The sequence below is a fragment of the Lynx canadensis genome, chromosome C2 (assembly GCF_007474595.2).
Source record: "Lynx canadensis isolate LIC74 chromosome C2, mLynCan4.pri.v2, whole genome shotgun sequence".
Lineage (NCBI taxonomy): Eukaryota > Metazoa > Chordata > Mammalia > Carnivora > Felidae > Lynx > Lynx canadensis.
The window spans coordinates 20,382,427-20,959,142 of record NC_044311.2 but is presented as its reverse complement, the minus strand read 5'-3'; the positions used below and the strand labels follow the sequence as shown (position 1 = coordinate 20,959,142).

The 576,716-nt window shown below is 38.1% G+C and overlaps 1 protein-coding gene across 1 annotated transcript; it reads right to left on the bottom strand.

The window, feature by feature from the left end:
• Nucleotides 1–268,714: 268,714 nt before the first annotated feature.
• ZNF385D (zinc finger protein 385D) lies at nt 268,715–567,286 on the bottom strand. Its single transcript, XM_030328864.1, is given in 9 exon segments — nt 268,715–271,791; nt 273,835–273,936; nt 274,973–275,037; nt 275,040–275,150; nt 282,149–282,379; nt 350,428–350,590; nt 388,342–388,452; nt 491,678–491,817; nt 567,085–567,286. Coding segments are annotated over 9 exon segments (1,179 nt in total). The 5' UTR covers nt 567,107–567,286; the 3' UTR covers nt 268,715–271,557.
• Nucleotides 567,287–576,716: the final 9,430 nt, after the last annotated feature.

The following is a 576,716-nucleotide window of genomic DNA, read 5'->3' as shown; positions in this document are numbered from 1 at the left end:
TGGCTGAAGTCGGACGCTCAACCGACTGCGCCACCCAGGCGCCCCAGTTCATCTGTGTTTCTAATTGCTGGTCCCATCAACCAACAGTGAAACCAAGCCCACCACCAGGCACTTGTCTACAAGCCTAGGGAGACACCAGTTACATGCAGGCACTAACTTCCTCAAAAGGGACAGATACTACAGGCCTTCCCACAAGTACTCCCTTTATGATCCTATTTAGATGTCCAGAAGTACTTTGCTTGTAGCATTTTCCTGCAACCTCTAACATGTTCATATGCTTTGGTGTTTCAGGCGAACATGATTAATGATTATTTTTTGAATCTTCCCGTTTCCCCTTTCTACATCTTCCCTTCTTTGCTTCCTCTTGCATTTGTGTAAGATCTAATTCTGGTCACGTATACCCTGTTCCCATAATACTTTTAAGGGGTCCCATTCTCCTGACCAAACTCAGACTGAAACAGACCAGTGTTCACCCAGTTAAAACATAAAATGTTTCCATAATTCTTTCAAAGACTCAAACATTAACCTAAGCATAATAATGAAGGTTTTTATTTAATCTTCGCAAGTCTATGAAGTAGGTATCACTAGTAGGATCATTTGGCAGGTTAAAGACACATTTCATAAATATTATCTAATTTGAGTCATGCAACTTTTTGTGATTATAATGCAAACCCAAAATATCTCACTCCAGAATCTAAGTTCTCAGGGTTTCACAGACCTCTCTGGATCCATAGATGTGATTCAGAGTGTCTTGTGAACACTTGGAATGTGTTTGCATTAAGCATTCTTCTAGATAAAAAGGGTCCGTAGTTTTCAGCACATTTATAAAAAAATTGTATAAACTCAGGCATTAAAATGAATGCTTGGAACTATTGAATATGGTCTGCACTGGCCGCATGTGGCTACTTAAATTTAAATTAGTTGAAATTTAATTGAAAATTAAAGACCAAAAATTCAGTTTTTTAGTTAAAGTAGCCCTATTTCAAGTGCTCAGTAGCTGTATGTGGCTAGTACACATAGAACTTTCTGCAATGATCAAAAGATACTCTGATACACAGTGTTAAAGGCTTTTCATCATTTTAAGAAAATGGAAAATGTCCATTGCTCTCTATTAAGAGAACCAACCCCTTTCTTTCCATTCCCCTACTCACCCCTCAACTCTCCCCCAAACTAGACATCCCCATTCAAATAGAACGTCAAATTCATTGAACAACTTAAGAGAAGTTCTATATTTTCCTGTATAAAGGTCAGTGCATTCTGTATGGTGTGATTGCGTAGAGTTGAAAAACAGATCCAATTCACCTACAGAGCCACATAAATATTTTAAGACTGTGTTTTATAAACTGTAAACTTTATTATAGGCTTTGGTTTCTGAGCAGGTGAAGTCTATAGATCATTGAGTCCTACCACTCATGGCTATTGTTTTAGTAGCCTGCTTCTTCACTTGTGCCATAAGCTACCCCAGCAGACTGGATTAACAGCTCTCCAGGGCCTCCTTCTACCTTCCAGAAGAAATACTGATTGAACCAGAAGCAAATTCCTCCTCCTCTGACTTATGTACATAAAAAAAAAACGTAGGATTTACCAACAGCACAATAGACTACCAACAGGAACCAATCACCCTCTTCAGGGAAAGCACTAAAGAGTTTATCACCCTTTCAGGCCAGAAAGGTTTTGAATGGTGAACACAGACCCTTACAGCTGCAACAGACTTTTTTTCCATGTTAAGGAGCAGCATAACTGCATCCCCAATTAGGACCTAATTAGAAAAATAAGTAGCAGTTCTAGAATTTTTGGCAGCTATCCCTCATAACCTGAAAGTAATCAAAACACTTCAAAATCACTTGCATAAAGCCTTCGAGTGGGTATCAACATCAGTTCTACCAAAAGGGGAAATACAGTTCTGTTAGTTGCCTTAAAGTGCTCTCACCTTTCTTCCATGCAGCCTTTTTAGGAGTAGATTATCTGCTTCTCTAAGACAACCATTCAAAAAACAGTGTAGGTACAATTTTCTAACAAAACTTTGAGTAAACTCTTTCTTAAGCAGCAATGTATGTAGAAGCAGGGCCTGGAAAGTACTTGAAAGTCTGTAAGATCTAAGAGAATGTTTAAGATTTTCATTAAATACATTGATTTTTTTTTACATTTATTTATTTATTTTTAGAGAGAGAGGGAGGGAGAGTCTCAAGCAGGCTCCACACTGTCAGCACAGAGCCTGATGAGGGGCTCAAACTCAGGAAACTGTGAGATCGTGACCTGATCCAAAACCAAGAGTCGGACGTTTAACCAACAGACTGAGCCACCCAGGCACCCCAAAATATACTTTGGTTTTAATACTGAGAGTATCCTATTTAGAAATATCTTCCCAGTAGAAAGGTATACTTTCTTTGCAGGTCATGATTTGCAATTGAAAGATACTTTAAATAGAATTGGACATTCTCTGTTCAAGTCAGCGTTTCTTAAGCTGGGGGTAGTAGAAAGTTTAGGACATATTTTTAAAGGTCCTTGAGAACTTTCTCTTTAAAAGGGTTTCTTCTACTTTGGGGTTGTTGGCTACCTACCTCAGTTTCTTTCCTTGCAAATAATAATAAACTTTTCCCATTAATTGGGGAACTTAGGAAGTCTCCTAAAATCATAAAATAAGGTAAATTAGGATTTAGCTACCTGTAGTGAGAGGGAAATGAGACGCTATATGGAAGTCATCTATAATTGTGCCTGTTACAGTAGAGTTTGAATAAATGATGGCTTCCTTTTCATCCTTCCCTGATTTGGAAGCATGTAACTATAGCTGACACATTCCCAGGAGAAGATTCCCTCTCACATTCTGTGAAAGTGGGGATGCCACTTACCCAGTGTCCGTGCCCATATGTAGAACTAGATTTCTAGTTTAATGCTCTTGTGGTCAGAGCTGAAATCTAGACTTGGATGCTCAACTGACTGAGCCACCCAGGCACCCATGGAAAGTTTTCTTAGTATTTCTTTCTGCTACTTTGTAGAAAATGTGTATAGTGTATAAAAATTGCATCAGAATTCTGTTTTAATTTTGTATTCTGCAATTTACTGCACTCAATCTAATAGTTTTTGGTGGACACGTGAGGGTTTTCTATATACAGTTTCATGTCATTTCAGATAGTGACAGTTTTACTTCTTCCTCACCAATGTGGATGCCTTCATTCTCTGTCTCTCTCTCTCTCCTCTTTTTTATTTTTATTTTATTTTTTTCTGTGGCTAGGACTTCAATACTCTGTTGATTAAACGTGTTGACAGTGGACATCCTGTCTTTCTCCTGATCTTAGAGGAAAAGCTCTCTGTTTCTCACCAATGAGTATGATGTTGTAGGTTCTTCATATATGGCCTCTATTATGCTGAGGTATTTTCCCTTTAAGTCCACTTTGTTGAGAGTTTTTATCATAAATTGATGTTGAATATTGTCAAATTTTCTCCCTGCATCTACTGAGATGATTATATAATTTTATCCCTTGTTTTATTAAACTGGGGTATCACATGATTGATTTGCAAATTTGAATAATCCTCGCATCCCCCAAAAGATCCCACTTGATCCTTTTAATGTTTCTTGAATGTGGTTTGCTAATTTTTTGTTGAGGATTTTTACATCTATGTTCATCAAGAATATTAGCCTGTAGTTTTCTTTTTTGTATTTTCTTTGTCTGGTTTTGGAACCAAGGTAATGCTGGCTTTATAGAATGTATTTGGAAGCTTTCTTTCCTCCTCTATTTTTTGGAATAGTTTGAAGGAAATTGTTATAACTTTTCTTTAAATGTGTGTAGAATTTACCTGTGAATCCATCTGGTCCTGGACTTTTGTTTGCTGGGAGTTTTTTTGTTTTTGTTTTGTTTTGTTTTTTATTAGTTTCCATTTCATTTCTAGTCATTGGTCTGTTCAGATTTTCCATTTCTTCCTGATTCAGTTTTGGAAGATTACATGTTCTAGGAATTTACCTATTTCTTTAAATTGTCCAGTTTGTTGGCATGCACTTTTTTATAGTTGTTCTTAAAATCCTCTGTATTTCTGTGGTGCTTGTTACTTGTCCTCTTTCGTTTCTGATGTTATTTGCTTGGGTTCTCTTATTTTTCTTGAAGAGTCTGGCTAAAGGTCTAACTGTGTGTATCTTTTAAAAAACAGATTTTGGTCATTGCTCTGTGGCTTTAGTCTCTATTTTATTTCTCTTTTGATATTTAACAAATTCTTTTTTCTACTAACTGTGGGCCTTGTTTTTATTTTTCTAGTTTATTTTGGTGTAAAGTCAGATTATTTGACCACCCCCCCCCCCCACCGTGGGCCTGTATTGCTACAGATTCCCTCTGAGAGCTGTTTTCACTACATTCCAAAGATTTTGGACCATGTGTTTTATTTTCACTTGTCTGCATGTATTTAATTTCTTAAGTTTCTTTATTGATACATTTGCTGTTCTGTGGTCATTTGGCCTCCACATATTTATGTTCTTCTGTATTTTTTTCTTCTGATTGATTTCTAGTTTTATACCACTGTGTTTGGAAAAGATGCTTGATATGATATCAGTCTTCTTAAATGTATCGAGACTTGTTTGTGGCCTCCCATGTTGTATATCCTGCAGAATGTTTCACAAGTGTTCATGTGCACTTGAAAAGAATGTGTATTTTGTTTTGGATGAAATGTTCTGTACCTATCTGTTTTCCCATCTAGTCTAATGTGTTGTTCAGATAGTTGTTCCTTATTGATTGTCTGCCTGGGCAATCTATCCATTGATATAAGTGGGATATTAAAGTTCCTATTACTGTATTACTGTCAATATGTCCCTGTATGTCTCTTAATATTTGCTGTATGTATTACATGCTTCTTTATTGCGTGCACAGATATTTACTTGCTATATTAATTTATTGGATTGATCCCTTTATCATTATGTAGTGTGCTTCTTTGTCTCTTTCTACAATCTTTGTTTGAAAGTCTATTTTGTCTGTGTTTCTACTTTAGCAATTTTTGCTTCCATTTGCATGAAATATCTTTTTCCATCATTTTTGCTTTCAGTCTGTGTGGGTCTTAGGTCTAAAGTGAGTCTCTTATAGGCAGCATACAAGTGGATCTTGATTTTTTTTTTCCATTCCACTACCCTATGTCTTTTGGTGTGTTTAGTCCATTTACACTTAAAGTAACTACTAAGAGGTATGCACTTACTGCCATTTTATTAATTTTTGTTGTTATTTTTGTCGCTCTTTCCTTCTTTTGTTCTCTTGTGATTAATAATTTCTTTCGTGTTATGCTTGACTTTATTTTTTTTTTTTCTGTATCTATGACAGGTTTTTGGTTTGTGGTTACCGTGAGGTTTAGTAATATACATTCTGAATATATAACAGTGTATATTAGTTGATGATCACTTAAGTTAAAACTCATTCTAAAATTCTTTCGTTTTTACTCCCCTCCATTTTTTTATGTATATGTTGTCATATTTAACTTTTTTTAATTTTGTGAGCTCTCTTAACTAATTTTTAGACATAAGCAATTTTATTATGTTTGTCTTATAACCTTCACATTAACTTTTTAAGTGATTCCTCCTCCTCATTAACTGTACACTTTGCTTTTACTCATGAATTTTTTTCTTTCATAATTTTTTAATTTCTAATTATGGCTTTTTTTCCATTTAAAGAAGTCCCTTTTTAACATTTCCTTAAGTACCACTTTAGGATAACTCTTGTATCTTAGTTTCTCTGAGAAACTCTTTCTGTCTTTTCAATTCTGAATGATAACCTTGCTAAGTAGAGTATTTTTGGTTGTAGGCTTATATCCCCCTCAGCACGCTGAATATATCCTGCTACTCCCTCTGGTCTGCAAAGTTTTCTGCTCAAAAATCAGCTGATAGTCTGATGGAGTTTCCTCATATGTAACTAGTTGCTTCTCCCTTGTTGTTTTTTCAAATTATCTTCAATCTTTTACATTTTAATTATTAGGTGTCTTGGTGTAGACCTCTTTGCGTTCATCTTGTTTGGAACTTGCTGTGATTTCTGACCCTGGATACCTGTTTACTTCTCCAGTTAGGTATTTTTTTTCAGCTATTATTATTCAAAAAAGCTTTCTTCCCCTTTCTCTTTCTTCCCCTTCTTGGACCTTTATAATGTGAATACTTATTTAATGTTATTCAAGAGATCCTCATTTCATTTTTCTTTTCCTTTTGTTGTTCATCTTAGGGTGCTTTTCATTACCCTGTCTTCTGATCACTGATAGATTCTTTTGCATTCTCTATTCTCTATTGGTTCCCTCTGTTGTATTTTTCATTTCTGTTATTGTATTCTTCAACTAAGAGTGGTTCTTTTTTTTACATTTTCTATCTCTTTGCTGAAGTTCTCACTGAGTCATCTATTTTTTCTCGAGTCTGGTGTGAATCTTTATGACCTTACTTTAAACATTTTATCAGATAGATTGCTTGTCTTTATTTTATTTAGCTATTTTTGAGAATTTGCTCTTGTCATTTTGTTTGGAGCATATTCTTCTGTCTCCTCATTGGTTGACTTTTTGTGTTATTTCTATGAATTGGACAGAACATCTACTTCTAAACATGAAGGAATGGTTTTATTTACGATCACCCCCTGTGTGGACTATGTGTGCCTGGTGACTTTGTTGGAATAGCTGGAGTTGTGGCTGTCATGAGCTGGGGGTCCTGGGGCACTCTGTGTTGGGGCTGCACTAGTGGGACTGCCAAAGCTGACATGAGAATGGGCATAGACAGTCCCAGGGTTTCTTCATGTAGAGGGCTCCCTGGCAGGATTGCTGAAGCTAATGTGGGTGTAAGCCAGGGGGGGTTCGGTTGTCTGCATAGAGGATAAAGGAGAGCTGAAGCTGAAGTCAGTGCAAGCCAGAGGATCCTGGGGCAGGGTTGTGTTCTGGTTGGGTAGCTGGAGCCAATGCAGTGCAGACCAGGGATTCTCAAGGAGCTTTGCACAGGGGTGCCATGGCAAGGTGGCTGAAGGTGATGCGGGCATGGGTCAGTGGTCCCAGGGTAACACCATGAAGGGGGCACCCTGGCAAGTGATCTGGAGCTGAAGTGGTTGGGCCTAGACAGGTCTGGTGTGCTTTGCACCTTGTTACCTTGTCAAGATGACTGTAGCTATAGTAAGTGCTGACCAGGGTTGTCCTGGTATGTGCTGAACTAGCACAGCCTTTGTGGGACAGCTGGGGTTGGTGTGGGCTAGGGACCTGGGCCTCACTGAGGCAACAGCCAAGCTAGGAGACCTTGTTTTCCTATCTGTGCTTTCAAGTGAGTGGGGGACATAAACCATGGTGTTGTCAGCCCCTCTGAATGGAGGAGTATTTCAGCAGTTTCCCCTGCCAGCTTGCAGAGCTCAGAGATGGCATCCTTTGTGGTTCTAGTTGCTCTTTTAAACTGCAGGGTTGTATGTGTGTGTGTGTGCAATCCAAGGCTAATAGGAGCTAAAGGCCTGGTGCTCACTGAGGTGGCAGACCAGCTAAGGCACCCAGACCCTGCTCTTACCTGAATTATCAAGGTGGAGGGAAAATGTAAACAGGGCTGCTGGTCAGCTCCTCTGAAGCAGAGAGAGTTCCAACGATCCAGCGTTTGTCAGGGTTCTAGGACTGGTCCTTTATATTCTAGTAGCCGTTTTAAACCACACTTTTTTTTTCTGTCAGCCCTCAGTTCTTCAGGAGGAATTCCAGTATAATAAATAGTATAGATTTGTGTGTTCATAAGGATGTGAATGCAGGGTTTTTTTTAAATCATCACCTTTGACCTTCTGAAAGTATTTGATTCTTTGATAATTTTTTTAAAATTCTGACCCTACTGACACTATTCTGGTGGAGGAACTAGAGTACTGCCCATTGTCGTGAGGCAGGGAATGAAAGACCAGATCCCTGTCACCACTCTCGAGTCAGGGCCATCATCCTCCTGGTTCTACCTGGAAGGGGATGAAGATCAACCGCTACCTAGTCCTGCTGGCACCACCAGCTGGGAGCATCAGGGCATGCCACCTGCTTCCATGGTATACAAGAGTGAGAGATGGGAATAAAATCTTAGCGTGGCTGCTGAAAGGCCAGGGACAGTGTGACTACAGTAGTAGTATTGGTAAAAAGGAACAGGCTTTCCTTGGAGCTTTTTTTGGCCTGTGCCTGTTGGTAGTTTTGAGACGGATGCTTCTGCAGTCCACTGTTCAAGAGAGTTGTGTGGCAAGGAAACCTCAGAGCTCAATATCCTGTGGTTTCCTGTGGTAGACTCGAATCTGTCTACCTATTTCTTTCCAGCTTTCAGAGACTTGTTATGCTTGTTACATCCAGAAATTTTAGTTTAAATGGGAAGGCCTAGGAAGAATGGGGCTAGTCTAGCAGAAAGCAGGTAATTTTTATCTCTTTATCTGTTTTAATCGTGGTAGAAGACAATAAAATTGACCATTGTAATCATTGTTAGCGTTGAGTTGAATAGTGTTGTCTATATTTACACTGTTGTGCACAGATCTCTAGAACTCCTTGCAAAAACTCTATATACCCCCTGGGAAAAACTTCTTTCCCCTCCTTCCAGGCCCTGCTAACCATCATTCTCCTTTTTTTTTCTGTGAGTTTGACTTTTTTAATTTTTTAATGTTTTTTTTTTTTTTTTTTTTTTTTTTTTTTTTTTTTTTTTTTTTTAGTGTTTGTCTATTTTTGAGAGACAGAGACTGAGCATGAATGGGAGAGGGGCAGAGAGAGAGGGGGAGACACAGAACTGGAAGCAGGCTCTACTCAGAACCCGACATGAGGCTTGGGCCCACAAACTGTGAGATCATAACCCGAGCCAAAGTCGGATGGTTAACCGACTGAGCCACCCAGGCACCCCATTTTTTAATGTTTATTTATTTTTTTGAGAGAAAGAGAAAGAGAAAGAAGAGAGAGAAAGAGAGAGATAGAGCGAGAGATAGAGAAGATCGACTCCTAGATCTATCTTCTCTCCTCTTCGCTCTATCTCTCTCCCTTATCTCTCCTCGCTCTCTTCTCTCGCTCTCCCTTCTCTCTCTCTCTCTCCTATCGCTCTCTCTCTCTCTTCCTCTACTCGCTCTCCTTCTCTCTCTCTTCTCTCTCTCCTTCCTTCCTCTCTCGGGGACACAGAATCTGAAGCAGCTCTATGCTCTGAGCTGTCAGCATAGAGCTGGATCCAGGCTCGAACTCATGAACTGAGAGATCATTACCTGAGTCTTAGTCAGATGCTTAACTGACTGAGCCACACAGGAACCCTGACTTTGACTATTTTAGATACCTCATGTAGGTGTAATCATGTAGTGTCTTTCTATTATGGCTTATTTCAGTCATTAGCATAATGTCCTCAAGGTTTATGCTGTAGCATGTGACATGATTTTCTTCTTTTGTGAGGCTATTATTCCACTATATGTTTATGCTACATTATCTTTATCCATTCGTCTATCTGGCCATTTAGATTGCTTCCACCTCTTGATTATTATGAATAATGCTGTAATAAACATGAGTATTCAACTATCTCTTTGAATTATTTTGATATCTGCTTTGAATTATTTTGGACATATACCCAGAAGCAGGCTTACTGGATTTTATGATAAATCTATGTTCAAATTTTTGAGTTGGCCTCCCAATTGTTTTCCATAGTGGCTGCATCATTTCACATTCTAACCTTGCACATTTGCAAGGGTTCCAGTTTCTCCTAATCTTAGCCACACTTGTTGCTGTTGTTTTTGGTTGGTAGTGGTGGTGGTGGTAGTGGTATGTGTTTGGTAGTTGCTCTCCCATTTGGTTTTGATGTACATTCTCTAATGGTTACTGATACTAAGCTTCTTATTATATGCTGTTGTCCATTTGTATATTTTATTTGCAGTAATATCTATTCAAGTATTTTAAATAGGAATATTTGTTATTGAGTTGTAGGACTTCTGTATATGTTTTGGATATTAATCTCTTAAAAGATGATTTGCAAATATTATTTCTTACTCTTTCTGTTGTCTTTATACTCTGTTGTTTCCTTGATGCATAGAAGTTTTAAAGTTTCCTGTAGTCTCATTTCTCTATTTTACTTTTGTTGCCTGTGCAACAAAATCATTGAAATAATTGCCAAGATGAGTATCATGAAGCTTTTTCTCTACGTTGTCTTCTAAGAGTTTTAAATTTTGTTTTTATTTTTACTTTTTATGATTTATATTAACATTAATTTTTTTATTCCAAATTCTTATTTAAATTCTAATTAGTTAACATACAGTGCAATTTTGGTTTCAGGATTTAGTTTATTCTCCTTTCCTCTGGGTTATTGAGGTATAATGTTAAATTGTTTAAGATATTTTCTCTTTTTAATACAGCATTTACCACTATAAACTTTTCTCTTAATACTTCTTTCACTGAATCCCGTATGTTTTCCTATATTATGTTTTTTTTTTTTCATTTGTCTTGATACATTCTGATTTCCTTTGTGATTTCTTTTTTTGACCTATTGATTAAGGCTTTGATTTCCTTGTATTTCTTTTCCACTTTTCCTTCTATTAATTTCTACTTTAATACCTTGTTGTTGAAGTTATTTTATGATTTCAATCATCTTTAATATGTTAAGTCTTGTTTTGTAGCCTCACGTTGTGTATCCTGGAAAATATTCGATGTGCACTTGAAAAAGTATATTATGCTCTTATTGCATGAGTGTTCTGTATATGTCTGTTATAATCTATATTTATAATCTAATTTATCTATACTATTATTTACTTCATTTGTTTTCTTTTTTTTTTTAATTCATCTTGTGTTTGCTTGTTGTATCAGTATTAAAAGTGGGGTATTTAATTATCCTATTACTGTGTTGCTATTTCTCTCCAATTATGTCAATTTTTACTTCATATATTTGGAGTTCTAATGTTAAGTGAATGTATACTTATAATTGTTTTATCTTCTTGGTGAATTGGCCCTTTTATATATTGTCCTCATTTTCTCTTGTGATAAGTTATTAACCAAAGTCCGTTTTGTGTGATATAAGTATGGCGACACTTGCTCTCTTCAGGTTGCCACTTACATGGAATATCTTTTTCCATTCTTTAATTTTCAGACAGTGTGTGCCCTACATCTAAAGTGAGTCTCCTGTAAATAACATCTCCATGGGACTTGTTATTTTAATCCATTCAGCTGGTTTATGTCTTTTTGTTGGGGAGTTTACTCCACTTATGTTTGGATGATTCACTGATAGAGAAGGACTTTCTTTTGCCATTTTGTTATAACAACTTCCTCTATATCTTACAGCCATTTTTTCTCTTTTTTTTTCCTCTTGGCAGTTTTCTTGACTTTTTTTTTTTTTTTTTGGTAGTAGTTTGCTTTGATTCATTTCTCATTCTCATTCGTATTATCTTCAATAGGGATTTTCTTTGTCGTTTCCATGGAGCTTATGTAAAATATATTAACTTATAGCAAGTATTTTATACTGCTAAACAACTTCAATTACATACACAGACTTTATTTATATCTTTATTCCCGTTTATATTATGATGTCAGAATGACATTTTACATTGTGTATTGATTAACATTATTTTATAGTTTTTCTTTTTATATTTAAAATTCCATATTAGACTTACAAGAGATTTACACACTAACATTACAATGCTATAGGATTCTGTATTTGTCTATATATTTATCAGAAAATACTTTGTACGTCTTCACGTTGATGTCTAGCATCCTTTTAAACTTGGAAGGGCTTTATTAGCTGTTTTTTTCTTGTTGTTGTTGCTATTGTGTTTCCAGTTTTTTTGTTTTGTAGAATAAACATAGTAGCAATGAACTCCCTCAGCTTTTGTTTATCTGGCAAAGTCTTAATTTCTCCTGAAATTTTGAACGGCAGCTTTTCCTGACATAGTATTCCTGGTTAGAAGTTGTTTTGTTTGTTTTTGCAGTTGGAGTATATCTTTCCATTCCCTTCTGAACTGCAAGGTTTCTGCTGAGAATTTAATGATAGTCTTATGGGGGGTTGCTTATATATGAGAAATCACTTTTCTCTTCCTGCTTTCTAGATTCCTCTCTTGTCCATGACTTTTGACAGTTTGATTGTCATGTGTCATAGAGTGGGTCTCTATGAAGTTTATTGAGCTACTTCAGCTCGTTTGTCCATTTCTTTTCTCATATTTGAGAAATTGTCAGCCAGTATTTCTTAAATAGGCTCTCTGTTACGTTCTATCTCATTTCCTGTCTGGGATTCCCGTAATGAGTATATTGATCTGTCTGATGATGTCCTATAAGTCCTGTAGGCTCTTTTTACTTTCTTTATTCTTTTTCTTTCTTTATCCTCGTATTTTAATACCTTGTGTTCAAAATCGCTGATTCTTCCATCTGCTTAATCAAGTCTGCTTTCAAACCCCTCTAGTAACTTTTTCAATTCCATTATTACACTTTTCATCTCCAGAATTTCTGTTTAGTTCTTTCTTAGAGTTTCTGTCTCCAATTTGATACCCACATTTTGTTCATACTAGTTTTCTTGACTTTGTGTAGTTGCTGTGTTCCCTTTTAGTTCATTGAGTGCCTTTAAAATGGTTCTTGTTGGATTCTTTATCAGCTAATTCATAGATCTTTATTTTTTATCATTGATTACTAGAGATTTAGTTCCTTTGATTGACCATGTCTTTATTTTCTTTGCATGCCTTGTTATCTTAGTTCATATTTGGACATTTGAATAAACAGTTGTCCTAAACTTTAGTGTCTGAATTTTGTGCGGGGGACCATCAGGTGAGCTAGAGATTCTTGGGACCTTTGAAACCTTTTCTGGGAATGTGTCTGCTCTTGGGCTGTGTGTGTAATTCCAGTTAAAGTAGTTTCTCCATTTCTTTTAAAGAACCTGTAATACCTTCTTTACCTCTGGTAACTGTCTGCTGTATTGCAGTCTTTCTGGTGCTCTAACAAGTGGTAGTGTTTGCCTTTGTTCTCTGAGGTCCCCAGTCTGGCATCCAAATTATAACATCATTTCCTTCCATGCTCCAGATTAGGTGAAACAGAAAACCAGTTCCTTAGGAAGCCTCTTGAAAAGCCAGAATGGTAGATGCATATTTTACTTTCTTACCCTGCCATGGGGAAGACTGGAGATTGGGAATTTTATCTTATCACATCACACTGCCAGAGAAGGGGAGGGACTATGGTGGGCAAATGCAAAATACTTTCCTGCCCACTTGGATCTGACTCTTCTTGTCTTTGTGCTCACTTTGTGCTCACCCTTTGGTGGTTCAAACCTCTTAAGTGGCTTTTAAAGTTCTTATAAAAGGGATTTGATTCACATTTTGTTAACATGATACCTCTGTGGGTAATAGGACCTAAGTCCTCCTATTCTGTCAGCTTTCTGACATCAACCCAAAGTAGGTAATTTTAGGCTAGGACAAACATTAAAACCAAGAAAGCCTGCTATTTAAGGAAGTCCATACAGTTACACAAGAATCTCTTAGTTGAATTCAAAGCTTTCAAAATGGAAAAAGGGCAAATGCCTCTAAAATGTCAGAATATCTTTATGAGTGACTGTCTGCTCCTCTAGGCTAGATGCTTTGTTAGAATAGGCATGAGGCCTTACTTATTTGGTGGTTGTGGAGGCATTCATTCATGCATTCCATGCATCCGTAAGAAAGTCTCATTGAATGAATGTTAGCTATTACGTTGTTGCTAAGTAAAAGTGGTAGGCAAGAAAAACCCATTTCTTGTCATTGTGGACATTTCTAGTCTAGTGAAGAATGCAAACATATAAACACTCTAAACCAGTATGACAAATATTTGGAAAGGATTAATTTCGGGGTACTAAGGGGGAAAAAGTGATTCTATTTCTGTTTTGTGCTGGTCTCGGCCTATTGATAGTAATGTTACTGCTAGAATGCCTGGAGGCACTTACCTGTGCTCATGGCAAACTCTCCAAAGACATTTCCCATTTCAGAACCAATGTTGTGGCTAAAATGACCCTTGTGATTTTTATCATAATTGCATAATATCCTCCACAATTACCAGGAAATTTGGGGGGGGGGAAATGTTGGGAAGCATACATGGCACACCTGGGGCCACACATCAATATATGAGGATAGGGTTGGTGGTGGAGAGAAAAGAGAGCATAGAGAGCACAGGCCTGGGGGTCTACTTTTATTGAGGTCAATGGTGAAGACATAGAATTTCAGTGTTCACTCTTTATCGTTGAATTTAAAACTTAAGAGAAGGAATTAAATTACAAGAAGGGAAACACAAGCAGCCAAGTGGTCATTATATAAGTCAACCAGAGAGCACTAAAAAGAAAAGGAAACTTTCCTGGGGAAGGAAAGGGTTGGGGGAGTAGGGAGATGAGAGTGGGATGGCCTCACTTTTATGTAGCACTATGGCTGCACAATCTGTGTATTTGACTTTGAAGCAGATGCCTCAGCAATCAAAAGCTTAAGTCAAGAACTTGCATTACAATAAAAAAAAGGTGCCTACACTATAATCCCAAATACAGTGAACTCACATAACAAACTCTTGATATCTTTGCAGAACAGAATGGAAGGGATATTTGTATCAATTGTACCAAAAGTGGTCTGTACTCCTAAACAATGATACCCACAATCAGTCACAGTCTGGAAGCAGATAATCTTTCTTCTGACATATCATCAGAAGGTCAATAGTAGTGACTAATGCTATGTCACAAAGCCTGCATCGTTCATCTCACTTCATTTCATCATGTAGGCATTTTATCATCTCACATTATTACATGAATAAGAGTGAATACAGTACAGTAAGGTATTTTGAGAGGAGACCATATGCACATAATGTTTATTATAGTATATTGTTATAATTGTTTTATTTGTTCATCTCGTATTATGCTTAAGTTATAAATCAAATTTATCAGAGCTATGTAATGGTAAAATTTAAAAAAGGGAGACATAGGGTTTGTTACTCTTTGGTTTCAGGCATCCACTGGGGCTCTTGGAATGTTTTCCCCATGGGTGGGGAAGGGGGAAGGCTACTGTAAAGTAATCTAGTACAGCTAAAATGTTTTGTGAATATGCCAAGCCCCAAGAAAAGTAACCAGCAGAAACTGATATTTTTTTCCAATTTTCTTATTAGGTGGAGTTCTCCATTCAGCTCCCAGATCCCCAAATTTTCATCCTTTTTGAGTGAACTCTCTATTAGCCAACTAGACATTTTGACATCAGAACAGAACTAGAACTTGATCAATAGCGTGGCAGCTGTGAGACACGTACAATAGATGGCTTTAGGGGACAAGAGGTGGCCCACACTCGATTCATCATGTGCTTTCCAGTTCATATTCAAAAGCTCTCTTGCTTTAGTTTCTGACATTTCAGGTGTGAAGAGCAGAGTCAGCAAGTTCCCTTAGTGAATATTAAAAATTGATGGCTGAATACTCTAGGGAGGAGATGTGGAAAGCAAAAGGCAGGTAGTGACAGGAAAATGGATAAGGAATCTTAGTCAAGGGAAAGAGAAGAGCGTCCAGCATTCTGATATGGCTAGCCACTGTCTGGGGACACTTTAGCTTTTTCTGGTACAGAAATAAATCTATTCTTTGTTTCTCAGTATTTTCCCAAATATCTTAAAAAACAAATGAAATGATAGAAATGTTTTCTTCTTAAAATATAATGCGGACCTTACTTGGATAGTTGTATGATGATTTTTAAAAAACAGATTTCTTCTCTGATTGTGAAAAAATGTGTTTATAAAACTGTGAGGAAAGGACTAGAAAATCATCCCAGAGCACAGTGGAGCTTGTAAGTTATCTTGCCATCTCTTTTAACATCCCTCTCAACTTTTGGGACCCCACTTATCCATCTAATGTTGGATATTTTCACACCATCAACCTAGGTCCCTTAAAGCATTAGCACCAAATGCATTAGAATATAGACCCTAAATGGAAGACAAATGAGCTGTCTTGGCTTAAAGGGATGATCCTTTAATGGTGGCATTTCTTACACTGAGGCAGGTGATAAAAGTGATAGAAGAGCACTTTGGGTATGAGGTAATTTTCCAAGTCCTCTTGAATCCTGGCATTTTAGCAGCCATCAGTTGAACTATTGCATCATTAGAGGCTTTTTTCTATAAAAGTTGAGAGGGAGAGTTGGTGGACTCCAAGTTCTAGTTGCATAGACCCTGGGGAGAGCCTCCATTTAATTGGTCTGTATGCATGCTAAGTTCTAGGTATCTAACCATATTTAAAGACCTCAAAAGATCCCATATTTTGATTCAAATTAATATCTGACATAGAGGATTCTCTAAGAATATAAGATGGTACCTGCTATTATAAAACATATCATCAATCCTCTGAATCCTATATATCCCCCAAGGCTTGGACCCAGGTATATGTCTCCCTAACAGCTTCCTTGATCACTTCCAAACTCAGATATGTTCTACTCATACCCTTTAAGTATTTCTGTTTACATGCATTTGATACCTAGTATATGTGCTTTCAAATTTCTGTTTTCAAGAAAGTACTTTGTGGCCTCATCTAAAGTTTATGCTCATGGAAGCAGAATCCATCTTTTATAGCGTATTCTGTTCTTGCATTTATTGATGTATTAGTCCAGTGCTTCTCAGCTTGGCCTGATGATGTTCAGCCCAACTTAACACAAATATAATGAGAATATAATATGTGGTAAAGAATAGTTTCAGAGATGGATGAAGTAACATCCCTGTCCTTGCGAAGATAATGGACTATTCAAGAAATAAACAAGAGCTAAGTTTCTATTAGCCAAATCATGTCCAACCAAAACATTGTGAGGACCTTGAGATCAGAAATTATGCTTATTTATTTTTGTGACTTCAGCATGTAGCACAGTCAAGCCCTGAGTTTACTTTTGGGCACCAGACTAATATATCCAATGGTTCATGTGACATTTCTCCTCTATGGGTATCTCTGCTTATCATGACCCACGGAAAACTCGGTTTTCTGCTCTCCACACGTAGCCTGCTCTTACAACAAAGGACAAAAGTTTCTGGCTAGCTTCTACACTCTATTATCAGCCAATCATGGTGATTTTAGATCTGAAAAAAATATGCCCAAATATCAACATCTCTCTTGCCATAATTAAGCCAACTAGTTTCTCTGTAATTACTGCAACTACCTCCTAATTCATTTCCCTGTTTCCACACTCACCTTTCTGTTTTGTTTTGTCCACACAAAGCTTATTTCCAACTCAGGATTTTGGGTTTGCTGTTACCCTTGCCTGGAATTCTCTTGTGAAATGAGAATTTTGTCTTCTTTACCCCTAGATCCCTAAAATATAGGAGATTTTCTGGTACAAAATAAGAACTCATAATAATAATAACAGTAACACAACAACAACAACAAAACAGAACTTAATGTTAAAGCAGTAAGGAAAATTTGGTGGTTCTTTTGTTGAATGTATACAGCTATGAATGAATGATATCAGCACCCACTGTTTGTGTGGCTAGGATCTGGTTATAGTCTCTGACCTCAAAAAGATTATGGCTTAAATATATTTGATCATATGGGCTATCTGTATTAATGAATAAGTAATCCTATGGTAGGCTTAAATGGGTGATTGAAATAATATGTTCTGGGTGAGCTCAGGAAAACCAATGGCAGACAACCACAATAGTTTAAGCAGTGGTTTTCATCTTCAATACCTGTCTTTATGTTCATAGAAGTTTGCTCTTAGCCAGATGAGGGTTCCTTTAGCTCTTAGTGTTGGAAAAGCTCCCAAGTGAGCAAGCATCAATTTCATGATTTATCTTAAATCAGTAATTTCCTAGAAGCTGCAATAAACTGAAAAGAAGGCTAGATTTGCTTCCCTGCCCTCAAGTCTTGTTCCTTTATAATCTTTTTCTGGATCTCAGATTTTTTATTTCCATTTGAAAATTGGGAAATATTAGTAACTCCTCAAGGGTTGTTATTTGGCTTTAGGGAAGTAATTTACACAAATAATTAGGACAGGGTCTGATACATACTAAGTCCTTATAAATAATAATATGATGATATATTAAAGCATTTTATAATCTGTGGAGTATTTTTATGAATATAAAGAAGGAATTGTAAATATGTCAGAAATGAGACATTCTTTCTAGAGTTTAGATTCCTTCTGTATCTTACATAGTTTTAACTATTTTCACCAGGCATATAGAGGGTACTCAATAAAGCATTTTATAAAAAATTGTGTTCAGAGTTGGAAGAGAGGGAGGAGAGTGAGAAATTCAAGAAAATACTTTTATTGAAAAGATAATGAAAAATTATATTTAAATTGTCCAGATTATAACTAATTTTGGAAGGAGTCAAAAAATATTCCTTGAAGTAACTGACCTAGTGGTGATATTGTCTGTAAAAGATGTAATTCAAGTTCTAAACTTGTAGAAAAGTTTAAAATTTTATTCATGGTTCTCTTTAAAGAAGCAAATATAAGGAATAGGCTGGGATTCTCAGTCAAACGTTAGGAAATGAGGAATTATTTTGTCTTAATTTGACCTTGATTACTCTGCATCTTTCATAGTTATCATTACTTTAACCAGGCTCATTATTAGTGCCCAATAAATATCTTTTAAATAAATGAATACATTGTTCAGGAAGTGTGTGTGTGTGTGTGTGTGTGTGTAAGTTTCTTGTGATCTCAAACATACATGTGTTGATGGTTGCCAAGTCTTTTAGTCTCTTGTGACAGAGGCCATTTGTCATGACTGATAGCTTTTAGGCCATGGCCTCTTCACCTTGTTTGATTTAAATTTTTAAATTTTATTGAAGTATAGTTGACACATGGGGTTAAATTAGTTTCAGGTACACAGCATGGTGATTTAATAACTCCATACAATATGCTATGCCCACTACAAGTGTAGCTACCATCTATCACCATGCAGCGCTATTACAATATCACTGACTATATTCCCTGTGCTATACCTTTAATCCCCATAATTTATTCCATATCTGGAAGCCTCTATCTCTGATTCCTCTTAACCCATTTTGTATATGGTCCCATTCCCCTCCCCTCTGGCAACCATTAACCTATTTGCTATATTTATGAATCTATTTCTGCTTTTTGTTATTCATTTGTTTTTAGATTCCACATATGAGTTAAATGACACAGTATTTGTCTTTTCCTTTTTTTCACTTAGCGTAATACCTTCAAGGTCCATCCATATTGTCACATAAGGTGAGACCACAATCTTTTTATGGTGGGCCATATCCATGCGTGCGTGCGTGCGTGCGTGCTGCGTGTGTGTGTGTGTGTGTGACATCTTTATCTATTCATCTACTGATATACATGAGTGTTGCTTCCATATATATCTTTGCTATCATAAATAGTGCTCCAGTTAACATTAGGGCACATATATCTTTCAAATTAGTATTTTGTTTCTTTGGGTAAACACCCAGTAAAGGAATTACTGAATCATATGGCATTTCTATATTATTTGTGTGTTTATTTTGAGAGAGAGCACACATGCATGAGTGGGGGAGGGGCAAAAGGAAAGAAAGAGAATCTTAAGCACGTTCCATGCCAGTAAGAAGCCTGTTGCAGGGCTTAATCTCACAACCATGAGATTATCACCTGAGCCTAAATCAAAGTACCAACTGAGCTGCTCAGGTGTCCCTTTAATTTTTTTTTAAGGAACCTCCATACTATTTACCAGTGACTGAACCAATTTACATTCCCACTAACAGTGCATAAGAGTTGTTTTTTTTTTTCCTCAACATTGTCATGAATGCTTGTCATTTCTTATCTTTTTGTTTCTATCCATTCTGACAGGTATAAGGTGATATCTCATTTTGGCTTTGATCTATAGGTCTTCTTTCAAAAAATGTCTATTCAGGTCCCTATATTTAATTGAATAATTTTTTTTTATGTTGAGTTGTAGAAATTCTCTATGTATTTTGGATATTAGCCCCTTATCAGATACATCATTTCAGATATCTTCTCCCATTCAGTAGGCTGACTTTTTATTTTGTTGATTTCTTTCACTGTGCAGAAGCTTTTTATTTTTATGTAGTCTCAATGGTTTATTTATGCTTTTGTTGCTCTTGCCTGAGGAGTCATATCTAGAAAAATGTTGCTAAGGTCAATGTCAAAGAGACTACTGCCTGTATTTTCTTCTAGGAGTTTTATGATTTCACATCTTACATTTAGATCTTTCATCCATTTTGGATTTATTTTCGTGTATGATATAAGGAAATGTTCCAGTTTAATTCCTCCACATATAGCAGTATAGTTTTCCCAGGACCATTTTTTGAAAAGACTGTCTCTTCCCCGTTTTATATTGTTGCCTCCTTTATTGTAGATTAATTGGCCATGTTAGCATGGATTATTTTGGGGCTCTTTATTTTGGTCCATTGTTCTGTGTCTGTTTTTGTGCCAGTACCATATAGTTTTGATTTCTACAGCTTCATATTGTATATTGAAATTTGGGATTGTGATACCTGTTGTTTTGTTCTCTTTTCTCAAGACTACTTCAGCTATTCAGTCTTTTGTGGTTCCATGCATATTTTAGGATTATGTGTTATAGTTCTGTGAAAAATGCTTTTAGTATTTTGGTAGGGATTGCATTTTTAATCTGTAGATTGCTTTGGGTAGCATGAGCATTTCAACAACATTAATTCTTCCAATCCATGAGTATGGAATATCTTTCCACTGTTGGTGTCCTCTGCAATTTCTTTCATCAGTGTTGTATTGTTTTCAGAGAACAGGTTTTTCACCTCCTCAGTTAAAGTTATTCCAGGTGTTTTGTTCTTGTTGATACAACTGTAAATGTAATTGTTTCCTTAATTTCTCTTTCTGCTACTTCATTGTTTGTATGTAGAAACTCAAACAATTTCTGTGCATTACTTTTGTGTCCTGCAACTTTACTGAATTCATTTATTTCTTCTGTTTTTGGTGTATATCATCTGATAGTTTTTGGTGTAGTCTTTTTGGTGTAGCGTCTTCTATGTATAGCATCCTGTCATCTGCAAATACTGTTTAACGTCTTCCTTACCAACTTGGATGTGTTTTATTGCTTTTTGTTGTCTGATTGCTGTGGCTAGGACTTCTAGTACTATGTTGAATAAAGGTGGTCAGAGTAGATATCCTTGCCTTGTTCATGATCTTAAATGAAATTAATTTTTTTCACATTGTGAATGATGTTAGATGTTTCCTCTAAACCTACTTTGTTGAGAGTTTTTACTGTAAATGGATGTTGAATTTTGTCAAGTGCCTTTTCTGTATCTATTGAGATGATCATGGAATTTTTATCCTTCCTTTTGTTAACTTGGTATATCACATTGATGTGTGAATATCAAACCATCCTTGCATCACCAAAAGGAATCATAGTTGATTGTCATGAATAATCTCTTTAATGTATTGTTGAATGTGGTTTGCTAATATTTTGTTTGAAGAATTTTGTACTTCGGTTCATCAGGAATATCTGCCTATAGTGTCTTTTGGTTTTGATATCAGTAAAGCTGACCTTATAAAATGTATTTGGAAGCTTTTCTTCCTCTTCTATTTTTTGGAAAGTTTGAAGAGAATAGGTATCAACTCTTCGAGTATCTGGTAGAATTTATCTGTAAGTTTGTCTGGTCTTGATTGTTTTTCTTGTTGGGAGTTTTTAAAATGACAGATTCAGTTTCATTACTAGTGATTGGTGTGTTCAGATTTTCTATTTCTTTCAAATAGGAATTTATCCATTTCTTCTAGGTTGTCAAATTATTGGCATAAGTTATTTTATAGTATTGTCTCATAAACATTTGGATTTCTGTGGTGCCGGTTTTTCCTTCTCTGCTTTAATTTCTAATTTTACTTATTTATGTCTTCTCTGTTTTTTATTTCTTGATGAGTTGGCTAAAGGATTATCAATTTTGTTCAACTTTTCAAAAAGCCCTACTCTTTTCTTCATTGATCTTATTTTGCCTTTGTAAAAAGTCTCTATTTTATTCGTGTGTTTTTTTTTAATCTTTATATTTTTTTAAGCTCATCTTGGGCTTCTTCTTTTTCTAGTTCTCTTGGAAATAGGTTAGATCATTTGAGATTTTTCCTGTTTTTCTGTGGTATGCTTATATTGCTATGAATTTCCCTCTTAGAACTGCTTTCACTGCATCCCAAATATTTTAAACTGTTTTGTTTTGATTTTCATTTATCTTCATGGTTTTTTTTATTGCCTCTTTCATCATCATTGACCAATTCCCAGTTGAGTAGCATGTTGTTTAGCTTCCATGTTTCTATTTTTTTTCCAGTTTTTTTTTTTTTGTGATTGATTTTTAGTTTGATACTCTTATTTTCAGAAAAGATGCATGATATGATTTCAATCTTCTTAAATGTATTGAGACTTGTTTGGTAGCCTAAAATGTGGTCTGTCCTAGAGAATGTTTCATGTGTTCAATATACATTGAAAAGAATGTGTATTGTTGTTTTGGATAAAATGTTCTGTATATATCTGTTAAGTTTATCTGGTCTAATGTGTCATCAAAGACACTTGCCTTGTTAGTTTTCTGTCTGAATCCATTGATGTAAACAGAATATTAAAGTCAATTTCTCCCTTTAAGTTGGTAACATTTGTTTTATGTATTTAGGTGCTTTCATATTAGGTAGATAAATATTTACAATTGTTAGATCCTCTTGTCAGATTGACTGTTTGATAATTATGTAATGTTTTTCTTTCTTGTTTTAAAAATTTAATAATTGTTTTAAAAATTATTTCTGGTATAAGTATTGCTATCTGATTTTCTTTTTTCTTTTCTTTTTTTTTTCTTTCTTCCTCTTGATTCTCCTCCTCCTCCTTTTCCTTCTCCTTTTCCTCCTTCTTCTTCTTATTACTATTATTGCTTCTATTACATGGTATATATTTTCTATCCTTTCACTTTCAGTCTCTATGTGTCTTTATGTCTGAAATGAGTTTTTCATAGGAAGTATATAGATGAGTCTTTTGTTGTTGTTCTTAACGTTTCAAAGACCCTAGGTCTTTTGATTGGGGTATTTTGTTCATTTATATTTAAAGTAATGTTAAGTAAGAACTTACTCTTACTTTGTTAATTGTTGTCTGGTTGGTTTTGTAGCTGTCTGGTCCTTCTTTCGCTCTCTTTCCTTGTGTTGCTAACTTTCTGTAGTGTTATTTTTGTCCTTCTTTCTCTTTATTTTTTTTTCTGTTATAAATTTGAGTTTGTGGTTACCATGAGGTCATATATAATATCCTAATGATAGAGCAGTCTATGTTAATTTGATGGCTATTTAAGTCAAACAGATTCTGAAAGAACATTTATACTACATCCTCCACATTTTATGTATATATTGTCATACATCTTCTTAAAAATTTCTTACTTCTAATTATGACCTTTTCTTTTCCACTTAAAGGAGTTCCTTTAAGATTCTGGTAAGAATTTTTTAGTGTTGATGAACTCCTTTAGCTATTATTGGGACTCTTTATTTCTCCTTTCAATCTGAATTATAATCTTTCCAGGTAGAGTATTCTTAAGTGTAGGTTTCTTTCTTTCTTTCTTTCTTTCTTTCTTTCTTTCTTTCTTTCTTTCTTTCTTTCGAATATATCATGTCACTCTCTTATGTTCTGAAAAGTTTGTGCTGAAAATTCAGCTAATAGACTTAGAAGGTTTCCTGTGTGTACAACTTTTTCCTACTTTCTTCCTCCTGTTAAAATTCTAACTTTATCTTTAAACTTTGATATTTTAATTATTATGTGTTTCCATGTGGACATCCTTGAGTTCATTTTGTTTGAAACTCTCTATGATTCTTAAAACCAGATATCTGCTTCTTTCCCTAGTGTATAGGTATTTTTTAGCTATTATTTCTTTAAATGAGTTTTCTACTCCTGTCTGTCTTCTTCTGGGAACCATATGATGCAAATGTTACTTTGTTGGATGTAGTCCACTAGATCCTTTAAACTATCCTCATTTTTTTTCTGGTCAGCTTGGGTGTTTTCCATTACACCCTTGGGTGTCTTCCCAGATCACTCATCCATTCTGTATCCTTTAATATACTGCTGATTGTCTCTAGTGTATTTTTTATTACAGTTATTTTATTCTTCAACTATGACTGGTTCTTGTTAGTATTTTTCTCTTTGTTGAAGTTCTCACTGAATTCTTCCACTTCTCTCTCTAGTCCACTGAGCATCTTTATGATCATTACTTTAAACTCTTTATGAGGCATATTGCATATCCATATTTCATTTAGTTCTTTTTCTGAGGTTTTATCTTGTTCTTTGTAACATATTTTCTGTCTCCCCATTTTGCTTGACTTTCTGTACTTGTTTCTATGAATTAGGCAGAACAACTACTTCTCCTAAACTTGAGGTAATGGTCTTGTGTATGGTCATCCCATGTGTATACTAGGTGTACTTAGTGATTCTGCCTGGCTAGAGCTGTTTGGTGTGGGCAGGAGGTCTTGAAGGCACTTCATGCTGAGGCCTCCGTGGTGGGATGGTTGGATCTGAAATGGGCATAGGCCACCATGGTTTTGGGGCTCTTTTTACAGAGGAAACTCTGGCAGGATAGCTAAGGCCCAAGTAGGAGCAAGCTGGGATGCCTAGGGTTCTTCAAATAGAGGCCATGTTGGTAGTGTACCTGCTAGCTAGGGTGTCCCAATGTGTTCTTTGTAAAGAGCATCCTGGTTGGATGACTGGAGCCAAGATAGGGCATGATCCTGTGTATTTCCATATGTCCTGCACAAGGGAAACCCAGGTAGGACAGGTCAAGCTGAAATGGGTGCAAGCTGGAACGTCCAGGCATGCTAAGCATAGGGGTTGCCTTGTGGGAGTTATTGGAGCCAAGGGTGGTGTGGGCCAGGGTTTCCCAGCACACTCCACATAGGGGGTCCCCTGCTAGGCAGCTGGAGCCAAGGTGGGCTGTGAGCTAGGGGTCTCAGAGTGCTGTACACTGGAAATACCCTGGAAGCATGGCTGAAATCATGGGAAGCATGGGCTGGGGGTTCCTGGGGTATTCTATGTAGGGGACACCTTGGTAGGGTAGATAGAGCTGAAGGAGGTATGAGCTTGAGGGTCTGAGTGCTGTGTACTGGGATGCCTTACCAAGTTGTCTGGATCCAGAATGGCGCTATCCTTGAGTGTTCTTGGGTGCTTTCTACCTATGTCATCTTGTTGTGATGGCTGGAGCTGTGGTAAGTGCTTACCAGAGGTATCCCAATATGTGCCATGCTGAGACCACCTTGCACTAAATGGGGCTGGTGTGAGCTAGGGGCCCAGACTCATTGAGGGGTCAGACCAGCTATGATACACAGAACTCTGCTTCTATCTATACTGTCAGTATGGAGAATGACTGTAAATCATGGTGCTTGCCAGTCCCTGCAACCTGCAGAGAGTTCTAGCAGCTCACTTGCTATTTGTTGGAGCCCTAAGGATGGATCTTTTACACATTAGTTGTTTTGTTTTGTTTTGTTTTGTTTTTTAAACACAGCTGTTTTTATATGCCCCTGGGCAGATGAATCTGCTCACAGTACTCCAGTACTATCCCTCTCCACAGCAGTTTGCACCATTGGGGGTGGGACTTTCCCACCATCTCTGTCTCTTTTCATTCTCTATGTGGTTTCTCTATCTATTATTGTGCAGAAGCTGTTTCATCAGCCCTCAGTTCTTTTTTATGACGAATTGCTCTATAAATGGTTACAGATTTGGTAACCATTCATGGAGGAGGTGAGTTCACAGTCTTCCTGCATCACCATCTTGGACTGGAACCCTTCTCTTTACCTTTATTTTAAAGCCCGTGCTTCCAAAGAAGCACCCCCCCCCAAATCCATTTCTAGGAACTACACCCCAGGCTGCTCATCATGAAACTGTTGTTTTCCAAGAGACAATTAGAGGCTTCCACTGACAGAAAAAGTATTTTCAATGCCCCCTTGCACTTGTGTTGACTTTCTTTCAGCTCTCTATTATGGAATATCTTAAGACACTCTGCTACCCTACCCACATAGACTGGTCACAGAAGGCTTAGCTTTTGGGGCTCATCCGACATCAGAAGCTAAGTTACTTACAAAGCTGTGAGAATAAGCTGGCTGAGTGCTTGACTCCAGTGACTTACAGGGCTTGATGGGGTCTCTGACTGGCCTCATGTTTTTAGCTCCTCCCAACTTAAGCAGACAGCTTTATTGCAAAGGATGCACTTTCCAATATAAAGCACCATGCATCAGAAGCACCTCCTCATTCTTCTTACACATACTGAGTCTCTGTAAGGATTTCCAACTAAGTTCTCAAAGTTTGCTTTTAGAGTAGGTCTCTTAAAACCAGTTACAAAAATTGACAATGTTTGACCAAAAGCCTAGGCACAATAATTAAAATGTTTCTGCTTTGATTTGTGCTCAACAGAATGTCAGACTGGAATTAATTAGAAAAGCAAAAAAAGATATACTTTTGGCTCTGAAACCAGTCTCTTGATCCAAATGTATCTACCAACATTAAATCTAGGGGTTGTTAACAGTGCCCTAATCTGTATGTTGCCAGAGTTTTCATTATAATCTTGTAGAAAAATTAGATGTCTGTGTCTGTCACTTCTTGCCTGCATGGACTATTTGCATGTTTAGCCACTTCAGGCCCAAGGACAATGAGCTATCTGGTGAAAGCTCCCAAATCTACACTGGGGTTTGAAAGTCTTATTGTCTCTACAGAGTGTGTTATAGGAGTGAACCTGGCCCATCAGGTGTGCAGCCTCCTTATTTAAACTTCACTTGATATGGATAGCTGGTTTCTGCTTTGATTTCCAATGACCTCTTCAATTTTCCATCAGTAATCTGTCTGAACTGAGGCATAGTCACATGAGACCTTATCTCCCTGGCCTTTTTTTTTTCCTGCCAATTCCTTCCCCTACCCTGGATCTAGACCATGCTTTGGTATGTCTTGCATCAATACAGGTAATTTCACCTTTCATAAGATGACATTAAACCTGTTTGTGGGAAACACAACCAGTATATTTAGCACTGCTTAAAACATCACCCTGAATTGCAGTCAAATTAGTTTTGGTATCTGTTCCGTGGCTCTTTTTGTTACAGACTCCACCATATGCGCTGCCCCAACCTCTAAGAAACAGATCCCAACATTATGCATGACTTGAAAAACACAGTGTAAAATAGAGCAAAACTGAGAATTCAATTACACTGCTAAAAATACAGGTTCATGGTTTGAGTGGCCCTAGAAGTGATGATAATAATTTTAAGTAATCCTAAAGTGATTCAATTTTCCTGACTTCAGGAAAGGAGGAGAACTGTTTCCTTTTTTTGGCCTGCATGACTCATTTATAGAAAAACAAGCTTTTTAAAGAAAAGAAATGTGGCCAAGAAAAGCCTTTGGCATTTCATCCTGCATCTTGCCCTCCAATTGCTCAAGAAGTAGCTGCTGGTGAAGACAAGGCTGCGCTCTCCCAAGGGGCCAGTTAGAACCCCAAATATTAGAGCTAAAGAATGCCTCGTCCTCCATGTATTGGCAATGAACTTCCCATCATGAAGAAAGGCATAATTTTACTTTATAGTTTTTGGAGTTCCGGTTACTGAATCCATCTGGTTAGAATAAAACCAGAGGAAAAAGGAGAGAATGAAATAGACAGTTTTTTTTTTCCCTTCCAGTCAAGAGAAGAGTTTTAGCCAATGTGATTCCCATGGTTTCCAGGCTGTTTCGAATGAAAATCAACCTTCCAGCTAACTCATATGGGTGCAATATCGATCAATAAAAGAGCCCATGAAACAGTTAGTTGGAGTCTGAGTGAAAAGAATGCAACAAGTTTCCCACAGATTCCTTCTCCAATGGATAATGAGCATGAATACACGGAGAAGCAACCAGGCATTTAAGGGAAGTGTTCAAACAGTGCCTGCCCAAGGAGTTCACAAGAATTCTCCCTATAGCCAAGAGCTCCCTGTTGTGAGCAAGAAAGGTTTTTGACTATGTCATTTCAATTTGTCCCACAAAACATGTCTCAAAGAGAAAGAAGTGTTTACTGCATGGATGCTAGTTGTTGGCCCAGATCTGGGTTTTTTTTTTTTCTTGTTCTTTTAAAAAATTTTTTTTTAACTAGAGAGGTCTCCTGAAGCTTTATTTCTGTTCTCACCAAAGTGTCTTTTGTATCATGGAAGACACAAAATTATCATTGAAGAAAAAGGGAAATAAGAAATAATAATTTATCACTTTGAAGGAAGTCCAAGTCTCCTAATACTTTTGTATTCAGGTTGCAATTTCTGATGCATACATTCCATGCTGTATATTTTGGGTGAGTTAGTTGTCTGTATATCAGAGTGAGTTGAATGCAAGAAGCTACTAGGCCAAATCATAGAAGTGTTTTGTAGGGCTGCTAACAAAAGGCGAGCTTGAGCTTTGACACTTCCTGCAAGTTAACTTGTCAGCTATTTTCCTGCTGACAGATAAAAAGTCTAATTGGTCTCTCTAAGAAAATGGTGATTTGTAGTTTTTAATAAATTTAATTTTAGCAACTGGTAGGCCTTCTACTTAGGCAAAAATTAAAATAATTGGTTGAGAGACGATGTTCTTAAAAATAACAATCATCATCATTGAAGATAACTCTTTTGGTACTCTAAGTAGAAATATACATTTTTATTTTTATTTTTATTTTTGTTAATAGAGAATCTAAAATGGAAAATTGATTCTGCTTCGGCATTTTTCTGATTTCATTCTCTTTGCTAAATTTGGTCCGTGTTGCAGTTGACTGACCTTGGGAAAGTTACATAGTCCTCTATATCTCAGTGTCCTCATCTGTCAAAGGTATCTATCTCATTGCTTTGTTAAGATATTAAATGAGGTGCGCCTGGGTGGTTCAGTCGGTTAAGCATCTGACTTCGGCTCAGGTCATGATCTCACAGTTCGTGAGTTCAAGCCCCGCATTAGGCTCTGTGCTGACAGCTCAGAGCCTGGAGCCTGCTTTCGTTTCTGTGTCTCCCTCTCTCTCTGCTCCTCCCCTGCTTGTGCGCTCTCTCTCGCTGTCTCTCTTGCTCTGTCTCTCTCAAAAATAATAAACGTAAAAAAATTTTTTAAAAGATATTAAATGAGATATTGTGGTAGGTACAAGGTGAGCTCCCGCTACAAGAGGCTGGTGAAATATAACTTCAGGAGAATTCCATAAAATATGTTTTCTGTACACCAGGCACTGTTCTAAATGCTTCATGTAGATTAGCCTATGTAATGCTATGTATATTAGTCTACTTTTCAGATAAAGAAAATGAAGCACAGAGAGGCCAAGTAAACTGCACAGTCTCACAAAGTTAGTAAATGTTGGTGCCAGGGTTCAAACCCAGATAGACTGAATTCAAATCCAATGTAGGCATTTGCCCTTTGGTGAAATAACACTCTATTGGTTTATCTGACTCTTCTCTCTCTCTCTCTCTCTCTCTCTCTCTCTCTCTCTCTCTGTCTCTCTCTGTCTCTCTCTGTCTCTCTGTCTCTCTCTCTCTGTCTCTCTCTCAATTTACACTACTGCTACTAGGAGCTTTCTTGAGAGAAAATCTAACACTACTGTTCATTTGTTTGGAACCCTTCAAAGAATATTTTTATCACTTGAATATAGGTGACAGGATCTTTCACTATTCAATCCATGTCCAAGTCTCCAGACCCATTTGTCAAAGACCTGACCTTATATTTTATAATCTTCTGCCTTAATATATATGCCCTTAAACTCTCCCTAGCACCCAGCATGCAATTTAATACTCTATGTACCTATGTACCTATGAAATTTTGATTTATTTTTCAAAACTTGATTCAACTTTGCCTTTCCCATGATACTGTCTCTTCCCAAAACACTTTATTATTCCAATTCCTTTACTGCTTGTGAGAGATTGCATTTCACAGAGAAGCTTTGACAATTATCTACCACCAATAGCAATTCTGTATTTGAACATTGTCATTGTCAATCCCCCATCAAAAGGTGAAATCTAGGGGCGCCTGGGTGGCTCAGTTGGTTAAATGTCTGACTTTCACTCAGGTCATAATCTCACAGTTTGTGGGTTCGAGCCCCATGTCGGGGTTTGTGCTGACAGCTCAGAGCCTGGAGCCTGCTTTGGAGTCTATGTCTCCTTCTCTCTCTGCCCCTCCTCTGCTCACTTGCTCTCTCTCTCTCTCTCTCTCTCTCTCTCAAAGGTGAATAAATGTTAAAAAAAATAAAATTTTTAAAAAGGTGTAATCTGTTTGTCTACTCCCTTGAATCTGGTCAGGCCCTATGACTATTTTGACCAATAGAACACAGCACAAATGATGTTATAATTCTTATAACATCTTATAACCCAAACTAGCCTGGCAGTTCAACTTCCTCCCTGTCACAGTTTTGAACCAGCATATAAAGTCCAGGCTACTCTGGTGGACACAGATATAACCAAGAAGGGCACTGAGGGATGAGGCATGTGAGTGAGGAAGCCATCTTTGATAACCAGCCTAGTTCTGCAGATGACCTCAGATGCAGCTGTTATCTGACTGAAATCAAATAAAAGACTCCAACAAAGAAGTACCAACTGAGTGCAGTCAAATTGTAAAAGCATGAGAGAGAATGATAAATTGTTTAAAGCCACTGAGTTTTGAGGTGGTTTATTATGTAGCAGTAAATAACTATAATACAATTTATCTGGTTTCAGGTGACTTTTATTGCATGGGTCTACTCCATATATTCATTGCTTTGTATGTTTGTCTCCCTTACTAGACTACGAACATCTTAAAGATAGGTGCCTTGTTTTATGTGTTTATAACATCAGTGCATGAAACACTGTAAGTTCTCAATAAGCATTTGTTGAATTGAAGTAAACGTACAGGGTGGATCTGTTTTTTTTTTTTTTTATTTCTTAAATTTGAGAAGTAAAGAGACAGCTTTATAAAAAAATGAAAGAATATTTATGCTACTACACAGGCCATATTTTTTGAGTACCCTGTTCTCTCCTCCATCTCCTCTACCCACACCGAGGGGAATGAGAAGGCAAGATCCCACTTTTATATCAAGATGAATTCAAAGCAGTGCAAATTCTTAAGGGAGAAAGATTGCCTTCACCAATGAAAAAAAAAAACACTATAAACTAATTATCAGTTTCCTCCACGGAGGGGATAGAAATTGGCTGGGGTGGGTCATAGTGGTGAATAGGGTATCTGTCTTGTAGTCCATGAACATTCATAGTACTTGAGGATTTTTTTAATGTGCATATTTTAGTTTTAAATTTAAACAAACACGTAAAAATAAAACAGAAGATAGGAATAATCAAAGATTGACTACACACCCCCATGATAATATAGGGTGTTTGTTTTAATAGTTGTGCACTTAGGATTTCAGGGTCAAGCAGACTCTGCCCTGGGGGGCTTGGGCTAGGCACTTCTCTCAAAGATTTGGTTTATTCATCTAAACAGTATATGTAAAAATAAAGACCTACAGTTGGTAAATAAATCAAAAAATAATATATGGAAGGGTTTAGCACAGTGCCTAGCATATAATAAGTGCTTAATTACTGGACTGAAGGAAGGAGGAGGAGGAGAAGAAAGAGGAGGACAAGGGGGAGGAGGAAGAGGGGGAGGGGGAGCAGGATGGGGGGGGAGGAAGGGGGAGGGGAGGAGGGGGAGGAGGAGGGGGGAGGAGGGGGGAAAGGAAGAAAAGATGTCAGTGACAAGAGCCATTTTCCCTAGTATGAAGGATGGACTTTTTTTTCCATTCATCCTTTGCATTCTCATCTTAGTTCAAGCATTCAATATCCCACACTTGAATTACTGAAATTTACCTTGTCTTCCTGTTTCTATTCTTTTTCTTTTAATACAACTTTATTGAGATACAACTGACATATATCACTACATAAGTTTAAGGTGTACAGTATAAAAGTTTAGTTTACATATATTGTGAAATGATTATTGTTTAGGTAGCATCCATCATGTCATATAAGTATAATAAAAAAAGAAAGCAAAAAAATCCTTTTTATGAGAATTCTTAAGATTTACTCTAACAATATATACATACAGCACTGTTAACTATAGTCCTCATGTGCATCATGGATTTATTACTTAATTATATTGTAACTACAAGTTTGTACTATTTGATGACCTTCTTCCAATTCCCCCAGCCCCTTCCTACCTCTTTGTAAACCACAATTTGATCTCTTTTTCTATTATTTCTAAATTATTTTAAGATTCCACATATAAATGAGATCATATACTATTCGTCTTTTTGGTATGACTTATTTCACTTAGCATAATGCCTTCAAGGATCATCCATGGTGTCACAGATGGTAGGATTTCCTTGTTTTTCTTATGGCTGTATAATATTCGTGTGGGTGTGGGTGTATGTATATATACACATGCATATATATATATATATATATATATATATATATATATATATGTATGCCACAACTTCTTTATCCACTCATCTATCAATGAACAACACTCAAGTTGTTTCCATGTGTTGGCTGTTGTAAATAACCACTGCTGTGAATACAATGGTACCAGGTTTTTTTTTTTTTTTTTTGAGTTAGTGTTTTGTTTTCCTTTGGATGTATTTCTGGAAGTGGAAATGCTGGATGATGTGCTAGTTTCATTTTTAATTTCTTGAGTCCCCATATTGTTTTCCATAGTGTCTGTAGAAGTGTACAATCCAGCCATCAGAGCACAGAGGTTTTATTGTCTTCATATCCTTGCTAGCATTTGATATCTCTTGTCATTTATGTATGTATGTATGTGTTTATTTAAATGCAAGTTAGTTAACATACAGTGTAGTATTGGTTTCAAGAGTGGAAGGTCATCAAAAGGTACAAACTTGTAGTTGCAATATAAATGAGAATTGTACCAGTCTGCATTCCCACCAACCGTGCAAGAGGGTTCCCCTTTCTCTGAATCCTCACAAACATCTGTTGTTGTTCAAGTTGTTGATTTTAGCCATTCTGACAGGTGTGAGGTGGTGTCTCATTGTGGTTTTGATTTGTACTTCCCTGATGATGAGTGATGTTGAGCATTTTTTCATGTATCTGCTGGCCATCTGGATGTCTTCTTTGGAAAATTGTCTTATTCATGTCTTCAGTCCATTTCTGAGCTGGATTATTTGTTTTTTAGGCCTTGAGTTTGGTAAGTTCTTTGTAGATTTTGGATACTAACCCTTTATACAATTTGTCATTTGCAAATATCTTTTCCCATTCTGTCAGTTGCCTTTTAGTTTTGCTGATTGTTTCCTTCACTATGCAGAAGCTTTTTGCCTTGATAAGGTAGTTATCCCAGTAGTTCATTTTTGCTCATTTCCCTTGCTTCTGGAGACATATCTAGTAGAAGCTGATATGGCCAAGATCAAAGAGATGGTTGCTTGTGTTCTCGTCTAGGATTTTGATGACTTCCTGTCTTACATTTAGGTCTTTCATCCCTTTTCAGTTTATTTTTGTGTGTGGTGTAAGAAAGTGGTCCAGTTTCATTCTTCTGCATGTCACTATCCAGTTTTCCCAACACCATTTGCTGAAAAGGTTTTTGCTTTTCATTTGCTTTTTTCCCTTGGATACTCTTGCCTGCTTTGTCAAAGATAAGTGGACCATAGGTTTGTGGGTCCATTTCTGGGTTTTCTATTCTGTCCCAATGATCTATGTGTCTGTTTTTGTGCCAGTACCTTACACTTTTGATGATTACAACTTTGTGATGCCTCCAGCTTTGCTTTTCTTTTTCAATATTGCTTTGGCTATTCAGGGTCTTTTCTGGTTCTATATGAATTTTAGGATTGTTCTAGCTCTGTGAAAAATGCTGGCATTATTTTGATAGAGATTTCATTGAATATAGAGATTGTTTTGGGTTGTATAGAGATTTTAACAATATTTGTTCTTCCAATCCATGAGCATGGAATGTTTTTCCATTTCTTTATGTCTTTCTCTGTTTCTTTCAAACACTTTTTATAGTTTTCAGCATACAGATCGTTTACCTCTTTGGTTAGGTTTATTCCTAGGTATCTTAGGGTTTTTAGTGAAATTGCAAATGAGATCAATCCCTTGACTTCTCTTTCTGCTGCTTCATTATTGCTGTACAGCAGTACAACCATTTTCTGTACATTGATCTTATATCCTGTGACTTTGCTGAATTGACATATCAGTTCTAGCAGTTTTTTGGTGGAGTCTTTCAGATTTTCCATGTAGAGTATCCTATCATCTACAAAAAGTGAAAGTTTGACTTCTTCCTTGCTGGTTTGGCTGCTATCTATTTATTTACTTATTTATATTCTCTGATTAGTGAGACTAGGACTTCCAACACTATATTGAACAACATTGGTGAAACTGGACATCCCTGTCGTGTTCCTGATCTCGGGTGGAAAGCTGTCATTTTGTCCCCGTTGAGGATGATATTAGCTGTGGGCCTTTTATCAATGGCTTCTATTATGTTAAGGGATATTCCTTCTATCCCTACTTTCTTGAGGGTTTTATCAAGAAACAATGCTGTATTTTGTCAAATGCTTTTTCTACATCTATTGAAAGAATCATGTGGTTCTTACCCTTTTAGTAATGTGGTGTATAATGTTGATTGATATGCAAATATTGAACCAACCACACAGCCCAGAAATAAATCACTCTTGATCATGGTGAACAATTCCCTTAATGTATTGAATTCTAGTATCTTGTTGAGAATTTTTGCATCCATGTATTAGGGATATCGGTCTGTAATTCTCCTTTTTTAGTGGGGTTTCTGTATGGTTTGGGAATCAAGGTAATGCTGGCTTCACAGAATGAGTTTGGATGCTTTCTTTTAATTTTTAATTTTTGAAACAGGTTGAGAAGAATAGGTATTAACTCTATTAAAAATGTCTGGTAGAATTCCCCCTGTGAAGACATCTGGCCCAGGATTCTAGGTTGTTGGAAGATATTTTTTTTAATGTTTATTTTTGAGAAAGAGAGACAGAGTATGAACTGGGAAGGGGGAAGAGAGAGAGGGAGACACAGAATCTGAAGCAGGCTCCAAGCTCTGAGGTGTCGGCACAGAGCCTGATGTGGGGCTCGAACTCACAGACCACGAGATGATTACCTGAGCCAAAGTCAGGCCCTTCACTGACTGAGCCACCCAGGTCCCCCTGGCAAATTTTTGATAACTGATTCAATTTCTTTGCTGGTTATGGGTCTGTTCAAATTTCCTATTTCATCTTGTTTGAGTTTTTGTAGTGTGTGAGTGCTTAGGAATTTGTCCATTTCTTCTAGATTGTCCAGTTTGTTGGTATATAATTTTTCAAATTTTTCATAATATTACCTTACAATTCATATTTCTGTGGTGTTGGTTGTGATCTCTTTTGTTCATGATTTTATTTATTTGGGTCTTCTCTCTCTTTCAGAAGTCCGGCTAGGTATTTATGAATTTTGTTTATTTAAATAAAACTGCTTTTAGTTTCATTGATCTGTTCTACTGATTTTTGTTGTTGTTGCTGTCGTTTCTATATCATTTATTTCTGCTCTAATCTATATTATTTCTCTTCTTCTGTTAGCTTTGGGTTTATTTGCTGCTCCTTTTCTAGCTCTTTTGTGTGTAATGTTAGGTTGCATATTTGGGATCTTTCTTGCTTCTTGAGATATGCCTGATTTACAATATACTTTCCTATTAGGACTGCCTTTGCTGCATCCCAAAAGATTTGGACTATTGTGTTAACCCTGGGGAAAAAGTGGGGGGGGAGAGCCTGATCCCATATGAAGAGAAAGGGAAAGGGAACAACAACAACAACAAATTAAACAGAGAATAAAAAACTATAAGGCGGATTTTAAAGAAAAAGAAGAGAAAAGAAGGAAAAAAGAAAAGAAAAAAGCCAAATTAAAAAAATATGAAACAAAATGACAAAAAAAATCAAACTATGAACCTGATTCCAAAAGAAATAAGGAAAGAGGAAAAAAAAAGAGTTGTCTGTTGGTGCCTTGGGGGTTGGTGGCTGTGCTGGTCTGGAGGAGAGGCTGGCTGTGTTGTCTGAGTCAGTCTTGCCCCAGTAAATAAGCAGTTGCCAAGCTGCGTTGTTGTAAAGGTTGCTATAAGCAAGTCCTGCCTCCACTGGGGGCTGCTGTGTTGCTCTCTGAAGTCCCACTGTGTGGATGTTGTGGGGGAAATGGCACCACCCAATCTCTTGTGCCGGGTCAGGGATCTCAACCCCTGCTTTTTTCAGGGCACCCTCACAGAATAGCAAGGGCAGTCAGCTTACCCTGCACCACAACTATACTGGGCCTTCTCCTTGACCCACAGGTGGGATTCAAAACCCAATGTCGTAAAGAGCCTAGCATGGTGCAGACCTGCTCCCCTCCTCCAGAGTAGAAGCCTCTCCACCCTGATGAAAGGCCTTTGGCTGGCACTTGCAGGGTCTTTTGACCTTAGAGATGCCATAAACCCTCTTCAAAAAGTACTCCAGGAAGAGGACTGTTCTCTCTCAGTGTACCCTGGGGATGTCCACACCACACTGTGTGCTCTGGGGCCAGCTGCCTCCTCCCCAGGAGCATTTGCCATAGCTCTGCTCCAAACAAAGTCCCTCACTTCCAAAACTTTGGAGCTTTAGCTCCAAAAGCTATTTGCAAAAGAGAACTAAGAAACTCGTGCACTTCCAAAACCTCAGAATTGGAGCTCCAAAAACTGTTTGCAAGAAAGAACTGAGACACTCAGTACTTCTTGCTCCCCAGTCCATGGTTCAGAGTGGTTTTCCCCTTGTGCTAACTTGATGCCACACTTTCTCATCCCCATTCTTTTTGTCTGTTTTTTGTCTCTCAACCCAAAGGGTTCTCTCCTTTCTGCAGCTTCACTGTTTTCTCTCCCCCAATACACAGCCACATACCTCACATCTACCAAGCTGTGTCTTTCCAGCTGTGGAGACCCTTCTGATGCTCTGCAGATCTATTTCCTGAGTGTTCCAAGTCATCTGACCTCAACACAGCTATGTTTGAAGACCAGGGAAGCTCAGTGTCTCCCTACTTCTCCACCATTTTAACTCCTCATCCCTTGTCTTTTCGACAGGTAAGACTTGATACCTCATTGTGGTTTTGATTTGCATTTCCCTAATGACTAGTGATGTTAAGAATCTTTTCAGGTATCTTTCATATATCTTCTTTGGAGAAATGTCAGAAAGGTCTTCTGCCCATTTTTAAGTGGATTATTTTCATTTTTGCTATTGAACGTATGAGTTCTTCATATATTTTGTATATTAAACCCTTAGAAGAAATATGAATTGCAAATATTTTACTCCATTCTGTAAGTTGTCTTTTCACTTTGATTTTTTTTCTTGTGCCAAAGCTTTTTAATTTCATATAGTATCACTTGACTGTTTTTTATTTTGTTGCTTGTGCTTTAGGTGTCCTATCTAAAAACTCACACCAAGACCCATGTCAAGAAGCTTTCTTTCCATGTTTTCTTCTAGGAGTTTTATGGTTTCAGGTCTTAAGTTTAAGTCTTTAACCTATTTTTTATTTAATCTTCATGAGTGGTAAAATATAGGTGTCTAGTTATATTTGTTTTACATATGAACATACAATTTTATGATCACCATTTATTGGTGATAGAGACTATATTCTCTCTATCAAGTGTTCTCAACTCCCTTATCAAATATCAGTTGACAATCTTTACATAAGTTTATAACTGGACATTCAACTGTGTTACATTGGTCTATTTCTCTGAGTTTTAATTTTTTTGTAGTAGACCTACAATGTTACATTACTTTCATGGTAAAACATAGGCATTGACAACTCTGTATGTTATGCTGTGCTCACCACAAAGTGTGGCTAACATCTGTCACCATGCAACATTATCACAATATTCCCTCTTTTGTACCTTATCTCACATCATTGTGACCTAGACATTTCATAACTGGATATTTGTAACTATCACTCCCATTAGCCCACTTTGCTCATCTCCCCAGTCTCCTCCCCCATCACAACTAGTTTATTCCAAGTATTTATGGGCTTGTTTCTGATTTTGGTTGTTCACTTGTTTATATATAAAACCTAAAGATCTCCGTATATAAACGTAATCATATGGTATTTCTCCCTTTCTGATTTATTTCACTTAGCAAAATACACTCTAGGTCCATCCATGTTGTTGCAAATGTCAAGACACCATTCTTTATTATGACTCATATTCCAGTGTGTGTGTGTGTGTGTGTGTGCGCGCGTGCGCGTGTGTGTATTTTTATCCATTTATCTACTGATGAACACTTAGGTTGTTCTCATATCTTGGTTATTGTAAATAATGCTGCAATAAACATAGAGGTGCATACATCTTTTTGAATTACTGCTTTTTGTTTGTTTTCTTTCATTAAATTCCCAGTAATGGAATTACTGGATCATATGGTATTTTTGTTTTTAATTTTTGAGGAACATCCATACTGTTTTCCACAATGGCTTTACCAATTTACATTCCTGCCAACAGTTCATGAGCGTTCCCTTCTAATTCATGCCAATACTTGTTGCTTCTTTTTGAGTCTAGACACCCTGACAGGTATCAAGCAATATCTTATTGTGATTTTGATTGGAATTTTCATGATGGTTAGTGATGTTGAGCATCTTTTTATGTTTCTGTTGGCCATCTATATGTCTTTTTCAGAAAAATACCTATTCAGGCCTTCTACCCATTTTTAATTAAATTACTATTATTTGGTATTGAGTTGTATAAATTCTTTCTGTGTCTCGTATTGTGTGTGTGTGCGCATATACACATATGTGTATGTGTGTGTATATATACATATATATACATATCTTCTTTATCCATTCATCAGTTGATGGACATTTGTCTCTTTCCATGATTTGGCTATTGTTGAAAGTGCTGCTATAAACATTGGGGTACATGAGCCCCTATGAATCAACACTCCTATATCCTTTGGATAAATTCCTAGTAGTGCTATTGCTGGGTCATAGGGTATTTCTATTTATAATTTTTTGAGGAAACTCCACAGTGTTTTCCAGAGTGGCTACACCAGTTTGCATTCCCACCAACAGTGCAAGAGAGTTCCCCTTCCTCTATATCAGAGAGAGAGAGAGAGAGACCCCAAATGGATAAAATCATGAGTGAAATAGGGGATATCACAACCAACACCACAGAAATACAAACAATTATTAGAGAATACTATGAAAAAATAAATGCCAACAAACTGGAAAATCTGGAAGAAATGGACAAATTCCTAGACACCCATATACTACCAAAACTCAAACAGGAAGAAGTAGAAAATTTTAACAAGCCCATAACCAGCAAAGAAATTGAATCAGTTATCAAAAATATCCCAACAGATAAGAGTCCTGGGCCAGATGGCTTCGCAGGGGAATTCGACCACACATTTAAAGCAGAGTTAATATCTGTTGTTCTCAAGCTGTTTCAAAGAGTAGAAATGGAACAGCTTCCAGACTCATTCATGAAGCCAGTATTACCTTGATTCCCAAAACAGACAAAGACCCCACTAAAAAGGAGGATTACAGGCCAATATCCCTGAAGAACATGGCTGCAAAAATTCTTAACCAGATACTAGCAAATAGAATTCAACAGAATATTAAAAGAATTATTCACTGTGATCAGGTGGGATTCATTCGTGGGCTAGTTCAATATTCACAAATCAATCAATATGATATATCACGTTAATAGAAGAAAAGATAAGAACCATATGATCCTATCAATAGATGCAGAAAAAGAACTTGACAAAATACAGCATCCTTTCTTAATAAAAACCCTCAAGAAAATCAGGATAGAAGGAACATATCTTAACATCATAAAAGCCATATATGAAAGGCCCACAACTAATACAATCCTCAATGGGGGAAAACTGAGAGCTTTCCACCCAAGATCAGGAACATAACCGGGATGTCCACTTTCACCCATCTTAGCCTCAGTAATCAGACAACAAAATAAAAGGCATCCAAATTGGCAAAAAGGAACTCAAAATTTCACTTTTCACAGATGACAGGATACTCTACATGGAAAACCCAAAAGAGTTCACCGAAAAACTGCCAGAACTGATACATGAATTCAACAATGTCACAGGATATAAAACCATTGTGCAGAAACTGGTTGCATTTCTTTACACCAATAATGAAGCAACAGAAAAAGAAATCAAGGAATCCATCCCATTTACATTTGCACAAAGAACCATAAACCAGGAATGAACCTAATCAAAGAGGTAAAAGATCTGTATGCTTAAAACTATAGAAAACTTATGAAAGAAATTGAAGAAGACACAAAGAAATGGAAAAACATTCCATGCTCCTGGATAGGAAGAACAAATGTTTAAAATGTCAAGACTACCCAGAGCAATCTACACATTCAATGCAATCCTAATCAAAATTGCACCAGCATTCTTCTCAGACCTAGAACGAACAATCCTACAATTTGTTTGGAACCACAAAAGACCCCAAATAGGCAAAGTTATGTTGAAAAAGAAAACCAAAGCAGGAGGGTCACAATCACTGACTTTAGCCTATATTACAAAGCTGTAATCATCAAGACAGTATGATACTAGCACAAAACAGACACATAGACCAATGGAATGGAATAGAGAACTCAGATATGCACCCACAAATGTATGGCCAGCTAATCTTTGACAAAACAGGAAAGAATATCCAATGGAAAAAAGACAGTCTCTTTAGCAAATGGTGCTGGGAGAACTGGACAGCAACATGCTGAAGAATGAAACTGGACCACTTTCTTACACCATTCACAAAAATAAACTCAAAACGGACAAAAGACCTAAATGTGAGACAGGAAACCATCAAAACCCTAGAAGAGAAAACAGGATACAACCTCTTTGACCTTGGCCACAGGAACATCTTACTCGACACATCTCTGAAGGCAAGAGAAGTAAAAGCAAAAATGAAATATTGGGACCACAGTAAAGAAACAATCAACAAAACTAAAAAGCAACCGATGGAATGGGAGAAGATATTTGCAAATGACATATCAGATAAAATATTAGTATCCAAAATCTATAAAGAATTTACAAAATTCAACACCCCAAAAAACCAATAATACAGTGAGGGAATGGGCAGACAAAATGAATAGAGACTTTTCCAAAGTGGACATCCAGATGGCCAACAGGAACATGAAAAGATGCTCAACATTGTTCATAATTAGGGAAATACAAACTAAAACCAGATTGAGATACCACCTCACACCAGTCAGAGTGGCTAAAATTAACAACCCAAGTGTCTAGTTTTGTGCCAGTGCCATATTATTTCAATTACTATAGCTCTGTAGTATAGTTTAAAATCTGGGATTGTGATACCTATACTTTTGTTCTTCCTTCTCAAAATTGTTTTGGCTATTCAGGGCCCTTTCAGTTTTATACAAATTTTTCTAGTTTTGTGAGAAATACTATTGTGGCATTTTGAAAGGGATTGAATTGAATCTATAGGTTGTCTTGGGTGGTAGGAAAATTTTAACAATAGTAATTCTTTGAATTAATGAGCATGGTATACCTTTCCATTTATTTCTGTCATCTTCAGTTTTTTTCACCAATGTTACAGTTTTCAAAATACAGGTCTTTCCCCTCTTTGGTTAGATTTATTACAAAATACTGTTTTTGGTGTAATTTTAAATGCAATTATTTTCTTAATCTCTTTTTCTGCTATTTCATTATTAGTGTATAGAAATACAACAGCTTTCTGTATATTAATTTTGTATCTTGCAACTTTGCTGATTTCATTTATTATTTCTAATAGTTTTTAGGAAGTTCTAAACATATAGATATAATAATGTCATCTGAGAAAACTGACAGTGTTATTTTTCGTTACCAAGTTGATGACTTTTATTTATTTATTTATTTATTTATTTATTTATTTTTTTGTCTGACTGCTCTGGATAGGAGTTCCAGCACTATGTTGAATAAAAGTGGTGAGAGAGGATATCCTCATCTTGATCCTGGTATTAGAGGAAAAGCTTTCAGCTTTTCACCATTAAGTATGGTAGCTGTGGGTTTGTCATATATGGCCCTTATTATGATGAGGTATGTTCTCTCTATACCTACTTTGTTGAGAGTTTTTTCATGAATAGATGTTGAATTTTGTCAAATATTTTTTCTGCTTCTATTGAAGTGATCATATACTTTTTATTCTTCATGTTGTTACTCTGTTGTACTGCACTGATTTGTGGATAGTGAATTATCCTTGCATCCCTGGGATAAATTCCACTTGATGATAGTGAATAATCCTTTTAATGTATTGTTGACTTTAGTTTGTTAATATTTTCTTAACGATTTTTGCATCTATGTTCATCAAGGATATTCTATAATTTACCTTTTTTATATATTTTTGTCTGGGTTTGTTATCAGGGTAATGCTCATCTTGTTTTTAAAATTTTTTTTAATGTTTATTATTTTTGAGAGACAAAGAGATGTGGTGTGAGCAGTGGAGGGGGGGCAGAGAGGGAATGGAAGACACAGAATCTGAAGCAGGCTCCAGGCTCTGAGCTGTCAGCACAGAGCCAGACGCCGGGCTTGAACTCACAGGCCGTGATATCATGACCTGAGCTGAAGTTGGACACTTAACCCACGAGCCAATGCTCATCTGGTTGAATTAATTTGGAAAATTTCCTTCCTCTTCTATTTATTTTTGGAGTAGTTTGAGAAGAATAGGTATTAAGTCTTTGAATATTTGTTAGAATTCACCTGTGAAGTTGTCTAGTCCTTGACTTTTGCTTCTTGGGAGTTTTCTTAATTATTGACAAAATTTTGTAATTAGTAACTAGTCTGTTCAGATTTTCTATTTCTTTCTGTTTCAGTCTTGAAAGATCATATATTTCTGGGAATTTATTATTTTATTTTAGATTTTCCAATTTGTTGGCATATAATTTTTTTAGTCTCATAGTCCTTTGTAATTTTGGGGTGTCAGTTACTCTATTATTTCTGATTCACTTTTCTGAGTCTCCTCCCTTTTTTTTTTAAATTGTCTGCTTTTTTATGCCAGTACTATACTGTTTTGATTACTATAGCTTTATAGTGTAGCTTGAAACTAGAAAATTTGATACGTCCTGCTTTTTCATCTTTCTCAGGACTGCTTTGGCTACTTGTGATCTTTTGAAGTCCATACAAATTGAGGATTTTTTTTTTCTATTTCTCTAAAAATGTGCCATTGAAGTTTGACAAAGATTACATTGAATTTAGAGTTGGCTTTTGATGCTGAAAATTTTAACAATATTGATTCTTCCAATTCATGAACATGGGATACTTTTATATTGATTTGTGTTTTGTTTGATTTTTTTCAACAGTATATGTAGTTTTCAGATTAGAAATCTTTCACCTACAACAGTGAGTTTATGCCTAACAAAATTTGTAGGGCAGATTTCAAAAGGATGTGAAATTATAGCAATTTAAAAACACAGTTAACCTACTTATAGGAATGCAAAATGTGCAATCATAGGGCTTTTTAATAGAAGAAAAATTAAATATATTTTAAAATTTCTTAAAATTACTGAGACAAAGCACTAGATTGTGTTTTTATTTATAGCATATTCCATACTCCTATGTAATTTCTCCCTACCCAAAAATAAAAGTGTCCAAAACCAAAGGTCCTGAAAAATCATGGTTTAATAGTGTGCTCAGCTTGTTTTAAAGCAAAATGAAGCCTGAAGTGATAATAACACAAGAAAGCCAGTATAAGGGAATGTTGCAGGCCCAATAATGTCCAAGGACATTAATTAAAAGAGGAAAATATTTTTTAAAAAGACATGAGTATACCAGAATAGTAATTTCTTCAGCCCAATACAAATGGCAGCAAATTGCTACTGAAAGATGAAATAATTATGCTAGGTTTTGAAGACTGTAGATCTAGAGTTATTTGTATCCTTCCAATATAATTTTCAAACCCTCACTCATCTATGTGTTTTATATGTTATTATAAATGGGATTATTTCCTTTATTTCTTTTTTTTTTAATTTTTTTTTAACGTTTATTTATTTTTGAGACAGAGAGAGACAGAGCATGAACGGGGGAAGGTCAGAGAGAGAGGGAGACACAGAATCTGAAACAGGCTCCAGGCTCTGAGCAGTCAGCACAGAGCCCGACATGGGACTTGAACTCAGGGACCGCGAGCTCCTGACCTGAGCCGAAGTCGGATGCTCAACCGACTGAGCCACCCAGGCGCCCCTATTTCTTTTTCAGATGACTCGTTGTTAATGTATAGAAATGTTACAGACTTTTGTATCCTGCAACTTTACTGAATTACTTGTTTAGATCTAACACTTTTTGGTTAAATTGTGAGAATTTTCTCCCTATAAAATCATGTCATGTACAAATAGAGACAATTTTACTTCTTCCTTTGACTTTTGATGTGTTTTATTTCTTACTCAATTGCTCTAGCTAGAACTTCCATTACTATATTGAATAGGAGTTGTGAGAGTGGGCACCATTTTCTCATTCCTGATATTAAAAAAAACCGATACTATAAGATTCTCATGTATGGCCTTTATAATGTTGAGATATGATCCTTTGCCTAATTAGTTAAGTGTTTTTCTTATGAAGATATGTTGAATTTTGTCAAATGCTTTTTCTGCATCCATTGAGTCATATGATTCTTTTCTTACATTTTGTTAATATATATCAAAGTGATTCATAAGCATCTGTTAAATCATCCTTCCATCTCAGGGATAAATCCTATTTGATAATGGTGAATGATTCTTCTGAATTTGGTTTGGTAGTATTGTATTGAAAAACTTTTGCCCCTGTATTTGTCATGGATATTGGACTGTAGTTTTCTAGTAGCCTCCTTATCTGACTTTCGTGTCAGGATAATGTTGACTTCATAAAATGAATTTGGGAGTATTGTCTCTGATTTTTGAAAGAGTTTGAGGAAGATTGATGTAAATTATTCTTCAAATAATTGGTAAATTCACCAGTAAAGCCACCTGGTCCTGGGCTTTTTCTTCATTGAGAGATTTTTGATTACTGATTCAAAGTCCTTACTAGTAATTGGTCTATTCTGTCTTTATATTTATTTCTTGTAGTTTCTAAGATTTTTTGCAACTTGTCTAAATTAAGTTTGTTGGCATTTAATTGTTCGATATAGCCTCTCATGACCTTTTGTATTTCTGTTATATCAGTTGTAATATTTCCTTTCTCATAATTTTTGGTGTGGGTCTTCTGTCTTTTTTCTTTGGTTAGTGCAGCTAAAGATTGGTCAGTTTTGTTTATCTTTTCAAAGAACCAACTCATTTCGGTTAATCTTTTCTACTGTTTTCCTGTTCTCTAATTTAGTTCTGCTTTAATCTTTATTATTTTCTTCCTTCTACTAACTTTGGACTCATTTTGTTCTTCTCTGAGTGGTTTATTAAGGCATAGAATTAGATTGTTTATTTAATACTTTCTTATTAATGTAGGCGTTTATGAATATAAACTGTCCTCTTAGAACTTTTTTTGCTTCATCCCATAATTCTGGTATATGTGTTTCCATTTTTGTTTGTCCCCAGAAACTACTTTATTTCCCCTTTAATTTCTTTTTTGATCCATTGGTTGTTCAGGAGAATGTTGTTTAATTGCCATGTCTTTATAAATTTTCCAGTTTTCCACTGTCAGAGAGGTCCTTCATACGAATTCAGTCTACTTGAATTTTCTAAGACATGTTTTGAGGACTAACATATGATCTCTCCTAGAAAATGTCACTTGAGAGGAGTGTGCCTTCTCCTTTGTCAGATATAATGTTCTGTATATGTTAGGTCCATTTGGTCTACAGTGTTAGTTAAATCTGCTGTTTCCCTATTAAGTCTCTGTCTTTAAGATCTATCCATTGTTGAGAGTAGAGTAGTAAAGTCTCCAAATATTCTTATACTGTTATTTCTCCTTTTATCTCTGTTAGTTTCTACTTTATGTACCCAGGTGCTCTGGTGTTGGTGCATAAATATTTACAATTGTTATAATTGTTATATCTTCTTAATGTATCAACCCCTTTATCATTATATAATTGCCTTTGTCTCTTGCCATTTTTAGTTTAAAGTCTGTTTTGTTTAATGCAAGTATAGTAGGCTACCCTTGAGATAGATAGATAGATAGATATATATATATATATATATATATATTTTTTTTTTTTGCTAAACTACTTTAAGAGGGTTATTCTGCATTCTTGGACGATTTATAGATCTTCATTTATTTAAGGTCAAATATTACAGTTTTATTAGTTTCCTTTGGTGGTGTCATATTTACCTGATTTTTCATGATCCTTGGTTCCTTACATTGCCATTTGACCATTTTATTAAGTAGTCTTCTCTTCAAGACCTCACAAATTTGCTTTGACAAACACAGTTTTTCACCAGTCAGTTCAGTTTGGATTTCTGGACATGTCTGCTGGCAATGTTCTAGGACAGGTGGGACTTCTATTAGATTCTATTTGGGAGCAAGGCAACTATTTAAGCACTGAGGTAAGGAATGGGGTGTTCGTGTGCCACTAACTTATGACAGCTGGATAGAACTGCTGACTTGTTTCTTTGCCCAACTGAGGCTATAGGATGGGCTTCTGAGTTGCCTGGATTCTCTGGTCAGGCTTACTAAATGATTAGTACTGGATACTATACTCAGCTCTAGTTGGTGCTATGAATTAGCTCCCTGCCCTGGAAGGGCAGTAGGAGAAAACCCAGGACCTACACATCTCATTGTTTGGAACCCAAATCATACAAGAGTGCGTACTGAGTGTTTTGGTCAGGTGAAGAACTGTTTGTTTCTATAGACAAGAAAAGCCACAGGTTGTGTTCTCTGTTCAAGTGCCACTGTAAACAGGGCTGTCAGATTGGCTATGAAGCTTCCCATGTTCTCTAGAAAGGTGTTTTGACTGCACAGGCTGTATTCAGCAATAAGTAGGGCTATGATTTATTATGACTGTGCAGACATGGGGAAGGAGAAGAATCTCCAGGGCCACTGCTACTTTGATTTGTGATGACTCAAGTCAACCCATGCTCACAGGCCCTCGTGGAATAGGGACACTGGCTTTGCTCTGGGGGCAATTTATCCAATTACCTCTCAGCTCAAGAGGTGCTATGTTATGCAGCTTCTGGGTATTCTCACCAGCTTTCCTTTTAGACACTTCATAGCAGGTGGCATTGTGATTCAGTTTCCTCACTTTCAGGTAACTCTGTCACAGCCTTTCTGGTTGGGAGAGTCTGGGAACCATTTCCAAAGCATGTGGAGTTGTGACTCAGCAATTCTGCCTAGGTGTGGGGAGACCAGGCTCCAGGGACAATGAAACTCCTCATTTGTGGACCCAAATGAGGCAGAATTGCATCCTGCTATATTCTTTGCTCAAACTGTGCAAGTTAGTTCTGCAGGTGAACAAAGACACTGATTGAGACTACCACTTGGACAATGCAGGTAGGAATTCGGCCTGCCAAAATCCAAGTACTGGTTGTTGGAAGTTCCTCTTTGCTTTCCTATTGCAATCAGATTCCCAGTGGTTAAACCCTGTAGATACGCCTGCAAGTCTCATGGGTCGAAACCAAGGTAGGGTCCCCACAAAGCAACCCACAATGCTGGAGGTACCAGATGTCATCCATGGGCTCTCTTTCCCCATCTCAGGAACTATAGTCTCAGGAGAGACCTCTCCACGTGATACTGCACTGGTCTGGGCAGTGTGGTCAGAGAGTAGCTATTCTCCATAGCTTTCTAATGCAGTCTGTATTTGTCTCTGTGGTGCATGAAGGTGCTTCAGCCTCACTGCCTTGTTTTAGGATTCTTTCAGTGGTGTCTTGCCAGGAATAGTTGTTAGTTCTTCTCATGAAGGGAACAAAGGTATAAATAACCTATATCATTATCTTGGTGGTTTTATTCTATGCCTTTATTCTTCATTGAATATTGCATCAGACTAATCTGATCCTATTCCTGCTCTATTACTATCAATTTTCATCACTTCTGTCACCCAAATTCCTTAGAAGTAGGTCTATAAATAACTTTTTATCAGTTTTTATTTAAATTCTAGTTAATAAACATACCATGTGACATTAGTTTCAGGTATACAATACAGTGGTTCAACACTTCCATACAACAAATGGTTTTCATCACAGCAAACACACTCTTTAATCCTCATCATCCATTTAACCCATCCCCTCACCCACATCCCTTCTGGTAACCATCAGTTTGTTCTCTATAGTTAAGAGTCTGTTTCTTGGTTTGCCTCTCTCTCTCTCTCTCTCCCTCTCTCCCTCTCTCTCTCTCTCTTTTCTCCTTGCTCATTTGTTTTGTTTTTTAAAGTCCACATATGAGTGAAGTCATATGGTATGTGTCTTTATCTTACTGACTTATTTCACTTGGCATAATATTCTCTTGCTCCATCCATGTAATTTGCAAATAGCAAGATTTCATTCTTTTTTATGGCTGAGTAATACAAATACCACCTCTTCTTTATTCATTCATCAGTCGATGGACACGTGGGCTTTTCCCATAATTTGGATATTGTAAATAACGCTGCTATAAACATCAGGGTGCATGTATCCTTTTGAATTAGTATTTTTGTAGTTTGGGGGTAACCACCTACTACAGAAATTACTACAGCAATTGTAGAATATATCTAATCTTAATTTTAAAAAAAAATTTAAGTTTATTTATTTTGAGAGAAAGAGAACACAAATGGGGTAGGGGCAGAGAGAGGAAGAGAGAATTCCAAGCAGGGGCTTGACTCGCAAATTGTGAGATCATGACCTGAGCCAAAATCAAGAGTTGGATGCTTAACCAACTGAGCCACCCACTTGCCCCTATTTTTTTTTAGCTTTTTGAGGAATTTATATACTGTTTTCCAAAATGGCTGCATCAGTTTGCATTCCCACCAACAGTGCAAGAGTCTTCTCCTTTCTCCACTTACTTGCCAGAACCTGTTGTTTATTGCGTTGTTGATATTAGCCATTCCGACATGTATGAGGTGATATTCCATTGTAGTTTTGATTTGTATTTCCCTGATGATGAGCGATGTTGAGCATCTTTTCATGTGTCTTTTGGCTATCTGTATGTCTTCTCTGGAGAAATGTCTATTCCTGTCTTCTGCCCATTTTTAATGGTATTATTTGGCTTGCGAGTGTTGAGTTTGGTAAGTTCTTTATATATTTTGGATACTAACCCTATGTCAGATGTGTCATTTGAAAATATCTTCTCCCATTCAGTAGGTTACCTTTCAGTTTTGTTGATTATTTACTTTGCTGTGCAAAGGTTTTTATTTTGTTATAGTACCAATAGTTTATTTTATATTTTGTTTCCATTGCCTCAGGAGACCTTGAGAAATAAGTTGCTAAGGGTAATGTCAAAGACGTTACTGCCTGTATTCTCTTCTAGGATTTTTATGGTTTCCAGTCTCACATTTAGGTCATTAATCCATTTAAAGTTTATTTTTATGTATGGTGCAAGGAAGTGGTCTAGTTTCATTCTTCTTCATGTTGCTGTTCAGTTTCCCAGCACCATTTGTTGAAAAGACTGTCCTTTTCCCATTGGATATTCTTTCATGCTTTGTCAAAGGTTAGTTGACCTTATAGTTGTAGGTTCATTTCTGGGTTTTCCATTCTGTTGCATTGACATACATGTCTATTTTTCTGTTAGGGCCATGCTGTTTTGGTTGCAATGGCTTTGTCATAAAACTTGAAGTCTGGAATTGTGATGCCTCCAGCTTTGCTTTTCTTTTTCAAGATGGCATTGATTATTCTGGGTTTTTGTGGTTCCATATAAATTTTAGGATTGTTTGTTCTAGTTCTGTGAAAAATGCTGTTGGTACTTTGATAAGGATTGCATTAAATCTGTAGATTGCTTTGGGTAGTGTGGACGTTTTAACAATATTTGTTTTTCCAATCCATGAGCATGGAATGGCTTTCCATTACTTTGTATCATCTTGAATTTCTTTCATTTATGTTTTATACTTTTCAGAGTAGAGGTCTTTCACCTATTTGATTAGATTTATTTCTAAGTATCTTACGGATTTTTGTGTAACTGTAAATGGGATTGATGCTTTAATTTCTCTTTTTGTTGCTTTATTATTGATGTATAGAAATCCAACAGATTTTTGTACATTGACTTTGTATCCTGCAACTTTACTGAACTTGTGTATCAGCGCTAGCAGTTTTTTTGGTGGAATCTTTCAGGTTTTCTGTACAGGGTATGATGTAATTTGAAAATAATAGAAGTTTGACTTCTTTCTTGCATATTTCCATGCTTTTTGTTTTTGTTGTCTCATTGCTGTGGCTAGGACTTCCAGTACCGTGTTAAATAAAAATGATGAGAATGGACATCTCTGCCTTGTTTCTGATGGTAGAGAAAAATCTCTGTTTTTCCCCACTGAGGATGATATTAGTTGTGGGTTTTTCATATATGACCTTCATTATGTGGTGGCATGTTGCCACTGAACCTACTTTGTTGAGGGTTTTGATCATGAATTGAAGTTGAACTTTGTCAAAATCTTTTTCTGCATCTGTTGAAATGATCTAAGGTTATTATCCTTTCTTTTATTAATGTGATGGATCAAACTGATTGGCAAAGATTAAATTACTCTTGCAATCCAGGATAAACCCTACTTGATCGTGGTGAATGATTTTTTTTAATGTATTGTCAGATTCGGTGTACTAGTATTTTGTTGGGGATTTTTGCATCTATGATCATCAGGGATATTGGTCTGTAGTTCTTTTTGTGGTGTCTTTATCTGGTTTTGGCATCGTGGTTAATTATGGCCTCACAGAATGAATTCAGAAGTTTTCTTCCTTTTCCATTTTTTTCTAATTCTTTGAGAATAGTTATTAACTTTTTTTTTTAATGCTTTGTATAGGCACGTGGGTGGCTCAGTTAGTTAAGCATCCAACTTGTGATTTTGACTCAGGTCATGATCCCATGGTTCATGAGTTCAAGCCCCATGTCAGGCTCTGTAGTGACAATGTAGAGCCTCTTTGGGATTCTCTTTCTCTCCCTCTGTCTCTGTTTCCTTCCCTTGCTCACTCTATCTCAAAATAATTAAACATCTTTAAAAAAATGGTAGAATTTGCCTGTGAAGCCATCTGGCCTTGGACTTCTGTTTGTTGGGACTTTTTTTCATTGCTGATTAAATTTCTTCACTCGTTATTCATTCAAATTTTCTATTTCTTCCAGTTTAAATGTGGATAGTTTATGTTTCTAGGAATGTACCTATTTCTTCTAGGTTGTCCACTTTGTTGGCATATAGATTTTCATAATAGTTTCTTTTTTATTTTTTTAACATCTTATTTTTTGAGACAGAGAGAGACAGAGCATGAGCAGGGGAGGGGCAGAGAGAGAGGGAGACACAGAATATGAAGCAGGCTGCAGGCTCTGAGCTGTCTGTACAGAGCCCAATATGGGGCTCAAACTCATGAACTGCAAGATCATGACCAAGCTGAAATCATAGGCTCAACTGACTGAGCCACCCATAATATAATATTCTCTTATAATTGTTTGTACTTCTGTCGTATTGTTGTTAATTTTCCTCTCATTTGTGATTTTATTTAATTGGTCCTTTCTCTTTTTGATAAGTCTGGTTAGAGGTTACCAATTTTATATATTTTTTTCAAAGAACCAGCTCCTTGTTTTATTAGTCGTTCATGTTTATATTTCTATATCATTTATTTCTGCTCTAATCTTTATAATTTCCTTCCTTCTGCTGGCCTTAAGCTTCATTTTTCTTTTTCTGGATCCTTTAGGTTTAAGGTTAGGCAGTTTCATATTTTTCTTGCTTCTTGAGGTAGACCTGTATTACTGTATACTTCCCTTTTAGGGTTACTTTTGCTGCATCCCAAAGGTTTGAACTGTGTGTTCTCATTTCATTTGTTTCCATGTATGTTTTTTAAATTTCTTCTTTTATATCTTGATTGACTCATTCATTGTTTAGTAGAATGTTGTTGAACTTCCATATATTCATGTTCTTTCCAAATGTTTTCTTGTGGTTGACTTCTACTTTCATAACATTGTGGTCAGAAAAGTTGCACAGTATGGCTTTGATCTTAATTTTGTGGCCCAATATGTGATCTTTTCTGGAGAATGTCTTACATGTGCTTGAAAAGAACATGTATTCTTCTGTTTTAGGATGGAATGTTCTTAATATGTCTCTTAAGTCCATCTGGTCTAGTAGGTCATTCAAAGCCATTTTTTTGTTGTGGATTTTCTGTGGATTGTCTCTCCATTGATGTAGATGGGTTGTTAAAATCCCCTATTATTATTATATTATTACTGATTAAATTCTTTGTTATGAATTGTTTTATGTATTTGGGTCCTCCCATGGTGTGTATGTATATTTCCAATTATTACAGCTTCTTGTTGGATGTCTCCTTTATTATTATATAGTGCCCTTGTTTGTCTCTTGTTACAGTTTTTGTTTTAAAGTCTAGTTTGTCCAATGTAAGTATTGCTACTCTGGCTTTCTTTTGATACCCATTTGCATGATAAATGTTTCTCCATTTCCTCACTTTTTATCTGCAGGTTTCTTCAGGTCTGAAATGAATCTCTTTGAGGCAGCATATAGATGGGTCGTTCTTTTTTTGTTTTTTTCCAATCCATTCTTCCATCCTATGTCTTTTGATTGGAGCATTAGTCCATTTACACTGAAAGTAATTATTGATAGATACGTATTTATTGCCATTTTATTACTTGTTTTGTTGTTTCTTGAGATTTCTCTGACCCATTTTTTCTTTCTCACTTTTTATTTCTCCTTTGCATTCAAAGAGGCCCTTTTAATATTCTTTGCAGGGATGATTTAGTGGTCAGGAGCTCTAATTTTAATTTTTGTTTTTCTTGGAAAAACTTTATCTTTCCTTCTATTCTAAATGATAACCTTGCTGGATAGAGATTCTTGGTTGCAGATTTTCCCCATGCAGTACTTTGAATATATCATGCCACTGCCTTCTGGCTTGTGGTTTCTGTTGAAAAATCTCTAGCTAGGCTTGTGGGTTTTCCCTTGTAAGTTAAGTACTTCTTTTTGTCTTCCTGCTTTTAAGATTTTTTTCTTTATAACTTGCAAGTTTAATTAAAATATTTCTTGGTGTTGCCCTGCTTTAGTTGATTTTGATGGGAGTTCTCCGCACCTTCTGGATCTGGATATTAGTTCCTTTCTCAGATTAGGGAAGTTTTCAGCTATTATTTCTTCAAATAAATTTTCTACCCACTTTTCTCTTCTTCTGGGATGCATATGATATGAATGTTACTATGTTTGATGGAGTCACTGAGTTCCCAAAGTCTGTTCTCATGTTGCTTTTCATTACTTTGTCTTCTATGCCATTAATTTGTTCCTCTGCTTCTTCCAGCCCACTGTTCATTGCGTCAAGAGTAACTCTAATCTTGTTTTTTAAATTATTTTTTTGATGTTTATTTTTGACAGAGAGAGAAACTGAATGTGTATGTGGGGCGGGAGGGGACAGAGAGAGAGGAGACACAGAATCCGAAGCAGGCTTCAGGTTCTGAGCTGTCAGCCCAGAGCCCAATGTGGGGCTTGAACCCATGAACTGCAAGATCATGACCTGAGCCTGTCATACACTTAACCGACTGAGCACCCAGGTGCCCCTATGAATCTAATCTTGTTTATTGCACTCTTCATCTCTGATTGATTCTTTTTTTAACTCCTATCTCTATGGTAAGGGTCTCACTGAGGTCTTGTGTTCTTTTTCCCAGCCTAGTGGGTATTCTTATGATCATTGTTTTGTATTCTCCATCAGGCATGTTAGTTCTATCTGTTTCACTTAGGTGTGTAGCGTGGCCTTATCTTTTTCTTTCATTGGGGATAAATTCCTATATCTTTGCATTTTGTCTGAGTTGCTGCCTTCTCTGTATTTGAAAAGCCAGTTATATCTCTTGCTCCTGAAAGTAATGTCCTTATGAAAAAGAGGTCATGTAGTATCCAGGGCCTGGCACTTCAGGGATTATCTCTGATGTGTGCACTCTGCTTTTATGTTCTGGCTGCTCTATCCTTCAGGCCAATTATCTAAAGAAGCTCTCCTTGCCTACTGTGGGAAATGTTTGGTCCCTGGCCTGAATGTGGTGACTTTTAAGTAGGTGTGCTCTGGTCTGCTTGTGAAATGAGACTTGTCACCTCCTCTACAGCAACTGGGACCATGCAGAACTCACTGGTTGGGAGACATGGTGTGGGCAGTGGTTTTTGCTTATCTTCTGGGGTAGGTCCCGCTGTGCTGGGACTGAAGCAATAGTGACTGAGAAGGGTAGTTGCACCGAGTGAAAGGGGGTGGGGCTTGGTGTATGCAAGATAGGAAGCCAGTGTTGGTGCTGCCCTATTCCCACAGGTTGCTCTGTATTTATGCTGAGGGGTGGGCGTGAGAAATGGTGCTCACCAACTTCTTTGTTCCCTGAGAGGTGTCTTCATGAATGCTTCCTCTGAGGGACACACTCTGAGAAGAGTGAATAATCTCCCCCTGTATGCTCTGGGTGCTCTTCAGATAAATGTTTCCATGCTTTCTGCCCCTGAGTTGTTTGACTTCCCTCTTTCTAGGAGCAGTGCATTGCCCTCTAGGCTCTATCCCAGCCAAGACCATTGACCTTTAATACTTCAGGCTTTAAGCCCTGCTGATTTCAAGAACTAATAAAATTCAGCCCCTCTCATTTTCCAAGCCAATGGCTTTGGAGAAATACTCTTTTTTGTGCATTCCCATGTGTGTGCCTCTCTTTCTCACCCTTCTTTGCAACCGTGGCTCCCTCCTGTCTGTACCACCTGTGATCTCTTTCTCCTCTAAACCACATTTGTGCATTTCCTACCTTTTTCAGTGTGGCCTTTTCTCTCCCTTTAATTGTAGAGTTTGTTTTGTCATTATTCAGGTCTATTTCTAGGGTATTTAGGATGATTTGATAGTTATCTAATTATGTTCACAGGGGCCTAGAGACCTCCTACTCCACCACCATCTTCCTCTACCCTGGTCTCTAGATTCCTTTAACTTCAGACAAATTCTTCCCCCAAATGCTTCTGCCTTGTTAACACCAGTTTCCCTTTACGATTGACACAAAAATTGATTTAAACCTTCATATATGGTTCATGTTTTGTCCACAACAAGAATGTCTTCTTCCTCTTTTTGGACATTCTTAACTTATCTATGGTTTATCCTCAGGTCAGTCAGTCATTATTTCTGTATTATATCCTCTCTTATCACTTCCTTTAACTCCTCAGGTTTTCCAGGATTCAAGTCTGACAGTGATTAATGATAGAACCTACTAGTTTTCATTGAATAATAAAGAAGTTTGTATATAATGGTGACTTTTTAATTGTTTTCTTTATAAATATATCGACTCTCCATTCTGCCTACTAGGTTGTTATTTGGGTCTTTTGCTGCTTTTAGAAAACATTGTAGTAAATATTTTGCTAAATTTGTAAAAGGGTTTCCATTTTGGTTGGGATGCTTAAAACAAAAGAATGACTTTGAGAATTATATTTTCAGGAAAGGACCCAGTGTGTCAGATTTCTGTCGGTTATTTGAGGACAAATGGATGTTGTAGGAGAAAACAAAATACACAAACTCAAATTACACCGTATATACATTACATATTTCTGTTTTAAGAATGGATAAGGCAACATACATTCACAAAATTTAGTGTCCCAGAGTTAGATATTTGTATATTTCCCTGGTTTAAAATCTTATTCAAAGAATCCTAAATATAAATGAGCCAAACACTCAGCCAATAAGATGCCCACGTGTAGTTCAACTATTGTTTTAGATGTGAGTCATGTGCATTGGTACAAGATGGAGTATCGTATGTCAAAGCATATGCCTGCCACTGTAGCCAACTGCAGATAACATATGCTTGGAAATAAAATATTTGTGAGCCTTATTGCTTATCAAAAATTAATGAGAGCAACTGTGTGTGTTTATACTATTTTGGGTTTATAAACAGATCAGCAGGGTTAATTGTAGAAACTGTTTTTGCAGAACAGTCATGTGTAGCTTTTTCAAGCTGTGATGTTTTCTTTCAACATCTCCACTCTGAAGCGTGCACACACACACACACACCCCTCCCCACATAAGCTCACACATACCAACACATTTACTATGGGGGTGGGTGAGTATTGGAATCACTATTAATAGATACTGTGGTTCAGATTTTCTTTGCTCCATGGTGTAAGAGCTTAATCACTAAAAGTTCACTTGTGGAAATACATTTCCACTAAAAAATAACTGTGTGTAAACTTGAAATAGAAGCCATAAAAATGTACCATACATATATCTGTGTAAATCTCCTCATTTATAAGGTGTATTCACTTACGTGGCCTTGTGCAATTTTAAAGTATCTGGTGCCAGATGTGTTTATCTTAATTTTATGGGTGAAGGAATTGAGTTTCCATTAGGTAAAGTTACTTTCATAGTTGATTCAAAGCCTTGAACCCTTACCTGCTGCCTCCGCCTCCAGGGTAGTTTCCACTGCCTATAGCTGTTCAGCATCATTTGAGGATGATATCATATTAGTAACCAGCTGATGTTTCTATTAAATGCTTGACCGAGTGTGAGAACTGGGATGGTTGTATATGTCATCAGCATCAGAATTGCTATTTATAGACTTCAAGAGAATGTTTGGTATAAGGAGGTTTGGTTGCACCATCAGGGCATGTGGTGATGTCTCTGGTCCTTGGAAAACCAATAATATAAGTAAGCTTATTTTCCAAAGCAATGACATTTCCTCTTTCTAAGCAAAACTATCTGAAACCTGAGTACTCAATCTAACTTCATGGTGTGCTTCACAGCTGATAGATGGTGTGTCTTCTCTCTAAACCTCTACACTTATTCATCATCCAAACATTGACAATTCTTTTTCCATAATATCCATTATACCACCCTCTGTTCTCTCTCCCACCTACACCATCTTAAGTCAGGACTCCATCACCTCTCTCCAGGACTCTTGCTAATGTCCTTTGATATCTTGACTTCAATATGTCCTTTCTCAATTCTACTTTGCACACCGCCATGATAGTTCTTAGTGCAAATCTGAGCATGTCTCCTACAAAAACCATTTGTTCTCAAGAGTCTTCTGAGCACAGATAATTATGTTGTTGTTTTTTTTTTTTTGTAATGGGATTAGGAATAATCAGCATTTTTCTATATTACCTAAGTTTGTTTTGATGTAACATTGTTTCATGTGCATATTGTATGTTTTAGGCCCTGCCTAACTCTTTAAAGCTACCATGCCTAACTCTTTAAAGCAGGTACCATGTAGGCCATACTACATAAAGAAGACTTATGGCACAATTGGCTATTTCATTCTTGGTCTAGAACAGCACTGTCCAAACCATGAATGTAATTTTAATGTGCTAGTAACTATATAAAACATTTCAAATAAACTGGTTAAATTAAGTAGTGTTTTTATTCAATTTAATATGTGTAACATATTCCTACTGATTGAATGGTAATCAATTAAAAATTATTAGTGAAATATTTCTTATGTTAATACTATGTATCTGAAATACAGTAAGTTGGTTTTTTACTTAGAGCACATCTCAATTCAAACTAAAGAAATTCAAATGCTCAATAACTACATGTGTCTACTGGCTACCATATTTAACAGCACAAGGGTAATACTTATTTCCCAACTGTTCCCTCTTTCCTCACTTTTATGGCCAGACTTTTAGAACATGTCTATCCTTGCTTTCTGGACTTAATCACCATTGAATATTTTCAACTGCAGCAGTCTGACTTTTGCCCCACTTTTACACTGAACTGATTCTTGCTAAAGTCCTTAACAACTTCTTTGTTGCCGCATATAATACCAATCCTTTTTTTCTTAAGTAGGAATTCTGAATCAATTAAGTTCCAACCAGGAATACAAGAGCCATGCCAGTTATTTCAAATGGAGGAGATTTAATACAAGGAAACTGTTACAAAGATGGAAGAATTAAAATCTCAAATATGTTTGGGGTATTAATTTTAAAAGAGGAAACAGAATGGCACAAAATAAAGTTGGAAAATTATTCATAGAAGGATGATACGTAGTATTGTAAGCCATGATTAGGAATTTGAGTATTTGAAGAGCTTAGGGAGCAAGAACAAAAAGCAAGTTAGTACAGGAAGGAACTACAGGAAACTTTAATAACCATCCCTAGGGTAGGGTAAATAAAGCAGGAGATAGTTCTGCCACAGCTCAGGAGCACACTTGGAGCTGACACTGGTGGAAATGAATGTTGCTATTGTTAAAACTACAGCTTGGGAACCTTTGACATTGGGAGAGCCCACAGTCCCCACCAGACGTGACCACTGGTAGAGACATTATCAGAAAGAGTGACAGAAAAATTCAGTAGTTTCTCCCTTTCTTACAGCTTCCAATTTCCAGTAGGCCTCTCTCATTGCCTAAACTGAAATGGAAGTCAACTTATAGAGTCTGGGGAATGTAGTTTGGAGTGGCTCACTCCCCTGTAATTCACAGCTGAGCACACAGAATGAGAATGAGCTGAATACAAATAGGTAAATGAAATCTGACCATTCTAGTAACATTCAGTACAGAAAATATTTTTCTCTATCTATGAACACTTCCACTCAATCTCCTTACTAGACTTTTCTTTCTCATAAATATTAACACTAAATATTATTCAAAGTCTTTTTTCTAGTGGATGATTTCATATACTCTCCCTGGATCCCCATGCCAACAATTATTTTCTTTAAAATGATGATTCTCACGCCAGTCAGAGTGGCCAAAATGAACAAATCAGGAGACTATAGATGCTGGAGAGGATGTGGAGAAACGGGAACCCTCTTGCACTGTTGGTGGGAATGCAAATTGGTGCAGCCGCTCTGGAAAGCAGTGTGGAGGTTCCTCAGAAAATTAAAAATAGACCTACCCTATGACCCAGCAATAGCACTGCTAGGAATTTATCCAAGGGATACAGGAGTACTGATGCATAGGGGCACTTGTACCCCAATGTTCATAGCAGCACTCTCAACAATAGCCAAATTATGGAAAGAGCCTAAATGTCCATCAACTGATGAATGGATAAAGAAATTGTGGTTTATATACACAGTGGAATACTACGTGGCAATGAGAAAAAATGAAATATGGCCTTTTGTAGCAACGTGGATGGAACTGGAGAGTGTGATGCTAAGTGAAATAAGCCATACAGAGAAAGACAGATACCATATGGTTTCACTCTTATGTGGATCCTGAGAAACTTAACAGGAACCCATGGGGGAGGGGGAGGAAAAAAGAAAAAAAAAAAAAGAGGTTAGAGTGGGAGAGAGCCAAAGCATAAGAGACTGTTAAAAACTGAGAACAAACTGGGGCGCCTGGGTGGCACAGTCGGTTAAGCGTCCGACTTCAGCCAGGTCACGATCTCGCGGTCCGTGAGTTCAAGCCCCGCGTCGGGCTCTGGGCTGATGGCTCAGAGCCTGGAGCCTGTTTCCGATTCTGTGTCTCCCTCTCTCTCTGCCCCTCCCCCGTTCATGCTCTGTCTCTCTCTGTCCCAAAAATAAATAAACGTTGAAAAAAAAAATTAAAAAAAAAAAAACAAAAAACTGAGAACAAACTGAGGGTTGATGGGGGGTGGGAGGGAGGAGAGGGTGGGTGATGGGTATTGAGGAGGGCACATTTTGGGATGAGCACTGGGTGTTGTATGAAAACCAATTTGACAATAAATTTCATATATTAAAAAATAAATAAATAAAATAAAATAAAATGATGATTCTCTAATCAATCCCTCTATTTTCGCTGAACTTTGGATCCAAACCAAACAAACTGCCCACTGGAGAACCTTACTGGGATGTACCATGTGTATATAAAATTCTGAACATTCAGAATGGAAGTCATCCTATCTCCTCTCAATAACTATCCTGCATCATAGTTACTGCATCTTAGCCAATGAATGACATTCCATCATAATCCAGGCAGAAACTTATCAAAGCTCTTTTTCATTCCTGCATCTAATCAGCAAGTCATGTCTACTCTGCTAACTAAAGATCACCCAAAGCTGTCCCTTTCCAGAACCCACTGGAAGTTGAAGTTATCATCATCTCTCACTTGCTTACTGCATCAGTTTCCTATTTGGTCTCACTGTGTTCAATATATTTTCCACTTAAACCACATTGCAGTATAAGAGACTGTCTTAATTTACAGATCTAATTCCATTCTTTTTCTGCCTACAACTTCTACTGGACCTGTAAGATCTTCTCAGCTTATATATCTAGCCACATTCCATGTCATTTCCTTCTCTCTTTGGATGTCACCACTTAGATAAAACTGAATTCCATTTTCTCTTGTTGCTTATTTCTTGACCTTGGGGCTTGGTCTTTCTTTTGGGTGGCACAAATCCCTCCCCCACTCCTTTGCTTCACTCCTCACTCTGCTCTTTACATGAACACTCCTACTTATATTGTAGATCTCAGAATTAAGTTTCTTTATCCAAGAAGATGACCCTGGTACCCTTAAATCTCAATCCATCATTGGAGAAAGTTTTCTTTTCTTTTTTTTTTTTTTAACGTTTATTTATTTTTGAGACAGAGACAGAGCATGAACGGGGGAGGGTCAGAGAGAGGGAGACACAGAATCTGAAACAGGCTCCAGGCTCTGAGTTGTCAGCACAGAGCCCATCGCGGGGCTTGAACTCAGGGACCACGAGATCATGACCTGAGCCGAAGTCGGCCGCTTAACCGACTGAGCCACCCAGGCGCCCCGGAGAAAGTTTTCTCTCTCTTAGGTATTTGCTGTCATCATCCCCCTCTAAAATGCAAGCTCTTGTCAGTTTTCTTCCTTTATTGTACAATATGTGCCACTTAATAGATATTCAATAAATATTTGTGAATAAATGAATGGCTAAATGGAGACATGGATGACTTCTCTAGCATCCTTTAATATCTTTGCTGTTTATACTCTGATAGATGGCTTCAACACAGATTGCTCATTGTATTTTAGTCCATACTATCTTCTTGAACATAGCACGTGAATTTTAAAAGGGAATGTTCAATCAAGTCTCTTTTTTTTTTTTTTCAGTATTCCTTTTCTGAGTAATCAATAGAGAGACAGAATAAAGGACCAATAGGGGATTTATAACTTTCTTGATAATTGGGTTTCCCAATGTGTGGTTCTTCAATTCCTTAGTATTACTGATGACCAGGAGATTTCACTCACTTTTGCAGTTCTCAGAGCCCAATATTTAGTTGGTGTTCTGTGACTGTTTGGTAAATGAAATAAGTGCATACATAATGAGTAAAAATTTGTGTTCTAAGGAAAAATTCTTGGCGTAAATTTTGCTCAAGAGTCACCTTCTTAAGAAAGAATACCAATATCAACATAAGAAAGCAGGTCATTGGGTTTGGGAGTTGTTGCAATTGCTCCATGAAAGCATGAGAGCATGGGCTTATGCAATTGCCCTGAAAAACTAATGATTCTTTACAAATGTTCATGAATTCAGCAAACATTCACTTTTCCTGAATTGGATGCTTAAAACAAACAATTAACAAGGGGAAAAAAAAACCCTCTGAGAGCTCTATTTTTAATATTTATTCCATTTTTTAAAAACTTGGTTTAAGACTATTCGCAGACACAAATTAGCGTTCTTTAAGATGTCTCTCTCCCCATACAAGCATAACATTGGAAAGGGGTAGTGAAAATTCTCTTTTTCAACCTACCCTCCAACACCACGACTTTAAAAACAGATAAGCAAATTGGTGCCCGGAAAAGCCTGGTGACTTTCCCAAAGTCACAGAGTTCTTAAGATGCTACTGGAACTTAAAATTAAGTTTCCCTGGGAAAAAAAAAGAGAGAGAGAGAACAATAACTAACATACACTGAGAACTTGCTATGTGCAGTAGTCCCCCTTATCCATAGAAAATAACATTCCAAGACTCTCAGTGAATACCTAATATTGCAAATCGTAACACACCCTGTATATAATGTTTCTTTTCTATACATGTATAACTATGATAAAGTTGAATTCATAACTTAGACACAGTAAGAGGTTAACAATAATAAAATAGAACAATTATACCATATGCTGTAATAGAGGTTAGGTGAAGATCATCTCTCTCTTGCAGAATACCTTCTTATCCTATACTCACCCTTCTTGTGATGATGTGAGATTATTAAATGCCTACATGATGAAATGAAGTGAGGTGAAGAACATAAGCATTGTGATGTAGCATTAGGCCACTAATGATGTGACAACAGTCATAAGGAGAATCATTTGCTTCCAGACCACAGCTGAGTTTAGGTAACTGTAGAAAACTACAAATAAGGGGGAGCCACTATATTTGGAAATAGCTAAGCATTGTAGCTTTGGGCCTCCTTTCAACATATGCAGTTATCCTTAAAAAGACTGACTGTAACCTAAATTTCTGCCAAAATGTATTGGCATACATGAGGTAGATGCTGAGCACTGCTTGAAGTTATGAGATTGAAGTGAAAAGGGTAAACTAAAAATAGTGCATACAACAAACTGATAGAACTACCTTGTCTTCTTACCCTTAGAACCCCAAATTACGGTGACACATTTCAAGATAATTTTATTTAGCCTTTTCTCTAAGTGTCTGCTGAGGAAAAAGGTGGGGGGGGGGTGGCATTGATGGGAACCTAAACTCAGGCAGCAGAAAATTTGGGGAGAAAATTGGAAACAAAGTGAAAGAGGTGAGCTAGGATAGCAAATTTGCAGTTGAATGTAACAGTAAATTTACAGGAGACTGCAAAACAGTCTCCAATGGAGTAGTTATATGTATTGCATCTCTACTGATTTCTACCCATTTTTTCCTATTAGGACTAGTGCATGGTATCTGCAGTTGATCCATGCAGTGCTCCACCAGGTGCTCAACTGTCAGTTGGGCAACCACAAATCTTCAGTGAAGTCAGGAACAAATGTGTTTATTAGCATCTCCATTTATTGTCAAGGAATACACCCACCTTACTCCTTGCCCACCCCTCCATCTGCACATTGCTGGCAAAGGGAAAAATCAAGCTGAAAATTCTCTTTGAGGCTCCTTCCTTCAACCAGTTTTCTGAGTGAAGATGCTCCTCCTGGGAGGGACATCTCAGTTCCACGGAAGGGTTAAATAATGCTGGGCACGAAGCCAGGCTCCTATGGTGAGGCCACACAGCCCTGAACTCTTCTAGGAAGGTGAATGCATCCCCTAATGAAGTGCAGCTGATGGGCTAATGCAGCAGAGCAGCTCCCTGAGCAATTCTCAGCCTACAGTCACAGGGAGCTCAAATCCATGTTTTTAATTCACTTGCTCTGATTATGATGGATGGGGAGAAGACGCAAAGCACTCTCCCTTTTTCAGAAAAGCCTTGGAGGTCATCAAGTGTCCCAACCCTTTCAAGAAAATAGTAAACTTGGGTAAATCCAACTGAGGACAGGTTCCTGGGGTTTATCCTTGGCAGAGGAGCTAGTACATTTGTATAAACTACTCAGATCTCAAATACTCCTCAGTTTCTGATGAAAAGAAATTGTTCATGGGTCAGATAACTTGTATTGGCCAACATTTGAGTGAGTAATTACAGAGGAGAATACTCAAAATGATATGTGTTGTCCACTTGAAAGAACTAATATCTTCTAGGAAAAAATTTAGGCCAATATATAATATTTAGCTACACTTATTGAATAATTGGACACATTTTTATTCACACATAGCCTTTCAGGGGATATCTGAAGATTAAAAATGTATAAATTCCCCTTTCCTAATAAAAACTTGAGTAAATTGGCTTGGTCTAGCAGTCACTTGAGTTGTATACTATATAGACTTAAAACTAGAATTCTTCCTTTTTCTTTTCTTTTCTTTTCTTTTCTTTCTTTCTTTCTTTTCTTTCTTTCTCTCTTTCTCTCTTTCTCTCTCTTTCTTTCTTTCTCTCTCTCTTTCAGGGGTGCATGCATGACTGTCCTCTGAAGCCCCTGGAATCTCAGAAAAAGATGTGATCACACAGGCCCAAAGTCAGAGACCTGTAAAAGAGTGATGGTCCTCTTCCCTGTTCCCTAAATGACCCTAACACATGAGTTTTGCAATGATTTTGATCAGTTATGAGGTTTGTGATTTGAAATGATGAATTTGATATTATTCAAATAAATATTTACTAAGCATCAATTATGTTTCTTTGCTATCTATGGTGATATTTAAGACAGGAATCTTGCCCTCAAAATTTTTCTCAACTTACTTGATAATTTAAAATGCATTTGAAAAAGTTATAAAAAATTAGATTATCCTAAGTGGCGAAGATAGGAATTACACAAAGTCAGAAGGTGAAAAAAAATAAGGGGATGTATTTAGAAAGAGAATAGGGCTGCAGTCCAAAGAATGAATGAACTATCAGTAGCAGAGGAAGGGATGGACCAATTCAGTGCATGAAATAGAATATTATCAAATATATCAGGCATAGTAGTATAGAGAAGAGTGATCTGTGAAGAATATTACTTTGTTAGTAATTTCTTGGAGATAAAGTTGGGTAGGTAATGTGATCCTGTTAACAGGCAGGTAAAAATGGGTTCCTAAGTTGCTGAGTGCCTAAAAACTATAATTTTTGAGAGAATTACTCTAGAATTTCTTTGAAATTGTTTTTTTTTTATTTTTTATTTTATTTTTTTTTTAAATTTTTTTTTCAACATTTTTATTTATTTTTGGGACAGAGAGAGACAGAGCATGAACGGGGGAGGGGCAGAGAGAGAGGGAGACACAGAATCGGAAACAGGCTCCAGGCTCCGAGCCATCAGCCCAGCGCCTGACGCGGGGCTCGAACTCACGGACCGCGAGATCGTGACCTGGCTGAAGTCGGCCGCTTAACCGACTGCGCCACCCAGGCGCCCCTCTTTGAAATTGTTTTTAAGGTCATAAGAACACGTTTTTCTCATGGGTGCTCTCAGTACTTTCTTGCGATTAAAGTGTGTAGAAAGTTCTCCAAAGTTGTACTGATTGTGACCCAATTCTAATCATCTTAGACTTACTCTGGCGTTCTTTCTCTACCTTTTTTCCCCACCCTTACTTTCATTCTAGGGACAGTTTCATGGAGACTATAGCACATGGAGATGAATGTAGCCATGTGCTGCCACTTTATTGAAAATTGACTCTTTCTATTCCAGTCCCAGTTCTCAAAGCCACCTCTTGCATAAACAGTATAAGACATCATATTTGAAATAGGGCCAAATGAAAACCTCAAGAATAACCAGTTATTCTCCAGGATTAAAGCAGTTGCTAGAGGACTTCAGCTTGAATGCAGTATGTTCCCTAATTCAGTGAACATGAATTGGATGGCTTCTCTGAGCCTTGGAATATACCGTAAGAGGTAAAGCACAAACCTACTAGCAACTAACCATACCTAGCATCTAGTTTTTCCCTTGAGTGAATTAACAACAGTGGCATAGAATCAAGCATTAGCCTCTTAGAATAGGAATTGAAGTCTGTAGGTGTGATTTATGAATAGTTGTTAAATGTCTTCTGCCATGATGCTATTAGCCAGGAAGGAATTGTAGGGTTGGTGGGTACAGTTCTAGAGAGTAGAACCCAGGGTATATGGAACAGTAGAGAAGGGGCATCTAAACAAAATTATTTATCATTACGTGTTTGATCTGAGGCTCAGTCTGCTCCCAGTACTGTACAGGAATAATAGTACATTCTTTCTTACATCTGATTCAAGGCCCAGTTGCAGAGTGTAAACACGTATGTCCTGAACATCCCAGAGGACCTTGAGAGTAGAACCTGTAAATGTTATTTTATTATAGATTAGGAGATCCTAAAATTACATGCAGCTATCAGGAAAGTTGGAAAGATAAATTCTGTGTATGGGTCTGGCTACCCTTACCTGGAAGAATAAAAGGCAAAGGAGACTATGGGAAAAGAGAAAAAAACATTTCTCTTTCTTTCTGGGTTAGCATTGCCAAAAAGGGAATATCAAAATAATTTCATCTGGCTGATGAAAACATAGGGTGAAATATCCCAGGCAGGGAGCTGCACTGCTCAAAGAGAATTAATTTTATAGTTTTCTGCCATTTTTTTTCTTTCCCTCCTCTCCCCCATGGAATTACTTCTGTCTTATCCACATACTGGTTGAATAAAATGAGCACATAGTCTGCTGTTTGGAGCTAGTGTTGTGCGGTCATTTTCTTTGGAAGACAGTCTAGGACTAATTATGCATGCATCTTTCTTATCAAGCTTTGACAATATGGATATTTGGTGGCAGCACAAGAAGAGGTTGGCTGATGGAGGCTTTGAGTACAAGGGATGCTTTTCAAGGCCAAGAGCCTTAAAGAGGCATCTGGTATTATTTGTCCTAATGCTTGCTCCCTGCTTCTCCTACATCAGTGCTATTAAAATATGGCTAATGATCAGATTTATTGGAGGAACATTTTTTCTTAAATGTGTGTTCTCCACCTCCACTTTAGATTTTGTGAATAAGAGTTTCTCAGGATAGGTTTGTATAATCTACAGTTTCAAAAATATTTCCCAAGTATTTCTAATTATCATCTAAATTTTGCATCTGTAATCTGAGATGATAAGACTTTAAACTAGTGGGGTAACCTAACAAGGGTAGAGCTAAAACAGAATGCTTCTTTGATGAATACCTGGAAGGTTCTAGAGCAAATGAGACCATTAGTCCTCCATTTATCTTGAGTGTCAGCAATCCAGCCACATACCCCTTGAAACAGCCATTAGCTGTTGCTTTGGTTATAAAAAATACTCATAAAAACTGCTCAACATGGTTGAATGCTCTTTCCTTTGACAACAAAAAAAGCCAGGGATTGAAAGAACTCCATCCTAGATAATGGAAGGGGACATCTTCCCCTAGAAACACTGAAATTAGTAGACTGTTACATGCACAGGTAGAGATAATTTTTTAAGTTTTTTTTTTCTAGTTTTAGTTTTACATTACCTACTATGGGCTATATTCCCTATGCTGTACTCATGACTTATTCATTCCACAACTGGAAGCCAGTACCTCCCACTCCCCTTCAACCATGTTGCCTATCCTCCCTCCTCATTCCCTCTGGTAATTACCAGTTGATTTTCTGTATTTATGGGTCTTTTTCTGCTTTGCTTTATCATCCATTTGTTTTATTTTTTAGATTGCATACATAAGTGAAATTATATAGTATTTGTCTGACTTACCTCATTTGACAAAATATCCTTCAGGTCCATCCATGTGGGTTGCAAATGGCAAGACCTCATTTTTGGTGTGTGTGTGGGAGGGTGGGGCGGGTAAGTAATATTTCACTGTATACACATACACACCAAATCTTCCTTATCCATTCACCATTGGACATTTAAGTTGCTTCCATATACTGGCTATTGTAAATAATGCTATGATAAACATAGGGATGCTTATGTCATTTTGAATTAGTGTTTTTGTTTTCTTTCGATAAATATTCAGTATTTATTTGGATTCTATATTTCTATTTTCAACTTTTTGAGGCACCTCCATACTGTTTTCCAAATAGCTTCACCAATTTACATTCCCACCAACAGTGCATGAGGGTTTGTTTTTCTCCACTTCCTCTCCAACTTGTTATTTCTTGTCTTTTTTATTCTATCCATTACAGGTATAAGGTGAAATCTCCCTGAAGTCTTTTTTTCTTTTTTAATTTTTAACTTGTTTTATTTTTTATTTAAGTTTACATCCAAATTAGTTAGCATGTAGTGCAACAATGATTTCAGGAGTAGATTCCTTAGTGCCCTTTACCTGTTTAGCCCATCCTCCCTCCCACAACCCCTCCAGTAACCCTCAGTTTGTTCTCTATATTTATGAGTCTCTTCTGTTTTGCCCCCTCCCTGTTTTTATATTATTTTTGTTTCCCTTCCCTTATGCTCATCTGTTTTTTTCTCTTAAAGTCCTCATGAGTGAAGTCATATGATTTTTATCTTTCTCTGACTAATTTCACTTAGCATAATACCCTCCAGTTCCATCCAAGTAGTTGCAAATGGCAAGATTTCATTCTTTTTAATTGCTGAGTAATAATCCATTGTGTGTGTGTGTGTGTGTGTGTGTGTATATGTGTGTGTGTGTGTGTATATATATATATATATATATATATCAATCACATCTTCTTCTTCTGTATCCATTCATCCATTCTGCACAGCAAAGGAAACAATCAGCAAAACTGAAAGGCAACCGACATAATGGGAGAAGATATTTGCAAAGGACGTATCAGATAAAGGGTTAGTATCCAAAATCTATAAAGAACTTATCAAACTCAACACCCAAAAAAACCAAATAATCCAGTGAAGAAATGGGCAAAAGACATGAATAGACACTTCTCCAAAGAAGACATCCAGATGGCCAACCCATGAAAAAAATGTTCAACATCACTCATCATCAGGGAAATACAAATCCTTAAAGTTTTGATTTATATTTGCCTGATGATTAGTCACGTTCAGCATCTTTTCCCGTATCTGTTGGGCAACTGTTTGCGGTCTTGGGAAAATGTCTATTTAGGTCTTCTACCCATTTTTTTCAATTGAATTATTTTATTATTGTTTAGGGTTGACTTGTCTGAGTTATTTATAATTTTGGATGTCAACCCCTTAAGGGATATCATTTGAAAATATCTTCTATTTAGTAGGTTGCCTTTTCATTTTGTTGATGTTTCTTTCTGCCATGAAAAACCTTTTAATTTTTTTGTTTTTGTTTCCTTGTCTGAGGAGACATGCCTAGAAAAATTTTGCTAAGCCTGATATCCAAGAGATTATTTTCTATATTGTCACCTAGACATATAATTCTTCATTAGATCTCATGTGTAGGTCCATTTTGAGTTTTGTTTTTTTTTTGTTTTTTTTGTTTTTTTTTTTTTGCACGGTATAAGAAGGTGGTCCAGTCTCATTCTTTTGCATACCTGTCCACTTCTCCCAGCACCCTTTAGTGAAGAGAATATCTTTTCTCTACTGTATAGTCTTATCTCCCCTTACCATAAAAGCATGGGTTAGCATGGGTTTATTTCTGGGCTCTCTATTCTGTTCCATTGATCCATGTGTCTATTTTTGTGCCAGTACCATACTATTTTGATTACTACAGCTTAGTAATTTATCTTGAAATTTGGGATTGTGATACCTCCAGCTTTGTTCTTCTTTCACAAGATTACTTTGGCTATTCAGGATCTTTTGTGATTCCATACAAATGTTAAGATTACTTGTCCTGGTTCTGTGAAACATGCTATTAATATATTGATAGAGACTACATTGAGTCTATACTTGCTTTGGGTAGTAAGGGCATTGAATAATACTATTCTTCTAATCTATGAGCATGGTATCTTTTCATTTGTTTGTGTTGTCTTTGAATTTTCATCAATGTTTTATAGTTTTCAGAGTATAGATTTTCCACACCCCTTTTGAAAGTTTATACTCAAGTATTTTATTCTTTTTGGTACAATTGAAAATGGGATTGTTTACTTGTCTTTTGGCTACTTATTAGTGTGTAGAAATTCAATAAAGTCTTTATATTAATTTGTATCTTGAAACTTTACTGACTTCATTAATTCCTTCTAGTAGTTTTTTTTTTTTTTTTTTTTGGTGGAGTCTTTAGGGTTTTCTATGTATAATATCATGCTGTTTGCAAATACTGACAACTTAATTTCTTCCTTACCATTTTGTATGGCTCTCCTTTCTTTTTCTTGGATGATTGCTGTTACCAGAACTTCCAGTACTATGTTGAGTAAAAGTGGCAAGCATAGACATTCTTGCCTTGTTTCTCATCTTAGAGAAAAGTTTTCAGTTTTTCATAATGAATGTGATGTTAGCAGTGAGTTTACATATATGCTCTTAATTATGTGGGGTATGTTCCCTTTAAACCCACTTTGTTGAGAGTTTTTATCATAAATGGATGTTGAATTGTCACATTTTTTTTCTATTTCTATTGAGATCATAAGGTTTTTATCCTTCATTTTATCAATGTGGGGTATCACAGTGATTGGTGTGTGAATACTAAACCATCCTTGAATCCCCAAAACAACTTCCTCTTGATTGACTGTGGTGAATTTTTTTTAACGTGTTATTTAATGTGGTTCACTAATAATTTTTCTGAGGATTTTTGTATGGATTATTATCAATGATCTTGTCCTGTAGTATTCTTTTTTTGAAATGCTTTTGTCTGTTTTTGGTAGCAGGGAAATGCTGGCCTCATAAAATGTATGGGGAAGATTTCCTTCCTCTTCTATTTTTGGAATAGTTTGAGGAGGATATAGGTATTAACTCTTTTGTTAATTTTTTAAAAATTTTTTTAATGTTTTTTATTTTATTTTATTTTTGAGACAGAGACAGGGCATGAATAGGGGAGGGTCAGAGAGAGGCAGACACAGAATCTGAAGCAGGCTCCAGGCTCTGAGCTGTCAACACAGAGCCCAACGCGCGGCTCGAACTCACAGACGGTGAGATCATGACCTGAGCCGAAGTCAGAAGCTCAACTGACTGAGCCACCCAGGTGCCCCTCTTTTGTTAAATGTTTGATAGAATTCACCTATGAATCCATCTGGTCGTTAACTTTTGCTTGTCCATCTGGTCCTTTTATTTATGAAATATTTTCATTCATAAATTTTTAACTATGGCATTGTCATTCATAATTTTCTTCTAAGTATGGCGTTTTATTTTCTACTTAAATCCCTTTAACATTTCTTTTTTTTTTTTTTAATTTTTTTTTTCAACGTTTATTTATTTTTGGGACAGAGAGAGACAGAGCATGAACGGGGGAGGGGCAGAGAGAGAGGGAGACACAGAATCGGAAACAGGCTCCAGGCTCTGAGCCATCAGCCCAGAGCCCGACGCGGGGCTCGAACTCACGGACCGCGAGATCGTGACCTGGCTGAAGTCGGACGCTTAACCGACTGCGCCACCCAGGCGCCCCCCCTTTAACATTTCTTGTAAGGCCAATTTAGTGGTAATACACTCCTTTGATTTTAGTTTGTCTGAAAAATTCTTTAATTCTTTTCCAATCCTTATTGATATCCTTGCCAGGTAGAATATTATTGGTTGTAGGTTTTTTCCTTTCAGCATTTTGAATATATATAATGCTACTCTCTTCTGGCATGCAGTTTCTGCTGAAAAAATGGGTGACACCTTATGCGGTTTCCCATATACGTGACTAATTACTTCTCTCACTGCTTTTAAATTCTCTTTATCTTTCCCATTCTAATTATTATGTGTCCTGGTGTGGATATCCTTGGGTTTATCATCTTTGAAATTATCTCTACTTCTTGAACTGGGACGTCTGTTTCCTTCCCCAGATTAAGGAATATTTTAGCTATTACTTCTTCAAATAATTTTTCTGTCCCTTTCTCTCTCTACTTCTCCTGGGACCCCTATCATGTGAATGTTTGCTTGTGTGATGTTTTCCATGAGATCTCTTAACGTATCTTCTTTGTTTAAAATCTTTTTGCAGTTGAGCTTGGTTGCTTTTCATTATCTTGTTTTCCAGATCACTGATCCATTCTTCTGCAGTCTCTACTCTGCTGTTGATTCCCTCAGTGTATTTTTCGTTTGAGTTATTATATTCTTCACTGTGATTGGTTCTTTTTAATATTTCTATCTCCTGTTTTAAATTCTTGCTAAGCTCATCTTTTTTTCTAGTCTGATGAGCATCTTTATGACCATTACTTTGAAATCTCTATCAGGTACACTGATTATCTCCATTTCTTATAGTTATTTTTCTGTGGTTTTGTCTGGCTCTATTGTTGGGAGCATATTCCTATCTTTCCTCATCTTGCTTGATGTTCTATGTTTTTTTTTTTTCCCCATAAATTAGGCAGTACAGCTACTTCTCAAACTTGAAGGAATTATCTTATGTATGGTAATTCCCTGTGTAGGCGGTATGTACTTGGTAACTTTGGGTGACTGGCTGGAGCTATGGCTGGGGTGCACATGGGGTCCTGGGTACTCTGTGCTCGAGGTACCTTGTTGGGATAGCCAGAGCTAAAGTATAGGCTGGGTATGTCCCAAGGTTCTCCATGAGTGAGTATCCTGCCAGAATAGCTAAAGCTGAGGTGGGTGCAAGCTGAGGTATCTTGGGGCTCTCTGCACAAAGTGCACCCTGGTAGGGCAATCAAAACTGAAGTGTATGCAAGCAAGTTGGTCCTAGGACTTTCCACGTAGACGGTATTCTGGTAGGATAGCTGACACTGAAATGGGTGTAAGTCAAGGTGTCCCCAGATGCTCAGTGTACAAGGCACCCCAGTGGCTGGAGCCTAGGTGGGGTATGGGCTTGGGGTCCCAGGGCCCTGTGTGCACAGGTGCTCTGGTGGGGGGCAGCTGGTGACAAAGCAGGGTGTCAACCAGCGTATCCCCAGTGTGTTCAGTGCAGCGAGCATCCTCACAAAGCAGCTGAAGCAGGGTCTGGCTAGGTGATCCTGGGGTGCTCCACCCAGGGGAGACTCTATTAAGATAGCTAGAAACTAAGACTAGGTTCCTGTGATGGTCCCAGGGTGCTCTACAAGAGGGGACCACCCTGGTGAGGTGCCTGGAGCCATGTCAGGCATGAGACAGGAGGTCCCAGAGTGCTTTGCACCAAGGATTTCCTAGCAATTCATCTGAGTGAAGTGGTGGAGGCCTGGAGTGTTCTGGGGGTAATTTGCATCTGTGTCAGCTTGGGAAGACAGCTGGAGCTGTCTGAGCACCTATGAGGCTGTCTAGGTATGTGCCACTGGGGCTGCCTTATGGGGATGGCCATAGCTGGTGTGGAGTAGGGGCCCAGGGCTCACTGAGGTAGTAGGCCAGGTAGGGCACTCAGACCCTGCTCTCATCTGCACTGTCAAGGTGGAAGGGGAACATAGGCAGTGGTGTTTGCCAGGCCCTTCTTCCTGGAGAGAATCCAGTATCTCCCCAGTGTTTGGTCAAGTTCTAGGGCTAGATCCTTTGCATTCTAGTTGGTATTTTAAACTGTGGCTTTTAGTGTGTGTGTCTCAGGGCATTTGGGGTGGTATAGACTAGGGGCCCAGCTATGCAAACAGACCCTGCTCCTATCTGCACGTTCAAGATGGAGGTGGAATACAAAGAATAGTGCTCAGCAGCCCCTGCAACCCAGTGAGAGTTTGAGCAATTCCAAGTCATTTAGCAGAGTTCTAGGGCTGATTGCTTTATATTCTAGTTGCCCTTTTAAACCAGTTTTTTTTTTTTTCTGTGCCCAAGGCAGACAAATCTGCTCACAGTCTCTTAGTACTACCTTTCCCCTCTGCAGTTTGCAGCATCAGGGAGCGGGGGTTCCCTTTGTTACCATGTCTTCATCTCTCTTGCCATTCTCTATATGGCCTATCTTTCATTGTGCAGAAGCTGTTCAGTCAGCCCTCAGTTCTTTTTCAGGAGGAATTGCTGTATAATTGCATATAGACTTGGTGTGCCTGTGGAGATGATGAATTCAGTCTTCCTGTGTTGCCATCTTGGATCAGAAGATCACTCTTTTTTCAATGTTATTGAAAAAATAATTGACATACATCACTGTGTAAGTTTAAGGTGTATACCATAACGGTTTGATTTATGTATGTGGTGCACAGATTACAATAGATTTAAACATCCATCATCTCTTATAGGTACAATATTAACAACTTTCCTGTATGTCATACAGCAGTGTTAATTATAGTTATCATGTTGTACCTTATACCCTTAGTTCCTATTTTTCTTATAACAGATGGTTTGAACATTTTAACCACCTTCCTCCAATTTCCCCTCCTCATTCCCCTGGCCTCTGGTGAACACAACACAAATCTGATACACACACACACACACACACACATACATATACCCCACAACTTCTGTGTCCATTCATCCATTAACGGACAAAGATGGTTTCTATATCTTGGCTATTGTAAATAATGCTACTATGAATATGGGGGTACAAATATCTTTTCAAGATAGTGTTTTTGTTTCCTTTGGATATATTCCCAGAAATAGTACTGCTGGATCACATGGTAGTTCTGTTTGTTAAGAAATCTCCACACTGTGTTCCATAGTGGCTGCACCAATTTAAAATCCCACCAACAGTACACAAGTGTTACCTCTTGTCCACATCCACACCAGCATTTGTTATATCTTGTTTTTTGTTTTTGGTTTTTTTTTTTTTTTTTTTTTGATGATGGCCATTCTAACAGGTGAGAGGTGATATCTCATCATGCTTTTAATTTGCATTTTCCTAATGACTACAGATGTTGAGCATCTTCTCATGTACTTCTTGGCCATTCATATATCTTATTTGGAAACATGTCTATTCAGATCCTTCACCCACTTTTTAAAGTTGGATTATTTGGGGGTTTTTGCTATTGAGTTGTATCAGTTCCTCATATATTTTGGATGTCAGCCTTTTATCAGATAGATGGTTTGTGAACAACGTTTCCCATTTCTTAGATTGTCTCTGTTTTTGTTGATGGTTCCTCTTGCTGTGCAGATAATATTTAGTTTGATGTACTCCCACTTGTTAATTTTTATTTTATTGCTTGTGCTTTAGGTATGATTTCTAAAATTCATTACTAAGACACGTGTCAAGAAGCTTTTTTCCTACCTTTTTTTTCTAGGAGTTTCATGGTTTCTGGTCTTACATTTAAGTCTTTAATCCATTTCAAGTTAATTTCTGTAAATGGTGTAATGTAGGGGTCAGTTTTCATTCTTTTACACATGAATATCCAAATCTCCCAGCACCATTTGCTGAAAAGACTGTGTTTTTTCCACTAAATATTCTTGGGTCATTTGTCAAATAGTTGTCTGTTTGTGCTTGTGTTTATTTCTAGGCTCTCAATTCTGTTACGTTTGGTCTATTTTCTTTCATGCCAGCATCACACTTTTTTAATTAGTATAGTTTATAGCATTGTTTGAAAGTGTGATGATTAGGAAGTGCGATGCCTCCTGCTTTGTTCTTTCTCAGGATTATTTTGGCTGCTCAGGATCTTTTCTAGTTCCTTATAAATTTTAGGGCTCTATTTCTGTAAAAAGTGTTATTGGAATATCAATAGGGATTGCATTCCATTCATAGGTGGCTTTTGCTATTATGGATATTTTAATAATATTAATGTTGCCAATGAATGAGCATGAGATATCTTTGCATTTCAGTCATTTTCAATTTCATTCACCAATGTCTTGTGGTTTCCGGAGTACAGATCTTTAACCTCCCTATTTAAATGTATTCCTAAGTATTTTATTGCTTTTGATGCTATTGTAAGTCAGATTGTTTTATTTCCTTTTCAGAAAACTTGTTAGTGTATAGAGGTGGTACTCATTTTGCAAGTTAATTTTGCATCCTCCAACATTATTGATTTATTAGTCATAACAGTTTTTTGGTTGAGTTTTAGGATTTTCTATATGTAAAATCATGTCATCTGCAAATACAATTTTTACTTATTCCATTCCAATTCTGATGGTATTATTTCTTTTTATTGCTTGATTGCTCTAGCTATGGACTTGCAGTACACTGTTAAACAGGAGTGGTGAGAGTTGGCACCCTTGTCTTGCTCCTCATCTTACATGAAAAGTTGTCAGCATTTCCACTGAGTATGATGTGAGCTATATGCTTGTCATATGTGGCCTTTATTACGTTGAGATATGTTATTTCTATGCCTCATTTGCTGTGTTTTTATCATTAATGGATCTTAAATTTGTCAAATGCTCTAATGCATCTATTGAGGTGATCATATAGTTCTTTTCTTTCATTCTATTAATGTGATGTATCACGTTGATTTTGAGACCATCATTGCATTCCAGGGATAAATCCGACTTGATCACAGTGAATGGTTCTTTCAGTGTGCTGGTGAATTTGGTTTGCTAATATTTAGTTGAGAATTTTTGCACCTATATTCATCAGAGATATTGGTCTATAGTCTTTTCCAGCACTGTCCTTATCTGGTTTTGACATCAGAATAATTTTCATTTTAAAAACTGAGTTTTGGAGTGTTCTCTCCTCTTTGTTTTTTGGATGTATTTGAGAAATACTGGTATAAATTATTTTTTTAATTGGTCAAATTCACCAGTGAATCCACCAGATCTTGGGCTTTTCTTCATTGGGATTTATTATTACTGAATCAATCTCCTTACTTGTAAAACTGATCTCAGATTTTCTTTCTTAACTCAGTCTTGGTAGTTGATACCTTTTTAATGAATCTTTCCATTTCTTCTAGGTTGTCCAGTTTTGGTGTATAGTTGTTGATATTAGCATCTTATGATTCTTTGTATTGCTGCAATATCAGTCGTAATGCTTCTTTTTCATATATACTTTAGTTAATTTGGTTCTATCTCTTTTTTCCTTGGTCAGTCTAGGTAAAAGTTTGTCAATTTTGTTTTTCTTTTCAAAGAAATAACTCTTAGCTTTTCTATTGGTTTTCTTTTCCTTCGTTAATTTCTGCTCTAATCTTTATTAATTTTTCTCCCTTTTGCTAAACTTGGGATCAGGTCTTCTTTTTCTAGTTCCTTAAAGCATAAAGTTATGTTGTTTGTGATCTTCTTTACCTCCTAATATAAGAGTTTATTGGTATGAACTTCCCTCTTAGAACTGCCTTTGCTAAATTCCTAAGTTCAAGGATGTATGGTTCCATTTTTGTTTGTCTCAAGAAACTTATTTTCCATTTAATTTCTCCTTTGATCCCTTGATTGTTCTAGATAGTGTTGTTTAACTTCCATATATTTCTTAATATTCCAGGCTTTCCTTTTGTTATTTCCAGTTTCATGCCACTGTGATCAGAGAAGATACTTGGTATGATTTTAATCTACTTGAATTTGCTAAGACTTCTTTTGAGACCTATGATCTATCCTAAAAATATATGTTCCATGTGAACTTGAGAGGAATGTGTAACCTGTGGTTGTTAGAGTGTCTCTGTCTGTTAGGTCCATTTGGGCTACAGTATTGTTTAAATCTGCTGTTTCCTTATCGATTCTTCATCTAGATGATCTATCCATTGTTGAGAGTGGGGTATTAAAGTCCCCAGGTATTACTATATTGCTGTGTATTTCTCCTTTTAGTTCTGTTAGCTTTTGCTTTATGTATTTAGATGCTCAGGCACGTATATATTTACAACTTTTTTGATGTATTGACAAGTTTAACATAGTATAATGACATTCTTTGTCTCTATCATTTTTAAAGTCTATTTTGTCTGATAGAAGTATAGTCAACTCTACTTATTTTTTGGTTACCATGTGCTTGAAGTATCTTTTTCCATCTCTTCTCTATTATAGAATCTTTTACTACATACTTGCCATTACCATTGAGTTTTACACTTCTTTATGTTTTTATGATATTAATTAGCATCTTTTTTATTCTAACCAAAGAATTCCCTTTTGATTTTCTTATAAGGCAGTCTAGTGGTAATGAACTCCCTCACCTTATTTGGGAAATCTTTATCCTTCCTTTGTTTCTGAAGGAAATCTTTTCTGGGTATAGCAATTGGTTATGCTCTTTCTTTCTTTCAGTAGTTTAACTATGTCATTCCATTTTTTTCTTGACCTGAAAAGTTCTGTTGAGAAATACACCAATTGTCTAATAGTAGTTGCTTTGTATGCAACCTCTTTTTTTCTCTTGATGTTTTTATAATTGTTTTTTACTTTTGACAGTTTAATTATAATAGGTCTTGGTGTAGTCCTATTTTATTTTTTAAACGTTTATGTTTGGGAGAATGCACATGTGAGTGAGCAGGGGAGGGTCAGAGAAAGGAGAGAATCCCAAGCAGGCTCCAGGCTGTCAGCACAGAGCCTGACATGGGGCTTGAACTAAAAAACCATGAGATCATGACCTGAGCCAAAATCAAGCCAACAAAAGTCAGATGCTTAACCAAGTGAGTCACCCAGATGCCCCAGTGTAGCCCTATTTTAAATCAACTTATTGGGTTTATGTGTGTTTCCTTAATCTGGATGTTCATTTGTTTCACAGGTTTGGGAAGTTTTTAGCCATTCTGCATGGTTGAATCTGCTTCTGAAAGTCTTTCTCTTTTAGTGGGGCAAGGGCGTGTGATGTCTTTTATTTCTTTGTTGAACCCATATTGTCCATGCATTGTTTTTATAATTTTGTTTAATATTTGTGTGTTCTCATCGTTTGCTAAACTTCTTTAGGAGGATTATTTGAATTTTTTGACAATACATACATCTCTATTTCTTGAGAGTTAGTTGTCACAGATTTCCTTTGATGGTATCATACTTACTGGATTTTTGTGATCCTTGATTCATTATGTTGGTATCTGTTCATTTGAATAAGTAGTTTTCTTTTCTAGACTTCATAGGTTAGCTTTGGCAGACATAGTTCTTCACCCCCACCAGGTCAATTTGGGTTTCTGGGTATGTTTGCTACTAATGTCCTTTAGCAGCTGGGGCCTATGATTAGGGTCTGTTTTTGAGCAAGGCAACTCTTTGAACTCTGATTTTGGGGATGGAGGAGTGTGCCACTGGTTAAGAACAGTTGGATAGGACTGCTGGCTTCATTTCCTATCCAAGTAAGGCTTTAAGATGGGCTCTGCAGTTGTCCAGTGGCCTTAATTGTTCTGTTGATGCTTACTAGATATTTGGGACTATTATATTCAGTAGTAGATGGGATTATAAATTAGCTTTTCTGCCCTGATAGGAAAGCAGGATGAGACTCAGGGTTTGTACAGATCTTTGGGGACAGAAACTGGGCAATAGTGCACTGACTTCCCCAGTCAGGTAAAGAAATAAATTGTGTTCTACAGATGGGCAAAGCCATAGGCTGTGCTCCTGGTAAGCAGGGCTGTTGGATGAACGATGCAGCTTCCTCTGTGCTCTGATTATATTCCCCTCTCAGGCGGGCTAAAGACTACATTCAGTAATGAGTGGGGCCATAAATAGTTTTACTGCCTGGGCACAGTGGGTGAAGCAGGTCTTAAGCTGGTAATGCTTTTCATCTTAACTCAAGCTGACATGTGTGGCCCAGGTTCTCTGGATGAACACAACTACTGGCTTTGCCTGCCTGTCTCTTGGCTTCAGCATTTCTGGCTTATGAACTTTTTAGGTCAGATGGGGCCTGAGAGTCCTAGTGGGTATGTTTCAGCTTTCTTGCATAAGTGTATTAGGCCGATGTCAGTCTAGGCAACTTTCAGGTTTTTTTCAAGGCTTTTGGTTCAGATTGGCCCAAGAGGGTACCCTCAGCCTTGATGATAAATTAATCCTGCTTCCAGGGTGTAGCAGAACACAGGAGGAGGCCTGGTACTGGTTTTGCTCTGTGTGGGGGGGTGGGGCAGGGGGGACGGTATTATCTCTTCCCTCTCTCAGCTTAAGATTTACTGGTTACATAGCTTCCAGGTATTGTCACAAGTCTCTCTGGCCAGCTGGAGCCAGGAGACACTGTCCCTAGTGGGGGTGGCTATGACTTAGCCCCTTGCCTGGGCATAGGCAAACCAGGCTCTGGGACCAGCAAAACTTCTCATTTGAGCATCTGAATTGGGCAGATCCATACCCCAACAAATTTCCTGGTCAGATAGCACCACCAACTTGGTTCTGTAAATAAGCAAAACCACTGGTTGGTTTTACTAGTAGGATATAGCAAGAAAGAATTTGATCTGCCAAGATCTGTATGCTAGTTACTGCAAGGCCTTCATAATTCTCCGTCACTGTCAGATTCCTAGTGTGTGAGGCCTGCAGATTTTCCTGCCATCTCTGTCAGTCAAGGCCAGATTTGGGGCTCCCATGAAGCAACCCAAAATGTTGGGGGATTGGAAGCCCCCCAGGCTGCTTTTCCACTGCAGGAACTGGAGGCTCATAGGAGACCTCTCCATGTAGTGCTGCACTGACCTGTACAGGGGACAATACAGTGTGTAGCTATTATTTCTCCTACCCTTCAAATGAAGGAATTTTTAGTCTCTCTGGTTCAGGAGAGATGCTTCAGCCTCCCCTCCACATTCTAAAATTCTCTCAATGGTGTCTTGTCCATAAATATTTGTTAGTTCTTCTTGTCAGGGGGGAGCAAAATCAGGAATGACTTCTGTCACTATCTTGGTGATATCACTCCTACATCATTTTTCTTATTTAGAAGCTATGTTACTGATTTATTATAAAGGGATATAACTCAGGAGCCACCAGATGGAAGAGATAGGTAGGCAAGGTATGTGGGAAAGAACATGGAGCTTCCCTGCTCTAAGTGGGCCACTCTCCCCAGAGTTCCATGTGTTTACCAACCCAAAACTTCTATTGGATTTATTTCGATAAGGACAGCTTATGAAGACTCTGGAACATACCTTTGTAGGAAAAGGAGCAGCCCTCTAATTTATGTTGAGGTCTAATCTGTGTCTGTGGTGTTTGATTGCAGAAGGATGCTCATCCTTCTACAGGGAAAGTCCTTGTTTTCCACAAAGGGTCTGTAGAGCTGGGATCTAGAGACAGGGTTTGTGGCTTGTGGTTCCACACACATGGAAGGGTACATCAGGATCAGAGCGCAAGAGTTCACTTCCTTAGAGAGCTACTTGCCATTTACCGTGATAAGACCTTTCTCAGAGCTGGAGTTGCTTTGCTCAAAAACAGCTACTGCATTCATCCCAGTGTTAAGATTGTATCTGGAATGACTTCTGCTGACTTAGCCATTAACCCTCATCACAGCTCACCACCTCCAACCTTCTAATCCAAGGAGTCAGCAATGTAGACAGCCATAATTATAATTAATGATGGAAAACCAGTGCCTATTCAAGTGTCAGGAGTCACTGTACAAAGAGGGCTGACCCTCACATGTTGAGAAATCAGTGCCTTCTTGGCAGAGACTGGAGTCTTCTGGACTTGCTCTGCTTTAAGCTAAGGCAGCAGCCACCTCTCAGTTTCTGGAAAAAAGCACTAGAGCTCCAGGGATTCTCACATCTTCTGCAGAGGTGACTGTTCCTTCACGTTCCTACTTGGTAAGTATAAAGTATTAAAGGAAAAAGAAGCAAGAAAACAGTTAAAACAGTATGGGCAACAAGATGGATTTGGTTGTTCCTGATAGTAAACAATGAAATCTTGAGTAAGTGTGGGGGAAGTCTGAGGTGATAATGTCACTGTAATTTAGAAGGATGATTAATTTTAATGGATAGATAGGCTGAACTGAAGATAGAATACTGGAGACAGTAAAATGACTTTCCAAAAGTGGAAAGGAAAAAAAAAGCCATATGACAGCTACCTAGTCAAAAAGAATGAACATTCAGTGTCACCTAGGCTCAAAATATCCAACATAAAAAATACTTTGCTTTTTGGCAATTAGCCACCAAATAATATAAACTTTGTATAAGATACCTAACTTCTTCTTTGATCATGTTTGTTATTTTCACTTTTAATTTTTTTTTTGTTACCATTCTAATTCAGAAATGAACTGCATTTTGCAAGAAATACCTGATTTTTCTAGTTTGCCTGAACCAGTGATTCTCAAATTATGTTCTCAATAGCAGGATCATTGTCTCCTGAGAACTTATTAGAAATCTAAGAGGCATCATATATCCTATATTTTTTTATCAGTCATACAAAGTCTATTAGGGTGACCTCTTTAGTGCAGGACCTTCACAAATGGTGATTCACAAACTCAAACTTTCCATCATGTGGTTTCTATCATCTCAAAATTATTGTCAAAATATTCAATAAATTTCATAATCTGTTTCCTCCCTTCTTATCCAATTATTACACTTTAACACACATTCATTTTTAGTTTTGATTAACTATGTTTTCCTTTTGCTTTCCCATAAACTCTTCATGAAATATGTCCCCCTCTCACTTCATCGTGCCTTCTTTTTTTCACCATCTCCCTATTTACATATTTCATGTTTTCCAAGACTGAATTGAGCAACTCTCAGCATGAATGTCAGAGAGACTGGAATTTAGAAATTTAGAATTTAGAAATGACCCTCAGGTGCCCAGAAACCATGTCTTCACTATTGACTGTTCCCTTGGTCATTGACAATTGAACCAGAGATAGATGGGTGCCTAACTGGGCCATTCAGATTTTTGTTGCAAATATATATCTATTACCCATAATACTGAAAACACTGAAAAAATGTCTAGTGATTATATACTTGGTATCTATTCCATAGAATATTCTTTTAGTAAGATGTCACTATAACCAGGTAGGTTTCTTAACAATATGGTAATATGTATTGGGGGGGGAGAGTAGGGAGGTGTAAGTATGCAAGGTTAAATTCTGATAGAGCTACAGCTGGTTCTGGTTCTATATTATCTAGATATTTAGTATTTTGTCTGGAATAATAACAGAATTTTTTTTGTACTTTAGTTTTATTTCTGTATAAAGAAGGGAGTTTAATCCTAGAGTTCATGGATCATTGGCTCTACTTCTTGAAGAGGAATTGTTAAGAAACATATACTTACCAAATTTTATATTTATAAATAAAATTATATTGAGTTTAATATAGTGCCTTTTACAAGAAGCACTATATATTTCATTGATTTTAAGCTCATCATTTTCACAAAAAGGAAAGCTGTATTTTGATGTTAGAATCCACTCCTCTTAGAGATGTTGAAAGCTTCCCAGAATATTATTGGCTAGTTCTCCAGTTAGGAGAGGGGGGGAAGAAACCAAAAAACAAAACACTTCATCACCTCCTTGTGTTTAATAAGACCAAGTAGTTTCAAAATCAATTCTCTAGTTCCCATCATAGAAATAATTCCTTTAATTAGAGTTTGCCATGTCATAACTTCTGCTTGTTAGTCCATTATTTCCAACCTAAGTTTCAGAGAAGAGACTAATCCTCTAGGTCTGTTAATGAGTTTCCAGAATGATCTGAGATAGAGATAATTCTCTGAGGTTAAATAACTGAAATAGTGATTGACCTTCATCTTCTTCTCAAATTCAGGTATAATTAATTCCTCAGCTGCCTCCAACCTAGGTTGCACTATGGAGATTCATATATTTCTGACCTTGGTACGGACTTCATCTCTTTTTTGCATTAATTGACTATGTTGCCCACTTAGGGAACACCATCACCCCAAGTGAGGTTGATTAGTATATGCTTACATTGCAAACTTTCTCAAAAAAAGATTGGAATAAATTCAAGGTTATATGTGTGAAGAAAATTACCTTTGCTATCTATGTAGTTCATCATATAGTTTATTTTTCATTAACTTTTTAACTGCATACTTTCATCATTTGAAATTCTCTACCAGTTTTTGTTTATCTACAGTTAAAATTTTCAAGTTTTTTTTTGGTTCCTTTTTCCAGTAGCTTGATTATGACCTAGTATACTAAAAAGTAGGTATCAATTACAGAAGTGGTTTTTATAAAAAGGAAAGTTATTTTTCCAAATATAGTATGATATGGGAAACAAAGGTAAATGAAAAATTAGATTTCCTTACAATTTACAGCCCAATGACAAGTCTTTGAGACAGGCAGAGTGACATTCCTCTAGGAGCTCAGCTGCCTGGATGATTACACTTTGCTAGGGGCAAAAGGCAATCTTAGCTTAAGGTTATCCTGACCCCCAGGATCCTGTAAGTCTACTTCAACATATAAAAATTCCTTTGGAAACTTCCTTTATATCTACCTTCCCAAGATACATGTTGGCAATCATACTCTAAGCTTACAGCCTCTTGATATACATCTGAAGGGTCTCATGACTGAGTTTTTACTAAACAATAATAAATGACCTTTTCCTAACAGCAGCTAGCACCTCAAGGTCCTGGAAACCTTGTTTCCAAAATATCTTAGAGACTTACAGTATCCCTAGCCCCCTCCCAACCTGAAGGTACATAATTATAAGGTATATTAGTCACCCAACACAACCCCAGTGCAGCTCTTTCTGCCCACCGGTCCTGTCTCCATGTTTTAATAAGACCACCTTTTTGCACTGAAGATGTGTGGCTCTCAGAATTCTTTCTTGGCCACCAGCTCCAAACCCCAACATTTTCTATATCCTAGAACTCTTAATCTAAAAATAAGCTGAAATTAAAGAAGAATTGTTAAAAACGTGCTTAAAGAAAACTTGTTTCAATTAAAATTTTTAAAAAATAATTATTGAACAGAAAATTCAGAAAATAGTGACCAAAACAAAAAATATCCAAGCTCATTTGAATGTTTTGATGCTGCTAAGATTACCAGTTTAAAATGATTTTTCAAGTCTTTTGTCATACGTATATATTTTATACAAATGGTGATAAGACCATATGTAAAAGTTTGGCTGTTTATGTTGGGTTTAAAAATGTTATATTCATTAATTATATTTAATGTTAATTTCTATATTATGTCCCAGTACATGATGGTACCATAATTGTTACCCCATAATTTATAATAGTGAAAATTTGAAAATAATATAAATGTTAAAACTTAAGATTTTGTGTACTGATATTTTTCTCTATTTTGAATGACCTTCTTAGAAGAGAGTCTAGAAGTTTTACTGAAGGATTGGAAGATACAAACATTTTTGTAACACTTGTAATGCATTGTCAAATTGCTTAAGGAAAAAGAGCTATCAGCCATTATAATATGTTAAAGAACATGTCATTCCAATTGCTAATGCTACCATAATTCCTATTTCATCACACATAAGCTAATGTTAACACTATTTTAATTTTTATTTAACAGATAAGATATATAGATATATATATATGTTCATATATATAGATTAGATACAGATATAGATATTATAGGAGATGAGAGGGAGAGATTTATTTTAAAGATGTGGCTTATGCAATTGTGGGTGATGGCAGATCCAAAATTAGGATCTGGGCATCCAGAAGGCTGAACATTTTGGTAAGAGTTGATATCGAAGGGGAGCAAATCTAACACCCAAAAGTGCCTCTTTGGCATAAGGACTTTTCAAGCTGGATATTTTTAAGAAACTGCTGATACAGGAAAAGCTCTGAAAACCAAATAGAAGTTACCTTTTTGTAAGAGGCATTTACATTTATGAGGGAAACCTTCATTTGTAAAGGTGTTTCCTTGTCTCTACCAGGAAAAGGGGAGTTAAAAATTTCTGGAAACTCTTACCAGTGGAGACGACAGGGACTTAAATCTGCATAACAATCGTATCCTCATTTCCTGTGCTTTTCCATAGCTAGACTGCACACACACATCTTTTGTCTTAACTAAAGATGGTATTTAAGGAAGTCACTTGGGTCAAGTCAGGGAGTTACTCAGTTTTCCTGAGAATTTAATATTTCCCATGTATAGGAGAAGAATACATATTATTATATTTATTTTCCCAGTATTTATATGTCTTTTACTACAGGAGGTCTCAGCCAAGAACCTATAAGGGTAAAGAGATAATTGGTTTTCCTCACCTACAGTTTAGTGACCCATGATGGAGCCTACTGAGACACTGTACTCACTTCAGAGCCTGCAGACAGGAACCTGGAAAACTGGCAGAAGCTGGCAAAGGGTAAGAATTATTACCAAAATCCGTTCTCCCGGATCTCACACTGTAGTGCCCAGTCAAGAGCAGAAGGTAAATTTTTAAACTTGTCCCTTCCCTTACAAGTGGGAGAACCAATTTGTGTGAACAATTGCCTTGGGTATAGTGACATTGGTAAAGATTTATTATGGGCACACTTTCCCCCAGTATTACTGAGAAATAATTGACCTACATTACTGTGTGTATAAGATGCACAGCAAAATTGTTTCATTTACAAATATTTTGAAATGATTACCACAAAAGGTTTAGTTACTATCCAACATCTCATATAGATAAAATAGAAGAAAGAATTCTCCTTGTGATGAGAACTCTTAGAATATACTCAACTTTTCTGTATATTAGATAGCAGTAATAGCTGTACTCATCATGCTGTACGTTACAGGACTAGTAGTTATTTATCTTAAAACTGGAAGTTTATAACTTTTGACCACCCACTTCCAATTCTCCTTTTCCCCACTCCCTACTTCCGGTAACCAAAACTATGATCTCTTTTTCCATATGTTTAAGGGGTTTTGTTCTGTTTTGTTTTAAAATTACACATAAAGTGAAGTCATGCCTTTCTCTGACTTACTTTGCTTAGCCTGCCTTCAGGGTCTGTCCATGCTATCACAAATATTATCATTTTCTTATTTTTATGGCTGGATAACATTTCAGTGTATATGTATACAACAACTCCTTTAGCCATTCATGCATCAATAAACACTTAGGTTGTTTCCAGGTGTTGGCTATTGTAAATAATGCTGGTATGAACATGGTGCAGATTGCTCTTTTAGTTAGCATTTTCACATCCTTTGGATATATTCCCAGGAATGGAATTGCTAGTTCATGTGGTGAATTCTATTTTTAATTTCTTGAGGAATCTACATATCATTTTCCATAGTGGTTGTGCCAATTTACAATCCTGTCAAGAGCGTACAAGGCCTCCCTTTTCTCCACATCCATGCCAGCATTTGTGATCTCTTGTCTTTTTGATAACAGCCATTCCAACATGTATGAAGTGATAAAATATTGTGGTTTTAATTTGCATTTCTCTAATAACTAGTGATACTGAACATCTTTTCATGTGCGTGTTGGCCATTCATATACTGTCTTTGAAAAAAATGTTTGTGTCCTTTGCCCATTGTTTTACTTGGATTATTTGTTTTATTGCTATTGATTTATGTAAGCTCCTTATAATCTTGGATATCACAGACATACTTGTTTTTTTGTTTTGTTTTGTGCTTTTCTGTATTGCACTTGGCAGATACTGCAGTTTTTTTCAAATGTAGTTTGTGGAAACTCAGTGTTTAAGCAAGTCTGTTGGCTTCATTTTCCCAACAGCATTTGCTCACTTGCTTGTTTATGTCATTTTTGGTAATCTCACAATATTTCAAACTTTTTTATTACTACATTTGTTATGGTGATCTGTGATCAGTGATTTTTTTTAAACGTTTATTTATTATTGAGAGACACAGAGACCCAGAGCGTGAGCAGGGGAGGGGCAGAGAGAGGAGGACACACAGAATCTGAAACAGGCTCCAGGCTCTGAGCTGTCAGCACAGAGCCTGACACGGGGCTCAAACTCACAAACTGAGAGATCATGACCAGAGCCAAAGTCGGTCGCCCAACCAACTGAGCCACCCAGGCACCCCCTGTGATCAGTGATCTTTGTTACTCTTGTAAATGTTTTGGGCACTACAAACCATACTCACCTGGGACTGTAAACTTAATTGATAAATGTTATGTGTTCTGACTGCTCCCCTCAGCAGCCATGCTCTTCCTCCCGCTCCCTCGCACTCCAGGCCTCCCTATTCCCTGAGATACAGCAATATTGAAGTTGGGCCAAATATTAATCCTACAATAGCCTCTACATGTTCAAATGAAAGGAAGACTCACACATCTCTCTTTAAATCAAATGCTAGAAATGATTAAGTTTAATGAGGAAGGTATTTCAAAAGTCAAGACAGGCTGAAATTGAGGCCTCTTGTCTCAAACAGCCAAGTTGTGAATGCAAATGAAAGTTTTTGAAGGAAATTAAAAGTGCTACTCCAGTTAACACATGAATGATGAGAAAGTAAAACAGCCTTATTACTGATGTGGAGAAAGTCTGAAGGTCTGAACAGAAGATCAAACCAACCACAAAGTTGCCTTAATCCAAACCCTAATCCGGAGCAAGGCCTTAACTCTCTTCAGTTCTACGAAGGCTGAGAGAGGTAAGGAAACTGCAGGAGTTTGGGAAAACTTTGAAATTAGCAGAGGTTGGCTCATGAGGTTTAAAGAAAGAAGCTGCCTCCAGAACATAGAAGAGCAAGAAGCAGCAGCAAGTGATCAGAAGATGTAGCTCAGATCATGAATGAAGATGGCTACCCTAAAGACATTTTAAATGTAAATTAAATAGCCTGCTATTAGAAGAAGACAGCAGCTAGGATCTTCATAGCTAGAGAGGAGAAGTTAATGCCTGGCTTCAAAGCCTCAAAGGACAGGCTGACTCTCTTGGTGAAGACTCATGAATCTAATGACTTAAAGTTGAGGCCAATGCTCATTGGCCATTTCAAAAATCCTAGGGGCTTTAAGAATGATGCCATATCTACTCTGCCTGTGCTCTATAAATGGAACAACAAAGCTTGGATTACAGGACATCCGTTTATAACATGGTTTACTAAATATTGTAAGCCAACTGTTGAGACCTGCTCAGAATGAAAGCTTTATTTCAAAATATTACTGTTTATTACCAATTCATCTGGTTATCCAAAAGCTCTGATAGAAATGTACAAGATCAATGTTATTTGCATACCTGCTAACACAATATACATTCTGCAGCACATGAACAGAGAAGTCATTGTGACTTAACATCTTACTTTTGCAAGGCTATTGCTACCATAGATATTGTTTTGATGGATCAGTAAATTGAAAGCCTTATGGAAAGGATTCACCATTAGAGAGGTCATTAAGAGGATTTTTGATTTAAGAGAACAAAATATCAACGCTAACAGAAGTTTGGAAAAAAGTTGATCTCAACCCTCATGGATGACTTTGAGGGGTTCAAGACTTCAGTGGAGGAAGTAACTGCAGATGTGGTGGAAACAGCAAGAGAACTAGAATTAGAAGTGGAGCCTGAAGATAGGACTGAATTGCTTTAGTTTCATGATAGAAAGTGAATGGATGAGGAGTGGTTTTTATGGATGAGCACAGAAAGTGATTTAATTCCAGTATAGTTAACATTATTACGTTAGGTTATAATAGGTTTAGGTGTACAATATAGTGATTCAACAATTCTGTACTCAGGGTTTATTGTGTAAGTGTACTCCGAATCCCTTTTGACTATTTTATCCAACCACCTCCCCACCCCGCCCACCTCCCCTCTGGTAACTGTCAGTTTGTTCTTTATAGTTAAGAATCTGTTTTCTTGGTTTGTCTCTTTTTTTTGTTATTTGCTAGTTTGTTTCTTAAATTCCACATATGAATGAAATCATATGGTATTTGTCTTTCTATAACTGACTTTATTTTGCTTAGGATGGTACTATCGAGATCCGTCGATGCCATTGCAAATGGCAAGATTTTTCATTCTTTTTTATGGCTGAATAATATTTCATTATATATACATACCACTTCTTCTTTACCCATTAATCTATTGATGGATACTTGGGCTGCTTCCATAATTTGGCTATTGTAAATAATGCTGCAACAAACAAAGGTGTGCATCTATCTTTTTGAATTAATGTTTTCATATTCCAGTAATGGAATTATTGGATAATATGGTACTTGTATTTTTAGTTTTTTGAGGAACCTCCATACGTCACAGTGGCTGCACCAGTTTGATTTCTGCCAACTGTGCATGAGGGTTCCTGTTGTTCCACATTGTCATCAATAATTGTTGTTTCTTGTGTTTTTGATTATAGCCACTCTCACAGGTGTAAGGTGATATCTTACTGTGGTTTTGGTCTGCATTTCCCTGATGATGAGTGATGTTGAACATCTTTTCATGTGTCTGTTGGTGAACTATTGGTCTTTGGAGAAATGTGTGTTCTAGTCTTCACATTTCTAATTGGATTATTGGTTTTTCTTGATGTTGAATTGTGTATGGTCTTTATATACTTTGGATACTAACCTTTTATCAGTTAAATCATTTGCAAAGATCTCCCATTCAGTAGGTTGTCTTTCAGTTTTGTTGGTTTACCTTGTGCAGAGTCTTTTTACTTTGATGTAGTCCCAATAGTCTATTTTGCTTTTGCTTCCCGTAAATACTGCTATGGCTAATGTCAGAGAAATTAATGCCTGTGCTCTTTGCTAGAATTTTTATAGTATCAGGTCTCACATTTAGATCCTTCATCCATTTTAAATTTATTGTTTTTCAAGGGTGTAAGAAAGTGGTCCAGTTTTGTCAACACCATTTGACTGTCTTTTTCCCACTGCATATTATTGCCTCCTTTGTCAAAGATTGACCATATAATCATGGGTTTATTTCTGGGTTTTCTTTTCTGTTCTATTGATCTATGTGTCTATTTTCGTACCAGTATTATGTTATTTGGAGACTACAGCAATGTAACATATCTTAAAATCTGGGATTGTGATACTTCCAGTTTTGTTGTTCCTTTTCAAGGTGGCTTTGGCTATGTGTGTTGTTTGTGGTTCCATACTAATTTTAGGATTATTTGTTCTAGTTCTCTGAACGATGCTGTTGGTGTTATGATAGGGATTGCATTAAATTTGTAGATTGCTTTAGGTAGTGTGGACATTTTAATAATATTCTTCCAATCCATGAGCAAGGAATATCTTTCCATTTGTTAGTGTCATCTTCAATTTCTTTCATCTATGTGTTACAGTTTTCAGAATATAGGTCTTTCACCTCCTTAGGATCCTAGGTATTTTATTATTTTCAGTGCAATTGTAAATAGAATTGTTTTCTTAATTTCTTTCTTCTGCTTCATTAGTGTACAGGAATTCAATGGAATTCTGTATATTGATTTAGTATCCTGTGACATCACTGAATTTATCACTTCTAATATTTTTTTGGTGGAGTCATCTACAAATAGTGACAGTTTTACTTCTTCCTTACCAATATGGATGCCTTTTATTTCTTTTTGCTGTGTGATTTCTATGGCTAACATTTCTGGTGCTATGTTGAATAAAACTGGAGAGAGTGGGCATCCTTGTCTTATTCCTGATCTTAGAAGAAGAGCACTCATTTTTCACCACTGAGTATAATGTTAGCTGTGGGTCTGTGATATATAGCCTTATTATGTTGAGGTATGTTCCCTTTAATCCTACTTATGTTGAGGATTCTTATGAGTGGATATTGTACTTCATCAAATGCTTTTTTCTACATCTATTGAAAAGATCATTTGGTTTTTATCCTTTCTCTTGTTGATGTAATGCATCACATGGATTGATTTGTGAATACTGAACCACCTTTGCATCGTAGGAATAAATTCCACTTGATCATGGTGAATGATTTTTTAAATGTATTGTTGGATTTGCTGTGCTAATGCTTTGTTGAGGATTTTTGTATCTGTAATTGCTGTGGGATGAAAGCAGAGTAGGGGCTCCCACAAAGTTAAGACTGCTTGTCTCCCCTGGGCTCTCTTTTCCCACTAGAGGAATCAGAAGCTCATGGGAGGTCTCTGTGCATGGTACTGTGATGGCCTCGGGGAGGGGAAATGTGGTCAGTGTGTACCTTCTCCTCTTACCTTTCAAATGCAGTCTGGCTTGGGCTTTGTGACACAGAGGTGTAATTTGGCCTCACCCTCCTGTCCCAGCATTCTCTTAGTAGTGTATTGTTTATCAGCAGTTGCTGAATTATTCCTGACTTTATTTTCCCCTCACAAAAAGAACTAAGATGCCATCTTAGTGGAATCAGTCACAAACATTTAAGAATAAAATAAATGGGGCACCTGGGTGGCTCAGTCAGTTGGGCATCTGACTCCAGTTCAGGTCATAATCTATGGTTCATGGGTTCCAGCCCCACGTTGGGCTCTGGGCTGATAACTCAGAGCCTGGAGCCTGCTTTGGATCTCTATCTCCTCTCTCTCTCTCTCAAAAATAAACTTTTTTTAAAAAGTAAAAAAAAAATTCATTCAAAAACAGTGAAGTTCCCCTGGTTATGGCGTCTAAAGGTAGACTAATGGTAAATTTCTCACATCTGCAACTCAGCCATGCTGAATTATATGGTGAGCTCACCTGAAGGCTTCAGCCATGGGTACTTTATTATGGTAATTTCAATTTGTGAGTAGATTTCTCCGTCACCATCCTTGGGCCCCTCTATCTAAGGAGCCTCACATGTGTCACAGTCCCACGAGCAGCGGCAGCAAATCCAAGCTTCTGCCTACCTGCCTCCTTATCATTCTTTCCCTGCTCAGTGAATATTCTTATTTTCTACTGATTCTTTTTCCTCTAGGAGATGGCCATTGAGTTCTTTGGTCTTCTGTGTTGTCATAAGGAGGAAACAATAAGCCAGATGGGTTTTCTTCTCATCTTACACTATGTCTCAAGCACTTGGCTTTGTGACCAGTGAGAATATTCCTTCTGGGTCTCTGCCAGTCAGAATATGCTAGTGTTGGCATGCATCTGGCAGACAGATGAATAGGTTGTGAATCCAAGAAGCAGCATCGTCTCTGTCCAAGTATGCCAACTTGGAGGGGAGCATATCATAAGGGGTCAACTTCCTTAAGGGTTTTGTTGTCTCAACATTTGTGTCCTGTTAGTGCTAGAAAAGTCCCAATCCAACAATGCCTGCCCAGTGTCACAGATGAGCAGGTCTATGAGTGGAGTCATCTCCCATTCCTACGGGAAAAACAGAGATACCGTTTTCTCTATACCATTCTTGCTGCCTGGGACATTGAAGGTCTTAGCTTTCTTAGGCTGATACAGGAAGTGAATATCCTGAATCTTGTGAAGGGTGCATCTGTTGTATCTTTTGGGATGCTTCTTGCAGTCATAAATCAAGGGTTACTGGTTTAAATTGCCATTGGGATTAATGGAAGTTCCTCTTGTCAGTGGCCAAGTGATGAATCTTCTGAGATGGAAACATTTCTGTATTTGAAAAAAAAAATTCCAGCTCAAATTTTCAAAAACTGTGTTATTGATACCTATGGCAAGAGTAACTGAAAAGAGAACACAAAGGAGTATGGCAGCTAGCCTGAGACTCCCTTGACAGGATGAAATTAAAAAGTCCTTTTTGTCTCCACTGGAAGAAGATCCGACCAAATTGAGAGAAGAGTGAGAAAGCTGAGCAGTCCTTCAAATCTCATTCTTAGGAACCTTGATTGGCTGCTAAGGAATGTTCTTCCCACCCATGATTGTACTGTAGTTAACAGATAAGCCAAATGGCCTCCTGAGGAGCCAAACTCCCTCACAGAGGAAACAGGTGACCAGCATTTCTTCTGGGCTATCCTAGGGTTGAGGAAGAAATGGATCAGCGGGATGCCAATGTTCAGAGGCTGAGCAAAATATTAGTAGAGGCTTATCCCTTTAAGACAAATTGGTCCACTGTTGAACTGTGCACTCAGTAAAAGAACATTAAAACAGTTTTGTTGAATACTCTATGCAAACTTTGCAAAGGCATACCGCATTAGATCTTGATGCTCCAGAACACAGAACTTTTTAAATTTCTATTTTAGTCACAAGTTTTCTCCTTGATATAAAGAAACAAATTGAAGATAACATAGCTGGATGGGCGGTTAGTCCTTTGACATTATTCAGGCTGCAAAGCAATTATTTCAGAAATTAGAAGTAATTGTCTTGTCTTACCAATCATTACAAAATTAGTAATGTGGCTCTAGAGGCAATTCAAAGCCCACCTATTCTTTTACCAATCCTAAACCCTCCTCTATTTTTCTCAAAGCTTGTAGGTATTATAAAGGATCAGGATACTGGAAACAGAACTGTCATACACTTTAAAAAAGAAGGAAAATTTAAATAGAAATTACTCTAGATCTTGGATTAATAAGCAAATATATTGTCCCTCCCCCCAACTCCCTCCAAAAAAAAAAAAAAAATACAGGAGAAAGCCTGGATATTTTCTCTGTGTCTTTTGGTGTGGATTCTCTCCCCCATCTTCTTCAGGACTTAGGAGCTAGCTCTTTTAAATGCAAACTTCAGGGGAATAGTTCTCATCAGGAAGAAAAAAAAATGCTATGTGGAATTGAGCTAATGAAAACTCTTAAGTGTCTTCTTGACAAATCTTAGAAGAAAAGCTTTTAGTCATCTGAGTGGGTAAACTGCTAGAAACACAATTTGGATTCAACTGTTATTTATAAACCACTGAGTTTTATAGCATAGTACCTGATTCATGGTTGAAATTTTAGAATTGCAGCTATAACGTCTCTGTGTCTGTATGTATATTTGAATCTACATACGTATGTTATGGATATGTGCTATTTTTTTCTGGCTGGTAATGCAAAAATTAATTTGTAAAAGAGCTGTATTTGGTTGGCTTAAAAATAAGTACTTATCAAACTAAGTATTTCTAAACCCCAAAATGTAGAAAATAACCCAAGTGTTTTCCAAGTTAACATGATCTGAGATAATCTTTGGTGAATAAAATTTGTTGCTTTAATTAAAATAGGCACCTCTTCATAGTTACTAGCATTAAATATAATGCAGACATAGAACTTTTATTTTATCTGGGTTTACTAGTTCAATAAGTTCATATTATCTGTTAGAAAATGTGGTAGCAAGAAAAATAGATTGGGATAATGGTTGACTTTGTCTCATGTCTCCTGGTTTTTGTGAGTAGTCTAAATGTAATTGTTGGAAGCAAGTGATTTAGATAAAGTGGGATAGGAGTTTTTGTGTAAACTTTTCAACAATGATTATGTTTTACAGTATGTGTCCTTAAAAAAGTTTTCCAGGGTAACCTGGGTAGCTCAGTCAGTTAAGCATCCGACTCTCGATTTCGACTCAGGTCATGATCTCACAGTTGGTGAGATTGAGCCTCGAGTTGTCTGTGCTGTCAGGGTGGAGTCTCTCTCTCTGTCCTAACTCTGTTCACACACACTCTCTCTCAAAATAAATAAATAAACATTAAAAATATAGTTTTCCAACTCTCTTTGATAAGTTGAAACTTTAGTGCTCTGCTAAGTTAAATGATGGAAATATATTGTATATCTAGGTTACAGTTGACTGATGAACAATATGGGGGTTAAGGTCACTGACACTCCACACGGGCAAAAATCCATGTATAACTTTTGACTCCCCAAAGGCTTAATTACTACTAACAGCCTATCATCCCCATGACTTACGCATTTCATAACTGTTAGCCTGTACCTCCCACTCCCATACACCCATTTTGCTTGTCCTGTCAACCACTAGTTTGTTCCCTGTATTTATGGGACATTTTCTGCCTGGTTTGTTTTGCTTGTTAGCCCCCACATAGAAGTATATATTTGTCTTTCCTCGGCGGATTATTTCACATAGCATAATACCCTCTAGGTCCATCCACATTGCCACAAATTTCATTTTTTATGGCTGAGTAATATTCCACTTAAATAGATATAAATAAAAATTGATATTTATTCATTCATTTTTAATCTATCACTTCTTCTGTACCAATTCATCTATTAATAGATACTGAGGTTGTTTCTGTAACTTGGCTATTATAAATAATGTTGCAATCAACATACAAGGGAATATATCTTTTTGAATTTGTATTTTCATTTTCTTTGGTAAATACCCAATAGTGGAATTACTGGGTTAGTGAGTATTGCTATTTTTTTTTTAATTTTTGAGGAACTTCTACACTGTTTTCCACAGTGGCTGTATTAATTTACATTCCCACCAACAGTACACAAGGGCTCATTTTTCTCCATATCCTTGCCACCATTTGTTATTTCTTGTCATTTTTATACTATCCATTTTCAAGAATATAAGGTGATATCTCATTGTAGCTTTGACTTGTGTGTCTCTTGTGATTGGTGATTTTGAGCATCTTTTCATATATAATGGTCATCTTTATTTTTTCTTTGGAAAAATAGTTATTCATGTCCTCTGGCCATTTTTAATCAGATTGTTTGCTTTTTTGGTATTGCATTGTATAAACTGTCTATATGTTTTGGATACTAACCCCTTATTGGATATATCATTTGCAAATATTTTCTCCCATTTACTAGATTTACTTTTTGTTTTGTTGATGGTTTTCTTCACTATGCAAAAGCTTTTTATTTTGGTGTAGTCCCAATAGTTAAGTTTACTTTTTCTTTAGCTTCCTTTGACTCAGGAGACCTATTGTTGCTAGGGCTGATGTCAGAGAAATTACTCTGTGTGCTCTCTTCTAGGGTTTTATGGTTTCGGGTCTCACATTTGGGTCATTAATCCATTTTAAATTTATTTTTGTGCATGGTGTAAGAACATGGTTCAGTTTCAACCTTTTGCATGTAGCCGTTCAATTTTCCCAGAATGATTTATTGAAGATGTTGTCTTTTCTCCATTTTATATTCTTGCCTCCTCTGTCATAGACTAATTGACCCTTTAGGTGTAAGTTTATTTATGAGCTCTCTGTTTCATTGATCTATGTGTCTATTTTTATGCCAGCCCCATCCTGTCTTGATTATTATAGCTTTGTAGTGTATCTTGAAATCTGGGATTTTTGTACCTCTAGCTTTGTTCTTATTGCTCAAGATTGCCGTGGCTATTTAAGGTTTTGTGATTCCATACAAATAGGATTATTTGCTCAAGCTCTGTGGAAAATGCTGTTGGTATTTTAATAGGTACAGCAATGAATCCATAGATTGCTTGGGATAGTATGGTAGTAATTTTAACAATAGTAATTCTTTCTATCCGTAAGCATGGTATTTCTTTCCATTGCTTTGTGTCATCTTCAATGTCTTTCTTTCATCAATATTTTAGTTTTCAGAGAATAGGTCTTTCACTTGCTTAAGTTTGTTCCCAAGTATTTTATTCTCTTTGGTGCAACTATAAGTGGAATTGCTTTTTCATCTTTCTCATATGTCATTATTAGTGTATAGAAATGGAACAGATGTCTGTATATCCTGTATCCTACCACTTGACTGAATTTATTACTTCTTCTAGGTTTTTTTGGTGGAGTCTGTAGGATTTTCTACGTATAGCATCATGTCATGTGCAAATAGTGACAGTTTAACTTCTTCCTTACCAATTTCAATGCCTTTTCTTTGTTCTTGTCACAGTGCTGAAGCTAGGACTTCCATTACAATGTTGAATAAAAGTGGTGAGAGTGGACAACCTTCTCTTGTTCCTGATCTTAGAGGAAAAGGTCTCAGTTTTTCACCACTGAGTATGATGCTAGCTGTGGATTTGTCATATGTTATGTTCCCTCATATGTGTATGTTGAATTTTGTCAAATGATTTTCTGCATATATTGGGGTCATCACGATTTTTTTATCCTTCATTTTGTTACACTGATCGATTTGCAGATTTTGAACCATCCTTGGCATCCCCAGAATAAATCACATTTGGTGAATGATCCTTTTATTGAATAAGGTTTGCTAATATTTTGTTAAGGATTTTTGCATCTATGTTCATTGGGAATATTCGCCTGTTGTCATCTTTTGTAGTTTATTTATCTGGTTTTGGTAGCAGGGTAATGCTGACCTTGAAGAATGTATTTAAAAGCTTTTTCCACTTGTATTTTTTTTGGAATAGTTTGAGGGGAATAGGTATTAACTTCTCCTTCAATGTGTGGTGGAATTTGCCTGTGCAGCTATCTGGTCCCAGACTGTTATTAGTTGGGAGTTGTTTTTTTCTGCTTCAATTTCATTACTATTAATTGATCTATTCAGATTTTCTATTTCTCTGACTCATTTTTGGAAGACTGTGTTTCTAGGAATGTATCCATTTCTTCTAGGTTGTCCAACTTGTTGGAATATAATTTTTCATAGTTGTTTTTGTAATCCTTTGTACTTCTGTGATGTCAGTTGTTATTTCTCCTATTTCTTATTTGGGTCTTCCCAAAGTTTTATTAATTTTATCTCAGGGAGTTCATCCACTCTTCATTTCAGTCATGTAACTATGTTTATGATCATTACTTTGAATTCCTTATTACACAGATTGCTTATCTCCGTTCAGTTCTTTTTCTGAGGTTGTGCTCCCTTGTGTCCTCATTTTGCTTGACCTTCCATGTTTGTTTTTAGGAATTGCGTGATACAGCTACTTCTCCTAGAACTTTTGTCCTCAAACTATTCCAAACTTCCAAAGTCATTCAATGAGGCCAGCATTACCCTAATACCAAAACCAGACAAAGACATCACAGAGAAAAAAACAGAAACAAAAAAACACTACAGGCCAAGATCAAAAATCCTCAACAAAATGTTAGCAAACCAAGTATAACAGTACATTAAAATGTTTTTCACCATGATTAAGGGGGATGTATTTGAGAGATACAAGTGTGATTTAGTATTTGTGATATAGCACATTAACAAGAGGAAGGATAAAAACCATATAGTCATCTCAATATGTGCAAAAAACAGCATTTAATAAAACTCAACATCTGTTCATGATAAAAACCCTCAACAAAGTGGGTTTAGAGAGAATCTTCCTCAACATAACAAAGGCCTTATATGAAAAACCCACAGTGAACATCGTATTCAATGGTAAAAAACTGAAAGCTTTACCTCTAAGGTCAGAAAAAAAGAAAGATGCCCACTCTCACCACTTTTATTTAAATACAGTACTGGAAGTCCTAGCTATAGTAATCAGACAAGAAATAAAAGGCATCCAAATCAATAAGGAAGAAGTAAAACATGATAGTATATATAGAAAACCCTGAAGACTTCATCAAAAAACAATAATGGGGGCGCCTGGGTGGCTCAGTCGGTTAAGCGTCCGACTTCGGCTCAGGTCATGATCTCACGTTTCGTGAGTTCAAGCCCCGTGTCGGGCTCTGTGCTGACAGCTCAGAGCCTGGAGCCTGCTTCAGATTCTGTGTCTCCCTCTCTCTCTGCCCCTCCCCTGTTCATGCTCTGTCTCTGTCTCAAAAATAAATAAAACATTAAAAAAAAATTTAAAAACAATAAAAAAAATTTTAAAAACGAATAATGAAGAAGCAGAAACAGAAAATAAGAAGATAATCCTATTTACAATTTCAACAAAAGGAATAAAATTTCCAGGGAACAAATTGAGTCATAAAGGTGAAAGACGTATAATTTGAAAACTATAAGACAGTGATGAAAGAAACTGAAGAAGACACTAACAAGTGGAAATACATCCATACTTGTGGATTGGAAGAATTATTATTAAAATGTCCATACTACCCAAAGCAATCTACAGATTCAATGCAATCCCTATCAAAATACCAACAGCAGTTTTCACAGAGCTAGAACAAATAATCCTAAAATTTATATGGAATCACAAAAGACTTTGTCTTGGCTGTTCAATCAGAACAAAGCTAGAGTTATGACAATCCCAGATTTCAAGATACACTCTGATGTTCTAATCAAAACAGTATGGTACTGGCACAATAATCAACATGTATATACACACACACACACACACACATATCGATGGAACAGAAAAGAGAGCTTAGAACAAACTCATGCCTAAGTGGTCAATCTATGACAAGAATATACAATGGGGGAAAAGACAGCTTTTTAAAAAAAAAATGGTGTTGGAAAAACTGAAAAGCTACACACAGGTGAATGAAACTGGACCACTTTCTTATACTCTACACAAAAATAAACTCAAAATGGATGAAATACCTAAATGTGAGACCTTAAACAACAAAACCCTTAAAAGAAAACAGGCACTAATCTCTTAGACTTATGACTATGTCTCCACACAAGGTGAACAGAATAAATAATAAACTATTGGGACCACAGCAAAGAAAACCATCAACAAAATGAGAAGGCAACATAATGAATGGGAGAAAGTATTTGCAAAATATATATCCAATAAGGGGTGAACATCCAAAATATATAAAGATCTTGTACAAGTCAACACCAAAAAAATAATTAAAAAATTAGAGGATTTGAATAAACATTTTTTTAAAAAAGAGATACAGAAGGTCAACAGATACAGAAAAGATCCTCAATATCATTAATCATCAGGAAGTGCAAATCAAAACCACAATTAAGGATCATGTCCTAGAAATCAGAATGGGTAGTATCAAAAACACAAGAAGTAAGTGTTGGTGAGGATGTGAATAAATGGGAACCCTCATGAACGACTGGTGGCAAATGTGAATTGGTGCAACCACTGTGGAAAACCGTAAGGAGTTTTCTCCAAACATTAAAAAGATAAATACCCTATGATCCAATAATTTCACTACTAAGTATTTATCCCCCCAAAACAAAAATATATACGCACCTTGATGTTCATCCCATCCTTATTTATGTTAGCCAAGATATGAAGGCAACCCAAGTGTCCATTTATAGACAAACAGACAAAGAAGGTATTATACATATACACCCACACTCACCCTAGACTATACTGGCCACAGCATGGATAGACCTAGCAGGTATTATGCTAAATGAAATACGTCAGAGAAAAACAAACACCATGATTTCACTTACATGTGGAATCTAAAAAACAAAACAAAACAAACCAAGAGACTCTTAAGTATACAAAACACACTGGTGGGTCCCAGAGGCAAGTTTTGGGGGGAGGTGGTGAGTGAAATACATGAAGGAGATTAAGAGGTACAAATTTTAAGTTATAAAATAAATAAGTGACGAGGAAAAAAGCATAGCATAGGGAATATAGTCAATAATACTGTATGGTTACAGATGGTAGCTACATTTGTGGTGAGCATAGCATAACATAGAGTTGTTGAATCAATATGTTGTACACCTGAAACTGTTATAATATAACATTGTATGAAAACTATACTTCCAAAAAAAAGTTTCAACGAGATTCCTTATGAAAAGTTCCAGCAAAGCATATTTAAAAAGATCCAATATGGTCAATAGCTATATTCTTGTTCCACTTATATAATCAGACCAAATTTATTCAAACTAGACTTAATATGCAAACAAATTAGTTTTATTGTGATTATTTTTAGTAGAAATCTGGGTGGTCATAGAAAAATTATGTTTACACCGTTGTAAATAACTGGATTCTAGTGCTATTGGTTTTAAGGTTTTATTTTCTACTTATGGACTGGATCCTGAATTCTTCTAGCTTCTTCAAAATCTGGCTATGAATTTCCAAACTGAAGTTTGCAATTATCTCCTACCCTTGTGACTTGTGTAGTTTTTGTTCTTAGTAATTTTTTCCTGATGCCTACAAACTGAAGGGGGACAACTTGATGTAAACATCAGAGAAATAACCACAGCAATGCTTGCATATACAATCCTCATGCCTACTGCTGTGTGGGCCACTCACAAAGTTTACCTGAACACATGATGACATCATCAGAGACACTGAAACATCAAAAGATGTTTTGAGCCAGGCATCTAGAAATCTTCTGGACCGTTGTTGCCCTCAGGACTCAGACTGGTGTTATAGTCTGCTCCAACAATTTCCCTTCATTCTTCTTTTGTTTCTATTGCAATGCCTCGTACTAAATACAAGATTGCTCATACTATAAAGGCTGAAATCTGAAAGTGCAAGGACACTACTGTTTAACTGGATTGGCCTCAGGACCAAGAAGACACTGGTTTGATGAGATAGGAAGAAATGAGGTTCAAAGGTGGGACTGAAGGGGAGCCAAATATATGACCCAAAAATATGCCTCTGTGGCATAAGAATTATTTTGAGCTGATAATTACAATACAGCAGACATAGTAAATGCTCTGAAAACAAAGTAGAAATCAACTTTTTGTAAGAGACATTTAGATGTATGAGGGAAGTCTTCATTTCTAAGTGTGTCTGTCTCTATACCAGGAGATCTCCAGAAATCATCACCACTGAAGAAGGCAAAGACTTAAATCTGCATAACAACCCTATTCTTATTTATCGTGTTTTACCTGATAACTTCCCCAAAATGGCTCCCCCCACCCCAGCTTCCTTTGTCTTTAGCTGATGATGGTATTTAAGGTGGTAGCTTGGGCCATTTCAGGGAGGTACCTGGTATCTCACATATACACAGGAGGTATGCATGTTATTAAACTTCTGTTTTTCTCCTATTAATCACTTTTTTTTTTTTATTAGAAGGAGGCCTCAGCAAAGAATTTAGGGTAAAGGGAAAAAGTTTTTTCCTCTTCTACAATGTTACGATCTTGAGCTTGAAATTTAGAAACTCTGGCAGAATTCCTCCTTCTTTGGGGACATGAAGCTTTGCTCTTAGGGCCTTCAACTGATTGGATGTAGCCCATAGACAGTGAGTAAAACAGATTATCCTCCCAAAAGTCTACTGATTGTTAATCACATTTAAAAAATACCATCACAGCAGCATCTAGACTGGTATTTGATTCAACAAGGGGGTATCTAGCCTAGCCAAGGTGACACATAAAATTAACCATCAACCTCTATAAGATACTTTAAGTGAAAGTAAGTTTCAACATTTTTCAAAGTCAATAAACAAAAGTCCCTTCACAAATTTTAACAACTGTCTATATTAGTTTTTCTACCTATTAGATAATTTTAAACTATTTCCAGCCATTTTTCTGTCTAGTACTCTGCCTATATTAACTATTTTTGAATGTAATTAAAAAACAATCAACACATATGGCTGGATGACTTAAAAATATATTGTAGTTTATCCTATTAACAAAATAATTCTTAAATATTTAATATTTTCTTAAGAAAATATTACTGTTATTATACAAAAGAGGGAAACAAGTTTAGAATGTTGTAATTTGCCTCTCTGATAATTCAACTAGTAAGTGGATGAGCACCATATAAATGCAAGCCTGTTGAGTTCCAAAGCCCTTACTCTTCCCATTAGTGTGTTTCATGCTCTTTCAAAACTATCTTTGTAACTCTTTCCTATCTCCGCAGAAATGTGGTTGCTGTCTACTTATAAGAGTTCTCGGCAAGATTATTTTCCCTAAGACTAAAACTTCTATTTTAAATACATTTGTGGCGATAAGCATCAAACCTAAAGTAAACACATGCAAAAAGGGGAAAAAAGAAAAATCCCTATAAACTTCAACTTAGGAATATAAAGGCAGCTGAGGAAGCGGTCAATTACACAAAACAGGTAAAGAGATAAAGCACAGTAATGGCACAAGGACCAAGCAACCACAGATCTTAGAAAGTACTGGGAGCAGGGGAGCAAATTGTTCCTTTTGGAAGGAGGTTTCTTTGAAATACAAATGCCATGTTTTCCATTTGTCAACATGGACTCAAGGAATCACACAGAAAAGCTGTATTTGTGGGAAGCAGTCTGAATCTTGGGCAGCAGAGTAGAAAAAAGGTTTTCAGTTGTGTTGTTTCTGGCAGCCTCCTGCCATCTCCCCACACTCCAGGAGACTTCAGGAAACAATAATTAAAAGGAGTTTGACACAGCATCAGCAGAGATATTTAAAAATATGCACAAGACCATCATACTAACACAAATGAAGAATATTAACCAGAAAAACATCACTATGGATCATTTAAAAATCAAAACCGAGTATCACGGAAAAGTCTCAAGTTCAGAAAAATCCAATTAATGCAATAATTGATCATGAAAAGTGTACTCCCACAGCACCACACAAAATACCTCAAAAATGCAAACAATAGCAGTAACTCTTACCAGTAAAATGTCAACATAGCCCATTTTTTTTTTAAAGAAATAATTGTTCGAAAAAGGTGAAATATCTGTAACTCACACCATAGAAAAGTGACCAATCTCCCTAATTATAGTTTCTGGAAATCTAGAAGAAAAAGAACTAAGGAAAATTAAAATTGCCTGAAGATGTTAGTCATTTGATAGAAAAGGAAATAAAAAGCACTGCTAAACATGTGAAAAAAACTCATTAATAAGAAAATGCAAATTAAAACCGCATCGAGCTTGGTAGACCACACTGGCCTTCTTAGTGAATCATGCCGCCATGTAGTAATGCTGTGCCAATATTCACTGTGATCTCCTTACCTTTTTAGTGCACACCAACTCCAGGACTGCTTCCCCTCCCTGCAGCCAACACCTGCATCCTTTTATGGCATGCTGCCCTTGGCCTGCCGGAATTGTTATGCCTCAAATGGAGAAATCCAGAAGTGCCTACAAATTCTTTCATTTACCCAAAGCAATGACCAATGAATGCAGAAGTATAAACACTCCAGCTTCATTGTGACTTGATTAGAATATTAAAGGTGTGAAATCCACTGCTGTGTCCTCCCCTGGGGCAACCGAGGTAATATTACCTTCCACTCATATTGCTTGCCATCCTTGGTATCCTGTCCCACTTTCCTACTCTTTTACTGGCTTTCCTTGATAATACTTACTATTGAGTGATTTTCACATGAACGCTTGTCTCAGGTTTTATTTCCTAGGAAGCCAACTGAAGAGGTCATCTAAGCTTTATTTCAATAGGATTTCATGGATCCTCCAAGTCAAAAAAAGATGGAGATGGCCAGATCATTGAGGCTAGGCCATAAAGGAGACAAATTTTCAAGTATAGAAACATGTATACTGACTTCATATAGTTGACCATCTTTCTGGCATATAGAAATTTGACTAAAAGCAAATAGACCAGAAGCTTTCCAGGTTTTTTGAGGGTGTTTCACTGTTAAAGCAACCACCAGTCTGACCTTCAAAGCCTGTGGCTATTTAATACCTCAGACAACCCCAAGGCTGCATAGTCCTCCAGAGGGGAATTCTACCCAATGCCCATTTCAGAAGTGCACATTATGGCTAAAGTAAAAGGGAAAGCTTCTAAGAGGAAAAGCCCTGACCCACAGAAGAAAATAGACTCCCAAGTAACAACTACTGGATGTGCTAAACCAGAAACTTAATCCATGGGGAGACTGAGAATGTTGATAGTCCTTGCCTGGCAAGACTTAATAACTGTTATGAAGAATACCTACTTTGTGTTCCCCATTCCAAGTCTTCTCCAAAGAGAAGTGTTTGTTGTAGATACTCTGTGCTCACTCCATTCTCTGTCATTCTATGTTGGGAATAGTAGGGATTGAGATAGAAGTAAAATACTTTCATTTTAGCTTTTAGAGTGCTAAACAAAGAATGGACATACACATAACTGAAGGAAAGTATTTTATCAACCCTAAGCACCTTGGACCTTGCGATGTAAGCAATAATTAAATGGAAGTTTGACTCCTTTGGGGAGGATTAAGTAATAATAGGTATAAGAAGAGTGGACTGTGGAAGGCAGAACTAGTTGTGCATATATATCCGTTGTTCTAGCTTTAGTAATAGAACCCCTCAATTTTAGAGGGCATGTGGATTTAGCATGGCCTGCCAGCTAAAGGCACCTTTCAACCTTTGCGCATAGATGTGGCAAGGCAACGTCAATGAGTTCTAACTAAAGGTATATGAACAGAAACGATGAGTTCAACATTCAGTTTATGCTCTTAAGGAAAAGGGGTATGTCTTCCCCTGTCCTTTTCTCTTATTTCTGCAGCTAAAATGTGCTCCTGCTTGTGACAGCTGAATAGCATGACCATGTCAAACCTGGACTACTTAAGGTTGGAATGTTACAGGAAAGGGAAACACTTTTTAACCACTTTTTTAACCACTTTTGTCTGGGCCTTTGATTTAGCTGCTCAGCTACTATCCTAAGGAATACTAAGAAGAATAGCTTTGCATACAGTCATGAATTTAAACTTCTAGGAACACATACATCACCTAATTCATCTTGTCTTCAAAGAGGGGAATATTAATTGTAAGTGGACTTCGAATGCTCTAGGCTTCCTAGAGGACAAAAAACACTTGCATCAGTTATTGGACAAGGCTACTAAAGAGAGACTTCACATTTATGATAATAAACTATCATTAAGTTTTATAATAAAATATTTAATGTTTCTAATCTCTCACTTTAGATTTTCATTTTCAATCTTAACATCCTATAAAGGAGGTTCTCTTATTATGTCTATTTTACAGATGAGAAAACTGAAGTGGAGAGATAAGTAAGTAACAGTGGAGATTAGGATCCAAGCAATCTGAGTCAATATTCTGGGCTTGTAACTGTCACTGTCTACCCCTCTCCTATGTATAGTACAGTTCAAGAACTTGCAGGAAAAGCCTTATTTTCAGGAAATAGACTGATGTATCCAAGACTATGTAAGAGATGCTAAGGAAAATTAGCAAAAGACATCTCAAAATCCAGGCTTGGGACCCGAAGATATAAATATCTACATTTGTTTGGAAAACAACATGTTTACAGGTGAATTAAAGAGGATGGGTATGGAAATAAGTTTTTGTTACACCAAATTTAAGCATTACCTTACCCGGCTTCTGTTCTAAAAAGGTGGTAAACAGTATCAGAAAACCTTTATAAAAAAAAATAGTTTCAGTTTGGTTCTACCATTTCTCAGAAAGTAAACTATCCCAGTATTCTGATTTTCTCTGAAAATTGAGATCTCCAGTCTCCTAGAGGGAATGACTTCCACTCTGAGTGTAGTACTGCCGACCATCTCAAGCACAGAACACTGGTTTAACCTGCTCAGGAAAAAGTTAAAAAAAAAAAAAAACATATAAAATTGAGTGGAACAGTAGGTCTTAAAGGCCAGTAATGACCCAGTTTAGAATCAATGAGAGCATTGGGAAAGGAGACAAGGAATCGTGAAAGAAGGTAAGCAAAGTACATGAAATTTGATTTAGCCTGGGAGAGGAAACCTGAGTATTATTCCAAAAACGTTGTAAAAAGGAGCTGAAAAAAATTCCAAGCACAGCTGAGGATAGAAGTATACATTAGAAGCAAATGTCTTTCAATGCATAAACTCCCTGAAATGTCAAATGGACATTAATTATCTAGGAACCACTCTGATGATATCCTGTTGTTAATTCATTTGTCAGACAGCAGAAGTTAGCAAGCCCCAGAAGGAAGCCATCAAATGTGTAACAGACAGGGAGACTTGGCAGGCAGGCAGGGAGATTTTGGCCAAGCCCATACTAAACCACTTAAGGAAATGTAAAACTTAAAGACTGTCCTGAGTCAGTCCCGGAACTGAAGACCTGGCAGATTTAGGCCTGAAGGACAAAAATATATATTTACTTAGATATGTATGAATGTGACTCTTAGAAACTGACCTAATTAAATGCAGGTTTATACACTTGACAATTTTGCTCTTCCTCACCCACACCTTTCCTATAAAATAGTTAATGCTCTCTCTGGTTCCTGCTTATAATATACATCATAAAGAATTCTACCAATATATTTATTTTTCCATCTTATGCAATCCATTACTTTAGCTCTGAAGACACTTACCTGAACAAATACACCTGCAAAAGATGACTTAATTTCCTCAAATGCTTGGGAAAGTGGATAGGGACTTGAAATTTCAGAGGAGGAGATTCAGACAGTTCAGGGTCAGTCGTAGTTATTAACTCTAGGGGGCTGACTTCCCTTTCTCTGGCCTTTAGAGAAATCCGGATACATGTTAAATGGCAGTTACACAATTACCCATTTCATTGGAGGCAGGAAAGGCTGAATTCCAGAAGGCTCTAATTTGAATATCTTTGGTTGAGATAATAAGAAAAGATTTTGAGGTAGATGTCCTGAATATACCTTGTCCAACAGAGAACAACTATTCAGATTAAGACTTTAGGAGATGTGTGTTGTTCTCATGTTGTTTCTGTAGGTAGTTGAGCTGTGTGACCTAGAAAGTGACCTATGTATTCTGGACAATCCTCTTAGCTCTAAAATGAGTGAGAATGAGTAGAGAGCCCCTGAAATTACTTAGGAAACTAACACTATAATTTAATTCCTCAATGTCCTAAAGGAAGAGCACTGTGGGAAAGGATCTCTTAATCATCAAAGGAAAAATTAAGATACTGAATGTCTATTAGTCTCTATATGCACTCTTTCTCAAAGCATTGTAATTATCCTCACCATGATTTTTTAACTTAGTTTTATTCTTATGCAAGCCATATTTAATCTCCATTCTTCAAATAATTCTTTTTTTTACCACAAACTTCATTTTGTCTTTATTCAACAACCTTCAAAAAGAAGTATCTCAACCTTTAGTCTATTTTTGAACAGGTGTTTTGGAAAGGCCTTGGACCAATTGCTGTTCAATAGAACTTGCTGAGATGATGGAAATATTCTAATTCTGTGCTGTCCAATACAGGAGCCACTCATCATATGTAGCTCTTGAGCACTTGAAAGTTGGCTAGTGCAAATAAGCAACTTTAATTTCTATTTAAATGTAAATAGTTACATGTGGCTAGCACGTGGTTACCTTACTAGACACCATAGACCAACAGATCAGAAAACCTGCTAGTAGATACCAAACAAAATGTGAGTGACTGTTTGGACAATCTGTCCAAAGTATTGAAATAGATATTAGGACAGGAGTTGTGTCCAAATCAAAAGAGTTTGTGGGGATTAGAAGTGCAGTTTTTACGGGGCGCCTGGGTGGCTCAGTCGGTTAAGCCTCCGGCTTTGGCTCAGGTCGTGGTCTTGAAGTTCGTGAGTTCGAGTCCTGTGTCGGGCTCTGTGCTGACAGCTCGGAGCCTGGAGCCTGCTTCAGATTCTGTGTCTCCTCCTCTCTATCTCTGGAGAATAAATAAACTTAAAAAACAAAAAAATTGAAAAAAAAAAGTGCAGTTTTTAGCCCAGAGTGTTTGGCAGAAACTGACTCTGCTAATCAAAGAGGGGAATTTATGGAGAAGCTAGGGACTCTTGAAGAATCAAAGGAAAAACTGAGTCACGAGGCCTCAGGAAGGACAGCAACCAGTGATGGTCCAGGGAAACAGGCAATGGGCGTAAACGGATAGTTTTTTCTGGAATGCTCCATTGGAATGAGATCCTTCCAACTATGTTCCTTTCTGGACCTTTCTTCCCTAAATTCAAACTCCAGGTGTAGATGATCAGGATTTGGATCATATAGCACTCCTTGTTCATGGAAAAGCATGAATGAAAAATCTAGGGGGCTGCCACCAGAAGAAAAGGGTAACCAATGATAGATGTTAATTTTTATTAACTGGCAAGATGCTATGTTCTATAGTTACAGATTTTGCCCCACTACAAGAACATCTCCACTATCTTGGCCTTTATGTTTAGTGTATTTTCATTCTAAATATGTTAAGATGTATATTATCTTATTTAAGTATAAAAGAAATTTTTATGAGAAGGTATTTTTTTTTCCTATTTTTCCATAAGCAAACTGCATCTAAAGCTTGAATTTGTTGCTGGAATTTAGGTTGGACAGCACTGGTCTTAGCGGGTCAAATGACTTACTCAAGTGGTCACAGTTACACTGTAGGCAAGGTAGGAATTAAGCCTGGTTTCTTGTGATCGTCCCCAACTCTATGATCAATGTTGTAGCTGTGTCTCTGACAGTGATTATTCCTTTTTTTTTTTTCTGATAGTATTCCATATAAAATCTTTCTGTTCCTTTAAAAAGTATTACACCTCATAGTTACATAAACTTCCTTACCTTTCAATTATTATATTTAAGAAACTAGAGTCCAGCAAAAATCACCGGGCAAAGAGATATTATGGCAATTCATTCTTTTTTTTCAAATGCATGAGATAAGCAAAGGACATGTGACCCTGAAATATCTACAGACAAATTTTAAATAATGTCCCCAAAACACTATATACTACATCATTCCAAACTCCTTACACCTTGAAGGCTACTTGATTATAGTAGGTCACAGTAGCTTTTCAGGTTTACACCTATTAATATTAAAAATAAACCTTCCTTTCCCCCCTCTATTCCTCTATATTAGCACTTGAGAATCTTTAGAGGTGATTCCCTTTTCTTGCACTTGGCAGTAGATGGATTCCTACAGGAGCCTGTGACCAGCCCTCCAGGTGGCCGCTTACAAAGCAGTCAGCAGACAGATCAATCTAAGAGCTTGCCACTCAGCTTCTCCGGAGAAGAGCCAGCATCATGGAAGTGATTAGGGAGGATTTAATGACTCCTCCATCCTGATAACTGAAGAACCCTCCCTACAGAGAGTGATAAAAGAGAACCAGATATTTCCAACATATAAACTCACTAACATAACCATAGAGATGATAAGTGATACTGGTCCTATCATTTCAGCATGTTTTACTTAGCAATCCTCAATCCAGTTCCACTTTCAGTGAAGTGAGGGAATTATACATTTAATTATTTAGACAGGAAGCTAATATGTATATATCAAAACCAGTCTACCTCATGGAGAATAATAATTTTAAAAATGTGATGTATCTTTTAGTTAATATTTAACCACATATAGTTACGTTGTCAAGAAGATATGAAACCCCTCTGAAACTTAGTGGTGCAAAGCCCCAATCTCCAGACATAACCATGGAGCCTATTTGCCCAGAAGCATCACATCAAGTCAATTATACAGACTTAGGCCTCAAGAAAAGACAGATCCTGGGTTAGAGGACATTTACCACGAGTGTCTGTTTTCACCTGAATACAGTCAGCCAGGACTTGGAGGTTATGAGGTCATCACTCTACACTTTTCTTAAACTTGGGAAGAAGAATTGAAATCAATTGTTCTTATTATCATAAGTTTTAAAATGGCATATCAGATCTTGAAGAGGAGCAGAGCTTTTCTTAAAACTGAGTTGTCTTGGACCTTCTGCTTCTTCATCTGTTAGGGAGGAATCATACACACTCCTGACGTAGGTATGAGAAGTATAAAAAATACATATAATTTTTGAAAATATTTGAAATCATGATGCAATATGACCCAACAAATGTTACTTTAAGAAAAAGATGTATCCAACTCCTCCATCCAAACTTTGAATTCCTCTTAACCTATCCATTGATGTCAAGAGCAAACTGGCAGTCCCAGGGAAAGAAGACCCACTGATACAAATTTACATACTAAAATCATGTAAACTAGTATTTTGAAATATATTTTGGCATTTGAAGGCATTTTTCAGGAAATGTTTTGCAGTTCATTTCTGAAGCTTTAACTGAGTAATGTTCACTAAGAATTTACTATATTCCAAATACTGTTCATGTTACTCTCATACAATATTTACAATAACTAAGATTTTTATATTTTCTTAAAAACTTTTTCTATAAAGACATTGAACCTCAGAGGAGCAAAATATCTTCCAAGTTTGCGAAACTACTTAACAGTAGAACTGATATTTTAACATCTGTTAGCTGTCTCAAAGGTCTATCCAATTTCTTTCGATTATACTGAAAATGTTTCTCAAACTCCATGTATACAAGGTTGTATATTATATATACAATATAGCTATGCATTAAACACCTCAAATATATTTATTAGTTATCCTTACGTTTTAAATCTCTAAAAACATGAATTAAATAATATCCCGAGTGGCTACTTGCTCCCAGCATTGTTCTTGTTTTAGATTCATTATTTATAGCAGTCATAGAAGTTGAAACGAGAGAGAGAAAGAGGTGGCAGGGGGAAATCTCAGGATACTTAATCTTTGGCTCTCGCTTCCTCAAATAACAAACCTATGCTCATAATGTAGAACACTGTGAGTATAAAGACACCCCGGCTTTATAGTTAACTTGACTCTTAGAAAAGTTGCTGAGTCTTTGCCTCAGAGAAAGTCCACAGGAAACAATGAGAAATCTAGAATAGCCACAATGCCATCACCTGCTTCTACCATAAAAGGCAGAATAACCTCAAAGATAAGGTGATTTCAGGATATATTGAGACACTTTAGTACTAAGTGTACTAATGTACTAAGTGACATAAGACAAAACTCTGACCAAGTGAATGTACATGAACAAGTATGATGTTCTTCTAGCACATTACTAGCAAAAATTTAATATAGCCACTGAAGTGGAAATTGGCAATTTAAAACCTGAGAATAAATTGATAAATCGGACTAGAGCTTTGAAAAAGGAAGAATTTACTTGCAACTAAAGTAAGATTTACTGAATTCCTAGAAGTATCACTTTATTATATTTGGAAATTTTTTGTCATTGCTCCTTTTGTCCTTCTGTTTGGGTTTTTCAATATATATGTATTGATATTTTAAAGTTAAATTTTCCAACTTATTTTCATCATTTAAAATACAGACATTTATATTTAGAAGGTAAAAATCAGTCATCTCCTAACATATATTTTTGTTTTCGTTAATTTGTTTTCTTAACCTAGCAATGCATAAATTCCTCTATGTCACACCAAATAGTGGCACCATCCAGTTGACGCTTATAGTAAATATTAAAAAAATTGCAAAGAACTCCACATTTTGCTTAAACATAAATGATAGACACAGTGAGAAAATCAGATGACCATGATGTTAGCCTTTTACATAAAACTAAGTTGAGGGAGAAAAACAAGAGAAAGAATTAGAATAAATAAGAAACTTAGTTCAAATCTAAACAATCAGAAACATACCTCACACCCCAAGACTTATACTCCCTGCCTTCCAGGACAAATGTCCACTGAAGGCAATGAGTCAGAGAGAGTTGCTCACATGGTATTTATTCACTAAGGGGCATTTTGAGGCTCGAACTACTTCTATTAGTAGATGCATAAGCATCATTATGTGAGTAATTTAAAGTGTTCCTGACAGAAAGCTCAGGGTAGAGTTCTATGGGGATCTATTCTTCTCTGACAAGGTTCTGCTGAAGGGGAGGTATAAGAATTTCAATAAATAATTTACATTAATTCATGAGCATTACTCATTTGGCACAATCAAATTTAAGTCAGTTGGGGAATATCAATGTTTATTGCCAAGACTGAATCCTTACTGCAGTCCCATTATTTAAGACTTTTTCTCACATTTTTTTTTAATAATATTTTGAAACCTCTCCTCAGAGAACAGCTCTTGCAATCATTTAAGCCACTTTCTAAAATAAAGTTTTCTGTTTATGTGTAATTTTGCCCCTTAAAATCCATTAGATAAAATCTAACAGGTCAAAAATCACAATTTTAGATACATTATTTTTTCTTCTTCCTTGGTTCACTGCCTTTCTAGCAAGTGGAAAATAGAGTTTTGCACTGGGATCTTAATTGAATCATCTCCATCCAAAAAATAAAGCCACTTACATGTTTCTTGGTGTCCACTAAAAGATCTTGTTCAGATTTGTCCCTTTTATCTCAATAAGATAGCCAATTCTGAACATTTCACATGATAAGAAAAGACCTCCAAACGTAAGTTTTGGTGCTAAACTTACTGGACTATTTTCAAATCCTACCCTTGCCAAACCTCATTCCAGATCAAATGTCAGGCAACCTGAGGAAGAGTTTTTGTTTCCTTTCTCCTTCCTTTGCACTTCTTGGAAGAATGCAACTGAGCAAATAGTTTTAACTTGCTCCAAGAAAGAAAGGGGCTTAGGCAGCCTGGGGGAAGCCCTAGACAGAAGTAGTGCTTTGTAAATACTCTGAAATTGTCAGAGCAAGTAAACCATTAGCCTTTGCAAACATCCACAGATACCCTCAGGGTTTGAAAAGTCATTGGTAATATAGGAACAAGATGTAGTAGAAAGGCTGGTTACCAGGCAAGTAAGCTGAAACATAACCACATCCGCTGTGACTCCTAGGCCTTTCTAGTCCAGAAGTTCAGGTAAGGACACGTGGAAGCTGTGTAAGTGAGCAACTTGAGCAAAGATGGGCAGGCATAGCTGATAGTCTGCAGTGGAAACCCAATGTCTCTCTGTTCAGCCAGGGAACTGGGGGTGTAGTTTGACTGGAGTTAAGATAAAAAGCTTTTTCACCTTTAGAGCTGCTTCTCCCACTGTGCCCAGGCATGCAAACTAATTTATAGCCCCACTCACTGCTGAATACAGCCTTTAGCCTATTTGAGCAAAAAGTCTAATCATAGCACACAGAAATCTGCACTGCTCCAACAGCCCTTCTTACAGTGGTACTTAAATGGAGAACACAACCCATGGCTTCCCCCATTTGCCCAGCAAAATGGTGGCCTCACCTGACAAGGGAATTAAGTGAACATTCTTGACTGAGTTAGATTCTCAAATAATAAGTAGGGTCTGGGTCCGTCCCTGCTGCCCTGCCAGAACAAGGAAGCTGAGGGACCATTTACTAATAAATCTATACCCAGTACCAACTATCTAGTAAGCCTGACCAGAGAATCTAGCCCACTGTGGAGCGCATTCTACAGCCTGACATGGATAAGAAACCAAGCCAGGGTTCCTACCCAACTTCTCTCAGCCAGTGGCACACCACCCAGCTCTGACTGCAGAACTGGGACAGCTGCCACCCCCAAAATAGACAATAATAATAGGCCTACCTTACCAAGGACATTAATAGTAGACACACCCAGAAATCTAACTGAGCTGACTGATTAAGATCTATTCTGCCAAAGTAAACTTGTAAAGTCTGGAAGAGGAAACTGATTACTCAACTGCACAGATACCAATGTAAAAAATCAAAGATAATGAAAAATCAGGTAAATATATTACCTCCAAGGAAAACTAATAAAGCTATAATAGCTGACCCTAAAGAAATGGAGATCTATAAACTGTCATTTAAAGAGTTTAGAATAATCCTCTTAGGAAGTTTAGTGAACAACAAGAACACACAGACTAACAATTAAATGAAATTCAAAAAACAATTCAAGAAAAAAAAATGAACATTTAATAAAGAAGTAAAAACCATTAAAAAATAGAAACCATAAAAAATCCTGATTTATAAGATACAGTAAATGAACTGAAGAATTCATTAGAGTTTCAAAAGCAAACTAGATAATATGGAAGAAAGAATCAGCAAACTGGAGCATAAAACATTTGAAATAATCTAGTCAGAAGATTAAAAAAAATTAAAAACTCAAAGCCTGTGAGCTTATGTGACACATGGAAAGAAGCAATATTTGCATGATGGAAATATCAGAAAGAAAAGAGAAAGTGACATAAAGAGTATTTTAACAGTAAGGTCTGAAAACTTCCCAAAACTGGGAAGAGAAATACAGATCCATGTCCACGAAAGTCAAAGGACCCTAAATAGGGTGAGCCTGAATAAAGCTGCACTGAAATACACATAATTGTCAAAAGACAAAGAATTTTGAATGCAGAAAGAGAAAAACTACATGCAAGGAAAACCCCTAATGCTGTTGACAGATTTGTCACCAGAGACATTTCAGGCCAGAACAGAATGGGTTGACATGTTTAAAATATTGAAGAAAAAAAAAATCTGTCAACTAAGAATTCTATACTTGGTGAAACTGTCCTTCAGAAATGAGAGCAGGATAAAGACTTCCTGAAAAAAATCAAGAGCTGAGAGAATTCATTACCATTAGACATGCCTTATAAGAAATGCTAAAGGGAATTCTTTAAGTGGAAGTAAAAAGACAGGGGTAATTAACATCATAAAAACATTAAAAAGGTAGCACAAAACTCATTGGTAATGCTAAACACTTTGTTAAACTTAAATTCTGTCATATGGTAGGGGTGGTGCATAATTCACTTACAACTCTAGTTTAAAGTTAAAACAAATGTATTAAAAATAACCATAACTAAAAAAATATTTTATTAGTTACACAACATAAAATATGTAAATTGTAACAGCAAAGACCTGAAATGTGAGATGGAGGAGAAATACAAGTATAAAGTTTAGAAATTCTATTGAAGTTGTTATTATTTTAGAACAGAGTATTATAATTGTAAAGTAATTTATGTAAGCTTCATAGCACAAGGGAAAAACCTAAGCAATTACACAAAAGAACATGATGATGAAGTCAATGCCTACTGATAGACATCAAAACATAAAGGCAGCAAGATAAGTAATAAGGAACAATGGATCTAGGAAACAACCAGAAATCAATTAACTAACATAATGGCAATAATAAATCCTGTCTATCACTAATTACTTTAAACATCAATGTATTAAATTATTAATCAAAAGATACAGAATGGGTGAATGAATAAAATAAATAAAATAAAAAGATCCAATGATATACTACCTACAGAAAACTAAGCCTTAAAGACACACTTAGAGTGAAGAACTGGAAAGAGATATTTCACACAATTGATAGCAACAACAAAAAGCAGAATTAGCTATACTTCTATCAGAAAATATTGAACTTTAGGTTAAAAATGGTAAAAATAGGCAAAGTCATTATATGACAATGAATTAATCATTTATGAATATATAAAAATTATAAATATCTATGTGTCCAACATCAGAGGACCTAAACATACAGCAAAGTGAACAAAGCTAAAAGGAGAAACAAGCAATACTACAGTAAGAATTGGGGACTTTACTACACTGCTCTCAACAATAGACAGCTTATCTGAATAGAGAATCAGTAAGGAAAGACTGGATTTCAACACTATAGACCAATTGGACCTAATAGATAAATATAGAACATTTTATCTGACAAATGATAGAATACAGATTGTTGTAAAATGCACATGGAACTTTTTAAAGAATAAACCACATGTCAGACTAGAAAATAGGAGTTAGCAAAAACAAGAAGACTAAAATATCAGGTACAATTCTCTGACTACAAAGGATGAAATTAGAAATAACAAGAAGAAAACTGGAAAATTCATGAATACATGGAAATCAAACAACATTCTCCTGAATAGCAAATGAATCAAGAACAAATTAAAGGGGAAATATGTTTCTTGAGACAAATGAAAATAGAAACACAATATACGAAAACTCTTGGAATACAGCAAAAGCAGTTCTACAAGAGATATTCACAGTAATAAACACCTATATTAAGAAATAAGAAATATCCCACATAGCCCAACTCTATACATTAAGGAATTAGAAAAAGAAGAAACTGAGTCCAACATTAGCAAAATGAAGCAAATAATAAACATTAGAACATAAATTACTGAAATATAGAACAGGAAAACAATAGAAAAGATTAACCACCCCAAAAGTTGGTTTACTGAGGACTTTAAGATAAAAACAGATGAACACAAGGGAAAGGAAGCAAAAATAATATAAAAACAGGGAGGGGACAAAACATAAGAGACTCTTAAAAATGGAGAACAAACAGAGGGTTACTGGAGTGGTTGTGGGAAGGGGGATGGGCTAAAGGGGTAAGGGGCATTAAGGAATATACTCCTGAAACCACTGTACTATAAGCTTGGATGTAAATTTAAAAAAATAAATAAGAGTTGGTTTACTGAAAAAACAAACAAAATTGACAAAACATTAACTGTACTAATGAAGAGAAAAAGATTATCTAAATCAAGAAAATTATAAATGAAAAAGGAGACATTAAAAATAACCACAGAAATACAAATAATCATAAGAGGCTACTATGAGCAACTATAAAACAACAAACTGGACAACCAAGAAGAAATGGAAAAATTCCTGGAAATACCCAAACCAGAAGATGAATCATGAAGAAATAATTCATGATTCAGACCTATTACACATAAGGAAATGGAATCTGTAGTAAAAAGTCTCCCAATGAAGAAATACCCAATATAAGATGGACTTATTGGTGAACTGTGCCAAACATTTAAAGATGTAACACCAATTATTCTCAAACTCTTTATTTTTTTAAGTTTATTTATTTATTTGGAGGAGGGGGAAGGAGAAGAGAGGAGAAAGAGAATCCCAAGTAGGCTCTACACTGTCAGCATAGAGCCCAATGCAGAACTCAAACCCATGAACCATGAGATCATGATCTGAGCTGAAACCAAGAGTCAGACACTCAAATGACTGAGCCACCTAGACACCCCTATGAAACTCTTAAAAAACAATCCGAGAGGGGAGAGCCATCCCAAACTCATTTTATGAGGCCAGCATTATCCTGATATCAAAGCCAGATGAAGACACTACTAGTAACTATAGGCCTCGATCTCTAAATAAGTATAAATATAAACATTCTCAACAAGATATTAATAAAGTGAATTCAACATGACTCAGCAAATTCAAAATGATTCAAAGGATCATTTACCATTATCTGGTGGGATTTATCCCTGGGATGCAAGAAGGGTTCAACATATGCAAATCAATAAATGTGATATACATTCCATTAATAAAAATAAATGAAAAATAATTTGATCATCCCCAAAGGCACAGAAAAAGGTGTTGGCAAAATTTAATATCTATTCATAATAAAAACCACTTAAATTAGGCATAGAAGAAACATACTTCAACATAATGAAGGTGATCTATGACAAACACATGGCTATCATCATATTCCATGATAAAAGGTTGAAAGCTTTTCCTTCAATGTTGGGAACAAAAGAAGGATGCCCACTCTCACTGTTGCTACTCAACACAGTTCCTGAGGACCTAGTTGTAGCAATTAGGCAAGAAAAAGAAAGAAAAGGTGACAGAGTTGAAATAGAAGAAGTAAAATTGTCTCTATTTGCAAATGATATGATTTTATATATAGAAAATCCAAAAGACTCAACGGAAAACTTAGAACTAATCAAAGTTAGTAAAATTGCAGGGTACAAAATGAACATACAGAATCAGTAATGTTTCTGTACACTACCAATTTTTTGAAAAAGAAATAAAGTAACTGACCTCATAATGGCATCAAAAACAATAAAATACTGAGGAATAACCTAGACAAGGAGGTGAAAGATCTCTACTCTAAAAAGCGTAAGACACTGATGAAATAAATCAAATACAACACAAATAAATGGAAAGGTATTTCATGTTCATGGATTGGAAGAATTAATATTCTTAAAATGTCCATACTACCACTAGCCATCTAGAGAGTCAGTGGAATCCCTATCAAGATACCAATGACATTTTTCTCAGAAACAGAAAAAACACTTCTAAAATTTATATGGAACCACAAAAGACACTGAATAGCAAAAGAAATCCTAATAAAAAAGAACAAAGCTGGAGGCATCACACTTGCTGATTTCAAACTATAATATCAGGCTACAGAAGGGTACCTGGGTGGCTCAGTTGGTTGAGCATCTGACTTCAGCTCATGTTATGATCTCACAGCTCATGAGTTAGAGCCCTGCATTGGGCTCTGTGCTGACAGCTCAAAGCCTGGAGCCTGCTTCAGATTCTGTGACTATGTCTCTCCCTGCCTCTCCCCTACTCATGCACGCTCTTTCTCTCTCTCAAAAATAAATAAACATTAAAAAAAGTATAATATAAAGCTATAGTAATTAAATCAGTATGGTGCTATCATAAAAACAGGCAAATATATCAATGGAACAGAATTGAGAGTTCATAAATAAACTCTAGTATATATACTCAACTAATGTTTGACAAGAGAGTCAAAAATATTCAACGTATTAAGTCTCTTCTAGAAATGGTGCTAGCAAACTGGATATTCACTGTAAAAGAATAAAACTTCATTCTCAGTTCTGGGTCAAGATGGCAACGTAGGAAGACTGTGAACTCACCTTTTCCACATAACACACCAAATTATACCTATTAATACAAGAATTGCTCCTGAAAAAAAACTTATGGCTGGCTGAACAGTCACTGAACAACCAAAGACAGAAAACAACAAGAGAAAAGCAAGAGAGAGAGAGAGAGAGATGGTAATAAAAGGAACCCCTACCTCCAATGCTGAGGATGGTGGTGGGGAAGGATAGTACTGAGGGACTTGGAACAGATTCCTCTGTCTTTGGGCACAGAAAAATTGCCATGGTTTAAAAGATTAACTAGCAAAAGATTTTGGAAGATGGCAGAAGTAGGAGGACCCTAATCTCACCTCAGTGCATGTTTACAACTATATATCACTCACATCTGAGTAAATAAACCAGAGAGCCATCTGAAGACTGACAGAACAAACTCCACATTTCAGTGTAGAGAAGAAACCACATCAGAGAAGTTAGGAAGGGCAGAAAGGATGGTTGGATGTTGCCTGTAGGAGGGAGGGAGCCGTGGGTGCTGAGAGGGGGAAGCACCAGGGAGCCCACACAGAGAAAACAAATCCCCAGAACTTCTGGCCTTGAAAATGAGAGGAAGGATTCTGTGAGTTTTGTAAAACCAGTGGCAGTTGGAGCCTGGAGGTTTAAGGCCAGCTGACTCAGCACTGGGTGAGGGGCAACATAGAAGCCATAGTTTGTACAACACCTGGGACAAAGGGGGAAGGAAATCTGTTTATACTGATTCCAGAGCCTATTGGAGAACTTCTAGAACCAAAGAGCTGGCAGATGCCATTTTCCTCTCCCGTGCCCCCTCCCAGCATAAATATAGAGCCACCTGCAGGAGGTGGCTCTGAGCAGACACTTGCTAGCAGTGTACCCCACCCACAAGTTCTCCTGAGGACTGACCTACTCAAACCTGTTGGCCTAGGCCCTGGGCTCAGTGCAAATTTTGTTAATGGCACACATGCCCCATCCAGCCAACCCTTCCACACACACCATGCCCCTGGCAACCACCATGCTTTCAGGGATCTGGCCTAAGACTAGTGACTCAGTGCAAATTTTGCTAATGCTAAGCATACCCTTTCCAGCTACCCTGTACACAGACAGTGAGTGCTCCTGGCTGCCATGCCCCTGGCTGCCACCGTGCTTCAAAGAATCCAGCCTAGGACTAGTGGCTCAGTGCGAATTTTGCTACCACTGCCACCCCATCCTCACGCCCTTCTGTCGTCACGCCACCTCAGAGCAGACCTGCCTAGGTCTCACTAACATCACAGACAGCAAACATAGCCACAACAGGTAGAAAGTCAGTTCAGACCTCTGGACTGCAAAGAAAAGCGACTCAGACACAATAGCATTAGGCAAGCAATACACATAGGAGACTCCCAGGAAGCGTCGAGCACTGGTGAATAGCAAACAGCGCACTGCAGGGCACTACAGGGCCTCTTCTACATAAAGCCACTACTTTCAAGAGCAAAAGATGTAGCTGACTTTCCTAAAACAGAGAAACAGACCCAGAGAGGTAGACAACATGAAGAGATAGAGAAATAAATCCAAAATGAAAGAATAGGTCCAAATCACAGCCCAATCTGTCATACATCCTAAGTGTAACAGAAATAAGTAAGATGTCTGATCGAGAATTTAAAGTAATGATCATAAACATACTCACTGGACTCCAGAAATGGGTGGAGGATAGCAGTGAGACCACTGACAAAGAGATAAAAAAGAACATCAGAGATGATTAACTCAGTAAAAGAAATTAAGAATACAATCGGTAAAATAAAGAATAGCCTACAGGTAGCAGAGGAACATATCTGTGACCTGAAGCATAGAGTAATGGAAAGTAATCAAGCTGAATAGGTAAGAGATAAATACTGAACAATGAAAACAGGGAACTCAGTGACACCATCAAGCATAATAACATTTGCATTACAGGGATCTCAGAAGAGAAGAGCAAGAAAGGGGGGCAGAAAATGTATTTGATAAAATAATAGCTAAACATTTCCCAAATCTGGCAAGGGAAACATCCAGATTCAAAAGGTACGGAGATCCCTCCAATAAATTCAACCCAAGGAGGTCTGCAACATGACATAGAGTACTTAAAATGACAACAAACAAATAACAAAACAAAAAACAAATGATTAAAAATAATTTTAGGGGCACCTGGGTGGCTTAGTCGGTTGAGCTTCCGACTTCAGCTCAGGTCGTGATCTCACAGCATGTGAGTGAGAGCCCCGTTTCAGTCTCTGTGCAGACAGCTCAGAGAGCCTGGACCCTATTTCAGATTCTGTGTCCCCCTCTCTCTCTGCCTCTCCCCCACTCGCACTCTCTCTCAAAAATAAAAAAACATTCAAAATAAAAATAAAAAAAAAGAATTTTAAAGGTTGCAAAAGAAAAGTTGCATACAAAAAGAACCCCATAAGGCTGTCAGCTGAATTTCAGCAGAAACTTTGCAGGCCAGAAGGGATGGGAATGATATAGTCAAAGTGCTGTAAGGGTAAAATTTGCAGCCAAGAGTACTCGATGCATCAAGGCCATCATTTGGAATAGAAGGAGAAATAAAGAGTTTCCTGGACAAACCAAAGTTAAAAGAATTCATGACCACTAAACAAGCCCTATGAGAAATGTTAAGAAGGCCAAAAAAAAAAAAAAAAAAAGGAAGATCTGTAAAAATCAGTCAAGACAAGCACAAAATTAAAGAATGTAAAATATGATACCAGGGTGCCTGGATGGCTCAGTTGGTTAAGTGTCCAACTCTTGATTTTGGCTCAGCTTATGATCTCACGGTTCATGAGTTTGAGTTCGAGCCCTACATCGGACTCTGTGCTGGTTTTCTCCCTCTCTCCCCACCTCTCTCTCTCTCTCCCCACCCCTCTCTCTCTCTCTCTCTCTCTCTCTCTCTCTCTCTCTCTCAAAATATATATATATGATATATATATATGATACCAAATATCTGAAAATTAGAGGGGAGCAGAGTGAAAAATGAGTTCAAAATTAAGCTTAATATAGACTGCTCCATGCAGAAGAAGTTATATATAAACCAAATGGTAACCACAAATCACAAAACAGTAAAAGATATGCAAAAAAATAAAGAGTAAGGAATTCAAGTGTATCACTAAAGAAAATGAGCAAATCATGAAAGAAAGCGACAGAAGCTCAAAAACAGAAACTAAAAAAACAACATGGCAGATCAATGAAACTAGGAGGTAGTTATTTGAAAAAAATCAACAAAATTTATAAACTTCTACCTAAATTCATCAAAGAGACACAGTGTGTGTTGGGAGGGGGAAGGACTCAAATACACAAAATTACCAATTAAAGAGGATAAATAACCAACAACAAAGAAATGCAAACAACTGTGAGAGAATATTATGTAAAACTATATGCCAAAAGGTTTGGCAACCTAGAAGAAATGGTTAAGTTCCTAGAAACATACAACCTACCAAAACTGAAGCAGAAAGCATTCGAAAACTTGAACAGATAATTACCAGCAAGAAGATTGAATCAGTAATCAAAAAAACTCCAAACAAACAAAAGTCCAGGACCAGAGGGCTTCACAGGAAAATTCTACCAAACATTTAAAGCAGAACATTTTAATAACTATTCTACTCAAACTATTCCAAAAAATAGAAGGAAAACTTCTGGATTCATTCTATGATGCCACTCTCATTCTGGTACCAAAAACCAGATAAAACAACACAAAAACAAAGAAAACTACAGACCCTTATCTCTGATGAGCATAGATGCAAAAATTCTCAACAAACTACTTGCAAATAGAATCCAACAATACAGTAAAAATTTCATCCACCATGATAAAGTGGGTTTTATTCCCAGGATGCAAGGTTGGATCAATGTGATACATCATATCAATAAGAGAAAGGATAAAAATCATATGATCATCTCAATGGCCACAGAAAAAGAATTTGGCAATGCAGAACCATTCATGATAATCCCCCCTCCCCCAACAAAGTAGGATTAGAGGGAACATACCTCAACATAATATAGGCAATATATGAAAAACCCATAGCAAACATCTTGCTCAATGGGGAAAAACTAAAAGCTTTCCCCCTAAGGTTAAGAATAAGACAAAAAAGCCCATTCTAACCACTTTTATTAAACATAGCAATGGAAGTCCTAGCCACAGCAACTAGGTAACAAAAAGAAATAACCAAACTGGTAAGGAAAAAGTAAAACTTTTACTATTTTTAGATGAAATGATACTATATGTAGAACACCCTAAAGACTCCACCAAATAACTACTAGAACTGATAAATGAATTCAGTAAAGTCACAGGATACAAAAGCAATGTGCAGAAATCTATAGCATTTTTATACACTAATAATAAAGCAGCAGAAAAATTACAAAAACAACCTCATTTACAATTGCACCTAAAATAACAAGACACCTAGGAATAAACCTAACTGAAGAGGTGAAAGATTTGTACTCTGAAAACTATAAAATATTGATGAAATAAATTAAAGATGACACAAAGAAATGGAAAGACACTCTATGTTCATAGACTGGAAGAACAAATAAAGTTAAAATTTCTATACTACCCAAAGCAATCTATACATCTAATGCAACCTCTATCAAAATACCACCAGTGTTTTTTCACAGAACTAGAACAAATAAGCCTAATTTTTGAATGGAACCACAAAAGACCCCAAATAGCAAAAGCACACCAGAAAAAGGAAAGAAAACCTGGAGGTATAATAATTCCAGACCTCATGTTATATTACAAAGCTGTAGTAATCAAAATAGTATGGTACTGGCACAAAGACACATAGATCAATGGAATAGAATAGATAATCCAGAAATGAACCCACAATTATATGGTCAATTAATCTTTGACAAAGCAGAAAAGAATATTCAGTGTGAAAAAGACAGTGTCTTCAACTAATGGTGTTGGGAAAACTGGTCAGCTACATGAAAAAGGATGGAACTGGACCACTTTCTTACACCATACACAAAAATAAACTCAAAATGGATTAAAGACCTAAATGTGAGAATCAAAACTATAAACATCCTAGAATAGAGCACAGGGAATGATTTCTTTGACAATGACCACAGCAACATGTCTCTAGATATGTTTCCTAAAATATAAGCAAAAATAAATTATTGGGACTACATCAAAATAAAAGGCTTTTCCACAGCAAAGTACACAATTAACAAAAGTAAAAGACAATCAACTGAATGGGAAAAAATACTTGCAAATGACATATCCAATGAAGGGTTAGTATCCAAAATATATAAAGAACTTATAAAGCTCAACATATCAAAATGAATAATCCAGTTTAAAAATGAAAAGAAATGAAGAGACATTTCTTTGAAGAAAACATACAGATGGCCAACAGACACATGAAAAGATGCTCAACATCAACCACCATCAGGGAAATGGAAATCAAAACTACAATGATATGTCACCTCACACCTGTCAGGATGGGTAAAATTAAAAACACAAGAAACAACAGGCAAGGATGTGGAGAAAGGAACACTTTTACACTATCAGTGGGAATGCAAACTGGTGGAACCATTCTGAAAAACAGCATGGAGTTTCCTCAAAAAGTTAAAAATAGCACTACCCTGTGATCCAGTGATCAAACTACTGGGTATTTACCAAAAAAAAAAAAAGTGCTAATAAGAAGGGATACATACACCCTTATGTTTACTGCAGCATTATTTATAATAGACAAATTATGGAAGCAGCCAAGGGTCCATCGATAGATGAATGGATAAAAAAGAAGTGATATACAATGGACTATTACTCATCCATCAAAAAGAATGAAATCTTGCCATTTGCAATTACATGGATGGAGCTGGAGAGTATAATGCTAAGTGAAATAAGTCAGTCAGAGAATGACAAATACCATATGACTTCATTCATATGTGAAATATAACAAACAAAACAAGAAAGCGAAGGAGAATAAAAAGAGAGACAAACCAAGAAACAGGCTCTTAACTATAGAGAACTGATAGTTACTAGAAAGGAAGTGGGTGGGGAAATGGGTAAAATAGGTGATGGGACTGCACTTGTCATGATGAGGACTAGGTGATGTATAGAATCATTGAATCACTATATTTTACACCAAGACTAATACAACACTATGTTAACTATACTGTAATTAAATTAAATTAAATTAATGAAAAAAGAGCAACTAGCATATGCAAGAGACGTCCCCAGAGCTCTGTTTAGCAATGTATGAGCTGTGGGAAAGCTCTCCAGATCAGAGGGACTGGAAAATATCAGTTTATGTTCCCACCCCACCTTGAAAACTGAGGCAAGAGCAGGGTTCAGACACCATAATGGGTGGGTCTAGTCATCTCAGTGAGCTTGACACCAGTGAGCTCAGCATCCAGAAGCCTATACCAGCCCTAGTCATACTGGGTCACAGAGAAAGAAGCCAAATTTAACAGGGTCAAGGAACCATGAGAAACCTCTCTCCACCTCAACCTTAAAAGCCCAGACTTAAACAGGGTCTGGCCATTGTAGGAAGTGGGTCAGATTACCACAGAAAGCTTTTGACCTCAGCAAACCCATGGTCCTCAAGCCCACACCAATCCTGGTTATGCTGGGGCACAGAAAAAGGACTATGATTTAAAAGGGCTAAGGAATTGTGAGAATATTCTCTCCCTCTCTAGCATAAAATCCCAGACGAGGGCAGGGTCTGCTTCATGGTGAGCTTGTGACTTCAGCAAGCCTAGGCTCCATAAGCCCACACCAGCTGCCTTGTTTGTGGTGCTGGAGCAGAAGAAACAAAATGCAGTTTTCTGGGGATTTTTGAAATAATATTTTTTTTTACTTTTAAAAATATGTCTTCTTTTTTTCTTTTAGGACTTGTTTTTTTCTATATTGTGCTCTTTAAAAAAATTTTTTTATCTCCTTTTATTTCTTTTTAAATTTTTTTCATTTTCTTCCTTTCTTTTTTCTTATTGTTTGCTTTATTCTTTAAAAAGCCATGGCTTAAAAGAGTAACTAGTAAATATGGCCAGAGCTCCAGCCTGCCAGAAAATCACCAAGTACATATAGTCTGCCTAAGGGACACCATACACAAGACCATTTCTTCAACTTTAGGAGAAACACTCATGTTTTCTAACCCATAGGAACAAACACAAAATTTAACAGGAGGAGGAGACAGGATGTGCTCCAAAACAAAGAACCAGAAAAATGTTAGAAAAAGAACTAAATAAAACAGATAAGCCATATGCCTGATAAAGAATTTACACTAATAATCATAAAGATATTCCACGGGCTGGAGAAAAGAATGGAGGAACTCAGTGAGACCTTCAATAAGGATATAAAATGTTAAAAAGAACTAATCACGGGCACCTGGGTGGCTCAGTCAGTCAAGAGTCTGACTCTTGATATTGGCTCAGGTCATGATCTCAGGGTCATGAGTTCAAGACCCATGTCAGCTCTGCACTGACAGCATAAATTCTTGGGATACTTGGGATTCTCTCTCTCCTCTCTATCTCTGCCCCTCCCCCACACTTGCTCTCTCTCTCTCTCTCAAACAAATAAATAATTTTTTTTTTAGAAAAGAACTAATCAGACATACTAGAGGAAATCAACAACAACAAAATAAAACACCCACTAGAGGGAATCAACAATTGATTAGAGGATGTAGAAGAACATATCAGCGATGTGGAAGACAGGATAATGGAAAGCACACAAAGCTGAACAACAAAGAGAAAAAACTTAAAAATGAGGACAGATTAAGAGATCTTTTGAACAAAATTAAGGAAACAAACATTCAAATTATAGGGGTCCCAGAAGAAGAAGAAGGAGAGAAAGAGACACACATATACAACTTATTTGAAGAACTAATAATAAAAACTTCTCTAATCTGGGGAAGAAACTAGACATCCAAGTCCAGGAAGCACATAGAATTCCAAACAAGAAGAATCCAAGGAGGTCCACACCATGGCACATAATAACCAAAATGTCAACTGTTAAAGATAAAAAGGAGAATTTTAACAGCAGCAAGAGAGAAACAAAAAGTTACCTACAAGGGAAAACCCACAAGACTATCATCTAATTTTATAGCAGAAACTGCAGGACAGAAGGGAGTGGCATGATATATTCCAAGTACTAAAAGGAGAAACCTACAACTAAGAATACTCTATCCAACAAGGTTATCATTCAGATTTGAAGGAGAGATTAAAAAGTTTCCCAGACAAAAAATAGAGTTTATCACCACTAAACTAGCCTTACAAAAATGTTAGAGACTGCTTTAAGTGGAAAAGAAATTGCTATAACTGGAAATAGGAAAAATATCAATAAAAAGAGTTTTTTTCTTCTTCTCTGTGAATGTTTGAACTTAAATTACCACCCAATTAATATGGACTACTATTTTCTTAGAGTTTTACATATGAACATCATGGTAACCACAAACCCCAAATCTCTATTAGATGCAAACAAAAAAGAGAAAGAAAGCCAAACAAAACACTATACTTATCAATCACAATGACAGCAAAAATAGAAGAAATAACTACAAACAAGAAAACATATTTTAAAAATGGCAATAAGTGCATAGCTATTAAAAATTACTTTAAATGTAACTGATAAATATTCTGATCAAAAGAGTGGTGGAATGGATAAAAAAGCAACATCGATAAAACAGCATAGAGACCCCCCCCCCCAAATAAACACACATTTACATGGTCTAGACAAGAATATACAATGTGGAAAAGCCAGTCTTTTCAATAATGATGCTGGGAAAACTGGGCAGATACTTGCAAAAGAACAAAACTGGACTAATTTCTAACACCATGCACAAAAATAAATTCAAAATTGATTACACACGTAAGTGTGAGACCTGAAACCATACAAATCCTGGAACAGAACACAGGTAATATTTTCTATGACATTAGCCATAACAATATTTTTCTAGATATGTCTCCTAAGGCAAGAAAAACAAAAGCAAAAATAAACTATTGGGACGACATTAAAAGAAACAGCTTTTGCATACCCAAGGAAACCATCAACAATACTAAAAGACAAACTGCTGAATGGGAGAAGATATTCACAAATGATAGTATAGAAAATAAGGGATTAGTATTGAAAATCTATGAAGTGGCACAAAAACAGACACTCAGATCATTGGAACAGAATAGAGAACCCAGAAATGGACCCGCAAACGTATGGCCAACTAATGTTTGACAAAGCAGAAAAGAATATCTAATGGAGTAAAGACAGTCTCTTCAGCACATGGTGCTGGGAAAACTGGACAGTGACATGCAGAAAAATGAACCTGGACCACTTTCTTGCACTGTACACAAAAATAAACTTAAAATGGATGAAAGACCTAAATGTAAGACAGGAAGGCATCAAAATCCTCAAGGAGAAAGCAGGCAAAAACCTCTTTGATCTCAGCCGCAGCAACTTCTTACTCAACACATCTCCGGAGGCAAAGGAAACAGAAGCAAAAATGAACTATTGGGACCTCCTCAAAATAAAAAGCTTCTGCACAGCGAAAGAAACAATCAGCAAAACTAAAAAGCAACTGACAGAATGGGAGAAGATATTTGCAAATGATATATCAGATAAAGGGTTAGTATCCAAAATCTATAAAGAACTTATCAAACTCAACACCCAAAAAATAAATAATCCAGTGAAGAAATGGGCAAAAGACATGAATAGACACTTCTCCAAAGAAGACATACAGATGACTAACCGACACATGAAAAAATGCTCAACATTACTCATCATCAGGGAAATACAAATCAAAACCACAATGAAATACCACCTCACGCCTGTCAGAAAGGCTAACATTAACAACTCAGGCAACAACAGATGTTGGCAACGATGCAGAGAAAGAGGATCCCTTTGGCACTGCTGGTGGGAATGCAAACTGGTGCAGCCACTCTGGAAAATAGTACACAGTTTCCTCAAAAAGTTAAAAATAGAACTATCCTACAACCCAGCAATTGCACTACTAGGTATTTGTCCAAGGGATACAGGTATGATGTTTCCAAGGGACACATGTACCCCAATGTGTAGAGCAGCACTATCAACAATAGCCAAAGTATGGAAAGAGCCCAAATGTACATAGATGGATGAATGGATAAAGAAGATGTGGTATATATATACAATGGAGTATTACTTGGCAATCAAAAAGAATGAAATCTTGCCATTTGCAACTATGTGGATGGAACTGGAGGGTATTGTGCTAAGTGAAATTAGTCAGAGAAAGACAAAAATCATATGACTTCACTCATATGAGGACTTTAAGAGACAAAACAGATGAACGTAAGGGAAGGGAAACAAAAATAATATAAAAACAGGGAGGGGGACAAAACATAAGAGACTCTTAAAAATATGGAAAACCAACAGAGGGTTACTGGAGGGGTTGTGGGAGGGGGGGATGGGCTCAATGTGTAAGGGGCATTAAGGGATCTACTGAAATCATTGTTGCACTATATGTTAACTAACTTGGATGTAAATTTAAAAAAAAATTTTTTTAAAACAATAAAAAAGAAAATCTATGAAGAATTTATACAAATCAATGTGAAACAACCCAACAAAATCCCAAATAATTTGATTAAAAATGGGCAAAGGTCCTCAATAGATATTTTCCAAAGGAGACATACAGATAGTCAATAAACACATGAAAAGATGGTCAATGTCACTAATCATCAGGGAAATACAAAACAAAACCAAAATAAGCTATCACCTCACACTTGTTAGAATGGATAAAATCCAGAAGACAAGAAACAAGTGTTGGCAAGGATGTGGGGGAAAACAGGAACCTTTGTGGGGAAAAAATAAGAGCTGGAATGTAAACTCAATTCAGATTTCACAAACTTTCCCTCAACAGCACAATCTTTCCAGAGTAAAAGTAGAAGCCTCAATCCCTTCTAGGCAGACAGACATGCAGATACCTTCTCACAATACCAAATACTTCCAATTTGCTGGGAGTGAAAGTTTCAAAATATTTACTTTTGTGAAAAATTTGAAGTCTTAAGAAAGTTGTAATACCTGTATTATAAAGTTGTAAGAACCACTGTTTTGCCTGAAATCTACAACTCCATCATCTTTGTTCCCTCAAACATCTTGAACATGTTACAGTTTCTTAACACTACTTTCTGTTTAATGGTTTTTGAGATCATGTCATAATTATGCATTAATTAGTTTCCTAAGTCTCTTGTTCATGATCTTGAGACTCAATAATCTAAACACCAGTGAATTTCAGCTCTAAACTTCAATCAAGTAGATAGATTTTGGAAATTTCAAAGAGTAGTTCTAACCCTTCATATCACTTCACCAAAAACAAAACAACAGTTAGCACTTCTCCCACCCTGCCTGTCTAGTTAAGGAACGTCCACACTGCATACATTGACTTTTCTATATTCCTGCCAGGCTCTTTACAAACAAGGAAGACCAAGGAACATTTCACTAGTCTAAGAGATTATACCATTTAATTCTTAAAAAAATTTTTTTTAACATTTATTTATTTTTTGAGAGAGAGAGACACACACAGAGACAGAGCATAAGGTGGAGTGGGGCAGAAAGAGAGGAAGTCAGATTCCGAAGCAGGTTCCATGCTCAGAGCTGTCAACACAGAGCCCTATGCAGGGCTTGAAATCAGAAACCCCAAGATCATAACCTGAGCCAAAGTCGGATGCTTACCCGACTAAGCCACTCAGGCGCCCCTAATTCTAAAGGTATATTTAATACCTTTAATATGATATATTAAAGCGTACGATATATGCTCTCTGGTCTCTGATGTGTTCCTCCTGCATCATTGTGTCTAATCAGAGCTGAAGTGAACTCTAAATGACTCAGCTGTATTTGTAGGGAATAATGTATGTAGTAATCCACTTTGAGATTCAGAGGGAAACTACTGTCTGTGCACAAATAAGGAGTAGCCAGGAGTGACACTTAATGCAGAAGATTATTCTTATTGATCCTTTTCAGAAAAATAAAGCTTGTGTTCTTGGGTGTCAGAGGTGTACTGGTTCCTTTTAATCATGGAGACAAATGTGCTTACACACTTGTACTCAGAACAAATCCACTGCCTTGGAAAATCTAAACATACCAAATTGATCTTGATGACTGCAATGTTAATGCAGGGATCAGGGGGAGGGAGGGAGGAAGAGGAGAACCAACAATTTTTTTTTTAAAGACATTACACTTTCAATAACCTGGCTGAGTTATAGAATTCTTATGTAGAAAAAGAGCTTTTAGATTAGGAGAGATTTTTTTCCAGGTTTGTCTTTAATTCTCAGATCCAAGGTAAGCTAATTGAAAAGAAGCATGGATATTTTTCCTTCTCTTATGGTCAAATTACAGTAGGTCATTATTCAACCTCTTCCAAATATTCCAAGTTGTGTCGAAAATGTAATCTTGTTTGTAAGGCATCAAGAGATGCTCAGATGCAGAAACGGAAGCAGGTTCTAATAATAACTAAATTCATAACACTTCTTTTCCAGGCTGCCTATTTAACAATGGACTGCTATGTACCTTCACACATTCTTTTGATTTTTAAAGTTACTTTAAGGTTAGTTCACTATCTTTTTTCCTTCTCACTCATCTTTCATATATTATACGTGCATGTAATTATTTATTGCATATTAAATACTTTATTTTTGTTTCCCTCCAATCCTTACTAATACAAACACACACATCCACATATTTCCATTCACACTGACTCATGTTTTCCCCTTTACTATGCAGTCAGAATTTTTGAAATGATAGTGGCAAAAGCATCTGATATTCACTGTCTTCAAATCATTACTTTTCATCTTTCCTGAGTATCCAGAAATCTGAATTCTATCTGACACATTGTCCAAACTATTCTTACAAAGGAACTGAGCTCTTAATTTTTGACCATTTGGCTTACTCTCAGAAAGGTGGATATTATTTTGATGTTTACACCTTCTACAATATTTCATCTCCCTTTGGAATCTGTGGTATCACTTCATCTGGCTTTCCTTTGGAATTATTCAGACTTATGTATTTTGTTCTCTGCTCATTCTGTCTCTTACCTACATTCCACTTTGCTTTCAGATTTTCTCATATTCTTACACTTTAAGAAATCAAATGCATGGCATTGGCGCCTTTTTTTTTTTTGTAGTTTCAAGTTTTTATTTAAATTCCAGTTAGTTAACAGGGCGTCTGGGTGGCTCAGTCACTTAAGCATCCGACTTGAGCTCAGGTCACGATCTCATGGCTCCTGAGTTTGAGCCCCGCGTCGGGCTCTGTGCTGACAGTGAGGAGCCTGGAGCCTGCTTCGGATTCTGTGTGTGTCTCTCTCTCTGCCCCTCCCCTGCTCATGCTCTGTCTCTGTCTCAAAAATAAAAACATTAAAAAAAATTTAAATTCCAGTTAGTTAACATACAGTGTTTTGTTAGTGTCATGTGTAGGATTTATTGATTCATCACCTCCATACAATACCCAGTGCTCATCACAACAAATGCCCTCCTTAATACCCATCACCCATTTAGCCCAACGCCCCATCTACCTCCCCTCCAGCAAACTTCAATTGGTTCTCTATAGTTAAGAGACTGCTTTAGGGTTTGCTTTGCTCTTTTTCTCCCCGTATTCATCTGTTTTGTTTCTTAAATTCCACATATAAGTAAAATCATAGGGCATTTGTCTTTTTCTGACCCATTTTACTTAACACAATACTCCCCAGCTCCATCTATGTCCTTGCAAATGGCAAGATTTCATTCTTTTTTTAAGGCTGGAAATTATTCCATTGTATATATATGTACCACTTCTTTATCCATTCATCAGTCGATGGGCATTGGGCTCTTTCCACAATTTGGCTATTGTTGATAGTGCTGCTATAAACATCAGAGTGCATGTGTCCCTTCAAATCAGTAATTTTGTATCCTCTGAGTAAATACTAGTATAATTATTGGCTCATAGGGTATTTCTATTTTTAACTTTTTGAGGAACCTCCATGCTGTTTTCCAGAGTGGCTGGACCGGTTTGCATTCCCTCCAACAGTATAAAAGTGTTCCCCTTTCTCCACATCCTTGCGAACATCTGTTGTTTCTTATGTTAATTTTAGCAATACTTAGGGGTATAAAGTGATATCTCATTGTAGTTCTGATTTGTATTTCCCTGATGATCAGTGATAGTAAGCTTCTTTTCATCTGTCAGCCATCTGGATGTCCTCTTTGGAAAAATGTCTTATTCATGTCTTCTGCCCATATTTTAACTGGGTGGTTTTTGCGTGTTCAATTTTATAAACAAGTTTTTTATAGATTTTGGATACTAACCCTTTATCAGATATGTCATTTGCAAATCTCTTCTCCCATTCTGTAAGATGTCTTCTAGCTTTGTTGATTGCTTCCTTCGCTGTGCAGAGGCATTTTGTCTTAATGGAGTCTGAATATTTTATGTTTGTTTTTGAATCCCTTGCCTCAGGGGACCTTGCTAGTAAGAAGTTGCTACAATGTCAAAGAGGTTACTTCCTGTGCTCTCCTCTAGGATTTTTATGGTTTCCTGTCTCACATTTAGGTTTTTCATCCATTTTGAATTTATTTGTGGGTGTGATGTAAGAAAGTGATCCACTTTCATTCTCTCACATGTTGCTCTCCAGTTTTCCCAACACCATTTGTTGAGGAGACTACCTTTTTGCCATTGGATGTTGTTTCCTGCTTTGTCAAAGATTAGTTGACCATATAGTTGTGGGACCATTTCTGGGTTTTTCCATTATGTTCCATTGATCTATATGTCTCTTTTTGTACCACACCGTCTTGATCACTACAGCTTTGTAATATAACATGAAGTACAGAATTGTGATGCCTTCTGCTTTTCTCTCTCTCAAGACTGCATTATCTATTCGGGGTCTTTTGTGCTTCCGCACAAATTTTAGGATTCATTGTGCTAGCTTTAGGAAATGCTTGTGGTATTTTGATAGGGATTGAACTAAATGTGTAGATTGCTTTGGGTAGTATAGACATTTTAACAATATTTGTTCTTCCAAGCTAAGAGGGTGAAATGTTTTTCCATTTCTTTGTGTCCTCTTCAATTTCTTTCATCAGTGTTTTACAGTTTCCAGAGTACAGGTCTCTCATCTTTTTGGTTAGGTTTATTCCCAGGTATCTTAAGGCAATTGTAAATGGGATTGATTCTTTGATTTCTCTTTCTGCTGCTTCATTACTGGCAGACAGAAATGCAATAGATCTCTGTATGTTGACACTGTATACTGCAACTTTACCGAATTCATGTATCCGTTCTACCGATTATTTTTGGTGGAGTCTTTTGGGTTTTCTATGTAAGTTTCATGCCATTTGCAAATAGTGAAACTTTGACTTCTTCCTTGTTGGTTTGGATGTTTTTTATTTCTTTTTGTTGTTTGATTGCTGTGGCTAGGACTTCAAGTACTCTGATAAATAACAGTGGTGAGATGGAACATCCTAGTCTTGTTCCTGACCACAGAGGAAAACCTCTCAGTTTTTCCCCATTGAGCACGTTATTAGCTATGGGCTTTTCATATATGGCCTTCATGATGTTGAGGTATGTTCACTCTAGCCCTACTTTGCTGGTGGTTTTTATCAAGAATGGATGCTTTACTTTGGCAAATACTTTTTCTGCATCTATTGAGAGGATCGTATGGCTCTTCTTCTCTCATTAATGTGATGTATCACATTGATCGATTTGTGAATATTGAACCACCCTTGCAACCGGAAATAAATCCCACTTGATGGTGGTGAATGATTCTTCTATGTACTGCTAGATTCTATTTGTAATATGTTGTTGAAAATTTTTGCATCTATGTTCATCAGGGTTATTGGCCTATAGTTCTCTTTTTCAGTGGAGACTTTGGGTTTGGAACCAAAGTAATGTTGGCCTCATAGAATGAGTTTGGGAGTTTTCTTTCCATTTCTATTTTTTGGAATAGTTTAAGAATAGGTATTAATCTTTTTTTTAATTTTTTTTAATGTTTATTTATTTTTGAGACAGAGAGAGACAGAGCTTGAACGGGGGAGGGTCAGAGAGAAAGGGAGACACAGAATCCGAAACGGGCTCCAGGGTCTGAGCTGTCAGCACAGAGCTCGACACGGGGCTCGAACTCATGGACTGCGAGATCATGACCTGAGCCGAAGTCAGATGCTCAACTGACTGAGCCACCCGGGTGCCCCAGTATTAATCTTCTATAAATGCCTGGTGGAATTCCCCTGGGAAGCCATCTGGCCCTGGACTTTTGTTGGGAGATTTTTGATTAGCGATTCAATGTCTGCTGATAGTCTGTTCAATTTTTCTATTTCTTCCTATTTCAGTTTTGGTAGTTTATATGTTTCTAGAAATTTATCCATTTCTTCCAGATTGCCCAGTTTGTTGGCATATAATTTTTTACAATATTCTTATAATTGTATTTCTGTAGTATTGGTTGTTATTTCTCCATTCTCATTACTGATTTTGAGTCTTTTTTCTTTTTGATAATTTGGCTAGGGGGTTATAAATTTTATTAGTTCTTTCAAAGAACCAGCTATGGTTTCATTGATCTGTTCTACTAGGGTTTTTTGTTTGTTTCTCTATCATTTATTCGTGCTCTAATTTTTATTATTTCCCTTCTGTTGGCTTTATGTTTCTTTTGCTCTATTTCTAGCTCTTTTAGGTGTAATGTTAGGTTATGTATTTGAGATTTTTCTTGCTTCTTGAGGTAGGCCTGTATTGCTATATACTTCCCTCTTATGACCACTTTTGCCATATCCCAAAGGTTTTAGACCATCGTGTTTTCATTTTCATTTGTTTCCATATACTTTTTAATTTTTTTCTTTAATTTCCTTGTTGACCCACTCATTTGTAGGATGTTCTTTAAATATCTATGTATTTGTGTTCTTTCCAATTTTTTTCTTGTGGTTGACATCAAGTCATACCAATGTGGTCTGAAAATATGCATAACTTGATCTCAACCTTTTTGTACTTGTTGAGACCTGATTTGTGACCTAGTGTGTGATCTATTCTGGACAATGTTACATGTGCACTTGAATAGAATATATATTCTGCTGCATTAGAATGAAATGTTCTGGATGTATCTGTTAAGCCCATCTGGTGCAGTGTGTCATTCAAAGCCATTGTTTCCTTACTGGTTTTCTGCTTAGATGATCTATCCATGTAACTGGGGCATTAAAGTCCCCTATTACTGTATATTATCAATGGGTTCCTGTATGTTTTTATTGTTTCATATATTTGGATTCTTCTAAGTTGGGGACATAAATATTTACAATTATTAGATCCTCTTGTTGGATAGACTCCTTTTTTATGATATAGTGCTCTTCTTTATCTCCTGTTACAGTCTTTTGTTTAAACTCTAGTTTGTCTAAGTATGGCTACTCTAGTTTTTATGTTCATTAGCATAATAAATGGTTCTCCATCCTCTCAGAATCTGAAGCTGTCTTTAGGTCTAAAATGAATCTCTTGTAGGCAGGATACTGATTGGCTTTTTTTTTTTCATCCATCCTGACACCTAAGTCTTTTTTTTGGAGCATTTAGTCCATATACATTCAGAGTAATTATTGATAAATATGAATTTAGTGCAATGTTATTTCTTGTTTTGTCATTGTTTCTGCATAATTTCTCTGTTCCTTTTTAGTTTTTCCCACTGAAAGAGTCACCTTTACTATTTCTTGCAGGGCTAGTTTAATGGTCATGAGTTCCTTTAGTTTTTGTTTGTCTTGGAATCTCTGTGTCTCCTATTCTGAATGGCATCCTTGCTGGATAGAGTATTCTTGGCTGCATATTTTCTTCTCTTTAGCACATTGAATATGCCATGCTACTCACTTCTGGCCTGTCAGGTTTCTGAGGAGAGATCTGCTGCTTACCTTATTTGTCTTCCTTTGTAAGTTAGGGATGTCTTTTGTCTTGCTGCTCTTAGGATTTTTTATTTTGCAAATATAACTATGATGTGTCTTGGCACTGGGCTGATTTTGTTGATTTTGATGGGAATTCTCTGTGCTTCCTGGATTTGGAAGTCTGTTCCCTAACCCAGATTAGGGAAGTTTTCAGCTATAATTTCCTCAAATTAACCTTCTGCACCCTCTTCTCACTTCTTTGGCCACTTCTAGGATATAAATGGTACATTTCATGGAGTCACTGAGTTCCCTAAGTCTACTTTTGTAATCCAAGATTTTTCCTTCCCTCTTTTGATCAGCTTCATTATTTTCCATAATTCTATTTTCTGTATCATTTATTGGTTCCTCTGATTCTTCAGCCCTTGTGGTCTTTGCATCCAGTTGGTTTCAAATCGTGGTTGCTGCATTTTTCATTTCAGCCTGATTAATTTTAAGCCATTTTATCTCTGTGGTAAGAGACTCCCTGGTGTCTTCTATACTTCACTCAAGCCCAGCTAGTACCCTCGTGATAGTTGTTTTAAATTCTGCATCAGTCATATTAAATATTTTTCTATTAGATCCCTAGCTGTGACCTTTTCTTGTTCTTTCTTTTGGGATGAATTCTTCCATCTTGACATTTCATCTAGGTCTCTGTCTTTGTGTTAGGAAAGCCTGCTATGTTTCTTACTCCTGAGAGTAATGGCTTTATGGAGAAGACGTAATATAATAACCAGGGCCTGAACTTCAGGATGTCACTTCAGGATATAAGTGTGTGCTATACACACTCTGCTGCTGTGTTCTAGCTGCTTTATCCTTTATCCAGGTCAGTTCTCTGCAGAGTTTCTCCTTGTCTGCAGTGGGGAGTGCTTGGACATTGGCCAAAATGTGGCAAATTTTAACTAGGTGTGCTTTGATCTGCTAGTTAAAAGAAACCTGATGCTATTTCCACTAGAGCTGAAGCTTTGCAGAGAACCCTATGGTCAGTAGACATGATGTGTGCAGGGGTTTGTGCTGGTTTTCTGGGGGAGGCTTCTGTTGCACTGGTTCTCAGGCACACTTCCAGCAGAGCACGGGGGGCAGGGCTTGGTGTAAGCAATTTAGGCAACCAGTGTTGGTGCTTTGATGTTTATTGAAATTAGTTTATGCTAAGAGGCAGGGGAGGCAAATGGCACTAGCCATCTCCTTTGTCCATGGAGAGAGGATCTCATGTTTGCTACTATCATGGAAGCCCTCCCAGAAGAGCGAAGCATTTCCCCTCATGTACTGTAGATGTTTTTCAGATCACTGTAGTCACGCTGTCTGTATCCGGGTGGATTGCCTGCCTGGACTAGTGCAGTGCACTTTGGGCAATATCCCAACCAGACCAACTGAGTTTTAAAACTCTAAACTTTAGGGGCCTGGTGTGGAGGGGACCTGCACTGGTCCTTCCGGATGAGGGTCTTGCTGTGGTGGGACTGATGCAGGTTTGACCCAGAAGGGTGGCTGCACCAGATCATAGGAGTGTGGGGTTTGGAGCAAAGCACACTAAACAGCCAGAGTCCAGGTTAGCTGCCCTCAACAGTTGTTGCCATGCCTATGCTGAGGGATGGGGGAGGGAAATGGCACCCACCAGATTCTTTGTCCCCAGAGAGGTAATGCCACCTTTCTCAATGTGCTCCAAGGAAGGGGACCCATCTCTCCCAGTGTGTCTCTGGTGATACACAAATTGCACCCTCTGTCCCTGTGTTACCTGCCTACTGACTCTAAAGGAGCACTGAAGCACCTTCAGGGCTCTATACCAGCCATACCACAGACCTCTAAAACTCCATTTTTTGAGCTACATATGTTGCAATACCCATGAAAATCGGCCCCTCTCGTTTTCCCTGTTAATGGCTTTGGGGAAGTGTTTTCCTTGTGCTATCTCCTATGCACTCCTCTCTCTCTCTCTGTCTTCCTACAACCAGGGCAGGCCCCCTTCCCTCCATACCACTCCTGATCCATTTCTTCTCAAACCATGTCTCAGTACCTCCTACCTTCTACAATGTGGCCTCCTCTCTTGCTCTAGCTATGCAATGTGTTCAGTCAGTTCTCAGATTGATTGCTTGGGTATTCAGAATGATTTGGTATTTATCTAGCTGTGTTCAAGGAACAAGGCAAGCCTAGGATCCTCCTATTCCTCTGCCATCTTAGCTCCTCCTCTCACAATTGGCCTTCTCTTGAATGCTAGACATCTATTAAAAAGTGTTTGTATGTTTCACACTTAACTTCATACTTAATATCTCCACATTTTAACTCTCCAAATTCTCTCTAAACCTGCACACTCCTCAGTGCATTTCCGCTTACAGTCAAAGGCCAAGCTCTTCAGCCAGTTGTCTTATAATTCTTTGAGTCATGCCTCTTTTTAATCTGTGCACTCAATAACTCATATAGCTTCTGTGTTTACAATATCCATCACTTCCACTTCCCAATGGTTCATCACCTCCTCCCTTGGACCTGGATTATTAAAAAAGCTTCCTAGTTTACTTCAGTGTTTCTTTTCTCCTCACCACTATTATCCTTATACTTATTGCCAAGATATGACTGCCAAGTATAGAACTCCTACAAAAGATGCCATACCTCAGAAGCACCGTTTACATGGCAGAAATTATAATTTTTTACATTTATTATGGCAAATTTCCAGCAATTATTTGTTCTAACAAAATAAGTACATTAAAAACAACTTTTGCAATATATGGAAGGAAAGGACTTAAGGAAGGAATGTTTTTACTAATTTGCACCCAGTGTCATATGGAATAATTGGCCTTGAATAAAATTGGCTTTCTAGAACATTGATTGAGTTGTTCCACTTCTCCAGTTAGGCCTTAAATTCCTATTTTAAGATAGTCTAAGTGGTACAAAGTCCCAGGTACTGATCCAACTTTTACCCAAGTACATTTTTCATATCTACCTTGTGCTTCAGCCCCACTGTAAGGATTTGTTGGCATAATTTTATTTTACCTACTTGAATTTTCTTCATCCCCTCCCCCTCTCTTCTCTGCTTATCAAAATGCAGATTAGGCAACAAAAGCAAAAATAAACACGCGGGGTTACACCAAACTAAAAAGCTTCTGCACAGCAAAGGATACCATCACAAAATGAAAAGGCAACCTACTGAATGGAAGAAGATATTTGCAAATTATATATTAGAGATTAATATCAAACTATATAAGGAACTTCTACAACTCAATAGCAGAAAAACAATCTGATTATAAGTTGGGCAGAGGATCTGAATAGACATTTTTTTCAAAGAAGAAATAGAGATGGCCAACAGGTACATGAAAAGATGCTCAACATCACTAATCATCAGAGCAATGCAAATCAAAACCACAATGAGATATCATCTCACTTATTGGAATAGCTAGTATCAAAAATACAAGAAATAACACATGTTGACAAGGATGTGGAAAAAAGGACACCCTGTGGAGTGTAAGTAATGTAAATTGGTATAGCTACTACAGAAAACAGTGTGGAGATTTCTCAAAAAATTAAAAAAAGAACTACTCTATGATCCAGAAATTCTACTTCTGGATACTTATCCAAGGAAAACAAAAACACTTACTTAAAAATATATATTTGCTCCCATGTTCATTGCAGCATTATTTACTATAGCCAAGATATCGTAACAACTTAAGTGACAGATAAATGGATAAATGAATATATATGTACATGTACACACATCGGTATTCTCAAAAAGAATGAAATTTTTTCCATTTGCAAGAACATGGATAGAGCTTAAGGGCATAATGGTAAGTGAACTAAGTCACACAAAGAGAAACAAATATCATATGATGTCACTTACACGTGAAATCCAAAGAAGAAAGAGGAAGAAAAGAAAAAAAACAAGGGAATGAACTCCTGGATACAGAGAACTTATTGGTTACTGCCAGAGGCAGGGTGTATGGAAAATGGGTAGGGGAGTCTAAAGGTACACACTTCCTGTTATAAAATAAATAAGTCCTGAGGAAGTAATGTACAACAGAGTGACTATAGTTAATAACACTGCATTGCACATTTGAAAGTTGGTAAAGGAGTAGATCTTACAGGCTCTCATCACAAGAAAACAATTTTAACTCTGCATGGTAAGGGATGTTAACTAGGCTTACTGTGGTGAAAATTTCACAGATTATACAAATACAAAATCGTTATGTTGTATGCCTGAAACTAACAAAATGTTATATGTTAATTATACCTCAATAGGAGTGGTTAAAAAAATGTAAGCCAAAATTCACCTTTCTGATTCGATACTGCCTGGTAGCTTTGATTAATTTAGTTCCTAAGCATTTATATTTAACATTATAATACTTTGTTTGTTTGTTTGTTTATTTATTTATAATAAATATAACTGTACAGAACTTACTTATGTAACAGGTTAAATGTAACACATAGGTTGAATCATGTGAAATTGCCTTAAAAAAAAAAAGTCAACTATTGGCACTTTCATATGGCCCAAAGTATTGTTTTTCCATTTTTAAGTAAAACCATCTTGTATATATTATTTACCCATTAAACCAGGGATCTGTTTTTGTATGATTTATGGATCCTAGAATAGTTTTTACACTTTAAATCATTGTAAAACAATAAGAAAGAACATGAGGTAAAGACTATATGTGGCCCACAAAGTCTAAAATACGTATAGCTGGGCCATGTGCAGAAAAGTTGGCAGACTCTTGCACTAAACCACTACCAAATGGGGGGAGATCCTTGTGTCACCAACATGGCACAGTGCTTGAGACTCCCTAAGTGCTTTTCAAACTTAACCAAGAGATTGATGAATTTCCTAAGAAAAAACATAAGGTGAACATGGTCCTAGTTTTTTTTTCCTCAATGAAACCTTTTTGGGAAAGAAAAAAAAAAAAAGGAATTACAAATATTCTCACTTTGAGCACTCTTTGCAGCTCACCCAAACATCGATATCCAAAACTATTATAGTCAAATGATATAGAGCAAGGGTTTTCTTATGCTGCCAGCAACAAGGCCACTGGGTCGGAGTTATCTGTCAGTAATCCAAATAAATCCTGACGGCAACTAGAGGTAGTGGTGGGAGAGGATGTGTGAGACATGGTGCTGCTTAATAGCGTTAACATTTGTTGACATTCGAAGTCCTAAACAAAAACAAAACAAAACAAAAATCTCTTCCTGAACTGCATCATTGCAAAGTGCTTAAAAAACTTTGTCCAAGAGCCCAGGCGCTTCATCACTGGCCACATTCCCGCTGAAGAAATGGTCTAGAGACGATTGCTCTTAAATCAAAAAAATGCAAAATTGTACTTGGCAGCCATAACGCAGGGGAGAAAAATTCCCCTTGGAACAACAGCCTTTTCCTCTATTTTATACACTCACATATCCTCTTGCTTTTTACTATCATGTTTGGTATATCCTGACAGCTTAGAGAAAAGGGATCTTTTTCGCAGTCTTTTTGAAAATGGGGTCTTCTGAAATCGTTTGGTAAATTAAATTCATCCCTTCACAGTTAACCTCAAAAGGTAGTGTTGTTGGTATTTTCACTAAGACATTTAAGAAGTGCTTTGGAAATGTAGAATTATCGAAACACTCATTTCCTGTTTTAGTTCTGTGTCATATCACAGCTGTGCTCAATTACGGCTTTTTGAAAAGCAGCAGACAGAAAACAATGTCTTTTCCCCCTCTATTCTTTGTAATTCTTCAAAATAAATAAATAAACAAACACACAAACCCAACACTTTCAATTGGAACCCCCTCGTCCAATGCTTTTAGAAGTACAGACATCTTAAAGTATCATTTCTGAGCAATAGAAAAAAATAGCTTATTTCTAACTATACAACATAGTGTAGGGAAGCTCTTTATTTCCAACTGTGTGCCAGAGTTGCTAGTTTCTTATTGAATGTCTTAACTGCCAAACTAAGTCATTTTAAACTCACCATGAAAAGCTGTTTCACATTGCAAATACAATAGGGTTTCCGGACTAGATATACAAGGTAGAATCCTCCTCATGAAAGTAAACAGCAGGAGAAATTCAGAGGAGCTACATCTCTCCGTCCAAGTTCAGGAGTTTATCCAAAATACTAACCAATGTAGATCTCTTAGCTATTGTTTGGCCTTTATTCCTGACGCACAAAACTCAATCACTGGACTACAGAACAAGAGCCAAACCCTTTAGCATAACATCTAAGATTTTTCAATTGGTTCATTATGTTTCAAGCCCAATGCGTGCATTTTAGGACTGATCTCATTGACCTCTGAACAGAATTTGATAGGATTAACCACTCCTTATAACTTAGAATATATTTTCTTTGCAGTGTAACACAGACAGAATTTCCCTCTATCCCTTTCTTTTTAAAATCTTTTGTATTTATTTGTTCTTTTTCTTTAAATCTCTGAAATGTTAGTAATAGTGGAGAGAGAGAGAGATGGGTCCTGAGGCTGCTTCTATTATCACTGCATACTTTCCTTCACTCATATATTAATTAATCTTCCTACGTCTTCAGTTACCTTAGTGGTTAAGACTGCTGACACTGGGACCAAGCTGTTTGGATTCAGTCCTGGCTCTGTCACTTACTATCCTCTCCTTGCCTTTGTTTCTTATCTATAAAATGGGAATAACATTAATTAGCATCTACATGAAAGGGTTATTGTGAGAATTACAGACTTAGTATGCGTAAAGTATTTAAATAGCAACTACGTCATAATATGTTCTAAATGAGCACTCAGTGTCCTTCTCATTATTGTATTTATGTTGGAGTCTTACTAATTTTATTCTGTCAGCTCAAAACTCTCCCCGATTCCTAAAACTACCACATCCAGCTGATGATATTTCCTCTCAGGGGTCACACAAACTCTGAAGACTTAACACTTCTAAAAACTACCCTGTTCGGGGCACCTGGGTGGCGCAGTCGGTTAAGCGTCCGACTTCAGCCAGGTCACGATCTCGCGGTCCGTGAGTTCGAGCCCCGCGTCGGGCTCTGGGCTGATGGCTCGGAGCCTGGAGCCTGTTTCCGATTCTGTGTCTCCCTCTCTCTCTGCCCCTCCCCCGTTCATGCTCTGTCTCTGTCCCAAAAATAAATAAATGTTGAAAAAAAAAATTTAAAAAAAAAATAAAAAAAAATAAAAACTACCCTGTTCTCATCTACCAGTCCCACTTTGCTCCTTTCTCTGAGAACTATAGCTCATGTTAACTACCACCAACCCAAGTGCTTAAGATGAGGAATTGCGCATCCAACCTGCCAACTTTTTATTTCTCTCCACATCAAATCCATCACCAAATCCTGTTAATCCTAGGTCCTCTGAGGACTCAAATTCTTTCACTTCTTTTGAATACTACTTGTCACAACCCTGTATTGAACCACCTCAACTTATTATAGTCCTTCCTTTTTAACAATGTTGCCTCTGACTCTTTCAAATATTATCTGATTTCCATTCTATAATCTACACCCCAGCAACAGCAAATATTCTAAATCTGGTCAATGTCCATTTACGTCCAATGGCTTCTCATTGCCTTCAGGATGAAATTAAGTGTCCTTATCATGACTAACCATATCCTTCAGGGTATTCATTGATGACATCTCCAGCCTAATTCTACATAACTATCCCTTCATTCTACGCTATACTCAGCTTAGGCTGAAATCTATCCAGTTCCCTATCCTGTCTTTGGCTTTTAGACTTTTGTATGATTTCTTCTCTGCCTGAAACACTGTATTGTACACCAGTTTGCCTCAGGGGAGATGTAATGTTTCCAGGAAGCTTTCTCAACATACCAGGTCCCAATTAGGTGTTCTTTATCTAGGTATCTCATAACACGTTATATGATTTGGCAGTTTTTCTTTCTGAAATGTTATTACTGTGAAGGCAGGAACTGAATCATCTCCCTATTCATAGCACTTAACACACTGCCTGGCATATAGTAAGCATTCAAAAGATTTGTGATGAATGAAGGAATAAATGAACATGTGAATACATATATTGTTTATCACACACCTTATGTTTCATCCATGTCAAAACTTGGTTCTCTCCACACCTATATTAAGACCTCTTCTGATTTTTTTCCTAGTATATGTAAACGTAAGTGAATTAAACTTCTAAAGCAAGTAACATCTATAACATACTGTACATGACACAAATGTAAAGTGTTATCATTCGTTAATACAACAGATTTATGATGGAAAATGTATTTGGGATAATGGCAAGGATTCCAAATTCTGTAAATCTTGGCCTTTCCTGTATTCATGCAAAATCTTCCTTGATTGTAGGTAACCACAGCATCTTTGACATTAATCTGAGCTTCTTATGAGATTTTCAGTTCTTTCTGATTTCTGGTTTCTGTCCTGATTAGCCTATGAAATCTGGACTTTGTTGATTCTAATACCAACAAACTAAGTATCTTATATTAAAAGGAAAATGAATCAAAATACATGAAATGAACATGTGGCCAAGATAGTACTTAGATGTCCAAGGCCTGTCAATACTTATGAGAGATAAGAGAGCTGGAAGATATTTTTAGACATCATCAAGTCCAACCCACTTATTCTGTAGATGAAGACAGCTACTACTTGGCCAGAGAAGGTAAGCAGACACAAATTCCTAAGCTACTTATTAGCAGAGCTGGGTTTGAATTTGTTCAGTCCTGAGCACTTTCTACTCACTCATGACTTAGCAGAACTTTCACATAAAGCTTTAGAGGACTCTAAATTAATTTTCACCAGGAATAGTCATTGATTACTAAAAAAGATTCACAGGTAACACTGGCTGTGAAACTGCTGAAGGAAATACCATTGTAATCATTCTTCATACCTCCTGTCTACTTTTAAAGAATTTCTCAGACTTGATGTCAGAATGTACTCTCTTGGCTCAAGTGGGAGTGAGGTAGAAAACTTAGTGGGTTAGGCTACAGAGAGGAACAAAAATGTGGCAAGGGTGAAGCAAAGTGGCAAATAAGCAATAAATGAAACCACCAGTATTTTGGAAAAATTTTAAGAGTCCTTTTGTAAGATGTATTGTTCAGTTTTATCTAGTTCTCTTTATAACCCTGATTCCCTATACTTCTAAGGGTTAGAAAAGGGGGGACTTTTGATTACTAAAGGTCAAAAGAAATATATTCCTATTATTTCTTTCCTCATCTCATAAGATTCTCTGAGGAATATGGTTGTCAGTGCAAGTTTAGAATTTTTATGTAGATTCCTGCCTATACCACATGTGGGGTTTTTTTTATGTTTATTGATTTTGGAGAGGGGGGTAGGGGCAGACAGAGAGATGGAGATACAGAATCTGAAGCAGACTCTAGGCTTTGAGTTGTCAGCACAGAGCCTGACACAGAGCTCGAACCCACAAACCTCAAGATCATGACCTGAGCTGAAGTCAGATGCTTAACTGAGCCACCCAGGCACCCCTCCACATGTGTTTTTTAACTGATCTTTTATTCTCAGGTCTCAGATCCACTATATATTCTATCCTACAACCATATTTTTTTTTCCAAACCACAAGGCTGCTCATAATGGTACACTTTGATGATCTTAATAAATCACATCTCCCGGTATTTTTGGTTACTGTTTGAAACCCATACATTTTAATGCTGTTGTTATCGAACAATAGATAACAAATATTGGTCATACCATTTCTCAGCATAAACTGATCTGAAAGATTTCTCTGTTGTCTATAATCCTTTACTTGACAGGCATTTATTCTCCAGCCTCAACTTACCCTTCTAGCCTCCTTTTCTCTCAAAACTTCACTCCTCCACTCCTTCTTCCCTATTTTACCTCAGTATATCTAAACTCTCATACTCCTTTGCCCATTAATGCCAGCACACCCTGAACATGTTTCACACTGTTCATCAACTCCTTCCAACTGAAAAGCATTGCCTCCTGGACAGCTCTTCAAGAAAATAATCCAAGAGACCTCAAAGAACAGCTTTAATTCAATGAGTTTTCATAAAAAGTACCTAATCTTTAAGAGCTTAAAAAGAAAAAATCCCTTATCTCTTGGCATTCTAAGACCATCTCCATCTCTTAAGGACACATTCATTATTAAACAACTCATGATACTAATGAATAAACGTTGAATGCAAAATCTTCCCCCCCCCCTTTGAAGGAACTTTCCAATTCAGTTCTTCAATTCAGCACATTTTATCTCTGTAGGTAGAATCCTTGGGGAGCCAGTTTATAATCGGAGGGTAGTGTCAGCAGTATGAGATTAGAACGTGGTGTTAGGACATTGATGGCTCTAATGTCCCTAGATCAACTCGGTCAGATTTGTTCTTCTCCACAATGAAAAGTCACAGGTGAAACTGTTGTGTTCAACACCTCTCCTTGGGCAGAGTTTTCAGGGACTCTGCCAATGTCCTCTCTGAATTCTCATGTCCCTCACTTCCATAGGTGACCAACACATTCTCTTTTAGCTATGTTTTTTACCTTTCTTTACATTTTATTTTAGTGCCACTGACCCAGTGACAATCTCATTAAGATGACTTTATAGACCAATGCATGGATGGATATATATATCTATATATATATAATGTGCTTGAATATGCATATATACTATGCATATACATATATATTACACAATATATAAAGTGCATATTTTTAACAAAGAGGACCCTTTTGTTTTCCTGTGCTTCAGTCACTGTACGAAAATTACTTTGTCCCATACATTGACCTCATTGCTTTAGTATATATTTTTGAAACTCTGTTATAGTTATTCTGTACAATATGACCTTATTTTCAGTAAAAATATTTTTTATATAAAAGATACTCATATCTATTAGAAAAAAATAGTCAATCACTGATGAGACTTTCTCAATAAGTTGTCATATAATCTAAAATTTCCATCATTATACTTCTTGTTGATTGAATTCAGACAGATTAAAGTGTTACTTTAAATAGAGGGGAAAATTAACATTTATTGAAAACTTACTAAGTGTGAGATTTTTTTATATCAATTTTTCCCTTAGTATTCAAAAGTAGCAATAGGTAAAAATAGAATAAGGCAGAAAGAGAATATGTATGCCCTAGGAAGTTGAAGATCAGAAAGAATAAATAGCCCATGTTATGTAGCTGGGAAATGTTATAACAGATTTTAAAACCAGGTTTTTAGAAGGCTAGGTGGCTTAGTTGGTTATGTGTCTAACCTTGGCTCAGATCATGATCTCACAGTTTGTGAGTTTGAGCCCCACATCAGGCTCTCTGCTGTCAGTGCAGAGCCCTCTTTGGATTCTGTCTCCCTCTCTCTCTCTCTCCTCTGTGCTATCTCTGTCTCCCTCTCAAAAATAAATAAAACATTTTTTAAAAATTAAAAAAAAACAGGTTTTTACACAAAGTTTCACTATTTTGGGGTCTCCAGAGAAATGGAAGGAAGAAAGGTATATTTAAGAAGCTAAACTGTAACTGGATTTATGTTTTCTGTTATATAAAGGTTTTGGAGTTTGCATAAGAGAATAAAGAAGCTAAAAGACAGCCTTCGTGGAGCTACTTCACGGAGAAAAGTGAAAAACTTGTCCCTAACTGATGTGATTGAGATCTAACAGAAACTGGAGGGGCTGTCAGCCAGTCAGCCTGTCATTTCATGAAGAGCTTTATGAGGAAAGAGGGTAGTGAGGGAAGACTTAAGAGATACATTTTTTCAGGGCACCTGGGTGGCTCAGTCGGTTGAGTGTCCGGCTTCAGCTCAGGTCATGATCTCACGGTTTGTGAGTTTGAGCCCCGTGCCAGGCTCTGTGCTGACAGCTCAGAGCCTGGAGCCTGTTTCGGATTCTGTGTCTCCCTCACCAAAAATAAAATAGGTGTAAACCTGACAAAATATGTACTAGATCATCATGCAGAAAACTGCAAAACTCTGAAGAAAGAAATCAAAGATGATCTAAATAGAGAGACACTCTATGTATGCTAATTGGAAGGCTTAACATTTTTAAGATGTCACTTGTTCCCAACTTGATCTGTAAATTTAATGTAATCCCATTCAAAATCCCAGCAAGCTTTTTTTTGTAGAAGTCAACAAACTGATTCTAAAGTATATATGGAAAGTAAGAAGACTCAGAATAATCAACATGATACTGAAGAAAAATAAAGTTGGAGGACTGATACTAATTGACTTCAAGAATCTTATTATAAAGCCAGAGTAATCAAGACAATGTACTATTGGTAAATATATAGACACAGAGATCAATGGAGCAAAATAGAGAGCCCAGAAATAAACACACACCAATATATTTAACTGGTCTTTTGAAAAGGAGCAAATGCAATTCAGTGGAGAAAGTATAGTCTTTTTCAACAAATGGTGCTAGAATAATTGCATCTCCATATTCAAAAATATGAATTAAGACACAGTCCTGGGGTGCCTGGGTGGCTCAGTCTGTTAAGCCTCCGAATTTGGCTCAGAGGGTCATGATCTCGTGGTTCATGAGTTCGAGCCCATATCACGCTCTGTGCTGACAGCTCAGAGCCTAGAGCCTGCTTCAGATTCTGTGTCCCCCCCCCCGCCCCCTCCCCCATTCACACTCTGTCTCCCTCTCTTTCAAAAAAAAAACATTTTTAAAAAAAGACACAGACCTTACATCTTTCACACAAATTAACTCAAGGTGAATTACAGACATAACCAAAAAATCAAAACATATAAAATTCCAGGAGAACTTTGGAGAAAATCTCAATGACCTTGTGTTTGGCAATGAGTTTTTAGATACAACACCTAAAGCACAATACATGACAGAAAATTGGTAAGTTGGACTGCATTAAAACTAAAAACTGAAATCCTGAGAAAGACACTGCTAAAAGAAACCAGACTGGAAGAAAGTATTTGTGAAACACATATCTGATAAAAGCCTGGTGGCCAAAACCTACAAAGCACTCTTATGATGAAATAATAAAACATAATCTAGTTTAAAAATGGGTAAAAGATCTGAACAGAAAATCAACACGTGAAAAAAAATGCATGTGAAAAGATGGTCTCATAATTTTTCATTAGTAAATTGCAAATAAAACAATAACATGACTCTGCTGCAGAACTACTAGAAAAGCTAAAATAAAAAAATCCCAAAAACCTGAATACCAAACACTGGTGAGAATGCAGTGCAACAGGGCTGTTTATTGCTAGAAGGAATGCAAAATGAGGTGGGTATAACCACTTTGGAAGACAATTTGGCACTTACAAAGTCAACATAGTCTTACCACTGAATAGGTCTACCCCACTCCAAGTATTTACCCAACTAATTGTAAAATGTACATCAACACAAAATGTGCATGTGAATGTTTATCGCCATTTTATTAATAATCACCACAACTGGAAGCTACCCAAAAGTCTTTCAATAGGTTAATGATAATAAATTGTAATAATTCTATACAATGGATTATTATTCAGTGATAAAAATATGAGTTGTCAAGACACAAAAAGATAGAAAATTTAAATACCTATTGCTAAGTTAAAAAGCCAGTCTGATAAAAAAAAAGCGCTATATTTTCTATGATTTCAGCTAATGACATTCTGGGAAAGGCAAAACTATAAAGTTGGTATAAAGATCAACTATTGCCAGGAAGAGGGAAAAGGGATAAAGAATTAAATAGGTGAATCACAGGGAATTTTTCAAGCAGTAAAACAACTCTGTATGATGCTTCGATGATGGATACATGATATTTTACATTTGTCAAAGCTCATAGAACTCTATAGCTTAATACTAAGCCTTAATAAATTCAAACTAAAAAGAAAATACATAGAAGTTTAAGGGATCCAAGAAGGAATAAAGACTGACAAAGAATCTAACTACAGTAGAAATGTATGAAACAACCTTGTTGAAGGGTGTGGAGAAATAGTGATGACCTATCTACTGTGGGAAATTAGCAAAGTCTGTAAAATTAAAGCAAAAAAGCACTATACATAAGCACTCTACTCTTGTGGATATAGTTGTTTCCAGTGGGGTATTAACAACTCTTACGTATTCTGGAATTGAATAGGTAAGCAAGTGAGTGAGGGATGACGGGAGCCAGATTCCTCCCTACAAGTGTGAGATTATAGATAAGTAAATAAATGGTGGAAGCTAAAATGATATGTAGTCATCGTGTTCCAGACAGGAGTACGAATTCCCATTTAGCTTAAAGTAGATACAGATGGCTACACACAGAAGTGTTTATAGATATGTGCATATATACAGCTTACTACACAGATACATGTTTATGCTCCATTCAGTCCTAAAACCAATGAAAACTCCCTCAACAAAATAGGTTTAGAGGGAACATACTTCAACATAATGAAGGCTATATATGAAAAACCCACGGCTACTATCATCTTCAGTGGGAAAAAACTGACAGCTTTTCCTCTATGGTTAGGAAGAAGACAGGGACTTCCACTCTTACCACTGTTATTTAACATAGTACTGGAAATCCTAACCAGGGCAATCAGACAACAATAAGAAATAAAAGGCATCCAAATCAGCACAGAAGAAGTAACACTCCACTATTTGCAGATGACATGATACTCTATATAAAAAATCCAAAAGACTTCACCACATAATTCCTAGAACTGATACACAAATTCAGTAAAGCTGCAGGATACCAAATCATGCAAAGCAAATCTTCTGCATTTCTGTACACCAATAATGAAGCAGCAGAAAGAAAAATTCAGAAAACAACCCCATTTACAACCATACCAGAAATAGTAAGATATCTAGGAATAAACCTAACCAAAGAGATGAAAGACCTACTCTGGAAACTATAAAACACTGATGAGAGAAATTGAAGATGACACAGAAAAATGGAAAGACATTCCATACTCATGGATTGGAAGAACAGATATCATTAAAATGTCTATACTACCCAAAGCAATCTACACATTTAAGGCAATCCCTATCAATAAAGCAACAGCATTTTTCATAGAACTTGTAAAAACAATCCTAAAATTTGTATGGAACCACAAAAGACCCCAAATAGCCAAAGCAATCATGAAAAAGAAAAGCAAAGCTAGGGCCATCACAATTCCATACTTCAAGTTATATTACAAAGCTGTAGTAATCAAAACAATATGGTGCTGGCACAAAAACTGACATATAGATCAATGGAAGCGAATAGAAACCCAGAAATAAGCCTACAACTATATGGCCAATTAATCTTTGACAAAGCAGCAAAGAAAATCCAATGTGAAAAAGACAGTCTCTTCAACAATGGTGTCAGGAACCTGGACAGCAATATGCAGAAGAATAAAAGTGGAATTTCTTCCACCATATACAAAAAGAAATTCAAAATGGATGAAAGACCTGTGAGATAGGAAAACATTAATACCCTGGAGGAGAACACAATCAGTAACATTGACATTGGCCATACCACCTTCTTTCTAGATATGTCTCCTGAGGCAAACGAAACATAAAAAAAAATAAACTATTGGGACTTCACCAAAATAAGAAGCTTCTGCACAGTGAAGTAAACAATCAACAAAACTAAAAGGCAACCTACAGAATGGAAGAAGATATTTGCAAATGACATATCTGACAAAGTGTTCTATCCAAAATCTGTAAAGAACTTATATAACTCAATACCCCCAAAATGAATATCCAATGAAAAAAATGGGCAGGAGACAAGAACAGACATTTTTCCAAACAAGTCATCCAGATGGCCAACAGACAGATGAAAAGATGCTCAACATCACTCATCAGCAGGTAAATACAAATCAAAACTATAATGAGATATCACATCATACCTGTCTGAATGGCTAAAATAACAAACACAAGAAACAACAGGTGTTGGTGAGGATATGGAGAAAAGGGAAGCCTCTTGCACTCTTGGTAGGAATGCAAAGTGGTACAGCCACTCTGGAAAACAGGATGGAAGTTCCTCAAAAAGTTAAAAATAGAGCTACCCTATAATCTAGCAATTGCAGTACTAGCTATTTACTGAAAAAAAAATACAAAAATACTAATTCAAAGGGATACCTGCACCCCGATATTTATAGTAGCATTATCTACAATAGCCAAATTGTAGAAACAGCCCAAGTGTCCATCAAGTGATGAATGGATAAGGAAGATGTGGTACAATAGAATACAGTAGAATATTACTACTCAGCCATAAAAAAGAATGAAAGCTTGCCATTTGTAAGACATGAATGGAGCCAGAGTGTTGTGCTAAGCAAAATAATTCAGTCAGAGAAAGACAAACACCATATGATTTCACTCATATGTGGAATTTAGGAAACAAAACAAGCATAGGGGAAAAGAAGAGAAAGAGGGAAAACCAAGAAACAGACTGTTAACTATAGAGAACAAACTGATGGCTACCAGAGGGGAGGTTGGTAGGGGGGTGGGTGAAATAGGTGATGGGATTAAGGAGTGCACCTGCTGGGATGAGCACTGGGTGTTGTATGGAATTGCTGAATTCCTGAGGCTAATATTACACTGTATGTTAATTAACTGGAATTTAAATAAAAACTTTAAAAATAAGTAAATAAAAGCAATGAAACCCCAGTAGCGATGAACACATCAACAAGCACATAACCCAGATCATAATTTATTCTAAAAGGAACCAGGACTGCCCCTTGGAGAAAAGGCTGATTCTAGAACTGGAGCAAGAAATACCTAACTATAGAGTATCTTATTGTGCCAGAAAGTCAGCAAGTTCTAAAATAAAAACAAACAAATCACATTGAAAGAATATGTCAAAGGGCCATCTTTTAGCTTCATTTCTTTCTAAGCTCCCAATGGTCACAGCCAAACCAATTTGAGCACAGTAAGTTAGTACTGTAATATAGCCCAAAATATAAAACGACTACCTGTGATTCTGTAATGACACAGATACTTATATAAATAAGTGGGGAAGGATAGACAATCACCCACACAGAATTCCAAATAACTTATGTAAATATTCTGCCCTCAAGAAGCATAGCTCTCCTCCCCTTAAGTGTGCACTGTGTATAGTGACTTCCCTCCAGAAACTGAAATAGAGAAAGGGATTAAAAAAAACAAAAACAGTGGATTTACAGAGGAGAAATCTGACAAACACAACCTCAGCCAGGTAATCAAAGTTAACATCAACAGTGATAAATCATGTTAATGACATGTATTCTTGATATGATGTGGTGCAAATGGTACTTTACCTCTCACCAAATCTCAGAACTACACTCTAATTATGAAAAACACCTCAGGCAAATTCCAAAGAAGGACATCCTACAAAATACCTGACAAATGCTCCTCAAAAAATGTCAAGGTCATCAAAACTAAGGAAAGCATCAGAAACTATCAGATCCAAGGGAAGCTAGGACAACACAACAAATTATTGCAGTATGGTGTCCTTAATAGGATCTTGAGATAGGAAAAGGACAGTAGGTAAAAACTAAAGAAATCTGAATAAACTAAATGTGTTGATTAATAATAATGTATCAATACTGATTCATTAATTGTCACAAATATATGATACTGATTAGGATGTTAATAATAGGGGAAGCAGGGGATATATGGGACTCCATATATTATTTCTTATCTTTGTTGTAAATCTAAAACTATTCATGAGAATAAATTGTATTAAAAAGAACAAAAATCAAAGTACCTAGTATCTTTTAAGCTGGAACAATTTTAGCAACAAAATAAATAATGATGGTATTGGATTATAATCCTAAACATAAAATAAATATCCTTGAGTCCAACTGATAAAAACAAATATAGAAGCAACAGGGGAAATAGAAAGTTCTCATGATAAATTAATAGCAATAGTAGCTGCAGCCATGAACCACTGATATATGTTGAAATTAGTGGACAAAGTGTGAGGGGAATAAAATATTTGCATAGTCTCAAAAATCTACTCTAAATATTTATTAAGGGCAAAGTGAAAAATAGTAACTTTACAGTAGGGAAACTGGCAGACACTACTTTTACTAAGGATTAACACCACCAGAAATAAGCCATTTTTACCTCATTTGACCTTATGTACCCTTGACACAATACACTGAGAAAAGTACATCATCGCTGTAGTTCTCTTTGTAATAATGCATTAACTCCAATGTAGTCATGAGAAAGCAGACAATCCTACAAGGGATATTCTACAGAATAACCATCTAATATTCCTCAAAATTCTCAAGGTCGTGAAAGACAGGGAAAAAACTGAGGACTGGAAGAGACTAAGGTGACATGAAAATTAAATGCAATGCGCATTTAGATTAGATCCTGGAACAGGGTGAAATATGAATAAGCTGTATGGTTTACTTAATGGCACTGTAACTATGTCGAGTTCTTAGTCATGATAACTGTACTATGGCTATATAAGATATTAACATTCGGAGAGTCAGAATGAAGGGGTTAGAACTCTGTACTATTTTTGCAACTCCTCTGCAATTCTAAAAACATCTCAAAATAAAAAAAAAAAATTAAAACAACACGAAGTGAAACAAAACTTCCATACAAAATTCTTTTTTTTTTTTTTTGGGGGGGGGGGGGGGCAGAGAGAGACAGAGCATGAACGGGGGAGGGGCAGAGAGAGAGGGAGACACAGAATCGGAAACAGGCTCCAGGCTCTGAGCCATCAGCCCAGAGCCTGATGCGGGGCTCGAACTCCCGGACCGCGAGATCGTGACCTGGCTGAAGTCGGATGCTTAACCGACTGCGCCACCCAGGCGCCCCCATACAAAATTCTTTACACCAGTAAGGGTTTGCCTGTTTTGTTTGTAGATAGTGTCTTTTCAGCTAAGTGGTGATGTTCAGCTAAGAGTCGCTTAGGGATAAATAATCTCTGAGCTCTTAATTAAATGATAAGGCAATATTTTCCTCCTTCAAGAATGCAGTAACTCCTTCAAAATAGGTCTTGTTCCCTCATTTTCAAAATAAGAAATTTCTTGTTAGTGTGTTTAGTAAAATACCTTCAGCTTGAGATGGAGATTTGGTTTAGTGTCAGCTGAATTTCAATTATTTGAGAAAACATATTTAACCATGACTCAAAGCCAGGTGCATAATAGATGCCAAGGGAAGAAATAAGTCATCCAACCAGTTCAGACTTACAATGACTTTTTAGCTAATAAGCCATTAAATTCAATGTGTATAACCATAGGTCTCCAATTTGTCAACAGCTAACTCTAGACACAATGTGACTTAGAGCACTTTATAAATTCATTCTAACAGTAATTTTACCAAGTCCCTTTATCTATATAATCTTATTTTGCTTTATAACATAAATACAACCTTTAGAGCCATTTAGAGGTAGAAAAACTAAAGGTTTTAAGCTGATGGCCCAGTAACATGGTGGTAGGACTGGATTTAGAACTCAAGTCCTTTGATGCTCTTCCCAAGGTTCTGTGCCTGTTTTGTCAGCCAGGTATAGGTCAACTGTCTGTTAGACACTGAAAAAACAAGGTTCTCTTTCATGAAATGTTCTCCTCACAACACCTTCAGGCCTTTTGTACCAACTAAAATATCCCTTCCTCTGTTTGCTTTCTTGAACCACCTAGCTTTATTCTTCTGTTAATTCATCTAGGTATTTAAAAACATATTTAACACCAGGATCAACTTTGTGCTAAATACTAAAGACATGAAAAGAAACTAAACCATTCACATGTTAGTGGAGGTGACATGAATGTAAGTAAACACATTACAATTTCCTTTAAAAAGTGTATCAACTGGAGCCAATCAGGGGCACTAAGGTGGCACAGAATGGGAATGATGAATCATGGGAAGAGGAATAGAAAGTTTCCAGGGGAAGTACAGGAACTTTCCATAGTATAGTTCTCCATTGTCCTCACTGATTGGTGGTGTTCTTGGGGATATCTTCCATTACAAGAACTAAAATTTACTAATGATGAAGGAAGGAAGGGATGAGCTTTATTTTGGCCTTTCCAAGGGTAACTCTAATGTCCTGTTTACATTTTAACAGTGCCCTTTTTTGGACCATTGTAAAAGAGTCTTCTAAATAGCATTTTCTAATCAGTCATTTTAATTAAGAATGATTCTGAAGCTCTTACTCATGCAATTCTGTCATTAATTCCACAGGGAATTTGACCTCATTATGTGCCTCAGAATTAGGCTCTAATTACCCCAAAACCACTACTAATTTTTTGTTCTGTTTCAACTGTAAATAGCTAAAAGTTCAGGAAAATAACATTTTTACCAAATATGTAGGAATGCATTTATGGAAGGTCTGGGGTATTTTTTTTGTTTTGGTTTTGTTTTCTAATCTCTGCCTAATGTTACATTTATTGGCCGTGGATCATTGTGCTATTCATTGTGACTAATTATTCTACAGATCCTCAGAATGCAAAGCTCTGAACCTGAAACTAAGGTACATAGCAATACACAGGGCAATTATAAGGATTTAGGTGAGAGAAGTATTACTTTTGGTTTGATACAGGGATCAACACATGGTTTATACAGGAGCTGGCATCTCAGATAGAAGTTGATATTTGGTGAAGGTAGTATTCCAATTGGAGGAAGAAACATTAGAGAGAAATCAGAGTATGTGGAGAAATACAGGAAGCAGCTGGTCACCAGCCATGTAGCACAAAAAAAAAGGGGGGGGGGCGTGGGTGACAGTAATGAGGGAGTATGTGGCAAGCTGAGGGCAAAATACAGGCAGGCACACCACCCCCAAGCCCCCCCGGTGGAATATGTGTGATATTCCTCCAACACTCCTGGCTACCCAAAAACAAAGGAAAGGAGTATAAGCACTGCCATGGTAATGCGGAAAACTAAGACAAATGAAAAATTAAATTCCCTTACTGCCTACAGCCCATTGACAAGTCTTTGAAACCAGCAGTTTACCTCCCTTTAGGACCTCAGCTGCCTTGATGATGACACTTTGTTAGGAGCAAAAGAGAATCTTACCTTAACATTATCCCTACCTCGAGGATCCTGTAAGTCTACTTCCTTTATTTCAACTCCTCCAAGATACATGCTGCCAATCATACTCCAAGCTGATGCCCCCCCACCCCCGATATACATCTGAAGGGTCTCATGACTGAGGTTTTATTAAACGGTAATAAATGGTGTTTCCCTAGCAACAGCTAGCCCCTGAAGGTTCTGGAAACCTTGCTTCCAAAATTCCTTAGAGACTTACTCTATCCCTGACTCCCTCCCAACCCGAGTGTATATAATGAGTTACCCATCAAGACCCTAGGCAGCTCTGCCTGCCCATGGGTCCTGTCCCCATGCTTTAATAAAATCACATTTTTGTATCAAAGATGTCTTCAAGATTCTTTCTTAGGCATCAGCTCCGGACCCCACGAACCTCCCCATCACCCCAAAACTTCATCAATAGAATTATTTTACTCATAGCACCTATAGTCTAATGAGATATGCCTGGAAATTCATCAGCCAGTGAGGTGTACCTAGAAAGGTAAGTTACAAATATGCTCTTGAAACTTTTCTCAGATTATTCTTCAATCATCAAAAATACAGAGAGATAGTGGAAGTTTTTAATTAAGAAAATTAGATGCTCAGAACTATGCTTTATAAAATTTATGGCTGGGGCACTCTTTAAGACAAGTTGGAATGTCATGGGGCAGAGTGACAAGTCATATAACATCTGTCTTATAAAGAGATTATTTTATAAGATAGGGAAGTTTTTCATATCTTACCAGTCTATACATTCCTGGGACACAGACTGCATATGATTTCTTCATCACTGTATTTTCAGTGTATAATTTAGTGTCAGGCAAACAATAGAGCTTCAGTAAATATTGGCTGAATTTAATAAAGGTCATCCAAAAATTATTTTTTTGTAAAAAAGGATTAAAAGCTATTGCTATAAAGATACTCATTCATACATAAACTTAAGTGTCAATAAAATGTGTGTGTGTGTGTGTGTGTGTGTGTGTGTGTGTGTGTGTGAAAAGGAGGGGAAATAGAGCTAAATCACGTATGCAAATACACATATACAAAAAGTGAGAAAAGGTAGAAAATAAATAGCCACAAAGAGAAGACTATTATTCCCTGAAGCAAGTACAGAAAAATTCCAGTGAATAATTAAACACAACTCAAGTAAAAAGTAAGATACACTTTATTGAGAAGGAAAAAGACCTTATACGTGGGGGCATTGTATGAACACTAGAGAGTACTCTGAGCTAGGAGTGGATTGCTAAAATAATACCCCATGAGCAATGATATCGAACACACAAGATAAAAGTGTCTGATTTCACCTGATATCCATTGTAGTTTACTAAGGTCTAATAAGAAGTGGCATGGACTTAGAGAAACACTAGTTTAATCAAATAATTTACAGGGTTAGGTAACAGAAACCAGAGAGTCCAGTTAGAAGGGATTATATACACATACATACATATATACATACACACCCAAGATTAAAAGCCCTTGAACTGACTTTCAGTTTCTAGTCTGGCACATAAGAAGCTAGTAGTCAACACTCTATTTCAAACAAGTACAAAATTAAATAAACTGAAAAATCAATAATTTCTCTTAGATCCATCAGAGAAATAAGGTCACAGGGCAAACTGGTGCCCCCATTTTGGATACCAAGAGGCAAATACACAGAATCGTGACTTACCACAGGCACAAATTTCTTCAAGAGCCAGTGCCAGGGTTAAAAAAAAAAAAACCTGAGCAATACTGATGAATTGGTGGAGACTCAGAGTGGACAAGTCTGGGAGTTAAAACTCCGGAGGACCCAGTCTTCAGGAGTCCTCAAACTTTGTCAGTTTTACATCCAGGAGTTCAACCAGGTTCTCGTGGTGAATATCTGAGAAAAACCCCCTCGTGTCCAGCAAGCAGATGGATAAAGGAACCATTTTAAAACAGGCCAGAGCACTCTGTTCTTCTTAACAAGGTTTGCCCTTAGAAGTATTTCAGCAGAGCCTAACTTTTGGGAGTTTTATCAGAAACGAACTGACCTGGGGGCAGGAAAGTACCCAATCCCAGCCCACTCTAGTTATCCTGTCTCACTGAAAGGTTCCTGGGAGGGACTGAGAGCATGAGTTAAGTTCACAGTCCAAGGACAAAAGCTCACTAAAAGACTGCTGAGCTTCTGAGACCAACGGATAAAATGATAAAATACTTCTCCCCACAAACCTCACGACTACATTACTAAACACTTATTTACAGCAGTTCCATGTACTTAGTACATTTCCAGCTATCAAGAAACCAATAATATATACTAAAAGGCAAACACAGTTGGAACACATAGAGCAAGTATCAGATCCAGACTCAGATATGGCGGCGATGTTGAAATTAATCACACTAGAAATTTAAAACAGCAATGATTAAAGTGCTGAAGGCTCTAATAGGTAAAGTAGACACAGGCAAAAACAGATGGACAATGTAAGCAGAGAGATGGAAATTCTTTTTTATTTTTTTATAATGTTTTATTTCTTTTTGAGACAGAGAGAGACAGAGCATGAGCAGGGGAGGGGCAGAGAGAGAGGGAGACACAGAATCCCAAGCAGGCTCCAGGTTCTGAGTTGTCAGCACAGAAGCTGACACAGGGCTCGAACTCATGAACCGTGAGATCATGAACTGAGTCGAAGTCAGATGCTCAACCCACTGAACCACCTAGGTGCCCCAGAGAGATGGAAATTCTAAGAACAAAACATTAATGCTAGAGATCAAAAACATTATAATGGAAATAAAAAATGCCTTTGATATGCTTATTAGTACACTGGAAATGGCTGAGGAAAGAGTCTCTGAACTTGAGGATATCTCAATAGAAACTGACCAAATTAAAAAGAATAAAGAAAAAAAGACTGAAAAAACTAGAACACAATATCCAGTAACTACAAAACAACTACAAAAGTTGTAATATACCTATAATGAGAATTTCAGAAGGAGAAAAACAAAGCATAGAAAAAAATATATGAAAAAAATGAGAATTCCCACAAATTAATGTCAGACACTAAACCATAGATCCCACAGTTCAGAAAACACAGAGATTAAAAAAAAATCCTACACTTAGGCATATCATTTCCACACTAAAGATCAACCAAAAAATCCAGGGAAAAGGCAGAAGGGGAGAAGGGAAGAAAACACATTACCTATAGAGAAAGAAAGATAAGATTTACATCCAACTTCTCAGATCATGGAAGCAAGAAAGGAGTTAATACAATATTTAAAGTGTTGGTGGGGGGAACACCAATCTAGAATTCTGTTCACTGAAAAATTAACCTTCAAAAGTGAAAGACAAATGGATTTTCTCCAATAAAAACAGATAAATCATTACCACTGTATCTACCTTGCAAGAAATGTTAAAATAACTTCTTTGGAGAGGAAAATGATAAGCATCAGAACCTGAGATCTATATAAAGAAAGCAGAAACAGACAAGGAGTAAGTGAAGATAAAAGAAAAAACTTCTATTATTTTATTCTTATTTATTTTGTTTTTGAGAGAAAGAGGGCTCAAGCAAGCAAGGGGCAGAGAGAGAGAGAAAGACACACACACACACACACACACACACACACACACACACACACGTGGGATTCACCCAAAGTGGGGCTTGTTCTCAAAGCGGGGCACAAGCTCACCCAATGTGGGACTTGAACTCTCAGACTGTGAGATCATGACCTGGGCTTAAGTCAGATGCTTAACAGCTGAGCCACTCAGGCACCCCTATTCTTCATTACTCTAACAACAGCTTGTTCAAAATAACAATGTATTTGATTGTGTACATTTATCTATTTGTGAAATGAATGGCAGCAATGATACAAAAAATGAGGGCAGAATTAGGATTATTTTGTCAATATAAAATAATCGTGTTACATGTGAAATGATATGGTGTTATTGGAAAGTGGATTTGGATTAGTTGTAAACATATGTTGAAAATTCTAGGGCAGCCACTATAAAAAGTAAAACAAACAAAAACTGATATACTAACAAAGAAAAAAGGTAATTATATGAAATAATCAATTAAAACCACAAAAAGCAAAACAGAAAAGATTAAAAGACAAAAATAGGAAAAAAGAACAATGGCAACAAAAACAGTAACCAACACAGTAGATATTAGTCCACTGTATAAATAATCACCTTGAACATTAATTGTATGACTATACCAATTAAAAGACAGAAGATCAAAAGTAAGACCCAAGTACATGCTGACCAGAGAAACCCACATTAAATATAAATACATATAAGATTAGAAGTAGATGGAGATAAATATACCATGCTAACAATAATCAAAAGAAAACAGGAAAAGCTATATTAATTTCAGACATAACAGATTTCAGACAAGGGAAGGTTATTAGGGACAAAGAGAGCCATTACATAATGATAAAAGCATCAATTCTCCAAGAAAACATAACAATCTTAATGTGTATGCACCTAAAAACAGAGCATCAAAATAAATGAGATATAAACTGATAGAACTACAAGAAGAAATAGATCAATCCACTATGATAGTTGGAGAGATCAACACCCCTCTAACAGAAATAAATAGATCCAGGGTCCATTGGGTGGCTTAGTCAGTTAAGTGTCCAAATTCAGCTCAGGTCATGATCTCACAGTCAGTGAGTTCTAGCCCCACACCGGGTTCTGTGCTGACAGCTCAGAGCCTGGAGCCTACTTAGGATTCTGTGTCTCCCTCTCTCTATGCCCCTCCCCCCCTCCCCAACTCATGCTCTCTCTCTGTCTCTCTCTCTGTCTCTCTCTCTCTCTGTCTCTCAAAAATAAATAAACATTTAAAAAATTTTGAAATAAACACATCCAGTAGGCAGAAAATTATCAAGGTTATAGTTGCAATAACCATTATATCCATTTGATTGATGGCATTGCTTATCTACAGACTACTTTAATAACAGCAGATACATGTTCTTCTCAAGTTCATATGGAATATTTACCAAGTAAAACTACATTTGAGACCATTAAAAACACCTTCACAATTGCTTTTTAAATTTTCTTCTTTAATGTTTATTCATTTTTGAGAGACAGAGACAGAGCATGAGTGGGGAAGGGGCAGAGAGAGGGAGACACAGAATCCAAAATAGGATCCAGGCTCTGAGCTGTCAACACAGAGTCCGACGCAGGGCTGGAACTCACAAACTGTGAGATCCTGACCTGAGCTGCTCAACTGACTGAGCCACCCAGGTGCCCCAACACCTTCACAATTTTAATAGAAATCATAAAACGTTGGCTCTCAGACCACAATGGATTAAACTGCAAATCAGTAACAGAAAAATAGCTGTAAAGTTCCAAAATACTTGGGGAATTAGACATCATACTTCTATATAACACATAAGTCAAACAAGAACTCTAGTGAAGTTAGAAAACATTTTGAACTAAATGAAAATGAAAATATAACTTACCAGAATTTATAGAATGCACTGATAGCAGTGCTGAGGGAAATTTATAACACTGAATGCATGTATTAGAAAAGAGAAAGATGTAACATCAATCATCTAAGTTTACACCTTAGAAAACTAGAAAAAGAATAAATTGAATCTAAAGTAAGCAGAAGAAAAGAAATATTAACAAGTAGAGCAGAAACCAATGAAATTGAAAACAGGAAATCAGTCAATAGAGCAAAGAAATCAACAAAAAGCTGACTCTCTGAAAAGGTGAATAAAGTGTAAGCCTCCAGCCAGACTAAAAAAATGAGAGAAGATACATTTTACTAATATTGAAAATGAAAAAGGGAACATCACTAGAGATCTCATGGACATGAAAAGGAAAATAAAGGAAAACGATGAATAATACTATGACACAAATTTGATATCGTAGATAAAATGAATCAATACCGTCAAAGACAAAATCTGCCAAACTCACACAAGACTAAATAGACCATCTGAATAGGCCTATATCTAATTGAATCAGTAATTAGTAACCTAAAACAAAAAGCACCAGTCCCAGATGGGTTCACTGGTGCTTTCTACCAAACATTTAAGGAGGAATTTATGCCAGTCTCTTTCAGAGGATAGATGAGAGAAAATTTCCTAACTCATTCTATGAGGCAGCATAACCCTAATATCAAAATCACACAAAAAATATTACAAGAAAACTACAGCTGTATCTCTCATTAACATAGATTAAAAAAACCTCAATAAAATGTTAGCCAATTGAATCTAAATATGTATAAAATCTTTATATACAACTAAGGGGTTTATATCATAAAAATGCAAGGCTGGTTCAACATTCAAAAATCATTTTCTGGAATTCATCAGATCAAGAGGCTCAAGAAGAAAAATTACATGATCATCAATAGATGCAGAAAAAAGAACTTGACAAAATCCAACACCCCTTCATTACAAAAATTCAGTTAAGTAGGAATCGAAGTGAACTTCTTCAACTCGATTTAAAAAAATCTACAGCTAATGTCATAATTAATGGTGAGAACGAAAGGGTGTATGCTCTATTACTTTTCAACACTATGCTGGAAATACTAGCTAATGCGGAGAACACTTTTATGGTGTATTGGTTGTTGTTTCATATATTCTACACTATGCTACTGAGAAGTTCTGTTTTTATGCCTTACATTCTATTTTGTCTGACATTTTTAAAATTTTTGCTCCATATTTACCTGATTTTTATATTTTCAGTATTTTTGTATTACTTCCTTTTATACAGATCTCTTATAAATAACATATTCCGGGATATTATTTTTCATTTGAATCTAAAATTTTATATATTTTTATCATGAAGAGAACGTATTTTTATTTGTTGAAATTATTTCATATTTGAAGTTCTTTCTGCCTTTGTTTTCTATTTTTTCTACTTTCAACCTATGTGCTGCTCTTATGTTCCACCATCCTGCCTTCCATTTAATTTTTTAAATTTTTAATTATTTTCCATGTTTACTTTTTTCTAGTACTTACATCTTATTATCTTAAACTCATTATCTTTGTTTTTCATGTCCAAATCTTATGTTTCTTTGTTTTCCCATAACCTCAATAAGATAAAAACCTTAAAATTCACTTTTCTGTGAATTCTGTGCTCTTTTTTCCTTATAACATGCAACCACCACAAATTAATTACAGTGTTCTGTTGTAACTTCTTAAGAAAATAATGTGGGGCTTTTTGTAAAGAGTATTTTTTTAAGTAATCTCTACACCCAATGTGGGGCTCAGACTCACAATGCCAAGATCAAGAGTCATATGCTCTACTAATTAAGCCAACCAGGCACCCCTGAAAAAATGTTTTTACCAAGTTCTTTAATTTATCCAACCTCATATTTCCTCAAAAGTTTTTTTAGTTTTATAATAGCTTTATAGTTCACATAATTCACATTTAAAGTACACAATTCAATTTTTTAATATTCAGAGTTGTACATCTATCACAATTTAAAAGATTTTTATCCTTCTCAAAATAAAATCTACATTCATTAGCAATCACTCCTCAGTTCTCCCCAGCTCCCCTTCAGACCTAGGCAACTATTCATCTACTTTCTTTCTCTGCAGATATGCATATGCTGGATATTTCATAGAAATGGATTGAGACAGTATGTGTTCTTTTGTGACTGACTCGTTTCATTTAGCGCAGTTCGAAGGTTCATCTATGTGCTGGCATGTATCACTACTACACTTTTTTGAAAAATATTTTAACTGTTCAATGGAATAATATTCCATTGTGTGCATGTCTCACATTTTGTTTATCCAGGCAACCAAAGAAGGACATATAAGCTATTTCTGTTTTTAGGCTTTTATAAATAACGTCACTGTGTAGATATATGCAGAGTTTTTGTGTGGAAATGTATTTACATTTCTCTTAGGTCTATATCTAGGAGTAGAACTGTTGGATCATATGGTAACTCTTATGTTAACCTTTAGAGGAACAGCGAAACTGTCTTCCAAGGAGACTACACCACTTCACACTCTCATCAGCAATGCATGAGGATTCCAATTTCTCAACATCTCCAACACTTGTTATTATCTGCATTTTTTTATTATAGACATTCTAGTATCAGGTGGTATCTCAGTGATTTTGCTTTGTATTCCCCTAATGACTTACGTTGGTGAACATTTTTTCAGGTGTTTACTGGCCACTTGCAGATCTTCAGAGAAATGTCCACTTAAATTCTTTGCCTTTTTCAATTGACATGTATTTTTATTAACAAATTATAAGAGGTATTCATATATTCCAGATATAAGCCTATTACCAGATATATAATTTGCAAATATTTCCTCCCATTTTGTGAAATGTCTTTTCACTCTCTTGATGGTATCCTTGGAAATAAAACATATAAACTTCATTAAAATTTAAAATGTTCATATCTTTTGTCATTTGTACTTTTGAAATCATATCTAAAAACCCCTTGCTTAATGTAAGTCATTAATATTTATCCTTACTTTCTTTAAAAGCTTTATAGTCTTAGCTCATATATTTGTGTACTAATCAATTTTGTACATGAGATGGGATCCAATTTCGTTCCTTTGCATGTGGCTTTCCAAATGTCCCAACACAACATGTTCCAAAGACTGTTATTTTCCCAACGAATGATCTTGGCACTCTGTTTAAAATTAACTGACCATTAGATGCATGGGTTTATTTCTTAACTCTCAATTCGATTCCATTGATCTATATGCCTATATTTATGCCTGTACCACACAATCTTGATCACTGCAGTTCTGTAGTAAATTTCGAAATAAGGAAGTGAAAACTACAAGTTTTTCTTCTTTTTCAGGATAGTTTTGACTATTGTTTACTTTGAATCTCTTTATAAATTTCTATATGAATTTCCAAAATACCTTGCCCATTTCTTCAAATAAACCTGATGAGATGTTGGCAGATTTCTTTGAAGCTATAGATCAATGTGTGGAGTATTAACATTTTTTTCATTTATTTATATTTTAATATTGATTGATTTTAAGATGATTGATTTTAAGATGATTGATTTTAAGATGATTGATTTTAAGATGATTGATTTTAAGATGATTGATTTTAAGATTGATTTTAAGATTGATTTTAAGATTGATTGATTTTAAGATTGATTGATTTACTTATTTACTTACTTATTTAGAGGCAGGGAGGGGCAGAGAGAGAGGAAAAGAGACAGAATCCCAAGCAAGCTCTACACTGTCAGTGCAGAGCCTGGGGAGGGGGTGGGGATCCAAACATGAACTGTAACACCCTGACCTGAGCCGAAATCAAGAGTCAGACATTCAACCAACTAAACCACCTAGCCGCCCGATATTGACAAATATAATGTTAAGTTTTTCATTTCATGAACGAAGAATGTCTTTCCATTAAAGTCTTCTTTAAATTTTCCAATAATGCTGTGTGTAAGGCTTGCATTTTTTCCTTCAATTTAATATTTTGATTATAATTATTGTGCTAATTTCATTTTTTTAATATTTTCAGTAGAAATATATTGAAATACTATTGATATTTGATATTGGTCTTGTAAACTGAAAAGTTGCTGTGCTCTTTTATTAATAGTCCTTTTATTTAATAGATGTTAAGTGGATTCAGTTGGAATATATATACATACACATAATCATCTACAAATAGAGATAGATTTACTTTTCTCTTTCCGGTATTAATGGCTTTTAATTGAATTATTTGTATAACTGCCCTGGCTACCTCAAGTGCAGTGACGAAAAGATATGGTGAGAATAGACATTTTAGTCCTGTTCCTTGTCACAACGTGACTATAATCTCACAAATACATCTGGTGTAACTACAGGTTCTTTATAGGAGCCTTTTATCAGATTGTGGCATTTTCCTTTCTTTGAAATTTTAAACTTTCAGGTTTTGAATATTTTTATAATGCAAAGTTTTTTTTTTCAATTTTTTTCCTTCATCTATTGAGATGATTACATGTTTTTTTGCCCTTCATTATACTAGTAGAGTTTATTACATTCGTTCAGATGTCAAATCAATCTTGCATACATGGGAAAATGTTGCCTCATCATGGTATATAATCATTTTTATATGATGCTGAACTTGCTTACTAGCATTTTGTTAATTTTTTTTGTTCCTCTTATTTGTTTGCTTATTTCTAGAACTAGCAGGGGAAGGGCAGAGGGAGAAGGAGAATGAGACTCTTAAGCAGGCAAAATCTCACAATGATGAGATCATGACCTGAGCTGAAATCAAGAGTAAAAGGCTTAACTGACTAGGGAATACATACCTTCCTCTCATATTTTTAGAAGTTTTGGAAGAATTGGTATTAATTTTTCATTCAATACTCAGAAGTCACCAGTGAAGCCATGTTGGGCTGGACTTCATGGTTGCTTTCTAAAAGTTATTACCAATTCAATTTCTTTCCTTTTTATGAGTTATTCAGCTTTTTTATTTCTTCTTTACTCAGTTTCTGCAGTTTATGTCTTTTTAGGAATTTGTCCATCATGCCTTTATCTGAATTTACTAACACATAGTTGTCAATATATTTTTATAGTCATTTGATATTTTAAGCTCAATAGTAATATCTCCTCTTGTATTTTTTTTTAATGTTCATTTAGTTATTTTGAGAGAGACCACACAAGCCATAGAGGTGGAGAGAGAACAGAGAAAGAATCCTAAGCAGGCTCCGCACTGTCAGTGCAGAGCCCCACACAGGGCTTGATCTCTTTAACTATGAGATCCTGACCGGAGCCGAAATCAAGAGTTGGATACTTAACTGCCTGAGCCACCCAGGTGCCCCCTCTTGCTTTTATTTTAATAATTTTAATCTCTTTTTGGCTTTGTCAATCTAACTAAAATTTGCCAATTTTATTGAACCAATTTTTAAGTTTATTTTCTCTATTGCTTTTCTATTTTAGATTTCATTAATTTCATTTTAAAATTGCATTTCTCCAACATGTTACTTTTCTTTTTGTTTAGTAACTTGGCTGTATCATTTTACTGAAGTCTATTCCTCTCTTCAGCACAGTTGTTCATCTGGTAGTGGAGCTTTAGACTTGTGAACAGGTGTTCTTTTTTTTTTTAATTTTTTTTTTAACGTTTATTTATTTTTGAGACAGAGAGAGACAGAGCATGAACGGGGGAGGAGCAGAGAGAGAGGGAGACACAGAATCGGAACCAGGCTCCAGGCTCTGGGCCATCAGCCCAGAGCCCAACGTGGGGCTCGAACTCACAGACCGTGAGATCGTGACCTGAGCTGAAGTCGGACACTTAACCGACTGAGCCACCCAGGCGCACCTAACAGGTGTTCTAAATGACCATGTTTTTAGCAGATCTCCCCTTCTCTCTTTCCCGTGATCTTTGTTAAGCTATCTGCCTGATTCGGTATCATACCCAATCACTAATTGCCACCCAATTGCTGTATCGTTTTTGACAATGTCCAGGGACATAAGTTGTTCCATATCCTGATCCAGTTAAACACAGGCCTCTTTGCAAGCATAATTTTCCAGGCCACTCTAAGATTTGTTCTGACCCTCAGAGGAGGCAGGTAAGTATCTCTTTCCCTATTGTCTCTGGTGAAACACCTGACATACAGTTTAGTTTGCTGAGCTCATAGAGCTAGGAGTCTTTTTTTTTTTTTTTTAATTGCTCATAGGACAATCTCCATTTTTCTGAGGGTGTTCTTGGCCTTGAACTTTGCCACAGTTTGTTTCAAATGTAGCCAATTTCTTTCAGGAGAGTTTCTGAGCTTTCTGTTCTTAGAAATTCATTTTCCCCTACAAAATTTCTGGGCCACTGCTTCAGAGCTGAGGTTGGGAGGGATCCCTCTGCTTTAAAAGCATGGTACATGGTGAGGATGGGAGCCTCTTTTCTCCTCAGCTTACTTCTTCTGGCATGGAATCCCCATTCTGCCAGCAAGCTAGAGTGAGTGATCAAGGCCTTGGTATTTTCAGCCTGCTGTGACTAGGGTAGCGCCTCCTATCAATGGTGTTTGGGTGGAGGAAGTGACCACCCACAACTTCTTGTCTACATGCACCAGGCATTTAGCTTATGCAATTCAGAGCTACAGGGAATGAGAAACGCTGGTGTCCTGCTCCTCCCAATAAGATATCCTATTCCTTGCCTAGGAGGTGATAAGAAAAGTTCTGTTCTTGGTCACACTTCTTTGTGAAGCTTTCATGACACTAAGTTGGGAAAGAAAGGATGTATATCAAAGCTAAAGTGCCACAGACTCATTGTTCTTACTAGATTTTCTGGAATAAATATTTATTCATTTGTTGTATGCCTTTTGAAAAATTCCAAGAGACTTAACACATTTTTTAATTAATTTTCATCAGTTATAATTGTTTTAATGAGGAATGGAGATGTGGCACTCCTCAAACCTCCATTCCGGAGGTGAATGTCTCCAATTTTTAAATGGATCCTTTGAAAACTTGAGATATTTTCCCAATTCTTTTGTAAAATTATTTTTTCTTAATTATAGACATACTTTAGGACTCCATAATCATTCTAAATAAGTATTTTTATAATTTACAAAATTGATATTTAATATTTTTCTTTTTATTAGAGTTTGAAGCACTTAAAAACTGGGGTGCATTCCTCTAGCTTTTCCAATAGAGACTTCACGCGGAGATTACAGGGTTTCTGTCAGCCTGGGTCACTGTGTGACCATGTGATTTCAGCCTCCCATCTAACAGCAAACTATGTTGGATATGATGGAGTATGAATGATATGAATTGTTGCCGTGTTATTGTTTTTTTTTTTTTATAACACTTTCAGGACAAATTTGTTACTGTGGCATGTTATGGACTATCCTAACATACATTGAGACATGTTTTTAATTACCCTAAAATAAAAACAAACTTTTAACTCTAAATCATACTTCCAGTTTATACAGGGGACATTACTCATTTCTACCTACAGACCTCTCCATGATTAGATAATCTCATGTATGGCAGAACATGTCCTCAAAAATTTCCATGTCACGCTTTAGAAAGGGAGTTTGAGTTTATGTAATGGTAAAGCCCATGTGCTATTCTTACATGAACCACTGGAAGTTATAACTTTGTTCATTAGATGCTAATGATTTTACAATTAGCTTTGTTATTTAGTTTTTGGCATAAGTGATTTAAAAAATGGAGAAAATACATGACTAGACAATGTCATAAGACTGTTAGGGAATTTGTTTGGCTTTCTTAATATTAAATGTCTTTTCTTGAGCGGTAATGTCTGTAAATGTACCATTATCAAGTTAAACATGTAAAAAATACCAAAATATTTACTCTTGTTTATAAGGAAATTTTCCTTAAGTTTTGGATTAGATATTGCCAAACTTAAAAAGAACCTTACTAGATCAGGGTTACAAATTATTCATGCCGTTTTATAATAATACACTAAATGCCGTATTTGGTTATTCTAAGTCCCCAATGTATGGGAATTACTAATAAGGCATGCTTTACTTCCTGATGGTTGTGATCCTTAATTTAGTAATTTCTCCAAGACCATAAACTGGATTTGGACATTATATGCCCTTTAAAAACTCTAAATTATCTTCCTAAGTCTAGCACTTAGGTGGATAGAAGTACATAAAGAAGTATGTGGGATGGAAAAAGGAAACCAAATCTTAAATTGCTATCATTGTTCATATAATTATATAATATGTATTTTCATGTGTGGGTTGGTATCTGTGTGCATAAAACAGGAAAAATCTTAAATACTACCCATCTCAATGCCTATGTGTAGAATGCTGAGATAAAATTTAAAAGTAAAGCTGAAACAGAGCAAATCTTCAGAGACTGATAAGCAGTAACTGTTTTGACTAATATCTGAGTGTTTCCTTCATCTCTCCAATGTCTCATGCCAGATTCTGGGAGATAATTGAGGCCACATTCTTTCTTACCTTTTTTCCCCCTCATTTATCACTCTAGTAAAAGTCATCATTATCTCCTACCTGGAATTACGCAATGTCTCCTAACTCCTCCTCACATCATTTTTATTTATTATTTTTTTTTAACATTTATTTATTGTTGAGAGACAGAGTGTGACCAGGGAAGGGACAGAGAGACTGGGAGACACAGAATCTGAAGCAAGTTCTAGGCTCTGGGCTGACAGCACAGAGCCTGATGTGGGGCTCGAACTCAAACTGTGAGATCATGACCCGAGCTGAAGTCAGATGTGTAACCAACTGAGCCACCCAGGCGCCCCACATCTCATCATTTTTAATTCTACCCATCACCAAACTCTTCTCCGCACAGAAGACAATGTGATATTTTTGAATCACAAATAATGAGAACTACCAAAAATGATTAAACTTCTCAATGGCATTTTTGGGGGGACAATATTTCTTATCTTCATCCTGCTCTATAAAGGTTTCTATGATCTGAAACTTACATTTCTTCAGCTTCATCTTGTCTACTTGTCTTAGATATTTACCACTTCAGAACTCTCATCCATACAAGCCTCAAGGCCAAAAGGGCTCTTTTCTTGATTATTTACCTAACTCTTGATTTGATTTACATTCCCCTTCTTCAAAAGAACTTCCATGCCTCTCCTAATCTAAAGCTGATACTCCTTTTTCACAATCTTATTATACTTTACTCTCATAGCACTCATCACAATTTGTAATACCATTTTTATGTAATATTCTATAGCTCTGGAATCTCAAGCTTGTTTAACTCCTTTCCCCAAACCTTCCAAAACACACTCATACCAAACTAGGTATCGATTTCCAGGGATCCGCAGTTGGGTTTACAGAACACCTAAATTATTAGAATAAGATATCCTATGTGATAGAGTGTAACAGAAGGAAGTCTGTGTCTTCCTTGGGCTGGATACTTAACCCAAAAGGTTCTGAAATAGATGGAGTTGAGTTTTCTCCGTCTCATAGATGAGTCTAATAGATCACCTGGTCATGTCACTCAGTACAGGTGATACAATACAATCACTTATAATAAAACTGTTGAGAACATTGCTATAGCAAGAATCCATGGTCCACTCTCTTAGTACTTCCTTGGGCTTTTCTGATCTTGGACACCTATTCCTAAAATCAGATACCTAGAGTGACATCACCAAGATGGTGATTTAAGTTGTTCCTGACTTTGCTTTCCTTCCCAAGAACAACTATCCATGAACAAGACACAACTGAGAGAGTTCTGTAACATAGGGGTGAAGCTAAAGAACTCTCCTGTATCACAGAGACCGAGAGAGACTGCACTAGAAAGGGAAAAGGAGTAGCTATATACTGACCACCTCGCCCCCCACCATTACCATGGCCCACCATTACCAGGCCAGCGCATTACCATGCAGGGACATCTCTGGTTCTTCCAATGAGAAAGGAAAGCCTGGAAAGGGGACAATCAGACCCTCCAGCACTGTGAGTTGCTTTATTGGAGCCCCTACTCTGGTCTCACCTGATGTGGATTAAAGGAGAATCTGTGGGGCCCAGCTATTGGGAATCAGACTGTGACTGAAGGCAAGAAAGGGGCTTGCAACAACTAGTACATGGATATTGGCAGGTTGAGTTCATACCTAGAGTGCCCAAATAGTAATCCCAACCAAAATTTTGTTCATCTGAAGAACAAAGTGGGGTGGGAGGGAGCACACTCTGACCTGGAAATTCAATGGGGTACAGATACGCCATCAGGTCCTCAAACAAGCTTTTATGGCCCTAGAGTCTGGTTTGCCCACACCAAAGCAGGGAGCTGAGACGCAGCCCTATATGCTAGTGGGGTCTGGTCAAAGCACATGGAAGCTGTGTAGCCTAGCAACATTCAAGCTGAGGGGTGGGTAGGCAGAACTTATCACTATCAGAGCAAAGCCAGTACCAGGCATAAAAGGTTCCCCAAGTAGGCCCAGGCAGGGGGATTAATTCATAGCCAAGAACGAGGGTTCTGGCTCTATCAGACCACAAGTATTGGCAAGAAGACCTAGAAGCTGTTCTTCCATCTAACTAGAAAGGTTGTTCAAGAACACTATCAAGGCAGAGTTGTTAGTCCTTAGGATAAAGTCGGTACTGGGTTTGGAGTATTCTTCCAGTATGCCTGGGCATTGGGATTAATTCATAGCCATGGCTGAGGGTGGCTCCCAGACAACTGTGACCAGAAAGCCTACTTGGGCAAGGGCACTGAGACAGCCCCACCTGCTGTGGAGAGTGCCTCCCAGACCCATCTGACCAGAAGGTTTGACGAAAATAGCTGGAAGCTGCATAAGCCATAAATGCTCAAGCTGAGAGATGCACAGTGCAAAGCCAGTGGCCCTGTTCAGCGGGAAACCTGGGGCATTGGTTGGTTTAAGACAACAAAGTGCTTTACCATCTTTAGAAGTCCTTCTCTCACTGGGCCCAGGCAGAGAAAATAATTCATAGCCCCACTCATTGCTGAATCCAGCCTTTAGCCTCAATGACCAAGGAGCTTTACCAAAGCACATACCAAGATGCACAGTCCATCCAACAGCCCTGCTTACGGTGGCACTTGAATAGAGAACATAGCCCACAACTTTTCCCATTTGCACAGCAAAACTGGTAGTCTCACCTAACCAGGGAATTCAGTGCACACTCTCTTAATTTGGGTCCCCAAGCATGGCCGTGGGTCCTGTCCTGCTGCTCCACCAGGGCAGGAAACCAGATTCACAGCCCAATCTACTACAGAATCTCTCATTACCCTTGAATATGGGTGTTAGGTGTGCCAGTCTCCCAAGCAGTTGAAAATCTGTGTATAAATTTGACTCCCCCAAAACTTAGTTATTAATAGCCCACTGTTGAGTGAAAGCCTAACTGCTAACACAGTAATCTAACATATAGTTTGTATGTTATATGTATTATATACTGTATTCTTATGATAAAGTAATTAGAGAAAAACTAAGAAAAATCATATGGCAGAGAAAATCTATTTACAGTTCTGTATTTATATAATCCACATATATGTAGGTTTGTGCAGTTCAAGTCTATGTTGTTAAAGGCACATCTGCAGTACCCAAAACTTTATAATGTAATAGGCCTGACCAAAAAATCCAGGCAACTGCAGAGCCCATCCTACCCACTTGGGTAGGAAACCAAATGAGCAGTCCTATCCAATAAGAGAATAGCCTGAATGGGGCTACACTATGACACACTGTAAATAAATTATCAAAGTCAAAGACAAACAATTTTAAAAGCAGCAAGATGAAAGAAGTTTCACACAAGGGAAGTCCCATAAGAACATAGGCAGATTTCTCACTAAACTTTTTATGTGGGGAGATAATGTAGTAACATATTCAGAGGACTGAAAAAAATTAATTCCAGAATTCTATACCTAGCAAAGCTGCTCTTCAGAAACGAAGTACAGATAAAGACTTTCCAAAAAAATAAATAAAACCTGAGGGAGTACACTGCCACTAGACCTGTCCTATAAGAAATGCTAAAGGGAGTTCTTTAAGTGAAAGACAAAAGACACGAATTAACATCATAAAAACATTAAAATGTAGCACACACATACAAAAACCACACTGTTAATGGTAAACATAAAAAGTTATCATCTATCTATCTATCGAAGTTAGAATCTGTAATATGGTAGGGATGGTTCGTAATTCACCTACCACTCCAGTTTAAAAGTTTTAAAGAATAAACAGAGTAAAAATAAACTACAAAAATCTGTTATTACACAATATTAAAAATACATAAACTTTAATAGCAATAACATGAAATGTGAGGAGGAGGAGAAGTAGAACGTTTAGGAATTCCACTGAAGTTGTTATCAGCTTAAAGAGGTATTAATAATTTAAGATACTTTATGTAAGCCCCAGAGTAACAACAAGGAAAAACCTGTACCAATTACAAAAATGAACATGACAAAGTCAAGGAATACTGACGTCAAAAGACATCAAAACAGGAAAAAAAGACAGCAGGGTAAGAAACAAAGCACAATAGATCCAAAAAACAACTAGAAAACAGTTAACAAAATGGCCACAGTAAGTCCTTACCTAACAACAATTAGTTTAAACATAAACAGATTAAATGCTCAAAAGATACAGAATGGCTGAATGGATTTAAAAAACACAATATCCCATAATATACTTCCTATAAAAGATTCATTTTAGCCTCAACAACGCACATAGAAAGTAAACAGATAAAAAAAAGACATTTCAAGCAAATAGGAACAACCCCCAAAACAGCAATAGTTATACTTAAATTAGACAAAGTAGGCTTTCAACTAAAAATGGTAAAAAAGAGGGGTGGCTGGGTGGCTCAGTTGGTTAAGATTCTGACTCTTGGCTTTGGCTCAGGTCATGATCTCATGGTTCCGTAGATTTGAGCCCTGCATTGGGCTCAGTGCAGAGCCTCCTTGGGATTTCGCTCTTTCCTGCTCTCTCTGCCTCTCCCCTACTCATGTTTGCTAGCTAGCTCTCTCTCAAAGGAAAAAAATAAATAAAAACAGACAAAGAAGGCTATTATAGAATGATAAAGGGTCAATTCTCAAAAGGTTAACTTACCCAGAGAATAAAGAAACTATAGAACAAATGGACCTAAGAGACATATACGAAACATTCCATCCAGCAACAGAATATAAATTCTTCTTTGTTCTTAAGTTCATTTATGTATCTTGAGAGAGGCAGTCAGTTGAGGGGAGAGAGACAGAGAGAGAGAGAGAGAGAGAGGGAGGGAGGGAGGGAGAAGGAGAGAGAAAACCCCAAGTAGGCTTTGCATCACCAGCATGGAGCCCAACGTGAGGCCTGAACCCACGAACCAGGAGATCATAACCAGAGCTGAAATCAAGAGCCAGATGCTTAACTGAAGAATATACATTGTTTTTAAACATACATAGAACACTTTCTAGCAGGCTCTGCAACATCAGCATGGAGCCTGATATGAGGCCTGAAACCATGAACCATGAGATCATGACCTGAGCTGAAATCAAGAGCCAGATGCTTAACTGAAGAATATACATTCTTTTTAAACATATATGGAACATTTTCTAAGAAGGCCATGTTTTAGGCCCCAAAGAAATCTTAGCAAGTTCAAGAACTGAAATCATACCAAGTATCTTCTTTGACCATGATGATATGACCAGAAATCTTGACACATGGAAATTAAATGACACTTTCCTGAACAACCAATGGATCAGATCAATCAAAGAAGAAATTAAAGTTAAAAAAAAATCTGAGACAAATGAAACAGGAAATAACTTATCAGAACTTATGGGAAAAGAAAAGTTAAAAGCAATAAATGTCTACATTAAAAAGCCAAACAGAACAAAATACAACAGAAACCAAAAAAAAAAAAAAAAAAAAAAAAACCCAAAATAACAAACAAACCCCACAGCCACATAAACAACCTAACTCTACACCTTGAAGAAAGAGGAGCAAATCAAACCTAAAGTTAGCAGAAGGAAGGAAATAATAAAGGTTAGAGCAGAAATAGAAATGAAATAAGAACAGAAAAACAACAGAAAAGAGTAATCAAACTAAGAGTTGGTTTTCTGAAAGGATAAGCAAAATTGACAAACCTTTAGCAAGACTGCCCAGGGAAAAAATAGAGATGACCAAATCGACAAAATTATAAATGAAAAAGGAGGCCTTACAAATGATACCAGAAATACAAAGAATCAAAGAGACTGCTATGAATTATACACCAACAAACCAGACAGCCTAGAATAAGTGGGAATATTAGAAACATACAAGCTATGGAGATTGGCTCAAAAAGAAATAGAAAATCTGAATAGATTGATTACTAGTAAGGAGATTGGGTGATTTTTTACTACTGACTCAAAGAAAAGCCTAGGACCAGATGGCTTCACAGGTCAATTTTAAAAGAAGTATTTTAAAAGAAATTAACATCAATCCTTCTCAAACTCTCCCAAAAAATCAAAGAGGAGGGAACACACTCAAACTCATTTTATACTGCCAGGATTATCCTGAACAAAAGCCAGGTAAAGATACTACCAGAAAGAAAACTATAGGCCAAATTCCCCAATGAATATGAGCGCAAATATTCTCAATGAAATACCAGCAAACTGAATTAAGCAACACATTAAAAGGATTATTCACTAAAATCAAGTGGTATTTATTCCTGAGATGCAAGGATGGTTCAAAATAAACAAGTCAAGCAATGGGATATATCACATTAACAGAATGAAAGAATCATATGATCATCTCAATAGATACAGAAAAAGCATTTGACAAAAATCAACATCCATTCAAGATAAAAACACTGTAGGCATAGAAAGAACATATCTCAATATAGTAAGGCCACAGAAGACAAACCCACAGCAAACATCATACTAAATAGTAAAAGGTGAAAACTTTCCTCTTCAGATCAGGAATATAACAAGGATGCCCACTCGTGACATTCCCATTCAACATAGTCCTAGCTAGAGCAATCAGGTTAAGAAAAAGAAAAGCCATCAGAAATGGAATGGAAGAAGTAAAATTTTTCTCTATTTTCAGATAATATGATTTTATATGTAGCAAATCCAAGACTCAACCAAAATAGTGTTAGAACTAAATCAACAAAATCAGAGTGACAGGATACAAAATATATACAGGATATAAAAGTATATATGGACATTTAATATTTGACCAGGGAGCCAAGAATATTCAATGGAGAACAGTCTCTTTAATAAATGGTTCCAGAGAAATTGGATATTCACATGCAAAAGAGTAAAACTGGACTCCTATCTTACACCACTAACAAAAGTTAAATAGAAATGGATTAGAGACTTAAATATAAGACCTGAATCCATAAAACTCCTCAAAGAAAACATAGGGGAAAAGCTTGACAGGAGTCTTGGTAATGATTTTGTGGAAATCACACCTAAAGCACAAGCAACACAATCAGAAATAAACAAGTACGATAACCTCAAATTAAAAAGCTTCTGCACAACAAAGGAAACCATCAACAAAGTGAAAAGTCAACCAAAAAGTGGGAGAAAATATTTGCAAACCATATATCTGATAGCGGCTTAATATCTAACGTATATAAAGAACTCATACAACTCAATAACAACAACAACAACAACAACAACAATCCAATTAAAAAGGGGCAAAGGACGTGAATCTTTTTTTTTTTTTCTAAATAAGATATAGGAATGGGCACAGGTACAAGAAAAATTGCTCAACATAACTAGTCTTCAGAGAAATTCAAATTAAAAGCAAAATGAATTATCACCTCATACCTATTAGAATGGCCCTCATCCAAAACACAAGAAATAACAAATGCTGGCATGTATGTGGAAGAAAGGGAACCCTGATGCACTGTTCATGAGGTTATCAACTGGTGCAGCCACTGTAGAAAACAGTAGGGAGTTTCCTGAAAAAGTTAACAATGGAACTAGCATATGATCCAGAAATTTCACTTCGGGGAATATATCCAAAGGAAATGAAAACAACTCAAAAGACACTGTATTACCACCACCAATATGGCATTATTTACAATTACCAAGACATGGAAACAAACTATGTATCCATCAGTGGATAAATGAGTAAAGAAGTTGTGGTACGGATCCTGGAAAGATGGCAGCGTAGGAGGACGCTGGGCTCACCGCGCGTCCTGCTGATCACTTAGATTCCACCTACACCTGCCTAAATAACCCAGAAAACCACCAGAAGACTAGCAGAACAGAGTCTCCAGAGCCAAGCGCAGACGAGAGGCCCACGGAAGAGGGTAGGAAGGGCGGCAAGGCGGTGCGCGCTATATGGACTGGCGGGAGGGAGCCAGGGCGGAGAGGTGGCCCGCCGGCCAAGCAGAGCCCCCGAGTCTGGCTTGCAAAAGTGGAGGGGCCGGAGGGAGTGTGTTCCAACAGCAAGTGGGACTTGACATCTGGAAGGTTGAAGCTAACAGCTCTGCTCAGAGAACGGGAGGGCTGGAGGACAACGGGAGGGCTGGAGGACAATGGGAGGGAGAGTTGTTGAACCCCGGACAACAGAGTTCAGCTTGGCAGCTAACAAAGGCGCTCGCCAGCGCCATCTCCCTCGCCCATCCCCCAGCCAAAATCCCAAAGGAAACCAGTTCCTGCCAGGGAACTTGCTTACACCACGCAAACACCCAACGCTGTGCTTCTGCAGATCCATCCCTCCAGCGGGTCTGACTCCCTCCTGGTGCCGCAGGGCCCCTCCTGAAGCAGATCACCTAAGGAAAAGCGAGCTGAGCCTGTCCCTCCTGCCCCTGTGCACCTTGCCGATCCACCCTAGCTAATACTCCAGATCCCCAGCACCACAAGCCTGGCAGTGTGCAAGTAGCCCAGACAGGCCACCCCAACCCACAGTGAATCCTGCCCCTAGGAGAGGGAAAGAGAAGGCACACACCAGTCTGACTGTGGCCCCAGCAGTGGGGTGGGGGCAGACATCAGGTCTGACTGTGGCCCTGCCCACCAATGCAAGTTATTCAAGACGGCACAGGGGAAGTGCCCCACAGTCCCGCACCACTCCAGGGACTATCCAAAATGACGAAACGGAAGAATTCCCCTCAGAAAAACGTCCAGGAAATAACAACAGCTAACAAACTGATCAAAAATGATTTAAACAATATAACAGAAAGTGAATTTAGAGTAATAGTCATAAAATTAATCGCTGGGCTTGAAAACAGTATAAAGGAAAGCAGAGAATCTCTTGCTACAGAGATCAGGGACTAAGGAACAGCCAGGAGAAGCTAAAAAATGCTATCAATGAACTGCAAAATAAAATAGAGACAACCACGGCTCGGATTGAAGAGGCAGAGGAGAGAATAGGTGAACTAGAAGATAAAATTATGGAAAAAGAAGAAGCTGAGAAAAAGAGAGATAAAAAAAATCAAGGAGTATGAGCAGAAAATTAGAGAACTAAGTGATGCACTAAAGAGAAATAATCTACGCATAATTGGTATTCCAGAGGAGGAAGAGAGAGGGAAAGGTTCTGAAGGGGTACTTGAAGAAATAATAGCTGAGAACTTCCCTAATCTGGGGAAGGAAAAAGGCATTGAAATCCAAGAGGCACAGAGAACTCCCTTCAGACGTAACTTGAATCGATCTTCTGCACGACATATCATAGTGAAACTGGCAAAATACAAGGATAAAGAGAAAATTCTGAAAGCAGCTAGAGATAAACGTGTTCTAACATATAAAGGGAGATGATAAGACTCGTGACAGATCTCTCTACTGAAACTTGGCAGGCCAGAAAGGAATGGCAGGAGATCTTCAATGTGATGAACAGAAAAAATATGCAGCCGAGAATCCTTTATCCAGCTAGTCTGTCATTTAGAATAGAAGGAGAGATAAAGGTCTTCCCAAACAAACAAAAACTGAAGGAATTCATCACCACTGAACCAGCCCTACAAGAGATCCTAAGGGGGATCCTGTGAGACAAAGTACCAGAGACATCACTACAAGCATGAAACCTACAGACATCACAATGACTCGCCCTATCTTTCTATAATAACACTGAATGTAAATGGACTGAATGCGCCAACCAAAAGACATAGGGTATCAGAATGGATAAAAAAAAAAACAAGACCCATCTATTTGCTGTCTACAAGAGATTCATTTTAGACCTGAGGACACCTTCAGATTGAGAGTGAGGGGATGGAGAACTATTTATCATGCCACTGGAAGTCAAAAGAAAGCTGGAATCGCCATACTTATATCAGACAAACTAGACTTTAAATTAAAGGCTGTAACAAGAGATGAAGAAGGGCATTATATAATAATCATAGGGTCTATCCATCAGGAAGAGCTAACAATTATAAATGTCTATGCACCGAATACAGGAGCCCCCAAATATATTAAACAATTACTCACAAACATAAGCAACCTTATTGATAAGAATGTGGTAATTGCAAGGTACTTTAACACTCCACTTACAGAAATTGATAGATCATCTAGACACACGGTCAATAAGGAAACAAGGACCCTGAATGATACATTGGATCAGATGGACTTGACAGATATATTTAGAACTCTGCATCCCAAAGCAACAGAATATACTTTCTTCTCAAGTGCACATGGAACATTCTCCAAGATAGATCACATACTGGATCACAAAACAGCCCTTCATAAGTATACAAGAATAGAAATCATACCATGCATACTTTCGGACCACAATGCTATGAAGCTTGAAATCAACCACAGGAAAAAGTCTGGAAAACCTCCTAAAGCATGGAGGTTAAAGAACACCCTACTAAAGAATGAATGGGTCAACCAGGCAATTAGAGAAGAAATCAAAAAATATATGGAAACAAACGAAAATGAAAATACAACAATCCAAATGCTTTGGGATGCAGCAAAGGCAGTCCTGAGAGGAAAATACATTGCAATCCAGGCCTATCTCAAGAAACAAGAAAAATCCCAAATACAAAATCTAACAGCACACCTAAAGGAAATAGAAGCAGAACAGCAAAGGCAGCCTAAACCCAGCAGAAAAAGAGAAATAATAAAGATCAGAGCAGAAATAAACAATATAGGATCTAAAAAAACTGTAGAGCAGATCAACGAAACCAAGAGTTGGTTTTTTGAAAAAAATAAACAAAATTGATAAACCTCTAGCCAGGCTTCTCAAAAGAAAAGGGAGATGACTCAGATAAAATCATGAATGAAAATGGAATTATTACAACCAATCCCTCAGAGATACAAGCAACTATCAGGGAATACTATGAAAAATTATATGCCAACAAACTGGACAACCTGGAAGAAATGGACAAATTCCTAAACACCCACACTCTTCCAAAACTCAATCAGGAGGAAACAGAAAGCTTGAACAGACCCATAACCAGCGAAGAAATTGAATCAGTCATCAAAAATCTCCCAAAAAATAAGAGTCCAGGACCAGATAGCTTCCCAGGGGAGTTCTACCAGACGTTTAAAGCAGAGATAATACCTATCCTTCTCAAGCTATTCCAAAAAATAGAAAGGGAAGAAAAACTACTAGACTCATTCTATGAAGCCAGTATTACTTTGATTCCTAAACCAGACAGAGACCCAGTAAAAAAAGAGAACTACAGGCCAATATCCCTGATGAATATGGATGCAAAAATTCTCAGTAAGATACTAGCGAATCGAATTCAACAGCATATAAAAAGAATTATTCATCATGATCAAGTGGGATTCATTCCTGGGCTGCAGGGCTGGTTCAACATTCACAAATCAATCAATGTGATACATCACATTAATAAAAGTAAAGATAAGAACCATATGATCCTGTCAATTGATGCAGAAAAGGCCTTTGACAAAATTCAGCAAACTTTCTTAATAAAAACGCTCGAGAAAGTTGGGATAGATAGAAGGAACATACTTAAAGATCATAAAAGCCATTTATAAAAAGCCCACAGCTAACATCATCCTCAATGGGGAAAAACTGAGAGCTTTTTCCCTGAGATCAGGAACACGACAGGGATGTCCACTCTCACCATTGTTGTTTAACATAGTGTTGGAAGTTCTAGCATCAGCAATCAGACAACAGAAGGAAATAAAAGGCATCAAAATTGGCAAAGATGAAGTTAAGCTTTCACTTTTTGCAGATGACATCATATTATACATGGAAAATCCGAAAGACTCCACCAGAAGTCTGCTAGAACTGATACATAAATTCAGCAAAGTTGCAGGATACAAAATCAATGTATAGAAATCAGTTGCATTCTGGGGCGCCTGGGTGGCGCAGTCGGTTGAGCATCCAACTTCAGCCAGGTCACGATCTCGCGGTCCGTTCGAGCTCGAGTTCGAGCCCCGCGTCAGGCTCTGGGCTGATGGCTCAGAGCCTGGAGCCTGTTTCCGATTCTGTGTCTCCCTCTCTGTCTGCCCCTCCCCCGTTCATGCTCTGTCTCTCTCTGTCCCACAAATAAATAAACGTTGAAAAAAAAAATTAAAAAAAAAAAAGAAATCAGTTGCATTCTTATACACTAATAATGAAGCAACAGAAAGACAAATAAAGAAACTTATCCCATTCACAATTGCATCAAGAAGCATAAAATACCTAGGAATAAATCTAACCAAAGATGTAAAAGATCTGTATGCTGAAAACTATAGAAAGCTTATGAAGGAAATTGAAGAAGATATAAAGAAATGGAAAAACATTCCGTGCTCATGGATTGGAAGAATAAATATTGTCAAAATGTCAATACTACCCAAAGCTATCTACACATTCAATGCAATCCCAATCAAAATTCACCAGCATTCTTCCTGAAACAGGAACAAGCAATCCTAAAATTCATATGGAACCACAAAAGGCCCCAAATAGCCAAAGTAATTTTGAAGAAGAAGACCAAAGCAGGAGGCATCACAATCCCAGACTTTAGCCTCTACTACAAAGCTGTAATCATCAAGACAGCATGGTATTGGCACAAAAACAGACACACAGACCAATGGAATAGAATAGAAACCCCAGAACTGGACCCACAAACGTATGGCCAACTAATCTTTGACAAAGCAGGAAAGAATATCCAATGAAAAAAAGACAGTCTCTTTAACAAATGGTGCTGGGAGAACTGGACAGCAACATGCAGAAGATTGAAACTAGACCACTTTCTGACACCATTCACAAAAATAAACTCAAAATGGATAAAGGACCTGAATGTGAGCTAGGAAACCATCAAAACCCTAGAGGAGAAACAGGAAAAGACCTCTCTGACCTCAGCCATAGCAATTTCTTACTTGACACATCCCCAAAGGCAAGGGAATTAAAAGCAAAAAGGAACTACTGGGACCTTATGAAGATAAAAAGCTTCTGCACAGCAAAGGAAACAACCAACAATAAAAGGCAACCAACGGAATGGGAAAAGATATTTGCAAATGACATATCAGACAAAGGGCTAGTATCCAAAATCTATAAAGAGCTCACCAAACTCCACACCCGTAAAACAAATAATCCAGTGAAGAAATGGGCAGAAAACATGAATAGACACTTCTCTAAAGAAGACATCCGGATGACCAACAGGCACATGAAAAGATGCTCAACGTCGCTCCTCATCAGGGAAATACAAATCAAAACCACACTCAGATATCACCTCACGCCAGTCAGAGTGGCCAAAATGAACAAATCAGGAGACTCTAGATGCTGGCAAGGATGTGGAGAAACCAGAACCCTCTTGCACTGTTGGTGGGAATGCAAATTGGTGCAGCCACTCTGGAAAACAGTGTGGAGTTTCCTCAAAAAATTAAAAAGAGACCTACCCTATGACCCAGCAATAGCACTGCTAGGAATTTACCCAAGGGATACAGGAGTACTGATGCACAGGGGCACTTGTACCCCAATGTTTATAGTAGCACTCTCAACAATATCCAAATTATACAAAGAGTCTAAATGTCCATCAACTGATGAATGGATAAAGAAATTGTGGTTTATATACACAATGGAGTACTATGTGGCAATGAGAAAGAATGAAATTAGGCCATTTGTAGCAACATGGATGGAACTGGAGAGTGTTATGCTAAGTGAAATAAGCCATACAGAGAAAGACAGATACCATATGGTTTCACTCTTATGTGGATCCTGAGAAACTTAACAGAAACCCATTGGGGAGGGGAAGGAAAAAAAAAAAGAGGTTAGAGTGGGAGACAGCCAAAGCATAAGAGACTCTTAAAAACTGAGAACAAACTGAGGGTTGATGGGGGGTAGGAGGGAGGGGAGGGTGGGTGATGGGTATTGAGGAGGGCACCTTTTGGGATGAGCACTGGGTGTTGTATGGAAACCAATATGACAATAAACTTCATATACTGAAAAAAAAAAAAGGTTGTGGTACATTTGTGTATACATGCATACACACACACACACACACACACACACAAAATGGACTATAATTCAGCCATAAAAAAAAAAAAATAGGGAAATTCTACCATTTTTGACAACATTGACGAAACTTGAAGGCATTATGGTAAGTGTAAAAGTCAGAGAAAGATAAATACTTATATGTGGAATCTAAAAAAAATCCACCAAATTTATAGAAAAAGATCAGATTTGTGGCTACAGGTGAGAGCAAGGGGAATTGAAGGAAGGGGGTCAAAAGGTACAAACTTCTGGTTTTAAAATAAATAGGTACTAGTCATACAACATACAATATATTGAGTATAATTATCACTGCTCTAGGATATGTGGAAATTATTTTTCTATTTTATCTATACAAGATGATGAATGTTAGCTAGACTATTGTGGTGGTCATTTCCAGTATCTGTACATCAGACCATCATATTGTACACCTTAACCTTATACAGTGATGTATGTCAAATATTTAATAAAACTGGGGGGGGATTAGAATTGTGCCCACTTGCTCCTCCTTTTCTCTGAGTTAGTGAACAATTTTGAAATATTTTCTAAAACCATTTGCATACATATACAAAACTTTATTTTACCCATATACTAACCTACTCAAAATTCAAATTGTGAGTAACTTGTACAATATTTCCATAAAACATTTTTTCCAAGCCATTGTTCTTTCAATTAAATCAATGCCAGCCATTCTCTTTTCTCTGAACCTCTTACCTCATTATTTATATTTTTCTCTCTGCTTTTGTGAAAGCAACCCGAGCTTAGCTCAAGTTCCTGCTTTTTGGAGGACTTCTTTCTGGTCTTTGTCTTTCTATCCCTTAAACCCAACCCATTATGAAATCTTGTGTTGCATTTGGTAGTATTACTTGGTAATTATGCTTTCTTATCCAGTACTCTCTTTTATGTATACATCTTTTCCATCAAAGAGAAAACTACTTTTCTATCACTGCAAGGTAGGACAGTTTTTCTTATTCAGAGTGTGTGTGAGTGTATGTGTGTGGGGGTGTGTATGTGTGATGAGTAAACGATCGTATATAATAACTTGGGTATTTTCCAGCTATTTATTCTTTAAGATTAGGTTGTTCATACTCCTTTGAATTTTTTCAATTTTTATCTACAGGATTTTATATAACCAACAACTCCCACCCACCTTTTCTTTGCTAGCATAAGACAATATAAAGGATTCACTGACGCTATTATACAGTCTTTTCCCCAGAGCTAACATTCTGCCATGCAAACTGGCACAGCTACCTAAGCGTGTGTGATTGTTAGTGATGATGGGATGCTTTTCTATTGCAGTTCATATTTATGTTGTTTTCTTATTCAAGTAGTTGAGTAGATTTTTAATTATCCATGTTCAAATGCTATACAGTCATAATGATAGAGTAAATTGGGAATAGTAGTACATATTGCCAAAACATTATCCAATAAGTAGGTAGAAAGTAACACCTTGGAAGAACTTTTCTCTTTAAATCACAATTGTCATAACTCTTGTATACTTGACAGAAATTCAGATGAGCACTCTAATTTATATATGGTGTCCATAAGATACCATATTCCTGGATTTCACATTAATATTACACAATTAAGCTCTTTCATCAATGTATGAATTACCCTCCTTTATTTGTTTATTTAAAAAAAATTTTTTAATGTTTTCTTATTTTTTGAGAGACAGAGTATGAGTCGGGGAGGGTTAGAAAGAGGAAGACACGGAATCTGAAGCAGGCTTCAGGTTCTGCCCAACACGGGGCTCAAACTCACGAGCTGTGAGATCATGACCTGAGCCTAAGTTGGACCCTTAACCAACTGAGCCACCCAGGCACCCCAATTACCCTCCTTTAAAACATTATTTAGCAATTAAAAAATTCCCCCACTACCTTTTGCCCACTTTTTCCTGATAATATTTCATGATTTGACAAATTAGCTAGAGGTCAGGTTAATAATTTAAAAATCTTTGAGAAGACTTTAATGTTCAGCTATCTTATTGTAGCTCAAATATTTTAGTAATTGTAATACAAAGTTGAAGGCAAACACACAAATCACTGAACAATTTTGCCTCCAAAATTTCTCTTGGCTGCTTCTCACAACTCCTATCAATTAGGAATTCACATTCACAAGGTAAATCCTAAAACACCTTGATGTTAATGTACAAAATATCAATATTTGATATGTAAAGGGACTTATGCATGAAACATTCAACTATGGCATTAGAAAACTACTCACAAATTAAGATTAGCTTAATTTCATGATTTAGGAGACAAAATATCTAACTTGACCCCTCTCTGGACTGCATCTTCATTGTTTTTTGAAAGAATGCCTCTGAATAGTTAAAAAAAAAAAAAAAAAACAGTCTGAAAGGACTGGAGATTATGCCCTGATTCACGATTTGAGCATACTGGGGAGAACACAGCCACCATCAAATGAGTTCAGATAACAAATGTCTGCTCTAGGTATCAGCAAGCAATGCAAGAAAGATCTTCCTAGGAAATATGAATAGTGGGAACTAGCAGTGAAAGATGTTGGCAAATAACAATTAACTGAAGTTCATTAGTTCACTTTACCAGAAATCACTCAAGTATGTGTCCCCTGAGAATACAAAAGTAAATACGGCAAAAACCCTTGCCTGTAAGTGTATGGTCCCAGGTTGAACTAGAATGCTATTATTTTGTGAAAGTAAAAGAGATTAAAATATATATGTAGTTTTTATGAAGGGAGAGAATAACTCCTCGTTGAACATATACCACTGAAACCACCACCAAAGGATCAGACCCCATTTTAGGAAAACAGAGGCAAACGGTGGGAAAAATCAGAGCATAAACTCTTTATCCTCTCACTTCCTCAGTGATATCTTGGCATCAGCTTTCCACCCCCCTGTATCTTATACTATTTCCCTCATTGCTAACTTCCAAAGATATTTATGCCTGTCAATATCATCTATCTTCTATCAAAAACCATCTGAAACATATTCACACTTAATAAATGACCTAAATTCCTTAAACCATTATTTCCTTCCAAAGTAGCTGCATTTTAACCAGAAAAAGAAGAGAAAAGAAAAAGAGTAATAGTCAGTTTGAGAAATATTAACTAGCAGGCTGCAGGCCAACCAGACTTTGAAGTTGGTTGTCTATACTACCTATACTTAAATCTCCTTGTTGAAGAGGAAGACAACATAGAAAAAGTGGGGAGATAGGATTGATAATGTGGGTCCAATGAAGGAAGGAGCAACTCACTACCAGCTCTCAGCAGGCACAAATTCCTCCTATTCAAGTTTGTTGTCATTAAGTTGATAAATGATGGTATTGAACCTTACCTTGTGAAGCTCTGAATCTTGGTAGAATGGGAATAAAAAGTTAAATAGAGTGTTTCCTTTGGCAGTTCTGTTAAGGATACCCTTGGCACTCTTATTCCCACACTGGCAACATGGGATACATTGATTTTTCATCAATATTACTTGTCAGCTGTGTCCCGGTAAGGGCAGAAAAAAAAAAAAAAAGCCCTTAGTCATTGCTTCTTTTTCTGTATTTAAGAAGTTGAGACTAGGTCTAAAGGTGCTGAAGAATTCCTTCTCTGCTCAGTAAAATAAAGCCATGTTTGAATGTGATGTGGTATTACAATGTTTATTGCAGCTGTTTAGAGCTAAAATATACCGAAAAAATTAGTTGGAATGTCGTTACTCAAGTTGTTTCTCCAACCTAATGCTATGATCATTTCTGGAAGTGGTACTATGCTGATAATTCAACCTTAAAAAAAAAAAAACTAGAATATTTAGATTTTTATTTTCCTTTTTGTGTGATTTTGGTTTCTGCTTAAATGTAAGCTGCTTAAACAACTTGAGCCTGAAGTTGGAGACTTATTTTGTAGAGGGCTATGGACTTGTCTTCTTACTCTGTGAAACTCTGTGACAGAAAGTAAGTTTACATTTTTGTTTTTCCATCTCTCTTTTTTAGTTCATTTACCTTTGCCTGACCTGGCAGTGCACCAAAGCTCCTTGGTGAAATTTATGTATACCAAGTGCTAAATTAGAGGTGGTAATTGTTTACTGTGGCAAGGCTTCAAAACAGAAGAAAAGTTTTCCAAAACAGATTGGGAGAGAAGAAATGAAAGGTTTTATCTGAACATCCATGAGCACATTTTTCTTCATCAAAGAGAAAACACTAAAAAAAAAAAAAAAAAAAAAAAAAAAAAAAGAGCCTAAAAGCACCAAACAAAGATTAATTTTAATTAAGGCTTAGAAAAAGATGACAAGTATATTGATAAATGACTTTCTTTTCTTTGCTTTCCCTTTCATTTCTTTTCACGGTCTATGCTTAAGGTCAGAAGATTTTCCAGGCTTCTGTAGACACTCATTATAGAGTGAAAAATCATGGCACTTTCAGGTATTCCAAGAATATCTGCTAGTGTTGGGAAAGGTAGGATGCTGAGATACTTCCCCAAATTTCACAGTTCAGTTAGTCTAAAATATTCAGTGACCTCTTGCTAACTAAAAGACACCCATCTACGCACATGAGGACTACAAAGATGGATAAACTGAAAATAATTCTCATCTGCTGTGCTACTCACATAGATGTACAAAGGCTGTATAAGTGACCAACTGGAGGCAGGGAAGGGAGTTAAAAGTTCATGGTAGGTAAAGGGGTAATTCAGGCTGCAAGTTAATCAATGAATACTGCAGTCCCCAGAGAGGATGGTATATCCACATGAACCTAAACCTGGACCTAAAGTATCCAAGGGAAAGGAAACCTACTATTGATAAAGTACTTACTATGTGTTAAGCACTTCATTAAATGATTTATACTTTCTTTTAATTACCACAATAGTCTTGTGAAATAGATGTTAACCCAGATGAGAAAATAGAGATTCAAAACAAATATATAATGACCTCCAGTGGATGTCGCCAATTAAAATCTGTATACATCAACATGCTTTCCATGCAATTAGTGAAACCTGAAGTGAAAAAATATGAAATTGCTGGATTATGCAGATTCCACTTCATTATAATATTATACCCTCAAGCAAGCAATCTCAGCCCTTTATCTACTACAAGATTCATCATGGTGAGTAATGTTCACAGTTAAGAACATTCTTGCAGAGATATAATCAGAACTATCTCCCGCTTAAAAAAAAAAACAACCTTAATTTCAGAAAAATTAGCATATACAAATTGAAAGAATAGTCATACATTAACACTTGTCTACTATTCATTTAGATTCAACACAAAATCCTGGCACATTTGCTTTTTCATTCCACCTATCCATTGTCACCTTCCTCTCCTTCCTCTCCCCACCTCTTTACTCTCTGTCTTATAAAATATCCCACAATCAGGGTTTGTAGGATTATTTCCTCATGATTACACGAGGAATTTTTTTTTTGGCAGCACGAACACCATATAACAAGGTAATTTTCTTTCCACTGCACTAGCGGCACATGATTCTGAAATTCTACTATTTCTGCCATGTATGTTAGTTGGTATGTAACAGTGTGCTTTGGGCTTTACAATGTATGTAAAAATAAAGTTTATGACAATCACAGCATATAAATCAAACAGAGAAAGATGAACTATACTATTGTAAATTTGCTATAGTATATGTGCCGTAACATATTATCACTTAAAAGTAGACATTGAAAAAAGTACACCATGAATCCTACAGTGACCACTATAACAATATACAGAATTGTTTATACAATATAATGAATTATAGCTAAGGGGAGCATGGGTGGCTCAGTCAGTAAAGTGTCCAACTCTTGATTTTAGTTCGGCTCGTGGTCTCTCAGTTTGTGAGACTGCTCCCCACATCAGGCTCTGTGCTGACAGCATGGAGCCTGCTTGCTATTCTCTCTCTCTGCCCCTCCCCTGTGCTGACTCTCAAAATAAATAAATAAACATTAAAAAAAAGAATTCTAGCTCAAAGGCCAAAAAAAGGGGATTAAATAGTCAGCTAATCCAAAAGAAGGCAGAAGAAGAAGAAGAAGAAGAAGAAGAAGAAGAAGAAGAAGAAACAACAACAACAACAACAACAACAACAACAACAAAGTAGTGGAGGTGGTCCAAGACCACCTGACTTGGGGATGTGCTGAACTCACCTCCCCCCATGCACACACTGAAAAATCTCCCTTTCAAGAGACCTGAAAACTAGCTGAACAGATCCTCCACATCAGAAAAGGAGAAAGGAGTCCCATGGAATCAAGTAGAAGAGGCTGAGATGCAGTCTTGCCATAAACCCCACCTCTGGTGCAACAAACCACAATCAAGGAGGGAATCTCACAAACCCAGAGCTTCTCTCTGAGAAGCAAATGGTTCCTACCTCACATGGGCACCCCAGATTTTAATACCTGCATCTGAATCAAAAGCCCCTAAGACATCTGGCCTTGAAAAACAATGGGGCTCACTCCCTTAAGAGCCAAGGAGCTCTAGCAAACTGAGAAAATGTGCTTCAACAGCTCATACACAGATGCACTTGCCACAGGGCCCTTCACAGAAAAAGCTGTTTGAAAAGCACCCACACTCTATGAGAAGGAGATTTGAAGGAGATCAAAGACGATTTGCTGATCTTCAAGTGTCTGCTGGAGGGGAAGGGGCTTATTGAGATATTCTCTCACCATTGGGCTCCAATGATATTGGGCACCAATTTATACTCTTCTTCTACCTTGCTAAAGCCATTTGTTTTTTCCCTTGGCTGGTGCCATCTTTACTCTCCAAGGATCAGGACCATCTTTGAGCTCTCCCTCTGCCTTGCTAAAGCTGGCAACCACCATGTATTTTTTTTCCCTTGGCAAATAATACTTCATGCTCTCCCTCTGCCATGCTCCATGTTGCCAGTATCTCCTAGAGGGGAGCTTTTATATGTGTCTGGTGCCCCAGTTTTTGCAGCTTCAGCCAAGTAGACACCCTTTGGTTGCTGGGCTTTGGAGACCAGGGGACATGTGTTCCTGGGTCCCATGGGACTGTAACAATTTGAAGAGTTCATGGAAGGGTACCAACCTCAGAGAACTGCACGGATTGCCAACTAAAATATACCCCAGTCTTTTTGAGTTAGAGGCCTTTTTGTGTGTCCAAGATCTTTGGCCTAAGGGACAGGTTTCTGGTCTGGCCTACCATACAGAGGTGTTCCCAGGAAAAAGAGGCTAGTGGACACAATTTTGTGCTCTCCCTTTCCCTCAAACCAGCTTGCTAGTATCTTCTAGAGGGGAACTAATACCCTTGTCTGATTCCCTAATTTTTGCAGCTGCTGCCAAGGATACCACTATATCACCTGGCTCAGGTGGCCAGTACAGCTTATATTCACCAGTCTCACAGGACTGTAACCAATGAATTAAGAGTTCTTGAACAGCTACTATGCTTAGGGAACAGAAAGAGGCAACAAAACCAGGAGATCAGTCTTTCTGTGAACAAAGTCTATAAGCTTATTATCATAGCTGCAGCTTGAGAGGCAAATTGCTAAACACACATCTAAGAGGTGACTATGAACATTTCCAGAGACCTCATAATATGGGCACTTTGTGTTCTTCCTCTACTATGCTCTACTGCACCAGTATCTCTCAGACCTATCACCCATATCTGGTGCCCCAGGTTTTATGTCTGGTTCCCTGTTTTTTTTTCAGTTGCCACACAGGCGACATCCCTTGACTGCCTAGTTCTGGTGGCCAGGTGGGGCTTGCATTCCTGTGTACCAAGAAACTTTAACAGAGAAACAAATTTTGGCAAACTACAACCTCCAGGGCACCGTATAGACAGCAGACTGAACCATACCCCCAGCCTACCTGTGCAAGAGGCCTATTTACTTGTCCTGGAGCTTAGGCCTGAGGGGTAGGCTTTAGGTTTCCCACACACGCTTTCAGGGAATGCGGGCTGAGGGACACCATCTTTGTTTTCTCCCTCTGCCTCACTCCAGCTCATTGGTACTCCCAGAAAGGAACTTACGCCCTCATTTACAGCCCCAGTTTTTGTGAGTGGCACGCAAGGGACACCTCCAGATTATCTAGTATGGAGGCTAGTGGGGTTTCCAATTGTATTTCTACATGACTGAATATATTTGCACACTTTTATATTTAGTTGATGTTTACATATTTTTGAGAGAGACAGAGTATGAGTGGGGAAGGGGCAGAGAGAGAGAGGGAGACACAGAATCCAAAGCAGCCTCCAGGCTCTGAGCGGTCAGCATGGAGCCCAATGCAGGGCTCAAACTCACAAGCCATGAGATCATGACCTGAGCTGAAGTTGGATGCTTAACTGACTGAGCCACCCAGGTACCCCCATACTTGCACACTTTAAAAACTGTTGCCTGAAGGTTTAGTTTCCAATCAACGTGGAATTTGGTGCTGATGGAGACTCCCTGCTTTGGGACACTGACAGATCATGGCACAGCCTCAACAACTGGAGGCTATCAAAAATAAAATAAGCTACTTGGACAATCACAGAGGTTCAAGGTACAATCAAGAGCTAGGGCAAGCTTGAACAATAAGAGCTAAGGCAAGCTTGAACAACTCATCTCTTACATCAGGCTACTCCTTTAAAACTGGAAGAGGTGGCTATTTCATCTAATACACAGAAACAAACAGAGACAAACAGCATAAAGAAACAGATATATGTTCCAAATGAAAGGACAAGATAAAACCTTAAAAAAAATTAATGAAACAGAGGTAAGTAATTTACCTAATAGGAAGTTCAAAGTATTGGTCATAAAGATGCTCACCAAACTTGGAATAAGAATGAACACAGTAAGAACTTCAATAAAGAGAGAATATAATAAAGTACCCAACACAGTCACCAGAACTGAAGAATCCAATAACTCAACTGAAAAATAAATTAGAGGTATTTTAATAGCAGACTAGATGCAGTAAAAGATTCAGTGATCTTGAAGTGGAACTCATGCAATCAGAACATCAAAAATTAATAATTAAAAACATAAAGACAGTTTAATATACGTATGGGACAACACCAAGCAGACTAACATTTGATTATGGGGGTCCCAGAAGGAGAAGAGAGAGAAAAGCAGGAAATTTATTTGAGGAAATAATGGCTAAAAAGTTTCCTAACCTGGGAAAGAAAATAGACATCCAAATTCAGGAATTCCAGAAGTGAACTCTAAGAGCTTCGTGCCAAGACACATTATAACTAAAATGTTCAAAGTTGAGAAAAAAAGGAGTAAATCTTAAATGGGGCAAGAGAAAAATAACTTGTTACATACACAAGAATACCAGTAGTGCTATGAGATTTTTCAGCATAAACTTTGCAGGCCAGAAGGGAGTGGAAGGATATATTCAAAGTGCTGAAAGAAAAGAACTTCCAACAAAGAATGCTTTACCCAAGCAAAGTTAGTATTCAAAATTGAAAGAGAGTTACAAAGATTCCAACAAGCAAAAGCTAAAGGAGATCATTGTCACTACATCAGTCTTATAATAATGTTAAAGGGACTTATGTAAGCTGAAAAGAAAAGGTGCTAATTAGTAACAAGAAAACAGGGGTGCCTGGGTGGCGCAGTCGGTTAAGCGTCCGACTTCAGCCAGGTCACGATCTCGCGGTCCGTGAGTTCGAGCCCCGCGTCAGGCTCTGGGCTGATGGCTCAGAGCCTGGAGCCTGTTTCCGATTCTGTGTCTCCCTCTCTCTCTGCCCCTCCCCCATTCATGCTCTGTCTCTCTCTGTCCCAAAAATAAATAAACGTTGAAAAAAAAAATTTTTTTAAAAAGAAAACATATGAGTGGCACCTGGGTGGCTCAGTCAGTTAAGTGTCTAACTCTTGGTTTTGGCTTAGGTCATGATCTCGCAGTTCATGAGTTCATGCCCCACATCAGGCTCTGTGCTGAATGTGCAGAGCCTGCTTAGGACCCTCTCTCTCCCTCTCTTGCTGCCCTTTCCCTGCTCATGATCTTTATCTCTCTCTTTAAAATAAATAAATAAATAAAATCATAAAATAAACTTTAAAGTATAGATCTCAGTGAAGAGGTAAATATCTAGTAAAGATGATGGATTATAAAGCTAGTATGAAGGTTAAAGGGAGAAGTAAGGAAAACAACTAGAGCTACAGTAATCAGAAAAGGGACACAGAGGATAAGGAGATGTAAAATGTATCATCAAAAACATAAAAAATCGAAGGGGAAGGGACTAACATGTAAAGTTTTAGAATGCATTCAAACTTATCAACTCAAACTAGACTGTTATAAATATAAATTGTTACACACAAGCCTTAAGGTAACCAGAAAGTAAAAACCTATAGGAGAAACACAAAAGCTATTAAGAATCTAAGCATATCACTAAGAAAAGGCATCAAACCACAAAGGAAGAGGACAAGACAAGAAATGAACAGACAGGAACTACAAAACAGCCAAAAAACAATTAACAAAATGGTAATAAGTATATATCAATAATTACTTTAAATGTAAATGGACTAAATTCTTCTATCAGAAGGCATACAGTGGCTGAATGGATTAAAAACAAGACCCATCTATATACTGCCTACAAGAGACTCACTTCAGATGTAAGGACACACATGACTAAAAGTGAAGGGAAGGAAAAAGACCTTCCATTAAAATAGAAACCAAAAGAAAACTGAGGTAGCTGTAAGATATCAGACAAAACAGACTTTAAAACAAACACTGTAATAAGGATAAAGAAAAGCATTACATAATAATAAAGGGATGAATCCAACCAGAGGATATAACTTATAAATATTTATGTTCCCAATATAGAGCACCTAAATATATAAATCAAATATTAACAAATCTACAGGGAGAAATAGACAGCAATATAGTAATAATAGGGAACTTTAATACCCTACTTACATCAATGGATAGATTTTCCCCAACAGAAAATAAATGAGGAAACATTGGCTTTAAAGTACATACTAGACCAGATGAACTTAACAGATAAATACAGAAAATTTCATTTAAACGGAGAATATATATTCTTCTCATGTACACATGGAACTTCCTCCAGGATACACCATATGTTAGTCCACAAAACAAGTCTCAATAAATTTAAGACTGGAATCGTATCAAGCATCTTTTCCAATCACAATAGTATAAAATCAGAAATCAATAGAAAGAAAGCTAGAAAGTTCACATATACATGGAGGTTAAACAAAATGCTACCAAACACCCATAAATCAATAAGGAAATCAAAGGAAAAAAAAAACCTTGAGACAAATGAAAATAAAACACACCAAAATTTATGTGATGCAGCAAAAGCAGTTCTAATAGGTAAGTTCACAATGATAAAGGCTTACCTCAAGAAACAACAAAAAATTATCAAATAAGTGACCTATCTTTAAACTTCAAGGAACTAGAAAAGAAAAGAGTAGTTCAAAAATAGAAGGAAAGGAAACAAGGACCAGAAAGGAAATAAATGAAATAAAGACAACAAAAAACATTAATGAAATTTAAAGCTGGTTCATACAAAGATAAATAAAATTGACAAACCTTTGGCTAGACTCACCAAGAAAAAGGACTCAAATACAATCAGACATGAAAGATGTTACAACTGATACCACAGAAATACAAAGGATCATAATCAGCATATGTGAATTATATGCCAACAAACTGGACAACCTAGAACAGGTAAATTTTTAGACACATACAGTCTCTGAAGACTTAATCAGGAAGAAATAGAAAAATCTGAAAAGGCCAAATAGTAGTAAGGAGATGGAAGATTTTTGATTACTGATTCAAACAAACAAAAGTCCAAGACCAGACAGTATCACTAGTGAATTCTACCAGACATTCAAAAAAAAAAAAAAAAAAAAAAAAAAAAAAAAGAATTATTACCAATTCATCTCAAACTCTTCCCCCAAAAAACAAAAACAAAACAATAATAACAACAACAACACTGAAGAGGAGGGAATGTTTCAAAACTCATTTTTATGAATCCAGTTGTACCCTGATCAAAAAACACTCAAGGATGTCACAGGAAAATTATAGGCCAATATCCCTGATAAACATAGATGCAAAATTCCTCAACAAAATGTTAGCAAATTGATTTCGAAAATACATTACAAGGATCATACACTATGATTAAGTGGTACTTATTACAATAATGCAAGTGTGATTCAACACCTGCAACTCAATTATTTGATACACCACATTAAAATTAAGGATAAAAATTAGATGATTATCTTAATAGATGCAAAAAAGCATTTGACAAATTCAACATCCACATGATAAAAACTCTCAACACAGTGGGTATAGAAGGAAATGCCTGACCATAATAAAGGCCATATATAAGAAGCCCATAGCTAATGTCATTCTCAACAGTGAAAAGGTGAAAGCTCTTCCTTTAAGATCAGGAACAAGACAAGAATGCTTTCTCTCAACACTTTTATTCAACATGGCGTTGGAAATTCTAGCAAAAGCAATTAACCAAGAAAAATAAAGGGCATCTAAACTGGAAAGGAAGCAAACTGTCACTATCTGTGGGTTAAATGGTTTTATATATAGAAAATTCTAAAAACCACAAAAAAACTGGAGAATAAACAATTTCAGTAAAGTTGCAGAATACAAAATCAACATACAAAAATCTGTTGGGTATCTGTACACTAATAACAAAGTAGCAGAAAGAGAAAACAATTCCATTTACAGTTGCATCAAAAAGAATACCTACAAATAAATTTAAGGAGGTGAAAGACCTGTACAGTGAAAACAACAAGACAAATAAAATGGAAAAATATTCCATGCTCATGAATTAGAAGAATATTGTTATAATGTTTGTACTATTCAAGCAATCTCCAGGTTCAATGCAACATCTATCAAAATTCCAATGTCATTTTTCCAGAGAAATAGAACACAACCCTAAAATTTGTATGGAACCACCTAAGATCCCAAGTAGCCAAAGCAGGCTTAAAGAACACAGCTGGAGGTATCATGCTCCCTGACTTGAAATTATATTACAAAATTTTAGCCATCAAGATAGGATATTCATGTAAAAACAGACACATAGATCCATGGAAAAGAATAAAGAGCCAATAAATCAACCCCCACATATATGGTCAATTTATGACAAAGGAGGCAAGAATATACAATGGGGAAAGGACAGTCTATTTAATAAATTGTGTTGGGAAAACTACACAGCCACATGCAAATAATGAAACTATACTCTTATCTCATTCCATAGGTGGCTCAGTCGGTTAAGCATCTGACTTCGGCTCAGGTCATGATCTCACGGTTCGTGAGTTCAAGCCCCACATCGGGCTCTGTGCTGACAGCTGGGAGCCTGGAGCCTGCTTCAGATTCTGTGCCTCCCCCATTCTCACTGTGTGGGTCTCTCTCTCAAGAATAAACATTAAACAAATTTTAAAAAAATGAACGCCAAATATATTAAAGATTTGAATGTAGGACCTGAAACCATAAAACACTTAGAAGAAAACATAGGCAGTACATTCCTTTATATGGGTCTTGTTGATGTTTTTTATGGATTTAACAGCAAAAGCAAATTCAACAAAAGCAAAAATCAACAAGTGGGCCTACCAACTAAAAAGCTTCTGCACAGCAAAGGAAATCATCAACAACAAAACAAAGGCACTCTACTAAATTTGAGAACATATCTGTAAATCATGTATCTGAAAAGGACTTAATATCCCAAAACATAAAGAACTCCTACAATTCAATAGCAAAAATCAAACAACCTGATTTTTCAAAAATGGGCAGATTAACTGAACAGGTATTTTTCTAAAGAAGACATTCATATAGCTAACAGGTACACAAAAAGATGTTCAACATCACTAATCATCAGGGAAATGCACATCAAAACAAAATGAGATCACCTTATGCTTGTTAGAATGACTATTATAAAAAAGACAAGAAATAGCAAGTGTTGGCAAGGATGTGGAGGAAAGGGAACCCTTGCTCACTTTTGGTTGGAATGTAAATTGGTGCAATCACTATGGAAAATAGTGTAGAGGTTCTGCAATATATTAACAATAGAACTATCATATAATCCAGTAATTCCACTTCTAGGCTTTAACTGAAGAAAATTCAAACAGTGATTCAAGAAGATACATGCAAAAAGATATATGCTCCATTCATTGCAGCATGATTTACAAAAGCCAATAATGAAAAGCAAATGTCCAGTGATGGATGACTGGATATACACAATGGAATACCATTTAGCTATAAAAAAGAATGAAATTTTGCCATTTTCAACAACATGGGTGGAACTTTGGAGCATTATGCTTAGTGAAATAAGTCAAGGAGAAAAAGACAATTATGTGATCTCACTTACACATAGAAAAACAACAAAATAAAACAAGAGATACAGAGATACACATAGATACAGAGACCAGATTGGTGTTGTCAGAGTTGCAGGGGGCAAGGTGGGGAGAGGCCAGATGATGATGAGTTAAACTGGTAAAGAGGATCAGAAGGTACAAACTTCCAGCTATAAAATAAATAAGTCATGGAGATATAATTTACAGCATTGTGACTATAGTTAATAATATTGTATTGCATATTTGAGAATTACTAAGAATAGCTCTTTCAAGTTCCCATTAAGAAAAAGAAAAAAATGTAACTATGTATGATGATGGATATTAACTATACTTATTGTAATAATTCTTTTTCAAAGTATACAGATAAATTATTTTGTTGTACACCTGTAACTGATATGTTATAGGTCAATTATACCTAAAAAAAACCCCACAAAGTATAAATGTCTTAAGTGTAAACAAAATAAGACAGATTTCAACCTAATATAATCAAGATCAAATATAAATGATATGAACATTCCAATTAAATGATAGATATCATACTGGATAAAATCACAAGATTCAATTATATGCTATATAATATACGAGAAAGGAATTTCAAATATGAAGGCACAAATAGGTTAAACATAAAAGGATGGGAAAAGATATACAATGTTCATAGTAATCACAAGAAAACTGGAGTAGTTATATTACTATTTGGCAAAGTAGATTTGTTGGTAAAGAATATTAGTGAGGTAAAGAAGATAACCTCATAATTATAAAAGGATCAAGTTACCAATGTGACATAGCCGTCAAACATTTATGAGCATAATGGAGCTTCAAAATCCATATGAACTGATAAAATTGCAAGAAGAAATAGACAAATCCTCAATAGTTAGAAATTAAAATGCTGCTCTATCAATAAGTAATAGAACAGAAAGTATAAAATCACTAAGAGTAAAGGCGACTTGAAAATTCCTATCAATTCACTTGACCTAACTGACATTTTGAGAACACTCTATTTAAGAATAGAATATATTTTTCCCCCAAGTGTACTTGGAACATCTCTACAGATAAACTGGGTCATAAAACCATTCTCAATATATTAAAACAAGGTAATACTTCTCTGGTCACAATGAAATTAAATTATAAATATATAACAGAACGATAGATAGTTGGGAAATTTAAAAGATTGACCAGCCATTGGTAACAATGTGGATGGTCTTAAAACTACTGGTGAAACATTCATGTTGTTGAATAGTGTGGCACTCTCTTAAAAATTTAAGTATATATCCTCCATGTGATCTCTTAACTCTACTCCTAGAGAAATGAATGCACATATCCATAAAAGCCTTATACATGAATTTGCATAGCAACATTATTTTTATAGGCAAAACTACAAGCAGATATAATTATCAGTTGTAAATAAATGTCCATTAATAGTTGGACTAAAAAAATTGTACATTCATGCAATGGAATACTACTCAACAATAACAAGGAATAAACTACCAAATTTATATAATTATAAATTTCTATATAATTTATATAAATTTCTATATAATTTATATAAATTATAAATTTCTATATAATTATAATGAGTGAAATAAGCCAAAAAAATGTATGTTGCATTATTCCATTTATACAAAATTCTAGAAATTACAAACTACAGTGACATTCAAAACTTACCCGATTATACATTTTGAATATGTGCATTCATTTAATGTCAATGATACCTTAATAAAGCTGTCAAAAAAAATCTGTAAAATTAAATTTGTGGCTCAAAAATAAAAAAAGAAATACATAGAAATGTTTATGTACCTCAGAGTACTTTCACTTCCATCTGTGTATCTTTGACCATATACTATAGACTAGAAAAAATAAATGCCTAACACAGGGAAAAAAAGGTTCAAGCCCTAGAAAAAGTATACACAAATATATTTTAACTGGTTATTTTTTAAATATTAGAGGACTTGGATTTAGTTATATTTTCTCCCTTCCTAAATTCTTTTATCATTTGTGTTAACTCTTATCATATATAGTCTTGGGTATGCCATATCATATCATCAACAAATAGAGATACTAACTCCTAACTCCTTTTCAAATTCTTATGCCTCTATTAGATTTGCTAACCACAAATCACTATTTAAAAAAAAATGTGCCGAATGCCAAAAGATTAAAAAATTCCTTCCATGAGCAAAATTTAAACGAGTTCTCTTTCTTATTAGATATCAAGAAATAAAATCTCTTAACAGGGACAATGTTTAAGAGTATTTAAACATTCATTTACCTAGTATTTAAAGGAGGAAGAATCTCAAAAATAAGTCATATTTCCAAAAAAAATGCAAGTTGTGTATATGTGTATATATATGTGTGTGTGTGTGTGTGTGTGTGTGTGTGTGTGTATGCTTCTTATACGTACCAACAAAAATTCTTAGGATTAAAAAAAAAAAGCAGAAAAATATTTTTCATTCATCACCTCATGTAATTCTGAAAACAGCCCCAAGTAATGTGGTATTACTGTCATTTTATAAAGAAAGTCTCTGAAATTCAGAGAGTATTTAAGAACTTGCTCATGGTAACCCAGTAAGTAATTTTGAAGACACTATGTAAGCCTAAATCTGTCTAATTTCCAAGTTCATGGTCTAATGTTACACTTGGCTAACCCAGGCTATAAGTTTTAGAAATCGTTTGAATTATTTGTTACTGTGTGACAAGCCACCTCAAAACTTAGTGACCTAAAACAATTATTTAACTCACAAGCCTACAGCATGGGGAGGGTTCAGGAGGTTTCAGCGGGGAAGGCTTCCTTGCTCCGTGTAGCGTCCCATGGAATAGTCTGACGGAGACCCCAGATCCGCTCCTTAAAATGGCTCATTCACGTGGCCGGCAAATTGGTTCTGTCAGCTGAGAGCTGAGCTGGGCTTGTCAGCTGAGTTACCTACACATGGCCTCAGCAAGTGTTCTTTCTGCATAGGTTAGTTGTGGTTTCCTCAAATGGGTAGCAGCTGGGTTCCAAAAGCAAGGCTCTCGAAAGTACTAAGTGGAAGCTATACCATCTTTATAACTCAGCACCAAAAGTTACATAGCATAGTCACAGCTCACCCAGATTCAAAGGGAAGTTACATAAACCCTGCCTCAATGGGAGGCGTGGTAACACCACACGATGAAAAAGAACAGACGATTACTCTGTAAACAGTTTTGGAAAATTTATCAATACAGTCTTTAGAATTTACAATCTGCTCCTGCATTTCATTTGTTTCACGGTATTTTTAAAAATATTTTTTAAACATCTTTGGAAAAAAAAACACCTTTTTTTCTTACTCCTTTAAAATTAAGTGTGAATTGGGGCACCTGGGTGGCTCAGTCAGTTAAGTGGTTCAGCTCAGGTCATGATCTCACCCTTTATGAGTTGAGCCCTGCGTCAGGCTCTGTGCTGACAGCTCAGAGCCTGGAGCCTGCTTCAGATTCTGTGTCTCCCTCTCTCTCTCTGCCCCTCCCCTGCTCTCTCTCTCTCAAAAATAAACATTTAAAAAAAGATAGAGAAAATTGTGAGTGATTTGTTTCAAAGTTCTTTTTTTCTTTTTTATATTTATTTTCGAGAGGGAGAGAGAGGGAGAGAGAAAGAGCACACACACACACACACACACACACACACACACACACGTATGAGCAGGGGAGGGGTGGAGAGAGAGGGAGACACAGAATCTGAAGCTCCAGGCTCTGAGCTGTCAGCACAGGGCCCAACACAGGGCTTGAACTCACAAACAGAGAGATCATGACCTGAGCTGAAGTCGGACACTTAACCCACTGAGCCACCCAAATGCCCCTCAAAGTTCTTTTTTCTACATTCTCTCAGCCTGAATTCTCATGAGCTCACTTTGTTCTATATTCATTTGGACATTTAACTCCTTTGTGAAGGAAGGAAGGAAGAAAAGAAGGAAGGAAGTGGGAGAGAAAGAGGGACAGAGAGGGAGGGAAGGAGGGAGGAAGGAATGAGGAAGGAAGGGAGGAGGGAGGAAAGAAAGAAAGGAAGGGAGAAAGGGAGAAAGAAAAAGAGATAGGAAAAGAGAAGTGGGGGAGAGAGGGAAAGAAAGAAAGAAAAGAAAGACAAAGTACAGTGAAAGCCTTTTTTAAAAAAATACTATTTTTCATACAAATCATCTAGAATAATATTTCTCAAGGTATAGTACATACATTATCTGAACAAAAATTACCTGACATACATGCTCAAATGATGATTCTTGGGTACCTGTTGAGAAATAGATCATTAAAAACTTTGAGATCACGGCCTAGGAATGCACATTTGTAACAAATTATTTACGTGGATTTTATGCATTCTCAAACTTGAGAAGCACTTACCCAGTCCAACTTTCTTGTTTCAGAGGAAAAGAATTAACTAGTGAAGTGAATAATCTCCCAGAAATAGAGTTAAATACGCCTCTCTTTGGGAGTGTTACTGTTCAGTTATTAAGAACAAGTTACTTTATGATTTTTCTCATTGAGAAAACCTCAAGGTACAGCGCTGAAAACTCAAACGACTACAGGAGCGAGGAGGTGATATAAATGACTGAGGCAGACCTGGTCTAAGACAACACAGGCAACGAGGGAAAAGTTGTGAACTGGCAACAGAATAATCAAAGAACCCAGAGGAAGAGAGAGTTTCATTAAAGACCCAGGAATGGGAAATAAGAAAAATGCCATGACCTCTACAGTACAAAGGTTACACAGTGGCAGAACAGAAAACCCCATGGAGGTCATGAATTGCCTTTGGCCCAAGGATGGCTCTGTTGCCTCACTTGTGAGCGAGGGCTTCAACCACCTCCATTTGACTTCAAACATTCTAATTGATGAAGTTCTTCTTTCCAACTTGTCTCTTCACTCAAGCAAAAGCCCCTGAGGGTGAAGCGTCCCCTGAGGGGAACTGAAATTACCCCTCACGCAATAAGGACTGCCCTGAGCCAGCAAGACCCTGCTCAGGATTGACTCCAAGACGATGGTCAACCTCATTTTCACTGTCCACCTGCAAGTACCCACCATTGCCCCACATTTTCCTTATACTATATAAACCTAGAAGTATTTTCAGCACTTGGGAGACAGAGTTTGAGATGCTGGTCCTCTGTCTTCCCAGGGTTGGTCCCTCTGAAATAAATCCCTTGCATGTTTCACCTCCACTCATCTCTCTGCCTTTGTATTTTGTCAGCTCTGAGTGGCCAAACCTGGTCTGCTTGGGACCCCCAGAGCATGTGCTCTTACATCCTTGCACCCTTGGCTACACTTGGTGGGCAAACATGTTTCCTGTTTACTGTATAGAAGGCAGGATTGGGTAAGAGAAGTTTGATCTTAGGATCTCCAGGCAGTGGCAGAAACTGAGTATATGACACACAATGAATTGCCCTAAATGTTAAGGTGGATGAACATTCATTTTTTTCGTATCCTTTTGAAGACATACACGCAGACACAATTCCTTTGAATTTATGTGCAGAAACAATTCCTTTAGAATCTATAATTCTATGAACATTCTGTCACTTTTGTATATAATGGAGTCAATCAAGAGTTTATTGTGCTCCCCAATAAGATCTTCTTGTAACAAGGTCAACATCAGGAGTCCCCAAAGAGCAGGATCCCTGCTGACTCTTCATCATGACTCCTCCAATAAACAGCTTGACCTCTCAAGAAATTTTCGATTTTCATTTTTTAATGGCCCCTTATTATAAACAACCTGCCCTCTCAAGGCCTGCCAGATCAAAAGCTAATTCTTAGGTACTATTATTTCTATGCAAGAGGAGAAGAAAAAATATTTTTGAATTCAAATGGAGAATCTAATTTTGACTCATCAGAGTACGTCTCGATGTAGCAAAAACAACTGTTCCCTTTAAAAAACCTCCAAGGTAAGCAGCCGAGGCACAGTGGCAAAAACAAGACTCAACTTTACACTTCTGGGACGCTGAAGAGAGTGCATTTAAGATTCACAACAAGCTACAAAGAGTTTCTGCTGCCGCTGTTGGAATCACTGGCCTTTGCCAGTCAGGGGCGGCTGAGATCTGTCCACTTACTCATTTTATCTCCCTGCCATTGCTGATTGCTAATTTCCTGAGTATTAATTACAAAGTTCAGTCCTTCCCCCATTGAGTCTGAAATAGAGAATGAGGGCTAACTTTAGAACAAAAGCCATCAAATTCCCCCATCTACTCAGAACATTTAAGGCCAAGGACATGCAAAGCAAAGAGACACATTCCTCCCCTTTCAGGAAAATTTCTGTGAAATTAGGATGACTCAAACATTCCTCTCGGTCCTTAAAATAAAGGGTGAGTGTTAAAGGCATTCCATTTTTGAATGGCCCTAAAAAATCCTTTTCTGGGAAATCTAGAAAGAGGGGTGAAATTATCTCAGCTCATTGAACACAAATAAATGTTCAGGCCATCCTTTCCTGCATGATTAAACCATTGTCTTAATCACAGACTGGCCTCTAATTCCCAAACAAATGCATTGCCTTGGTGCTGTTTTTCAAGAGAAAAGAAAAAGAAGAATTTTGAGAAATTAACTTTCTTTGCTTTTGATCTTGGGGACAAATTGCATACTCGGGAGCTACCAGCTTGTTGTTTAAGCCACAAGATTCAATATGTAGCACATCCTCATACTTCTTTACCAAGAATTTGTTTTATGATTACCAATTTCCACGTGGAACAGAGAGGAAAGTCAGAGAAAGACCGGGCCAATGTACCATATTAGCTGATGTTGCAGGTGGCAGGCATGTAAGAGTTTCTGACAGCCACAAACACAATTTACTCAAGTGCTGTCAGGGGGCTAGAATTTTAAGGCAAAATACATCTTCCATTGAAAACATTTCCCAAAAAATTCTGAGAAAGTGAATGGGGAAAGCTGAGAGCAAGTCAAATGTGAATCTCATGTTCGTGCATTCCCTTAGAAAGAATATTAAAACTCCATAGAATTAAAAAAAAAAAAAATCTGAAACTTGAAAACACAGACTAAAACCTGAAAACCAATGTCAATGTGGTCGAGTTGTTACAGAACCAGGCTGGATCGCTGGCGGAAAAACCAAGCGGCACTCTGGGATCTTGGTGGATCAGAGATTTATTTAACACCGGCGGGGTCAAGGAGACTGTTTCTCCAAAGATCTGAGCCCGAATGCAGGTGGGAAGGGTAATTTACAGTGTTATCTTCTTCATTCATGGCGGCTTTAGCGCCTGCGGCAAACAGGGCAGGAAGAACCCGGAAGAGGAGTCGCTAAACTAGGAACTAGAGCTTATTTTAATCTCGTCAGCCATTTTATGGCACAGAACTCTACTTATTTTCCCAACAGAGTGACTCTGTGACTCAGTCCAGTCAAAGACATTAACCTTCTCTATAGCCTCCATTTCTTCTCTGTAAGATGAGAGATGCGGGACTAGGCAAATGGTACTCAGTCTTTACTTTCAAAATGTCTATGGATATGCCATGATTAAAAAACCTAATGGAAATTATCTTTATATCTGAAAAAAAAAGATGCTCATCTAGCTAATCATCCTTTCCTTAGCTGAACTTAAATCTATTCTAAACAGTACGTGTGATAATTATACACTGGTCAGAGGCAAAGTTCAGCTTGAGGCCCTCTGACTTACTCAGAGCTGTTGAGATCAGCCCATCTCCCCCATACCCTCATGCACCTGGCGCAATCCCACACCTCTGTCACCTCCCCACCATGTTGAACACGATTTGACACTGGGTCCATTAATTCCTCCATACCAAATGGTTGATAAATGATGACAGCATGTTGGCTAATGTTCCACCATCTCTTGGACACCTTTCTTCCTCCTCCATCTTCCCCTTCTCTTTGCTCCTCTTCTTTTTGCTCTCCCCCTCTGGAGCAAAAAAATGTGTCATGTAGGGCCATTTAGCTGTTTCTGTTTGAAAAATTATTACGACCTTGAGTTTTCCTTTTGTACCCTGCATAACTTATTCAAGTTTTGCCTTTTTCATTTCAGACTAATGTTGGAGTTGTTGAAGATGCATTCTCTCTACCTCCTAATGTTATGGAAACGGCCTGGATCACCCAGTAAAAGAACCAAGCGGCACTCAGAGATCGTGGAAGGCAGGAGGTTTATTTTACACCTGCAGGCTCAAAGGAGATAACTCTCCAGAGGTCTGAGCCCACAGCGTAAGCAGAGGGGACAATGTACAGTCTGTTACTTCCGCATTCCACATTAGTAGTAATTTGGCACCACTGGCAAGAGGAGCAGGAAGAAGAACCCGGAAGGGGAATTTGTGGGTGGGGACCGGAATTCCCCCATCAGTCCCGTCAGCCATCTTATAACAGATTTTTCCCTATCAGTAACACATATATCTTTGATGAATAATAATTCATTGTCATTTGATGAATAAAATAATACAATGAGGATATTACACAGCATTCTCCAGACTAATGCTTGATCAAATATCTGGTTACCTTGGCCTTGCCAAATTGGCACATAAAGTGAACCTCATAATGAATTATTACTTATTGTTAAATGTAATTTGATAAATCAATTCCTTCAAAAATGTGAATTCCAGATTTTGAAAAGTCTGAAGACTCCAGATAAAGAAGTTTTGTAAGATCTTTCCCAAATTCAAGGAAGGAGAAAAATCCTGACCCAGCAGATTCTCTGCTGAGTAGTTTGGCAGTATTAAGGGTTTCTGCTAACCTCTAAGTCTATTTTGAAAAGATGAGTTCAAGGTCCTCTACCTCTAATCCCTTGTACTTACAGTGGAAATGACTGTTTTTATTTGATATACTCTGAGGGCCACTTTTCCCTTGCTTCTTTCACCTGTTTATTGTTTTGTTTTTGTTTATTTTCGCTAAGATAGTCTTAGAGCCTGCAGAAATAGGAGAGAAATGCTGATTGGCCCAGAGCTCATCTCTTAGGAGATTTTAAGGATATGTGAATATGGCAAAAGCTTGAAACATTGAGGAATTAAAAATAAGTCAAAACAGAAATATACTATAGTAATTACCTTTGGATTTTTATTGGATGGACCTAAATATTTGTTTGGAAGTCAGCTAGGAATAAGCTCTGGGGCAATCCACACTTCCCCCCCCCCCCTTTCTCCTGCCAAGTTTTGCTTCCTAGATCTGGCCAGTCGGAAATGACTGAGAGTGCACGGCTTCCCATTTCCTTCCTGGACCAGGAATGTCTGCCACTTCTTAAAATGTCTGCATCTCTAAAAAGTTTGCCAGCCAAAAGACTTTTCCTCTAAATGGACAAATGGCTGTAAGCATTTTATCTTGTTATGTTTGGATTTTAAGTATAAAGTTAGACCTAGATCTACATTTAAATTAGATAAAAGCAGGAACACCTGTCTCCCCACAATACAACAGCCCCACTGCAACATATGTTCCTGAGAAAAGGAAACACACACGCATATCTCAGCTCCCAATTTGAAAATCAATGTTCATCTTTCAGAATACATTTTAGAATTAATGTGCTTTGGTGGAGATCAAAATGGAAAAATAATTAGACACTATCCTCCTTATTTGCATTCTTCAGACTCATTCCTGATTAAGCTAGTAAGGTGGGGTTTTGTTTTGTTTTGTTTTCCCACTGATGGCATTTTTTCTGGAATGGTAATTAAATCTCAGCCATGAAGAATGACCCACCAGCACCATAGGTAAGCCATTTTCCGAGACACAGCTCTCAAACTGTCTAGGAAGCAGTTGTTTTTGAAATGAGAACTTTTGTGCAAAGGCAGAAAGACTGTGTGCTATTAGAACTAGAACTTATGAGCTCCAAAAGGTAAGGTGGGGCCCAAACTTCCCTCTGGAAATTGGTGAAATCCAGGCCTTATTTCCCTGGTGTGTTTGTGTGTGAGTTTCTGTGTGTGTGTGTGTGTGTGTGTGTATGTGTGTGTGTGTGTGTGTGTGTACATGTGTGTGTATGTTGGGACTGAAAGGGAAAGAATACAAAAACTCTGTAAGCTTGAAAATACAGAATGTGCAAATCACTGAACTCAGTTACAACGTCTGTTGGATGGCATTGGCAAGAAGCCGAAGCTGAAAGTAATGGTGTGGACAGCCTCACCCCATTACTTTCAAAGCAATTGATGCTGTTGTAGCCATTATATCACTCTCGATTTAAAAAGAAAAAAAATGGAGGTGGTTTATCATCTCTCCCTTCTAATGGATAGGAACATAAATTTGCTCTCAATGTGGAATAAGTGAACTAAATATAAGGTGCTCAGCTTGTGAGTCTCTGCATCTGACCCAATGATGAGATGACATATGCTCAGCTCTATGGCCAACATTCATATTTGCTTCCTGTGTGAGGGAGTTCTTGGGTTGTGTGCTTGTTGAAAATGGCTTCTGAGAATCAGACCAGCTTGAAGGAAAGAGAGATATTTATCACAGTCAGTCATTCCTCAATGTTTGAATATAATGTATCATGTGATGATAAAATAAATATATTTTAGGGTCTGGAATTACTACTATTGTCTGTCTTTGGGTATATGATTTTTGTTGTTTATTAGACTATTAGCTAGAAAGAGATACTACTAATTAAGACTGCTTATGTCATCCTATAGATCAGATTCTTCTTTTTTTTGAAGCTGAAGAAAGAAAATTCTGTACTCAATACCAAATGCATAGTTATTCACACCTACATGATCAGCTTTTTGTTCAAAAGTTCTTCTACCAACAGTGTTAAAAATAAACAAATCCCCCCAAGAAAACAATGTCACATCAGTAGTGACAGTCAAAGGGTAAATTAGGAACAAGGAAAGTCAAATACATTTTATAAAGTTTGTAGTTGCGTGGTTAATTGTTTAAGTGAATTGTTTTATGCCATTTGGTCTGGTTGCTGGGTAAGGAGAAATCTAGGCACAGTTAGAAAGGGCTTTGCAGCATTGTTTCCAGGTGGCTAGGTGATGACCAGTTCATGTCTCTGGGTTTAACACATGCAATGGTTCTCAAACTTTGCTGCACATTGGAATCACCTTGGATTCACTTTTTTTTTTTTTTTTTTTTTTTTGAGAGAGAGAGAGAGATAGAGACAGAGAGAGTGGGAAAGGGGCAGAGAGAGAGGGAAAGAGACAGAATCCCATGTAAGCTCTGCACTAAATGTGCAGAGCCTGACGTGGGGCTGGAACTCACAAACCTTGAGATCATGACCTGAGCCAAAACCGAGTCAGACACTTAACTGTCTGAGTCACCCAGGCATCCCACTGGATTCACTTTTAAGACATACTGATGACTGTGTCCTGTCCCCAGACATGTAGATTTAAATTTTCTGAATTTTGTCCTGATTATCAGGACTTTTAAAAGCTCCTTATGTTTCACTGGGCAATAAGAATTCAGAGCCCTAATTTTCAGAAAGTAGGTTTCCAATTAGGGCCAACTGTCTCACAAATGCAGGCACTTGAGCTCACCTTGGTCTGGGTTTTGAGAAACACCTATTACCTTTCAAGTATGCACAAAACCCATAGTTTGTCTTTCTATGTCAAGGTATTAATATCTTCAAATACCACTGAAGTCCTACTTTCATTTTTAGGAATCAAAAGCTCAACTGGAACTTACTAGAAATGGTTGATGACTCATTCCATTGTTAAAATTAAGTAAATTCTAAATATTGATAACAAGTTATCCTTTAGCTTTCAATCTGCCTCTCAAAAAATTTTGATTTAGGTAAGAAAATTCAAACCATGAAGGTCAAAAGGGTACAAACTTCCAGTTATAAGAGGAATACGTTCTAGGAATCTAATGTACCGCATGGTGACTATAGTTAACAATACTATATTGCAGATTTGAAGTTGCTCAGAGGGTAAATCTTAAATGTTTTTACCATAATAACAACAAAACAGTAATTATGTGAGGTGAAAGGTGTGTTGACTAACATTATTTCCATAAACATTTCACAATATATACATGTATCAAATCATAACATTGTATACAATATTATATGTCAATTTTATGTCATTAAAGCTAGGGGAAAATACTAAGGACCTTTGATAAAGCTTAAGTTTTGAGCTTTACTATCCCTTTTCTAAAAACATTTATTTATGTAAGCAGCTTATCTGAGATTATTGAAAATACTCTAGCACTTTTTCATTCAGAAGAGAATATATATCCTATATATTTTGTATAACACATATATATTCCACATATAATAAGTATTCATGTACTTTTGTTATATTCACAAGAACTCGGCAAAATGGAATGAAAAACCACCCATGTTTTACAGATGAAGAAAATATGTTTTTACGATGTGAAATGACTCATCCAAGGCTATTATTCATCTACAAAGTAAATGGAAATAGAATAAAAACATTTGTTTCCTCATTCTAAACTAATATATCCTTTTTCCAATATAGAGGTATATTCCAAAGACTGTCTGAACCTTAGTTCTCGTGAAGAGAAGCTAATTGAAATTAGGTAGGAGGAAACACATCTAAATACAAACTGAGTATGAGGAAATATTCCTGTATAATGAGAATACCTATTGCTGAATACCATTGCTAGGTAAAGAATTTTGAAATATCGTATATGGCAACTGCCTCATGTAGGAATTAATTTTTAATGAATTAGAGACATCAAAAGAGAAATAGAAAGGAATTTATTTCTCTTTTGTTGACAGATATTTTCCACTGAAAAAAGTATCTTTATAATAATTCAATGAATGTTAGGACCCTGAGAGATATACTTTGTCATTGATGTTTTTTGTGAGACTCATAATTCAGAAATTGGATCGTAGAATTAACTACTTAACTCTGTATCATATTCTTAAATATTTTTACCTTACAGACCTCCTTTAGAAACTAATAAAATCACAGAAGCTCTCTCTGGAAAAATTTCTCATCATTACATTTTTTTATCAGACTCTTATTTTTTTAAGTTAATCTCTATGCCTAATGTGGGACTTGAACTTACAGCCCCAAGATCAAGAGTCATACGCTCTCTCGACTGAGACAGCTAGGTGCTGCATCATTATATTTCCAATACAGTTTGAGAAATTCAAAGGCTCTGAGAGTGGTATAAGAATTCAACTGCTGCAGAGTAACCCAGTTAAATATATATTTGAGGCAAGGAGACTTCAAGTAAAATATTTTTGTTATGAAGAACTTTCCTGTTTAAAGAGTAACAGTGCCTGTCATATGTTGATCACTCTGTATATTTAGAATTATTATAACTTAAGATTTAAGAGATTGTCAATTTTCTCATTAGGAATTTTACCTATATTTAACAACACAGAACTATAACCAACTGATCACCGATATCTGGTGTCAGTGCAAAATAATAGCTAGGTTTGGTAGAATTACTAATAAAGACAACAAAATATCTATATATAGATATAGATGTCTACAATATATGTATATTTTATATGTATACAATGTCTCAGTTATCCTAAAAGCAAACAAATGAAAGACTCTTCTCATAAGAGCTACTGGTAAATGAGTTGTTAAGACAATTCTGCAAAGCAGTTTAAACGGAGATTTTAGTGTTTTTTTGTTTCTTTTTAAGTTTATTTTACTTATTTTAAGACAGAGAGAGAGTGTGTATGAGTGGGGGATGGGCAGAGAGAGAGGGAGAGAGAGAATTCCAAGCAGTTTCTGTGCTGTCAACGTGGAGCCTGATATAGGGCTCGAACTCATGAACTGTGAGATCATGACCTAAGCTGAAACCAAGAGTTGGATGCTTAACAGACTGGGCCATCCAAGAGCCCCAGTAGGCATTTCGGTTTAACTAGACTTCTTTCTCCCTAATCTTTAACAAATATCACTTACTAATTTTAATTTAACATTATTATTTTGGCCATTTTAAGATATACTCTCAAATCACTGTAAGTTGTCACAAACCTGTGTTTGACCTTCCCTAGAATTCATTGGGAAGGTTTAATATTTCAGAATTTAGTATCAAAAACTAGCACATAGGTGACTTTTGGTTTCAGTTCTAACCTGTAAAGAGCTTTGGAAATCTGTCGCTTCAGTCCTTAAAACAAGAAAAAGTGTGATAAGCTGAAAAGCACTGACAATTCTTGGACCCACCAGAGAACTAAGGTTTTGCAGGGCAAATCATCACTCCAAAATCAAGAGATCCAGGCACATCAGTGACATGCAGCAACTCAGATCTGCTTATCTGAAATAGCAGTTAGTGGAAACATAAGCTGGTAAAAATGCTTAAAAGATAACTTTGATAAATTGCTGGAGCTTGAGTACGGAGTAGCAGTGGTAGAGTGGTAATTCCTGGTGACTACAGTCTTAGGGGAACTCCCAGATTTTTATTGGTGCTATCTATAGGAGCCTCACTAGATTTTCACAGGAAAGAGCTAAGAAAGATTCTCTTGTGGTTCTGCCAAGGGGAGGAGTGGAAAATCATTGTGAAATATGCCCAGAGTCATCTCTATAACAAAGGCTCAGTCTCCAGAGGTAAAAAGTTTGCCAGAATCTTGTCTCAGCTTGAGGAAGGAAATCCTTCCCATTGTACCCTTCCAGCCTTTCTGTCTCACTGAAGGAGGAAAAAACATTAGTCAGCAAGAGTCAGGCTTCAAGGAAATAAATTAGGAATATTATAGCCAGAGAGAGGTACAGGGGGACAGGGAGAGAAAAAGCTCTACCAATGAAGAAATATTTGTGAAGTTCACAATCCCATCACAGATCTAACAGAACACTGATTGAGCTTTCGTTAGATTCTAGAATGCTTCCCACTCCGGTCCATTACCACAACACCAAAACAGCTCTGGCATGATAACAATGGATTACAGCTTGAAAGAACTACAAGACACTTATTCTTTATGAGGGGGAATACTTAAGGAAGACTGAAGTCATGAGGGGGGACAATCACAAGGACACTAGAGAAATTTGATTCTCTAAGCACATATAGCTATACAACCATTAAACACAGTCCCATCCCTAGCTAGATTCACACAAATCCTCACAATAAAGGCCTGTTGACATCATTATGTCAGCTCCTATTACCCAAAATAACCCACCTGGCTTTCAACAAGAAAATTACACGGCACAACAAAAGGGAAACAAACTAACTCATAGTCTGATGAGGCAAAGCAATGATCAGAGCCAAACTTAGATATGACAGATATTGAAAGTATTGGACAGGAAATCTAAAATAATTATGATTAATATGCTAAGGGCCCTCAGTTAAAAAGAAGACAAATTTGCAAGACTAAATAGGTAACATAGAGCGAAGAAATTCTAAGAAAGAATAAAAAGTAAATGACAAAAATCAAAAGGACTGTAACAGAAATGAATAAGTGCCTTTGATATGTTTGTCCAGTAGACTGGACACAACTGAGGAAAAGGATCAGTTTGCTGATGGGGTGCCTGAGTGGCTCATCTGGTTAAGCACTGGACTTCAGCTCAGGTCATGATCTCACAGTGTGTGGGTTCAAGCCCTGCATGAGGTGTTGTGCTGACAGCTCGGAGCCAGGAGCCTACTTCGGTTTCAGCGTCTCCCTCTCTGTCTGCCCCTCCCCTCATTGTGCTCTGTCTCTGTCTCTCTCTTTCTCCCTCTCCCTCTCAAAAATAAACATTAAAAAATTTTAAAAAATCAGTGAGCTTAAAGATATGTGCTTTTTGAAACTTTTTTTTAAGTTTATTTATTTATTTTGAGAGAAAGCAAGTAAGAACGTGAACAGGGAGGGACAGAGACAGAGGGAGAGAGAGAGAATACCAAGCAGGCTCCATGTAGTCGGCATGGAGCCCTACAGTGGGGCTTGAACCCAGGAACTGTGAGATCATGACCTGAGCTGAAACCAAGAGTCAGACACTTAACCAAGCCACCCAGGCACCCCTAAAGATATGTTAATAGAAATGGACATTACTAATTTCTGACAATGTGGAGCAACAGGAACTCACATTTGTTTGTGGTGGGCAGTTTGGCAATTTCTTACAAAGATGGACATAGCAGTCATCCTTCTAGGTGTTTACTCCATTGATTTGAAAACGTATCTCCACAAAAATGCTTGCGTGCAAATATTTATTGCAGCTTTCTTTATTATTGCCAACAACTGGAAGGAACCAAAGTGTTATTCAGTAGATGATTGGATAAACAAACTGAATAAATCCATACAACAGTCTACTCTTCAACAGTAAAGAGGAATGAGCTATCCAGTGACACGAAGATACAGATGAGTATTAAATGATATTCCTAAGCGAAAGCAGTCTGGAATTCTAACTATATAACATTCTGAAAAGAGCAAAACTATAGAGATAGTAAACAGATCAGCAGTTCAGACTGGGAGGGGGGTTGAATAAGTGTGAGTAGGTGAAGCACAGGGAGAGATTTGTTGAGGGAGGTGAAGCTCTTCTGGATACATGTCACTGAATTTGTCAAACCCACAGAACTTTAAAGAATGATGCTTAATGTATATAAATTTAAAATAATACTTAGGAAGTTGAGATATTCCATTACAGAATGCAAAATATGTCAAAAGGATATAACTGTATTAAATGATCTCCCTGAAGGGGCTGGAGGGACAGTTACTGACTTAAGTAACTTTGAAAATGGAGTCTTGTACAACCAAAAGTAAAAAGTACACGGACATTGTACTCTAGTTGACAAAGTTGTGTCCCATGGGGACAAAGGTAAACAATTCTGAAATGATTTTACGTGCCTAATTCTGAAATTAGGCAATTAAGTAAATGGGTGGTAGATAATGAGGGCACGTTTCTGAGTGTTGGAGTGTGGGATTACAAATAAGCAAGGGGAGGGGGCTAGAATAACCTATGTGGTAATGATCAGAGTAAAAGACATCAGTATGAATCCCTGTTTAGCTTAATATAGGTAAGGTGGTTAGGAAAAGAAATATTTGTAGATATATATTTTATATGTGGGTTAGTATATACAAACATATATTTCCTTCTATCTTAGCTGACAGGGCCTAGAAGTAAATGGTGTCCCAACAGAAATGTGGACACCTAGTACCTAGATACTGGTTGCTAATATTCTATAATAAAAGGAACCAGGGATCTTTACAGAAGTGGCTGATTATAGGAGGGGCAGGAAATATTTAAGATGAGCCTGAGGCATTTGGTAATGAAGCAAAATTGAGCCACACAAAACAAAATAACACAATGATGAAGTATGTCAAAGGGACCCAGGAGTCAACTGAGAAAGTTCACTCAGCTGGAGTAATTTGGCCAAAGCTGGAGTAATTTGAGCAAAAAAAATAAATACCGCAGTAATGTATTATGACCCCAAAGTATAACGTAAGTATCTAGGAGTCCATTGTGATATAATAATTAATCGAGTAAATATTTATTTAATATATTATTTAGAATATAAATTATTATATAATTTATTTAATATAATAATAAATTATTCTCTGTAAGGGACTGATTTCCCTCACAGAGAATTCCAAATAATTCATGTAGATGCTCTACTCACAAGGAACTGGCAAATAACTTCTCACTCTTTAAATATGGGCAGCAGCACATAGTGATTTCCTTCCAAAAAGAATGTGGTGGAAAGCAGGAAAAAAGCATAACTTACCATGGAGAAACCTGGCAAATACTACCTCAGCCATGTGATCAATATCAACAGTGAGGAAGTCATGTTAATTTGTATATACATGACATGATGTGATTATAGTAGATTTTACCTCTATGATCTTCTTTCAAAAATCCATCAATCTAGTGTGATCATAAGGAAAACCCCAGATAAATTCCAATCGAGGAATATCTACAAAATACCTGAACAGCACTCCTCAAACTGTGAGGTTATCAAAGACGAGGAAAGTCTGATAAGCTGTCACAGCCAGAAGAGCTTGAGGGAGACAACTAAATATAATGTAGGATCCCAGATGACAACCTGGAACATAAAAACGAGGTAAAAACTAAGGAAATGTGAATTAAGTATACACTTCACTTAATAATATTCTATCAACATTAATTCATTGACTGTGACAAACAGACCACACTATTATAAGATGTAAAAAACAGAGGGAACTGGGTGTAGGGCAGGGTATATGAGAATTCTGTACCTTTCTTTTTTTAAAAAAAAAAAAAATTTAATGTTTTTAATTTATTTTTGAGGACAGACAGAGACAGAGCATGAGCGGGGAGGGGCAGAGAGAGAGGCAGGACACAGAATCTGAAACAGGCTCCAGGCTCTGAGCTGTCAGCACAGAGCCTGATGCGGGGCTCGAACTCATGAATCGCGAGATCATGACCTGAGCCAAAGTCAGACGCTTAACCGACTGGGCCACTCAGGCGCCCTGTACCTTTCTTTATGGGATTTTTTTGTAAATCTAAAACTATTCTCAAATAAAAAGTTGATTTTAAACCTCGAATAGAGTGTCATTTGTCAAGTTCTTATGCTTCAAAGTTATAAATCATCTATCCCTTGCTAGAAGGTTATATCTACAAAAAAGGCTTACTTTTCATTTACTCCTCTACACCGATTTTTCTCTTCATTAGTCTCTGCATATACATATATATTATTTAAAATTTAGTTTATTCTCAAGAACATAAATCTTAAAGAGCTCTCTATTATCATCTAAAATGGTTACTTTACAGTTTGCTTTGCTAAGGCTCTCTGACATATGTTTAGATAGATGTGCACTATTTTAATTATTTCTCACATTTATGTTTTTGAGATGATGTATTTTTGCTCTTACAATGTGAATTAGACTCAAACTGCCTTTCCTTGAAGAGAACTTGTTTAAATCCACTAGACTAACTTTTAGCAACATATTGAAAAATAAGTCACTCTACCAAACTATATATAAATAGCTTTAATATGCAGAGCATCAAGTTTGATCTTTAAATAACCAACAGAAGCAAATTTTAATAATAGAGATACACCAGCCTCGCTGGTTCACATTCTTGACTTGAGTCTGTCATCTAATGGACTGTGAAAACCTGGTGAGACTCCGATAGTGATTGCCTCTTGGAGGCACGTTAGCTACCGCACCTGAAACACAAACACAAGCAGAATCCTAAAATGCAAATTGTGCGTTCCGAGGCCAAATTGCAAGACCAGGCTGATATTTACACCTGCAATTACAAACCAGAGAGCACAGTACATACACGTTCCAAAGAGATATGGGATCACATTTCACAGGACAGCCTGACTGCTGAAAATCATGGCCTTCACTGACACACAATGAGTGTTCTTACCTATAATCAGGATCACAGCGATGTGACCGTTTCGGGGAATGTCTTCCATTACACGTTCCACCTTCAAGGCTACTTTGTCTGCCACAAGAGATGGATCAATCGGTGTATGTAAATATCTAAGAGATCATTTGTGTTTATCAGGGATAGAGGTTTCGTGATTTTGGATCTCTGAAAGCCACAGAATAATTTTTACAAGTTTATTTCAAACATGGACGAGAGAAAAATTAAAGAATAAAAACAAGAGCAGTGGGTAAAGCATTTATTGGTTGAAAGTCTATCTCATGATGAGAATTACATAGGATCGTAAATCACATGGATTTTCTGGCTGCGGAAATGTGGAGGAAAAAATAGGGAGGAAGGGGGGCAAACCTACAAGATAAAAATAAGGACTACAGACCTCAAGAAGACTTAGCCAAGGAAGGTGGGGACACTTAGTAAATATTTCCTAATTTATCAAAGGAATTTCTGAAAACATAATTTTTCTAGACAAATAGTTTTAGGAAAAGATAGAAAGGGGCACCTGGGTGGTTCAGTCGGCTGAGCGCCCGGCTTTGGCTCAGGTCATGATTGTTGATTGCGATGTGTGAGTTCGAGCCCCACATTAGGCTGGCTGCTGTCAGCGCAGAGCCTGCTTCAGAACCTCTGTCCCCTTCTCTCTCTGCCCCTTCACCACTCACACTGTTTTTCTTAAAAATAAATAAACATTTAGGAAAAGACTGAAATATTCAAAGAAGATATTTCAAGACCACAGAACATAAAAATCGTGGGAAAATCTAAACATGACAGAACTGCAACCTTGTAATATGAAAGACAACAAAAGTAATACCAATTGAAATATAACTGGTGACATGTTGGACAGATCGGGGGAAATAATACAAAACGGTAAGGAACTAAGATATAAAATTACTATAATTTAAATGATAGACAAAGACAATGGACAGTTAGATTCCTAAAGATCAGAACTAAGTAAAACAGAAAACATTAGAAATATAATAGAAGAAAACTAATGAATATGCAGATCAAAAGAACTCCGCATACCCCGGGATTTACTAATACAAAGCAAAATTATAATCAAGTCAAGAAAACAGTGAGGTCAGTTTTCAAGAGCACCAGGAGGGAAGAGGGAGATAACTTCAGGTTGAGACACACTGAATTTATGGTTCTTTAAGGTATCCCACCCAATGAGATACTGACTAGGCAGGTGTACACGAACATCTTGACCTCAAATGTATAATATATATATATATATATATATATATATACACACACACACATATACATATATATTATATTATATAGGATATTTGTGGAATTTAGTAAAAAAATAGAAAACACATGTATAAAAATCTGATGCATAATATATATAAATAATCGTGCCCATTACACAAAAAGCAATTTCAGAATCCAAAGACTATTTTTTAGAAATGTTTATTTATTTTTGAGAGAGAGAGTACACATGTATGCATGGGAGGTGGGAAGGGGCAGAGAGAGAAGGAAAGAGAATTTCCATGAGGGCAGGCAGCTCCTCATGTCAGCACAGAGCCTGACATGGAGCTCGATCCTATGAACAATGAGATCATGACCTGAGCCAAAACCAAGAGTCAGATGCTTAATCAACTGAGCCACCCCGGTGCCCCCAAAGACTACTTAAAAGTTACATTAGATAAAAAGAAATTGATAGGGGCACCGGGGTGGCTCAGTCTGTTGAGTGTCCAACTTTGGCTCAGGTCGTGATCTCATAGTTCATGGGTTCAAGCCCCACATCAGGCTCACTGATGTCACCCTGTCAGCCCAGAGCCTGCTTTGGATCCCCTGTCCCACCCCTCTCTCTCTGTCCCTGCCCTGCTTGCACTCTCCCAAAAATAAATACTTTTTTTAAAAAAAGTCACACACATTCTCTCTCTCTCTCAAAACAAATAAATAAACTTAAAAAAAAAAAAAGAAAAGAAAAAAGAATTGCCCTTATCTGAAAAGAGTTATCCTGTCTAAGACCACAAACCTATCTCTGAAGCAGCCTATATCCACTGGCTGGCTGATGTGAGGGCAACCTCTTGTCTCTCCTTGAGGAATGCTGAAAGGCTATCTCACTTCTACAGCCTAAGAGATCCCATATAGTCTTGGTTAAGACTTTGTTGTGGTGACATTGCAGGTTATCAACTCCTCCTGGGGAATCGTATTCCTCTACCTTTCCCCTTGGTTGCCTTCTTTCTTTACTCCATGCTGAAGATACGGTTGAGGCAACTGCTTAAAGACAATACTCTGTAAGGATTGGATTTTAGGCAGAATATACTCTACATCAATCATAGCCTATTATGCTCTGCTCCCAAAAGTAGAATGTAGGGTCCCATAAATGCAAGGGTGAAAACAGGGGCAGCTTCACTATCCATCACTTTGAATAACCCTCTCAAGAATATTTTGCTTTTCATCACCACATTCCAGGTTCTGGAGGCTTAGGGGCCTCAGTTCCCAAATGGTATTTCTTCCACCAGAAAGAGTTCCATGGAACTTTAAGGTGTGGCAGCTACCAGGTACATCAGACTTCTTAAGGTGCTAAGGGACCAGTGGCAAGTACCAGGAGTAATTGGCCCTAATCAACAACAGGACGTAGAGCCACTCTTACACAACAGGAGTATGGCTGAGTACGTTCAGCATCTATACAATTCCCTTAGGCAACTCTTGGTACTCCCTTGCCCAATTTTAATAGTAAATGGGTAAGTGCAACAACCAAGAGCTGAGACCTAGATCCTAACAAGAGACTGAGATCCTTTAAGACTGAGGATCTGGGTCAACCAGAATAGAGGGTGAGAGGAAACTGGAACAGTTAATAGAGGAAGGGAAGGATGAATATCAGTTTTAGGAGACCAGTTACAATGGCAGGAATGATCCTTTACACCACTAAACTTCTTTTTATAATTCACTCTAGGAAGGTGAATCAATCATAATCTGATAGAGTTGCTTCCAGAAATCAAACAAGGAAGTGACTTAACAACACAAGAGGTGGACTTAGAAGGGGTGATGTGTCACCAAGATATCCCTTCAGAATGTACTAAGTGTTTTCCTAGCTGCTAAAGTACTGTTGGCTGACAGATTTGGTTTGGTCTTTGCAAGACATCTCACCAAAATGCATTAACTATCTGGACTTCATAACCTGAACCTTCTAAGCTGTCTAAAACAGATGCCTATTTAGTTGCCCTAAGCTAAAGAGAGCTGCTTCAACACCTCACCACCATTTTGGGTGGTCTGCAACTGATGAAACAGAAGTATAAAGGCCTGGTCCTGTTAGCTAATCTGGAATTCTAGAAGGTACAATCCCAACTCCACAATATTCTCCAGTCATCTGAATCTTTTGCTATGATTGCATCATGGACCAACTTCTCGCTCTGCCCAATCCTGACTCATTTCCTTCCCACACTTAGTGTAAATTCAGAGAACATTCCCTAATTAACTTCCTGGATGCTGATTTCTGTTTGAAAGTTGGTTTCCTAGGGAATTCAATCTGCAATATTATCCAGAGATAAAAGATGATGAATTGAGTTGTTTCCGTACTTCAAGATAGGATCAATACTCTATAACCACATACTATCATGATTTTGAAGAATATTGTAATGTACACAAAAGTCCATAATATAATGTTGAGTGAAAAAGAATGAAGGCCATAAAATATAATTGTAAAGACCATGTGAGAGAGTCAAAGTATGAAAGGGATCTGAAAGATGCCCCCAAGATATTTGTATAGTTATCTAGACATAAGAAAAATGGTAATTTTTCCCTTTGTGCTTCCCTGTGTTTCTAAACACTCCACGATTAATACGTATTTATTTTTAACTAGAAAAGGACGTTTTAATTGTCATCTCAATGCTCGGTCTGATAGCACAGTACATTTGGGAAATTGTGGTATCGATGTAACTTTTCACACATAGCTAAGATGACTTTTTTTAAAGTTACCATTTTAAGGGAGCTACAGCCGTCTTCCTTTTAGCCAATGTAGTAATTTTTGATGGTTAAGCTGTATTTTCTGTTTTTCCTTGTGATGAAATACTGAATAATTGTTATTTTCAAATGGACAACCCCGTTGAGAGCTTCCCAGCCTAACTTCTGACTTGTCTGCCTTTAGGACAACAGACCAAGCTGTGCACACTGCACTTGTCACAGTGCTCAAATGCAGAGAATGGGGATGTGTACGGGCTGCTGTTCTTGGACTGTGACAAGACATCTAATCCACAGGCATTAACTTTTTGACTACTGGGACCCAGGATTTCTAAAGATGGTTATCAGGTATGCCATCTAGTTACCAATTTCAAGCTACACTCGTTCAAACTACACGCCGTCTCCTCATAAGTCATTTTCATCTGATGAATGTATTATTCCCTTCTCATGTCTCCAACACTGCTATTTAACCTTGGGACCACGAGCAATAGAGTCAGCTGAAAAAGAGTGTGTGTGTATATGTGTGTGTGTGTGTGTGTGTGTGTCTGTATAAGGGCCAAGGTGCTGTCTTTTTTAACACCCAATTCCCTCAAGAGCTGATTTCTTCTAAATTGGAAAGATCCTTTTTTTTAAATGACTTGTTTTAAATGCGATGCCTGGTTAAGTGATTGCCTTCTGAGCACCGGCGCTAGTGACTGATACAGGTTGACAGACCCAGGTAACCGAAACAGGCATCTACTGCCAGCTGCTGTTAAATGAAGCAAGCAAAGAGGAGGATTAAAAAATATCCTACAACTGTGGTTTCCAGAATGAGAATATAGCAACATAGCAGTAACAGGACCAGGGAGATAGAGGCATTAACTAGCTTTCTGTTCTTGTTACCACTTTAAGAGGAGATGGCCCTGCGTTTTGGAGGTAAATCTCACTCCTGTTGTATATTTCCTAACACTCATATGATTTCTGCAAGTGTCATGCTACCCAGAACCGGCCACATGCATTCCATTCCTTTTGTTCATTTCCCTTTTTATATTCTCTCTCAGCAAAATCAAATCTTTTCCAGCAAAGAGAAAATGAGGCATGTGACATTTGTTATCAGAAAGGAAAACACGCTTGCCTTGCTTTTGGTAATTCATTTCTACCTTTGTATATCCACTTTTAGATTTAGTCATTGTTTTGAAACAATTCTAATCCTTAGAACTGGCCTAATAACTTGCATGGCGTATGTAGCCATTAAAGAAACCTGAAGCCGTGGACAAAGCTTGCCAACAAATTAAGGAGGCAGATTATTACTCAACAAATGTCACTATAACCTGAGGTTCCACATTATAAAATCATTTCCAAGTCCTAATCAGCAGCAGCTCATCTATTTTCAGCAATATTTGACACAGCATAATGTTACTGCATCAAAGGCAAGTGGGCAGTCTTATGGCATTCCTGACTGTGATGGATTTAACTAAGTGAAGAAAGTACAGGTTTATTCTGGAATCTGCTTCAAGTACAAGCGCTTTAGAGCCGAGTATGCTTGAAATAGTCTGCTGCTTTCGGCCCTGTGTGCCAAATTTAGGTGTACCTTCACACGTAAGTAATTTGCCCCAAATAAAAAGCAGCAGATTCACCACATATCTAATTATTACTTGCCAAAGAGGTCAAATTCAGCATCTTCGTTGAGAATAACTGAACTCACTAGACAATGAAAAGTTCATAAAATAATCAGATGAGGTTAACTACATGACTCAGTGCATGTCCATGTTTAACTTAAAAATAAAATACAGGGGCGCCTGGGTGGCTCGGTCTGTTAAGCGTCCGACTTCGGCTCAGGTCATGATCTCGCGGTCCGTGAGTTCGAGCCCCGCGTCGGGCTCTGTGCTGACCGCTCAGAGCCTGGAGCCTGCTTCAGATTCTGTGTCTCCCTCTCTCTCTGCCCCTCCCCTGTTCATGCTCTGTCTCTCTCTGTCTCAAAAATAAATAAATGTTAAAAAAAATTTTTTTTTAAATAATAAAAAAAAAAATAAAATACAGAATAATCGAGAGCTGAATGGTTGATTTCATTTCACTGACAAACACAATGTTTGAAATGGAAATCAAGGGAACTATCCTGATAATTGCTTTACAGCAATTGAGGCAAAAATGTTCCTGAAATTGTTTTACTTATCCATGTCAATTTGTACTTCAAAATAGAGATTTTGAGACCTCAGCTATCAAAAACTTATCAAATGCCTAGTCATTAAAAGGAGAAATATATTTCTGCATATCAGTAGATGAATTGTCCCCCAAAAAGACGAATAAGTAAAAAACAAATACGAATGAATGAAGCCAGTAGCTTTTTGGTTGCCTGGTAGGTTTCAAAGATTTTTACAGATATGCTTTAAGCGCTAATTGTTAACAATAAGACATACACAAAATTCAAATTTGATAATTCAATTTGTCCCTTCATTTTTCTTTTTTTTTAATTTTTTTTAATGTTTATTTATTTCTGAGATAGAGAGACAGAGCACGAGTGAGGGAGGGGCACAGAGATAGGGAGACACAGAATCTGAAGCAGGCTCCAGGCTCTGAGCTGTCAGCACAGACCCCGATGCGGGGCTCGAACTCACAAACCATGAGATCATGACCTGAGCCAAAGTCGGTCTCTCAACCGAGCCACCCAGACGCCCCAGTCTCTTCATTTTTCAACACCAGTGGCAATCCATCCTAAGTTGTACCTCAATTATTTATAAAATGAAAACAGTATTATATAGGAATATATACCACCTGACTTACCAGTAGGTGCAATTCCACTAACCCACCCTTCTCGTTTTTTCTTGCACTTATGCATTCATTCATTCATTCGACAAACATTCATTACTCTCAATTTCTGCTGAAACTGTAATGTACACAAAAAAGAAATAAAGTTTGGTGTCTTATTTATTTATTTACTTTGAGAGAGAGAGACAGGGCACAAGCAGGGGAGAGGCAGAGAGAGAGAGACAGAGAGAATCCCAAGCAAGCCTGGGGTTATTAGCGCAGAGCCCACACCTGGGGCTTGAACTCACGAACCAGGAGATCGTGACCTGAGCCTTAAGCCAAGAGGCTGATGCTCAACCAACTGAACCACCCAGGTGCCCCTAAAGTTTGGTTTCTTAATTCTAGGTGCTTATACCACGTGTGATAGGTGGTGTGGTGCAGGAGCCAGTAAATCAGTGAGATCTGGATTCAGATCCTGACTATGCCACTTTTCTAGCTGTCTGTGGTAGAGATTACTCATTGTCTGCCCAAATCCATTTCTGACTTTGCTTTAGAAACAGAACTGTCTTCGCTTCCTCCGCTCCTCCCTACCAGCAGCACTACACTCATTCCTCTGATGCCATGATTGACCAGTGGCACTTAAGAAAGCATTTGGGGGGCGCCTGGGTAGCTCAGTCGGTTGAGCGTCTGACTTCAGCTCAGGTCATGATCTCACGGTTTGATCTTAAGCCCCACGTCGGGCTCTGTGCTGACAGCTCAGAGCCTGGAGCCTTCTTCAGATTCTGTGTCTCCCTCTCTCTCTCTGCCCCTCCCCCTTTCATGCTCTGTCTCTCTCGGTCTCAAAAATAAATAAACATTAAAAAAAAAAGAAAGCATTTGGCTGGGGGTGGGGGGAGGGGGCTTCCAAGAAAAGGGTTTAAGAGAGAGCCACACAGTTGTGAAGGACCAGCTGTATCCTTCCGCACAGTTTCTTCTGCTCTCTGAGTGGAATATAGATGTAATTTCCATAACTCTGGCAGCCATTTTGGGTAGTGAGGCAAACCTGAGGGTGAATGTCAAGTATACAGTTTCGCAGAGCAGGGAGAAAAAGAGCACGAGTCCGTGATGACTTACTGGAGGCTCCATACAAATCACATACTGTCTACTTCTGAGTATTTTTAATCTGTGAGTGAAATTAATTTCTATTATGCTTGTTAACAGTTAATTAAAAAAAATTTATAAAATGTGTAAACTTGGAAAGTCCCCTATTCTCTCTGAGCCTTTCCCTCTTCAGCCTTAAAATAATGCCAGCTTTGCAGAATTTTCAATTAAAAGTTTTAATGTCTGTAAAACAGACAGCATGTAATAGGGGTAGGCAAGCAGATATTCCTTGGGCCTCGAGCGTTCTGACACAGTCTTACAGCTTGATTATAGTGAGTTCTGTTTGGATTGGTCAGAATAAATGTCTCACCAAGGGTTGAGCTGGTTTTGAACAGCATCTCGGAATATGTTGTAGAAATTAGTTTCTAATCTAAAGAGAATTTTTACTTACATAAAAGCTGAAATCATAATAGGATTTAAGTAAGAGAGAAAACTTACAGAGATGTTATAAACTAGTATCAGTGAGAGGTCAACCATTTGGTGCCAAATATAAGTGCTTTTGCCTTTTGAGCTCTATCATTTGATACGGTTACTGGGAAGAGAAAAATTAGCTGGTGCCAATGAGGAATATTTATCTCACATCCATGGCATGTTGGCATTCATGGAAGATGAGGCCCTTAGAAAAACTGTCAACAAAATATAAGATGCACATCCTGTCACAATGAGAAGTGAAAAATAGGAAAAGCCTATATGAAAAGGTAATAGCTTTGTAAACAACTAAATATTACCCAAATCCCTATTGCCCAAACCAAATGCAGGTTCCATACACGTTTTTAAAGTTGAATTCTTAATCATTTTAAGTACTCCTTAAACACATGTATCTCTTCTGAGCTTCATCAATTGCTGTTTGGAAGTAAGTGGGTTACACTAAAGGATATTAAATAAATGAATTAACAAATGTAGAAGAAGAGAGTGGAAATAGGTAATAGTTTGTCTTTGGCTTTATGTATAAAGGATCTATTACTTCTACCTGGTCACGAAATGCAAAACACTTCCAAAATAATGCTGGTAAGTTTGTTTTATGTCCTGATGTTTAACCTAATTAACACAAATAAAGAAAATGATAACTAATACACGGGAGCCTCTATATGACGTTTATGGCTCTCAGTGTGATGAAGGAGGGGAAATGCCTGGCATTTTGAATGATGCAATAATTAAAGAGGGAAGGGAGAAGGATCCATTGTCATCATCCTAATTAGAGAAATAAAGCTTTTCCGAGAACACAGACTGCCTCAGGACTTGCACATACTCTACTCAAGACCAGGGAGGGAATAGCTTAATAGGTCTGTCTTTGTGGTCTGTCTTTACAGTAGAGTTGAGAGTTGCTTATGATCCTTTGAAATATTTCCCTTAGCTATGATGGAATAAGATAAACACAAATTAAGAAGTGCAAAGCCTTTCACTCCAAAGTTAAAGAGGAGAGAAAAAGTATCATAGTAGCTCAAACAGACTTTGAAGAATCTTGGAGATCCAGACTTTCATTTTGTACATGGGGAAACAAAGGCCAAAAAAGGATAATAGTAGGGTTTTTTTTTTAGGAATTTTTCTAAAACAAGAAAGTTTTGGATAGAGCTTTTAGGGTAAAACTATATGACTGGCATATATAAGGGAAAATATCAATAAATATCTATAGTAGTCTGACTGGAATTTCTGTCATTTGCAAGTGAAATAACATTGACTAATTCAATTTTCAAGAATTTTCCATTTGTACATCAATGAACAGTAATGGTAGTGATGTTTAGACAAAAGTTAATATCTGCTTAGAGAAGAGGCTAGTAGCCCTATATCAATGATTAAATAAAATGTACTGCTGGGCACCTGGGTGGCTCAGTCGGTGAAGTGAACGACTTCGGCTCAGGTCGTGATCTCTCAGTTTGTGACTTCAAGCCCCTTGTGGGGCTCTGTGCTGACAGCTCAGAGCCTGGAGCCTGCTTCAGATTCTGTGTCTCCCTCTCTCTCTGCACCTCCCTGGCTAACAGTCTGTCTCTCTCTGTCTCTCAATAAGGAACAAATGTTAAAAAAAATTTTTTTTTAATAAAAAATAAAATCTACTGTTCTTGGGCCCTTTGCTAATACCAGCGGTAATAGTGTTTCTGTGGTTCAGGGGGAGGGCATGCGTACAGGATAAGATCCACAGGGAATAACTGGATATATACAAAAACGTTCAGAAAAGGAGTTTTAAGGGTAAATTCTGGAGTGGGATGAACTATTCTGAATATGAAAATGAGAATGTTTGTTTCAGTCTCTTTGGACTTCTGAACAGAAGAGCCAATTAAGTGAATGGAAGAACAACTAGATAGAATGTTGAAAGGCCATTCAAAAATACTCAAAAATACGAAAATACAGATTTTTAAAACTCAGTTTTAAATTACTTGCATTTCTCCAATAAAAATCTGCTCTACTCCCAAAACTTTCAAAAAAAAAAAAATACGTCACCAGGGACCTTGGGTGTGGTGTTTATGGGGGGGCGGGGAAAAGGGGGCGTATGTGTGCACATGCACCTAAATTAAAAAAAAAAAGGGCAAGTCCCCTTGAGCAAATGTCATATTGAAGATAAAAAAATAACAGTAATATGGAGATATGGAACACAAATATTTATTGGACACAGAACATCAGAGACAGAAATTACCATGAAATTTGACAGAGAAACAAGGACAGTATTAGACTTTCCACAAGACATGGGAAGATGATTCAGGCATTTTTATGAATCACTGTTCAACAAAGCAATCATTGACAAGCATGCTATTCTGTAATGAAAAGTACATAAATGTTAGTATAAAAAATAGATTCATGATGAGTATTTCAGTGAAGAAGGATATATAACAGAAACATTTTATTGAAGTAAAGGCCCTCAGAGTTCACACAAAAATTTGCTATCAACATTCTACCAATGTCTCATTCCATGCACAGCCAACTTAATGAACAGGGTGAGTGTAGGGATGTACAAACAGGTGAAAATTTTATTGTTCACCAAAACGGACTTCAGCCATGTTGAGGTACACTTCCATTTCCTGATTCTCGATCTTTCCAGTCACTCTAGGTAAACCACTTCCACCGTTCTTCCATTCTCTGGGCCAAGCGTGCACCCCTTCTGCCACAGGCGGTATGCCCTACGACTTCTCAATCCTCTGCTTCATCACAGGGAGATCTGGCCACATTGCAAGGTACTCCCTGAACCCATTAGAAACCCATGCACTCGTGCCATGCCCTGAAGCAAGGTTACAAAGTGCTCTGTTCTAAAGAGGAGAGAAAAGCCAGTGCCTGTTTCTAGACAAATGACTCAGGACTCTGACAATGTCTTCAAATTCCCTTTTCCCTACCGTTACCTTTGTATATTAACCTTTGAGGTAGGGGTGGTCACAGTGACAGAAGATGGCCATCCTGTACTAGTCTTAGAGCCACATGTCCCCAACAATGTTCAGCTCCCATCACCTTTTTCTCATTCTCAATAGTGGAGAAAAAGAGCTAGAAGATACAGACCTTGTAAAGACGTGATATGGCACTAAAACAACAAATGGATTTATTAAATAATTAAAGTACAACAGCTCTTGTTTTGCCAATGTGGCAACAGTGATAAAGAAGGTCCAACTGTCAAGGCGGCCTGCGACTGTAGAGTTATATCCTCTCTCTGGTGAAGGAAAAGCTACGAGAGAATTCCATCATTTAATATGGGAATGTGTATTTTAAGATGCCACTGATGATTTCTAGTACTACAAGACGAATTGTGCTTTTAGCTAAAGAAAGATTTAGGCTAAATATAATTAAGAATTCTTATCTGTGTGATTAGACACTGAAAATAGGATGGATGTTCAGAAAATATTTATCTATTCCAAATAGGGGGACTTAGCTATCTAAGAACTGATCTATCAGATCAATTCAAAACATGAATTCTTTCTACCTGTGCTGGACCTACCCTCCCTTGGAAGCAGCAACCTAGATCTAACAAACTTTTTAACTTGATAGATAGTTCTCAGTGCAGTGGTATTACCTTCTACAGGGAAACCGGACATTTTTTTCATTGATATGATGACTGGTAGGTATAAGCAGGCATTTATTGGTGGGTACAAACAGGCAAGATGCCCGTGATGGTGGGCATCTTGCATTTCTTGAAACCATCCGGCAAAATAAATGTTCCATATTGTATATGACTTATGCACCACCAGAAGTACCCGCCAGTCAAGTAGGCAAAAGCCTGATCGTATTTATGATCCTAAAACAGCAACTTTTCATAATCAACACAACGCATTTTAACACTGTTTAAATGTACGCTGAAAGCTGTAGAAACGTAACTACTGTGTTTAGAGTCAAGATCTTACTTTGTTTTACAAGGATTTTTATGTAGAGTTGTTCGCTATTTCAGAAGAGTACATCCAACAACAGTGCTGTTCGTGGTATCTGGGACTTTAGTATAAACTCCTACATTAATCTGTACTTGTAGCTGTCACATTTCAGGGATTCTACAATTAGGTGGGAACATCTGGCTAGCTAACTTATCTTCTAGTACAGAAGTACCATAGGATTTATATATTGAAAAACCTATCATTTTATTCTAAATTGCATTCTTTCTAAGTTTACATTATAATTTGAGAATTATATTAGTTTTAAATGTGTATAGAGAGTTCAGTAAATATATGGTTTTCATTTCAGGACAGTAAAGGAGCATTACAAAGTACCTGTTACTAAAAGGGAGCAGTGAGGCTGACAGTCCTGGCTATTCATCAGTGAGATTATATGAAAGTTTCAGATCCTGGACACCAGATGTGGAGAGAATTCTCATTCAATTTTAAAGGCATTTCTATTTATATAAATGGTTGAAAAACAATGCCATGAAAATTGGCAGACTCAAAAAACATCCTTAAGCAATTGTTAAGCATTCTTTTGATTTTTATATTCAGTCCCCTAGAATAATGAATGCTGAGGTTGGGAGAGATTAAGAATCTTCTCTGAAAATCAAAAGATGATGCCCAAAGCCAAGATAGAAAGATTTTTTTTTAATGGAATGTCAAATACCATCATGGTGCTCTAAACATTTGCCGTATCATGAGGCAGAAGGCAAAGTATCAAAGTTCAGATACGGAGATATATGTGGAGCCCTCCAAGGAGAAGATGGTGATTCCGAGTCAGGAGTAAATGATTATTATGTTGGGGAGTGTTTCCATCACTGACATTGCATGGAATAGGGGCTATCCAGCCTTGCTCCCTAAACCTAGAGGTTTCTTCAAGGTACATCAAGCAATATACTTATCAAGGATGGGACATGCCTATAGGCTCCCTCGGCTCCTGCTTCTCTTCATACACAGCAGCTGCTCTGCACTGTCCAAATTTATATATTTGGGCTTCCAAGTAGACTGTCACTTATTTTAATTCTGTGTTTTTATAGACTGAGTGACACTTGTCTAACCCAAAGCTAGAGTTAACCTCTGTCTTAGTCCACTCAGGCTCTATTGCAAACCACTATAGACTGGGTGGTTTCTCAAAAGAGAAAGTAATTTCTCACAGTTCCAGAGGCTGAAAATCTAAGATCAAAGTGCCAGCTCTGTCAGGTTGTGGCGATGGCCCTCCTCTCAGGTACAGACTGCTGACTTCTTGTTGTGTCCTCATACCGCAGAAGGAGCTAGGGAGCTCTATGGGGTCTCTTTTGTAAGAGCACTAATCCCATTTGGAGGGTTTTGCTATCATGACCTAAGTACTTCCCAAAGGCCCCACCTCCAATACCATCACATTGGGCATTAGGATTGAACGTATGAATTGGGGGGGGGGGGGACACAAAAACTCAGTCCAGAGGTTATGAAGTTGAGATAGAATGTTACATTGGTGACCCTCAAGGAACCATGACTCCCACACTCACCCCTTGTATAGTCCCCACCAACACTGGCTCATGGTTCGGTCATGTGTCATGCCTTGTCAATGGGACATTAGTAAGTGTGACCCAAGCAGAGGTGTGATAAGCACTTCCTAATTATGTCTCCCTGTCTAATTTTTTTAAAAATGTTTATCCATCGAGAGAGAGAGAGAGAGAGAGAGAACATGAGCAGGGGAGGGGCAGAGAGAGAGAAGACACAGAATCTGAAGCAGGTTCCGGGTTCTGAGCTGTCAGCACAGAGCCCGAAGCGGGGCTTGAACTCACAAACTGCGAGATCATGACCTGAGCCGAAGTCAGATGCTTAACTGTCTGAGCCACCCGGGTGCCCCTATGTCTCCCTATCTCGATAATCTTGAGATTATCATAACTGTGAGGAAGCTCAATTTGACCACCCAAGTAAAAAAGAATGAAGGAAACTAGCCAACAGCCAGAACCGAGGCCCCTGGTATATGACGCCAAAGGAACAGTCACAGAGAGTCCTGACAAATTGGGCTTTACCAGCTGAAGCCCTAGACAACATGGAAAGAGACAATCCATCCTTTGCCCTGTCACCATTGTGAACTCTCAGAAAAGTGAACAAAAAACAGCAGTTGTTTTAAATCATTACATGACATAAGATAAGTGAAACAGGGAGTCTTTATGACCCCTTAGCTAAAGGATCAAGGTTGCTGTATGTGTGGAAGCAAAGGTGACATGTTTCAACTGTTTTTCCACAGAAATGCTGCTAAAAGTCCCTGCCCTTTTTTTCCGGGTCAAAATTCTAACTGTCTCTAACAGGACTTTCCAATACAAAATCGTATCAGGGTTTGGGCATGACATGGATTAAATTATTCCCGATCTGTTTGTTTTAAATGTCAGGGACATGCCATATCTATGGTGTCAGTGGAAATTCTCAAGAAAATGATGTGGAAAATTGTAAATTTGGTTATTTTCAAACGAAAATTCACCAGATGAAATTTCTTTTTCTATTTAGAGAGTAGGATCCACAGTCCACAGCACAGTATTTGCACAGTATCGGCATTAATATCCATTTACTGGTATATAGTTTACCATGTAAATTGACCTTATCATCCATGTACTGCAAAACACTTAGAAGTCCTTAACTATATGTATCTTTTTAATTCTCAAGTTTGTCTCTACATCCTATTGCCTATGTTTTTGCCTGAAGTATGAGAGCATGGAATTTGGATTCCTCCATCAACTCTCTGTTTGGGGAAACTCTGCACATCTACTGTGCAAGTTCTGTAAGCTCTCAACTGATGCCAGGAGGGTCACCCACCCCTCCTATTCTGGCCGTGATCTCACCAGCCCCCACTCCACCCTGAATGACTAATTGTTTCACTAAAAACAAATGTAAGCTCTCAGCTGACATAAATGGGGAGTTGTGCGGAAAATCTTGTTTCATCCTGTTATGAGCTTGAAGGATGTGCTGTCTCTAAATGTGTGCCATTTGGTAAACACACACTGGGACTTGCAAGGTCTCAGAAACCACCATGGTGGAAAGTCCCCCAATAGCAAAAGCTCCGTTATTTTCTTCCCTCTCTGTCCTAGCGGGAGACTTTGGGCAAGTCACAAAACTTCTGAGTCTCAGCTCACCCAGATCTACACTGGGATTTCTGAATGGGGTGGTTGTTGAGAGGATAAAATGAGAAGATACAATTATATATAAATCTGTTTTGATATGAATCCCTGGGTGGGTAGGAAGAATTATGTGCTAATATAACATTGCATAAACCCAAGGTAGTATTTTTATAAGCATTGTTATTTAAAGTTTGAAACCGAAAAAAAATTAACATTAAAAATTAAAAATCTTGTTAATTTTAGACGTCAACTTGACGGGGCCACAGGAAGCCCAGATATCTGTGGTGTATCTGTGAGGATGTTTCCAGAAGAGGTTAAAATTTGAACTGGCAGACTGAGTAAAACAGATGTCCCTCCCTGTGGATGGGCATCATCTAATCTGCTGAAAGCCTGAATAGAACAAAAAACAAAGGAAGATTTGATTCACCCTGGCCCCTAGCTACGACATCAATCTGCTCTCAGTGCTCCTGGTTGTGAGACCTTCAGACTGACTGGCATCTACACCATCATCTCCCTAGCTGTCAGGCCTGTGAACTGTATCACCTACTTTCCTGGTTCTCTGCCTTGCAGACAGGAGACGGTGGGCATCACTTGAACCAGGACCTTATAATCAATCTCTCTCTCTCAATCTCTTCTCTCTCCTATTGGTTCTGTTTGTCATTAGAGAACCCTGGCCAATATAAATAACCATCTATTAATTGGCAAAGGAAACATTTTCAAATCAAGAGTAGATTTATGAAATTGAGGTATTGAGTAGATTCCCCGATTGCTTTGACAAGGACAAATTTAAACTGAATTTTTAGTTAAGTTTCATTTTTCTTACAATGAGACTGATTTCTTTTTTTTTTTAAATTTTTTTTTTCAACGTTTTTTTTTATTTTTTTATTTTTGGGACAGAGAGTGACAGAGCATGAACGGGCGAGGGGCAGAGAGAGAGGGAGACACAGAATCGGAAACAGGCTCCAGGCTCTGAGCCATCAGCCCAGAGCCCGACGCGGGGCTCGAACTCACGGACCGCGAGATCGTGACCTGGCTGAAGTCGGAGGCTTAACCGACTGCGCCACCCAGGCGCCCCACAATGAGACTGATTTCTAAGACAAACTAAGATGTATACAAACAGCCGCATCTCAAAAGAGTATGCTTAAAGAGCTAAATCATTTTAGCCTTTAAGTTATCATACAGTGCTTCTGCAGAATAAATGTATTATTTAAAAATTTTTAATAATGTTTATTATTTATTTCCGAGAAACAGAGAGAGAGAGAGGGAGCAGCAGAGGGTCAGAGAGCAAGGGAGACACAGAATCCGAAGCAGGCTCCAGGCTCTGAGCTGCCAGCACAGAGCCCGAAGCGGGACTCGAACCCACAAACTGTGAGATCATGACTTGAGCCGAAGTTGGACGCTTAGCCGACTGAGCCACCCAGGTGCCCCTGCCGAATAAATTTAAAAGATAATTTTTCTTCTGTTTTATTTTAAACTACACACTAGTTGTGTAAACTTATTTCCCTGATTCTTCAACCATGACCTAATCCAACAGGAGGTTATCACATTTCAGATATTTCTGGGGTTTTGTAGAAAAGGGAAACTTGGGTGGAAAAATGCAGTCATACTTGCAGGCTGCCATGGAGAATCTTAAAACGAGAAGCTAGAAACTACCATGTCATTTCAATTTAAATGAACATACAGGGCAGTACTGGAAGGAGCAGAATGAAGGGACATGTTGCTGATGGACAGGAAGTAATGGAGGAATTTCCAGGCTTATGTCAACTTAATTTCAGTAATTTTATTCTGCTCTCATATGACAGTTTTACTGCCCTCCCTAATCTGCTGCTCCCAGCATGACGCCTGTGGTACAAGTTTTATATACTAGGAAGGGCCCTGATTAGAGGAACCTTCAAAACTCTTGAGGAGCCAAGGTGAACTCCAGCACAGAATCAATCCCATTGTATAATGAAGGATGAATACACTGGACAGAAACCCACAAGACGCAGGTTCCTCACACGCCTGCAAGGTGCATTTGCAGAAGCCACTTAACCTTTCTATTAAGCGCCAAGCCTAATGGAAAACAATTTTAAACACAGGGTAACTTAAATGCTGTGCTCCTGTACTCTGCTTGAGCAATCCACCGGAGGTGAGTTTCATCCAACCAAGAGATGGCTGGGAAGTTTTTGTCAAACAGACTAACAGTGAGTATTTCAGGGATTTCATTACAGAACGGAGTCCAAAACAGAAAGTGGAAGAGGAATATGTATGTATGATATGCTCTGATAAAAAGAACACAACTAAAAAATGGGAGGCCGTGGGGGATTAAAGGGTACACTTAGCGTGACGAGCAACGAGTAATGTGCAGAAGGGTTGAATCTGTATTCATCTGTATCCAATCTGTAGAATTTCAATACTGCACACCTGAAACTAAGATAACACTGAATGTTAACGAGACAGGAAGTAAATTTAAAAAAACCTAATAAAAAATGGAAGGATATGAGAGAGAGAAAAAGAAAGCAGAGTAAGTCATAGACTATTGTGGAGGAATACAAATGAACACTAGCCAAATAGTAAAAAATAAGAGAAAGGGAGCTAGCTCAAGGGCACTTTAAAAGGTATGCGTGTAAACAAACAACAACAAAAACAAAAACCCAAATCTTCATAAACAGCAAAAAAAAAAAAAAATTAAAGCAAGGAAGATACACCAAATGCAGAAACACAGTAAATGTAACATAACACAGTAATGATCAAATAATAATATATAGAGCTGAGACCAAACATATCAGTCGCAACAAAAGTTTCTTTTAAAGGAAAGCTATTTCCTAATTGGCTAATCCATAAAATCTACCTCTATTTGTACTCAGAGATTACCTAAAGGATAATGATTTAAAAGGGCTAAAAACAGAGGGAAGGACAAAGACATAAGAAAAAGAAAAAAAAAAAAACATGAGAAAGCAGAGATTCTAATCCTGATAGCCAGATAAAGTCAAACTCAGACAAAAACCAAAACAAAACATTAAATGAGACAAAAACAGAGTGTAATGCTAAGAGTATATGTTTGTGGGGGGGGGGGAGGGATTAAAAAACAGCATTGGGTTCTATTTCTAGGTCTTTCTGTAACTTTGAGATCGTAGGTAAGTTCACCACCCTGAGTGTAAATTTCCTCTGTATGAAATAGTAATAATAAATACACCACACAGAGTCTTTGTCTTCTGGAGTAAATATGATCCACATCCAAACAATGGGGAAACAATTCCTGTCACCCACCAGATACTTTAATGCTGAGTGGAATACACGTGCTCTATCAGCTTATGTACAGGATATTTTTATGAGTTCCTCTGGATGCGTGGGGCTTTTTTAAGTATATGATTTAAAACTAAGAACCCCCTATCCTTTTTGAATTTCTGTAGGTTTGGGCTGTGGGTTTCCAAAGGAAGAATCGCATAGTCCCCTGTGGTAAAAACAGAAAAATAACTGACAAAAGCCTATCCAGCTTTTTAGCCAACCCCAGTGTTTATCCCTCCTTTGGAATTTACAAATGCGTTTTGAATTCTACTGTATACTGGGCACATATGGCCCCCTTTTCTTGCCTTGTAATTTATCGTCATTCCACAATTCTTTCTTGAGAGACCACAGGGGCACACACAAAGCGCCACCGGGGCTGTTTGTATCTACAAACAGCAGAGAGATACAATTCTCAGACACCGCCTCACAAGGTGGCCCGAGTGTCCCAGCTCCTTAGTCTAAGGAGCTCTCATACTCCTGCCCTATGGATTCTAAACATGATTACTTGTCTGTAAATCAGTCCAGAAGACCTTTAAACACTGATATGCGGAAGCAGTTAAAGCGCGCACCCAACAGCCTGTGGGATTTTCTAATACGAATCGATAAGGGAACCCCAGCTTGGCGTTCACAGACTGGACTGGGTTTCCAACGACGTTGCGCAGACAGAATCAGAGAGCTTTACCCTGCAGTCACAGAAGCAAGAAATGTTTCATCAGAGAACTTTAGTTCCTTCTTTTAGGAAGAAGAAAAGGAAGGCATACAGAAAGGACAGTGTAAGAAATGAAAGCACCAGGAAGGGGAAGAAAGAGGACAAAAGAGAGAGAGAGAGAAAGGCCTTGTATGTATTTATAGATTTTCAAATGCCACATAATTTGGCCTTTGAATATCACTAGAATGTACCTGTCTCTGACTTCAGCTTTTGCATTATGTATTTATGTAAAATACATTTAGCCAGGAGGAGCCTTTGAAACTCTCATTACTATTCCTTTGGGGAAAATTATAAAGTTGTTCCTGCTCATACAAACTCAGAGAGAGTTGTCTGAGATCCTCTGCAATATAATTATTTAATGTGAACCCAACCGTTACATGTCTCTCTTCTCTTTCCTGCCATCTGATTGATTGACACGCAATTATCCCATGGTTATTACATTTCATTAATACCTTTGGATCCTGTGTTCCCATTTTGTTGCACCATCGTTTGATTTCAAATGCATTAAATATCATCAGTTTAATCCTAGCTATACTGTAGCAAACAGTTTGCCACCTACAGAATTTCCAGATATATTTTCAGTTTGCAAAGTAAATAGGGAATCGAGGCCTCACCCTGACTGAAAACTGGGAACTATTCACTGGAGGAGTAGAAACTGAAAGAATTGATATTCAAACGTATAAGCTGTTTTCATTTTGCAAGAGTTGAAGATCTGAAGACAATTTGGGGCATACAGTTTATCCGCTATTATGAAACTACCGAATGAACCATTTACTCATGAGAACGTAGAGCAAAGTCCATAGTAGAAATTCAAATATTGGGGCAGTTGTGGCTGTAAGGGCTATACAATGTGATAATATAAATAACTTTTATTATTATACAAAGTGCATCATAATCCTGAATTTTAACAGTCCATCTCTGACTTTGCTTGTGGATTCCTGCTGTGCTTTGTTTCAAGACAACGCAAACATTTTTAACACTGTAAATATTGTGATCATGTTTTCTAAGAGTTGGGATAATGAAAATAAGAACAATCCCAATTCCAATGGTAGCATGACCCCGACATCAAAAAAGGAGGCTAAATGTCTGTGCCATTTTAGTAACAGATGGCCGTACAACGGGGCTAGGGAGGTAAGCGATCACAACAGAGCGTCTTAAATCATACGCTGGAAAGAATATGGAAGTGGGCAAGGTGGAGAAGGAGATGTGAAAGCACATACAGACTGATTCTCACAAATTTGGGATTAGATAGGCAAACACTTCCAAACCGATTAAAAGTGTTGTTGTTGTTGTTGTTTTCACTCTCCCAGAAAGATATAAAGGCTCAATCAAAAACAGCAGTCATTAAATAGCTGTGGCATTCTTCACAAATGAACACACACGTTTGTCGTGACTTCGTTAAATTCACATTGGGTAAGCAAAGCCCTGGCGTAACTGACAGCGAGCCTCCATTCAACAAAAGACAAGGGAAACTGAAATAGAGAAATTTAATACTCACAGGTGCTGGAGGAAGGACACGGGATGCCTCGAGGATACCTCTGAACCGGTCAAGGCAGGGTACAGGCAGAGACCCACAGGGCTGGGGCACATGCCTTGGTTAGGGTTAGTAGGTGGGAGTGCTTTATAGGGTTTCCAGGCTAAAGCCAGACTGCTCAATTTAAACTAAAGGGACTCCGGTTCCAGTAAGCTCCATGGAAGTCGTATCTAAGGAGCACATAAAAGGAGGGCCCTGGGAAGCAGGGGAGACTTTATCACAAAGACAACTGGGAAAATCACATCAGAAACTTACATTTACTTGTGACGCTGCAGGCTGTTACATAAGGGGGTGAAAGGGTTTCAATCTAAACTGGAACCGGAGGATAGGAAACGGAGACTCTCACGCATGCGCCCTCAGAGAAACAAAACGTAAGGAGCGTGCGCCTAGAAGCGCTATCTTAAGGCCAGTGATCTTACTGTTTGGACTTGGGCCAGACTTTCCCTTTTTTTCTATTCCTTCCGCACAAATGCAGCCCGCCCCAGAGCTTCAGTGGATTCACCTGTAGCTTGCTAGAGTTTGCGTTTCTCAAATTGCAGTCCCTCTATTTCCAAATAAACTCGATTTCTGGTAATGTGGGCCTGCGTCCAGTACACCTCTTTAATTGGGTTGACAAGGGCATGCGCTACCCTGAGTGGCTAATGTCAGTCTAAGGCCCTCTTGGCCAAACAAAATGAATGCCCAGACAACACTGCCATGCGTTAACTTAGCTAACCTCTGGACGGTATCATATCGTTCCCTTCTGTTCAATGAAAATAAGTAAAGTTACATTTCCTGGTTCAGAGACTGTAATTAAAAAGACTTACGGGTGAACGAAAGGAGAAATTTTGAAAATAGGTAAGTTGGCTCTTTACAGTTTACAGCTTTTTGTGTCAGAACTTACCAGTGATCATACTTTCTCCAGTATATCAAATGAAACACCGAATCATGGCAAAACAAAAACACAAAAAAAATTTTTCCCCTAGCTATTAGATACTTTGATTTCAAAAATGTAGTTTATACTCATTTTCTAAATTCTATGAAGGTTTCAATAAAACATCAGTAAATGTAAAGTAATAGATTGTTGACATCCTCACCAAATAAACTCTACACTGCCTGTCAATCTGAATAATTAGGCAATGGGGCAAATGTAAATTTTGGAAAATTCCATTCAGGTTATAAACTTCTTACAAAGAAAATGTTAAATCTCTTGCAAACCTCGTATACAACAGTGCTAAAAACAGATGTGATTTGCTTCTCTGTGATATTAAGGATTTCATAAAGAGAAAGTTTTATCACTTTCCAGTTTCCTCAAAATGTGCATAAACATTTAATTGTGCTTTAGACTTTATGGAAATAAAAGACGATAACCTTTCACATGTCTACGGGATGGCTTTCATTATTGTCAGCCATAGGAAAGATATTAAAATGTTGGCCTGTTGTAAGATTACATTTTCAAAGTTTGGGACAAGAAGAATGTTCTCCAATTTAGACATACATTTAAGATGAGAAATGGAAAAAAACATTACAATAAAACAGAAACTTACATACTGTTTCTCCAAAACCGTTTGATAATCTTTGAAGGGCCATAATGAGTCAAGAAAAAGATGAACTGATTATATTTGAATCATTTAATGCTATGTGTAGGTTGCAGCAAAATCTCATACAGTGAAAATCATGACTCATTTTTTGGAAATAATACTGCTTAAGAATCCAAAAGTATGTCTACAGAAAAGGAAAGCCAAATTTAATAGGACTTTCTCAATATCTTTACTAAAACTGTAACTTACTTGGAATCCAATTCTGATTTCACAAGTTCAAATTATCTCTATATATTAAAACCAGTTTCCTGGAAAGATTTAAAATGTGTTGAAATCCAATGTGCTTCTGAATGCTCAAAAATGATGGACATTTTAGATACGGATATTTATATGATGAATTTAGACATGCAAAAGACTTTACTGACAAACATTTCATCTACCACAACAAGTATATAGATATAAAGTGGATGACATTATTGTCAGTGTTTTTTATTTAAGCCATAATTTAAGTTATAATAGATATATAGCTGTATTTCATTATTGTTTTAATTTGCAACTCACTAACGACAATATAATATTGAGCATCTCTTCATTGCTTACTTGCCATTTGGATATCTTTGCTGATGTTCAGAACTGCTGTATATTTTATAACTGGGTTGTTTATTTCTTTATTGTTGAGTTTTAAGAGTTCTTTATATATTTTGGATAGAGTCCTTTATCAGGTGTGTTTTCAGCAAATATTTTCTCTGAGTCTATAACTTATCTTTTGATTCTCTTAACAGTATCTTCACAGGAATCCTTGCTTCTTTGTTAAAAATTAGTTGACCATATTTGTGTGAGTCACTTTGTGGACTCTCTTGTCACTCCATTGATCAATTTTTCTATTCTTCCAATAATACCAGACTTTCTCGATTATTGTGGCTCTGTAATAAGTGAAGCTGGGTAGTGTCACTCCTCCAATTTTGTTTTTCTTCAACATTGTGTTGGCTATTCTGAGTCTGTTGACTCTCTACGTATACTTTTAAGTAAGTTTGTTGATATCCACAAAATAGCTTATTGATATTTGGGCTGGGATTGTGTTGAATTTATGAATAAAATTGGGAAGAACCGAAATCTTAATAGTATTGAGGCTTCCCATCCATAAACATGAAAGATTTTCTCCTTTTGTTTAGTTTTTCTTTGACTCCTTTTAGCAGAGTTTTGTAGTTTTCTTCACATAGCTCTTGGACATATTTTTGCTAGGCTTATGCCTGGGCATTTAATTTGGGGTGTGCTGATGTAAGTGGTGTTGTGTTTTTTATTTCAGTCCCAAATGCTAGTATATAGGAAAGAATTGACTTTTGCATTTAATCTTGTATCCTGCACCTTTGCTGTAATCACTCATTAGTTCCAGGAATTTTTGTCGTTACTGTTAAATATAAGGGATTATTCTACATAGACAATCATAACAATGTTTTCTTCCCAATCTATGTTCCTCGTTTCCTTTTCTTATCTTATTTTGTTAGTTAGGACTTTCTGTGCAACGTCGAATAGGAATGATGAGAGGAGGCATCCTTGCTTTACTTTTGATTTTAGGGAGAAAGTATATAGTTTCTCACTATTAAGTACAATGTTAGCTGTAAATTATGTTTACTGTTTGTTCTAGCTGTAGGTTTCAGAGACTAAATCTTTCCATTTTTCGCCTCCACTGTAGCCTTTGAATTTTCCTAGAGATGTCTTAAATAGGGCCTGAGCCTTGCAATTCTATCAGCTATAATCTTTTGTCACTATACAAGGGCCCAGTCTATGTGGTGGTAAATTATGAGGGAAGAGGAAGCATTCTATTAGGTCTCAGCCTTTTAGTGAGTTTAGGCCACTGGGCTGTTATGTTTACAAACCCTTCTCCACCTTTAGTTTGACCCTCTTAGGTAACACAGGAAGACTAGAGGGGACCTGAGCTGGATAGATCACTTTGCCCAGGTCAGTTAGGCTCTGATAAAATCCAAGTCCCTTAGGATCTGGCAAGATAATTGACCAACAGGATAGACTTTTGCTGAAGAAAACAGAATGTTCTGAACTTACTTCAGAGTTGCTGCTTTCCCTCTCCCTATTCCAGAAACACAAGGGGATTTTTCTCTGATCTTTATCCTGAGAACCTGGTGGGGCTCTTGGACACGAAACTCACACAAGTGTGAGGGACACCTTAAAACTGGAGCCTCCGGACCTTTTAACTCAAGCTAGTCAACGCTGAATCTCCAGCAATTCATCAAACATAAGTGCTCCAGCAGATACCAGTACTAGTATAGTGGTTTGATCTGTGACCCCAATTCTTTGATGGATCTAAGAAGAATTGATGATTTCCAGTTTGGCCCTTCTCCTATTTTAAGGAGAAGACTTGCCACTTCTAAGCTCTTTACATGTCAGACCAGAAACCAGAAGTCTCAGGATGGCATTATTGAAAACTGAAAACAAATCCCCACAAATTAAAAAGGACTACTAGTGCTGGTAAGTAAAATCTTAAGAAGCCCACGCCCACATGCTTTTGTCAAGAAGAGATATAGTTCAATGTTACCATATTGGACCAGTACCAAGACTCAATGTATTAGGGCCTTGATATGAGCAAAACTGCAAGTCAAAATGAATTTTTAAGTTTAACTATATTCAGTTTTGCCACTGCACATGAGAAAAAAAGTTTATCCTAAAGGCTGCAAGAAGTTCAGAGAAGTATTACTGGACAAAGAATCAGAAAGAGAAAAAGTATCCTATTCTATCATGGAACAGAAAAAAAAAAACACAACAAAACATTATTTTCTGAATTGAATATAAGTAATATCTGTTTAATTAGTCCTATTATATTTATGTTCTCCTCTAAAAAGATCTTAAATTTATGTCTTTAGAATATACAATATAACCTATAAAATATAAATATCCAATAAAGAAATTTAAGAGTTAAGCTACTATATTAAAGGACACACAGGAATGTAAAATCATTGTTATGTTTTTTACATACATTATTTATTTAATTAGTCCTGCTATTAATTACTACTAATTGGCACTATTACTCAGCCCGGCATTGAAATAATAGCATTTGTGTGACAGAAACATAGCACAGAATAATACATAATTTCAAACAAACACCTACTTTTCATATTTGTATGTTAATTCACAGTGGATAAATTTAATATATATTTTATTATTATAATCCTTTCGTTCTGGTATGGCTGAGTCCTGGGCTGGCTCTGTAACATGTGGTCACCCTATATGACTTCATTCCAAGAAGTATAGGCTTTCTGAAGGCACCTAGTGGGCAGGTGACTGGTGAGGGGCCAGTTAGGGAAACACCTGTGTTAGACCCTATTCGTAAATGCCAAGAGCCTATCCAAGCCCATGAAGTATGTATCATAAATCACTCAGTTTTTAAAAAATGTTTATTTACTTATTTTTGAGAGGGGGGATGAGCAGAGAGAGAGAGAGAGAGAGAGAGAGAATCCCAACCAGGCTCCACACTGTCAAAATAGAACTCGACACAGGGCTCAGACTCACAAACCTTGAAATCTTGACCGGAACTGAAACCAAGAGTCAGTTCCTTAACTGAGCCACCCCAGTGGCCCATAAATCACTTACCTTTGATGTAATTTTCAAATATATAATAAAATCCATCAAATACTATCAGCTGTCTGCAGTACTGCAGGAAACAGAGGGGAAGGACTGTATGCACGGTGGGAAAATGGTGGAAAAGTGGAGAACATATACTCTACGTATCACCAGTGCCCCAGGATGAAAATCAGGAGGAAGCGTTTGTCAGCTCTGAGGCTCAAAGGAAACGATAAGAATAGGCTGCTTAAAACAGGTTGGTGTAGACCAGGAGGTTAATCATAGGTGAGGTAACAAGTCTAGAGTATTACCCAACTAGAATGACAAAGGAGCGCTTTTACATAGCTAGGGTGGCAGTAACAATGATAGCTTAAAAGTTACCTGTCAGAACATGAGAGACCTTTCCAGACACCTAGACCCATTAGAAAAAATAAGAAAGCTTAAAGAACTTGCATGGGTGGGGCAAGTCATGAAGATAGAAAATAGGTTGCTATAAAGATGGGAGCTGCAAGCTAGCAAAAACATGATCTACCAATTCATATGACCTTATTTGCACATAGAGTGAAGCTTGGTGACATTCAAGTGTCTGTATCCATGAGGTTAACTTTAATATTACCTTATTCAAATCCTTATAGTGGACATACATTTCTTGTTCCTGCCCAGCTTCATTTTTCTCTTTGGAAACTAATACCTTAATTTCCCCTACATGAATCACTCTATTTATCCATGTGGTTTGAGGGAGACTGACCCTAATCCAGCCCCAGAGTTAAGTATGGGACCCAATACTAGACAATCAGAACATCTTATATCTGGTCACCAGGAATGAATCACACAAGTCCACTTGACTTTTAACAAGCAAATAAAGCCACATCTATTTGCTAGAATTATTAGGAAAAATAAGGTCTTTTTATATTTGTATTGCTAGTGATACAGATGATGTAAATATACAGCTGCTTGTAGAGAGCCAAAGCCAAAATACATGAATGCAGAGCCTAGAGAAAGAAAAAGGGAGAGAAATTTTCCACTGAGAGAGAAAGAGAGAGATGCTTACTAATAATATCATTGAAAACAAGATCTCTGAATCCTATATCTTGATTTTCATCAATGGATCCCTTACTAGTAGTACTGCTTTAAATAATTTCTGTCACTGATGTACAAAAGAATTATAACACAATCTTCTATATTTACTTTAAATAATCAAGAACAAATAAAGATATTAAAGTTTTGCAACATTAATGTATTTTTTCAATTTATTGCTGTGATCTAAAAAATTTTTAACTTTACACATTTGAATGCAAGTTTGTCTAAAGGTTTATGACCCTAATATCTTCCATATAAACTTTCTTCTAGGTGTCCTTTAATTTTTTTAACCTGGAACTCTATCTTATATGAATAGTAATCCCAATTACTTCTGTTTACATTTTAATGTTATAATTTTGCCCATCCTTTTTATATGTCAACCTTGTTAAATCAATTTTCCAGCAGCCTCTCATAGACAGCTCAAGATTGGAGTTTGTTTTAAAATGTAAACTGATCATTGTGTTTATGTTTATTGAGTATATTCTTCTCTTTTCAATTATTTCATGACCTATTTGGTCTTATTTTTGTCATTTGTTCTATTTTCTGATTTTCACTGGGTTAGGAGTTAAACGTTTTTTGTTATTTTTTTGGTTTTTTTTTTTACAATGCTGAATTCTGTTTACTAGTATTTGGTTAAGAATTTAAGAATTTCTGCACCTATATTCTGAAGACATATTGGTCTAGAGTTTTCTTTTTCTGTACTACCTTTATCTGGTTTGTTATCAGGGTAATATTAACCTCACAAAATAAATTGGGAAGTGTTCGTTTCATGTCAATTTTCTCAAAAAGATTGTGAAGAACTGTTCATTTTTCTTTAATCCTGTGGTAGAATTCTCCAATGCAACCATCTGGACTTAGAGATTTTCTTTTGGGAAATTGATTAATTATAAATTTAATTTCCTTAACACTTACCGGGTATTTCAAATTATCTATTTTGTAATGTGTGAGTTATAGTATTTTACATTTTTTGATAAATTGGTCCATTTTCTTTAACCTGTCGTATGTATGGGTGTAGAGTTTATTGTAGCTTTCCTTTATTACCTTTTTGATGTCTATACCATCTGTAGTGATAGTCCTTATTTCATTCCTAATATTGGTAATTTGTGTTCCTTTATTTTTTTTTCAGTTTCACTAGGAGTTTGACAATTTTACTGACATTTCAAAGAGCCAGACCTTTCAGTGATTTTATCTCTTGTTTTCTATTTTGTTTAAATTTTTTTTAACGTTTATTTATTTTTGAGACAGAGAGAGACAGAGCATGAACGGGGGAGGGGCAGAGAGAGAGGGAGACACAGAATCGGAAGCAGGCTCCAGGCTCTGAGCCATCAGCCCAGAGCCCAATGCGGGGCTGGAACTCACGGACCGCGAGATCGTGACCTGAGCTGAAGTCAGGCGCTTAACCGACTGAGCCACCCCGGCGCCCCTCTTGTTTTCTATTTTGAATTTCATTGGTTTCTGCTATTATTATTTCCTAATCACTTTAGAATCATTTTGCTCTTTTTTTTCATACATCCTTGAGGTCTGAGTTTAGATTACTGATTTGAGACTCTTCTTCTTTTGTAATATATGCATTTAATGCTGTAAATTTCTCTTTCAACACTGCTACAGTTAATGTCCACAATTTTATCTTGTATTTTTTTTAAAGTTTACTTATTTACAGAGAGTGAGAGAGCCAGAGAGAGAATGAAAGGCGGAGGTGCAGAGACAAAGAAAGAGAATCCCAAGCAGGCTCCACTGTGTCAGGGCAGAGCCCCACTCAAGGGTTCAAACTCCTAAATGGGGAGATCATGACCTGAGTCTATGAGATCAGGAGTCCTATGCTTAACTCATTGAGCCACCCAGGCACCCCTTTATGCTCAAAGAATCTTTAACTTTCCTTGGGACTTCCTTTTTGACTCAAAAGTTATTTACAAGTGTTTTATTTCATTTTCAAGGGTTTGGAGATTTTCCACCTATGTTTCTATTATTACTTTCAACTTTGATTCCAATGTGCTTCAGTAACACAATTTTTTTTTTAATTATGTCTTTTCAATTTGTTGAGGTTTCCTTTTTGGTGAAGGATATAGCTTATCTTGGTATTTATTACACAGGCTCTTTAAAAGGATTCTGAGGGGCGCCTGGGTGGCTCAGTCGGTTAAGCATCCGACTTCAGCTCAGGTCATGATCTTACAGTTCGTGAGTTCGAGCCCCGCGTCGGGCTCTGTGCTGACAGCTCAGAGCCTGGAGCCTGCTTTGGATTCTGTGTCTCCCTCTCTCTCTGACCCTCCCCTGTTCATGCTCTGTCTCTGTTTCAAAAATAAAAAAAAAAAAAAAAACATTAAAAAAATTTAAAAAAATAAAAAAATAAAAAATAAGTAGAAGGATTCTGAACCCAATTTCCAACGTGTGGATGTGACACCAGTTGGGGATCCCACAATTTAACTCAATCACAAGTCCAGGTTGTTAACTGTACTTCTGACCAATTGGGTATAAATCAGAGATTCCTACAGTCTTCTTGGGTTACATTAATTTGCTAGAGTGGCTCATAGAACCCAGAGAAACATTTGACTTAATAGATGACCAGCTTATGATAAAAGGATATAACTCAGAAAGAGCCAGATGTTACAGGTGCATAGGGCAAGGTGGAGCTTCCTGATTTCTCAGAGCCTTACATACTCCCCAAATCTCTGTGTGTTTACCAACTCAGAAGCTCTCCAAATCCTATCCTTTAAGGGTTTTCTGGCAACTCCATTACAAAGACATGATTGATTAAACCATTGGCATTTGGTGACTGAACTCAATCTTCAGCCCTTTTCCTATCTCTGAAGGTAGTGGGAGTGGAGGCATCGGAGGAACAGACATTTTTAACCTTCTAATCACTTGGTTGGCTCCACTGGCAACCAGCTCCCATCCTTAGGTGGTGATGGGTGGGGGGGGTCTGAAAGTCACTACCTTAGCTTAACAAAGGCACATTTATTGTCCTCATTACTTAGGAAATTCCGAGGGCTTTAGGAGGTCTGTGCCACAAATAGGGACAAAGATCAAATATATATTTCTTATAATCACAATACCGCCCACTTGCAAAGAATGTATATTCTGCTTTTGTTGAGTCGAATGTTTTATAATGTAATTTTGATCCTTTTAGGTGATGGTCTTGAGTTCATTTATACCTTATTGATTACCTGTTTAGTTGTGATATCAATAATGAGAAGGGTCCTATAGCCTCCATTCAAAAATTAGGATTTTTCTGTTTCTCTTTCCAGTTCTATCAGTTCTTGCTTCACGTATTTGACAGTTCTGTTGTTTGGGGCATCCATTGAGGATAGCTGTGGCTTCATGTTGTATTGACCTTTCATCACTGCATGAAGTGCTTTGCTTTCACTAGTAATTTTCTTTGTTTGAAAGACTACTTTATTTAATATTAATATAGCCACCCTTGCTTTCCTTTGATAAATGCTTGCATGATATATTTTCTTCCATCCTTTTATTTTTAATTTACTTAGGTTGAAGTGAGTTTTTTTTTTAACACCTATTATATTTTTGAGAGAGAGAGACAGAGAGAGAGAGAGACAGAGAGAGAGAAAGAGAGAGCACACAAGTGGGGAAGGGACAGAGACAGAGAGGGAGACACAGAATCCAAAGAAGGCTCCAGGCTCTGTCAGCTTTAGAAGTTATCTCTAATATTATAAATAACTGGCATAAGTTATTATTAAGAAATTATTATTAAGAAATATAAATTATAGAAAAATTGCACATAGTTACACTGTCTCTTCAACTCTGCAAATATAAACTTAAAGTACTATTGATTTAAAGCATATCAATCCAATTCCAGCTTCAGCACTTCCTGCTCCTACTACTTGAAATTTTCGTCCTTTACTTCCTCACTTTTTAAATTTTTATAACTTTTATTTAAATTTTATTTAGTTGACATATAGTGAAATACTGGTTTCAGGAGTAGAGTTCAGTGATTCATCTCTTATATACAACACTCAGTGCTCATTTTATGCACAGCCATGCTGAAATGTCACTTTCTCAGAGACCCCTTCCCTATTATCTCCTCCTGTAAGATGTTCCCTTCCTTTCTAACTTCTTGGACTATTTTATTTTTACTCATTGCATGAATCACTCACTACCTGGCATTCTAGCTTACAAATCTAATTGTTTACGTCTCTTTTTTTTCTGTGTCCCCTCTAGAGTGTAAGATCTGTTAGAGGCCAGGCTTTGTGTGCCGTGATTACTGTGATGTCACCTGCATGTTCAAACAGTATCTGACTAAGAAGGAACCCTTAACTATTTGTCAGAAAGGGGACTCAAAGTAGTCGCCTCGTTACTTCTGTAGAATCTTCCAGCACACGTGTTTGAATCACGAGATTTTATTATGTTTGGCTCAAACTATGCAATTACAGCCATAAAATCTCATTCTCTTGGAGGAAAGAGACATGCTTTGGCCCTTGATGTCTATTTTCAAAACAGTCTAATCAGTTCTATATATAGCAGAAATTCCTCTAGATAAGACATTTGTTTGGACCATTCCTTCGGTAGAGTAACTATTAAAGAAAATTGTCCCAAGTTTTCTTTTTCATTCTTTTGGCCAGTTTGTGAAAGGATGGCAACCTGCACTTATCCCACCAGTTTTCCTGAGAGTCATAAACACACTGTTTTCAGTAACAGGATAGGATATGAAGAATATAGGTCAGTGAATACTGTTCACCTAGGGATGTTGATGGTATCGCGAGATTTCCTCAAACCATACATACGTGAAACATCACAAATAAGTGATCCATATCTACTAGTCAAACGTGTATGTGAATGGTGTTAGGACACACACAGACACACACACCAATTTACATTTAAAAATTACGAGATCCATTATGGTTTTTCCTTTTCATTTTAAATATATGTAGTTCATTTTGTGTATAACATATGTATATATTTCATTGTATGTGTATATTTGCCTATCAAAAAAAGCAAAATTCAGCTTCAATTGTGTGAAGAGCCTACACATTCTCTAAGCGGCTTTTATAAATTATATACATTATATAGAAAGATATGTATTATATATAAAATCAGAGTATATTTATATATAATTTATATAAAGTATACTTTATATAAAAGTATATAAAGTACTTTATATATTTCATAGGTGATAATTTTGCTGGCCTCATTGAAGAATTGTGGCTTTGGCAAAGTGATAGACTTCATTTAGTTTTGAGATTTTGAGCATATGAAAAAAATTCTTTAGAGTTTCAAGTTTCTTTTTCCATGTAAATTTTAGATAAGACTCCCTACTATTTCTATAAGAATTAGAAATAATATTATAGGGGCAACTCGGTGGCTCAGTTGGTTAAGCGTCCGACTTCAGCTCAGGTCATGATCTCACAGTTCGTGGGTTCGAGCCCCGTGTCAGGCTCTGTGCTGACAGCTCAGAGCCTGGAGCCTGCTTCGGATTCTGTGTCTCCCTCTCTCTCTGCCCCTCCCCAGCTCACACTCTGTTTCTCTCTCTCTCTCAAAAATAAGTAAATGTTAAAAAAAATTTTTTTAAAAGAAATTTATAAAACCTGTATAAAACTCTCCAGTGTACAATAAATGAGTATAAATATTATGATCAGTAAAGACACTTTAATTATACAATTAAATATTTATGTTATGCATTTCTAAATTTTTCATGTAAATAATTCATAATTAGAAAAACTAATTATGTGTCAGACTAAGCATATTGAGTTTTCATTTGTTGTTTTGGGTAGAATGTTCCCTTGGATATTCTATTCGCTTTGGCATATTAAAAATACTTGACTGTCAGCTATTAGGGTATAATTTCTGTCCACTAATATTAGTGAGTTTCACAACACAGAAGTGGAACCAAAAAGACTAGATGGAAAAAGACCAAAACAAAAAAAAAAAGAAAAAAAAAAAAGGTGGGAAAGAATTAAGATGTCAAGAGGAAGCTATATGTAGAGACTCCAAAAACTCCCGGACTGAATGCCTGAGAGTTTATCTAACACATCTCCTTAACTGCTTATTGATGGATATGCCCTTAAGAAAGAGGCTCACGAGCTTTTAACTTCTACCAATGGGTAGGTTCAGGAAAGAATGAAAAATTTTCAGGGAAAACTGAGGCCAGATGTTCATAAACTACTTTCTGAGGCCAGATGTTCATAAACTACTTTCTGCTTTCTGGAATCATAGCTCAGTACCATTTCCCAGGGTCCTTTGCAGTTAAGTGTGGGTATATAATTGATTTCCAGCCAATGGAATTCAAGCAGAAGTGACACGTGACTCTTCTAGTTCTGGCCTTGGAGAACCTCTTTAGTACAACCCTCCATCACTGTTTATTACGCTGAAGGTTAAGCAAAGGTTTTCAGAAGAGGATGGAGCCATAAAATGAAAGGATCCTGGGTACTAAGTGAACCTGGAAGCTCATCAACCTAACCATTAGAAATTCATATGTTGAAATCATTAATTAAAAGTGTTTTTTAATCAGGGCGCCTGGGTGGCTCAGTCGGTTAAACGTCCGACTTGGACTCAGGTCCTGATCTTACGGCTTGTGGATTTGAGCCCCGCATCAGGCTCTGTGCTGACAGCTCAGAGCCTGGAGATTCCTTCGGATTCTGCGTCTCCCTCTGTGTCTGCTCCTGCCCTGCTCACCCTTTGTCTCTCTGTCTTCTGTCTCAAAAATAAACATTAAAAAAAAAAGATTAAAAAAGAAGTTATTATTTCCCAAAATATTTTGTGTCTATCACAGATATTTTGTTTTTTAAAACAACTCTAGGCTTTCGCTTTGAAAAAATGTTCTAGATTTTTTTTATGGGAGGGAGAAGGTGATTTTTCTTCAAACAATGAGGTAGTTTATGATTTAACCGAAAATAAAATACCAGTGACTTGTTATCTTCCAACAAGAATTCTGTAGTCCTTTGCTTGCACACTCCTTATTAGTCTCCTTGGCAACGGGTAATCACTTGTTTCCCTTAAATAGATGAGATGCCAACAAATATGTAATAGTGGCTTGATACATCAGCAAAGAAAAGTGCCATAATGACAGCATAATAAATCTGAACATGAAAAGTTAATAGCCACATTAGTGACAGCCTAACTATAGTGTGAGAAGAACATGGAGCCTGGATTTTCTGCTTCTATTTCATTCTTTTTGTGATGCTCAGTTCTCCCTAGAATGCCCTCCCCACTGCCTCCGTATGCATAGCCTGAAACCTGTAAAGGAATAGAAACCCAAGTTAAAATAGGCCTGTTAATAATTCCTTTCTCCTCCCACAAGAATTTATCTGGATCCAAGTAAATATTTTCATAAAAGATATGACTTGGGGGTCAACCTTAAAGAGTTAAATGTGTAATTTGAACCTAATATATTTACCTAAATATTTTGCATTTGGGGGTATTCACCTTGATTTGTTCTGATCAGAGTCATTAACCTCCATTAGGATAGTCTTTCTGCTCTCAGATTAAGTATCACAGCTCTGTCGTATAGGACAATACAGAACTCACCACAGTTCTTTCACAGCAGAGCCCGGGACAGTTGGGGTGCACCACACCTCTGTAGTTGTAACTAGGTACAGTGACCCTGCTTGATCCACGGGGGGACCATCTCCTCTTCTCATTATTTCCAGGTATATATGGGCATTTTGCAGTGGCCAGTGGACAGCCATTGCTTTAATTCACCTTCAGAAATAACTGTGCTCATCAGTGGTACCAGATTTAGCTCAAAATGAGAAGCCAGTGACACAGATCTCTTACATCTCCTCCCTTCTTTGTTTCTAGCTCCACGTCTTTGACTTCCAATGGTTTCTCCCAACCTTTTCCATCTTCCCTTATTCTAGGGTATCCAATTCTGTCTTTTCCCTCGACAGAATAAAAGAACCATCTGAAAACTGTCTCTCGTATAAGATATTAAGTAGCCTGACACGCAAAAAAGGATGAGACTAGAGCATAAAATGGATCAGAGAAGTAAAAACCTAAATAAATATAAATGTTATGATAATATTAAAAATTATTGCTGTCATCTGCCAAGTAAGTTACCATGTGTCAAACTGTGGGCTAAACTTTATGTACATTATTTTCATTTAATCTTTCCAATAGAGATACTACTGTCTTGATTTTACAGGCAACTGAGGCTTCACACATGTTAAACATCTTGCTTCGGGTCACATAACTAGAAAGTACAGAGTGAGTATGTGAATCTGCATCCACTTTTTCCCAAAGCCAACACAGAGTTGAAAGGGTCATTCAAGGAAAACGGATCATTTTCCACAAAATGTAGTCATCGTTCATTCAGAATTCTTGGAGGGTAATTAAGCAAACTCTGAATAGTTCCAAGTTCCTGCCTTCCAAGGCATCTCTTCCATTATTAATACTAAGAGGAAGAATAGCTACTATTTATGTAATGCTTGCAGTGTGCCAGACACATTCGTAACCTAGAACACGATCAGTGATTATAACTGTGGGTTCTAAAGTCAGACTGCCAGGCTTTGAATCCTTATTACACCCTTGTGCGATCATGAGCCTCTGTGCTTTGCTTAACACCTCAGATTTCTCATTTGTAAAGTGGGGAACAACAATATTCCCATTAATATACTGTTATCATTAGAAATAGATGAGATAATACAAATATAACTCTTGGGACTGTGACCGCAACTGGGATGCATTCAGTAAAGATTAACTAGATTGTAGGTAGTTCTTTATTTTTTTTATTGAAAAATTTTTTCATGTTTATTTATTTTTTAGAGAGAGAGAGAGTGCACACATCTAGGGAAGGGCCAGAAGAAGGGAAGGAGACACAGAATCTGAAGCAGGCTCCAGGCTCTGAGCTGTCAGCACAGAGCCCAACACGGGGCTCGAACCCGCGAACCGTGAGATCATGACCTGAGCCCAAGTCAGATGCTCAACCAATTGAGCCACCCAGGTGCCCCAGTAGGTAGTTTTATTGTTGTTGCACGCAAGGCAATGTGCTGAGCAACTTACCTACATTATTGCACCGGATCTTCTTAGGAACTCTGAGTTATGCACTATGGTTATCCTTACTTTACAATTAAGACAGATGAGGCCCAGCGGGGTTATGTAATTTTCCTAAAGATACAGAGCAAGTAGTGGCAGAGCCAGGATCCTATCCCAGACATTATATCTCCAAAGCCTGCCTTGTTGGCAGCCGGTACCCCGACTATTGTTGGACAACACTATTGGTTAGACAGCGTGTCTCTATCTGAAGCCAAACTGTGTCGATGAAATGTAACCCCTCGGTCTTAGTTTCTGTTATTGATAGTTTATACACATCACCGAACCATGAGAATTTTCTTTCTCCTTCCTCCCATCTAATGCTTCACCTCCCTGCTCATCCACCCCACCCCAATAAGCCTGTTTCACTAACTTCTCGACACAAGTAATTTGTTAAAGATATTCTAGGGAATATGTACAAAAAATGTATTCAATCCAAATCAAGAAAGCAATGTTCATAATGTATTTGACCAACACCATCTTAAATTTAACAAATGCAGATTTAAGGATCAATGGTTTTCTTATGATGGAAAATAATGATGGAAGCAATCCATTGAAGCTGAGTTTCTCAGCCAGTTCTCTGAGAGGAGTCAGTTCTGTGTCCTTCTTTGCCAGCAGGAGAGGGGCATACGTGTCCACATTTACTCTGCCCCAGTGGGGATAGGGGTTCTGGCTTGGCAGCCCATATTACCATATACCCACAATGCACTGGGACTGCATTTCAGTAATCAGCAACTTTAGAAAAGTTATATGCCTGTTGCAAATTTGTATCATAGCAACGTGCACATTTTTAATAAATAAATGGTTCTCCAAATAACTTTATTCACTGAGGAGAAATTTCAGGTTCTTGTCTCTCAGTCTGAACAGCACTTGATGTTCTGTTCTTCCTGTGTTGAATCTAAAAACCACACAAACTTTCTTCTCCCTCTGTAAATTATTATCACAAGTGGAAAATACTTTGGTTTTCAGGGGATGGTAAAACATTGTTTTTCAAAATTCTCCAGAGTTATTAAAGAAACAATGTCAAGGATGAGAGTTTGATTTAAAAGGTTGAATCTCTATCAGATATCATTTTTGTATGTACTGCTAGAAAACTGACTTGGCAAAGGAGATGTTCTGATTTCATTTCCAGTCAACTCATGTCTTGAGTTTTCCTCTGAAGAATCTTGCAGTTTAGGGGGAAGTGGAGGATAGTGGAATGGAGTAACAGAAAAAAAATGTTACAATATAGAAAATTAAATAATTTTTTACATACATAATTATGTGAGGAATTATGTAGCTGAGCCAAGGAAATCGGGCTAGGTTCCAAGGAATCTCTATTGAAATGTCAAATATCTTTATTTTCACTCACACCTCATTACTATCCCACTCTGTCCTCTATGGTTTATGGTGAGTGACCAAACACAGGCCAGAGACTGCTCCTGTATAAATGTCTCTATCCATCGGAAAAATACCCATCCAGCTCCCATAAACAAGAACTTCATCATTTAGGAAGATCAGGCCATCCCTTCCTGTATGGCTCTAGGCGTTGGCTAGAGCATTTCAACATTTTTTTAAAAATAATTTTTTAAAAATAAGAGAGTGACCAGGGGAGAGGCAGAGAGTGAGGGAGATATAGAATCCAAAGCAGGCTCCAGGCACAGAGCTGGATGTGGGGCTCGAACTCATGAACTGTGAGATCATGACCTGAGCCGAAATCAGATGCTTAACCAACCGAGCCACCCACCCTGAGCGTTTCAACATTCGGGAATGCTCTCTCATCTGGAAGCCTTCTGTGGCTTCCTTTACCTGTTCCACCAGAAGTTAGGTACTCTCTCTTCTGATTTATGTAACATTTTGTGTATCATCCTGACATAATCTACACTTATTTTGTCGGCATGTTCATTTACTTTCTGGAGTGTGAACTTCTCAAGACAGATGCTATCTTTAAAATTTCTTTGTTTTTAATCCAAATTGTTTAGTAAATTTTTTCGAGAAATGTTTGTTGGATGGTTGGATGATTGGCTGGATGAATTAAATGATAAGACTTAATAGTAGAAATCTTGGCATCACTACCTTTAAGATTCACAGATTAAACACGCATTGATTTAGGAGATGATTAATTTGAGTGAAAAGAGTAACTAATTTGGAAACAGTGAGACTTGGGTTTAAATACCTATGACAGAACCGACTTGCTATTTGGTCGTGCTCTGAATGCCTAATTTCTTAGACAATGGACTAAAATCAATCTTAATAAAGTCTACCACAAAGGATTTTTATAAAAATTAAATAAGATTATGTATGTAAGGTGTCTGGTCAATTGTAAATATTCAATAAACAGTAACTATCGTTATTTCTATACCTAAGAACCTCTATACATTTTAAAACCTATTTTTGGTCTTAAATAAAAAGTATTGAAGACCTCCCAGCACACACAAATGCATGCATAGGCATTTCTTCCTTAACACTAATGTTTAAACCAATAGATGATTTATCACACACACACAACACACATACACACACACACAATCCTGAGTACAAAATATCTGTTGTTCTCTGAAAATACATTTGGTTTAGGAACTCTTGCTTGTGTGTAAAAGGCATACAAAATAATGACAATGATAATGATAATAATATTAGCAATATTTATATTGTGGTTATTACGTGGCAGGTACTGTTTTAAACATTTCACATATATTAGGTTTGTTCATGGACATAAGAACACTATGATGTATATGTACTATTAGTTTCTCTATTTAACAAATGGGGAAACTTAAGCATGGGGTAATTAGATAGCTGACCCTAGCTCATACAGTTTGTGAATAGCATAAGCTGGGCAAGTTGACTAAGGTAGCAGTGACATCTGGCTGTCACCAGCAGTGACAACTGACTGGGTGGCTCAGTCAGTTAAGCAGTCTCCAGCTTTGGCTCAGGTCATGATCTCGTGGTTTGTGAGTTCAAGCCCCACATCGGGCTCCCTGCTGTCAGCAGGGAGCCTGCTTCAGATACTCTCTGCCCCTCCCATGCTCATGTTCTTGCTTTCTTTCAAAATAAATAAACTTTAAAAAAAGGAATGTTCTTTTAAAAAAATGTAGCAATGACATGAAGTTACCTCATTATGAAATCAGTGGCTGGACAGGAGCTATGCAATATTTGCACGACAGAATACACCCAACCTTATCAAGCTAAACATAATGGAAAGGAAGAATGACTTATAAAAACATGGTCTTAAACGCTGGTCTGAGATATGCATAGTTGGAACAGAGGCTCAGATTCCCCCCCCCCCCAAGTGAAGCATGTCCTTTTATTGTTTGCTGTCCACTAGCATCTGAAGTCTCAAGACTCTCAGGCATGGTGAGTAGCAGGCAGGGATACTCACTGTAAGTGCCCAGATGCCATTGGATTTGGAACTTGCAATATGTTGTGTGTGCTTTGTCCCTGAAGTGGAATGCAGTGATATTTGGGGCATGTAAACTCTCTAGAAGGGGCCTCAGCTATGTGATTACATAAACTGGTATCTATAGAAGATTTATACCAAAGTGGAAAAATTCCTTTTGGGAAAAAGCCTAGTAACAGTGGTGACACTATTCCTATGTTATTTTTAATACCAATGATTATAAAAGAAGGCCACTAAAGGATGTCAGAACTGGTAGCTTTTTCAGACAGTGGTTTAGGGTACACAAGAATCACCAAGTCAGGGTGCGTGGGTGGCTCAGTCAGTTAAGCATCGACTTTGGCTCAGGTCATGATCCCATGGCTCCTGACTTTGAGCCCATGTGGGGCTCTGTGCTGGTAGCTCAGAGCCTGGAGCCTGCTTCAGATTCTTTGTCTCCCTCTCTGCCCCTACCCTGCTCACACTCTGTCTTGCGCTCCTTCAAAAAATAAACACTAAAAAAAAGAATCACCGTGTCAGTTGGAAACAGGTAGGACATGACCTTCAAACATCCTGATTCTCTCTTAGGTAGAGCCCAAGAATTTGCATAATGAGCTTTCCTGGTGATTCTGATGGGGGTGGTCTATGTACCACACTTGGGCAACCACTGCTTGAGGGCATCTTTAGTTGTTTAATAGCTGAAACCGTTTGTTTTAAATGCTTCAAAACCTGTTTAAAATTACAGAAATTAGGGGCGCCTGGGTGGCGCAGTCGGTTAAGCGTCCGACTTCAGCCAGGTCACGATCTCGCGGTCCGTGAGTTCGAGCCCCGCGTCGGGCTCTGGGCTGATGGCTCAGAGCCTGGAGCCTGTTTCCGATTCTGTGTCTCCCTCTCTCTCTGCCCCTCCCCTGTTCATGCTCTGTTTCTCTCTGTCCCAAAAATAAATAAACGTTGAAAAAAAAAATTAAAAAAAAAATTACAGAAATTAGCTCTTGACACTTGTCATTACCCTAGATCCTAAGGTATGCAGGCATTGTTATACCCAAACTTGGAAGGCAGTTAGTCTCAGATACATCACAGATGATAAAATGATCCTTCATTAAGTGATAGAGATACGTTAGTCCTCAGAGCTTTCAGGATGCCATCAGGAAGGCAGATTGGCCCTGCAATTTTTTTCTACCGTATTTAAAAGTCCATTTCCTGTCACACATTTCACCTGCAGTGCTAGGACCCTTGTTCATAGACAGTGGAAACAGGTCAAGTGCCTTATGGAGAAGTCCTGGGGTTCCGTGATCTCTAACTGCTGCTAAAGAATTCACCAGGTCTAGCAGAGCCTCTTCTTGCTGCTGTGTAATCGATGGCCCTTTAACATCAATCTTATCGCTGTATTAAAGTGACTACAACACACTGAAGACTAAATAAAAGGAATGTGAGATTTGAATAGAACAGGTGTTGCCAAGAGCAGTGAAAGGGTTGATGGCTGGTCACAGATTTTTGCACTTTGGTCTGAACATCTTACATCACTTTACTGGAAAAGAATAGACAGCCAACAGTGAAGGGCTCTGAATCTGAAATGAGCTCAGAACCATCAGCACCATCATCATCATTATCATTGTGATCATAGTCAACATTATTATTCCTCAACAAATTTAATTAAAAGCTGTGACCTTCAGCCTGTCGTACAAATGATTTCTGGTTATCTATTCTTCAGCTGGATTGTAGGAAGTTTTGCTATTTTCTCTACAAAAGAGACTGATGAAACATTTTGCAGCATACAGTAGAAAGAATTCAGCATTGGAGTTCTTGATCTAATTATTGTCTCCAAAGCTTACTTACTGTTTATCTTGGGGTAGCTGCTTGACTTTATTCTTTTTTTTAATAGCCAATAAGTACCCCACATTTAAGTTTCCCTATTGTCTCATAACAGCTTTTATCATTTCTTTTAATGTTTATTTGTTTTTGAGAGAGAGACAGAGATAGAGACAGAGACAGAGACAGAGCATGGCGCAGAGGAGGGGCAGAGAGAGAGGGAGACACAGAATCCAAAGCAGGCTCCAGGCTCTGCGCTCTTAGTGAAGAGCCCAATGCAGGGCTCAAACTCAGGAACTGCAAGATGATGACCTGAGCTGAAGTCGGACGCTCAACTGATTGAGTCACCCAGACGCCCCACTGCTGGACTTTCCTGATCTTACTTATTTCACATTTGTAATATGGGGATAGTAATATTTTTGCCCTTGTAATCGTTACAAAGATAAAATTTAAAAAGCTGAAGCATGGGATTTAGCATACAGCCTGGCACCGAATATGGTTTAGTTACCTTCCCTTTATTAAAAAGCAACATGTTTTATTAAACACAAGGCACTGTACAGAAATGTGTATCATTGGAACGGTCCTTTTCTCATCTATTTCAACCCACTCATTTTTAAATTGGGAAAAGCAGGGTCAAAAATAAACTGTCCATACAATTGTCGACTAACCCAGGACGTTCTTGAGCTTGCAACGGGTTAATGGCTACACCATTAATAAATGAATGAATTATTTAGTGATCACCCTAGTGCAACTGGTATAAATTGCAAGTTTCTAATCAGCTTGCCCAAAGATAGCCAATGACTTGCCAATGGTCTTAAGAATTAATGTTAGCCATCTCTTTTGTTCTCAGTTCAGCATTCTTTCTGACTATGCCTGTCTCTCTGAATATCTTATCCTTGAATTATATGAATGATCCAATAGTATCTTAAAGAGTTATTGAAAGTATTCATAGCTTTCCAGAGACCAGGCTAAAGCCTATCTTTCCCCTCGGCCGCTGTGCTGCTTCCCTTACTCCTTCTCTCCTGAGAGCACACCCTCAGTTAAAAACAAAACAAAACAAAACAAAACAAAACCAAAAAAAACTTTCATAAGAATCTCATTTCAGGCTCTGCTTCTACAGGACCCAACCTAAAGATAGCAGGCTTGATTTTGGATAGCAATGGACAGAGTATTTGAGAAATAGAAAAGATAGTTGAAAACAAAGTATTGAGGGCCTTATTCTGCTTGTGTGCTCCTTCCACCTTTGATGATAAAAGTGGAGGCCTCTTTGGATCAAAAAGTAGGCAAGCCCCAAAATTATAAACAACCCTTTAATGGGAAGGGTACAAATTGCAGGTGAAAGTTTTCCAGGGAAGGTCAGGTAAACCCAAAGGGGGTTGATCTTTCTCCCTAAAAAGATATGTTAAAGTCCTACCTCCAGACCCCGAGAATGTGAGCTTATTTGGAAATAGGATCTTTGTAGATGTAATTAATTAAGATGAGGCCATACTTTACTGAAGGAGGTGTGTCCTAAGTCCAACATGACTGGTGTCCTAATAAAACATAAAAGAGACACAGTCCTGTAAGGAAGGTGATATGAAGACACACAAAGAGAACCCCAATGTTCAAATGAAGGCAGACACAGGGGTATGCATGCATCAGATTACCAGCCACCACCAGAAATTAGGAGAAGGCACAAAACCTTTCCTTCCTCTCAACCCCTAAGAGGAAACCAATCCTGCCAGCACCCTGATTTTGGCTTCCTAGCATCTAAAGCAGTATGAGAATGAATTTCTGTTGTTTTCAAGCCATCAAAAAGTGTATGGTAATTAATTCAGCAGCCCTAGAAAATTCATATACCTAAGTATACAATGGCAGTGAGTTAGCATAAACTGGGCTTTTCTTCATAAATCTGATGGAACCATGCCTGTACCAGCTATTGCTGGCAATTGTGCCCCCCTACCTCTCCCACTTCTTACCTAGAAGAAATCCAGAGAAAAGGAAATAGTGGCCCAAACAGGCCTCATTTGCTCTGATCCTATATAGCATTTTGCTCCCATCCAGTGTTGCATCTGAATCAATCACAGGCTTGCAGAGGCTGTGTTTATGTAGTCCTGCCCATTCTAACTCAATCCAGCCCACCTGAAATGCTCTGACACTCTTGAAAATAATTCTGATTAATGAATAAAACATGATCAACTGATAATTAGCTTTTGAAGGTGAACTCTTTAACAGGAGGGTAATTTGGTAATGTTCTAATTGTTTTTCCCCAACATTAGACCTTAGCTGACATTTGGTTTTAGCTTCAGCGTAACAATTCCCTGTTTAGAAAGACCATGAGCAATTTCCTAGGACTTGGCCAGAAATTATTCTCAATGTCTGGAGTACACGCTTCAAAAAATGTGAAGTTGTATGTTAGTTAAGATTCCAAATCTAGTTTTCGCTTAGGCTCATGACTTGGAATCCTCAGCAGAAACATGATCAGCCATGTTTTTTGTTGTTTTGCTTTGTTTTCGGTTTTTTTACTTTATTTTATTTTTTATTTCTAAGCAAAACGACATGAAAGAGACCTTTGCTATTAGATGATCAGCACTTTAAAAATCATAGATGTTAATATTTATGTCATTTGAGTCAGGCAGAATTTAAGGATAGACATTTCGAATGCTGATCCTAAATGTGGGAAAGAATGGGGGTTATTTCAAAAGTTAGTAAAAATACTTCTGTATGAGTTTTTTTTTTCAAATTAACAATCTGGCACTTTACATGTGTATGGTGCTAAAAAAAAAAAAAAAAAGAACCAAAATGTATTCAGCAAAGGTATGTTCAGAAAAATTATTATTTCTGAATTTTTTTCATATTTTACTTGAAGAAAGAATCACGAAGATAAGGATGTGTTTCCATATGAACTATGCTTGGTGTTTCTTCCTGAAATCTGGTGTCTGCTGTAAACTGAAGCCAAAGTCTCCTTTAGAGAAATGAGAAGAAAATGGCAGAATCCTTTCCTTGAATGTGGTCACCTGCTGGCTGCCCGAATCAGATCTTTCCTGGGTGTCAACTCTAGAAAATCCCACATACTCCCATCATATTCCAGTGAAGGGAGGCTTTACTGAAATTGATGCCTGCAAAACATTCATCCTTTTGAAGCTGCGTATCTAAAATGAGACTCAAAAGCATTACAAGATGAAGCCAGCAATGACAAATTGACGGAGAGGGTAAAGGGTTGAAGAGAACCCTGAAAACTAGCTGGCAAAAAAGTAGGTGGTGGCTGAGAATCAAAAGGCCACGCTGGAGTTTGCAAACCAAATGATCACAGTGGCCTGGCAGGAAACAATTGCTATGATCTCTGAGTGTACATCATAATAAATTGCAAAACTCTGCTTTGTCCAAAGGGGGCAGTCACAGTTCAATTGCAGCTAATAGTTGCCTAATGGGAATGCAGTACTAGGGCTCTCAGATTTTTCTGATTTGTCAAGAAAATCAGAATCTCCACTTAAAAAAATGCTTTCGGGGGGGACGCTTGGGAACTAATTACAATTTGTTTAAAAAAAACCCACAATACTGTTCATGCAAAAAACTTTTTCAGCCCTATGGAAACATGGCTGTTATCTTGTAACCTCGTCTCTGCACTGGAATTTTACTTTTCAGCAAGGACCAACCACAGGTTTCAATGTTAGAAGTCAAGTGATTGTTCTGCCTTACCCTTAATTGAAATGCACCAAGTCGTCAGTTTAAAGATGAGACCTCTTGGGGGCGCCTGGGTGGCTCAGTCGGCAAAGCACCTGACTTCGGCTCAGGTCATGATCTCACAGTTTGTGGATGCCGGCCCCGCCTGGGACACTGAGCTGACCGCCTGGAGCCTGTTTCGGATTCTGTGTCTCCCTCTCTCCCTGACCCTCACCTGCTGACGCTCTTTCGCACTCGCTCGCTCTGTCTGTCTCTGTCTCTCTCAGAAATAAACATTGGTGTGTCTGGGTGGCTCAGTGGGTTAAGCATCCGACTTGGGCTCTGTTCAGGTCATGATCTCGCGTTCATGAGTTCAAGCCCTGTGTAGGTCTCTGTGCTGACAGCATGGAGCCTGGAGCCTGCTTGGGATTCTTTGTCTCCTGTTCCCTCTGCCCCTCCCCTGTTCATGCTCTGTCTCTTTCTCTGTCTCAAAAATATACATTAAAAGGATGAGAATTCTTGTCTTCCTTTTTTTTTTTTTTACATTTATTTATTTTTGCGAGAAAGAGCGGGGGGAAGGACAGAGAGAGGGGGAGACACAGAATCAGAAGCAGGCTCCTGGCTCCCAGCTGTCAGCACAGAGCCCGACGCAGGGCTGACGCGGGGCTGACGCGGGGCTCCAACCCACGAACTGTGAGATCATGACCTGAGCCGACGTTGGTCGCTTAACCGACTGAGCCACCCAAGCACCCTGAGAATGCTTGTCTTTCCAACAAGGGAGAAAGAAGGGACGATGGAACAGCCATCATTCAGAGATGGACAAAAAATAAATATTTTACTCTTTGTCCCCCCTTCAAACAACACATTTCTTTTGAGAAACAGTCACGAGACACATGTTCTGTGAGCTAAAGTTTTAGCTGACACTTGGAACAACCATATTATGGAGCTTTTTTTGTACTTCTCTGAATGCTAAGACATTGCAAACAAGTAGACTAGAACATATGGAACACACGCTTCATTTGTTTTAATATAATATCTCTCTTCCAAAGAACCTTAAAACTTAAACTAAGAAGGAAGGATGTTTCCTAAATGGATATATTACCTATGGATTTTTTTGTGAATGACAGGAAAATTAGCAACCATCTTTATTTTATGAACTAAGTGAAGACTAAGGACTTAAACGTGCTAATTTCCTGAAACCACGTATAATGTTTTGTACCTGGACAATTTCGATATTGTCGAGGCGAGAGGGATTAATGGCTGAGGACATTTCTAGAGCTGCTGAAGGAACCAGGGAGCTTCCATCACATAAAAATACCTCTAGTTTCTTTCCTTTATTACAACTGAAAAGTTTTAAAGACTTCCTGAAAACAAAATAAAGATCAATTTGTTCACAGCTGAAAGTGTAACCTATAGGACCAGAGACAGGATAAAATGTTCTATATCTTACATTGGTGAGTCAATAAAATAGATAACAGCTTCATTTCAAATAGGGGAAATTATTAGCACATGGGGAGATTTTGTTACATGACTTAAAACAGAAGAATGGCATGATACAAATTATGTGAATGACCTGATTATCAATATTTTAGATTTAAACTTTACTGGCATACAAGGGGCAGTTCTTTGGGTCTTCAATGAAAATGAATAAAAACAGCAACACAAATAATCATAATTCAAGTATCAGAATGCAACACACACACACACACACACACACACACACACACATTTCATCTCAATGGTCCAAGTCTACCTGGGGACATCTAGAACCTCCAATTAAAGGTTATTCAGCACAATTTGGCAAGATGAAAAGAGCAAAGTCATTTACCAAACATATGGGCTATAAGGTGGCATGAATTTGCATCCTGAGCAATTTGCTTTCTGCTGCTCAAGATCCCTAATATGCAGATGAACAAGGAACATGCTAGTTGTATGCCAGTGTGGCATCATTTTAGCTGACCGATGAATCAGCCATATCTGTGTGACTATAGGCAAGGCAATTTCTTTGATTCCAAGTTTCTTTTTTTCTCTTTTTCTTTCTTTCTTCTTTCTTTCTTTCTTTCTTTCTTTCTTTCTTTCTTTCTTTTTCTTTCTTTTCCTTCCTTTCTTTCTTCCTTCCTTCCTTTTCTTTCTCTTTTGTAAAATCAAGAAAGCTACATATACTGCACCTCTTTCAAATATGGTGTATTATTGTCTTTGGATAAAACTTTGTCAAATCTTTTGCCAAGTGGTTGATATTGGACAAAGTCCTGCTTATATTTTCTGAACTATGAGGATAAAGAGTGAAAAAAAGAATCACATAATTTTGTTCCCTTGAGTAGTTTTGTTGCAGGGTTACAAAAATGTAGGGCACACCATAGCCTATTTTTAAAATTTCAAAATGTGATTCAATGTTTTTGAATGTTAATGCCAAAGTTTCCTATCAGAAATCTGGTTGTCAAAAACAAATACTGCCTTCAATTTGTGGTCACTAAATGCATGTGGATTAGCTATTTTTAGGTTTTGAGACTAAGGCTCAAATTGGCTGTGAGTAAATAGGCAAAGTCATCACTCAATTTATTTGATTGAGTCTATTTAAAGTTCTATTATTAAGAATAACCATTAAAAATAGCCAACCCCCCAGGTTTTACGAGAGTTGAATATCTCATCATCCATTAGCTAATACTAAATTTTTCTTTGACCACTTTTAGGAGGCAATTTAAAATTAATTGTAAAGTTCCAGTAAATTAAATATTACTAGCAGAAATGAATGACTACAATTAAGTAAGGAAACCTTAGTTGAATTGACAAAAGATTTTGAATGATAAAAGGAAAAAAATATGACCAACAAATTTCCCAGTAAAAACAATGTTCTTAGCATAGAGTTCCATGTGTGTATAAGACTAGATGTCTTAAAAATCTATTTTAAGTTTTGGGTTTTTTTATTTTCAGGACAAGATTGAGGATCTAACATAGCTACAAATGACCTTGGTTTGGCATCAGATCAATTCCCCTGAATATATGTAGGAATATGAACACTGTAAGTATTAGATGCATTTTAAAACAACTTTATTGAAGTTTATAGGAATTAGGCTTAAATTTTGGAACCAATTTTGAGAATCAAATGACTTATGTTTACTAAATTCAGATTTTTGTTTAGTGTATCTTTGTAATCACATTGTTACTCCTATTTTTTTTTCAGAAGGGAATCATCAAAATATCAAGTGAGTTGACCCAGTTTCCTAATAGATAATTTGTGTTGAAGCCAGAGAGCATGTCCATTGTTTTGTGATGATCGATCTTATGCCTAGATCCCTTAGCCACAAGCCTTTTCCTCAATTTCCAATACTTCCACATACTTTTTCCATAATCCCTTTAAAAAACAGATGTTATCCCAGGAAATTCTTTTTGACTATTTCAAGAAAGCTAAAATTTCCATAATCTCAAGAACTTTATTTTCTGTATCTAATAATATAAGCTGACTGTCATAATAGATGCAAAACACTTAGTGGAGGGTCTTTACCCAACATTAGCCTTGCTTAGTCCTGGTGTCCAATGCTGAAATTATACAATTAATATATTTTAAATTCAGTTGACAAGTATCCAATAAAACCCATATTTTTATTTTTTAGTTAATAAAATTCCATACACTTTTACCATGGTTTAAAAACTCCATAACTATGTTTCTCAATGGATTTATGTCTCACTAGATTTAGATAATCAAAAAGCCAAATGACTTTAACAAATTTTGTTTCCTGAAAAAATATAATCTAGGTCCCCAATATAGGATTCTCTCTTTGATAATTTTCTTTAGTCCTATTTTACCATGTGTTGCATACTACCTGGATTTAAAGATCTGATAGTTTCAAATTCTATATTGAATGTCAGAAGCTTGTATTAAATGTTACAATTGCATTACCCAACTCAAACTGCTAGCATAAAAACGTTACTAGAGAGCATAGTACTTTAATATTATACCTACTTGACAAACTCTCCAATGCCTTAAATTTATTAAGATTCTCAAATGTGAAGTTAGAGTTTCTCGTCTTAAAATAACAACCAACCTGATCATTGGAGGGGAAAAAAAAGGTAATACCATGATTTTGAAAAAGGATGCATTCTCTATCACTTCATGTACACACACACACACACACACACACACAATTAACCTTAGAAGTGGTCACTGTTCAAGTACTTATTTTTAGTTACACTTTTTTGCTTACAAACCATTTTAGATCTTCTCTTTGGAAATTGCTTTTAGAGTTGACTCGTCAGTCATAAAAAGAACATGAACCCATTCTCAGTGCTCTTTGTAAATTTGAGCAAACTCCAAGATACCCCACTTGATCATGCATATTAATCATCAGGTTTGGCCTGGAATGCATTTTGGCAGTTTGTAGAGTCAACTTGAACATCTAAGAAAGATGGCTTTCTGTCACCGAAAAGAGTAAAAAGATGATCAGATTGAAGGTAGTTCTTGGTTCTTTCACACCTGAGCAAGCCAAGGAATTTTTCAAACTCTGTGACCTTTTGTAACTTGCATGGACTTCTAAAAAGTAGCACATAGAAGAGTTTTCCAGTGCAGAACTGGCCTTTCATCACCATTCATAATTCTGGAAAGCTATAAAGCCATTCCTGGAAGTAATGATCCTTTAGGCCACCTAAGAATGATGTATCAACATATCAACATATCTTTCTCTGGAAGCCCTGATGCTACTCTCAGAACCAGTGAGTAGACAATGAAGACTTGCCATATAAATGATCCATTTCACTTCCTGGTAATAGCCTTTGTCATTGTTATAAAGCATGCCATAGAAAGACCAGAAGAGATGCTCTAGAAATAAATCTACACTTCTGGTGAAAACCAACAGAAATCAACATGTAAGACATTCACTGTCAGGACCCAGTTCAAATAATTCTTGCTGTAACCGTGTCGAGAGCATCACTGATATCCTTTGACTGTGGCAGAAGTGGTCTTACTAAGGTGTCCATTAGCTAAGACACATGCAAACACAGGAAAGAATTAGTGATGGAGACCATTACTGCTGAAGAGAGAAAGCACAACAAAAGGCATAAGGATGACGCATTTAAATATCTGTTGCTCCCTTCCACACGTGCACTGCCAACTTTCTATTGCTTTTATTGGGGTTTGTCTTGTTCAAATTTTATTATGCTCTAGATTGAGAAAATAGATGCAGTACATCCTTTATGGCTTTGTTATATGTCCAGTGTGAATCAGAAACTCCTCTGATAATTGTTGAAATCTACATTCTGATTGATTAGATTAATGACCTATAGCGTGGTATATTCAGGATGGAGAGGAATACAGAACACATTTCTGGACACATGCAAATATGTGAGTAGCTGAATGGGTCACTACAAGAAAGCAATTTTATTTTCGAAAGGATGAGAGAGGTGGTTTTTTAATGCCAAAATAGAAAACCAGCTCAGCCATATTACTGATGAAGAAATTAAGGGCAAAGCATTAGTCAACTATCTAATTATTATCCTGCTGATCAGAGACAAAGTCTACAATAGACTGACTTCTTCCAGCTCATTGTTTTCCCTACCAGTTTATGATGCTTTCCTGTATACAAAGAGCTATTCACATAATGCTATCCATGAGAATGCACAGGAAGGTAGTGCTCTATATTAATTCATATTTGAAGGAAGAGGTCTCTACACCACTTGAATCATTTAGCTCTGTGATCTGATTTCTTCAAGAAAGTCGAAAATTAAATGGGTGTGGGGGCAAAGATACTAAGTTACAATTTAATTATAAGTGGAATTTAATGCCATGTGTACTATGTATTGGTTCTGTGCCTTAGAAACTTATATGGGTACACAAAACTTTAACTTTGGATAAACTTTGAATAATCCTATTTTAAGAAACTTTGTTGTCTTTCAGTTTTTTGTTTTATGATTTCCTGCTCTTTTAACTTCCAAATGAGCGTGAACGCTCTCTTGGTTAAATAGTTCTTTGGCAGCAAAATATGTAGCACCTTTCAAGAAACCAAATTAGATCTCTGATGATAACAGCAGTGAATTATCGCAGTGGATGAAGGGAGGCCTAATGGTACCTAAAGACTGCAGTCTTTACAGATGAGGCAGTGATGCCAAAAGCCAACCATGTTTGCTCACGTGAATAGAACCCTTCAAAGATTAAGACCGGTGACAGGAACAATTTGTTATGTGTAATCACCTGGTTTCTCAAAAGAGAAATACAGTACCTCCCCAACGACTGTTTCCCATTTGTCTGGATGATCTGGATGAGGTGTGGCAATGCTTTGTCCAGAGGCATTTGGTTCTCGCAATGCATTTATATCTGTTTCAAATGAAATTGGAGATGCTTCCTCTATCACTTCCTCGCCACGGGTGTGATGCATGGGAAGGGATATATAACCATAAAGTCAGACCACCCCTGGGGATTTTCAGAGCACCAATGCTGACCAGTCTGAATTATTGATCTTTATTCATGAAAAAGGTTCCCTACGGGAAAGGATATAGCTTTATAGCAGTCTGAACTGTAAAAGATGTTGATCTGGTGTTGATAAATATGTGGAGTGGGGGGAAACAATTCACAGAAAATCCACTGTAAGTTCTATAGTTAGGCTTCATCCTTTATTAGGTAGTGAGTAAAAGACAACTGATGATTACAACTCCAATTTAAGAGACCATTTAAACAAAAATGGTTCCATAGCGAAGTGAGGCAGAAGGGAGTTAGGTATTTCTGAGTTTTCTCATATGGCTGATGGAGAAAATATGGCTGATTTGTTTGCTCCCAGCAAATCATTAAAGTTAGTAACACCTTGTGATCCAGGACTCTTTGCATCCCACAGGCCCTGACTTCTAGTGGACTGGCTTGTTCACTTTGGTGAAAATGGGGAAAGAATAGCAAAAGCACAGAGTAGTGAGATTGCATCAGTTAACATCAGGTTCTCCAATAGAAAGAGGTTTTCTCAGGGGTAAAGGTTGTTGGATAAGGATTCAGGCTAACTTATAGCGAAAGATAAAAATATTTGACAAAGCAGAAAAAGGCAACTTAAGTTCAAATCGGTCAGAAGCTGGTCACACGAGATATAGACAGAGCCCCAAACAACAAACTCATGAGCAACTTTCCATCTGACTGAACTAGTAGGGTCTGTGAGTGAAAAAAGGAAACACTTGCTAAAACCAGATTGTAGAGGTATTGGTAAATGTAAAATCACCAGATACTCTCAAAAAACAAATTTTAATACTAACCAACATGTTTAACCAGACGTGTGTGGTTTGAAATTCTTTTTACCAAGGACTAATGAAAGACTTTTTTGTCTTGTCTGCCTGCCCTCCTCCCTTTTTTTCCCTTCCTTCCTTCCTTCCTTCTATCCTTATTTTTTTTTTTTTGTTTAACAAAAGATATATAAAGCCAACTGCTTTAAAGATACGTTTATATGACAAATGTCTATAGCTAGATAGATGGTGGAGAAGAACTCCAAAGACCACGTTCAATGTTGAGCACCAAGCACGCTATGGGTGTTTCTTAAATATAAAATGACAAATGCTAAATACCTATCTCTCAAATGGTTTCATCTTGAATCTTTATACCTCTCAAAAAGTTACTACAGTTTAGATAAGAGCAGTTTTAGGAAGGCCATATCCAGCCCTTCCCTATATTTTAAATAGTCTTTACAAAACCTTTTCAAAAATATTTTTTTTCTCTAAACCTAAATCATGTAGGGTTGATTTGTACATGTTTTATCATTGTTCTAAGTTTGAGTATCCTTGTTGTTATTAATGCAACAGACTGGCTGCATCAAACCCCATCATAGTGATAGGTATATGTTAGCTTTCTATGGGAAAAAGCAAATAGCCTTTATCACAAATTAAAGGCACAGCTATTTTTATGCCATTCGTTACCAACTTAATGATAACATGTAACATGGGATGGTTATATAATTATTTTATATAGATTTTCTTTTTATAAGTTATTCTCTTAATCTTTCTAACATATATACAATATACATATATTTATATATACCCCTGATAAATCTTGTTTTAAAGGTAAAACATCAACTCCTTTCAGCCTTACGGTGAACACAGAAGGCTGCCAGATTTCACAACTCCACTAGAGAAATGATGGTCAAGTGCGTCCTACTAGATTTTTTTTCAACACTATATCCTTGGTCTGCAATCAACTCAGATTCATTTTTCTTGTTTTACTAACACTTAAATATATATTAATTGTTTATATCATGTCAGTAGGAAATCTAAAAAACAAGAAAAAGCCCACAACAATAGCTAACATCTATCATCATATTCAAAGCAGAAACCTTTGCCTAAGACACAGCCTTACTGGTATGATATAAAGGGGATATATTGCAGAGATGCAATATTCTCTGTGTTTTTTTGTTTTTGTTTCTTGTTTTGGATATACACTAACATGAAAAACCTTTACTTTGCATTATCATCTTAGGTCGTGACCGTTCCTTATCCATGAAACAAAACACTTGTACTGATTTCTTTCGAAACACCCATGATGCACGGGTTTACCTGTTTTCAGATATAGTTGCATTACAAAGCCTTCCCGATTCCCAGCAATACTGCCTCAGGGTGGGAAAATGAGTACTTTGTAAGAAACTACCTTTATAAATGTCTCCCCTATCTCGATGCTTAGCCCTGCTCTCTTGTCCTCAACTTAAAGTCTTACAAGCTGGACAGGAGGGGGAGAATGTGGACCAGGAAGACCTCCACAAACCCTCTGGTGTTTGTTTATCGTTTGACTGTTTACTGGCATGAAATAGTTGTTCATTCTACCTTTTGCGACTCTTTAAAACCTAGTGGCATAGATTGAGACACAGCACTATTGTTTTACAAGACATCTACTGTATCTACTTTTGTTGGGATAAATACCCAGTAATTGCTGTCATAGCAAGAGGACCAGCACGGGTACTACTATTCACAGTGTTGCTTTTGTGTGTGTGTGTGTGTTTTTTTATGTTTTTTTGTTTTCTTTTGTTTTTCTTCTTTTCATATTATCTTAATCTACAGAGTAAATTATTATATATATACACTGGAACCAGTTAATGCCCTTACAATGTATAGTTGTTTCATAAAGCAGGAAAGACAATGCAGAGGGAAATAGGTGCCCAAAAGCACAGTCACAAAGGCTTCAGAAATTCTAGATACCACTACAAGTCAATGCTGGAGATCACTTCTAAAACAATCAATGTTCAAGAGGAATGCTTTAATTTGGAGAAAATACCACCCCTCCCCTCCCCCCCAAACCTCCCTCCTTTTTTTTTTTTTTAATTTTTTAAAATAATCTTTTCAATTCACTATCAAAAGTCCTGGCTCTTCGGATATACTTTAAACTATAAATAAACACTGCATAGTTCTCTTTTGTTTTGTTTGTTTTGTCTTTTGAAAAATTATTGCAGTACAAGTACTCCCATTTGGAATTCAGTAAGGAGCAAACAGCACAGGAGTGTGGGCGGTCCGAATAGGTCCAGGAGCTGGCCGCAGGAGTGCTGGAGGGAGCGCCGAGGTCTGGAACAGTGTTGCCGCTGGGGCAGTTCGGAGACTGAAGGGGGCGTTCACTGCCACGGCAGCAGCGGCCGCTGCAGCTGCTAGTGGGTTTGGTAGAATTCGCGGAGCCAATGGCTTTGAAGGTTCTTTTGAAAATACTAATTTTACCTGCAAGGGAGAGAAGAAGAAGAAAAAAAAAAAAGAGGGCAGAAGGACAAGAGTTTGGGCATCTACACTCAGAATCCAAAATGATGGGCAGCTTTTAAAATGTAGCAGTTGGGGCGCCTGGGCGGCTCTTTCCTTTAAACATCCGACTCTTGGTTTCAGTTCAGGTCATGATCGTCTCAGGTTGCTCCAGGCCCTGCATCGGGCTCTGCACTGAGGGCGTGAAGCCTGTTTGGGATTCTCTCTCTCCCTCTCTCTCTCTCTTTGCTCCTCCCCTGCTTGCTCTCTCTGCCTCTCTAAATAAATAAGTAAATAAATAAAGCGGTAAACAAGTACAAAGATGAAATCACACTTGTGAATGATCAATAAAAATAATGGGAAGTGTAAACAAACGTCTTTTCTTTGATAGAGCTGGAAGATCACTGAAGATGGCCAATCTAGGATGCTGAAAAATCCCCCAGAAAAGTACTCAGCAACCTTACTTTATTTTTCTCAATAAAGTAGGAAAGTATTCATGTTGAGAAAAAAATAGGGAGTTTTTTACTCTTTACACACACACATTAACTGTCATGGGAAGATATTTTTAAAGGGAGATTTATTAATGCTGTCAGCTACTAGGAGCATATCCTAGTGTACAAACTGAGTTGCACAGCAAGGTGTGAGGTAGTAATAAAGAGAAATAAAAATAACAAAATTCCACTTGCAACGAAGAAGAAAAGACCACTTACTTCCCCCTGAATCTGACATTCTGGCTTCCTCTCTGGGCACATGGTAACCACATGCTCTCAACTCTACTCTCCAAAACCAGTTCATTCTTTGGCTAGTAGCATTAGCAAGATGGCTGCTCTCACAGAAAGAATGTTCCCATTTATGGGAACAGTAACACAGAACTACCACTGAGGTTTTGCAGGGTAACGTTAATACAATTTGACTTCCCTGTTTACTTAACAACCGTTCACTTGATTGTTGAAACTTGTGTCTATGCTGGTCAGAAATAGCACTCAAAGTTATGACTAGTGGTGCTGAAACCTCAGCTCTGCATAGAATTCACAGCTTTTCAATGCAGCTAAAATTGCTTCTGTACAAAAGAGTAAAGTGACTTCATTTGCATAAAAATGGGTGATGCTACTAAATTAATTGGGTCAACTCCTACTGAGGTCTCATAATAGATGATTGCAGTTTTCCTTTAACTATATTTTCACAGGCCAGCAGCACACAATAGCACCAATTATTAATAAGATCTATTTTGAAGAAAACAGATTTCAAAGTGCATAATTCAGCACATACTATATAGATCAGTTGTTCTTAACTCTTCATTGAGCCCTGGGTATCCCTGAGAAATCTGTGGTCAATTTGACAAAGAAAAAAAAAAAAAGAAGAAGCACATGGTCATAAATATTAGCTTGAAATTATCAGGAGGTTTCACAGATTTCCCCTAAGTTCCTACAAAAATTCCAGGCCGGGAGATTAATACTAGTGTGTTCACTAATCTAAATGGCATATTTGGGGTAATGGGAAGGGGACATCTCCCAGAAAGTGTTTCCCCAGGCCTTAGATACTGTCCTTGGTTTGATAATTCAATAAAATAAGCCATGCCTTTCAGACTTTGTTAATTCAAAATCCAAAACTGTTGAGGGCATCATCAACACCAATGTTTTGTCCCTTGAAGAAATTTTTCACTGACCTTTCCTGAAATTATGAACTAACGGCAGGGCCAGATTTCATGTGATTTCATGTAATTACTTACCTGACTCCAACGATTGGCTTTATTCCCTTCCCCATGCTTCTGTCATTAACCAGAGCCCAACTCCAAAAGATAAAGGTGCTGGACCTTGGCCAAAAGTGGCAAACCACAGAAACAACTCATGAAACAAGTAATTCTATTGGTGGAGTAGGGTCTGGACTCTCTAATCAGCTGTTTGTCATTACTTAGGTACCTTCCATTTATTTCATACAGTAACTGACCAAAAAAAAAAAAAAATCAAGTTCAGCAGATTGTCGGACATTCAAGATCACTATCATTTGAGAAGCAACAAAGACACTCACCCCCAGTGGATGTGCTGCCTTCTGTAGTTTGTTGTAAGGACTGTATTTAGGTTTCGGGGGCTTCCCAGCAGCTCTGTCTTTGTGCCTTCTACTGCTAATGTGCTATTAAAAGCAATTAAAAATGACAGCTTTAAAAAAATCATCCCCAAATCCCCCTTATAAATACTGTTTTAACCTGAAGAAGGATAGTAGTTACTTCACAGAAGTTGCAGAAACACCAAAATAAAAAAGCATGCACTTTTGTCCTTGGATCCTGATGGCTTGAGGGTATATATTTTTATGCTACCCATTTTAGTATATTTTTAACGGATAGAAGGCTCTTCTTTTTCCCAGCCTTTCTCTATATCACTGCACAGATCTCCTTTTTTGAAAGTTTACAAAGGAAAGGAATGTCTAAAGGAATTTTATGTGCAAATAAACAAAGATGCCCAGGCAGGCATGAATTTATTTCCATACTAATATTTATCCTCACATTTGTACAGCCAAATGTCAATCCCCTAAATTCTAAAGATAAATAACTAAGGTGCATAAAATGAGTCCAATTTTGTACATATGCATATAAAACACAACACAATACGAGGGCCAGCCCTTCCACTGTACAGCTGATCTCTTTGGAAGGCTATTCACAGAAAAAGTGAATGCAATAGGATTAGTAATCTCTTTAGCAGGTCACTGCAGGGTTTAGAAATACAGTACAACACCATGTAATAAAGTACATAAAATAAAAGAACAGTATAAAATTAGTTGTAGCATGTAAATGTCTAAACAAGTAAAAAGGGAACATTGCAATTTGACCTTTAAAGAAAATCAACACTTTTGAGGGGGAAACCTGGTAGAGAAAAGATCTCATACCCCTTTTTCCTCCCACTCTTCAGATATAAGAATAGTACAAACTCACTTCAGACAATTTCTGAAAGGCCTTAGAAAACATTACATCTTAGTATTCCCCTGGCAACTGACATAAGCATTAATAAATAAGGGCAATGAATACAAGACAAGTGGATGGACAGATGGGTGGATGGATGGATGGATGGATGGGAGAGGAAAACAGGAAAGAAAGGGAATAAAGGAATCACACATATTCTGCCCATAAGGGTGTCCCCTATCTGTTTACATTTCTAGAATATGCGCTGTCTACCTGTTTAAGTTGTGTTTCCGAGTTGACGTGCACATCACAGATTTCACAGTGAAACGTTTTGTTTGCAGACCTGTGTTTCCCTTATTAACTGGTCCTTTGCCTTTCACGCCTGCCCTAGGAAAGGCTTTGATAGTCCCACTTCCGTTCCGGGCTTCTAGCATGGTTTTGTGCTTAGTACCTGCCAGAAATATTTAGAACAAAAGGAAGAAAAAATAGAAAAAATTCTTAGCTAGGAGATGCCTTTAAGAAACGACTCAATAACAAAATATGGTACCTAGTTTTAGAGCAGTTCCTCCAAGGGTTATGACTGAAATACGCTTAACTTAGAAGACAATGTTGTCTGACCACCTTACACAACATCACTTAATTACTCATGTTTTTATAGCATACCACATAACAAACCAGCACCATTAATACAGCACCTGCACGGGAGAGTCCTGAGATGAAACTAAATGGGTGTGACTTTGTTTCATTTCCTCTTGATGCTAATAAGACATAAATGATAGCTGATGAGCAAGAGTGATTTAGTTGCTAAAGGTATAGTTGGAGGTGATTTGTAACAAATGTAATCAGTTTAAGCATGGTGTGTTTACAGAAGTGGCACTAATTAAATACCCATGTTCTAAACAGAATGCAAACAAGCTTTCCTGGTCATGTGTTTAGGTTCAGTAAAAAAGAGTAATAGTATAAAGATCTTAATGACAGGGGGAAAAAAGCCCTATTAGGAGAGTAAAGCCCACACAGATTGGTTATGTAATTTCAAATGTATAAACAAATGACCAGGATGATGAGGGGTGAGAGGGTATGCAGATACACTCTAAGTAAATACTTCTTTTTAATAAACCAATAACATCTTTGGACTCTCACACATAAGTAGTGTAACTCCAGTTCTCAATACTTTTTTTTCAATTACTAGAGTTCATGCATGGGAGTTTTCCCTCAAAACTTTGTTCGCAATTTTCTTTCCCTTAGTGTTGATAAATATTCTTTATTTTTCTCACTTAGTCATATGGTGTTGCTATGAAATTTTCTCTGTTAATCATTTATGTCCTTTTTGCCATTCTGGTTTTCTAAATCCATTTTCAGTGGTTTCTCTTTTCCTAATTGTATCTATTAGATCTGTTATTAGATTTATTGGATTTAATATTTATTAGATTTATTTGTTAGATTGGTACCAGCTCTGTAAGGATAAAAAATAAGATTCTTAACTTCTGAATTCTGAGCCAGCTTCCCAGAACCATTGAATATTAACGAAGAAAACACACTGAGGGCCACACGAGGTCAGTGCCAATCACCATTGCCTTAAATAAGAGGCAGTGAAATACACAAACAGGTTTACAGTCACGTTTCTTTTTCAAAACGATTACAACTTTACTGAACCCAATATAAACAAACGTATATTTCTACAAAATAGATTCCCCACTTTGAATGTCATATTCTTATCCATAGCTGTGAAAATGTTCATATCCCAACATATTAAGGAAAGGGAAAAAGGTCAACACCTTGTAAGTAGACTGGAGGACTTGAAATATGGGCCACAGCACTGCTCTGTGGTTCTGGTGGGAGGCCTCCTGCAGTCCGCTTTTACTTATCCCCCTTGCAAAATAGATACAAACACTTTCTACTCTGAAGTTGGTGTAAGCCAGTGTAGAGCAAAACAATGTTCTAGGGAGCATATATATATATATATATACACACACACACACACACACATATGTATATGTGTATACATATATATATGTATATATGTAATTTATGTCACTGTGTGTATGTGTCCGGACAGTTGTCCAACCTTTTTATCTAAACAGGTGGTTATATCAAAATATTTTTTCCATGCAGCTTCTTCAATCAGACTGAGAAGGATTCCTGGGCTGGTTTGGCTTATCAATGTCTAAGAAGTAGTCAGTTGGAGACTGAATGTTACTCTGACTTTTTGGAGGGACTCTTGATTCACCCTGGTTAACCTCTTTTGTAATTGAGAGTCTTACCGCTACCCTAGAAGATTCTCAATAGGAGTTCCAGATAATCTTTGGACCTTGATAACAAGGCCATGGACACTGACCACAGCTGACTGGCTTAAATGAACTTTCACTTGAAATATGAAATGAGAGATGCCTTAATGAAACAAGTCTTTACCTATTCTCTTCCTGAACACAGAGGCAGGGCTTAGACATGGGCTTCTTAAAGGAAACCCTGGGTTTTGCTCATACTCTATTCTCCGTGCCTGACACATAGTAGAGATCAGTGAAGACTAGGTCAAGTATTAGATATTTAAAGAGCAATGAAACAAATATCTGTAAAGAGCATTGTGAGCTCAGACTCTGGCGTGGTATGAGTCAGAGTTTGCTTCCATTAGCTGTGTGGTTTACATGTCTTTGTGCCTCAGTGTCCTCAGCTGTGAAAAAAGAAATTATCTGCTCTACTGAAGTGCTGCATTAAATGCATTTATTGTTTTAAGGATTACTTTTGGCATTTCCATGTGTCCATATTTTAGTCTATCCTCTTTCTTAATGGTGTTGGTTTTATTTAGGTGAAAATTTAGAAATCTCTAAGCACTTTAAAATTTAGTGAAGTCTATCCTTTGATACCTGCCTTTATGCATATTAAAATTTAGTGAGGGGTAGCATAAACTCTGTCTAGGGATAAAAAGCTTGAATGAGCTTAGTGAATATTATCAATGTTACCACTTCAAGTGATTACCAGAAAAATTTGCCCAAATTAGTAATGAGCATTAACTATAAAACATTTAAAAGGTTTGGATTTTTTATTATATAGAGAAAACCATCAAAATTACCTAAGGAAAGCATTGCCTAGTGGAATGTTTTGGGGAGATTTCTTTGAAGACAAAGACAAAACATATTTTTTGTATTATCTGTGTCTATAACATACAACTAAAAGGGGACTTTTGGATCTTCTGAAAAGAGTAGGTCCCCTTAAGTTGTTTTAAATATTCTTAGACTGGTTGTGAATCATGCTTGTAAGCTTAGGAGAACTACTTCTCTTCTCAAATTCCAAAACAAACAAACAAACAAACAAACAAAACATGCAAAGCCAGAATGCCCGTATTCGAATCCTGCATTCCATTATTATGGAATATAAACCAATTAACTGCAACTTTAGTGAAAAATGAAAAGAGAAAGCAAGTGAAATAACACAACTGATCCCCAGATAATGCTAGAAGCAACTGTGGTCATACTAATAATTGTGCCGTAATAACTCATCCTTACAAGATGCCATATGGCCTCTTAGCTCTGAGATGGAGAGAGAGGGAGAGAGAGAGGAGACAGAGAGGGGAGAGAGAGAGAAGAAGAAGGAGAAGAAGAAGAAGAAGAAGAAGAAGAAGAAGAAGGGGAAGAAGGAGGAGGAGGGGGAGGAAGAGGGGGAGGAGGAGGTAGGAAGGAGAGAGAGGAAGAAAGGGAGGGAGGGAGGAAAGAGAGGAAGAAAAGAAAGGAAAGAAGGAAAGAAAGAAAGAGAAAAAAAAGAAAAGAAAAGAATAAAGAAAGGAAAGGAAAGGAAAGGAAAGGAAAAGAAAGGAAAGGAAAGGAAAGGAAAGGAAAGGAAGAAAGGAAGGAAGGAAGAAAGGAAGAAAGGAGAAAGGGAAGGGGTAGGTTCAAAGAGAACAAATGACTTGCCCAGGTTCACATAGAAATGTTATTTACAGATCCGAGGTAAAAATAGTCTGATCACGTCTAGCTCATTCCATTGGAATATACAAGAGGCAGTGTTTGATGGAAGCTATAGCATCAAAATCTGTTTATGATTAAGAATGTGTTTTTGAGATTAAAAGAAAAACCATAAATGCAGAACTCTACATTCACAGCTATAGGCCTTATTTCATGCATATGTGTTTCTAAAAGGGAAAAAAGGGGGAAAACTACTTAGAATTACAATTTAGATGCAAAATACACATCTCCCCACCCTGCAGCCTGGTTGCTTTTGATCAAAATTGGCTTTCAAACCTGGCTCCCTGAAAAACAGCCCAATCTCAACGGTGGTTTCCTCATCTGTGGCTCTAAAAGAAAGCAGGGAATTCTTTTAAAGTGATATTGGTGGTGTTGGGTGGGTAGGGGTGAGTGTGGGGGCAGTGGGGCACTAAGGCAGTGACTGTGGTCTGTTCCAGATGCAGGTAATACAGGGGTCCATTAAAGAGAATTAGAAAACAATAATTAATGGACTGCAAAGGCAGTCTGCTTTCCACTAGGGCCATGAACTGGCAACTCTGAACAATGTCCATGATAAAGGACTTCTTCCTAGAAAACATTTTGTTGATCTATATTCTACACCATTGGTGTGTTTACTGTTGAGATTTAGTATGCATTAAATTACCCATTGTGTTACTTATCCTATACTAAGCATCATGCTACATGGACTTGGTCTGTAGACCTCTCCATTACACAGTGGGCCGCGCACACACAGGAACTCAGCTACGGGCTCTTGTTTGTTAGCGAGTCCATAACAGTTCACAATCATTCAAGCTCACGAAGGCTGCGGTTCATGCCTTCAACCCCTGCGGCCCTCTGTATTTTTATAAATGAATGACGACACTACCATGATTGTGAAAATGAAGCGACAGAATTTGGGTTGCTTCAATTCTGTCATTTTATGTGACTGCTGGAAGTTTTTATGTTTAAAGCAGCGAAACACAGTGTGAGCCGTGGGTGTCATGGTTTTGTCTGGCGAGCGTCAGTTGCCCACGTTGGTAACTGCCTAGTGATGGGCACTGTACTGGCTGCCTTCCTGCCCTGTTACCTTTTCTCGCTTCCTAACCTGTTCCCTTGGCCTCTCCTGAAAACTATCTGCTCTCAAATCCTGGTCTCCGAGTCTGCTTCTAACGGAACCCAAACTAAAAACACACTAACCCTATGATGGATCCTACAACAAACTACTCCTTTTCCTGACAGGAGAGTGATCAAATGGGTAAGCCCGTCTCCTTCTATCTCCCACCCCCCATGGGTTTCCCCACATGGAGTCCGAAGGGAAAGATGCTGGAACCAGTGGATAAGGGGCAGTTGTATGAACATGGGAAGGACTGCATTCATCATCTACATTTAGAGAATGTCCTGGACGCAGGGAGCCTCTCGACACTGCTTCCGTTACAAATAAGAGAGCTGAATCTGGAGATCAAAAATGGCGCACAAAGGGGGTTAGACACATCTACTTGTCCACCTGCTTTCCTTTGCCATCTCCAGTTCTGGCACAGCTGGCTCGTGCATGTCTAGTGTGAGGTCTCCAAGAAGGGCCTGGACCTGAGAGAAAGATCTCTGAGGTAGGAAGGAAAATTCAGGGCTAGAGAAACCTAAGCTTAGGGGGAATGGGGATAGTCTCCCGACTAGGACAAAGGGTTGGAGGGGACATCCCTATAAAGGGACTCATAGTAGAGGTGACAACCACATTTACTACCTTAAGCTCTGCCTGCACAACACTTGTGAGGATTTTGTGTTTGCTTTTTTTTCTTTTCCCCAATACTATAGCTTCTAGGCTTGGATATATAATAAATCAGAATTCCTAGATATAAGAAATATATATATATACATGGGTGAGTATGTATTTAAAGCTCATGGGCTATTTCTGACAACACAAAGCAGAGATGCATCATAGAATTGGAATATGAAAAGTGCTGACCTGGTGTGATATCATGAAATAACTAATTACTCTTTGCTTCTTAATCAGATGTTTCTGATAAGAATTCAAGAAGGATGCCCAAATTCTTGATAAATTATCGCCAGCCTCAAAGGGTATGGTTTTGTTTACTGTCAGAGTTGATCCCCCCCCCCAAAAATGAATGTGTTTCTCTGTCACTATGCAGAAGGATCAAGAATTCTTGAGAAATAACTGGACCTCCAACGATGTTTTCGCTCTCCCAACTACCCTGCATCCCTGAATAATGTATTTGCATGAGTAAAACTCGAGGCATGTCTGCATGGTATATAGATTCTGACTTGGGGCCAGATCTTTTTCTGTGTTCTCAGGCCCTGAACCCATGAACTCCCAGACAACTAATGTTGCGTGCAGGAGGAAGATACGAACTGAAGGAATTGCTCTCCACCTGCAATTACTCCCTCAGAACGCTGAAGTCAATACTTGGATATTACTGTGCAGCACAGTGGCCAATGACAGTGAACATATAGCTGCAACATTAACCCAGGGTATCATTTACAAATGATTCTGTTTTTACTGTAATTGCTGACAGGGTCCCAGCAATGAACACAGTCTTTGGGAGAAAATCTAATCTTGGGCCTAAGGGCTGGTTAAAATCTTAGGCAGGATAATATACAATTATCTATATCTATATATCTATATGATATCATCTAGATTTTATTGATAGATATATAGATAGAGATATACTCTCCCTGTATGTATTTATCTAGATAGATAGGTTTTGGTATGATATAATATCATACATTATCTTTCTATAGATATAATACAGAACAGATGGAAGGAATTGAAATATACTGGGGAAACATTTCATCCTTGTTATGATATGTTCAAGTTTAGTGTTTAAGTTGGAGAGACCTAAGTTTATGTCATGGCTTCGTTGCTTAATTGGTCATGTGCCTCACCTAAGCTTCAGTCAAATAGCAAGAATAGTATGTTTAGGTTGCCACAAAGAGTAAATAAAGTATCACATGTGGAGAACATACCTCAACGTTTGCCCATAATAAACCCTTTACGGTAAAGTGTCCAGGTGATACAGATTTAGCCCAAATAATATTATTTGTCATTAAGACCATAACAGCGAGGTTTCACCTAAAATCACACGGAGTTATGGAAGCAAATTTTGTAACTATCGATAAAAACTTCAGCAAACTTCATTTAGAAGCAAATGTGTGGGAGTGTATAGCAATTTAGAAATCAAATAAATGCAAATCTTAGACTTTAGAATATTTTACTTTATCTCCTAATGTTTAATAACACACACACACACACACACACACACACACACATTCATAAACACAAACACATACACATCGAGGCACAGGAGCCCTGGAAGTCCTCTCTTGCTCCCATGTAAATGACACTTTGCATGTCATTTTTATTTTGTAACAGTTAATGAATTCCATGTAATAATTGCCAGTTTTCCGCCAACCCTTTGTCCCCTGCTGCAAAAGATCTAACCCATTCAGAGGAAGATAATTGAAGAACTGTTGAGACAGAAAAGAAATCGCTTCATCTCACCACTGTTGTGTGCCTCCAGCTGTGAGGCAGAGTTGACAGCAACCTTGCATAGCGAACAGTAAAGAAGCCGTTTTGCCTTTTCTTCCTCGGTCTCCGTGGAAGGACATGAGCTATTGCCAGTGGCTGTTGTGGGGCTTTTTTCCACTTTGGAGGTGATCTCAGTTGTCATAACACTGCTTTTGCGAATTTCCACAGTTGTCGTTGATATTGCTGGTGTCCCTGCGGTACTGTCTGCATTCCAAATAGCATAGAAAAAAGAGGACAAAACAGTGGTATTATCTTTCCCTATTTGGAAATGTATCACTAACATTACGTTCTGCTAATAATGATAAGAGCAATCAGCAATTGCTGCTTGGCGACTGTGGTATGGGTCAATCATCTCATGAAGATATTTGCATAGACGGCCACATGTAATTGCGTATATTGATATCAAAGGCACAGATAATTCTTAAAAATATGCCCAAATACACTTAATATTTTTCCTGTGGGGCAAATAAACATACCCACAGATTTCTCTTATTACCATATGGCCTAATAAAATCATCTTTACAGTATATGTATTTTGCATATGTGATATTTCTACACAGAGGATTTTTGACAAAATAGAGGATAAACACTTTAAGATATTTTTATTTTTCTTGACTAGTCTGTTTCCTTCTACATTTATCTCTTTAAGTAAATACAAGTACGATCCTTTTGGATATACTTGTGCAAAAAAAAGAGGAAAAAATGGAATCCTGACGACATATGCTCTGTTCAGATCAACAATTAGAAAACCATTGCCCTATTTACAAAGAGTTGTATATTCAACACCAGGTACAGGGATCATCAACATATAAACAAGAGGAATTCTAGTCTGGCGTATGATTAAATGCATGCTCTGTACCAGGCTGTGTTCAGAGGGAGTCTGTGACATAGTATTCAAACATCAATGGCCTCTGTACAAGAAACTCACAGGCTGATCACACCATGTTAATGTCACCTCATCATTTTGAGAGTCAGATGACCATGAAAGTGTTGGTATACTGGAACCCTACAACCCATCTGGCTGAAGTCTGATTCTAAATCTGGAGAGGTCAACTTCTGAAGGAAAACTACTTTATCCTGACTTCACTTAGGTATACACAACAATTACCAATTATAATTAGCAGTGTTTTGCCATACCCAATAGCAAATTGCAAGAAGCTCTAAGTTTGTATCCTTTCGTCTTTCATACTCTTTACTCAGCCTCCCCAGCTGGCTGGTTCTTAACTCTATTCAAAATATTCCCAGGCTGTCTCCCTAGCTACAGCTGCTCTTGGAACTGGTTCTCATTCCAGATACTGCTGTGGTCACTAATGCCACACTGAAGAGTTCATAATAAATGGATCAGGCATGGTTATAAGGGACAGTGGTCTGCCTGCAATGAAGTGTTGTCCTCAAAAATGCTGGTTAGGTCACACTATCAAGAGTTGATTGCAGTTACAAAATTCCTTTTAACCTGGGTATTTCCTTTGATCCAGATATACAGGTGGGGATTTAGGTGAGATTGGTTATGGCTTCTTTCCCAAATATGACATCAGAAACACTAGTCAATAAGAAGAGATGGGGTGCCTGGGTGGCTCAGTTGGTTAAGCGTCCAACTTTGGTTTAGGTCATGATCTCGTGGTTCGTGGGTTTGAGCCCTGCATCACGCTCTGTGCTGACAGCTGGAAGCCTAGAGCCTGCTTCAGATTCTGTCTCTCTCTCTCTCTCTCCTCTCTCTCCCCCCTCCCCTGCTCATGCTCTCTTTATGTCTCTCAAAAATAATAAATGTTAAAAAAAAAAAAGAAGAAGAGAATGGGCTCTTGTTGAGGGCTGTTGTATAAAACAATTCATCTGGACTTATTTCCTTTGCCTGAACTTCAAAAGTGTTTAATCACTTATTTAGCTTCTGAGATCATCAAGTAAGCCTCCTTTTTGAAGAATATCCCCAAACCATATTAAAAAAAAAGTCAAACTGCTCATCAGTTTCTCATGATTAGGGAAAAATAATAAAATTACTCAAAACTAAGTTTTGCCACCAGAATACATTCATTCCCTTGAACATAGACAAGCCCTATTTCCTGATTGGTTTTGCTTATCTATTGAGGTACCAGTGTAAAAACATCAGTTAACAGCTAGAAATATTTCTGAGAACCTAGATATGGCATAATAAATGGAATGACCACTTTAAGACAGTCTAGTAGCTTTCATTGCTCCCAACAAACCAGAAATGACTGTTTTGAAAGCATATGCCTATGTGTCTGTGAATAAATACAAATGCCCAGTTAATTTGCTAAATGTTTTAGATACATGATTTCATGTATGCTTCACACAAACTTGAGGAAATGCCAGAAGTTCAGAAATTTCCCAAGGTCACACAAATAGAATATGGTGAGTCAAGGCAAGGTGTTTATAGACTGAAAAAATCAGGGATTTAATAAAAAGAAAAAAAAGATGTTGTGGATGATATTCTTGCCCAAGACTGTGATTCTTCATACTAAGGCCACAAATGGCAGTAGGCTAAACTGCTAAATTATTCTTACGATCCCGCTCTCATGGGGAGTGACAACCGTAAATATAGATATTTTAAACTTTGTGTGGCTACAGTAGAGGCAGAGCGTGACACTATGGACATCTATTTCATTTAATTCTAAGTAAAGATGTCCCGAGTAATACAACATTTCCTCTGGATTGACAATGCTGATGTCTTGATCTGAAACTGCGTAGCATCGATCATAGTAGTCCTAAACCAGCTTCCCTATTTACACTGAAATTCTTAAGTACAGAGTAAACAAAACCATGGATCTCCTAATCCCTGTGACAGCTACATTAGTCGTTTTCTAACCTCAGAGGATAACGTACATTTAGACCAAGGAAGCCACAAGATTAGAACTGCCAGATTCTCTATGCCTAGGGCTTAATGAAGTATTAACATTTCTTAAGGCAGGTCCTTTGCATGAGCTAGGTTTAGGGGAATTAGTATCAAAATGCCTAACTTCTGGAACCTCTACTCTGGTCTTTTAAGACCTCATGGCTGAGTACGAATCTGTTATTTTCTCCATTTGGCAAGTAATTTGAAAGAAATACAAATAGTTATATTTTTCATTTTGAATTGAATATATAAATGTTATGTGTTTATGTTAACATTAAATGTTATATAAGTGTTATGTCCATAGGTAGGATTACTATTAATTTATAATAAGACATGAGTTTTTCAGTTACTTTTCATTTATCAGTGGTGAGGGGATTTTTTCATAAAAAGTAAAGTAATTATATTTTAAAATTATGCCATTAATATGGCATTAAAAAAAATTTTAATGTTTATGTATTTTTGAGACAGGGCGAGCACGAGCCCAGGAGGGGCAGAGAGAGGGGGTGACAGAGGATCCGAAGCAGGCTTTGAGCTGACAGCAGAGAGCGCGATTCGGGGCTTGAACTCATGAGCCATGAGATCATGACCTGAGATGAAGTCAGCTGCTTAACTGACTGAGCCACCCAGGTGCTGCAAGATTATGCCATATTAGAAGACAATCACCTATGTTATACATTGCCTAGAAAATTACACCTAGCAAAGAGATTTTAATATGGTACATTAAATTACCAATTATAATAATCCTTATCCACTCATAAGAGTCAAATCTTAAATGGGTGTTCATGTTAACAGCACATACCTTTGATAAGATGTGAGAAGAATTACCTCTAAGATTTTCCTCCCCCAAACTCACAACCCCTGTCTGAACATGGGAAAAGCATTAAACAAACATAAATTTAAGGACAATTTATGAAATTCATGATTAATGGTCCTCAAAACTGTTAAGCTCATCAAAACAAGGGAAGTCTGAGAAACTGTCAAATCTAGATGAGTCTAAGGAGACATGATGACTAATTATAAATCATACCCTGGTAGGGATCCTTTGTGTGTGTGGCAGGGGGGAGGGTGAGACAAAAGGACATTAGGTAAACACTTAGGAAATGTGAACGAAACTTGGACTCTAATTAATATAATGGATCAGTATTGGTTCATTAGTTATGACAAATGCTCTATAATAATGTGAGATGTTAACAATAAGGGCAACTGGATGCAGTGTATACAGAAACCCTCCATAATACTTATACCTTTTCTGTAAATCTATAACTATTCTAAAATTTAAAGTTCATTAAATTGAAGAAAAATAGAATCATAACCAGTCAAAAAATAGTGCATCATTTCAGTTACTTTGTAGAATCATAATTAAAGGATATCTTCGTGGTTTCATAGTATAGTTTTCTTGGTTTTCAGAGTAAAATTTTTCAGTAAATTTCTCAAGGTTACATAGTGCTTTAAGGTAGACACTGGGACTTGACATTGCATATCCCAATTCTAAATTAAGTGCTTAGTATCCTGTATTGCAATGACTCACATATTCAAACTTCATGCCATCAACATTTATTAAGCAGCTATTTTGTGCTAGGTTCTATATATACTAATCCACAAGACCAATAAATATCCATCATGTACTAACCATCACGTACTAAAGGTTTTATGAGACACCTTGTGATAAGCTGAAATAATAATAAAGTGAAATCTTTAATCAGCATTGCTATATCCTTACACTTATACTTGTCACAAAAAAGACACTCAAATATTTATGAAAAGAAAACAATGAACAAACGAATGAATGAATGAACAACAATTACAGCTAATATTTACTGAATCACTTTTAAAGCATTTACCAGTATGAATTCATTCAATTCTCATAAAAACCTAAGAGGGGCATACCATTTCTATCCCCATTGTGAGAAGGAATTGAGATACGGATTTGCCAAAAGCCGGAGCTCCCAGGTGTGGCGCAATGATTTGAACTCAGACAGTATGGCTCAGAAGCACAAGCTCTTCTATTTTTTTTATGCTAAAATTTTGATTTTTTAAATGAAAGAACTGACTACATCCTCTTCAGCTAGTTCAAGTTGGTCATGATTTATTTTGCATGTCTGTAGATAGCATCTTAAAAATTTGACTTTAAAAGAAACTAAACATGGCCAGAACTAGAGTCAATCACATATATTCAATCATCCACTTAACCTCAAGTATTAAGTTACTGGAATACATCTGGAAGGAGGGGAGAAAAGAATAATTTACAGCTCTCAAATAATCTCTTGTGCAAAATGGTAAAAGTACAGCTCTTCCTTGTTACAATCCTTTTTCCCTCCACCCTTCCTTCCTCCCTCCACACTCCATTCCTTCCTTCTTCCTTCCTTCCTTCCTTCCTTCCTTCCTTCCTTCCTCCTTCCTTCCTCCATCTTTCCTCCCTCCCCAATCCTTCTTTCTTTTCTTTTCTTGTCTTTTCTTTCCAAAAGATGAGAACGGGAATAATGATTCACTTTTCCTAATGTTTCCCAAAGGTGGACTCAGATTTCTTTGCACTCTTCAACCAATGGCCCTCTAAGAACAATATATGTGACAAGGAGTCGAAAATAATGGGTGCTGTTCAGTGGGAAGAAAAACGTTTGAGATGGTTTGGGTTTGCATTTCTGTGCATGTTTTCTGCCAGTGCCCTGTAGCAAATATTCATTACTGCAACAATCACTATTTGGCTTTGGCATCAAAACAGATTGCTGATACTTGGTGGAATGGGGCTTTAGTTGAGAATGAAAGAAAACTTGTCAGTATTCAGAGTGGACCATTTGTGGCCCTCATCCTTGTACAAGAAAAGATTCCAGAAGATAACAACGACTTGAATTAAAATAAAGCAGCCAAGTTTCATGGCCTGGGTAAGAAATTTATTCTCCTAGACACAGACCTCATAACCCAAGTCGGACAACCACAGCTGAGTCACTTAAGTTTCCTTGCAGGTAACAGGAATTAGTATTATGATCCAAAGATGCTCATCATGTTTTCCCGCAGATTAAAGACTGAGAATTATATACAATTTATGTCCTTCCTCCTCGTGTGAATTTAAGTCTCACCCGGGCTTGCTAACAAGTGAGAACAGCTGCTTCCTCTTAAATATGCTGACATTCCAAAGTACAAAAAAGGTGGCTCCTGACAAAAAAAAAAAAAAAAAAAAAAAAATCACAAGTTTTTAGAAATTACTACTGGCAGTTTCTTTCCTATGGATTTAATTTGATTTAATTTAACTAACATTTATTGAGCACACTGTTAGACCCAGGCGGCAATGACCTGTGCACTGGGCACTGTAGTTTTGAGGGCTCCACATATCATGAGCTACTGAAACAAAAGCCTATTTTTTTAATGCACTGATCTTGTAAAAAAGTTGTTAGAGTGTCTGATAGCCAATTGAACAAGTGGGAATTATAGGAAAGGGAAGTGAGGGCTGGAATGGCTGCCTCAGTGGCCTGTGTAGACTAAGATCTCACGAGTGTGTGTGTGTGTGGTGTGTGTGTGTCTGTATCTGTGTGGTGTGTGTGTGTGCATACATCTATGTGCACTGAGAGGTGGCAGGAGACCAAAGCTTGTATCTGGAAACCAGAAAAAAAAGTTATTTCGTTCATATGTGGCTCTATCAAATCACCTGAGCAAAGTCCCCCCCACAAATTTCCTCCCTCCCCTCTTCCCCTCTGCTATGATGGTATAGGAAGGGCTTCAAACTGCCTGGAAATCCTGAGTTTACAAAATGAGGGTGGGAAGAAAGTGTTACCTCCCCAGCAGGCGACCTGATTTGGGTGGATCCAGCCACCATCCAAAGGTCCTGGCTTGGGAACAGCTTCTGCTCTGTCCCTATAGATCCGTGTTACTCCTTGGTAGGGCTCAGGATTACCTTACCCTCCAGGTCACGAGGGTAAGGTCATTGGGCTGCTAGGTAAGCTTGAGGTGGAAGTTGTCAGTATTTCCATGTAGGACATATGGTCTTTATCTGCACTCTTGTCTTAGCCCTGAAACTTTGGGGTGGGCCGGAATGAGCCCTCATATGTCAGACTCTGTGCTACTCACTGGAGGTGGAGAAATAAACATGATATAATTTGTACGCTAAAGAATGAATTTGCACTAATATGATGAGGGAGAGGGAAAGAGAGAGAAGGGAGGAGAGTGTTAGTGGTGCAGGGGCAGAGAAGGAGACAGAGGATCCAAAGCAGACTCTGTCCTGACAGCAGAGAGCCCGATGTGGGGCTTGAACTCATGAATTGTGAGATCATGACCTGAGCCTAAGTGGGACACTAAACGGACTGAGCCACCCAGGTGCCCCTGGAGTTTCTCTCTTTGAGGAAGGTGAGCACAAAGAAATGTCACTAGAAAATAAGTTGTACTTCAAATTTTGATTTTATAGTGCCTCCAATGGTGTAGAGGCCATGCCCCAAAAAGAGAGTCCCTGTACTTTTAAAAATGTTTATTTATTTATTTTGAGAGAGAGAGAGAGAGAGAGAGCGAGAGCAAGAGTGTGCAAGTGAGTGGGGGAGGGGCAGAGAGAGAGAGAGAGAGAGAGAATCCGAAGCAGGCTCCACACAGTCAGTGCACAGCCCAACACAGGGCTCAATCCCAGGAACCATGGGATGACAGCCTGAGCAGAGATCAAGAGTCAGACACTGAACCGACTGAGCCACCCAAGTGTCCTCCATACTTTTTAAACCAAGTGGTATATTCTGTTGTACAGTGAGCTCAATGAAACTCTTAACGTCCTAAGGGATTGGGTGACTGATTCTTTCTACCTTTACAGCATTTCCCAGGCTCACAAAGCAAAAATATCAAACTGCAACTTCTGAGATGCTTCCCAAAGCTGTCCAATCTATGATCTGTTTGAGGCAATTACATTAGGAGTAGATTCATACACCGATAATGATGATCTGTTGAACTCACTTTGCCATGTATACCACATGCAGATTAGAACATAAATTATTCTGATGAAACGCATTTGAGACAGAGCCTATTTTAAAAACAAAATAGGTGATTGAGCTTTCAGATTTGCCTCTTGAAGCCAGGACCAATTAGTTTCATTGGGACTGGCTGTTTTTCAGGAGCATCTATGATTTGAGAGGGTAATTTTAGATTAACTTTCATAGGATAATTTATCAGAAATTTAGGTTATTCCTATCACTGATTAGAATTTTGGAGTCAGAAGCCAGAGATTCAGGTTGCGAGGTATAGCATATAGCTGCAGAAGCCCTCAGAAAGAAGTGGTGACTAGGACCACGGCGAGGGGGGCTGACTTAGGCCAGGCAACTGCAAGTGCAGTTAATGAGAAGGGGGAGGGCAGGAGGATGAGGCCAAGCAGGAGGGACACCAGCAGCCCCTGAAGCTCAGCGGGCTCGGCAGGGACTGTCCAGCCCCCTGAGAGGAGGCAGGATGGAGCAGTTGGCCAACCAAAGCTGAAATCCACTTATATCTTCAAACCTCCCTCTCCAAAATGTCTTTGACCTCAAATATGGACCTCTTATTTGAACTGGGATCTCACCAAGTAAAAACAGGCATAAAACTAGGCAGCAGTCAGGGGCGCCCGGGTGGCTCAGTCGGCTGAGCGTCCGCTTTGGCTCAGGTCATGATCCTGTGGTTCGTGAGTTTGAGCCCCATGTCAGGGTCTGGGCTGACAGCTCAGAGCCTGGAAACTGCCTCCGATTCTGTGTCTCCCTCTCTCTCTGCCCCTCCCCACTTGCACATCTGTCTTTCTCTCTCAAAAACAAATAAACATTAAAAAAAAACCACCTACGCAGCAGTCACACTCGCATATACCCCACCCCCAGGGAAGACAGAAGATGTAGGGGAGTGGGGCAGGGCAATGGACGATGATAGTATTAGCAGCTGTGGTAAACTGGGGAGCAGGCAGCTCTCCAGAAAAGGGGTAGTTCATTGTACCACTGTAGCCAGTTCCTGTCATTTTAGAAACACATGTCCAGCTTTACCAGATGCTTTGATTATTATGTTAAAAGCCACAAAGTTTCATGTAAAATTTGCAAATTTCCAAATTTTACATGTTAGCAACTGTGTGTGTGTGTGTGTGGTGTGTGTGTGCATACAAAATCCTGTGTGGGCCCAAATCTTCCCTGTGTTCTATCTCGGCTATGGGCTGCCAGTTTTGCAAGGTTCTCTAGGGACGTGGTGGCTGTGCCCCCAGACACTGCTCCTTTCCACAAGGGTTCAGAGACTGTTCCAATGGCTTGACTTAGAGTCTCCCTCAGAAGACAAGGTCTCTACTTGAAGCAAAGATAGCTGATTAGAGTTGGTCTTTTTTTTTTTTCCTTTACCAGACAATTTTCCTTCATTCCTTTCTTTCAAGTCCACAAGAAGGGGCTCATTCTGGAGCAGAAACCTTGGTGTGTCTTGTCAGCTACGTGTAAGGGTTCACAACTTAACATCCCAGAGGTGTTCTTGGTTGATAAGCCACATCAGCCATCTGTACCAATGTCTTATAATGTTGGAGCATTCGTTTCTAAAAGTCAGTGGGGATTATATTACCTACTCCTATACTTACCTTGTAACACAACTAGAAAGAGCTTGCTAGATATTTTTTTTCTAATTTTTTAAAATTTCTTTTTTAATGTTTATTTATTATTGAGACAGAGAGGGACAGAGCATAAGCATGGGAAGGACGGGGAGAGGAGGAGACACAGAATCTGAAGCAGGCTCCAGGCTCTGAGCTGTGAGCACAGAGCCCGACGCGGGGCTCGAACCCACAAACCGCGAGATCATGACCTGAGCCGAAGTCTGATGCTTAACCAAATGAGCCACCCAGGCGCCCCAAGCTTGCTGGATATTTTATAATTGATAAATATAGAGGCTGCTGTCAGTAACTTTGTTCTGTTAGACGTTTGCCTTTCTTTCAAAAGTTAAGAGCTTCAATAAAATACCAGACTGAAAACTGGCATAGACGTATAAATAACAAAACTCTGACCTGCTAACTTAAGTGTTCATCCTCAATCAGTTTCATTTTATCACTTTTAAAACGCTGCTTCTTTCACTCTATTTCTCTATTGTCTTTTGGCTCTCAGAACATCCAACAATGATGAAACCAAGATGTTAGAAACTTGTGAATCCAAAATATTCCTCTCCCTGGACACTAGTGGTTGGAAAAATGTATTCTATATCAGAATCACCTGGAAGTTTTGATAAAACTTTGTTGGTTCTCGCCCCCCAGAGTTTACGATTCCTAGGTCTGGGTTGGACCCTGAGTATTTGCATTTCTAATAAGTGCCCAGGTGTTGTTGCTGCTGCTGGTCTGAGGCCAGAATGTCAGGAACCACCACTGACAGATCTGTCAATTAGGTTAACTCAGCTTTGGAGCTCGAATGTCACTGAAGTCAAAAGTCACTGATGTAAACAGGGTAAATGAGGGATAGAGCCAACACTGTCCCGTTTGCCCTGTGACTAAGGGAGTTCCTGAGAAGGGACCGCCAGTATTAACACAGGGAAAGGTCCCGGCAGGTCACGTTGGTCACCCTATAAGGGAATTTGGGATAAATTAGGAAACAACTCTTAAAAAATGTATTTTAGACACAACTAAGCAGCAATGAGCATTTCTATTGAAAGATACATTTTTTTTAAAGATATATGTGACAACAAATGAGAGAGGATGGAGAAACATTCAGATCCTTGAAACAGAAAAATAACTTTGGGGCTTAATTAACCTTCCATTTAGTAGTTAAAGCAGGGGCTCTTCTGTAAGAATATAGTCTTGTCTCTCTAACTTACGGTCTGTACATTTCCAAGGGAATTCTTTTCCTATACTGTTCACAGGATTTATGCTTCATCCCTTCCAAACACAGATTGATCTAAAGTAAATTAATTTAAAACTAAGCTAATTAGAAGGTAGGACTCTAGGACTTTGTAGTGTTAATCAAGTGGGTCTGGCCACTGTAAATGAATGGCAAAGCACCAAGAAGAAGGGCGGGGGCATTTTGTCAGAATTTGTGAACTCTGATAAATTTTCCAGAAGGGAATAAAAGGAGAAGACTAAATAAAAATCAGTGTATTTCAGAGCTATTTTAAGCGACTTGGATGCCACTAGATTAGGAAGCTGCCTTTTCTGACTTCTAAAAGAATAAGAAAAAAAAATCTTTCCAAATCTATGAATGATAGTTCCCCTGTTCCAAGAACTACCAGAGGGAAAGGTATGCAGGCCACAGCAGCAGTTCCCAATTCATCAGCGAGAAAGTCTGTATATTGAAAAACTCGATTTGAAATCTGGCAAAAAGTCAACGCATGATTTTTCAGCAACTGCCTTTGGTACTTGGTCTGTTTAATGTACATAGCAACAGTCTTCCTTCTGGCCAGGTGCTTTAGGTTACAAGTAAGGATTTGCCTTGTGTCCTTCCATAATAGCTAACCATTAAAAACTATGACATGATAAATGGTGAGTCTTGAGATGTGTTACTAACTGAAAGTGAACACAAAGTGAGAGAAAGCATGTCTTCTGACTATTGAATGTAGATTGTGTAGAGAACTGAGAACATGGAGATAGTTCTGCCAAGTCACTTAGGATACGAATACTTGCTGTGGAATCCTGTTAGGTGGCCCATGTAATAATAATAATAATAATAATAATAATAATAATAATGGAAGTAATAATGGTCAGTTAGCTCTACAGTTTTTGGGGGGGCTTAGTTTTTGTCTTTGTTGTTTTTTGTTTTTTGTACCATATTGCTGTCCTAAAGATAAGAAAACAAGCTCTCATAATGGTTGGCATACTGATAAAATATTTACTGTGGACATAATTCAGGACATTATACCATCTACGCTTGGGCAGTTTATTGCATGTGTAAGTTACTTAGCAGTTTTCATTACAATGTTAGTGTTTCATGGATTACACATGTCTATGCGGACGATGTTTTAATCACCAGAAAGCTGTCATGATGTCACATGCCACAGTCAACATTTAGAGTAAAGGATTTTTTTTCTTTCAAATTTCGACAGACGGGGAAAGGTGTTTTTAGGGAGTAAGTTCTACTGGACAGATTATGGAAAATAGTTGGCAAAGATGAGAGAAATACAGAAAGTGAGGAGATCTTTAAAAATACCAAGAAATAATATATATATATATATATATTACTGTATACATACTGTATATTGTATAGTATATTATATATTACACACATATATATAATGTATTGTAATGAGAACTTTTTCGCAACTCCTATGCATCCCATGCACACTATGTTGTCTCAAGACTCAAACTACCAGTCATTTCACCCGAAACAGCAATTTATTATTATTTTCCCCTCTGCTGGAAGCAGAACAAGAGGGAGGTCATCATATAATACAGTTACTTTTTGACAGAATTTCTCTTCTCAAAGTAGTTGTTTCCTTGTAATATTAATATACTTCAGCCGAGACAATTTTTAAGAGTTGGGAGGAGGAACATAAAAATTAGGGGAAGCGTGCACATCAAAATAGACCAAGAGAAATGAGAATCCTACTCATTTACTGAAAGGTTGGCTGCTGAAAAATTAATTGAACTGCCTGGAAAATAATAAAATTCTGGAGCAAATGCCTCTCTTCTTCAGCAAAGCTAACAGACCTTTTTCTAAGATGGGAAGAATCTCTTTTAATCTACAGAAACCACAGAAGCCAGATTTTCATGAAGTTCCAGGTATAAAAGTAACTCTCCAAATATTCCCATAAACTGTCATACTGCTCCAAAAATTCCAAGCTACCGCAGACTGCGTCTTGCACAAAAAATGATCATACTTTCTTTTTGTTTTTGAGAATACATTCATTGTAATTGCATTACTATTTCAGCAAAACACTAACTGAAACATTAAGAGAACAAAGTCAGTCTCCTTTGTCTAAATGATGCAGAACACCAGTTTTGATTTTCCTTAGGGCTTACTTAAGAGACCAGTAGTTTTGGCATTCTTTAAACAGCTCTTAAGTCCAATTATTTGTTTTCAGTGTATACTCAGGGAAAAAAGAGACTTCTTGCTTAGCTCTACCAACAAAGATTTCATTCAATACTTTAAGATAAATCTATTTTTAAAGTGGAGCTGTGTTAATAAAATATATGCTAATGATTAATTTCAAAGTAAATTCATATTATCTCTGACAGTCAGTACCGGCCATTCTGAGACCGTAGCATGCTAAATATTTTTATAGCTACAAAGGATAGAAATCTATCCCATGCGACCTGACCTCTCAAAGGATGATGGCATTTCAATGAGATGATCTCGTTTCATGAGTCAAATCAGAACACCGTATTAGAGACCATTTGATACGAATAGAAGTTCTGGAATTTCATCATTAAGTTAGATAAAGTAATTTTTAAAATATAACTTTTAATCTAAGGCTTAGAAAGAGTCATGATTTTACTCAGGATCAATATTTGTTTGGCTGTCTTTAACAAGCACTATTTCTATTCCTTTTACCAAAACTCAACCATGACAATTCAAATTTAAAGCCAGCACTTAGAGCAAACCACTTTGCTCTACAGATCGCTTTTTAAAAATTATTTTCATGGGACAGAAGATTTTCTTTTCCATGTATCTGTGTTCTGTAAGCCTGTTTTAAATCAACATTCGGTTCTTTTAAGGTTGTTTCTCTAGAAATGGGAAAAAAGCCTTCCTGCGGCATGTGACTAGTTTTGTTCACATCCTTACTGGCCAACTCTTCTCTCTCAGGGAGGAAGCCGGGCCAAGAACGCTAACAGTCCAGGGCTGGAATGTGTCAAGTCAAAAGTCTGAGTGGACGGGGAGTGTGCAAGGCAGAGACCTCCTTCAAGGCTGGCACTGGGAAGCCTGTTGCCAACCAGTCAAGATCACAGCCAAGTCGACAGCCACTTCACAAGGCTGAGGAGAGAAGTCAGAGCCAGAAGGCAACTTGGGTGAGAAGAAACAGCTCTCGGGTATTTAAGGACACGGCTGAAGACCCCGGCAGGCAGATAAGGTGGTGACCTTGTCAGGTTATTTTTAGGACGGAGGCTTTTGCCTCCTGGACAGCACTGTCATGGTTTATTGAGGAAAGAGTACTCATGGGCACTATCTGTGCCTCCCAGTAAAGGGGAGAAGAGGCAAAGGAAGAGATGATAGCTGTGTGTCTAGAGACCTCAAGCTTTATGCAGGATCACACTGCAGGAAACTGGGATGAAGATGGAGGCAAGCACCAGGCTAGGGTTCGAGCTCCTTTCTTGCCTCCTCTTTTGCCCAACTCGCCCATTCCTTACACCATTCAAAATAAAATACCTAACTAAATAAGATAACACACGTATGTATGTATTTCTCCCTTTGAGACTTCAATTTGTTCCTGTAAGCTGTGCCTCTAGAATTCAGGACATTGCAAGAGAAAGAAAGTTGAAAACTTTCCAGGTTGGCTGGAAAAAAGAAAAAAAGAAGTGACCAAGGGTTGGGCAGGTTAGCTAATAGAATTGAGTTGTATGATCTAGTTCTGTGAAATCATTTGGTTCTTATTAGCTCATCTAGATACCACTGAAGCTTAGGCGTAGCTTCGCAAAAATATAATGCTTTTTTTTTTTACCAAAATTGAAGCACAAAATAAATTTACCTGGATAATTTTTTTTTTATTTTTTATTTTTTATTTTTTAATTTTTTTTTCAACGTTTATTTATTTATCTTTTTGGGACAGAGAGAGACAGAGCATGAACGGGGGAGGGGCAGAGAGAGAGGGAGACACAGAATCGGAAACAGGCTCCAGGCTCTGAGCCATCAGCCCAGAGCCTGAGGCGGGGCTCGAACTCACGGACTGCGAGATCGTGACCTGGCTGAAGTCGGACGCTTAACCGACTGCGCCACCCAGGCGCCCCTTACCTGGATAATTTAAGAGCAAAGATAACTGTAAGAATCTAGGGGAATTCTTTTTTTAATTTTTTTTAATGTTTATTCATTTTTGAGAGACAGAGAGAGAGGGTAAGCAGTGGTGAGGCAAAGAGAGAGGGAGACAAAGAATCCGAAGCAGGCTCCAGGCTCTGAGCTGTCAGCACAGAGCCTGACATGGGGCTCGAACTCACGAATCGTGAGATCATGACCTGAGCCAAAGTCGGACGCTTAACCAACTGAGTCACCCAGGTGCCCTGTATCTAAGGGGAATTCTTTGAAAAACACCTAGACGTTAAAAAATGATGTATTTTATTTTCACACAACTTTATTTTCATTCCATGTGTGATATATTCCTTTTTTAGCATTGCTAAGCCATAATTTCAGTAGTCATTTGCTTTTACTTAACACGTCAGAAAAATTCCACTGTACTTAACCCTCAACGTAGAATTCCAAAGCCAATACAAGTCTCTCCTCTGGGTTGTCAGTCCTTGTCCTTGTCAGTCTGGGTTAATAAATGTTTCCTCAGACTGGAAGTTTAAGTAACTTAAGTTGAATAGATTTGAATGAGATAGAAATTATTTGTATTTGCTTATTAACTCTGTCTTTTGCAAGATAGAACTAGAGAGAAAAGAAGAGAAAAGGGCAAGAGAGATCTGTGTCTTATTTGCTCTTCTAAATTACAGATTTTATAGGAAGAAAACTTTCGTGAGTTTCTCCTCTTTAAGGGTATTTTTATCCGTCAGTCCAGATGGACCAATATGATGGACCAATCCATAGCATTTGGATGAAATTATTCTCTTTCGATCTCTGGAGTTCACATCATCACAAATGCTCCATTTCTATTGAAAGCAATTTTTTGTGAAGATTTCTGAGATGCTAATGGAAAAGGTGCCACGAAATATGAAGACTTATGAATTCTGATGTGAATACCACAGAAACGCAAATGAATGGTAAATGCCAAAGAAGTCTACAGCTGATTTTTGAAGATGTATGTTATACGATATACCCAAGATGACAGATAATGCATCACACAAAATGAGATAAAGACTGCTTCTTCAACTACTTTTATGTCTCATTATTTTTGCTATTTTAAACTTTGCATGATATAGAGTGGTTCTCTCTAGTAAGTCCAACAACCTAGCTGTCTAGTTTTATAGGTTCTTATTCTAAATGCCATTACTGTTACATGAATCAGCCATCAGGTGTGACTGCACTCTCTCAAAGGCAAACTAAATAATTACAAAATTAAACAAATGTGTGATAAAGAACATTTAAAAGATGCAAGATAATAGTGATACCCTACATTTTTAAGTGCTTTTAGTTTTCAAATAGTGCCAAGATTTTTTTAGGGCTTCTTGTTGCTATCTAGTAGAAAATATTATCTTTGATTATCAAGAAAGGAGTATTAAAAAATTGCATAATAGGGCATTGCAGACTCACAGTGATAGGTAGATAGATAGATAGCTAAGACAAGTGTATGACTTGAATGCATTATACATTTAATTTTCAACTAATTTTATAGTACTTAGAAGAGACATATGTATTAAGTAATAGAGTAATATTACTACACAAAAATGCTTAAGTTTAATGAACCATGTCAGATTTTTAATACCTACTTATCATATTTACTAAGGTTTATAGCTTTAGTTTTAAAAATTGTAATCATTTTAAAAAAATCAAAAAAGACAAAGATATACTTTTAAAATAGGGGTTAGATCACATTATTCTCAAACTACCAGAATGGCTTCCTATTTCATCCCAAGTAAAAGCCATTGTCCAAGTGAAAGCTTCCCCCTTATTTTAGATTAGGAACAAGACAGGGATGTCCTTCTGGCCATTGCTACTCAACACAGCACTGAAAGTTCTAGCCAGGACTATTAAGCAGGAAAAAAAAAAAGGTATCTATCTACACTGGAAAGGCAAAGGTAAAACTATTTCAGTTCAAAGATGGCATGCTCTTACATATAGAAACCTCTAAAGAATCTGAAAACAAACAAAAGAATCTATTAAAAAAATAGAGATGGAACACCCGGGTGGCTCAGTTGGTTAAGCATCTGACTCTGGCTCAGGTCATGGTCTCGTGGTTTGTGGGTTCAAGCCCTGCATCAGGCTCTGTGCTGACAGTTGAAGCCTGGAGCCTGCTTCAGATTCTGTGTCTCCTCCTCTCTCTGTCCCTTCTATGCTCATGCTGTCTCTCTCTGTCTCTCAATAATAAATAAACGTTTAAAAAATTTAAAAAATAGAGATAATAAATGAGTTTAGCAAAATTGCAGAGTACAAGATCAATGCACAAAAAACCAGTTGTATTTCCGTGCACTAGCAATAAACTATCTGAAAATAAAATTAAGAAAATAATTTCGTTTACCATAGCATGAAAAAGAATAAAATTCTTAGGAATAAATGTAACCATGAAGTGCAAGACTTGTAATGAAAACCACAAAGCATTACTAAAGTAACTTAAAATATCTAAATAAATGAAAACACATTCCTTATTCATGAAGTGCAAGACTTAATATTCTAAGATGGTAATACTCCCTGAAGTGATCTACAGTGTAAATGCAATATCTATCAAATTCCCAATGACCTTTTTTGCAGAAACAGACAAGCTAAACTAAAGTTCATATAGAAGAAATAAAGGGATCCCAATATTCAACAGCACTGAAAAAAAATAAGTTGGGAGTTCTCAAACCTCTTTACTTCAAAACTTACTGAAAAGCTGAAGTAATAAGACATAAGGATACCAGACATACTGATAAATGGAATAAAATTGAAAGTCTAGAAATAAAACTGTACATCTATAGCCAATTGATTTTTGACAAGGGTGATAAGACCATACAATGGGGAAAGAACAGTCTCTTTAAGGGACATATGGATATCTACATGCAAAATATTGACACTGGACCCCTGCCTCATATCTTATACCACTCAAAATGGATCAACAACCTAAATGTAACAGCTATTACTATAAAACTCTTTTAAGGAAGCATAGTTGTAAACATGTGTGACCTTGAATTAAGCAATAGTTCCTTAAAAATTATACAAAGAATACAAAGATAAAAAGAAAAAAATAGATAAATTGGACTTCATCCAAATTAAAAACTCTTGTATGTCAAAGAGACTGTCAAAAAAGTGATGTCATATGGCTGATAAGGGTCTAGTGTCTAAAATATACAAAGAACTCCTATCACTCAATTATACAAAGACAGACAATTAAAAAAGTGGACAAATGATGTTAATAGACATGTCACCAGATAAAACATAAAAATGGCCAGTAAACACATGAAAAGATGTCTGACATCATTAGTCATTAGAGAAATGAAGATCAAAATCATGACAAGATACCATCTCACATCTACTAGGCTGTTTATAATAATGATTAAAAATTAAAATAAAAAAACCCCAGAAAATAACAAGTGTGACCAAGGATGTGGAAAATTGGAATCCTCATATATTGCTGGTAAGAATAAAAAAATGGTGCAGTGGCTGTGGAAAAGTTTGGTAGTTTCTCAAAAAGTTAAATATAGAGTTAACCTATGACTCAGAAGTTCTACTTCTAAATATACACCCAAGATAAAATATATTTTTACACACCAACTTGGACATGAATCTCATAGTAGCATTTCATAATTGCTTAACAACGGAAACAACCCAAAGTTCATCAAGTAATGAATGGATACACAAATGTGGTATGTCCATACAATATAATACTAGTTAGCCATATAAAGAAATGAAGTTTGGATACATATCACAACATGGCTGAATCTTGAAAACATTATGGTGGTTAAAAGAAGTTAATCACTAAAGACCACATATTGTAGAATTCCATTTCCTAGAATAGCCAAATTGATACGGACAAAGAAGTAGATTAGTGGTTGCCAGGGAATGGGAAAAAGGGGAAGTTAGGAGATACAGGGTTTCTTTTTGTGGTAATGGGAATGTTCTGGAATTAGTGTTATGGTTGCACAACATTGTGAATATACTAAAACCCTCTAGACTGTACACTTCAAAATGGTTAAGACAGTTAATTGTGTTATATGAATTTTGTCTGTATAATTTTTTGTTTGTCTCCTTCTCTCTCTGCCCTCCCCCCCACTTTTGCTCTGTCTCTGTCTCTCAAAAATAAATGTAAAAAAAAAATTTATAATTTTTGTTTGTTTTATTTTTTTTTTTTTTTTTTTTTCAAAGTTTATTTATTTTTGGGACAGAGAGAGACAGAGCATGAACGGGGGAGGAGCAGAGAGAGAGGGAGACACAGAATCGGAAACAGGCTCCAGGCTCCGAGCCATCAGCCCAGAGCCTGACGCGGGGCTCGAACTCACGGACCGCGAGATCGTGACCTGGCTGAAGTCGGACGCTTAACCGACTGCGCCACCCAGGCGCCCTGTTTGTTTTAAAGTCAATATCCTTGCAATGGCCAGAAGGCCTATATAACCTGGTCTTCCATTATCTATCTGACTTTATCTTTTCCTACCTTCTCTTTTGTTCCCTCTTTAATAACCACACCACACTGGCCTTCTTGCAGCCTCCCACCTCAGAAACTCTGAGTTTGCTATTCCATCTATCCAGAACACTCTTTCCCAGAAAATCACATACATTACTCACCCCCTCCCCATCTTCAAGTCTGCATCACCTTCTTAGTGAGGCTTATCTAACCACCCTGGGTAAAACTGTATCCCTCCACCCCTGCCTGCAATTCTTCTTTCTCTTCCCTGCATTTTTTTAAAAAAAGTTTATTTATTCCTTTTGAGAGAGAGAGAGAGAGAAAGCACAAGTTGGGAAGGGGCAGAGAGAGATTCCCAAGCAGGCTCTGCACTATGAGCGCAGAGCCTGATGCGGGGCTCAAACTCACGAACCGTGAGATCAGGACCTGAGCAGAAATCAGACAGTTAACCGACTGAGTCACCCAGCCACCCCTCTCTTTTCTGCTTTCTTTTTTCTCCACAGAACTTATCATATTCAAGTATGCTGTGAAACATATAACAGCCTGTGGGCTGCTCAGTATCAGTCTACACCAGTGGAATGTAAACTCTATAATGGCAGTGGTTTTTAGGGTTTTTGTCCCCTGCTGTTCCTTAGCATCTAGAATTGTACCTGAAACATAATAGATTCCCAACAAGTATTTCTTGAATGAATGAATGAGCGAACAAATAAAACACCCCAGGAAATAAAATGATGCTTGAAAAGGAAGAATGAATTGTAGGAGAAGGAAGAGAAAGATCCAACATCAGTATGTGACTGCATTTCTGTGGAAGCCATTGTTTATCTCTCTAAAATGTCTGCTTTCTTTTGTTCAGGTGTGATTTAATTAGACGATTTTTAAAAAGTGGTTATAATTAATTACTTATTTAATTAATTTAGAGAGAGAGAGAGAAAGAGAGACAGCAAGTACCAGTGGGGGAGAGGGGCAGATGGAGAGAGAGAATCTTAAGCAGTTTCCACAGTCCTCAGAGCAGAGCCCAATGTAGGGCGTTATCCCACAACCCTGGGATCATGACCTGAGCAGAAATCGAGAGTCAGTTGTTCAACCAACTGAGCCATGAAGGTGCCCCAAAAGTAGTTATTTTTTAAAATAAGGAATTTTATTACACGATTTATTTTTAAATATTTATTTATTTATTTATTTATTTATTTATTTATTTAGAGGGGGGGAAGGGGAGGGGCAGAGAAAGAGGTACAAAGAGAATCCCAAGCAGTCTCTGGGCTGTTAGCACAGAGCCAGGTGTGGGGCTCCATGTCACAAACTGTAAATCATGAGCTGAGCCAAAATCAAGAGTTGGATGCTTAACCGATTGAGCCACCCAGATTCCCTTGTTACATGAATTTTGAAGTCTCTTCTGGCTCTAAAATAATGTGAACTCTTGAAGAACAAGATGTTTATTAAAACTTAGCTGTAAGGTCTACAGATTTTCTAAAGAAGTGATGAATAAGTTAATTTTAGAATAACACACAAGTGATTCTACACTATCCCTTCTGCTACCAAAGGCCAACAGCTAAATCAGATAAGGTATGTGTTCAGAATTATTTTCTGCATTTGGGAAGTTATAGCAGAATCGTATCAAGGCATTATTGCTATGACTTCCCCTCCTACCCCCTGCCCCCACTTTCTGTTAGATCAGGAAAAAAGGGATAATATAGTCCAGAAGAGCAAGTTTCTAAGACTCTTGGGGAAACAAACAAACAAGTAACCTTAAGCAGCTGGAAAAGAGATTCAGATAAAAGTTAGTTATGCAAGGGGGAAAAAAAAAAGGAAAATTTGAACTCTCAAGCCTCAAGTAGCTGTGTAAAGCCTAGAAAATGTGACCCTATTAAGAAACAGATTGAGGTTCTCTCCTTAAAACTATAGGTAAACATATGAAAAAAAGTTTACTTTTACTAAATATTATGGTTCTTTAAATCTTATTCTAAACCTAAATGAATTTTATACATATTATGAAGACTAGTTAGTAGTTATACTTTATTCATTTTATGTGATTCGTTTTTGTTTTTTCAGGAACATCATCATTGAATAAAACACGCACTGATTTTTTTTCCAGGTAGTAATTATGGGAGGAGCCTACCTCCTAAGAGTATCAACCTAGGGCAACTTTATTGACAATTAGGATATGTTCTACTCTCAGTGAACTTTCAATCCCCGTCAAGAGAGCATTCCACTAAAAAGGAGCCCTCATGCACTGTTGGTGGGAATGCAAACCGTTGCAGGCACTGTGGAAAACAGTATGGAGGTTCCTCAAAAACTTAAACCCAAAATTACCAGTAATTCCACTACTGGGAATTTACCCAAAGAATACAAGAATCCTAACTTAAAAAGATACATGCATTTCCTATGTTTATTGCAGCATTATTTATGATGGCCAAGATATGGAAGCAATTTTTGACCTGGTAGCTGAGAATATGTAGTCTCAACCCTAATGTTAGCACAGCCATGTTGGAAAACATTTTGATATAGTTTCTCAAAATGTTAAAAATAGAATTACTATATGACCCAGCAATTCCCATCCTACCCAGTTCCACACATACTTAAGAGCAAAGGAAACTTAGGTCTACAAAGAAACCTGTACACAAATGTTCATAGCAACATTATTCACAACACTCCCAAAATGGAAAAATCCAAACATCCACCGATGGCTAAAGAAAAAACAAAATGTGTATCTATACGATGGATAATAACTATTCCGCCCTAAAGAGGAATGAAGTCATGATATGTATGACATTGTGAATGAACCTTGAAGATCTTATGTTAAGAAATCAGTCACAAAACACCAGGTATTAGGTTATTTCATTTTGATGAAATATCCAGGATAGGCAGATCTACAGAGACAAAAAGCATATGAGGGTAGCCAGTGGGCTTGTGAGGACATGCAGGGTGACTCCTAATGGGTCTGGGGTTTCTCTAGGGGGCTCTAACATTGATTGTGGTGATGAGTGCTCGACTCTGTGAATACGCCAAAAACCACTGAACTGCACACTTTCAAGGGGCGAATTGTATGGTATGTGAATTATATCCCAATAAAGCAGCTATTAAGAAATACAATCAGCTGTGAAAATGCTTTAAGTTCTAGCACCCTGATTTCTGGTTTTACTCCGAGGAAGCGTGACCGGAAACAAACTCCTGTCACCTGGAGAATAAGAAGGGAGAGCAGATTATATCAACTCTTATGTTGGTGCAGTGGTGAACTTCAGAAGTATCGAGAGGGGGCAGGACCTCTGTGCTACCTATGCCCTGAGGTTGCTATGTTGGGAGGATGAGCTTTATAAATTAGTATGTGCATATGGGATAGTAGTTATCATGTGTTTCAAGCCAAAAAGATCCTTGGGAGGATCATGCTACAAACCTTGTAGAACAAAATCTAAACTACTCTGTATAATACGCCAGTCTGACCCTTGAAAGCTTTCGAGCTTCCACTCAAGCTCTTCACCTGCACACTATATTTTAATCTTGTCATACTGTCCTCATTGCCACGCATGCTATACTCTTTCTTAGCTTTGTGTGCATCTTTTGGCCAAGGTTCAGCACAAATGTCATCGTAGAAATTCAGTGATTCCTTCTCCATAAGCTTATACCACCCTTGCCCATATTCCTATTTGGGTACTAATCATGTTACTATAATTATTTTTAAGTTAGTAACCTTTTTTTCCAGGCCATGAATCAAGGGCAATATCTAGTATTTGGTAGGTGCCTAAATAAAATACTTATTATTTGGCTGGATGGATGAATGACTGAATCTAGTGTTAGCTTTAACTATCTCTGACTCACATCTCTGCTTTACAGGATAGGAGAGGAAAGGTGGAGTTAAACAATACTTTATAAATGAAGCATAAGTTTAAAATTTTGTAAGTGGCATAGGTAATCACAAATTAAATGGGTTGACAACTGTGTGGAATAGGTACAAGGACTGACAATTCGGACATGTTTTACTCCCAGTGACTTTTCAATCCCCATCAAGAGAGCATTGCACCCAAAAAGGAGCCCTCATGCACTGTTGGTGGGAATGCAAATTTTTGCAGGCACTGTGGAAAACAGTATGGAGGTTCCTCAAAATGTAAATTAAAATTACCAGTAATTCCACTAATGGGTATTTACCCAAAGAATACAAAAACACTAATTTGAAAAGTTACATGCACCCCTATATTTATTGCAGCATTATTTACAATAGCCTAGATTTGGATGTACCCAAGTGACCACTAATAGAGGAATGACAAAGATGTGGTACACACACACACACACACACACACACACACACACAAATAGGATATTACTTAGCCATAAAAAAAATGAAATCTATTTGCAATAACATGGATGGATCTAGGGGATAGAATATTAAGTGAAATCAGTCAGAGAAAGACAAATACCATATGATTTCACTCATATGTTTGTTCAAGAAACAACACAAAAGAATAAAGAAAAAAAAAAAAAGACAAACCAAGAAACAGACTCAAATACAGAGAACAAACTGATGGTTTCCAGAGGGGATGTGGATGGGATGATGAGTGATATAGATGAAGGAGATTAAGAGTACACTTATCATGATGACCACTGAGTAACATATAGATTTGACAAATCACTATATTGTACACCTGAAACTAATATAATGCTGTATGTTAACTATACTGGAATTAAAATTAAAAAGAAGAGAGAAAGCATTCCACTATGCTAAGTATATTTTATTTTCAAACAAAATAGCCCATGAACACAGCAACTACCACAATCTATTCCTCAACCCAATGTACCATAATCTATTGTACTGCTTGATGAAAATGGAACAGGCTGGGCATCAAGATAGATGGAAGGTCTACACCAAATTACCACCTTCCTATGATATTTTCTTTTTTTTTAAAAAAAATTTTTTTTTCTTTCAACGTTTTATTTATTTTTGGGACAGAGAGAGACAGAGCATGAGCATGGGAGGGGCAGGGAGATCGGAAACAGGCTCCAGGCTCCGAGCCATCAGGCCCAGAGCCCGACGCGGGGCTCGAACTCACGGACCGCGAGACCGTGGACCTGGTGAAGTCGGACGCTTAACCGGACCTGCGCCACCCAGGCGCCCTTCCTATGATATTTTCAAGGGTAATTATGAGAATACCCAATTTTCACCCTAGGTAATGACTTTAGAACTCAGCTCTCAACTAAGATGGGGCTGTATTCTCTAAGTCTGGGTATACTCAGTTGTGTTCCAGGTCCCAGGCTAACCACTTACAACCTCCCAGAGTATGCTTCAGACCTAGGCCGCAAACAAGCATGGCCCACATTACTAATATTATGGCTGCTGCTAAATCAGCTGTCAAGTTTTCTGAATTCTCAATTACTCTGAATGTTAAGCTCGATCCTTTGTGTGCATGTTTCTATTGATGCTGTTTATGTAAAGACTCCCAAGAGACCAGGCCTGACCTCAGTTTAATGCTCAGATGCTGTATCTACAACACTATCTTGCTTCTTTCCAGTGCTAGACAAAGTAAAATTCAAATATAATTTATTGTTGTGTGCCCTAACTTGCATGAATGACTAATATAGATTTGGAGTGAAGTGCTTTTGGTTTCTGTGTTTGCCTGAAATGCATATGTCTCAGCCTAATGCTCCGTGTAACTATTTCATAGTTATCAGATCATGTGAGAAATAGGAGAGAGAACCATAAAGTGGTTGGTGGATATTGGGTATTCATTATTTAACTTGCTATACCAGATTATATTCAACTAAAACTTTAGCGGCATGGTTTTAAATTGTGTACTCAATAGGGATAAAAGAACAAGTAATTGATTTTGCTTTCCGGGTGCCTGGGTGGCTAAGTCGGTTGAGCCTCGGACTTCAGCTCAGGTCATGATCTCACAGTCCATGAGTTCGAGCCCCGGGTTGGGCTCTGTGCTGACAGCTCGGAGCCTGGAGCCTGCTTCTGATTCTGTGTCTCCCTCTCTCTCTGCCCCTCCCCTGCTCATGATCTGTCTCTCTCTGTCTCAAAAATAAATAAAAACATTTAAAAAATTCTTTTTAAATTTCTATCACACGCAGCTTGGAAATTAAATCTTTCTGGATGTAATCTTGTGATGAAGATATGGAGCAAATGGATCCTTTAATAAACACGCAAGTGTTTACATGTGTGGTCTTTGTGCTATGTGTGTAAGACGAAATATTTCTATCGTTTTCTATTGACTACAGTACTTTTTTAAGGAAGAAGATATAACACTGTTACTTATTAGAGCAGCTGTAATCTCTAAAGTTGATGGTTTCTAATTTGATATTAGAGTCGTGATGTAAAACTTTTTTTTCATTTTTTTTAAATGTTTTTAATGTCATTTCTTTCTGAGAGAGAGAGAGAGAGAGAGACAGAGCATGAGCATGAGCATGAGTATGAGCAGGGGCGGGGCAGGAGAGAGAGGAGACACAGAATTGAAGCAGGCTCCAGGCTCCAAGCTGTCAGCACAGAGCCCAATGTGAGGCTCGAACCACAAACCGCGAGATCATGACCTGAGCCAGAGTCAGACACTCAACCGACCAAGCCACCCAGGCACCCCAATGATGTAGAACTTATTTAAAGAAAAGAACAATTAATTAGGACAACTGGATTTGAGATCTAGTTCCTGAAAAACACAAGACTCATCTTTCTGTCACGAAAAAAAAATATTGTTGATTTCCTTAATAACATCTAAGCTGTGTTTAGAACTGTGCAATTTGCTAAATGCTTTTACATCCACTCATTCTCACAAAATTCTTTAAAATCAGAGCAAGAGCTATTTTTGCCTCTTTTAAAACGTGACTATAGTTGATAACACCATATTGCATAATTCAAACTGGCTAAAGGGGTAGAAGTTAAATGTTCTCAATGAGAAAGAGAGGGAGAGAGGTGAGGTGATAGATGTGTTAATAAACTAGATGGGGGGAATATCCTCTCACAAGTATGCATATCAAAGCACCACCATGTACACTTTCAATATCTTAAAATTTTATATGTCAACTATCCCTCAATAAAAGTGAAATTACAAAACCCACAAAGAATGCTGGGATACTTGAATTTACTCATCTAAAGACATAAGCTTGGAGTGCCTGGGTGGTTCAGTAGGTTGAGGATCTGACTTTGATTTGGCTCAGGTCATGATCCCGGGTTGTGGGATCGAGCCCTACACAGGGCTCTGCCACTGAGGGTGGAGTCTACTGAAGATTCTCTCTCGCCCGCTGCCCCGCCCCAGAGATACTCTCTCGAAAAATAAAAGAAAAGAAAAGAAAAGAAAAGAAAAGAAAAGAAAGAAAAGAAAAATAACAGAAAGAACAGAAAAGAACAGAAAAGAACAAAAACAGAACATAAAAATATAAAATAACAGAACATAACAGAAAAATAAAATAAAATAAAATAAAATAAAATAAAATAAAATAAAATAAAATAAAATAAAATTAACACGAATTCTGCATTGCTGGACCAAGACCATGGTGTACCTCTCATATCACCTGTGGTGTCTTAGGGAGCTGAGGCGAGGAAAGGATATAAAGTGAACGACAACTCTCCACCTTTCATCTTCTAAAATCATTTTCAAGGTTTAGTTTTTCCTTTTTGGTCTTCACATTTAAAATGCTATGTGAATTTTTCATACTTAACCTTCTCTTTGGAATGAAGTTTTAATTTTGAAGAGGACGGTTTAAGAGAGCAGTTCCAATACAGATGTTAAAAATTCAAATGATCCACGTTGAACCAAATGTTAAAATAATAACTTCATTGTTTTCGAATTTGCATAGCAACTAATTAGACCTCTAGCCAGTTGAAATCACACATTATCAACTTATGCTGCACATTTCACATGTTCGCAAAGAGTTGAACGCTCTTCTGAGAGGATGCTCTCTGCATAGCTACAGATGTCCAGTAAAGCTGCTTGCCGATACAAACTAGGACAAACACATCTGTACCCACGTTAAAATATGTGTACCATTATGCTAGAAGTAAATTGCAAGTATTTTTAACCTCTGAGGACTTCTCATTTGGCTTAGAGAGTCCCTGTGACTTTTTAGTTCTTAGCATACTAGATACGACCAGGATACTTGCTATAGAGTAGTTGCTTAATAAATATTTTCTCAGTGCGCTTTTTTTTTTTTTGGTTCCTACATTTTCATAACCAAAATCTGATGACCTCACAAACCAACTGCATGTCCAGCGGCAGCAATAACAATAATTGACAACAATCCCCTAGACTAGAAACTCGAAGGGCGCCTGGGTAGCTCAGGCGGTTAAGCACCTGACTCTTGGTTTCCATTCAGGTCATGATCTCAAGGTTCATGAGTTTGAGCCCCACATGGGCTCTGCTTTAATAGCACACAGCCTGCTTGGGATTCTCTCTCTCTCCCTCTGCCCCTCTCTCCCACTCTCTCTCTCATAAAATAAATACATTTTTTAAAAAAAAGAAAAAGAAAAAGAAACTCCAGAGAACCCCATAGTGGGTTGGCAAATAGAATTGTTATGTTCAATTCCAAACCCAAACTTTTCTACTTTTTTTAAACTCTTTTATTTTAATTTAATCTCTACCTCCCCTCCAACCCCAACACAGGATGAGAGAATTCTTTGGTATTTAGGATTTCTGAGACTCTGAATTACGATTTAGTTTCTGGAGGAGAAGTTGTATAATGAGTATCTAGAGTAGTTGTCATAGAACCAAATGGCAGAAAAGAGTTTTACTTCAGGTCTCATCCTGACACCTAAAATGCTTGCTTGCAATTAAATAAGTCACGGGAAGAAATATAAGAAGTGATAGATATGTATATACATAGCTAGATAAATGGCTAAATACTATTTAAGGGTAAAAGTAGACATTAAAATATGTGTACCACTATGCTAGAAGTAAATAGCAATTTTTAAGAATCTGAGGATAAAAATGATAATGAGGGTAAGAGACAAAATAAGTGAATATAATTTTTAAATGCTATAAAGTTGAAATTTCTATATGGGAACACTGTAACCATACATTATAAATAATTACTTAACTTATATAATATATACCTACATATAATTATATGTAATAATAATTTATAATGTTTTTCACAGAAAGCTAAACAGGCAACCCCACGTGAGGCAACTTTTTTTAAAATTTTTAATGTTTATTTGTTTTTGAGAAAGACAGAGACAGAGTGCGAGTGGGTTAGGGGCAAAGAGAGAGGGGGACACAGAATCCGAAGCAGGCTCCAGGCTCCCAGCTATCAGCACAGAGCCCGACGTGGGACTGAACCACACGGACCCTGCGAGATCACGACCTGAGCCGAAGTCGGACTTTTTAAAATATTGTTTGATGGACAAGATATACAGACTTGAAAGATTAAGTACATTAAGAAGTACATTAAGCTACCATGATATTAAAGGTACTACATATAATTTTATTAGTCATGGTAGCTAAAATTGCAAATATACAAAATAAAATAGATTAAGAGGAAAAATTAAGTAGGACAGAAAATTTCATCACATAAGATTAAAAACCATTATATGTAATATGATCCCAGTTTTTAAAAAAAAATGTATCCCACGTGTTTTTAAAGAAAGACTAGACGGATTTATAAGTGATCGACACTATCCTTTTTTGCCTGTATGAAAAACAGATACCATGCATCTCCTTCACAATTAAAAAAAAAATACTAATTATTTAAAATAATGAAGAGACAGCCTTGAGCAGTGGCCAGCCTGTGAGTCACACGGAAAGAGGCTGAGCCCACACAGACGCACGCACAGTCCTCAGGGCATCCTCGGGGCTCAATGTCACGGTGGAGCGAGGCCCGCTCAGCCCCTTCAGGTCTGGCCTTGAAGCCCCAGTTCTCTGTAACAGCTGCCTTGCTTTTGCTCCCCCAGGCCTCCAGACTCAACTAGCCTTCTCCACAGATGCCTACAATATGCAAAGATGCCCATTGCCAGGTGGCTGTAATATAGACCAAATACCTGGGAACAGAGGAAAACTCTTTGGATCTGAGGTCTTTCATTTTCAGTGAGAGACTTGACTGGATGAAATCCAAAATTATGGGCAGGGTTAATGTTTGCATTTTAGAGATCACATTTTTCTTCCCAGATTGGTACTCTCATACAGTGTATACTTTTGGGAGAGCCACTTCGTATTAGCTTCTTCAGACGCAACAGGAATGAGTATATGCCTCATCTATCTTATTTATAGCAAGCTACAGCACACATATAAATGAAACAATTGAAACAAAGCAATGAACCGAAGTGAGCTCAGCCGAGGTAAATGTTATTCACAACTCTTGGCTTTGGCAAAGGAACAGAGGTTACAAATATCCTTAAACTCATCTAAGTCTGTACCGAAAGCAAATATTTAATATTATAATATTCTTAGACTATTTGCTTCAAACACATAAAAGACTTTTGAGAAAGTAATTGCAGAGATTTCAAAATAATTAAAAAAATTTTTTAAACGTTTATTATTGAGAGAGCATGAGCATGGGAGGGGTAGCGAGAGGGGGAGACACAGAATCTGAAACAGGGTCCAGGCTCTGAGCTGGCAGCACAGAGCCCATCGCAGGACTAGAACTCACAAACCACGAGATCATGACCTGAGCCGAAGTCCCACACTTAACCGACTGAGCCACCCAGGCGCATCCAAAATAACTTTGTAAGTACTGACTGGAGGGATAATGTAGAGCATTCACATACATCACATATACTTGTTAACTATGCAATCTTATATATTCCCAAATGGAAAACCAAAGCCTTTTTGAAAATGAGTCTATTGGGGCGCCTGGGTGGCGCAGTCGGTTAAGCGTCCAACTTCAGCCAGGTCACCATCTCGCGGTCCGTGAGTTTGAGCCCCGCGTCAGGCTCTGGGCTGATGGCTCGGAGCCTGGAGCCTGTTTCCGATTCTGTGTCTCCCTTTCTCTCTGCCCCTCCCCCGTTCATGCTCTGTCTCTCTCTGTCCCAAAAATAAATAAAAAACGTTGAAAAAAAATTAAAAAAAAATAAAAATGAGTCTATTAATTTGATGCAAATAAATCTTGACACTAATAAATGTATTTCTATATTAAAAACACACAAAAAAATATATTTCCATGCCCTCCCTTCCTTCCTTCCTTCCTTCCTTCCTTCCTTCCTTCCTTCCTTCCTTCCTCCCTCCCTCCCTCCCTTCTCTCTCTCTCTCTCTCTCTCTCTCTCTCTCTCTCTCTCTCCTCTCTTCCTGGTCTCCCCTTTTGGTTGGCACAAACACACAGGCACATGCAGACCTGCGGAGGGAACCGCAGACATTCAAACGCTTATTGCTTTCTTCTCCCTGAAACATTGTGTAAGCTTCAGAAACAACAGCAGTCAACGCTTCTCCAAACAAGAGTGGGCTCTAAAATTGCAGTTTTAAAACCACAGCTGTTAGAAGCTATAGTCCAAAGTTGCTATGTTCATACCATGTTTTCAACTCATAGTTTCCAAAAAATCCCTTTTTTAAAAAAAGTAGATACACATGCATAATTATTTATAGCCGCCAGAAAATAAAATACACACACATGCATGTGTGCCCACCACCACTCACATGTGCACCTCATGAACACTACCTCTGCAGTAAGTTCGGGATGAAGCGAAACAAACCACAGCAAATGTGTAGTATGTTGAAATGTTCATAGAAATACAACCCGCGTGAAAATGAGATAGTACCCTCGCTTACCAACATCATTTGGCTACTCTCTCCTTTTTCGGTGGGGTGCAGACAGAGGGATCCAAGCAAATTTATGAGGCTGTCATGTGACCCCACCGTCAGCCAAAGACTCTGCTACAAAGAAGCTATAAATTTCTTTCTCATTAAATACTTAGTCATCATCCCAGAAAGGTTTTATATCCAAGTCTCTATGCCCTGTGTTTAACAGATTTCCATCCATCTCTCTTTATATGGGACATTTTCTGTTAAATATTTCTTAGCACGTATGTTCTTACTGTTTTCTTGACCACCTGCAAAACCTAAATTTTATTTCCGTGTAGGCAACCACACTGATATCCAGAGTCTTTCCAAATTTTTTGGTGGCTTTAGATTATATTTTACGTAACCCATTAAGTGTTTAATGAAAAACACATTAATTTTTAACGATTGTTCTCTTCGCTGGATATTTTTTATTCAGAACCATGGTTATGTAGGTGCTATAAACTCATCGACCAGTATCATATACAATCTCAGTTAGTTTGGAGCACTTTCTCTTTTCTCAGTGGGGAAATCATGTATTGAAATATTTCATGCAGAGCTTAGATCTAACAGGCCTCTCTTTTCTTATTCATGCTTTTGTAAGCTTCCCTAGCCCCAAGACAGCACAGCCTCTCATCACCTGGCAAGGGTTGATAACACAAGACAAAATATTTTGAAGTCCAGGAAAAGCCATAAAAGAATGAATGAATCAGAAGCCAAACCTGTCAATTATCACCAGGGTTTAAAACCTAAATTCTCAAATAATTCCTCCAAGAATGTATGAGTGTTATTTCGTTTTGTTGGCACTCTTGTCTCACATCTGTGTGAGTCTCAATGTGTCTTGTTTTCTGTCCCAACTATGCCTCTTCCTTGACTGTGAAAATAGCCATTCAGAGTCCGTCTGGGTGAATTTCATAACATCCCTGTAATCTGTTCCTTTATCACCTATTTAATGTTTGTGATTAATCGCACAGTAGACCTACACTTGGCACTGGGGATGGGACTTGGCACATAACCAGACTCATGGCCTGCAGGCTGACCCACTATCTCAGGCTATAGAACACTCATTCTCCATCATACTTCAGGCTACGGAGACTACTGTGAACGACAGACTTCTCTGCATAAATGTGTGGCACACATCTCTACCGGGATTTGCAAGGGTCTTGGAAAGTTCTTGTCTCCACCTACTTCGACAGCAAAGTTCAGCAGACTAATATTTCTTAACTACATCACTGAAATGGCTCTGTAAAGGATAGCTGCATATCTTCTGTTACACTACCTTCATTCTAATATGCAAATCTATTACCAATTTTTACCTTATAGTACGTCAACATTCTGGGGCACAAATCCAACGACCTTAATATGGCTTATAAGGTCCTGAAGGATGTGGTCTCTGCTTAACCTTCTAGAATCTTCTTTCACCTTGCCCACTCCTCCATATAACCACTTTGCTCTAGTCACATTAAACTTCTTCCACTTCCTTGAAAATCATTCTTATCTCAAGGCTTCAAACAATAAGTCACCTTTGGCTTTAATATTCCAGCTCATTATCTAGGCAAATCCTGTTTGTCTGTCAGTTAAGAACGTTCTTTTGCAGGAAGGCTTCAACAATCCCCTAAAAGAGGATGTCAACCTTTCCTGCATGCTGTTGCTAACAATCATGGCTTTCAACATCTCTATCTCAATTTTCCACCTACTAGTGAATACTTCACTGGTCTGAAAGTGCTATAAGAAATGGTAACATATCAAAAAAAAAAAAAAAAAAAGAAACGGTAACACATCCATCTTGTTTTCCATGACGTCTTGTGAGTTCTGCTCAAGCATTATTAGGAACAGAAATTTGTTAAATTAATGAATAGCTGTTTCCATCTCCTTTAATTCCGTTTTCTCTCCCAATTACACATGCCCTCTTCCTTCCTGCCTTAGGTCTTCATGAATTATTGGCTTTGATAAGCAAATACAGAGAAACTCAGAGGACTGGAAACTTAGGACAGTATCTAGTACTGTTCTACAATTTGATAAATGACAGTGCCCTAGTCCAAAGAAATAAAAACAACTTGCCCAGAACACTGAACTGGAAAGAAGCAGACTCTAGACCAGAAGACAAATCTTCTAAATCCCTGGTCTGTGTTTCTGTGTTCTCTCAACTACGCCAAGCTATTTACCGATGATCAAGAATTTCTCATCAACTTCCTCCAACAAGGTTCTTGTGCCATCGGCCCTAGTGTTTACACTCTTATCTGTGCCAAGTGCTGATGGGGCGGTGGCAGGGTGGGGTGCGGTGTGGAAGCTTATTTAATTAATGGCTCTTCACCAATGTACTCATCAATAACATGTGAAAGCACAATTAAGGGGACTTAATGAGATGCTGTGTCAAAACTTGAACACATTACACTTATTTTTCCATTGAGTGAACTCAACAGCTTTTACAAAATACAAAAACCATGAACAGTTTTGTTTGTGTTAGCGCTGTAGTTGTTTTTAGAAGTTTAGAATGTCCTTTGTTTCCTTTTTTTGGTTTGTTTTTTTACCAAAACTGTATTCTAATTCTAAGTACACATAAGTTGAAAGCCTAAGTAAAATAGTTTCTTTGGGACATTATTCTGATGCACAAAGACTTCATAGTATTTGGGGAAACAAAATAGTTTTCCAGAATTGTTTGTAGGGTTTTTGTTCGTTTGTTCATTTGTTTCCAATCTTACTCATTTCCCATTGAGTCTGGGGAATAAGGAAAAGAGAAGATACTTACAAACAGCAAACACACCAATCACAGTTCACTTCCACTCTCTACAGCTTTGTCCTGGTCTTAGATGCCTCGTGTCAGTCACATCTTTTTGTGGGATCTCCCTGGTCATTCACAATAAACGGTTGTATCCCAGCAAACTCATGCTTCTCCCGAATCTAAAATGGTATAATGTCTTTGGAAAAAGTTTGACGATTTCTTCTAAAGTGAAATATACTCCTATCCAAAACACAGCAATCTACTATGTATTTACCAAGAAAAATCAAAATATACCCGTGAAAAAAGTATATACAACTGTTCAGAGCAGTTGTGTACATAAAAGCACCACTGGGAAGCAACCCAAAGCCAGGACCAGGTAAATGGGTAATCTGTGGGATATTCATAAATTGAGATACTATTCAGCAATACAAAAAAACCAAATTAATTGATACAAAAACACTATGCATGAAACTGGAAAACTTTACCTTGTACAAAAGGCATGAGGCACAGAAGAGTACACAGTAAGATTCTATTTACAGCACATTTGAGAAAAGGCAAAAGCAGTTACCATGACAGATAAGCAGATCAGTGGTTGCCTCTGAATAGGGAAGGCATTGACTGGACTGGGGTACAAATGAACTTTCTGGGGTGACAGTCAAGTCCTATATCTTTCCAGGGTGATGGTTACACCGGTGAACAGATTCATCTGTAAAGTATGCCTCAATAAAACAGGAAAGGAACAGAAATCTGTGCACTCATATTGACTCTTGTATTGTATATAGAATATGAGAAGAGGCCAAGAAATGGAAAAATAATCATAGTTGCAACTGTGATTTCACAAGGTAAATGCCACCCTGAGTTCTCCCTGAAACTTGCCAAAATTTGAGTTCACCTCCGGTGGACCCCAGGCTTCACAGAACACAACCTGGTATGCATTGTTTTCTTTGAGAACAAATATAAACACATTTTACTAGCCCTTTTTAAAGAACTTTGTTTTTCCCCAAAGGGAATTTAAGAAATGTAGGGAACGATAATAATTATTATACATTGGACATACATAAGAGTTTGGTTTATACTATGGGAAGGGTGTTTTAGTTATTTTTTTATAAAATATTCCGCTGATATTCAAGTTCCTTTCTTTTTTTAAATAACTATATAGACTGATGGACGTTCAATTACTTGAGAAAGGTTTTTAAGTTGTCTTTCCTTATTTCAGTGTAACAAATAATTTGACATAGGCATGGCCATTTAAAGCTCTAGAAAGAATTATTAAAGTGGAACTCACGGTATTAAATAACCATACAAAGAAGGCTTAAAGAGGGGGGAAAAGTCAGTAATTGTTTTGTGGTCTCAAAGTTTACCATTGGAGATCCAAAGCAATCTCTCATTTCTTGCAAAGTACTCCACAAAGCAGGCACATTAAGAAAAAAATGATGGGTAAGAGGACTAAAAATATAGCTACTAATGGAATGTGTTGATTTTAAAGTTGTATAAAATGGAAGTCAGATCACCTAAGTATAACTGCCTTTCTCTCAGCACTTTGCTTGCTGTGTGTCTTATTAGGCACTCATAGCACTTAATTCCCCTTGAAAATACAGGTTCATTGTATAATCATGGTAAGGGGAGAAACCATGTACTTCTTGTCTACTTTCTTGTTTTGCCTGGTACAGTGCTGCACAGACCAACTCTTGAACAAATGTGTGCTGACAGAACTCAAGAATTAAGAGCACATTATAAAAGGCGTCTATATTTATAAACGTGCTGGATACAAAGTAGTTACCTACGTAGCTTGAGGTAAATAGGCAGCTGTCCAGCTTTAGAATTCTTGACCCAGGCACTAGTATTATTCTAAAATGTGGCAGGGCTGGATGTATTCTCCATACATTATCCTCAAATTTCTAGGACCAAGAAAGCACAACAGAAACTTCTATATAAACCTTTTTAACACTTAAAAATATTGTTTCATAGAATTGGTAACAAAGGCATCATTCAAAATAAATTAGTGACATGAGATACATAAAAGAAAAACAAATTACATGTATCTAATATGATTTCTATCTTTAATTTTTCTGGGAAAACAGAAACAAATGGTTTTCCCAACATTTGATTAGAGAATGTTCTTTATTGTCATATCACAGACCCTAACTGAGCCAGACCTACAGTTTGAAAATGACTTCTGCAAGCAGAAGATGTCCTCTGGGACTGACGATGAAGATGAATAATATAGGACACAGGAAAATGCTAAGGAAAGGGCCTCGAGTTGACTACCTTTTTGTGGCGAAATTGTCTTTACATGGTTGTTCCCAACCTTCAGCCACCAATGGGCCCAAGTATACGTTTATATTTGTGGTACCCAGTTGAGGAAGGTTTGCAATTACATGCAACACGACGCAGCCAATCAGAACCTGCCGGTAGAAGAAAGCACGTAGTAGGACTCCCCATTCGAATTCTATATCCAATTCTTAGTTAAAGACCATATAGGCGGGTGTGATTCCAAAAATTATCTAATTTTAGAGGTAGACAGTGGGTCTCTGTCAATTTAACATGAAAACCAGGGGCCCGAAAAGGATGAATGACTTACCCCCGGATCGCACACATATCTCAGGTCGTACCCAGGGTTAATCCCCAATTCTCCTGAGTTCTGAGTTGGGGCTACTTTTCCTGCACCATCCTCTCTCTCTTGCCCTCATTCCTTCTACTTACAACCTGGGCTGCTTTCATATCATTACTTGGTTGGATCTCTTCAGACAGGACCATTACTTTTACGAACAAAGTTCAAAGGCATAGTCTGCTGATACTGCAGAGTTTCTGCTAATACACAGCCCTAAAGCAGCTCTGATACTCTCACTAAAGAACCCAGAGCAAGTAAGCAAACTCATTTCTCTGCAATAAAATTCCAGCCTCTTATATTTATGGTGGAACGACTTCTCTGTTAATTAATCTATTATTTGAAATCTTCTAATAATCAAAAATTCCCAGAGGATGGAGTACAGAGAACACTGCTCACCCCTCAAGTTAAAACATCAAAATATTTTTATGATAATCAGTTTTGTCTCATTTGAAATAGCCTGCAGTGTGTAGGATAACATTTCCCTTAAGACTCTTTAGTTTTGACACAATTGGAAAAATGATTTCTTTCTGAGTATATTTATAGGGTCTTTCTGAATATCTTTGTGCATGAAAATCTCAGAGAGACAAAGGAAATCAATTATCATTGGTTACGTTTTTTTCCTCCCTGTTGGAGGGAAACATAATAATTATTTCTTCCCATTTCATTACATACATGGGTTCAGAAAACAAAATGCTAAGTTTGTTAAATTACTTTGCTTAACTTAGAGAGAAATTTTGTGTTTATGTGAGGACTGGTTTGTACTATTGTCATCTTGAAATATGTTCAAGACAGCATGACCTGAGTATTTAAACTTTAGCTCATGTTACTTTCTGATGAAGTCTAAAGATTAAACATTTTTCATAGGCTTTTAACATAATAATCCCTTATGTTTATAATAAAGCCATGTGGCTAAGGGCTGGAATGTGACAAAAGAAAAACTTTTTAATTCTATTTTAACATTTGTTGACATAAGGAACTCTGCTAGGCATTCTGGGGGGAAATTTTTAATTTAAAAATATGACAAGACGTCTCTACTCTTGAAAAGCTTACAACTAAGAGAAGGAAGCAGGTAAGAACTTTACCCAGTGGCACTCAAGGGGACATAAGAGGAGGGCGACAGCACAGGAGCAAGAATTGTATTATGGAACCCCAAAGGGTAAGTGATGACTCCCAGTTAGAAAATGTGATCCTCAGCCACAAATGTCACCACAATGCAACCAACTGCTCAAGTGTGAATCTGGGTTGTCCTTGCTCCCTTATCTCTCACCTCTGATCCATCAACAAGTCTAATTGTTTCTGTATCAAAATGTACTTTAAATCCTTCCACCACTCTGTCCCCACACTGTTCCAAGTCACCATCACTTTTTGCCTAGACTGATATAACTACCTTCGTTCAATCTCCCCAATTCCACTCCCAATTTCTGGTCAACCCGTACTACAACAGATAAAGACATTTTTGAAATATGAAAAGATGACTCCTACTTAAAATTTGGCAATGGCTTCCCATTGCTCTTAAAAGTCCATTTGCTATAGGGGCACCTGGCTGGCTTAGTTGGTAGAGCATAAGACTCTTGATTTTGAGGGGTCATGAGTATGAGCCCCACATTGTGTGTAGAGTTTACTAAAAAAAAAGTCCAACTGTGGACACAGCCTACAAAGTTCCAGCATGATTTGGTTCCTGTCCTCTTCTCTTTTGTAGAGGACATGGTGGCCCGTCTTAGCATTCATACTAGAGGCCAGAGAGCTACAAACTGTAGGTCCTAGATTAACCCAGTACATCCTGATTATGGTTTGGTTTCTACCATTTAGATTGCATAAGACTGAAAAAAGAGATTTAGAAAATATTTCTGTCTCTTCTTTCACCCCCCGCTTTTCTGGCAAGTAGTATGTAGGAAGGGTCTGGCTTTTTGGGGGGAATTTTTCCCATTTGAGCTGTTTTCTAATTGCAGTGTCTTCCTGATAAAGGACATGGCCCTTTCCTGGCCCAATTCTACAGGTAGTTTTTTTCCGTAGCTTTCCTAATAAATCTGTAATCCATTTTATCCTTTCTACTAAAACAAGCTAAGATGAAGTCTAAATCCAGCTGTTCAACCCCGAATGATATATGTATTTTCAGCTTCTCTAATATGCCAAACTTTTTTTTTAAGTCTTTGCACATACTTTCTTCCTTGACTGGGTTGGCCTTCTTTGGGGTCTTTCTCAAATTTCACTCCTGGAGGCAAACATGAACTCCTCATAGATACTTTTCTTGGTTAATCAACCCAACTTAGATACTCCCCAGTTTTTCCCATTAAACACTCTGCTTTTTAACAGTAGTTAACATACACTATAATATAAACACATATAAAATATCAGATGTTTTGTACCATATACATATATCTGTATCTACATCTACATCTATATAACCTTCTTTATCATGTTTAGCCACTAAATTGTAAGTTCTGCCACTTGATCAGCAATGTATACCTAGTACCTCGGAGAGTGTATGACACATTTATTTTAAAAATAAATCTATGTTGCTTCTAGGAGTTGTCCAACTTTTCAGCCAGCCCATTCTTCTTTTGTTGCTTTTCACTGACCATGGTTTAGCTAGGGACACCAAGAGGGAATCTTTATTCAGAGTAGCTGGGGAAGTTCCCCACACCACTGCATCAAGGCAAATCCTAGCAAAGCCATCAGAGGTAGTGAGGACCATATGCATGGGGCTATGTCTCTGTGCTATCCTATCTCCCAGGCACGTCACAAGGTCTCTGGACTTGGAGTAGGTACTCAAAAAACAAATTGTTTGGCAAATGAATTGATCTCATTCCATCGTTTCATTTGAGAGTAATATGAGTCTGGGCAGATAAATTGCTCTCCCAAAGTCAAAAGAAATTATTATTTTCCCTACACCATTCTCTTCCAGTTCAAGCTGTCATGTCCCAAAAATTTCTCACACTTTACTTATTTATGTATTCATTCATTCATTCATTCATTCAGTGAGTTATTTTGAGAGAGAGCACTTGCATGTGAGCAGGGGAGGGGCAGAGAGAGATGGAGAGAGAGAATCTTAAGCAGTCTCCACACCCAGTGCAGAGTCCCACATGGGGCTCAGTCTCATGACCATGAGATCGTGACCTGAGCTGAAATAAAGAGCTGGATGCTTACTCAACTGGGCCACCCAGGCATCCCCTCTCACATTTTACTTTTGACATTAGAAATATGTTTCATTTATTTTAAATTCTGAGAAGAAAAGTAAAGAACAATTTTGGATACTGAAATTTTAAAACATACCAGATATTTTCTAATCAAAGCCCTCTCACAAGTCTTGTGGTTCTCAAAATCCAAAATGATTTAATACTGCTCAAAACCCATATTTAAATCTTTGCTAACATTACACGTAAATGATATAGTCCTCATATTAATTACATTCTTAATTACATGTTTTCGTGAATAGTTTTATATTTTAATTCTGATGAAGATATATTTAGTATAACTGACATAAGGACACTTTTCTCTAGCTGTTGATACAGAAAATATAAAATAAATTAAGAAAGAACTTGTTTTGTTTTGTTTAGTTAAATCACTGACATGTTATTTCTTTTCACAAGGTATACAGAGTGATAAAATTCTACTGGTATAGTTAGAAATTTAAAAGAAAAAATATATTTAAAAAATTTATTAAGTTTATTATTTTTTTGAGAGAGAGAGACAGAAAGAGCGAGCAGAGGAGGGGCAGAGAGAAAGAGGAGAGAGAGAATCCCAAGAAGGCTCCATGCTGTTAGTGTAAAGCCTGATGTGGAGCTAGAACCCATGAACCGTGAGATCATGACCTGAGCTGAAACCAAGAGTCAGACTCTTAACCGACTGAGCCACCCAGGCACCCCTAAAAGAAAAATTTTTAAAAAATTGGTTGGGAGTGGTAATAATTCCTTTGTGTTATTACATTTATTATTACTAGTATTTGAATTAATATTTAGATTAGGTAATATAATTATACTAAGAATTTTATATTAAATATATATGTATTCTATAACAATAGTCTGAAGGCATCTATTTCAAACTAGAGCATTCAACTTCTATTTTAATGTTCAGGTGAAAAATGTCATGTATAAAGTAAGAATCTATGTTCATTTAAAATATCTAGTGATTCTTCAACTTTTGTCTTCAGGATATTAGGGATTTGATATTCACTTTTAAATTTCTCATAATACTGAAACAAGACTTCTTTTTTATTAAAATCCAAAGCCCTTATTTAGACTGAATTCTCTTAATCTTAAAAAGATCCAAGAGGAAAGACCCCCCTTGATCCAACATTCTAAAACTGTATAAAATTTCAAAACATCTATATTTTTCTTATGAACCAGAGAGCTGGCTCCATTATGCTCAAAGTTAAAGACATACACATTTCAAATGTCAGGCCCATTAACTCTTTCAGTCCCCCTAGGAAACAATCAATGCAGACTTATGTTAGTGCAAATAAAATTTAAGATAGGAAAAAAAGATTACATTTTATAGGTACTTAGATTTTGAGTTTCAAGTAGGCTCCATTGGCACACATGGGAAAATCTATTTCTTTTCTCTTGGTTTTTATGGCTTGATATAAAATCATTTCTAGTGTATTATGTATGGAAAAGACCTCATCTTTTAGATACAGCTCATGTGTTTATGCATTTTGCATGCACAGTAAATCATCAACAGACACATAAGCATGTTGCTTTCTCAGCAATTGCTGGTCATATGGATTAAGAGATAGAGTATAGCTAAATATTCCTGATTATTGGAACATAGCTCTGTAAACATTCCTCAGCTCTGAACTGCAGTGTTAGACATTTAAACAATTGCTATTTGTTTGGGCAGAGAAGCTGCAAGCTATCATAGTGTGCATGGCGGCTTTACTCTATCGAAACACAGCGTCTAAACACAGAACTAAACCACTTCAGTTGTGGTCTCAGCCTGGATTTAAATAAACACTGTCTCTGTGAAACAAGGCCACCCCTTATTTAATTGTTCATTCAGCCCCTAAAATAGACCGGACAAAGTAGTCACAAAAAGGGACTGTTCAAAGTAGTATGTGCCAAATTTATTATTTACCTAATAATTTTAAAATTAGACTGTCCACTTCCCTCACACACAAATTGGAATCTTTAAAATGATATTGAGTGCCATTTTCTCCTTCTTATAGAAGACACTACATATGTGTGTTTGAATTATGTCTTGAAGATACTTAAGCTCAGGGTGCCGTGTGGGTGGGTTGGAAAGAGACCTATACTTGCTTGTATTTTGCATTTGTAGCATATAAAATACAACTGTTTTTAGGTGAGAATGGCTATCTTTTTCAGATTACAGAACCTGAATTTATTTAGGTTGGAATTAAAATAGAATATGTCTCTTCTAGTGAAGAAAAAAATTCCCTATCCTAAATCTGTTTCTTATCTCCTTTCATCTTTCACTTCGGTTACAACCTAATTCTCCCCCAAAAACTAGTTCCACGGAGTGCTCAGTCTTTCCCTTGCATGGAAGAGATTCCAAGATGACTGTCTTCCTGGATGCAATCTCATCCATATTTACAGCCCTCTCTCTGTTCCCATCCCTTGAAAAGTTCCCAGTAACTCTCAATCCCTCTCTGTCCCCAATCACCTTGACCATTTGTGTAACTGCCTCACAATTCTAACACCCTCCAAATCATAGTCTTTAAGGCACTGTTACTTCTTCCTTTACTATGATAGACCGAATCTACCACACTTCAAGGTCTCTCCAGCTTACCCCTTCCTTTCCTGTTCTATTAACTGTCCTGTTCTGGGAAGTGATTGTATCATATTTACAATTGAGCAAAAATCTCCCTAGGTACTTTCTTCTTCAAGTCACTGCTGGCACCCAAATGTCTTACCAACTGTCAGATTGGTCTCCCTAATGTCAAGCCCTGAGTCCTCAATGTACTGTGTCGGCCATTTCTTGCTGGAGTTCACCTTCCCTGTTGAACCCTGGCATTCTAACTCCCCGTCAACCAACATCACATCCATTTCTGCAACTTTTTTTAAATTTATGCTCTCTTCCACAGGGCTTGCTTTTTCTTTCTCTCCCAAAAATCTGTGTCCAAGCAGATTCTTCCTTTAAATTTTACAACTTTCATGGAGGCCCCAGCAACTAAAACCAGGAAACATACATGCATGGCCACCAACTTTCTGCTCTATAGGCTACCACCCCCATTTCTAAAAGACACAAATCTATGGATGACAGTTACTTTCTCTACTATTACAATGGAGTCAGGGCGCGGGGGGGGGGGGGGGCGGGGATCTTCCAGAATTGATCTGATTCTCCAGGCAGATGTGTACGAAAATGTTCTTGGCTCATTTTTTGCTCCCTTATCCCTAATGAAATTTCTTTCAAAAAGCAGTGTTTGCAACCTCTATGAAAGAAACATAAAATTTCCATCAACACAATATCAATGAAAGAAGAAAGTACATCTGTGTTATCTATTATTCCAGCCTAAACCTCAGTACAAACTTCAGCACATATTTGATGCTCCAAAATATGTATTATATAAACAAATATTTAGTGTGGATGATAGCATCATTGTATACAACATCCAAAACATTTCTCCACAATGCATTCCCTAAAAGAGAATTGCATATGTCTGTGCTCCGCTGACTTGTGAACTCACCATGTGACTGACTTTGCACCCTCGCCATAAAAACAAGAGTAAAAGTGACCCATGCTATCTCTCAGCAGATAATGTATGGCTTACCATTTCTTTCTTTTTCCCTGTACTATAAGACAAACAATGCCCAGATACACCTACTCTATCAGACTACGTCCACAAATAAAGGCTTATTCAGCAAAGTCATCACAAAGAATAAATCTTAGTTTAGTAAGCCATTGAGATGTAGGGGTAATCTCTTACCATTACATAACTTGCCTTAAGCTTTCTCATACAGAGAGAATCAAATATTTGAAGTAGGACTATTCTCTCCTAGTACTAGCTATTGTCTCTGAAAGAAAGAAAGGGCAATTCTTTTCAATCAGGTTTGTGAATTTATTCAGTACATAAACACTGTCCCCAGTAACACAGAAAACAGACTGACAAAGGGACAGTACAAGAGATTAGACCTCATTTTTTCTCTTTACCTTTGTTCAAATTTGGTAGAAGGAGAAATTTGAGGCAAAGGGGATTACAGGAAGTTTTTTACCTTTTAAGTCATAGACATCTAATAAAATGTGTAAAATGAGCTTGTATTATGTATAATTAAATATCTGTAATATATATATATATATATATATATATATATATATATGAGCGGATAAAGTGACAACTGTAAGTTTCATGTGAACTTCGGCTAGAAATATTCTGTGAATATGTTAAGATATATTTAAGATCAAAACATAAATTATAAAGTTAATGTTTTTCTACTTGAATGGGTAGCCTACAGGTACTGGTATTATTCCCTCTATAGAAAACTTTAGAAAATTCTAGAGCTGTAAATTAATTTAGTTCAATATTCAGGCAGGAAATGCATATTTCTCTGTATAATTTCATCTATGATACCACTTGAGAAATTTATCTTTGCTTTATGTAACTTTTTGTGGAAATTTTCCTTCTCAGACCTGATCCATAATTTAGCATGTTTAGTAATTAACACATGTAATGATGTGTTAATGATCTCTTATTTATACAGCACCTAGCTTCAATGAACACAAAGTACTCTATTTACTTAATTTATTCTCTAAACATAGCATCTGGAACTAACTTTGGACTTAAATTAACTCCACTAAAGAGTAGATTTCTATAAAATAAGATTTATTTAAGGGCAAGAATAAAAAATTAAGACATGGAAGTGTTCTTCTGCATGACACATTTATTTAAGGCTTTTGATTTAGACTTAAGGGTACTAGAAAAATATTTCCAAACTCCTATCAGTGTTCAGCAGGCTCTGGATGACTACCTAGAACCTTACATTTTTATTAACATCAGAAGAACTTAATTTGTAATGAAAGGCAACTTTGCAGTTGCAGCTAATTCTACATTTACCTGCCTCCATAACTTGCTTTACTCACGGCTGTTTCTTGCATTAATATTCATTACAAAAGCCCCCTTCTAATATTACTTGATTTGACAGAAATGCATTAGCTATGACAAATGCTTCATAATGTACTCAGACAGTATTAATGCAAGTAGAATCTACAGTAATTATTGCTATTTAAACACACAGATTACTCCTTCTGGTCTTCTTCTTTAAAATGAACGTAAAATTTACAGCCACCAGAACTTAGAAATATCTGCTTTTTAAATACAATTTGCATTAATATCATTTCCCCATATTAAAAGAGCTATATACAGAGATAATGGCATATAATAAACATGGTGGACTCATATATGTATTGAAAAAAAAAGAGAGAGAAAATGGGATAAACTCTGTACTTGTCCAGAAAAAAGGGGGATCTCAGAAGGATGGGCCACTTGGTATCACAGTAAGATTGAGGCCATCTGTTACTCGATATCAATTTATCCTCCAGACGTCCTTTCTTTGACTGCTCCCTTGTTCTCATCACATACATCCAGATCAGCAGCTCCTTCCAATCAGGAAAGATCCAGGAGATGAAGAAGGATTTCCCATTCACTTTGAAGACCACTAAGATGCATCACGCATATAACCTGATTCTCTCCTAAGTGATTTGTCTGATGATATTTGACTTCTTCAAATGTGTAAGCTTAGTGTATGAACTGGATCCTATATGGAGCTCAGTAAGAGCTCTGAGGTCCATACAGCAGATTATGCCCCTATCATACCCCCACCTAAAATGCCCCAGGCTAGCTTTTTCTATTTGAGGGATTGTTTTTTCACAACTGCAGAGACTGAGAATTCATTGCCTCTCGAGGTAGCCCGGTCCACTTGCAGATACCTTTAAATTTTACAGATTTTTCTCATTGAATTGCAATCCACCTTTCTGCAACTTCCTTTCATTGTCCAGTTAGCTCTGGATGGGTTAGCTCTGTCTCTGTGGCCTGGAACAGCACATGAATATAGTAAGTGTTCGATATACAATTGTAGGACAAATGAGTGGAGAAACAACCCTATTTGTTTGGAAGTCATAAACTTCATAATCTTTTTTTTTTTCTAAATAACAAAGTATTTGGACACTGTTCTCAACATTTTCCTCAGGTTCAGAGTTCCAGTTGCTTCAGGTCCTTCTCTCATTGTGTGGTTTCTAGACCTTTTGCCATCCTAAGGGATTTGTTCTGGTCTTGAACAATTTCATAGACTTTCTTTGAAGTGAGAAGGTCAGAACTAAGTGCAATGCACTAAGCATGGTTTGACAGTAAGTGGGACCACTGGTTCTTTAAGCATGGGACTCATTTGTTCTGAGTAGGATTGCAAAAATAAATGGTCTAGGACCAACCCATGGTTGATTCCTACTAAGTGTGTGGTTCACTCAATCATCTAAATTAGTGGTCAGTGAATTGCGGCCTGCAGGCCAAATCTGGTCTACCATCTGTCTTTGTAAATAAGGTTTTATGGAAACATAGGCACATCCATTCTTTTATGTATTACATATGGCTACTTTCACTCTATAATGGCAGAAGTGAGTAGCTGTGACAGGGACTTATGGCCTACAGAGGTGAAAATGTTTCCATCTAGTCCTTTACAGAAGTTTGCTGATCATTGTCCAGGGTCAAAGTTCATGCCAACATAAGCAGTGGCACCAAATATCACAAACCCAAGAGAACCAAGGAAGCTAGTCTCTCCTAGCAAAGCTATCTTTTACCTAATAATTTCTTTAAATCAGCGTTAGTCCAACCTCTGAAATTGTTACAATTATCTGTGAAAGTTTTTTAAAAATGCCAATTCCTGGGTCTCAAACTAGGTCAACTAACTCAGACACTCAAGGCTGTGGCTTTGAATAACCCCTGACATTAGCACTCCTGCCTTAGTCCTCTCCTTCTAACACCGTATCCTTTAGTTATTGCTGGTTTTGTTGTGATTGTCGTGGTTGTTTGTTTGCTTAAGTGTCACTTTAACAAAATTTTGGACCAACAGAGAAGTTTCAAAAATAGTATTGAGAGAATTCCCATGTAGTCTTCATTCACATTCCACCACCGGTAACATTTTTTATAGGCGTAACAAAATTATCCAAACCAGAAAATTGACTGTGGACAATACTATTAGCTAAATTATAGATCTTTCTTCAGAATTTGCAGTTTTAACATGCAATTTTTTCGTGTATATTTCTTTGACATTTTACCACATGTGTATTTCTTGTAATCACCACCACAATCAGGAAACAGACCGTGATATTACACTAAAGAAACATCTTCATGCTAACCCTTGGCTGTCACAGCCTCCCTATAACTCCAAATCCTAAAAAATACAGCTGAGTATGAGTTGGAGAATGCTACCTCAATGGAACAACAAAATATGGAAAATCTTGAGATTGGTTTTGTTCATTGATGGTTTTGTCCATTCACCATGATGCCCTTTAGGGCCACCCAAGTTGCTGCATGCATCAATCGTTGACGCCTTTTTATTGTTGAGTAGCACTCCATAGTATCAATGTATCGCCGTTTGTTAATCCATTTGCCCAGCGAAAGACATTTGGGTTGTTTCCAATAATCAGTGAGCATGAATAGTTTCACAGTTTCACAGTGCCTGCTGGAGAGGAGTACTGCCTCTGCTTGTACCAGTGCTGAGCAGGGATGGTAAGTAGGACTCTATCCCACAGTTTCCGAAGGGTCCAGGAGTAAGACGGCTAGGTCATATGGCAAGTATATGTTTACCTTTATAAAACTTCCAACTGTTTTCCTCACTGGCTATATACCAGTTTGCATTCCCACCATCAATGTGTTTCAGTTGCTCTGCGCCCTCATCAGTATTGGCATTGCCAGTAACATTGCCATTCCAGTAGGTTATAGTGTTGTCTTCTCATGGTTTTATTCTGCATTTCCCTACCAGCTAAAAAAAAAAAAAGTTGAATATATTCTTCTGTGCTTATTTATTATCTGTGTATTCTTTGGTAAAAAAGCTGTTCAAACTTTGGCCCATTTTCTAATTAGAATGTTTGCCCTCTTACTGTTGAGTTTAACCTATTCTTTATATGTTCTAGATATAGAATCTCCTAGACTTGTGAATTGAAAGTATTTTCTTCCAGACTGAGGTTTTGTCATAGAACAAAAGTCTTCATTTTCATGAAGCCCAATTTATCAATTTTTCTCCTTTATGGATCATGCATTTGCTGTCATTATCACTCAGGGTCCAATCTGGAGAGAAAAACTACACAGTATTTTGCACATGGAAAGTTCACCATTAACTCTAACAGGGGTCAGAAGTAAAGATATCTCTAAACAATGTAAGACTAACAGATATACAAAGTAGCTAGGTCATGTCATGTGCTGAGGTCATGTGCCTAAGGATGAATGCATCCCTCCCAGAGCTGATCTCCAGACCTTGTTGGAGAGGGTGGGGCCATGGCTCACTGAATTGCTGCTATGGAGCCTCCCTGGTAGTACTTGCTGGAAATCTGGCCTCTAAGGTACCAGTGAAAGCTGTTCATTGTGAAGTATCGAACTTGAGGAACAAAGCTATAAAACTGCCATTGGCTGAGTTGGGAGAAGTTCCTGGCCTATCTATGCTGCTGGCCACCATGCACAGCAGGAGCTGGGTGTCTATGGCAGAAGCTGTCCACCCTGCAGAAGTCTGGCCGGTGAGTACCCAAGACCAGGAAGAAAGACTTCTTCCTCCTTTAGTGTCTCTCCAGTGCCCTTTACTGACCAAGATTAACATAATGCTAGCTGATAAAAAAAAAAAAAAAAAAAAAAAAGGATAGTTTAGAAGGGCCCACCCAGATCCACTTTCACAGAGTGAGGCTGGCTGTCTGGGCTCTCCCCCACAGTTTCACAGTGCCTGCTGGAGAGGAGTACTGCCTCTGCTTGTACCAGTGCTGAGCAGGGATGGTAAGTAGGACTCTATCCCACAGTTTCCGAAGGGTCCAGTAGAGGAGAAGAAGCTTCTTTGAGCTATTCACCTGGAGTGTAGAGTATAGCCAGAAGGGGCCCATCCCACCGGGCCACCACCTTCCAAACCCACGAGAAGGCTGGAAAGAGAAGGATTTCCTTGGAGCTGTTGTATGTGCAGCTACTGGCAATTCCAGGTTGCAGACTGTGCCAGCACCCGGGCTGGCATATAGGGGGAAACCAAAAATCAAAACCCAGGGGAAAAAAAAAAGAAATCATCAAAAACAAAATGAAAACAAAAACCATGGAATGTCCCACTGAGTCATCCCTCAAGTCTTTAGGTTCCCCCGGTAGTCCTACTTCTGTCTACCCATCAGAGTCTTCCAATAGTTGGCTTCATGTATTTTTCCCAGGGTTTATAGTTGTAATTAGCAAGAAGAATGGGTGCTATGTGCTTAGTCCATCTTCTCTGGAACCAGAAAATCTCCATAGTCTATGTTTAAACTGACTGATTTCCTCAGACAACATGTCAAAGCTTGTTCCAAATACAGGTGTTTCTGAGCCATGGTATTGTCATGATCAGCTGGCTCAGGAAGATCCCTTCTAAAAAATGCTTATCCTGATCTGTAAGACTTTCTTATTCACTAAAGCTGGAGATGGGCCATAATGTGGACATTGAAGAGACACCCATGCCGTTATGAAGGGCAAGCTTTACTAAATATTACAACTAATGAAGAAAGAATTTGAATTGTCCTACACCGCCAGCTGGGGGAGGCAAATGTACATTCAGCATCGATTTTCACCTCTATGGCACATCAAAGGTATAGGAATGCCTTGGAACTCTTCTGGCTATACCATCATTTCTGATCTTGCTGGCTATGGGCTTCTTCCCTGGCATTTCCTTTATATAGATGATGTCTTTCTAACCTTTCCCTCTATTTATGAGGATCCAGAGGAGTGAGAAAATCCCAATCCTATCTCGAAATTACAACACCTGATAATAATAATGATATAACAGTGTATGGTAATAGTAACCTTCCTATCATTTCAGAGTATCTACTCCGTGCTAGGCACTATGATGTGTGTCTTAGCTACACTTTTGACCATCCTTACTATAATTGATTATTTGACAAATGAAGAAAAAAAGTGGTATAGTAGACATGAGAAACCTAGAGTCTGATTCCAAATTTCTTCCACCTTTCCCAAACCATCCTTTTTTTTGCCTGTACCTATAGGTATACATCATAGTATTTCCATTTTGGTTTTATCTACTGAGCAAAACTGAAAGCTCCTTGATGGAAGTGAATTGCCTTGGGTCTTAAAACACCGAGCTGACAAAAAATCCCACGTTAGGTGTTGAGTGGCTGCTGATTTTCATAGCTGCCAATTTAGAGGCTGTCCTTCTCTAGCAACTGACTTAGCAGAGAGATTAAAAGAATTTATCTAGAGAGTCACAAATCCAGCCAATGACTAGCTGAGTGGAAGGGATGCTCAGTGAATAATGAGGCTAATCCGACTGATAATCAAAATTTGACCATGCATGCCTATGCGCACCCAACCTGAAAAGAGGTGTCACTGTATGCATTAATTTATAGCTACATATGAAGGAATGGAGCCAAGTGTCATAAATGCAAGTACAAGCCTTTCAAATACACACATTTCAGAGACTCATATATGACGATGATACTTGATAAAGGCTCACATCAGTCATGCCTAGCCTCCTGTCCTGATTACAAAGTACACACTGTCCATTTCTCTGAACATCAAAAGATGATAAATGTCCTCCCAAACAGGTAGGGCTAAGAGAAGTGCCTGAAATATTTCTCAGTGGTTTTGCAACAACAAACATATTGTTTGGATTTTTTATCTTCTGTGGCATGAAGAGCAAAAGGCTTTAGCTGTCAGGAAAGCGAAAACGAAAAGAAATAAAAATCAGATCTGGGCTTTGGAGTAGACATTACATCACATCTAGTGTTAAGCATAAACCAGAGCTGGAACTTGCTGAAAACATTCCCAACAACTAGTCACACAGCCTACGCCAGAATTCCTCCATAGTCAGGAAAATACCTGAAGTGCTTTATTTGATAGGAAGTTCTTTTGCTCGTTCGTTCATGCATTCTTTCGTTCATTCGATAGTCATCACGTGCTTTTTTTTTTTTTTTTTTTTTGAGCCAAGACTAGACAAGGTGCTAGGAAAATAGCCATAAACAAAACATATATATCACTGTTCTTAAGGAATGTCTCTTCTACTGGAGGTGGCAGACAATAAACTAAACTGTACAAGAATAAATTCTTTATAAGTGTGATAGTGTGAACCTGGTGAGGTCTTCTGTTTTTTTCACCAATCTTCCCTGGTTGTATACTTTCATGCCATACAGAACAAGGCTGTTCTTACTCTTCTACATGGCGACGCACAAGATACCTGAGGATAACTAGCACCTTATCCTCAACATTTCTGCAGGACAAACACCTCCAGAATTGTTTTAACTCTTTCACATTTGACAAAATGTTGTGGCCCTTCATTCACTACACTGGTCCTGCATGGTAGGCTGTAGGCATTTCCTTTGTAAATGCACTGGTTCAAAATCTATCACTTTTGCTCCTAACCACTTTTGCTACAATTAATTATGTGGCCCCAATATAAATGCAAGAGGCCTTGAACATGGAGGGAAATACAGGGATATTTAGTGAACGTTGTCTCTAATGCAAATTCTAAATTTCACCTAACATCACGACAGTAGATGTAATAATGAATGCCATTACCTTCCTCATTGCCAATACTACACCTAACTCTTAAATGTAATCACATACACACTATATATATGCACATACATAACAATGTTAATATAGTAATAAAATAGAGAAGACTTGATTTAGGAAAGGGAATTAAATAATTGCTTATTGAAAATATAACACATATAGCTGGATCACAATCTTGCATTTCAGAAACAGCATGCCTACTGCTCAGGATCAAGGCCCCTGGGGCTAGATTTACTGAGATTCCAATTCTGGTTCTATCATTACTAGCTGCGTGACTCCAGACAAGCACTTAACCTCTCTGATCCTTCGTATCTTCATCACAAAATGAAAATAAGATCAGAATCAGCATCCCTCCATAGTATGTAGGGTGCTTGACTCACTGTAAGTGCTGGAGATATGTGTGCTATTGTTGTTGTTATATTTGGTTATGCAATGAAAACATAATTTCTTTATTTGCTAAAACCAAGTGAGTCTTCCTAAAGAGCTTCCTCCATGCTAAATTGGAAGGGGGGTGAAGGATGTACTACAACACTGAACTTACGTATTTAACGTCATCATACTCTTTACAGGTTGAATAGCCTCTTTGGGATTTCTTCTAACTCTGTGGAGCAGAGTTAAAGTTTTATGTCTCTTTCTCTTCCTGTGCTTGCTCTGCCATTCCTTCCTCCTTACTGTTAACTTTAGGAGGATTATAATTATTCATACAGTCAAGGCAAAAAGGAAAATATAACTCCTCATGAAAAAGCAAGAAGTATGCCAGGTCCGAAGAGAGCTAATATTAATATAGTTTTTCTGGCACCTGCATCTATCCAGAATAGAATCTTCTACCATACTACCGAGACAAAACTCCTAAGTTTATTCTAGTCCATCTGATTCTCTGTAGAGGAATTCAAATGTATCCCTCTGTCCTGATTCTCAACCTTCTGTTCATCCAATGTCATAGTGCTGTAGAAACAGGACAGAAATGACATTAAGGGGATTACAAGGAAAGAGACCTGGGCCTACTGGGCAGTTTGGTACTTAACACTTGGCTGTTTTGTTAGACCAGGGTTTTTAGAACATGAATAAATCCAGTCAGCTTCAGTTCTCTGGAAGGAAAGTTTCAGCATTTATTTGTTTAATCTCTCTAAAGCAGTCCAAAAGCATTACCTGAAGGCAGAACTTAGAATTGGATTTCTGGTCCCAGAGGACACCAATGTTGCTGCTAGAGTCGGCCTAAAGCCCTAGCATGTAACAAGCACATTTGCAGTTAGAGTCTATTAATAAACTGATGAAAGCTCACCAGCTAAAAGCTGGAGAAATGCTATTTAATGCTCTCTTTTGCTTTTAATGGACTGAAACTTGTTAAAATGCTGCTAAATAATAAGATAAATTTTTCTTGCAGTTGATAGAAGGGCAGGAGCGTGCACGCACACACACACACACACACACACACACACGCACACACACACCAATTGAGAGATTAATCTCCATAGGCTTGACACCAAAAAGCAGCTGGAAATGTAGCAAAACCTTAGTGTCTAGAGAGTCCAAGGAGCTCCACACAGTCTGGAGATGAAACTCGAGATGTTTCACTCAGACAGAACTATGATTACATTATCAACTTTTCCTGGGGCTATTAAATCAGTGGAGCAAAAAATAGGCACATTTGGTCCACAGACAGAGAGAGCCGAGTATAGCAAAGAGAGGATTAAAATGGCACAACAGATGTCTCGGGGCTCTCATATCAAGGTGCATGCTCAGAAGGGCTCTTCCGGGGGCTCTAATGTGGAAAATGGCTTATTGAGTGCAAAAATGAGAGAAGTTAGGGGATGGACTTTTAAAGACTTTCCTCATTCTTTAACTTCCCAGATGGGCTGTTTCATCTATTTTGGATTCGTGATGTCAAACCAACCCATTGATGCAGTCATTTTGGTGAGACTTTTGCTTTTGTGACTGCAGTCACAATTAAGCACACAGTCAACACTTGCTTCTCCCTTGCCTCCTAGGAACATTCATCTACCAGCCCCACCCTGTGCAATGGGTTGTCCTTGACCTGCAAGAGGTTCTAGGCCTCCAGGAGATGATGAAACTCTTGGTTAATCAGAATGTAGCCTTAACATTAAGGACATCTCACTCTTCTGGTTACAGAGACCACTTTCTGATTTCCTTCCTGTTTGTCTGGATTTAGATTTACAGCCTTCCTCTGAAAACTTGAGGCTACCCATTCATTTTTGACATATATTCTTAAAATTTTTTTACTTCAAAACATGGCTCCAGTGTTTTGAACCTCATTTTAACTTGGATTTAGCTCTTTCTTGCCTTCGCTACCATGATCAATATGTCTTTCCTATTATTGTCCCAATTTCTCTCTTGTTTCCCAAATCTTGTCCTGCCTCTTCTATTGTAGCTGTGAATAGAATAGAATAGAATAGAATAGAATAGAATAGAATAGAATAGAATAGAATCCAGTCCAATCCAATCCAATCCAATCCAATCCAATCCAATCCAATCCCACTGTGGCAGATTTCATTTGCAAAAATGGTTCCTGTCTTACATAACCATCTTACATTGTGACTTTGCCATTCTGCCATCATTGGGTGGAATCTAGGCCCTCTTCCGTTGTGTCGGTCTCAACTGATAGAGTAAGGTGGAAGGATATTGTGACTTTAGAGGGTAGGTTATAAAAGGAAATAAAGCTTCAATTTGCTGTCATTTTGGGATCCCGCTGTCATGCTGTGAGCAGCCCAGGACACATGAAGAGGCTACCGGTAGTGCCCTTGGCAGATAAGCCCCTGCTGAGGTTCTAGCCAAAAGGCAGCATCAATAGGCTGACGTGGGAGACATCATTCCACCACAAGGTGCTACTTGACTGTAACCACACAGAAGAGAGCATCCCCTATTCCTCCACCAAAGCAAAAACTGCCCACTTAATTTCAATATCAGGAGAGATGCTAATATAATATGAATAATATTGCTAATAAGATCCTAATAATCACGAGAGAAACGGACAATCAATTCTTTTCTTTTTTCATTACCAAAAAAAAAAAAAAGGCTTGTTTTGCATACATACACAGATAATCGGAGGAAGAAAAAAACATTAAGTAGCTGAATATGTGGAGGTGTCTAGACTAGGGATTTACAAAATATGGTCAGTAGGCCAAATCCAGCCTGCTGCATGTTTTAGTAAATAAAGTTTTATTGGACCACAGCTCAGTCATTTACTTATGGCCGATGTCTGCATTCATGTGACAATGTCAGAGCTGAGCAGTGTGACAGATAGTGCATCGCCCACAAAGACTAAAATATTAATACCTGGCCCCATTACAGGAAAAGTTTGCTGAACCCTGATCTAGACAAATGGCTGACTTTTCTTTTCTCTTATATTCTTTTAAAACTTTTGACAGTGGATATTTCCCATTTTGCAACCTAATATACTTATTTCCTATCCAGTTATATAAAATTTTATATTAATATACATTTTCATCAAATGCAAATCCAGATTCTAAGGAGTCATGTATGTGGTTTTCATAATGGTTATGTGAAATCGAGTATGAATTGAAGAACCCAAAAATAAATATGGTCATTAACCAAGCAATGTGACACATTATGGTAAAATGTTTTATTTTTCTTTCTGTAATAAGAAAACAGCTAATAATACTGGCAACTCCTGACTGTTCAGAAGTTTACACTGGGTGGGATTTTGATGAAAACAAAACAAAGGCTTTCTCGGGTGTTTAACCAAAGGTAAATGTTCTTAAAGGCCACATCTAAACTTAATTAATCTGATGACAAAGTGCCCACAAATTGAATGGGCTTGCTATATGGATTTTAAATGTGTTCTATGTGAAAAAATTACTTTGTCAATCAAGGCCAACATGGCATGATTCCTTCTTTACTCTTTGCATTACAACAAATTACATTTCTGCAGCATACAAGTAAGAAAGAAAAGAAAAGAAAAGAAAAAAAGCAAAAGAAAAAACAAAAACAAAAACAAAACAACTATCTTACTCTCCCTTGTTAATTGCAAGTTTGATGGAAGATGTTACCTTTACCTTTTGAATAAAGGGAATAATCGTGGAAAGAAATACTCAGTGGACTTGACAACGAGGACAAGTAAGTTATTCTATCAAGGTTCCAACCATAGCTATTTAGTGGTTTTTAACACAAAGACACATAATCTGGTTGGAATCTTGGATTACTCTAAAGTAAGAAACTTTTTCACCTACTGTTTCAAAAAAATTTTCAAAATCCATTTACCCTTTAGGGTAATGAGTACTTCTGGCCCCCTTCCTAGAAACAAAAGTTAACAAAGACTAGTACCTAGAAAAAACAAAAAGATGGATAATACATCACTGACATATTTCCCACAGTATTTGGCAAATGAGAGATCTATGAAATGTTTCTACTAATAGGGAGATAAGTATATTTCTGTCCTATTACTGATACACATAGCTTTCTTCAAAACAAATTCTTTAAATGGGGATGCCAATCTTAGAAATAGCTGTTTATATTTTTAATTTTTCTGTATGAGTATAAAATGCAATGATTTATATGACAAATTGAAAATTTAAAAGCTATACAAATAAAAACTACCTTGTTTTTCCTGTTTAGGAAATTGCCAGCTTTATAGGGAAAACGATTTATGACCTAGAATTCTAGATTGCATTACCTTATTTTTAAATATCACTATATGCTAATCTAAAATGTCTTAGCAGCAAAGGAGGAGGCTTGCATTTATGGGCCCTGAACCAATCCTTTCTGGGTTACTGGATTTTCAATTACCAAAATTATCACACTATCACCTTAGTTTCCTGAAAGAATTAAAGCAGATTTCCAAAGTAGAAATTCTTAGGAGATGATATATGAGATTCTAATTTCTTGCAATGTAGGTAATCTTCTATGTTTATTTGATAGTTTTGTATATTCATTTAGAAAAATTAACATTTGACTGCAGAAAAAAAACCCACTTTTGTTTCTTTTGTAGTTTTTTCCTGCAGAGAATTCTGTCATTGTGTAGACAGCATTACAAAATTACACAGAAAGACTAAGGCTGGAATGGTTTCACATGCAATTCCTAAAATATCTACTATAAATTTTACATAGAGAGGTCAAAGATGTTACTTTTCAATACACATGGAGCTCTTCTGTCTGGAAAAGTAATAAAAATAACAGTATGGTTTTCATTAACAAAATGTAGACCAACAAAAAGCTTTGGCCCTTAACCTTATCTTCTTTTACCAGCTTCCATGAAGGTGAAAATCACAATAAAGATGTGAAGAGCTTAACTGTGGGCAGATACACACATCAGAATCTTTTAACAGGTCCAAGGTCTGATATGCACAGGCAAATACAGCAGCATCCTTAGGGGTGTTAAGAGTGTTTTGCAAAATAAGTGGAACTATCCTGGGTGATCTACAGACGTGGTGATGTCAATTAGCAACCCAAACTGGGGCTAGTGCTAACAAGGATTACAGGGTGATTGCGTGTTTTGCTGCCTAAGTCAAGACAGCAAGGCAAAATGAGTCAGAACTCAGTTCAAACCCTACCTCTGCTTCTTACAAATGTATTGACTTCAGTCAAGTTCTTCAACTCAGAACAGAGTTTCTTTATCTGCCAATTAAGAATGTTTATTTCTAAGAGTTAGGTACTCCCCATAACCTAGCACAAGCCTCTAGCACTAGCCTAACACAAGCCTCTAGCATTGAAGTTCTAAACCACTTGGGGCCTTTTTGTTTTGTCTTCTTCACTGAAGTGAGTCCCTAGAGCCTGGGAGTTACATCTAAAGACAGCAAATACTGAGTACATGCTAAATGTTGGTAAAATGAAACATCTCATCAAGGGAGTTATTTTAGGGATTACACACCCTTGCCATTAAGTTTAGCATACACCAGTTAATATTCATCCTTCCATCTCCCTCACATGAAAGGGTCATTCCAGCTGCCCTAGACATTCATGGTACCACTACCTGCTATCTCCTCCTGACAAATCATGGCCTATCCTGGATTATATTTTGGTTTTGCTTCTTGTTTTCCCAACCAGACTGAAGACACCTTAAGGCAGAACTCCTAATCTGCATCTTAGTTTTCATTCCTGCCTTATCTTACCCATTGCAAAAATACCTGTAGATGAGTAGGTATGACTGAATAGATGGATAAAAAACAAATAAACAACCTAGAGTTGATAAGTCAGACTCTCAAATCTCTGACCATTCAGAGAGGGGTGGGGGAGTTTTTCTTTTCTACAGGGTCTTCTACTTCTTCGGCTGCATGAAAGATACATGATTTTTTTTTTTCTTATTTTACTTAATTCCATTAGAGAGCTGGCAGGAAAACAGAAGGCAGGACAATAAATAAAATAAGGTCCAAATGGGTCAGCATCATTACTGCTACACATTCTGCATCTTGACCTTCCCCTTGGAGTTTGGCCAGGCACCAACTGTTAGTCTGAGAGTGATTGATATGAGCAATCACGTAAGTGTAAAATGTCAAGACTGCCTCTAAACTGAGTCATAACAAAAGCAAAGCAAAGTAAGGAAAGTGGCACAGATTCTACCCCACGGAGTTAAATATGCTCTCTGTCCTCAAATTTAACCTGATGTCAGAACTTATAGTTCGTACATAGTCAATCTGATTCAATACAGCTTTTTAAAATGTTCTCAACTCTCATTAGAAAGTGGAGTAGCACAGTAATTTAATGAGGAATCTGACTGCAATTATGATCATTAAAATAGTAACTTAATTTTATGCTGTCTTTGGGAAATGCTCAACCCAAGGGCTGCACATCCAAAGTCTGAGTTACACTGGTTTATATCTTTGATTCATATTATAAAGTATTTAAATATGATAGATTTCAATTAGTAAAAACTATTGACTGTATGCATTCAAATTGTTACTAAATAGTTTGGAGTGTGTGAACTTTCACTGTTAAAAGAATTCTGAGGATGATCTTCCTGAAAATAAATTAATACAGCACTATTTATTGGTACTTTTAATGTAGAACCGGTAGGTGTTTGGACAAAGACACATGGTGTAAAGGTGTATGCTCCATCAAGGAAGTGAAAATTTTATGGGGTTGACAAGTAAGAAGATACACAATTTCAATAAGTGCCAGGACAGAGCTTACATAGAAGCCTGGAAATAGGAATCAGCTGGGCAAAGAGTGTGAATTCATTTGTATGAATCCATGCACATATGCATTGGCACACAACTTGTACATCCTCTGTGCACCAGTATGTGATGTATTAGATAGGCTGAAATATAAGAAAGTGTTTTTCTAACGTGTTTTGTTTTGTTTTGTTCTGTTTTGTTTTGTTTTGTTGAGAGGGGGAGAGAGAGAGAGAGAGGAAGAGAGAGCAAGTATGAGGGAGGGGCAGAGAGGGAGACACAGAATCCGAAGCAGGCTCCAGGGTCTGAGCTCAGCACAGAGCCCAGGTGAGGCTCAAACTCAAGAACCAAGGGATCATGACCTGAGCCGAAGTAGGATGCCCAACTGACTGAGCCACCCAGGTGCCCTTTTTATTTTTTAAAGTTTATTTATTTATTTTTGAGAGTGAAAGCACGAGTTGGGAGGGGCAGAGAGAGAGAAAGGGAATCCCAAGCAGGCTTTTCACTGTCAGCAGGAGCTTGAACCCACAAACGATGAGATCGTGACCTGAGCTGAAGCTGGACGCTTAACTGACTGAGCCACCCAGGCGCCCCTAGAAAATATTTTTCTAAGAAAAAGAACGTATAGCTCTTTCTTCCCACCCTCAAGTGATTTTGTTGGGTTGGAATTAAGGACGGATATGGAGGACTGGCAGAATAGTAGTTCTGGAGCTAAATCCCTGTGATTCAAGGGCTAGATCACAAACAACTTTTGCTGCCATGTTTGAGTTTGGAATTCGTAGAACATAAATAAAAGTATAATTCTTAATTTAAATATCTATTTCAGTTTGGGTTTTACTAAGAATTCAGTAGAGGGGCGCCTGGGTGGCTCACTCGGTTGAGCGTCCGACTCTTGGTTTTGGCTCAGGACATTGTGTCACAGTTCGTGAGTTCAAGCCCCATGTCTGGCTCTGTGCTGGCAGCTTGGGATTCTTTCTCTCCTTCTCTCTTTGCCCCTCCTCCACTCACACTCACTCTTTCGCTCCCTCTCAAGATAGATGAATATTAAAAAAAAAAAGAATGCAGTAGAAGCTTTATGTCTCCTGACTGGAAGTAATGTGCTGTCGAAATGTTTCGTTCCACATTTCCTATCACTATTAGATAGCAAACTCCTCACTTTTCCAATTTAGAGACAAAGTTCTGTAATGGCCCACATGCTTTTACAGGTGCTTACTTCACATTCTGTCATATTTGATCATTGTTCAACAACGATTTTTGTTATAGTTGTTATTCAACTTTAAGAATTATTATCTTGCCGTTGAAATAGTTTATCATCATACAAGCATGTGTCTACTCAATTCCTAAGAATGACATAAAAGTAGAGGGAAAGAATCCCTCCATGAATTAAAACAAAACACATACAAACAAACAGAGACACAGATGTTTCCAGAACTGTGGCATCTGTAGGCAAAGCCACCGGGAGCTTTAATTTAATTTTTAAAATTCACCAGATGTCTGGTATTTCATAGATACTGGGTAGGTGTTTAGCTTACCAATTATTTTAAGATTTGATATTTCTGGTAAAAAACACATATACAGACTGTGTACACATACACACAACATGCATGCACACACACATACACACACAAGTTAGCGAACCAGTTGCTTTAGATTCTAACATAAAATTATATACTAGCTTGGCAAGTTACTATTAATTCCCTTCTTATCTTGCACACCATACACCTGCACCTGAACAAAGCTGGATGACGGGTCCTTTAGAAAGTTTAGGCCTCTAATTGCTTCACTCATTCATTATGTTGAGGAAGACAACATGTCCTTGTCCAGATGAATAATTCATTGTGAAATTCTTCTGTGATTCAAGGAGCAGTTTTACGTAGTATATCTAAGATAAGACCTTTATCAGCCTAATAGGACTAGCAAAATACAATTCATCTTGATTTCCTCATGCACAAGAAGAGCGGGATAGAATATTCTGTGTTATTTCCATGTCATCTCTAATACAATTTGCCATCACTGGTTCACATACAAAGATCCTGGAACCACAATATTCAAATAAGGGTTAAATTTTTTTTCCCTCCTGAATTTCCCCTCTCTTTTTCAATCCCTTTAGAGATCTGCTGCTAGCATACTCTGTTGGCACTTATCACCCATCTTGAGAAGGGAATACTTGATAAAGTCTCTTTTTTGGCCTATCTGAAGCATGTCATGAATCAGTGCTAAGAAAAGAAAAAGCAATTTAAGCATAAATGTTCTCACAATGGTGCTTCAACTCCTGCCCCAAGAGGCATACAATGGCATCCTTTATCATAGTAGTGATTGTCCCAGGGAGGTTTTGTTTGGAAGAATGGGTCAGAAAAGAAAGACCCCAGGAACTAGAACAATTTCCACAAAGCCAAGAGAGGCCATCTGTACAGTACTACATCAGATCTTCAAGTGCTGACAGTGATGTGTCCTTTTCAAATGGCTTTGTATTACTTCTTAAATTTCAACAGACCTATAGATTCACAAGCCACAAAAATGTTTGTTTCTCTTCTTGAAGTAATGTGCAATGTTGACTATGAAACCTGGTGTAGTGGGGAAATTTCAGGGACAGGCATTAAAGACAGAATCTTGCATATAAATAAGTGTGTGCTTAATATATTTTTATATAATACTTACTATACTATATCTTATATACAAATATATAATACAAAATCAAAGATATAGCTTTCTGATACCAAGCTCAGCTTGTATTTTGTTATCATTTCCAACATTTGGGACATTTGTTTGAAGACTATGTCAAGAAAAAAAACCTTTTACCATCTTCCTTACGAAAACAGAACAAAGCTAATTCCCACTTGTCCTCCATGAAAACCCACGTATCTATTTTCTAAATGACATTGGAATTAGTGTCGCCTTACAAACTATCCATCCACCACCTCTATTTCTAGTTTACCATTCTCATGATTTGGCTTCTACCTAAATAGAAGGGGGAGAAAAAAACTGTTTGTGCTTGGCTTTGCCTGGCACCAGGTCTATTGTAAACAGCTGACTCCAGAGGATAATTGTTAGGTATGAACCCGGAAAGGGAAAAACCCAGATTCTGTGACCTTATAACTGACTGACTCTCCCAAAGGGGCTTTGTTTCCCAACGTATTTGCTTTCAATCACTGGCCATCGTTTTACATCAAATATCTTTTTTTTATCATTAGAAAAGTCTCTATTATTCCAAGTGCCTGACCAAATAATGTGAATTCTAATAAACACTTAGAGTCAATTATTAACCCACAGCAAATAAATATTCTTTTGCATTCCTAGAGCTTCTCAACAATAGATTCAAGAATATTTTACTCTCAGCACCTTTGAATCAGATGAATACAATCTTCTTGGATTATAATTTTAAATTTAAAATAGAAAAAGATGGGAAAAATGGATACAAAGAAGACTAAATCATAAAGGTGAATAGTGCAAATTTAAATAACATAGTGGCTTTATCTAATGAATATATTTGCAGTTCACTGAGACTTGATAAAGAATTATGTACTAGAACCAGAAAGAAATGTTCTCATACCTTACTGGTTAGATGACTAAGGTAAATCTATATACTCAATATACAAGCTAATTAACTCATGAAAGACAGTCACCAAGGGGGCATTATAAATGTCAAGTTTTCTTTACTTGTGCAACTAGAGAATCTCAAACAAATAAACAAACTTTACGAGCTTGACTTGATGACCTTTATGAAAACTCTGAAATTTGATGAGCAATATCTCAGAATTCTTTAGACTAACAAGAACCATTGTTCTTTCATGGAACTATCTATGCATAAACAGTAAAATCTAAAGCTTTGCTATGCCCCCCCCCCATTCTAGATCAAAAACACAAAACTGATTAATTCAAGTTTTAAAACTACTTATTTATTATATTTTATATAAACAGTACTCTGTAAAAAAAATAATCAGACTAATCAAGTATACACTGTCAATGAACATGTCATGTAGCAATAAGAGAAGGCAAAGACATAAGAAATAATACTTTAAGAAGAATATGATAGAGCAGTTAGCTATGAATTCTTATGGGATTTGAGATGCAGAGAGAAAAGTGATACACTTTTAAGAGAGAAATGTAGAAGAACAGTAAGAAATGAAGACAGAAAAACAAGGTGTGTTTCTAATGGAGAATATTCCAGGCGAGCAACAGAAGAGAAGTCTGGAGAGGTAGGTTGTGGTCAAACTACAGAGGACCAAGCAGCTCAGCAAGTAGGTACATTGAAAGTTCCTGAATGGGTAGGTCCTATGATCTCCCTGTATAGTATAAATGGACTGGAGAGTGAAGGATATGGTTGTCAAGGGACAAGAATGAAGATAGCTGGACTTGCATGGAGGCTAGGGCAATTGTATGGGCAAGGCAGAGACATACAAAGACAGGTTAAAGGTAGTAACCAAGAGGGAAAGGACAAAGGATGTTTTCTGGGGATGGGAGGAGAGTGGATTCCAACAACTGAATAGATGTGAACTGAGATAAAGGAAAGTGGCATAGACAACTAGGAAGTTTCAACTCTGTGAACTGCAGGACCAAAAATGAAACTAGGAAATACAGGATGGAGAGAAATTGGAGAAGGTGGTCAAGGTTAGGCCTATTTTTTTTTTTTTTTTTTTTTTTTGGACCTGTGAAACACGGATGCTGACAAGCCACCCAAGTGAGTGACTAACCAGCCATGGAAAGTCAGGTCAAGCTTCAGGCTAGAAATGTGGAATTCTGAGATATGTAGGCACAAGTCATAGTTGAAGCCATGGAGGAATGCTGTGTTACTGCTCACCAATATCTGCTTCCCCTCCCCGGAGATGATTCTTCCTTGCCCACGATAATCAAGCTTGACCATGAGACTTGACAAAGTCAAGTGAGAAGAATATTATATGTCACTTCCATTAAGAAACTTTAAGAGCCTACTGATTCACAATCTTCTTTTTCCCCCTGGTCCAGAATTGGGAATGTCCAGCTAGTGACTGCTTCATTAGCCTAGCCTGGAGTTAAATTAACATGGAAAAAACCCACAGCTAATATGTACTGTGAGTGAGAAATAATTAGTTGTTGGAAAAGCCACTAGGATTCGGAGGTTGTTTATTACTGCAGTGTAAACCAGCCTAACTTAACTCATAGACCAAGGAGATGAATAAGATTACCCAAAAAGGCAAACTAAAGAAAGTTCAGAAGCTGACCAAGCCTGGGACTTTACCATTTTGAATTTGGTATTTGATAGGGGTAAAAATGAGTTACATTTGCTAAGTTACTTTGAGAATATTTAATTTTTGTCATTACCTTTTCTGTATAAAAAAATCATTAAAAAAACTTGCTGGATCAGACAAAATCATCTAGCCATATTTGGAAATGTTTGCTGTTTGAATTATTCTCTAATGATTAGTAACCATTCTTACATACCAACAATTTTGAGTGTTAAATATATTTTTTAAATATTATTTTTATTTGTAAATTTTTCTTTGTGTAAATTCACTAACCTAGCACTCAGATAATGATAAATAAAATTATGCTTTAATGTTAGGGAGTCTCAACTTGCCTAGAGGTAGGGGGATTAGGCTTTCTGTGAGCAGTTGGTGGTTGATCACTGAATATTATCTTTTGCTCACCATGCCAGCATGCAGACTGGCATAAGCAATGACAAAAAAAATATCCCAAAATTATAGTTAGTGAATAAGAGCTTACCTGCAGGGCATTTAGACATATTTGTTATCCCAAGGCAGCAATTAAAACCCACAATATATGATTTAGGAATTTAACAGAAACTGTCTGCCAAATTACTTTTATCAAGTAGGTTTTCAATGAAACTTTATTATGACTACTCAATTTCTTACATTTTTGAGAATCCCAGGAAACCCTCCAAATTAATGTTCTAATTCAAGTCCACACCACTTCTCGTCCTTTTCTCTGCTGTTGTCCACCCTTCTTTAAGGTTCTTATCTGTCAAACCATTGTATCCTTAGCATGTTTAAAGGCAATTACTTTTTGTATATGCTTGGATTATTTTCATTAAGAATGATTTGGTAAAATTAGTAAAATGTGATTTAATGCATCTATATCTTTATGTATGTATAAATCCACAAATCACAAAACAGCTTGCATATTAAGCAGTAGGGTTAAAATTTATTATTGAAAAATATGATCCTTGATTCTAGAGTCTTATTTCTCTCTCCTTCTGCCCCCAAAGTGTTCAACCATTCTAGGAAACTAGCTCAGAGACCCATATAGTTTTCAAGGTTGTACTTCTTCCTAATCAATATGAAGAAGCAGACAGTAATAAAAAGGACTCACAGTAGTTTTAAGAAAACTCCGATTTGTCAGCATAGGTACCTCTAATTTATTTTGGAATACAAATGGTAAGAAGGAGACATGTCTCTGAAGGCAAGGGAATTAAAAGCAAAAATGAACTATTGGGACATTGAGATAAAAAGCTTCTGCACAATGAAGGAAATAATCAGCAAAACTAAAAGGCAACCAACGGAATGGGAGAAGATATTTACAAATGACATATCGGATAAAGGGTTAGTCTCCAAAATCTGTAAAGAACTGACCAAATTCAATGCCTGAAAAACAAACAGTTCAGTGAAAAAATGGGCAAAAGACACGAATAGACACTTTTCCAAAGAAGACATCCAGATGGGCAACAGACACATGAAAAGAGGCTCAACATTGCTCATCATCAGGGAAATACAAATCAAAACCACACTGAAATACCGCCTCATACCAGTCAGAGTGGCCCGAATTAACAACTCAGGCAACAACAGATGTTCGTGAGGATGTGGAGAAAGGGTTGCACTGTTGGTGGGAATGCAAACCGGTGTGGCCGATCTGGAAAACAGTGTGGAGTTTCCTCAAACATTTTAAAATAGAATTACGCTAAGACTCAGCAATAGCACTACTAGGAATTTATCCAAAGGATACAGGAGTGCTGATTTGTAGGGGTACATGTACCACTGTTATAGCAGCACTATCAACAATAGCCAAATTATGGCAAGAGCCCAAATGTCCATGAACTGATAAATGGATAAAGAAGATGTGGTGTACACACACCCACCCACACACACACATACACACACACTGGAATAGTACTCAGCAATGAAAAAGAATGATATCTGGCCATTAACAACAATGTGCATTGAGGAGGACACCTGTTGGGATGAGCACTGGGTGCTGAATGGAAACCAATTTGACAATAAATTTCATATTAAAAAAATAAAAATAAAAAACCAATGTGGATGGAACTGGAGGGTATTATGCTAAGTGAAATAAGTCAGTCAGAGAAAGAAGGATATCATACGTTTTCATTCATATGTGGAATTTGAGAAACTTAACAGAAGACCATAGGGGAAGGGAAGGGGAAATGAGTTACAAGCAGAGAGGGAGGCAAACCATAATAGACTCTTAAATACAACAGAGAACAAACCGAGGGTTGATGAGCGTGGGGGATGGGCATTGAGGAGGGCACTTGTTGGGATGAGCACTGGGTGTTGTATGTAAGTTGTGAATCAGGGGAATCTACTCCCAAAGCCAAGATGTTAGCTAACTTGACAATAAATTATTAAAAAAAAAAGACCCCACCCTAAAACAAAACAAAAACAAAAACAAAAATGGGTAAGAAGGGTGATGAAAAGACAGGAGGTTTCTTGGGCTATTTTTCATGGATAGTTTTGTGGAAATGCCAATTTACAGATAGAATTCAGCTTAAAACATCGGGCAAGTGTTAGTCTTTCAACTATATGACCTTTCTTTCTGGGCAAAGGTCCCCTGTATTAGGAAAGCAATGCACTGCTTTTTAATTTGAGAGAGAGAGAGAGAGAGAGCAGGGGAGAGAGGCAGAGGGGAGAGAGAGAGAGAAACAGAGAGGGAGAATCTTAAACAGGCTCCATACTCAGTGTAGAGCTGGACAAAGGGCTTGATCCCACAAGCCTGGGATCATGACCTGAGCCAAAATCAAGAGTTAGACACTCAACCAACTGAGCCACCCAGAAGCAATATACTTCTGATGCTCATAGCTTTCTTCCTTTGGCTTTAGGATATCTGTACTAATTTACAGACTTTGCTATCCTTTCTGTCCTTGAAGAATTTTTTCTAGCTTCAGCTTGAAAGGGTACTTCACCATTCCAGTCATTAGGTAAATGCTGGCATCTCCACTGAGAATTTGTTTGTTTCATGTGGGTTCTCTCCCACAGCCCAATCCAAAACTTGTTTCCATTTAACTTGTGAAAGGACAGAGCCTTGATGACTCCCATCCTTTCCATTTTAGTTTCTAAGGTTGAGGGATGGAGGTATGTACTCGTAACTCATCTATGTAACAGAGAAAACACACAGGAGTCTTTCCTAAACCAAGTTAGCAACTTTCCCCTCCATGTACATATATACTTTTATTATTATTTTTTTTTACATATATACTTTTAAATGATGAGAATCCTCAGCTTAACTGGATTTTTTGCCTTTTAAAAAGGATTCAAGGTAACCCAAATAGCCTTTATTGATAAAAACCTAAGAATAGAAAAGTTTGGGGATAAGCACAAACTGTACATCAAATCCCGTGTCTTGTATCATGCTAATTTCTTTGTTCTTACTACCCACTATCTTTCTGCAAAAAAAAAAAAAATTCTTTATGGCAAACATGGCTTTAGGCATCCTAATTTGTGCCTGAATATCTGGGAGCAGAAATTACACTCATCTGCTACATTACTGCTCATTCTCCTACAGCCCCCAAAATAAAGCAGTGAAATTTCAGCTAATAGAGAAAAGATTAATGCTTTCTCGATAAGGTTTTACATCTAAATTAATAAGATGGCATAATCCAGCTCTTGCTCTGGATACCAAAGAAATCGAACATGACCAGCACTTCTTTTTCCCTTTGGTATGTTGTAACACAAAACTGGATGAATCAGAGAACCAAAGGAGTGAGGGAAAAATGCAGCCACTCAATAGACATTGTACTCAGTAGCTGCACCATGCTAGGGTACAAAGATGAGAGGTGTACTCAGCCTCAGAGAGTACTCAGGGTCCTCAGGCAGTAGGAGACATAATGTATCTACCCATAACACTCGGGTAAAGGACATGAAATATGTCATGGGAACTCGTACTGAATATTATCCCTTATAAATTCACATAGGAGTAAGCATCTCTCCAGATCCTTTGAGGAATATATAGGTGTCTAATGTGCAATGCATATAACAAAGTTGCTTTATTCTGTTCCATATTTTCGCTGCATCATTTTACATTTTCATCTGTTATGGCTGGAAGATTCTCTTCTGTTAAGATACTACTATTGACGATGATACAAATGCTTCCTAACCGTTGTCATTTGTAGGGCTTAGAAAACAACTGACGTGTACCACCCACTGTGATCTAGAAACGGATTTATTAAACATGCAGCCATGAGTCACACAGGACTTCTTTTTCTGTAAATATTGAGGACCAATAGTCTTATATTTAAAAATGCCAGCCTAGAGAAACCCCACTGGCTTCTCCTGCCATGAATTAACTGCTTATTTGCAGGAGCTGTCCCAAGAGGCCATTCAGAGGCCATTATTTCACTGTGAAGACTCTGTTAAAAAGAATAATTGGGAGGCGCCTGGGTGGCTCAGTCAGTTGAGTGTCCGACTTCGGCTCAGGTCATGATCTCACGGTCCGTGAGTTCGAGCCCCACGTCGGGCTCTGTGCTGACAGCTCAGAGCCTGGAGCCTGTTTCAGATTCTGTGTCTCCCTCTCTCTCTGACCCTCCCCTGTTCATGCTCTGTCTCTCTCTGTCTCAAGAATGAATCAACATTAAAAAAAAAAATAATTGGTATCAATAACACTTACCTGTGTATGCAGAGGGAAGGTTACCCAGCCATAACAAGCCCAGATTCACAGAGCCACTACTTAAAACAATGCAATGTTTGGGATTTATGAGAATAAGTCCTGTCAGTAATAATGCCCTTGTCTGAAGGGGCCTTCTCGATTCATCTGGCATATGCTGCAGTGTATTCACAGTTATCGACTCTGCCACGCAGTTACAGGCTAAGGGGCGGCATACAAGATGTCAATGAGACACACTGAAAGGGTTTACTTCTCAAATACGTGGCTTCAAATGCCTTTATGCTCTCGTGTTCCTCCAGAACAGCCACAGGACTGTTTCAAATGCAAAATCTGCAACATAACTAGTGATTATCTTAATCAGTTGCTGAAGGGTATTGGGAAAATGAGGGGGACACAATTACCATTACACAGAAAGATGGATCAAGCATGAATCGATGCGGCAGGAACATAAGGAAACAGACATGGGTCTAGACAAGGGAAGGAACCCCCAAACCACGATGATGACAACAACAACAAAGATCATCGCTTAACCTGTTTTGTCAGAGCTGGTATTGATGGTATTGGTAGTGATGGAGGTGAAGGTAGTCTTTGCGCTGTCCTTGGCAGTTACAGATTTCTGCTTATTTTTCATGGCTTCCAGTGCTTTGAGCTTCTTGGCATGTTTCGTGCCTTTGTAGTGGGCCGCAGCCTGGCTCTACAAAGGAGAACAAAATGAACCGTGCAATCAGGCTCATTTCTAAACTGGCATTCTCTGTATTACTGCAAATACAGACTCCCTTTCAATAATAGGTACCATTCAAGCTAATTCTGGCAGTGGCCAAACAGTAGGGTTCTATTTAGAATGATGCTAGAAAGCAATGGGATTCAAGTTCTAAAACCTCTGGACAGAAGTAAGAGATATTCCATTGTTTCTCTTGAGAGAAATGTAGCTGAACACTAACACATCAACAACATTTTCTTTGTGGAGTGGGGAAAAAAATTTGTACCCATATTCCTCTGGCTCTGCCACAGAGGATGCTGGGCTCCCAAAGATTAACAAGGGCCCCAGAAAAGAGTAGCTCTCATCTTCTTGGCTCAGGAAATGTGTTTTCTCTCTCTACAATGTGTCTTATTAATGCAATCCCCAACAGGTGTCTACAAGGAAAAGTTCACACATAACAAGGGAAGTGGGCACCCTGGAGACTGAAATTGAAGTTCGACAGTTCAAAAGCAAATGTACTGCCTAAGTCCAAATGAGTACACACAAGCTGGGCAATTTTCTGATTCTTTCTTTCTCCTTGCTTCCTACAGAGGTAGTCTGAGAAACTCATGGGACTGGCATTCCTTAAACACATGGATCTTTCATGCCCTGGTCCATGGTCAGGAGGCTCCAATGTGCTTTGACTACTTAATGGAGCCACAACAATTCTTTTACCTGTGCCTTCTGAGATTTTTTTTCTTAAACAGTAATATACATTTTCCAAAGTTTATATTTTCTTAACATGATTTTGTTGTTGTTGTTCCTGGAGAGACACATTAATTGAGATAGAAAATCATCTTAAAGAATCCTATATTTATTAATGCTTATTGGAAAACAAGGAGTCTTTGCTGCTTGGGGTGGGAGGGGTGGGCAGAGATATTCTTAGATCAGAAAGTTTCCCAGCTCAAAACCCTTAAAAAGACACCCCACAAAGAAGAAATCTCAGTGGAGGACTATGTCTGTCAGACTACCCATTGCTTCCCGTGACTTATTTAAATCCATGTTCCACTCCATGTTCTGGCTCCATTTTGCCAGAAAAAATAATAACCACACTGTCCTTTTTGTCACAGCAATTGTGGTAAGTAGGGTTGTAGTATAATGTCTTTTTGTAAATAGGCAAAGAAATAATCCACACCTTCATTTGCATCATTCTGACAAATATTCTCAAAGGACTAGGTACCCTTATTGAAAGAACACTGGACAAGGAAATCATATATTAGAAACAGTTTGAACAGAGAGGACACTCATGCATCAGTTACGAGTTTTCCAACAACACATAACATCAAAAGACATAGTGCGAGCCAAAATGTGAAGTTAAGACTTGCTATAGTTAATTGAAGAACCAATGATAGGTTGGATTGGGCTGATTCTACATAAAGAATGCCACTTTGATGAACAGAGTTGTGTCCTTTTTTTTCCTGCCTAGTTCTCCTTCTTAACAAATCGATTCCTTTGGCCCTACCTTTTGAGGGCAATATGCATTTTTAATAAAATCCACAATATAGACGGTCCTCTTCTCTAGACAGCTGGCTACACACTTTCTCTTAAAGCAAAGTTCCTCTCTTCTCTCTGTCCGCATTCCTATTCCTGACATAGAAGTGAATGTTTTATATGTAATACGTATTAAAAGACAGGGTTTATATTAACAGGGCTATCTCCATTTATACCTCATATATATATATATATTATATATATATATATATATTTTTTTTTTTTTTTTTTTTTTTAAGGTTCCTTGCAAATCTGCATTCTCAGTAGTATTTCAAATCAGGCAAGACTCTGTTTTAACACACCATAGGACCAGGTGAATGTCACTATTTTGGATATTAAGAACTTACTCCAAAGGAACCCCTGCAAGTGAAGAGAGTATTTACACCTCCCCAAAATACTCTCTCCACAGACAGGCACAGCTAAGCCAATGCTTCCATCCAGTGAAATGGCTCAGGGAGTCATAGAGAGAAGGGGGTGACAGAATAAACAAGAGTTGGTGGGCTCCCTCCCAAGTGAGACACCTGATCTATTAAAAACATAATAAAAATGTATACTCACTTGTTAATTGAGTAATAGACCCAAAGCATCTTGATAATAATTATTTCAATTAAAAATTATCTGATTAAAAAAAAAGGTAACTAAGCCTTCCCCAAATTTGAAAATAAAAAAAAGAAGATTCAAAGTGCTATGGAGAGATCAGGACATAGAGAATTTAGGGGGAATGGTAAGTATAGAGGGGTTGGTAACACTGGAGGCGTCAATGTGATTATGACAGTGCAGGGCATAAGTGGTGGGGAGGAGTTGGGCATACAAGTTGGAAACCAAATGTAGACAGATAACCCTTTCTGGATATTTTACATTAGACCTTTATTTAATGTTCGTAGGATTTATTGGGCTGCTCTTGGTTTACACCAGTATAAATTTTCTAGTCTCTGCATGTTGACCCCATAAATCTTGATCCATCTTGATAGAGGTGTGTGGTATAAAGGTGTGTTCCTTGTGCAAAGGAAGTATATCCAGTGAGCTCCCTGTATCCCTTTCAGCCACTTCCTGGACTGAATCAATTATTCAGCCCCATCTAGTATTTCTGTGACTACAGACAAAGCTGTAGCCTAAGAGGGAGTCCTGCTGGGAGATTTTTTGAAAGCAGCAGTTGGTCAGAGATGTTTCTTTGGGCCTCAGCTGCTTTTCCTTTGGGCAGAGAGGCACTGGATGTACCATACCACCTCATATTCCCTCGGGGCTGTTTCCTATTATTAGCCTCTGAATCAAGTCATTCCCAGAAACCTGGGGACCATCGGACACAAGCAACCCATTATTTTTCACAAGAATGATTCCAAGGTTAAATAGTGGACTACTTCATTATGGCACACTTCAGCATTCTGTATTTTGAGACTGAAACAGAATCAGATGATCATAGTACACAAAGAAGTGAGCAGAACAATAGAAACTGGGCTTTGACAACTTCCTTTTAAATAATGAGTGTAATATTAGGGTGTTGTATAATAAACGTCACTCTACCACCCTTGAAATAGCACATGACAGCATGAAATCTAACAAGTGTCATCCCAGAGGCAAGTGCTGACATTAAAGATATGCACACACATTCCTGCAGAATAGAATGATGCCACTTTAAATGTCATCACCACATCCTAGTCATCAGTAGCCAGTCATACTTTCTCATCTTCAAATTTTATCTTCAGCATTTCAAAATGGCTTCAAGTTTAAATGTAACTGAAGTCCCAAAGTAGACAAAAATAACTGTTAAATGGCCACAATTGGGAGAGAAGTCTCATTCTTTTGAAACGCACACGCACACACACGCACACACACACACGCACACACACACACATTTATTTTACTCATGTAAGTAAGAGACTTCTTGATAAACCCCTATTCTCTTATGAAACTCACAGAATAATATTGTGTGAATATTCATATGTATCTATCATCTTATCTCATTAGCATCAATACCTTGTACACTTTTATTCTATGTCTCCTTAATACAAGGTATCTTAATATGATTTTTAAAAACTAAGTTTATTATTAGCACAAACATGTAGCTCCCACAACCAATATTAATTTTCATAAACACATGATTTCAAAAGGAACATGGTAGTCTTTGTTAGTTTTTAATATGTAATTTTGCCACATATGAAACTGTATGAAAATTAAATGAACGTTATCATGTTAAAATGCAACATCAGAAAAGTAAAGTGTAGTTAATTGAGAAGTTGTGATCCATTTTGGGGCAGGGGGTAGAGATAATACCTGAGCCAGATAAATTTTCTTTCTTTCTTCCTTTCTTTCTTCTTCCTTCCTTCCTTCCTTCCTTCCTTCCTTCCTTCCTTCCTTCCTTTCTTTCTTTCCTCCTTCTTTTTTTCCTTCTTTCTTTTTTCTTCTTTTCTTTCTTTCTTTCTTTCTTCTTCTTCCTTCCTTCCTCCTTCCTCTCTTTCTCTCTTTCCTTTTTTTTATAATAAGTTACCTCATGTTTTTAATTTTGGCTTAGATTATTATTTTGAAGATAAAAAAATAAAATGACAAAACATGATATAGTATCCTAAGTTCTAAAACACTTACTTTAGATTTACATTTTAAGAATTATTTTAAAAAATTACTTCAGGAAAGTTTAATGTTTTGGTTTATCTACGTGCAGTTGTTTCTATGTTGTGTACATTCACTCAAGTTTAATAATAAAACAGTGTGTACAGGCTCAGCCCTATGGGTTAGGGCCAGTGCGCATTTTAAATTGGTCAGCAGTAGATGGGGTGCCTGGGTGGCCCAGTCAATTGAGCATCTGACTTTGGCTCAGGTCATGATCCCACAGTTAGTGAGTTCTAGCCCCATGTCAGGTTCTGTGCTGACAGCTCAGAGCCTGGAGCCTGCTTCAGATTCTGTGTCTCCCCATCTCTGCCTCTCCCCCCGCTCATTCTCTGTCTTTCTCTCTCAAAAATGAATAAATGTTAAAAGATTAAAAAAAATTGGTCAGCGGCTTATTAAACATTTTGAATATCACTTCTGTATATACCAGCAGCAGATTTCTATTCTATTCTATCGTATTCTGTCTTAATTATTATATCTTAATTCTTTCATTATCAACTCCCAGCTTCATTTAACGTTGATAGAAATAAAGACATAGTTCTCAGAGAGCTGTCCCCAGACCAGTAGCCATAGAAGCAGCTGGGTTACTAGAGACGCAGATTCTCAATCTCCATCCCAGACCTACTGAGTTAGAAATGATGGGGCTGGGGCTCAACAATCTGGGTTCTAAAACCTCCTCAGAAGTTTACAATGCATATCAAAGTTTCAGAACCACTCATCTTAAATACTAGAGCGTTTTCTTCAAAGATGGGCCCTTCTTTAGTAAATAGCCAAAGTCTAGGTTTTTTTAAGATTAATATTTAATCATTTGAAAATTTAACATTTACTAAATATGAACAATGGGTATCACCCAAGAAAAACCAAGACATAACAAGAAAAAAAATAACTCCTATACACAGGCACTTGGGGGAACTTCTATCAAAGAGGGATAGATACAAAAGAGCAAATCAACCTTGGTGACCTCCATACAATTCTAAAGTCTCACAGAAGTGCTTCCCAAGTCCTTGCAATTTTCTCTTTGCAATTCTGACCTTTGTTCTTCTAATTTTTGTTGCAGCCTGGCCCTCTGTCCCCATTAGAGGGATGAATGCTTTGCTATGATTCATTTGGGGGGGGGTGGGGCATCCCCAACTCTATGAAAAAATAAATAAAATCAAGCACAACATTTAAAACATTACTATAACAAGTATATGGCCCACTGTTTTTTTGCAACAAACTGACTTAGTGTTAGACATGTCTAGCTTCTTTTATCATGCACTCACGGCTCTTTTACTGAGGGAAACTTCTAGCCAGGAGACACATAAAGACCACTCGGGTAAGCTGGGAGAATGCCTTCTCTGCTACTCCACTTAACAAAACATTTGAAGAAGGAACTGAAAGAGTAGTGCTTTGTTTTACGTTTGCCCTCCTGCAATGGATACAGGAACCTTTCAAATTCTCCTATATAGTGGGCAAAATGACGTGATACAGGTATTTTTCTCCCTTAATTACATGCCCCATAAGGAGTATTTAATAACTTAATTTAACGTGTGATTATGTAGCTCACATGTTAAGAGGATGACTACATTACAAATAAAAATGAAAATTCACTTGCACTGAGCCCTAAAGTGAAAAACACGATTCAATTAAGAGTGTTCTCTTTGAGCTCAAGTGATTGATGCCTTACTTTAAATGTATTCCTGTCTTCTGTGCTTTTCAATACAGAAATGAACAGTAAGAGTCACAGGAATAGAAAAAAGATAGAAAAAAAAAAAGAGATAATGCCACAAGAGTAGAGTGATTTTTATACAGTACCACTACACACTGGAAGAAAGAAATTTTAAAAAAATAAAGTAAAAGAAGAGAGGCATGTCACAATTTCTCAGCTACATTAGGTAACTCTGATTTTATAAGCAAAGAAAATACCTTGTCACTAAGTACTTATGTAGTTGTGAAAAAAGTAATCTAGATGGACTCACTTACCTCTTCGAAGTTTCTCAATACATCTACAAACTTCATGATTTTTAAACATTAACTATTTAATGTTTTCAAGTATGTAATGTGAGTGATAAAGTAGAGTACTTATTTAAGTGAGAGGAGCTAATTTGAGAGGTTTTGTCTGGTTCCTGCTGTGAAACCACGGTTTATGTGCATTTGCAATCCAGATAGCTGCTTCACTGACCTCTAGTGGTGGGGTCCTGATGGGGGGGACAATGGCTAACAGTGGGTTCTAGAAGCTAGTACAAATGATGTAATGAAGTCAAAAGGAACATGTGGCCTTGCCTAAGTTTGGTCAACATTGATGGGAGCTTTCTGTAAGCCAGAAACCTGAAGTGAGTTTTAATCCCAGTGATATAATCACAAAAAAGGTTTTTGTATGAAACTAAGAGAAATCAGAAGAACCATGTTGCCTAATTGCTCAGCCAATGTTCAGTACCTTTTCACAATGCCCATAATTTAATGCTTTGCTTGGTGGGTGATTGTCACGTGCTAGTTAAAATGTGGGGGGAATCAGAAATGTTGAATCTAATTGTAGGGGAGGGTCAAGCTGTTGTGGGTGTTGGTATCAGTAACAGAGAAAATTGTCTTTATTTCCTGGCATGACATGTATGCTTCCCTTAAACCTCCAGCTTCCCCCTCCAGGCAACCTGCCTGCCCCCTGGCACAACCCCACAGTCGTGACCCTCACTGTCACGATGTCTGCTCTCTAGAGAGGACAACCACTTTCAGTGTAGATCAGGGAGGGACAGGCCTCCCTTGTATTCTCGTACAGAAAATACCACCACAAGAAGTAATTTTCAAGCCTTTGCATGACAACTTCCCTCTGTCTAGAGAACGGTTACTTACTTGGTAGATATCTACTCATCACATATTACCTCCTCCCTGCAGTCTTGGGTATGGCTGCATTATAACACTTGTCACTGGACACAGGAAGGGTTAAATGTCTGTTTCTTCTAGAGAGTGAATTTCTCAACAGAGAGAGAAAGACCTGATGCTACTCATCATTCTGTCCCTAGAACCTAGGATGGATCTCTAAATAGGTGCCGATTAAATGCATGTTGAATTAATTTCACATTTTGATTTTAAAATGGAAATATGCATATGGTGTCTCAATGGATTTTGTATGTGAACAGGGTTCAACTTAATTCTTTGCCATTCTTTGGCACTTTGCCTTATCTGCTGAACACACTTTAGGGGATTTTTATGGCACTTAATGCTGGAAAAGCATCTGGCACAAACACAAACTATATTTTTTTCTCAGGGAGAAGCTTATCGTCAACTGCAAATTGTGCTATTTACAGGCGCTCTCTTTGCATGGAACGTAGCAAAGGAATAATATCGAGATTGTTTCATTTTCTAAAAATTTTGATAAATAACTAACAAGTTTTTTTTTAAATCTGGGAAATGCAATGAATTATTCCAGTGATGACTCTGCAGTTTAAGATTTATCTGAAAGACTAAATTCCTATAGTAATTTTCAGTACTCGGAGAATGCTATTTTCTGTTAACACTATTTTTAACCTTTCAAAATGAAATATATTATGTTCTAAAACAATATAGAGAAATTAATTATGACATTGTTAACCCATTTTCCTCCCTGAAAATCCACATAATAAAATACACCCTGTATTTTCTGAAAAAGAGTACCTTCCATTGGGGAAAAATTATTAAATTCCCTACATTTCCATAAATGAAGAAAGGGCTTCCCTCTATAATTTTATAGCATTTCTTTTTTTTTAGTGTTTATTTTGGGAGAGGGAGAGAAAGCACATGCACATGTACACTTGGGCAAGTGAAGGAGGGGCAGAGAAAGAGATAGAGAGAGAGAGAGAGAGAGAGAGAGAGAGAGAGAGAGAGAGGAAGGGGCAAAGAGACAGGGAGAGAGAATCCCAAGCAGGCTCTGCACTGTGGGGATCAATCTCACAAAATGTGAGATCGTGACCTGAGCTGAGACCAAGAGTTCGATGCTTGACCGACTGAGCCACCCAGACATCCCAATTTTGTAGCATTTCTAGTCTCTAATTCATAAATTTGAGAATTGTCCTGATTGCAACTTTAATGGACGTGTCCCAAAGATAACTTCTAAGACATGCAATTAACATGCAATTGCTAATAGGATTTACTGGGTTCACAAAATAATGGTTTATATTTGAGGCAGATGTTTTGTCAGTGTTAGGCACCATAACAGTTTTCTGAAGCACTTTGGGTACACCAGGAAAAGATGAAGAATGATATCACATATAACGTCAAGAACCTAGACCCTTATAGGCATGATCCACCTGTGTTCCAGCTGCTGTCCATTCATTCACAAAGGACTCGCAGAACTGCGGCCAGACGTTCTTGTAGTTATGAGAATAGAACAAAGACAAGTCAGACTGATAAATTACATTTACACACCTCTATAAAAAATACCAGAGTAAAAACATTTGAAAAAATATGAAAAATACTCGCAAATCCTACTGCAAAGAGGTTAAATTTCATATTATAAAGAACATCTACAAAATCAGGAGGAAAAATGCCAATGATTAGAAAAATTGGCAAAGCCTTCATAAATTCAATGAAGTAAATTATCTCAAAGTACCTAAGGCTTCTTGGTATGGGGGTTCAATAATAAAAATAAATGGCTATTTTTGGTCAAAATAAAGAAAGCTAATGTTCATCTGTATAAATCAATTTGGTGCCTGGGTTAGAACTCTGGAAATAAAAAAAAATTGTGAATAAACTGTTATTTTTTTGGAAATTGTGGGATTAGGAAGGAGAGAAAACAAATACTTTTAAAGAAGATAAGTTATTCCAACTGGACCCACCCCAAGATACTCCTGTGACCTAAGAGATCTGAGGTGAGACATTTTATGGGCAAAACCCAGCAAAATCACCCAACTGCTCTAATAATGGTCTCTTCCTGGACTTAGGAAAATATTGGTAGGCAGAAAAAAAGTGTTTGTTGTCATTTTTAGCTTCCTACAACCAAAGTTGCAGAAAGAAACGGCTATGGCCTTGGATTAAGTTTTGGAGGGAGGGTGAGCTGGCAAGAAACAATGGCAATGACTCCAGAAGATTGAGTTGTCTGGGCATGCATAAATGCTTGACGTCTTGTTATACCAAAATTTCTTCCTTTTGCATAAAAAAAATATTTATTTCCCATGATTGACCATGGGTACAGGAGTTGTGTTAGGCACTCTAATCCCAAGAGTTTAAGGCTTAGAGAAAACTTCCACAAATGGTGAGGTGTTAATAGCACAGTATCCCTTGTGAGCATTCAGTAGCCCTTGGTGGAATTCTGGCCAGAGGGTTTCTTTTCCCTGAGTGATGTCTGGTGGAGGAACTCAGTGTGTTATGAATGCATTAAGGAAACCCTGCTGTCCCTTTACACAGTGGATGTTTGTTTGAAGCATTTACAGAATGCTCGTCTGTGCCAGGTAGTGTGTTAAAGGCTTTATATGAACATTCGCACCCATTCCTTACAAAGATCTATGAGGGAATGACACTGACCGTGAGCATTTTACAAATGAAGAGACTAAGACTCTGGAAGCTAGAACCACTCGACCACATAGTAAGGGCAATGCACGGTGTGTACCTGTCTAACTGCAAAGACCACAGACGTAGCTCTTCTTCCCAGTCCAAAAGAGACTGGAACATGGAAAACAACCCGTTATACAACTTCATAGTGGCTCACCTTGCAAAGGACACAAGTAAGACTAAATAGTGCACAGATATTAAGCTCATAAATAAAAAATCTTGATTTTTGTGGTCATTAATTCATAGAATTTCACTCAGAGTCTGTCTTAGGCCCATGCTTTAGATACTATTATTAGCAACATTCTGAGGGTCTACCTAGTTTAATTCTTTCCATGCCAGTTCCAATAAAGCGATGCTGATGCTGTAAACACAGTATGGAAAACTATGCGATATTTGTTTATTTCCCAAAATGTGAAGCCTTCAGGCATCAGGAAGTATTATTGGGCACAAGTCAGCTCTTGCACAGAGAACCTTGTAGGCTTGGTTAAGGATTATATTCTTTACTCTCTATTCAAATGGAAGGCTGCTTGATGGCTTTGAGAAACACAGAAACACACAAATTTTGCATTTTTGAGATCACTCGGCAAGAGCAAAGAACTCTGGATGGGGAGAGCCAGAGTGAGAGAGGAGCAGAGGAGTGGATTCTTATCGCAGTGGCCAAAGGAAGAGTTGGCCACGCTAAGAATTAGATGATGAAAGACAAAGAAGAGAGAGAAGAGGGCACAGATTTGCTTAATGTGGGAGTTAAAAATGTCAAGAATTGATGATGACCTTTGAGAGGTGGTTCAAATATGCCTCGCAGATTTCTGGTTCTTGCAAACACACGATTGGAGGTTCCATCCCCAGAACTGTCGGTAGTGACAGAGATCTAAATGTCTGGGGAAAGAGCGTCAGTTGGGTTGGGATATGTTGCGTTTCAGGAGTCTTTAAAACATCTATGTAAAATATGGGCTCTGCGATTAGCTATGTGGTCTGGAACTGAGAGATGAAGTCTAGGCTGGAGCTAAACTGGGGAGTTATCAGAAACAGATGGTAACTGAAGCCACTGGGAAATGCCATTTGAAAGGCAAATAAAAGATTTTTTCCTGTTTAACCACTGAAACACAATCCTTAATCAGCTGCAACATTTGAATGAGTGAATGAAGACTCTGGTCGTGTATGGGAGAACATATTTCCAAATTCTTCACTGAGCTCAAGTATACTTCAGCACTTAGCTTCAAAGCAAGTCTTTCCTTAAAGTGCTTAAAATCTTCAAGTTTCAGTCACACGGTGAATCACTCCTTTCTTAAACTTCGCACCAACATAAGTGAACTAGGAATAAATGACACACTTCTCTCATATATAGAATGTTGTATCTCAGCATTGGGTCTCTAGAGGCTGGATTCATGAGGATAAAAGTTCTCTCGCTAGAGCAGCAAAATGAGGTTTGGTAAAAGTCCAACTACTAAAGGCCACAATGAGGTGGCCTCCAGACATGACAGTGAGCTGTTCTCTCAGTTAAAATTGTAGCGGATGGAATGAGCCACTTACAGAGATCTTATTAAAGGGTAGGTCAAAAGCAACAAGGCAGGATGAGACTACTAATCAAGGGCTGACTGAATGTAAAAGAGAGCTGTGCTTAATGAATATTATTAACATGTCTGAAGTAAGACCATCTTAGTTGAATAGGTCTCACCCTGGCATCTGGAAAAAGGGAATTTAAAGATTAACTTCATCTAGGTTTTCTCTCCCCCCCCCACCTCCGACAAATGTGGGAGAAAAACAAAACAGAAGCCCTCTATCTGTGATGACCAAAGGAGAAAGGGTTTGTTCTGTAAATCAGGTTTTAAAATTGTTTATACATGTGACATTTACAAGTCAATAATTATAAAATTTAAGTACTTTCCGGCTTCTACATGTGAAGGAACAAAACCCCACAACTCAGTAAGATCACTAAATCTAAGAATCTTGTCTACATTTTTTTCAATATTTTCAAGTGTTAATTTTTAATTAATTAATTTATTTTAGAGAGAGAGAGACAGAGCATGAGTGGGGGAGGGAAGAGAGAGAGAGACAGAATACGAAGCAGGCTCCAGGCTCCGAGCTGTCAGCACAGAGCCCAACGCGGGACTCTGACTCACAAGCCATGAGATCATGACCTGAGCCAAAGTCGACTCATTTTCAATTTTTAAACAGCTCTTTCATTTTAATGCTTTGGGGGGTGTGGGGGGCTGCTTTTGACATGTTTTTCCAACAGTATTTGTGATTAGCACTAAGAAAAGTCAAAAAAAGTTTTCTCTAAATAAGACTTACTAAAACTTTTTGACTTTGTAAATATTAAGAAATTTCTAACCATTGAATTTTCTATGATACTATATGAATCTCCACATTGTTTGAATTTACCAGGGTCAAAACAAAACTAATAAACATCTATATTTTCATGACAAGTTGGGATATTTGTATCCAATCTTAAATACCAGAGTTGTCTAAGTGATGCCTGTTAATATCACCGCTTCCAATGCTTAAACCAGCAAGTGATTCCCCCCTTGGGCATACATTAACAATTTACTTTTTGCAGACAAGTGCACAAATATGATTAGCTTTTGCAAATTGCTCTTTATTCTGTTACTAGTAAGTAATTTTTATATTATTACAGTGTAAACAGATGCTATTTTCCACTACATATTCAGCTGTAATGAGCTAATTTAATGTATTAAAACAACAAAAGAACTTCAAGAATGAGTCAGTGATTCAAGTTGCATGGAAACCAAGGGAAAAATCAAGCATGAAGTTTGCAAAACCGTTCCAAAATTCCGTTTTCGATAAGGAATTGTGGAGCCCCTGTTCTTTGAGGCTGCTTAGCCAATGCTGTGTGCGCACCTTTGCATGGTGAGTCCTGCAATCCTTCAAGTGGAAGGGTTCCACATGCTCCCCTGCTCATTGTGCTCCCAAATCCTGAAACGCTATTTAGTGTCCCTCCTTTAGGTTTAAGATTACATTTATTTATTTACTTGTTCATTTAAATATTTATGTATTCAACTAGTGTTTATGCCGTGGGGCATTCCAAATAGATAGGCATTAGAGGAAGTGGATCAAGAAAAGGAGATAAAGAAGATGTAGTAATGAAAATAGGATAAGCCCCTGAAGAATCTCGTATCACGGAAACCAAGAGAGATAACGACCTGGAAGGGAAGTCACTACTGACTGTGGCTGCTATGTCAGATAAAAGGAGTTATGGAAGTGTCCACTGGATTTTATAACATATGTATTGTTGGCAACTGTAATACAGAATAGGATCATTTAATGCTTAATCAATTGATTAAAACAATGGATTTTGGAAAGGTCTGGAATAAATGAAGGATCTGAATGCTTGGTCAAGCAGTTGCCAATTTAGGCGGCCTCCAGATGCAAACTCGGTCATCTGACACTATCATTCTGAACTAAGCACTATTATCTAATTCTGCTCACATATGTTTCCATATTATAAGTGGATATCTGGAAACAGACCTGCATTTTGATTCTATCATTCATAAAAGCACAAAGATGAGTAAACATTTTCAATAACATTAATGAGTTATTTTTAAATACTTTTACTTTTTTTTTAATCCAAGTCCTCAGAGTAGAAAGTCTTGAAAGTTTAAATAAAGAGAAGGGATAATACAAAATAACCTATAAACAAACCATCTAATATTAATCCTTTCAGATGTTCAGAGATTTTTTTTTCCTATCAGCAATAGTTTCCTATAGTAGCTGTTGCTCAATATCTATTTGTTGAACTAATTATGTTTTATATAAAAATTAAGAACACACTCTTTACTGTTACATAAAATACTTTACTTATTAACATATCTTCAACATTTCTGTATTTAATCAAGATTGTTTCTCTCACACCCTCATGATGATTGCCACTCTTAGAGAGAGGTGATATAGCTTGGTATTGTAAGCAACAAGCTAAAAAGTGAAGGCACAGCTCCCCACTAGTCTCCCAAGTTCATTCATATATCCAACATAAACCATTTCACCTGAAAACTTCCCAGTCCCTAAAACAGAGCAGGTACAAAAGGTTTATAAGCAGTAAACTGATTTATTTGTATATTGAAAGTAAATTTTCAGATAAAGACTAAATAAGAGTCTAATCTTAACTTAGACTTTCCTCTATAGATTAGTATTTTAAATTGGCTACCCTCCGGTCTTCAATATCCTTCATGTCTGGAATGGCCATGACTTGTTAAGTCACCAAAACCACATGGAACCAGACGACCAGACATGCTCAGTGCAGAAAACCAGTAAAAGAGAAATACACATCCATGTTCTCAAGTCTCTTTAGTTTAAGGCCTATTTGTTATAGCAGCTTAATGTAAATATAACTAATCAAATCCTTTCCGTAGATTTTCAGGTAAGGAAAAAGAACATAAAGGTGCCCAGATAATGATAAAAACAGCAAATACCAAATATTTGCCAACTAATACATTCTACATACTATGAAGGGATTTTATCAAAATTAGAGTTTATTATATTAATTTCACAGATGAGGAGACTGAGATTCATAATGTCTAAGTGACTTGCCCAAGGTCCAGAAGGAGTAAGCCAGAGAGGAAATATCTGAAACCAGGTCTTCTTGTTTCCAAAACGCATGATCCTTCCATTACAACATGAAGAACTTTTCAAATAGTTCTGTCTTTAGCACAAATATTTAGGAAAATGAACTATATATTATATACATTATATGTATATACATATGTATAAATGAATTACATACACACACACACACACACACACACACACACACACACACACACATATAACCAGAAGGGGAGAAAAGATTTTTTTAAAAAGCCCTGATAGGGGCACTTGGGTGGCTCAGTCGGTTAAACATCCGACTTCAGCTCAGGCCGTGATCTCACGGTTTGTGAGTTCAAGCCCCACGGCGGGCCCTGTGCTGACAGCTTGGAGCCTAGAGCCTGCTTCTGATTCTGTGTCTCCCTCTCTCTCTGCCTCTCCCCCACTTGTGCTCCGTCTCAATCTCTCTCTCTCTCAAAAAAAGTAAAATGTAAAAAAAGAAAAATTTAAAAAGCCCTAGTACATTTCCTACTTTCTTCTATGATCCTATATCTTTACCACAGAAACAAAACAGAATCATTTTTGTAATATACTAGCTACTTTCTGGGGCACAATGTCAGGAATTCACAGAAGAAATTTATTTCTTCTTCTTCCTTGGCAAACAGCCAGACTATACTTCTCTTACACCTAGGTAGCTATGTGGTTGAGTAATAGACAATGACTCTGAGTATAAAGGACCTGCAATATGTCTCACCCTGGTTTACTAAAACTTCCCAAGCATAGTTTTCTATGTTCTTTCTCTTCTGCCCATTGGATCAAACAAGCACAATCACCTTAGAAGCCACACTCTGAAGATGTTAACACCATAAAATGCAAGGGCCTGGATTTCTGAAATCACCACTTGGAAGACATGTGTCAATGGATGAAGTACAGGTATTTTGGCTATTAGTAGGAAATTAAAATATTGACTATTAGAGCTGGTATACATCTTTTGATTGATTTACACAACAATCAGGGTTATATTAAACTAACAAATGCATTTACCTTCTTATTATGCTTTAAATCTAGATAAACAGAGTTCCCAGCCAAGGAAAAGAAACAGTGTGTGAGCAGATAGTCACAATTAAGTCTGCAAATTTATTTTTTTAGCTAGTCTTTGCCTAAATGAAGACCGAAGTACTCTGAAAATCTACAATTACATGATTCTAAAAGAGGGAAGTTTGTGATGTATCTTTCTTTGGGTATTTCTTTGGATAGCCTAGGGTAACGAAAGACCTAGATGTGGTGCTAAACCATAGATATGGATGGACTCAAATCACCTCTATATATTACCTTCTCAATCCTTACCAAATCAATTTCTGGTATGGACAGCACACCCAGTTTCCCCAGATGCTCTACCTGAAACCAAAGGTGGAACTATGACTGAGGATTTTCTCAGTATTTTCATCAAAGCCAAGTAATATCTTCTCATCATAGTGCAAAGGAATTTCAGTTTCTGATATCCTATTTGACTTTGACAATAAATCAAAAGATCCTGCTCCTTCCTAGAGAGTCCTGCAAGTGATTGATGACACTCCCCCAAATTTTAACGTCATGCACTTCAAAAAAAGTACTACTTTTATTTCAGGAGCCCTTCACATCCACGGCTTTTTATGTGTCTTCCTTTTTCCTGGCTGTCCTTTCTCATCACATACTTAGGAAGCTTAAAAAAAATAAAATAATTTACTCATGCCTTTAAAAAAACATCTTTTCAGCAGACACCAAGATAATCTTGTGATTCTTTTTTCAATCTTACATGAATTTCATCTATAGACCTCAAGTCCCTTTTGGAAACATCCATTCATTTTTCACCATCTTCAAGTGAAGAAGAAATATCGCCTCACAATAGGTGTGTTAATGCACACACACCACACACACACACACACACAAATGAAATACAGTACTTAAACCTTTCTATAAATCTTACTATAGCCCAGAACCCAAAAGAGCATGGTTCCAGGTCTATAAGCTAAGCATTAGGCATAAGTCTTACTTTAGTAAAATGGAATGAAATGAAGTTTGGATTTAATGGTTCTGAATTTAATATTTGGCTTTCTACTCATGGACTATATGACCTTAAGAAAGTTATTATTCCCCAAATCTCAGTTTCTTCATTTGCAAAATTATTATAGAGAAGTCTATTCTTTACTTTGTGAGGATCAAATTGGAGAAGCAAAACTTCAGCGCCTTAAATAAAAACTAAATTTGAATGAGAAATTCTGGAGTCTCCATCCTGGTATTTGATTCAGTATCTTTTCATCACATTAGAACCCTTTTGTGGAAGGAAGAGCTTTTTCTCTACCCAACTCTCAGACGTTCCCCCCCCCGCTTTGGGAACCTCAACTAACTGCCTCTATCAGCTCCAAGCTATACTAAAGGGAGAAGACAACATTAGTAGTCTTAGCAAGACAGGGAGAAAAGATGTTAGGAATGTTTTCATAATCATTTAGAAGAGTTATGTTAAAATAGACCCTCAGCATGAGGAAAAAAAAAATTCTCTTTATGGGTATTTCATTTTAAGGAACTTGAGAAGTCTAAGCACCCCCTCCAGAGCCCAGAGGATACAAGATCTAAAGTTGCCCTTCTCTGCTGCAGATACAGCTAAAGAAAAACCAAACTGAAGCAGATGATGGAGAGTCAGCTCTGGGGGAAATGCAGAAATACAGAGAACAGCTTATCAGCATGTCTGTAGAGGAAGAGAAAAGTAAAATAGGAAATGATGATGAGGAGATAAGGGAGGAAGGAATCCCTGATGCCCATCCAAAGGGACTAATGGATCTCTTTAGGGACTGAGAGGAGAGGTAAATGAATTTGTGAATATGCATGGTCATCTAATACATGATTTCTCTACTGGCAAGTGGCTAGATGTTCCCAATCTAATACTAGGGTTGTATGAAGGCTGTACCACAGCCTGTAACACAGCTATGTTTTTTTTTTTAATTTTTTAAAAATGTGTTATTTATTTTTGAGACAGAGAGAGACAGAGCATGAACAGGGGAGGGGCAAGAGAGAGAGGGAGACACAGAATCTGAAGCAGGCTCCAGGCTCTGAGCTGTCAGCACAGAGCACGATGCGGGGCTCGAACTCACGAACTGTGAGATCATGACCTGAACTGAAGTCGGACGCTTAACCGACTGAGCCACCCAGGCGCCCCAACACAGCTGTGTTCTTTTTTTTTTTTTTTTTTTTTTATTTTTTAATTTTTTTTTTTTCAACGTTTATTTATTTTTGGGACAGAGAGAGACAGAGCATGAACGGGGGAGGGGCAGAGAGAGAGGGAGACACAGAATCGGAAACAGGCTCCAGGCTCTGAGCCATCAGCCCAGAGCCCGATGCGGGGCTCGAACTCACGGACCGCGAGATCGTGACCTGGCTGAAGCCGGCCGCTTGACCGACTGCGCCACCCAGGCGCCCCAACACAGCTGTGTTCTTAAAAGTTGTGGCAAAGAAACAATCCAGACTTGTAAGTAAGATAACAGAATATCTGCTCTGTTATAAAGTAGGAGTAGAAGGGGGCAGGAAATCAATCCCTAACACTTCGGTCTTCTTCCTCACCAATGCCAGTTCATCCCCCTTCAGTTGCCTACTGGGAACTTTCTTTGGGACTCTTAAGACTCAAGGGGAAAGGGTGGGATGTTATCAAGGTACCTTTTAGTTAAAACATTTTATCCTGCTATCATGGTACATTTAAAAGAAATAGGGAGCAAGCTATAGAGGTTTTGGAAACATTTCTTTTTCTTCTTCAAGTATTTTCATTCTTGTTAAGCTTACCTGAAAAGGCACATTCTAGGCTTATTTTTTTCCTTTAATTTTTGGTGGGAAAATAAAGTGTTTTTATTGTTGTTTTTGGTTTTAAATTTTATATATTTTTTAATGTTTCTTCTCATAATGTTATTTTATTTTTTTATTTTAAGTTTTAATTTTAATTCCAGTTAGTTAACATACAGTGTTCCATTAGTTTGTGGTACACGATATAGCAATCCAACACTTCCATACATCACCCTGTGCTCATCAGGACAAGTGCTCTCCTTAATTCTATCCTCCCACCCATGCACCCTCTGGTTAAACCTCAGAGCTGTTGTTTGTTTTAATTAAATGCCCCGGAGGCTTGACTACCACACTTAGTTTCAACTCCCACTCTCTCATTTGCTCTATAATTCAGATCTGTGTCACATTTTCTCAAGACTTTTCAAGAAAACAGGAAATAAAACCACAGTTCAAACTGTCAAAAGATGTATCTTCCCTTTTGCCGTGGCTCCAGGCAAGCAGGATCTCTAATGATATTCAAGGACTTTGTGGTCAGAAGACCGGGTTCCACCTGCTTGCGGGCACAGGGAGTTTATGCAGCTTTTTAAAAAAAATATTTTTAAAATGTTTATTTATCTTTGAGAGAGAGACACAGAGACAGAGTGTGAGCAGGGCAGAGAGACAGGGAGACACAGAATCCGAAACGGGCTCCAGGCTCTGAGCTGTCAGCACAGAGCCCCGCGCAGGGCTCGAATTCACAGACCGTGAGATAATGACCTGAGTCAAAGTCGACGCTTAACCGACTGAGCCACCCAGGCGCCCCAATGCAGTTTTTTTTTTTTTAAAGCTCAAGCTTCTCATTGGCAAAGTAGAAGTAACAATCCATGATTACCTGTTCATTGATGCTTGCGTCAAATGTTGTTATAATCTGCCCCATGTACTAAACTATGTGCGAGACACTAGGGCTGTGGTGGTAGGACAAAAAAAAGGGGGCGGGGTGGGGAGACAGACTCAGTCCCCGGGAAGCTTGGCATCATCATAAGGATTAAGGAGTCACTGAATTTAAACACATTAAATGCTCCATACATGATAGTTATATATGATTGCTCACGACACTGTTATTATTATGACACAGAGACCAATCCTGGTGCAGCTTATGAGGCTTTTAGGGGATTTCTAGATTTCCATTCAAAAAAAACAAGAAAGAAAGAAAAGAAAAAGCAAAATGAGCAATTTGCTTTCAGATGAAGTGTGCTTCTCCCACACTAGACTGCTGTTAGAATAACCAAAATGTATTTGCATGCACATATGCATGAATCATATTAAACTGCCAGCATGTGACCACTTTGGACCTATAAAATTAGCAATTTCACATGGCCCATTCTAATGTCAGCAAGTGGGGATTGGGGGAGGGCATGAAAAGATGTACGTGGGAAGGAGAACACAGTGATGAATAGTACATGCTGCAAAAATTTCACTCTCTTCAACATCATATTTAACTAAATATAGATTTCTGATAATTAGATTTTAAAATATTCTTAAAAAGGGAACATTTTGGCTTCCTTCTAGCTATAGTTCCAATATGAATTCTCAAGCCTAATAGAAAACACTTTTAAAACAAGATCCTCGGGGTGCCTGGGTAGCTCAGTCAATTAAGCATCCCACTTCAGCTGGGGTCGTGAACTCGTGGTCTGTGAGTTCGAGCCCCCGCATCGGGCTTTGTGCTGATAGCTCGGAGCCCGGAGCGTGCTTCAGATTCTGTGTCTTCCTCTCTGCCCCTTCAGAGACACACTCTGTCTCTCTGTCTCTCAAAAATAAATGTTCGGGGCACCTGCGTGGCTCAGTTGGTTAACTCAGCTGAGGTCATGATCTCACAGTTTGTGAGTTCGAACCCCGCGTCGGGGTCTGTGCTGACAGCTCGGGGGCTGGAGCCTGCTTTGGATTCTGTGTCTCCCTCTCTCTCTGCCCCCCCCTCACACTCTGTCTCTCTCTCTCTCAAAAATAAACATTAAAAAAATTAAAAAAAATAAATGTTAAAAAAAATTTAAATGAAATCCTCTGTGCCCCATATCTGAAACAAATGCAAGTGGCAGTTGTATACAAGTTTGTATCTGTCAGTTATACACCAGATAATATTCTGAGTAAATATTCCAAATTGAAATATGTCCAGCAACTTCCAGCAATCTCCCCCTTCTTCTTCTTCCCATTGCTGTTCATCCTTCACCAAGTCATTCCAGCACATGTTGAGCTTATGCAACAGTTACTGAATGCCTACGATGGCCAGAAACTATTCAGACACCGTGTGTTCAAAAACACAGGTAAGGGTAAATCAAAGCACTTTACAAAGAAAAAGCCTGTGAGGTTCATTATCTGGCACTACAAAATATCACTACCCTCTGGTTTGGGAGTTCGAGCAACTGCCTCACTCAAGGTCCTGAAACTCAAGGGTTAAAGATCTTGCGATTCAAACCGAGTCTGTATTCCGTGAAGACGGATATAATCACTGCCATCAATTGACGAGTTATGCATAAAGCGATAGTGACAAACAAGGCCACAACCCATCACAGGTCCCTGAAATTACTGATGTAGTACCAAACCTCTAGCGAGTGAAAGAACAGGTGGCCCTCGCCCTGTAGGCTGCGGCTCTAAATCTTCCCAATGGACTGAGGAATAAGCACTTCACCATTTAACAGGAGCAGAGGAAGTCACTTCATCACCGGCCTGTCGCATGAATTGCTGACATAAGAAACTTTTCCCTACCCAGAAAACCACAAGCACCGAGCGATTGCTTATCAGTTGGAAAATGCCTATTTCTCCTCCCACCACCCCTCCGCCGACCACTGACAGTCTCATATCTGGAAATCAAAGCCAGTTCTCTTTCAGGAACATTTTGGTGCTCTAAGCATCTGAACTCCAGTCATCTTGCACTAATCCTAAGCAGCAAACCTTTTGCGAATCTGTCAATGGCATATAAATTTACTTATAACTATTGCTGTGCATCTATTATCCATCTATATGACTCAAAATGCCAACTGTCTGATACCTGAACAGCAGTTCACTGGATATCATTTTTGAAAAATGTTAGGTCAAACCCACATCTATTATAGAAGATCTTGCGGCTTAGGATTAGAAAGAGAGAAAGAGAAAACCCAGAATCAACCTGTCAGTTACTAAGTCAAGCTACAAATTGCTCCTAGAATTAATTCCTACCTATATTTAAAAAAAATAACTTAGTGACTCTGTATGCTTAACGCCTTACTGGAAAGAAGAATCGGCCAAAAGGATAGAACACATTGGCAGGGGCCAATTAACATGCAATCATCTAATTGATGAAGAAAGATAAAGGAAGAATTGGACATTTAGCAATCCTTGCCACAGATATGTAATTTGTGATTTTGGAAAGACACCAAGTTTGATAAACATGACCATTCTGATGCCAGTATCAAATACAAGAAGGAAAGAAAAACTCTAAATCCTACTGTGAATCTGTTGCTTTGCTTACAACACTCCCTTTAAGCCTCAGTGACATCTTGCACAGTAGTGTTATCATCTTCATTGCACGAGAATCTGAGATTCATAGAAGTTAAACAAACTGGCTCAAAGTCATACAACAAATATGTGCTGAGACCGGATCAGCCTGATCCAAGGTCCCTTTGTCTTTCCATTTCATGAATCTGGCGCAGACAGTAACCTGGAAAATAACTCCTTTCTCATCTGAACTTGCATTTTGTGGACGAGGTGCAAAGCTGAAATGATGGTCTTGGTGATTTATCAAGGGATCATGCAAAGATTCGAACAGATTGCCACATCAACACTCTAGAATGTTTACTATAGCAGGCTTAAAATAATCCTCCCTCCCCTGCCCCTCTCCAAGCTCAACAAAGGTAGTTTAGCTCTCTTACACAAAGAAACTGGAACTAAGCTCAAACTCCCTCAGCAACAAATCACTCACATGCTGACCTGAGAAGGAGAGCTGGAGCACTGCTTTTACACCCGCCACTCAGTCGGATAAGCACAGCTGGGCTGAGGAGACCTCTTTTCCTAAATTCTGTTGCCAAGCTGAATTTTATGATCTTCACTGGCAGATGATCAAATACAAACTCTTAACTTACAGCCAAGTTATCTTACAGCAGCTGTTGGCAGAACTAATTTAGAATGCAAATCTAGCCCTTAATCTATGGGAAAACTGTTGCAGTGATGGATGGCTTTTGAAGCAATAGTTCATGAAAGACACCCCTGATGCCTTCTAGTATTATGGAAGGAGAAATATTTAGCTGCCATTTGTGTTTATTTGTTTTCTTTTCAGCAATTGCCTCTATAGGGCGAATTAGAGCCTCATGGAAAGAAGTCCAGGTGTTTAAATCTTCCTCAACTCTCTTTTCCACATAAATAAAATTGAGATCAGAAGACAGATGTGTAGACTGAGTTTCAGATAATGTCTTCTTAGGACCTCGGACTCTTTCATTTTAGGCTAAGTCATCCAGAGAACAAGGCAATGGGGATGTAACAATTTGCCTAGATTTTTACGCGATGGCAAGAAAGTAGGAAGGTCGGCAGCCATCACTCTGCCTCTAAAGAATCCGGTTACTCTAGGTATGAATTATCAAATAAAGTTGATAATATTTTTTTACTTTTTGTTCATTTAACTGCTGGTGAACAGTAACCCTGTAGAACACCTAACACTTAAGAGGTCCCTGAATCATCCCACAGCCGTGATCCTCATCTTTTCCATGGCATAAAATCTTAGAAAATATTCACTCCCGGTTATTAGGAAGTGTCATAGTATTCTATTGAGTTACTGAAGAAACCTGGGCTTCTGTAATATCTATGAAGATCTCACCTTATGGCAGCTGTCAAGAGTTGGGGCAAGAGAAAAATGTATGTCTCCATCTGTTCCTGTTTTGTTAGGCACAGAGAATAATTATCGTGGATCTTCAAGTCAACTCAAAGAATTGGCAGAATAAGAATAAAGGGAAAGTGCTCTAATGGGTAAAGAATTCGAAAAGGGAAGATACATCCACTTTGGGTTTTTTATTGTTGTTCTTTCAGCTTGGATTTGTATAGAGAGGAGAAAAGTTTGTAGTCTAAGTAATTTAACTTCGAAGATTAGGCTAGAAACTCTCTTTAACCCATGATGTACCTCTAACTAGTCACTTCCACATATGCTCACTGCTCCACATGAGCCGACATGCACAAAGGGAAAAGCAAAGTGGCGCCACTGTTCGTGTCTATTTGTGATCCCGTTTTGCCCTGACCAGATGCCACGGCTTGTCACCCGCTAGTTTTCTTAGATACATAGTGTCTCTATTCCTGATATACATGAGTCTGTGGGAGACTGGGGCTTCCGTTGGGATTCGGAAAATACCCTGAAATCACTGGGTCTATTTTGGAGGCAGATCTAACATAATTTGCATAGTATTGAACACAGGGTGTGATTCCAACATTTTTACCAGATGAACCAAAAATGGGGAGCTGGAGCTGGATCTATTACAGTTAAATATTCCCGTATGTCCTCTAAGATGAGGTGCTGCTAGAGCCCTTGATCATCCTAAATCTTCCTGGGGATAAAACAGTGACAACTTATCTGGAAACAAAGCTCACTTCATTTTCATTTACCGTTCCCCTAACCTAACTAACATGTGGGTATTTACATCACTGACCATTCATCTTATTTGTGGATGCATTACATGATGGAAGGCCCTAACAATGTGTTTGATATTAAGTTACCAAGCAAAGCCTGGATCCACTGTGAAGCCATCTAATGTCCTTGGACAGACCAAATCTTTTGAAGTCAGAAAATAAAGCAAGCTCACAGGAGGGAGACCATATTTGTTCACTAAGGGTGAATGAACTAGGGCAAAGGGAGCTTCTTCCATCTCCCCTAAGAATGTCTCTGTTCCTTGTCATGGGACTTCCCTGGTTTGAGTATGAAAGAAGAGGAAATTGGGGGAGGGCTGACATATCATAAAGCTTAGGTGAAATGAAGCTTCGACATCGATCTGTCTATCTATCATCTATCTACCTCAGGGGAGCATCCTGATATTTACTTAGCCATTAACTTATACACTCAATAAATATTTATTAAGCACTACATATCAAGCACTGCTTAAGTACTTGATAAAACAGTGAATCAAACAGACAAACCGTCTTTGTCCCAAGAGAGCTTATATTCTACTTGGCAGTGGACAATAAACATAATAAATAAGTAAATCATGAAGTATATTAGGATGTAATTAGTTCTTAGGGGAAAAACCATCAGGTAAGGAGAGGAGGAAGACAGGGCTGAAATCCTAAACACAGTGGTTGCATCATGAGATGATAATATTTGAATAAAGCTTTAAAAAATGTAGAAATCTGAGGAAAGGGAATTCCAGGCAGAGAGAGAGAGAGTCCATGCAAAGACATAGAGGTAGGAATGAGCCAGGTGTATTCTAGGTATAGTAAGAGCTCGGTTGGAATGAAGTTGAGGTAAGTGAGGTATTTGCATCAGGAGAAAAACTTAAGGGGATACTAAACAATTCAGGGATCAAGATGAATAATATTTTCATATTAATTTAAAAAATTAAATATTTAATATTTAAAAAAATTAAAACCAAAACAAACAAAATCTATTGTGGACAAAATATCCAAATTAAGTAACAGGATCTGACCCCGTACTTGTACAACCCTGCCTCACTCGCCTGGTTCCAGTAAAACTTTATCTACAAAAATGGGTGGCCAGCATAAAGACCACAGTCTGCCAATTTTACCTCTTTAGTATTGCATTTAATATTCATTCTGATTACTCACTTTTTTAGCAACCCTTATTAAAGTTTGTGCCTGAGTGCCTCAATTGCCTTACTCCAGTCCTGGCCCTGCAAAAGGGGCCAATGTGTTTGCAGAAGAGCACCTGAGGGGGTGATGGGAGGAGAAGAGGTCAGAAAGGCTCCCGAAGTGAATATTTCATAGGGTTGGAGAGCCAGTCTAAGGATTTTGCCTTTTAATGTAAGGGGAACGTACCACATTGGAGGATTTTAAACAGAAAAGCCATCTGGTTTCAACTTACTAAGTTAAAAATGTTGAGTAAAAGGAGTAGAAGCTAAGAGAATAATTAAGAGGATGTTTGTAATCATCTAAATGAGAGTTGATGATGGTGGCTTGGACCAGTGTGGTAGCAAGAAGGTGGTGGAGAGGTCAGATTCTGGATATATTTGGGAGGTAGAACTAACATAATTTGTGTAACATTGAACATAGGGTGCGAGATAGTAAGAAAGGGTGATTTCAATATTTTACCAGATGAAACAAAAACACGGAGCTGCCATTATCAGGGAAATGCAGAAGGGAATGGGCCTATAGTTATGACCATTTTCAATCTGAGTTATCTCTTAGCTAACCAAGTGAAAATAGTAACTAAGCCATTGATATTCAAATATGAAGTTGAGGAAGAGATTTCAGCTGAAGAAACAAATATGGGTGCCATTTTGAAATCAACATAATTAACTTATTCCTCTCCTCCACCTCCAGATACTGAAGTCATTCTCCTGTAAACCAGAATTGAGAAACTTTTTATAGAGAATACATCTCTTCATGAGATAGAACTACATTAGTGCCTACTCTTTCAAGGTTCTTCAGCGATACAGTGGTTTGTTTAAAAACAACAAAAACCCCACACTGATTTCTATACCTTTGGTGGAAATACCTTTGATACAATCTCTGTTTTCACTGAGCTTTTAATTCTCAGCATTTTTTTTTAATTTAAAGATTGACAACATGTTTCAAATTAGAGATTACATGGTAAAATTTTAGTAACTGGATCCCACCCCAAATGTCTCACTTTCCAAAATCTGCATTAAATTTTCTGCCAACATGAAATGTGCCAACGAACTACAATGTAACTAAACATATCCACCCGGAACACACTAGACAAAAAGAAGGAGAAAACTCTCCTTGAGTTATTCAAAATAAAGGTCTGTCCTTTCATATCAGCCTCCAATAAATTGTAATGAATTTTTTCAGACAACTGAGTGTTTTATGAATATATAAACACAGACCCTTCTTTGGGGCTGATGTTCGAAGTTTGGCATTAGGTTATACGCTGTGGCTACTGTTTAAAAGTAAAAAAAAAGTCATATGGCAGGCTAAGACGCCAAGTTCTTTGTGGCAAACCATTTGACTAGCCTCTCTGGGCTAAGAAGAGATGAACTATTCTGACCTACTCTTCATTATAACATCCAGTCTGCTGACTGCTAATAAAGAGCCACAACAGTGGGTGCATATATTCTCGTTAATTGTTAAACCTGCATAATGACATAGCATCTCTCGCCCGAAGCGATCAGCTCCTATCCTGGTAAGAGAGCCAAGACAACAGATCTATCAGTGAACCAGCTTGAGCTGTTAGCTCAGCCTTTAAAAACCAAACCCCATTTAGTGTTGTGTGGTTTATATACTTCTGCATGGATCTCTTTCTTGTTAAGGGATGCCATTTGCCCTCATTTTGTTTTGGGGGTTAAAGTAAGAACTAATAATACCTGAATATCGGTATCAAAAGAAAGCAGCAGTCTCTCTCCTACTGTTGTCCTATTACACACAAAAAATAGAAATATATCATTATCATAGGAAGTCCAGCCACACAGGAAACTTTAGGTTTTTCTAATTCATCCTTTTTAAGGGAAAGGCATGAAATCTAGTCAAATCCGCATTATTTTGTAAGTTCATATTCCATTCAGTTTTCTTTATACTTTGCACTCTAAACGTTAAAATATCTCTTACGCTTCTCTAAATTATTGTTCTGGATTTTATACAGTAATAAAACACAACAAAATGCAATAAAAAAAGAAAAAGTATCTTTGTGGGATGCACCGAAGACATATTAAATGTTTATTTAATCATACGTTTATTTTAAATACTTTATGAAATCAATAAATATTTTACCATGATAATGTTCTATCATTGCTGTAGTACTAATCTGAACATGCTCCTGTTTTAAGAAATAGAAGTTGGCTTAGAGAAATAAGAATAATTTTACTTCGCATAACATATTGCAGACACAGCAAAGAGTAATGCTGAGTTTGAGCAATTGATTTTAAAACATTTACTTCTCAATGTCTTTTTAAACCATGAAGATAGCTACTTAGTGTTACTTAAAATAAGATGAAAATTAAAGATAAATATTCCCTAGCCCAAGCCAAAACATAAAACAAAAAACCTAACTTAGGAAACCATTAAAAATCAACAAAATTAGACTTGCAAACATTCTACTAAAACATATGCTAAACTGTTTTTTTACAGAAGTCCTGAATATTCATTGAATTATGATTCGCGGGATTTTAATTTCTACAATGACTGCATTAAGAACGGAAAAAAAAGTTGATATGAAAGTAAGGAAACAATAGATCATAAGCTACTATTTGAATTAAGAAAGCCAAAGCATGAACATAATAACCATATCGCACAAATGATCGAGCAAACCTTGAGAGCTATTTCAGGAGAATATTTCATAGGAGAGAGCAGAGTTAAAGTTAGACATGACAACTCAATGAGACCCAAATGTAAATGATAAAACCGTCGACAAAAGCCTTGAAGGGAAACGCTTTCCCCATCGAGGGATGATTTGTACTGGCCTCCAGGTGTAATATCATGTGCACTGATGAGCTGATCAACAGAACAGAACTTCTACCCAGCTGTAATCAAGAGTGATTGATGGTTGGGACAAAAAAGTTGATTATCATGACAAGTTCGCTGATGCAGAGAAAATAAGCCCTGCCTGGGAAATGGATAAAAAACCTGTTAAGAGACTACCTTCTGAAACCTTTTTATAAAGGCATCTGAGAGAAGGTGTAAGTTGTACAGACCGATCTGATATCCCGAGAAACCTGGTAAGAATAAATTTTCCCTACCTCCACCTCCACAGATTTCCTATGGAAGGAATTTAAAAGTTCATTTAGGCCCAATAAATAGTAAACCACATACGCTCAATGTTACCTGGGCAATTCTTAAAAGTTCTCTCTCTGCTTCTCAAAGTATTACTGAAACATCACAGGTGGACGCAGAAAATTAAACTTGCATAGCACACCAGGCCTCCGTTTACCCTCCACAGCTCCCTCCTCACAAGGAATAAGCTCCCCAAATGACTGCAACCTTTACCACTATCACATTCAATTAACATCAAAACATAGATTTGGACTGAGACAACAGATCCCAGAGGCAGTATTTAGCATCTGCAATGAGGTTTGGCAGGCTTGAAAAAGGTGAATCTGGGCCAGAATGGTGGGTGTACAACAGTGTTCTAAAACAGTGGCTAGATTATACAGAGATCTAGAGAGTACGAAGGAAGGCATCCATGTTTTTCAAGTTCTGGTTCTAATGTCATATAAGAAATTCTAGCACCGTAATCCTAATGCAGTGTGTAATTTATAGCATGCCTGGTACAATTTTAATCTCCTGAAGCTCACAGTAAAATCAAATGGCCACTTTTAAACTGGTCATCATAAGAAACTTACTGTGAAGGAGATAAAATGAATGGATATGTTCATCTCATCTATAAGGAAACTTTGGCCCTGTGGACCCTTGAAAAAGGTACAATTACTCTAGTTAGTTAATACAGATAACAGGAGTCAGTGAAACAGACAACAGATAGCAACTGTTAAGAAAGCCAGGATACAAAGGGCTACAAAACCCAAAATGACAAAAGAATAGACACTAACATAAACTATCATACATAAATTTTCTTAAATTCCTTTGCTCTTCTGCCCAGAAACAAATCCCTCTACTGTCCTAGTTTCCAGGGTCATGGCAAAACTGATGGCTTATTAAATGCTGAATAAACTAAAATGAAATATAACAAAAAGGACAAGGGACCTGATAAATACTGACCATAATATATGGAAAGGGATGAACAAATTTCATTTCTGAGACTTTCAATTATTGGTGATCATTAACCCAGTTTCTACATTTAGTTTCCCCAAGTACTGTTAGTGCCCCGTAATAGATTAAGAAGTGCATATACTTGTAAAAAGATATAAACGACTGGTGACATTTATAGTAGATACGGATATCAAGCAATTTCTGGGCAACCAGGTTACATCAAGGATTTTCTATTCCATGGCCAACAAAGGCATCATTAGCTAGTGATGAAGTTACTGGTGTACCCTGAAATCTTCAGGGTATAATCATAATGTTAAAGCTGGGAGTTTTTGAATATACTTTTTTTTTCCAAATAACCTAAAAATCAGAGATTGCTACAAGGCAAGGTTTCAAAGTCATGAGAACCAGTTTCAAGGCTGTGCTCAAGTCTAGTCCCATGTATTTATCTCCCTTTAAAGTCAAGTGAACTTTCATTTTTAGGTTATAAAGAACAGTTGCTTAGGATATGAATCCTGTATTGCAAAGGGATCAGGCACTGGGGAAAAGGCAACCTAAACTTCTATGTTTTATCAAAATGTAGCAATTATTCTAAATGTCCTCAGTGAAGCTGAAGCGTAGACCATCCTGGAGCCTCCCGTTTCTACCTTAATTTTCTTACGATAGCAATAAAGAAAAATGTTTCTAGTCCTGAGCATTGCATTCAATTATTTGTTAAAAATTCATCGAGTGATAGCTAAGACTTGTAGAGCTTTCCTAACGTTAATAGGCTTCCCTGCTTCATCTTTGGGGCACACACGGACAACTGTCAGTTCGTTTAATTGGAAACACACCTCTTGCGTCGCCACATTCTACCTTCCCCATATTCTGCCCTTTTATGCTTCGCTCATGTTTAGTCCTCTTCTGAAAACTCTGCCTTCAATAGGTGTCATTGGATGGAACAGACTCTCAGCACAGATTCTCACGTGTTCCTTCAATATTCAGTACAATCACATTGTCCCTCAAGTGGGACTCAGTTTGGAAATGTGTTTCCACATTCCAGCAATCTGTACTTCTCGCAAGCTAGCAATGAGTGTGTCCACCTTGATTAGCTTCTGTAGTGGGTGTAGAACTTATGTGACCAATTGCCTCAGTTGCAAACTGTCAGCTGATGCCGGTGCAAATCCCAAAATAAATTTCCCTTGGGGCATGTCACCTGGTATGACAAATAAAAGCACTATGCTGGGACGTAAGGGCTGTTTCCAGCCCCACCAGCTATTTCAACAGCTTAGAAATGTTGGACAAGCCAACTCGTATTCTGACCTGTGATTTTGCCATCTCGACAATCTCTAAAACGGACAGAATGACTTCTTAGACATCTCGAAGTCCTAACACACAGCAATTCTTTGAGGTGCTCACAGTCCTCTATAGAAATACAAATTATCGCTTCGATTACCAAAGGTTATATAACACATCTACTCATACCTTTAAAAAAAATGTTTTTAATGTTTATTTATTTTTAAGAGAGCACGAGCATGAGCGGGAAGGGACAGAGAAGGAGACACAGAATCCAAAGCAGGCTCCAGGATCTGAGCTGTCAGCACAGAGCCCAACATGGCACTTAAACCCAAGAAGTGCAGGATCATGACCTGAGCCAAAGTCAATGCTTAACGGACTGAGCCACCCAGGCGTCCCAACATCTACTCAAATCTTAAATCAACTTCTCTTTCTAGAGACAACGCTCAAGTTTGCCATGTCTAGGAGAATCTGATACAAAAGTGAATTTTATTATTTTGTTTTTCTTTGTTTATAAAGGGAAAAAAATAACTAGAGAAATAGGGACTCTTTTACAAAGAGTTCTCTTTTCTCAGTCCCTTACCCTTCATTCCATCCACAGATGAAACTCTGGAATATCAAAGCCTGATTCAGAGAGTCCCAAAATATCCCAATGTTGAAGTTTTATTTTTAAAAGCCTGCCAAAGAGGCACGATGCTTAACTAGGTGCCTGTGCTCTTGACTGGCTCATTTTCTCCTGAAATCTCTAACAGCCAGACCCAATATTTTTTGCCTGGTCCTTCTGTTCCAAGTTTTGTTTTCTGAGAATTCCTGACAGAGCTGTGGGCTCCATTCAGGAAGTACAAGCTGGTGAGGCTGAGTGATGAAATGGAGCCCAAATGCACACTCAGAGCACAAGCCTTGCAAAAGAGATGTCCCAGGCGTTTGTTTCAAATGCAGCCAAACCTACAGCTCATCACCACATGCCCCAGAGCCAGTCTCTCACACGAGCGTGACGCGACAGTGAAACTAAACCTCATCAGGCCCCGGATGTGTCTCCTCTTATAGAAGCTGAATGGCCCTGTCACAGAAGTACTTTTGAAGAAGAAAAGCACCCGGTAGGAAGGCCACAGTGCTCAGCCCAAACCTCTAAATAGCTCTGTGAGTCCTGAAGACTAACAGGAGACACTGTCTTATGAAAGAGACGTTTCAAAGCTGCCTGCAATTTAATTTCTAAGTGGGTCCCCCAGAAAATCCTTTGGGACTTAGCAGCAGCAGCAACGGACTTAAAGAGGTTGAGAACTGCTAATAAAGCAGCTTTGTCACTGACAAGTTGACCCTGTGGTTTTTAAAAGGTAAAAGGTAAAGATTTATGAGGAGTGACAACCTCAAATCAACACAAAAATACACTAAACACAGGCACTTTCAATGGGGTAGAGCCCTTTAAGTACTTTTCTTGAAGATAGATCTTTTCAAACTTCAGTATTTCTTTTTTTTTTTTTTAATTTTTTTTTCAACGTTTATTTGTTTTTGGGACAGAGAGAGACAGAGCATGAACGGAGGAGGGGCAGAGAGAGAGGGAGACACAGAATCGGAAACAGGCTCCAGGCTCCGAGCCATCAGCCCAGAGCCCGACGCGGGGCTCGAACTCACGGACCGTGAGATCGTGACCTGGCTGAAGTCGGACGCTTAACCGACTGCGCCACCCAGGCGCCCCAAACTTCAGTATTTCTTAAGAAATAATTTAACAGGGGTGCCTGGGTGGCTCAGTCGGTTAAGCATCCGACTTCGGCTCAGGTCATGATCTCACAGGCTCAGGTCATGATCTCACAACCTGTGAGTTCGAGCCCCGCATCAGGCTCTGTGCTGACAGGTCAGAGCCTGGAGCCTGCTTGGGATTCTGAGTCTCCCTCTCTCTCTGACCCTCCCCTGCTCATGCTCTGTCTCTCTCTGTCTCAAAAATAAATAAAAACACTTAAAAAATAAAAAAAAAAGTAATTTAACATTCAGAGAATAAAATAATGATAACCACATTATTCATCCCATAACACAATGAAGTTTCCATTTCATTTGCTATACAGTTTATAATCTGATTGCCTACATGTTCTATTTTATAATTCTTACAACATGGCTAGAAGGGATGGCTATTAATTTTAAATAAGATGATAACGGGTCCTGTAAGTTCAACAAGAGCCCCAGGACATGTAGCCAACAAAAAAGAAAAAAAAAGGGCAGATCTAGACAAGAGGTTATCTAAATTCTGATCCGATGATTTTCCTACCATCACATCAGCTTCTCTGCTGCATGGTGTACCCCCACGCATACAATTTTATTAACCCTTCTCCTAGGACATGCAATAAAATGCTGAAATCTGAGTGAGGCAACAATATCTATGAACTCTGCTGGGCATGTTTTGAGACTGGAGACACTGCCAGAAATAGGCAAGAAATATTCACGAAATTGCATCAAAGGCCTTCAAAATGGAATTTATAATTTAGGACAAAGTATGTGATCTAAAAGCCATATAAGATAGTCCATGCAACAATTCCTTTTTCCTTTATAAACTTTAAGCATGCTCATAAAGGAAATTTGGAAAATAAAAGTAGAAAGAAGAGTAGTTCTTCAATTCCAGTATACCACTATTTTTTTTTCTCTCCCTCTAAGCAGTATTTCCTTTTAATATCAACCCCCATAAATAATACAGATATAAATATTGAAAAGGTGTTTCTTAAGATATGATGTTACAAATGTTTAATCATCTAATTTGGTCATTTGATAGGAAAAAAATGTTCCTTTTAGCAACTTCATCATTATATTGCCTCATCTGGCAATATAACGAAGTTAACACGAAGATATAAATTAAATTCAGATGTATTGCTTAACTCCACTACATTTCCGGGATCTAAAATGTAGAAAAATAATAATGATTTCTATCTTATAATACTGTTGAAAATATATCAATTATATTGGTCATAATCCCAAGGTTCCCCTTTGAAGGGGTCCAAGAGCTCCAAGGTGGTTTTCCCCTCTGACTTACAAAACAGCCCCTTGACATAATTGATGCTTGACAGTCCTGAGTCATAATGACATGTTGCTACTACATTACCTCTCAGTAATTTGCCTCTACATTGAAATTTTCACCGTGTTTATGATTAAATTGTGTGACTGAATATGGGTGATGCCATTTGAGTGTACTCACAAGCACTTGTGGGCAAGGCCTCACCCAGGCGTAGATGACCTCTACAACAGCTGTCACATCCGGTTAGTTCCAAGAAGGAAGGAGCCCCTATGCCTTCTCTCTGGGAACGTGCAGATCTCCAGCCACACCATTACCATAGGATTGGCTGGAGACTTTGGATGGACCTGCTACTCTGCCTGGACCAGACAGAGCAGAAACGGTGGATGAGTGTGGACGCTGACTTTGTGTGGCCAGTGACTGGCCAGGTGGCCCTTGTATGTCTCCTATATTCTCTGCATCTCAGTTTCCACATGGGAAATCAGCAAACATTTTCTTCTGTCTCTAACATATTATGAAACATTAGTGTCAGGAGGTTAATCGTAGTGACTCTTAGATGCTACAACCTAATCATTCTTTAGTTTGGGGCCTGAGACCTTACTTTCCACTCTTATACATAGTCATCAAGTAATCATTCTGTATCTCGCTAAATAACCTTGTGTCCATACTGGTCCCGCTATAAGTTGTCTTTCAAAGGTACACTTAATAGCTTGCCCAGGTCAATGGCAATTTATGCTTATTTTAAGATGCTGATAAATAATTGGACAATTTATAATCTTTTGGTCTTTAACTGGGAACTTTTTGCATAACCTCTATGTGTGTTTCAGGTAAATGTCAAGAAAAGTTTTTTTCAAAGAAAAGCCTACGCCAGAAGAAAGCAATCTCATTTAAAGTACATACAGTATGATATGCCATTTAAAAAGATATCTCCAGGGCCAAAAATAGAAAATGTACTGTACAGGAAACAGCAATAGCATAAAACCAAACTCCACAGTTTATAATATGAAGGGTTAAAAGATAAATAAAAGCATAGAGGGAAAGGAAATTGAATTTTCATGATGCGGAGATGAAAAGAAATACAAGCTATTATTTTCATTGGAAAGGGAAGAAGCTTTGAAATGTAAAAAGGTTCATAAGGCAAAAATACTTTCCTATGTGATTAAGGATGCAACCAAGCATACAAGTAAATTACAGTGTTACTTTTTCAGAATAATTCTACGTTTAATAATGGAAATAGGACAATAAATTCCAGATTTACCTGGAAGGAGTAGATGCAGTTGTAACGGGATTATAAAGCCTTTTTCCTGGGATTAAAATGGTCAAATGTGACATGTATCTATATCTATCTAGAAAACACTTGTATTTTCTCTTAATTTAGAGATTATTTTCTTATATGTGGATGAATGGATGATAAATACAATTGATCTTGGCATTCAGTATTGAATATTTTATAAAACTGCTATTTATGGACATGACCAGTCAATAGTAAACAAATCTCATATTTCCTGCACATTAATTTCCCTTATTGACATAATAATGCTACAGAGACATTTTTAAGTCTCTAAGAGAGTTTCCACTCCTGTCTTTCAACTTTGCAATAATTATATTTTGTTTGTAAATCATAGGTAAAATGTTGCTATGTCATTTATAAGGTCAATAACATTGGGTCTTCCTGTTTTTGTTAATCTGCAATTTTAAAAATTAACACTGTATAGAGAATTTATACTTAAGGTTCAAGATAAAAATGTAAAAGCAATGAATTCACATGTGTCCAGTTTATATACAGCAACAAAATACTGGGTAATTACCTGATAAATTCAAGTGGCCATAAAATTCAGTTCAAATCTAAGCCAAACATCTGAATGAGTATCCATGCTAGGCAGAATAATGGTATTTAAGTCCTAATCCCTGGAAACTATGAATACGTTTTATTATATGACAAAGGGGGATTAAGTTAGCAGATGGAATTCGGTTGCTAATCAGCTGATTTTATAACAGAGAAATTATCCTGGATTATCCGGATGAATTCATTGTGTTCATCAGGGTCCTTAAACATGAAGAAGCAGTCAGATAAGTGAAGGTCAGAGTCATTCAATGTGAGAAAGATTCATCTGGTCATTGCTTGCTCTAAAGATGGAAGGGAGTCATGAGCAAAGGAAACAGGGTGACCTCTAGAATCTGGAAAAGAAAGGCAAGGAACTGAATTCTCCCCTGGAGCCTCTAGAAAGAACATAACCCTGCCAACACCTTGCTTATAGCACAGTGAGGCCCATTTCTGACTTCCCATCCAGAACTGTAAAATCACGCATTTATGTTTTAAACCACTGTTTGCCATGGTTTGTTACAGCAGCAATAGAAGATAAATGCAGTAACCATCTAGTGAGTGGTCAAGTCTGCAGTTGTGTGATTATGGCCCAGACTGATTAGTCTAACTTCTCCAAATACCTTGGCCATTTTCCTTGGACCACATGTCATGTACATACCTGAAAACAAAACTGTGAGAACGAGAAGCAACTGTCCCCAATAAATACATACTGATTTCTGTATCACCTTGAAACTTCATTAGCAAAATAAATTGCTATTCTCTCATCAAGAAAATAAAACGAGATTACATTTTATAAAACAAGATGACATTTTATAAGAAGAACTATTATGTTAATGTTAATGCATACCCAGTAGTAATTCTAAAGACTCCAAATATGACTTTGATAGCCATCTACAGAATTAGGAACATTCAAAACAGAAACAAAAACAAAAACAAAACAACAAAAAAAGGAACATTTGTCTTTAACTTGTGAGTGACCCATAGCTGGAGAGAACCAACTAAAGACCGAGCCTGGATGTGGCAGATGGTTTTCTTAAATTTAGTAGGAGATTGGGTTCAACAAGCTTGAAGTGTCTTTCTGATTCCCAGTTTACAGGAAGTTTACTTAACACAGAGGAAAATATTGACAGTGAAATTGTTGGCAGGAGGAGATATTGAAATAGCCCCCATTAGATGTAAGAAGCTGACAATGTGGCTCCTGGGAGACTTTTATATCATTATCTGATCAGTTCCAAAGTGAAATATCGATACAATTTAAGAAGGAAAGAAATCGAGAAAGAGCCACTTAAAATAGCAATTACAGAACTATATGATTGCTTGTTAAACGTTTAGAAATGATCAAAATTGCAACTTTTGAGTTCAGAACTCTAATTTACAAGTCGAGAGGACTCTTTCTTCCTTTTGTTTTTTTTCTTTCTTTTCTTTCTTTCCTTCCTTTCTTTCTTTCTTTCTTTCTTTCTTTCTTCTTTCTTTTCTTTCTTTCTTTCTTTCTTTCAACAGTTGGAGGAGATTATTATATAACCTTTATCAGTTGAAAAGATTTTCTGTTATTAAATTAAACTATGGCAAATGTCTTAAAATTCAAATCCAATCAAAGCACTCAGTATTTAAAAACAAACAACAAAAAACAAAAACCCCTAAACCACTCTTTAAGTAAAATGCCATATGTCTAGTATACCCTTTTTTTATATCTACAAATACCATTCAGGTGCTATGCTGGCAATCTACTGTTTTCTAAGCCAACAGAAGAAATATTAAAACTACCTGATGATTTTACTATGAGTTCATAAGAGTAGCAATCCTTAAACAAAATGAAACATCCTCACAGAAGAAAAAGATGCTTTATTACTGTCACGTCTATTTTCTGTGCCTGATTACTCTGTATGCTCTTCTCACCATCAGAGCCCCTACAGGACCCACTTGCCTAGAAAGATGAAATTTTCGAAAGCCTAACATTCTCTAGAATCCAGATCCATTTGGTCATCTCCACACCGCACATCAATTTAGGGCAAGATAATGCCAGCTTAGAGGAGTTACTTTACCATCCTCTGTTTGCCCATAGTATCAAAAAGTATTCTATTCCTAGTCCTTCTAACCAACATTCCTTCTCTTTTCTGTATCTTTCAGCACCAACTCCACACCAAAGCAGCAGGCAGTATTTTTCACACTGGCCACAGGCCAAAATTAGCTTCACTGTGATGAATCCAGAGATTTTCTGACCCTTAGAAAGGTATGGAAAGTACGAATAATTCTCTGTGAATAATTTGCAAAGCACTGGTCAGGTCTACAAATGTCTCCTTTCTATCATGTTTTCCACGTAAGTTTTATTCATCAGGGGCTCGAGTGCTTTGAGGTCTTTTAGACTCCCTATTAAAATGCTAATACTTCTGGGGTTATAACTTAAGAGCTCTATCACAAATATCATCAAGGACACAAGAGCTGATCTGGAATTGGGAACCACCAAGGCAGGTAAAAAAATTTACAAAGCAAAATGTTGGCCTCGAGATTCAATTTGGGACCTATCTTACTTCAGAGGAATAGTTTATTAAAAGTCTCGTTGGTCCTAAATTTGACTATTCTCCAAAGGGAAGTGTATTACCTAAAGTTAGCATTCCCAAGAGAGTATAAAATACCATTAAAGTGCAAGTACAAAATATTGTATATGTGTGATGTTCCCATAGTAAGCAACCAAAAATAATACAATAAACTCCGAAATTAAAGGATGTAAGGAGTTAAAAATATTATCTTTGAATTTTGACATGCTCAGTTACTGAAGAAAAATGTTTAAGGAATCTCTTCTGCAAGATTAGAACAGCATAATACATTTTTTCAGTGAATACTAAATGGTAAACTTACATCAGAATTAAATCTCAACTGGCAAATGTTGCATGATATGATTTGCTTTCTTCGATGAGGAAGAGGAACCCCGAATGTATGATTTATTACAGCTTTCTGAATCGGGTCCATCTGTAATGAGAAAGAAAATACAACAAATAGAAATAAAGCTTGTCAGTTCCATTGGAATGTTGCCTATTTCATTAAAGAGCCAATCTGTACAGCTTGAATCTACTGCTCACATTATAAAAAACATTTTTATTCTAAGAAACAGCATTTCTACTTTCTTGGAAAATAGACAATAAGCTCGAAGCTCAGTATGATAAGAAAATGATAAATGTACCCATTAGAGTTTGCATACTAACTGTTTTTCTCATTTACGATCAACAATTGTCTCAGTTTGATAAACCTAAATATAATTAAAGGTTTATCAAAACTCAAGTTATTGCAAATGCCAGCAATCTTACACAGTAGTGTGTCTATGCCATTGCCCCAAATGGACTTGTGAATAGACGTGGTCAGATGAACAGTTCTGAAAATAAATTATGCACCATAATCCAACATTAACCTTATGCTTTGTTCGGTACCTTTTCTATGTTAAGAATGTAGTATATAAATCCTACTTTCTAAGAATTCAAATGTATAGAGCTATCAATTCACTCAACAATCATTTATTGACCATTTAGTATAGATTGCTATTCTATGAACTTATTATTTGAGGTTCAGACAGTCTAGACCAGATTAGTTATCTTTCTCCATCCCATATTCTCAGGATAGGTCAAGTGCAACCAAACACACAGTATCAGCAATCCAGCTCTAATAAAACTCATCAGCTTTGTCCTACAGTCTACATCAGTGGTTCTCAACTGTTGGAGTGAGATAAAAATTTTGATCTGCTTAATACTTTTCAACGTTTATTTATTTTTGGGACAGAGAAGACAGAGCATGAACGGAGGAGGGGCAGAGAGAGAGGGAGACACAGAATCGGAAACAGGGTCCAGGCTCTGAGTCATCAGCCCAGAGCCTGACGCGGGGCTCGAACTCACGGACCGCGAGATCGTGACCTGGCTGAAGTCGGACGCTTAACCGACTGCGCCACCCAGGCGCCCCAGATCTGCTTAATACTTGTGCAACCTCTTTGCTTATCTGTGTCTCCCTAAGGTGGTGATGAGTTTTAACAGTAATAACATGTGAAATTTATTTAGCACAATCAGTGCTAAGCACATTACGAAGTCAATAAATGTTGGCTATTATATTTTCTCTATCACAACACATGTGAAGATCAAAATTAACTTGAGTCTCACACTCCTATGGTCATTGTTGGCACACTACTAATTTCTCACATGACCAAGAAACATTTCGAAATAAACGTTACGCATACAGCCATTACTTCTGTTGAATGCCTGCAAACTTTAGAACTCTTAACTCTCATCAATATAAAGTTCTTATGATCGTCTCACAATGGATTAAGATGGCTTAGAAATGATTTGACATATACCACAAAGCTAAGAATGTGTCTGTGAAATGATGCTCTAATATTCAGCTTCTGTGATACGTTGTAGTTTGTTGACTGCCCTAAACAAGTCACTGACAAATTCCACGTCCTTTTGTGTATTTCAGATTATCAAAACCAGCTCACTCATAGGCTGTCTTCACAGGTAAGTAGGAGGAAGCTTCTGTCTATATAGTCACAATTCCCACTAGGCTATCTAGGCATCCTTAATGTACAGAAAAAATAATAGCACTCAGCATTTATTAAGTGCCTTCTATGAGCTAAGTAATAGGCTAGGCGGTTTATATATTAAACAGTTACAACGATTAAGAATAACTTAAGGTTTATCTTGATAAAAGGTTTATCTTGACCATTTTGGGGTCACCGGGGTGGTTCATTTGGTTAAGCATCCAACTCTTCATATTGGCTCAGGTTGTGATCTCATGGTCATGTGCTCAGTGCAGTGCCTGCTTGGGATTCTCTCTCTCCCTCTCTCTCTGCCCCTTTTCCGATCTCTCTCTCTCTCCCTCTCTCTCTCTCACACACACACACACACACACACACTCTCTCTCTCTCTCTCTCTCTGTCTCTCAAATCAATAAACATTAAAAAATATATACTTTATTTAAAAAATGTCATAACTTTTATCTTCCATCATCACTTTCCTTTTTTTATCTGATGTTCATCCTTTCCCATATTCTGGAGGAAACTCAGCTACCCCATGATTTTTCTGGTCATTTCCAGAAATTGTTTAAATTCTAGGATCCCCTCTCTCCTTATTAATGAATTCTATCATACTTTTTTTTTCATATCATACTTTCTTTTTAACCAGTTTTATTTTAGGTATAATTTACATATAATAAACTTTAGCAACGTTAAGTGTAGAATTTGATGGGGTTTGGCAAATACGTAAAACTAGTATTATCACATAGAACATTTCTATGACCTGGAAAAGTTTCCTCCTGCCTCTGTGTGGTCAATAATGACTCCTACTCCCCACCTCTGAAATCACTGGTCTGTTATCTGTTCTTTTTGCTGTTTCTTGAAGTTCATCCAAAGGGAATCATACAGCATGTGTTTTTTTTTGTGCTTGACGGCATTTTCTTTTTTTTTTTTTTTTTTTTTTGAGAGACAGCACGCATGAATCTTAAGTAGGTTCCACATCCAGCACGGAGCCGGGCATGAGGCTTGATCTTACGACCATGAGATCATGACCTGAGCCTAACTCAAGACTTGGGCACTGAGCCAACTGAGCCACCCAGGCACCCTTCCCGACAGCTTTCATTCAGTGTGATGCTTTTAAGATTCATCCATGTTGTGGCACGCATCAGTAGCTTATTCCTTTTATTGCTGAGCAGTATTCCTTTTACACGGACGTGCCACAATGTCTTTATGCATCCGTCAGCTGATGAACATGGGAATTGTTTCCAGTTAATTCTTATTATCTTTTCGAGTCTTAACACACAGTCTAAAGTACATTCCTACATTCAGTTCCGTGTCTTAATCTACACATTAAAAATCAATTTAAAACTACAGTCTCTTTCGGGGCACCACGGTGACACGGTTGGTTAAGTGTCTGACTCATGGTCTCAGCTCAGGTCATGATCTCATGGGTTCATGAGCTCGAGCCCCGCATTGGGCTGTGCATTGATGGCCTGGAGCCTGCTTGGGATTCTGTCTCTCATTCTCTCTACCCGTCCTCCCACTTGTGCTCTCTCTCTCAGAATAAATAAACTTAAGAAAAAAATAAGGCTACTCTCTCTTTCTTCGTTTAGACCTACAAACGGTATAAGTTCTTTTTTCTCTCCCTCTCTATACACACACACACATGAACACACACATATATGTACATATACACACACATATATTTTGTTCTTCAGGTCCCCTACCCCAGCTAATCTTCCAAACCTTCCTCACCCCCATTTCATCCTCCTTTCCTCAGAGCCTAAAGGGAAAATGCACAGAGTTTGACAAGCCAGAAGCCACACAAATGTGTGAATCTGGCTGCTTCAACAGCCATCATTCTGTGTCCCAGGATCACTTTTATACTTGTTTAAACATGCCATCGCAAGGCTTCTCTGACAGCAATCACAGAGAACACTTGGGGATGATTTCCCTTTCAGCCCAACACCTCAGGAAAAATTAAAAGCGGAAAGAGGTTGCTGACTTAGAGGTAGCTGTTTTATCATATGCTACTGCATCTGTTTGGTACATAAATGGGGCCCATTTCCATCTGGGGATAAGGTGAATTATGCCTAGAATCCATTTAGGAGTACTGAAGTCCCCTTAGAAGGATACTATAATATAAAAAAATATGGGGCGCCTGGGTGGCTCAGTCGGTTGAGCGTCCAGCTTCGGCTCAGGTCACGATCTCATACTCCGTGAGTTCCAGCCCCTCCTAGGGCTCTGTGCTGACAGCTCGGAGCCTGGAGCCCGCTTCAGATTCTGTGTCTCTCTCTCTCTCTCTCTCTCTCTCTCTCTGCCCTCCCCGCTCATGCACGCGCTCGTGCTCTCTCTCTCTCTCTCTGTCAAAATAAATAAATAAACATTTAAAAAAATAAATTACACATTTATATTAAAGATGCTCTCTGAAAATGAATAGTGCTGAATTTTTATCATATAATGGTGAACAGCATATTATTTTGGTCTTTCAAGTAACACTGGGGAAGCAGTGACCACATTCCATCCAAATTTGTGTAGGAGGTGTTTTGGAACTAGACATTTAATGTGAATGTGGCAGATTCTCTAGATTTAATTCTTTTGTTTGAATTGAATGATGTTCTGATCACTGTGACTGTAAAATCAAATTTCAAAATGCAAAGTAGAATCTTCTTCAGAGACAATTTTATTTCCCAGTATACTTAAAAAAAAAAAACAAAAAAAACTCCACCTCACTGAATTATTTTCAACGGTGGATTTCACAAACTATAGTTATATCAACAAAAGTAATTACCTTTATCATTTTAGAAATCCAATGCAACAAAACGGTGAGTTTAATGCCTTTATTAATGAGCATGAATCCTATTCACCTCTCTAATATATACACCTTTAAGTAAAACCGTCTGTAACAAGGAATCATGAAAGGGTAAAATCTAAATAATAAATAATAATCGGTTCTATTGTTAGTTAATTAAATGATACCATGGGGCACCTGTGTGGCTCAGCCGGTTGGGCGTCTGACTTCAGCTCAGGTCATGATCTCGAGGTTCATGGGTTTGAGCCCCGCTTCCGGCTCTGTGCTGACAGCTCAGAGCCTGGAGCCTGTGTCAGATTCTGTGTCTCCCTCTCTCTCTGCCCCTCCCCTGCTCATGCTCTGTCTCTCTCTCTCTCTCAAAATAAACGTTAAAAAAATTTTTTTAAATTAATAAATGATACCACATGTTATGTAAAAGTCGCATCTATTATCAACAAGCCACTTCAATCATTTTGTCTAAATATACCATTATTCATCATTATAATCAAACATTTTGTTTAACAGGAAGCCTTATGTGTTGGTTCCCCCTCCCCACCATAGGTTGTGATCCGTCAAAACAATGACACTTTATTGTGTGCATGCATTTTATCATGAGTTTTTCTACAAAATCAGTCTCAAGAGACGCCAATGTGTATAGACAAGAAAAGGGGTTCTTGGGTCAAATAAACTGCAGGAAACCTCAGTGCTACAGCCTAGACATTCACAGTGCCCAATAAAATTAAATTCTCTGAGATAACCTACAATAAAAATCTGTTTTAAATAAGTAATTTCTAAAATAATGTAACCAAAACTTTTGTTTTCTTTGTTTTTAAATTTAACGTCCTTGTTTAGTGCATACAGTTAAGAAAATAATGACCTGGGAATAAAATCACCATAAAATACAAATGAAAACATAAAGCAAAAAGTAAACCAAAAATGTAACAAGAAATCAGATCCGTAAAAGCTTCAATACATTTCACTTAACTCATGCAGCACTGAATTAAAACTAAATTAAATGGTAAACTCTACATGATATTTTCATACATATTTATCTAATGTCTAAAGTGGGATATTTTGATGGCTAAAATTTTCCAAACACATTATCCAACCCCCCAAACAAGCAAAAGTGAAGAATGATACAGTACCTATTCATATGTGTACCCAAACTCTAGCCTAAAATTCAATTTCAAACTCTGCTAGGGCCTTACTTAAAGCCAAATGAATATGTTTTTCTTCATTTTAGGCTTAAGGATCTTTGCATTTCTATCTCAGGTCTTACTTTTCCCTCCCCTCCCCTCTGGGCATTCTGCTAAATCGATTCGTAAATGAGCATAGAAGGGACAGCCACTGCTCAAGATTCCCTTCTCTAAAATGCCTGTTGTATTTTCTGAGGATGGGGGTTAGCCCTGAGTTTATATTCTCTGCTTTAAAGACTTCCTCTCTTTCTTTTCCTATTATTATTGTGGCTTTCGGTTTTAAAATCAAAGAACAAAAACGCAAATGCCAGAAAGTTTAGAAGTTCAGAAATATAAAGTTTGTCTCTTCCACCTGATATTTCTATGTAACAATGACTGGTAACAATAACTCTAAAGGTGATGCTCACAGGCATTTACTGTGTATTTTTATGTTTATGAGCGCCATTTTTATCCTAACAACTTACTATAAGCTCTCATTGCCCCGTGCCTAATATCACACAACTACTAAGAGGCATAGCCAGCTAAGACATACATCTCACTCTGCCCTGCTGTCTCTGGCAGGAACTGACATCAAGCTTTGTGATGTCCTTTGTCCTGGATGTTTGTGACTCTGTAGTATTAGGTGACACTGGGCTGAGGTCCTAGTGGATTTGTTATGTCAACTATGATTAACAAAATTTGAGCTTATATCACTTCCATTCACATATTAGAAAGCACTAATAAAAAAATCCTAATTATCCTAATCCTGCAACAAACTTGTTCATTTGTAAAATTTGCGATGTTGACCTTCTGCTTTCACTTTTTAAAATGTTTTGATTTTTTTTTTTTTTTTTTTTTTTGAAAGAGAGAGAGAGAGAGAGTGCAGGGTAGGGGTAGAGAGAGAAGGGGACAGAGGATCCGAAGCAGGCTCTGTGCTGGACAGACTGACAGCAGCAAGTCCCATGTGGGGCTCCAACTCATGAACTGGGAGAAAATGACCTTAGCCAAAGTAGGAAGCTCAGCCAACTGAGCCACCGAGGCACTGCTTTACTTTTTTTTTTTTAATGTTTATTTATTTTTGAGAGAGAAACAGTGTGAGCGGGGGAGGGGCAAGAGAGAGGGAGACATAGAATCCAAAGCAGGCTCCAGGCTCTGAGCTGTGAGCACAGAGCCCCACACAGGGCTCAAACTCACGAACCAGGAGATCAAGACCAGAACTGAAGTCAGATGCTTAAGTCACTGAGCCACCCTGCCCACCTCCCTGCTTTAACTTTTTAAATGGATGTATATACATTTAAAAATGTATATATATTAAGTGTATCTATCACTAAAAGTCTATCTATCGTTAAAATGTTGTTTTTTAACCTGTGCATACTTCCATGTTAATCACCATCCCAATAAACATATAGGACATTTTCAGCAATCTAGAAGGTTCTCAGAATGGAGCCATAAGTTTGGAAGTCCCCAGGCCACCTGCATTTCTGACAAACAGGCTACAAATTAGGGGTCTGATAACTTGCTAGAATGATTAGCAGGACTCAAGAAAATACTATACTTATGGTTAGAGTTTCATTATAAAAGATACAAATCAGGGCTGATGGGGGTTTTGGGGTAATGATGGTGTGGTCTAGAGCTGACAACCAAGAAAGAATTCTTGAAGAAGTCTTTGGTGGAAAAAGGTGATTTTATTAAAGCATGGGGACAAGACACAAGGGCAGAAAGAGCAGCACTGGGGTTGGGACCAGTATCTGATTATACACCCTCAGGTTGGGAGGGGTTTAGGGATAGAGTTAAGTCTCTAAGGTATTTGGGAAGCAAGGTTTCCAGAACCTTGAGGCTAGGTGTTGTTAGGAATATGCTATTTATTACCATTTGGTAAAACCTCAGTCATGAGACCCTTCAGATGTATATCAGGGACCATATGTTTGGGGTATGATTGCCAGCATATGTCTTGGGGGAGTTGAGATAAAGGAAGTTTCCAAAGAAATCTTTATATGTTCAGGTGGACTTACCGGATCCTGGGGGTCAGGATAATGTTAAGCCGAGATTCCCCTTTGCCCCTAGCAAAGTGTCATCATCATCAAGGCAGAGGAGCTCCTAGAGGGAGGTGACTCTGTTGGTCTCAAGGACTTGTCAATGGGCTATAGGCGGCAAGGGAATTTAATTTTTCATTTGCCTTTGTTTCCCCATCACCATGGTAAGCACTTAAACCCCTTTCCTTTGTTCTTGGGTAGCCAGGAGTGTCCAAAAAATATCACACATATCCCACCTGGCCGGGGGTGGAGAGGTGCTATTAGCCTGTACTTGCCCTCAGCTTGCCCTATGCTCCCCCATCAGGACCGACCAAATGGAGAGTCCCAAAGGGTGATGTCTGGTAGAATCTTGAACATGGAGCTTCCAGGTCACTTCCCCAAGAAATTGGAATGCATCACCCTTCCCCAAACCCTCACAGCTAAGAAGTATGCCCAAACCTTGGCGTCTAGAGTTAATATCTATTGAGGTTTCATCACATACACAGGGCTGACTGACTGAATCACGGGCAAAGTGAATGAACTCAATCCCTAGCCCCACTTCCCTTCCTGGAAATCCAGAATGATAAGCCCAATCCTCTTTCTGGTTGGCCTTTCTGGTGACTGGCCTCCCTCCAGCCCGAGTCATCTCATTAGCGTAAACCCAGGTGTGACAGGGTGTGCATGATTCACAAAGCCACTTACCACTCAGGAAATACCAAGAGTCTAGAGTTCCACCTAAAATCTAAAAACTGAGGACAAGGAGGGCCAAATTCTTTATTATACAACAGTTGTACATCTTTACGCATATTTTTACACAGGTATAAACATAACATAGAATATTTTCTTTTTTTTTCCTTCCATTTAACAATATATCTTAAGAATACTTTCATTTAGCATCAGTTTTCATGTTTACCAATTAAATGGTGGCATACTATTTCATTACGTGATTGTACCACAATCAGCCTGTTGCTGGATATTTAGTTTGTCACAATTTAAATAGCACGGCACAGATCATCTGTATTGGTGTCACTTTGTTAAGAACCACAGCATTTTAGAGCTGGGAACAATCTGAGTGATCGTATTTTGCCTTCTCATTCTATTGACAAGGCCACTAAAGCCCAGAGATGTGAGTACCAGTAGTAGAAAATGCACAACAAACCATTTCTCCACATCCCTGTTCTAGGTTCTTACAGCTGTAACATGTGACAGTGAGTCTAATCCCTCCTCTTTGAACCCCCAAATAGGAAGTAACAAATGGTTAAAATGTAGTCTGAAATGTTGCTGCTTTTATTTGCTAGTTGTTCTTTTTTAATGTTTCTAAGCTTCTATGTCTTTACCTCTAAAATGGAGTGATAATCACATTGGGTTATTACGAATAATGAACTATATAAAGTGTACACTGAGCCCAGCACTGTGCCTGGGCGTTCAATAAAGGCAACTGCTTCTTCTATTACTATTTTATAGCAATAACAGTGAATATCATCATTCCTTTCCAGAAGCAAAAAAAAAAAAAAAAAAAAACCTAAAAAAAGAGTAAAGATACCTTAAAGGGTCCATGTGATCCAAAACCATCCAGAAAAAAAACATAAGTTTAACTACAATCAACCGTGTAATTGAAAAAAAACAATAGCTAATTTTAAATGAGCACTTAGACATGTGAGGCATTGTCAATAAGGACTCTATGTCTCATTAAGTCTTTACAGTATCCCTGTAAGGGAGACACTTTGGTTTTTTCCTTTTAATAAATTTAATTTTTTCTATAGCAGTTTTAAGTTCACAGCAAAACTGAGCAGAAGGCACAGCAGTAGATACTTTATTTGCTCCCATTTTACATATGAGAATGTTTAGGTACAGAGACATGAAGTTAAGCTCTCACGGGTAGGCAGGTCTAGACTGGTGATCCGAATTCAGGTAGTCTGGCACCACCATTTTCCCAGTTGATAAACACAGTGCCAGATTTTCTTTCACCAGCAAAAGAAAAATACCAATGTCTTTACACATACACACACAGGCGTGGATGGGAGAAAATGTCTGCAACATCCAAATCATCAAAGATTATTTACTCTGGCTACATTGAAGAGCTGTAGAAATCACTATGATTTCTAAAAGATAACATACCAAAGCCAAAATGTTCAAGGCATATTAAAAGGCAATTTGTAGAAGAGAAAATCTGAACGGTCACTAAAAACATAAAATGTATTGGTTATTGTGAAAGTAAAGTTTAAAATAACAAGAAGACAGAAGGCAAAAACAGTCTGACAACATTTCGTACTGACAAGGATTTGGGAAAAGTGCAGAAAAATTTGGCATCACCCAGTAAAACTGAAAATGAACTGAACATATGATCGGAACATTCAAGCTCTGAGAAACTCTGGCTCCTGTGCACTAGAAGATTATTACCAGGAAGTTCCCTGTAGTTTTTTTTTTTTTTTTGTATCAGTAAAAACTTTAAAACAACCTAACTAGCCAATAATGAATATTCAAAGAGGTATAAAATAAAATACCACACAGAAGTTACAAGGATTCATTAAATATTTCTTTATCAGCATGGGGATATAAACAAAATATAATGTGTCATAATATCTGCAATATGACATCAGAACTTACAAAAAAATCACACATGCATACCCAATAAATAAAATAAGAAGGAATGATTAGGATAGCATCATTTTATAACTCCTAAAGTAATGTGCCCAGGAAATGCCCATTACTTAGCTAATGAACCAAAAGAGACAACCAAATATCAGGTGTCTCTTGAAGAACTACAAAACCCCTTGCAAGGAAGTCATGCTCAAAATAACAAACTTGCATCCGATCAAGCCTCTGGATGTAATTACCCATTCTTAGGAAATATAGAGACATGGGGCACCTGGGTGGCTCAGTCAGTTGAGCATCCGACTTCACCTCAGGGAATGGTCTCACAGTTCATGGGTTCGAGCCCCGAATCAGGCACTGTGCTGACAGCTCAGAGCCTGGAGCCTGCTTCAGATTCTATGTCTTTCTCTCTCTCTGTCTGTCCCCCACTCACGCTCAGTCTCTCTCTCTCTCTCAAAAATAAGTCAACAGCAAACAGGAAATACAGGGACAAAAGAACATGGTAAAGGTCTCTACATGGATGGAGAAAGGGGAATATTCATGCATTGTTGGTGAGAATGTAAATTGGTGCAGCCACTGTGGAATACAGTATGGACATTCCTCAAAAAATTAAAAATAGATTACCATATAATTCAATAATTCCACTTTTGGCTATTTACCCCCCAAAATGAAAACACTAATTTGAAAAGATATTTGGACTCTTACACTTACTGCAGCATTATTTTTAATAGCTAAAATATGGAAGCAACCTAAGGGTCCATCAATATAAATAGATAAGGAAGATGTGGTATGTGTGTGTATTAATACATAAAATATACCACATCTTTCTCATCTATTATGTACATACATACATCAGCCGTATATACATATATATGTATAATCTATTTATATATCTTATCTATATCTATATATCTATTTATATATTTATATATCTATTTATATACCTTATTTATATATATCTATTTATATCTTACCTATTTATATACATACATATATGCTACAAAAAAGAAGGAAATCTTTCCATTCACAATATTGAGGGTCCTAGAGGTGTTATGCTCAGGAAAATAAGTCAGAGAAAGGCAAAGACCATATGTTTTCACTTACAAGTGAAATCTAAAAAACAAATGACCAAACAAATGAATAAACAAAAACAGGAACAGATTCATAAATTCAAAGAACAAATTGATGGTTGCCACAGGGGAGGAGGCGGGGGGGCAGGCAACATAGGTGAAGGGGATTAAGAGGCACAAACTTCCAAGTTATAAAATAAATAAGTCATGGGGATGAAAAGTGCAGCAAAGGGAAATAGGATTGTAATAGCGTTGTATGATCACAGATGGTAACTATACTTATGCTGGTGAGCACTGCATACTGTACATAACTGTTGAGTCACTGTATTATACACCCGAAAGTAATGTGTCACTTAGACTTCAATTATCAAAGGAAAAGTCTCCAGGGCACCTGGGTGGCTCAGTCGGTTGAACATCTGACTCTTGGTTTTGGCTCAGGTCATGATCTCACAGTTCGTGGTTTCAAGCCCCATGATGGGCTCTGTGCTGGCAGTGTGGAGCCTGCTTGTATTCTCTCTCCTCTCTTTTCCCCTTCCCCGCTCCGTCTTTTTCTCTCAAAGTAAATAAATAAACTTAAAAAAAAAAAAGTCGTCACACTAATGAAATCAATAAATAGCTAGAATGTAATAGGGGAAGACCTATAACTTTAAACATACTTAAGAGACCTAGCAATCAATTATAAACAATGGGTATTACTGGATCATAATTCCAACAAACTATTTAATAAAAATTACAAGACAACAGGGGGGAAATTGGATATTCACAGTAAGGAATTATTTTTGATTTTTAGTGGTAATAATTGTTGTGTGGCTATGTATTAAAAAGTCATCGTTTAGAATACACAGTAAAATATATACTGAGGAAACAATATTATGGCTATGTTTGCTTCAAAATAATTGAGAATATTTGGGGGCTAAGTGAGTGGAGATATAGACGAAGTAAGATTGATTCCGAGTTGTTAACTACCGAAGCTAGGTATTGGCTATGTGAGTTTTTTTATACTGTTCTATTTTTGTACATGCTTGAAATCTACCATAAGATAGACTTAACAATAATCACACACACATACAATCTATAAATGGTTTGTGGACACACAACATGTGTATCTAAGAGCATACCCATGTATACTAGAATGGAAGGAAGGATGCATACCAAACTCACAACAGTTGTTGTCTTTGGGGATCTTAGAATGTGACCGGGACAGTGGCTCCAGAGGACGAGAACTACATCCATAACATTTCATTCCTTCTAAAATGTGGAACTAGAAGCAAAAGTGACAAAATATTAACAGCTATAAAATTCTGGGTGAATATGGGTTTCACTACAGTATTTATCATGCTTTTTACTTACTTTAAAAGATCTACAAGTAAATGTTCACATGCGAATCCCTCAGTAGATCATACGTGAGTGAAAATAAGTTGAGGGATGATGCCTTTATTCTCCTTTCTTTGAAATTTGGGCTGGTAGGGAATTTAACAGGAATACCAATCACCCAAGACTAAGACACAGCTCGGAGTGAGGTATATGGGGGTGCTGAATAGAGATACGCATGAAGTTCCATTGTTTCTCTGCTTTTGCCAAACAGCAAAGGACACGCAAGAGTTCATTCAACAAATAAATTCATTCAACTGGAGGTAGCCTTATTCCCATGAATCTCATTAATCAGGCCATGCCCCAATCTTCTGATTTAAATAAAGTAGAAAATATAACACATATAAGTCACATAGGTTCATTAAAGGTATAGCCATTTTTCAAAGCACCAACCTTCAATTCTTTTGTATATTCCAGTTTTTTTGTCTTGAAAACTATTTTCCCCATGCTTTCTAGCTCATCTTCCCCTGACTAACACTTACTCACTTTTCAGGACTCAAATTTTCAGGATACCTAGCTGGCTTCTCTCAAATGGGCTAAGTCCTCCCACTCATCCAGCAAAACACTCCATCATACCATCGATGATATCTCTTAAGTTGTTTGTCTCTCCCAACAGAAAGTCAAGCCAAGGCAGGGGTGGGTCTCCTTGTTCTTTTTCTCAGGAAATTAGTGGAGTGGCTCCCACTTATCATGGGCTCAATGCATGTCTTTTGAGGTGCTAAGTAAACTGAATAATATTGAAACCCAATAAAAAGAACATAATACCAACCTTGGAATGGTATTAACAATAGCAGTGAGAAAACATGGATTTAGGAAACTTTAGGCATTGAAGGTAAAGTAAGCTTATTGGAAGCAAAGTCACAGGAGAAATGATTCCGTGATACAATATGGGATATAGGAGATTGACTTGGGGAGTAGAATCTAGAATTACAAGCTAGCACGTAGAATTTGCATGTATTTCCATCTAAGCAACAGGGCAATTGTTGATAGGTTCTTTCATCTACCGGTTATGTGCCAACATGAGGCCACCTTTTCCCCAGGCATCTTCCTCAGCAAAGGCTAACAGCCATACTGGTGCCCTGATCAGTTAAGGAGAAGATGATTTTGCTCAGAAAAACCAGTACTTGACTTTGATTGAGCAAAGGCATTTGGATGCTCTCCAAGTACTCAAGACATGTCCAAATGTGAGAGATTTCATTGTCAGTAGACCTCTGCCATGGCTCCTTTTCCTAATGTTCCATGAATAGGCTAATAAAGTGAAATCTAAAAAGCTCAAAGTAAATGGATTAGCTTGAGGGGATTTTAAGACACTACCTTTCTCAGAATCCTTTGTGATCATGCAAACTGCATTTAACCAATGTATTATGGCCCAGTCATGGAATACACACAGATACACGCATTTTAGGATTTTCAAGTGCAAATATGAAATTGTTACCAATACAATTTCTCAGTCATGGAAGTTCAATCCTGGTTACAACTTTAGAAATTATTTCTTTGTGGTATTTTCAGTGGGTGGGATCTATGTTTCACACATGTTTATATGCCCTGTGGCTCTCATTCCTTTCTGTGGAACTCAAAATATATTTAAAATTTATTGAAACTTCTCAGTTTATAAATGAGAAAAGCTATACCCTAGAGTGGGAGAGGAAGTTGGAGAAAAAAAGGAAGGAAAGGTGATTTTATTCCACTGATGGGCTCCCTTTTTCTGCAATGTTATACTTTTTGCTAGTCAAAAGAATACTAAGTTTGTCTGAAAAGAATGAAAGTTGCCTGATCACACTCATAATGCCCTGTAGAGAAGGTTGCAGGGCTTAATTTAGATGTTTTAAAAACTTTGTTATCAGCATTACAGGGACTTAATTTAACTCAAATGAATGTTTGATGAGAATCCTTTTTCTGGTGGACTTAAATAGCAAAATCTCTTCCAAAGACAACAAATGCTTAAGGTGCCTGTCTGTACAGGAAGTCAGGCTTCTCAAGAGACTTTAGGGTTGGTCTCTGAATAAGATTTAAAGTAATTAAACCAAACAACTCCAGAGTTGGGATTCCTTTTACATGTAACGCCCCAGAGAGCATGATATTATTGACTGAGCAAGAAAGTAAATTCTAGAAATCTATTCTATTACCTGCTGTACTAGAAGTCCACAAACACATCTGGTTCCCAGGCAGGTCACTAAACTATGGGTCAGGTACTGAAATCTGCTGTGCTGTGAGATGAACGGAAAGGTACGGACAAATATACTGTTGCACATAAATTAAACGTGGCTAAATTGAAAGAATTTTCTCTTACTTATTCTGGAAGTATGTCCTTCCTACTTTTCTCTTGAACTCCTTTCTTTTACAGAATCATGATGCTATCAGATGAATTTATTTATTTATTTATTTATTTATTTATTTATTTATTTAGGTAGGTAGGTAGGTAGGTAGGTAGTTCTGGCTTGGAAAATTAAAATGTGAAAGTCCTATGCTAATTGGCTTTTTTTAATTTAAACTTTTTTTAATGTCTATTTGTTTTTGAGAGAGAGACAGACAGACCACAAGCAGAGGAGGGGCAGAGAGAGAGGGAGACAGAATCTGAAGCAGGCTCCATCTAGGCTTTGAGCTGTCAGCACACAGCCCTATGCAGGGCTTGAACCTGCAAACTGTGAGATCATGCATGACCTGAGCCGAAGTCAGATGCTTAACTGACTGAGCCACCCCGGTGCCCCCAGTTGGCCTTTCAACATTTTCTTTTTTAATATTTTAACCATGTGTTCATTTCCCGGGGCTGCCATAACAAAATACGGCAAATTTGTTGGCATTATCTCACACTTCTGAGAGCTAGAAGTTCAAAATTGAGGTCTTGGCAAAGCCGTGCTTCCTCTGAGATCTGTAAGGAGAATCTTTCCTGCCTATTCCTAGCTTTTGGTGTTTTCCCATCAATGTTTGGCAATCTTTCACTTATAGATGCCAAGGATTACTATAGTCCTCTGCTTTCACACTGCATTCTTCCTATGCGTGTCTGTCTCTGTGTCCAAATTTCCCCTTTACAAGGACACCGGTTATATTGGATTTTGGACCACTCTACTGAACTCATTGTAACCTGACAACCTCTACACAAATAAGGTCATGTTTTGGGGTCTTGTGGGGCTCAGGCTTCAACATATCTTTCTGAGGGACAATTCAACCCATAATAAATGGAAGGGATAGTGTGAAAATCTAGAAATCACTGTAAAATTTACTCAGGCACTAATTCTAGGATTTCTTGGTTAAAGGAAAGTAAAACTTAAAATCAGTTTCTTTCTTTTTTCTTGAGGTTTTATTATTATTATTTTTTAATGTTTATTTATTTTGAGCGGGGGAAGGGACAGAGAGAGAGGAGGACAGAGGATCCGAAGTGGGCTCTGTGCTGACAGCAGGGAGCCTGATGTGGGGCTTGAACTCATGAATCATGAGATCAAGACCTGAGCTACAGTTGCGACACTTAAATGCCTGAGCCACTGAGACACCCTTTAAATTCAGTTTCTTTGTCTTGTTAACATGATCAGTATAAGCCTCAAAGAATGTTGCAATCCCCAAGGATCTGGAAGAAGAAGAAGTTCCAAGTATTGAAATACACAGAGAGAGGAGAATGAAATTGAAAGAAGGAGTGTAGATCTTTACTAGCAAGCCTGCAAATAATTGAGATGAGGTATTCTGAAATGTCACAAAATGAAAGTTATGAAGTCTCTAGAAAGTTTAAATAGTGGCACATTAGTATGATCTACGTGATTATCCTGATTTTAATTGTTTGGTTAAATTACAAATGACATATATTTATGGGCCAATATCTGACACTGTATTTTTTTCTTGTTCTTTGTTTGTTTCTTTGTTGACATCACCATTTAATGCTTTCGAGAAAGGATAACGATGTCTGGGGTCTTTTTACACAAATTCCATCTCCATAGGTAATCTATATGATCTGTTCTAGCATGTAGATGCGAAGATAACACATATTAAAATGAACCATGTCAGAATATTCCTTCTTGTTTTTATGTTTTGTTAAGAACATAAATATACATATATGTCTGCGTATATGGATGTTTATGTTTGTGTATGTGTATATACATGTGTGCCATGCATAATATTAAGGTATCAATTTACATACCAGTATTTATCCACCAATTCCCTACATAGTCTCTCGCTACTTGGAACTTGGCATGACTCCATTTATTTTGTCCTGTGTTTGGCTAGACTTGATCATTTCTTGAAATATTCTACACCTCGCACTAAAGTATTCATTCACTAACTTACACACACGCTTCCTACCCCTGCCCCCATATGTTTCCTATACACCTGTTTCCCTTAGCCAGTGATACGGAATTCAAGCCACAAAGGAGCATTTTGTATTTGTCAAACGCTGGTTTCCATGAACTAGCACAGGCCCGTATCTCGGACTCATTTCCATTCCTCCCCTCTGATACTTTATTCCCCTAATATAGATCTACTGGCAATTTCTTGCTTAATCTAACTGTGGTTTTTGTCTCCTTGTATTTTGTAAGGCTTTTTCCTTTCTTCAACCTTTATGACTTATTTCTTACATGTATAATTCCTGTCTATCACTCCAAATGTCATCTTTTCCAAGAGGAACCCATCTGCTCTTAGTATGCAGGGCTAAAGACTCCTCCTCCCAAGTTTAACAACACCCTACACACACTCCAGCATCATGTCACACGTTGTCTGCCACTCAAACGTTCTGCCTATAGTTCTCCCTTCCCCAAACTGCAAAAGATGTAGTGTTACTCTTCAAAAAACAGGTGTCTAAGCACAGAAAATGCTCAAGAAAGATTTATTGTTGAAGAAAGGAATTAGATATGTAAAAGTAGCTTATTCTAGCCAACTGTCAATCACTTTATTTTTTATCTATTTATTTATTTTTTATTTTGTCAATCACTTTTTTAAAAAGCAGCCCAAGATATCACTCTTGACTGAAGGCACACTGTTCAATTGTATAGAAAAATGCACGGTCATCTGAGGCTAATTGTTTGAGACTTTAATGTAAATACTCAAAATAAAGTGCATGTTGAGAAAGAAAATAATAATATGCCTCTGAAAATGCCTGCCGTATATTGAAGGCACCCATTCTTAGCCCTGGCTATACACACTGAGCATAAGCTGAGGAGCCTGTAAAAGGTACACAGCCAGAGCCCCAACACAAGGCAAATTCTGTCAGTGTTTAAAAGGACCTGCGTGGTGGGTGGCTAAGAAGTACAGTTAAAAGCTTGATAACAGAATCAACTTCCTGTGATGAAATGTTTTCCCCATGTGTTTCTGAAAACCAATGTCTTCATTTCCATCAACGAATAATTTTTAGCAAAATAATCCTATAAAGGATGTGGTTTTGCCCTCATTTTACAGAAATGGAAACTGAGGAACAGCCAGGAGAATGATCTACCAGGGTAAACTTCATATTCCCAAGGAGCTCCAAGACTGAATCCAGGTTTATCGAAGTCTAGTGTTCTTCCTACAAATTGCACTGACTCTGACATGTGGAATAACATAAGAAACTTCTGGACTCAATTTAAAAACTGGAACTGAATTTGGGCTTGTTGGGAATTGGGAAAGGACAGGAAAAATGCACCTTCAAGAAAAAAGAACTGAGAAAAAAAATCACACCAGAACAAAGGCTATCATAAAGTATTTCTAACAATTGAGTTACTTTTATTATATTGTAGGCTACCTTTTTTATTTTATTTTTTAATTTTGAGAGAGACTGAGCGTGAGTGGAGGAGGGGCAGACAGAGGGAGACACAGAATCCAAAACAGACTCCAGACTCAGGTGTTAGCACAGAGCCGGACATGGGGCTTGAACCCATGAAACGCAAGATCATGACCTGAGCCGAAGTCAGTCACTTAACCAACTAAGTCACCCATGCGCCTCTACTGTTGGCAATTTTTAATCCCCCAAAGTGTTTCTAAAGCACTGATTCACTTCTCTTTCTCTCTTTCTCTACTTTGCCTGTTTTTCACTTCCTGACCTTTTTAAGGATTTAAATTAAAATAACTAATGTAAAGCTGAACTAGTTAAAAGCTTGAATCAGATTCTATGAATTCCAAATGGTTAGCAAGCTGCTCTCAATTGTTAAGATCAAGGAAGGATGAAGACAGGGCTATCTGGTATTCCAGAAATCCTAAAGATTAAACCAACCTGAACCCAAAGTAAAGGTGATCCAATACCTAAGGGTCTCTCTTAACCATGAAGGTATATTAGATTTTGTTTGCATTTAAACAATTTGGTGTCTACCATATAGAAACGTGTATATAAACCTTTGAAAACAGTGCTGTTGGACTACTGGTGGCCTCTTGCATAAACCACAGCAAAACTGTACAAACTATAATTGTAAGAACATAAATTAGGGGTTTGCAAATAAATCTCAGATGTATTCCTGGGAGCAAGCGTTGTTGAGAACGATGGATTTAAGAAGTTATTTTGTTAGTTGGAACACTACATTGCATTTTGTATCCCATGCACTTCCGGCCTTCTTCATAGGGACTCTCTGAATGTATATAATTCTTTTCTATTTTTATTTATTTCATCAAATAATGCATACATGGTAACAAATCGAATAGTACACCAGACTTTCAGATAAAAAGAAAAACTCTTCCACTCTAACCCTCCCACCCCAGAGGTAAATGTGTGAATGTTTATTATTTATTATTACATTAATATGATCACTTTATGCCTGTTGATATCATAGCTCTAAATAACACACTAACATATTCCTATCTCTAGACACTAAAAAGAGATTTAACATATAGACACCACTGTACTTTTTTCTTTTCATATTCCTTTCAATAGCCTTTCAAAGTTTTCTTACTTTGAATATTCTATTATTTTACAACTACACATAATATTTAGTCCACATTTACCTTTGATTCCATTAACTTGAGTCAGGATCTCAAATTTCCTGCTTGAGTTATTAGTTTTCTTTCATCTTTTTGCCTTCAATTGTCAATTTCCAAATTCTCTCAACTATATTTACCCTTCAAAATGTTCAAAATTTTCTAACTGAAATAGTCTGGCCTCTAATTATAGGCCCATTCTTCCAGGCTTTGTTCAAGGGGAACTTTAAAACTTAAAAGCTAATAAACAACATTACCATTGTGTTGGCCTTATCAGTATTTTGTCTGCTGATTACATAATGTCATAGGATTCAATTTCTTTTCTATGATTCCAATGCTTTGAATCTTGGCCTGTTCAAAAGAGACTATTTAGTTTAGAGAAAAGTAGCTTCCACTTTATTATCCATCAAATGATCGAAATTCTGTCCTATTTTCGACTACATATGCAAACCACACTTTCTTATTGTTCGTTTTATGTCTTTTTCTATAAATGTATTTTACTTTAATTTAGAATGAATTTTCTTCTTTTTGATCAAAACTCATGTTTTGGCCATATCATCTCATGTTCTCTGTTTTGTTCACACATCATTATACCTACAGGCCCTAATTCCAGACCTTCTCCAAGGTCCTGGCTTCCTGCTTTTCTCCCTTTATTTTCCTGTGCACATCCATCCACCATCTATCTGGCTTCCAGAAATGTTTAAAAATTATCTTTTGGAGACCCAAAACATGTTCTGGGTCTTTGTTCTTCTGCAGCTCTGTCTTTTTTTTGTATTTCTTCATTTATTTCAAGGAAATCTTAGGAGAAAAGGAATGGTATTGTGTATGAACCTTGTCCGTTTTAGAATAAAACTAGAAGTCATTCCTAAATATGTTTAAATAGGGGTGCCTGGATGGCTCAGTCGGTTAAGCGTCTGACTTCGGCTCAGGTCATGATCTTGTGATTCGTGAGTTCGAGCCCTGCATCAGGCACTGTGCTGACAGCTCAGAGACTGGAGCCTGTTTCAGATTCTGTGTCTCCATCTCTCTCTCTGCCCCTCCCCCATTCACACTCTTTCTCCAATACTATAAACTAATTATGAAAACACACAGAACAATTTATATTGCTACACACTCTTTCTCTCAAAATAATAAACATTAAACAATTTAAAATATGTATGTTTTAAATAACAAACCTGGAGAGAGGTAACCTTGGCTCCTAAAAATGTGTACCAGTCCAATAATCTGATATCAATAAATTATAGTTTGCAGGTAAAGGCTTATTGTTGCTCTATTTGATTATAAAAAACTACTCCATTTAAATAATTACCCTTCTAAACAAATTTTAATATCAAGAACATGATTTAAGATCATGTCACTTCCTTTGAGGTCTTCTGGGAACTCTTAGTGAAAGCTGCTTTCCACTACTTCTTAGAATAAGTAATTCCTTCAATCATGAAAATCATACATGACAGCTAAAAACTGCATTTTTCTCCTTCCTCTGTTACTGAATACACCTTGTATTTTAAGTGAACTTTGTAAACCAATTCTCCAGATCTTTCTTCATAACAAGTTACATTTTGTCAAAAAAAAAATATCTTGGCTAAGGAAAAAACAAACATAAAAAAGCAATCACAATGAAGAAAGTGCACAGTACCAAAGACTTCTGCTAATTACCTGGCAAAATAATCTGGCTGCCTGAGCACATCTGGGATGGCAACGTTAAGTCTTAAGGAAAACACATCACAGATCAACTGTCAGGTGGCTAAGCTGAATTTTGAACAATTCCAAAACATCAAACAGGAAAATCCCATGCACTGTATGACAGAGCTTGGCAAGAGTTTTTGGAGTCATTTGCACTTTATCATATAAATCTACACATGAATAAAGTAAGGACAACAAAGGGTTCAAAGCTATGGTGAAGGTGATAGCTATACATTGGAAAACGAAGAGATGGAATTGGTTTAAAAAAAAAAAAAAAAGGTGTCCTGGAATATAAATCTTGTGGTGCATAGACTTGGGTTGACATTTAGAAATGGTCGCCTACTAATTTTTTGACTTTGGGAAAGACTACCGGGAGGATTAAGTGAAATAATACATGGGAAGCACTTGAAAGAGAGCCAGGCATGTCATGGATCCATAGTGGTTTTGTGGTTTTCAGACATTATCCTCCTCCAGATATTGAGGGCCAAACAAGTGGAAGTAATAGTAACTTCTATGCTGCTTTTTTCAGTGCTTAAGATCATGCCAGAAATACAGAATCATGAACAATATGCTGCATTGATTATTGACTGAAAGGTTAGTTAATACTACAACAAACTGAAAGCAATGAATTAAAGACCCACTGGGAAAGATGATCAGTTTGATCAGGTTTTGGGAAGAAACTGAACACACAGACCAAATATCTAGGCTTGCAAAAAGGGTGGTAGTTCACCAGTGTTGGTGAAGTCGCGGTAGTTCACTTGCTTGTGAAGTAGACATGTTTTCTAGATCTCTGCGGACTTCTACGCAAGAAAGGTTTCATAATTTAACTGTTGGGGCAGGTACAATAATGTAAAATAAATGGTTTTGATCTCTAGAAAAAAAACTTAGAATAGTAAAAGTGAGAAAAACATATAAATGCATTTTCATTCTAATTAGCAAGTGTTGAAATAAAGATATGAGCAAAGTGCAATGGAACAGAAGAAAGGAGACAGTTACTCAGTTTGGGGGTGTCCTAGAAGACGTCAGATGAATGGTCATATTTGGGCTGAATGAGCAAGTATTATTTAGATGGAAAAGGGGAAATGGCAATTATGAAAGAAACCACCCATGTAAAGGCATAGAAGAATGTGATATTGTCAATAACCATTTAAAAATTAGGAATACGGGCATCAGGGAGGCTCAGGTGGTTAAGCATCCAACTCTTTTTCGGCTCAGGTCATGATCTCATAGTTCATGAGTTCGAGTCCTACATCAGGCCATGCACTGGCAGCATGGAGCCTGCTTGGGATTCTTTCTCTCTCTCTTGCTCTCTCACTGCCTTTCCCCTGCTCCCTCTTTCTCAAAATAAATAAAGAAACATTAAAAAAAAAAAAAGAAATAAAATTTAGGTATAAGTGGAGCACAGTGTGAGTGGAATTGATGAAAGTACATAACGAGTCCTATGCTGATGAATTTGGGCTTTTGTCCTTTGAGCAATGCTAAGCTCTAAGAAAACATTCAGCTCAAAAGTATACGTAATGATATTTGTGTTTTTAGAAAAATAATTTAGACAAGAACCTGAAGGGAGAAAATCAATCTGGCGTCAGGAAGACAAATCAGGAGACCGTTGCAGTAGTTCAGCAGAAAACACAAGTCAGGTCATAAATCAGCCAGTAGCAACTGGGAGATTGAAGAAGAGTTTGGGTAGATTTTTAAGAGATGCGCTTTAAGTAAGCATTATCTATTTGAAGTCAGTCCTGAGAACGACGGAGTCTTCTCATTTGAGTAAGAGAATGGATAGTGACAACATTAACCATCATATGAATAAAGGAAGAATGGCAAATCTCAGAAAGGTGTGTGCGTAGTGTGTGTGTGGGTACAAAAATTAATGAGTTCATTATGGGGAACATATTACATTTTATGTGTAACAGCAGGTTTTATACAAGATATGTCATAGATACGTAGGAAATTAGAAATAAGTCTCAGGAGTTTTAGTGCATTTAGTGTTGAAGTTACAAGTTTAGTAATTCTTGGTGTAACTGCGGAATGAGAGGGGATAATATGGAGTAGACTTTGAGTAAGATTAGGAGAGATGGGATCACGAAGAGATTTCTGGGGGAGCGCTGGAGGAGAAACAGAGAATGGAACAACAGTGTCTAAGGGGCAGGGGATCTGGAAGGAAGGAATTACCATATAGCCCTATTTCTGTGCAACTTTTGAAGATTTCACCAACAGTAGATTCTATTACCTCCTTGGATGTCCAATCTTAATGTCCAAAACTTACAGAGCCTGCATTCTACATGGCAGGGACTGGGACGGAGCGCTGTGATACAAACCCAAGATTAAGTCTCTGGTCTCAATAAATGTATCATCCAGAGGTGTGGGGGAAAGCTAGACGTTATGTGGAGAAAATGGCAGTACAAGACAATGTTATGGTAATTGCTGTAAAACGGGGTCATAGTTAGAAACACAGGGGAGACACTAATGAATTTTACTGGGCATGGGTCACAAAAAGCTTCAGAGTGGGAAAAGTTGTAAGTTAAGAGCAAAGTGTTTCTTTCTTTAAGCTTTCTCAGTAGTTTTAATTAGGTTTTTCTTTTTAGATACTCATCTCTTAGCTAAATGGAAATCTTGGGATGAATTATAATTACTAGCTTCTTTCAAAATTTTACCTTCATTCAAAAATCCATGCTATTTTATGATTTAATTTTTAGAATATACAGTGTCAATGCTTAGTTAAAGATAAAGACATCATAATTTAATTGAAGAATAAATGGGCAGCTTAATGATGTCTGCAAGAATAATAAGAATTTATCAAATGTGTATAACCTTATAAAGATAATTTTAAAAATATATGAAAGACATTAAAGAAGAACTTAATAAATGAGAGATACATCATATTTATGGATAGAAAAATAATTAAAATGTCTCTGTTCTTTCCAAATCAAACTATGGAGTCAATGCAATGTGAATCAAAAAGCTGTGGGGTTTTTTGTGGGACTTGATAGGATAATTCTAAAATTGACATAGGGAAGAAATTATGAAGAATAAAGAAAACACCCTTAAAGAATAAGAACATGGAGAGGCCATGTCCTATCAGACAAAAAACCTATTACAAAGCTATAGATTAAGACAATGATACTCAGCCAGAGAAAAAGAAACAGAAAAATGAACAGGCCTGAAGTCCATGGAGAGATAACATTTTAAAATGTAATATGCTGATTTATCCATTCATTTAATATGTAGAGTACTGATTATGTGCCAGGCATTTTTCTAGGTGCTGTAAACAAAACAGATAGTAAAGAAAACAATGGTAAACAAAGCAGTCAAAAAGCTTTCTCTTCCTTGTCCTTATGTTATGGTGGGTACATACACAATAAAATAAATAAGACTAGTAAATATCAATTCAAATAGTCAGAGGAGTGATGGAGAAAAATAAAGCAGAAAAGAGGGATTGAATGTGTTTGGGGGATTGTTGAATGTTAAATGTAAATGGATGTGGTCTTACTCTCTAAGGTCTCAAGTGACTTTAGAGAGAAAGCCCAAAGGAGACGAAGAAGGGAGCCCTTCAAGACAGAGGGCAAAGTGAGTGCAAAGGCCCTGAAGTGGATGGTACCCAAACCAGGTATGTCATTGTTGTGTGCTGGAGAAAGAAATGACTAATCAATGAATGAGTTGGGACATTTGTTTATTCTCAGGGAAAAAAAATAAAATTGGATTCATATCTCATGCAGTACATAAAAACTAATTCCCAGTTAGGTTATAGACTTAAGAATGAAATGACAAATCTTTACCTTTTAGAAGACAAGGGAGAATATTTCAATGGCCCTAAGGTAGAATTTTTTAAACTTGAGACACAAAGTTTAAGGGGCACTTGGGTGGCTCAGTTGGTTAAGCGTCCAACTCTTGGTTTTGGGTCAGGTCATGATCACACAGTTCGTGGGATTGAGCCCCACACTGGGCTTTGCACTGACAGTGCGGAGCCTTCTCTCTCTCCTTCTGCCCTCCCCAGCTCTCTCTCTCTCTCTCTCTCTCTCTCTCTCTCTCTCTCTAAATAAACATTAAAAAGAAAAAAAAAGGTTAAAACAACTTTGAAACTAAGAACATTTGTCCATTAAAAGTTTCCTGTAAAGACAGCAAAGTAACAAGTCACAAATCTTATGAAGAATTAACATCTTTGATATTATAAAAAACTTGAAGAATTCAATAAAAAAAATCATAACTTAATAGAACATGGACATTTCCCAGAAAGGAAAATTAAACAGTCAGTAAACATATGAAGAACTGACCAACCCTACTAGTAGTGAGGGAAAACTTTTGAATCACAAAATCACTTTAGGATTCTATTATTCACTCAACAAACGGACATAAATTTTTAAAAATGTACAATAGCACCAATCTTTGGTACAGATGTGGAACAAAAAGAACACTTTCACATTCACACAGAAGTAAAAGCTTTTGGTTACGATCCTAGTAATATAAGACCTAGCAATCCCATTCCTAAGCAATAGATTCTAGAGATACTATGCAGCAAGAATGTTTATAGTAACAGTGCTTATAACAGCAAGAACAAGGATCCAGATATCCATCGGTAGTAGACTAGACCTATATCCTATGGTCTAGCCATATAATAGATAGACCATGCAACATAATAAGAGATGAAGGACAGCTAAATGTGTCCACACGGATGAATCTCAGATACATGGTACTGAGGAGAAAAACAAATGACAGAGGAGATATATCCATATATATCTTTATGTAGATATATGAATACACTGAGAGAAACAAAGAGTGTTCTGTGATGCAAAAAACAAACAGAACTGAGTAATTATTCAAGAGTATATAAAACAATAGAGAAGAATATGGGAATGATGAATACAAATTTTTGGATGGTGGTTATCTCTGCTGGAGGTTATGATCAGGGAATCAAGGGAAGCAAGAGGATATGATCAGCGGGAGAAAGAACAAATTATCTTAAAGTTAACTATAATGTTCAATTTTTCAAGCTGGATGGGAGGTACATGGTGTTTACACCACAGTGTGCTTCATAATTTACATACATGGCATATATACTTGTAGACACCAATATTCCACTAAAAGAAGCCAAAAGAGAGATTACGAAGAGAGTTTGTGAAACATTATGAAATGACTGCAATGAACCTTCAAAAATGCACCAGGAAAAACTGAATGACATTGTTTTATTAACTGAATGTTTATCCTGAGAATCCCTAAAAACGGCTACCAGGAATTTAAGGTCATTAAAATTAACTAAGTGGAAACAGTGGTTATTTCTCCGATTTCTGCTTTTTTTTTTTTTTTTCATTTGGTGGTGGGAGAGGATCAGGGAATAGAAGGATTATCACAGTGATGTTGCACTGGAGACCCCCCTTCCTGACAAAAACCCTCTATAATGGCTATCTATATCTCTACCTAATCAAGAAGAAACAAAACAAAACAAAACCAAAAATGTTCAAATGAATTTGAACTCCATTATATTTTTTAGAAAGTAAATTAAAAATGTATTTTATTATTTTTTAAAGTTTATTTTTATTTATTTTGAGAGAGACAGAGACAGCACGAGTGGGAGAGGGGCAGAGAGAGGGAGAGACAGAGACCCCAAGCCGGCTCTGGGCTGCCAGCGTGGAGCCTGACATGGGGGTCGAACTCACGAAACTGTGAGATCATGACCTGAGCTGAAACCACGAGTCAGACGCTTAACCAACTGAGCCACCCAAGCACCCCTCAAATTTTAAATACATATACAGAATCGTAAAATCGCATGTTAGATATGGCAACTCAGAAAAATAAGTATAAAAAATGTTTCTTAAGTTTATGTTCTTTTTAAATTAAATTATAATAAACTAGAATTCCACATTATACATTTGTTTTTCCCTTAAGCATCTCCTTCCCTCTTCAATAAACAAAACTAACACGATGTTCTCTTTTAACTAACTAAAAGGAAATGAGTCTATTCTTATGGTACTTAAATACCTCTTGGGGAGAGGGTGAAAACACTGAATAGGTATGGAGGTAAAACAAAGTGACAGAAATTTAATATATTCCAAAATCACTGTTCACCTTTAATGAGCTGATTACATGATTAAATATTATGATAATCAATGTTCAGTTTTGAAAGCCAACAACATTAAGTCCAACGGGAACATAAATTAACTCGCCAGGTAGTTGTAACTATTTACTATGTTGTCCTCACGTAGAGACAACACACAGATTCAATTACTTGAGTATGTATTAGCCTAGTCTTACACCCTGATCCCTGATTTTCCACTTCCCTGCCTGGGAAATCACAAAAGCATCATTTACTCTACCCACAAGCCTTTTTCTCACTGTATCCTGTTTTTAACTTCCTTCAGAAAACTAGTTCTTTCTAGCTATAATTCTGATTCCAATATCAAACCTAGAAATCTTTCAGATCAATGATTTCCATGCCTCTGGTATTCCACTATACTTCCATTGCATTGTTTCTTAAAAATTCCCATCACAGATCAACCAAACATCTTGAGTTTTTAGCTCTTTCGGTTACGACTTTATTTTCACCAGCTGCCGAGTCTGATCCCCTTCCAAGCAGCAACTCCTAACTCTTACTAGTGGTGAGATGTTAGACAAGTTAATTCACCTCTTTAAGTCTGAATATTATAATTAAGGTAATAACATGTGACATACGTTGGGGGAGATCGAGTGAGATTATATTTGCAAAGGACTTTAGCATATTATCCAGCACATAAATTCTCATAATTATCACTTCTGATTATTAGTAGTTATCTTGACTTATCTGAGACAAATGAAACTCTCATGTAGCTTTTCTGCTTTGTTTCCACACTCTTACTACTTCTCTATAAATTCTATTACAAGATGCTGTTTCTCTGCCTACCCCTTAAGTGACACCATTCTCCAGTATCCCATTTGCATTCTAGCTGATGACTTATTTATCTATTATGATTTACAAGGACACTACTTTAAAAATTATAAACAAACATTAGGAGAAAGAAGTTAATGATTGCCACAGATGTTAATATGTTAATGTGTCTTGTATTTCTCTCTTCTCTCTATCCTCTCTGTTAGGATTTATACTTTCTTATAAAGCCTTCCATCTTTCATAATCTTGTCTTCATGGCAAAACACAATTAATTATTGAATTAAGTCTAATTTTCTGTTCTTTGAGAAAAAGCAAAAACTTAAAAAAAAAATACATCTGCAGTAAAGCTTTGGTTGGCTCAAATTCTTGTTCTCAGATCAGATCTTTTCAGATGGGAAAGGAATGGCAACTTCTATTTTAAGATTTCGAATCCCAGCAACAGGTACCTTTCAAGAATAAAACCTATTCCATTTTCTTCTAAGTAGAAAGCAGTTAGAATCTGTCAATCAAAGTACAAAACTTCCACAAGGGAAAAGCATTCTAGAACATAAAGCCATTCATTGATCTAAATCAAATGAAAAGGTAGATCTCTTAGGCAGGCGCTTTTCTTAATGTGCTCTGTTCCCTATACTGGCTAAGGGACAACAAAGGCTAAAATACGGCCTGCACAGCAAGCTGCTGATGGGGAAATGCACATCTTTGCATGGTCTCAGAGTGTCCTCGCACAAAGCCCACCACCAGGACATTCAACACCCTCGGTCAGAGTGCCTTTCTCCTGCTGCAGTGAAGCATGTTTCCAGTTACTTCCAGGTACTCCTGCTCACATCTCTCAACCCAATTCTACTTTGCATTTTGTAGTGGGGACTCTGGATATATCTCTTTAAAGAAGGACTGAGGGACCAGTGGCTCGGGTGTGGTGACCAAGGGTCTGGCTTGTCTCCATCCTTCCCTACCTGTCCTGGCTCCAATGCCCGTGATATTAGCAATATTTCTGGTTTCCCCTTTCCTTGTCTCACTTCCCAGACAAACCTCCTGTCTTGCTCTCTTCACCCTCACACTAGACCCAGCTCTGGGCCAAAGCATCCAAAAACAACTTCCGAAATGTAAATGAGGCTTAAGCTATCTTGTGTGGACAAAGTTCTATTTTTCTTTCTCCACGAGTTTAACTGAAAAGAAGGTTAGGGAAGGGGCACCTAAGTAAAGCAGAGCTATTTGCCATTTCTGTCTCTTGGCATTTAGTAGCATACCTTTCTTTCTACACACAGTCCCCACGCCACTCCAAAAATAGGTGCATGTGCACACCATGTACACACAATGCATTTTAAAAACATGAAAGGAAGGGCGCCTGGGTGGCTTGGTCGGTTAAGCGTCCGACTTTGGCTCAGGTCACGATCTCGCAGTCCGTGAGTTCGAGACCCGCGTCGGGCTCTGTGCTGACAGCTCAGAGCCTGGAGCCTGTTTCGGATTCTGTGTCTCCCTCTCTCTCTGACGCTCCCCCGTTCATGCTCTGTCTCTCTCTGTCTCAAAAATAATAAACGTTAAAAAATAAATAAATAAAAATAAAAACATGAAAGGAGCTTATGTTTGCTTCTAGATCCCTAGTTATATATTATAAACTTTGTTGAAAATTACATTGGGTAACAGGAATATGTGATCTGATACTACCGACAATGAAAACAGAGAGGCCAAAAGATAAGCTAATCCCAGAAAACTGTAGAAAAAAGGAAAAGAGAAGTTTTTTTTATAATTACTTATTTTGAGAGAGAGAGAGAGAGGAGAGAGAGAAAAGGGGAGGGGTAGAGAGAGAGAGAATCCCAAGCAGCCTCCGTGCATGACGCATGGCGCCCCACACGGGGTTCCATCTCGCAACAGCGAGATCACAACCTGAGCTGATATCAAGAGTCAGAGATTCAACCAACTGAGCCACACAGGCACCCAAAAACATTATTTTTATTTTATAATTTTTATTTTACAGAGAGAGAGAGAGTTTGTGAACACTCCATTAATATCTGTTAAGTGAAAGAAAGCACTACATGAATGACCAATATCAAAGAACAGAAAATAGAAAAATTAGTAATTTATCACACACACATACAGCTTATTAGTTATCCAAATCTCTTTTTATTTTTATCTATTTTTATTTTAGAGAGATAGAGCATGCGAGGGGGAGCGAAGGGCAGAAGGAGCGCGCGCGAGAGAGAAAAGATGTGTTTTAAAAGGAGAAAACAGGGGCGCCTGGGTGGTGCAGTCGGTTAAGCGTCCGACTTCAGCCAGGTCACGATCTCGCGGTCCGTGAGTTCGAGCCCCGCGTCGGGCTCTGGGCTGATGGCTCAGAGCCTGGAGCCTGTTTCCGATTCTGTGTCTCCCTCTCTCTCTGCCCCTCCCCCGTTCATGCTCTGTCTCTCTCTGTCCCAAAAATAAATAAACGTTGAAAAAAAATTAAAAAAAAAAATAAAAATAAAAGGAGAAAACAAAAGTGCCAGGGCCGTGGCCACAGCCAAGAGGATTTCTACGGGGTTTATCCTGCCACTGAAGACCAATTCCCACTACTGCTTCCTGTCCAAATCTGGCTTCCCAGTTTGGAGCTTAACGCCAGGAGAAATGACATGGAATAGTTAAAATGGTTGAACTCCAAGGAGACAGAAGGGAGATAAGTTTTCACTAGAGTTGCTGTCCCGGAAGAACGTTGGTAATGGGAGATTAGATGCAAGTCTAGCAGCTCGGGCTTCTGCATGATGCAGTGGGTCCGTTCAGGCAATGCCCAAAAGTTGTTCTTTTATCAACAAAGTCCACGAGGGTTTCTGTGTAATACATCATACCAGAACTGCCAAAACCATCTAGTTATTCTGAAGTGTGTAATTCCCTGCTAGATTTCCCGCAACTATAACATCTTTATGAGTGTGGGATGGCAAATAGGAACAGAGCTAGCTAACAGAGAAAGTCTGGGCATCTTTGTTTGGGAACAGACCTGTCTCAGGCCTGGTTTCCCACAAGCAGACTCTGAGATAAAGATCACCCGGTATGAGTGATTTTTAATGACCTGATCCTAAGAGAGACCAGTAAACTTATGCGGAAGAACAGAGAGAAGGCAGAAGACTTAATCAATGGTGTGATGTCAGGCAATGCCTGTGGAGAACGGCTTCCGCCTGATCCTACAGGGATGTCCAGAGTGTGGGGTTAGCCACCGTTTGTCCTGACTTGAGGTGAGGAAGCTTGGCTTACGTATTCTCACATCTGTCAGTCATCGTTAAAGGCCTTCCTCGCGTATCTTAAATTTCCAGAGGATTTTGGTTTTCTGCCCGGGTTGGAATTGTGGGCTGTAGTAGCCCAATGGCAAACTGTTGGAAGCAAAAGCATACCAAATCTGAGAAGGGCACACAGATACAGCCAAGGGGGTCAAGGTGATACGGGTGGGCAATGGACAGTATCCACAACAGGCCCTTTAAGCAGCCATCACAGAGTCTGGAAATTTTAAGCTTAGTGATCGGTCTGACATGAATAAAAACTGAAGAAAAATATAAGCCAAGCCTAAATTGGAGGATTATTTTTAGACCACTGCATCTATTTAATCCTCTGTTCATTTATAATGACATTTTGATGCTGTAGCCATAAATAACAGAAAGAAGATGCAAGGGGCGCCTGGGTGGCTCAGTCGGTTAAGCATCCGACTTCGGCTCAGGTCATGATCTCATGGTTCGTGAGTTCAAGCCCCGCATCAGGCTCTGTGCTGACAGCTCAGAGCCTGGAGCCTCTTCAGAGTCTGTGTCTTTCTTTCTCTCTCTGTCCCTCCCCAACTCACACTCTGTCTCTCTCTGTCTCTCAAAAATAAGATAGACATTAAAAAAATTTAAAACAAAGAAAGAAGATGCAAAATAAACTCAGGACCTAGGATACAACTGTTTTCTACAATGAGCTGTCGAGCCATAATGATAATTGCCCACATGGTTTTAAAAATGCATGGACATACACACACCTATGTATCCATCTATCAATACAATATAAAATTAAACTGCTTATTTGCTACCATAGGTAAATCCGACAGTTAATTAAATGTTCTAACATTTCATAACCAGTATTAAATAATCAAGTGATTGTGACACTCTCTGGTTCAAGCTTAAAAATACACATTTGTCTTACCAGAACTTAGACCAGAAGGAACCCTGAAAAACACGGGTGTCAGAGCTCACATACCCCAGGGCAACTGTGAGTTCCATCAGGTAGCCACATACGTGGACCTCAGCCAATATTTCTCCCAGCAACAAGAATATAGCACCCGTGTAAGCTTGGTTCTTTGTTGTTCCAGGGCCTATCAATGCCTATAGTGGTCAATCTTCATAGACTCTCCTAGTAATGAGACTTATCACCTTTGTTCAGTTCTTTGCTTCATCTTCCAAGCCCTATTATTTGTGTACACGTCTTCACTTTAGCACTTCACTTCAAGACAGGAACCCATATATATAAATATAACCAGGAAAACAGAGTACCTACGATGTGACCAATATTGAATACGAGACCACCTCTAGAAATTGGAATGAACTAACCCTCAGTTTCCAATTCTTTAGTTTCTCTTCTGTTCCAGGACTCTATATTCAGTACGATCCACTTTATGGGAGCCCTTGCTTACTATAGAGAAACACGTTATTCTCAGCTGATCACATTTTACCAATCAAAGTGATTTTTAAGCAGCAGAAATAATGACAAAGCTCCCCTAGTGAAGTAAACTAACGTCTGAAATACAAAACATAGAGACGAAGAAAGACAAAGTAAAGAAGATAAGCATGAATATCTTAGAGTGATCTTTCATAAATACCAATATATCAAACATCAGCCCCAATCCTTCATTCCATAGTGGTTTTCCACCAAAACCCTCCACAACATGTAATTGCACACTGACTCTCTTCTAAAAACATTAATCTAGAGGCCTAAGTATCAATGCAATTTCATAATGCAAAGGTGTTTTTATTTTTCAAAGAACTAGCAATCTGACAGCCTTGACTGAAATACAATGAACATTGTACTGCACAAGTTCACAGAAACTCTTTCCCAATCATGTTTTAATTAAAAGAAAAGATGACGTAGGGGAAAGTTATTCAAAGTAGTTCTGAATTTCAGTTTCAGCAGCTGCAAGAAGGGGAGAGGGTAATTTGAATGACAGTAATTTACTGCCAAATGCTTCAATAATTTTATAACAAAATTAAGAGGATAAATAAAAATCACAAAGCAAACATCGCATAGTCACAAACCACCCTATTCGGTATACAGAGCTGCAAAGCATTAGAAGGATAGGGACTTAGTATTCTTGGGAGAGTCCTAGTCTCATCTTCAAATAGTCTACAAGCTGTGTGACACAGTCAGAAGACAAGTTTTTCAGTAGTCCAACATCCTCCGATTTTTTGAGGTGATGCTAGGAGGGAAGAGAAGCCAACACAATCAGAGGTGCATTTGTAAGTTGTTTTCTATTCTCTCTGTGCTTGTGAGGAATGAATACTCGCCACCTTCCCCTTTTCTTTTTTCTTCGCAGTTAAGAAATATAGAGAAAGTTAGTGATGGAGGGGAAAAGGGGGTATCACTTTTTGATATATCTCCCATTTCCAGAGCCCAAAACAACTAATTCAGCCTAAGAATGTGGCCCTCTGCTAATGCATTCTGAGTTGCAGGTTTCACTCTTACTATGGCTATGCTGGTTTCCCCTATGTTTTTGTGGGTGTCAAATACTAACAGCAGCCTTGATGCTGGATAATATTATACCTAATAGATGGAATATTTTAAGAGTTGAATAAAAAATATTGACTAGTGACCTAAAAACAAGGCATTTTAATTAAATAGGGTTTGCTTTAAAAATGAAGCAATGTTTCAGTTCAAGGTTTAATCAACTAGTTATAATTTATAACCTAATTAATTAGTGGTTTCATTTTCTTTTCTAGTGGGAACACTCACAGACATTATTTTCAAGTAGTGTTATCAAGCGACTCAAGAAGGCCTGCAATTCACACTGCACTGCTATTTATTAAATGAAAGAAGCAAACGTCTTGCAGCTGTCTGTGGGCTAGAAACTGTGTTATTAAAGAAGGGGTGGGGGAGGGTCTAAAGAAAAATGAGACATTAACTCTCTTCCCACAAAACTTAGAATACACGCAGAGTAACAACAATGTACAAATAAAATGACCCAGGCGTTCAGAAGGTAGGAAGAGAGAATGAGAGAAGGAGTAAAGAGGGGAAGTAAAGAAGGAAGATTCAGTGGAAAACAGCTTTAAAGCTTAGGTCTGACAGTGGAGTAAGGCCATAAGAATGAAAGAGTGTGGTGAGAGGCACATCGGACAAGCCAACTATGCAGCAGAATCGAAGGAATGGAAAAGGCATGGAGGTTACAAAGCACTGGGTAGGGATCGCTGATAAAATGTAGGGTAGGTGATAAAGCGTAGGGTAGGGATAGATGATAAGGTGTGGGTAGGGGTAGGTGATAAACATATGAAGGTTATTGGGAGACGAGCACACCAAAGACCTGGCATGTGTTTTTGAATGGGTGGGAAATGGCAACCACAGATAGTCCTTGCAAACTGTAATCCAACATTCATGTGGACAGCTGGTTGAACAGGAAGTAAAGAGAGGACACAGAAACCTGAGATGTCTGAACAAAGATCCCGGGGACATTTAACAAGGGATGAAAAACAAAAGGTGAAATGAAAGGACTGTTGAAACTTCCAAAAAGAAGAATGGATGGAATTTGTTAAGATATGTACTGATCCACACACCATCTTACAGAAAACCGGCTTTATAGAACACCTGCTACCAAATACATCTGTAATAATTCTGAAGGGGCTGAATTATTTATAAAAGAAGATAACCATGAGAGTCTTAGAGAAAGAAGTATTGGAAATAGTAATTTTTTTATCCTTTTCAAACAGTATTTATAAGGGTATGTTTAGCTTAATATTTATATGGATAAAATTATGCATATACATCTCATTTCTAAGTTATTTTCAAAGAATTCTAGATTTAAAAGATTGTTTCAAAAAAGTAAGGACAGCAGGAGAGAATCACATACACATAGCTTTTAGCCTAATGGGAGAAAAATCCAGAGTAAAAATTTTAGAGAACGCAGAAGCATTTTACGCTTGGTCATTAAGAAGGAAATTTAGGAGAAAGAACTGGCAAGCACTACATAGCATATTCCCAACTGGATCATTTATGTGAACAAACAATAACTGGCCCAAATACTATAATTGGATTTAATGACAGTGAAGCAATGTCATTACTCAAAACTGACTGCAGAAAGTGAGATTTCTGTCCAACAGACAAGAGGCTAGAGTCTCAGATAATTTCTGTTGATTTGGATCCTGAAAGAAAAAAAAAAATCTCAAGCATCAATTTACGCCTTTAACTAACTTATGAATATATGAGCTTATGTGCTTTAGTTTACAGCACAAATTAGGTACTATGACTTAGGTAAACTACATAAATATTTGGCGACTTGAAAAGGGAATGCAAATTTCTGATATAAACACCTGGGGTCACCAGAATTTCTCCTGGCCTCTCAGGCCAACACAGATCTATTTCATTTCAAAACTATATATTTATTCAACTTCTTTAACGATTCCAGAAATGTTCACTATGTTCTCTAATGCTCAGAAAAATCTTACATAGGGATTATCTACATGGCTGACCTCAATGGAACAAGGCGTCCTTGAGTCTACCAGCCATGTCTAAAATGATTTCCAATGTCATATGTATCAAAATGGCTGAAAAGAACTCCATTAAAAAAGGCAGTGATTTCCAAATGAACTTCAATTACTTTCTAACTGGGGTCACATATAAACTTTTCTACAGAAGGTCACTGAAAAGTCAATGTTGGTTTCCATCGCAGGCTGGCTCTGTATTTTACAGACAAACATTCAGCCTGTTTACAACAAACCGGAGGGCAAGCCATTTTATGGGTTTGGTTAAAATAGTGTTACTCCGTATGTGAGAATGAGAAAATTGAGAAAGGATTCTGGAAAGGATTCTTTCAGGGGTAAGTATGATGCCTGTAAATACAAAACACTGAACGCACATTTATTGAATGGGTGAGTTACATGTGATATCAAAAGATAAAAGCATTAAACATTTAAGAATTTGCATTTTATAATTTTAAAACCATTTTTTTCTAAGTTGCCTACATATTTCCTCCAAGGTTTACACAGGAGATAATTTCTCCAGGTGAACTAGAATGGTTACTCTTTGTTGAAAATCGGTCATATGCTAAACCTTTTGCTGACTATAATGTTGATCCGTTGTACACATCTAAAGTTCTGTGTTATTATTCCTGTTTTGCAGATGCTCAGAGAGGTTATTTACTTAAAGTCACAGGGTACGTAGAACACATATTTAAGGCTGATCAAAAAGTAGTTGAAAGAAAATAAAAGTCTGAGGTGTTTTTTTTTTTTTTCTAATGGTAGAGAATTTCTATTTTAAAATGTACTCATGCCTTTCTCCATTTAAAAATTTTTCCAAACAAGGCCATCTAACATGATTTTGATTTTTCTTTCCAGATGATCACAATTGTATTGATTAATATCAGTTATAAAAAAGTCACCTGATATAAAATCAATCATGCCCAAATGATATACCAATTTTAAAAATGGCAAATTATTGATTCCAATATGCCTTACTTTTAAAGTAAAATTTAAAAATATTAATTTCATAATACACTACATTATATTCACTCATAGGACATATAAATACATAACAATCCTTTGTTTTACTACTTTTGTAAAGAAAAAGTAAAAACAAGGTAATCAAATAAAATTTTCTAGCCAAATATTTGAATTATTGTTTTGGATAAGTCTGAACTAACACTATGATCCCTATGCAGCATATTGCTAAATAATCAAGGGTTTAAGATAGTAAAAGATAACAGACATATTAAATTCTTAAGAAACTTGAATTTCTAAGGTGGTTGGCACAATTTCTAAATTGAATATTTGACAGTCAAATAACAAAGTATTATTTTATGGAATCACAACAATTCAAATGGAAGGTGAAATAACTCTATTGTAAGATGGGAAATAAATAAATTTCTGCCCCTCTCTCCTTTAATTTTATCACCTGAAAAAAGTCAATGAACATAAGAACCAGAATGAAAATCTTTATACGAGATGATAACGCAAATATGGAGCAAAGTGAAAAAAGATGAATTCTAAAGACTTCAAGAGAGACAACAACAACAAAATCTCATTCACCCCTCAGAGTCATTGAATCAGGAATTTGGGACACCAAGTACCTTGAGAGTGACACTTAGGGCTATAAAAGCAGTGGGTGCTTTGTAAGGAGTGGTTAGATCCACAGGTCCTGCCACCATTTTCTATTTCATGCTCACTTTTGATCCATAGGTGTGGCAAGCAAGATGTATAGTCTTGGAAATGGTCAAACACAGTAGCCATTTGGGGTGGAGTGACTAAATGGGAGTTGAGTAAAGGTCAGTAAAATAACTGGTAAAATTTCCCAGTTCCCTACTTCCTTCTAACATCTAGAATTGTGCTGTCCAATATGGCAGCCACTAGCCAGATGTGGCTACTGAAATGAAACAATAGCAAGATCCAGTTCCTCAATTGTACCTTCCAAGGGCTGAAATGCTACATTTGGCTAATGGTTACTATTCTAGACAGCTCAGTATAGAACATGCACATCATCATAGAATAGACAATTAGATTGGACAACATTAAAGAAAGGAGCAATCTGTCTTACAGTTAGTTACCAGAGTGAAGATTAAATGATGCCTCTCAAAACATCTAAAAGCCCCAGAACAAGACCTATAATCTTTAACATTTAGAGTCTTCTAGTGAAAAATAGCTCTGTCATATCACCCTGCATTGCTGATCCTACCACCATTCATGCACAGCATCACATCTGTCTTTTCTAAAACTGATGATCATAAAACATTCAAGAAAACCTTCCAAAATAGAAGACAGAGACCTAAATAAAACGCGTGCATGCGCGCACACACACACACACACACACATATGAAGAAGAAACAGGAACAGTTGCAAGCGAAAGAAAAAGAAATGCATGCTAGATAACAAATCATTCATTAATAAACTTACAAGAAGATGCTGTTAAAAAGGAATATTCGAATGCAAAAAAATCTCTAAGAAATTATAAATGTGAAAATATATATGTAAAATGTAGCAGAATATTGTATAAACTCAAGAAAATATCTTCAAAATTAAAAACAAAACAAAAACCAAACCAAAAGTATGAAAAATAGATGAAAAGGTCAGAAAATTAAATAGAAAATTAACCTAGAGAGCCCACATCTGACTAATGGGAATTCAAAAAAAAAAAAAAAAAGAAAAAGAAAGAAAAGAAAATCCTCAGAAAATTTGCAAAGAAAGTTATAGTAGAAGTCCAGGAAATACTAGTTTTCTGTTGTTAATTTTTAGGAGAATCTTATCATTATTAGTTTAACTGTGTATGTGAATAACCCTTGATAAAAATTTAATAATTATTATATGAAGACCCCAAAACAATTTTATAAAAGAGAGTAGAATCCATATATTCCACTGGATGCATGATGAAGTTACTCACAAAGCACATATTTGAGTTCATTTCCTGATGGTGAACCCAGAAGATTTTTCACTTTAGAAACCAGAAGATAAGCTACAGGCCAAGACAGATCTGAATTCTTCCTGCTGACTCATTTACATCAATGAAGTAAAACATTCAAAACCTCAAGATAAAAACAAAAACAAAAACTAACCCCCCCAAACCTCCAGCTAATGAGACCATTTGTGCAAATTCATTAGCATGAATACTTCCAATTGATTAGCACAAAGTGTTACAAAGAAACCTCAAGAGTAAAAAGCAACATATAAGATTAGAGACTGTTCTCCCAAGATGGAGAAAACCCCTGGGGACAGGCACCAGGGAGTTAAGCAAAGCATCTGGCCTCCTTTACAAATGAACATCTCTTAAAAAGCAACATCTTCTAGTACTTCCAAACCTGGATTAGAGCAAGTGCTTCCCTTTTATAAGGCTGCTAAATGTGAAATCAGTTAAGGAAAGCAAAAGTTAATGCTAATTATTTGTAGAATATGACTGTTGTTTTGTAAACAAAAGATCACATCACTTTTGCTCCCAAGCATCTAAAGATGCTCTGCTCCCTATCAAGCCAGCTGCATCTCATTATGAATGGAAGACACATTCGACCCCTCAGATGATTGTAGCTGTCCCTTCCTTCAGGAAGTTTGAGCTGATCAACTCATACTGCAGTGGTAAAGTAATCCAACTAATGGTACCCAGACATCCTTACATGTCTCCATTTGGAGCACTTAGCACAATATTGTAATGATCTCTTCACCTGGTCCCTATTCTCCACGATACTTTATTTTCAGAAAGAATTAGGAACCAGGCTATCTTATTCATTGTTGTACACAGAGCTGCTAAGAAACTGTTGCACACCATGGCTGGTGCACAAAAATTGAAGGCAAGAGTGAAGAAACGGAAAATGAAGAAATAAACAGAACTCTTCATTTTAGAGATGAGGAAATAACAGTACTAGAGATGCAAACACTAGCCCGGAATAGGTTAATAGCGAAAACAGGAGCAGAACTAAGATCTCCAGCTTCCTTGCTTATTACTTTTATGAAGTATTAAAACAACTCATTAGCCCACATTGAGAAGCCACCAAAAGATGATTATAACTTTCTCCTCCATTACTTATCTTCCCCTTCTCTTACACCTCTGGACAAAAAAGGTCTGTTATTGCTCAGATAATCCCAGTTTACCCCCCCCCCACTCCCGCTTCTGTTTTTGATGCCTCAGTTGATGCCAGGAATTCTCTGTCTTTATCTTTACCCCAAAACAACTATCATTCAGGGTTCAGCTTAAATGCCATCACTTTCAATTACAAAACTAAACAAGAAATTAGATAAAACACTGTACACTTTCTATATACCAAGCAATACAGGAGAAAATGGCCTCTCTTAAAGAAGCGGACCATTAATTAGACTGATAATATCTAGGGTTTGGTAAGAGGTTGAGACAAACCCCTTGACACGCTGTTGGTAGGGATGCAACGGTTTTGTTTCATTCCTGGGGGAATGTCTTTCTAAATTAAGGGTACCTGTCCCCTCAAACCTGACATTTTTGCTTCTCATAATTCCTCATAAAGATACTCCCCTATATATGTTCAAATTCTTATGTACATTAATGGCGATGGCAGTTTTCTAAGATTCTGAAACCAGTAAACAAGTGTTCGATTATAGGATGGTAAGGATATTGTATTATATCTATACAGATAATATGTGTGAACAAGAATGAGCTAGTTGTCTACAAGCTAATAGAAAAAAAAACTCAAACGTAAGTTGTGAAGACAGCAAAGTACAGAACGATATGTCTATAGGATTCCATTTGTTTAAAACTACCTACACAAATACGTGTTTATATACGTTGACATTTATCAGAGTACATTGAAAAAGTCCAAGTAGTGATCATGTCTCAAGGATGAAGGATTAGAGAATTCGTCTTTCTTTATTTTCTTTTTTCTTTTAGAGAGACAGAGAGAGCATGAGCAGGAGGGTGCAGAGAGAAAGAAAGAGAATCTTAAGCAGGCTCCATGCTCTGCATTAAGCCGGACAGGGGACTTGATCCCATGACTCTGGGATTATGACTTGAGTCAAAATCAAGAGTCAGATGCTCAACCGAATGAACCACCCAGGCTCCTTCTTTTTTTTTTTTCAATATTTGAATTTTTAAAATCTATACACAGTTATCATATTCATAATTACTTATTTTCTTAAAGAACTTTTAAAAAGTCTGGATATTTACATAGTTGATGGGATAGTGGTATGAATACTGGGGAAAGACTAAATGAGATACTGATATTTACACAGGCCTTGAAAGGTAGTAAGTGTGTCAGTAGACAGACGTGGTGGAAGGATGTTTGCAGAGAGAGAAAAGCACGTGGCAGGCATGCATGGCTATGTGATTTGTCTCGCCAATGAAAGTGAGTGGAAGTGACCTGTGTCCTATCCAGGCTGAGGAAGTGAAAGCCCTGAGTAATGTGGTTCAATCACAGAGAGGGACTTGTGCCAAGTTGAATGGAGATAGAACAAGATGTGGAATAACAGCAAGACACTCAGAACAGCTGCTCAGTTGTGTCATGTGAATCCTCGAGAGCGAGAAATAAACTTTCACTGCAAAGCCATTGAGATGCAGAGCTGTCTGTTACTAGAGTCAAACCCACCCCGCCTGATGCAGACAATATCAAAGAGGAAATAACATTACACATAAGGAAAGGTTTTAAAAATGGAGGTGTGTGTTTATAATGGTGAGTGTCTGCTACGTGTGTAGGTGGACAGATGGGGGATGCTCAGAAAGTGACCTGGATTTGAAAGGTAAATGAAATGGACTGCCAAAATGAACAGTTACATTGATTTTCTTGGAGTTAGTAAGTTGCTGAAAGTTTTCCTGTTGCTTGGCTTTTGTTTTTGTTAAGCTACAAAGGAACATGATCAACATTCAGGACTATCAGTTACTACTCAGGAAAACTAGCCCGACAGTGTTATGCTACGAAAGATCCTAGTTTTGGATACGCAAGAGGGGTATTCGGCAACCAAGAGAGAAAAGAGGAAGAGAAAGGGAGAGTATTTTGTGTTCTAGAATCCAAGGACAAAGGAAGGAGAGCTGGGTGGTTCACAGTATAAAACCCAAGGAGGTGAAATAAGGTAAAGCCTGAGAACTGAGTGATTCTGGTGATTAACTGATAAACTTCGAGAAAGTAATTAGCAGAGTCAGGTGGAAAGAAACTGGGTTGTATGGTTATAAGCAGTGAGTAGGTGGTAAGGAAATGGGGTCACTTAGTGTAGGAAACTCTCTGAAAACATGCAAGAGAAGGAAAGAAATGAGAACAGCTTGAAGAATTTTTAAGTGAAAAAAAGTCATTTTTCCCCCAAATGTAGCTATTTATTGAGATAGGGAAGGTAATGAAATACCTGGGGCCATCGAAGAGTCAGGGTAGGAGGGTAGGAGGAGCATTAACGGCCCACACATGGTGATGATGGGTAAAACCACATGCACAGGTGCAAAGAGCAACCCGAAGGATACTTTCCACTGGAGCAGGAAGCACCAGAAAGGGGCGAAACCCTGGCAAGTTTCTGAAGCGAAGAAGAGCAAGCTCACAGGAGATTCACCTTAGACCTAGCACTTCTCAGTGGAGGAAACAAAAGGTATGCCCTTGCCAGCAGAGTGTGGAGGCTGCAAGCAATTTAGAAGTGAGAGTCTGCAGTGTGGGAGTTGAGGACATTGCATTTCCAGGAACAGACAGCGAGTTGGGAAGGAAGAAGCGTAAGGGCTTGTGAGCCCTGTTGGGGGCTCAGATGCAAAGAGAAAGGATTTGTATTGGGCACAATAGAGCTATCTGGTAAATGTCTCCAGTTAGGTACAGTCGCCCGGGACGGAGTGGAGACAACAGAATTGGGGTCTCCTTGGGCTTCAACTGAAGTAGAAGAGTAAGGCAAAGGGACAGATCATAGCTTGTCTATCACTGCACTTTCTAAATGATGGCGGAGGTGTGAATCAGAGCTTGTCTCTCAGGGAATTTTCCAAATGCCAGTGACAGATGTCAGAGCCAGGGTAGGAAATTACAAGTGTTTCTATCACAGGTGATGGCCCCAGACAAAAGGAGGGGTAGCTTTTCCAGGTCACAGAAAGAAAAGAGATCTTGCCCTCTTCAGATGTCTTTCAACATTTTTGCCTGACTCACTCCCCTGGCATTTATAACCTTCCCATGGTTCAATTTCTTCATCTCTAAAATGGATAAAATAGCAGTATCCATAGGGTTAATATGAAGACTAATTGCCATGGTCTCATTTAATCAGTATTAGCATCTGGTGAATTAGGCATTGTCATTAACTGCAAGGTTATAGATGAAAAAACTGAAAGATTCTTACCTTGATCTTTAACGATTTCATCAAAATATTTGAACCTAGGGTACCTAGAGGGCTGTCGGTTAAGTGGCTGATCTCACCTCAGATCATGATTTCATGGTTCGTGAGTTTGAACCCCACATTGAGCTCTCTGCTATCAGCGTGGTGCCCTCTTGGGATCCTCTGCCTCCCTCTCTCTCTGCCCCTCCCCCAGTCACTTGCACACACGTGTACTCTCTCTTTCTCAAAAATAAACATTAAAAAATTTAAAAAGTATGAACATAAGCACTTCACAGTAACAGCTCACTCTACTCAACACTATCCAACATTTAACAAATCAAACGCAAAAATTCATGCACATTGCATATAGGAAAGCCACATCATGCACACCCTAGCATGTGCAGCCTGGACCAGATATTGTCTTTTGACCATCTCCATCTAGTCTCTGACTTCCTCTTACCTCCTTAGTTCCCTCGGGGGCTCACTCTCCATCACCTGGACCCCTTCCCCCCGAATTCTGGTTGTGTTTGGTCCATAGAGGCACCAACAGAACTGAGGGATGGTGGTGAGAAAAGTCAGCGTATATCTTCCCCAGCTCTCTCCAAAGGCTCATACCTCTCTGACAGTAACTGCTTCTCTTTAATACCGTGGCTGAAGCCCTGTGGCCTCTCTGCACAGCCCGGATCTTCTGGGCTCCAGTATCATTACTCCTTCCCTTGCCCCTTCACACCCAGGAGTGGCCACAATTTCACTTCTGGGAGCATCATACACAAGAACACATACACAAGAACATGCTGGTTCTTCCAGAACTGCCCTCACCTCTGAGCACAGTCCTTTGATGAATTCCATTAAACCCTGTTGAGATATTTTTCCTATCGGCACCCTGACTGATTCACAGAGTACATACGAAGTGCCATTTATTTTAGGTACAAAATGGAACACCAATAATAACTTTTAGATCCATAGGTGACTTTAGAATGCATTTGAAATAGATGAAAAGACTGAGGGCTGGAGAAGTAAATTGGATCCCAGCTCTAAAGTGAGTAAGAGTGAAATGGAGAAGGGCTGGTCTCCTGACTCCCAGAACAATCTGTGCTCTGTCATGTGGCCTCCCTCACAGGGGGACCTGAACTGGAAAACAAAATTTTGATTAGAGGAAGCAGCTGCAAGACAGTGACTGTGGCTTCTATTAAATAAATTCCACCGTCAAACCTTTCCACCCCATTGTAAGAAGAGACCTACCATCTCTCTCCATGGAGATAATTAGGATTTAACCTCTGTGTCAGAGGCAGAAAGCTGCTAGCTTTCAAAAAGATGTTACTTAAGGGTCAAACCTATTTTCTTCTGATCAATTCTACTGCAAATGGATGAAGCTCTTACAACCTGCTTCGTGTTTTGGGGTGTGAGATGGGGTATCGTGTTCTCTCTCCCTCTCCTGCATACTTATGGCAAATCACGGATTACCAGGCAAAACTGAGGAATGTATCTTTAATTAAAACATTCCTAATGAATTTACAGAGTGGAGAATTTATTTACATTAATCAAATTAAACTTGTAGCTGTGTTTGTGTTTCCAAAAAATTATTCTTAAAAATTGACGGCATATACAATTGATACGATCTTATATATACATACACACACACACACACACACACCACAAGTACATACAAACATATACACTAAGTCTTTAAAACTAAAATGAAATTATTCAGTTTAATCCTATAATGAAGAATGATAAACAGTTATTTGTTGTTTGTTGAGGAAAACTTCTGCATTAGTAACTTTGCATTATAAATAAATAAGATGACATGTATTATTGTTGGCTTAATAAGTGACAAAAGTGAAGCATATTGAAATTAATAACGTCAGGGCGCCTGGGTGGCTCAGTCAGCTGAGTGTCTGACTTCAGCCCAGGTCATGATACTCGTGTCCGTGGGTTTTGAACCCCACGTCGGGCTCTGCGCTGACAGCTCGGAGCCCGGAGCCTATGTCGGATTCTGTGTCTCCCTCTTCCTCTCGACCCTCCCCTGTTCATGCTCTGTCTCTCTCTGTCTCAAAAATAAATAAACATTAAAAAATTAAAAAAAAAAGAAATTATAAAGTCGCCTAAGCTGGCAAATTGAGTCTAGGCTTCCTATATAAGCAGGGCCACACTCTCCATTTTCTGGTCCTTTATAATCAATACCATTATCACATTGATCCACAGAAGATAACTTTATTGATAAGGCCAAATGATATCCTCTGCCATCACTTCTTTCCATCCCCACATCTTGGAATACTCGTCGACGCCTCTAGTTCATAATGGGGACAGCACCCGCTCTAGTCGGATCCCATTCTCTCTTATGGAATTTAGTTTTGTGTCCTGAAGATACTGGTTTAAGCCCTGTTGGGGGTTAAATGGGAACACCCTGTGGGAGCATGAGCTGGAGGCCCTGTGCATGTTGGACCAAAGGGAACTAGCTAAAGAGAGAACAAATGCGTATCTCCAGAGAGAAACAAAGATGATCGGCCACTTAGTTCTGGTGAGAGAGAGACAGAAAGAGAGAGACAGAGAGACAAAGAGACAGAGAAAGAGAAATAGAACTCCCTGATGGCTGTCTTGTCTCATCCCTTTTTTTTTTTCAACGTTTATTTATTTTTGGGACAGAGAAGAGACAGAGCATGAACGGGGAGGGGCAGAGAGAGAGGGAGACACAGAATCGGAAACAGGCTCCAGGCTCTGGGCCATCAGCCCAGAGCCTGACGCGGGGCTCGAACTCACGGACCGCGAGATCGTGACCTGGCTGAAGTCGGACGCTTAACCGACTGCGCCACCCAGGCGCCCCTTGTCTCATCCCTTTAAGAGATCTGATGCTCAGTCCTGCCTTGAGTTCCGTGCGATGTCCATTGATTTTTTTCAGTAAATTACCTCTTCCTTTAATTTACATAAGCAAGTTTGAATAGTATTGTATACTTGCAACCAAGTGACCCATAATGAAAACTATAATGTTTTCCCTGATAATTATGTATGTCTCTTAGAAACACTGCCATGAATTCTGAGTGTTGCTGGTTATTAAACCATAAGCATTAGTGGAATGTCGGATAACTAAAAATGTAGAAATGACAGATAGTGGTTAAAAGTGCGGGCTCTGGATTCAGAAGCCTAGGTTCAAACCTTTACACAAGCGTAACATGAAACAAGTTATTTTTGACCTATTTTGCTTCTGCTTCCTCTGTTGTAGAATATGGAAAATAAAAGAATTACCTGAAAAGGTCGTTATGAAAATAAGTAATATATGGAGGGCAATTACCACAGTAACTGACCCAAAGAAGAGCTTAAACAAATGTCAGTTGTTGTTTTTGTTGTTATTTTTACTCTGATCATCTTTTTTTTTTGTTGTTGTTGTTGTTTTGTTGTTATTTTACTCTGATCATCTCCTTACTCTGATCATCTCTGATCAGCTACTTTTCCCTCTCTTACTCTGCAGATAAAGTTTCATTTTGGGTTTCATGTAGAAGCATCAAAATTCCATTTACAAATGAAAGTAGTTCCAAATCCAGTTTGCAATAAAACCAAGGTCTGCCATAGCCATTAGTATTAACATTTATAGTCCTTCCTTTATCTTGTTTAATTTCCAATAAGTTTCATTCATTCTCATAAGAATGGGTTGGGATTATGAGACTTCACTGAAACAGGCAGGAAAAATCTTTTAAACATCTTAGCAATGGTAATTCAGACAACCGTGGGATGTAATCAGATACCTAATATGAAAATAATTGTGCCATCTTTCATAAACGTAAATCACTGCCAACCACTTTCTTGAGGAGTTACTCTGGGTTGTTTTCCCAGCTGTGCTAAATAGAATTGTGCCGAATAATTTCATTTGATCTGTCCCGCATCCCAAAGCTGGTGTTTTCAGAAGAAAAAAGGTTAGAGGAAGAGTAGAGCCCACACTCCACGATGAGTAAAACTGACTTGTCCAACAGGGATTTACTTACCACATTAGCCTCATTAACACACAGCTCTAACCAATTGAGCTAAATAATTAGGGTCAGCTATAGATAGAATTACCATTAATTGTTTTCAGATTTCAATCTCTGGGCCTTCATTCCAGAATCACTAATTAAAACAGGGAAGAAAAAAGTGAGCCAGAAGTATGGAGTGAATTTATGCGTCATAATCATCTAGTACCAAGCCAAATGGCTCATTATGGAGAATGCTATCCAAATCAGGTTTCCAGCAGTAAATATTTAAATTCTAGGCACTTGAGAAAAATGTTGCTAAATAAATTCGAGACATCACTGTTTTGTCTAGTTAACACGTCTTCCCATCCTTCTTATGGGAATAGTTCTATCCACCCGCTAACCATTGTAGACTCACGAACTGCTCTGAGCCTCTTAGGGGAGCTTGCCACGCAGTGCTCATACTCATTGGTCTGAGGTGTCAGAAAAGAAGCTAAGAGAGGATGTGTTCTTGACACTCTGGTCTTGGAACTGTTCATAGATAAGGCTTAATTGGCTCGCAGCCACACAAAGACAAATGAAACCCTCGTGCAGAGGGCAAAGAGGTGAGATGTAGGGAAAGATGAATAGAGAGGCCTAATGGCATTTGAATCCCTTCTTCTATCTATCCCTCGCTTACTCTTAACATTCACATTTACACAGGCTAATAAACTTCCCATTTTTCTTAAACTAATCTAACCTGGGTTCCTGTCACTTGCAATCAAAATGTCTGATTAGTAAGCCACTACACCAGGATTACTTTCTTTAAATATTGTTGAAGCTTGCTTCATTTCAAAGACCTGAGAATTACAGGGGCAATTTGAGCAGTAGTCGTGTCTACAAAAAACATATATAAATATGCGTTAATGTAGAAAATGTGTCTTTACAAAGGCCTCATAGGAAACTTACAGGAGATTGTATTATAACAAAGGACAGGCATCTATATAAGAATGCAAATATCCATACATTACTGGATTAACGAATAAAGCATGACAATGATGCTTCTATGAGTTCTTACAATATGTCCTGCCACGGATATAAGCACTTCACATCTATCATCACATTTCATTCCACAATAGCTCTGTTAGGGTGAATTCGTTATCTACTGATGTACAACAATTTAACTACAAACTCAGCGGCTTAAAACAACATGCATTTATTATCTGACAGCTTCTGTGGGTCAGGAGTTCAGACACAGCTTAGCTAGGTCTTTTGCAAGACTGCAAGCAAGGGGTCAGCCTGGGATGCAGCTTCATGTGGGGCATAAATGGGGAAGAATCACTGCTTTCCTGACTTGGCTGCTGGCTGCAGTCAGTTCCTTGGGCTGTTGAACTGGGCCTCAGTCCTGCTGGATGTTGGCAGCATGAGGCTGCCCCAAGTAACCTCGTTATGGGGATCTCTCTATAAGCAACCCATTAACACGGCAACCTGCTTTTTCAAAGCCATAAGAGAGAAAAATAGGATACATATTAGCATTTCCCATATGACACATGAGGAGGTTGGGGCGTTTCTTAACAGAGAAGTTGAGGTGCAGAGTTATATTTCAAATCCAGGCAGCCTGTTTCTACTATTCAACTCTTTATGGAAAAAAGAAAAACTATGTATGGTAAGATCAGTATCAGTCTCAGACCTGATGTTCACTAGCTGTGTGAGCTGGGACACAGCTTAACCTCTCCGATCTTCATTTCATTTTCCTTCTATAAGGCAGAAATGATCAATAAAAACATTTTATTACTTTCTGAAAGTATAAGAATATGGTATCAAAAATATTACCCCATATCCCTATGATATAGAACGAAAACATCCCACTCCTTTCTGCAGTAGTGATACCACTTCCAGCCTTGTCAGGCAGACGGAAATAAAGATATAAAAGTATCTGCAGACGACGTGATGCTTCCACTATCACCAAGACATGATACTTGAGAACACTGACAGCAGCAGAGATGGGTTTTGCAAAAATTCACTCACATTTTTTTGCTTGCTGTGCCACGCGATACTTCTATAACGGTTAGACATCAAGAAACGCCTTTGGTAATAATAGATGGGAAAATGAAGGAAATCCACATCTAGGGAGCAGCTACTGAAAGTTACCATTGTCCTAGGTAGTTTATTGATGTTATCATCATTAACTTTCAAGAAGTTCGGTGAAAGAGTCATTTTTAACTCTCTTTTCAGATTCAAAAACTAAGAATCAGGAGCTGTATAACTTTTCCATGTAGAATTTAAACCCAAGATTTCTTCACGTTGGACAAATAGGAAAAAATATATATTTAAGTGTGTGTGTGTGTATGTGTGTGTATATATATATATATGTGTGTGTGTGTGTGTATATATGTATATATATGTATATGTATGTATATACATATGTATGTATATACATACATATACATATATATATATGTACACACACACACACACACACACACATACACTACATCATGGTGGAATTCACTCATTTTTTTCAGTTACCAAATCACCAAGGAGTAATTGAGCTTTTATATCAGTCACAATACACAAAAGGAATGAAAAGTCAGATTAAAATGTCACAGTATTTTGATACAGAAACCATTGAGTGGGGACTCAAAAGACATCTATCCTCATCTGGCTGTACAACTAACTCACCATGTGTCTAAGTTAACTGATTTAAATTCTATAGTCCAAGCCTCAGTTTCTTCTCTATAAACATGGTACCAATCCCCTCTGCTACAAGCAGTAACTGGAATCAAATTACTTAATAAAGCACTATAAATATAAGATATTGTTACAGTCTTGGGCAAACACAATCTTGATCCATTAGCTTTAAGTAATAGTCAAAAAACAAACATGTTCATGTGATATCTTCTTTCACCAGAGTACTTAAGACACTGTGTACTCAGGGCACTTGTGTGCTTAACACAGTTGGTTAAGCATCTGACTTTGGCTCAGTCATGATCTCACAGTTTGTGAGTTAGAGCCTTGCATCAGTCTCTCTGCTGACAGCTCAGAGAGTCTGGAGCCTGCTTCAGATTCTGTGCCTCCTCGCCTTCTGCCCCTCCCCCACTCACACTCAGTCTCTCTAAAAAATAATAAACATTAAAAAAAAGAACACTCTGTATCCAAGATAACAACTTTGGGGCACCTGGTGGCTCAGTCGGTTAAGTGTCCAACTTTGGCTCAGGTCATCATCTCCCAGTTTGTGAGTTGGAGAGAGGGAGGCACAGAATCTGAAGCAGGCTCCAGGCTCTGAGCCGTTAGCACAGGGCCTGACATGGGGCTTAAACCCACGGACCGCGAGATCACGACCTGAGCCGAAGTCAGACGCTTAACCAACTGAGCCACCCAGGCATCCCTATATTATAATTTTCAATGAAGAGGACTAAAGAAACAAAATCAGTCTTCCCTCCAGTTTGGTTGACTAAGTTTTTCAATAATAGTTTTTGAACAGTTTTTCCTTCAACTTCAAAACAACTCACCTTTGGTAGTATAAGGTCAACTTTTAGGATAGTTGTCAAATTTGGGACACTTCTATCTAGTTTCTTCTGTATTTGAGCTATACGATTGAGAGGTAGCTTCCATAGAGCAGTTCTGGTTCTGTACATTTCAAACCTCAGTCCTCCTTTGTTGCACACATACCTTTAGTTTTCAGGCTCTTTAGAACTGGTTCATATTGAGATCTAAACTCTGACCTGACATTTCTGCTATTACTCTGTGCATTACGGGTAAGGAAACCTAACATCTCATGAAGTTTTGTCAAGAAGACCCTTACTGAACTTTCCAATGTTGTAATTACATACATTCTGTTCTTTATTCATTAAATGGCCCTTAAACTCTTGAAGCAATACTACACAGACTTGTATTATCAGATGGGGACAGCGTGAGAATACTGAGGTTGGAAGTTGAAGCCAAGCATGTGAATGAATCATAAAATACCTGCTCTGTGAGGAAACGGACACACTGGTTCCTCAGCTCATTTCCATGCATGCAAACATCCATGGTTAGTTGAGCAATCAATCCCTGCCCCTATATCTCGCTGGACGTAGAAGCCACCTCTATTAGTTTGGAGAGACAAACTACGCAAACAATTAGACTCCAAATATAACAATGACTCAGGCACATGGAAGAGTTTTTTTTTAAAGTAATTTCTACACCCAACATGGGGTTCAAAACTCATAACCCAGAGATCAAGAGTCTCATCTCTTCTGACCGAAGCAGCCAGGTCCCCTAGGGAAGGTTTATTTATTGTGCATAAGACATTGTAGGGAGGGTGAGCAGGTCTGATGTGAGACTCTCACACATGTGGTCACTCAGGGACCCTGGATGACAAAGGTTCTACTAGCTTTTTTTTTTTTTAGTGCTTATTTATTTTTGAGACAGAGAGCATGAGAAGGGGAGGGGCAGAGAGAGAGGGAGACGTAGAACCTGAAGCAGGCTCCAGGCTCTGAGCTGTCAGCACAGAAGCCAATGCGGGGCTCAAACTCACTAATCCGTGAGATCATGAACTGAGCCGATGTTGGACGCCCAACCGACTGAGCCATCCAGGCGCCCCTGGTTCTCCCACCTTTGACATGCAGTTTCCAAGGTCCCTGTATTAGTCTGCTAGGGCTATCATTAAAAATAAACAAACAACCAAAAAAAAAAAAAAAGTCCACAGAGTGGATGGCTTAAACACAGAAATTGGATTTCTCACAGTTCTGGAGGCTAGAAGTCCATGATCAAAGTGTCGACAGGTTAGGTTTCTCCTGGGTCCTCTCTCCTTGACTTTCAGGCGGCCACCTTCTTGCTGTGTCCTCACATGGCCTTCCCTCTATATGTCATCCCTGGTGCCTCTGTGTGTCCTAAATCTCTTATTATAAGGATGCCAGTCAGATGGGATTAGGGTCCACCCTGAAGGCCTCCTTTTAACTTAATTACCTCTTTAGAGGCCTCTCTCCCAAATACAGAGGTGCTGGAGCTTAGGGCTTCAACATACATTTTTACGTGGCGGGGGGCAGGACACAGTTCAATCCAAACCCATTATCCTGGGGGTTCTCTTGATTCTAGTCACACAGACGTGGAAAGGACCATGCGGAAAAATAACACTGGGTGCTTTTTGTTTTCAGCCATGCTGAAGTACAAAATTATCTCTTGCAGTCCCATTTCCTTCAGCTGAACTTGGACAGTGGCTGTGTGCACAAGGAGAGCTGGGGGATTTAGGACCCCTGGGCAGCCCGCTCCCAGCAAAAGCCCACACAGGGAAGGCTAGAACACATTTTTGGTGGGCAGGCAGGCAGGCATCCCTGCCACAGCACTGTATTTAAAATCGGTAGGTTCCTTATTCAAATGCAGCAGCAAGTTTTACACAGCAAGAACTCAACGAATACAATTTTATTTCACTTAACTTTGTTCCCTGCTCTCATCCCCTAATATTATTAATCTTGTCCTCTAGCCACGCCTTGACCTTTTTTTTAAACTCTAAAAGACTAGAGTTTTGGGGTGCCTGGGTGGCTCAGTCTGTCAAGTGTCCAACTTCAGCTCAGATCATGATCTCACTGCTTGTGAGTTCGAGCCCCACATCGGGCTCAGTGCTAATAGCTTGGAGCCTGGAGCCTGCTTCGGATTCTCTGTCTCCCTCTCTCTGCCCTCCCCTGCTCGCTCTCTCTCTCTCTCTCTCTCAAATATAAAATAAAACATTAAAAAAATTTAAAATACTAGAGTTTTGTTGTTTTTTGCAGTTGTCCTTTGACTTTCTCTTCCTTTACATTTAAAATCTTTCAATGTTGGGGCATCTGGGTGGCTCAGTAGGTTAAGCCTCTGACTTCTGCTCAGGTCATGATCTCATGGCTCGGCTCATGCGTTCAAACCCCTGTCTGGGAGCTGTGCAGACAGCTCAGAGCCTGGAGCCTGCTTCAGGTTCTGTGTCTCCCTCTCTCTCTGGCCCTCCCCGGCTAATGCTGTCTCTCTCAAAATAAATAAACATTAATAAAAAATAAAAATAATATAAAAATCTTTCAGTGGTTAGTGTTTCAGGTGGCTAGACTATCTTATAAAGCCTTTTCTATCTAATCTCTGGAAAGAGGAAGTATACAGAAAGTGAAGAAAATGTGAGTGTGTGTGTGTGCTCACGCGTGTGTATGTGCATGTGCATGTGTGTGTTGGAGAGTGATTTAAAAACTCATCAATTTGAAAAGAATTCATTATTCAGTGAAAGAGAGGAAAAGGCATAACAGGCTAATCTAAACGAGGCTTGAGGAATCTGAACGGTTTTATTTACGTAGGATATGAACAGATAACTTTCTGAAAGGCTAATCAGAATTAATGAATAGAAAAATTAAGGAATAGAATTAATGCTCAGAAAACAGGAAAAGAAAAACTGTAATCAAGCATCAAGTTGTGTTCTATTTAAACAGGCTAAAATCTATGAGAATTTAAAAAATAAAATCACCTTAAGACTACCCTCTCTCATAATATTAAACACACACACACAAATGAACATAACAAAAGGCTTAAGGATACTACATAGCAATCCTACAATATGCACAATGTGATAAAAAAAATAAAGGTAAAGTGAAGGGGTGACAGCACAGATTATCAGGTTACTTGAGAGTTTGGGATGGCCACAATTCATGCTATTTCCTTGCAAAGGAATCTGGGTAAAAGACATGGGGTAAGGAATGGCTTAATTCTTGTTTACTGTTGGGAATATACAGACATCTGACTCACTGATAGGGCCAAATTAGTTGCTTCTCCACTGATGCTAAGATACCCTTCAGTACCTTCCATCAGAAAATCAATTTCCTTGCAGGAGAGTTTTTGAAGGAGGCTGGGGAACTTCTATTATGCTAAATAAGTAGTTGCAGCAGAACACATTTTCCTTCCTAAAATGACCTCTACCAAATAGGGCACATTTACTCTTGCAAATCCCAAATATTTTTCAATCCTTTAAATCTAACTAGTTTTCCCATTTAAAAAAAAAAAATTAAAAACAGCCCCGGTTCTCCTGCTTGTTTCTTATTGCTTGTTACACCTGGTAAGTGGTTTGTTAAAGTGTCTCCAAGCAACGCATGCACAGGTCTGGAACAACGTGGTTGTGTGTGTGTGCACGCGTGCGTGTGTGTGTGCGCGTGTGCAAGGCTCACTCCTTGTAGTATCTGGTGTCTAAATGAGTAGTACAAAATACTTCTTGTGATATCTGTATGCTTCTGATAAAAAAGACAGAAATTACCAACACAGGTCACTTTGAAGCTGGAACTTCAAGGTGTTATAAAAAGAATTTATACATTGTCATCACCTCTGAATCTGCAATAGTGTTTTTTATTGCAGCAAATAGCCAGATTATTAATTCCTCTTCACTGATTACTTTTTGAAAGGCCTCAACAGAGTCAGAAGGTACCATCTGACTAAATCCCTAGAACACATTGATTTTGCCCCTACCACGTATCTTAAAAATACAAACCTGATCTTTTCCTTCTTTGCAAATGCATGAATTTCAGCAATCTCCTTTCTGTCCTTGAGACCTGTTCCATCAATAACAATTTCTACATTTATAAGCCTTAATGAGTTGAGTAATAGAGAATTCTGGCTTCTCTAGCCACTACGGATACCAAATTTTCATTCCTATTTAATATGGTTGAGGGCAAGGTGTCTCAACTCTCATGTGCTCCGAACAATAAGCGAAGTTCTTCATGAGAGTTTTCTGGTGAGAACTGGGGGTATAATAATGCTGCATGCTAAGAACTGGACTAGGTTCCAAAGAGCAGGTTTGAATCTAGCTCTGTTATTAACTAGCCGTATGTCCTTGAACAAGTCACAGCTCTGAGGACTTCCCCGTGTGCATCTATAAAGTGAGGTATTTGAACAAGATACTTCCTAAATAGTTAATGTGACAGTGTTTTTGTGGCCCAGATATTTCCCTTGCTTTACGGATATTATTCACCTCTTCTTCAGAGCAACCCCAGGAGAAGGTACTTTGAGAATCTTTGTTGAACAGAGGTGGAAAGTTAAGGCACGGTGAGGTTAAGAATCTTGCCCAAGGTCAAAGCAGCAAGCGAGTGGGAAGCAAATTCAAACAGGAATAAATGCCCTTAGCCGTGCTGTTCTGCTGCTAAGGTCCTTCCTAGCACTAATGTGCTCCGATTTATATCAATCTCTCCTACAAGGAACTTAGGTCTACTATCCTTGATAAAATTTTTGAGACAAATAACCTGTCATAAGGAAAAGCGCCTGGACCAGGAACCTGGTAACTGACTTCCTCTCCCCCCTTCCTCCCTTAGGAAGTTGTATACAGGGGCGCCTGGGTGGCTCAGTCGGTTGAGCATCTGGCTGCAGCTCAAGGTCATGATCTCACCGTTTGTGAGTTTGAGCCCCACTTGGGCCATGATCTCACCGTTTGTGAGTTTGAGCCCCACGTCGGGCTCTGTGCTGACAGCTCAGAGCCTGAAGCCTGCTTCAGATTCTGTGTCCCCTCTCTCTCCACTCCACCCCTGCTCGTGCTCTTCAAAAATGAATAAACATAAAAAAAATTAAAAAAAAAAAAGAAGTTGTATACAGCCAGGGAGGTTGCCAAGAAGCTTGTTGTGCTACACAACTCCTTGAAATCCCTTCCAGTTCCCCATTTGTGGGATTTTAGCTCTGAATCAACAACTGGCACATCTCTTATTGTGAATGGAAGCCTAGATTCCCAGGACAATGATTTCTTTCCTCCTCTGTAGTTAGTTGAATAGTGGCCTCCCAAAAGATACATCCATATCTGATCCCTGGATCCCCTGGAACCTGGGAATATTTCTTTATACAGCAAAAGAATAAATATTGCCTTTTTCGGGGTGGGGGAAGGGTCTTTGTAATGTAATGAAGTTAAGGATTTTGAGGTAAGATTCCCCTGGTGGGCCCTAAAAGCTATGTAACTAGTCACAGCAAAACACATTCTCTTTCCTAAAAAGACCTCTATAAAACAGGGCGTAGTTAGATTTGCAAACCACAAATACTTCTCTATACTCTACATCTGACCAATTTTGCCACAAGACAAAGTAGAAACAGCTCACACAAGTGTACAAACAAAATAGAGGCACATGGAGATTTCACACATGGGCACACAGAGGAGACTGGAATGATGCTTCTATAAACCAAGGAAAGGCAAAGGACTGCCAGGAGCCAGCAGAAGCTGGGAAGGGTCCTTTTCCAGAGGCTTCAAAGGCACCAACCCTGCCCATACCTGATTCCGTACTCCCAGCCTCCAGAAATGGGAGAGAATAAATTTCTACTGTTTTAAGACACCTATTCTGTAGTAATGTGGTGCAGAAGCCCCCACAAACCAGAACAGTACCCCATTTGGGATGAATTAGGTAAGTCAAACAGAGGTATCTGAATCATCTCTATATCCCAATGACTGCAGAGTAAATGAGCAACAAACATAAAATCACATCACAGAAGTCAACAGAGTTTGTTGTTTGTGTTTAAGTATAAATTAGGGAAACACTAGCAAAGACAGTAATCTTAAATACGGAAAACATCCATCATTAAAAAAACATAGGTCTAACAAATATAAGGTAATGCAGTTGAGAAAACTTGAAATTTATTTACTTGTTTATTTTCTTAAATATTTACTTATTCTTGAGAGACAGAGTGTGAGCAAGGGAGGGGTAGAGAGAGAGGGAGACACAGAATCTGAAGCAGGCTCCAGGCTCTGAGCTGTCAGCACAGAGCCCAACGTGAGGCTCAAACTCACCAACTGCGAGATTGTGACCTGAGCCGAAGTGGGACACTTAACCGACCAAGCCACCCCAGCGCCCTGAAATTTATTTTTTTAATGCTCATTTATTTTTGAGAGAGAGAGAGAGTGTGAGCGGAGAGAGAGAGCAGGGGAGGGGCAGAGAGAGCTAGAGACACAGAGCTGTGGGCACAGAGCCCAACGCAGGGCTCAAACCCATGAACTGCAAGATCATGATCTGAGCCTCCCCGGTGCCCCTGAGAAAACTTGAAATTTAAAGCTACCTTCTTCTTGACTTAACCTTTATGTGTGTGTGATTATAAATGCAAATATGCATAAGTACACACATTTAGATCCAGCCTGGCATGCTGTAGTTCTTCCTTTCTAAATTCATACTCCACCATCCAGCCAAAACAACAGTGACAAAACAAATGTGATCATCACATTATTCTCCTGCTTAACACCAGCAATGCTGTGAAACAGAGACTCTCTTCATTAAAAATTCCCTGAAGCCTCTGTTTCTCTGGGGAATGTTAGTAAGAGTTGCAAAACCGCTAGCTGCTTTAATGTTCTTAGCTCAGACTTGCTGAGGGAGTCGTGATGAAGAAGAACCCATGACATTCTGAGTCTAACTGAGAAGGAGCTTCTGGGAACTGCATTGTCTCTGGGAAAGAGAAGATAGGAACTCTAGCAATTACATAATTACATTCCTTAGGAATTGCCCCCCTCCCCCCACCGTCCGCCCCTCCCCCACAGCCCTCCTTCCCCCTCCCCCCCCCCCCCCCCCCCGCACCATTTTACCTGAGAAAGAATGAGGGGAGTACTTCGTGTGTTTGGAGACCAAACTCTGTCTGGACACCACCAAGCATCTCTCTTCAAAGCATATTAACAAAGGCAAAAAGGTATGTATCCCTTGACTGAGAGCCCATCAGAATTAGCACCGTAAGTGTTCAAGAGCCTGCTAGCAAAACATCAGCACATATTTCAGGGCAAGGGGAAGTTAGTCTAGAAAGCAATGACCAGTGCATCAGAAATACAGTATGGGGAAGTTTATGTTTGAAAGCAAGAGCAGAAAAAAAAAAAAAAAAAAGGCAGTCAGAAATCTCTGGCTACTTTGTATTTTAAATTGAAGCCAAAAAGGGTCTCCCACCTCTAGTGTTCCAGAGGAACAACAGCTGAGGTGGGGCCTATTGTTATTCAAATGAACGCTGTAACTCATTAGAGAAGAGCCTTCTTTTGGCCAATCTTTCCTCCCCTCCCCCCCTCCCCACGCCTTAGCTTCGCCTTCCTTCTCAGGGCTCTTTTGGCAGTGAATAGGCACATTACTGGGGCGAGATGTTTTTCTGTCTTCCTTCGCCAGAAGCTCTGCGCTAATAAAGTGCCATTTGATCCTAATAAGCAACAATTAGTCTCATTCCAAGCAGCCATTGTTGCACATCCTTGCATTCAGGCTATATATCCTTCTGCACCCAGGTCTGTCCTTTTAGCATCAGGTAGCCCAGTATGGCAAGCAAAGTTCTTAGCATCAGTCCACTGGTTTCCTGCTTGATGCCCACAGCCTACCTGACTGTGTGTTTTGGTTTTACCCAATATGCTGAATGCAACAGGAACAAGCGTGGCTGTGATACAACATGTGCCAGTACGCTTCACCCTGCAAAGTCACAGTAGGGCAGTTTTCCACATAGGGCTCAAGAGCAGACCGGTGCTGGAAAGCTACATATGCAAACTACTAATGGTGTGATACTAGTTTGCAAATCCTTGTAAGGAAACCCATCACAAAACAGACACAGTGGGTAAGCAAAGCAGTGTGATTGTGTGCATGGGTGCTGTGCACAGGAGTACACACACACACACACCACACAGTGCCACACATACGTTATTATTTCCTGAAGTACTAAGTACCTGGCATAGGTTAACCTTAAGCAATGGAAAGCAATTGTTTCCCTATAAAAACCTGTGCACTTACCATGCGGTTAATAAAGGAGGCTGCAAAAGCACAACTTTGAGAGCTGGACTCTTGGCTGAAATACTGGGTGGCTTTTTCCCCTGATAATTATGCATTTGCTGTCTAAGATTAATCAGGGAAGTTAATGATGCAAAAAATTACATTTATAATCCAGTCTGAATACAGCTGTACTGCAAGCTAAGTTCTAAGTCCTATTAAAGTAAATGGAATTAATGGGCTGTCGCTGGCAATCTTTATATCTATCAGTTACTAATTAACATTCTTCTGTAAAAAATAGTTTGTGGTGGGGAAAAAAATAAAACATACCTTAGTAGCAGATGTGGTAAAGCCTAAGTGGAGTCATTAAGGCCGACCAAAGCAGTGCCTACTAGGGATGACAAGGCAGAGTGTTCACCAATGCAGGGAAGCCAGAAAGTGCCAATTCACTGTGCCATCAGTTAAAAGAAAAAAAAAAATGTGTGTGGGTGTGTGTGTGTGGTGGTGTGCACGCGCACACATGTGCACGTGCGCATTCGTGTGGGCATGCGTAAAGTTGTTTGTTTTATGCGACAGCAAATAATCACCACTAAGGACAACCTTCAACAGGAAATGTGGACTTCAGCTAATAATGCAAGAACAGAGGCATGCCAGCTGTAAAACTGGAGAGTTAAATTAGCTACCGAGGACAAATGAATGTAGTGTTTATCTTCAGAGATACTCAAGCGCATTTGCTGCTCTCATCACAAAAGGCTCCCAGTTTGATTACTAATTTTATGTCTTCTGTTCTTGAATTAACTTGAAGTGTCCTTTCCAACCCTTTACACTGTGTGTGTGTGTGTGTGTGTGTGCGTGTGTGTGTGTGTGTGTGTGTGTGGTGTGAGTTATTTGGTCCTTAGCACAAAAGGGGAAATTTGTTACTCTTCTGGATGCTAATTCTTTTGTATTTTTGTGTTACTTCATTTTCTTAGCCAGGAACGCGCGCTTTGTTACTCTACAGGCAAGAAGAAACTCAATTTGCTAATAAGGGTAGTTTCTTTTATAGGGGGCATAGAGTTTCCACTCATTTTTATTATTCACAAACGGAGACTCTGATGCAAGAAAATCTCCCTTAGGTCTTATCAGAGATTAAATTATTTCAGTGGGGGAAAAAAAAGTGATCTAGGAGGAAGGAATTAAAAAATAATGCTTTAAAAAAATAAGGTTAAGAGCATTTGCCCTCAAATTTTCAACACCACAAATCTGCCTTGACATAACAGTTAGCACTTAGTCTGAAGAGATCATTTGCTTGTAAACTTTCCAGATGTGCAGGTCTTGCTGTTTTCAGTACGACTCATACTGAACCTCACAAATCAGAGAAGAGGCAAGTTTTTAAGTCAAGTGATAGAATATATTGAGTCCTAAGCTTTTAAATTTTTTAATGTTATTTATTTTTGAGAGAGAGACAGACTGAGCACAAGTGGAGGAGGGACAGAGAGAGGGAGACACAGAATGCCAAGCAGGCTCCATGCTCCGAGCTGTCAGCACAGAGCCCAATGCAGGGCTGGAACTCATGAACCTTGAGATCATGACCTAAGCCGAAGTCGGATTCTTAACCCACAGAGCCACCAAGGTGCCCCTCGAGTCTTACGTTTTGAGTGAAAAGATCAAGGTTGACACTGTAGCATTATCATCTACTAGGAAAAAAATCTTGGAATTTAGGTTTTTCATCCATCAAAAGGGAGTAACAGGGCATAACCTTCCTTCCTACTAAAGAGGTATTGAGATGTTAAAGGCTTCATGTGATTTTACAGATAAGAAAGTGCTCATAAATGTAAATCAATTATCTGTGTTGAATTTGGTCCATCTATATAGTTATCAACAAAGATGCATCTTCAGTTCTGGTCCTGTAGATCAGAATCTCCCCGGCAGGGGCAGGGACTCAAAATGGCCCTTCAACCTGGGAAAGGAGCCAGCCACCTGGCCCTGCTGGTTGGGGCACCTTCCTGGAAATTTGCCAAGACCTGCATGGGTGCCTGGACCTGCAGGAGTTGTCAGGGTCATCCTCTGAGGCATCCTGAACAGGATGCCGATGTCCACAGAGCTCAGTGACCTTGCCTTTAAGGCTGTCACCATATGTGTAGTTCTGGGGCCTTGTATTCTGGGAGGGCAGCCTGGGTCCACTCCCACTGCTCCGTGCACTGTTTCTTGCACAGGAGATCAGGCCACCAGTGGTGCTGATATCTGATTCGGGGCAACCATTTAACAAGGAACACGGGCTCTGTTTGGGGCTCTGAGCCTCCACTGTCCACCATGGACCTTATAGGATTCGTACTCGTAGGTCCTGTATAATTCTGACTATCCAGGTCTGCAGCACCAAGGAGGACGAGAAGCAACCTTGGCTGTGTGCCCCCTTATCACCAACACCAGAAAGGCCACCTACTTCCCAGTGCAGTCTCAGTCATCTTCCTAGGTGGCCTTCCAGACTCTTCCTCCTCAATGCCAACAGAGCCTGCTGGTCAATGTCCTCCTTTGTCTCTCACTGATGTCCTCCCACCTCATGCTGTCTCTATCATCTTAGGCCATGCCTGATGAGGGTGGACACTTTTTGCCATAATGGAACTGTTCTTGTCACTCTGCCCACAGGCCGTTACTCTCTGGTCTGGTGGCCTTGTGTAGCTGGCAAGGGTGTGGGTCCCCACTGACAGGGATCACATTCTAGAAAGCCAACGATTACCTCCTGAATTGTTCAAAACATATTCTAAGACCCTCGACACTTAGACTAGAAAATTTCAAACAGTAAATTTAAAGCCCCCAGAAGTCTTCAGACTTTGTGGCAGACCCAGGAAGATTTGCATTTCCTGTTCCTCATCAAAGGGAAAACACAGTGACAACCTTTGAGGGGGTCATTGGGAGCCAATCTTCCCCTGAAGCACCACGGATAAGGCAGCTCATTAGTAATAATGTAACAAGCCTTAAATTAATGGTCTTAGGAAAATCAGAATCAAGATGATCTGTTCCAATATAAACCAACTCTGGAGAAGTCTGGCACTGTAATAATAATGCTGTCCCTTTCTTCCTACGGTGGGAGATGTGAAATCAACAAGGAAAGGTGCATTGGACAGTAATGGACAAGAGAAGATGGTGTCTGAGCCTAAAAAGAATTTTAATGTGCACTGACTGGGACATAAATACATACACCACTAGCTCTTCTCTACCCATTTTTAAAAATTTTTCTTCAATAAATCACTATACCTCATATAGGCCCATGGATATTATAATTTGTAATCAACTTGTTTTATAGACAGGAGCCCCACCAAACAGTATTTATTTGCTCAGGCTCTACACATGCTAAAGGCAATTCTGTAGCACATCCTGGTTTTTTTTTTTCTTTATTTTACAGGAAAAAAATATAGTAGATTGAGAGGTATCTATATAGAGACAGCGTATATATCTACAGTCCAATTAATTCTGTGTTAAATTCAGTCCATCTATATAGCTCAAGAGGCTTTTGTTTAATTTCTCTTGCACATAATCATTATTTCGCTTTTTAATGTAAAACAAATGTTGCATTTTGCTTAATTCTCACTTTACTTGATGATGGTCATAATACATGTATAGCCAAGGCACATTTAACTTAAATTAATTCACGTGTCCTTTCAGAATGATTTATGTGGACGTCCCCAAGCAAAATGTAATGGTGAAGGGAAATAACAATTTAAAAATCTTGCCCCCAAATGAAAATGTTTATTAGTCGTTTCCAATTTGTCACTGAAGCAAAGTGATGATAATATAATGTTCTCCTGGGGAGCCTGGGTGGCTCAGTTGATTAAGCGACTGACTTTCTGGATTTCGGCTCAGGTGGTGATCTCACAGCTCCTGAGATTGAGCCCCGTGTTGGGCTCTGCACCGAAAGTGCGAAGCCAGCTTGAGATTCTTTCTCTCTCCCTCTCTCTCACTGCCCTGCCCTTTCTCTCTCTCTCTCTCTCTCTCAAAATAAATAAGTAAACATTAAAAAAATAATAATGTTCTCAATGAGAAGAACTGCCTTTTTTATGGTCAGAGACAATAAAACTTGTGTTTGAAAACCGGGGCTCTGATTTCATGCTGCCCTTGTTCACATTAGAGCTCTGGCCCTGTGATTTGGCACTCAGACGCTTCAACTGCATAGAAAGACAACACAGCTCCTCCTCCACTAGGTGGATGTAAGGATCCCAATAAATAATGTAGGTCAGGAAATTATGCAGTAATTTAGAATATGTTTAATGAATGCAAGTACCTTTTATACAGATCATAAAATAATGCTTTGCCTCAACAACACTATTATTACACATTAATAACAAATCTCAGGAAAAAATAACTTTCCATATGACCCTTATATCACTATATTATATTTATACAGTTGCAAGTACCACAGCACTTTTGCTTTGCTTTTTTTAGCAAGGCATGGCCTGATGATACTGATTTGAAACTAGTGTTCCCTATCTAGTTTGTCCCGTATATCTGAGCTGCAGATTCTCTTTCTTGCAAAAGTAAAGCAACGAAATGTTGACAAAAATTAGTCTTAAATTATGCTTGTCAATGGGTTTGAAGCGAAAAGCTGAACTATATTAAAATCATTAGGGTGTATTGAGAAAAGGGAGGAATGGCCCAAAGGTGTTTTCTGGTGGTTTGTTTGTTTCAGAGACATACATGGAACAAGATATGGTGAGAAACGTGTTAAATGTATTCAGTTCAGCTTTCTGTTCCTGTCACATGCAACTAATCAACATTACTGGCAAATAACCAAACAGCACTATTTCAGAATGTACCTCCATTCATAGAAGTTCTTTTTATTGCCATTATAATGCAGGTTTGGAAATGACAGTTTGGTGTTCCTTGGGAGCTCCCTAGGTTGTTCACAAACCTTAGAACAAAACCCAGTTTCCCCCTGTACGGAGGATGACTGTCACATATCGGCTTTTCTGGGTGACCTGCGAAATCAGCCTACTGTTAAAAACGGATATTGATGGAAGTAATTCTTTTTTTCTTTTCAAAAAGTGCTGAAATCATAAAAATAATAGCCCTCTTTTGCCTTAGACAGAGAGATACAAAAGATGAAAAAGATGCAGTACCTGAATTGGAAAGGATTTGTTTTAAAATAACAGAAATCTGGGAAACAATCGTACTTTGAGACCTTGTAATGACTACTGGCAAGAATTAGATTGGTGGAAATCCAGGCAGCTGGGAAAATTCTGGCTCCACAACTCCACAGAGAAAGCTTGAGTCCCTACCCAGAACTCAGGAAGGAAACCATCACTCCTCAGCCTCAGAAGACCCAACTCAGGCACCATGCAGGTTTAGTGCTGAACATTCCAGGAAAACCTCGAGCCAACTGCAATCTGAATCCTGGAAGGTGGGGAAGAATATTTTATTTCAACTCAAGTCACGCTGTAGTGTCCAGACGGTTTTCCTATTTCCAAGTGGAAGCCAACTTTGAACCTTTTAAAGAGTAGAGGTAAAAATTTCCTTCTCCTTGGAGTGACCCGCCAAACCTACCCTATGTCCACCCTCAAACACGTAGACTTTGAAGAAAGATTACAATTCCACAAAAATTGGACTTGGGAAGCATCTGTTCACTCATGAATATTTTCTTAATCTGCCTCTTGCCTATGTTTTACATCCCTTCTTTGAACCAATTTTAAGGATAAGTAAGTTAAAATTATAATATAACAAGATAGAGGAGAATTGATTTTTAGAACATACTTAAAATATTTTGATCCTTGACTCCAATAGTCAAATGAAACAGTAAAGAGTAAATGAAACTACCTTTATAAATCAGAGGCAAAGAAAACATTTCCTAATGATCCCAAATTCAGGGCAAAGGACTTTTTAAGTGTTCCTAAGCTTCATATTCTTGTGGATGATGGCATTTTACATGTTTTTGCCCTGTCTGTTAACAGCCAAAACATGGGGCGCCTGGGTGGCTCAGTCAGTTAAGCTTCCGACTCTTGCTCAAGTCATGATCTCGCAGTCCGTGAGTTCGAGTCCTGCATTGGGCTCTGTGCTGACAGCTCAAGAGCCTGGAGCCTGCTTCGGATTCTGTGTCTCCCTCTCTCTCTGCCCCTCCCCCTCTCATGCTCTGTCTTTCTCTCTCTCTCTCTCTCAAAAGTAATATTGAAAAAAATTGAAAATAAAACAATATGAGATGATCCAAATGAGGAACAACCAGGAAGGGACTACCTGCATGAGGATTCTTCAGGACACACTCAAATAAAAAGTTTCTAAGCCACGGTAAAGCCTTCAGGACTTTGAGGACAACACTGAATCTTTTTGCGAATCCAGTCCTCTTAAACAAGAATACTTATTAGCAATGTTTCTCTCTGACCTTCACTGGTGGCTCTAGAAACACTCACATATCCACTAAATTTTAACAAGAGAACAATGTTAGCTGACTAAATAAGAAGAGTCTTAAGTGATTAAGACACAAAAAAATTATATAGTTTCTCTTCCTGTCCTGCCCAATACCATGGACATTAGTTAAATGGGACTGCTTAAACTTAAATTAATTAAAACTAATATTTCAGTTCCTCGATCTCGCTGACATTTCCTGTGTTCAACAGTCACACATGGTGAGTGGCTACCACGTTGGATGAAAACAGAACACGTTCAGCATCACAGAGTTCTAGTGGACAATGAGCAGTTCACGGTAGTCAAAGCCATCTGAGGTTGTCATTCAAGCCCTCTCTCCTTTCAGGTTTCTTAAAGTTTCCATTTTATTTAAATGAGACTATTGATCGGGTACTTTCCACATTTCAGCTCCATTTAATTCTCAGAGCTGCCCTATGAGACACATGATACAGATGAGGAAACTAGATGTTTACAGATGAGGAAACTAGAGTTGAGAGAAGTTAAACACATTGCCCAAGGACTCAATGCCCGGGTCTGCCTAGCTCAGAGCTCCCACTCTATGCACAATGCTTTCTGGCTTCTGGAGTTTGTGCTCACTGGTTCATGAGATTTCAGAGATACAGATGAGGAGGCAAACCCACCCAAATGCCCTTTATATGTGTCCTTTGGGTGAAAACGTGACAGAGCAAGAAAGTAGAAAAAAAATCAACATGGTCTAAGAGTCACCTCTGTGCCAATAACTATGCCAGATATGTTGTCTCTATCTTCACAAAAAGCCCAGTACAATGTACACACATAACACAGAAAGTGATGGTCACTGAACCTAAGTAATAAATTGGCTTATTTATTAAGCAGATAAAATGTCATCTCTTGAGGTCAGATATGCTTGCCATCTGTGGCATTCCCTTTCTCTTGTGTGGGATGTTCCTGGCTAATTTGAGGTAGAGCTCCCCAGTGGCTACGAAATGACACAGCACTGATGAGCTTTATGGCTATCACCACCTTGTGGCTACAGTGGCCACTGCATGTACTTCTTCTGGAAGGAAGGCTAGGTAGGTAAGGAAAGAAAATGCCTCTCCCCTTTGTTTGAGGTGCCTGAAAGTGATGGAAAGTGTCAAGAGAGAACCTGAAAAGTGAGTCCAGATGGTGCCAATATATAAGAAAACCTAAGGCGAATAGAATTTGAAGGCAGAATGGGGAGATAGAACTTTGGAGAGAAGGAAACAAGTACATCAGAATTTATAAATGGATGGTGATCCAATTGGATCTCAGAACCTGATGTCAAGGCTGGTGGGCTATTTATATGCTTCAGTGCACAGAGATGTGGCCCTGATTGGCCTATTTAAAAGGTATGGTGTTGAGGGGCTAAGAAAAAGCACATGTCAATTAGGGAGCTGGTGCCTATCGATGACGGGTGTTTATATTTTGCAACAAAATAAAAAAATTAGGACAGTTTAGGGAATTTTACTTTTTTTCATAAAATTAAATAACCACAATTACAGAATTATCTCCCCCTCACCGAGGTTATGTCTTTTGGTTTTCAAATATCTGTTTTAAATGAAATGACATCAATAGTACATGCTAGGTTGTTCATTTTAATGCCCTTACTCACTTGTCAAAATTCAATACTGGCAACCTTATATTAGCTCAAAAATATGTGTGTGTGCCTGTGTGTGTGTGTGTGTGTGTGAGAGAGAGAGAGAGAGAGAGAGAGAGCGCGCATTATTACTGGTTTGTGAAGGCCAAGTCTAGGAACCACTCTGCTATGGGACAATTAGTGAGAAAGCTAAGCCCAGGCTCCATATGCTTAGGTCCTCCACATGTTGCAATTTATACTGGGTCCTGAACCTTTTAAAGAATTACCCTTTAATCAGTGTGTCATATTTTATGAGGGAAGCTGAGAGTTTGCAAGACAAAAGATGCTGTGAAAATCAGGTGGTAGGTCCAGTGTCTTCTCACCATCCAACCCAATTCCAATGGGTGAAATTATACCCACCTGCTTTGTTTTTTGGGGCTTCTAAGCCGTGCATATCACAAACAACAGAATGGACACAGGAAAAAAAAGAAACATACAAAAAAGTTATTGCCCAGTTGCTTTGGGCAATACACAGTACTGCCGGGCAGACCATGGATTTCCCATGAAACACCACACGAAAAGAAAAATGTGTGCTGCTGGAGCAAGCATCACAGGTATTTACTGTTCCAGAGCGTAAGGAAATTTTCTATTCAAGTATCACCGTCCCGGTCATTTATGTGGAAAGAGGTATGCTGGTCACTGAAATGCTTTTGAATCATGCAGCAATACATGGGTAGATGTGGATTTATACCACAAATATAATCTGATCTAAAGAGTTTTATTTTAGATTTTGTCGTGCAGACAACAAGCAGAGCAGACCAAAATGTCAAGTATTTTCTTTGCAAATATACTCTAAAACAAGGAAGGGGTGTGCTAATAATTTACTTGCGATTTGCACAACAATTTGCATGACAAAATTGAGGAATGACCCTAAAGACTTTACTTTTCCCACTGACTCCTTTGTTCCCCATTCACCTCTGACACTGCGGACAAAGGCTCATCGCGTAGATGCTTGCAAATTTCTAGAAGTCTGAAAGACATAGAAGGTGGCAATGCATTTAGAAAACTGAGGTTGAGGTTGCGTAGACTGTTGTAATACGTCTTCATTCTGACACCATGGACTTTAAGAGCTATGCCATCGTCAGGTAGGGTCCAGCTGAACTGCTCACAAGTGACAACTCTGCTGTTAGAAGGGACATTAACTGGGGAAGGCTGTGGGTTCGACAGAGGAAACGTTAACCAGCAGTGGAGAAAAAAGGAGGATTTATTCCCAAATCTGCCACCAACTGGCTATGTCACCTTAAGTAAGTCATTTTGATTCATTTCTTAAAGGGTACTCTTGGAGAGAAAGGATTTGAGGTAGCTCCTATGGACAACCTAGATAAAAGGAAAAGGTCAATTTCATGAGAAGAAATAGAGACGTGGCCTAACTTCTCCAAGCCTCCATTTATGGTTTTCTAAAAAACGCAGATGGGTTTATCCATGGTTGTGAAATTCCATTCTGTGGCTTAGGGCCTGGCTGTAGCATCAGAATGATCTGGGATCTTCCTTATTATACACATTCTTTGGAATTACTCCTGAAATTCTGACCTAGTGAGTCTGAGGAGGAGCTGTGGAACCTGAATTACTATAATCACCCCAGATGATCTGAACACGTAAGCAAAAGAAGGAGCAGCTGTAGCAATAATAATGATAACAGTAATAGTTAACATACTATGGCACTTACTATCCACCAGAGACCCTACTACATTAACATGTGTTGGTATCTCTTCAAATATGGTCTTTCTAACTCCATGATTTTATGAACTCCATGTACCTTCCCATTCATATTTTGCCTGGTAAGATTTTATTAAGGGTGGGACTGTATTTTTTTTAAGAAAATCTCCCATTCAGCCCATACATCATAATCAACAAACACTTAGTAAGTGTTGGTTAAAGTAGCAGAGTATCAGCCTAAAGTTTCTCTTTCTTGTGATCCGTTCCAAGTCAATTCTGGGGAGAATGAGTCTGTTATACTGTGGAGTTGCACGTTCTCTTTCCTACAGACTTGCTAAATGTTGTGGTCTGTCCAAGCTATTTGTCATAGGCAGGAGAACCAAAAAAAGGTGCAGAGTTCTTCATCAGGCCTCTCTGGTCAGGACTGTCTTAAACTAGGGATGGAGGCTGGAGGCCCTACCAAGGCTCATCCAGCTGGTCGTTTCTCCCCACACCACATCCTATGAAAATCTGCTTCTGATTTCCACCTATTTTTCTCCAGGACTATTCTTCTCTTACCAGGTAAGAAGGCTCATTCTTGAGAGAGAATAAAACTCAGAACAATACATGTTTTATAGTCCGTGTTCCACTGTTCACTTTGAAAATAAAAGATTAAACCCATGAAAAACGACCACTTGCCCAGATGTTGGGAATCACTGCCAATGACTTAATCAAGCACACACTTCTGTTTCCCCATGTGAAGTTGTTTCTTCTTTTTCCTCTTCTTCTTCTTCTTCCTCTTCTTCCTCCCCTTCTCCTTCTCTTTCTTTTTCTTCTTGTCTCTATCACCAGTATTTTCTCAAAGGAAAGGTGGCCTCCTCCCATGTGGGCTACTATTATAAGCTCTATAGGCAATTGGTTTTCAGTATTTCTCAGAGAGGAGAATCTAAGATACAATACATTATATAAACTCATCTAGCCACTTTCAGAAGCTAGATGTCATGGATTAAACAGAAAGATGTAAATAGAACTTATTGTACTGGAACCCACATTGTACCCTAGAATTGCTTTGATGCAATGTACTCTGACATCATTTCATTGGTCTCTGCCAAGTGAGGTTGAGGAAACCCATCACAATATTTGCTGCAAGGATGTGATTAAATATTTATCATATTGATGGTGCCTTCTCTGGGAGGATTCTTGGGGAAAGTGTCCCTCTGTGTATTTTTTTTCTCAATGCTGCTGTTTATGAGCTGGTAGGCAATCAAGATCTTCCTAATAAAGCAGAATATTCTCTATGTGAAATGAAAAAAAAAATCATTCTGTGAAGTAGGTTTCACCATCATCGTTACCAGTTGACCAATGAGGAAAGTGAAGATTATAAAATTTAAGAAGTGTTCTCATAATTATTCAGCTAGTAAGTAGTGGAACCAGCATTCAAAGTCAAGATTTTCCAAATTCACAACCTTTATTTTCAAAAGTGTCATTGCCCTTTTGAAATACCATCCATATCTCAGTATTTCTAACACAGGGTACACTTAAGCAAGTCACTTCATCTTTATAAACCTCACTTTGCTCACAACTAAACAAGCTCAAAAGTATCAGGTTTGGATGTTATGGTAACTTTTTTGTTTGTTTTTTTAGAAGGCGAGCAAGCAGGGGAGGGGCAGAGAAAGACACTGAAGCAGGCTCCAGGCTCTGAGCTGTCAGCACAGGGCTTGATGTGGGGCTCGAACTCATGAACTGCAAGATCATGACCTGAGCCGAAGTCAGATGTTTAACCAACTGAGCCACCCAGGTGCCCTGTTATGATAGCTTTTTACTCACTGTTCTCATCAGGAACATGGACTTTAAGTTCCTCTGTATCATCATCATCACCTTCATCATAACCAGCATCACTATTATTTACTGAGCACATATTATGTGCTCTTTACTGTAGAGTTTTACTCCTCTCACACACCTTGTGAAATAGTACTACTGATTTCTCTATTGGGAAGATGAGGTAAGAGATCGAAAAGGTGAAGCAATTGGCCAAGTCCACATCATGAGTAGGTGATGAAGATAAGGTAAGCTCCAAATAGTCTATCGAGTTTCAAAGATAAACACAAGGGAAGTCCTGAGGCTCACATAAAAGAAAATCCTAAGGATATCTGACATGGGGAGGGGAGGCTTCCAAATGCCAAAATTTGGGTATCAAATAGGCAAATGTTCTGGTAAGCATCCGGACAAAGTTTTAAAGACTATATTCTCATCGTGTTACTGGAAGTTAAAGCATTTCCTTTGAGTCTTCAGATACCCAGGGGTCGACCCTTATTAATTTAGAGCTTATATAAAATCCAAGTTTATATAAGTCTTATTCATACTATGTATATATCTATTTATGGATGTCCAATAGATATTTCTCTCATTTAACCAATATTTATCTAATTCCTAGTATATGATGTGCACTATTCCAGGGATCAGTAACAAATGATAAACAACAACAACAAAAATCCCCATTGTCACAGAAATTACAGTCTAGTGGTGGGAAAGATAGTCAATTAAAAATTGGGGAGAAGGGGTGCCTGGGTGGCTCAGTCGGTTAAGCGTCCGACTCATGATTTTGACTCAGGTCATGAGCTCACAGTTCCTGAGACCAAGCCTGTGCTGATAGCACAGAGCCTGCACACAATTCTCTCTCTCCGTCTCTCTCTCTCTGCTACTCCCCTGCTCTTTCTCTCTCTAAAAATAAATAAATTATAAAAAACATTAATTTTTTTTAAATGGGGAGAAATTATATTCCTACCCTCAGAACTTCCATCTAGTAGTGATGAGAGAGATACTAAAGAAACAAACATATAAAATAATGTCAGATTTGGGTAAGTATTATATAGAAAACCAACATTGGAAAGAAGGCAGGCATAGTGGTGAGGTAATGGTAGCTGGCAAATTTTAATTAAAAGTGACCAATTTGAGACTGGCTTTCTTAATTTTTTCATTTATTGAGTTTATATCATTAGTTAAAACCCTTGGGAAATATATTAAATTTTACTCACTTCTCATGCTGATTTTTGTCAATTCAAAACAATTCTGCATGAAATGCATTAAGTTAATTTCCAAAAGAATGTAGTTAAGGGGAAAAAAGGCAATATAATAGCATTTTGCTCTGGGAGATTGAACAGTAATGTGCGATATGAATTGGACCACAGAGTGTATTCTTTAATGAAAGACACCAGAGAAAGAGAAAGGAGACATAACAAATCTATTTTCAGATTCAGTTGACACGGACTGCTGCTTCTCCCTAATTTGTAGTAGAACACACATCATCTCTGTTGGATTGGATGTGACAAAATTTGGGGAAACAAAATAGAAATCATCATTTTGTGTGAACATTAGAATCAAGTTACATTGTCATCAAGAAATTTGAAGTCCTGAGAAATTATTTTTTCATGTGTCTTAGCCAAATATCATAATGTGAATAACTGAGGCATTTGCATTATGTCTATTTTATTTATTTATTTATTTGATGAATTAATTATAGGAAAGTTATTGTTTTTTTTTAAAATATAATTTATTTTCAAATTGGCTAACATACAGTGTGTAAAGTGTGCTCTTGGTTTTGGGAGTAGCTTCCCATGGTTCATCACTTATATACAACACTCAGTGCTCATCCCAACAAGTGCCCTCCTCAATGCCCATCACCCCATTTTCCCCTCTCCCCCACACCCTCATCCACCCTCAGTTTGTTCTCTGTGTTTAAGAGTCTCCTATGGTTTGCCTTTGTCCCTCTCTGTTGTAACTATTTTTTCCCCTTCCCTTCCACCATGGTTTTCTGTTAAGTTTCTCAAGTTCCACATATGAGTGAAAACCTATGATATCTGTCTTTCTCTGATTTCACTTAGCATAATACCCTCCAGTTCCATCCACATTGCTGCAAATGGCAGGACTTCATTCTTTCTCATCGCCAAGTAGTATTCCATTGTATATATAAACCACATCTTCTTTATGCATTCATCAGTTGATATACTAATTTAGGCTTGGGAAGTTATTCTTATATGCTTATTACTTCAATACATTTATTTTGAAGAAAGCTATGATGTTATTAAAAAGAAATTTTTTGACTTAGTCGAAAATGGAATACACTGAAAAAAATCTAAAATTCAGTATATTCTTCACATTTAACGGAAAAATTACTAATTTTCTAGGTGTCATAAGCTGGTATTTAAAGGCAGAGAAAGAAAAGGAATAAAAAATCACTCATTTCGGTTCCTTATATGAGAGTGAAATTAAAATGAAATCATTAGAGGTGCAGCCGTTTTTATTTTACTGTATAATCTTTATTTGACTCTACTAGTCATGATTATTCAATTACCTTGAATAAGAGCTTGCTATATAGCACTTGAATTACACAAAGTCACATGAGTGTGTGTGTCAAAAGGACAGACCTTTAAACTGGAGTACACATGCCAATGTAGAAAAACAAATGTAGAAATGGACATTTCTTGTTTTGTTTTGTTTTTTTAAGTAAGTAGGCTTCACATTCAGTGTGGAGCCCAACCTGGAGCTTGAACTCACCACCAACCCTAAGATCAAGACTTGAGCTGAGGAATGCCTGGGTGGCTCAGCTGAGTCCAGTTCTTGATTCTGGTTCAGGTCGCAACCTCACAGTTTGTGAAACTGAGCCCCATGTCCGGTCTGCACTGACAGTGAGGGACCTACTTGGGATTTTCTCTCTCTCTGCCCCTCCCCCTACTCCTGTGGATGCACATGCGCACACATGTTCTCTCTCAAACACTTAAAAGAAAAACACCTTAGCTGAGATCAAGAGTCAGTCCTTAACCAACTGAGCCACCCAGGCACCCCCGCCCCCCAAAAAACAACTTTAATGTATATACTGTACGCAGCTATTGTGCTGAATTACTGTTCTAAATATCAGTCTGAATGCTCTGACCTTACTGAGGAAGCTTCAGATCATATCTTAAGTTATTTTGATAGCCAATAAATTCATTAAGATACTGAAAGATGGAGGGGTGCCTGGGTGGCGCAGTCGGTTAAGCGTCCGACTTCAGCTCAGGTCACGATCTTGCGGTCCGTGAGTTCAAGCCCCACGTCAGGCTCTGGGCTGATGGCTCGGAGCCTGGAGCCTGCTTCCGATTCTGTGTCTCCTTCTCTCTCTGCCCCTCCCCCCTTCATGCTCTGTCTCTCTCTGTCTCAAAAATAAATAAACGTTAAAAAAAAAATTAAAAAAAAAGAAATAAACATAAAAAAATTAAAAAAAATCCTTTTTAAAAAAAAGATACTGAAAGATGGAGCTTTTAGAATTGTGTTCTTTTAATGATTCCCAGAAATAGAAAATTTATAATCAAGTATAAGCATTTTATAAAATTGCCCATTTCTGCCAACCCTGACCTCTCATGAATGTATACATTGCATTATTCATAGCACACTGAGAAACCTAATGAATATATGATCATATACTTGCATACTCAGTCAATGTTTTAACCAGTGGTACTGGTGGCTAAACCAAGCAAATAAAAGGAAAAGACGGCTTTCTTTTCACACACAAAATAATAATCCATAAAATCAGCCACAAAGGAAATCTATGATCTTCTAGCTCTAAACAGCATTGTATTCTACACATCTCTGTCATTTTTAAACATTTAATATATTTGTAATATTAACTTTGAGAAGTAATTACCAAAATTTAATTCTCATTTGCCGGTCAATAAAGTGCGGAATATATGACATACTTAGTTTAGAAGTACATAAAGGCTAAGTACCATCCTTCTAGTATTTCCAACTACATAATAACTTTTTAGTTGAATTGCATGTATGTAATATTATTGTGATGGCTCACATAAGTACACAAATAGTCTGCTAATCAAATTAGATGTAAATAAATCAATGTTCTCAAACCTGATATTTTCCTTTAGGACATTCTATGACTTAAGGCTTACAAATTTTTGGATTGCTTTTTTTAAAATTTCATTTTCAGAGACAAGAAAACTGCCATTTAGAAGAAGTGTAATTAAAATATGAGTCAAGAAAATAAATCTTTTCATATACATCAGGATAATTTGTTTCATTAGCTTACAATTTCAATGGAAACAAAGCATGCTTTTTTTTTTTTTTCTTCAGGTCTAACGGTGCTATCAAGAGGCACTTTCATAAAAGTCAAAGTAGATATCTATGCCAATAGAAACCTCTAGACACATGCACATATATACAGAACAAATCACAGACATTCTTTATGTTCCTGTAGATTGTTTCAGGATTGTGACAAGAAAGTATTTATTTTATTCTTTATTTAATTGATATTGATCAAGCACATATGAGGCATTGCGGTTGGCTAAAAATATAATAGTGAGCAAGCCAGACTTGGTTCCTATTCCTGCAGAATCAAATGGATTCAGAAAATATCTTTTGTTTCCCAAGGGGAAAAATCATAAACAATCAGATGATATCTAAAATAAATAAAATGTAATGAGTACCCACCACATGCCTATTCTATTCAAAGGGCATAATATCTATTAACTCTGTTAATCACCACAGCAATCTTACAAGTTAAGTTTCATTATTAGGATCCCCTGCATGTAGATAAGGAAACTGAGACACAAGGGATTTATACGACTTGTCCCAAACTGCATAGCTACTAGAGTTTCTGGGATGGGAATCCAGCTTAGGCAGTCTTGCTCCAGAGCCTATGATATTTAAAAAAATTTTTTTCTTAATATTTAGTTTTGAGAGACAGAGAGAGAGAGAGAGAGAAAGAGCAAGCGAGCATGAGTATGAGCAGGGGAGGGGCAGAGAGAGAGGGAGACAGAATCTGAAGCAGGTTCCAGGCTCCGAGCTGTCAGCACAGGGCCTGACGTGGGGCTGGAACTCACGAACCGTGAGGTCATGACCTGAGTCGAAGTTGGATGCTCAACTGACTGAGCCACTCAGACGCCCCAGAGCCCATGATCTTAAACACCACAGGAACTTTGGGATAAGGCCCTGTGAGCACAGAGCCACCAATCCACATTTGTCATGTAACTTTCAACGTGAGGTTCAGAGCATGTGTTGTGTCTCCAAGTCATCCTATTTTTTTTTTCCATTTGCTTGCTTTCCCTCTCCCCAAAATCTAAATTCTAGATTTTAGATGACTTTAATGGGTCACTCTCAGGGAACTTGCTTTCTTGTTAAAGGAGGAAATAGAATTTGAAGATACTCCTGATTATTTCTACAATTCCAAAACCTTGACTCCTGACTCTGTTATCTAGGCTGAATCTAAAATTTAGTCCTAATGCATTTGTCCCTGTACTTTCCTATCCTCATCTGTTATGGAGGACATGATCCACAAAAATTCCAAATAATAACTAGAGGAAATTAAGAGAAATATAGCCGTAAACATGAAGTCATACTGGTCATTGCATCATACTGTGCATTAACAGTATACATTAACAATAAAGTGTTAGCCCTCACTTTCCCTAAGCATATTCATAAATATGAACAAACTCAAGCAAACACACAACACCTAAGAAATTACAAATAATTCACCAGAAAATTTAATATTCAAAATAAAACTGGAAGGACAATTCTCCATGGGTTTTATGTTTCTGCACTTGTGAGCAAAGGGACTCCACACCTCCACGCCCTCCATACTCCACACCAGAACACATGAGTGTTCTGGACTATCGTTGCTAGGATGTTTGTTTAGCAAACAGCCTTGTAAGTTAGATAGCGCCTCTCTCTGGGCAGAGGACAGATTCGTTTCCTGACCGGTGTAATAAAGACAATGGTCTTCTCTGGGGCGAAGGCTGTACAGGTTTGCTAGGAGTTTCCTTTCAAAGACTGCGGTTTTGCTAAGCTCAAGGTTTCTCAGCTGTAATACAGAGCCACTGCACACGCAGTATCAATCTGTGCCTACCCCCGCATCACCCTGTGGACTTGGGAGGCAAAGCAAACCGATGTGAAAATGAAGCTCAGTGGGGCCAGTAATAAAGTCATTTATCTCTGACCTAGAAGTCTCATGTCTTTTGCCAACATCTATAAATCTGTGGTAGACTTACTTAGTGTGCAAGTGGTGTAACATTAGATCCTGTACTCTCCTTAACACATTCCAACTGAAGAAGAGGTACATTGGTTTTGTGCATAGAAAGCAATTTTAGGAGTCTTTTGTTTGAATCTTTATCTATCTCTTGTAATCCTCAGATTTCTGGAAGAATACATAGTGAAATACAAACTTGAACTTGACAAGAAATGACCAGATGTGCAATCATATATGAAACTTACCTAGAGAAATTTCCTCAATAGCCGAAGCATGCAGACATATTCATTGGTATGAAACCACAAAGACATGGCAGGTTGGCTAGACATTACAAAACGCAGTCTCTCAAATTCACCAGATAAAGACACACGCACTCCAACTTTGGAAAGAGTTAACCTCATCTTTCCATCTAATCCAACTACCAGTCAGACTTATCAGAATTTCAGAATTTCAATTGGTTGCAGAGCAACCAACTTCAACTTTCAAATTATTCAAGGACAATTAAGATAATTATTATATATATTTTCATGCTTAAGTCCTACAACAGCAGAGAAATACATCACCCCTCATTACCTATCTCTCTCCTTCACATTTTTTCCCAGAGTACTTAGTACTGCTTAAGATACTTGATATATCTCTTGTTTATTTATTGATTACCTGCCTCTCTCCATTAAAGTCAAGGAGTGTGATTGCCAGAGCTATAATAGAATATGATACACAGTAGGTACCCAATAAATAGTGAATGAATTAATACATTAAATAGATATGCTGATTGATTTTTTTTTTGCAAAATTAGTAAAGTACTGAAAAGAGTTTTATATTCTGCTTTATAAATTAAAGTATTATGAGCCTTTCCCTATGTCATTAAATATTCTTTCAAGTCATTATTTTTTATGACTATATAAAATTCCATTTTACTAATCTACCATAAACTTAAATATTTCCTCATAGGTAGACACTTTGGCTTTTGTCCACTGTTTTGATATTATAAATGATCCTTTTTATACTTCCATGAATATTAATCTTTGCCCATCCTAATGCTAAGTATGTACTCTCATTTCGGGGAATGCCTATATCATACAATTTTAGATGAAAACCAATTGTGCTTTAGACCTGCCCTACCTTAGAAATTTTGGATAAATGTAATTACTTCCATTATAGATTTATTTACTTAAAAATATTCATCATTTGACTCTCACAAAGAGAAATTCCTTCACTACATTATTATAGTTTAGAAAAAAGAAAATTGAGACCAAACATCTCAGACTTAGTTCTATTATATAATGAATAGTTCAAATAGACTTTAAGGCTTTCAAATGATCCTTCTGTATTATTTCCCTTTTCCAACCATTTAAGTAATTAAACATTTACATTGTTAACTCAAAATAATCTTGGATTATAAAATTGGATTTCTTTTTCCTCTTGTTTAAAGTTTTAACTTACTTTCTTTTTGCAAATCTTTGAGAAAGAAAGAAGCTTGAAATCGATTCTGTACTGTGAGGCTTGCACATTTTACACTGGTCCTCCCAATGTTTCTAATTCACATGTTATGCTGGAATTAACATGGTGGAAAGTGGGTCTTCCAGTTGAAATACACACACACACACACACACACACACACACACACACACACACACACGAGACTTTCACAGTAATTTATCTCCATAGTTGTGCCTGACTTTTTTTCACTTTCTGACTGAGCCATGGTGCTTATCTACAAATAATAGACCATCTCAGATTCACCACTCTTAAAATTCAGGTCCTGTTTTCCGAACCTATTATATTTTTTTCTAGGCATTAAGAAGTACAACGGCTATTAAAAGTGCCTCTTATGATTGGGAGTTACCAACTAAATATTTGTAACAATGATCCAGAATTTTTTGTGAATGTATCCTTTGGTATGTATGATGGCACATGGGAGAACATATAGCTTAGCCTCCTAGGAAACAGAGAAAGGGTGGGATGGTGTGATAACGCCAACAGTTAAAGGATTTCACCTTCTTCCAAGCTCTGAGAAAAGCCCTTACAGGCAGTTAAAGCCTCTTTGTGACAAAGGCTGTCATTGGTTGGTTTCTTTTGTTTTCTTGACCACAGGGTCAAAGTCACTAAATTTAAGTGTTCCATGACCAGGCTGGCTAAATGCATCAGTCTCGTGTGAAGGGCTAAGAAGCTAAATGGCTCGTGTGAAGGGCTAAGAAGCATGTGAAGCAATACCTGATATGTACTATTATAATACAAGAGAACTGGAATAGGACTTAATCTAGACCAGGGATTGACAACTTTTTCTGTAAAGAGCCAGATAGTAAATATTTCAGGCTTGGCAGGCTATGGGGCCTCTGTTTTAAGGATTCAACTATGTCGTAGAATGAAAGCAGCCATAAACAATACGTAAACTAATGAGCGTGGCTGCATTCCAATAAAACTTTATTTACAAGAATAGGTGGCCCACTGGATTTGGCCCATAGGCTATAGTCTGGTGATTCCGCTTACATTGGCTTCTGTTCTGACATGGTGACTAAGCACAGGTAGATCACCTAATCATGCTGGCCCTTAAATTCACCACTTGTAAAAACATTTATAGAATTCTAGATCTTAATGTACTTAAGGATACTCCCATGTATGTCCACACAAAAAAGACAACTACACATTGACATATAAATACTTTTGCTAAAAATCCACATGCACATGTGGGTTTGATGTGTTTCTTCAGTTACTTCAAAGGTACCTTTTGAGTATCCAATCAGAAAAGTGTTGTCCAAAACATGCGTCTATCAATTTCTAGGTTCATGAACATAGGCAAATTAATTTCTGCCTTTATATCTCCTTTTTGTAAAATGGGGATAATTAAAATTATTAAAAACAAAATTATTCTAACTGCCTGTGTAACTGAGGTGTTCAAATCCATGTAGCCCCAAGTTATTTAATCTTTCAGTCCGCTCATTCATAAGCAAGTATCTTGAGGTCCATTTTAATGTGGTGGAATGCTCCAAATTCTCAGCAGTATCTCCAAAAGCTGGAAGTGGAGATAGAGTTTTCCTATATGTTTCCTCACTGTAACTATGTCCCTGTTAGTTCCTACAAAGGACATCTTTCTCATTGGTCTGCTTTTGTTCACACTATAGATTATCCCTCATCTTCAATTTTCCTAAAGCTCTCTTGTTTAGTAAAGTGTTATAAACAATTAAGGGGTACACAGAGTAAATTTTAGCATGAGGAATGAAGTAGGTACCAGAGAAGTTGGAGTAGGAAGAGGTGGAAGTGAAAGAAAAAGAGAAGAGGAAGGAGGGAGAAGAGGAGGAAGAAGAGAGGAAGGGAGGGAGGAGAAGGAAGAGAAAAAAAAGAAGGAAAATCATTATTATTATTATTATTATTATTATTATCATCATCATTGTCGTCGTCATCATCATCATGATTTCCTATCACTGGGAATTCCATGGGTTATTTCCCTCTCTTTTCTAGTCGTCCCGCCATGTCCTCAGGCTCCTCTTTCTTGTTAAACCATTATTACATCTCTTTATTTTCTCTCTTCCCACACATATCCCACTTTCCACAACCAAACAAAAATTTTCTCGCTTTACTATGCAGAACAAGTCAGCTCTTCTTTGAAGCTACGTTCTTAAAATCTCCTTGTAAGTCAAGAGGCATTTTGTGGCATTGTCATCCCAACCTCATTCAGTCAGCAGTACTCACTAGTTAAGAAAAAACCTCTGGGCATACACTGAAAATATTTGAAAGCAGAGACTTGAACAGATATCTGTACACATATTTGTTCACATCAACATTATTCACAATAGCCAAAAGGTGTAAATCACCCAAATATCCATCAATGGGTGAATGGATAAACACAGTGTGGTAGGCACATACAAGGGAATATTATTCAGCCTTTAAAAGGAAGAGAATTCTGAAACATACAACATGGACGAACGCTGAAAACATCCTAAATGAAATAAGCCAGATACAAAAGGACAAACATTGTACCCTTAGACACAGATTATAGAATGTGGTCCCAGGGGCTTCCGGAAGGATAGGGGGAATGGGGAATTGTTATTTAATAGATAAAGAGTTTCAGATTTGCAAGATAAAAAAGTTCTGGAGGTGGATGATGGGGGTGATGATTGCACAACAGTGTGAATACACTCACTGCCACCAAACTATACCTTTAGAAATAGCTAAAATAGCAAATTTTATATGACGTATACTTTAGCACTACAAAAAAGACAAAATAGAGAAAATCCATTTGATTTTCAAAAGCCAATGTGTTTGAATTCTGAGAGTTGAACTTCTGAGTATAAGTGCTAAAGGCCACAGTGTATAAAGTCCCCACCATAACAAGACAGAATGAGAAAAATGCAGGTTCATGGCAGAGCCATTTTTCTCATGTCAATGGATAACAGCATTTTCTAGGCTGAGGAGGGCAGCACAGAGTGAGAGAAGACAAAAACTTAGTGTTTGTTGGTAAATAAGAAGAGTCAACCTGAGGAGCAGGAAGACAGGGCCACCATGTGCTTTGTTGGGAAAGTAGAGGAAAGGAGACCTATTTTAGCTTCATCCCCCACCAACACCCCAACACCAAGAAAGGCCAGTAACACAGCATGAGCCCAGAGCTTGCTTGTGCCCCTCAGAGTTCAGAAGCAAAATATATTTCTGCATGGGCAGGTAGAAAGGATCTAAACAAATGACTGAGTCAGTGTCATGGAATTACTCTGAGTCAATGTCATGGAATGCTCTGGTGATGCAAAATTCAGTAGAATGTCTTCTCATTTGCATTAGATTATCATTGAACCTATTATGGCCTAAGACAGCCCCGCCAATTTTCCAAGTGTCATGGAGAAATGACTGGATTTATTTCAAGATCCTTCATAGTATGTAGAAGTGGCCAGAAGTGAAGTAACCTGCAGAGACCCTACTGTTTAGAAATGCGCTGTCCAACACAGCCACAAGCTGTGTACCATTCTTTACAGATTAAAATTAAATACAACCAAATACTCAGGTACTCTCTGTTGCATGAGCCACATTTCAGGTGCTCAATAGCCACACATGGCTAGTGGCCACAGAATTAGAGCATATACATTTCCAACATCATAGGAAGTTCCGTTGGACAACACTGTTTTGGAATGAAAAGCTATAATTGCAATCTATGTGGCTGAACAACAAAGAATCATATGGACTACACAGGGTGTAGCCCATCTTTTGCAAACGTGAACAGGAAGAACAAAGAACAAGATGTCTCCTGCCTTCTGACATTTTTAAAGCACCCGAAATATAAATATAATCCAGGAAAGCAGGAAGATTCTAAATTAAACTTAAACTGTATTTTTACCATCCAGAGAATTGAAGTTAAAAATAGATACCAAGTTCAGTTTTTAAAAAATGGGAAGTTTCCTACGTGCATAGCCTTATGAATTAAAAAATTGTACCACATCACACATAAATCACACTGTCCTAGGATAAACAGGCTACACTAGTGTGTGAAAGTGACTGTAGCCTCTTTTTAAGGTAAGATTTTATTCTTATCACCACCTATATGAAATGCTCAATGTGGTGCCTAGTTTACAGGCCTGGTTTATAGACGGCACTCAAAAATGATAGCGTTTCTGATTATTACTGTGTAAACACATCTCGTGCTAAACACACAAAAGCATGTATTTGAGAAGCAAAACTTCCATATCGAAAAACAACAAAACCATCTTGGAGAATAAGCAGCCAAGAAGAGCTGTGAGGACGTGAAGTCCTCTAGGTCACAACACTTGGCATGTCTCTGAGGCAATGGTCCCTGAGAAAGTTTTGTGAATTCCAAATTAGAGAATATGCCAGGTTCTTGCACCCACTGGCAGTGCTGGAACTGGCAACAGCTGTGCCATCAAATTCACACTAATCAGTTAACAGTCGTCCAAATCAAATTGCAGCCAAGGTTGTTAGAGTCGTTGATAAAATAAATGGTTGCTGAGAGGGAGGCGGTGCACGCCGGTGAGCTCGCACTAGCAGCTGGGACTGGGGGTGTGAATGAAGAGGCACAGGAAGTAGAGGTCAGTAGAGACGTTGGCGACCTACACAGGTGCAGAAGCCAGGAGAACTAACTTACTGACCCTTTCGTCTCTAACCCTCCTCATGGAGGGGGATCTTAACTGCAGCTGACAAACAAGACAGGATAAATGAGCAAATGGACTTCAGAAGTATTAACTCCTGATGTACAGCCTCTGTTTTGAAGGTGGGCACAGGGCTTACAAATAAATAACCGGCAGGCCAAAACTGGGGGAGTTGAGAAAAATGAAGCTATTAAATTAGCTAGTTGGTACAAATTCTACAGAAGTAGGTGTGACCTAAGAGTTTCTGGAAAAGCTGAAGTTGCCTTCAGCCCCCACCTACTTCCAAGGCAGCCAGCCACCAGCCCTCAGCAGCGGCCAAGTTGAACACATCAGTCCCTGCATGGCAGAAGGAAAGAAGGAAAGAAGGGCAAAGATAAAGCAACTTCGTTCCAACTATTTTTTTCTCCCTCATTGTGAAGTCACAGTGGCTGGGTCTTGTTTTAAATTTGGCTTTTCTAGGTCCATGTTCAACATTAGGAACAGAGAAATTTGTACATTAACAAAACTTAGCCCATGACTCTTTCACTAGCAAGGGTTTTAGTTCTTGCATTTGATTAGTTGATAAGTTATGGGTGAATTTCGAATGTATCTTCTACTTGGAAGGGCAGGCAACTCCGAGAACGGAGTTTAAATGACTATCTTATAAAGCTCAGAGAAGTGCAGTCCCAGTTTACAGGGATGGAGAGAAGATCTACAAGGAGAGTGGCTACCAACAGCCACAGGGCCAAATAATTTTTTTAGGAAGGAAAAATTTGGGAACATTTTTAAAATTGTTTTTCTTTTCCAAAATTGTGGAAGACTATATAATTTGGGGGTGTGGAGATAAGCCATGGAAACAGACGCAGTCATGGATTTGGTTATGTTTGAGAAAATGAGGGGTGCATGGGTGGATCAGTTAAGCCTCAGACTCTTGATCTTGGCTCAGGTCATGATCCTGCAGATTGTGGGTTTGAGCCCTGCATCAGGCTCTGCACTGACAGCACAGAGCCTGCTTGGGATTCTCTCTCCCTCTCTCTCTGCCCCTCTCTGCTCATGGTCCCTCATGCGTGCTCTCTCACTCTCTCTCAAAATAAAGAAACATTAAAAAAAAATGAAGAGGGGCGCCTGGGTGGCTCAGTCGGTTAAGCGGCCGACTTCGGCTCAGGTCATGATCTCGCGGTCCGTGAGTTCGAGCCCCGTGTCGGGCTCTGTGCTGACCGCTCAGAGCCTGGAGCCTGTTTCAGATTCTGTGTCTCCCTCTCTCTGACCCTCCCCCATTCATGCTCTGTCTCTCTCTGTCTCACAAATAAATAAACGTTAAAAAAAAATTTAAAAAAATGAAGAAGGAAGGAAAATACCATTCCCCGAGCACCTACTTATCCAGGACTGTGCTTAGTGGTATGAAGTTTTTATACTGCAGGTTTTGTTTACTGTTGTGTTACACATTATTATCCTATACTGATGAGGAATTAGCTGCCCAGAAAAGTGAAGTAAATGGACCAAGAATCACACTTGCTGGGTGGCAATGCTTAGATCTGAACTGAGACGTTTATCTTCAAAGGTAAGCTACAATGTGAAAGACAACTTGTCAGCCACAGACTACTTTCAGTGGTAACTGAAACCAATTCATTCAGCCATCATTAAGTGAGCATCTACCGTGTGTTGACCATGATTACGGAAAAATGGCAAAGAGTGCATTTTGGAAACATGTCGAGGTCAGAGAAAATGGGAGAGTTTTGATAACTCTCTAGGCTCTACCCATTTCAGAGGCAGTTACAAAGAAAGAAACTAACCTTTCTTTCCATTTCCACCATTAGAGGTCTGTATAGGCCACTCCATTTACTTTCTTTCGATATATCATCTGGCAATGTCTCAATCAGCATTCACAGCCAACAGCTTTGGTATGTCAGGTCACAGACAGAAAGCAATAGAAAGTGCTGTGTTATTGCCTGTAACAGCAGCACTGCCCAGCCTCTCTTTGTCTGATTCTATGGCTTGCTAAAATTAAGGCTAGACAGAATGGAGAGCTGGTCCAAAGTAATTTTGTAATGTAATGTATCACTCTACGGCCAGTGATCATTTAAAAAAATTTTTTTTAATGTTTTTATTTATTTTTGAAGAAGAGACAGAGCATGAGTGGGGGAGGAGCAGAGAGAGAGAGGGAGACATAGAATCCGAAGCAGGCTCGAGGCTCCGAGCTGTCAGCACAGAGCCCGATGCGGGGCTCGAACTCACAAACCATGAGATCATGACCTAAGCTGAAGTCGGATGCTTAACCGACTGAGCCACCCAGGCGCCCCTGTGCCAGTGATAATTTTAATTGGTAATCAATTTCTTAGTGACATATGTAGTTTCTCATTTCTAAGTAAGACAGACTACTCAAAGAAAACAGCAGGTATAGACACAGCTTAGATTTTCAATATCATATTTACAGACAACCCAAATGTCCAGGATAACTCTTGTTATCCAAATTCTGATATAGCTGTTAAGTAAATTGTAGTCATTTTCTAAGCATTAATCTTTTAAAGAGATTGCCTAAATAACATGTAATAACAACACAGGACCTCAATATGAGAATTTCCTTATTGTCCTACCATAAATCATTTCTAGACCTACATTTCTTTGGCAGAATATCTGAAATGACAGTGATAGACCAATCCTTCCTTTCTTTTGTTTGCTTCCATCCTCCTTGTCTCTTTTTTCCCCTTTTCTTGCTTCCTTGCTTTTCTCTTTCCCTCCTTCCTTCCACTTACTAACCACCACAGATACAACAAACCCATGCTTATTTTTCAAGAGCGCTTCAAGTTCTGAAGAACATCCATTAACACAGCTAATTACATAATACCCATTAACACAGCTGAATTCCTAAAATAATGATTTTATTCCATTTTCATTATCTATAAGCCTGTTTCTTTTACCCACAGAATTAATTGTGGTGGTAAAATGTGCTTCTCCTTCCATATTCCTGACTAGCTTAATCAAATAATTTCTTAAAGCACATCACTTTTCATTTTAAATGTAGCTTTAAAAAACAGGTTAACAACTGCCTACATTTAACTGTAGATTTTATGTGCTATAATATTATATGTCATCCACTACCAACGTTATAGGCTTAGCAGAATAAAATAATCATTGATCTTTTTCATATGAATGCTATTAAGAAAAACGATGTAAACTTTAACTGATTAAAATGTTACTTAAGATGCTTTATTAAAACTTATTTTAAAGCAATTTTTCTCATTAAGACTTGACAAATCTGGAGATGACTTTATTTAATCTCATTACAAGGATGTTTTGCATGCTAAGAAGAGCCTGCAGAACCATAAGGACCCAGAGAGACTCAGGCGGTCTAGAGTTGCTGATACCTGTGGGCAATTAATTCCTGCAGATATGCTGTGCAAAGTGCTTCTTACACAAATCAAAGTGGGAAGAAAGAGCAGGGAATCACGATCCTGTTCGTGGTTTTCGTTTTCTATAAACATCGATAAAAAATGGAGATGGCAACAACTCCCAACTAAAATCTGTGTGATTCTTACACATCTCTTGTGATTCCTTGATTAAAAGCCATAGAATTCAACTGATTTAAAGGATGCAAGTATGTGATTAAAGAACAGGAGAAGACCTATCAGGAAATAACAAAGTTGTAAACATCATCGCTACTTTCCCAACCTTCCAGAGAGAGCACCATGTTCTTGAGGGCAGGGGCGTTCCAGGAAGTAAGATATATGTGATATTTCATTTAAGCCACAAATAATCCATGAGGCAGTTAGTAGTATTACTGCCATTTTACAGATGAGTAACAAAGGTACAGGGAGACCAAGTAATTTCCCCATCCCTATATATTTAGTAAGTAGTGAACCTAGAATATAAACCCAGCAATTGCACTACTAAGTATTTACCCAAAGGTTACAAACATACAGATTTGAAGGGGTACGTGCACCTGCATATTTATAGCAGCATTATCAACAATAGCCAAACTATGTAAAGAGTCCAAATGTCCACAGAATTATGAATGGATAAAGAAGATGTGGCATATTGGGGCACCTGGCTGACTCAGTTGGTACAGCATGTGATTCTTGATTTCAGGGTCATGTGTTCTAGCCCCATCTTGGGTATGGAGCCTACTTAAAATAAAGATTAAAAAATTTTTAGAGGTGCCTGGGTGGCTCAGTTGGTTAAGCATCTGACTGCTGGTTTTGGCTCAGGTCATGACCCTGTAGTTCATGAGTTCAGGCCCTGCATGGGGCTCTGTGCTGACAGTATGGAGCTTGCTTGGGATTCTCTCTCTCCCTCTCTCTCCACCCCTCCCCTGCTTGTGTTCTCTCTCTCTCTCTCAAAATAAATAAAAAAAATTTAAAGAACATGTGGTATATATATTCAATTGAATATTAACCAGTCATCAAAAAGAATGAAATATTGCCATCTGCAATGATGTGGATGGAGCTAGAACATGTTATGTGAAGTCAGTCAGAGAAAGACAAATACCATACAATTTTACTCATATGTAGAATTTAAGAAACAAAACAGATAAACATGGGGGGGGGGGAAGAGAGAGGGAGGAAAACCATAAGCGACTCTTAACTACAGAGAACAAACAGGGTTGATGGATAGAGGTGGGTGGGGACAGGCTAAATGGATCATGGGTACTAGAAGGGCACGGGTTGTGATAAGCACTATGAGTTACTATGTAAGTGATGAATCACTAAATTGTACACCTCAAACTAATTTTACAAGGTATGTGAAATAATAGAATTAAGTAAAAACTTTAGGTTAAAAAAAATAAAATATAAACCTTAAGCTCTGGTTCCCAAACCCATTGTCTTCAGCTCCACGGTCTTGCGCCTCGATATGTGGTCCATGACAGGCAGGATCAGCTTTACCTGTGACTTTGTTAGAGTGCGTGTTCTGATTTAACTGCATACGGACATTTGGGAACTGCTCTACACTATAACAACAATATGAATCATAATAACATGTATTACATTATATACTTCTTTATAGCTTTAAAGTATATACACATATTACTCAATCATGGGCAAGACAAGGCTAGATGGCAAGTAAGAAGAATGTTCTAAAAGAGCAAGAGTGTATTTGGATGTCACCAGACGGTGTTCTGCTTGCAGTTTACATGAGAGCATGAACACGCTGTACTCTTGGAAGATTATGAAGGGAGTGGTCATGGACTCATGTCCCCAGAAACTACTTAGTGCTATGACACTGTGGAAATTCGCTGAACTTGCCTAGGAAGGGTTGTCCAACCACATCAAAAAGCTATCTTACCAAAAATGACACTAAATGTCCTTTCTGAGACTATAATGAAAGAAACCCATTTCATGAGAGTTTCCATTTATATACAAGGAGGAATCTTGGCAAAGCAACTGTTCAGCATCAGAAAATATTTAGGACTCCAGTCTTTCCTATTGGATGCTTTAAATAACTCAAAGACCAAATTTAATTAATTTGTATCGAATGCAAAATTGGATATAGCGCTTTTATAATAAATACAAGTTAATTAAAAAACAATGAGATAGGATAGAATTTATTTTTTTCAATTATTTGACTTTGTCCAAATAAGAACCAGCTCATTAAAGGGAATCAATCTATCAAATTAGTAATATTGAATTTGCTACTTAAATTATTTAAAAATACATTGGTTTCTTGCACCTACCTCCTCAGCTACCTTACAAGCTTTATTCTTCATTTATTCTACAACATTCTACAAACATTTATGAACGGTCTGTTATTTGCCTCTCTGAGGATGCCTAGCATGATACAGAGCTATATTAGTCACATAATAAATGCTTATTGATTCATGAATTAAAATAAAATTTATTCAGGTTCTCTGAATTAAAATTAAAATCCCTGACACAAAGAACGGGGTCTTGGTCATTGTTCTATCTCCCATACTAGAAACCTGACAGTACCTGAGTATTTACTGAATTAATGAATGAGTACAAGGTTGTAGAGAACAGGAAGTTACCATGCTCTTGAAGAGGACCGTGAAATATATTAATTCCCATGAGCAAATAATGCCCATTTAATGGCAAGAATGTGAATAGTTTATATCTTAAAATATAGATTAACAATTGGAACACATGTTCTAAATACCTTTCAGTTCAATTTAATAAAAATACCTATTATCAAAATTTTCAGTTTATATTCATTGCCTACTAGTTCATATATCTTGCGGTTCAATATTGTCTGCTAACAATCAAGCTGATACACACATATATGTATTAGCTCCTACTTAATATTCACATTATCTAGAGCCAAAATTGACGAGAACAAAGTTCATGATAATGAAATACGCATTAATGATTTTAGTAGAAGAATTCCTTAAAGCAGGTCCTTAAACATCAGTGCTCCACAGAAAGACAATATTTAAAAAGGGTATAGATAAAATATGGGTTTTTATTTTAACAAGTGTTTTTTAGAGTGTTAGTATAACAAGTCTCACATCCGTAAGATTTTTGTTTATGTCATTCTTAAAAAAAATAAGAAAAAGAGGAAACTAATACAGATATCCTCAGGACATGGGGAGAAATCTAGAGCCATTTATTCCTCCACTTGAGCTACTCAAAAATAGAACTTGCCAATGACAGTAAAAAATAATGGCTACCAACCAGCCATATAAAGAAAGCAGCTTCTATTGAAGAAGGCTGATGTCCTAAATATGGAATTAGATAGTAACTGTAGAACTAATTACCATATTTATAGTCGAATGTTAAAGTTGGCAAGAGGATCAAAAGATGTGATGAGAACAGAAGCAACCTGGAGTCCTAGTATTTCAAAAACTTAAAATGTGGGAAAGGAGAAAACCAAAATAAATGCAGAATGCAAGGAATTGCGTACGTAATCAACATTCCCCCAAGCCTGTGGAATTGTACATTAAATATAAACAAATTTCATCTTTTGTCAACTTTAAATCTTTGGAATGATTTCAGGAGCCAAAATTCAACTTGGAATATTTTCCTTCACTCCTGTGGTGATTCTTTTTCTTCAGGATGTTCTTTTAGGTTTCCTTGGCTGACACCCCTCTCCTTGCCAACTACTGTAAGGGTCTTTTTAACCAGTTAAATCGGGACAGACAGCACAATACACAGATAAGAAAGAACTGGCGACATTTATTTATTTATTTTTTATTAGGCATGCAAGTTTTTAAAACATGAATTTTTAAAAATCCTTCAAACAGCATGCAGGTATCTGCAAATGATAAACTATTTAATATAACATATATTACGTATCGTGCTTTCAAAAGAATTCTGAGAACAATATGGGCTCATATGTTCACCTTTCACAGATTCCCAAAACTTTTCAATGAAGTCAGAGATTAACCAGAGTAGTGGTGCCTGGGTGGCTCAATTGGGTAAGCATCCAAATCTTGATTTCAGGTCAGGTTATGATCTCTCGGTTTGTGAGTTCAAGCCCCGCATCAGGCTCTGTGCTAAGAGTGTGGAGCCTGCTTGGGATTCTCTCTCTCCCTCTCTCTCTGCCCCTCTCCCATTTGTGTGCGTGTACTCTCTATCCCTTCCCCCGCCCCACATTAAAATAAACTGAAAAGAAAAAGAAATTAACTAGGGTAGCACAAGGCAATGAGTGTTTTTTTCCTCATGTGGACTTACTGATAATTTCTGAGAGTGTATTGTTTTTTTTTAAATTATTATTGGCTTTTTTTACTGTGTGTAAAAGACACCATGAAAACTTAAATAGTTGATTGGCTCAAAGTTTGTCAACGTTATTGATGTGGGCTGTTTTCCTTTGGAAGGAGTATGTTAGAATTTCCATTTTTATTTTTGACAAAATATTATTTTTGGGCTCTTACAGTTATCTTGACAATTTAAATTTCTTTATAAGGTAAAAAAAAAAAGCAAGGACAAATTCTGCAGCTAAGGGCGTATAGATATTGTCTCATTTATATTCTAGCTTAGGTTATTTTCATTCAGCTAAAATTGAATATATCCATCAGGTGTACCACATAGAATACCTGTGATTGTTAAATTCTATTGGTTTTATGGTTCCATTTGGATTAGTAAGCACAACTCTCTGGATTTTTAAGGGTAGGGGGTGATGGGGAGAGGTGCCTACAAGTTATTAGATATATTTTAGTGGGTCCAGTGATCCTTACTTCTAAAATGAAAATTTTCCTAATACTCAGAACCCGGTGGTTACCTAAAAACTATAGCCATTCCTTGAAAAATACAGACCTTTCAACAGAAAATTAAGTATCACCTTGACATTTTAAATTTGCTGGGTGGACTAAGGAATTGTAAAGTTGACCACTTCTGAGAAATAATCGAAGGGCAGTGTTTGAATGGTGATATTAATTTGCCGAAGACCCTAAAATACCATCCCTTCTATACTAAGACCTGATGTAAGTTAGAGCACCATCGCAATCACATTGCATTACAACTGATATTAATAGCAAGACTCCAAAATTTTCCTAAACTCTTTGACCTTCAATGAATATCCATGTTTTAAAAGATAATGTCTTTAATAAGTAAATTTGAATTGAATTTTAGGAGTAAGTTGTCAAGCTTGGTCAACACATTTTGATTGTACAATCTCATCTAAATAGTAGACAGTTATAAGAAGCCATGTGTTAACCTTTCTACTTGGATATTAATCTAAATAGTTTGCTAGAAGCCTTTGAGCAGCCTACTCATAAGTGTGATATAGAAGTCTCAGAGTTGGGAACATGCTGATCAGGAAATAGAGACTTGTGTTTGATGCTAATATCTATTTATTAAGATCAGCTGGGCTCATGAAATAATATCGTAGGTAGTATAAGTTGCAATTAAGTATTTTGCCAAAGACATTTGCAACTTAAAAAATTTAAAAAGTTTTTTTAATACACAAAGTATATAGAATATTATAAATAACTATGTACTGATCACCTAGACTGAAAAACTAAGTATTAAAAACTCTTTGCCTTTGTTACAGATATTTTTTTAAACAATAAAGCTTTAACACTATAGATATATTGAAGTCTCCTTTGTTCCCCTAATCAGTCCTATTGTCTCCTTCTCGCTCCTTAGAACATACTGCAAATAAGGATTTAATGTACGTTTTTCCAGTTCATGTTGTTAATATTCTATAAATCAATCTCAATCTTTCTCTCTCTCATTGCCATGTGATTTTAAAAATATGCACATACACATGCATATATTCTGTAGGTCTGTACACATTATGCAAGTTGTGTTCCCTCCCCATCTGTCCTTTGCTTAAGCATTAAAAAAAAAAGATACATTTGTTAAAAAGATCTCAATTTATATCCATTTTCCTATCGATATTCGTATTGGTTTTTATGCATTTGTTTTATATAGCTGTTTCTTTTGGCTAATAACAAAATTGCTGCAATGAACATCATTGAATTAAGTCTCTTGACACACAAATGCAAGAGTTTTTCTACACACTTACATTCAGAATTTTAAGCCATGATCCCCAGTAAGAAGCATGTATATATGCATAAACATAAATATCTATATACATGTGTATATGTATTTTCCCTTCTTCAAAATTCTAAATGTCTTACTATGATTTTAGATAAGTAGAATTAAAAAACTAATTCTAAGCTCAAAATCATCCTATTTTATTTCTCTGTCCTCACTGTGAACTAGGATGTCAAAACCAGTGTATACCAATAGAACCAGATAAATAATCTAAGAGCTAGTTAAATTAAATCTCAAAATCAATTGGTATTTTCAGATTTTTTTTTCTTTTTAGCTAAGAAAAACACAAAAGTACAAGGGGGCAAAAAGGCCAGTCTTCCCAGAGACCATTGTACATAAGCACAATCTATTTGATTATATCAATTCTGTATTATAGAAAGTGCCAGAAAGAGCTGATTACCTCTCTTTTATATTCTTCCTATCACAAGTTCCTAGGAAAACAGGGACTGTTGCTTTTCAATATAGCAAGTGACAAAAGTCACAAAAGTACTAAAACAGTAGGGGATGCAGAGATGTTCTAAAGAGCAAGGATGTTTTGGTAAAATTGATTGTTTTTTTCTGTGTGATTTCTTTTCAAAAACTGCTTTAAAAATGTCCCCAACCTACTGTATTACTAGACTACCATTTATTCTAGTTTCTAGTTTTTAAAAAATAATTTGGAATTAGACATCAAAGTAATAAAGTTACTTTCTTATCTTCATATATAGTCAACCTCAAATTTCTTTTTTATTTTTCTTTATTTTTCCTTTTTACCTTTAGTTCCTTAAAATCCCTCAGCAAGGTCCACAAAAAGAAGCTCAAAAATTAACTACTCATTTTACCTCTTTCATATTTGCCCAAACTCAAGATAAAATGTGCCATCAGGGGTTAAGCTCCAGAGAAAGGCAAAATGCAAATTATCTTACTTTTGACTCTACTACTGTCTTGATTTATGAGTTTCAGAGAGAGTCATTTACCACTGCTACACCTCACCAGGATAAGGGAAATTGGATAGCACTACCAGAATTTGGGTGAAAATTGTATTTGTGAGTTTCTCAACTATCCATCGTTTGAATTATCCAAATAACAGCTTCAAAGTCCCCATCACTTTCTAGGTATAGATGAAACTCAAATCCTTAACAATAAGAGCAGAGCAGTGCTTTTCAATTCTCTCTGCCAAAGGACCAGCTTTCCCCACATCAATCAGAGGCTAAAACTCTTATAAAATATAATGAAATGAATTATCAGAAAAAATTAAAAATATACAAAATATAAGTCATCATTCTTTACTGGCTTCAACAGATGCAAAATTGCCCTAGGCTTCTATAAAAACTTTTAAATGCTGCTCACTCTCAATTTCTGTACTTCTCACAGACCAGTAAACAGTTTTTGGATCAGTATGGGTCTGAGAATCACAATTTGAGAAGCACTGAGTCATGAAACAATTGTCTTGCTGGCAAAAAGTTCTCATTCCTTTGACTAAGAGTAATGAGAAACAGCATTCACGTCGTTCTTTACACTGGTGATGAGGGGGGATGTGTGAAGAGACAACTTTGCTCAAAAGATAGTCTGAAAAGACTGCACCTGTACTGAACTGTGAAAATGGATTTTCCCACAAATTTTGACCACAGGGTAGAATACAGTGACTCTTAACATTTAAGGGGCAAAGGAATCACTTTGGGGAGAGTGTAAATAATGCTCATTAGGGTCCCAACACCAGAACCTCTGATACAATAGACTTCCTTAATGTCTACTATTTCTATATTATTTTCAATTTTAACACCTTTAGACCCTCGAATGAGGTCAACATGATTATTCTGGTTCCACAGATGAGAAAATCTGGACTCAAAGTTTCACAAAAAGTAAGGTATTAAACATAGAACTCAAACCTTTTAGATTCTTAGTATTTTTTTTCCTTATGTGTGCAGATGGATTTTTGAGTCTTAAGAAGCCTAAATTATTGTTGGAGTAGGAGTGAATTTTTTAAAATTTATGCCATTTAAAGTTATTTATCCCCTAACAATGATTGCCCATCTACAACATAAATGTTTGTGAGGCTGACATAATATGAAGCCCCCATTTATGCTCTAAATGCTCTTTTCCATACTTACCCAATCATGGCCAGATTGTTGCGCAAGAAATAACTTACTGTCTGGGAATTAAGTCTTCTAAGGAGTTACAGATTACTTAATTAATAAACTAATACAGAACCAATGCTCTGGCAGCTGACTGAAGAAACTACAACTGTTTTCAGGAAAGAGATCGGTTAGCTTTGTTATAGATGAAATCACACTGGACTTGGATCACTAAACCTAAATCTGGCCATGATTTGGTCACTATTTGCGTGATTTGGGGTAAACTATTTTATCTCTCACCTATAGGTTTCCTTACCTATGTTATTCAGATAATAGCTATAACATCCAAGACTCTTGCGAAATTATATTGTTAACAAGGTCGGTGTAAAATTGCCTTCCTTAAGAGCCCTTGTCACTCAGTTCATGATCAATACATACTTTTTATTTAAAAAAAAAACAATATATTGTGAATTATATTTTTCCTTTGTTTACAGGAGTTCCAGGGAGCCTGAACTGGCTTCTAAAAGAAAACTTCCCTACAGTGTAGATGACCTATGGTGTAGGGACTCTCTTTGCCCCAGGGGAAGACCGACTTACAACCACTGCAGAGAGTCAAGTAAAAAGATAGATTGTAAGTTGTCAGAAACCCTATAGTAAAGAGTCTGGCAAGTGAGAGTGGTAAATCAGATGGCTCTAAAAATCTTTTCTTGCCAGGGCCGCCATAATAAAATACCACATACTAGGTGGCTTATATAACAGAAATGTATTACCTCACAGTTCTGGAGGTCAGAAGTCCAAAATCAAAGTGTCAATGTTCGGGCTGTGAGGGAAGGATCTGTTCTAGACCTGTCTTCTTGGCCTGTTGATGGTGTTCACCCTGTGTCTCTGCACATGTATCTCTGTGTCCAAATTTCCACTTATAAGAATACCAGTTACAGTGGGTTAGGGCTCACTCTAATGATCTAATGATCTTGTTTTAACTAATTACATCTTCAATGTCATCTTCAATGACCCTACTTACAAATATGATCACATTCAAAGGTACTATGTGTTATGAATTTTGGGGGGACCCAATTCAAACCATAACATGATTTAGTGATTAGCATCTTCATGAAACAGAAGTCATGAGTCTCAAATTTTTCTGCCACTTACTACCCAAGAAGCTGGAAGTCCCTCAATTATTTTAGGCTTATCTGTAAAATAAGTGAGTTGGAGTAGAAAGAAATTAACTCTAAAAAGTTTATTTCATTTCTGAAATGTCTGTATCTAAGTGTGGAGCAGGGATCTCCGAAAGAGCTGCTGGATCCCATAAACTCAGAGCTTAGACGGGCTCTTATCTGGGTCCTCCTCTTTACCTAGAATCACAGTTAGTAAGAAATTCAGACTAGGAAACAGGTCAAATATGTTCTTTGCAAGAGCAAAGTGTCAGTCTGTTATGATTAGATTGACTGATAAAGGAAAATAAGCAAGCATATGGTGTATATTAAGCCACATCTTTAATGTCTATCTCTGGAAAAATAGAAATAAAAATATTTGACCACCTTGATTGTCACTTAAGAGAGGAGAACTGAACGGCAAGGGAAGAACAGTCAGGGAAACCTTTTTGTTCTTTTTATATCTTGAATCACAGGAGAATGCGTTACCTGTTCAAAGAGTAAGCAAGGATTAAAAGAGGAAACTATTTGTGTATTGTGTATTTATTAGCCTTTTATTTTCAAGCCGAGATACTCATATTTAAGTCATTTTGCGTTTTGGAGTTTTATAAGTAGGCTTGACTTTTACAGCTTTTGGCTTCACAGGAAGCTAGAGGGTTTGGCAAATAAGCTTCTGTATTTCAGTGTGAAAACATAAAATGAAAGACCTCATAAGTAGATGTTTCTTAAGAGGCTTTTGCTATACAAATATGACACAGTTAATGCACAGAACTAGCTAGCAATCTGCTATCTCTGTCTTCAAAGGACAAAGAACTTAGCAATCAATACTATATTTACTATGTCATTATTCACCTGAAAAATTTCCACATCCTCTACCAATTGTGACTAAGAAAGACAGTCTTATTTTCTTCTACTCATAATTTCCAGTTGGTTGCCTACCTATTTTAGGGATGGCAGCAATTGTAGACATTTAGTAAGAGCAGTTACTAACATATAAACTGGATTTAATTAATATCTCTAAAAAACAAACACAAGTGTGGTTAACTATTGTTTCTCTAACTGCTACACTTGCTGAGTGATGGGAGGCATCTCCATATCTGGAACAAAATACAGAGCCACAGAGGAAAGTGACAGTAAGGAATAATTTTTGAAAGGAAAGTAGGCAACGTGTGCCATTACACATGGTAGTGTTTCCATTTTAAAGATGGAGGAAATGAAGATCTTGAAGGGTATATATCTGAAGATAACAAAAACTTCAATCTGACATTTCTTCTTTAGGTTTCTGTATTTTTGTCATTCACCTATTATGATATTATAAATGCATATGTAAGCCACAGCTGTAGAATATGTGTTATACACACTTAATGAAGTCCTTTTAGAGTCATAAAGTGCCTCACCAATATTTTATGGTAAAAGTCCTTTTGGAGTCATATGAAACAGTTGAGGAATATCATAAAAGACTAGTTTTAGAGGACATTCTATAAACAACCACTGTGATTTTAACATCACTGTTCTTCCATATAACCAGAGTAAATAAACACATGAGCCAACATAAAATTATGGATGAAAATTAAGGGGATGGTTTGATGCTATGCATGCTTATGTTTCCTAATAATCCCTTAAATTAATAACGTTGGTTAAATGGAAATAATCTAGTGTATGAAAACAGTGAGTACTTAGATTTTTTGTTCTGTTTCTTATGGTACAACTATAATGGCTATCTCTCTTCTATTACCTATCATGCATTTTCTCTGTCATCTATTTATCTATCTATCCACCCATCCATCCATCCATGCATCCATCCACAATTCCAGAATTGTGTGTTGAGTCTTTGCAATGTTCCAGGCTCTGTACTATGATTACGTTACCAAACAAGATAAGCATGGAACTGATCTCAGCTCCCAAATTAAACCTTAATGTTTTCCATATAGCTTTCCTTGGCCACCTCCAAGTGACTTCAACTTCCCTTGGATTCAGGGAGCATTTACATTCAAAGGATTTTATTTAAGCATTTAGTTACAGAATCCTTTACAGAATGACTTAAGTAATGCACCACAGTTTTCAACAAGTGAAGCAAACTGTATAGATAGGGTTACTGCTTGCATAAACTCTACTGTCTAATGTAGTGTTTTAAAATCTAAATGTTTACCAGTAGCTGATAGAAGACTGTTTTAAGAAGTAACTAATCAACTTATGTCAATACTATAGACACAAGGACCATTCCTCCTCTTCCACCTGCCCCTTCACTCCCTCCACTTCCTCTCCTCCCCCTCTCCTCTTTCTTTTTTTACCTTCTCTTCCTCCTCCTTATTTTTGCATTTTTATTATCTGCTACAGTGTCAGACATTTAGTCAGTGCTTAGTAAATGTCCAACAAGCAAATCATTGCGTAAGAGATGAATTGCTTCTTCTTCCTCCAATACTTCAAACTTCCCTAATACCCCAGCACACAAACACCAGAAAATAAGTTCCACAATGACAGAAATTTAGCCTGTTAGTTTTACTGCTGAATCTGAAGGGCCTAGCCCATGATTGGTCCTCAGTAAACTTTGGTGAATGAATGAAGAAATACACTCCAGGAGTATAAGAACTGTCCAGTGTATTTAATCATTTCCCTGGCTTCTCCTCCCCTTCCCTACTCACATATGTTCAAAATCTGAGGTCCCAACCCGGAACTACTAAATCAGAACCTGTATTTTAAAATGATTCCCCCAGTGATTCACATGCACCGTAAAGTATGAGAAATGCTGTTATAAATCACATCCATTTCACTTTCCTGTCCCCCTCCCCACCACTGATAACACTTCTGAACTCCAACTAACACCACACTCAAGTGTCTAGGGTAGTTGTTTTTGAGAAGTAGGAAGAATCAGCACAGAGTTGGATGGTAAGATTTGATCTCTCTCTACCTCGCTCCTCCTCTCTGCTTGGCTCCCTCTCCCATAATGAAATCATATCACACAGAGGAGGAACACAGAGTCAACACTTCTATATTAATTTACATTTTTTGAATGTGAAAGAATATGGGCCACCTGGCTGGCTCAGTTGGAAGAGCATGTGGCTCTTGACCTAGGGGGTCATGAGTTTGAGCCCCATATTGGATGTAGAGATTACTGAAAAACAACAACAACAACAAAAGAATATTAGCCCAAGCTAACTGAAAACAAAATAGTTACTCCTCTTTATTTGCCCACCTTTATGTCTTTTGGCCCTCTATGTGACCTTACTCTCTTCCATGCACCTCCTGGAAGACCTCAATATTTACTGAGAGTCTGGTACTTGCAGGTGAATCATGTCAGTTTACCCACTTAATCTTTATGCCAATAGGAAACACAGCCATGGAAGGGGAGCACAGGGTTAGGTTTATAGTCAGTCCCCAGTAACACATCCCCCCAAAGCTACACAGTTGCAACAACACGTTGAAGGTTCATTATTGCTAAACCACTGATCAGTGTATGAAGAAAATACATTAAAGAAAAGGAAAAGGGGCAACTCTGAGACTCAAGGAGAAAACTGTCAAGGAATATAGGCATTTTTAAATAATCAGCTCTCATTTTAAACAACATCCCAAGTAATGCAAGCCACTTCTCAGCATCAATCTCCAGCATTTTAACAGTCAGCTATCCCTCAAACCTAAGAGAAATTTAGTCATTCTCATTTTACAGAACAGGACATGGAGGCTCCAAAGGATTTAGCCTCTTGCCCATGATTGCAGACATGCTCGTTTTCCGATGATGCATAAATCTTTCCATTCTGCCATCATGTCAAGTCTGTTGGCAATTCAGCACTGCCTTCTCCCCTCTGTGCTCCCTCTTACAGCACAAGGACTGGAAACCTGAAGGTTACATTCCCACAGGTGTCTGCCAGCAGTATTCAGGCATGGATCTCACTAAAGAGAGGCGTTTCATGGCATCTGGATGAAAGTAACTGGGATTACTGGGCATCTTGTATTTCTGCAACTTCCTGATTCCATGAAAGGAAGCAGAGAAATTGAGAGCCAACAACAGCCTTCCCTGACCTTTGTTTTACTGCCCACCACCTACAAAGGCTTTGTTATCATCCAAATCCTTATATTAAGTCCCTTCCTGTTTGCATGCCTAGAATAGTTTCTATTTTTCTCACCAAACCCTCACTACGCCAACCACACAGTCTTCCTTCCACTCCTGTTCCCATCCTGCCCTTGCACTCTATACACTTAGACAAATATTTACTTGCTTAACATCCTTTATACATTGAATTATTTCATGGCAGAGGTCATAACATAATTTTTGTTATCCCTATTCCCGCCACATAATAGATGCTTAATAAATAGCAGTTGAGGGGCGCCAGGGTGGCGCAGTCGGTTAAGCGTCCGACTTCAGCCAGGTCACGATCTCGCGGTCCGTGAGTTCGAGCCCCGCGTCGGGCTCCGGGCTGATGGCTCAGAGCCTGGAGCCTGTTTCCGATTCTGTGTCTCCCTCTCTCTCTGCCCCTCCCCCGTTCATGCTCTGTCTCTCTCTGTCCCCCAAAAAATAAATAAACGTTGAAAAAAAAATTAAAAAAAAATTAAAAAAAAAATAGCAGTTGATAGAATGAACCAAGCTCATACCACTTTCTAATATATCTTTTCCTAAACATCACCTACCTACTTCTGGTATTGGTTCCTTTCAAGAAATGCTGATGCAGAATACAATCATTGGGATCAGAATGGTCCTAAGCACTGAGACTCCAACGTCTTAAGGGACTGAGGGGCAGTACAGGGGGTACATGAGGAAAATTCAAGGAAAGCTTTCTCTTGTCTCAAAGCTACTGAAACATCCATGATAAAACATCCATGATAAAACAGGTCAAGAGAACAGTTTCTGTTGCTATTCTTCAAAGTTGGCTCTGAGTAGACCAAGGGATCCTAATGGTTTTATCGAATGGCCTCTTCTATATCCATATCTAAGATCAAATTCTACACCTGTTTTCCTTTCCTTTTTAACTGTGCATAGTTTTACAGATGTTTCATTATTCTTCTCGGCTAATGTCCAAACCCAGTGGCTTATGCTCTTGTGAAGGATGATAATCAGAGATATCCATTTATGCTTTCCTGATTTTATTTCACATATTTTTTTCTTTCCCCATTCTGCCCCACCCTACTCCCAATAGACAGATAATTCCATACACATATCCTAAATAGAGGAATATAACAGGCAGTCAGTCTGTGATTCTTAGGAACTTGTTTTGAGAAGGTCAGATGTGGGAAGGTTGTTGGGTGGCAGATGGTTCATCATTTTCTTGGCAAAGAGATAAGAGTAATTTGGCACGTTTAGGCAGAAGGGACCACCAACAGCCATGCAAAGTTTGTGTGTCCAAAGTTGGAAGGTGGGGGCCTAAACAGCCATGCTAACCAGGTGCTGACCATCTATGAATGCCTATGTGGATAAGGAGCTTAGTGAACAGAGGTAGTTTCCCACCAAGGGCTGGATGGATATCCTGTTACATTCCAGAACCACAGCACACCCTGAAACAGAATTAAATTGCATTTCCCTTCATTATAAAATGGGCTTTTGATTCAGGAATAAAATCAATTTACTGCATAAAAAAATTATGCTTCATACACCCTGAATTCATGGATTGAGATTCATACCTGCTACAAAATCAAGAAGTCAGGCTATTAGTTATAGAAGTGCTCTATACTAACTCTGAGTCCAAAGCCACCTGATTATGGGCTTTGCAACCATTCTCCTCAGTATGAAGCAAGGAGTGGCTTAATCCTTGCTTGGCTGCTGCTTGGCTAGCACTGAAAGGAAATAACTTAAGGTGTGCAGCAACAGAGGGTCCCCTTAAATGGAGCAAATACAAACATAAGTCAAAATTCATCATAGAGGAAAAAGAATCAAGCCAAATTTTTGCAATCAGTCAATGAACTGCCACATTCAAACCAACAAGAGTTTACAGGCTATGTATGAACATACTACGTATCACTCAAATAGTGCTTGCTGTGGGTCGAGTGGTGTTCTCCATCATTTAACCCACACAAGCATTACCACATGCCTAAGAAGTAGGTTGATTTTTAATCCTATTTTACAGATGAAGATATTGAGATATATGGGGTTGTGTCACTTACCGAAGGTTGTATTGATGGTTAAGTAGCAACTTTGAGATTTGAATGCAGTCAGTCTAGTTGCAGGGTCCAGTTTGATCATCATACAATGCCTCCTTTGCCACAAAAACTCAAATATTTGAATGAAATAATCCCCAAAGGAAGAGAGTAGTAGGTCCACTCTCTTTAAAGAGGAGGAAACAGTAGTCAAGAGGATAAAGAGACTGCTCAGTGTCTAATAGCTGAGCATATCACTCATATTTTTTTATGACAAACAATACTTACATCCATCAAATTAATCATTTTGCTTTTAATGTTTCTCAACTGGCAAATCGCAAGTTTAAAGCCCAGTTTTTTACAGCCTTCCAGGAACTTCGCCTCAACTGCTCTAAAGCTGACATGAGACCGAACTGACAGGATGCCAAGTGGTCTCAGAGGCCAGGTAAAGCACCTTGATGGATCATCTCCGGGTATCTGGGAAGCAAGACTATGCCAGGAAGCCACTTAACAGAGGAGCAGAGAAAGGGAACCCAGGGGACTTCTGTGTGGTCACTTAAAAAACCAGAGAATTTGATGCTGAGCAATTTTTTTCTCTAGTATTCTTGAAACGCCTTGGATTAGAAACCTCTACTTTGGAAACATGATCTTTATGCAGTTCCGTTTATGCTCCATCAATTTCAAAGTAAGATTTCCATGGAAAATCCCTCACCCCTAAAAGAACAAAGTGATCATGCTGATTGTCCCCTGCCCTTTAGCAAGGACTAGCATATAACTATACCTTCTCACTGGCATGACCAAAGTCCCCCCGATGAAGTATTATTAAAGAAAACAAGACCCACTTGTGTCTCTTGAAAGAGAATGATCTAATTGTGGGAAAGTTTTTAAAATTTCATCATGGGAACAAGATGTTACAACAAGAAATCTGTATTATTTAGGTCACTGGGCATTCAGTGACCTCCCATCTTAATCCTCTTTGCTTTGGTTGTGTTGACACATCCCGTCATTGTCATTGATAAGCTCAAACCTGCATTATGACAAACTGCTGAAATCTGAATCAGATGACATTAGGGGGGGAAAAAAAAAGTCACTTTCTGGTTTCTAACCTTTTCAACCCTTATTTCTATTTTCATCATCACAATACTCTCTCACGGCTTGTACAAAAAGAGATGATGATGAATATGAGAAATCTGTCAACTTACAAAGACATGCTAAGAGTGAAAATAGAAGCAAGTAAGTCGTTGAGTTTGTTGAGAAGGCCACTGGCAAAGTCCAAAACATAAAGCAATTTAAGAAAGACTTAACTGAGCAACTGTGACAAGGCAGGAAGGAAAAAGCACACACACCAAAACCAAAAAACTCCCACTACCAGAACACTGAGTTGTTTTAAGGAGGAAAAAAGTGCTCTTCAAATGGAATGTATCATTATTGTGATTATCAGGGTCCTCTTTATTAAATCAGAAAAGTGGCAACAGATTAGAAAATTAAAGTGCAGGATCCAGATAGAAGGAATATGTTTATGTTTTTAGACATCTACTTGAATTATAATGTTCTCTATAACAAATTCATTAGGTTTTCATTTAGATAAACGCCAACAAAATAATGGAATTGTCAGTGTTACCCAGAAAGACACTAAAGGGGAGACATGAACTCAAGACCAATGCAATCAGATTAAACCTCTTTTTTTTTTATATTTTTTTAAACATTTATTCATCTTTGAGAGACAGAGAGTGCGTGAGTGGGGGAGGAGCAGAGAGAGAGAGGGAGACACAGAATCTGAAGCAGGCTCCAGGCTCTGAGCAGTCAGCACAGAGCCTGATGAGGGACCCGAACTCACCGGCTGCGAGATCATGACCTGAGCCGAAGTCGGACGCTTAACTAACTGAGCCACCCAGGCGCCCCAGATTAAGCCTCTTTTAATTTTCCCTTGAAGGAGCCTGGTTCTGGAGACCTTACGTAACCAGGCAGCCAGCTACTTAGTGGCTTTCATATAATTCACTTTATCTGTTGTTGATACAGTAAGACAAAAGTAGTGACTGACTCACCCCTAGCAAATCAAGACCAGTCTTATGGCTATTGGGTCAACTTCTCCCCTTTCCATTCTGCAACGAAGTTACAACCTTGTGGCCAAATGAATTTATTGTTCATAACAAATTCCAAAGGCTCAGCTATAAAAAGGAACCCCATAGCCTCCAATATTGTATTGAAACGACGCTGCAGCAAACTCTCCTTTGAGAAATAACACAATAATGTATATGAGCATTCGCTCAAAAAAATAAAATAACCCTCTCAAAAAAGAAAACCAACGACAACAAAAAACGTACCCCAGGCACTTACCACGGTGACATATGCAAATTTGACCTTGAGACTTACCGCATTAAAATTGGGGAAGAGGTTGACCGCAGCAGTGTCCAGAGGAAAGGGAAGAAAGGGTTTGATATCCAGCGAAGGTTGCAGAGGAGGGGCTGGTGGACGGACCAGGGCTGGGAGAGCAGGGCTCTGGCATGTACCACCTGCAGAGAGGAGAGCAAAGGGAGCCATCAGGGACATGATGCACGTTAAAAAAAAACAACAAAAAACAAAAAACGTTGAGGCGTCCTTTGAGCCCAAAAGGCCGGCTTTGTGGGTTAGTGGAGAAAACAGGCCATGGAGTGTAGTGACCTCAACTGGAAACCGGCCAATGAGCAGATCTGTCATTAGGCAGAGGGAGCCAGCTGAGCTTCTCCCTTCCCCTCCTCAGATATAACTACGTGGTTGTGTAGGTAACAGTTACCCTTTCAAACATTTCATGCTCCCCAACCTATCCTTCCTTTCCTGCCTAAAGCTCTGGGATGGATCCGCAACAAACCCTTCACTGAAATCCCTTGATTCAGAAGGAACACCCTCCACCACACTGCCCTCTCTCTTTGAAAACTAACTTCTGCTCAGAATATGCATCAATTCTAAGCGATTATTTTACAGAACTGCTCTTTTCCAGCATGTCCAAAACTCTGGCAGCAAGATAACATGCACTTGGCATGGAGAAGAAACTTAACCACAAAGACAGGCAGCCATACCTTACTGCCCTGGCAACTGGGAGACTAAAACAAGTGAACCCAGCTACAAACCAAGCAGTCCCTGAACTGTTGAGCACCCCTCAGCTTTGAGCATTCAAGGACTACCTGCCTCCTTCCCAGTCATGAGTAGGTGGAATTTAGAAGGCCACCAATGAGCAAGCAGTGGGAATATCATGCCAACAAAGACACCCTTTGCATACTGGTAGGCAACCAGCTGTTTGCAAAGGAGCACCTTCACCCCTCTCCCCCACTCCCCGTTAGAGAACTCCGTGCACTCAGAAGCTGGAAGGAAAGAAGCACATCCCAGTGTTCAGTCTCCCATATTTTGGTAACATTCCAAAACATCAATTTGCTGTTAATTAAAGGCTGTTTGAATCCTAGGAAACCGTTAAAATATGCCAGCATTCTTCTAATCTGAGAGGCAAGCAACAGACTGTAAAAACCTGCTGGTGAAAATCCAAGAAGCATTAGGAAAACAAAATACAGTGGGAGTTTTCCTTTCTCACGGAAAAGAACTCTAAGAGACAGATGAGACAAGAGAGGCTCATGTCTGCACCACTTTCTTGCCTGCCATTTTGTTTTCAAAACAAAGTAGAGTGAGACCCATAGGAATAAGCTTTAAAAATCTCACAATCGGGGCGCCTGGGTGGCTCAGTCCATTAAGCCCCAACTTCAGCTCAGGTCATGATCGATCTCACAGTTCGTGAGTTCAAGCCCCACATTGGGCTCTGTGCTGACAGCTCAGAGCCTTGAGCCTGCTTCGGATTCTGTGTCTCCCTCTCTCTCCGCCCCACCCTGCTCATGCTCTGTCTCTCTGTCTCAAACATAAATAAACATAAAATAGAAAAAAATTTTTTTTTTAATCTCACAATTAACTCTCTGGTCAGCTGGACGCCGAGCATCATTCTGTCCTCAATCAGTTACTGAACACAAAGTAAACATTCTAAAAATGATTCCCTGATGGCAAATCTAACCCTACTAGACCAGTGGATGACTTAATAACAAGGCAGGTGACTTAATACCTACAACAGAAACCATCAGCACAAGATTTAATTAACCATACCGAAAAACCATTTACTCTCCTGTTTCCAGGTATAAAACCAGCTGGAGCCAAATTAACAAAACCAGTATTTTTCCCACTCTTTTTCACTTCCCTCTTAAAATATTGCTTAACAACAGCAAGGCCAAACACAGCAAGTTTGAATCAGCAAACCAATTAAAATAAAAAGTAGTACAAGCCAGAAAATAGAGGGCAGATGTTGAAACAAACACAGATAAAAGCAAAAAAATAACAAGTCTACAGTCACCAAAGCACAACATAAACTTGTTTTCTTGTCCACCTGTTAGTATTCTGAGTGCGGGTGTCTAAACTTTCTTACAGCATCCATAAAACTTTGGTGATAGGTCTGTCTTGAGTGTAGTATTGCTAAGAATTTCTCTTTCAATAAAAAGTTAAAGAACCAAAATAAATTTCTGGTCAGCACCTCTTCAGAAAACTCAAAGTAAAATATGCCTTGGTGGGTATCAGTGACATGGTTTAACAAGTCCACAAATAGTAGTGAGCTTTAATAAATAACTTCATGTGATTTTTATCTGAGTGACACATCATGCTTTGCAAAAGGTATTCATCTACATCCATCACCGTGCTTGAGCTTAAAAATATCAGAAATTAGGTAAGGACAAACATAATATCATAGAGGGAAAAAAATAAGTTGGAAAACTCCTTAGCTGTTAATGTAGCTTCCATCAAAACATTCCATTCTTATAATTACAAGAATGCAATTCAGCAGGAACATATTTTGTAATTATTTCATTATAAGTCCCCCTCTAGTTCAGGATGTCCAAAAAGGTTAAAGAGACAGTTGAAGCTTATTTATTTTATCCAGCACAGTCAGAGGCACATAGTTGGTTGATTGCTTGGTAAAGTTAATTCCTAACTCTCTTCCCCCAAGATGTGTATTTCATTTACACTTAAGAGGAATGATTCAAGACCTTCTCTTAATGTTGCCACTGGGTTTTCCTTAGTAGGGGATACAAAATATCAAGGAAGAGTCATAACATGTAGGGAACCTAGGCAAACTATCTAAGTCCATCTCTTCCTACCTGTTTTAATAAACCAAGACGACGGTTGGAAAGCAGAGGACATGTCAGTGCATACTTGTGGCTAGTGGCTGTGCAAACACAGGTGTAGTGGATGCTGCGGTGTGCCTCCACACCCCCTTCCCCAGCTCCTGGGAGAGCTGGGAGCGCTGGGAGCTGAGGACTCACACCTGAGATTCTTTACATGAATCGCCTTGGGCGCCGAGGGTGCTGCCTCACCCAAGCTCAAACTCCTCCAGAGTGCAAGGACTGATTAAAACAGGCGTCAGGCCTTCTCCCTTTTGCCTCAAGACAAGACAACTCTGAAGTTCTGATTTCAGTTCCAGACCTCCTCATACGATCTAGGATGGAAGGAGGCCTCTGTTGTGACTGCATCACAGTTCAACTTTTCCCACTGCCCAATCCTGCATGCCTCATTGCTCACAGAAGATGTTCCCCAATAAAGTCTCAGAGTCCACTTCCAGAAGAACTTGGACAGCAGGGCATAACTATTCATGAGTCTAAGTGAAATGTTGACTTGCTTTATTCTAAAATAGATTCATGCTTCTAAATCTATAGTGTTGATATTGAGGAACAAAATTGAAGATACCTCTTAAAAATGATCTGTGACTAACATTTCTTTTTTTTTTTTTTTGAATGTTTATTTATTTTTGAGACAGAGAGAGACAGAGCATGAACGAGGGAGGGCCAGAGAGAGAGGGAGACACAGAATCTGAAGCAGGCTCCAGGCTCTGAGCTGTCAGCACAGAGCCCGACGCGGGGCTCGAACTCATGGACCGTGAGATCATGACCTGAGCCGAGGTCAGATGCTTAACCGACGAAGCCACCCAGGCACCCCTGTGACTAACATTTCTACTTTTAAAATTTGGCTAAGTCCTGAAATATTTCCTTGTACCAATCTGTACAGGCTCAGCAGCAAGAATATTATTTGCAATATCGCAAAATCAAAATCAGCAAATAAAACGTATTTCATTTGTAAAGCAGATTAAAATATTCTCCTTGAGAAGATAGCGATTTCATGTCTTCATTTTTTTTAATAGAAATTATTGCATTTAGGATACAAATACATGTTTATTATTATTTTCCTTATTATGAAATTGTCTTAACAATAGTAAGCATTAAAATACCTAATGAACTTGTAGGTATTTCTATACGTTAAAAAGAGTAGCTTCGTGGGGCCCTTGGATGCCCAGTTGGTTAAGTGTCTGACTCTTGGTTTTGGCTCAGGTCATGATTTCAAGGCTCATGGGTTCAAGCCCAATGCTGAAAAAATCCATTTGGGATTTTTCTCTCTCCCTCTCTCTCTGCCCCTCCCTCTCGCTCTTAAGTGTGCTCTCTCCCTCCATCTCAAAATAAATATACTTAAAAAAAAAAAGAGTAGCTTTGTTGTTACTGTTTACCAACAGTGTCACTTCATTCCTTGGAATGTCACACTTCTGGAAATATTGGTACTCTTAATTTGAGGAAAGCATTTTGAAACCTCCATGAGTAGAGACTGAAAAAATGTTAAGTTCACGCCTTTTTTATTTGAAACTCTGTGTATATATGTCTAGTAACATATATATCAAAGCCTAGGAAATTTTAACATACACAGGCTTAACAAATTAAACTTAACAAATTATTCTGAATTCAGAGCAGTTAATCTCTCTATATACCAAATTTCTAATATACCTTTAAAGTCAAAAAATTAAAAAAAAAAATCATTGAGTATCAAATGTTAGACATTAAGGTATTAAGTAAATAAGATAATCATTAAAGCTCACAAAATTTCCTCTGTGCCTTTTGTATATTTATTTCTGTTAGTTTACATTTAGAATTTAGAATTGAACTATAGAGCAAACACTAAATATCACTTTGGTCTATTCACAAGACAGTTGTATATTTACAAAAGTACAAACTTGTGAATTTTAAAAAATACGAAAGTAACCTATTTGTTAATAGAGTATTTTTTAACTGAAAGGTTTGAGTTCTTTTATTTTTTTTAATTTTTTATTTTTTAAAATTTACACCCAAATTAGTTAGCATATAGTGCCACAATGATTTCAGGAGTAGATTCCTTAGTGCTCCTTGCCCATTTAGCCCATCGCCCTCCCCCCACCCCTCCAGTAACCCTCAGTTTGTTCTCCGTATTTATGAGTCTCTTCTGTTATGCCCCTCCCTGTTTTTATATTATTTTTGTTTCGCTTCCCTTATGTTCATCTGTTTTGTCTCTTAAAGTCCTCATATGAGTGAAGTCATATGATATTTGTCTTTCTCTGATTAATTTCACTTAGCATAATACCCTCCAGTTTCAACCATGTAGTTGCAAATGGCAAGATTTCATTCTTTTTGATTGCCGAGTCATACTCCACTGTATAAATATACCCCATCTTCTTTATCCATTCATTCATCGATGGACATTTGGGCTCTTTCCATACTGTGGCTATTGTTGATAGTGCTGCTATAAACATGGGGTGGGTGCACGTGTCCCTTAGAAACAGCACACCTGTATCCTGTGGATAAATGCCTAGTAGTGCAATTGCTGGGTCGTAGGGTAGTTCTATTTTTAGTTTTTTGAGGAACCTCCATACTGTTTTCCAGAGTGGCCGCATCAGCTTGCATCCCAATCAGAGTATTTTTAATAAAGATTATGGGGCAGAGTAACAGATGTGCACCTCAAATGTTTGTATTTTTGAAAATCAAATGAAAATATAGATTTGGAAATGTCTGTTTTAATAATTCATACAGAAACAGAGGAATTCTAAGACACTGGTTGCTACTTGAAGCTTATCATATTAGAGACAACATATATACAGTGCCTAGCACAATGCCTGCCCGATATTGGTGCTCACTGGGTGAGGCATATATGTTTTAATGAACCTAATAAATTGCAAAGGAACTTCCCAAGTTCGTGAAGACACAAACCGCGGTCTCTGAAAGCAGTCAATCAAGACAAGTTTAAAAGCATGTTCCTATCCTTCACTTTGTTTATTTTGATCCCTGCAGAAAGAAAGTCTTCACAAAGAGGATACTTTGTCAATCAATATTCTGAAATGCTCCATCAGAGTGCTCAGTGTTCTTTCTGTAATGTAACACTTTAACCTTGAACTTCTGCATTTAATCCATTCAGGGTTTATCAATCACAGATGTTCTGCCTGACAGCTTAACCTACTAGTTAATCTTTCATTTCTCCAAATGATAAAACCAAAGTTCAAAATAATCAAGGGCTGATGCTATTAAATATTCAAAATAGTGTAGGCTTCAGAACTGATTTCCTGATGGGATAAATAATTTCTATAGTATCTATTTCCTTATTTCCTTATTATATATATGTGTATATACACACACATACATATGTATGTATATATACAAATTTAATTATATACTTTTATTTATTAAATATATGCATATTAATTTTTGTATTAAATACATGATTATATGTATGTGTATATATATATACACACTTAACTATAGTATATATGTGTATATATATGTATATGTATATGTGTGTGTGTGTGTATATATATATATATATATTTCAATAGTGACCTATGATTAAACTACTAAACCACTCAGAATATTCATACCTAACAGGGAAACATCAAGAGCATTTTATATAATACCAAGTCCTAAATAGTTACTTGTGAAGCAACTACTTTCATACACATGAAACACTATTCCATCCATCGCAGGAGGGAATGGAAAGGTGCACTAGGAATTCTGGGGTCTATGTGACCGTAGGCAAGAAATTTACATCTGATCCCAAGAACATGAACTGAAACACAAATGATGGATTGTGGGCATAAAGGTAAAATTTGATCTGACACAAAACACTGGCCATGGAGTGCTGTGGTTAGTGAAATCTGCCAGCCAGGTGGGCGGGAGTGAGCGACGTAGAGGATATAATAGCTACATTTTATAAATCTATTGAGTAACTGCATGGACTAGCTCGGCTCTCCGTTAATTCCTTTAAAATGCCCAACAACAAACTGATGTTTACCAGAGGGGAGGTGGGTGGGGGGAATGGGTTAAGCAGGTGACGGGGATTAAGGAAGCACTTGTGATGAGCACCAGGTGTTGAATGAAGTGTTGAATCACTGAATTGTACACCTGAAACTAGCATTACACTGTATGTTAACTAACTGGAATTTAAATAAAAACTTAAAAAAATAACAATATAAAAAAAAGAATAAAATGCACAATTCTTCTATGTATCTATTACAATACTCAATTTACAAACTCAAAAGCCAAAAGCTCCAGGAAGCAAAGTATCTTACCGAAAGTCACACGGGTAAGAAATGGAGTTTGTTGTGAGTAGTAGGGACCTGAATAATTTTCAAAGCACTGATGCAAACAGCTTTTAAGTTAAAACAACCACAAAAACAAACAAAATAACAACAACAACAACAACAAAAACACTCTACAAAGTCAGTTTTGCCATATAAGGCAAGCCAGCTCCTTAGCAACTGGATATAATGCATTAAAATGAGAAATCTTGATTTTTTTATTGCTACTCAAAAAAAAAATCAAGCCTTTGATTTACATTCCTTGTAAAGGCTATGATAAGGGAATATTCAGTATTTATCACAGATATTTATCTACCATGGGAACATCCTGGCACTGCCCTGTATTTGAGAAAGAATCCAGAAGGCCATGCATATCATATCAAATATGTTTCAAAAGCCCTCAAGTTTGCATTCTTTAACATCTACTTGCCAACTCAGAAAAATAAATATGTGTTTGTTGTATTCCTTTGTGTTACTGCCTCTCAAATACTCAAGGTTGTTGGCTGGGTAATACAATGTTGTGATGATTTTTCAACTTTCTGGCTAGAAAACTGTATGTTTACTATGTTTCCTTACACAGTGATCCCAACTCCCACTCAGTTTTGATCTTTGTTTAAATATGGTTCCCAAGTGAATGATAAAACTAGAAACTTATTTTGAAATAAAATATGAATTTAGTGTGATTTGGTCACAATTGTTCTTTTATTGCCTTCATTTCCTCCCTGTTTACATTGTTGATTTCCCTACTAGGTTTTGGAAAGTTGACCCAGCACTTTCTCCCTCAGGATGAAGGTCCTCATTGGCCTAAAGTGACTTGTCCTTGGCAGGTCAATTCAAATGTTAAAAGCAAGTTCGGATCCACAAGGCAAGTGGCAGCACTAAGCCACACAGGATGGTGGCTCTCAGCTCACATCCTGTTCTCGATTGACCACAGAGAAGAATGAGGTGAGAATGGGGGTATGAGTCAGGGCGACTGCAGCATCATTCTGGAAACACTGATTCAGAAACATTAGCCCAAGTCAGTGGTCAGAACTGCATCTTTAACCATGACAGAAAACACATGTGAGCAAGCTGTATTTTCCCTTTATCAAATTCTTCATTTACTCATCTTAAGTGTGGTATTTAAGTATCCCAGTAAGTCACCTCAAAACTCGTTTTGGAAGGAACCTACAAAGGACTAGCTAACATTGTTTTCTCTGTCACTGTCAGTGAACACCATGACCAAAATTTAAAAAAAAAAAAAAAAGACAAAGCTATTATCTCATTGCCAATATCATGAGTCAAGTCTTCACTAGAAGAAAAGTTGGATCTTGCATTTATTTAACTAACTTTCATGACAATTTCTGGTGCCTGGGAAACACTAGAGAAGATTTTGTTAGGAATGCCAGAGTTAGGAGATTTAGACTTTTAACCCTGTATTTCAGCCCCTTTGTCAACGGGTGCATAACTCAGGACAAGTACCTCCTCCCAAGAAGTCAAAAGATTTTGCCTGAAAAATTCCTCTCAATGCAGTACCAATTCCTCATGAGGAATTTCCCAACATTTAATTTCACAAAATAAATTATAAGTAATAATAAAGATGCTCTGGTACCAAGCTGTCCAACATGGTAGTCATTAGGGTGTATGGCTATGTTATTTTTTTTTTAATATTTATTTAGAGAGAGAGGGAGAGAGAGAGAAAGAACATGCAAGTGGGGAGAAGGGGAGAGAGAGAGAGAGAGAGAGAGAGAGAGAGAGAGAGAGAGAGAGAGAATCCTAAGCAGGATCCATGCTCAGCACTGAGCCAGATGTGGGGCTTGATCCTATGACTGAGATCATGACCTGAGCTGAAATCAAGAATCAGACACTCAGCTGACTGAGCCACCCAGTGCTCCCTGTGTGGCTACTTTAAATAAAAAATTAGTAAAATTAAAAATTCAGTTTTCTCAGTCACACTAGCCACATCTAAACGCTCAATAGTCACATGAGGATAGAGGCTACCATGTTGCATATGGCAATTAGAAAGCCTTTCTATTATCACAGATGGTTCTACTGGCATTACAGCTACAGTGAAATGCCGACATTTTTGAGTGATGAATAATTTACAGATAAGTTTCCTGGTATAGTCTGTTTCAGAATGCATTGCTGATAAGAGAGAAAGTCTTGCTTTGTCCTCGTTTCTTCTCCTTCTGCAATTAGGGAGAACTTTCCAAGAGCCAAATGTGGGCACTGTCAGAAGGCAGACACTGTTGCAATCATACCAGAAAGGATTACTTGTCCACTCCTGGAGAAGACAACGGCCAATATGAATCTTTATGTGTGATCAATGATGATAGTACTCAAAGGGAAACCTAATTTAAAAAAAATGTTTAATGCTGAAATCAATAGTAATGAATAATGAGTGCTTTGGATAAAAAAGATACCACATCTTCAAACCGAGGATGCAAAAAGTGTCAGTCCTGGGGCAAATGAATGTTTATTAATATCTGATAATCTTTGAGAGTGCTATCACAAAGCTTTTATTTCATGAAACAAAGTGTCTCACAATGCAGTTTCACTAATAGCCAAGTGCGGAAATCCAGCTAATGTAGGCAGTTAAACCTGCCTAGCTACATCTGTCTCTCAGGGTAATTTTGCTCATAATGTCTAGGCTTTAGTCATCTCACTCTAGAGAGGGAAAAAAAAATGATGCTGAAGTCTTGTTACTTGGCATTGCTTTTCCACGATCTGTGACTTTCAACTGGGACTTGCCTGCATGAAATTTGCTATGCCAATGGTGCTGGGCATGTGTTCCTCCAAAGCCTGATAAATATCTTCCCTCCTGTTTTTGTTTTTTCCCTTTGCTTTTGTTTTTTTCCCACATGACATAATTGTGTTACGTTTATATGTAACATGTCCCAGCTCTAGCCAATGTGCATAGGTAGTCAATGTGGTATTAATGAAACATCTCCTGAGCTTAAACGGTTTAGTGTGTTCTCCCAGTAGCATTAAAATGAGTTAAATAAGAGGTGCCGGGGTGGCTCAGTTGGTTAAGTGTGTGACTCTTGGTTTCGGCTCAGGTCACGAGCTCACAGTTTGTGAGTTCGAGTCCCACATCAGGCTCTGCACTGACAGCATGGAGGCTGCTTGGGATACTCTCTCTCCCTGTCTCTGCCCTTCCCCTGCTCTCCACGTGCCTGTGTGTGCATGCACTTCCTCTCTCTCTCTCTCTCAAAAATAAGTAAACATTTGAAAAAATGAGTTAAATAAGAATTGCACACCACCTTCATTTATCTTAAGTAGTGTTTTCACTATGCAGATGGTGAAGCTATTAAGTTGACTTGAAGTTTTTGCCATAATGAGCCTGAAGCAGAAGTGGAAAAGTAGCCATTGGATAAGAGGGACGACTGCTTAGAAGCAGGTTTTGAGTGGATTTCACTCTGAGCAAGCACTGGAGTCGTCAGGTAGGAAATTAAGTCACGGACATGGAAAAGATTTCCTTAGGAAAGTGTAGAAGAGGCTGGGTCTAAGCCTGAGCCTCGACCATCTTTAGCCCATTGAGGAAGACAGAGTAGGACTGGCGAAATTGCTCGACAGAAGGCAGAGAACGCACCTGCCCAGAGGCAAACTCACCAGCAACTTCCTGGAAAAACTAGAACAGAAATGGGAACTAAACAGAGTTTATTGGTGTTTTTTTTTTTTTTAACGTTTTATTTATTTTTGGGACAGAGAGAGACAGAGCATGAACGGGGGAGGGGCAGAGAGAGAGGGAGACACAGAATCGGAAACAAGCTCCAGGCTCTGAGCCATCAGCCCAGAGCCTGACGCGGGGCTCGAACTCACGGACCGCGAGATCGTGACCTGGCTGAAGTCCGACACTTAACCGACTGCGCCACCCAGGCGCCCCTATTGGTGTTTTTTGATAAAAGGTCAGGAACATTTTATCGTATGTTTTTAGTCCAATTAAACTTCCATTGTTGATTTTTTTCTTTAAAAAAACTAAATTCATGGTCCAAGCATAAAATGCTCTAAGCTGTTTATAACCTAATTTCATTAGCATTTTTTCTCTACCTAAGTTGCTTAACCATGGATTTCATTTTTTAAGTGTGAATTTTTTCTATCTTTTAAACAACTCCCCTTTCCTCCATCAACCTAAAAGCAATTACATTTCAGCTCCTACACATGGGGCACTGTGCTGAGTACTCTACACAGTGTATCCCCTTTTGTCCTTTCATAGCCTTGTGAATTAAAAAAAAAAAAAGAATAATGATGAGGCTAAGACAATTGCTCAAGGTCACAGCCTTAGTAACGTGTAAGGCCAAATTTTGACACCAAAAATTCTGTTCCCAGAGTCTAAGCCATTATAGCCACATTTTATTCAGATATTGCCATTTCTTTTGATGACGTATAACAGAGAAAAACAAATTCTATACACAAAAAACTGATTTCAATTAAACTTTGCCAAGGCAACTCAAATCAGTGTATCCTGAGAGGGACTCATTTGTAAGGCACTGGATTATTGAAGAAGCAATTTCAGTTTCGTGCTCCACTGGTGCTTATAATCCAGTATATTGCATATTATGCATATACTGAGTCTACCAGATACCATAATCCAATAGACTGAACGTTTGTGTCCACCATAAATTAGAAACCCAGCTCCCACCCTGATGATATTTAGAGGTGGACCTTTGGGCGGCGATTCGGTCCTGAGGGTGGAGCCCTCAAGAATGGCATTAGTATCTTTATGAAAGAGGCCCCAGAAAGATCCCCGCCCCTTCCAGGTGTGTGGGAGACGCCTTAGAATCAAAAAGTAGGCCTTGTCAGATAGATACTGAACCCATCTGCGCTTTGATCTCGGACTTCCCGGCTTCCAGAACTGTGAGGAATAAACGTCTGTTGATTATAAGCCACCCAGCCTGTTCTGTTACAGCCATCTGAATGAACCAACCAGATACATTTACCCAAAGATATCCCACTTTTTCTGTTTAAATTAACCTGTTATGGGTTTAGTTCTCCTTTTCACACGATCTACACAGTCCAGAAGAGCATAGACGAAGTTAGATTTACATCCATCCTAATTAATTCTATTGAACCTAAGAGTAGTATCTCCTAGAGCATTCACTTGATTGTGAATGTTTTCATTCAACGTTTCACTGTGATCATTCAACGTTTCACTGTGATCCCCCCCCCCCCAACACACATTTCAATTGAATTTTCTTTCATAATAGTCATGACGCAAAATTCCTAGGAAATGCGACTGGAGTTAGCATTGGGTAACATTTAGAAATAACCACAGAAGAGACCATGTCACTGTCACCATCACCTAATTAAATAAAATATATTAGAAACAGCGATGATCACATTTTGGCCGTCTTAAGGAGCCTACACTTAGCACACTCCATTCGTAGTATCCATTAGCTTCTAAGGTTTAGAACTGTGAGTTCTGGTTTCCATTGCTTTGGTGAACATTCTTACAAACTCTGTAATAGCAAAAAGAAATTCTTATTTCAGTTTCCTCAAGAACATTCCCTGCGGAGCTGACATGCGCTCTGTTTAGTCTCGGCCTCAATGGGATTGTTTCTTCTGGCAGGTTTTGCTTAAAACAAACCTAACTTTATATTTTCTTTTAATTCTGAAACATTTAGTTCTTGGAAAAGATGTAAAATCAGTTACTAATGGAATTGTAGTAATTATGGTGTCCTGAAAATGACTGGCTTTAAAATGGAAGAGAAATAAAATACTTATCAGTGACTGCAAGCGGGAAGATACACATAGGCATTTTTTAAAAAATTTTTATAAGAAGTCCTGTTATCTTGAGCATTTATTATATTCTAGGTTCTTTTTTCTATACATTATTTTTGTAAACAATGAAGATATCCTTGTTCTCATTATACAGGTGAAGAAACAGAGGCTTAGTGGGATCCATTTACTGAAGATAAACCACCTTAAGTGGTACAGCCGAGAAGTATTAGAAACCAGAGATGTCTGATTCCAAAGCCCATATTCTTTGATTATAGTACAGTGTTCTTCCTCTCAAAACCTACCACGTTGTGATTCTCACCAATCTGATAAAGGTATTGATGGAAACAGAGATTGCCTCTGAGTAAAGGATCTGTTTTCACATTCAAATAGCCAGGAAGGAGCCGAAACAGGATTTACAAATCCAGAAAAAAACAAAACAAAACAAAACCCAGAAACTGCTTATAGCCTCAGGGAGGAGAAAGTCATCATACCAAGGTTATGGAGTCATCATCAAAATGCAACACATAATGAAAAGGGACCTCTGTATTGTGATACATAAAAGACATCATAAAAATACTGCAGTTAAATACGAGGACTAAAACAAAACTAAAATGAAGGGGAAAAAAATAACCAGTGGGAGCTGTTACTTCTGGGAGCCACGTTGGTAAAGATGATGGGCGTTAAAGGGTCAGTTTGAGAGGGTCTGCTGGAGTGGCCTTGAGCTCAGAGAATACCAGGCACTGACCAAAAGTCCAAGAACGGAGACCAAAGTAAAGAGGAGAACACCACAGGTTTTTTCTGGCCGCCATGATCAACGTCTCACCTTCCTGTGAACTGCAGCCTAAAATACATAGTTACTCACTTGCCTTGAGGTACATACACATCTTGATTTGTGCTACCAATACCTATTGGTTTGAGTCAACTCAGACTCAAGCCAGAACCGACAGATGTAGGTATGGCATCAAAGAAAGTGTCTCTGATTTTTCTTTGACCACGGATTTACTAGAAGTTCGTCTTCTTACTAGAAGAACGAGAATGTGAATATCCAGATAGCATAGGCCTAAATGAATTTTGAAGAGAAATATTTAATTTAGCAATTAGGAAAAAATATACCAGTAATTTAATTGTACTCTGCTGGTTTGTGGTGGCCTACATACAGTGAATTATTCAATTTCAAACAACAATAATAAATATTAAAATAATAATAATAACCACTCTCAATTTTTCAGTGCTTTATATACAGGTAGGATTTTAATTTTCACAATCTGTTAACTCAATAATTTAATATTTGTAGTAGTGAAACTGAGGCTGTATGAAATTAAGTACTCTGTAGCAGCTAATTCAGAGTAGGAAGGCAAACAGAGATTGATTGATTTCAATATTCCTGCTCTTGGTAAAGATCATATTCTATCCATTGTCCCCATAAGCCAAGGATACAAATCCATGATACTGCTTTCTTTTCTAGTACTCAAGACATAGTTACCAATCAATCATGTATCTAGTAGGCCTCCTTACCCTTCCAGCACGACACGATGGTATCTCATCCACTTGGTCAAAGTTTGCTCCCCCCAACATGATACTCAAAATGACCTAAACACAATGACATTAGGGCATCCTAAACTCTACTATTATCAGTCAGGTTCAAAGATACATGGAAATGCTTTGCAAGCATGGGAAGATGGGTAGTGAAATCACACCCATGGGTGTCCTTATACCAAGCCATTTGGTGAACAGTTCAGCCTTCTCTGGGTTAGAATCTGGTGAGAGGGTTAAGAAGGGCCATTTGACTTTTCTGCCAAAGCTTGCCCAGGTTATGAGGACAACTGGAGATCTGTACCTGCTTCTCAGTAAGTAGGAGACTTCCAGGGTTTGGCTTTCTGCAACAGTGACTGTTGACATAGTTAAGACGTTCTGTTGAGACCCCCCTCACATCTCAGATGTCACTGAACACCTTGAGAACATGCAGCTTCCTTATAGCTATTCTTCCTCATTGATGTGTCTCAGAGAGTGGAAAGCCTGTGGGTTGACATGATCAGTGTAAACCCAGAAAGATCTGTGGAAAATGAAAGAACTACTGACTTTAAAAAGAAACTTGCAAAGGGGTTCTGATCACAGACACGAGAACTGGAGTGAGTCCTTTTAAATTCATGGACCTGTTTGCCTTAAATTGTAGAGATTATTTTGTGCTTTTGAAAGGACATTAATCCCAAAGGAAGAACAAAACAGAATGAGTCAAATTGCTTTGAGCAGGAATGCCTGCTGAGAGAGGAGAGAAATTCTGCAAGAAGCATCTCTTCTGAAATTGGCCCTGCATTTTCCTGAATGATTCTGATCTGTCCTGCATATCATTTTCAGAAGTCATTATGCCTTCCGAGTGCTAACTATCTGTCTCCCATGTTATCAATGTCATTATGACCTTTTCTTGCCTATTCATACCACTGAGTGGCTTCATCATATAACTAAGATAAGGAAAATACTTGTTTAATTTTTTCACATTCATATCGCTTATTTAACTCCTCCCTGCCCTTCAAGGTTTAGCTGAAATGTCACTTCTCCCTCCCCCTGTCCTTTTAGCACCCAAATCAATTTTCTCTTTTGTAAACTTCCACAGAATATTTTAAGTGCTTATGAGAACAGGCTTTGTTATTTGAAACCTAAATCCGAATTCCAAAGTTTTCATGTCCTAAGGAACTTCACAGCTATGTAGTTTCTTCTCCTACGAATTAAGGAAAATAACACCTAAATCACAAGATTTAAGGATTATGTGCAGAAACATTTAACAGAGTAAATACTAACTTTATAGTAACTATTCTTATTGCCGTTTTATTATTATTTTATTTAAATGATAGGAAATAAATTGCTACACAGTATTTTGTGAAATTTGATTTTATTAAAGTTATTGTTTGATTCATTAATCATTATGTTGGGTCTTACTTTCTGTTTACTAAGAGTTATTCGGCTCTGGCTAAAAAAGTTTTTGAAGGGGGGTGTCGATGATGTCTGTGTTACGTTAATTTTTTTCCATGACGCCTAATGAAGTGCTTTGAAAATCATGGGCATTGAAGTGTACTTGAGTGAATGCATAAGTAAGACACTGTTTCTCTGAAAACTAATCCAAAGAGAGTAAAGGGAAGTGGCAAACTGTATTTAATTTCATTACTACTATTTGGTTTATCCCTATGAAGAATGCGAAGTATTCGCTGATGCCTGTTTTTGATATATGAGCATTGTGGTGGTAGGCATAGGAAACAATATTAAAAAGAGAGAAATAAAAAGGGAAGGGAGGAAGGGAGGAAGGAAGGGGACAGGAGGTGTTAGGAAGAAGCAATACTCTAAGGAATCATATCCAAATCAGATACACAGATGGCCCACTGGACCTAGACAAAACTGTTATTAAAACAACATAGAAACTACCCGAAAAGATGCCCTATACGGAAACACCGACTCTTTGAAGAGCTGACGGTAACCCACAGAAATATTTCTGTCTTTCAAATTGGAAAGTAAGTAATTAAAAGCATGACAGTATCTGACAAAGTATTGCACGAGACAGAGACAAGCCCTGTGTCGACAACAGCCGACTTAGAATCCAGCATGGAAACATTTACTATTATTTTCGGTCACTCTGATTCAAGTCTTCCCCTTCTTATCTGTGTTCTCAATTACTTCCCTGCTCAGTCACCTCTTCTCTCTTCTTGTCCCTCACTTCTCTGTCCTCTCGGATCTATGTCCCGGCACGTTCATTCTCTCTCTCACAAACATTCATCAAATATTTATTGGTTGCCCACTGTTGTGAATGCCCTGGGTAAGTTTTAATAAAAGTAAATATGATCCCAAGCCCTTTAAATAAAGATAAAATGAAAGCAATAGCGAGAGAAAGAGCACATGATTTTTTTCCATCCCGATTCACTTCAGCTTCCCCTTTGGAATACGAGTTTTCTCTTGTTTAATAAAATGGAATATTTTTCTGAACCATCAAGTAAAAACAGTACAATTGGTTAATATTACCATATATTAACAAAAGCAAACCAGCTTTTAACTGGATGTTGGTTGGCCTTACTTTGGTCTTCGCTCCATATTTTTATACAGTTTGAAACCTACTTTTTTTTTTTTTTAATTTTTAGTAGCGAGCCATGTGTGATGTTTAACTAACAACATCAGACATGACTGACACTTTTATTTATTTATTTTTTTAACCAAAATGTCACATGTTCCGGTATTCACATGGATTGGAATCAAGGCCACTTAATTTTATGAGTAGCTTTCTTGTCCATTTGCTACATTTTCCCCAACGATTCCAGGCAGACAGTTTCAGATGGCACATAGGCACTGGGGAAATCTTGATAATAATTGTTTATGGCAGTCTTGCTTGTAGCTGAAGAATCCAATTAGTCTAGCCAAAACTTTAGTTGGCTCTTTCTCTCAAATCCCCCTAGCCAAATCATGAGTGCTACACAATTCCTTTCTTTTCTATTCCTATACACCAGCTCATAATTTTCTATTTCTTATTCCCCATAGACAGCCATGCTGTATGGACAGCCTTTCTTTAATGGCCGCTGCTACAAAACCAAGTAGATATTTTGGATCGTCTGCCGCCGTTTTATTTTTAATTTTGTCTTCCATTTTCGATTATCCTTGGCTACAGTTTCATTTAGCTAGTCTGGCTGGGCAGGGTCTCGACTGATTGATAAATTCCAACTCTGGATATGAGCATAGCAGAACTGCTTGCAAAAAAAATCAGAGTTTCCCATCACATTTCAGAGTATTATACTGTTACAAAATAGCTGAAGTCCTTCCCTGATAACATAAGAATATGGCAAGGTAAATCTTCAAAACATGTTATTTTTATTTTCAAAAAGTTGTATGTTCAGAGAACCTCTATGAATAGAGTCTATGAGTTAAACCCTACATTTCTGGCACATGGGATCCAAATTTGATTGGCATGGAGCAAATTATATTATTCATTATGTTTCTGGAAAGGTAAAGGCTGTACAATTGGTAAATTAAAAGTGATTATTTCAGTAATGAGATATTTCAAATGAGCAGGCTTTAATCTGCTAAAGGAAATGGCAGGGCGTACCTCAAGAGGCAAGCTTAGGAAAGCTGGCTGTTCCTCAAAGACATCCATAATACCAAGAGCACAAATGTACATCACAGATAAAGCAGGGCAGAAGGGAAACCAAAAAGGACAGAACAAGAGCTCTGCATATATTTGCAACCCACAGAAAAAACATGTGTTCTGGAAGACTCCAGACAAAGAATGATAAAAGAAATACAAAAAGTTGAAACAAAACAACCAAACAAAATTGGTGTCACAGATCAGAAAATACCAAGACTAAGGATCAAACTGAACGGGACTAACGGAAAGAGAAAGCTGAGATTTTATTGACTGATTCACAAAATGGACAGAAATGAAACAAAAGCTTGTATGATTAAAATTGGGCACCTAGAGTATGTTGGAACAATTGGCTGGCCAACTAAAAATATGAGATGTCAGTGAAAACCTTCCCTACGCCACATGTTTGACATTAATGAGTCCAGCCTCAGAACATAAGAATTAATCATATTAAAAACCTCATTGCTGGACTGATTTTGGAGAGAAAAGCATGTAAAGTAAGGCATGCAGGCCACATTTAGTGAACTTCAGAAACAGGTAAGGTCAGAAGAAACTCAATCACATAGAAGTCTTCACAAAATAAAAAGCAAAAATCTGGACTATTGGAAGGTTAATTTGTTTGTTTGTTTGTTTTTTTTTTTTTAATATTGAAACCAGAAAGATTGGCTAAGTGTGTTCACAGTGTAATAACTCACAAAAGATGTACACACCCTAGTAAATATCCAAGGCAGAGAAAAAGACATGATCCAAGAGTAGGGAGATAGGGAAAGAGAAGGAATGGGGAAAAGCTAAAGGCATTGGCAATGTTTGCCTGAAGGTAAGAGACTCAGGGTGAGTCTCTTCGACTCTTTGAAAAGTAATATAGGAAGCGTGGTGAACAGATGTTCTCCATTTTCACTTAAGACAGAAAAAGCAGAGGATGGAAAGTGCAGAGGAAGGATAAAATCAGTTATTTTAGTTGCAACCATGTCTGGAGGAAATGGCACACTTTAAGGCCCTCTAGCAGGAATGACTGTCAAGGGTTAAAACTTTTTAGGAAAATGAGCTTCTAAATCTCATATGCAATTTTACAGGATTCATATGGGAAGATATGCAGGATAAGAACAAGTTAAAATAGGATGAGACTTCAGCAATCAAGTAATCTACTCCCTGAACAGGGGTAGGCAAACTTTTTTTTTTTTCTTTTTTTAATGACCAAATAATAAATATTTTAGGCTTTGAGGGCCATATGGTCTGCAGCCTAATTCCTCCATTGTAATGTGGAGGCAGCCACAGACAATACGTAAACCAATGGATATGACTATGTTCCAATAAAATTTATTTACTAAAACAGTCATCAAGCCAGATTTAGTTCTCTAGCACCAGCTGTAAGTCTGCTGATCATGGTCTAAAGCGGTGGTTCTCAGGCTTTGTAAGCATCAGAAATACCTGGAGGATTTGTTAAAATACTCACTGCTGAGATGAAACTCTATGTAGAGTTTCTGAGTAGAGATGAAACTCTATGTAGAGTTTAGCAGGCCTGCTAAATTACATGTTTTACTAATTGACAGGCAATGCCGATGCTGGTGGCCCACAGACCACGCGCTAAGAATCCTGAGGCCAGAGAATGGAATTGATAAGCCCCAGGTCCGGGCAAGGGTATGTGTATCTGTGAGTGTTGAGCAGAATAATAAGATTTCCTGCTTTCCTGGTATACACACTGTGCATAATCCCCAGGCCTGTGCATTTGGTGGGTATTACTCCTGTGATTATGTTATTCTAAATGACGGGACCTCAAAATTGGGAGATTATTGGAGTGGGCCTGAGCTAATCACATATGCTCTTTAAAAGCAAAGAATGGGGCGCCTGGGTGGCTCGGTCGGTTAAGCGTCCGACTTCGGCTCAGGTCATGATCTCACGGTCCGTGGGTTCGAGCCCCGCGTCGGGCTCTGTGCTGACAGCTCAGAGCCTGGAGCCTGTTTCGGATTCTGTGTCTCCCTGTCTCTCTGCCCCTCCCCTGTTCATGCTCTGTCTCTCTCTGTCTCAAAAATAAATAAACGTTTAAAAAAATTAAAAAAAAATAATAAAAGCAAAGAACATTCTCCTGCTGGCCACAGAAGCACCAAAACGATGTGACAACGTTCTGTTGCCGACTTGCAGATAGAAGCCACGTGGTTAAGGAGCTCAGAACAACCCCAGGAACAAGGAAATAGAAACCTCAGTCCTACAACCATAGGAACTGAATCCCACCATCAAGAATGAGCTCTGAAGCAGATTTTTAGCTTTTCCCCAGAGTCTCCAGATTGGTCCAACCCACATCTTGGTTTCAGCCTTATGATGCTCCGAGCAGGGAACACAGTCGCACCAGTGCTGGACTTCTGCCAAGTGTGACCTAATAAATAACTCTTATTTTAAGCTTCCAATTTCTGGTACATTTACTACACAGTAATAGAAATCTAACATTGTGTAAGGTGGATGTCCTCAACCTCCCCCATCGAACCAGTAACATTTGCACTGCCAGGCACCATTATCAACTCCAACAAAGACCTGACATTCTCTGTGCCACCCTTTGTCCCCTTTAAGCACATATTCCCCAAAGCACTGTATTTAGGAAGCATTTCCCTTTGAATTAAAACATTCTTCAACTGCTCAGTCTGGTCAGGGTCTAAAGGAAACTTAGGTAATAAATAGCTTATATGTTTGGCAAGCTTAGCCACACTAAACCAAAAAATATAATTGTTTTTATTTTTTATCTTTCCAAGTACCTTTATGTTCTTTAGCATCTAATTTGAGACAACTCTGACTATTTCAATGACAGAACTGCTTTAAGAATCTTTAAAAAACCCCAAATGCATAAAAAGTTCAGAAATACCCTCAACAGTTAAGTATTAGAAAATCACATTAATTTAAAAGCATTACATTTTCTGACATTTAAAAAGTCTCTGACATGGCATATCCATAGTTTGATTTTTCTAATGTTCTTATAAAGGTCATGTTTATGGTATAATAAGCACACATTTGCAAGGGTTATTAATCAGAGCAAAGCTAGGTTGCAAACAGATTTCCAAAGAATTTCCCATTTTTATTCTGAACATATTAGCTACTTAAGAATGTCACATTTTTCAAGAGCCTACTTGGAAAAAAATTAACGATTAATTTTGTTCAAAGGGATGTCTTCATTTTAAATGAGGCAGGAGTGCAGCTTAGGAAAATAAATGACAGGAATGTATTCTGCTAGCTCAGCAAACTTGTATGGCAATTTGGAAAATTCTAATTTTTAAGCCAATGCTTTAGAGGAGGTACACTGCTGGTTTGCAAAGAAACTGATAAGGTCTACGAGCTTCATAAAGAATCCAGTGGGTATCGGCACTAGCCTTTTCTAATTTGTATGTGAAGGAAGGAACATACCCTATTAATGGTAAGAAATGCTGCAAAATCCTGGTCCATACAGGTGTTAAACTTTATTTTCTCAAACAATTACCATCTCATTTTATCTTAGCAAGAGAGATATTGGATTCCTTCTTGTTGAATATAAGAACAGACTTCTCTTGTTTTAATATTCAAGAAATGTCAAGAAGAAGAGTATTCCTGAAGATATTTTGGCTACTAGCAATTTGGAAACATCATTTGCCTTTGTGACAAGAATTCAACCTAACCTACCCTTGAAATATAAGCACACTTTGAATATATTTGAGTTTAACAAAAGAAACAAACACACAATATGGCACATTCTAACAGTTCATAAAAGACAGCAGATTTTTAAGCATTTGATTTTCAAATTTTGGTAAAACTCTTCAGTCTTTCCACAGGAGTTTCTCTAACCTTGTGTGTGATGAACTTTATAAACCAAACAGACAAGCTGGCACATGCAATTGTGCTCAAACGAGAGGAAGTACCGCTCCAAAGAGCCGCTTCACCTGGTGGGTGTTTAAACCAAACACCCGGCTAGATTTCAAGGGCTCCAAATAGCACAGCTCATAAAAAGACCAAGTACAAACCCATTAGAAATTGATGAAGTTAGTAATTGGCATTGCCAAATTACTAACGACATGAGATTTCTGGAAAACCTTTCTCGTATGGAACAACACATCTGCCTATCTTAATTTAGAAAATGAAGTGCTAGGAGTCCAAATGATCGGCCACCCTGAGGTTTTGGCCGAGGGACCGGTAAAGCAATAAGCCAAGTGTGACAGCAAGACAGGTGAACTCTCGAGGCAATAAATAATTCCTCAACTGAGACAATCAGGGGAGGGAGAATGGGTCAACCAGGGAAAGAAAAAGAACGATGGTGAAAACCAGAAGGCAGGCGTCTTTGGCTATCACAGATGTCCGGCTTGGGTTTCCACACAAATAAGGGATAAAGGCAAATTGAAAGGTTCTAGCCTTTCATATGACCCGCATTAGAATAATTAAAGATGAATAATACAGAAAACGGAAATAGAAACACGACGGAAATTTTTAAATTAACTTTTTTAAAAACATCAAACAGGGCCGTCTGGGTGGCTCAGTGAGTTGAGTGTCCGACTTCGGTTCAGGTCACGATCTCCTGGTTTGTGAGTTCAAGCCCTGCGTCAGGCTCTCTGCTGACAGCTCTGAGTCTGGAGACTGCTTCAGGTTCTGTGCCTTCATCTCTCTCTCTAGCCCCCCCCACTCATGTTCTGTCTCTCTCTCCCTCTCACTCTTTCTCAAAAATAAACATTAAATTTTTTTTTTAAACCAAGCAATTTGGTACTTATGAATATTATAATAAGGTGCAAAAATGTGTACTCAATTTGTAGTAGTTCTCTTCAGTAACATGACACTAAATTATTATTGTGTTTGGATTTTAAGGCTGCTACAATTATTGTTGGCAAGTGCAGATTATACATTGGTATAAAATGATTTGAATATTATGCTTTGAAATTACATATGGTCTCCAGCCATGTAATTAAAAAAAAAAAAAACAAAAAACTATGAGAAACTGAAAAGCATCAGTGTACAGAGTAACAACACTGGCCAATCACAATGTAATGTGAGCCACAGATGTGAGTCACTTATGTCATTTTAAATTTGCTAGTAGGGGTGCCTGGGTGGCTCAGTCGGTTGAGCGTCCAACTTTGGCTCAGGTCATGATCTCGCAGTTCGTGAGTTCGAACCCGCATCGGGCTCTGTGCTGACAGCCCGGAGCCTGGGGCCTGCTTCCAATTCTGTGTCTCCCTCTCTCTCTGCCCCTTTCCCACTCATGCTCTCTCTCTGTCTCTCAAAAATGAATAAAGGTTAAAAAAAATTAAAAAAAATAAATTTTCTACTAGCCACATGAAAAAGTAAAACAAAACAGGTAAAATTAATTTAATAATAATTTATTTAATTCAATTTGCATAAAAAAGCATTTCAACATACAAGCAATCTAAAAAAATGACCTATTTCATATACTCTTCTTTATGTATTAAGTCTTCATAAAAAGTGTATATTTTATACTTACAGTGTGCCTCAATCCAGACCAGCCAATTAAAAATTTTTTTTTAACATTTTTTTTAACGAAGTCGGCCGCTTAACCGACTGAGCCACCCAGGCGCTCCCAGACCAGCCAATTTTAAAAGTCTGTGACAGCCACATGTGGCTAGTGACTATTATATTTGGCAGCATAGGCAGAGATGTTAAGAAATCAGATTTGGGGGTAAGAATCTGAATTTAAAACTGGCCTCCACCACTAACCGGCTGTGACCTAAGCAACAGGGCTATTATTTCTTAACCTAATTTCCCTTCTCTGTAAAATGGAAAAAAAAAAAATGATAGTACCTCCCCTTAAGAGTTATTCTATTGATTAAATGAGATAATCCATGCTTACTAAACATTGAACACATTTTAGTTTTAATATAATATTTTAATATGACACTGGAATTACTGATAGTCTCAAGATGTGAGAACCACACATAACTGTGAGAGTCTGCCTTTAATGGTTTGGTCATTTCCATGGCAAATTAAATATACATACTAGTACTTTGCTGATCCTTTCTTCACACAAAAAAAGCCTATCTTCTCATCCCATGAGTTATCACTGGCCTCATGACCTGATCTTCCATTGTAATATGGTAGAGGTGATGCCATGTGAATTCCAGAGTCTGAGTCCCATAAGGCATCACACTCCCGCCCTTTCTGTCCAGTAAGGCTGCCTGGTGACCATAGGAAAGGAAGCTGGTCTAGCCTAATGGAGGATGAGAGGCCATAAAAAGGAGAATCAAGGTTCATAGTCAACAACCAGCATCAACCTCCAGAAAGGTGAGTGAGGTCATCTTGGACCTTTAAAGCCCCAGAGGTTCCTGATAAATGCTGCTATATGAGTAAGCCAGACCAAACAAGCAGAGGTACCCAAACACAACATATCATGAGGACTAACGTACTGTTTGTTGTAAGGCAGTTAATTTGGGGGTTAATGTTAAGCAAAGGGTTACAAAACTATTAACCCAAAACCCATTACGTTTTCTGAGTAAATCCAAAGGCATTTCTAAATTTACAGGAAATAAACACAAAGAGGAAAAACAATGGTTCATCAATGATGATCATGTATGATTTTGATTTGTTCCATTTAAGAAACAGCTGAATGGCTTAATGAAGCATTATATTCATTATAGAAAAGTTAGAAAATATAAATAAGCAAAGAAGAGAAAAAAATTTTTAGGGATGACTGGGTGGTTCAGTCGGTTAAGCATCCAACTTCAGCCCAGGTTGTGATCTCATGATTCCTAAGTTTGAGCCCCACACCAGGCTCTCTGCTGTTGGCACAGAGCCTCCTTCTGAGCCTCTGTCTCCCTCTCTCTCTGCCCCTCCCCTGCTCATGTTCTCTCTCTCTCTCAAAAATTAACATTAAAAACAAAACAAGAAAAAAAACAAAGACACAAAAAATTTATATCACTGTAATCTCACTACCAGAAGTCACCTCTGTTATTTTTGACACCTCTGCTATTTTGCTCCTTTTTAAAATATATACTTGAGAGGCGGGCAAACACATTAGTTTACAAAACCAGAATCATTTGAAACTACCTTTGTTCTTTTGAGAACAATTGGATATTTTAGTAAATATACTTCTAAAACATCATTTTAAATTTTGAAACATACTTTATTTTAGGGACATATCATAACTGATTTACTCAATGCCCCATCATTGGTCATTTATGACATGTCCAAGTTTTCCCATTATAAATAAAGCTGACATAGAATAATTTTACCATCATAAATAAGTTGTTTCAAATGAAACAGAATAAAAAGGCAATCAATAAACGGGTGGGGAGAAGAAACCATATCATGAAACACATCGTTATATCATTATCCATTAGTTATATTATAAAACTAAAAAAAACCCAAGTCTTTATGACAGCTAGATATTAACTCCATTCCTTTCAAGTCTTGGCAGCTTTAAGTGTTTTTACCCCTGTCTCTATTTCCATGGTGAATGGCTAAGCTGTTTAAACTATTTTTAAATAATAAACCTTTAAAAATGCACTGATTATGCTGTAACTATTGCCATCTGATAAAATTCTAATATTCAATGAATATTCCAATATTCAATTAATAACTCCATAAATAAAAGATGAAAACTAAACGCTAAGCCATATAATTTGTAAAATGACAAAGAGAAGTTTCTCAGTTCCCGCTCAACAGCTTTTTACTGTACCATATGTTTGAAAGATCAATTAAGAGCACACCAGGGTATCTGAAAACAGCATGTGTATACTATGAAATGATTAGAATGTGCTTGTGTTCCCAACAACATACTTCAATACATATCGTGAGATGTGTCCTTTGCCAAGAAGACTATTATCTAGTTAACTAAGCTAAGAAAAATACCTGCGACAGTGAGAGGAAGTTGGATACACAAATCTTACATACTCCCGTGGCTGAGACGGTGCAATGTCCACATCCAGAGATTTTTCTGATGTCCAAATATTTAGACTCATCTAGCCTTCCCTACTTCCTTTTCTTGAAACATATATACTATCACAATTGAAGACTGAACAACTGAATCTCAGAGCAGTCATGCCAAGCTGAATGTGTTCTAATACAACCCTATAAAAGCAGAGGACAGAGAGAGAATTTCGCTGTTCACCCAGTGCTGTCCAGAGGAGAACACCACCAAATTTAAGGAACCACTAGTATTCAATCACTGGAGACGTGTGTTCTGTTGTAAGGTAGCATAAGCCCCATGAACTTGCAATGTCTCAGTGAACTGTCACTCAAAATGATCAACTTCCCTTTACTCCCAGGCTCACCAAGCAACGTACAGATTGGGCCTGTTCAGCAATCTGGAATGGGTGGACTTGAAAAGAAGCTATAAATATATAGTCACTGGAAATTCAGCATAGATTCAACTGTGCGTTAGTAATTAGACACTTAAGTCTAGATTTCACGTGCCTTTCGTTCATAGACATCGGTCTTTGAGAACGGGCTTGCTTCTTAGAGCAGTTCTCAGGTTATGGGGAGGCCAGTCAGGTAGCTGCCTGAGGCATCAATCTTAAAAGAAGCTCTGAAGCAGGGAGTCTCAAGGTTTATCAGAATCACCGGGAAGGCTAAACACACACACACACACACACACACACACACTTCTGGGCAACACTACCTGGGAATTTGCATTTCTATGAACTTCCCAGGTCATGCTGACTATATTGTCTCTATACTGACTTGAGGACCTTATACTGGGAGTCACTGCTCTAAATACCCTTGAGTTACACTGGGAACATGATGGCAGTTTATACTGGCTTCTAAATACGACTCTTTATAGACCTGGTGAAATGTAAGTCCTTTTGCTCCTACCAAAGTAGATAGTGCCTTGAGCAATGTCTCAGACCTGGCTCCTTAGGAAACAGAGCCCAAGGCAAAAACTGAGTGTTAAATGCTGTATTTAGGAGGTGGGTGGCCGGGACAGTGAGAGTGAGGAAACGAGAGGCAAGGCAGGGAACACAGGCAAGAGACGCAAGGTGATGCGTGGCCACTGCTTCCCTAGAAGCTGGGAAGAGACACAGCCAACCCTGGTGGACCGCATCTGACGTCTCCGACAGGCTGTTCAGAGAAACTACCGTGGAGCAGCCAATGAGAGAGAGGGGAAGGAGAGGGAATTTGGCTGCCTTCCTTCTCCTTTTCTCCCTTGCCCTAAGTGTACCCCACAGGAACTTCACCATGAGAAGCTGAAGGTCTAGGGAATGGAGGTACTGAGGGTTTCCAGGGAAGCTCATAAAACCTGTCTAATGCCAGCAGAAATTGAAAGTGTTACCTCATTTTCACCAACTTATCTCCGCTGAATGGGAATAGCATTCACCCCATCCAACTCTGAAATGACAGATCTTTCTACAAATTCTGAGATCAACGAGCCTATGGTTTTCTGAAAATCCTAAACAGCATCAGCTAAAATTCTATGCCTGAATAATGCAGGTCTTGGTGCTGCTGACTGGGGAAAGGAGGATTATCTTCATTATTTTAAAAATCTAAATGTGAAAGTCTTTAATATGCCTTCCAAAAAGTTGTCTGGGTCAAAATTGCACACGCACAAAAAAAGTGTTGTTGTTATTCTAAGTGGAAAACATTTGTCAATAAGAAAGAATGAGGACTTTTAACATATTTTCTTTTTTTGTTGTTGTTTATTTATTTGAGAGACAGAGAGATGGAGTGAGCAGGGGAGGGACACAGAAAGAGAGAGAGAGAAAGTCCCAAGCAGGCTCTGTGATGTCAGCACACAGCCTGATGCAGGGCTTGATCCTACGACCCTGGGATCATGACCTGAGCTGAAATCAAGAATCAGATGCTCAACCAACTAAGCCACCCAGGCCCCCATAATAAATATTTTTTTATTGTGTTTATTTATTTTTGAAAGAGAGAGAGACAGAGAGAGAGAATGCAAGTGAAGGAAGGGCATAGAGAGTGGGACAGAGGATCCCCCAAAACAGGCTCCATGCTGACAGCAGTGAGTCCGATGTGGGGCTCAAACTCATGAACTGTGAGATCATGACCTGAGCTGAAGTCTGTTGCTTAACCGACTGAGCCACCAGTGCCCCTAAACATATTTTCAATGAGACTTTATAACTGTCTTAATGACTGTGATCCATTAAACCTTCTGAGTGATGGAAAGACTGCATATTGAATATACCAAAATATAAAGTACATGTAAAAAATCCTTTATGCTAGACACAAGATATGGATACAATTTTTAGACACATAAAATTTTAATGTCTTTAGTAGAAAGATCCATTAAAATTTTTTTCTCACTAAATACATCTTAATGCAAAATAAATATATATGGATAAACATATGTATCCATATAACATAAATCCAAAGAATATTGATCTGAAAGGCACTAAATCATTAAACTACCTAGCATGCATATATAAGTCAGTGCAGTCTTATCTAGGGGTCCTTAAGGTTCCTGAGCCTGTGAACTGACTGCCACACTAAAGCCCTCATTGGACAGTAAACTGGTCAACCTAGCAGAGATCTCATGCTTACCCCTTACCATGTTTATGTTCCTTACTCTCCATTCTCCTAATGATCCCCTTCACACCTTCCAGGTCATTTCCTCATGTTCCTCGAAAACTTCAGCAAACGGAACGGAGTATCTGCACCTTCTTCCTTGTACAATACCTACACTGATCCAACCTACCCCCTAACATTAGGTAGACTTTTCTCTGTGCTCTACTCCAGTGGTTCTCAAAGTGTGGTCTTCGGGTCAGCAACATCAGCATCAAATGAGAACATGTTAGAAATGTAGATTCACTGGCCCCGCCCCAGACCTACTGAATCAGAAACTCTGGGTGTTAGACCCCACAAAACACATTTTAAAGAGCCTCAGGTAATTCTGATGCACCTAAAGTTTGAGAACCACTTCTCTACTTCATTCCCACCCACCTGTCTTCAGTCTAAGCATTTACCTGATCAATGTCTGGAACTATTCCTCCAAAATCTTGAATGCAGGCATTCTAACTTCTGATCGCAATCCATGTTTACTCTATGTTCCCTTTCTCAAAACCTCTGGTCCTTTGCTTCCAGGTTCCCTCTCAGTCTCTCAACCCCTCCTGCTCTTTTTTTCTTCCTTCCTTCTCCAGCCTGGACCACATGGTCAACCAATTAAATTGTATTCTTCTGAGTACCCTCAATTCCCTCAACTCTTTGGCTTTTGACCACACTGTCTTGCCATTGCCATTCCTGAAATCAATCCAACTGACTGTGTCTCTGGGTTGTTTCCATGCTGCCAAGTGCTGCTAGAGAAAATGACATAGCCATGCTCACTTGGCTTCATTACAAATTTATTATATTCAACCTCAGCTGGTTCCTCTCTGCTCCTTGGCAATTATTTTATTCTTCCCCAGTCTGCTTCCTTTCCCACCCACAGCAGCTGTTTCACAGCTTTGTAACTTTCCCCAAGTCCCCGACCTCACCTTCAACCTTCATACTCTTTTACCAAGAGAAGAGTCAAAGGCAGGAGATCTTTACCCTCTTTTTCCCCTCTACCTAAAAATGGACTCAAATATTTACGCTTGTCCTTTCCTTCTTTGTTTCCTCTGAAGTGTCTTGACCTCCTTTCCTAGACCTTCACCCATGTCCCTTTTCTCCTCATTCACCAAGATCTTGACACCTATTGAACGTATTGAACCTATTGAGCATTCTGATCATCACTGCTATGAAATTGTGTTATGTGTATGCACTACCCACCTTAATTCTCACGCACTTAACATTTTTTATCATGACAAAATATACATTCTATAAATAATCACCATTTTAAGTTACCTTTAAAGTTTATTTATTTTAAGAGAGAGCGAGCGAGCACAAGTGGGGGAGGGGCAGAGAGAGACGGGGAGAGAGAGAGAATCCCAAGCAGGCTCTACACTCTCAGTTAAGAGCCCAACGCAGGGCTCGAATTCATAAACCACGAGATCACGACCTGAGCCTAAGTCTGACGCTTAACTGACCGGGCCACACAGGTGCCCCCTACATTATCTTTAAACATACAGTTCAGTGGCATTGAGCACATTCACACTGCTGTGCAACCGTCACCACTATCCATCTCCAGGACTTTATTTATGATCCCAAACTGAAGCTCTGTACTCATTAAAGAATAACTCCCCCTTCCCCTCTTATTCGGTCCCCAATAACCACTGTTCTCCTCTCTGTCTCTATGAATTGACTCTTCTAGGTATCTCATATAAGTAGAATCATATCATATTTGTCCTTTTACTTCATTTATTTACTAAACATAAAGCTTCTTCAAGGTCCACCCATGCTAGAGCAAGTATCAGAATTTCACTGCTTCTTAAGTTTGAATAATAATCCATTTTATGTGTGTACCTCGTTTGGTTTATCCATGCATCCATCAGTGGATATTTGGATTGTTTCTGCTCACAAAACTTTCGTATGGTGTCTATTTTTGACCTCCTATTTTGATGAAGATCTTGAAGTTTAGGGAGATTATCTAAAGTCTTCATATTCACACAGCTGTTAAGCAGGTGGAATATTAGATCTAAAACCTCCACCTTTATTCCACTATATCCCCCAGGCTGTATCTCCTATATTTGCACTTCTCTGGAGATTGTACTATATCTTTTTTCCACCTTCAGCCAAGTAGGCTTCCACCCTCACTACCCACTCCTTTCTAAACCATACTCAAATCCATTCAATACTGAAAATTGTTTGACTTCCCACGTTCAATTTACTTCCCAAGGTCTCCCAAATTTGGCCATCAAAGGTCACACCAATGCTGTCTCAAGTGTCTCTTCTCTCTCCTCTCCTACTCAACGCTGGTCATTTTGTGCCTTTCCAATCCATCGCTAATGTACTTTTTTAAGCCTCATCTGCCAATGACACCCTCAGTGCACTCTACACAGGACATCTCTCCCTCCTGAAGAGCTCAGGTCTCCATTCTTCTCCCCACATTCTCCTATAATGTCCTTTTCTTCTCACTCCACCTAGCAAAGTCTGGTCCGGGTGCAGGTCATAAGTTACCTTTGTGGAGTCTCACAGGCCATCCCAACTCCCGCCTGTTTCAGGCAGAGTAACCATGTCCTTCTCTGAGCTGCCATTATTGATGCTACTGCCCACCATATTATTATCATTATCTGCATATGTGTCATTCTCCAAGATACTGTGAACATCGTGAAGACAATTACTACTTTTAAACAGAGTAGAAAATTTATATATTTGGGTATTACTTGTGACCTCCTCATAGCCTCAGCCTTTTTTTTATCCAGCTGTAGTTCTGGCAACTAGCTTCACACAGTTGTAACCATTCAACTACTGACTTCAGTGATAATGGGTATCTGTTGCTTTCTTGCCCAGAGCTTATCTGATACCTCAGTGAAGGAAGCCTATGGGAGGCTGAGTTCATACATATGCACAGATTTAAATTTGTGGGGGAGTTATCCCACATTGCCACCCATAACCAAAGGGAAACACGAACTGGTGGACTGCCCCCTTCGGCAGAAGGAAGTGGAAATTTCTGAGGCTACTGTATACAGCAACTCAGAGGGCTGCAGCATGATTGAGCCTAGTTGTCCAGGGCACTGATCAGCTTGATCATTCTTCCCAATCCTCCATTCTGGTTCCCTGTGACCCCTTCTCAAAATAAGCTACTTGCAATGCAGACCCTTGTCTCAGGCTCTGCTTTCTGGGGGAATCTCAAACTTACAATCAGAATATTAAATCTTGGGGGCACTGGGCGGTTGAGTCGCTTCAGCAATAGACTCTTGATTTCAGCTCAGGTCATGATCTTACAGTTCATGAGTTCAAGTGTTAAAAGCTGTGTAACCTTGGGCAAATCACTTGACCTCCCTGCGATTCAGTTTTCCTCATCCATAAAGAGAATATATTATGGGGAATTACACTCATAGGCTGAAAAAGTGTATTTCCTTTCTAATGTATATCAGGTGTTATGAGACATATTAGAAGTAATTGTCTCCATGTTGATATTTCAAAAAATTTTGAAACATTCCCCACAGATTTATGCAAACCAACCAAAGCCAACAAGCAGGTTATAAATTTAAGAAAGAAAAATGAGGTATCAACTAGTCAGAGAGGAGTAGGAACTACAGTCAAAATTGCTGATGCTGTAAAACTTCAGAAAACCAATGAGGAGAGTCTTCTAAGGAGCACCTTCTAACATAACAAGGGCTCCTGGGGAAAAACCTGCAGCCTGGATATGTACTCCTAACACAGCGTAAGCAGCTCGGATGAGGAGAGCGCGGCCTAAATCTGCTCTCTCTAAGCCCTTCAGAATACTGACTGGTCTTACAGCCAGATGTGGGCATTGCAGAAGAATTCTTAGATCTTGGAACATCCCACACTTGACAGAGGAAGACAATTTGGGGAAAAAAAGAAAGAGAGAGAAAGGAAAACCACAGTGAACTAATTCTCTGGAAGGGCAACTTGAATGCTCATTTGTGTACATATAGACAAAAGGTGGTATCTTGGGTCTTTGAACATATGACAGTGAATAAGGATAACTTGGGATTTTCGTGATGGATTTCGATTAAGCAACCTTTATGTTCCATCTGAGATCTACCTCTTATCAACTGTGTAGGGCCAAGCCAAGTGTTCAATTTCACTAAATCTAATTAAACAAAAAAGAGAATTTTAAAGGAAAGAGAAGGGGGGGGGCACCTGGTGGCTCAGTTGGTTAAGCGACCGATTCTTGATTTCACCTCAGGTCATGATCTCACAGTTTGTGGGTTCAAGCCCTGCATTGGGCTCTGTGCTGGCAGCACGGAGCCTGCTTGAGATTCTCTGCCTCTCCCTCCCTCTGCCCCTTCCCCTGCTCTCTCTCTCTCAAAACAAAAAATAATTTTTTTTAATAAAATAAAGGAAAGGGAAGGGGAAGTAAGGGAAAGAAAAGAGGGAGAAAGGGAAGAAGGGAAGAAAGAGAGGAAGAAGGGTAGAAGGATAAGCTTGGTTTTCGAGGTGAGGCCATCCTGGGCTTGGATCCTAGCTCTACCACAGAATTGCTTTTGTATTTAATAAATCATTTAACTTTTCTGTAAAATGAGAGCATTCTCTTGAAGATCAGATACGGATATGTGAAGTGCCCAAAACATAGGATTTATGCATAAATGGACATCATATGTGTCACCGTCCTCATCGCCGTCATTATAAACATTAGTGTCATATCACCTCCAGAACGCAAACGTGAAATGCAAGAAGTAGAGACTCAGGCATCCAAAAGGACAGAAGAAGAGCAGTGTAATGGAGTTATTTTTCTCTTCTAAAGTAGCTTTCAGAAATTACTTTTCTTTTCCCTTTTAAATGAATCTTCAAATGCCTCTGGAGACAGGTGATTTTCAAGAGCTGAGCGAAAGTGAAGCCGTTCCGTAGTGGAGCATAATACCTAAGGGATACAGTCTGGTTTGCAAAATGTGTGTCATCAGCGAGATGCCACCCGGTGCAGCACTTTTTAGTTCAAAGGTTGCAGCCACATGTGATTTTAAGCAAGCATCGCTGCAGGACCCAGTATGTATTATAGCTTAAGTAGGACTGACCAGTAGCCCATCCAACTAACAACAGGCTTCTTCCTCAGATAATGCCAGATGCTTCAAGGGAAAGTACAAAATGCATCAGATATCCCTCACCACGCTCTCTAACGCCACAGAGAGAATTTATTCTTGACCTCAGCCAGTCATCAAGCTATGCCCAGAAGCATGAGATCTAACAGCTGTCCTAATAATTTTATCCTTGTAGTCCAACTGCAGATGTATCAGAGGTATGTTATGCACATACAAAGTCCATGAAGGTATTTCATTTGATTCCTTTAAAATGCTCTCCCTTCAATTCTAATTGCTGCTACCTCTTGTTAGAGCAAAAAAATGTAGTGTATATAAGAACAGCATTTTATTCTCCTGAAGTACTCTGTAATTATAGAGATAATTGCCATTATGTATCTTCTCTACGCCAGACCCTGTGCTAAGCAGCTTAGATATATGATTTCGCATCATCATAGTGCTATTGGTTTTATAGCCCCATTTTACACATAAAGGAAGTGAGGCTCGCAGTGGGTAAATCGTTTTGTCCAATTTCCTACAGTTAGTGTCAGAGTTGGATGAGGACCCAGCTATGTCTAGCTCCAAAGCCATCCAGAGTGTGCTTCCTTTGAAGTTCCTTCACAGGGTAGAAAGAGGCAGTGACCTGGTGAGTTAGGATGCTCATAATGCAAGGGGGCAGGTGGGAAGGCTGGACATAGAGTTTGGACTCAGATCATTCGAATCAGAGCACTGATACTTTGCAGGTATTTGACCTTGGGGGATTTACTTAATCTCTCCCCCTTGGTTACATTATCTACAGAGTGGAGACAGTAAACTCTCCTGCCTAAGCATGCCTGAGATAATCCCAGGCCCCTTATATACCTGGCACAGAGAAAACGCACAACGAATATTCGTTGTTACTGTGATATTCACTGTGTTGTGACAGCACATAATCATTATATACAGTCAAATCGAAGCTGGCCCATGTGAGTGAAAGCAGGACAGTAAATTCAGCCACAATCCAGAGCATTTAAATATTTCTCTCTTAAACCACTTAATCAATCAATAACAGGCTTTCTGATCTAATCAGAACAACCATGTCCATATATGGTACGTACATCCATCAGACTGCAGCTCTTTAAACAATTGATCATTGTCTATCAAGCCCATATGATGCATTTCCAGAGAACTGTCCAGCAAAATAATGAGAACGTAGCTCCTACCAAACAATGTTTCATTGTGGGGAAAAATCTACTCCTGAGTCAACTTCCTCATAAATCAGCAGCGCACGCAATTACCAAGTCCTGAAGCGAGCAAGGGCCTTACCACTGAACCCATCCTCTCCGGTTAGCCAGGAAGGAACTGAAGTTACTATCTTATAAATCATTTTGTGTCTTGTTAATATTTGTTTTAATAGCATTCGCAAAAAGGAAAACTACGAGAAAAACATGAAAAAGCGACAGCTTATCATTCTCATCAATGCGTTTGCTCAGTTTTTCTAAGTTCAACAGGTACGTGCTCTTGAAGAACAGACTTCCCTGGGTGGAAACCGATTCGGTGGCTGTGTGGCCTGGGGAGAGGTACTTCTGCTGCCTCTGCTCCTGCCCTGGCAAATGAGGGTAGTCAGAGCTGAACCTACTTCACGAGATTACTCTTCATCCCACAAAGATTCGAGTGCTTGCTTTGGGTGAGATAGTAGTCCACACATTATAATCACAACAATGAATAAAGCAGACTAATTTTTTCTGCCCTTAAAAGTTTTATACTCATAGGAAGAAAGACAGCAAATCAAAATATAATATGGCAAAAGGGGTAAGTTGAGCTCCGTCTTAGGTCCTGATGGTAGTAAATCTTGCGATCTGTTTTGAATCACCCATTTGGCCTTGCTGGACATCATCACCCTCCTCATAATCATCACCGTAATAAAGCAAAGAGGGGTAAAGTGCAGAGAACTGCACTGTGTAAAATGGTAGCCACCAGTCCCATGTGGCTCCTGACCACTGAAAATGCGGCTGGCCCAAATTGAGATGGGTTCCAAGTGTAAACAGAGTGTATTTACCAGATGTGTCCTAAATGTAAGTACCAGGTTTGGAAGACTTCACTACGAGTAAAAGAAAATAAAATAACTCATGAATGGTTTGTATTGATTGCATGCTGAAATGATAATATTTTGGATATACTGAGTTAAATAAAAACAACATTTAAATTTAATTTGTCTGTGCTTCTTTATGCTTTTTTTTCAAATGTGAGTGCTAGAAAGTGTAAAATTACTTGTGTGCTTTGCATTTGTGGCTTATCTTGTATCTCTATTTCTACTTGGCTAGAGAGTGATGGACACCAGGTTTGGAGTAGGGGGAGGCAGAGAGCGGTCAGCAAATACCTTTCTTAATAGCATGACATTGAGCAGGGACTAGAAGGAAGTGAGGAAGAGAGTCATGTGGGCCACAAGTAGCATTCCTTGTGAGGGAACAGTCAGGAATAAATGAAATAATTTACCCTACACAAGTAAAAAGAGACCTGACACCTAGTAAAGGGGTAAATTTTAGCTCTGATGATTATTCAAGGCTCAAAAACATGGACTGATATTTACAGATACGTATTTATACTGTATGATTAATTTTTAAAAATTAGTTTTGAGTTTTCTTTTCCCGAGGAGGAAGAGCCAGGATTAACTGTCATCAGGGATTAAGGAAAAGCAGCTGGACAGAAGACCTGAGTGCACTATGGATGTGACCTTGTAAGATTCAGTAACTCACTTAGTCCTTTCTGAGCCTCATTAATTGGTATAATATTGGAGGGGAAAGATAAATAATAATATCTGCTCTGCCTTCTGTAGAGAATTGGTGAAGCTTTAGAGAGTTCTTTAAATTACACAATGCAAGAAAACTCACACTGGAGTACTCAAGTGATATGCACCTGTTAATTTCATAATAGAAAGGTACAGGGGAGATGTCCAAAACAGTTCCAGTTCAATAATTATTATGTTGAAAGGATTTCCTTCAGATTAATATCTCCCTTTCTCTCTCTGTAGACAGATGGATAGACAGATAGATAGATAGATCTTCAGTAAGTGTTCTGGATATTTTCTTTGTCCCCCTGTGTACACTCTAGCTTTCTCCTGTCCTAAGGCAATGGGCTTCTTAGCCTTCCAGCTTCTGGTGGTTTTGGTCATTGGAGACAATAAGCTATCTGAAGGCAGAACGAGTATAAGTTTGAGGATTTTATTCCTTCATGGGTCTCCATTGGTTGGTGTCCCTCTACCAAACTCCTATGAGGCAGCGCTCTCCATACTATTCAAAGATGACTACCCTTCTCCTTGTCCAAGGTACTGCACAATCTTCGTTGTTCCCTTAAATCCTACTCAACCTTTGTACATAGTTGCTTTATTAATCCTTCAGAATTACACAGTTTTAGTGTGATATCTGTTCCTTGCTGGGGCTCTGTCATTGATAGGTATGTGTAAAATAAACTACTTAAATGAGAAAGAAATTATTGCAAGCTTATAAAAGTAGCTTATCATGTATATATATATATATATTTTTTACATTTTATTTATTTTTGAGAGAGAGAGAGACAGAGACAGAGCATAAGTAGGAGAGAGGTGGACAGAGAGGGAGATACAGAATCTGAAGCAGGCTCCAGGCTCTGAGCTGTCAGCACAGAACCCGACGCGGGCCTTGAGCTCATGAACCGTGAGATCATGACCTGAGCCGAAGTCGGACGCTTAACCGACTAAGTCACCCAGGCGCCCCTCATGTATATTCTCTTAAAAAACAAACGAACACACTAAGAACCCCAAACCTAGGACATACATCCCCTGTGTAAAGACCACTGTAGATAGTTGTTTTTCATGTTGATCCACGAAGCTGACCATTAGACTGGTGAGTTAGGCAAATTTGTTATTTGTGGCTCCTTCTTTGGGCTTATACCGAGCCCAGCCACTTACATAGCAATTAGTCACTATTCCTTCATGGCCAGCTCCCATCACTTCCTTCTGTAACCCATACACTCTAGTGCTGGGAAGGCACACCTTTTAGGTCAGTGAGCATGCCAAACTCCCTTCACACTCTCGGCCTTTTACACTATGCCATCTGTCAGTAGTGTGCATACCTGCTCTCTTTGTGACTATACCTGCTAAGGACCTGCTAAGGTCCTTTATCAATTAAAAAACACTGAAAACACATTCTGTATCAAAATAAAAGCAGTACCCGGGTGACTCTGGATTTTGGCTGACGTCATGATTTTGTGGTTGTGAGATTGAGCCCCACATGAGCTCGATGCTGACAGCACAGAGCCTACCTGGGATTCTCTCTCTCCCTTTCTCTATGCACCTCCCATGCTCACACTCTCTCTCTTTCAAAATAAATAAATAAACTTAAAAAAACAAATAACTAAAAAATAAAAACAGTTCCCAACCATAATACTCAAAATGCACGCATCTGGAAATTAGAACGGTTTCCCAGGGCTCGTGATTCCCCATAAGTTTTCTGAGCCCAAACCTTTCTTATTCTTGAGGTAACACTGCATGTTAGTTTTAACTTTGTGGTTGCTTTGCCTATTTAGTCACCCATCAATGCTCCTCTCTGTACCTCAAGATTCTACCCTGGTATAATTTCTTGTTAAAAGCTACCACTAAACCCTAGACTCTGGATTAAGAGCCCTACTTCATGTGTATCTGGAACACAGCATAAGTACCTCCATCAGAGTCCCAAGCACACCTTACTGTCACTGCTGGGTCCCCTGCCTTCCCCGTAAGTGCCACTCTTCATTCTCTATCATCTTTCCTTACTTTATTTATTTTAAGATCTTTATCAATACCTGATGATATTTATTTGCTCCTTTATTCATTATCCTTTTCTTTCACTGAAGTGTAAGTTCCATGAAATGATGTTTTGTTCATCACAGTATCCCCAGTATCTGGAACAGTACCTTGACACATAACGGGCCCTCAATAACTATCTATTACATGAATGAATGAACAAATAATCTCATGTTTCTCACCTAATATTGAGCAGGCACTTAACTAATGCCTGTTTGAATGCTGAGTGGCTTCCCTCTCGTAGTGCACTCCAGTAGCAGGTTATTTCATGTATTCCTAGAAGAGGTCTCCTATGGCATGGAGGTAACGAATCTGAGCCATCTAGAAGGAGCAGCTTGGACTCAATGCCAGACATTTATTATCATTTGAGAATGTAGGCTTTGTGCTGCCAGATTTTTCCATGTTGCAAGAAAAGTCAAAATTCTTGATTTTTCTATGTTGAAGTTTCTTCATTGTTAAAAGTGGTAATTAATTTAAAAGATTATAATTATGTGACTCAAATAAAATGTGTTCAAGTGTAGTACATCCGGTAGCCTATCAGTCTGAGAACTCTACCCCACATCCTTGCCCTGTAAAATGTATCCATAAAAAAAAGCTGTTAAATATCAGCATTCTGGACTAGTGCATTGCTTTAAAAATATCAAAAGTAATTTCTTAATATCGATTAAGAAGGAAGAGCAAAAGCTTGTATATTTATTTTTAAAAATGTTCTCTTGTAGAAGTCACAAAGACTATGAGATAAAACTACTAATTAGCACTTAATTTGAAACTTAATTAAACTGAATTCTACTGTGCTAAAACTCAATGATCTCAAGGATCCTATGACCTTCAATTTGTTTGTAATGTGATTCTTCTTTCTAAGTGGACATGGGAGAGCACAGAATACAAGAGTAAGAAGAATTCCTCAAAAGTCATCTTGCCAATCAATTTCTTCCGTTATAGCTGAGGAAATGAAGGGTACTAGAATAAGAGACTTGCCTGCCATCATGTGACGGCGGAGATGGAAAAAGAACCCACTCTGTTCCATAGCATCTATCTACCGCCCCCGAAACCCACCTGCTCCATCATGCCTCCCCTGTGGTTTAGACCCTTTGCATTAGAGGTGGACTTTGCTGTCCCGCTCATGTCTGGATTAGACTCTCTGGACTATTCTCTGCTTCCTGACCCAGCAGTACTCAATGGTCCAATTCCTGCCACTCCCACACCAAGCCCTGCCTGCCAAAGCCTCAGCCTGGGACATGTGCCCAGATGAGCTCAGTCACCAGGGAGAAAACATAACTTGACCAGTGATGGCAGAGGTGGGGGTGGGAAGTGGAAATTTACCATCCCTGTCCACTGCGGAACATCTGATGCACCACTTCGCCTCCTCCAAGGGTCTAACTCACTTCCACATGATGATGCTCCTTAAAATAGTTACTCATTTATGACAGGACTAGCAATGATTCAAAATCACTCTACTTCCCTTATAGGACAAAACCAGAAGAGACTTCAACAAGGCCATACAACCTTACATGACTAGACACTGACTTACCCAAAGCTCTCATCTTTATAATTTGTCCTTGTCATGCTATCAGCTTTTTTTTTTTCTAACAGTTTGAGATATCACTCACATACCATACAATTCATCCTTTTAAAAACAATGAGCTTCTGATAGCTTACCTGAAACATTTTACAGTGGGATCAATGAAAGGCCACATATCTCAAAAAAAGGTGTTTCAGTTTCAGTTTCAGTAGAAACTACAGAAAGCCCGGGGATTAATTTTGCATGAGGCATAGCATATTTATGATGTGAAGACACAAAAGCGAAGATTTTATGATTTTTTTTGGTAAGCTATAGTTGGGCCCTCGACTAAAGGCAGAAATTGAGGCTCCAGGGACATATTTTCAAATTCATGTCTATATTAGCTTTATAATCTTGTTGTTAGATGTAATCATGAACCAGTAGGGTTTATTCTAGTTCCTAATCATTTTATTATTTTTTTAACATTTATTATTTTTTAGTACTTACTTACTGATTTTGAGAGAGAGAGAGAGAAAGAGACAGAAAGAGAAAGAAAGAAAGAAAGAGAGAGAGAGAGAGAGAGAGAGAGAGGCAGAAAGAATCCCAAGAAGGCTCCACAATGTCAGCACAGAGCCTGACATGGTGCTCAATCTCATGAACCATGAGATCATGACCTGAACCAAAATCAGGACTTGGATGCTCAACTGACTGAGCCATCCAGGTGCCCCTCTATTCTTTTTAGATATCAAAGAGTCAATTATAATTAAGACCAATACTCCAAAACCTATGGCTTTGCATGCAACCATGCACCAAGAAGGCAGCTGTTAAGGTAACAGAGGGCCACACCCTCCAATACTCCACTTCTGAGTGGGAGTATTTAAATAGGTAGATAGATTCATTTGTATTATGATAGATAGATAACACAGATTCTAGTCCCAGAGACAAAATCAGGTTTAGAAAGCTGACAGTTTATTTTTCTTCCTCCTCCTCCAAGTGGCCACCTCTGCCTGAATTTCTCTATTCATGTAGACATATCCAAAGAAACAATTTGAGAAGCGTAATGAAGTTTAAGTTCAGAGGCTTTCAGTAGCTTACCTTTAATAAAACCCAGATGTGATTCAAACTTGAGTAGGCCTTACTTGCTAAGAGTATTTGTATTTATTATTTAAGGAGAAATCAAGCGAGCTGATGATCTGAATCACACTGCCGGGGGAGAGAGATATTTAGTTAAATAGTTATTATTCTTTTTTAATAACTCCTATTTAGATTGGCTTCATTATGTGACTTACAAATCACATCATCTTTATTAAAGGCACTTAAAATATTCAACATGAAATGAAATTCCGAATGCCTGATTTACTATAAATTGTGCACAGGTGTGGGATTGTTTACAGTCCTTTGGTACAGTAGGAAGTCAAGCTTTCATTTATGTTTCATGGTGCAGTAAATACCATTTAACTCTGAAATGTTAGGATCATTATAAGGAATCTTTAAATACGAAGCAATTGTCAATGCAGATCAACTTTAAGACTCAGCGACCATCAGGGTATCTCCTTAAAGACATGGCAAGTGCTTCTTTGTTAGAACCTTTAAAAGGAGAAAACTCTCTCTATATGGAAAATATTTAAAACCCTACACACTCTGGGGAGAAAAAAGACTGCAGATTAGGGAAGTGTATGCTAATATGGGCAAAACCTGAGATAGGTTCCCCTGGGATGGCAGTGTTTGGAACGGACATGCACCATCTCAGCACAGCTATAAATTGCTTCTGAAGATGAGATCAGTTGAGGATCTATGGTCTCTTTACTTGTGTTTTAGTTGATGTTTCCAAATCGGTAATATCTAGTCTCTAATCAGCTCCAGAGACTGGAAAAAAATACAAATTGTATGCGCGCGTGCTTCATGACCTGAACCCATTCATTTGGCAGTGATGTGGAGGAACTCTATGCTGGGAACAGACAGCGGGGTTTTAGTGCTGGCTCTGGTGCTTCCACTCATGCGGGACCTTGGAAGATAAAAACTGCCCTGTGACTCAGCTTCCTCACCTATCAAAGGGGCAGCCAGAAAACATATCTGGACTCCCTCTTGGCCCCCAAACTCTATGATAAGTTGAGTTCTAATATTTGGAAAAAACTCCCGAATATCAGCTTAAAACTGCTGGTAATTATAAGCAAAAAATAACAAAAACAAAGTCACTTTGGATTAGTTTTGTTTACGATTACTCTCATGGGTGGCATCAGTAACTACAGAACACACACTATGTTCTAAGTACTGAGCTGAGATCTGTGAAGCTCATGTAATGCTCACAACAACCTGTGAGGAAGCTCTTATTTCCTCCAGGTTGCGGTGAAAGAACTTACCCAAAACGGCACAGCTCACCTTCTGACTTCGTGCCAGTGCTCTGGACCCCTATCACCTCCTCACATAACTTGGGAATCCTGACTGTTCTAACCAATCTCATAGCTTCCTCCCATCTATGGACATTTAAGATACCTTCATATTTTACCAATTTGTTTTAAGAAATTGCCCACCCCAAGTCCCAGAGTATGAAAATAAATCTGATATTGTTGTTTTACATTACTTAGAATTAAAAAGAGGCTTTTACTCCTACCTTTTCATTTCATTTTTTATGTTTCTTCATTGATTTTTTTGCATTAAATGTTCAAGATAATTTTAATAGAGTATGGTTTGAGTTCCTTCCATCCTAATATGTTTCATTAACAGCTATTATAAAATAATATATTTAATTGTCTAAGAATGTCAACTCTTTTGTGTCAATAGCTTTCTTTCACTGGTTCTCTTTTTACACTCAACCTGTTTAACTGAGCCAATGATGAAAACATGTGGAGTGTGTTAACACACGTAAACACACACACACACACACACACACACACACACGGCAATACATGGACCATAATGTCCTTGCTCATAAAGCAAGTTTTCCTTGAAGGCAAGGTTTGTTTCCAAAGCTTTCGTGGTAGAAGAATCTGCAGAGACAAGAGACCACACAGATCGAGCGGCATTCAAGTTATGAGTAACTCTTGTAGGCCTATTGTGCCTTCCTTTCATAGTTCTTCAACTAAAATGGGCACATCGCAAATATAGTGCCTGTCAGTGACACATTACACATTTCACATTAGTGGTAATGAACACCAAGTGTTTATTTCCGGTTCCTATCTCCTTCAGGATCTCACATAGCTTTAGTAATGATGGTGCACATCCACTGGTTTTGTCTGGTGGAATAAGCTGATACACCAAGGGGCAGGCGCCTTGCTGTTTTCTGTACCACATCCTCCCTCTAAAGTTCAATGCCTTTCTGACTTTAGAACCCAGAGTTGTCTGCACTGCTTGTCACTGACACCTCGGTTTCCAGAAAGGCCCCTGAGGTTCTAGAGATCCCCTGCGGCCCTCAGCTCACTTACCATCCTCTTGTCAGGAGTGGGAGCTCTCTCAGACAAACTTACGCCTCCCTAGGCTTGTGTGAAAAACAACTCGCCTCTCTTTAGCCTTTTCTTCTATTTCCGAAATATCAGTTTCTAATGCTTTTCGATAGAAGTGACCGTCGCATGACGTTGGAACTAAAAAACTGAAGGTTTTATCGATTCTAAGAGACTGCTTTCACATTGTAGACTTCACAAAAGGAAACTCATAGATGGGAAGGACGACGGTACATATTTTTTTTTTTCAATATGTGTTTTAAAAGTGAACATTTTCTACAGTTTCTTACACAGTTAAGTATACATGTGACCCAGCTCAGTCACTCCTAGGTAGTTTCCTCTTTTTCTGAATGTGTACAATGGAATTATTTGTGATCTTCAAAAACCAGAAACAAAGAAATTGCCCTTCAACAAGGGACTGGTTTGACAAACTGTATCACATCCATACATCAAATATTCCATGTAATAAATAAATAAATCAGAACAAAGTATTGACACCTAAAGCAATATAGTTGAGGCTCAAATGCTTTAAGTTGAGTGAAAGCAACCTCTTCAAAGACTACATACATACTTTATGGTTTCATTTACATGGTATTCTGGGAAAGCCAAAACTATGGGGACCGAAATCCCTGAAGTCTTTTAGAGGCTGGAAGTAGGCATTTACTACTAGGAGGCATGGGGGAATTTGGAGAGAAAAAGGAACGGTTCTGTATTTTGATTGGGGTGGTAGTTACATGACTATATGCAGACTACAGCAAGCAGGTGCTGACAAGAGAGAGCCCCATGCAGGGCTTGAACTCACAAACTGTGAGATCATGACCTGAGCCAAAGTCAGGCGCTTAACCAGCTGAGCTACCCAGGTGCCCCTGGCCTCTTTTTATCTCCTGAATCTGTATCTTAATCCACAGTGAGCTGATGACTGGATGGTTCAACTCCACAAGGCACACTGGCAGGCAGGGCCTAATCTCCACTGCGTTTTTTAAATTAGTGTTTCACAGTCTTCACATGTTCCCAGTTTTGATCTCCAGTCATTTCTACCTTCACTCAGGCATGTTTGTGACAGTATTTATTAAATTACAGCTAGATACAGTAAAGAAGGGATCTGTGCTAATTCTGCCGATTCCCAATATTGGAATCGACATTTCAGCTCTTTGAACCATGGGTGCTTGAATATCTTCTCTACATTTCCTCCAAGGAGTTACTCAGCCTCTCCTTGAATACAGGTTCCTCATCACTGCATGAGCTGGCTGATTAATTCTCCCACAGACCTGATGTTAAGAATTCTTTGTAAAACTCAGCCATACCTCATGAACTAAAATACTCAAATTATTTACTAATCTGAAACCTCTCTGAAATTCTCTTATTCCTTCCTCTATAACAGCCATGTGATCTTTGTCCTTGGACAACTTAAACTCAAGTCTTTACTCACCCCACCCCCCCCCAAGGGTTTTCTATAAATAAAATATATAATCCTCTTCCCCTATAATGATTTCAGAATTTCTTATATTCTATTAATAAGCTGGCAAACATGGAAGAAATGGTTAGGATTTGGGGGGAAAGCTCACCTCTAACTCATTTCAAAAAACATTTTAAACAAGAGTAATTATAGGACAATTCTGTTATAAGTAATCTAGCTCTGAGAGCTCCAGAGCCCATACATCATTGACATGCAATCTGGAGCTATCATATGGAGAAGATGAACAGAAATATTTCTAAAAAAACACTCATTCATTCTCCCTTTTCAAAATTTAAAACACACCCAATTTGGATGTTTATATTTAGCTTTATTGATGCACACATTTCCAAGGGCATTAAATAGAAAATAAACAGCAACATCCAAGGCCAATCCCCATCTCCTCTAAGAGCCGACAGAGAAAATTCCGAGTCTCAGGGCTGGAAAGACCCATTTCTACCTTCCCCATATCACTGCTCACGATAATGAACACACAGAATTATAGACCGAATAACTACTGTCTTAAAAACACACAGTCACATGAATATCATTTCACTAACGAAAACCCTTCCACAATTCCCTGTAACCTATTGTGGTAATAGCCAAACCTTTATCTGAGGTCTTTTTAAAAGGCCCCACTACCATTCCTGGACTCTTGTTCCACCACGGCCCTTACTCTCTATGGCAATGGACAAGTAATGACTCCCCAAACTTGCTGTGTTCTTTCACATCTTTGTGCCTCTGTTCACTATGGTTACTTTGTCCTAAAATATTCTTTTCTCTTGAAAACCACTATGGATGTCCACAATCCTCCCCTCTCTTGCTTGGACATGTCTATTTCTAAGGCATCATTACAGGAATGTGATGCCCATGTTATAGAGCAGGATCTCAGCCCCTCAAGGCCAAGCGTCCTTTAGTCCTCATTCTCCACTGAGCGCCTCACCTGCCTGCTGTAGCACAGCCCCCTGGCCAGTCGAGCTCATGGTCTCTTTTTATTTATGTGGAATATCACTCTCATTCCCATATTTTAATTTGGAATGTTCCTGCAACCTGTTATATCTTCATATTTGCCTAGTTTAAGCCATCATGAGATACATTTAAATAATAAAATTATTATAACAATTATTTTAAATATTTATTTTAAATATAAAAAAGTACAGATGTAAGAAAAAGATTTCTCAGTAATGTGTACATCCTTGTGAAATTCTATTAAATATATTATTTTAAGAAATTTTACTCTATACACATTGGTATCCATTGTGAAAATTTCATGCACAAAGAAATAAGAACAGTTCATACGGAGATTATTCAGGTTTGCAAATATATAAGCTCTTGAAAACATGGATTTCACTGTCATCTAAATACATAAGACCTTTATCTACTCTGAGCAAATATAGTTTTCTCTACTCAATCAAGAGTAATTTATTTCTGGAATCCATCATATCCTTTCAGCCTCTGCTGGCAATGAATTAATTCATTCTCTGTTTATCTCTTGAAATAATGCAATGGACTCCTAAATGGCTTTGATGTTTTCAGTCTCAACACACTACATACATGTACACACACACACACACACACACACACACACACACTCGCTCTCTCTCTCTCTCTCTCTCTCTCTCATCAGTGGTACCAGGTTTTTAAAAATAGGAGTACCACTTTTCAATGTAAAAATAATTTTCTTTCACTTCTCTGCTATGCCAACTTGACCAACCCCATGGCCTCCAACAGAGGGAGTCAACAGAGTACCCATGTACTTGACTTAAGACTACTCTAATTCCACCAGCAGAAGCCAGAATCGAATCTACATATATGCACTAATAATCCCTTCCCAAAGGCCCTGGAGACACCAACAGCAAAGTATAAGGGAAGTCCCATTCTCTAGACCTCCACTTGTCAAGTGGAGGCCCCCAAACTGTGTGTACCTACAAACTTCTTCTGTGACACCTCTTTCCACAGTCTTGGCACTTCCCCTGGAATTCTCTCATGTGGTGGCTGTTTTCTTCTCCACCTTCCTTGTACCTTGGGCATGGAGGTGGGGGATACGTTCTCCTTGCCCCTCCGCCATCCCCTGGGCATTTTCCCTCTCACCCCCAGCTGCAAATTTTATACATTCAGAGTGTCACTGCCACAATCATTACTGCTATGTTTACCGATCCCAGGGTGCTCCTCTTCTTTTCTTGGTATTTCAGCACTTGTTTGCACTATTTTTGACATATCTTGTGGTGATTTCAATATACCCATAGCCAACACTTCTAGTTCACTGGCGTTTCTGCTCTTCGGCCTCCTCTCCTCCAACAATCTTATCTTCCACTCTACCTCAGCCACTCTTTCCCACAGTCATCGCCTAGACCTTCTCATTCACAATAACTGCAAGCTCACCACAAACTCAGTTTCAGACATCCCGCCCTCCAAACACCGCCTTCTTTATTTACAAGTCACTCCTATCACACCAACTCAACTAGCATCTCATCATCTGATGATCCTACCATCGTCTCAGTTCTTCCACTTATTCACGGTTTTCTATCTTTACTCAGCTTAAATCTTTGGTTAATCATTCTAATACTCTTGCATATATCCTCAACTCCCTGGCCCCTTCTTGCTTCTTTATCCCCTTGACTAAATGAAACCACGCTTAAGATTTAATCTTTGCCTACTCATACCTGCACTCATGCAGCTGAACTGGGCAAGAGGAGAAAATTGAATGTTCCATAATGACTGCTCTCAATTTAAAATTATGACAGTTAACATCAAGTGGGCCCTTCACGCTGCCCACTAAACAAATACCTTCTCTCAATCTCTTCACTTACTCTCCTTCTTTCCTAGACAACTGTTTTATTTGTTCTCCTTTCTCCAATAACTTCCAATACTTCCCCAACTCACTTCTGCACCAGTGGCCTTGCCTCACATCTCACTGAGAAAGTGGAAGCAACAAAACATTAATACCATAAAAATAAATACCACAGAATCTCATCTGTGCCTATATCCTCCCCACTCCCCATGTCTATGAAGGAACTGCATTCCAAACCAAGGCCAATTTCTCCTCTTGATCTCTGCCCTGAAATCGGAACACAAACCTCACTTCTTCACTCTTCCCTTTCTCTTTTTCATCATCAAATTTCCCTCCATACGTATCACTCCTAATCATTTCCAAACATGTTATTTATTATTTCTCCCATCTTCCAAAACAAAGACAACAAAAAGAGCAAAAAAAATTGTCCTGATCCCACACTCTTTTCCAGCTGACACTTAACTTTCTTCTTTTCTTTACAGCAAAGTTCTTTGGCAGGGTTGTCCATAATTCCTGTCTCCAAAGTCCCTGTTGCTATCTCTCTTAATCCTACTCCAACCAAGCCTTTGCTCACACTATGCCATGGAAACTGAGATCACTTAAGACAATTTCCAGCCCTTGTATTACTTAACCAATTGCACCTTTCTCTTTGGATTGCAGGATATAGGTTTTCCTGCTACCACTCTGACTACTCCTTCTTATTCTCCTTTGTTGGTTCTACTGCATCCCCCACGGCCGCTAAATGTTGAAACACCTCAGGGTCTGGTCCTTATAACTGGCTGAATTTCTAACTTATGTACACTAATTTCTTTGGCAATCCTTTCCAGTCCATGTTTTAAATATCATCTATATGCTAATGACTCTCCTGGCTACATGTCTAACCCAGACCTTTCCCCCTAGACTTCAGGCTCACTACATTCAACTGCCTAGTCAATTTTTTCCACATGAATATCTAACAGGTATTTCAAGTCTTTCATGTCCAAAGGCAAATTCCTGCTTTTCACCCTTCAAATCTGCTCCTCTCATCACTGTCTCCATCTCAGGAAACAGAAGCTCCCTCCTTCTAGTTACTCAAGCCCCAAAACTCTGAATCATCTACATTGTTCTATATCCAACCCTTCAGCAAATCCTGTCAACTCTACCTTTAAAATAGACATTTCCCAGGGTACCTGGGTGGCTCAGTCGATCATGCATCCAACTTCAGCTCAGGTCATGATCTCATGGTCCGTGGGTTAGAGCCCGGTGTCAGGCTCTGTGCTGACAGCTCAGAGCCTGGAGCCTGCTTTGGGTTCTGTGTCTCCCTCTGCCTCTCCCCCACTCACAATCTCTGTCTCTCAAAAATGAATAAATGTTAAAAAAAATTAACAAAGGGTGCCTGGGTGGCTCAGTCGGTTAAGTGTCTGTCTTCAGTTCAGGTCATGATCTTGTGGTCCATGAGTTCGAGCCCTGTGTCAGGCTCTTTGAGACAGCTCAGAGCCTGGAGCCTATTTCAGATTCTCTATCTCCCCACCTCTCTCTCTGCCCCTCCCCTGCTCACGCCCTGTCTCTCTCTTTCTCAAAAATAAATAAAGATCTAAAAAAAATTTTTTTAATTAAAATTGACATTTCCCAACACCTCTGCTGTTACCATCCCCTGTCCAGTGTACTATCTATCATACCTCAGCTGAAATATTCTAATAGCTTCCTAACAGGTTTCATTGCTTCCATCCTTGCTCATGTCCAAGTTATTCCCAGCACAGCAGCCAGAATGATACTGTTTATACATATGTTGGATTATTTTTGTCCTCTTCTCAGAAACAGTCTCTTTCCATCTTAGAATAAAATCAAAGTTCTTATACTGTCCCAAGGTCCCTACATAATCACTCTAGTATCTCTATGCCTCCCACCACTACCACCCTCCACCACTCCAAGTTCACCTCCTACAACTCTGCACCTCTGTCAGGCCACCCCCTCCCCATGTCACACTGGCCTCCATGTTATTCCTTTACCATGTCAGAGACAGTTCTCGCTCATGCCTTTGACATTTGCTGTCCCTTGTGCTTGGGATGATTCTTGCCCATCTATCTATCTGTCTGGCTGAATTTCTTAACTTCCTAAATATATTACTCGAAGCTCATCTTCTCATTGAAAACTTCCCTGCTTCCCCAACATTTTTCTTCATCCTTCCTTCCTTTATTACTTAAAATGTATGCCTATATAGCATAGGAAATATTTCACTTATTTACCTTGTTATATTTCCATATCCCCTCTAGAACACAAGTTAAATTAGGGTAGGGGGTTTTCTTTCACTTTGTTTGTTGTTCTGCCTGCAGTGCCTAGAAAAATCTCTGGCAAATCCATACTAAATATTAAATGAATAAATGCTGTATGTCTAGCTATCAGCTGACTAAGAAAATACATGGCAAAAAGTTTTTATAAATACAATTATGCCCTCATAAGGATTTGCCTTTTTTGATCATACAGTCATTTAGTACATTCAAGGAAAGATAGAATGGATATGCACTAGAGAATGCTCTGAGTCCCTCTGGAATTTTCAAACTTGTAGATAATATTTGGAGCCATGTGAGATTTTCAAATCCCTCATGATAACTCCCTGGATCTCTCTGCAGTCATGATCCAGAGATTGAAACCAACACTCCATTTTTCTGCCAAGATAATCTTTCCAACATATAAAACCCCATCATATCACTTTTCTAGTTAAAATCCTTTAGGACTGCCTATGCCTATAGCAGTGCTTCACAAATTTTCACCTGCATCTGAATCGTCTGGAGGACTCCTTAAGACACAGGCTCTTGGGTCCCACCCGAGAGTTTCAAGTTCAGTCAGTCTGAGGTGGGGACAGAAAATGTGCACGTGAAGTTCACAGGAGATTCAGTTGCTACGTGGGCTGGGACCACACTTTGTGAACCCCTGGGCTAAAAAATGAACACATCTGCTTTCCTCCCAACCCCTCCTCCAGATGAACCCACATGATACACTCTGGGAAACAGGCAGTCTGGGGCCCTCCAGGCCAACCTGCTGGGAGCTTTCCTGGAATGCTCATCCAAGTTTTCTCCTGGCCAATCCTTCCAGGGCTCCTACTCAGATAACTGCACTCTGCAATTTGATTCCCTGGGGCTGATATGAAGGATGGTTCTGCCTTGGTCTCCTGAGAAAGCCTTCCAGGGACATTCCTGACAGCCAAGTCAGAAGACTGAGTCCTGGGAACCAATGGTGTCTACATCAGTCAGCCAGCTGTAGCCACCAGCCAACGAGGTAGGATAACAATGAGAGTCAATGTTTATCTACATGCTTCCGACATGCCTGGATAGTTGCTAAGAACTTTCCATGTATCACCTTATTAAGTCCTCTCAAAAACCCTACAAGGCAGGTACCCTTATTTATCTCTATTTTGTAGGTGAGAAAACTGAACTTCATCAAGATTAAGTAACATGCTGATAATGAAATAACTTGTCAGTAGCAAAGCCTTGGACTTGAGCCCAGATATTCTAATTCCGGAAGCCGAAGTTGTAAACGGATGCTATACTACCTTGTCCTGACTATGAAATCAGGAAAGAGGAAAAACTACCACAATTAAAGTATTACTTCCCAACATGATTTGGGAATGTTCAACCAGAACTGAAAAACAATTAGACTGACTTTATTTTCAATTTCTGTAAATATTTGTTTATTTTTGAGAGACAGAGTGTGAGCGGGGGAGGGGCAGAGACAGAGAGGGAGACACAGAATCCCAAGCAGGCTCCAGGCTCTGAGCGGTCAGCACAGAGCCTGACGCTAACCCACGCACCGTGGGCTCGAACCCATGAACTGTGAGATCATGACCTGAGCTGAAGTAGGATGCTGAACCGACCGAGCCACCCAGGCTCCCACAAGTGGACCAATTTTAAAATCAAGTAGCATTGTGGAAGTTAGTTGACTCCAATTCTTCCTTTTTTCTTACCTGTAAACTATATTTTCAGCAGAGGGTTAAAATTTTTTAAATTATTAAAATTTTAACTTAAAAAATTAATGAAGGAAAATTATTTTAAAAGGCTACAAGTTGGTCTAATGCAGTTGCTTAAGATGTGCCAATGTTCCTTGCCGTCGCTATTATCTTGTCTTTGGGGTCATGGTTTTTATCGCTTTTCCATTTCAAAATGCTAATACAGCCCCTTTCAACCTCAGTACTCAAAGTGCGGTCTGCGAACCAGCTGCACATACCAAACCTGGGGGCTTGTTAGAAACGCAGACTCTCGGACTGCACCCTAGACCTGCTGAGTCAGACTCCATCTTACCAGGATCTCGGGTGCCTCTTATGCAGAGGTCACATTATGCACCTGTCGCTTAATTTTAAATCCAGGCATACTGGTAAAGAAGTGCCACGTAGTAAAAGTACCCTGGGTACTTTTTCTCATAACTAGCTGTTCAGGAGAACTTTTTCTCATAACTAGCTGCATGACCCTGACTGATTTTACTTCCCTGGGGCTGCACTGTTTCATTTAAAAGAAAGAAGGACGGACCTAGCTAGAAGAGTGGTATTTCACACGCAGTGGCTAGCTGCACATTGGGATCACCTGGGACCTTGAAAAAAAATACTGATGCCTAGTTCTCACCTTCAGGGAATCTAATTTAAACTGGTTAGAGGTGTGGCCTGGGTATTGGAGTTTTTAAAACTCCCCCAGGGATTCAAATGTGCAGCCACGATTGAGAACCCCTGGCTTAGAAGAGTGATCCTTAAAGTGTGTTCCTTAGACCCGGAGCACCAGCATCACCTAGAGACTCATAAACTCAAATTTCCAGGCCCTACCTCATACCTACTGAATCAGAAGCTCTGGAGGTGAGGCCCAGAAATCTGTGTTGAATAAGTCCTCTGGGTGATTCTGCTGTGTGCTCCACTTTGAGAGCACTGACCTGGAGAAATCATCAAGGTCCCTTTCCTACCGTAGAGCTATAATTTTAGCACGTATTTCTGACTGGATGTGTTAAGAGTATGTTTACCTCATGAGTCCCGTGATATTTAATTTGCAGACTTTCTATTTTGGGATAAGGAAGGAAGAGGAAATTCTCAAGAAGATTTCCAAATGGTGACCAAAAAAAAAAAAAAAAAAAAAAAAAATCCCTGACAGAACCATGAAATTATTTGTCTCTTTTTCCTCTAAGATGAACTTCACGATTGAGGGGGCATACTTAGCATATGCCCATCTGATGAATGACAGGCTTTGCTTAGAATTCCTTTTTTTTTTTTCTTTTTAACATATCTTTCATTATCGTGAGAAAGTTGCGATCGAATTTTTTCTGACGAGCAGAGCTTAAATATAAATATAACCTGTCATCTATATTCCTGGAAAGGGGCGTACACAACTCTTCTCTATTGCTAAATGGTTGCTTAAGGTCCCCTATAAGACCTCAGCCGGCGTTGGCACTCTTCTTGCTCCAGTACCTAGAACCAGTGGAGAATTCAAGATTTCCACCTTGAAGCAGAGAGTTGAAGCAGAGTGGGTAAGATCTGAGCATGTTTGGACATTTTATTGTGTAGGAAGAAAGAGCAACTCAAATCCTTTGGACGGGCTCTGTCTCTTGGTGGTCTGAAACTTCCATGGGAAGGAAGTTTTATATTTCTTATAAAAAGAAAGAATCCAGAGAAGACAGTACCAAAAGTTGGCATATCCTAAAAAAGACTTCACAATAACAGGAAAATGCCCATCTTTAAATAAAAAGAAGTAATTTTCTTGTGCCTTGACTTTCTTTGAGGTTTTTATAATAAAAATGAGGACAAGAAAATCCTATTTTGGAGAGTACCTAATTTATTTCAAAATACTTTTGATCCTTAAATCCCTTAGCAATGATAGTAATATTAATTCAGACTATTTTAAGTTATGCAAGTGAAACGTTACACTTTACGGAAAAGAGGAGTTTATAAATACACAAAGCCTCTCAACTGGATTTTATAAAGATCAGCACGGAATCTGGAGCCCAGCCTGGCATTTTATGTCTGAACTGTAATAGTGTCCCATCTTCAGGAGATATTTGCAAACAAATAGCAGGGCAGCAGGGGTGGCGCCTGGTCCCCAAAGGGGACAAGTAATCTAAGTCAATGGCCGCCCCCAGCAAACTCCCTGTTTCTAACAGACATCCTGTACAATAGCGGTTCACTCCCCTGTGGCTGTGCCAATCTGCAAGCAACTCTGGATAAAGGCTTCTCCTTAGACACCACAGTGTGTGCACGATAGATGTTTTCGGATAATAGGCATACACAGCCCTCTTCCTCTCTCTCCCTCCCTCTCCCTTTACCCTTGAAAAACAATGCTTCCAACCATCCCATGCTTAGACCCTATCTGTTTGCTCTGCCTTTCCTTCTATGTCTCTCTGAGGCAGAAAATACAACGGCACCATAAAGCAGGCCCAGGGTTACCTATCAGGCACCTGGGCCCCTCTTCCTTGAGCAGCTTAGAATTCTGTCTTGCTCCCAGGTAAGCAGCGGAAGGCTTGGAGGCCACTGTGGCCTCTCAGATGCAGCTTTGATTTTCCTCACCCCACCCCTCCTGGGGCCCATCAGGATTCTGTGCCTCACGCTTCAAACCTCCTCCAACTCCTATCCCCTGATATGACCTAGATTCTCTTGCCAACCTCCATACCAAGAACATCAGATCCTTTTCATCAGCTTTCAAACCAGCTTTGAAGCCTGCTGGCACCGAACAAAGGTTCTAAGAGCTTCAAGTAACCCGAACTATCTCCAAACCTATAGTGTAGTCAGCCCCATTCACCAGATTTTCTTGTCGTCCTCTCCACCACTCAAGAAACTCTTGTGAGCTTGCCGCATCTTTTGGACAGTGTGGGTCTCTGACCTGCTGCCCCTGGCTAGCTTCCCAGGCCCATGCAATCATGGCTCACCCTGCTGTCTACCCAGCTGTGTGTTATCTTCTCCTTTGACACCTCATATCTAGCCTGCTCAGGTTAGGGCCTAGGTGGTTTCCCCGATATTATATAAGACGAAAGGAAGAAAAGATCAGATGCCCACCTAACCAGCATCTTTCTCAGGCTCCATGTACAGGAAGAAACAAAAAATCCAAAGTTTTACCAAGTCACAGAGGCTCAATGTCAGATACAACATCACCACAAGGCACATAGCCACTAAAAAAAAAAAAAAAAAAAAAAAAAAAAATTCAATTAAAAACTATTTTACTTTCTTTGTAAGACAAAAGTTTAGACTACCTGAAAGAATAGGAATAAAACAAATAATAAAAACCCTACAGCTTGCTGAGATTCTGCTATAAATCCGTTGCTTTACTGGGGTTTGAACATTTAGTTCCCACCACACAATAAGACACATTTTTGCCAACTTTACAAGTGAGAGAACTCAACCTGTGTGGTCAGGGGCCCCTGACCTACTCAGCTAGTCAGTGGCAGAGGAGGGATTCAGTGCATTCAAATTTGGGCTCAGATATGACCTTCATAACGAGGTCCACTCCCTCAAGCCAGCCCACCCTTCCAGTGCCATGCTGGATCTCTCTTAAATTACATTTGCCACCCATAGAGCCTAATTTATTCTAACATATAGTATACTTAATTTATTATGTTTTTTTTTTGTTGTTGTTGCTTAATATCTGTCTCTTCCCATGAAAATGTTAATTCTTCAAGGGGAAAGGTCTTTGTTTTGTTCACGGATTCACCCTTAGTGTCTAGAACGGTGCCTGGGACACGGCTGAACTGAGTGTATGTGAGGGTTCTACTAATAAAATGGCGGAATGTCTTCATTGCCTATGTTCTTAATTACTGCTCTATACTGCCTCTGTTCTGAGTGCAGAAATAGAAATTCTGTTTCATTCCATGCCAAGTCACTCTCCCTGGTAATGATTCAGGAGGGGTGAGCAAGAGATCTTCTACCATTCTGGTCTCACTGATGGTAAAAATCAAAGTTATAGGTATCCAGGTATGCCTTACCTCTTGAGGTATAAAGACGCATCAACGGTAAGAATTTTAAAGCAAGAAAACCCTAAAAGCTAAATGCTCATTAAGGCATATTTATTTAAATATGAGTTTGTTCCTTGTTGGCTAAAAGGCCTTCACTCAAGCTATTTTAAAATTAAGAAGAGGCAACACTTATTTTATAAACCACAGTGAAAATGGATTATCTTCCCACTTCACTGTATTTGAAGATAAAACTGTCATTTCCACAAGTAGTGGAAGACAGTGTGACTCAAGGACTTTGGCAATCTTGTCAAGTCTGAGGAACTCCAGTGGGATGGAAGCTTCTCTCTCCCCCAAAGTACTTTAAAAATAAGATCTTGGGCTCTCCCAGTGCCTTACCATCTGGGTTTCTGTATTCTCTCAGAATCTAGTCCTGAGTTGACTGGGTGGGAAATCCTGGCACAAAAGGAAAACAAGGGAGGCTTAAAAGGACAGCAACGGCCCAGAAAGCCACGGCAATATAGAGGAAGTGCCTAAATAACCCAAGCGATGACGCCATTCGTGATACCGCTGAGGCACCGCACCCGTCAGTGACTGGGCTGAGGAACAAGAAATGGACAGGAAGATCTTGTAGCTAGAAGGGATTAACTGTACATTCAGTTTGAGTAAATCACCAGAAGATTTTTCATGGTACTCCCTCCTGAGCTAAGATGCGGGCGTAGCCTGCCTCAGGTCTCCCTTCAGAAAGCAGGAAACAGAAGGTTTCTCTGTTCTCCATTCATTCAGTAATCATTCACCAGCTATGTGCCTCCATGCTAGATGACAAACTGCTACTCTACAAGATTGTATTATGCACATTACACACATTCTCTAACTTAACAACAGCCCTGTGAAGAAACTGGCCTGGTTTACTAAGCTTACAGGCACAAGAGATGGGACTTAAAACCAGGCGACCTGACGAGAGAACACGGGACTTAAATCACTTCTCAGCACTGTGCGAGAGGGGACTCTATTGGCCAAGGCCTGAAGCCTGAAAACAGGGACGATTCCCAACCACAAACATTTGTCTTGCTATCTGAGAGACATTTCCCCCAAAGGGGAGACGACGAAACACTAGTGCTGCTCTCAAAGGCTGCCTGAGCATCTGAACCACAAAGGAAGCTTTTACCTATATTTATACCAATATATTTATTATCCTTGGCTAATACACGTATCATCCTTGTTACTGCAGAGAAATGTAAACAAGAGAACAACAACAACCAAAGTGGCTCATATTCCAATGACAGGTTACCCTTGATGAAAGACAAAAAATAAATAAAGCAGTTCTTCTACAGATAGTGACCGAGCACCTCTGATGGCCAGGCATTGTCCTCATGCTGGGTATAAAGACGTCAGTACAACAGACATGAACCCTTAGCACAGTGGAGCATTCTATTCACACAAAATGACTTAAAAAGCATAAACCCTGTCCAAATGTAACAACTGCTAATGATTTCTTATGACTCCTTTTGGAAATGCATATGGATAAATCAGTATAGCTATTCAAGAACCTTCTTAAATTGTTACTCCCAAAGGGATTTCTTTGGGGATTTCTCTTTACATATCTGAGCCCTCTTTTACTGGTGTTAAATTCTAGGTGTTTTCCATATCACGACATAAAGATATATCCATTTTTCTTCATGGCTGCAACACTCCAACATTTTGAATGTACCATAATTTTATTTAATGTCTCCCCTACTGATGTTCATTTTTGTTGTTTCTAGTTTGTGCTTTAAAAACCAACATTGCATTCAACATCCTTAATCATTTATGTGCGTGACCTTTTTGGGAATATAAAGCATATTTCTAGTAAAAAAATAACCTGCTAGGGCAGAGAGTACATGCTATAAAGATATGCATATATAAATATTATCACTTCATCTTGTGTAGAGTTTGCAAAAATTTATTCCCTTACCACTGTGTATAACAGCGGCTTCTCCCACACCCAATTTTTTTAAATTTGTCAACTTGTAAATATTCATCAATCTGGTAAGTGAAGGACTATATATATACATACACACACATATATGTATATAACATATATGTATCCCATTATTTTCATGTATATTTTGTTAATTATGAGTGAAATTGAATGCAGTTCTTTATTTTCACAGGCAATACATATTTCTTGTAATATGGTTTGTCTTTTCTTAGTGATTCTTATAAGCTCTTTGTTAATTAAAAAAAGTAGTCATTTGTCTGACATTGGTGTTTAAATAATTTTCCAATTTCGTCATTTTTAACTTAGTTTTTCCCAAACACAAGTTATTAATTTTATGCAATTAGACTTATCATTTCCCCACTTTATAGTTTTGGGTTTGTGTCCTGATTACAAAAACCTTTTCCATTGCCAGAGTGTAAATTTATTCACTCAGGCTTCCTTCTATAAATTTATGGCGTCAGTTTTTATGTTTGAATCTTTGTTCAATCCGTAATTTATTTTGGTGTAAGAGGTGGAATAGGAATCCACTTTATTTATTTGTGTAAATATTCATCCAGGTGTACCCACACCATTTTAGTCAATAGTTACTGTTTGCAGTGATGAATTGAAATGTCATTTTTATCATAGGCTGAGTCTCTATATACATAAGTATTGAGGTTTACTTCTAGATATTCTAATCTGTTTTTTATTACCTATTATGTAGGGCCAAACAATTTAATTATTATCGTTTTATGATGTAATTTAGGTAAGCTCTCCTGTTAGACCACTCTTTCTTCATAATTTCCTGGAGCGTTTCCTTAGGTTTTTCTTTCAGGTAAATTGTAGCACCACTTTTTTCCCCTAGTTCACAATTAAACCCTGTTATTTTAAAAGTGATTTCATTGGATTTATAGCTTTATTTATGGAGTGCCAACCATCTTGTGATACTAAATTTGGAGGTCGTTTTTGAAAATACTGATTCTTGGGCTCTATCCCTAAAGATTCTGATCCAGTAAATCTAGAGAGGGGAACAGGAAACAGAATTTTCGAGCACTGCAAGCTGTTCAGGTAGGTTTTGGCATCACCAGACATGGAAATTCAGAGAGGGTGTTTACTGCTTTTGTAAAGAATTCAACGGTCTTCCTTAAGGAGGTGCATTTGCAGTGGACCTCCTTGAAGAATTCCTAAGATTATGCTTTTACACTAAGTGTTCAAAGGACAGAAAAGAGTAAGAGTGAAAAAGATGATGGACGGGTTAGAGTTTCGGAGACACAGAGGCAAAAATAAACCATGTATCAGGTGGAAGGACAAAGTGAGGCAAAAAAATCTCAAAAGGGTTAAGAAGCAGGGAGGGATTCTATAGAGCTTAGGATGAGATAGGGGTAGTTGTGTAAAAATGAACCTGCATGGTAAACTGGGGCCAAAACCTGGACAGTACTGACCACCTGGGATAAGCAGTTTGGAAGCTCTGTATGAGGACACAGGAATCACTGGAGGCATTTAAGTATGTGTGTGTTGTGGGGTATCATGGCTGTGGCTATGCCTTGGGATAACAAAATGTTGGCTGAATTGGAAGCATAAAAGAATCAAGTCAGGAAACCCATTAGGGACGATTATAGCAGTTCCCACAAAGATAAATGATGTGCTCTGCAGACAGTGAGGGATAGAATGAGGGACACTTGCTCATGCGTTTGGGACTTGTGTGGGCTGCAGTGATTTATTGCTCCAATGAGTACTACCCTTTCATCCCCAAAGCTATTGTAGGCTCCAAGAATTTTAAGGCTGGGAGGAATCTCTGAACTCATTGAGACCCTGAGAAATTCACGTTTAAACCTAATGCACACAATGGCAGACCGGAGCCTTGCGTCCAGGAGGCAAAGAGAAGGAATAGAAAGCATGTGAGCCTGGATTCAACCCTGGACTCTCGCGCCTTCTATATAACATTGGGGAAGTAAGTTAATCTCCATTTCCTCATCTATAAAATGCCCATCTCCCAGATTTGTTTTGAAGAAAAAAATGAGACAATGAGCATCTCCCTTCCGTCCCAAGAAGAACAAAGAACTGGAAGGAAACCAGTAGATCGCAATTCTAGGTAGCCCAGCTCCACCACTCACTACTGACTATTTGGGGTAAGTAAGTAGGTACACCTGTTCTCTTCCTTTTCTCACTTATAAATGTAGGATGTCAGATGAGATCTCAAGCTGCCATCTAGATTCGTGAGATGCTTCTTCTGCATGTTGCACAAGGTTTGTATGGTCACCAGGATTGGAGAGAACTCCAAACAGCTCGGTGAACAGAGGGGACATAAATTAGGACACTAGACAGTAAGTTCTGCACAGCACTCCTGAATAACACATCATTAAATGCAGTATTTTACTGACTTCCTTCATTTAATTTTCATTGGCTTTGACAACACTGGGGACTGCTTGGATGGCCCAAAGAGACAGCAGGTAACAAAGGAGACCATCTCTTCAACAGAAGAGAGAAAAGAGGATTGCCCGCCCTTCTCTCCACAGGTCCCCTACCGCAGGATAAGGCTCTTAGCATTGTCTACGTTTTAGCAGGAATTGCTGTGATCATCCGTAGGACTCTTCAATAGCAAGAACAGGGAAAATGAGAACGTCCGCTTTATATAAATGTCCCCTCCTATCAAGATTCTACAGAAGTGGCTCACAGTAGTATGCTGGACAGAAAATACCAAAGGGTGGTGTCAGCATTTTGACACACCAGACATCCAGCTGGATGGTCTTGGGCTTGAATCCTTTGCCTGCCATTTTCAATCTGTTTTGGGGACAAGAAACTAAACCTTTAAACACATCTTTCTTCTTTTGTAAAGTAGACAGAATGACATCTAGTTCATTAAAACGATATCATTACTTTAGGGAATGAGCTGAGGTTTGTAAAGAACTAAAGAGCTCAATAAATGGTAACCATAATCACTGGATTTTGTTTTTTAAATAACTGTGGCATTTTTACCCTAGAAACATGCTACAGACATTCCAGATTATTTCTAAGCTTAATACGTTGTAAATAGAGATGCTGAAAAAGTCAAAGAAAAACATGGGGTTAGGGACAGAAGAAAAAAATACTGAAATATGAAATTATGCAAATGTGTCTTTACCTTTTAAGGCCCACTGGTTCCAAAGAAAATGAAACTTCTAACCATATTTGGCTTAAGGTCTAATTGATAGAGATCTTTCAAGGGCTAGCCTTCTGGTTTTGAGGGGAAGGGTACAATTTTATTTAAAAGGTGAAAACTTCCTGCTGTATGCATCCCCATTCTTTTTTTTTTTAATTTTTAAAAGTTTATTTATTTATTTTGAGAGACAGAAACAGTGCAAGTAGGTGAGGGGAAGAGAGAAAGAAAGAGAGAGAATTCCAAGCAGGCTCAGTGCTGCCAACGCAGAGCCCAGCATGGGGCTTGAACTCACTAAACTGTGAGAGCATGACCTGAGCCGAAACCAAGAGTCAGATGCTTAACCAACTGAGCCACCCAGGTGCCCCATGGACCCCCCATTCTTAAAGCATGCAGCATCTTCCCTTTTGTGACACCACTACTTTTTTGGAAGTTGAAACTAATATCCATATGGAATTAGCACAATGGGAGTGAAATGGAGAAACCGACTGGAGAAGGGGAAGCAAGGACAAAACAGGAGAAAGCCATTTCATTTTGTTTCAGTCTGAGAACCACATTTGAGACGTCTGCAAGGCGGTGTTCACATAAATAGTTTACCACTTAGAAAGCAGTTATTCTACTCTTTAATTTTAGAAATATATGTAGAAATCAATCGGTAAAAACTTTCCATGGGGCACTTTGGCAACACCCATGAGAATTTAATATGCCTTGCCCCATAAATTCTACTTTTAAGAATTTACCCTATATATATGTGTGTTCATGCACACAAAAAATTATGTATGCACAATGATATTCATTGCTTTTATCAGTAAAAGAGTGGAAAGAAGTTATTTCTCTTTTAAAAGGGCCAGTAAAATAAATCACAATATGTTCCTGCATTAGAATACTATGCAGCTATAAAATAAAGGGAATGAGAAACATCAAATATACTAAAGAAAGCAATACGCAAAACAAGGTTCATGGTATGTTTCCATTCCATATAAAAATAAGAGGGTGGGTATACACATATACCCGTCCATAGAATTTATTTTTTTCAGTTTTATTGAGATGTAATTGACATATAACATTATATAAGTTTAAGGCATACAACATAATGACCTAATATATATACTTATTGAGAAATGACCTCAATAAATTTAGTTAACATCCATCACCTCACATAGTTTCAATTTCTTTTCTTATGATGAGAACTTTTAAGATCTCCTCCCTTAGCAACCCTAAAATATACAATACAGTATTAACTATAGTCACCATACTTTACATTACATCCCCGGGACTTAATTATCTTATAACTGGAAGTTTTTACCTCCTGACCACCTTCAATATTTCCCCCATCCCCTCTTCCCACCTTCCATTGAATTTAGCTTCTCAAATGTAAGAAAGTGCACAAGAATGAAGGAAGATTAAGTTTTCACTATTTACCCTTTTAGAATGTTCTATTTAAAAAATTGTGCATGTATTACTTTTTTCAAAAAAGATAGCAAATATTCTCTTATGGGTATAAAAAGAATTCACTGTCTCTTTCAGTTTCCTGGTGCTCCATGGACCTAAAATAAGTTCAGATATTAACTGATTTAAAAAAAAAAAGATCACCCCATGTATGGCACATTGCATGATGTACCCAGGAAGAAGTCCATGAGAAAGGAAATAGACTGTTCCATTTGCAAGAGTGTGGTCCCTCTATCAGGTACAAACACACAGGGAAAGGGCATAGCCTTTCTCCCAGCACATAGAAGCCAGTTGTCATTGTGATGGCATTATTTATAAGCCTTGATTTTGCAGCACGAGTAGGACTGGTGTTACATGTTCTATGAACAAGATTTCCTATGTCCTGCCCTTAGGCAGACTTTCTGGAAGGGACCGGGAATTTTTCCTTGATCTTGGCCTCAGCCCCACCACCAGGTGGCTGCTTGACATGCAAACCAAGAGGAGTTTTGCTAGTTGGCTGGTTTGCTTGTTAGGTTTTTTGTTTTGTTTTGTTTTGTTTTTTTGCCTGCTTCAGAAACCTGCTGCTCGGTCTGAATAGTGAGACTATGCTCCTGGGCTTTGGTTTTCAGAGGCTGAGATTTACTCAAGGTCACACAGCACAGGATGGTGGGGCCGGTGCTGGGGAGCCAGACATGTTAGGTATGCCTCAGCTCAGCCACTTACTCTACTCTCATTACCTGACCTCTCTGTAGCTCCGTTTCCTCATCTGTAAAATAGGCATTGTGATCATCCTCCATCACAGGGATGCTATGAGGATGAGTTAAGGGGGTATACTTAGAGCAGTGATGGCAGGCACTAAGCATTTAAAAAACCTGGACTATTTTTAGTAGTTACCAACGCTGCCTTGTGAGGTAGGGTGACTGGTCTTTATCCAATCTACTGACTTGGAAGCTTTGGAAGCTGAGGTCCCGGACAATTCATCCAAATTCGCACCACTGAATCAAGACCTGGGTTTTAATTTTTAGTCTGGGCGTTGGTCCTGGCCAGATACGCGCATTTACTAATCACTTGGCCTCTACTTTCCTGTCTATGAAATGGGCACTTTGATTCCCTAGGTTTAATGCCCTTTTAGAATGGCATGAGGGTCTGACTACAAGTAAGCAGAGATGAGACCAGAGACAAAATCTGCCAATTTTTCCTCTAAAATGGATACACGTGAAAGTGTAGGGCCCTTTCTGCAATTGCACGTCACGCTGGAGGAAAGCAAGAATAGCTTCTGCTCTGCTGTTCGTTTGTCTTCTTGTCTAAAATGCTAGTCGGCTGCAGTTCAGGCCTGGTAACCCCTACCGTGCAATAATTTGCTGCTTGTAGCAGTCCCACTTACGAGTCACAATAGGAAAACAAAAGTGCACCTTGCCTCACACATAATAGTCACATATTTGGCACACTAAGTGTTCTGATAAGCTGATGGCATTTGACAGGAGGTGAGTGAAATGGCTTTTCCTAGGTAAGGACTGGCAAAGCCAGCCTCGTGCACTCAACACCAGCCCACTGCACACGAGGAAGCGGCCCCTCCCGTCTCTACGAGAAATTGACCGGCACGAAAGAGGGATGCCCCCAGCCTGGCACTGCACTCAATAAACACTTAACGAATCCAGTGTCCATGTGCCAGGCTCTGTACTAGGAAGCGTGCGAGTTAGAGGTCTTTATTTTTCCCTCTCCGTGGGCCATTTTAGTAGAAGGCGTGGTGTGGGTGCTGCCTTATCTGTTGGTGTGTGTTTTGAAGGATATCGATTGTTAACACAATGACAGGTCAGGAGATGGAAGGCACAGTCATTAGCGGCAGCTGCCCTCATAAGTTGTTACAGGGCTCAGGGAAACACTAATGGATGAACAAGGTCGACAGGAACACCAGGGGCCAGTTCAGAATGTCCCAAGGTGGACGGGCCTTAGCCAGGCCTTTCTTTCCCTAAACAGCAAATAAAAAGCATTGGTGCTGATATTCAGGGTTGGCAAACCATATCCTGAACGGAGAATGCTTCACCCCCGCTGGCCCATCAGACCTCAGGGCAGGACGTGATTTACTAGCTGCCCTCTCTGCACACAGATGGTACAATAGAGATGATCCGTGAGCACTCACGCTTGACCTTTGGGGTATTTCTTCTTTTCAGTAATGAAGGGGAGTGCTGAGTCAGGTCTCTGAATTCCAGGTAATAGGCACAGCCAGCATTTAGTGAGAATGAACATTGTGACAGCATGTCAAGTGCCTTACACGCAGCATCTAATTTCTACAATTATTCTGGGGAGTATTATTTATCGTTTCCACTTCACAGAGAGGTAAACTGAGGCTCAAAGAGACAAGTGTGTCGAGTGCTTTATATGCACCACCTAGTTTAATACCTACAATTATTCTAGGCAGTATCAATTATTATTTCCGCTTCACAGAGAGGGAAACTGAGGCTCAAAGAGATCAAGTTACTTGCCCAAGTTCTCCCTGGGGAAGTTGGTCTTGCGTGTTGATCTACTGAAACTAGGGTGATCAATTCATCACAGTCTGCATGAGACTTTCTCAGTGTCAGCACTCAAAGCCCACATCTTGGGAACCCCCTCAGCGGCAGGCAAAGTAGGATGGTTGGTCACCTGACTTGGAACTCACACCATGAGCCATACACTATCCTGTAGGAAAAAAATAAGGAGGTATAGTGGCACCCGGGGGTTGGGTCCGTAGAGCATCCAACTTCAGCTCTGGTCATGATCTCGTGGTTTGTGAGTTTGAGCCCCACATCGGGCTCGTTGCTGCCAACCCGAAGCCCACTTGGATCCTCTGTCCCCCTCTTTCTACCCCTCCCCTGCATGTACTCTATCAAAAATAAATGAACATTAAAAAAAAAAAAAAGAAATAGGGAGATTGAGGTGAGACACTTAGACCTGAGTCCCCCTATCTGCAGAAAGCTGTAGCTCAGATATATGATCTCTAAAGCCATACCACTTAGAGTGTGGTTGGTGGGCCAGCAGCACTGACAGCTTGTTAGAAAGGCGGAATCACAGGCCACAACCACACCTACTGAACCAAGAGCTGCATTTTACTCTGATGCTCAGGTGATGTGCATGAATGTTCAATTTTGAGAAGCAGAGTTCTAAAATTCTTTCCAGAACCATACCGACTGTGATTCTGAATCGACTCCTGCTGCACTGAACCTGTTTTGGGTGCCAACCCCAGGTAGAAAGGAGGGGGCCCATTTCTAGGGACTTCCACCCTGGAAGCAAGGGGGCAGCCCAAGATGGCTGCAATCGGGCCCGGACTTGAGGCCATGGGATGATCTCCCTAAGGGGAGTGAGTCAGTATGGAGGGAGAAAGAACACAGGCTTTGGAGTCAGGTGGACTTGGGATGAATTCCTGACCTGGCTGCCAGGGTGAGTTGGGGCAAGCTAGGAACTCCTAGCATACAGGACTTGCTCTGCAAAGTGGTTAAAATTACACATCTCAGTGATTTTCAATTCTGGCTGTCCTTCAGAATCAACCTGGGCATTTTAAAAGAAAATGCAGATGCCCAGGCTCCATCCCCATAGAAGTAGATTTACGGATTGTGGTAGGGCCTTGACAATAGCATCTATTCAGAATTTCCCCAGGGGATTCCACTGTGCAGCCAGGATTTAATGTTTATTTATTTTTGAGAGAGAGAGAGAGAGACAGAGTGACAGAACTTGAACAGGGGAAGGGCCGAGAGAGAGAGAGAAAGACACAGAATCCAAAGCAGGCTCCGGGCTCTGAGCTGTCAGCCCAGAGCCTGACATGGGGCTCCAACTCATGAACCACGAGATCATGACCTGAGCCGAAGTCGGACGCTTGACCAACTGAGCCACCCAGGCGCCCCTGTGCAGCCAGGACTTAGATCCACTGATCATCTCTTAAGGATGGTGGTGAGGTGCAATGAATTAAGTCACGCCAGCGCCTGGCACAAAGCAGGCACTCAGGCTGTTAAGCCCCCTTCTCTGTCAGTACTGCCCCATCACCTGTCAGCACCAGGACTGCTCTCCATTAACAGGAGTTGGGAAACACTCTCAGGAAACCAAGAGGTCCGTCAATTCCATGCCTTGGGCTTCTCACTATAACTTTCTTACTTATTAAGCATTTTAAAGTGAGGAAAACCCAAGACACCATGGAGAAGGAGAAGAAGGAGAAGGAGGAGGGGGAGGAGGAGGAGGAGGGGGAGGGGGAGGGGAGGGGGAGGGGGAGGAGGAGGGGAAGGGGAGGGGAGGGGGAGGGGGAGGGGAGGGGGAGGGGGAGGGGGAGGGGGAGGGGGAGAGGGAGAGGGAGAGGGAGAGGGAGAGGGAGAAGAAGGAGAAGGAGAAGGAGAAGGAGAAGGAGAAGAAGGAGAAGGAGAAGGAGAAGTTTACCAGAAGGTTAGTGTATAGGATCTTGAACTTTTTTAAAAAAAGAAAAAAAAATACATATATATTTTAAACAAGCTGCCTTCTAAAACACCTTCTAACTGATAACCTTAGGACACGCTCCTAAGAATCGCCATAGCTGTCTAAGGTATGTCTCACCATCACTCAGGGCAGCTAAGTGAAACACCTAGTGGTAACCACCTGCCTTCTGTGTCGTGCATCGTGCCCTGCAAGGACAATGCTCCCCAGCAGTCACTGTGGTGATGCCTCCAAACAAGGGCACCGTAAGTTATGAACTGTCGCAGGCTTTACAAGAAGGCTTTGAGAGAAATGCTAATAATGCCATACGGGAAGGGCAGAATGTTTTGCCTTAGGTTTTTTTGTTTTGTTTTGTTTTGTTTTTAATAGCAGGGCCAGTCAGCCAAAGAAATCAGTCTTTAAAAGTCCAGCAACACATAGAAGAACAGGTAAAAAATCGATATCAAATCCCTCTTCCCTTCCCAAGCAACTATTAATAAACTCCCTCAGCTTTCAACGTGTCTATTCCCGTTAGAGTCTTGGACAGGAAGGAATATGGGGGTAGAGAATCTTTATGGAGGGTTTCCCGCCCAGCTCACTTTCTCTCCCCTGCCTTTGCTCCTGCAGTTTCCCTTTGTTATAGAATAATAACAAAGAACCGATTATATATGGCCTCACAGGTACATCTGACCCCACCATGCAAGGGGCTATGTGAGGATGTATCCAAATGTTCCCTTTCTCAGTGCACTCAGAGATCTCTGCTGGAACGCTAAACTGCATAGCTGAACATGTATTTCCAAGCTGCTATTTTTCCGAGCTCCACTCTTTCTAATCCACTTGGTTTTTCACATCCTCATAACAAGGCCCATTCACATGGTGCTTTGCATATTGTGAAGCTTGCATTCAACAACTCATTGAACCTCACTGTCAGACAGACTCTATAACCCACTGTATAAATGAAAAAGTCGACGCAGAGACAGATTTACTAATTTGTCCACCGTCACAGAACCAGAAAGTGACAAAGTAGGTACAGAAACCTGGAGGATTGGTGGGGACTGCTGCAAGCTCTTCAGCTCTATTCCTTTCCCTCTTACTTGTATGTCCCCTAACCAAACCTCTGGCTGAAAATTGAGATGTTCTTCCAGAGACACTGTCACATTTAAACTGCCACTCCTATCAGGTGTAAGATCTCTTTCCAGGTCCTTGGCCAGTTTACCCTGAGGTCTATTTCCTGAACTTTCCCTGGACTGCCCAGGAGCTGACACCTGCAGGGTGCAGTGCCTACGCTGCCTGGCCTCTGGTTCGATTCCACCAATGAGGGGCAAAGGCAGCGTACTGGAGGGTGGGCAAAAGGGAAAAGCCAGGGTACTTCTCTCTATGCCTAAGGTCAAGTCCTTCCACCTCCAACGTCTTAGGTCTGCCACGACTCCAGCTCCCACCAGGAGACCCCGGGCCCTGGCCTTCAGGACCACGTCTCTTGTCCTTCCATCTTACAACTACTAGTTTCTTGCTATTGCTAATCTCTGGGTTGCCTCACCAGCCCCCATGTGGCTTCCCAGCAATTCTATCATCCATAGAACAAACCACCTGCATTAAAGTCCTTCTTTGTGAATTAGTTAGCATGGTTCCTGTCTTCTGATTTGACCCCAAGAGATATAAACCCTTTTTTTTTTCAATTTTATACATTTGTATATTGGGTTGGATACAGAGGGGAAAAAAATAGGGAAGAATCACATTTTACTGGCGGCTTACCATGTACTTCCTGGGGCTTGGCACTTTTATATGCCTTGTATATTTTAGTCCTCAAAATAGAACTGTGGGAAACACATTATCATTATTCTTCTTTTACAAAAACCTGGATATCAAAAATGTGAGGTGACTTGCCCAAGAATACAGAGGCGGTAAGGGGAGCAGCTAAATTCTCACAGGCTGTTTGTTTCTCTTTATCAGTCACAGAAAAAAGACCAGGCTGGGGTTCCATCTTGAACACCCAAACACTGGAGATGGTGTCACTGTAAACATCAAAGAGTCTGGAGCACAAATGACTTGGATTTTTTCTTTTTGTAAGCATTGAGTTAAATAGTGACACAGCAGGAATATACAGCTGTACAATTAATACAAGCCTTAGTATCTGATGCTGCCTTGGAAAAAACAGAGGCAGTGGAGAAAGCCGGGTCCTGCCTGAGGCCGATTAGTATTCTAATCTAATATTCTACTTGTGTTTATTAGTAATTATTTGACACAAGAAACAAGGCAGAATAAAAAAAAAGTATGAATTATGTCAGGCCTCTGTTATTACTTTTGCTTTTTCAAAGTCAACACACAAATATATCTTATTTCCCAATCTTTTGTATTCATTTCTTTAGCCTATCAGCTAGAATATTTTTTTCCTAGCATTATTATTACAAGTAATCCTCCATTCATAAGAAATATTCCCCTCTACTCCTCTGTAAAGAGTAAAGAGCACCGAAGTAAGACTCTGAAGGACCAAATTGGAGTCTTGGCCTTAACGTTTACTAGCTGTGTGACCTTGAGAATGTTCTTTCAGTCACTGGAGGCTCAAATTCCTCATCTCAAAATAGAAATAATTATATTTTATCTACCTCCTGCAATGGGTCATTTTAAGGATTGAAAAAAAAAAGCATAGTATTGATGCATTTTGAGAAATACAAATCGCGATGTAAGTGTAAGGGATGATGTTTATCAAAGTACGTTTACACGCATGTGGCGCTTTTATCCTCAGGGTAATCTGCCACAAGCACTTTCTCTCACCAGCAAAACACAGGAATATGAAAAAGGTAAGTGTGAAGCACATTTTTGCAAAAGCCTTGCAAATAGTAGTCCAAACGATCTCCATTTTCTTCAGCTTTCACAAATGATCTTCAAAACTGGTGGCCTCCTGGACGTTTTGGTTACTTGCACATAGCGGGCAGTCCTGCCTATCTAGCCCGTGGCAAGAGGACGTCAACATCTGGGGCAAACTCCCTGAAGCCAAGTAAAGCTGAGAACCGAAGTTGTGATCAAGCGAACGGAAAACAAAGTGCAATTCTACCATCTCCTATGATGGTTTTAGGTATTCTTCAGACATTTTTGTACACTGGTCTTAATATTCTATAGATATGTTACTCTTTGCACTGCAGAGTTCTATGAAGAAAGAAGTGAAAAAAGATTGTAGAACTCCTTACATTTATTTTCAGATCGGATTTCTAAGGACTAGTCCTTACCTTTAAAGATTAAAAAAAAAAAAAGACAAGAAAAAGGCAGCTAAAATGTTTCAGGAGCCAAGAAGAGTGTTTGTCAACACACATGGACCAGTTTTCATAGGGAACATCAGCCTTAAAGGATCTGCTGAGGAAGTGGAATTGGCTCCTCCCTAATTGTCCAACTCACTCAGTCATGCACGATCAACACCTATGTGCCTGGCACTGAGCTAAACAGGCTGCTGAGGATACGCATCGAACGTGATTCATCCTGTAAAAGAACTTGGAGCCAACCAAACCCACTCCCGCCCCACAGCCCTCCCCTCCCACCAGGTACAGTGGTGCTTTGGGGCGGGCAGCATGTGCTCAGAGCTCCAGGCCTGACACCTGGGTCTCCCTCCTGACCTTGCCCAGGTTACTCTTCTCTGTTCTCCTTTCTTACAGAAATGGGATACTGCCAGGCTAGAAAAAAGAGAAAACTGAAAGGCGGACAAGGAGAAGGGGTTCGGGGCTCAGCGCATCCCCTCCAGGGCTCCGATGGAGGTTCGTGTGCATTTCAGGTTTCGGAGTCAAGAGGGTTTCACGGAAATACCCTAGGTTTTAAAAGCTGTGTGAACCTGAAGCTCACATGCCATGAAGCCCGACTTCCAGCTGCCTCATAACGATTTTAACGCTGTGACAGAGCAAAGCGTCTTCCTATTTTCAACCCTAGCAATTTGGTTCAAGCATGATCTCAACCACTTTAAGCTTTGATATTTCTAGCCACCTCTCATGCTGTATTTTCTCTTAATGCCACCAATCATGTGTGAAATTCTGTTGCAAAACTAATCTTTGTGGGAAATGATATGTAATGGCTTTTTTTAAAGAGAGTCAGAGAGAAAGAGAGGGCAGCTGCTATGACCTTTGTTGTTTTTTGACATGTTTTTCGTAGTGTAATACAAATGGAAACGTCTCTTTCTCAAGGTCAAAGTAGAGACAGGTTTCTGCTTATACAAGCATCACTCTCTCTTAAGCAGAAAAAGGCTTAAAAATTATTCTCATGACTTGATTTTTAAAACCTCTAATGTATATAATGGTTGTTAAACTTGAAGCCAGCTGTGCTAAAAAAAGAGTTTAATATCCATCTTGTTAAACCAATACTTAATGTTTTACCTTTTAAATGATGTGAAAAGATTTGGGAAAACATACAAGATGTGAATGTGGAAAGAAATTTGGATGTTTACTGTAAAAAGGCACCTTTTGATGCTCCAGTGTGAAATACACCCATACACACACACCCATACACACACACACACACACACACACACACACACACACACACACAAAGTCAATGCATCTTGTCTTATCAGGGGAGGTTTTAGTCAAAAACAGCTGTGACCAAATCTTCTGAAATGGAAGTCAGAAACCACTAATTTAAATTTTTCATTTGTTTTTTGGAACAATTATGCCACCCACAAAATGGTAACTTTGCAAGCCGTCATTATCTCATGAATTTTGGAACTTATCCCTTAAATAAACCCATCTCATTTCCATATAATTACAGCAACTAATAAAGTCCTTAAAAATATTTTTTTTTTGCTTAAAATTTAAGAGTGTAATAAGGATTCCATGTTACTGGCATATTGATCAAATTTGGAATCCGTTTCCTTAAAATAAGGGCTTCGTATGAATTTAAAAGAGACCCTGTCTTGAGGAAGAAATCTTAATGGGTTTCCAAGTTCTGTTAGGTTTGTGGTTCCTGCACATGATCCCTTCTGACAGTATTCACCTGTCATGTTCTCCATCCCCGTTATGTAGTAATTTACTGCATGTCATTTAGATTCATTTGTAATAAAACATAATGGCAATGACTTCACGCTTTAAAAAGGGGAGTCTACAGTAACAAGTGCCTTCCTGAGTTATTCTCTCCTCCTGTCAGCCTCAGGAAGATAGAAACACCTCCAGAGTGTTTAGAAAGACTCTAGTGGACCTAATTCCCCATAACAGATCACTCAGTACAAACTAATTAGGACGAGTTAAATGTTTCTACTGAAAACATGAAAAAAAGAGGAATGTTTTTCTCTGCTGCCTGCTGTTTTCTGCTCATTTCCTTCCCCATAACCTTGCTGCTTAACTGTTTTCCTAACATGCTGCTTTAGAGGTGAAACTTGATGGTCCAGCCACAACCAAAAGTGTAAATGCTGACGTGAGAATGTTCTCAACCTCCCAGGGGAAAAACAAAAGTCCTTCTTATGACAATATACAAATGTGTCTATTCTAGGCCGGGGAAATAGGCTTCTGGTCTAGAATTTTCCTACTAGTTTTTTTTTGTTTGTTTGTTTGTTTGTTTTTACCCCTAGCTGTTGTATTACAAGCTTCCTCAATCAAGTATTTCTTGTAATAATCAGCATACCACTAAGTAATTTTTCCTATTTTTCTCAGGCATTTTAAGGAAGACAGCTGATCCACAACGAACGCCAGGCTGAACTTGAACAGCCCTTTCACACTTTGGGCATTGTGTTCGCCCTTTTCCCCAGGTTTCCTCAATACACCGTTGAGGGGGCTCTAATATTTGTCTCTCAGTTCTGCTCATTTGTTTCAGGTGTATTATTTCCTTTTTCCAGAGCATTCTCATGGAGCCAGCCCCAGCCTCTCATTGGCTGTAAGCTCCCCCAGAGTCTCCATCTGGTTGACTCAGGCCTAAAAACATCTTTCGTTTCAGCCACATAGAATTTCCTGAGTGCATTCAGCCTCCCATTTTCTCCCCTGATGGCAAAGGGTTCAGACATAGCACCTCTCTGGCCAACCATGGACAATTTGTGAGGTTGACATGACCACTGGCAACGACTCACCACTCCAGCAGTGGAGAAATGTGGTGGGCCAGATGGAAAGGGGAGATGATTCAGACATACGGCGCTTAGAGCTGGAGAGAGTACATGGTTACAACCTTCTGCCAGGCTCTGACAAATAGCCAGGATGCACTCAAGCAAGGAACATGCCCTTCATACCAGCACACTCCTCTTAACCAAACTGTAACCCAGCAGCTCAGGTCTGTTGTACTGACAACCACCCACAGCCTCTCTTTCTTAATCTGAGGAGAAGCCTCCCAGCTGCTTTGCTTTTATTTCTGGATAAATTATTAATGGCTATTCATCCTTGGCACATGTAATTTTTAACTATGTAAAATATTTATGGGGGTGGGGAGGGAATTTCAGAACTATTTATTATTTTCCCCGGCTTTTACTGTAATCCCAATCGGGTTGCTGACTGGGATTTTCCTTGCTTCTTTCTCCTATGTGAGCCTTATTTTTAACTCCAAGTAATGAATGCAAGATCGATAGCATAAGTAACAAAAGTATCCACGGTGACTGAACAGCAAACTCTTAAATCACTGCACAGTAAGTGCAAAGGAACAATTATTGAAAACGCTGCACTAAAATTTCAATAGGAGATAAGAGTGAGGCTTAAGTCATTAAAAGCGTCCATTAGTCTTGCAAGTCTGAGACGGCACACTCAAAACATGAGCTATTCTTGAGAACTGGAACTATTACATATCCCACCAACTTGCACACACAGGAGAGACGCCAGCTGAGCAAGGGGAGGCTGCAACTGTCCAGTACTTAAGGCGAAAGAAAGCAGGTAGGCAGTGATTCTTCAGTTATATTTGAAGGGGGGTGTCGAGCAACACTGACAAATTAGATCATTTATAAGGGAAATAAATACCCTGCTTGCATATCAGTTTCCCTGGTGTTACAGCATCACCATGCTCTTCATCAGTCCCTGCCAGAGATGCAAATACAAGTCTTCTGACGCCTCCACTCCATTCCCACAAATCCCCAGAAAAGCCCACGAAGGCAGCCCCACTTTTTCTTTGCCTATGTCCTCCCTGACTCAGTTCAAAATTGAAGAAGAAAGTAAAGGGCAACCAAACTACAAAGTGAAAGTATTGTTTTGAAAAATTACCCGAAATAGCTAAACTGTTGGAAATATACAGATACACACAAACGCACCAATCCACACGCACACACACATATACACAAATATACACAGTCTGAGGCATTTGCAAACATCAGCATGTTACTGACTCTTGAAAATGCCTGGATTGTTCTGCTCAATTCCTCTTGCCCTACCTCTTTTACCAGGCATTTTATTAGGGACAGGTGGGCTCTCGGAGTTCTGAACTGCCTGTGAGAGGGGCTGCATAGCCTAACCTGAAATCAACGGCATTCCTGAATCCACACGGTTTCCTCCAGGAATAGAAAAACGTATCTCATGCCGGAATCCTGGTAAGACGGAACCACATTCATGACACAGAGGGCAACTTTAGCTTTGCCTTCCAAAGAGTATAGTTTCATCCGAAGTAGGACATCACATTTCAATTTGTACCATTAAAAACTTGCATTACACGGTGAAACTAATTGCCCTGTGAATCACCCAGCTTTACGAGACAGCTGGACTAGCCTACAGTTAACATGAGCTAGCCCAGTGAACATTTCTCCAGCAGCTACATGATAATCTCGTACAGCATGGATGGCCACTGACCAGTACTTTTAGACTATGCAACTCCTCTGGCTAACCTCCATGCTCGCCATCACCACATAAAGAATTGTTGCAAGAGGCTAAACACTTAAAATTATAACCTACTTCCTATCCCTCAGTAGCATTAGATGCTGAAATTTTATTTTGTCCAAAGGACAGATTACGTCTCCAAGATTTTCCATTTATCAAAAATATATTCATGATACACACTTGCTGTTTTATCAATTGCCAATAAACAAGCTTGACCACCTCCAACAGTACCCCTGGAAAGAGGTGTTGTTTAACTCTGGATTCATCTTAAATTTGGCTCTGAAATGAGGATTGTTTCTTCCACATCAATTTTAGTTATTTTTAAGACTTCTTTCCCAATATGACACAAATTACAGGGAAATCAAAACGGCTGTCAAGACAACTAAAGGCATTCAGCTTTTACAACTCGTGTTCCTCCCGTACTTTCACAAATGTTTCAAAGTCTGAAGAAAACAAAACAAAGCAAATAGTACACACAGAAATAAATGCCCAAGAAACTAACACTCCCCCAACACAAGTTTATTTAAACACCTCCTTAATCTGAAAAAAGACTCTAGGTCTCAGATTTAAAGCCAACCAAGAAATCACCCAGAGCATTTGCATCTTGGAATCCTTCCCTGGCCCCTCTCCAGCTGTTCTCACAAACCTTTTAATATCAGATAGATGCCCTCAGATGATGACGCGGGATGGAACTTACAGAAGGAAAGCATAACTTCGGAGAGGAGGAAAGGATATTCAGTCCCAATCCTTGGCGGCTTCTTATTCAGTGAAGGGGTTGTGCCTTCTCTCCCAGCAGTAAGTTGCAGCCTTACAGTGCGAACACACAGCTCCAAGCCCGCTTACAGTGCTCCCCTGGTAGCCCAGATCTAAGCCTCAACATGTTTTTTGGAAATGCAGGGCAGCTGGACTGAAAATCTTAAGGGAGGGTTCCACCGTGGCACAGAAACTGCAGAAATATTTAACAGCTTCGAGACCTCTAAAGGTTTGAAATACTATGCGTTTTGTGCGATTGCTGTTCTAGCCAAAAGGAAAATGGGATGGTATAGAGGAGCGTCCTCAGCTGCTCAACCTCTGCACACCAAAGAATGTTTTTCCTTGTTGGCTCAGAATTCGGGAAAAACCAAAATGCTTAATGAAACGCTGGTATTGACTAAGATTTCACAGCATCCATAGTACAGGAACTTAGTTTTACATTCCATTGAGTTAGCTCATGACTTCCCACGCCGCACCATTTCTCCTTCACCTAGCTAAAAAGCCAACTTCATGCAGACGATATCAAGCCAAAGTTTATCCACCCCCACCCTGTTTCTTTTCTTTTCCAACTTAAACTCACACACGACTAATAAACAGCCCCAATTGTAGCACAAAGGAAGCTTTGAAGGCTGCACCAGCTTGGTCCTCCACTTGCCAACTGGAGGTAGATTTAACGTAATATATTCTCGCGGCTTAAAGATTTTTTTTTTTTTAAAGGCTCGTCTGCCCTGGTGAAGAGCCGGCCACCCCCAGAATTACATCATCAGAGGTAACACTCACCAAAATACATTATGTTTCTCATTAATCAGACAGCTGGAACCCCACCGCGGCGTCTTCAGCATCAGCTCGTCCCCAAGGCTGACACGCAGAGCAGAGCCGTTTCATGCTACATTCGGTGGAAACGTCCCCGGCGTGGAGAGCAGCGAGCGCCCAGCGTGCCTCTTCCGCGGGATGAGCGCCTTGCAGGCTGCCTCTCCCGGGCTACGATCCCCGGCGGCTGGAGCGTGCGCTCCGGCTGCCTGCTGCACTGCCCATCCTTACTGTAATCCGACTCCTCCTTGCGATGTCCTTGCCGCGCCTGTGACATCAGGACTGAGAGTACTACAAACAGACCCCCCCACCCCACCGCACCCCACCCCCGGTTAGCAGCGGCTCCATGAGGTGCTCCGATTGCCTGCCTGGACCAACCATGGCTCTCGGGAAGCTTTGACGAGCCCAGAGACCTGGGAGGGGGCGGAGTGAGGGGCGCGGGAGGCTCTCTTAAAGAGAGCAGGGTCTCCGGATCCACGAGGGAGCACACGGGGGAAATTCACCACGGCGCGGGAGGGGAAGAGGTTAAGGCGAGTTCTGCCATTAACGTGTAATTAGACAACACACTTTTATCCCGCCCCTCCCACGAATGCCATCATTGTCGCCAAAATTTAGCCTGCCACCCTAAGTTAAAAAAGCAGCGGGGGAAAGGAATGGTGTCCTGTGTCTGCATTCTCTTTGCTGTGGGCTTGAGGGTTTGTGGCTTGTGATGTTTCTGCCTAAGAGAAAACAAAAACAAAAACAAAAACATTCAAGGGTCCATTGCTAGGGTAATGGAGGTTTTCTCTTAGAAATGACCAGATCAAAGCAACCTAGTAGTTGGGGAAGAGTTATTTTTATTTCTTGAGTATATTCTGAGCGAGGTTGATAGAGAAATGTAAAGAAAAATAACGTGATAAAAGTCACCCCTCAGTGTCACAAGATCACATTTGCCGCTTCCCATAGTAGGTAGTAGAAAGGATACTGAAGCTGAAATGATCTTTGACCCCCAAAGAGGAGAGACAATTTAGCCTGAAAGACAATTTAGCCTGAAAGACAACCAAGATTGTGTCATCATTCAAGTCTGGTCACCAGCATAATATAGACACACCCACACACAAGCGCACACAAACTCGCGTTAGATTTGAGAGGAGCCGTCAAGAAAGGCAAAGCTTAGCAAAGCCTCTGGCTCCTCCAATGGTCTAATGAATTGCAGTCCTTATCTTACATAGAAAAGGATGTTAGAAAGAAATCCCTGAAAGCGGTGCTGATTAATACTTAAATGCTCAGCATGGAAAATAAACCCATAAAATACGTTCAGTTTCCTAAGGGCTCATCACTTTGGCATCCAATTTACCTACAGAACTATCGAAACTTAAAATTTTCTACAAAAATCTATAAAATTAAGAGCTGGAGATAACAAAAGAACTACAGCTTACAGAAGGACGCAATTGATCTATTTTCAATACAGGTTTTTATAAGCCATGGTAGCAAATATTTCTACGGTGTGATAGTAAAATAATCCGTGGTCTTTCTTTGCACAATCCTGTCTCTGTTTGTGGGTTTAATGCATATTGGAACTGGTGGGCTGGAGCTCATAATGGCAGTTTGCTGTGCAATCTCGCAAAGAAGCTAAACCCCCTGTTTCCTCTCTGTGAAAAAAGCACTATGACCCATATCCCCTCTTGCGATGGATTATAAAGAATTTTGTAAATGCGAACGGTAATCATCTCTAAATCAGAAACATTACCACGAGTCTTAGGATAAATCCAGTGATTCTTTTTTTTTTAGAAACACTCTTCATTGAAAGCAGTTTGGAGCAAGAAAATGCAAATAGTAAGGAATACTTTTTTGCTCCTTTTTAAAAATTAGAAATAAAAAGAACGTTACAGGAAACTACTGAGGGAAACACATAAGTGTTTTTCCTTTTGGACAGATGGAAATCATCCAAAAGTACAATTAATGGTCCTTCCCTCAGGCAAAAGAACCATCTGTGGTAGAGCTTATTCATGAAGCTCATGAACTGTCCTGACCTCCTACATGGGCTAGGGGGCACTGTAGTTTAATGCTACAGTTTTTGGTCCTTTTCTGTTCCTGTAGTGAGAAGATGTAAGCATTGAGAGTTGAGTTTAAAACAGGAGGCTTAAGACACTAAAGGACTGTCTTAATAATTAATAACACCTTACATTTTCATGGCATTTTGCAGTTACAAGGTACTTTCACTTACGTCATCTTTCTTTCTAACAAATTGACATGTAAAAAAGGTGGATATTATCAATGTCCCGATGAACAGGACGCTGACGCTGAAGACAAACGAACCTGAGGCTCAGAGACTTTAAGCAGTTTTCTCAATGGTGCCGTCAGTAAAGTGTAATCGTCTTATTATTTGTATGTGGAATTTATGTAGGCATTCCCAGGAGATTTCTTTATTCAAAGAAATAAATTATAAATTACCCATTTATAGTGGCTCAGGTAAAGGTCTTCCCCAATCAAACTACGTTACTGAGTGTTCCAGAAAAAAATACCTGTCTACATGGGCACAAATATGCAAGCGGAGAGTATTTGATAATAGAACATTCCACCCTCTGCCTGGTCTATAGAGGATTATTCCTGAAAGAGCAGCAGCATGTAGCCTCTGGAAAAGTGTGGCATCCAAGAGGCAACTGAGTGTTCCATCCATGCAATGGAATTCTGTTCGGCCAAAAAAAGGAAGGCATGTGCTTTATTTAAAGGTGTATGCCCCACCCTTCTCCAGTTAAGGGTTAGCGGGAATATCAAGGCCTCGGATAGAAACAGTGCCTATTTCTGGATGGAAAACAAGTGATTTTTATTTTAATTTTATACTTTTTATTGTTTCCCCTAAAATTATTTGCATGCCTTATATTTATAGAGGAAAAAACTGCAAGTATTTTTATTTTAAGACAGAAGAGCATCCAAATAAAGGCATAGCTGATGTTGGCTGGACATGGATTATGGACATGCTGGCTGTGCCTGAGACATGCTTCTATATGTCATGTCCAGGAGAGGACCCAGCAGCTTGCAGGGACAGACCTGGTTCACACTCCTGACCTTTCTCTCTCTGTAAGCAGGTCTGAGAAGCTGGGGGATCCTGAGGGGAATCAGGTCACTGCTTGCCAGATAGTAATATACCTATCAGGATTAAAACAAAAGATGCCCTAAAACCCATCACATATTTTGAGTGAAAACATCATGGCAAGAGGAGAATTTTCTCTCTGCTTGAATATCCGGGTAGCTGCCGGCCTGGATACCTCATCGCTGAGTCTTGATCAAAAGTTTGTCAGAGTGGGGCGCCCGGGTGGTTCAGTCAGCTAAATGTCTGACTCTTGGTTTCAGCTCAGGTCATGATCTCAAGGTTCATGAGTTCGAGCCCTGCTTGGAGCTCTGTGCCGACAGTGCAGAACCTGCTTGGGATTCTTTTTCTCCCTCCCTCTCTCTGCCCCTCCCCTACTTGCACAGTCTCTGTCTCTCTCAAAATAAATAAATAAACTTAAAAAAATTTTTTACAAAGTTTATCAGAGTAGTTTCCCTCCATAAGGGTTGTCACTGCCCAACACACTACCGTAGCCCTCTGTTTACCTACGTGTCTTCCCACTGGAATAGAATCTCCATGAGGGCAGGGATTTTTGTTTGTTGTTCACTGCTGTATCCACCATCCCTACGAGGGTACTCAGCACTTGTTCCTACTCAATAAATATTTGGGAATAAATGAGTAAACATGCTGAATACAACCATATTAGATGTAAAACATCATACTTTTCTATGTGCTTACAGTCAGTTCTTTGAAGTTGATAGTGTTTGATGCAAAATGTTTACACAAATTGAACTTGTCCATGTTTAGCAGCAGCTGTTCTTAAATTCCACACAATACAGATGCCAGGTGGTACTGCAGGGCCACAGTTTGTGAGCTTGCTTGTCCTTTCGAGTTCCCATAGCTGAATGCAGCAGTAATTTGGCATTGAGTTAGCACAGCAAAGTTGCGTCTTCGGTCGCCTTCCCCTGAGCCTTAGTTTAGTCCATTTTCATTCCTTACTATATTGCAGCAATAAAATTTTATTCAGGGTTCCTAATTCCAGGCTTGCCCAAATCCAATCCATTCTCCATATTAGATCATGATTATCTTTTAATAAAAAAAAAAACATTGTCAACTACACGTAAAATTAAAAAAAAAAATGAAGTCAAGTAGGTCACATGGAGCCTAATTCAGTAGGAGTTTGTAGGCCATATTATAAGGATTTTGGCTTTTTTCTGACTTATATAGAATGCCTTTGGAATAACTTGATTTGACATTAAAATTTTTTTTAAAAATATTTATTTATTTTTGAGAGAGAGAGACAGGGTGCAAGTGGGGGAGCGGCAGAGAGAGAGAGGAAGACACAGAATCCGAAGCAGGCTCCAGGCTCTGAGCTGTCAGCACAGAGCCCGATGTGGGGCTCAAACTCAGGAACGGTGGGATTATGACCTGAGCTGAAGTCCAGTGCTTAACCGACTGAGCCACCCTGGAACCCCTGATTGACATATTTTAATGGGTTTACTATGACTGTTGCATGGAGCATGGATAAAAGGGAGCAAGGGAAGATGCACGGTGATGATTTAGGAAGACTTTGTGATAATCTAGAAGAGATGGTGGTTTGGTCATGGTAGGAGCAGTAGAGGTGGCAAAACGTGGTCAGAGTCTGTATGTGTGTCAAAATAGGCCAATAGGTTTTCCTGTGAGTTGGATAGGTAATAGAAGAGAAATTAGAAAATAATAATAATATTGGGTCACAAAAATTTGGGGACTGAGCAATTGGAAGGATGGGATTTCTACTAACTGATACGGAGAAGGCTGTGGAAGAACATGCTTTGGGTGGGGGGGATTTGGAGGTGGTCAATGTGGGGCATCCTAGTTTAAGATTCTATTGTATATTAAAGTGGAAACATTCTATAGAAGTTTGGCTGTATGGGTCTGGAGTTCATGGGAGAAGTTTGGGCTTGATATTTAAATGTGAAAGTCACCACTTTATAGATGGTAATTAAATCCATGAGACCATATGATATCTTCAAAGGAGTATTCAACTTCAGAAGAGAAGAGGGTCCACACTGAGCTCTGGGACATTGTAAAAGCAAGAGGCCAAATATATGGGTACTTGGTGACTGAATATTTGTTGAAGCATAACAATTTGTTGAATGAATATTTGTTGACATATGAATGGAAGGCTCTTGATTTTAAGCTTGAGTTTGCCTTTGATACATCGCCAACCACTGTTAAAACAGTTTGAAAAGGGGAGAGAGACGTGATTGGTCAGTAAGAGAATGAATGCCTAGTTCAATTGATCCATGCAGTGTTTTGATGAATTTTTTAGATTGTATAAACACTGCTGAAACTCATAAATCATTTTTATTCCTAGATTGTCACTTGATGCTTCCATTGAAATTAATGCCCAGGGACCTTAGTCTGGAAAGTAAATTGCCTACAAGAAAAGAAGTGCTAATACTGAGCTGAGAATAAAGAAACTATTAATACTATAATATTCCAAAATTCTGTCCATCTGAATTTCTCGGACTTTGGAGACGTCCAATAAATCCCTTCTATATGTAGTCCTGCCTATTCTGGTAGTCAGTTAATAGCAATTCTTTTACAATAATTAGTAACTAGCATTGGGAGCCCTGTTTGAATTCTTACCTTGGAACTGGCTGTGGCCCAGGCATGTTTATTTATTCAACATATAGTCATTGGGTATTCATGTCCCAAGTACTGTTCTAGGTGCTCAAGGCACACTGATGAAATTGCAGAAATCTCTGTCTACAAGAAGCTTACATTCTCTGGGATTCTGCTTATCAGCTTATCTTGTAGAATTTAGAACATCTTCTACCTTTCTCCATGCAGAGAAAAGGACCCATCCTTTATGTTATTCATGGACTACACTTCTTTCAGTACAATGGACATAAGGGAAGGGGCATGTCTACCATGGTCATGCTGCATCTAGTGTCTAAACAACAGGAGGCATGCAATAAATATTTGTTGAGTGAGTAAATATCTCAAAAGTCTTCTACTTCTAGATGATGTTCCATTCTGATCTTCCTGAGAATATAGTTATATTCTACCAGGAATGCCCTTTTGTCTTCCCCTTTGCCTAGATATTTATATTCACCATCCAAAACTGCTCAGATATTTGATTTTCTAAGAAGTATTCCCTGGGGGGCATCTGGGGGAGCATAGTCGGTTAAGCATACAACTCTTGGTTTCGGGTCAGGTCATGATCTCCTAGTTCATGGGATTGAGTCCCCACATCAGGTACTCTCAGCACAGAGCCTGCTCGGGATTCTCTCTTCCCCCTCTGTCTGCCCCTCCCTCCCCCACACGCTCTAAATAAACAAACAAACAAACACATAAACTTAAAAAAAAAAAAGAAGTCTTCCCTGGGTTTATGTCTGACTCATGTGTTCCCCTAATGAGCACTCACACATTCTTTACATAACTCCATTTAAAGTATTTATCAGATTGGCTTTCAGTGACCTTTACAATTATCAATATCCCCCAGGTACAATGTAGCCTTCTTTGATGTCACAGAAAAAGTGAAATATATGTTAATTCCTCGAATACTTTACATACTCTAGAAACATCGCAGAAATGTATGACAAGGACATGGCCTATTGCGTTAGTGACGAGAGTATACCACTAACATCAAACATTGCCCATGTTTTAGGAAGCAGCAAACTTTGCTGTGGTTGGAGACAAGGATCAGAATTACACAGAAAAGGAAGAGATGTCAAAAGTAATCTTAGAGAAATCCCAAAGCTCTGAGGAGAGGATAGCTAAGAACCAGAGGACTGATCAGGTATCGGGCAAGAGACAGATCAGGAATTTTGGGGGTAGGGGCGCCTGGGTGGCTCAGTCAGTTAAATGTCCGACTTCGGCTCAGGTCATGATCTCACGGTTGGTGGGTTTGAGCCTTGCATCAGGGTCTGTGCTGACAGCTCAGAGCCTGGAGCCTGCCTCAGATTCTGTGTCTCCCTCTCTCTCTGCCCCTCCCCCTCTCATGCTCTGTCTCTCTCTGTTTCTCAAAAATAAATAAATGTTCAAAAAAAATTTTTTTTAAAGAAATTCATGGGTAGAGCAAATCAGGAGGCCAATATGGGAAGCAAGTACCAGAGTCAAGAACAGAAGAGAGTTAAAGCAGAGAGTAGTTCAGGGGAAACTAGACAACCCCCTAGCTGCTCATATAGGTGGTTTTTATGAGTACATTTGCCCTGATTGATAGATAGTTCTGATTCCCTTATAATAGGAAGTATCACCAGCTTCCTTTCTGTAGGCTCTCAGACTATTTGCCTGACATGCCATTTCTATATCTTTTCCCCCAAAACCCCTCAAGAAGTTGTTTACTTATCTATTTTTTTTTATTAGATTGCTTTATGTCTGTGTAGATACTGTCTCCAAAAATGATGGATACCACATCACAAGTTTAGTAGCACCACACTACGTAGTTTGGTGCCTCATTAAAAGGAAGTGAGATTATTATAACTATTATCATTATCACTGGCAAAAGAAAAAAAAATTAAAAGTAGCGATCCTAAATAACAAAGCATTGAAGTGTAATGCTTAAGCGACCACCCTACTCCAAAAAGCATTCGGTAGCTTACTGAAGGAGATGAAACACATATCCAAAAATACAAGTAAAAACGAAGGTACTATAAAGTAAACAACAAATGAACAATCTAGGACATGAATGTAAGGGTTTGGTAAAAGGTAAAATTATGAGATGGCTCCAGGCAAACGTGGAAAGCTACAGAGAAGGGGTGGAACCTGAACTTGGTCTTCAATATCAGTTCAGATTGATAAAATGCAGGAAAACTTTGCAAATGACTAAAACCAGGATGGGATTGTGAGTGATATGTCTGGGAGAGCAAGAACAAATTTGAATTTAAGGAGCAAGTTTCCTAAGATATTTTCATGCAAAGTAAATTTGGAGAGGAAAACACAGAAGCCCTGTTGGATGTGATCTCACATTCCAGGTTAAAGGGTTTTAATTTTATTTGACAGATAATGCAGGAAGTGTTTGCTGAATGAATACATGAATGAGCCTCAAAATGTTTCCAAGGACAGAAATATAATAATATGCCTCCTCCAAAGACATTTGGCGACACAATAACATGAGTTAATATATCTTGTATAGCAGGTTGAAAGATCTTATACACTCCAGAGGTTTCCAATTTTTCTTAAAATAAAATTCATTTATGGTTCCTGGGCAGCAATTTGAGAATCAGCCCTCTCCCCATCCAGCCCCACAACAAATGTGTTTGCAAACAAAATGTAAGAAGAAAACAACATCATATTGAATTTCTTCTTTTGCTTTAAAAAAAAAAAAAAGATCCTTCAAGATAAATTGAGTACAGCTCTAGTAAATTTGGATGCGTTAGGCCATGGACATTCCATTTTTATATATACTGTGATAATAACTATATAGAGTGAGCAGAGAGATGTGCAACTCTGCCCCACTGTTGCAAGAATTCACCAAGTAATTGAAAGTGTTTCCAAGTGTGCATAATTCTGTGCCTCCAGTCAAATACAGTAGATGGAAATTTGTTTGGCTTCCTCTGTCAAAATGTCTAAAACACATAAAGGAAATGTGTAAATGAAAAACAAAATATTACAGTTCCAACATTCTTTTAATTATGTCTCAATTTCAATCCTGGCTTTGCTCAAACATACTAATAATCCTAAGGGCTCATCTCGATCCTTCTGGTGGATAAAATGACCGAATGTGATTTTTACCCTTGACTCAAAAGTGTCAGTTCTGGAAATCTACAGTATTTGTCACCATGAATACCATTTAACTGCAGCAGTACCCAAAGGAACTCTGCACAGCCACACGTGAATAGGGCTTGGAGGAACTTAATTAATCTTGCTGTCACTTCCATGATGGTTTTCATTAGTTTTGCTGCTATCTGATCAACTGGTCTTCTCTGTATTGGAAATGGGTAGCCATAGCTTCTTGGGAGAGCACTTGCAAAAGGTAAACAAAGACTCACCTTTGTGGTCAGGAGCTTTTATGCAGATGGACATTATTATTGCTACTCTAATATGGAGGTAATCCTCACACTTTATACTTAAGTTATAAAATCACAGGAAACATAAATACCTCTTCTGTCCTGAACAGGAAAACTGCTTTAAAATCTATACACAGATTATATAATTTAAATACAAGGTCACAATTTTGTTTATATTGTCTTCACGAACACTGATGTTTAGTGCATTATCTGGAACTGTTCTAAACATAGAATGTAATTCATAAGAAATCTAGACTTTTTCACGGACCCCTGGTAATTAGATTAGGTGAAAGTTGGATTTAATGATGGAATAAAAGAACCATTAAACCAATGGTAGTATCAGCCCTCTCTGTCATATTTTTGAAAGATTGGTTTAATACACGTGTATTTGAAATATAATTTTATTTATATGCATTATTTTTGGCATTATTGTTTTCAATGCTGACCATAGTTTAATTTAGTAAAAAAAAATTGGAATGACTTTATAAAATGTTATCACATTTTGACTACATGAAAGTCAATTCATACCTATAGTCATGGGGACCTAGAAAAGGAACTCACCAAGAGCCAACATA